A 484,814-nucleotide genomic window follows, 5' to 3' on the forward strand; every position below is an offset into this window, starting at 1 on the left:
ATTTCCAGCTGCCTAAGCAAAAGTCTTGGGATTCACTTTGCTTGGCCCAGTTAGCTTGGCTTCAGCCAACTCTGAACCAATTATTGTACCTAGAGAAAACTGCTGTGGCCTGGCTGGTCATATCTAAAGTTCATCTGTAAATATTTACTGAGTATCTGCTTGATGTTAGACCCTGTCATAAGTTCTGGGGATTATACAGATATTGTCATTCATTTGTGCTCAAGAATTCACTTTTTAAGGGTGCCTGCACGGCTCAGTTGGTTAAGCATCTGCCCTTGGCTCAGGTCATGACCCTGGAATCTCGGGTTTAAGCCCCATGTCCAGCTTCCTGCTTATCAGAAAGTCTGTTTCTTCCTCTCCTTCTGCCCCTCCTTGCTTTTGTTCTCTCTCTCTCTCAAATAAATTAATAAAATATTTTTAAAAAAGAATTCACTTTCTAGTAGGATAAACTGACATATGACAAACTTTATTTTTTTATTTTTATTTTATTATTTTTTATTATGTTATGTTAGTCACCATACAGTACATTATAATTTTTTGATGTAGTGTTCCATGATTCATTGTTTACGTATAATATCCAGTTCTCCATGCACTACGTGCCCTCCTTAATACCCATCACCAGGATCACCCATCCCCCACTCCCCTCCTAAAACCCTCAGTTAGTTTCTTGGAGTCCATAGTCTCTCATGGGTTGTCTCCCACTCTGATTTCCGCCTCCCTTCATTTTTTCCTTCCTTCTCTTAATGTCCTCCATGCTATTCCTTATGTTCCACAAGTAAGTGAAACCATATGATATTTAACTTTCTCAGCTTGACTTATTTCACTCAGCACAACCTCCTCCAGGCCCATCCATGTTGATGCAAAAGGTGGGTATTCATCCTTTCTGATGGCTGAGTAATATTCCATTGTGTATATGGACCATATCTTCTTTATCCATTTATCTGTTGAAGGGCATCTTGGCTCTTTCTATAGTTTGGCTATTGTGGACACTGCTGCTATGAACATTGGTGTGAAGATGGCCCTTCTTTTCACTACATCTGTATCTTTGAGGTAACTACCCAGTAGTGCAATTGCAGGGTCATAAGGTAGCTCTATTTCTAATTTTTTGAGGAACCTCCACACTGTTTTCCAAAGTGGCTGCACCAACTTGCATTCTCACCAACAGTGTAAGAGGTTTCCCCTTTCTCCAAATCCTCTCCTACATTTGTTATGTCTTGCCTTGTTAATTTTGCCATTCTAACTGGTGTAGGTGGTATCTCAATGCCATTTTTTAAAAAGATTTTATTTATTTATTTGACAGAGATCACAAGTAGGCAGAGAGGCAGGCAGAGAGAGAGGAGGAAGCAGGCTCTCTACTAAGCAGAGAGCCACATGCGGGGCACGATCCCAGGACCCTGGGATCATGACCTGAGCCGAAGGCAGAGGCTTTGACCCACTGAGCCACCAAGGTGCCCCTCTCAATGTCATTTTGATTTGAATTTCCCTGATGACTAATGATGATGAACAATTTTTCATGTGTCTGTTAGCCTTTGTGTGTCTTCATTGGAGAAGTGTCTGTTCATGTCGTCTTCCCAATTTTTGACTTGATTATTTGTTTTTTGGTATTGAGTTTGAGAAATTCTTGGGTCTTGGATAGATAGATCTTGGATATCAGCCCCTTATATGACAAACTTTAAAAATAATCCATTATCTAATTTAATTCATCCAAAGATCCTTTAAGAGAGGCAGTTATATATATATATTAACTTATTCTGCAGATAAAGTAAAGAGAGGCTCAGGAAATTTAAGAGCTCACATATAGCCTAATGGACTGATAGGTGCCTAATAAATCCTGATGTTGGATGGAATGAGCCTTCACAGCCCTTGGCAGGCCTGGCCAGAGAGGGATATGATGCAGACTGGAGATCCTAGAGGAGCCACAGCACTTTGGACCAAGGCAGGAAGAATGCAAAATCCTGAGGCTTCCTCTAAGCATGGAGCCTGGGATGGTTTGGTTGAGCCCATGAGCTGATGAGGAAACTCTCCAAGTAGCTAGAACTTCTTTGGCTAGAAGGAACATAAAAACTAGCTAGAGATGGTTTTAGCATCAGATAGTCATCATCTCATGTAACAGGGAGTCTAGAACTAGGCATTCTTGGGTTGGTTTATACATGGCTCAGGGACAGCATCCAGTACCCCTGGACGGTCCCCTCTTTCCCCTTTTCCAGCCTTGGCAGGATAGCTTTCATCTGTAGGATTGGCTCTTCAAGGTCAGAAGATGGTTGCACCAGCCGCAGGATTCATAGCCTTACACAGCAATGTCCAAAAGCTAGGTGGAGACAGGCTACCTTCCTTATGCACCTTTGGAACGAGGAAAACATTTTCCAAAAGCACCCCAGAAAATCACCTCCCATGTCCAGTTGGCCACAATTAGGGTACATGTTCATGCCTAGTCAATACAGGACTCAGGTTTAGTGTTGTAACAAACATCCAAAAATAGAAGTGGCTTAAACAAGAGAGATGTTTATTTTTCTCTCAAGTTAGAGTCTAAGGAGGTAGTCCTAGGCTGATTTCTATGTCCACAATGAATTGAGACCCAGGCTCTTTCTATCTTTTGTCCCTGCCATTTTTAACTTGTGGCTTTCATCTTGTGATCTGAGATGGCTGTGCCAACTTCTCCCTAGCATGTCTTTGTTTCAGCCAACTGGAAAGGGAGGAGGTACAGGAGGAATTCCACTTTCCCTTAAAGGCATAGCCAGAAGTTCAGATGTGACTTGTGCTCATTCCCCATCAGTTCAACTCAATCATGTGTCCACCCTCAGGTTCAAAGTAGGTTGAGTAACGTAGGCTTTATTTGGGACAGTACTGCTACTACAGGAAGAAGAAGGAAATGGAATTAAGGAACAATGAGCAGTCTCTGCCACAGAAGGGAATTATTAGAGGATTAATATAGGCTAGATTAAGATTCACCCCCTGGGGCTGGAGAGAGAACCAGCCCCTCTCAAGTACATGGTTTCCCAATACATAGGCTACTTTGGGATTTGAATGGAAGAACAGATGGAGGAGAATAATGGTTCATAAGTATGGTAGCAGAATAATGGCCTCCTAAATATATCTGTATACTAATCCCTAGGAACCAGGAAAGTTAACTTAGAGGATGAGATTTAGAACTTTATTTTTTTTAAGATTTTTAAATTTATTTATTTGAAAGAGAGAGATCACAAGTAGGCAGAGAAGCAGACAGAGAGAGAGGGGGAAGCAGGCCCTCTGCCAAGCAGAAAGCCCGATGCGGGCCCCGATCCCAGGACCTTGAGATCATGACCTGAGCCAAAGGTAGAGACTTTAACCCACTGAGCCACCCAGGTGCCCTGAGATTTAGAACTTTAAAGCTAATGAGACTTAGGTGAGATTTTGGGTCTGACAGTGGATTTAATGGGTGTAGGGACTTTGGGATGGGATGAATATGTCTTCTGTGTGGGATACATGTGAATCTTTGAGGGCCAGGAGACTGTATAGGCTGAATAATGGCCTCTAATTATGTACACATCCTCATCTTCAGAATTGGGAATGTTGGTTTCTATAGCAAAAGGGACTTTGCAGATGTGATGAAGTTAGGGAGATTATTTGAATTATCCAGATGGACCGCAGGTAATCACAACAATTCTTGTAAGAGGAGTATAGGATGAGTCAGACTCAGAGGAGAAGTAACATAGCAAGGAAGCAGAGATTGGAGGAACCTGCTTTGAAGATGGAACAAGGGAGAATACAGGAATATGATACAGGCCCCACTAAGAAGCCACTTAGAAAGCTTCAGAGCGTCAGATTTTCCCCCTCATAGCCTTCAGAAGGAACTCCACTGCTAATGCCTTGAGGTTATCCCAGAGAAACTCATTTCAGACTTCTGAACTCCACAGTTGTAGGAGAATGACCTTTGTGTTGTCTTAAGCCACCGAGTTTGCAGTCACTTGTTACAGCAGCAAGAGAAAACAAATACAGTAGGCACCCAACAAGTCTGCCACAGCACGACTGAGGAGCTGGAAGTCATCTGATGGCTCCAAGCTGAAGGATGGCTCCAAGCTGTCACTGAAGGAAGTGACAAGTGATGGGGGGTGTGGGGAACAGGAAGCCATCCTTGGTGTCCCAATCCCATCATATAGTGAGGGCTTACTGTGTTCCAGGCACTGTGAAAGGCAAGGTTTCCACTTCAATCTGAATGACATGCCTGAAATTGCATAGTTACTAAGTGATAGAAATAAGATTTGAATGGAGATCTGTCTGACATGGGTGTCCAACAGTATACTCGGCATCGCCTAGCTTCCCACATTTATAAGATATCGTCTAGGTGTGCAAGCTGGAGGAGAAGTCAATGGACTAAACAATCTATTCATAGTAACAGCTATTGTTTATTGAGAACCTTCTATGTATTAGACATGTAGTATTACTGTTTGTATTACACATAGTTTTTCTGCAAATTCTTATTATTTGTTTCATATTATAGAGGTAGAAACCAAAGCTCAGAGCAATTCATTGTCCATCAAAAAATCACACAGCTAATAAATGACAATATTAGATTTTGAACCCAGGCTCGCCTGACTACAATGTCATTGGTTCTTCTTGTGGCACTAGGGAAATTCACGAGATGGCTGAGAGTCACCAAATTTTGAGTTCCTTGAGGTGGTAATCACTGTGTTATCCAGCTCCACACTCTCAGTATCCAGTGTGGCAGGTCAATTTGTTGATTTAATCTGTGTTTTAGTTTGTCAAAGTTTTTAAACTTTGTTTTGGTTTGTTGATGTTTTTAAAATACATAAAAATACAAAAAAGCAATCTAATAACTCTCCACAAGGAACATTTTCCTGTATTTTCTTCAGATTTTTTTAATAAAAGAAAAAATATTACAGATAAAGTAGAAGAATATTTTGTCTTTTTTCTCATCCTTGTGCTTTTTGCTTATTGTAAACAACACTACAATGAACATCTTCATATGTAGGGAAACATTTTCCTGGGGTCTGTACCTAACAATTTTTTTTTAAAGATTTTATTTATTTATTTGACAGACAGAGATCACAGGTAGGCAGAGAGGCAGGCAGAGAGAGGAAAGGAAGCAGGGTCCCTGCTGAGCAGAGAGCCCGATGCGGAGCTTGATCCCAGGGTCCTGGGATCATGATCTGAGCCAAAGGCAGAGGCCTTAACCCACTGAGCCACCCAGGCGCCCCTGTACTTAACATTTTACTGTGGAAATATTGCTGCTGGGTAGAAAGGCATCTCAAACTAGATGTTGGGTTTTTTTGTTTGTTTTTTTTTTTTAAAGATTTTATTTATTTATGTGACAAAGATTACAAGTAGGCAGAGAGGCAGGCAGAGAGAGAAAGAGGAGGAAACAGGCTCCCCCCTGAGCAGAGAGCCCCATGCGGGGCTCGATCCCAGGATCATGAGATCACGACTCAAGCCGAAGGCAGAGGCTTTAACCCACTGAGCCACTCAAGGCGCCCCATCTACTAGATGTTGTTAAATAACTATCAAAAATGCTCCATTCATCTTCCTTTTTTTTCTTTCTTTAGCATTAAAAAATATTTTTTAGATTTTTATTTATTTATTTATTTATTTGACAGAGAGATAGAGAGAGAGCACAAGTAAGCACAGCAGCAGGCAGAGGGAGAGAGAGAAGCAGGCTCTCTGCTGAGCAGGGAGCTGGATTCAGGCCTGACCCCAGGACCCTGGAATCATGACCCGAGCTGAAGGCAGCCACTTAACCAACTGAGCCACCCAGGCATCCAACATTAAAATTTTTAGCCAAGATCAATATGTATTGATTTAAAGAGTCAAATAATTCTGCAATACTTTTTAGGAGAAATAGCATTCTCTTTCCAAGTTGTCTCTTTCAAATGTCCTGACTTACTCTTTTGTTTAAAAAATATTTGTTTATTTATTTGAGAGAGAGAGCACGTGAGGAGGAGGAGGGGGCAAAAGGAGAGGGAGAGAAGCAGATGCCTCACTGAGTGGGACAACCCCCACCTCCAGGCTGGATCTCACAAACCTGAGATCATGACCTGAGCCGAAACTGAGTCAGATGTCTGACTGAGCCACCCAGATGCCCTCTGACTTACTCATTACTCTTATTTTCAGTTTATTTGTTTGAACAAGGACCCAGATAAGATCTGTATATTGTGGTGGCTTGATACATTTTTCAGATTTCTTTTAATCTGTGATGCTCCTCTTTTGTACCTTGTAAATTATGTGTTGCTCTTTGCTGATCGGCATCCCTGTTGGTGTCTTTTACCATGTTCCTCTCTCTACTTCCTGTTAGATCCTGATGAGACTCAGGTTTGGATGGGGGGGGGGTGCAAAATTCTTTCATAGATGGTGACATCTGCTTCATTCAGGGACACGTAACATCTGGTTGCCTCTTTTTGTGATGTTAGAAGCCACTGATGATAGCTGTCCAGATCTTTTTCTTCATTACTGATCACATGCTGATAGATGGTATTCTAATTGTATCATTCATTCATCATTCATGAGCTGACATACTTCTATCAAGACACACTTTCATTCATTAACTCTTTGAAGGCCCTGAGGGGCGGTTTATATAGAAAAGACAGAATAAATGCTTGCTTCTTTCCCTTTTTTAAAGTTTTCAAAATAATGAGTTGGTTCCCTAGTGCTCTTCAATGGTGATTAGTGAGGTGGTTATTGTTAAGTATTGTTATGAACATGTGATTTTTTTAAAAGATTTTATTTATTTATTTGAGAGAGAGAGAGACAACATGAGCAGGGAGAGGGCAGAGGGAGAAGCAGGTTTCCTGCTGAGCGGGGAGCCCTATATGGGGCTTGATCCCAGGACCCTGAGATCATGACCTGAGCTGAAGGCAGATGCTTAACAGACTGAGCCACCCAGGTGCCCCATGATGACTTAAAACACCACAAACTTATTATCTCATCGTTTTGTAGGTTAGAAGTCTGACACACGTCTCATATATGGGCGCTGACAGGTGCTAACAGGCATCAGTGCTTGTTCCCAGGTAAAAGTCTGTGTTCTACATCCCATTGGAGCCAGCCTGCTGTGGGATCTAAGTGGGATGAACAGAGCCCTTGGCCTCACCCTCTGAGCAGAAGTATAATTGGGCAAGGTCTGATCTGGGCACCAAAGGTCATCATAAATTCTATCATCATAAATTCTATGTTCTGTAGCCTCCTTGTACTATGAGCGGTTTCCTTGTGCTCAATTTACACCAGGCATAATTTTAGACATTTGATTTATATCAACTCATTTACTCTTCACCACTGTCCTATGAAGAAGGTAGTACCTCTGGTCCACAAGCCAGCGTTCAGCCAGAGAAGAACCAGTGGGAGATCTTCAGTAAGAGATGTGTTGCAAGGGAGCGGCTTATGTGACATTGGGACAGGTGGGCAAGTCCCAAATCCTTGGTGCAGGTCGTCAGGAAGGACAGGCCAGAACAGGAGCCGCTAACAACAGGTGGGACTTTTAGAAAACCTTTGTTCTGCTCTTGACACCTCAACAGATTGAATCAGGCCCAACCCAATTATCAAGGATAACCTAAAAGTCAACCAATTAAGGACTACTTTAATCCCACCTCTGAAACACCTCCATAGCAACACCTGGATTTGCATTTGATTGAATAACCAAGACTGCAGCTTTGCTAACTTGATGTGAAAAACACCATCACAGATGGAGAACCTGAGGTACGGCTTGGTGAACCATCTTGGCTAAGGTCTGGAGGTACTACAATGGCAGACTTGAACCAAAGGGAGCTGGCTCTGGGGTCTAACCTCAACACTCTTTCTCATGCTTCTCATAGCCACTGGCTGGTCATGGAGTTAACCTTGACCCTGGTTGCCTTCCTCTATCTTGTTACGTGGGGAATAATGGCAGAAGTATGTCAGATTTAATGAAGCCGGAAATATGTCAGATTTAAGATGTGTGGGCTGGGGGCAGGTGGCATCATGGTTGGGAGTACCAGCTGTGCAGCAAGACTTTCTAGGCTCATGTGCTGGCTGTGCTCTTAAGAGTTGTGTGATATTATCACATAGGTTTCTTAACCTGTTGGTGCCACAATTTCCCCATTTGAAGACTTTGCATAAAATAGTATGTGACTTACAGAATATTGTAGGAATTCAATGAGAAAGCAGAGATAAGATCCTCAGAATAGTAAGCAGTCAATGAAGGTCCACTCTTAAATTCTGGCTAAAGAACCCATTCTGACCCCCATACCCAGTTGCTGTGGGCTCAGCCTGAGGGCTTCCACAGAGCTGCCTGCTTCTCAGCCCTGCAAATTTTGGCCTGCTAACTCTGTGTCATGGGAGGCTGTCCTCCTGGAGGATAGACAGGAGGAGGTGGCTCCCTTAGCCACAGAGGCTTCTGAAGATGTGTGGCCTCTGGTACTGCACTCTCCAGAGCTGTGTGCTGGCAAGAAGTGACCCACAGTAACCTGGTCTAGGGCTATGCCACCCCCAGGATCAGCAGCAGGTGCCCCAGGCACGAGGGAAGCCTGAGGGGTGGGAGAAGGTCTATGGTGGGAAAGGCAGGCTCTCAGGAAGTGGGACTGGCCAGGGAACCACAGGTGTATCAGAGATGGGGTGCTGTCCAAGTATGCAAAGGCCGGGGACTCTAGTAGGGTCAGCTCCAGCAGTCTTCACTAAGGGAAGGAGAAACAGACTAGTCCCCAGGCCCCACCCTGAGCCTCAGTCACTCTCTGCTCCTGCAATCCGGGGACAAGATCGGTGCCAAGCCCCTGAGCTCACCCTAGTCCTCTCCCCAACCCCCATTGCTAAATCAGCTAGCCTGTTGGGCAAGAAACCACCCCAAGGGTTAATGGCCTCAGATGACAACCATTTATTATCACTGGTAAGTTGGTAAGGGCAACTGGGTGGGTCTGCTGATCTGGACTGGGGTGTGCTAATTGTATCTCTTTCCCTGTTGTTTTGTCTGCATGTTATATAAATGCAATCACACAGTATACAACCTTTGAGTCTAGCTTCTTTATTATTGTTATTAAGTTTTTATTTAAATTCCAGCTAGTTAACATACAGAGTAATATTAGTTTCAGGTGTACAATATAGTGATTCCCCACTTACATACAACACCCCCTGCTCATCACAAGTGCCCTCCTTTATCCCTTTCACCTATTTCCCCCATACCCCCTCCCACCTCCATTTTGGAAACCATCAGATTGTCCTCTATAGATAAGAGTCTCTTGGTTTGCCTTGCTCTCTTATTTGTTCCCTTTTGCTCCATTGTTTTATTTCGTAAATTCCACATATGAGTGAAATCATATGGTATTTGCCTTTCTCTGATTTCACATAGCGTAATACCCTCTAACTCCATCCCCATTGTTACAAAGGGCAAGATTTCATTCTTTTTTATGGCTGAGTAATATTCCATTGTATATATACACCATATCTTCTTTATCCATTTATTGATCGTTGGGCACTTGAGCTGCTGCTATATCTTGGCTATTGTAAATAATGCTGCTATAAACATAGGGGTGCATGTATCTCTTTGTATTCGTGTTTTTTTCTTCTTTGGATAAATACCCAGCAGTGGAATTACTAGGTCGTATAGTGATTCTGTTTTTAATTTCTTGAGGAGCCTCCATATTGTTTTTCACAACGATGGCCCCAATTTGCATTCCTACCAACAGTGTAAGAAGGTTCCTTTTTCTTTTTTTTAAATATATTTTATTTTCACATAATCTCTATGTCCAACGAGGGGCCTGAACTCATGATCCCAAGATCAAAAGTTGCATGCTCCACCAACTGAGCCAGCCAGGGGTCCTAAGGGTCCCTATTTCTCCACATCCCCACCAAGTGTCTAGCTTCTTTCATCCAGCATAACTGAGATCATCTGTGTCATTGTGTGTATCAGTAGTTCATTCCTTTTTGTTGTGTATTTGTTTCCTATTGCTTCTGTAGCAAACTGACACAGTGGCTTAAAACAGCACAAATTTATTATCTTACAGTCCTGGAGTTCGTAGGTCCTAACCTCAAGGGGTTGGCAGGCTGGTTTCTTCTGGAGGCTTCTGAGGGGAGAATCCACTTCTTGGACTTTTCTCCTGTAGTCACCTATTTTCCTTGGCTCATAACCTCTTCCTCTATCTGCATTCTAGCCCCTGCTTCCAACACTACACAGCTTTCTCCTCTGACTGACCCCTCCCACCCCCTGCCTTGACATTACATTGGATACATCCAGAAATCCAGAATAAATCTCCCATCTCAAGATCCTTAACTTAATCACATCTGCAAAGCCCATTTTGCCCTGTAAGGTAGCACCTTCACAGGTTCTGGGGATTCAGGTATGGACATCTGTGTGGGGACATGATTCTGCCAACAACTGCCCAGGAATAATCCATTGTATGCTTATACCAGTGTGCTTACCCATTCAACCATTGAAGGACAAAAGCATATATTCAGATTCTCTGGTTGATCAACTTTTCTCCTAAGAGAAAGGGAGAAAAACATACTTCACCTTAAGGTGAAGGAAACAAAACAGAGCGAAAACTGATGAGGTGAAAATAGAAACACAATAAATCAACAAAAAACAAAATCTGGTTCTTTGAAATGATCAGTGAAACTGGTAAGCCTATGACTGGCTAGCTTGATCAAGAGAAAAAGGGAAAGGATACAAATTTCCAATATCAGGAATGAAAGAAGAGATATCACTACTGATACTGACAGAAACTAAAAGGAGTATAAAAGAAATATGAATGAGTTCGTGCTAATAATTTTGAAAACCTAGATGAAATGGACAATTTCTTTGAAAGAAACAAATCACCAAAACTTGATCCAAGAAGAATAGAAATTTGGAATCACTCTATTTAAATTAAAGAAACTGATTTTGTCATTTAAAATCTTCCTACAAAGAAACCATTTAGGGAAAAAATAATATAAATCCTACACAAACCACTTCAGAAAATAGAAGATGGGAGAACCCTTCTCAACTAATTTTATGAGGCAAGTATGACCTTGCCTCATAAGGCAAGTATGACCTTGAGGCAAGTATGAACTTGCCTCATATTTTGATGCCTCATAAGGCAAGTATGACCTTGAGGCAAGTATGAACTTGCCTCATATTTTGATGCCCAAAATAGACAAAACATTTCAAGAAATGTTGTGTCAAGAAATGACACAAAACTTTTGTGTCTATGTTCATGAGGGATTTTGGTCCACACTTCTCAAGAAAAGAGAAGTGTGGACCAAAATCCCTCATGAACATAGACACAAAAGTTAAAAACTTTTTTTTTCTCTTTTCTTGAGAAGTGTGGACCAAAATCCCTCATGAACATAGACACAAAAGTTTTGAACAAAATTTTAACAAATTGAATATGACAACATATAAAAAGAATAATATAACATTACCATGTGGGGCTTATCCCAGGAATGCAAAGGTGATTTTTCATATCCAGTATCAATTCATATAATCTTCTATATTAGTAGAATAACAGGGTAAAACCATATGATTATTTTGAAAGATACAAATAAAGCATTTGATAAAGCTTAACACTGATTCACAATAAAAGTTCTCAGCAAACTAGGAGCAGAAGGGACATTCTTTAGTCTGATGAAGGACATCATGAAAAATCTTAGTTAACATCATACATCATACTCAAACATGAAACACCCAGTGCTAATATTGGGAACAAGGTATAGATGTCTGCTATCACAACTTTTAGTCAACATTGATACTGAAGGTCCTAGCCAGTGTAATAGGTAAGGAAAAGGAGTAAATGGCAGAAAAGAAAGGTGTGAAACTGTCTTTACATGCAAAAGCATGATTGTGTACACAGAAAACTGTAAGGAATAATAATTTTTAAAAAGCTGCTAGAACTAACAAGTGAATAAAAGCAAATTTTCAGGATAAAAATCAATATACAAAAATCCACATATTTCTCTCTCTCTCTTTTTATTTTTTAGCAGACTCCATGCCCAGTGTGAAGCCCAATGTGGGGATTGAACTCACTACTCTGAGATCAAGAACTGAGCTGAGATCGAGAGATGGACCCTCATCTGACCCAGCTGCCTAGGCACTCCTCCATATATTTCTATATACTATCAATGAAAAAGTAGAAATGGAATTTAAACAATAACTTAATTTACAATATCATCAGAGATAAAATATGCAAGAATAAGTCTAAGATGTGTCCACTCAAAACTACAAAATCTCAGGAGCACCTGGGTGGCTCAGTTTCTTAAATGCCTAACTTCGCCTCAGGTCATGATCCTGCAGTACAGGACTAGAGCCCTGCATTGGGCTCCCTGCTCAGTGGAGAGCCTGCTCCTCCCTCTGCCCCTCTCCCCTCCTCATGCTCTCTCTTTCTCAAATAAATAAATAAAATCTTAAAACAGAACAAAAGCTATAAAATCTTTCACAGGGGAGTTAGAGCGGATCTAGCCAAATGGAGATATATGCCATATTCATGAGTTAGAAAACCCCGTATTATTAAGGTGACAATTATCCTTAAAATGATCTATGCAATGATTACAATTCCAATAAAAATCCAGGCTTCATCAAGAGATATATTGAGTGCTGCTGGGTGGCTCAGTCAGTTAAACATCTGACTCTTAATTTCAGCTCAGATCATGATCTCAGGGTCGTGAGATGGAGTCCTGCAGCGGGAGCCTTGCTCAGCGGGGAGCCTGCTTCTCCTTCTGCCTCCCGCTCCCCCTGCTCATGCTGTCTCTCTCTCTCTCTGACAAATAAATAAATAAAAATCTCTTTAAAAATTATTGGAAATGCAAAGAACCTAGAAGAACCAAAATAATCTTGAAAAAGAGGAATAGGGTCAGAAGATTTGCACAATCTCATCTCAAGACTTTCTATAAAGCTATAGCAATCAAGACAGTGTGATATTGATGTAAGGATAAACTAATGAAATGATCAATGAGAGTCCCAAAATGCATCTATGCTTACACGGTCAATTGATTTTTTTTTTTTTTTACAAAGGTATCAAAGTAATTCAGTGGGGGAAAATGCTGCTTTTTGAACATAGAGTGACAAAGTTTTAGTGTATAGACAACTGAGTATCTTTATGGGAAAAGGGAACTTCACTGTACTGAAAAATTAACTCAAAGGGATCATAGATCTAAGTATAAGAGCTAAAACTCTTAGAAGTCCAGAAGAAAACATATGGAAAAAATCAGCGTGACATTGGGCTAAGCAAAGGTTTCTTAACTAGGACACAAAAGGCACCATCTACAAAAGAAAAATAATAAAATAAACATGATTTTACTATTTTTAAATCACATAAGTATTACACATTGTTTATCAGGTTGTTTAGAGTCCTTATTGTCTTTTGGAATATGAAAGAAATATGTCTGTTATTATAATTCAAATGATGCTGCTCATAGAAAACCCTAAAGAACACACGTACACATTATCATATAGGATTTTTAAAAAAAAATAGGGATTATATCTGTTCTAAAACTTGCTTTTCACCACTTGAAATAAACAGTGGACAGTGTTCCCTATCAGCACATCAATACTTTTGCTAACAATGTTTGTACATTTATTTTCTCACGTGCTACTACTTCTGCATAAAATATTACTAAGTGTGCGACTGTGGATAAGCACACTTTAAATTTAAATAGATCCTAGATAATTGTTCTTGCTAAAAGTTGCACCAGTTTATATTCCCACCAATAGCAGAGGAGGGTGCTTGCTTTCTGATAGGCTTACTATCGATGGATGTTATCAGTCTTGTTTCTTGTATAATGTTTTGTGTGTGGGCCATCTGCTAAATGAACAATGGTACCTCATTGTTGTTTTTAATTATCATTTATTTGATTATAAATGAGGGCATGCTTTCCTTTCATATGTTTATTGACCATTATATTTCTTCTTGTGCGAATTGCTTATTTTTTCTATTGGGTTGTTTGTCTTTTCCTTATGGATTTTTAGGAACACTTTGCATATTATAGATATTGATTGTTGCTTTGTTATATGCAATGCAAATACCCTCTCTGTCTATTGTTTGTTCTCTAAGTCTGTGTGTAGTATCTTTCACTATACAGAAGTTGGAACTTTTTATGTAGTTCAATGAATCAATCCTTTTCTTTATACTTCCTGCTTCTGTGCAATGCTTGTTATAAAAAAAAGCTGTACTTTTTCGTATAAGTATGGAGTGAATTCCTGTGTTTCACCAATATTGGTGATGTTTCCATGCTTGATCTGGGTCCTGGGTACATTTTTTATATTTTTCTGTTTAATCTTTTGTGTGCCTGACATCCTTTGTAATATGTTTTTGTAAAGAAATAGAGGGGGAAAACCTGAGACTTTCTGATTGGGTTACACTACCAGAAAAAAAAAAAAAAATCTCCAAGTCTGGCAAAAACAAACAAAAACAAACAGCACAAGACTATGTGATATTATCATGGAGTCTGAGCAATCTCCAGTGTCTGGCATATTCTGGGATCTGCACCATCAGGAACCGGGTACTGAAATACCAACTGAGTATTACTACCACCTTAAAAGACCGCCAGAGACATGAGTCAAAGCCAAGCAGCAAGGGTCGTTTATTGCAGGTTCGAACCTGGACCTCTGGCCGCTCCTTGCCAATAACGCGGAGAGGTCCAGAGCTGGGTTGGTGCAGGGTTTTTATAGACAGATACAAACAAGTTTCGGATGGGGCTGAGCTGATTGGTTGACAGTTTGAACAGGCATACTTGGCGCCAGCGGATTGGTTCAGGGGGCCCGAGCGCGGGGGGAAAAAAGCAAGCATTCTGCAGAAGCGAAACTAGCTGGTTAACAGAATAAAAATGCACTTCTAGCCAGGGGGGTTCTTTTGGTCTTTCAGTACCAGAGAGATGAGAGCCCTAAAGCCCATCTCAGACACAGCCACGGAGAATGATGGGCAGGAAACACCTCTCAGAGAATAGAACTGGGCAATTGAACTGGCTGCCCAAGCAGGTGGCAAAGAGGTCGAGATGCATGCTAAACATGAATAACCTTGCCAAGCTCATGCCCAGTGAAAGATGCCAGTCACAAAGACCACAGAATGGATGGTTGCATTTATATGAAATGTTTGTAATAGAGACAGAAAGTAGATTTATGGTTGTCAGGGTTGGCGGGAGGGAGAGGTGGAAAGTGACTGCCAATGAGTTTCTTTGGGGGAGTTATTAGAATCTTCTCAACTTAGACCGTGATCATGGTGGTGTAACTCTGAATAATCTAGAAATTCTGGTATCCCCATTGACGTGCATCTGCTTTTCCATGGTATAGCATCAATCTGTATTTCATTCTTCTTTATGGCCAAATAATATTCCTTTGTTAGGGCTAGACTAGTTGGTTTATCTGTTCACCAGTTGATTGGCATTTGGGTTGTTTCTACTTTTTCGGCCATCGTGAACAATGCTGCTTTGAACATTGGTGCGTAAGTGTTAATGGGGAGACATATTTCCAAGTGCCTTGGGTACATACCTTGGGGTTGCTTTGCTGGGTCATAGGGCAACTGCATGTCTAACAGTTTCCAGTATTCTGAGTTGTGCTATGAGCTAGTGCCCACAGCTATGAGCTGTGCCCACTCCCCTTTCCCATGTGGGAATTGATATCATACTTCTCCTTTCCTCTCTGCACAAGTCATGTGGGGGTGGCGGGGTAGTTAAATCTCAACCCAGGATCACTGGAATCCTGGTCCTGGGACCGGATGTGTGACAGGAAGAGACAGTGTGTTGCCACCTCTATACCCTTCCATTGCTGCTATCACAGTTTACTGTAAACCAACAGGCGTAAAACAGCCTGCCTTCAGTGTCTCACAGTTTCTGTGGGTCAAAGTCCTAGTAGAGGGTGCCTCCACTGGGTTTTTTTGCTTAGGGTCTTCTGGAGCTGATCAAGATGTCGGCAGACTGGACTTTTTCCGAGGGTCTGGAGGAAGAACCCCTTGCTTGCTGAGGTTGTTGGCAGAATTCAGTTATTTGTTGTAAGACTGGGACATTTTAAGACAGTTCTTTGCCAATATTTCTCTGTAATCATGCTTGGAACCCTCCTCATGCTTGGTATCTCTCTTCCCCTTGCCTACCTCATTCTACTTCCTCTTCAGCTTTCTTCTTCAGCCACCTGCTGGGGAATGGTCTCTGGTTTTAAGGGCTCACGTGATTACACTGAGCCCACCAGGATAAGTTAGGGTCAGTCCCTACTTTGAGGTCAATAGATTAGTAACTTTAACTACATCTGCAAAGCCCTGTTAGCTATGTGAGGGACAAATTCTGTTTCCAGAGATTAGGGTGGCCATCTTCAGGGCCCGTAATTCTGCTATTACACTTCCCTCAGGAATGAAAATGGAGTGAAGGATGTTTATGGATGTTGGATCGTCAAGATGTGAGCTGAGTGGTCTTCTGTGTTTTTTGCCACCCAACGTCCATTCCCGTTCTTCTGAAGCCATACCTTGATCTTCCTCTAGGGTCACTGCCAAACCCACAGTCATTTGCTGAGGGCGGGTACTTGGCTCAGGCCTGGTCAGCCTGGCCACTGTGTCCTCCTGGCCATAGAGGCCCCTTTCAGGGGTGAACACATGAGCAAACTAAAGCTGATGAGAATTTTCAGAACCTTGGGGAAAGAGATCCCATGTTCTCCCCACTGGGTTTGGACACGAAAGGATGTAGGGGCTGGAGCTGCTGCCATGAGTCTGGAGCCTGTCTGGGAAGGGACCAACCACAGAAGCAAGAGGAGTGTATGTGGAAGTAAGGATGTCATCTGTGTCCTGATTCAAGCCACCCAACGTTTTCCACCCTGGGATTTTCAGTTCTGCGAACCAATGAATCCCCTTTCTACTTACACGTATGCAATCCAGGCAATACCTAAACTGTGTGCTTCAGGATATACATCTGTGGAAATATATGGTCTTTGAGTGTTGGGTGTTAAGTGCAGCAGACAGATAAGAACCAGAGGCATGGGCCCAGGATATAAGGTCACCATATAAGGTGACAGGCTGTGCTGGGGGAGGAATAGTGGAGGACTATTTTTATAGAAGAGATTTTTTTTTTTTCATATTGGATAGCTCTTAACTTTAATGTAATTTCCCATATACTCTTTACCTAGATTTACCAATTGTTTGCATCTTGCCCCTTTTGCTTTATTATTCATCATTCTGTATTAATATGTACATAGACATATGTGGATCAAATGTGAACCATTTCAGAGTATGTTGGACACCGATGCCTCTTTCCTATCATATATTTCAATGTATGTTTCCTAAGACCAAGGATATTCTCTTAACATAAATGCAATACACTGATGGAAATCAGGGCAATGTGATACAGGACAAGACTGTTCTCTAATCCCACAACCATATTGAGATGTCATCACTTGTTTCAGGGATATCCTTATAGCTATTTCTGTCCTGGTCTAGGACCCAATGGAGGATCACACGTGTCCGGGCCCCTTTTGTCCGGCCAAAGTTGAACTCAACTTGGCATTCTTGATGTCCTCAGGGGAGAAACCTGAAAAGAAAAGCGAGAGCCTCAGTGGGAAGGGGTTCTGCAGCTAGACCACTGTGCACCACACAGGTGGGAATCTGGGCTGCTCAGGACACTTTTAAGGCAACACAGAACTTCAGTTTCCTTAGGGAACAAGGAGTCTGAGGTGGGAGTTCCAGGCATGTCGCAGCAGCTTGGTGATGTCCTTGGGGATCCAGGCTCTTCCTGTCTTTTCGCATCCTTACCACGTGTTCCCCCAGGCAGCTGCCACATGCCCACATGTCATGTCCTCACGCGAGTTTGTTCAAAGAACGTGTATTTGTTTTCTAGGGCCCGCCATAACCAGGACCACAGACTGGGTGGCTTAAACAATAGACATTTATTTTCTCACTGTTCTGGAGGCCCCAAGTCCAATATCAAGGTGTCAGCAGGACTGGTGTCATTGAGGCCTCTGTCATTGGCATGCAGATGGCCGCCTTCTCCCTGTGCCCTCTCGTGGTCATCCCTCTGCGCATGTCTGGGTCCTAATCTCTTGTTGTTATAAGGACACCCTCAGAATGGATTAGGGAGCACTCATATGACCTAATTTCACCTCAACCACCTCTTCAAAGGCCTTGTATCCACATAGAGAAACATCTGAGTCCCTGGGTGTTAGGACCTCAATATATGAATTGAGGGGGAGAGGGAATGCAGCCCATACCAGGGAGAAGGGGACAATCCTCCTCATGTTTCTCTCTCGTCTGAGAGGACAATTACCCCCAGAAGCCCTGGGCCAGATGACAAGCATAGACTATTAAGTTGTAACTTTGAGGGGTGGAAAGAGGCAGAAGGCCTGGATCACTCCCAGCTTTGTTATCCATGAGCCACTGGCCTCTGCAGTCAGCTTCCCTCCCCGCAGCTCTGCCCACCTGTAAGATGAGGGGCATCTACTAATGGCAGTAATACTAGCTACCGTTCACGGAGCTCGGGGTCTGACTGGTGACATCCTCCGTGCTTCCCAGTTGCTGGGCGTGAGGACATCTAATGCTGGTGCTGGACCATGCACCTGCTGAGACCTACTCAGTGGGCGAAAACACCACTCTTGGAAGATCCTTTAAGTCCTCAGCAAAGGGCCACGGACCCCAGTTTTCTATTCACAGTCCTGAGCACAAACATACATGCAAAAGCATAGACTGTCCCAAACGGACAGTTTTCAAACACTATCTACCTGTGCTCTTCCATGACCTCCTTCTCTCTCACGATGTCCTCGGCGAGGCTCATCCGCGTTGACCGTGGTGTGTCCTCTATGTTCATGGCCCTCGGGACTCCACTGTGGGACTCTACCATGATTCCTTGCTCCTTTCTCCTCCCTCCCAGGAGGATTGCCAGATGGGGTTGCTTTCAGGTGTGTTGTTACCTCTGTTGTGGACATTTTTATATCCTTTGGTGCCACAGAGAACCCTGCCTGTGACAAGCATCTTTTTTAGCATTGCCATCGGCTGCCAGGACTTGTTCTACTGAATGGCTGGGACCCACCGAGACAAGCATAAGGATTCCCAAGGAAACGAGCCAACCTGATGTGTGCCAGCAGCCTCTCCTCTCTGACTCGCCTCTCAATCCAGTAAATGTATGTGGTAGATAACTATTGTTCCCTTTTCCATTGATGCATTAAAACAAAGCAAAAACCCCACAAAACAACAACAAAAACAAAACAACTACCCTGAAACTTAGTGGCTTAAAACAAGTCTTTATTACTGTAACCCACAAAACCATGGGTCAGGAATTTGGACAGGAAGCAGCAGGCAGGGCTCCTGTCTGCCCACTGATCTCTGGAGCTTGAGCTGGGATGGTTCAACACCAGGTGACTCATTCTCTGCCTGCTTGTCACTCCAACTCGCTGGCTCTGGCTTCCTGGTGGCCTGGTGACCTCAGGATAGCTGGACTTTCTACATGGCGTGTCAGGACTCCCATGGAGAGGGCTTCAAGAGAGAGGGGGTAGAAGCTAGTAATCAAAGCCCTGCACCTGGAAACCTGGTGTCCCTTCCACCATTTTCTCTTGCCAAGTAGTCACAGAGACCACCCAGACTCAAGGGAAGGGGATGTCTCTGTCAGTAATGGAGAATTTGTGGTCATCTTTCCTCTATCACGGCTCGGATTACTAGGACTCTTTAGTTGTGAGAGATGAAAACACCTACCTCAGACTGGCTAAAGGAAGAAAATGAGAAGGGTTACATGGTTGGGTCATGTAACTGAAAGGCCAGGGATGTATCTGGCTTCAGGTGCAGTGGCTTAGGCATCTGAGGGAGGCTTGGCCCTAAAACCAGGACCTAGGGAGAGCCTCTCTGCCCAGATGCGGCACAGAGCTTACAAGGTCTCTAGGGCACATCTAGACCCTGGCTGTCACCCACAGCTGGCTTGGTCTTCAACAGAAAGGCCTCTCGGGGAAGGCAACATTTGGGCAGAATGGGAAGAAGCCGTGTAGATATCCGGGCACAGGCACCAACAAGGGCAAATGTCCTGGGGTGGACGTGTGTCAGATACGTTTGAGAAACAGCAAGGAAGCCAGTTGAGCTGGAGTTGAGCAAGCAAAGGGAAGGAGTTGAGAGAGACAAAGAGGCAAGAGATGGCGTGGGTTTCTCTGAGTGAGACAGGAGCCCTGAGAGGGTGTGGGCAGAGCAGGGACAGGGTCTGAGTTACATTTTCACAGGATCCCTCTAGCTGTTGTGTTCTGAATGGACAGGGGGAAATCTGAGGGACTTCCACTGAGGAAGTTAGCCCAGTAATCGAGGTGAAATGATGGCGGGGAGGTAGCTGTGTTGATGGGGGAGTGGCCAGATTTGGAAATGACACCCTGAAAGTGGGTGTGGGAGACCCTGGCTTGTACCTCACTATTTTCTAGGGATTGTTGCTCTGGCCACTTCCCTTCACTCCTTCCCCACCTTACCCCTCCAATCAGTCCTTCCTGCCCACAAGGTGGCAGAGTGATTTCCAATATGCCAATTTAACCCATCCTACCAAGGTAATTCAGATCTTTTTTTTTTTCATCTTGGTAATAACCTATTAAAAAACTATATAACGAGCCCATTGAACCTGTGATTTTGGCAGTAATACAAATTTACCTTTTAGAAACAATTTGGTTTCAGGAATTGATTTAAAGACTGGGGCGCCTGGGTTGGCTCAGTTGGTTCAGCGGCTACCTTCAGTTTGGGTTGTGATTCCGGCGTCCTGGGATCGAGCCCCATATTGGGCTCCCTGCTCACTGGGGAGCCTACTCCTCCCTCTGCCCCCCACCCCGTGCTTTTTCTCTCTTTTTCAAATAAATAAATATAATCTTTAAAAAAATAAAGTAAAATTATTAATGAAATAGCACGGGGGTAAAGAGATGTGGCACACAATTCTGAAGAAGGTAATGGATGTAACCAGACTTTGGGGAGGGTTCCTATACACTGGGGCCTTCCCCTTCCACCCCGGCCATCTTGAGCTGCTGCTCTTTCCAGAAGGCGCTGAGCCCTTACACCCTCTGCTCCCCCAGCTAGATATCAAGTGTCACCTCCAGGAATTTCTTTGCAAGTCATTTGTTTTTCACATTAAAATTTGTAATCCATCTGGAATTTATTTAGATATATGAGGGGTCCAATTTTATTTTCTTTCAGATAGATAGTCACCTGTGCCAGCACCAAATATTTCACAATCTACTCTTCCCCTGACTGACTTGAAATACTACCTTTGTCAAGCATTACATTCTTACTTCTACTGGAGTCTATTTCTGCGTTCTCTCTTCTTTCCCATTGTCTGTTCTTATACCAATACCATGTTGATTTGATTATAGCAGCTTTATAATATGTTCTGATTTTTGTAAGGTAAAAACCCCATGTTATTCTTTTTCCAATTTTCCTTGGTTATTCTTGGGCATTTATTTTGCCATGCAAACTTTGAGGTCCATTTTACCCAGTTTTTTTAATTAAAAATCACCCGAATCTTATTTTAATTTGAATTACATTAAATCGATACAGAAACTGTGGAGGAATGGGCATTTTGTGGCATTAAGTTTTCCCACCCAGGAACACGGCCTGGCTTGCTCCCTCCCAGATCTTATTTTTAAATCTTGCAGAAGATTTAATTCCATTTATGTTTCTGTACTGTTACTTCATATGCTTCATTTCCATAAACAATACACAGTACTATTTCGTGTTTAAAATTCTGCCAGTTCTTTCTTTGACTAAAACGTTATGTGCTTTGCGCCAATCTGTACAATGTGACTGACTGCTGCATGGCATTCCATTCAAAGAACTTTCCACTGTTTGTTTGTTTGTTTATCCAGTGTCCTCAAGATGGGCCATTAGCTTGCATCCGGAGTTTCCTTTAAATTTTTTTCTTTCCAGGGGCGCCTAGGTGGCTCAGTGGGTTAAGTCTCTGCCTTCAGCTCTGGTCATGATCTCAGGGTTCTGGGATCGAGCCCTGCATTGGGCTTTCTGCTCGGTGGGAGGCTGCTTCCCCTTCTCTTTGCCTGCCTCTCTGCCTACTTGGGATCTCTCTCACTCCGTCATATAAATAAATAAAATCTTGAAATTTTTTTTTCTTTTTTTCTTTTTTAAAATTTTAATTACCATTCTTATTATTTTTACAAATAGTGCCCCACGAATATTCTTGCCCCACATTTCTTTTGTTCATGTGTGAGAGCTCTCATGCCTAGAAGAGGACTTGCCCGGTCGTGTGGCATTTCTATATTCAACTTTCTAGTTGAAGGGGCAACCAAATTACCTGCAGAATATTTTTTTTTAAAAAATATTTTATTTATTTATTTGACAGAGATCACAAGTAGGCAGAGAGGCAGGCGAGGGGTGGGGGGAAGCAGGCTCCCTGCTGAGCAGAGAGCCTGATGCGGGGCTCCATCCCAGGACCCTGAGACCATGCATGACATGAGCCGAAGGCAGAGGCTTTAACCCATTGAGACACCCAGGCGCCCCCACTTTTTTTTTTTTTTTAAGATTTTATTTCTTTACTTGACAGAGGGAGAGACAGTGAGAGAGGGAACACAAACAGGGGGAGTGGGAAAGGGAGAATCTGCCTTTCCGTTGAGCAGGGAGCCAGATGCAGGGCTCCATCACAGGACCCTAGGTCATGACCTGAGTCAAAGGCAGACGCTTAACCGACTGAGCCCCCCAGGCGCCCACCTGCAGAATACTTATACCAGTTTATATTTTGGCCTAAAGGAAAGGAGAATCCTTTTCTTCTCTCCATTCTGGTCAGCTATGTGAAGTTTCTGTCCTGACTTTTCTTGGCAAAGTTCTGTTCTTCTCCCTCTTTATCTTTTTAATAATTTTTTTTATTTTGGTTTTTAATCTGTAGTTTTTTTTGTAGGGGATATATATGGCTATACATGTGAGTATGTGAAACTGTATATATCTATCTCTATCTTAATCTTTGTATCTTTATTCATCTGTGGAGTTTCAACAGTAACTGAAGTTTACACAGTGAAAAGTCTTCTCGGATCCCTGGCCCCAGCCACCCATACCTCCGTCCTTTTGTGTGTGCCAAAAATTGTTAATGATTTCTTGTGTTTGCCATCCAGAGAAAGCCTATAAATATGTACACAAATATACTCTCTCCTATCCCCGTTTTTTTTTTTTTTTAAGATTTTGTTTCTTTATTTGACAGAGAGAGACACAGTGAGAGAGGGAACACAAGCGGGGGGAGTGGGAGAGGGAAAAGCGGGCTTCCCGCTGAGCAGGGAGCAGGGAGCAGGGGCTCCATCCCAGGACGCTGGGATCATGACCTGAGCAGAAGGCTGTTGCTTAACGACTGAGCCACCTGGGCGCCCCTCTCATCCCCGTTTTTAATAAATGGTAGCACACCATACTTACTCCTATACAATTTCATTTTTCCATTAAAATTATTTGTCAAATTATTCCATTAAAATTATTCGGGGATCATTCAATATCCTGACATAAACAGTCCCTTCCTTCCTTCCTTCCTTCCTTCTGCCCTTCCGTCCTCCTCTGCCCCCCCTTCCTTACTTCTTCCTTCCTCTATCTCTTTCTTCTTTTTCTTTCATGATAGTGGCATAACATTCTACTTTTTGGTCATACGACAATACTTTAACCATCTCTTCTACATGAGCATCTTTCGTTTCCAATCATTTGCCACCAAGTACAAGGCTACAGTATATTTCCTTACAAATTTCACAAGCGTGAGGGCATATCTATACCCCATAAATAGAATTATTGGTTCAAAGCATAAATGTGTTTGTAAATATGATATTGTCACATTCCCTGTCCCACCCCAAGAGTGCATTTGCTGGCACTCCCACCAACAGATCTCCCCAGTCCCGTAGGAACACAGTATGTAATCAAATGTTTTGGTATGGCTAATACTGATAGATATAAAATGGTATCTCAAAGTGTTTCAGGGTTTATTTTCAAACAGCATTATGTGGTATAATTTACCCACCATGAGGTTTATTCATTTTAAATATACATCTCATAAATTTTAGTAAATTTAGGGAGTTCCAACCATTACCACAATTTAATTTTAGGACTTCTCTCTTCCCAAATCTTTCAACATATTTTAAATGCTCATTTCTCTGAGTAAGACTGAGCATGTTTTCATCAGTCTAAGAACCAATTATAGTTCCTTTTCTGCTCACACCCTTTGCCTATTTTTTTCCCTTTTATTTTTGTTCTATTGACTTGTAGGCACTCTTTATATATTATGCTCTCAGACTAGGATAAGGGCCTCTCCCTAAGCACCCTGTGTTTCCAATTCTCACAGGCTGGAATTAACAGAATCTCTCTCTTTCTCTCTTTTTAAAAAAGATTTTATTTTTTTAAATAAAATCACAAGTAGGCAGAGAGGCAGGCAGAGAGAGAGGAAAGGAAGCAGGCTCCCCACTGAGCAGAGACCCCAATGCCGGACTCCATTCCCAGACCCTGGGATCATGACCTGAGCCAAAGGCAGAGACTTAACCCACTGAGCCACCCAGGCACCCCTTAACAGAATCTCTTAATGTGTCTACCCCTCCACCATCCTGTGAGTTGTCTGCACACAGTGACCATATCCTGTTTCGTCCCATGCCCTCCCCTATCAGCACATGACCTGACCCAACGTAGGTCTCTGCAAATACGCTTGGATTCAATATCTGAAAATACATGTTCTTTGCCCCTCAGAGTTCTGTCACAATTTGTGATGATGTATTAATCTGTGTGGTTATGTCTGACTCTTCCTTGTTTCTCTTTTATCTGTACTATATGTATATCCAGAGTCTAAACAGTGTGGCCGAACACATTATTTTAAAGTGTTGATTGGATTTATTAATTAATTCATTACTAAATGGTTTACAGTACCTAGAGGGAGAAAGATATTGAAATTCCACCAAAGGATACAGAGAAGGAAGACCAAAACCAACACAGCTACAGCAAACGGTATTTCTATGAGGGACACATGCCTGACCCGTGGGCCTGAAGTGGGTGGGTGACGACTCCAGTGCACAGAAGGCTGGTGACACAGAACTCCAGCATTACATGATCAGGCCAATCTTCCAAATTTTCAAGAAGCTGAAAATGAAGTTCTTTATGTGAAATCTCCCACTTTTGAAATGTTGGCGACAATTGGTCACTGCATGGGCCCCTGAGACTTGGATTGCCAATTTTCAAAGCCTGGATCACAAACCTCCTTTTAAATACATGCTTATGAGAAATTCTCATAACTCTGGAGGGGAAGTTTGCAGAAGCAGACTTGAGGCTCAGAGTGGGAAAGTGACTTGCCTAAGACCACCCAGCCAGAAGGTGTGTGAGTATATGTTGGCGGGGGGTCCTGACCCAAGAGCCTGTGTTAACCCACAGCTCCTCTCCTGGGAGGGAATTGGGGCACTTCTGAGGGAACAGGGAGCTAATTCTCCAAGTCCTTGGGCAAAGCCTCTCACAGGGTTTGTCTCCACCCCCCTGAGCAGGGTGAGGCTTGGCCTGGAGATGGGCCTGGAAGTTCAGTGGGGGCTGTGGCCTTCTCTAGTTCTAGTTACTTCACAGTTCCCATCCCATGCATAGCAATCAATCATCACCTCCTCCTGACAATTTGGGTATAACTATCTTGTATTATGAGTGAAGTCTCACCCAGTGGCCCGGGCCTTCCCAGAGAGGCCAGGCTCCCTGAGAACACAGGGTGATAAGTGTTCTCTGCCCCCACAACCAAGGCAGGCATGCCTTGCCGAGGGGCCTCCATGGTGCTTTTTCCCTTAAGTCCCAGGCCCCTCGGGACTTGCCAGAAGGGAGGTTGGTGGAGCCAGGCATCCTGGGGCCAGAGTGAGCAAAAGACAGGGGCAGGGTAGGGGGGAATGGTCTAACAATAAGGAAAAATGATCATGATAGCAGGGCACAGTCTCTCCCATTTGCTCTGGCCTTCTCTTGTCCCCATTCACTCATTCCCAAAGTTGTGCCTGATACCAATCAGTTGGGAGAGGAGTTTCCAGCCCTGGACTATTGCTGGGGAACAAGACTGACTCCCTTTCCCCCAGGAAACCTAGCATTCCAGTGGGGCGGGAAAGCTGGCAACTTGTGCAAACAGAAAGGAGACTAGTTTACTTGGGCTAAGTACTTACTCTAAAGGAAAAGTCTGAAGGCTCAGTTTCGCTCTCTGAGGGGTGACATTTGAACAGAGACAGTATACACTCTGGGTAGTGGGAACAGCAGACACAAAGGCCCAGGAGTGGGAATGTTCTGGCTTGTTCAAAGAACAGAAAGAATGCCACTGTGACTGGATCAAGAAAGGGGGAAAATAGGTCTGAGTGATCAGCAAAGGCTATTACCCAGATTCCAGAAGAGTTTGGCTTTTATCCTAAATTCAGTGGATACATTCTAAGAAATGATTTCTTGTTGTCAACTTACTGGTGTGACCTTTGACAGTTTGCTAGGTCTATAACTTCCTGCCAGCCATTATCCTTTAAGGAAGCACTTATGGAGACCTACTGTGTGTCAGCCCAGCCCTGGGGACACAGCAGTGACAAAACAAAGCCCCTGCTTCTGGAGATTCCACCTCAGGGAGGAAAGGACCCCTGCGCCAGCTCTTCTGTCTGGTAACTCCGGTTCAGGCTGCCGGCTCCTGGGGACCCCACTCAGGACACCAGCGGTCGCCAGGTGGCGCTCTGCGCCTGCGCAAGGGCCGCGACTCGGGGGTCGCGGGGCCGCACCGGACCCCTCAGGCGGGGGAGGGGCAGCCAGGCGGAGAGGCGGGGCCCGCGCCGCAGGTTGTGTGACTTTGGGTTTGACCTGCCTGGAGATGAGCTAATCCCGCCGTATAATAGACCCGGGGGAGATAGGGAAAATGGCTGCGGCGCTATCTGCGTCGCCATGGGGACCATCGCGCGCGCGCGCCCCCGCGCGCACGCGGGCGGGGCTCGAGCCTGGAAAAATACAGCCTTTGTCGGCGGCGCGTGTCACTCACGGCGCGGGGACCTCGGGCGGCGGGGCTCCAGTCTCTTTCCTCGGGTCCGGAGCGGGGAGGCTGTGGGGCCCCGGTAGGGCGTGCTTGCTGAGGCGGGATGGGACCCCCGGATGTTCCCAAACTCCTCTGAAGACCCCTCTCCCTTACACAGCCGCACACACCGTTTAGCACATCCCATTCCTTACACTGGCGTCTATCACACCCGCACACACCTTTCGCTCCCCGCTGGCTGGCTCTTCCCCAGGCTGGGGAGGGGTCCCAGCTCCCCAGCTCGTGTGTACGGAGCTGGCACAACCCAACCACTGCCCTTCCCTCTCGACCCTTCTGCAGCACACCCCGGCACACCCAGGCAGACAGATACACAACAATGCAACCGCCTTCACGCAGATTTGTGCACACCGGGGTGAACACGAACACCTTGCGCATTCACTCACTCCTAGCAGTCACAGGTGTGCTTACAGGCCGGTATGAACCCACAGCACTGAGTACTGTTGGACACCTGCAGGCACACAACACTCAGAAGAGTAACACACCCATGTCCAAATATACACATACACACGCACCCTGTGTGCATTCCTAAACAGCCTCACCCAGGGCAGATACGTACACAATACGCTCGTTCACCACACCTGTAGACACAGATTTGCACACCCACTCCTTCACACACGTGTCTACCCACCCCGAGTAATATGCATGCCTACACACTCACGTGCAACATCCCTTCCTCTGTGCTCCCTCAAACAGACTCAGCGGGGCCAGCTCCAGTGACAGACGCCCACCACGCATGTGCATGTGGGCTTGCACATCTGCACTTTCCTGTAGCACACTTCTTTGACATCCCCGCATGCACACTAATACCCTTTCTTGTTCAGTGCCCATCCACTGGCAAAGGCGAATATCCATCCAAACACGCCGGGCACACCCAGGGACGCACAGGCGGGTACCCCCCGGCAGGCAGGCAGGCGGCGCGGGCACAGGACGCCCGGCGTGCCCCCCGCGGACGGCTATCTGCCTGCCCATCAGCGCGCGGATCTGCGGTGGTAAATGATGCATTCGATGGCGGGCGCATTTGTTGTGTGCGCTCTGAAAGGGCTCCGATAATCTGGAAGGCAGAGATAAGGAACACCATTTATTCCGCGGCACTTTGGAAACAATTCCCAGCCCTGTACAACCCCATTCTCGGGCAGCCTCCGGGAGCCGGGCAGATAACGATTGGCTATTCATTATCTTCGCCGGGAACAAAGATTAGCGGGCCGAGATGAAAAATTACCCCGGACAGCGGCGCAGCCCCGCGCGGACCCCCCTGCCCGCCGCCGCAGCCCGCGGCTCGGTGCCCCGCCCGGCCCGCGGGCTCTGCGCTGGCGCCCTCTGGGCCCGCAGCCTGGCGATCGGCCTCCCACGCTCGCGTGGGCCGCGGTGCTCTGTATTACCTCGGTCCCTCCATCGATCTGTCCATCCCGCCCAGCCTGCCTGCCGCGTCCCCACTTTTCCCTGACACTTTTGGGGTCCTTTCTGCTCTCCCTCTTCTCCCACTGCTCTCAAGGCCTGTCCGGGTTCCCTTCTGTCTTCCCATCTCTCTATTTTTGTTTTGTTTTGCTCTCACTCTCCTCTCTCTATCTCTCCCTTGTCTCTCTGTCCGTGTCTCTCCCTCCCTCTCTGGTTAACACTTTGGCTGCTTTTGTTCCCTCCTCTCTGACTCTTTCTGCCACTTTTTAGTTGTTTGTTTTTGTCTGTTCCTGCATGTCCCCAACCCACCCCTCCATTCCCTACTGGTGTCTCTGTCCCTCTATGCCAGTTTCTTTTTAAGATTTAAAATTTGGATTTCCCTGTTTCGTCCGTCCCCCATTCCCTGTCTCTCTGGGTCTTGCCATCCCTGGGCCTCCATGTTCTCAATCTACCCTCACCCTAGAGGGCCCCCCACATCAAGGGGCCTCACATCCCCTAGCTTCTTAAGGCTGTGTTCCTGACTGCACACCAGAGGCTGGGAGGCTCCAGCCTCCTCTGGTCAGCCCAGCCCAGCCCAGCGGAGAGATGGCAGGTGGGGTGGGAGTGTAAAACCTGGAACCCGCCTTTGAAGAAACGAGACAGAACTAGAAAAGGCCCAGGAAACACTCCGGCCCTGCTGGGTTCATGGGGATTTGCTCTTGTGCCCCAGTGAAGCTGGGGGCCCTGGGAGCGGGTGGTCCCAGCGAGACCACCTCATTAGAACGGTTATTCAGCACGGTGCTGGCGTCCGCAGATAAGCCTTATCAGCTCATCTCCCCCTCCCACAGACAGACAGAAAGTGCCCTCACAAATGGCACCCTGGAGCTCCACTGGCCGCCTGCCCTGCCATTTAGGGACGGTGGGTGATCTGGGAAGACACACTTACCGTGTGTCACCCAGGGATACACTCCTCCCCAGACAACAGACACAGGGTAATTAATGCTGGGTAGAGTAACACACATAGTTCAAAGATACATTTGTGCACACAGATGCCCACACCCTAGGTAAACAGACACAAATACCCACCCCAACACATACCAGTTCACACACAGTGCTATACACTGATCCGCAGACACACTTGGCTATGTTCTACACTGTCCACCCTCCCATAATCAGTTCAAAGATATAATGATACACACCAGAGCCAATGCTGGTAAAAAAAGACAGACAGGCAGACACACAAACATGCACAAACACCCCAATTCATAGACACAGGATACCCAGGCGCACAGCTACCCACCCACATAGGGACATACACCATTTTATAAACAAGCACTTGGATGTGATTGCTTCCCATCAAATGATTCAGGGACACAATGATCACAGAGATACATAGCCTCAGGGACACACACCCAGTTCCATGGAGACACTCTCCCATGTGCACTTCGGAGGTCAGGCTCTGAAACAGCCACACATAATATACAAACTCTCAGGGACCCACACAACACAGAGTCTCAATATACAAACTCTCAGGGACCCACAAGAAGAAATGGACATTTTAATATACTCAGTTTTGCCGACTTCCCACGTGCTCACAAATGCACACAGACACACGAGGGCACCCAGGATAGATATTCTCCTGTGTGCACACAGCAAATAACACATGCAACACAGTCACTATCAGCTTCAAAGAAAGACTCACAGATAGAAGATGTCCACAGAGTAGGGGGTGGGAGGGCTGGACACTCCTCTCTGCAACACACACTAGTCCCCCCCCCCCACACACACACACAGTTCCAAAGCAAAGCACTTTCTCTTGGGGCCCAAGATCCCCAGACCACTTTCAGTCCCCCAGGGCAGCTGGAATGGAACCACACGCCCCCCCCCCCACACACACACAACCACTGTGGAGTTGAATTTTGAGGTGGGGATTTCAGAAGTACAATACCAAGGCTCTCCTAGCTCACAAACCCAAAAGATTCTTGCCTGGAAGATTCCCACACCCAGTTCCTCTGCCTAGCCTTCCAAAGACAAGCCCTCTACTCCCTAGCTCCCTCCTGCCAGAGGGTTCCTTGGGGATGGGCCGGGGAGACACCTCACACCCCACTTCTGCAAAGCTCTGGTCTGCTGTGGGGAGAATTCAAGTGGAGGGATAGGTGGGATAGGGAGAGGCCATGTGTCTACATTTAGCCGAATCAGCCTGGAAGTGAGGGAGGTGTGTGTGTATGTGTGTGTGTGTGTGTGAGAGAGAGAGAGAGAGAGACACGCGCAAGCGCGCGCGCAAATGCGCGCGCACGCAGCGCGTGCCAGATTCGCAAGCTACATTTGGGTGTGTGCACGTGTGCATGCCGGTGTGACCCACATCTCCCGGCTGAGGATGTCCACACAGCCACAGCTGTATGCACTAACGCGTGTGCACAGATGTATGTGTGCGTGAGCACTACTGGAAGAAGGTTGGAGAAGAGGAGCAGGCGGCTGTGTACGTGTGTGAGCGCTTGTGGCCACGGTTTTGTGAGGGTCCCCGGGGAGAGTCTCCAAAAAGAGACGTCCCGGACTTTCTGAACATACACCCTTGAGAGCAGGGGTGCTCATTTGTGCGCCCCTGCGAGGGCGGGAGTAGTCTGGAGTATGGGCGAGTAGGGTGTTGCGCATTGAGTGCCCACCGGCCCTCGGCCTGCCGCCCGGCGGCTAGACCAAGGAAACGGAGGTGGGGGGGGCAGAGCTCTGGGCACCCTCCTGCCCCCCCTGCGGCGCTCCCGCCCCCTCAAAGTGCTGTCGAAATAAAAAGCAGCGGCCGCTGAGGCCGGGGGGAGGGGAGGGGGAGCGAGAGGGAGGTAACAAGGCCAGCGCCGCCCGGGCTCGCTGCTCAAGCCTCTATCTCCTGGCTGCCTTCGCCCCCACCCCAGCCGGCCCCCGTCGGCCACCGGGCGAACAAAAGCGGCCCGCCGCGCACTATGTAGCCTTTCGGCGCGCCGCCCGGGCCCTGCTGGCGAACGCCGCCAGCCCGCGCGGGTGTCCTGTGGACCCACCTAGCCGCGCACCTCGCTGAGCGCCCCTCTCCGCTCCGGCCCCGTCCACCCGGGGGCGCCGCCCGCCGCACCTTGCTGGGTAAGTTCCCCCACCTTCGCCTGACCAAGGCCCTTCCAGCCCCCAGGTCTGGCCCACCCGGCCCCCTAAACGCGATCTGCCTATCCCAGTGGCCCCTAACATGTGGCCTTCGGGGTTTGCCCTGATCCTACCAGCGGCTCGAACCCCAGGGCACAAGGGCCTAATCCTGAGGGAGTATTTGCAGAGTTGAGGACAGCAGGCCCGAGTCGGGCCTCCGCTTTCCCATTTCTCGGATTCAGCCACACATAGGCCGAGAGCCCGGGTTATTCCCTGCGCCTCGAAAAGCGCCCCACCTCCCGGCCCCCGGAGCTGAGGTCTTTGTCTCGGCCGCCCCCACCTCCGGGCCACGGCGGCGGAGGCGCCCAAGTCGGGCAGCAGAGCCGAGGCTGCACCTGCCGACTGGTCCCGTGCGCCGGCTTTGCGCGGCTTAACCCGGCTCGCTCCTGCGTGCGCCCCCGCACGCCGCGCCCCGCGGCCCTTTATCCTGTGTGGCTGGGGTGCGGGTGGGGGAGAGCGCCGGGTCTGGAAGTCTCCCCCCAGCCCCAAGCCGGAGTAGGAATCCGTTTAGTGGGATTTCAATAAGAATAGGGCCGCCGCGGGCTCCGGGATCTGCCGCCGGGAGGCGTAGACAGCGGTCTGCGTCTGTCTGGACGCCGGGCGTTTAGAATTCTTCAGCAGCGGCCAGGCTTGAACTCCCGGTTGCCCCAACCACGAGGGGAAAGATCCGGCGTTCGGGGCCCCCGAGAGTGGCGGCCGCTCCTTTCCCGGAAAACACGGAAGGAAATTCGTTGTTTTGGAAAAAGCTACGTCTCCCGGGGATCAGGAACATCTGGCGGTGAGCTCCGGGTCTACACAAGCACCTAGGGATGGGATTCGTTTATGAGTAGGCAGGATTCGAGCACCAGGTAGGGCAGTGCGTCTGGAGAGCGTTTCCCAGCCGGGTTGACAAATTGCAAACAAATTGCGTCTAACGAAACGGATTTGCCAGTTGTCATGCTGCTGGGCCGCTGGGCCGCGAGGCACCCTCAGTAAACCGTGGCTGTTCGTGAAGCAGGGAAAAACGCCGCCCACTGCTGCAGGTCTCAGCAGGGCCCGTGGGGGAGGCTGTCCGGCTTGGAGGTAGGTGGTTAGAACCTGATAAGGAGATAGAGGATCTCCCAGGCGCCTCCACCCACGGCGCCAAGACTTCTTGGAAGTTGGGCCTTGGGTTTTGCGATTCAAAAAGGCCCAAAAGACGTAAGGGATGGGAGAGCCATCATGGAGGCCAGAGGAGTGGGAGCCTTCACATCTGGGGGCCTAGAAGTGAACCCCAACGAGCGAAGGGGCTGTTGGAGCCCTGTTCCCTCCATTGCAGAACCCCTCTTGGAGGGATGGCGGCCGGCCTAGCAGATCTGAGGCCTTGACCAATGGGGACTTCTAAACCCCTCTGGCTGAAGCGGCCCCCATTTCCTCCTCAGTACCCCTCAAGGCACAATGCCAGCGCGGGGCTGGGAGGTCGCTGTATTGACAATTCAATATCCCTATAGAAGGCAGGCCCCCTAAGCAAACTGGTTTCTTTGAATCTCCCCTCCACTGCCGGCCAATTAGATGCCCATAGGAAAAGGTGGGAAGAATTAGGTTACAAAGAGAGGGCCAACTTATGGTCCCAGAGGGGCTACCTTGGATGGCGGAAGTTTAAACAAAGGGCGCAGAGGGGAGGGCGATGTAGGACGTAGAAGACCTGGCAGCTGAGGGCCCCGGCCCAGGCGGGTGAGGCCCTATAGAACCGGGCCTCCGATCCCTGCGCTGCCCGCTCCCTGGAGAAAGCTTCCCAAGCCGCACCAACGACCCATTCTTTTTCGGGGCCACTTGAAAAAGGCAGTTAGAAAATTCAGTTTTTCTGCTACTCTTCCCCAGTCCCTCTCGAGGTCTTGTTCTTATGTAAGGAAAGTGACAGCTTCTCAGTGCCATCAAAAGGCAGCACCCGCTATACGCAACAACCCTTGGAAGCCAACAACAACAACAACAAAAAAAAACACATGAAAAAGGAAAGGCGTCCCTCTGAGGGCATTCCGGAGACCCCGAATCCCAAGGCTGTAAACTGAAATAAATCTGTTCTTCTTAGGCACAAGGATGCCCTCCGCAATCCCAGGCGATTTGGGGGCGCTCCCGGATCCTTCCCCGTCGTTTGTTTGGGTTCAAATGATAAGATGGTATCCGATGCCTACTGGGCAAGATGCCTGGCTAGTGTCCCTTGGTCTGTCTGGCATACATGTACACTCATGACTGGAGTGGGGGGTGTTTTACTGGCCAACTGGGCCTTCTCCTGCCTGGCGTCCCTGTTTTCTCTCCCAGGCGGGTTCGTTCCTGCGGGAGAACGCAGCAGTCCCGTGTCCAACGCAGGAGCTCCAGTCATAGTGGAGGCCTCCGCCAAGCCGGCTGCTTGCCCGCCTTTTGGAGGAAGGCAAGCCCGAGGGCCTCAGGAGACGTGGGGGAGCTTCCTTCTCCCCGACCCCCCTTTTTTCTCTAGGCCGGGATTGCGGGAAGGGAGACTGGTGCGGATCTCCCGAGGCCCCTGCTCAAGCATTGCTTAGCCGCCCGGCTAAACTTCTCTGCGCGGCGATTTTCTGAGCCGCCGAGCGGGGTAATTAAATCCCCGCCCGCGCTCGGTTCTGCTCCAGGCCAGCGGGCGGCTCGGAGCTGCAGTCACCTCCACTCCTGCGGTGGCCCAGACGCTGCCCCAGAGGGGTATTTTAGCCAAGTTCGGAAAGATGAAACTGCAGACCCACCCAGAATGGGGGTCATTTGAACTACGCCTTTGGGGGAAATAAAGCGAATTACCTGTTTTCCGGAGGGCCCGCAGCGGCCACGTCCCTGCGAGCCAAGGCGCGAATCCCAGCCTCTCGGAAAGCTTCCGCTCGGCTCCGGCGTTCACGGCCCCGGGCCGACAAACGGCTGGTTGCCTCCTGCTCTGGGTCCCGCGGTTCAGGTTGACGGGACAGCCTTGTCGGACACCCGGGGTTGTCCCTCGGGCTGCGGTGTTTTTGATAAGCTCCCGCTAGGCTCCAGGGACGCAAAACAGGCTAGAGGTTCTGACGATCGCATTTACGCGTTGATGAAGAATCGTTAAGCTAAAGGCAGGGAGGGGAGACAGACGAACAGAGAGGCAGCGAGTCCGGGCCAGACCGCGCGCGTTTCGGGGAACGCGAACTGGAAGGCACTGAAGCCAATCACCTGCCCGGCCCGACCGCGGAGGCCCGGCGCCCGCGGCGTCGCGCTCCCACTCCCCGGCCACAGCGCGCTTTACCCGGCTGGCGCCGGCCTCCTCTCCTGCTCCTATCCTGCCGAGCGGAGTTCCGAGAAGCCCGGGCGGGCCCCGCGCGCCTCGGAGTGGAGCGGAGCGGGAGGCGCAGCGGGTCGCCGTAGCTGGAGGGTCCCTAAGCGCCCGGGATGCGCTGGTTCCCAGCTAGATGGGGCTCCGCGCTTCCAGCGCCGCGTCTTTACCTGAGCCAGGGCCTCGGACAGATGAACGGACAATCGGACGCAGAGGCAGGAGGAGGCCTCTGGCCGGTGCCCGCACCACCCCCCCCCCCCCGGCGCTGCCCAGAGCTGGCCTGTGAGAGGGTGACTGGGGCGCGCCCGCGGAGCTGGGCCTGGCCGGGAGCCCCCCGAGCCGAGGGGACCGAGGGCTTTCCTCCCTCCTCGGATTATTAAAAAGTTCATTTCCTGGCGAATCGGGTGACGTCAGGGGCCCGGCGTCGCGGTGGCGGGGCCGCCCGGCCGGAGAAGCCGCCTCCAGTTACCCAATTACCGACTGTCAATCCCGCCGCCCCTCCCCCCACCCTCCCGGGGGTGGCCCAGACCCCCGCCCTCTCCCCGGTCCCGGACCCACCTGGGATCCCTTTGGGCTCCTAACTCCGAGAGCTGTAGACTCAGCTAAGGGAGAGGGGCTGGAGGAGGGCGATTCCTCCCCCTTACCCTCGCACCTGTCTCACCCTCCAAAAGTTCTTTGTTTCCGACACTCACCCACCCACCCCCGCCTCCCTCGTCGGCCGTAGGCACCCTTCGAGCCTCGGTCTCCTCGGTCTGTATAATGGGAGAGAGCAAGGAGATTTGTGCACGGGGCCCACTCCCCCCACAGAGCTGGATCTCTGCACTGGAGGTGTGTGGCGAGCAGTTCCAGGTGACTTAGGGGACGCTGTTCTCAGTCTCCCGCCTCCCTCTCCCCAGGGGCCGCCTCAGGGACCCCCGGGAGGGAAAAATGCCTCCTCCTGCCCAGAGGCGTCTCCTTCGAGCCAGCGCCGGCGCCAGTCCGGGTCTCCGTGGCCTCGCCCCAGGCAGTTCGGCCCGCTGGTCTGCGAAGGCCACGCCCGGGAAGGGGACGCCCCCTCCCCCTCTCTGGAGCCGCCAGCCAGGCCACCTCCACCCAGTCAAGCGCAGTCCTAAGCGGCCTGTTGTCCGAGGCCCAGGTGCCCACTCGAGTCTCCTAGTTCTTGCCCCTCACTGCTCTTGCTGTCCCACAGCTGTGCTCCCAACCCTGGCCAGTCAGAGCCCGAGTAGGGGGAGGGAATGGTCTGGGTAGGTAGTTGAGACTTCAGCTGGGAGGTGGTATCAGAGAGTGGAAGGGCTGGGGTCCCGGGGAGAGGACACCCAGGCACCCGAAGGGTGCACGACCCGTGCTCCCGGGGAGGAGTCCCCCGTTGGAGGTTAGTTACTGGGAGGAGGGCCCTGAGGTTCCTTAAGAAGGGGAGAAGCAGTTGGCCAGTGGGGTGAGGGTCCTGGCGGGGGGCGTTGGCAGCAGGGGCCGCCAGGAGGGCGCTGGGAGGGGGCCCGCCGGCGGAGGGGGGCAAGCCCGCGGGTCAGTCGGGGAGTCCGGCGGACCAGAGTTGCGGGCTCAGCCAATGGGGGGCGGAGGCTGGGCGGCGCGCGGCCCTGATTGGCTGGCGCGGGCTTCTTAGGCGTGCACGGCCCCCGCTTCATGTCTGTGCAGGAGTCGCGAGCTGGCGCCAGGGCGGCCGGAGGATGCCGAGGGGCCGGAGCCGGGCGGGCCTGAGGCCGAGGCGCGCGCTGTCCCCCGCTCCTACCCCGTGAGCCCAGCCGCCCGAAGCGCGGTTCCTGAGCCCGCCATTCCCGGGGCTCCCGCCGGTGCTGATCCCCTGTCCCTGAGGCCGCGGTCCCTCCTCCCCGCGGCGCTGCGTGTGTAAGTTTGGGGTGCGAAAACTAGCCGCGGGCCTGGGGTGCGTCAAGCTCTGAGAGGTCTCTTTCCGGGGCTCAAGGTCGGGGCCAGGCTGAGGGTGACGGCTTTGGTGTGGCTTGGTGAGAGGTCCTGATTGTGCCTCCGGGGAGTGCACGCAGGGGGCTGGCTCCCAGCCGCTGGGGCTTCGTGTGCGTGTTTGCGGGGGGTGGGGGGGGGTCGTCAAGTCGGTATGTGTATCTGGCGCCAAGTGTAGATATGTGCGTGTCTCTGGGCTCATGTGCCCCAGTGGGTGCCCAGGAGCCTGTCTCCAACTTTTAGTCTGTGTTTATGTGATTGTGTACCGGGAAGGGGGGGGGGGGTTCGGTGTGAGTGTCTGACTTAAAGTGAGACTCCGTATGTTTGTTGGGGTAACTGCTGTCGGGGTTTGTCCCCGTGCGCGACCCGGCTTTGGGACCGGGGGTCACCATGTGAATGTGTGAGGCGGAACCCTCTCGTCCGCCTTCCTTTCGTTTTGAGCTTTTAGCTTTCCTCCCACCCGGGACTCTCCCTCCGCTGAGCTCGCCGGAGGCGTAGCGGCGTGCGGGACTCCGCGTGGCGGGACTTTGGGGGTGTCAGGCCGTGGCGGCGCCCCTCACGCCCCCTTCCGTCTCTCAGGGACGCCGCCACCGCCTCGGCCCAGATCCCGAACCTCCACTGCGGGTTATGGAGGTGGCGCCGGAGCAGCCGCGCTGGATGGCGCACCCCGCGGTGCTGAATGCGCAGCACCCCGACTCGCATCACCCGGGCCTGGCGCACAACTACATGGAGCCCGCGCAGCTGCTGCCTCCCGATGAGGTGGACGTCTTCTTCAACCACCTAGACTCTCAAGGCAACCCCTATTACGCCAACCCAGCCCACGCGCGGGCACGCGTCTCCTACAGCCCGGCGCACGGTGAGCCCCCAGCCAGTGGGTCATTGCGAGCCCAGGCGCGGCGCGACGCGCGCCCGGCGCGGCGCGGGAAGGGAAGAAGGCCCGGCTGCCTGCTTCCCGGATGTGAGATCCGCAGGAATCGGAGCAACTGAAAAATTGGGGCGGGGAAAGGTGGGGGGCGGCAGCCTCTTGGGGAGGGTTTGGGCACCCTAGGGTTTCTGCCCAATACCAGCTGGCTTGTGGGGGGGGGTCCCTCCAGGCCCCAATCCGGTGGGGTTCCTTCTGTGCCACTTGTCCTTCAGCTCTGGATTGAACATTCTTGATTATTACCAGTTAGGGTTTTATGTTTCTGGTTTTCTTTGGGAAGAAGGTTACTGCTGGTTGTCTTGGGAGTTGTGGTCCTGAACATCAGAGCCCTGGTGCAGCTCAGCCTCGGCCCACCCTGACCCCTCTCCCTTCTCCTGCAGCCCGACTGACAGGAGGCCAGATGTGCCGCCCACACTTGTTGCACAGCCCTGGGTTGCCCTGGCTCGACGGGGGTAAAGCTGCCCTCTCCGCCGCTGCGGCCCACCACCACAATCCCTGGACCGTGAGCCCCTTCTCCAAGACACCGCTGCACCCCTCAGCAGCCGGAGGCCCTGGAGGCCCCCTCTCTGTGTACCCAGGGGCAGGGGGTGGGAGTGCGGGAGGCAGCGGGAGCTCTGTGGCCTCCCTCACTCCCACGGCAGCCCACTCGGGCTCCCACCTCTTTGGATTCCCACCCACTCCGCCCAAGGAAGTGTCTCCCGACCCCAGCACCACCGGGGCTGCCTCTCCAGCCTCCTCTTCGGCAGGGGGTAGTGCAGCCCGGGGGGAGGACAAGGATGGCGTCAAGTACCAGGTGTCACTGACTGATAGTATGAAGATGGAAAGCGGCAGTCCCCTGCGCCCAGGCCTGGCTGCTATGGGCACCCAGCCTGCCACACACCACCCCATCCCCACCTACCCGTCCTACGTACCGGCCGCTGCCCACGACTATAGCAGCGGACTCTTCCACCCTGGAGGCTTCCTGGGTGGCCCTGCCTCCAGCTTCACCCCTAAGCAGCGCAGCAAGGCACGCTCCTGCTCAGGTAAAGGCCAGCGCCAGGGACCTTGTGGAAGTGGGGATGGTTTGTGCTTTTGTGTGTATGTTTGCGGGGAGGAGGGCTATGATATGGGAGATGGGGCAATGTCAGTCTTCCAGATCTAGGGGTGGGTCATGTTCCCCTCCAATAGCCTCCAACAGATGTTTGAGACTCCAGAATGGGAGAGAGGGAGCCCTCAAACTTTTGCCCTTTTCTTTACTATTCTGAGGGGTCCCCAAAGTTCATTTCTCTTCCCCGCCTCTCACCCTCCCTTTCAAGGTTGGCTACTACCAGACAGAATACAGGATGGGAATTCCCCCTTCCCTTCCCTGGATCTTAAGTGAAAATTTGAACAGCCTCTTGACTTAGTTTATGAGAGAATGCAGTACGCAAGCGACAACAGGGAGGCTGTGCGTACGTGTGTTTGTGAGTGTGTGCGCAGGCTGTGGGAGCACTGTAGATGCTCCAGACCCTCAAGGAATCTGGTTTTCCAACTCAATCAGTCCAATCTTGGGATTTTGACGTTTCCCAATCTCCCTGGGAGATTTCCCCCAAAGCAACATTCCCAGGACTTGTTCCTGCTCCCTGCCCCCTGGCGTGTCCTTCATTGTCCCTCCCTGAAGGCTGGAGTGAGGGGGACGAAGTGTAGGTGCCTCTGCGGAGACAGGCTGTAGCCTAGCTGGTTTATCCAAGAATCTGGCTATAGAGCAGAAACCAGGGCTGATGCGGGGCTCCGGCTGTCAGTGCCTCCTTCCCGATCCCTGTAAGCCGAGAAAGAGGAAGATTTTTTTTTTTTTTAATCTTTACTCCTGAGTCTAGGAACCTTTCCTTGCCCATATATATAGACAATTTAGCTGAAACTAAATGGGGAGACATTTTCCCAGGGGCCGCGTGATGCCAAGCTGTCCAGCTCCCTGGCCTGATTGCTGCTGCCACCTCGGGCACCCACCTCATCCCCACCTTGGGGTCCCTGTTCCGCTCAGGCCAGCTACCTTGCCTTTAACTAGCCCCTTCTCCCAAGTTTGCTTTACCCATTCGATTTGAATTCCAGATGGTCTTTTAGCAACAACAACAAACAAAAAACCAAAAAACCCACTATCAACAGAAGACCAAGGTCGCTTCGTCTACTTGGCTTAAAAACGAAAGGGCTTACGGCTTCTTTTATTTTAAAGAACACCACCTTCGATCTGAGTCCGGGACTGAATTCTAGGGCCCTAGCGGAAGAGGGGGAAGTTGGGGAGAAAGAAGGAATTCCCCTGCTTGGAGAATAGAAGGAGGGTAGGAGCTGAGGGCTGAGAATCTGGAGGTGGCAGACACAGCTGGGGGAACAGGGGAAGATAGAAAAAAGAAGGCAGAACCAGAAAATGAGCCAGAGCCCTCCCAGGCCTGGCCAGGTCGAGTGGGGCCACTCCTGCCACCGCCCTGCCCTCGGCAAAGTTTGCTGTAAATACCCTTTCATTGTCGCGCCGAGAATCCCTGGGGCCTTGGCCCCACTCCTCCCTCCTGCCCTGCTTCCCTTCCTTCGAGAGAGGGTTTTGAAGATGGAGCTTTGGCCGTAAAGCTACTCTCTGAACTCCTCTCCTGCGGGGGGGAAAACCTCCTCCGGATCCCTCTTCCTGGCCAGGGCTGGAACTAAAAGTCGCCCCCCAAGGCAGCCCGGGCTGAGGCCGACCGCTGCCTGGTCGGCGCCTGCCCGCTGGCTCTCTCCCGTGACCTTGTCCATCAGGCAGGCCCGCTGTCTCTCCTTGTCCCCCTTCAGAAGGCCGGGAGTGTGTCAACTGTGGGGCCACGGCCACCCCTCTCTGGCGGCGAGACGGCACCGGGCACTACCTGTGTAACGCCTGCGGGCTTTACCACAAGATGAACGGGCAGAACCGGCCACTCATCAAGCCCAAGCGAAGACTGGTAAGCACGGGGCAGCAGGTGGCTGGGGAGGGGGCGCCAACCTGGGCCTGGCCAGCGGCTTATTTAAAAAATAATAGTAACACCACCAAACCCTTCCCAGGCAGCTGCTTTGCCTCTTGAAATCCTTTTGTCATTAAAATCACTTGGGGTGGCCCTTCTTTTAGGCCAGATTCCACCCCCCTCCCGCGCCGGGCCAGATTTCTCCCTCCGCAACCAACCAGGTATCCTCACCCCACCGAGCTCAGGAACCCCCAACGTTGAGTGTCCAAGGGCCCAACTCCCGTCCTCTGGCCTCTGTTTAACTCTTTTTTTTTTTTTTTTTTTTTAAATAGGGCCATGAAGTAATTTTCCTTGTAGCCCAGCACACAATCTCCTCACGCTTATTTAAATAAAACACACACTCACACCAACCACCAAAAAAACCTGCCCTTTATTATTTTTCCATGGAGTCACCTATACTGTGTATTTTCATTTGAGTGATTTAAAAAAAATGCCCTTTCGGATCTCCTGCCGGAGTTTCCTATCCGGACATCTGCAGCCTGAAGATAAGGAAACTCCGCGTATCTGTTTCCGGACCCCGCGAGTTTTAGAGCCTCTCCTCGGCTCAGTCCTGCCTCTCGCTGGGCTGTTTTGAAATTTCTAATACCCTCCGCTCTGCAAATAATGCGTAAAATGCTAAGAATAATAAATATATTTTTTTCAGGGCGAAGTGATTTACGAGGCTTAAATCGCTTGCCGCTTTGGGGGCCCCCCTTCTCCGCCCTCCCCACCCCCCAGCGAGGGCGGGGTGAGGGCCCGGGTGGGGGTAGGGGTGGAGGATACGGTGTTGGCCCCTGAGTCAGAATTCCAGCTCCAGGCCGCTTACTCACCCTCATCCTCCCCTCCCCCGAGGCAGCAATCCGGCTGGGTCGGAGGGCTGGTCCCTCCGACCCAGCGACCCAGCGAGGGAGCTCCGGCCGAGGGCCATCCCAGCTTCTCCCGGTCTCCTTCTCCCACCCCCGTCCTGCTGCCTGCGGTTCTTTGGGAAATATTGCAGGGGGCAGGGGGTGTACGCTGGTGGGCCCACAAGAGGAGATCTGCTTTCTCAGTGAAGACTCTCTTACTTTCCCTTGTTAGGAGCATTCAGCTCCCTTCTTTAGAAACCAGACACTCATTTCCAGACCACCTCTGGCCTGCATTCCCTGAGGGGCTGCGGGGCAGTCAGCAGCGTGTGGTTTGGGGTGCAGGATGCCAGAGACCGGCCTTGTACTGATGGAAATGTTCTGGCCCTGCCCTGTCCACTGTGGTCGTGACCGTTGATTCCTTGAAATGTCACTAATGCCCGAGAAGGAACTGAAGCTCTAATTTTATTAAATTGTAGTTGGGTTGAATTCGAACATTCCCACGTGGCTAGAGGCTATGGTACTGGACGGCGCAGCTCTAGACTTCCCTAAACGTTTGATGTCCCTGCCTGGCCTCTTCGGGGGAGGGGGGCGCGTCACGCGCAGGTTGGTGGATTTTGAAAGGACTCACGTGGGACTGCAGAGTCAGACCAGGAGCTCTGGGGGACTGAGCCAGCCTCCTTAGGGCCTCAGTTTCCCCATTCGATGGTGGCCAGGCGGGGGCTAATGTGTCCTTTGAGCTCTTGCAACTCCGTTGATTCCGAGATCAGGCTTCTGAGAGTTCTTTATTCTAAGTTCTGTGCTGGTTTAGGTCTCAAATTCTAAAATTCCACAGCTTCTGAGATGCCTGGATTCCCCTGTGAGCTTTCCCGCTCCCGGGCTCAGTTGGCAGGGATGGGGTGGGAGGGTGGGGGAGGGTAAGGGTCGGGGAGGGAGGTCGAGATGGGGCGTGGGAGCCCAGCCTGCTGACGCCGCCTCTCCCCTCCCAGTCGGCCGCCAGGAGAGCCGGCACCTGTTGTGCAAATTGTCAGACGACAACCACCACCTTATGGCGCCGAAACGCCAACGGGGACCCTGTCTGCAACGCCTGTGGCCTCTACTACAAGCTGCACAATGTGAGTCCACCCCTCCCCGGCCTGACCCGCCCCTCCCCGGGGACCGCTGCTCTTTGTGCTCCCTGGTGCGCTGGGGTGGGGGGAGGCGGGGGGGGGGGGGGCAGCCACAATCTCCGGCGTGGCTTGGCTTGGGAGGCGGCTGCCGCTCCCCAGTGCCAGAAGGCCTTCCCATAAGAGGGGACCAGCCAGCTGGAAGTGTGTCCCCCACGGCGGTGGCAGCGGTGGGGGGGGGGGGGGAGGTTCCTGCAGGTCCGGGGAAGGGGTGTCTCTTTAAAACAAAATGTAGGGGCACCTGGGTGGCTCAGTGGGTTAAAGCCTCTGCCTTCAGCTCAGGTCATGATCCCAGGGTCCTGGGATCAAGCCCTGAGTCTGGCTCTCTGCTTGGGGGGAGGGTCTGCTTCCTCCTCTCTCTCTGCCTGCCTCTCTGCCTGCTTGTGATCTCTGTCAAATAAAATCTTAAAAAAAAAAAAAGTAGGCATGGAGCTTGGTCATATTGATGGCGGGGGTGGGGGGGGCAGTGCTGGCACTTAGTGGGCTCAGGGCCCCTGCCCTGTCCTGCGGGTCTTACACAGGGAAAAGCACCCTTCTTGACAGGGTAGCATACTTGCAGGAAGACAGAGATGAGCAGGGGTGGGGGGTTTGCAAGTGGGGTCCCCGGCCCAGACCTGTCTTTGCCCCATGTGGAAGCTGGGGGTTGGTTTCTTGTTCAGGGAACTGGACTTCCTGAAGGTTTTGTGGTTCCTTCCAGGTGAACAGGCCACTGACCATGAAGAAGGAAGGGATCCAGACGAGGAATCGGAAGATGTCCACCAAGTCCAAGAAGAACAAGAAAGGTGCGGAGTGCTTCGAGGAGCTGTCCAAGTGCATGCAGGAGAAGGCCTCCCCCTTCAGCGCCGCTGCCCTGGCCGGACACATGGCACCTGTGGGCCATCTCCCGCCCTTCAGCCACTCGGGACACATCTTGCCCACCCCTACGCCCATCCACCCCTCCTCCAGCCTCTCCTTTGGCCACCCCCACCCATCCAGCATGGTGACCGCCATGGGCTAGGGACAGCCCCCCGGCAACAGACAGACAGATGCCAAGAGGGTGGCCGGCAGTGCAAGGCTGGCGACCCTAGGCAGGCTTAGTGGCCTGCCCTTCCCTGAAGACTGATGTCACTCCTGCCAGCCTGGCCGGAGCCCCAAGCTGCCTCTCCTGTGGGCGCTCCCCTTGGCCATCAAGGATCACTGTGAAGGTCCTCACCCAGGCTGGGAGGCAGCCTTGGCCCGGCTTACTGCCCAGGTGGGGTTTCCATCCTGGACAATTGTTTGGAGAACAGAACAGACAACTTTATAAAGAGAAGATGATGTGGGTACAGGGGACACGCGAAGCAAACCGTTTTTAGAAGAAGGGAGTAAGCAAAAATAATTTATTGTGCTCTCATTTCTAACAAGGACCAGGGAGACGTGGAGGTCTAAGCTGCCCCCCCAAGTTCTCTTCTGGGTCTTCTTTTGCACCAAGTGCTGCTTGGCCCATCTGCTTGCTGGGGCTCTGGGGGCAGGTGTGCGGGGTGGCGGGGTGCCCATGGCCCATACCTTCTCCTCTGGCTTCTTTTCCTGAAATAGCTGAAGCCCAGGTTGGGCTGAGCCAGTGTGGCCGGGCCAGCAGCCTGGGGAGGCTGAGCGGTGCATGCCCTGGCGGCCAGGCTCTAGAAGGCAGAGACAATCAGGGGCGGTCCTGCGCTGATTCCCAGGCCAGGGCTGGGTCACAGGAAGGAAACAACATTTTCTTGAGAGGGGAAATGTCTCCCAGATCGCTCCCCTGGCTCTGAGGCCGAAGCTGGTGTGACCCGTGTCCCCTTAACGAGTCTGAGCCCCAGCCAGGTGAACCCCTGTACATACATCCTTTTTCTGCAACACCCCTCAATCCCCCTCCCCTCCCACTCTGAGACAAAAGAAAAAATATATATATATCAAAGACTGCATAAGCTTAACTCGCTGAGGAGTTAGTTGTTTTATTTTTAAACTCATTTTGGGTCCAGTCGATTGTATGTTGCCACGGAAGTCCTTGCAATGGAAAGGAATAAAACCTACAAACCAAGGCTGTAGCTTCACAATTATTTTTGGAAAAGTACTTGGATCCCACAGCCCTAGGACGGGGAGCTGGGGGGCCTGGGGAGGGGCCTTGGCTGCTCTTGGCTTTCAGGGTTTGGTCTGGCAGGTGGCAAAGGCAGGAGTTGGGGGTGGGTCCAGAGAGAGGCCATGACCCTGCTGGGGTCCCTGGAGATGCCTGGGTTCTGCTCCGCTTTGCTGTGGCTGGCTGGATCTTTCCCAAGGTACAGCTGTACATAACTGTGTCCGAGCTTAGATTCTGTATGCGGAGGTGGTGGGGTGTGGCGGCTGGCAAAGGCCCGGCCCGGGGAAGAGGATCATGCCGAGGTAGTCGACCAAGTGCAATAGGAGCCCCGGCGATTGCCGCGGGGGGGAGGGGGGCACCACAGCCAGAAGTAACTTATTTTGTACTAGTATCCGCATAAGAAAAAGAATCCGCAGTATTTTCTGTTTTTATGTTTTATTTGGCTTGTTTCATTTTGGGTTAGTGAACTAAGTTATTGTTAATTATGTACAACATTTATATATTGTCTGTAAAAAATTGTATGCTATCCTCCTATTCCTTTAAAGTGAATACTGTTAAGAATAATAAAATACTTTTTGTGAATGCCTCTGGCCGGTGTTGTGGGCTGCTAGGCTGCTGAATCCTGGGTGTGGCGATAGGCAGTCAGTCCTAGCCGTCCCTTCGGGTCCAGTGATTTGGAGAGAAGGGCTCCTGGAATAAGGGATGGGGCCCTGTCTGCTTGGGGTTGGAGACCCTGACCCCCCTCCCCTGCATTGCTCTCATCTGGACTTCTTCATTGTCACCCCCCTGGGGGTCCTGGTGTCTGGGTGGATACTGGGGAAGCACGGGGAGGGAGGCTTGTGCTTTCTCCAGCCTTCGGGCTACACACTGATCCTTTTCCTGGGGCTCTCATAGAACCTGACAAGGATTGACCCCATCCCCACCCCCATCTACTTCCTCCCAGGTGCTGATCAGCTCTTGTTTCTGAGCTATCTGGTCATCAATATTCCTGCTCATTGACAAATATGGTCACCAATGTTTTTGATCACCAATGTCATCGATTGCCATCATCATTCAACAAAGGTGGTCATTGGACATAGCTACCATGACTGCTGTTCTTGGTCAGTGACATGTCTGATTGCTGGAGCTTGTGACCATAGACATCTGATTACTAACAACTGATCACCCACACTCAATCCCCAATATTTTATCCATGCCTCTGATCAGGGACGTGTCTGGTCCCTGACAGCCACAAAATGTGATCGCCGGTATCTTCAGTGGTTGTCCTGGCTTACTGGTAATATACCTGGCCATGAGTATCTCCTACCACCGATATTCCTGATCAGCATCTCTATTCATAAATTTTTAATATTCAGTGTGTCTGGTGCCAACATCTCTGATGACCACTGCATTTCCTCATTCACCATGTTTGTGATCGCTGGAGCATCTTATCACTCACGTTCCTGATTTCCAATGTGCTGGTCCCCAATTCCCCCAATCATTAATGTCCTAGTTCATCGAGAAACATGACCATCAATGTCACCCATCAATGTTTTTCCAATCATTGATAGATCTGATCACTCATATTTCTCCCCAGTATCTCCAGTCACACTATTGTCATCACCAATGTTTCCTTAGCAATGACTTTGATCACTTGTCTCCATTCACCAACATCTCTAACCAACAATATGCCTAATGACCAATGTCCCTAATCATGGGATCTTCTTCCCATCAAATTTTCTGTCGATGTGGTCACCAGTGATTCTGGTGATTGACATCCCTGGCTCCCCAGTGCTCATCACTCAGCTTGCTAGGGTCCAGCATAAGGATTGTGGAGTCTCATCTTCCAAGTCCCTGATGACCAATGTCCCTTGTATCCTGATCACCAGGAGCACTGACTGCCAGCTTCCTCATCATTGGTATCACCAGCCACCTGGGTCTCTGGTCGCTACATTCTCTAACCATTGCTGCCTTTTGTGCCCAGTAGCTCACCCATCACCTGGATCTCTGGATGGTCATTGAATGTGATCACCTTTGTCTCCCCTACAATCAGTCATCAAGGATATGGGGACCAGGTAACATTCCTGCTGCTCACATCCTCAGTCTCCCATGTCCCTGATCAATGAGGAATGATATAACCAATCAATGATCATACTGCTCACCAGGACCTCCTGATCCTCAGTGTACAACCACCATCTCTCTGATGATGTCTTTGAATGGTGTTATCTCCCACAATGCTACTGTCCCCAATTACTAGTCATTCTATTCATATGTCCCTGATGATGACCTTTTTTGGCTCTAATCACCGTCTCTGGTACCCTGGGTGTGCTATGAATAGGATTTCTAAGGGCCAGCCTCCTTGCTCCTTGGCAGCCCTGACGTCCACGTGGTCCAGGAAGCCCCTCCTCTCATTCTTTCCATCCCAGACTACTGGTGCTGGCAGGGTGCTTGCTTGGACTCAGGGAAGCAAGGGCCCTGTGGAGGTCAACAGGATTTCTAGGAGGTCCCAGATACCGCAGCCCATCAGGGCAGTGCAGAAGGTGCACACCTGGGACTCTGACTCACTCGGGAGTCCTCTGTTCCTGCTGTACCATTCTACCACCACCCCACCTGCATCCTTTTCCTATAGAATAGAAACCCAGAGCAGGTAGGAACCAGCCGGGTGTGTAGCTGGATGGGTCCTGGCCTGCCCGTCTCAAAGCATGGTGGCCCTCTTGGCCCTTCCCCAGCTCCCAGCATTCCAGCCTCCCCTCCCGTCAGCTGTGGCCACAGTGAGGACAGGGACGGTTCTGCCCTCTCATGCCCTGGCTCTTGACTGCAGCACTGTGTGTCTAGATGATCATGTATTCAGGTGTGCATGTCTGCCTGCCTGTTGAAAGCCTCCTACACACCAGGCACTCTTCTAGGTGTGGGGGCTATATCACTGAATGAAAGAAACAGGAATTCCTGCCCTTGGGGAGCTTACCTTCTATGCAGTAAACACAATAACTCTGCCTGGCCTCCAGCAAGTCATCCTATTACCTGGCCTGAATTCCAGAGCCTAGAGTCAGAACCTGGGGTCCAGAGCTTTGAGTGCATGACCGATCCCCTAGGACTCAGGAACCAGACCCAAAACACAGAGCACGGAGCCTGTCCCCCTCTAATTCAGAATTAAGAGCTTGGAGTTCAGATTCTAGAACTTAAATCCAACTGGGGCCCAGAACATCGACCTCAGAATCCAGATCACAGAACATTGAGCCCAGAACTCAGCCTGAGGGTCCTGAACATGGACCCTCAAATCCTTAGCCTAAAGCCTGGAGCTCCAAACCCAAGACTTAGTGCCAAGGATATGGAGCCCAGGGCCTAGAATCTGGATCCCAGAGCAACAGTGTGGCTGGACCCAAAGGCCAGAATCCAAAGCTGCCCCCACCTGCCCCATTTCTCTATTACTATCCTGGCCATAGCACCTTCCTACCACCAACCAGTATTTTTGGAGCACGCAGTGGCAGGCACTGTCAAAGGTGCCAGAAGCTGCCGGCAAGAAACAAGGAGATGAGCAGATTCCCTCTCCCTGCAATGTCAGGTCTAAGAGGGGCCGGGGCTGGATCTGTTCACTCTAGTGTTTCCATCGCCTTTCAAGACCCACGGTAGGTGCTTCCAAAATGTCTTTCGGATAGATTCATTCACTTATCCCACATGTGTTTGTTGACCTGTTGGTTGTTGGCATTCTGGGGTTTGGATGAAGCACACACATCTTGCCTTGATCAATCAGCTCTCTCTGGCTGCCAGGAAGCTCTTGCGAGGGCAGGGGTTGTTTCTGACAAAGGCAGCGGCCAGAGCTGGGGAAGGCTGTGGTGGCCGTGGTAGGGATGGGGTCGAGAGGTAGACCGACCACTGGGAACTGGGAGGCGTGTGGCTTTGGAGGCCCAAAGTTCAAGCCCCAGGCACTCCTCCTCTGCGGCTTCTGTTCCCTCCCCCATCTAATCATCAGCTTCTAACAATGACTCCCACAGCCCAGAGTCATTGTGCGGGTAAACAGTGCAGGCGAAGCAGGCAAAGTGCCGAAGTGTTGCAAGTGGCTGCCTTAGCAGGGAGATGGTGCCTTTATGATTCTGTGGGGCGCCTGGCGCCAGGGTGCCTGGGGTGGGTTGGCCTTTGTTCCATCTGTTTGCACCCAGGTGGGGCTGGCTGGCCCAGGGCCCCCTATTCCTTTCTTCCTGCAGGGAGGGACGCCTCTAAGCCTTTATTCCCATTTTCTATAGGAAGAAATCAACACCCCCACTTTGTAATTTGTAGAGACTATCTCTGTTCTTCAAAAGTCGCTCCCATCTCCTGGTGACCACTACTAGAAATAGGGAAGGCAAATAGCCTTCCAAGTCCCTAGGGCCCCAGAGTAGATGCTGCCCTGGGGGAGGGAGGTAAGATTTGGGAGGAATGCCTGCCATCCACCTGCTGGAAGTGAAGGACAAACTCCCCTGAGAGGCTGGGAAGCACCCAACGAGCCCCTCGTAAGGGCAGTGAGCTGCCCTACGTGAGTGACTTTATAGCACCAGACAGTAGATCAAAAGTCCACTGTGTGTGTGTGTTAGGGAAGGAGGGATAGGCAAAATGATACAGTGATTCCAAACTTGATTTGTAAAAACAAGACCAGCACAAGTCAGAAAATTAGGAAAAATAAAGTGAGGTGTGTGTGTAATACATTCTAGTATTAAGATTCTATGATCACAACCTTTCATACCTGTGGTTCTACTGTAAGAATAAGGAGATCAATGCTCAGACTCCATCCAGTAAGCCCGAAATAGACCCTATTATTTACAAGAAAATGGATGATAAAGGAGGTATCCTGGATCAGTGCAAGGGTGGAGGGTTATTCAAGGAAGTGGAGTTGGAACAACTAACTGGTCATCATCTCCCTGGGTGAACACCCAACTCAGAGATCTGAAACCAGCGGCATGTGGTCTTCTCCAGCCAGCCCACAAATTCTGATTTGGCTGTGTGGGGTTTTGCAAAAGTATGGGTGAGTTGCAAAGGATTTTAAATTAGGAACATCACCTAAAAAAAAGGCAGAAGGTTTGCCCAAGGGGCCATTTTTGCCTCTCTCCCAGCTTCCATCTCCACCCCGCCCCCCATGCCCATACCTGCCTGGGTCTTGGGGATGCTGTTGGGAGTCCTGACATCATCACACATAGCCTATCACACATTCAAGACTTATTAAAGAGTTAGTTTTGAAACCAACCATGGCAACCCACCTGGATCACTTAGGTTAGTTCCCCCACAGATAACTGAGGGACCACAGATCTCAAGGTAAAGGTCAGCCTTTCTAGGAACCAAAGAGGGAAAAGGAAGTTGTTGAACATGGGAGATGTAAAAGCATCTGCAGCAGGGAGGGCATGGAAGCATAATCTGGTATCGCGTTTTTGGAATGAGCTCAGAGATAATCCCAGTTTTAAAACTCAAGAATGTTGAGTATTCATCCAAATACCTTTTGCAGGAAACTCTGAGACGGGATGTTTGGGACGTTATTGTTTATAAACCAGGAGACTGGATACAATCTAAATGTTCAACCAAAGGGCACAGGGAGAGTATATACCCCCAAAAAATTGGAAGCAGGGACTCGAACAGGTATTTGGACACCTATTTTTAAAAAGATGATGTTATTTATTTGAAAGACAGAGATCACAAGTAGGCAGAGAGGCAAGCAGAGGGGGTGAGGGAGCAGGCTCCCCACTGAGCAAAGAGCCCAATGCAGGGCTCCATCCCAGGACCCTGAGATCATGACCTGAGCCAAAGGCAGAGGCTTTTTTTTTCCCTTTTATTTATTTGATAGAGATCACAAGCAGGCAGAGAGGCAGGCAGAGGGGTGGGGGGGGAAGCAGGCTCCCCGCTGAGAAGAGAGCCCAATGCTGGGCTCAATCCCAGGACTCTGGGATCATGACCTGAGCCAAAGGCACAGGTTTAACCCACTGAGCCACCCGGGTACCCCATGCACACCCATGTTTATTTGCAGCATTACCCACAAGCGCCAAGAGGTGGAAACAATCCCAGAGTTCTTCGACAGGTGAAGGATAAACAAAATGTGCTTTAGACGCACCATGGAATATTATTTGGTCTTAAAGAGGAGGAAAATTCAGACACGTGCTACAGAGTGTATGGACCTCGAGGATGTTGTGTTCAGCGGAAGAAGCCAGGACTAGAGAGACAAATACTATGGGATGGCACTTATAGGGGGCACTTAGAGTAGCCAGATTCATAGAGACAGAAAGTTGGGCAGTGGTTGCATGGGGCCGGGAAGGGGAATGGAAGTTGGGTTTTCATGGGGAGAGAGTTTCCATTTGGGAAGATGAAAAAGTTCTGGAGACAGATGCTGGGGCTGGCTGCATCACAGTGTGAAGGTACTACACTACTGAACTGTACACTTAAAAATGGTTAAAATGGTAAATTTTATGTTAGGTTTATTTTACTATAATAGAGGGAGGGAGAAGAGGGAACTATAGGATTTCTGCTACAAAGACTTTCAAATGCTTCCTGAAGGTTTGAGCCAAGTCTCAGAATAGAGGTATATATGTAACAGGAGGACGACAGTGATTACAGCATCTAAGGGGAGAGAATTGTCACCAAACGTTGACAAATGGTGATATCTATGTCATAGAAGATACTTTCCCCTTTATTCTCCCCATTTTCCAGCAATTCTGCAATAAGGTTTAATAGCTTTCATGATAAAAAATATTTGATAATGATTATTGCAGAACGGGGGGGGGGCTAATTTTGCAAAATACACAAAAACTCAAACAAACACACAGTAAATAATAAAAAGACCAATAGTCACTGCAAAAAAAGAGGAAAACAAGTGAAAGCCACAGCAAGAGGTCCTTCCCATTAAAAATGTAAATAAACATTCCAACAGGTACTCTGCCTCTGAGAAAGGATCAAGTACATGCAAATCATACATGCAAATTACCACTGTTTGCTTCTTTTAGCAGACATGGAAGGGCTGCAGATGTGTAGACTCTGGGCACGTGCCATTGGCAGGAACATCGACCAGGATTCTGCGAGCTCTCTGCCCCAGCGAGCCCTACTCAGGTGTGCCTCACAGAAACATTAGGAAAAGAAAAAACGAAGTTGCAGGGAATTTGGGGGAGGTAGGGACGTAAGTTTCAGGATATATAAAGCATAACTCTTTTTTGGCTTTAAAAATACTTGTGTAGAGGGGCGCCTGGGTGGCTCAGTTGTTAAGCATCTGCCTTCCACTCGGGGGTCATGATTCCAGGGAGCCCCGCTCGGTGGGAAGCCTGCTTCTCCTTCTCCCACTCCCCCCTCCTTGTGTTCTCCCTCTTGCTGTTTCTCTCTCTCTGTCAAATAAATAAAAATCTTTAAAAAAATAAATAAAATAAAAGTATTTGTGTAGATACAGAAAATAATCAGGGAAGATACATACCCAGTGAAGAATAGTTGTTAGTTTGGAGAAGTATGATCATTCAGGGGCAGTGGCAGGTGGGGGGTGGGGCAAGGGGAGGTACTTTTCAGTTTAGACACTTGTGCTATTATTTTAACATGTGTTGCTGTTTTGACATAAAGAATAATCATGACAAACTCCTGTTTTCTTTTCTCTGCCTTGTTTCTGATTGGTCTCTCTCCCTGAGATGTTCTCCCTTCAGACCTGCCTGGAGAGCTCCTCTTCATCCTTCAAAACCCCTTCAGAGATCCTAGAGGAAAACCTTATTTGAGTTCTTCTTTCCCTGAGCACCTCAGGGCCTTCCCAGTCCCTAAGCAACGTCACTCAGGTTATAAGGCCAGGCTATGGTCAGACATACCTGCCTCTTCCTTGCTGTCCAGCCCCGAGCAAGTGGCTTAACTTCTTGGAATCCTGACTCCTCACCAATAAAATAAGACCACACCTTGCAGGGTGTTTTAAGGATAATATGAGGAAAGGAAAGGGTCCTCAGTTCTTGAAGAGCCCACCTAGCAAAGAGACCTTTTGCTAATGCTATTTCAGCCCATTTGGCTTCAGACTTAACCCCCTCAAGTTTCTCCACTCCTAGAATCCAGGGTGTCTGGGAACCCTGGGCAAGCTGCCTGCCCTTTCCGTTTCTCTTTCCCACGCATCTCCCAAAACTGTCAGGGTCCCTAGGAGTGCCGGTGGATGCCTGGTTAGTGCTTCAGTATTCTCCCCTACCCCGATCCCAACCAGTCAGGGTCCCCACAGATCATCCCTCCTGTACAGCTGGGAAAACTGAGGCCCAGGCAGGGATGGGGGGTCTTCCTGGGAGGGGACAGAACAGGATGGCTCCCACTGGTAGGCAGGCTAGATGTGGGGGGGTTTCCTCCTCAAAGAGGGAGCTTGGCGGACCCTGTGCAGCTGCGTCCTTCCACCGTCCCATCTGGCCCTCCCCAGCCCCCACGGCAGGGCCCCCTGGGGAACTCTGGGAAAACGCTGTCCTTGCTCCTTCTCCCTGCCCCTCCCCACCCAGGTTCCGCTGTCCTGATCTGGCAGTTGGGATCCAGGTTTCCCAGGCTTTGAGGAGATGCTGGGATGGGCCCCTCCCTTTGCTCCTAATTTAGGAATGGAGGGGACGTTGTTACACAAGCCCCCCCGCCCCCCCATCACCACTGGTACCATCTGGACTCCACCCTTTGGGCTGTCTTCTCCACTGTGCACCATCCCTTCACCTGCTCCTGATCTTTCTTTCTCTCTTTAAAGATTTTATTTATTTATTTGACAGAGACAGACACAGCAAGAGAAGGAACACAGCAGGGGGAGTGGGAGAAGGAGAAGCAGGCTTCCCTCTGAGCAGGGAGCCCAATGCAGGCTCAATCTCAGGACCCTGAGATCATTACCTGAGCCGAAGGCAGATGCTTAACGACTGAGCCACCCAGGTGCCCCTGCTCGTGATCTTTCTTAAGCTTTTTATTTTAATTATGAACTATTTCAAATACCCCCCCAAAATAGCTAATACCATAACAAATGCCCCAGTACCCCTCAGTATGGGTTTTCTGTGCTGCATAGGAAATCACCACAGGCTTAGCTGCTGAGAACCACACACATGGATTATCTTACGACCTCTGTGGGTCAGAAGCCCAGGCATGGCTTAGTGGGGTCCTCAGCCTCAGGTCCCACAAGCCTGCCTTCTGTCAAGCTGTGTGACCAGGTCTAGCCTCTCAGAGGCTCGACTAGGGAAGGGTCTGCTCTGCTCCTAAGCATTCTCAGGTTTTAGCACAAGAGCTGTCTTGCAACTGGAGGACCCATAGCCTCTTGCTCCTTTAAAGCCAGCCACAGACAGACACCCTGCAGACAGTGGCCAACACATGCTAGTTTTAGATAATGTCCTGCAATCCTGGGCATGACATCCTATCCCCTTTGCCATATCCTATTGGTTATACACAAGCCGCAGGTCCTGCCCACCAGAATGGAGGCAACTGGCAGTCCCGCTGACACCCTCAAGTTAAGAAAGAAAACACTGAATCGTGGAACGCTACATCAAAAACGAATGGTGTACAATATGACGACTAACATAATAAAAAAGTAGTTAATGAAGAGTTTAAAAATAAATTTAAAAATTTTTAAAAATTAAAAAATGAATGAATTAATAAAAAGAAAGAAAGAAAGAAAGAAAGAAAGAAAGAAAGAAAGAAAGAAAGAAAGAAAACATGATGGGATATTGCCTGCCTGCCTCCCTCCCCAGAAGCAGCCAGGGCTTTACCACTCCCCTGTAAGTTATATTTTTACTACGCACACATGAATCGTTATACTACAGATCATATCACCCTGCATGTTTTTACATTTTATATAAATGGTATCCTAATGGTCGGTTTTTCTATGACTTTTACCTTTTTTGTTATTTGCTGGCACGTTGCTGACATTCTTTCACATGAATACATGACGTTCTGGTCCGTTCATTTTTCATGGCTGTGACGCTATTAAAGATAACGCAGTGTATTTACCCATCCTCCTGTGTTCCATTCTAAACAGAGTAGAGGCAGCTGCGTCCGCTTCTTTGTCATGTGTGAGTGTTTCTCTGGGAACATATGCTGACGGGGAATCACTTAGTACAGGGACTGGGCACCTTCACATCTATGAGGTAAGGCCAAGGCATTTTCCCAACTGGTCGTTCCAATTTACATTCCCACCGGCAGGGTATGGGAATTCTGGTTGCTCCACATCCTTGCCAACACTTGGTGATGTCAGACTTTGACCTTTTTACCTGTTTGTTGGGTATGAGGGGGAGTATCACCGTTGTGGAGAGATCTCACTAGAACATGCAATTGATCACATTCTCCCTGTGCCTCAAATCCTCCTAAGGGCTCCCCAGCTTGGGTCTGGCATCTGAGCCTTACATGACCTTTGCAGTCCCCAGCCCTCTATAGCTCCCATCCCCCCACTCTCCTCAGTCCCAGGCACAACAGATGCTCTCCCACCCCACGAGGCTTTGTTCCCTCTGGTCCCTCTGCGTGAAGCTGCCCCAACATTTCAAGGCTCCTGCTTTATTAAGAAATACATAACTGAACTGGTCATGCAATGCTCAGATGTTTTCACATGTTTGTGTGTGTCTGCTACCTTTCCCACAGTCTGAGATTGGGAGAGACCTCTTTGGATGGAGGGAAGGGGGTCACAGCTGAAATCTGCTCTGTTTCTAGCTTGCACCCAGACCAGCGCAGGAAAGACTCCTGGATCTGAATGACAAATTGCATAAAAGTCACGTAGGCCTTTCTGTAGTTGACCCAGCACAACCCAGATGTGCGCTGGGCTCCAGGTGAGCAGGCCTGGGGAGGCGAGGGTGGGGAAGAAGGAAAACAGTTCTGCCAGAGACGTGGGCCAGATCTTCCCAGCTGGGTTGGGTAGGGGCATCTCTGAAGACATCATACCCCAATGCTCAGGCACAGGAGAGCTGCGGGCTTCGTGGGAGACCTGGGTGTGTTTGTGTGCACGTGTGTACAGTTGTGTTCAAGTATACAGGTGTGCGCATACGTGCAAGGGCGCAGATGCCTGACACGTGTGGAGGTGTGGGGGGCCATATCAGCCTACCCTGTCTGAAAGAGAAGCCTTGTCACTCTAAGCCCTCCTGCTTTGTTTTTCTTCATGGCATCTATCACTACCTGACTTTGTTTTAAATGTGTTATTTGTGGGGCGCCTGGGAGGCTCTGTCCTTAAGCATCTGCCTTGGCCTGGAGGCATGATCCTAGGGTCTTGGGATCAAGCCCCGCATTGGGCTCCCTGCTCAGGGGGAAGCCTGCTTCTCCCTCTCCCTCTCTTCCTGTTTGTGTTCCCTTTCTCATGGTCTCTTTCTCTGTGTCAAATAAATAAATAAAATCTTTTTAAAAAATTAATGTGTATTGGTTATCAGTTTCTTGTGTCTCCCCCACTAGTTGGCAACACCATGAAAACAGAGCCTTGACTAGCGTGTTCACTGGCATATACATGCCTGCACACCCAGAGTGTGCCTGGCTTATAGTACATGCATGTATAGGAGCTCAAGAAACATGTGAAGTGGATGGATGAAGGGCTGGCTGGCTGGATGAGTGGGTGGGTGGATGGATGGATGGGTAGGTGGGTGGTAGATGGGTGGTTGGATGAGTAGATGAGTGGATGGATGGATGGATGGATGGACAGATAATTGGGTGAGTAGATGGATGGGTGGATGGGTGAGTAGATGGATGGGTGGATGGGTAAGTGGATGGATGGATGGATGGATGGATAGATGGATGGATGGATGGATGATGGATGGAGGGATGGATGGACAGATGATTGGGTGGGTAGATGGGTGAATGGGTGGATGACTGTGGGTATGAATGTGTGCATATGCATGTAGGCCTTGGCTCTGGAAGATACTTCAGGCTTCTTTGTTCTATACTCTTTCCAGAAAGACCCAGGAAGCCCCAGAAGTTGCAGAGGTCCAGAGGTATGTGTGGAGGCTATGGGGGTTGAATCTTCCTGGAGGCTTAGGACTAGCTGTTGGAAGTAGGATCAGAGCCCTGCTCAGGGTTGCTCTCCGTGGGGGTGTGCTGAGAACTAGGGCACTATGGGTGGGGAGAGGAGAGTGGCCACCCTAACAGACTGGCACACTTTAGAACTCAGGGGTCCCACAAATGATGCCCTTGCTCAGGTGGTAACCCCCCGCCATAGGCTAGATCTGAGCCTCCAGACACGACATGGGCCACCAGACCAGGAAGGGTGTTACCTGGGTGGGGGAAAGGACCTAGTGGGCCCCCATTTCCACTGGCCAGGAGGGTTGACCAGGAACCTGCCCTGGATGTCCTAGGGAGGGAAAGTAAGTCTGTGCCATGTCTGTATTGGGACCTGAGCTAAGATCATCCTTTTCCCTCTGGAAAAGAAGAGAGGCTTCTCCCCACTTCCCATGCCTCCTTGTCTGGCACTGAGCACTCACTGTTCCTTCGACCTGTTGAATCACCCACCACCTGACCAGCTCTCCATCAGCTCACCAATTTATATGTCCACCTATCCTTTTACCCATTCTTCTACAGACCCGTCCATCTACCTCCTTCCCTTCACTCATCTGTCCTTCCATCCGTCTCTCCACTATCAACATCGCCATCATTAGGCTAGCAAACCCATGTACACTGGGTTTCTTTTGCTCTAAGCTGTCCTTGCAGCAACCCCATGAGGAGATGCTATTATTATTCCCATTTTACAGATGAAATGTGGAAAGTGAGACACAGAGAGGTTGAGTGACTTCCCCAAAAACACACAGCTGGTAAATGGGAGAACTTTCTGACCTGACCGACTGAGCTCTGAACCTCTCAGTGTTCTGTTCGTCCATCTATCCACCCTCATAGCTGTCCGTCATTCAGTCCCTTCACTCACCTGTCACTGTCCATCCAGTGGCCCATCGATCGCTGTCACCCATCCATCCTGAAAGTAATGCAGTTAGAGAACCAGGGCCCCTGAGGGGAGAGAAGGTCCGGACTGCCCATCTGGCTGGGCCAGGGTGGACTGCGGGGGTGGGGTGGGCTGCCCCAAGCTGGGCAGGGCTGCATGAGACTGGAGGGAATTAGCAGAGTGACTGCCAGGATCATCTAATTAGGAACGCTAGTGATAAGCAGATAGGATCGAGGGTGATTAGAATCCTTTTAAAAAGCCACTCCATTAATTACAGAGACAGAGAGGGGCCTCTGGCTGCTCAGAATACCAATTGGCTGCCTAATCAGCCTCCATCAGCTCGCCTGTGGAGGGTTCCTGCGACTGCTGTGTGACCTTGGGTGTGCTCTGCCCTCTCTGGGCCTCCCCGTGCCCCAAATTAGTCTCTGCTTGAGATCACCTGGTCCCCCAAGATCCTCTTTCTCTAACCAAGCCATGGCTCAGGGGGCAGGCTTTAGGGTGGGCCTGAGACAGGGACCCAGAACATCAGAGGGTGCAGACCAGAGGGACTAGCCCCAAAAGGAGGAGTTTCTATACCTCACTGATGAATGAGGACAGAGAGGCTCAGAGAGGGAAAGTGAGCAAACAGCCAGTGAGAGTCAGGAGCATGGGGCCTGAGCTAACGTCATGCCTGCACATCCCTGTCTCCCCAAGAGACTCTGGAGGGACCCCAGAGGCCCCTGCTGCTGACACTTTCAGTGGTGGGTTTCAGAGGAGACTAAATCAGAGCCATTTTCAGAAGGGCGAATCAGTTCTGCATGGTTCCAGTTTCCACACCTGCCTTTGTGGGAAGCTTACTCTGCCTCGCCCTCGGTAAACTGGAGAGAGCCCCTATCTTCCGGGTACCTTCGGCTTGGGGAGCTGGGATCTCCCTCCCTGCAGTGCGCCCATCCCAGGAAGCCTACCTTCTTCACTCTGAGCCCTGGGACAGCTGTAAAGCTAGGAGGTTTCCAATGCTGTGTGATCCCAGCTACCTCCTACAGACCACCGCAGAGTGGGACCTCAGGCTGAGCACAGGGCCTGGGGTCAGCAGGGTGCAGAGATCCAGCTGGGTGGCCAAGAAAGCTCCTCCCTGGAAAGACAGTGTGGGCAAAAAGTCTCAGGCAAGGCAGGGCAAAGGGGGCCTGGGTTGAGGGGAAGTCTCTGTGGGGTTTGGGGGCATCTCGTCATGCTGGGTCCCTTGTCTCTCTTTTTTTTTTTTTTTTAAGATTTTATTTATTTATTTGACAGAGATCACAGGTAGGCAGAGAGACAGGCAGAAAGAGAGGAAGGGAAGCAGGCTCCCTGCTGAGCACAGAGCCTTGATCCCAGCACCCTGGGATCATGACCTGAGCCAAAGGCAGAGGCTTTAACCCACTGAGCCACCCAGGCGCCCCAGGGTCCCTTGTCTCTTAACTTGATGTAACCACCCATACTCTGCTCCAGCTACCTTGTTAGGGGACCCTCAGGCTTCACTTGTGTTGATGTCATTGTTGCCAACCCCCTCCCCTGACCAATGTCACATTGCCCCATCACCAGCAACATACCAGCCTCCCTCCCTTCACTACTCCCCTCATCCCCATCATCACTGTCACCATCAGCACCATGACGACCATCTCCACCTCAACTAATATCATCACCAACCACACCACATCACAATTATCATGCCACTGCCACCACCATCACTGCCACCGCCTTCGCTGCCATATCCCACTTGCCATCACCTCCATCACCTAGACCAGGATCATCATCCCGTGACCTCCACAATGCCCATCACTGCTGTCACCATGATCAGCATCACCACCATCACTGTTACCATGGCCACCATGTCATCTCTGACACCACCTCCACCATCAGTCACCATCACTGCCCACCTCCACCTCAACCAGTATTTGCATTGTCTTGACTACCAGTATGGCTCTCATCACCACCAAGACTGCCACCAGCATCACAACCATCACTATCATCTGCACCACCTTCACCTCCACCAATGCCACTGTTACCATGACGACCGTTCCCATTGTCCCCATCACCTGCAACATCACTGTTTCCACCCTGACCACCTCCTTTCTCATTACTATCATCATCATCATCCCCTCTGTCACCTCTGCCATCATACCATCACCACTGTCTGTACTGTCACCATTACCACAAACCTGCCCGCACCACCACCACCTCCCTCGGAGCCACTGTCACCGTGACCACATCACACAGTTGGGTGACTGTAACAGGTATGAAGACTAACAGAAGTTTTTGCAACCATGGGATGACCCGGGGGGGAAAGATCAGGGACACAAGTCATCGCTGCTCCAGTGTGAGTGGATTTCAAGACCTGGCCTGGAAGCTGCTGGAATCTCACGCTACTCCAGGAAGCTCCCCGGAGTAGCTCAGCCTGCGGCTCTGATGCTGGGGTGTCTCAGAGGATGGTCTGGAAGTTGCTGCAAACCTCCAGTCGTCACCTGCCTTCAGCTTCTTTCTCTTTCACTTTCCAAATTATGTGCATTGGCAGACTCCCCCTGGGACCCACACAGATAAGGGGATTCTGGAGAATTTTCCCTAACTCTCTAGAGCATGGAGGAGACCTTCAAAGGAGGGAGGTAAATGCCACGTCTGCCATGTCATTGCCATCGGTGTCAGCACTGTTGCTAGAGCACGCCGTGACTCCCACTGTCGTGACTCCCTCCATGGCTGTCACAGCTCCCCTCAGCCACATGGCATGGCCATCAGCACCAACACCGCCATCGCCGGTGGCACCCGGGCCACCAATCCCACCAGCTCCATCAGCCCCATGATCGCCAGCAGCACACCGCAGGATTGCCCGCTTCCTCAGCAGATCGTTCCTTTCTAGCTATTGCTGGAGACTTGCAAAACCTTCCTGAACAGAGTACCATTCCCTATCTGCCCCACTGATGCTGGCCTGGGCCACATGGTGTGAGCATGGGTGACACACATCACATCCTGGGAGAAGTTTTCAGCAACACTCCGTGTGTCTTCCAGCTCCTACTCCCACCCTCCCTGCCATGAGAATGGTATGTTCCAAACTGGAGCATGCCCTCATCCGGGATCCAGAAGGAGAAGACCTGTGAGTTGGAGCCCAGGCGAAGTAGGCAAGGGCCAAATGTCTGTCATGAGGCTCCGAGATGTGGGGATCATTACTGAAGCAAAGCCATATGACATGCAACTTGCACTACCCCACTGCCTTTGTCCCTATCACTGCCACCAATGTCACCACTTCTAGGACCACAGTCAGCATGGCCAACCTCCCCGATAGTGCCCCTAGCAACCCTTTCATCACCTCCTTGTCACACTTCCACCATCACCACCTTCACTATCAACACCACCTCGACCACCACGGGTCTCCAGCTACCCTCCCCTCCACCAGCACCTCCACTTGTTAACTCTCCCACCCCAGGCATGACCGCTGTTGCCACTGCCAGCACCTTTCTCCCATTATCAACTCCACCATCAGCACCATGGCTGTTCTCCTTCTCACCACCGGCTCCACGTCAAAGCCACTAACCTAATCACCTCTTCCGTCTTAGTGATGCTTGGTTCACCAGTGTACCATCCCCACAGTCATCGTGGAGAATTGTGTGGGGAGGCAGCCTTCCCGCGCTCTAGTGGACAAGCCTGTCGAGAGTAGTCTGTAACGATAGTGACAGAAATATAGTTACAAAAACACAGGAGCATTTTCATTTGTAGCTATCCCTAGTGGACTTGCTCCTTGCTCATCATTTCCTCTACCAAACGACGTGTGTCAGGTGTTAGCCCCTCGGGGTGGATGGACAGGGGCACGGCGGATGGGTCATGCTCCTGGTGAGGTGGGTTGGGGGGTGACTGCATCTGCCACTCTAAGTCAGGTTTGTAAAGTGTCTCTAGGTTCTGCTTTCATCCCTCCCAGCATTTGGGACTGGCTCAAACCCACTGTCCCTGCTAGGTGCTGGGAACCCAGCACTGATGAGTATGGAAGGAGCAGAGAGAGAGAGAGAATACAGAGAGGGATAAGGACTACAGACAGGAAGAAAAGAAGGAAGGGAGGGGGGAAGAGAAGGAAAGGAAAGAGAGGGAAGGGGGAGAGAAGGAAGAGGAACAGAACACTCTCTTAGGTAAGAGTTAGTGATCCCAATAGCTCTGCTCCTCACTGGTGTGGTCCCTAGACGGTTTAGCATGTATTCCATCTTAACAGGGGTGTGGTGAGGGGAAGGGGGGACTAGCTCTCAATTGGTACTGTTAATTATTATTTCTAAATATGATCTAACATTGGGGCAAGAATTAAAGAAATGTAAATGCTTAGGAACATCTGGTCCCTAACTCGCTCACCTTACTAGCTTTCCAGGGCTGCCATGGCAAATGATCACAAACTGAGTGACTTAGAACAACAGAAATGCAACCTCTCACCATGCTGGAGGTCAGAAGTCCAAGATCAAGGTGTTGGCAGGGCTGCACTCCCTCCTTCCGGCTTCTGGTAACTGCGGGCTCTCCCTGTGCTGCCTTGCCATCCCCCTCTTCTTCTGTGTGGCTCCATAAGGATGCTTGCCATTGGGTTGGGGACACACCAACAAAATCCAGGATGCTCTCGTCTCAATATCTCTAATTTAACTACATCTACAAGACCCCTTTTCCAAAGGAGATCACATTCGCAGGTTCCAGTGCTTAAGACAGGGACATAGCTTTTGGGGGACATAGCTTTTGGGGGACATAGCTATGCTCACTAGTCACACTTATTTTTTTTTAAAGATTTTATTTATTTATTTGACAGAGATCACAAGTAGGCAGAGAGGCAGGCAGAGAGAGAGGAAGGGAAGCAGGCTCCCTGCTGAGCAGAGAGCCCAATGTGGGATTCAATCCCAGGACCCTGGGATCATGACCTGAGCAGAAGGCAGAGGCTTTAACCCACTGAGCCACCCAGGCACCCCACTAGTCACACTTATTATCTGGATTTTTCTTACCAGACCTGAGTGGAATGCTTCTTTTTATTTGCTGTCTTCAGGCAGTGCTGGGTTTGCCTCTCACTCTCTCTCTTTCACAGATGTGCTGTGTGACCTTGAGTATATCCTACATGTCTCTGAGCCTCGTTCATTCAACAAACTTTTACTGCTTTCCAGGTAAGGTCTTAAACACCAACGAACATGCCTGCCTTTGTGGGGCTTACCTGAGGATCTGACCTGATGAAGGGGCACAAGAAGAATGAACCCGAATGAATCCCTTCTCTCGCCTCCCTGCCTGATTTCCCACTTGAGGCTCCCCCTCCATCCCAAGAACCCAGCCAGTGGGCTAAGTGGACCTGTCCCAAGAAGCCCTCCCTCCCCTCCCCGACCACTGTCTCCAACCTGCATTGCCCACCTTGGCCAGATCCTGCGGCCGGCCCTGTCTCTGCTCCGTGGCTCCAGGGAGCTCAGCCCACAGGCCTGGCATAACTGAGCTCCAAATTTTCAGCCAGCCAAAGTGCTGACCTCAACCTTGACCTTGTGGGCAGGGGCAGCCAGTGTGGCCCAGGGCTGGAGGAGGGTTGCTGGTGCAGAGCTGGGGGTGGGATTTGCCCCGCCCATGGGGCTGATGTCACAAAGGGCCCAGCCTCCGCTCTGCAGGGGGTGTCTGCCCTTGGCCTGGCCCCACGGTGGCAGTGTCCCCCTCCCCCCACCCCTCTCAGTGGAGGCGCCCACCCGTCCCTGAGAGCTGGTACTATGAAAAGGTAAAGTCGCCGGGCAGAGCCACGCCCGGAGCCAGCAGATTCCAGCAAGGCCCCCGCTGAGGGACCCACACCAGCTGCTGCCTCCTCTGAGTCCATCCTGGTCCCCCGGGCCCCCGTGCCCACCTCACCTCTGCCCCCGCCCTCCCCTCGGCATGGCCAACTACTACGAAGTGCTGGGGGTGCAGTCGAGTGCTTCCCCAGAGGACATCAAGAAGGCCTACCGCAAGCTGGCCTTGCGCTGGCACCCCGACAAGAACCCCGACAACAAGGAGGAGGCTGAGAAGAAGTTCAAGCAGGTGTCTGAGGCTTATGAGGTCCTGTCCGACTCCAAGAAGCGCTCTGTGTATGACCGCGCGGGCTGCGACAGCTGGCGGGCCGGTGGCGGGGCCAGCACTCACTACAGCAGCCCCTTCGACACAGGCTACACCTTCCGGAACCCTGAGGACATTTTCCGCGAGTTTTTCGGAGGCCTAGACCCCTTCTCATTTGACTTCTGGGACGTCCCTTTCAACAGTGACCGCGCGGGCCGGGGCCATGGCCTGAGGGGGGCCTTCTCTGCAGGCTTCGGCGAGTTCCCGGCCTTCATGGAAGCCTTCTCATCCTTCGACACCCTGGGCCGGGCCGGAGGTGGCGGGGCCAACCGTGCCACCTTCTCATCCACGTCCTTCGGCGGCTCGGGCGCCGGCAGCTCCGGCTTCAAGTCGGTGATGTCGTCCACCGAGATGGTCAACGGGCACAAGGTCACGACCAAGCGCATCGTGGAGAACGGGCAGGAGCGCGTGGAAGTGGAGGAGGACGGGCAGCTCAGGTCGGTGACCATCAACGGCAAGGAGCAGCTCAAGCGGGTGGATAACAAGTGAGCACCCGGCCGTCCCCCAGGGTCCGCTCCCGCGTGCTGCCCACCGTGCACATGCCACCTGCGTGGCTGGTGGTTAATAAACCTGCCAAGTGAGTTCATGGAAACAACTGGCCCCGATGTGTGGGGTGTGGGGACCTGATGGGCCGCTGAGGGGGGCAGCCCTTGTGCGGGGGAGTGTGTATGCTAAGGCCCACGGGCGCCCCCTCTGCCCAGGCTGCGCTAGTGGGAGGGGGTGCATGCGTGGGTGATCTGATGTAATCTCTTGTCTGTGCCGTTGGGGTTGGCATCTGTCCATCTCAACCCAGCCCTTTGCCTCTGTGCCTGCCATCGGATCTCTGATGGGGGACATGCCTCCAGCTCCATGTCTCACTCCCAGCCCTCTTGGTGACTTGTCAGGCAGCCAACCTGCCAAACCCAAGTCACATCACTCTGCCCGCTTTGCTGCAAGCCTTCGGTGGTCTCTCTGCTCTAAGTGTAAAGACCTCAGTCTTCGTCCTCCCAGGGAGGCCAAGTCATGGTGGCTTGGCCCTACACACCTTCCTGGTCTCCCCTCCCTGCAACCCTCATTCTTTGAACTCTAGACACACTGGCCAACCCTTCAGTCCTCCATGGAACCAAATGCCTTGCAACCTCAGGGCCTTTGCACATGCTGCTCTCCCTGGTCTATGCCCTCTCATCTCGAAGCCAAGGAGGCCTTCCCCAACACCACTCTTCTGAATTAGTTCTCCACTTACCCCACACTAAAGGTCCCTCACCTGTTTTGCCCCAGCCCTTAGGGTTGTCTGCGGAACTACCAAGAGATGTGTGCCTTCCTGAATATACTGCAGGTCCAAGGGAGATAAGACTTGTGCCTGCCTCATTGCTCGCTGTATCCCTAAAGTCTAGAGCTATGTCTGGCACTAAGAAGAATGTCTTCTAACATCTGGCATTAGAAGAATGAATATTTCTAGGTGTGTGTGTGTGTGTGAGAGAGAGAGAGTGTGTGTGTGTGTGTTGGGGTATTGGAGGATGTGTGCTAATCCCAGGCAGGCCAGAGCGGGACTGACTGGGAGGAAATGGCTGTTGGAGCAGGAGATGGGAGGTCCTGGGTCCTGTTTAGGACTCAGAAATAAAGTTTGGGGTGAAGACTTTTGCTTGCCTCTATAGAGCTCATGGCTGGGCCCCTGGGCTGGACTTCAGGGCAGGCTATTGGCGTGGTGTTCTAGTGGTGGGTTCTACCAGCCAGAGCAGTGGTAGGCATCTTCTGAGAAGTTTCCTGGGCTGTGGACAGAGGGACAAGTAGGGGAGAAAGTGAGGCCAGCTATAGGCAGACCAGACCATGGACACATACAAGGCCTCCTGGCAGGTGATCTGAGGACTGGGACTCTGTTGTGTGATTTCCCAAATAACCCTTAAGTAACCCCACATGGTTCAGGGTGGGGAGTGGGGGTGGGTACTATAGCCTGAGGGTCATGTGTGTGCGTACACTGTGCACACATTTTTGTCTGTATCTGTATAGCACAGAGAAGGGCAGGGTGGTTGATTTCAGTCTGCTGCCCCAGTAGACCATAAGGTCCACAAAAATGGGAGCTCTGATCCTGTTTTTTGCTCACCTCCAGCCTCTAGCTCAAGGCATAAATAGAGCATATACTCAATAAATACTTGTTGTATGAAGGTGTTTGTGTGGGCGTGCTTGTATGTGTTTGTCTGAGCCTGAGTGAGGTCTCTATAAACGGGGCCACAGGGTTCTGTCCTCAGCCTTGTGTCTTCAATGAGGCACTAAGGCTTTGAAGGAGCCAAAAAAAGGCACAGACTTTACATTCTCAGACATGCTCAGTTGGGAGGCTGCAGAACTACTGTCCACATCAGAAATAAGATGAGCAACCCTTGAAACTGGAGTGACTGTTGTTAATTATGCTTTAAAGAGAAGGAGGAAGTCAGGCTGGGGAGACCTGGCTGTGTCAGCCATGTGTGGACATGGAGCTGGAGATCTTAGTGGGCCACAAGCTTTGTGTGACCAAAGGTGTTAATGAGGAAGTGCCCAGGAAGTTGCATATGCCCTCGGGGAATGCATAGCTCTTCTGTTCAGAATTCTGATCCTGCTTTGTGTTCAGCTCCAGGCCCCGCTCTCTGGGAGATGGGCAGGAGCAGCCTGGAGTGGGTCCAGAAGGGGTGGCTAGGGTGGGGAGAAGGTTGAAGACTTCATCCTAGGAGAAGCTGGGGAGACTCAACTTGGAGAAAGGCAGCCTCATGAATTCCATTTGCTGTCCCCAAGTCTCTGCAGGACTCCTGCAGGCCAGGAGAGCAGATGAGTCTGAGGCCCAGGGATTAGGCGTAGGAGTCACCAGAAGGGTTGGGTGTCACAAGGAGCAGGTCCTAGTCCTATGGAACTGGGGCTTTCTCTAAGTCAGAGCAAGGCCAACTCCCCTAAGGGTAGTGAGCTTCCAATCACGGGAGGGGTGACAGAGCTGAGTCCTGATTACCTGTGGGCCCACAGAGTGCCAGTCTTTTTTTAAAAATACTGTTTACACAGACTTCTATTTTGAAACAATCCCAAGTTACAGATCGGTCATGCACTTTTACTTCAGTGCAAATCAAGAAATATGTATTGAGCACTTACTATATGCCAGGCACAGTTCTAGGTGCTGGGGATATAGCAATGGGCGAAACAGACCCCTGTCTGATGGGACAGATGTTCTACTGGGGAGACAGAAAACGAGCAGGTGTTTAGAACCTTGTCCTGAGTCGTAATGAATGCTAGAGAGGAAATACAGGGGGGTAACTCGTAGATGAAGGATGGAGTCAAGGGTGTGGGCACAGGAGTGTTTTGTCGGGTGCTTCTGGGAGACCTCCTGAGGAGGAAATGGGAATGAAAGTGAAATCGTGGACCATGTAGTTATCTGGGGGGAAAAGCATTTCTGGGTAGGGGGAAAAGCATTTTTGGGCAGGGAGAAGCTGCTGCGAGGCCATAAACCTCGAGGGGAGGGCAGGACCTGGTCAAAAACTCCAAGACCCTGCCCTAAGGAGGAACAGGCGAAGGTAGATAGACACAGTGCCATTTAATGCCTACACTGTTCCAGATTGGTTGCTGCCCTATGTCACATAAGAGGAAACTGAGGCTCAGAGAGAAAGGTCACGTATCTGGCAAGTGGCTGAGCCAGAATTTCATCCTGGTGTTTTGACTCCAAAGGATTCACCTTTCAAATGATAATAACAGTAACAATAACCATAATAAGTACAGCAACCAAGGTCAGTGTGCCTGTGTGTGTATGCGTGTGCATGTACATGTGTGTGTGCCTGCGTATGCAAACGTGTGCATCCCTGAAGGACTGGCATGCTGGCAACTCCTTGTTCCTTGGGGGGGCTGGAGTGGAGCCAGAAATGGAGGTGATTCCAGGTGCCAAGGTTCAAGGCTGGTTAGTGACAGGGTGTCTGGTTCCCAGGCTGGGAAGAGGGGATTGTGAGCATGGCCAGGAAAGGTGCTGTGAGTGCTGATCTGGCTGGGACCTGAGCAGATTTTGCTCATCTATGTATCTCAACTCCCAGCCTGACAAGTTCAGCAACTGATGGGAAATGGAAGAAGGTGAGAGCACACTGTTCCAGGGAACAGCAAGAACCAAGGGGTGTGCTCAGGGGATAGTCTGTGGAGATCATGAGAGGAGAAGCTGCTGCGAGGCCATAAACCTTGAGGGGAGGGCAGGACCTGGTCAAAAATAGACCTGGAAGGAGTTCATCTCCATTTCCAGAATGATAGCTAGGCAGAAGGACACCCACAGTGGTGGCAGGGAGGCAGGGCTGGATGCCTAGAAGTGGCCTGGGTGCTTTTCCCCAAGGGGAACCTGTTGAAGGCTTTTTCTAGGAAGTCAAGGGGCATCATCCCAAGATCTCTAGGGGTTGCAAAGCCCCTCCGGTGCTGCAAGTGCCCTGGCCAAGGGGACACAGTAGGTGGCCTGGCTGTTGGCTGCACCTCCAGGCTCAGTCTAGCCTCTGGTTTCTCGAGTCCTGCCTCCAGGAGCCCCTGGGACAGGCCAGCAGCTGGAGGTCTCCTAACCATGTTACTGGAGGAACAGGAGAGCCCCCATGACGCACAGAAGGTTGCATCCCAGCTCCCAGCCCTGCAATGTGACTAACTTCATCAAAGCCCCAGCTACAGCATTAAGCACCTGACCTGTGCCCCTGCCGACCTGCTAATTTCACCAATTACTGGCCAACCGCGGCTTCGTCAAGTGGGCCCGCTTAGCTCCGACAGCTGCTGGGCCAATTCAATTATGGCCCAGCAGCCCAGGCGGCTGCGAGGTCCTGGGGTTGGGTGCATGGTGGAGAGCTGGGTGCACTGCCCAGACCTGGGTGCTTGCAAGGCTCTGGTGCCTAAATGCCCTCAGGGCCCCAGGGCCAAGTCGCTGTCTGCATTCCCCTCCTTTCACCAGCCTGGCGCATGAAACCGGTACTTTCCCTCCAGCCCGGACCTGTGGTAGGTCTTGACATTCCCCTTCCTAATTCCTCCCAGGGCTGCCGATCACCTGGCTAAGCATGCACCGTGTCCATGACCGCTTTGCTGAATCCTGTCTCAGCACTTAGCTCCATTTGCCACGTTGATAAACCTGAGCCCAGACAGGTTGACGTGCAACCAGGGATGGGCCCCCCAAATCAAGTTCACTCCCTGAACGGGCATTGGAGGCCCCTGCTGTGTTTCTGGCCGCACATGTCACCCGCCCGTGGGCACCGACTGCCCAGCGTCTGTGTCTTGTGCCTTCTGTCCCTGCGCCTGAGCCTCCCTTCTCATCGCCTGAGGGCCTGCTAAATTCATCCTTGGGGGCCTCGCTCCAAGTCGCCTCCTTGGGGAGACCTCACCAAGTCCCGCCAGAACAGGACAGTCTGGCCGAGGGAGCCTCGCCTTCTGGGCCTGGCTGTGTGCCAGGTGTAGAGACTGTAGTGGTGAGGAAGGCCGGGGAGGGGGGCGCCCGCAGAGCCCCCACAAGCCAGCACGCAAACCCTGGCGTGGACAGGCTGGTTGGGCCTTCTCATTCAAGAGTGCCCCAAGGCGGGGGTTATGTGGAGGACCCTTTCCTGGCCCAGCCTCAAAGTGGCTCCTAAGGGGGGAAGGGCCCACTTTCAGAATGCAGCTCCTTACTCTCATTGCTGCCTCCTGGATCCCCCCATCACTCCCCCGGGCATTGCGCCAGTCTCCTCCTCGGTCTCCCTGCCCCCCCCCCCCCCCCCCCCCGCTCCTTCATCCTGTTCTTATCCCAGCAGCCAGAAGGATGTTGTGGAAAACAGTTTGAGGAGATACTCCGAGTAAAAAGCTAAAGTCCTCATGGCAGCGACAAGGCCCTGCATTATCTGGCCCCCAGGACATCTCTGGCTTTCCCTGCTACTTGCTCTACGCCAGCCCCACCTGTCACCTCCCCATCCAGCACACATACCTGTCATGCTCCTGTCTCAGGACTTTTGTGTTGACTGTGCCCTCTGCCTGGAACCCTCCTCCCAGAGTTCCATGCATCCCCTCTCCCCACACCTGCCTTCAGGTCTTTATGCATCTCCCCATGCCCCCCTCACTCTCTGTGCTATAGTCCTGCCTCAGGTCTCTTGCACATACTGACCTCACTGCCTGAAACACCCCTTACCGCTGAGCCCTGCCCAGCTACCTCCTACCAACAGCCTCTTCCCAGATGCCACTTCTGCAGGTAGACCTCAGACTTAGGTAGGCTCCCCCTCCTCCACCCTTTACTCCAGGGTCCCTACATCCCTTCTGGGCCCCTGGCTGTCTGAAGGGACCCAAATCCTATGGGGAAGGAGTGGACTCCCTATCAATGGTTGGACAAGATGGCTTCCCAGTGTGTCCTTCTGGCGCTAGGATTCAGTGACCCTGGGGCATTTTACAAGTCAGGGCACCAAAGCCCAGGGGAGAAATGCTCCCTGGTTCCCAGAGCAAGTGGGGAGCCAGGTCTGCAACCTCTCTGCTAGCAGTAGCCTCAGGCCTGGCCAAGGACCATCACCCCCACTGGGGTGTTTCCACCAGTGTCTGGTTTCTGCATGGACTCAGGTGGGGGCAATGTTCTTAACCCTACTGAGTTCCTACTTTGTCCACACAAGTCCCCAACGGACTTGCACCCACAGCAAGAAAGAGATACGGCTATTTGTCCCCATTTTACAGATGGGGAAACTGAGGCTCAGAGGGTTAGAGACTTGGCCAAGGTCACACAGCCACCCTGGAAGCTGCTGCTGCCCTCCACATCCTCTCCCCCTGCACCCAGGGCCTGGGGCGGACTGGGTGGGGCACAGGCAGCCTCTGCCCTCCCTCCCTCCCTCTGGCCAGTCGATGTTATCGCAGCTGATTTAATTTCAAAGACGGATTGAGCCTTGGCGGGAGGGAGAGAGGCTAATCGCAGCCGCCATCTGCCCCGTTGTCATGGGGATGGGCTCCCAGCAATTGTGCAGGGGCTGGACCCAGATAAGGGCAACACAGTGGGCTGGAGGGGACTGCAGTGGGTGGGGTGGGGATGGGCAGGAAGATGGGGGAGCAGGGCATGGGGAGAAGGAAGGAGAGACCCACAGACCCAAGAGATGCAGGGATACAGAAGCACAGGGGCATAAAGGTGTCAAGGGGCTGGGGGAGAGAGCTCAAGATGCCTCAGTGCTGGGAGACACAGAGACTGGAGACCGAGAGACCCTGGGAGGCAGTGGCCCAGTGATGGCTGAGCAGAGCCTCGGGGCAAGGCCGGTGATTGCAACACGGATGACAGGGAGGTCTTGCCCACAGCCTCCTGGCTAAGCACCTAAACCGTTTGCTCCAGGGCCCCGCTGAGCCAGGCTGCCTAGCCCCACTGTGGTCTCCCAGGGCTACACCACCGCCAGGGGCTTGGCAGGACATTCAGACCCCCCCCCCCCCCCACTGCCCCTCCGCCACGACAGGGTTCCAGACCCCAGAGTTCCTCTCTGGCCAGGCAGGGTCCCAAGCTCGGCTCAGAACTGACACAGCAGCTCCTTCTACCAAAGAGCTACCCTAGTCCAGAGTCTAGCTTTTAGGACACAAACTTGCCAAGTCGACAATGGCCTTTTCCTGGGGATGGAAGGAAGGTACGGAGCACCTACTGTACGCTTTGTTCTCCAAATGTCATTCCCATCACTGCAAGTCCCCGCCCATTTTACAAGACCAGAATTTGGAAAGAGAGCTCCCTCTGTAACTTACTCAACAAATATTAATCCATCACCAGCTGTGTGCCAGGCCTGTGAAGGTGCCAGAAGGAGATGTTGGGGCTCCGCTTTGCTTCCTTCACTGCCTATGCTCCACCTTCCCCTGGCGCTGGGACACATCTTAGCTCCATACTCTGGTGCCCCCGCCCTGCTGAAGCTCTAGCACATTCCATTGGGGCTAGGCGCCTTTGCAGATGTTGGCCCCTCTCTGGGAACCCACAGCGAATCAGCAACTTTAAGACTGCAGTTTAAGACTGGGCAGCTCAGACCCCAGCCCATGGGACCCGGCGATGCCCTTCTGTGACTGTCTGCCGTCTGGTCAGGACTCTGCATCAGACCAGCGGAGCCAAGAGCCACTCTGTCCAGCGCCCAGGTCAGACGGGGCTCAGTAATGCTGCCTTGTCTACCTCCAAGGTAGGCTCAGACTTCAGATCCGTATACTACTGTGTGCAGGACGCCCCTGATGGCTCGCATCGTGGAGAGCTTCCCCGGTGGACCTGACCGCGCCCCAGCCTCCTTCCTGGGTTTTGGGCTGCCAGCACCTTGGTGCCAGAGGAGGCCTCTCAGGGACAGCTCCTTTGACCTTGTCACTCCCCTGCTCCCGTCCTCAGAAAAAACCAAGACACTCTGTTTTTCACTGAAGGCCATGATCATTTCTGATTTGTTCTCCCATCATCTGTTCCTGGACAGCTAAAGTCCAAACTCCCCAAAATGGCTTCCAGGAAAATACAAAATATCTTTCAGCTTCAGGACAAATTGTAACTTCCCACTGTGCACGCAGGTGGAGGTCTCCAAACTCCTCTTCAAGACCCAGAACAAAGGGCGAACACCTGCGGAGACCCCTGGTTCCAGCCTCCTCCTCAGAATCTCCTACTTCCCTCTTTTAGCCACAGGAGGTGATGATGTGTTCACTAACTAGCTTGTTGTCACTGCGAAATATACATAACACAGAATTTACCACTTTAACCATTTTAAGTGCACAGATCTGCGGCATTAAGTAACCTCATATGGTTGTGCCACCAACCCCACCATCCGTCTCCAGAAATTTTTCATCCCCCTGAACTGACACTCTGTTCCCACTGAACACCGACTCTCTACTCCCCTCCCCCAGCCCCTGGCAGCCACCATCCTGTTTTCCGTCCCTGTGAGTCTGGGGCTCTAGGGACCTCACGGGAGCGGAGTCATACAGGATTTGTCCTTCTGTTGGGTTTCTGTTTATTGCTTGGACTTGCCCTCTCTCTCTCAACCTGGGTGGGGAGGCGTGTCAGTGGGTGACAGCAGGCGAGGTTGACTCCCCCTCCCAGGGGCTTTAGTGAGAAGCAGTATTTGGGAACAGCCTCAAAGACTTCCACCACTTTCTACATCTGTGGCAATGCTCCACGGACGAGTTTGTATGACAAATCTGAAATTTATTTTGTAGCTCGTGCCTATTATAACAAATTAAAAACATATAGAATATAAAATAAAAACACCCCCGTAGACACGCCCCACAATTGGCTCCCCAGGGTTCACTGGTGGCAGTTTTCTGAGTGTCATAGCCAACATTATGGAAAACCGTATGGTACGTGTTTCTATTTTTCCCTTTAGCCAACATGAGCATTATTTTACACATGTCATAATAGCTCTCGTTTTGTCCACAGCATTTCGTGGACAGTGGCTGCCCTCCCTGGCGTGTGAAGTGGGCTCCAACAGGTGGGGAACCTCACCCCATTGAGCGGAAGGGGAAGCTGAGACGTGGGGGGGGCTGTGGGTGGGCACGGGGGGGTGGGGAGGGCGGGCGGGGAGTGTGTTGTTCAAGCTCACCTGATAGAAGGAAGAGGGGTGTGGCCTGCTCCCAGGTTGGCTGGAGTAGCAGCCTCCTGCTGTCTTTGGACTGGGACTTCTCCCCTGCGGACAGCTCAGCTGCTTACTAGCCCAGGGACCCACAGGCCTCAGCCCCATCTCGGCTGGGCTACCTATTTTTATCACCAGCCCCGCCAGAGTTCAAGTGGGTAGAGTGAAGACAATCTAGCCCTGGGCCAAGTCACCTTAGTCCTTGAGCCTCAGTTTCCTTATCTGACAAGTGAGGCATTACCATCCACTCCACGGTTCCCCTCACACTGGGATTGCGGGGCATTGGGGCTGGCCTGAGGGTGGGGGAACGTCTTGCTTCCTGCTGCCCCATAAGCCACCCTCCCAGGCCCCTCAGGTGGCTGCTCATACCTCTCCTTATTTCTATTTTTTTTTTTTAAGTAGAGATTTTTAAAATCAGCTCTTTTTTTAAAAGATTGTATTTATTTATTTGACAGACAGAGATCACAAGTAGGCAGAGAGAGAGGGGGAAGCAGGCTCCCCGCTGAGCAGAGAGCCCGATGTGGGACTCGATCCCAGGACCCGATCCCAGGACCCTGAGATCATGACCTGAGCCGAAGGCAGAGGCTTTAACCCACTGAGCCACCCAGGCGCCCCCCTCTCCTTACTTCTAGATGTCTCTTCCTTTGCGATCCATGGCTTTCCCTTTCTTTAGGACTTCTCAGGGAAGGAGACTGGAATGGTTTCCTCCGGCTGCTATCACAGATTACCACAAATTTAGGGTCTTAAAACAGCACACATTTATCCTCTCACAATGCAGGCCAGTGTTCTAAAGCAGGTCTCAGTGGGCTAAAATCAAAGTGTCGGCAGGGCTGGGTCCCTTCTGGAGACTGGGGCAAAAATCTCTCAGTGTCCTTCAAGGCTGCCTGCCTTCCTTAGCCTGAGGACGCATTCATTCTCCGCCTTCTCTAACATCTCTGATCGCTCTGACTCTGAACTGCCCGCTTCTCTGTGAGTCTTGTGGTTACACTGGGAGGACCTGGATAATCCAGGACGATTTCCTCATCTCAAGACTCTTAATCACATCAGCAAAGTCCCTTTTGCCACCTAAGGTAAGAGGCAAGTTCTGCAGTTTAGGACGGGGGCATCTTCGGGGGCTGTGACTCGGCCCACCACAGGACCTGGAAAGAGAACGGGGCCGGCTCATGTCCCACACCCCTGTCTAGGACTTGCTTCTCCATCTGCCGAAGCTGTCCCTCTCTCCTCTCCCCTGGCACTGGGAGCATCCACCCCCCCTGCCCCCGTGGGCCACCCCCAAGTCCTTGCTGCTTGCCCGATAAGCCCAGGCGTTATTCATCCCTTCGACTGAACCCTGTGAATGGTCTGGGCACAGGTCTTGATGAAGGCCCAGGATCACAGTACTGAGCTAGACCCCAGTGGGCATCCCAGGATGCCAAAAGACTGTGGGATGTGTGAAGGGGCAGTGTGGCTTTAAGAAAAGGTCTGAGCATAGCCACCATCAGCATCTCCGAGGGGTCCTGGGTCCAACCAAGGTTGATCGTGATCTCAGACGACATCTCTGAACTCCCCCACACCCTCCAGAGCTGCCTGATTCCCTGTCCTCTGCCCCTGGCACTCCCTGGCTTGGTGAGATCTGGCCAGTGGAACAGGCTTCTCCTCCAAGGGCTTGGGAAGCATGGGAGTTGGGCAGTGCTGGGCCAGGGCCACCCCTACCACCAACCACACCGTGCTGTCACACCCCAAAGCAGGAACCTGGCACTGCCAGCCACTTGGCCCCCCAGGCGCCGTGGTTATGCCTGCGGTCACCCGAGCAGCCGGTCAGGAAACCCCTGGGGTCGTGGGGTTCTGGGGTGGCAGCAAGGGTATGCACAAACCATCTTCTCCAGATGCTCCAGCTGCCCTTTGCCACTTTGAACCCTTGCCATGCCTCTAGCCTTGTGGCTCCCACCCCTAGAGCATCCTTCCAACCCTTCCCCATCACGGCCAAGGAGAGCACCACCTTCTTATGGCCCATGGAACCCCCACCCTGTCTCTCCCTCCTTTGGGACCACAGGAATCAGTCTGTCTTCACTTACAGGTCCCTGAAGGTCTTCTACCTGGCACCCGGGGGCTGGGGACAGTTCCTGCTCTGTCTTCAGCTTGCCCTGCATGGTAGTTACTGCTGCGTGGAGAAAGCGTCCCCCGGCATGGCTAACGGAGACAGGGCTGGTGTCTCAAGGATCCCTGTGGACAGGGGAGAGGATGGGATCCCTTCCTTGCTATTGGCGGGGCCCTCCACCCACATGGCTCTAGAGCCCAGGCCTTCGACAGAGTCCCTTTAGGAAAAAAAAGCAAGGACCTTAACGGCAAGTGACTGCTTCCCATACTTGTTTTAAATTGACACGTAATTAAAAAGTTAATTATTAATCAGGCTTATTGATCACTCGCCAGTTGCTGGCTGGGAGAGGCTAGCCTGTGGATTCATCCACGGGTCTGACCGAGCGGGATCAGTGCCACTGTCTCTGTTCAGACTTGCTTGGCTGCTATTTTTGCTGCTGCTGGGCTGGATCTTCTTCCAGAAAGCCTGGCTGAGGCGGGAGTGTGGGTGCTGCTCAGATCTAAGGGTTAGGCTGGGGGTGGCTGTCTCGGGCTCTCCATGGCAGTGGCTGCTGGCCTGGGCGCTGCTTCCCTGTTCTCCTTTCTGCCTTGGGCTCCAGAGCATGAATCTGTCAGGCTACACCCCAGTAACCTCTTCCTGGATGGCCCATGGGGCCGCTCACGCCCAGTGCCAAGAATGAACTTGCCACCTTCCTCCCCAGATCTGATCCCCATTCTGTGTCCCTTGTAAGGAGTAGTCTTTCCATCCATTTGGTGGCCCACCTATGCACCTGGAAATCATCGTGAGCTCCCTCCTCTCAGACTCTTTGTCCTGTGGGTTCTTCTCTATGCTCTCTGCCATTGCACTGGTCTAAGTCATCATAAGTCCTGGGGAGAGCATTCCCTGAAGTGAGCACAGAATGTGCAAAGGCCCTGAGGCAGCAGCATTCACTAAAAAGTAAAGAATGGGGACACCTGGGGGGCTCAGTTGGTTAAGTATCTGCCTTTGGCTCCAGTCATGATCCCAGGGTCCTGGGATGGAGGCCTGCATTGGAAATCCCTGCTCAGTGGAGAGCCTGCTTCTCCTTCTCCTCACTCCCTACTCCCCATTCATGCATGTGTGTGTGCGCGTGTGTGTGCACATGCACACATGTGCACTCTCTAATAAAAAAAAGAAATCTTAAGCAAAATATAATCTACATTAAAATTAAATGAGTACATAAAAAGCAGAGAATGGAGTGTGAGAAGTAGTGGAAGAAGTAGGCAGATCATATACAAAAACTCAGCGGTGCTTTGTCAGGTGGATGGGAAGCCATCACCAGGTTCAATGTCAAGGAGGGGCCAACACATTTCCAACAGATGACTCTGGCTGCCAGGAGGCTGTGGGGGCATCAGAGTGGAGAAAAGGAGCCTAGGAAGGAGCTCTCCAGGTGAGAGAGGACGGCGGATATTAATGGAGATGGTACAATTGGTAGAATGTATTTAAAGATGGAATTGATGGGCTTTGATGATGGATTGGATGCAAGGGTGAGAGAAAGGGTCAAGAGTGACTCCAAGGTCTCTGGTGTTGTAAAGCCAAATTGTCATTCACTGAGCTGGGGAGCACCATGAGAGGGCAGATTTGTGGAGGGAAATCAAGAGCTCAGTTTGGGGCAGACTGAGCTTGACATGCATGATAGGCAGTTGAGTTAGAGAAGCCCACTTAGAGACATGATCTGGAGTTCAGGAGAAAGGTCAAGGCCTGGGTGAGATTGCCTGGGGAGTGATTAGACATGGAGATACGTCCAAGGATACCCCAAGGCCAGAGAGAGGAAGAGGAAGGGCAGAGGAGAGTGGGAAGGAATGGGCTTCATCTCAGCCCATTGCTCTCTATCCCCTTCTGCTCCAGTGAGAGTTAACTGGTGATAAGAGACAAAAATCCATTATGACTAATGGCAGCTAAAAGTGGAGAGAGGCTCTATTGAAGGGGGACAGGCTGGGTCAAAGGAATGAGAAACCCCAATACCAATGGGAAGGCCAAGAGCCCGGGGAGCTCCTGGATTGAGGGGTAGTCTCTCTGGGTTACTGCCACTGGAGCGATCAGCTCTGACAGTGCTCCATCCTTGTGTGAATCAGGTCACGGATCTGTTGGCCAAGTGTGAGTGGAGGAGGGTGGGCACCATCATCACCAACACCACTATTGCCGCCATCATCCCCTCACCAACCCAGCTGCCATCACCACACTGCTACCGCCACCATTTGCCCCTACCACCATCACCTCCACTAGAGCGTCCACTGCCACCACTGTCACCACGGACCACAGGCCACCCCCACCGCCATCACCATCACTCCCATCACCAGCGCCCAAAGACCATCGCAACTCACCATTACTTCACTTACTTCCTCAAAGGAAGATTTGCGTGCCTCCCACGTGACAGGCAGAACTGTGGGCTTTCCCAACACCATGAGGAGCAAAGATTATTTCTACCTGCAAGTGGATAATTGTCCAGGGAGGGAGAGAGGTTTTAGCCCAGTAGCCATGGTGGACATTTAAGACTGCAATGGAGAGAGGTGCTGCAGGAGACAGGATGTTGGGAAAGTCTGGAGGCTCTGACCCAGATAGGAAGATGAGAGAAAGCTGCTCTGAGATCAGAAAATCACGGGGTGGGTGTGGGTGGGGAAATGCATCAGGTGTAGAGCCTTGTGTGTGCAGAGCCTTGATGGCAGGAGGGACATGTGAGTCTAAGGGCCAGGAGAAGGCATGTGGGGGCTCTGCTCCACACGGTCACTCAGGGACGCAGCTGGGTGGCTTCCTCCAGCTCATAGAATCTGGAGCAGCTGTCTCCTCAGTTGCCATAGCAGACAAAAAGGATGGAACAATCTTTTTTTCTCTTTAAAATATTTATTATGGGGGTGCTTGGGTGGCTCTTGGTTTCAGCCCAGGTCAAGAGATCAAGGTCGTGAGATTGAGCCCTGTGTCAGGCTTCACCCTCAGTGCAGAGTCTGCTTGCGATTCTCTCTCCCTCTACCCCGCCCCCATTCTCTCTCTCTCAGTTGCATGCGCATGCACACACTCTTTTCTCTCTCTCAAATAAAATATATTTTTAAAGATTTTATTTATTTGGCAGACAGAGATCACAAGTAGGCAGTGCTGCAGGCAGAGAGAGAGGTGGGGAAGCAGGCTCCTCACTGAGCAGAGAGCCTGATGTTGGGTTCAATCCCAGGACCCCGAGATCACGACCTGAGCCGAAGGCAGAGATTTAACCCACTGAGCCACCCAGGCACCCCTCAAATAAAATCTTTAAAATATTTATGATGAAGGCTGCCAGGCATACGCAGAATGGAAGAGAGCAGTGTCACGGGTCTCCATCAGCCATCCCCCGCAACTTCAACAATTACAGCGTCTGGCCAGTCTCGTTTCATCTGTATCCCCATCCACTCCTCCAACCTTGGACTAAAGCAAATCCCTGCTATCATATTTCATCCGTAAAGATGTGATAAAGACTTAAAAAACGTAACCTCGAAAACTTTATCACACGTAAAAAGCAAAAAATCTTCATATCATCAAATTTCAAGTTATTATTCAAACTTCCCTAGTTACTTTTCATTTATTCAAAACGGCTTTCAAACAAGAGCCACACACTGCATTTGACTAATAAGCCCTTTAAGCTCTTACGTTTACAAATCCCTCTTCCCCCTGTTTTTCCTTTCACTTCACTTTGAGAAAGTGGTATTTGACTACAGATTGCCCTATTTTGGAGTTTGCTAATTGTGCACCTGTGGCGTTCACGTGTCGCTCTGAGCCCTGTGTTTCCTGTAGTTCTGGAGGCTGGAGATAGATCGAGGCAAGAGTATCGGGCAAGGATGCTGCATAGACAGCATTGTGTCCTTCCTAAGCTATTATTCCTGGAGATACCCTGTGTCTGATCACTTTCTTTTGATGACATTATGACTGGCCAATGGTTCAGGAGTTCTCAGCTTGGCCCATCCATTATAAAGCACCCCACATGCCTTTCACTAATAATTTTAAGAACCATTGATGATCGTGCCTAATTCCACTACTAGAGGGTTGCAAAGTGGTAAAATTCTAGCACTTCCTTTTCATTTATTAGCTAGAATTTTCCTAAGGAGAACTGGTTATTCTGAGAAATAGTTCAGGGAAGAAATGAAAGATAGATGACTGTTCTTCCCTTTATCGAAAATTTTTTGGAATAATAAATTGGTTTCTATCACACCCAGTGTTGACAAATAACATTTTTCAGCTACCCTTCTAGGCACATGATTTTTTTTTTTTTTTTTTTTTTTAAGCCTCTTTGTATTTCAGTCTGTCGCAGACTTTCTTGCTGTTCTAATTGTCCCACCTTTGGCCAGTATGGGAGCCCCTGCTAGTTAGCTCCCAAGTCCCATCTTCACCCTACAGACTTCAATCATTCCCCTTGCATTGTGCATGATAAGACACCCCAGATTTGTCTTGAATATTTCCTGCCCTGACCCAGAGCCAGACCTGTTTCCAAGGACCCCCGGTTCCTCTGTGTGGGGCGTGATTTTGAGAGGTCACGGGAATGAAGGCCAGCAAGGGGGTCTGTGGTATAAAGGATAAAAAGGGGAACCTGAATGCCACTGTCCCTGTCACAGGAGTTCAGGGAGGGCGACAGAACAATAACAGAGGCCTGGGGATGCTTCAGCTTTGCTGCAAAGAACACAGTTGCATGAAACAGGAGTGTGTGATGGCGGGGAGAAAGACAGAGAGGCCAAGGGCAAGGGCTGAGTGGTAATGCAATCCCGTTGCATTGATAACTGGTAATTGCAATGGTCCTTGGAAAGGACAGGGGACTGGGTCCAAGGTCCAGGGAACAGAATGGCCATGGGTGGAAGGGACAATTCTTCCACAGCACCAGTAGAGAGGAAAGGATGGATATTTCTGGGGTTGCTTGCTTTGAACCAGGCGAGAAGAAGATAGACAGCCAGACAGCTGTGGGAGCCAATATTTAAAATGGCCTCACAGTATTCAGGCCCATGTATGGTCCCTTCCCACATGGTATAGGCTCATACACGGAACCTACAGAATATTCTGGAAATAACAGTGTGACTTCTGAGGGGAGGTCATGAGAGATACAGTGGCTTCCATCTTCTGCTCCTGGGTCACTCACTCTGGGGGAAGCCTGCTGTCATGTTCTGAGGACACTCCAATAAATCCAGGAGCCAGCATCAGCTTGCATGCAGGTGAGCGTGCCAGCTGGGGCAGCAGCAGCCCCATCCCTAGTCAATAGGTTCCAAGGTTGCAACCTTGGGAGAGACAGGAGGTCAGAACCACCCAGCTGAGCTCCCGGGCTCCTACCCACAGAAACTGCATGAAATAATACATGTTTGTTGTGACTAGAAGCTGCCAGCTTCTGGGGTGATTGATTAACTGATTGATTTTTTACCACCAATAGACATCTAATAACATGATTGGGATAAAAGATGGTACAGTAGAAAGGAGATGGTGGTCAGGGTGTGGACTGTTTGAACAAGGGATCCAGAGAAGCGTCTAAGAGCCCAGAGGCAGGAGGTCTTTCAAATTGAAATGATCAAGGAACTGACAGGCCAGATATGGGACAGACTGTGGACATTATAATCCTCCAGGAAGAGAGGATGCCCCAGGATCCAGGGGTGGTCTGTGGGCTGGGTTTCAAATTCTTCAGTGAACAAGGAAGAGCTCAGGAGATGTGACATCATGGTGGCAGTGGAGGAGGGGTGGCTGGTTTGGCTCTCAAAAGGAAGCCTGGACTTTGGTGGGGGAGGGGAGTCTGTTTTTGCATGAGGAGGATGAGTACTATTCAGAATGGAGTGAAAAGGCCAGGAGAAGACCAATCCAAGGGCGCCTGAGGGGCTCAGTTGTTAAATGTCTGCCTTCGACTCAGGTCAGTCCTGGAATCAAGTCCCGCATTGGCGCCCCTGCTCAGAGGGAAGCCTGCTTCTCCCTCTCCCACTCCCCCTGTTTGTGTTCCCTCTCTCGCTGTGTGTCTCTCTATCAAATAAATCTTTAAAAAAAAAAAAAAAAAAACCAGTCCAATAGAGGTTGGGCATAAATGAGAATCAAGAAATTAGGGGCGCCTGGGTGGCTCAGTGGGTTAAGCCGCTGCCTTTGGCTCAGGTCATGATCTCAGAGTCCTGGGATCGAGCCCTGCATCAGGCTCTCTGCTCAGCAGAAAGCCTGCTTCCTCCTCTCTCTCTCTCTGCCTGCCTCTCTGCCTACTTGTGATCTCTCTCTGTCAAATAAATAAATAAAATCTTTAAAAAAGATTTTTTTTCTACTATCATGAATAACCCCATCACCACTGTAGCCATCATGACTCGTGTCGCGGCGAAATCCAGACCACCGCCAGCAACATCAACGTCAACACCAGCACAAGGTTGTCATCGCCACCAATGCAAATGCCATTCATGCCATCACGACCAGCACATCCACCAGTATGACCACCAACCCTGTTGCCACAAGCATCAACCACCACCACCAACACTGTCACCTACTCAGTGCCAACATGGCCATCCCTGTCACCACAGACATCACCATCACCTCTGCCACTGCCACCTTCGTGATCACCTCACAGTCAACCACCCCTACATGGATCCCCACCTTCCCCATCACTGCCCTGCCAACAGGGACACCACCATGCCCACCACAGACCTGGTCACGACCTCCACCATCGCCTATAACTGACCTCTGCCACCACTGTCACCACCAGCATTACCACCACCATTGACTCTAACATCACCGAGCAAGGCTGCTGGATGCCTGCCTCGATATCCGGCCCTCATTTCTTCCTTAGAAACAGGGTACCAGACTCTTCAGTGAGCACAAGGTCTTCAGTGGAACAAAGATCACAATTCCCAGGCTCCTCCGCTGAAGGGATATGAGAAGTGGTGGGGAGCGAGGGGCTTCCAGGAAGTCTGCTCCGAAGAGGGGCAGCCTTTCCTCTCCCTTCTCATCACTGCGGGCCAGGCAACCATTATCTCTCACTCGCTGTACTCTACTAGCCTCCTAATGGGTCTTTCCGCTTCCCCTTTGCCTCCTGATTCCATGTAGCATTGGAGTGTCCCCAGACAAGACCTTTCAATAGCTTCCCAATGTATTTAGCATAAAATACAAACCCTATTCTGGCGTAGAGGGTCTAAGAAATGGAGTTCCTGAGCACATCCTGAGTTCCATCTCCCACCAAACTCCTCTTGCTCACACTTTCCATTTTGCACCCTTTCTGGAAGCTCTAAGGAGCTAACCTTCTGCTCACCACAGGGCCCTTGCACATGTTCCTCTGCCCAGAATATGAACTCTGAGCCAGGTCAGTTTCCTGTTTATTTGCTTTGTGGCAAGTATCTTTGTTTGTAACAATATGCTTGTGCAAGTACATATTGAATACATATTTCTTCCACTAGACTGGAGCATCTTTCATGGCAAGGATATGGGGCTAGATGGGGGTATGTGTTTGCTAACTTCTCTTTCTTCAATACCAGAAACAGCACTGGGTATGTGGAAATATTTGTTAAAAAATATATATATACGCACAAGTGCATTTATGCCGGCCCATATCTAGAGCTATACTCCTACCTCACTTTCCTTCAGGCAAGTTATTAAGTTGTCCCTTGAGTCAGTTTCCTCAACTGTAAAATGGGGATATCCATAGACTCTTCCTTCTGGGTTGTTTGGAAAATGGAACGAGTTAATACGGATAAGGAGTCTAGAACACATATAAATGTTTGCTGTGGCTGTTTTCAGTCCTCCTGCCCACTGGGTCTGCTTTAATGACACCGGAGCCCTCTCCCACCTCCGGGCTGCTTGCTGGTTGTTGCTCTTCCTTGGGGCCCCAGCCAGTTTCCCGCATCCCAGCTCCTAGAAGGTTGAGACTGTCCCAATACCTCCCCCGCACCTGATCATGCCTCCTTGATATAAAGCTGGGCCCAAAACATGGCCAAGTTCACCCTCAACCCCCCTCTGGAACATCCTTCCCTGGGCTCAGTGCTAGTCTCTGCAGTCAGAACCAGCCCCACCTAAATGCTCCTGATTGCAGCCCCGAGGCTTACAGGATCCATAGGGAATTTTTAAAATGTTACTTAATAAAAATTTGACATAATTATTTAAAAAAATACACGACAGAAAAATGGAAAAGCAAAATTGAATCACCATTCCCGAGTCCTACCACTCAGAGCAATCGTCACCAACCTGGGAAAGAGCATAATTCCAGACACCTCCCTGAGAGGCTCGGAAACATGGAGCTGGGTCACTGGTGTGGAAATGGACCCTATGATGACGGTGGCTTCCCAGGGTTAAAGGATTGCCTTTAGTTTCACTTGGATTTGATCCAAGAGAAAAAAAAGCCTGACATGCCACTGAAGGAACTGCTGGTCTGGATATGTGCCAATTGTCATGCTGGTCCACTCTCCCGATGACGTCACGGTACTCAGGTTGTGCAAGCACCCTTATTATCCTCCTGAGGCACGTGAGGCTTGCCGTATCGGTGAAGACTGTAAGGTTCTAGAGGCCTGGGGCATGCTGGGAACTCCCTTTTGGGGGGTGAGGACAGGCTCTTGCCCCTCCCACCTCCCACCATGAAGAAAGAGGCCCCAGTGCCAAGGGACCCAGGATGCAGCAAACATCACCCTTGGAAATGCAGCCCCAACCCACTCATCAGGTTGATGGGAGGGGCCCAGAGCAGGAGAAGTGTCTCTCTCTCTCTCTCTCTTTCCAGAAGGTTCAGACTGTGGTCAAGCTGCTCTGTAGTCATATGACCTGCAGATCTGATGGTGGTAGACACAGCCCCAGGTGCAGCTGCTGGCCAGCCCTGGTAAGAGGTTGCTATGTAAACGCTCAGAATGCCGAAGCAGAGCTAGGTCAGGAGCCCAGCTTCTGGAATGCTCCAGGGCCCCTGGAGGGCCTGAGCATCTGGTGATGGGCATCATGTGACCGTGTGACTGGACATGGTCACCGTCAGATCCACTCGTCATAAGGCGGCCAGGTCCAGCAGCTATCCATGGTGTGACAGATGGGGGAGCTCAGGCCGGGGCTGAGTGCATCTCCGCACGGGCCCAGCGACGAGGCAGGCTGGGCTCCTGCAGTCCTGATCTCTGTGGTTCTACTGCCTCTGGTTCTACTGTAGCTCCGGGGGAGGGGACCGACCCTCAGGTCAAAGGGTGGAGGAGAAAATATGAAGGCCAGGCTCACAGATAGGCCTGCAACCAATTATGGGCCTCTGCCATCGGGCAATCCCCGTGGCAAGTCCCTCAAGGAGACTGGTGGGGAGAGATGGCCCTGGAGTGCTGAGTTGCTCCCTGAGGAAAAGGGAAAAGCAGCCTGACGGACAGCGATGTGTGGACTCTGGGAAATAGGCAGGAGCCTGGATGGTTGGTCACATCTTTGGAAGTAGGGAAGACCCGAGCCAAGGAGGTCTGGGGAGTCGATTCCTGGATGGGCATGGCGTACGTGCATCTAGCCTGGAGGAGAACGGTGACAAGCAGGCCCAGACTGACTTGCCCTGGGGCCACTCTGGCATTGGCACAGTGGGTCTGTGAACAGAGGAGGAGCAGCAGCAGGGCAGACTCGGTGTGTGAGCACCAGCATGCCACCCCCACTGTAGCAGATGCCCCCCCTTCCAGCAGTGGAGACCAATGCCGGGTCCTTGATGTGGTCACCCCTTGAAGAGGCTGGCCAGCCACCTGATGGCAAATTGGTTGCACTGCATCCTTTCCACTCGAGAGGACAGCAGCTTATCTCCACCGGCACCAATACCCTCTTGGGGAGCCTCTGGGGCTGCCATACCTGCACCGGCATCACCGCCCAGGGGCGCACACGGGTCTAATGGCCATATTTTTTCAGCCAGGGCAGATGGCTTCTCAGTTGTTTTCCCATCTGCACTGGGCACACAGGAAACGATTCCAGTGATTATCGGCTCAATTTACCCAAGAGTAGTACATCATTAGGACCATTCTAGAAGCACAGGAGAGAAATTAGACCATTACATACAACACATACCTTAGGTTATTAGGGCTTCATTCTCTCAAGGAACCCTGATGTCCTGCACAACATGGTCTCAGACTGGGGATCATCGTACCCTGAGGAGGGGACCATGGAACGCAACCATATGTCCCCTGGTCACATCACTTGGAAACAGCCCACCTGAGAGGACTGGTTAGCTTAGCCCTGGTGCCGGTCTGGGACATCCCGAGGGCTGAGGGCTTGTCCTCTGCTACATGAGAATGCCCGGAGCCCAACGGACACATAGGACAAGGCCTTGTGCAGACCCCTGGGAAAGAGCCGGGGCATCCCACCAGGTAAATCGAGAGCAGCGCAAGTGCTGGCTGAAGGTGAGAGGAATCCAGAACAGGTGGGAGAAGGAGACAGTGGGTATCCGTTGGACCATGCAGGACCACGAGCAGCACGAGGAACCATCGCTCATTCTACTATTCCCCATATTAAAATCTGACAGGGATCGAGGCCAGCCACCATGGGGAACTGGACCCTGGGACACACAGACCTAAGAAAGGCCCCAGGTGGAACTGAGGAGGGGCAAGAGGAGCGGGCTTTTGTTTTCTGTGTCTGGTGCTCTGACCTCTGGCCTGGCTGACCCTGGAGGGACTGCCCCTCCCAGAGTTGGCCAATTCCTAGAGAGTACTCCACTGGCCCCTGGGTGCTTTTCAGACACAAACCAGCCAATCCAGAGCCCAAGGCCCCAGCCACCTTTAGTGGGCTCTCACACTCTGAGCCACTAGCTCCCCCAACCCTATCCCCAAGGCCTGGGCCCAGACAACTCAGGACTGCCCTAGGCTTCAAACCAGACAGCGCCCTAAGCCTGCTTACCCAGCTTACCTGTTCTTTCTTGAGTCACAGTGAAGGCTCCTGCCACAGCTGCCCTCTACCTCCGACCCCCTGCTTCCCCAGGCAGCCCCTTGGGGTGCCGCGTGCCCCCTCCTCTGGGAATTGCAACGATCTTTTCAACGATGGCCTTACTGAGCCTCAAATTTCCTATTAAGACACTCTTTTAAACCTCGGACTGTCTTGGGTGACTCTGTGGCCCATGTCAAGTGCTCCTGCCTGGTGGATGCCAGCCACAGTGGCACTGTGGTGACCACTCCCTGCTGTCCCCACCCCACTTCCCACAGGTGACCATGGCCTGGCTTGCTCTGGCCCATGGCTTCTTGGCCCCCGCATGAGGACCACCCGTGGGGCTTGCCTGGCCCCCAGCTATATAAAATACCGGAAGCACAGGGGCCGATGGGCCAGCCCCGAGCAATGCGGAACAAGCCTCTGGCTACGTGTCCCCTCTTGTCCCTCTTGGGGGTGGACAGTTTTCAGGACCTTCCTCGAGGTTCTGCAGACAGCCCAGTGGAGTCCGTATCCCCCTGACGTGGTTCAGCAAAGCCCGTGTCTGTCTGCTGACTTTCCCCTCTTCCCTGCCTCCTCCTGTTCCCTGGAACCACCTCCCTCAGAGATTTCCAGCACAAATGCAGACCTCATTCCTCAGACTCCCCTGTCAGCCACACAGCGCGTGGGCCTGCCCCTCCCCGAGGTCTGTGTGAGGAGGGAAGTCTGTGTTGGGAGGAACTCTGGGTCCCCCTGGGGCTCCTCCTCATAAAATGGAGCGACCACAGCTGCTCCCTGAGGCTGTGAGGATCCCAGAAACATACTGCAGACAGGCTCCTGACAGGAAAGAGGTGACAGGCGAACTGGGTAGAAGGGTTTCACGAAGGGACCATTTATAGGGACTACTGAGGACATGATGAAGTTAGAGACAGCAAGAGGGCCTTGGCCCAAGAGAATCAAGCTGGTCCAGCGAGGCCCGGGAGCAGTTCTAGGAATGCCTGACAGGCACAGAGGCAACCAAAACTGTGCCTACCAGAAATGCAGAATCCACACAATCTCGCACCAGGGCAACCTCAGTCCGTACTGCCTCTTGGCTTTCGCACCTCATCATCTCCCTGTACAAAGGCCTGCCTGGGTGACCTAGGGCCTCTACTGCTCTGCTCCAGGATGGCCTGCCTCTTCCCAGGGCCACCTCTCACTGCAGGCAGAGGGCGGGAGGTAGAGAGAGGGCTCCCGCATGGCTCCGGAAAGCTTGGTAACAGCTGGGACAAGCTGGGGGCAGACCCCTTCCCACTTTTGAGTCAGGCTGTACCCGTGGCCACCCCTTAGTCTTTGCCCAACTTGGGTCCTCTGGCCCAGCCCAGCCATCCACACAGACCTTATCTCGGCTGTCCATCGAGGGCCACCTGGACAAACCAGTCCTGCCAGAAACTGGATCTGGTCATAAAGGCCCCTCCCTAGAGGTGTGTGAGATAAACCCCCATCCTCCCCAGGCCTTCGCTGGAGCCAGAGGGCCAAGGCCTGGGGTGGAGGCCGTGGGTGGTTCGCTTCTCCTCCCCCTCTCCAGCCTTCTCTCGCCTGAGCTGGTGACTCCTGGCTCAGCTCTCAGAGCTGGGGTGAGGGAAGGCAGGGGGTCAGGACGGAGGGCCACTGGGGAGAGCCTAGGAGCTACCCCATGGGAGCTCCCAACACCAATTTTCCTTTGTTTGAAAGGGAAACTGAGTCCCAGAGAGCTTTTTCAGCTCCATTTGTCAAGACTGCTAATAACCTCCTCACATCAAAAGATTGCTTTTTGGGGCGCCTGGGTGGCTCAGCGTGTTAAGGCCTCTGCCTTTGGCTCGGGTCATGGTCCTGGGGTGCTGGGATCGAGCCCCGCATCGGGCTCTCAGAGAGCCTGCTTCCACCTCTCTCTCCTCTCCGCCTGCCTCTCTGCGTACTTGTGATCTCTGTCCGTCAAATAAATAAATAAATAAATCTTAAAAAAAATAAAAGTGTTCAACCTCATTTTAAAAAAAATAAAAAGATTGCTTTTCCTTCATGTAAGTCTGTCCTCTGTGGGCTCCTGACAGGCCCTGGGGTGAAGGCCCCCTATGGTGGGCTGATGCACGGGGATCAGTGTAGCCATGATTCCCATCTCCCATATGAGGAAACAGGTCAGTTGCCTAGGTCACACATGGCCAACTTGGAACTGGAGCTCCCTCCCAATCTGCCTGCAGAGCCAGGCCCCGAGGGAAACTTCTAGAATCTCACCACCCTAAATAAGCATGCTTACCCACCACTTATCCTGTTGGCCCCTTTTAGCTATAAATTCCTGGGAGTACAGCCACTGGACTGAGGCTCCACAGGATTCTGAGTTCGATTCCCACCGACAAGCCGTGTGCCAGCTGCGGTGCCCACGGGGACCCGCCTTGGGAGCTAGGAGGGGGCCTCAGCCCAGCAGCTGTTGGTATTCTTGCTTTTTACCTGGTTGGTGGGAAAAGATATTTCTCTGTTTGGACATCCTGGCCTCCAAGCAGCTTGTCTATGCATGTTGGTTGTTTCTGTATCTTCTGGTAGGAATTCCAGGCCTCCATTCTTTGCGGGCAAAGACAAGGGCTGGGATGTCACCAGTTGCTGCTGCTTTCTGGCCTCAGGCTTCTCATCTGCAAAATGGGGAGATGAGGCGCTCCAGGGACAACAGCCCCTCCAGGCCCAATTCCACCCAAAGGAATGCTTCTTTCCCCCCCGTCTCGCCCCAGGCCCAACTCCTGATACCAGGCAGTAAATAACTTTCCATTTGGTCACGTCTGTTTTGGTGAATCTTTTGCTCTGGGGAAAGTGGGCGTGTCCCTAGTCCAGGACCCACACCAGCTATCAATGGAGGGGCCAGGAGGGGTAGGGAGTGGTGTAGGGGGTTCTGCCATCTTGAGCTTGGTGCCATTACCAAGGGTGCCCACTGTGTGCCAGGCGTGGACACCCCAGGGCAGTCAGCCTCCTGCAGCTTGTGAGGCCAAGAACCTCCCCAGGTCCTTCTCCCTGCCAGTTTCAGCCCTCAAAGCACAGGTGGGAACACTGAGGCCTGCCTGTACAGGGATGGAGTCTCAAGGACCCACAGGGCCTGCAGAGGTCTGGACGGCAGGGGGTCTGCTCTGCTGGTCTGGGGGACCCCAGACACAGGAGCGAGGAGGGCTGTTCCCCAAATGTGCTCCACACTGATACAGTGGGATCTTTGGCCTCCGCTCCCCAGCCTCCAGGCCCCAGCCCCCGCAGATTCCTTTGCCTGGAATGCAAGGAAGTAGATAGGCCCAGAGAAGCCCAGCGATTTGAGCACGTGGCCCAGCATCAAGGAGATCGGGTGTCCCCGCGGAGGGAGGAAAAAGCGGGTCTTCCCCCCTTGCCTGGGCCAGATTTGGGCGCCGAGACGCCCTCACACCCCACCCCACCTTACCCCATCCCCGGCCCCCCCAGGTCAGCTGCGGGTGCGGAGGCTCTCGGCCCGATTACCGAGCGCGGCCGCCAGCGGGCCATCTGCATCACAAAGGCGCGGCCGGCGGCCCGGGCGGGAGGGACGGCGCGGGGAGCGCCTGGCCGGGCTCAGCCCCCGCCCCGCCCGCAGGCCCGCAGCTGCCCCGCTAAGCCTCCACCCCGCGGCCCAAAGATTTGGGGGGCGGGGGCGGCACGCGAGCCCCGGCGCTCAGCTGTGTTTGCTCGGGGGGCGCCACGCGGGGCGGCGGGGCTGCGGCGCGGGACAAAGGCCCGGATCTGACCGACCCCGCAGGTGGCGAGGGGGAAGGGAGGGCGCGCCGGGGAGCGAGTACGGGGCGGGGTGGAGGGGAGGGTAGGGAGGGGAGGCCGCAGAGGCGTCGCGGAGAGGGGATGCAGGCCCGCCCGAGTCCCTGAGACCTGAGACCCCCCCCCCCCCACCTCCAGGAGCCCGGGCCCCGGGATCAACAGTGTCGCGTCCTCCGGCCTGCGTTTGGGAGCCGCCTCCAGGCCCCTTCCTTTCTTGGCACCCCAAATGACAAACACTGTTAGCGTCCATCTATTCTAAGCTGCTGAGAGCCATTTGTGCTCACGGCCGTCTACATTTGCTGTGGTCCGCACTTGCTCCCTGTGACTCAAAAAGGCCTTCTGTTGCGGCCCTCTTGGACCCGCTGGCCCCCAGGCTGCTCTCCCAGCAGCTCCACCCCAGCCCCACACCCTCCCCAACCCGCTCTTTCACCTTCCCCATCGCAGGAAACGGCCCTTCTGTATTCCAGGTGCCGGCACCGATCCCGGCGGCGTGGGCATCGCTCCTTCACGTGTCCCGCCCCCGCACCCCCTCTGCTGGCTTGACCTTCGAAATCTCTGGAGCGTCTAAGCACCTTCTGCCAGCGCCGCTGCTGCCCCTCGGTCCAGCCCCCATAACCTCCTGCCGGGACTATTCCTTCCTGTTCTCCCTGCTTCTGCCCCAGCAGCCCCCAGAAGGATCCTGTCAACACCAAAGCCGGACCTCACCCCTTGCTCCACACCCTCCCATGGCTCTCACCTTACTCAGAGGCAAAGCCAAAGTCCTCATGGCGGCCACGAGGCCTCACCGATCTCCTCCTAACCCCCACCTCCCGAGCTCGGACTCCATTCTTCACAGTCCAGCTACACCAGTCTCCAGGCTCTTCCTCCAGCAGCCATGCCCCCTCTCCCCCCAGACCCACTTGGAGCGCACTCTGCCCTCACAGCTCAGAGCCTCACCCCCTCATTGCCTTCAAATGCCTCCTATGCAGTGAGGCCCTCCTTGGCCACCCACCCTTCAACTCTCCTCCTGTCCTTCGCCCTGTTTCTTCCCTTCCGCCCTCTCTGCTCTGTGGCGTTTCTACACACGTGTGCGCCTGCTTCCGTTGCTGCTCATTTTCTGTGTGGTGTGAACTGTAAGAGGCACCAGGGCAGAGACTTCTCTGTTTTCTGTTCGCTGTTGTGCCCCGGTTCCCCAGACCTGGCACTGTCCCTGGTGTGCAGTAGCTGCTCAGTAAATATTTGCTGAATGAATGAAGACACGCAAGGCATCCAGTCCTCCGCAGCAACCCCATCAGATAGGCACGATTAGCTCCATTTTACAGATGACGGCACCCAAGGGAGCGAGCAATGGGGCCCAAGATCACGCAGCTGGAGACTATGAGGCGCAGGATTTGAATCCAGCCCCTCACTTCCTACTGAGCTCTCTCAGTAGGCCTCTTACTGAGGCCCGGAAGCTAGTTTGGGCTCCCAGAAAGGCTTCGTGGGGTTTGGACAGTTTCAGAAAAAGTTGGCCATTTGAAAAATCAGAAGGTTTTATGCAAAAACCTAAACTTCCAGCTTTTCTGGCAACATTGAAGCCACTGGCCATACTGGGTCCTCAGTCCCGCAGGGGTAGAGCTGAGCAGTTGCCCCTCAGATGGGGGTGTGGGCTGCCTTATTTGCCCCAGTCTCTACCAGGCTGCTTCCTGGCCAGGCCCTGCCAACCCTCGCCCTCCCCAGGCCTCCTTCCTGTGAGCTTTTGGTCCTCCGGGCCTCTGCCTTCAGTGGTCCTGCTGCCTGGGATCCTCTCCCACGATTCATGGATGAGCTGCCTCCTCCTCAGTCAAGTCTCAGCCCAAATGTCACCTCCTTGGAGAAGCTCTCCCTGAGTGGCTAATGATCACGGTCTGAAATGATATTATTAGTCTCTTTGGTGCCTGCATACTGTCTGTCTGCTCCTGGAGAATGGCAGCTGGAGGAGGGCAGGGCCTGGGTCCGTTTTGTCACACTGGCTGGGACAGCACCTGCACCTCCAGGCACTGGGAGACTGAATGAGCAAAAGAGTGAGTGGAGGACTGGTCTGTAGTCTTCAGCCTCTGCTCTGAATATCTCCCAGGCATCAGACTCTGGTCTGTGCACAGGAGCACAGATCCCTCTGCAGGGCTCATGGGATCCGTGGGGCCAGGTTGCAGTTCCCTTGCTGGGGGAAAAGCCTTGGTGGTTTCCAGTTCTGTGACCCCTCCCTCCAGCCCCTGGAGTCTTACCATGGAACGGGGGCTCTGAGTCTTCTGAGTCAGCTGAGCGACGCTGCCCTGTGGTCGCTGCCTCCCCCACTTGTGTTCCAGATGCAGCCCTGCCTCTACTTGCCTGTTAGCCTTGCCCCCATCAGGCCCCCCACTGGTCAGCCTTTCAGGGCTCCTAGGGACAGCTGGTGGGCTGGCTAGTCGGCTGGCTGGCGAGCTGAATTCCAGGCCTGGCTCCATTAATTTGTCCCTGTGTGCCCTTGAGCTGCTTCATTTGCCTAAGCTTGTGTCCCTGGCTGTAAGTGGGGACCCCTGTCCTCCCTGAGGTTTGGGAGAACTCCTGGAGCTTGTGCACAGTGCCCCTTTCCTTCCTGCCCCAGAGCATGGTGGGTGCTCAGGGCAAGGGTAGGGTGGCTCCCACCCCATAGGGAGCCTCCCTAGCTGATGGCCCAGGTGGAAGAGCAGGTGGGTGGGACTTCCAGAGCCACCCTCATGACTGTCACTCATCTGTATGTGCCAGCCGTCCGGGACCCTCCGTGCTTCCTTGCGTGGGTTGTCTTGGGTGACCGCGGGATCACATGTGCATAGGTATGTGTGAGTGAACATGCATGTCTGTGACAATGCAGTTGTGAGTGACTGTGTGAATGTGTGAGACAGTGTGAGGTGTGGTGCCCGAGTGGTCTAGCCTGTCCTCGCTGGCCAGTGTGCAGTAGGTGGGAGCAAGCTTGCCGGGCCCTTCCAGGCAGTCCTCGGGGCGGGAATCCACTGGGTCCTGGCTGACCAGGGCTGGCTGGTTGGTTTGAGCCAGAAGGGACTGGTTGGGGTGGAGAGAGGGGGAGCCCTACCCACCCCCCCCAGGGCAGTTAGTTCCCAGGACCTTGCTCTGCTGCTCCTGCTCTATGTCCCAGGACCAGGGCCTTAGGGCTGGGGGTGGGACCCTGGTTGATGGTGGTGGGGGGGTTGAGGGTGGGGGGGGGGGAGAGTGGGGGTGCAGACTGACTCCCCACCCCCCACCCGGTCCTCCACTGCTGGGGCTCTAGCCCAGCTCCCTCCCACCCCACAGTGGACTCCTGGTGAGGTCAGGACACTTACCTCCCTGCTGTGTGGCCGCAGGGCCCAGAGTGTTCATTCAGCATGCTCCCACCCCCTCCGTGTTGGCTGATCCGGTGAATAAACTAGGTGTGTGGGGGGAAACTGGAAATATGCCTGCTTCTAACCCCAGTGAGGCAGCTTCAGAACTGTCCCTGGGCCCCAGGGAGGCACGAGCTCCCTGGCCCCAGCTTCCAGAGGGGTTCCATAGGACTCATACCCCAGCGCTCTCCACTCAGCCATTTCTGACTTTTAGCTTCAGAACCAAATGAATCTCACTTTCCCCTGCCACGAATCCCAATCTCAGCGGTGGGGTCTGCCATGTGCCCCCTTTCTGCCTAGTTCCTGAGGGCCTCAGGGCCCTGGAGAAGAAAGCTTCCTCTCCGACTGGACCTGTCAGAGGAAACTAAGGCTCCACAGGGCCTCAGTTTCCCCACTGAGCACTCTGGGGTCACTTGCCCAAGGAAGGCCTCCCTCGGCCTGTCTCTGACCAGAGGAGGAGGATGTGGCTTCCCCGTGGAAAGTGAGCCAGAGACCCCAGAGACCCCAGAGACCCCAGAGACCCCAGGAGAAAACTGTCCTCCCTGCCTGCCCCTTCGGAGCCAGGAGGAAACCCAGGAGAGAGAGCTGGGGCCCTGGGCTCAGTGGGAACTGGACTGGCCAGCCGGCAGGGGCTGCCTGCCTGGTTCTGGTTCTAGAAGTGTCAAATGTGGGACAGAGGCACAGAGAAAGACAAACAGGAACAGAGACACACACTTCCACACGTGCATGCGCTCAGGAGTCAGCTGGAGATAGGACATGGGCGGGGTAGCCTCTGGTCTTCTCAGATTGGGACTCCGAAAGCAAATTGCGAACCCCAGCCCAGACCGGCTTTAGTTGTCCACATCCAAACCACGGTGCATGTGTGCATGGGTGTGGACTTGTGCGTGTACACCTGCGGGGGCAGGAAGGGTCAGCGGGAGCTGAACTGTCCCTGGGACCGGGCCACCTGAGCACAAGGACAGGCATGTCAGGGTGTGGGGTACTGGTCCAGGTGTAAGAGAGGCGACTCGTACTTGTATGTGTGTGACCAAATTCGAGTGTCCCTGTGCACACGAGTGTGATGGCCACACAAGAGCCAGCCCAGGGCTGTCGTGAGGACCCTGGGCAGCCATAGCCCCAGCCCTGGCCTAAGCCCTGGACCCCCAAGCCAGGAGCTCCGGCCTGCCCACCCGGTTGCTTTTGTCTGTTCCTGAAGTGACAAGAGACACACAAAAGGGCTTTTAATTAAATCAAAGGAGGGGGAAACGGGCCAGTCGGGCCACTATTATGTTACCCAACGTGAAAATGAAAACTTATTTTTAAAGCTCTGGTATTAATTTGAGATTATTCAGATAGTTAATTAAAAGTGCAGCATGTGTTAAATATTATTTCAACAAAGATTATCATCGGGCCTCCATGTAATGCGATCCTCAGGCTTGGGGAGCTTTATGCAAATGCTCTGCAGCCGGGAGGAAGGGCCTCCAGCGGCCTGGTGGCAGGCGGGGCAGGGCAGGCAGCAGAGGGCAGGGTGCTGGGCAGGCTCACCTCCACTCTGGCTCTTGCGGACACAGAGGGAGTCCCAGTCGGGCCCCCCACGTCCATGCCTGGGGGAGCAGAGAGACCACCAGGCCTGGCAGCAGGACCCCCAAAGTCCTCCAGATGGCACTTGGGGCGTGCAGGTGTGTGTGTGGGTGTGAACAGGGGGCCGTGCACAGGCACGGGGACGTGTGTGCTCGTGAGGCTGTCTGGGGACTGGATGCACATGGTACCATTAGCATGCGCATGAGCTGGGACATAGGTGGCATGTGTTTGTGCCCTGGCCCATCTGTTACACGTATACCCGTGCACACGTGATGCACATTTGGGCACTTGTGTGTATGTGTGTTATGCGTGTGCATGGGCATCCCTGGGCGTGGGGCAGCTGGGGCCCCTGTGGACTGTGTACCCCGTAATCAGCCTGGGGCCGGTCATGTCACCTCTTGGCCCCTCAGTTTCTCCATCTGTAAAATGGTGATAAGAAGAGTTTAGTCCTCACAGGGAGGACGAGATGAGTATTAGATGGGCTCACCAACGTAAAACATTTCGACAAGCCTGTCCTAGATGAATGGAACACAAACCACGAATGAGAGCCACACACGCAGTTTTCAATTTTCAGCTGCTACGATTGAAAACATACAAGTGAAATTCATTTTTAATCTTTTATTCAGCCCAGTATATCCCACTTACTGCCATTTCAACATGGGATCAATATTAAAAAAATGATGAATGTGATCGCTCGGCCTCCGTGTTTCATACTCTGGCTTTGAAGTCCGCGGTGTGTCAGACATTCAGCTCATCTCAGTTCAGCTGGCCACGTTTCAAGTGCACTTCATAGGCTTTGAACCTGCTGAGAGCCCTGCAAGCGGAGGCCAGTCTTCCCGGGTTCTGCAGGCGGTTTTCCTGGAGGAAGCCTCCTCCTCGTCCCATGCAGGGAGAGCCGGATCAGTCGGGGGAGGGGGGGCAGCTCCGGTGAGGTCCCCTCTCTGGGACTCAGCTGCAGAAGTGGGGGCGGCCCAGCTCTGGGTGGGTCTGAGAGCAGAGGCTTTCAGGCCTGGAACACTGGCGCCGCTAATGCCCTCTGGGCCCATACCCCTATCCTTAACTGGGGGCCTGTCCTTGGGTCATCCCCATCTTACACCTGCACACAGGAATGCTTAACAGGGGTGCCCACATCCTGAGGGTACATTGGGGCATGACCCAGTGCAGCATCCAAAGGGCACTGGTCCTAGTCTCCAAGACTAACGCTGCGCCCGGTCATGCCGCTGTGCGCTTCCAGCCGTGTCGCGGAGGCGCGGGCCGCTCCTGCCCTCTGTCGGCGCCCGGCAGCAGCGCAATGCTCCCCCACCGCAGGGGCCAGACGGCGGTTACCGCGAAGGGGCAACAGCCATGCGCCCTCTGCCCACTGCCAGCACTACTGTGCCAAGACGTTTCCCGTGGCAGGCTTCATGGCAGGCAAGCCTGCTTAATTTTGCAGATAAGAAGGTTGAAGCTCAGAGAGGGCCAGTGTCCCATTGGGGTCACACAGCAGGACGGCAGGGAGGGACTCCAGGGAAGGTCTGAAGGCCGGTGTTAAGCACACTTCTGGGAGTCCCACTGGGTTTGAGTCCAGGCTGTGCCCCTCATGGCCCTGAGGCAGGTGACAGATCTCCGAACCTCACAGTCTCTTGGCTGTAAGCTGGGGATGACAGTGGTCCCTCGGCTCTGGGTGGCCATCAGAATTGAATAGGAAGGTTTATCTAAGGTTTTTAGCACACAATGCGTTGCAGTAAATCTGTCACAGTCCCAGCATCCTGACATGCCTGTCTCAGGGCCTTTATACCTGCTCAGTCCCCTGCCAGGAACCCTTTGACCGGGACCTTGGGCTGGATGGGTCTTCCTCATCCCTAGCCTCAGTTCAAAGTCACCTCCTGGGGGAGGCTCTCCCAGATCACCCCCTCCTCCTTGTCACCCTCCTTTGCATCCTCAGAGCCTTTACCATCCGACATGATCTTCCAAGTTCATGAGTTTTCTTGTATCTTCTCTGGACTGGCTGGCAGGCCTGGAATGACAGCGTCCGACTCTTGGTTTTGGCTCAGGTCGTGATCTTGGGGTCCTGAGATCAAGTCCCATATAAGGCTTCGTGCTCAGCGGGGTTTCTCTCTCCCTCTGCCCCTCCCACTCATGCTCTCTGTCTCATTCTCTCTCTCTCTAAAATAAATAAATAAACCTTAAAAAAAAAAGAATATGTTGATTAACAGACTACAAGTGTCGAGTCAGGTGGGAAGGCAAATTGGGACAAGCCCACTGGAAAACAGGCAGATACTTAGAAAGTATCTTAACCATACAGCCCAAACATTTCCTCAAGAGAAGTCAAAACTCAGGTTGGCACAGAAATCTATAAATGAATCTGTCCATAAGCTTTTTCATAATCACCGCAAACTGGAAACTAGCCACATGTCGCTCACCTTGTGAGCAGACGAATGGACCAGAGTGCACCCATGAGCTGGGACACCACGCAGCCACCACAGGAGACAATGTGGATACACACAGCACTCGGCAGGGACCCCAATTGCCAGGCAAAAGGAGCCTTGCTCAGAAGGCTACACATGACAGGATTCTGTTTATGGAACATTCTAGGTGATGCACGTCAGGACAGAAAACAGCCCAGTGACTATGTGAATGTGGGGACAGGAGCCAGCCCAGTGACCACCAGGAGCAGGGGTGGGGTCCAGCAGCGCCTGGAGGATGGTGGGCAGCTGCTGTGTATTTTGACTGTTGGGGGGTGGGTTTGCACAACTCTTTGTGTTTTTCAAAACTCAAAGAACCGTACTTTTAGAAGGTCATTTTTACCGTGTATTTCAAAACAACATGTTTTGAAACCCAGAGTGGTAGACTGATCAGAGTCATGGAGCCCTCGGGTCCCACATGCCTTCTGGGGGGAAGAAGGAGAAGGTGAGTCCTGTTGGGGACCAAGTTTCCATCTCCATCAAGCTGGGACCCCACCTCCGAGCAAGGTCATCTCCCCAGTGCGCCCCCTGAGCCCTAAGCCCCACGGCAAAACTTGGTGGGGCTTTGTGCATCTATTGATTTACCTGTTGTGGACATTTTGTGTAAATGGAACTTACACAAAGGTAGTTGATCTTTGGTGTCTAGCTTCTTTCTTTTCTTTTTTTTTTTTTTTTTAAGATTTTATTTATTTATTTGACAGAGATCACAAGTAGGCAGAGAGGCAGGCAGAGAGAGAGGAAGGGAAGCAGGCCTCCCGCTCTCTCGAGCAGAGAGCCCGATGTGGGGCTCGATCCTAGGACCGTGGGATCATGACCTGAGCTGAAGTCAGAGGCTTTAACTCACTGAGCCACCCAGGTGCCCCGGTGTCTAGCTTCTTTCACTGAGCACAATGTCCTCGAGGTTCCACTCCATTCCTTCTTACCGCTAAATAATATTCCATCTTTTTTTTTTTTTTTAATAGTTTTGCCTATTCTGGGCATTTCATATAAATGAAATCATATAATCTGTGGTCTGTTATGTCTGGCTTCCTTTTTTTTTTTTTTTTTAAAGATTTTATTTATTTATCTGAGAGATAGCACAAGCACGGGGAGCCGCAGGGAGAGGGAGAAGCAGACTCCCTGCTGAGCAGGGAACCCAGGGCCCTGGGAACATGACCTGAGCCAAAGGCAGATACTTAACCAACTGAGCCACCCAGGCACCCCTGGGTCTAGCTTCTTTCACTCGGCATGTTATTTTCAAGGTTCAGCCGTGTAAAATGAGTCAGCACTCCCCTCCTTTTCAGGGATGAATAATATTCCACTGTATGAGAGACAACATTTATCCATTTGTCAGGTGATGGACCCTTGGCTTATTCCCAAGTTTTGTTCTGAATCATGGTGCTATGAGCACTCATGCCCACGTTTTTGTGTGGACAGATGTTTCCAATTCCCTTGTGTAAATAAATATCTAGGAGTGGATTCCTGGGCCATAAAGTAACTTCATTGTTTTTTTTTTTTTTAAACAGCTTTATTGATATATAATCCACATAACGTGCTAGTCACTCATTTCAGGTGTAGAACTCAATGGCTTTTCATATATTCAGAGAGTTAGACATCCAACAGCATGATCAAATTTAGAAAACTTTCATGAGCCCAAAAGGAAAACCTATACCCCCTCCATCCCATCATCTCTCTGCTGTAGGCACCCACTCAGCCACTTCCTGTCTCTGTGGGTTGGCCTTTTCTGTGCAGTTCATAAAAACGCAGCACACACTATATGATCTCTGTGCCTGGCTTCTTTGCCTTAGCACGGTGTTTTCCACATTTCCCCATGCACCAGCATCTCATTCTGCTCTATGACCAGATTATTGCTGAATACTCTTCTAGTTAATTACCCAGGGGTACACGGGTATACCATATGCCATGTTTTGTTTATCCATAAACATTTGGGTCCCTTCCACATTTTGGCGGTAACACTGTTTAATTGTTTAAGAAACACCCAAACTGGTGTCCCAAGTGGCGGCCGTAGAGCATTTAGTGAGTACTGGCTGTGTACCCCTTTCACGAGCTCACCCCTACCCAGTGAGGTGGCTCCCAATATTCACTTCATTTTGTTGAGGCACAGAGAGGGTGAGACACTTGCTTCAGACTTCACTGGATCCCAGAGCTGTCTGTGCTGTTAAAGGCAGGGCTGCTGTGGTTGGTGTGGGCTCTGGAGACCAGCCCCTCACTCACACGACCGCTGGGGCGCAGGTGGCCTGCAGTGGGTGCCCCGTGATTTCTTTGATTATCCGGTGCCCCTGGCAGATCTGGCAGGTACGGAAGGAAGAAACTGTAGGAAGGATCTGGGCATTTGTCCTGGGCTAGCGCTAGGCGTGGTCTTCCCGGAGGCGGGCCTGAGACTCCCAGACATGATGGTGTAGAGGGTGGGCAAGGATCTATGGGCCTCTGGCCAGGGGGGCAACTCTCCCAGCCTTCTTGGGCACCCCTTGTCACGGGATAGGGTGTTCTAAGCTGCCCCAGGTCCCCAGCAAGGGTTCAGGAAACTTCGGTCCAGTGTTTGGTCAAAGGAATGAATGAACAAATGAACAAAAGCCAGCAGCCAACAGCAGCCAGAGGCATTTGAGCGTGTGCGGGACGAAGGCAAGGGACCTGAAGGCTTAGCATTTTGGAGGTGACAGTCCTGCTCTGTGTGGTTCTGCTCAGAGTTCTGGGGAGTCAGTGGGGGTGGGAGTGAGATGCTGGCCTTGGGGCATGGTCCCAGGGCCATGAGGGACAAGTGGAGCTGCAGGTCCAGAGGGTAGAACCGAAAGCCACCAGAGCATCTCAGAGAGACAATCGCGGCCCCAGGTGTTTGGCGCGGAGCTGGGCATCTATTCTTCGTGACTCTGCAGAGTTGCTGTTTTTCTCTCAGCCCTCAGTTGGCTGGGGTGATGTGGAGGGAGCGCCCTGTGCCTGGAGGTGTGTCAAGGGAGGCCAGACTCTGAGGGATGCCCCACCAGTGCGACCTGGCCTGCTGAAGTGACTCCGGGCCCGGAGACGCGATGCCATCTGGGGTCCTGAGCATGTGGGGTGTGCAGGTGGGCTGGGAGGGGGGTTCGAGGCTCCCATGGAGATGGTGAGAGAGGCCTAGGCCACCAGGCAGCCCAAGAGGAACATGCTCTTCCTCTTCCCTGTGTGAGCCGGAGGTCGTCCAGAGGTCGCCCTCGGGAAAAGTTGGCACGAGAGGCACGATGGCCCGACTCAGGCCATTCGTCCGTCACCAACGGGCTGGGGCCGGCTCTTGGCTGAATTGGGCAGAGTGGGGCAGGGCACAGATGCCGGGCTCTGGGGGCTCTCAGAGTAGGGCCCACAGCACAGCACAGCCCAGAGCCTTGTCCACATGCTCAGGGATCCTGGAGGCCCCGCTCAGAGGGTATAGAGCACAGCCCCGGAGACCTTGCAAAGACAGGATCTCAGAAGACCAGAGGTGGAGACTGTAGGCTTCCTCCCAGCTCTGCTGTTGGCTGTTCATGTGGGGCCATAGGAGTCAGGGGTGGCTCTGGCAGGAAGGCAAGCCTGTAGGACAGGCTGTGTTTGCTCTGAAGTTGCACTGGCCAGGACTCGGAGACAAAATCTGTCACCTGCATGAGCAGGATGTGGGCCTGGAGAGGGCAGACCCCGCAACAGCTCCCCCACTCCAGGGCACCTGGGTGGGGATAAGGCCTGAGGAGGCCTTACCGGGCTCGGGGGGCACACGTGGACGTGGACCCACTTGCTACCCTCCTCTGGCTCCGGCTGGTATTCTGACCCTCCCAGAATGTGGGGGCCTCTCTGAGGGGTGGTCCCAGGGCAGCTGGGCCTGGGAAGGCTCTGGGGGTTCCTGCCTTCTGGACCTTTCATATGTGGCTGTGTTTGGGAGTATCCCCAGGGAAGGGTGAGGGGTGGGGGGTCTGTGGGGACCCAGGTTGCTGAGGACAGGAACCTCTTCTGGGCCACAGCATGTATAACTTCTCCGGGGAAGGGGGGCTGTTTTAGATTTGGGGGCTCAGTTACCTTTGCTGCCTGGGGTGGCCGGAGGAGGCCAGCAGCTCTGAAGAAGGAGCCACCAGGGAGACTTCCCACATCCCCCCTAAGGGACTCTCCAACCGTGGCTCTCTGGACACCAGACCACACTGGGGTATGATGAGTCCTAGTGCTCACCCTCTGTGCTTTGAATCAGGGAGCAGAGGCACTCTCCAAAGGGGGGCTAAGGCCCTCCAGGCACCAGAGCACCACCGAAGAGCCTGAAGTCCAAGGCTCAGAGAGGTCCCGAGTCCAAGAAAGGCCGGTTGGGCCACTCCTGGTCCAGGGCTGGGTGCACAGAGGCCTGGAGGCTGCTGTCTCAGGGCTGCACAGCCCTTCTCTTCACCAGGGGAGGCTGTGCACAGGTCCAGGCCCCAGAGGCCACCCCACCCCCAGCCCACCTGCCAGAGCTGAGATTTCTTCCCAGCAGGGGCTGTTCTCCTGTGTGCAGTGAGGAAGGAAATTGCAAATTAATCTTTATTTCCATCTTGGAAGAAAACCTTAATTCTCCGCATTGAAATGATCCTCGTCATCCCAGGGAATCAATTATGGGCTTTAATTGCGGCCAGTCCTAGCCAATCAGAGCAGGGCCGCCCCACCCGCTCCTCCCTCTCCTCCCAGAGCTGGTCTCTGTGGCGGTTGCCCCTCCTCCAGGTGCTCTGGGACTCTATCTCTTTGTCTCTCTCTCTCTCTCCTCTCTGTCTCTCTTCATGTCTGCCTCTCTCGTTTCCTCTGTGTGTCTCTTGCTGTGTCTCCGTCTCTGGGTCTCAGCTGTCCACCACCCACCCCCAGCATGAGGCAGAGGCAAGAACCCCCAGGTCTGACAAGCCCTATTAGGGCTGGCTGGCTCCTGGGGGCGGGGGTTGGGGGGGCTCCTCCTGTGATCAGTCCCTGGCCCTGGAGCAGCAGCTTTGAGGGAGGAGCGTGAGGGTTGGGTGAGTTACTGGCCTGGCCCAGGTCCCTAGGTGCCCTCAGACTCACTCCCACACTCACCCAGAGTGACCATCCCTGGCCCCACAGGTCACAATATCCCAGGTCACTCTTTCAGGCCAGAGTCATGCTTGCTAGGGATTTGGGTGGGGGTCCCAAAATGGGGTGGGAGCAGCGGGACCTCAAAGATCTGGGTCCTGGGAAATGCCTGGGCCTTCAGGGCAGGGGAACCTGGGGGTGGGGTCCAGCAAGGAATGGGGGAAGCCCTAGAGGAATGTTGGGGCCTCACCCTTCAGACTCAGGACTGCCCGGAGAGCTGGTCTTCAAGGAAACAGGGTCACGAGGTGTGTGTGGCAAAGATTCTGTGTAACTTCCCTGACCGCCACTCTTCTGTGCCTCCCAAGGCCCTGTCCCTCGTTCATCTTTAATTCATGGCTGATACGCCACTCGGTCTCTTTGAGCAAAATGAAAACCTAAAAGGTAAGCGCCCTTTCCTGTGGCTTCTTAGGGACAACTACCGGTTGCGGGTTTGGAGGGCATCCTGGCTCACCTTTCCCCATGCACTTAAATATGTAGACCTGTGTTCGCAGGGTGCACGGTGTATTGCTTTATGGCTTTTCTTTTAATCAGGAAATAGTTAATTCCGCAGGTATCCTTTTGCAACTTTTCACGTGTTTGGGGATTGAGCCATGCGTTTCTCAGAGCTCATTCCACCCTATGCCACCCACCGCTGTCTGGGGGCCACTCCACGCGGATGAGCAGGTGGTTTGTGGTCCCTGCGCTGCCTCCTTGCGCACGCGAACGCGTGTGTGGTTGCGCCCTCCGGGCTCTTGTGTGTTACAGTCACTGGTCGCCGCGGCTTGCTCTCCGGAGCGGCGACGCAGATGTCCTCTCCTAGGAACATGGGTAAGCGTTCCTGTCCCCCCACCTCTTCACCCACACGTGCTATCATCAGACTTTTCTGTTTTTACCAGTTTGACCAAGGCAAAATGGCATTTTCTTGTTGCTTCAATTTGTACCGGGTGAAGCCGACGGGCAGCCTGGGATGTCCTGGGGGAGGTCACTGGGGTCGCCTGGTCTTGGGCCCAGATACAGAGTGGGGAATGGCAACAGGCAAAGGGAGGGGGTGACAAAGACTATGAAGTGACCCTCGGCTCATGTGGCCTGCGCACGTGGCCTTCCCCATTCTGGCAGCAACTATGAGGCTGGGATGATGAGAGCTTGTGTTTCAGGAAAGTTGGGGGAGAGGACGATGGTTGGAGTGGGCAGGGTAGGGAACCACGTCCGGCAGCTCTAAAGCCCTCCAGGCCTCATTCAGGCTGCGTGTGAGGGACACACGCATGCACAGCCTCACACACGTGCACTACACACCTGCACACAGATTCACCAAACACATTGTCAGGTTTTGCGGGCACACCTGCACTCCTGTGTGCTCCAGGATCCCCCAGCATGTACCAGAGGGCACCTGCCTGTGCCTCTGTACAGATGTGTGCACATGGCCTGGCCCAGGGACAGTCTCAGACCCTCCTGAGCAGGCGAGCCAGGCGTGCAGGCTTCTTCACGGGTGCCCCAGCCTTGCACACACTCATTGGTGCGGAGCTCCCCTACAAACCCTGGCCCATTCAGGACGCCCCTGGTGGTCAGACTAAGCCCCACTTGCAGCCCTAAGCCCCTCGTGCAGTGGATCCTTGCAGACCTCCCTGCATATGTACCCTCCCAGGTTGGCCCGCCCTCCTTCGTAGCTCAGCCTCCGGGCAACTATTAACAGACTTGTTCAGGGAGCTGTGGTCTCAGCCAGCAGCTTTGGAAATCCCTTAGCAGGTTTGCCTGGGGGGGAGAGGGGAGAGGGGAGAAGGAAGGGCTGAGGCCCAGTGGGGTGCCAGTTGCGGATGTGGGTGTCCATTTCTGTCTTCTGTCTTCTCCAACGTGAGGACCTTCCTCTGTGATCTGAGGGCTCCCATCCCCTCAAGAAGGCCCAAGGACCCATTCTGAGTGCACTAAGCCCCTAGGCAAGGCCTGAATCAGCCAAGGGCGCCCCCGCCCCTCCGGAGGAGATGCCCCCCTCCCCCCATGAGTTGCTGCGAAGGCTGGACTCATGCATTCTCCCGACAGATTCAGCCTACACTTACGGGGCACTTGCTGTGTGCCAGGCTCTGTTTGCTGGACATAGCAGTGAAGCAGAGACAGGCCCGTGCTTCCAGGAGCCTCATGCTCTTGTGCAGAAGCCCTACGACAACCAGGGGACCAATGTGAAATAGTGCTACAGTTAACTAAACCAGGGGCTGTGGATGAGAAGGACGGGAGCGCTTCCCACTGGGTGGGGCAGTGGTCCCTTCTGAGATGACACCTGAATGGAGAGAAGGAGCCAGCAGGGCAAGGTCGGGCAGAAGGGGCGCTCCTGGCAGAAAGAACAGCAGGTCCTGAGGCAGGAGAGGCCTGTGTGGGTGACAGCGGCAGGGAAGGGGCCGTGGGGAGTTAAGGAGAGAGGAGGGGACCAGGTGGGAGGGCCACCGCCCCACTTCCTGCAGGGTGGCAGTGCTGGGAAGGGGAGCGGCCCTGATGGGCAGTGGGTGGCCCCAGGGGTTCATGCTCTGGCTCCCTGGTTCTAGGGGAGCAACCCCTCAGGAGGAGCTCCCCACTTTCAGAGCCCTGCTACCCAGCAGGGTGATTCATGAGAATACTACTTTATGGGTCTCTGCCCACTCACTCCCTGTCCTGCTGGTGTTTCCTGGGACCATCCCCACATGACCCACCCCTGAAGGTCAAGGTTGCCAGAGGCATAGAGGCCAGCAAAAACACCAGTGACAGAAACAGCTCCATTTCTGGGGATGTGCTTCATGGCTGGGACCCACAGGGCTTTGACATGTACTAAGCTGTCCAATCCCCGGCGGCCACAAATGAGGGTGGGCACCTGGCAGGTACACTAGGTGCTACACTAAGCACTGGGGATGGCAGTGAACAAATGCACAGAAACTTCTGTCCCTCTGGACCTCACATTCATTGGGGGACACCGACAACAAGTGAGGTCAATAAGCAAGACATTTGGTGTGTTAGAAGGTAGTAATCATTAGTGAGAACACTAAAGGAGGGATGGGGAGTCTAGGAGGTAAACTTTACAGAGGTACTCAGACAGGACTTCACTTAGCAGGGGGAGGGAGCAGGCTGACTGGTGTCAGAGGGAATGGCAGGTGCAAAGGCCCTGTGGTGGGAGGCCAGTGGAGCTGGAGCAGTGGGGGTAGGGAGGGTAGTGGGACAGGAGGTCCAGGAGGCCACAGGACAGGTGTATAGGCTTTACCCTGAGGTAGGTGGGGGCCCTGGAAGGGTTTTCCACAGGAGAAAGGCTTATGACAGGTGTGAAAAGCCGTCCTCTGGCTGTCCTCTGGCTGACATGAAAGCAGACCACAGGAGCGAGGGCGGAGCAAGGGACCTGTGAGAGGTGCTGGCATCAGTCTGAACCACTGGCATAGGGTAAGGAGGGACCGAGTCTGGGTAGGTGCTGAGGCTAACTCTGTGGGACTTGCCAAGGAGGGTGCGAGATAGAGGAGACGCTATTGCTTTCAGATGGGAATACAGGCACGAGTAAGTAGCTCAAGGTCAGGGTTCCTAAGTGGTGAAAATCGGTATTTTTATATGAAATCTGCCATTTGAGAATGCTGGCAGTAAAAATGTTACAAATGTAAGGACCATGTGGAACAGATAAGAGCCCACCCCCAGCCATCTCAGTGGTGTGCTCACTGAACAAGCTAGGTCTCAGGAAGCAAAGCAGGTGGGCAGCTGTGGGAATTCATCCAGGTCCAGGGTGCTGATTTGTGCTGCACCCTGCTGGGCTGCTGAGAAGGGCGGGCAGAGGAGGCTGGTAGAGCATGCCAGGACGGGAGGTAATTGTGTTGGGGGGCGATGAGAAGGGATGCATCGAGGAAGTACAGTTGGGAGGAGGGAACTGCCAAAGGCCCCACAGCTGAAATGTGAGTACTGGCTATGGGAAAAGACTCCCAGGGGGCCAGGACTGGGATCCACAGGTACACATGGGGATACATGGGCTCCTGCATATCTGCAACTAATCCCAGGACCGACGGCATGTCCCAGACTGGCAAGAGTCATTGTGGACTGATCCTGCCCTTGTGCACCTTAATGAGTCATAAACAGCAACTCAACAGCAACAGGCTTCAGCGTTAAAGGGAATTTATGGCCTCACATAATGAGAGGATGGGCTTCAGACATAGCTGGATCCAGGTGCTCAGCTGATGCCTTCAGGAACCTGTTTCTCTTCATCTCTCTGTCAGTCTTCTTCAGTGGAGATGTCCCTCTTTTGTGGTATGAACTTCACTGCCTTCATAGTGACAGGATGATCATAGCAGCTTCAAGTTAATAACCAACTCAGCAACCCCAGCTGGAAGACAGGGCCTTGTTTCCGAGGGCTCCAGAAAAAGAACCCAGTGACGTGCCCAGCCCCTGCCACGCCCACATTTTAGAGGTGTGGAGGAAGCCTGCCTGGGATCCTAGAACCAGTGAGACCTGGGCTTCTGTGCCTGTGACCTGCTGAGGGACAGTCCCCTCCCTGACACCTGTGAAGTGGAAACAGCCATTGTGTACAGAGAATGAGGACAACAAGATGCAGGAATTGTCCTGGGAGGCCGTGGCACCATCTGGGCGGGATGTGGGCTCTGGACCCCCTCAGACCTGGTGTCAATTCCCATCTCCCACCGACTCCCAGGGGACCCTGTGCAAGTCCTTGGAACTACAGAACCCCTCCCTGCCAGAGCCAGAAGGGGAGCTGCGTGGGGGGCTGCAGATCACCGGCAGCTGGCAGAGTTCACTCCTGTGGCTGGTGCTTGGCTCCCCACAGGGCCTGACTAAACTCCCACCTGAGTGCCCCTGAGCCAGGCCTCGGTCTCTAATGGCCCAACCACCTCCCCCTGCAGGCTGTTTCACCTTGGACTTGTCACTTGGCTTGTCTGGGTCTCAGTCACCCAGGGGAAATGAGGGTGAGGATTCACACCTTGTAGCGTGTCGCGGGAGAGAGAGAGAGTGCCACGCCCACCCCACTCTTTAACAGCCGCAGCTTCCCAGAATCCTCTCTTCTTGGCTGGATCGTTTGAGGGGCAAACTGTGCCTGGAAGAATGAGCAGGAGAGGAGCATGGTGGGAAGGGTGCTCTGGGCAGGTGCACAGTGTGAGCAAACGTGCAGGGGTGGAAGAGGTTGTCTGGCTAGGGAGTCCCAAGAAGGTTGTTTGGAGCGTTCTGGGGCTGTGGTGGGCCTGGTGGGTGGGCAGGGAAGGTGGGGGCAGGGTGGGGCGACTGGCCTGGCAGAAGGTCCTGCAAGGAGACCTCAAGGCCTGGCCCGCCCTCTCCAGGTCAGGGTCCCCCGGCTACAACGCAAGCAGTCTTGGTGAGGGCTGCCGGCTGGAAGGATGGTTGTGTGTGTGGGTGTCCCTGCCCAGAACTAGCAGCCTCAGTGTTTCCACCCGAGATGTGGGCATCCCCAGAACTGGGCCTCTTTCCACTACCTTCCGGCCACCGGGAGATGCTTGTCTGTTTCATCAGTGACATCCCGTGACTCTGACAACCGTTTCTCCTTATCAGCAGCCCACCCGGCTGTCCATGGGGTGATGGGTGCCCGCTAGCCAGCATGTCCACACCCAAACCCCTGGAAACTGCATCAGGACCAGCCATGCAGTGGGACCTGGGCTGGGCAGGTCACTATGCCCAGGGCCGGGAGTTGGCAACAGCCATGTCCCCCACAGGGTTCCTGGTGCTGAGGGACTGAGGCAGAGGACCAAAGCTGCCCCTGCCTCAGTGTCCCCTTTGTGAAGCAGTCCAAGAAGAAGGTTTCCCCAGAGTAGTTCCTTGCCTTCCAGCCCATCCCTGAGCCAGGGGGTGGCGCTGCCAGGAGGGCCAGGCCACCAGCCTCTGAGCTCTGGCCTCCTGTGTCAGCACCGCCATCCTTTGAGCCTCTTCCTCCTACTCTGGCCATTGGCAACTATCCGTGAGGGGATCCCTGAGGCACTGAGTGAGTGAGCAGAGCTTGTTTGATGCCCCACAGGAGACAGACCTGAAACCATGCCCTGGTGGGTAGAAGGAGCACCGAGGGCAAAGGCCATCTCCCTCAGGGGAGATGGAGGAGGGGACCCTAGCTGGGCCTTGATGAGTTTGGACTCAGCCCAGTGGGGAGGCTCTGAAGCCAGGGTGCTGGGGAGACCCCAAGGGCCTGGGGGGGGGTCAGCATGGGTGCATTTCCCTCCGCCCTGCTGAATACCGAGAACTAGAGAGATGCGGCTGATTGAGGGCTATCACCTGCCCCATCGTCCAGCCCCACATCTGATGAGGGACTGAATTGCTTCATCTCACAGCACGTTCATTGTGCAACAGTCCTGCCTCACGCCCACGCCCACCTGTCTCGCCCCCCAGGTTTCTGGTCCGCTTCCAGTTGCCCCCCACCCGCCTTTCCTTCTCTGTCTCCAGCTGCTCCTCTGCCTTCTTTCTGGGCTCCCCTGCCACTGCCTGAGCCTTTGATGCACCACCCCCGCCAAGGGCTGTGGAGGGCAGACTCAGGGGTCCACACCAAGCTCATCAAGGGGACTGGCTCAAACCTAGCCCCACTGCTTGGTTGGCCTACAGTGGGCCCAGTGACCCCTCAGAGGCTGCCCAGGCACCCTCGGTCCTCTCCCTCCCGGCTCCCTCCTGCAGCCAAACAGTGCCAAGGCCAGCAGAGAACTTGATCTCCTGATCATCCCCAACCTGCCTCCGCCTTCCCTCCCCTGGCCTCGTATGGCCCCCCTTCCTGGCCAGTGACTTCATGCGCCCTCCCCCTGGATGTAGGTCTCCCCCACATGGATCTGAGCTGGTCCCTTGTGATGCTGGTGGAGGAGGTGAGGGGGTGGTGGTCTTGGGTGGGGGTGAGGTTAGTAGTCCTACAATGACAGTCTAGGGGCAGCATAAGGAACTGGTATGGGAGGTCCTGCTTGGGTAGTGAACTGGGAGCACACAGGATGGGTCAGGTCTGGCTTCTGTGGCCTAGCCTAGACTCTGGCTCTGGAACCCTTGGGAAATCTGGGTTTCCGAGGCCTCCCCTTGCAGCACCGGGGGGTAGGCCTGGCTCCTGCACCCCACTTGGCTTGACCCCCACCTGCCTTTCTGTTTCTAAGCAAGGAGCCCCTTAGGGCTCTCTCAGCGTTGGAGGGAACTTGAGAGGTGGGGTGAGGCGAGGGGGGCTCAGAGGCTGAAGGGTGAGGTGGGGAGGAGGATGAGGTCACAGCTTGGGGGCAGGTACTGAGGTGGACAAGGCAGGGAGAAAGGATTCAAGGAGAGGGTGACCTGAACTCCCCCGGTGCCCTTTACAGGGACCCGTCCATCGAGCTGCGCTTCCCAGCCTGCCCCTCCCACCTGTGCCCACCTCAGCAGGCTGCCCATGGCTCAGGGCCCCAGCCCTGGCCTCAGGGTGTGGCAGGTGAGAAAAGTAAACTGGGCTGGAGGGAGAGGGATGTGGACACCCGGGGAGACGGAGGCGGTGCTGGAGGGAGTGAAGGGAGACCAGCGGGGAGGCTGTCGGCCTTCACCAACCCAAATGGCCCGGCCACCTTCCTTAGCTTGGTGGGGTTCAGTGGGCCCAGGGAAGCAGACAGGGCCCAAGTGGGGAGGGAGTAGGGCTGTGCAGGTCAGGGGACCAGAGGCTTGGCCCCTATAGAACAGGGGGGCAGTTAGCCCCGTCTGGTTGGGATGGTGCTGGAAGCCTGGAGGCTCAGGGCCGAGTCTCTGGGATGTCCCTTGAGGGGCCAGGCAGGTGGTTGAACCCGGCCCCTTACCCAGCCTCCCCAGGTCAGTCTGGGCTCCCAGCTGGCCTTTATCTAGAGGCCCAGCTGTGGCCACGGGAAGTGGCCGTTTCTCTCTGCTGTGCTGTCTCCCCACCAGCCCTAGTGATGGTGATAACATGGGAGGGCGTGGGGAGGGGATTGAGCAATACCTTGTGGTGGGGCACACGGGGAGGCACTGGGACGCCTGACCTCTGACCTGCTGACCCAGGTAGGGGTGGGGCGCAGGGCAGCCTGTCCGGCCTGATGGCTGTGCCGCACACGGGAGTACGCTGAGGGCAGGGGTCATAGCCACACCTCGCGGGCTCCAGGTTGCCCCTGCCCCACCACATCCAGGGAACACCAGGCTGTGATCCCAGGGCCCGGCACACAGAAGGTGCTTAATAAATGCGGAAGAACCACCTTCGGGCCTCTTTCCAAAACTATCCCTGTTTCCAGTTTCCATCCACCTACACTGAATCCCCAAAACTTTCCAAGCCCTCTTTCTCCTCCCAGGGCTCAGCCTCACCCCTCCCCTGCTCCTTGGCCAACTGACCACCAAAACCAATCCTGGGAGCCCTCCTCCACCCCTGTGGTCTCTGTGCCTCTTGGGTGAGGGGGTCCTGACCTCCAGGCCTTGGACATTCAGAACTGGCATGGAGTTGGGGCCAGAGGGGTCTCTTGAAATTCCGATCTGATGCACTTGACCTGCTTACACCCTTCAAGATGACTGGAGCAGCCTTTGAGGCCTCCGGCCCCACCCAGCTGCCGTCCTTACTCCCTCTGCCCACACTGCTGGCTCTCAGCAAGGGAATGGGGCTGGGACAGACAGAGGAGCCAGGGGTTGGGGTCAGCTTCTCCCTGAGGGAACACAACGCACCCCCCACCGTCCTCTAGCTGCTGGCCGCTGCCTCCCTGCAATCAAGCGCCACTGCTGGCTGAGCTCCTCTAATTAATGGTACCACTCTGTTATCAGCTGAGCGCTAATTACTCTGTTTAATCAGGGCTGCCTGTGTGGAGGCTTCTGGAGGCTCGGCACGCGCTGGGGGGAGCCTGGGAGCCATGACCTCATCCCTCCTCATGCAGGCCTGATGCAGTGCTTTCCTTGAGGCCTTACGCCTTTTGTGCCCTCTGCTGGATGGCACCTCTCCTCCTGGCAAACTCCTACTCTCTCTTCAAGGCCTTGTCCCAGTGATCCCTCACCAGGAGGCCTCGTCTCACCTGCAAGGCTATGGAGGACAGACATGGCTAACCCAGGAGCAGAGAAGCTGTGAGCAGGACTGGCCTTGTTCTCCTGAAGGGGAGCTGGAAAGGCTAAAGCCCAGCTAAAGGCAGAGGAGGCGGGGAAGGCCCGAGGCCTGGATCAACCCTGAGGGTGAGTTGGCACTGAGAGGTCCTGGCTCAACCTGAGGGGGGCTCTGGGTCCCCAGAATGGGGGCCATGCTCCCCCTTCCCATCCCACCAGGTTCCGGGAACCAGGCCCTACCCACCTGCAGGCCCCTGGGGCCCAAGGGACAAACTGCCCCCCCACGTGTCACCACCCTGTGCACACTGTTCCCGATACCCTCTTCACCCCACTCTGACACAGACACACCAGAGAGCCACAGCCTGACAGACTGCCTTCCCTGAGCACACGAGGACATATGCACACACTCAAGACACTAAGACCCACACACCCGGCTGTTGACAGCCACAGACCCCCGGAACACAGACCCATGCCCAAACACACACGCACACATGCACAGGCAGAGCAGGAGGCCTGGGAGAACAGAAGCTGCCCCTTCTCCTGCCCTGGGCCCCCAGGGCTTCCCGTTTACGAGACTTTATCTATCAAAAATATATTAACCCAGAAGCCTGTTTCCATCAGAGTCTCGATTCCAGGGACATTTCCAGATAAGCCTTATCTCATTGCTGGTGCATTAGCCTTGCTGGTCTGGGGGCCTGCCAATCACGGCCACCCCTCCTGCCCCAGCCCATGGCAGGACGCCTACCCATGACTTCATTCTGTATGGGCAGGTTGGGGGAGGAGTGGGGGGGGGCACTGCCTCTTGCCTCCCCATCTCTCTGCCCAAAGCAGGGCCCCAGAAGGCACCTTTTTCCAAGGATACACCCAAGGCCTTGAGGCAAGGGACGTGGGGATGTCTGGAATCCTCCAGAGCCTGGATTTGAGTCCCAGCTGTACCTGAGGCTATGGTCAGCTGAGCCCCAGTCCCCGCCACCCTCAACACCTACAACTAAGGTGATGTTTCCCAGACACCCCTATGGGTAGAAGCGCCGATTTAGCAAGTTTATGTGTTTGAGAAAGGCTGCAGGGGGCTTGCCCTCTCTTCTACAGCACCTAGAGCTGGCTGGGGAGCTAGGGGCGGGGGGACACGGCTGTGTGAATGCCCCTGGACACTGCTGGCCCCCACCCCTGTCCCCGCCCACCCATCCCGGCTGCACTTCTCCTTCAAAGGCTGTGTCCTGGCCCAACCCGGGCACTCAGGTTTCTTCTGATGCCAGGCCTGATAGAGGCCTCTCCCGGAGCAGGCTGCCGGCCCGCACTCTCTGGTTGGGGGGGGGGGGTGTCCGAAGCTTCTAGGAGTCACACTGGCCAGCTCCTCCTCTTCTCTGTGTCTCAGTGTCCTCCACCTGAGTCAGTCTCCTCCCCTGGGTGTTGAGGGTGCTGTCTGCGGGACATGTGGGAGGCAGGGAGAAAGGTGTGGGTGGGTGTGGGCACTGTGACAGAGGTCCTAGAAAAATGGCCAGTTCAGAGGGGAGCTGGGCCCTGGGGCTGCCTGCCCCACTATGAGGAATTCATAGGCCACTCTCCTCCCAGCAATGAGGCCTTGTGTGCTGGTCCTGCTGCCAGGGCTGTGGGTAATGCAGCAGGCAGCAGGGCACCGAGTACCTGAATGACCCCACGAAGCAGCTGCTTTTGTAGCCATTTTATACGTGGGGATGCTGAGGCACAGAGGTCAGGGAACTGGGCCAAGATCAAACAGGAGAGGAGCCAGAATGAACCAGGCAATGGCTCTGAGCACCCCCATTTACCACCCCCTCACTGTGGATCTGCCCCCAGAATTAGTTCCTGTTTGGTATTCCCTCTATGCCTGCTGGACGGGGGAGCAATCCCTCCAGCCAGCCTCTGACCTGATGCCCTGGCCCGATACCTCGTGGCTCCCCAGCACTCCACGGGGGCCCTTCCTGGCAGAGTCCTCTCCGGACTTGGCGGTCCAGAGAACCCCTGTGTCCCTTAAGGTCCAGGAGACCCCCCCGGGGCCACCCAGCCCGGCCAAGGGGCCTGACACCCTGTGAACTCCTCAGCCCACTCCCACTGGGCTTTGAGTTCTGGTTCCTCCAGCTCTTCTCTGGGTGGGAACCTGCTTAACTCCCTCAGGAACAGGCAGGGGTGGCCCTTCCAGGTGAAATCACAGAGACCAGCAGAGCGGGCAGACACCCTGGAGCATTTATTTGTAGCCGGCAAGTGCCAGGCCATCTAGGGCAGGGTGTGGATTAGCCCTCCCATGGCTGCCTGTGGGGCGACCTGGGAAACACTGGCTCCCAGCAGCTCGGAGGGCACCAGGGCACACTCTCTGAGCCTCGGCCCTGAAGCTGCTGCTGCCTCATTCCCCAGGCTTCTCACTGGGGCGTAGCGCCAGGCCCAGGGCCCGCATCTGCAGGGTCATGGGGAGGGATACACAAAAGGAGGGTGAGGCACATCTGGTCTGACGCTTGGCACTGCAGCCCAGGCCGGGGGCCTGGGCAAGGTCACGGGAACACTCAGGGAGACTGGACCATGCGCTTGTGGGTGTCGAAGACGTAGCGCTTGAAAGACAGGCTGATGGCTACATGCTGCGCAGGCTCGGGCCGCTCGGCCCCCTCCTCTGGCTTGGCTGCTTCTCCTCGGCCGGCTCGGCCCCGCTTCTTGAGGGTGGGCGTCAGCATCTTCTTGGACTCAGCGCTGAGGCCACCTGCAAGGCACAGAAAGAGAGCCCGTTACTCTGCCACTCCCAGCCTGCTGCTCTCTGACCTAGATGGGCACCGGCTCATGCTGGCCCATCTTCAAATCTCCTTCCCCCAACTCAGTGATACCCTCACTCTCTCCTAGGCCAAGCCAGGACCCCGGTGCCACTCTGAGCTCACTCCCTTCTGCCTCCTTACCCAGCCAATGGACCCCCAAGTCCTAGGGTCTACTCTGCCACCTAAATCCCACATTCCAGCCCCTCTCCCACCATGCTGGTCCATGTCAGGGGCCTGTCCAGCTTGGAGCTCAGCAGGGCTCCCCACCTCTGTCTCCCAGTTCCCTGCCCACCCACCCACTCTGCACTCAGGCTCTACGCGGATCAGCCTTACACTTACTGGCTACGTCCTTCTGCTCTAAATGGTCCTACTGTTTCCCAGGACACTCACACTAAACATGTACACTGAAACTTGGCTTTTGGTGTTCTCCAACTGTCCCTGGAAATCCACTCTCTGCTCCTCTGTGTGCCTGGGAGGCCGACCTCTGCAGACAGCATATGGGCTCCTGTGCCCTCTGGCTGCTGGTTAGGTTCAGCCAGTGGGAGCCCCAACAGATCAGAGGGTGGGAGCAGAGAGCAGCTGGGGTGTTGATTCCTGTTCCCTAAAGCCGGCACTCCTGCTGGGGAGCCTTCTCCCTGGGCTTTCGCATAAGCTGTCCCTCCACACAGGGGTGGGAGCAGCCCCCACTGGTTTCCATCACATTTTACAGGCTCCTTTAAACCAGCGCCCTCTCGTCACTCCCTCCACTACGTACAGTATACAGACTTTATGTTCATTCTCTTCAGCCAAATGATGGAGTGGAAATCAGATCCCTGCTAACACCCTAAAGCCAGCCCCTGCTTTTCTAGCCGCTTCACCCATTGCTTTGGTGCATTCCCTGCTACCTCAAGGAACATGTGACCATTCCTGGGCTCCCTGCAGTCATGCTTACTAGCCTCTGCACAGGCTCTTCCCTCTGCCTGGAATGCGGTTCCCCACCTTGGCAATGGAAGAAGGCTCGCTCATCTCTGCGCACCTGGCTGCACTCCTTGAACACTAGGCTTTCTCTGGGGCTTGTCTTTTTGAGGAAACTGCTCGGTAGCAGCATGGCCCAGCGTCTTTGTGGGCTGCTGGCCAGGGTGACAGTCGGCTGCTTTGAGCACCGGCGGAGAGGCTCTGGCTCCAAGGCTGTGGCCGAGGCCTCAGACCAGCTCTGTAAAAGCAGAGTGCTCCAGAGCTGGCTGCTCACAACCCTGCTGAGGGAAGCCGGTGGGAGCAGGTTGGCAGGGCTGTGGCAGGGGTGAGCGGAGGGAGCGCCGTGAGACTGGCATGGGGCAAGGATGCCCAGGGGCGGCGGCTCCGGGAGCGGCTACTGGGAGAGCTGGGTACACAGCCTTCATTCCTGGCAAGGGGCAAGTGAGGTGGAGCCCAGCCCACACTGTGCTTGCCAAGAGGGGTCCTGGCAGGCCTGCATCCCTCCACTTCCTTCTAATATGTACAGAGGGGCTGTTTTGGCCAGTGGACCCAGAGGCTAAGTCCAAAAATGGTGGGAAGCGGGGGCTGGGCAGCAGGCAGAGGGCTCCCTTCCCTGCGTGCCCTGCTGCACCCGATCTGTGTCTGTCGGCACCTGAAGGGCCTCGTCCTTCAGCTCAGTGTTGGCCGGGTGTTTGTGGTCTCCCCAGAAAGCCAGAAGTGGTGTTCTGGTGTCAGGCTTCAGTGCCTTTGCTTATCCTGTCCCCACCAGATGGGGAGCCCTGGGTGGCTGGGGTGTGTGGATTATTCCGTTTAGGCCAAGCACTCATGCATGTTTGCTGAAGCAACCCCTTCTTCGTACAGAGGCAAAAACAGAGCCCCCAGAAGGGCACAGACTGCCTCCAGGTCCCACAGTGAGGAAGAGCGAGGGTTTGAACTCTGGGCTTGCATCTGCTGGTCAGTGCGGGTCACTGCTTCCCAGCCCATCACTCAGTGCGGGTCCACCTTTGGCAGGGGAATACCCGCTGTGAGGGCACCATGGAGATTTAGAAAGGTGACCAGGAGACTGCCTTGAGGGACACTGGAGAGTCAGCCAGAGGGTAGAGCTACCTCCTGGAAGGGGACTTGGTCTCCCTTCTACAGGCAGAGACTGCTGGTCTCTCAAAGCCTATACCCCCAGGAAGGCCAGGACTCATGGCTGATGTGGATGGAGCTCTGGGATGCTGGGGGCCTGTGAGACCTGGACCAAGTGGAGCCATCCTCTGGCTGGGCAGCACGGTGTCCAATCGCAGGCTCCACACCAAGCAGGATAGCGCACCTCTGGAACGGGGCGTGGGAATGGCCCCGGGCCAGGCCCCCAAGCTAGTGCCAGGCCTGCAGGTATCTGCCTCCCCAGATTGGAGCCCCAGCCTTCCTTCTGCAAACAGAGAAGGTGGCTGGCACCAGACCCTGACAAATGGCACGGGCAGCCTGTCTCCCTCTGGTGCCAGGAGGTCTGATGGCTGAAGAGGTGCGGGGCTCCCCGGCGTCTGCGCGGGGCTGGGGAGACAGGCGTGGCCCAATCGGCGGTCCATCTCGCCCGTGCTGGCTCTCGTTACACACCGGGCATACCTTACATGGCCCAAAGCAGGCAGACCCAGAAAATCTCTCTGGCACTGGCGAAGATGTGGCCATCAAACTGCTCTTCTGAGATGGCCAGGCTCATTTGCCTCTGCTCCATTTTGGGGTGGCCTGGACACAACTGTGGGTTTGGAGCAAATGTCCCCAGGAGCCACTTTGTTTTCTGCTGGCCTTTCTCCGCCTTAGCCAGACAGCCAATGGAGGGAAGCGAAGGGCAGGTTGGGATATGAGGGGTCAGAGCTGCTGCCCTCACCGAGCTTCCCCCAACCTGGGCCTGCATCTTTCCCGGAGAAACATTCACACAGTGACAAGTCACACAGGAGAAGGGTGGTGAGCACATAGACCAGAGCCTGGCCCCCACGGAGTTTAAAAAAGTCTCAGAAGGGGCAGAGAGGAAACAAGCCAGCAAGACAGACTGCCGCCAAGGGGGTCAAGGAAGCAAAAGTGCCTTGTCACTGGGAGGGGAGGGTGGCCAGGTCGTATGGGCCCAGGGCTGACTTTCCTCAAAAAGAGCTCTGAACAGGGTGCGGGAGGTGGAGGGAGCGTTGGGGGGATGGGGGACTGGGTGGGTGCAGGTGACAGGGACTGGCTGCATGGAGATCCTGGGCAAAGGTCTGCAGGCAGAGGGAGTCTGAGTCCCCAGTCCTGGCAGGGTAATAAGCATGGTGCCTGAGGACAGATGAGGACGTGTGGCTGCAGGCCGGTGGGGCTGCGGGGGGACCCCAGCTTACCATGTCCATGTAATGCACCCTGTGTGCCAGACACCTCAGGCACCCAAGCCAGGGAGGGTCCCAGAGACCTTGTTGGGGGGCTCAGAGTGGGGAGGAAGGTGGCCAAATGCCAACTGTCTACCTGCCTGGCATCCCTCAGGGCTCCTGCAACTTCTCGTAGGCTCAGGGACACAGGGGCAAGCAGGACCATCCTGCTCTCACAGAGCTACCATCCTCTTTTAGGGCCCTCCCTTTGAAGCACCCCCTGGTAGGCCACTTAGGTTTGGGAGCTATGTGTGGCCCCTCCTGGAATGGCCCCCAACATGGGGACAATGTTTGGAGCTCCGGGCTACTAACTCCTGCACGCCTCTGCTCCGACGTGACCTGGCCCGTATGTGTCTCTGAACCGTTCATTCCCTTCACCCCAACACACCAGTTGCACTGCTACCGCGGGGCCTTGGCATTCACAGTTTCCTCTGCTCAAAGATCGGCCCCAGCAGTTCCACTGGCTCCCAGGCCCACCTCATTCTAATCGCTGTGCAAATGTCACCTCCCAGAGTGGCCTTCCTGACCACCTCACTCCAGCTGCCCTGACCCCTTCCACTCAGCTCTGTTTTTCCAATAGCTAAGATCACCTCCCAACATACTGCTGCGAGGTCCTCATTCTGATGTCGGTTGTCTGCCCCGCCCCAACATGAGTTCTACCACCGCGGGGATTTTGTCTCTCTGTGCATAGCTGGAAGCCCAACATCGAGAAGGATCCTTGGCTCAGAGGAGGGCCTCAAAGAATACTATCGAGGAACAAGCAGTGGCTATGAAGCTCTCACAGTGGTCTCCTCGTGGACCCAGCAACCCATTCCAGACATTCAGTCCTAACGAGGACCTGAGATTTGTGCACATAGATGTCCCCACGCACGCAGGCACTTAGCCCTCACAGCACAGTGTGGAAGACACTGAGGTCCAGGCCAGTAACTGGCCCCCAGTCACACAGGTCTGGAGAGGCAGAGCTGGTCTCCGTGAGGCGACCTGGTGCTGAGGTCTGGGTGCACCATGGAGGCCTATGAAGTTCCAGGGGCGCTGAGACCCGCAGCAGGGCAGTCAGGATAGGACTGGCATGTGTTTGCCGGGGCAAAATAGCTAGGAGATGAACTGACCCCTGAGAAGAGTTTAAAGTCACAAAGACAAACGTACGAATTAATTGGGGGAGAAAACCCCATAGGAATACAAACTTGGATGATTTCTACTCTAACTCTCCTGCACCCAGGCCCAAGCCCGGAGGAAGCACAATGCTGCCCTGCGCAATCTGGCTGCCGGATGTGTGGTTACATGGGGAGGCTGTGGTGAGGGTCACACGGCTCCAGGAGGGTGGGCAGTGGAGCGAGGGGAGGGGGCGTCTCCCTCAGCCAGGTCTGCCTGCATGTCCTGGTTAAGGCTCTCAGAGCTGCTGCTGTTGGCCAGGAAGCTCACTGCCATCTCTAGGCCAGTGGGATCATCTCTGCAGCAATCTGGCCCTGCCTGCTGAAGGGCAGGCTGAACACAACCTGAGGCCATGCTCATGGCTCCTCCACAGCCGCCAGAAGCCCTTGGTTTCTGACGCCGGTGAGCGGGGGAGGGGAGAGGACACCAGCTTTGAGCATCACCTTCCACAACCTACTGAGGGTCCACCCCCCCCCCCCCCGCCCCCGCTCCCTGTCCTTGCTGCCCTGTCTGGTGCAGGAGGCCTCTGGGGCACTCCCCAGGGGGCCCTTCTCTCTCATCCTGCCCTCTGGCCGTGGAGGAGTTGCTCAAAGGCTCATGCAGAGCTCTGGACTGGGTTCCATCAAAAGGATAAAGTCTGTCTTCTTACTCAACATCCAAGACCTTGGGTCATCCAGTGTGTGTGCCCCCTTCTGCCCCTCACGCCCTTCTGACTCCCACTCCCACTCCCACTCTGCCAGGAGGAATCAAGCAGAGCCTCCAGCTACCTCCCTTTGTGTGAAACGCTCTTCCCTGCCCTTCCTGTCTGGCTAATGCCTGCTCTGCCACTATCTCTGTGGGAAGGCTTTCCTCACCTGCTTGGGTTGAGCAAGATCCCTCTTGGAACCCTACTTGGCATGTTTTTTGCATCCCTCTTCCTGGTGGCCTGTAAGGGGGATTGGGAGGAGATGGCCCCTGCAGTGCTGGGCACAGGGCCTGGCAGACAGGCTCTGGGAGGGTTCGATGGATGAAGGCAAAGCGGAAGCGCTGACCCAGGGGTACAAGGCAGCAGAAGTAAAAACGCTCCCGCAGAGCCCGTGCCTCCGGGACTAGGAAATACCTGTCTATGAGCTGGTAGCCCAAGGCTCAGACCATGGGCCCCTGCCCGCTGCGACCCAGAGCCTGGCTCCATACCTGGCGGGGTGCGCACGGAGTGAAATGAGCTATGTGTGTGAAGTTCACACCGCGGGCCTTACTTCAGAGGGCCTCAGCACACATCTCTGGCTCCTTTTCTCCAAACTTCAGGATTCTTGGAGCTGGGCTGCTCTGCTCCATTCCCCAACAAGCCCGGGGCCAGGATGCAGTGAGGGTGGGCCGGCATGACCCCCGGGGTGACGCTGCTGGTCGTGGCTTTCCTTGGGGACACTCTCCCAGGGCCAGGCTGGCCTTTCTCACCAAGCGCCAGCTCCACACAAAGGCACAGTGGGCTGGAGGCTGCTGGGTCTTGGCTTGGGCCAGGGGTAATCAGGGAAGAATGTGGGAAGCACAACTGTTTCCCAAGGCTTGGCCGCGGGTGCCGCCCCGACATGGCCATCAAAGGCCGGCAAATTGCCTCCAATTGCTGGCGTCGCTTTCATGTCGGGGGCCAGACTGGAAGAGGGGCCTCCACGCTGGTGGGCGGCTTGCACCCCCCAGTGGGAATGGAGCCCTTACAAGCAGCTTGGGGTCATGGGCCCCCTTGGTGGCCCCATGGGGCTGTAGACAAGTCCAGCCACTCCAACTTCCCCTCCTGGAACAAGCAGCTTTGGAAAGAGCTGAGATGACAGGGTCGAAAGAGAGTGGGGGCAAGGGGCAGGGGACCCTTTCTGGGGTCAGTATCCTGGTGATGACGGATGGCCTGGGGAGCTCATTGGGACATGCCTGGCAGCTGGGCTGGGCTGGGCCGACATTGGGGATGGCTGGGATGGCTGGCTGTGGAGGGCCTCGAATCCAGCCAGTCCCGGAGTCCAGACTGGGTGCTCGGCCTGTGAGTAGGAGGGCTGCCTGAAGGAGGGAACCCGTCAGCGAGGCTGAGCTTCCTCAAACAGCACAGCTGTTCCATCACCCAGTGGGCTGCAGGGTCAAACTTCACCCGAAGGAACAGAGGTCTCTGCCTGCCCGCCCTGTTGACGAAGCTGCCCCGGAGAGGTCACAGGTGGTCACGGGAGGTATGGGCAGCACGGCGCTTCAGAGGTCTCATTGGGCAGGATGCACGGCTGAGGGGGAGGCTGGGCAGTAGGCCCCTTTGTGTCTGCCTCACACAGGGCTGTTGTGGCCGCACTTGCCCCCAGCCCCACAGCAGTTGGTGGTGTGCTGAGATTTTAACCCAGATCCCTTCATAAGCCAGTGGCCTAGAGTGGCCCAGGCCCTGAACCATGCCAAGGGAGAGAGGCCCAAGGAGGACAGGGAACCTGGTTTTTGGCACAAGGCCCAGAGGCGAGCTGGCACTCAGAGGGCCTACAGAGGGGAGAATGGCCGGGAGGGCAGCCCTTGGGGACACCAGTCAGCGGGCTCCCTTTGCGCAGGCCCCTGATCTCATCTGTGAGAGGTGCTAGTGACACCTTTGTGCCTAGTGGCCAACGGAATCTTCCCACATCTCTTCGCCAGCCCTGGTTTTCCCGCATTTATCCAGGGGAGCGCAAGCCTTGAACGCACTGGTTGGGGCTGGGAAAGCTGCCTGGTTTTCTCTCCTTTCTCTTCCTGCTATGGATCCTGTATGTAAACAAAGATGCAATTTGCTTTAAAAAGATAAGGTGATTAAGTTTTTATCAGACATGTATTCCGCTGTCCCAGCAACAAAGGGAATTAGGGGAAGGCGGGCGACAGAACAGGCCCTTTATTGGAATCGCGCTCTTTCCAAGGCTCTCGAGCGCACACTCGACGGGTTCCTTGCAGCCCCTTTGATTGGGTGGAGGCGAGGCAACAGGCGCCCGCACCCCCATTTTGATGTCTTAATGTTGCCTAATTCCTCCTTTAATTTATATTAAGCTTCTTAGCAGCAATGATGAATTCTTCAAAAACAAAAAAGGACCCTTTGCACAAATCTTTCCCACACCATGTAAATTGAAATTATAATGCAGTCAAGCCTTTGGAGATTGGGGGTGCATGGCGAGGGAAACCCAGAGCATTATGGGGAAGGAAGGATTTTGTTTTAAGGCAAAAACAAAACCAGTCTGAGAAAGGAAATGAGTTGGTCTTGAGGATCAGAGGCTCCATGATTAGATGGGCAGTCCAGGTAGAGGAAAGTTTGCAGGGGGAGAGTGAGGGGGCGGCTGGGGGCATTCTAAACTACTCAACACCATGTGATGTTGGCTCCCACTTGTTCCTCCTAGGGGCAGCCCAGCACCGGCAAGATTCCCGCTCACTTGGGGTATGGTCTCATCCCCCTGAAGTGACTGTGGGTGTGGTCACCGAGGCTTGTCGTGCCCGCCACCTGGGATGGACTCTATATCCCACCGAGGGCATTCCTTGTGTGCAGCCCAGAAACTCAGGCAGGCCTCAAACCCTTGCTTGAGCCTGCACAGGGCTGGCTGGCGTGGCACTCCACGAGAGCCCCTTCCCTCAGGGATCCCCCAGGCCCTGTAGGAGCAGAATGCTGCCAGTGGGGCCTCGGATGCTGGCCTCCTGGCATGAGTTGCCATGCTGCTCTCCTGCCAGTGCCACCTTCTGATCTGCTCGTGGGTCTCCTGCTGAAGAGATCTTTCTGGAACAAAACCTGATCATCAGGGTGCCTGGGTGGCTCAGTGGCTTAAGCCTCTCAGTGGGTTAACCCACTCCTTTGGCTCAGGTCATAATCTCAGGGTCCTGGGATCGAGCCCCACATCGGGCTCTCTGCTCAGCAGGGAGCCTGCTTCTCCTCCTCTCTCTGTCTGCCTCTCTGCCTACTTGTGATCTCTCTCTGCCAAATAAATAAATAAATAAAATCTTTAATAATAAAAAAAGAAAACCTGATCATCCCTCCCAGCTCAAAATCTTCAGCCATTCCTCAGGCAAGGGTCCAAATTCCTCTAGCCTAGCTCCTCCCAAACTACCTCCTGCAGACACAGTGTGTCCTTACCTCCATCACTCACCCCTACACAGGGCTCCCCATTTTCCCTGCCCTGGCTCTTCCCGGTGCTCTCTCATCTTGGGGTGAGCTGCAACACTTGTCTGCCTGGCAAACCTTACTCCTTTGGTTTCTTGGCCAAAGGTTTAGCATCTTGGCTTGGCCTCCTGTGATGTGTTCCAGATCTCTCTCCTCCAAGAAGACCACAGCCTTCCACAAGGCTTCAAGTCCAGACCTTGTGTCCTCAGGAGACAGGTGCAGCCTACAGCAGTGGCTGGCAGTTCCAGGAAGGGGTGCTACTGGGGAACCGAGCCCGCCTGCACTCTGCCTCATCTATCAGTGGGCTGGGTCCTGACAGCTGGCTCTCTCCCAAGGGTGACCTCCCCTCCCGCCCACTGAGGGTCAGAGTTCACCATCTTGTCCGTCTGGCTCCTAATCACCCACCCACTGCTGGGCAGCCGAGTCAGACCCTGTCAATCTGCGGGTCTTGGGGAGTGGGAGGTTGGCCAACTGCCAGCTGGGCTGCTCACAGAGGCAAGAATGCGCTGGCCCTTTCCTTCCGAATGTGTCACATCTGCCTAGATCTAGAGGCCCGCGCCTCAGCACCCAGGGGACCTGGACCCTAGTCCTAAGCCCTACGCTCACGCTCCCCATCAGCATAGGGGGTATAACCACGCGGGAGGGGACCTGACTGTTCAAAGGGAATGCGCCAAGTGCTCCATGCCAGACATGGGTGTGCCAGACATGGGGGTCAGAGGCAGGGTGTGGTGCTGGTGACTGCAGCCTGGAGAGGTTGCTGAGCTGCCTCTGAGTGGCAGTTTCCGGAAGGAGATCCTGGACAGTAGTGTCCACAGGGACTCCTGGCTGGCCCTCTAGGCTGTCTGACAAAGCTTCTTGGTGGGGAAGCAGGAGTGAGGCAGGCTTCACAGGTCAGTGGCTGGGCAGGAGACGGGCTAGGTCATCTGCCTCCACCTCTATCACCACTGTCACAGAACACTAGTGTCCTCCTCAACACACCACCCAGCCAGATGGGTTCAGATGGCATCTCACTCAAGCTTCCAGACATTCTGTAAGTCATTTTCTAGGCAGGGGAGCTGACTCTCCAAGGTCACACAGCTGGCAAATGGGGAGTAGGACTTCGCATTCAAGCCTGTGGCTTTACAAAGCTTTACAAAGCTGTCCACCTGCTGCTGGCCTAAGAGTCTAGCCATGGGCCAGGCCGCCCCAGGGCCCTGCTGTTCCTCACTGGCAACAAACAGGGACAGCCATGTCATGGATGGGGGTGGGACACAGGGAGCTGAGGCTACTGCCACTGAGGGTGGGGAGGAGATGGCAAAAGGCAAGGGCACTGGCATGACTGGGCACCACTCTGACTTGGGCAGTAGGCACCTCTCAGCCTGGGGCAATGTGGGTGGGGCCAGGTGGAGACCTCTTCTCCAGAGACTTCCAGGGATGACGCCTTACATGCCTGTCTGTTCTGGGTTCCAACAGCGGGGACTGCTGGAACTTGGCCCACTGCCTTGACAGATTCTGAGGGTGGCCTAGATGGCAGAGAGGGGATCTGAAGTAGAAAGACCATCTTGTGTGAGGCTGGCCTAGCCCACCTGGCCCCCAAAACAGGCACCAGCCAGTTCTCAATAATCATGAAGGGAACAGCAGTGGTAAGCCTAACTAGCACTCACTCTGCCTTTATCACATGTCAGGCCCCACTCAGAGTGCTTCTGTACATGCTGCTTCTCCACTTCTCAACTGCTCCCTGGGTGCTGACTCCATTTATACACACAGAAACAGAGGCACAGAGAGAGTCAGTACGAGCCCAACATCACACAGCAAAGATGTGGCAGGCTGAGCTCAAGCTTTCAGTCCAGCTTCAGGCCCTGTTGTACCACGTGCTGGTGCCCCTGGGACCACCCTCAGGTCCTGGGCCTGCCCCCACATGACCTCTGTCATGGGTGTCCATGAGCTCACTTCCCTGACTGTGACTCTCTCTGAGGACAGAGATTAGATCCCAGAGCCTGGCACGGTGTCTGGCAAAGGAAGGATCAGAAAAGCACTTTTCCATGCCTTAACCTGTACAAAGACGGCACAGTATCTACTCCCAAGAAACTGAGGCCCAGGGATCCAGAATGATTCACCCAAGATCACAGAGCTAGTGGCAAACAAGTGATCACACATTGTCATTACTACTTGGTTCCTGAGCTCTTTTACAAAGGTAGCCAGAGGAGACGGGTCCCCCTTTTTCCAGACGGCGCTCCAGAATGTCACCTTCCTGCTGGTACAGATGATGAGCCTGACTTTGCCAGTGATGAGCACATGCATACGCACGCGCCCACGCACACACAAGCATGCACACATGTGTGAACACACGCACAAGCCTCTGGACAGAGAGATGCCCTGGAGGGCGGGATCTGTTCCTCTGGTGGGTTGTGTTCCCGGAACACAATGACCACCAAGTCAGTCTGGGTAATTGTCAGAGGACCGTGACCAGGGCCAGGAGCTTTCCTAGAGACAGGCTTCAGTGAGAGTGGGGCAGGCAGGGGAGATGGCCCTGGTCTGGACACTGGGCCATGGGACATGGTGGCCTTACTGCCCTGCTCTGAGTGTCAGTGTTCTCCTCAGGATGAGGAATGACCCGAGTAAAGCCGACGGCGGGAGCTGCCTTCAGGAGACCTATAGCTGCTCCTGTACTCTGTCCAACCTATCCCTCCATGGAGACCTGGATTTGCCCCTGGTGCAGGTGCCCTTCTCCATGGATGGCCCCTTGAGGCTGGCTGTGGGGGAGGGCCACAGTTCCCAGTGGCCCTCATGGAGATGGTCGCCACCACCAAGGGAGCTGAATTTTAATACTCCAAACACTCACTCCCTAAATGTGTACACTCTTTAACAGCAGTTAATCTTCAATTAAAATACCTAGAGCAGAAACTAAGATAACTGGTTTAAAAGGTAGAGCTTATTGACAATAAAAGTCTTCTTCGTATTGCTTTTCTTTAAAAAAAATTCCACATATTAAAAATGTCATTTTTATGACTTGGGAAAAAAAAAAAACCTCATCCAGAATAATGAAGGCGAACAAAGGCCCGGGGAGCAGTCATCTTCCAGGGCCCATATGTGGCGTCCTGATTACTGTATCAGCCCTGTTTCCAGAGCAGAGAGAGAGGCGGGCGGGCGCTGGGGCTGGCTGCCTTCTCTGGCTGACAGGCAAGGGCGGGTAGGGAGCTTCAGGCATCCCTATCCACACTCTTGATTTGACAGCTATGGGCTCAGAGGGTTCACCCCCTCCTTGACCTGTGAAGACTAGAGCCGTAGTGAGTACAGGTGTGCTCACGCTTTCACATGGGCACATAGGGCTGTGAGCACACGCATGTCCCCTCGTGGCTGGGTCCCAGACTTGGCTGCCCGACCATCCACCTGCCACACCAACACCCAGTGTGCCCTCCAAGGCTGGCTGGACCCTTAGTACATGCACATGGTGGCCAGTTGGTGGGTCTCTGCTGTGTACAGTGGGCACCAGAACCTGGGCCGGCTCACACCCCTTCCACCCTCATGCTCACATGACTGCGTGGGTCCCCAGTGCCCTGTGCAGGACCTGGCATGGAACAGGCGCCCACAACTGGCATTGCTGCCTTAGTTCCTCCTTGTCCTGGTCCTTTTCCCCCTGCATTTTATACCATAGCCGTTTCTGGATTGCTGGCCATCACTACTGGCCCGGGGGCTCTCAGCAGACACGACAGGGATGGGGTGCCCTCCTGCGGCTCTGTGCAACCCCATGCACCTGCTGACGGGCTGGTGTGGACCCTTGTCTGCTGCTGTGTGTTCTCCTTCTTCCCAAATAGGGTCTCTGGCTCTGCCCTGGGCAGGACTTAATCACTTGGAAGCCACGGGAATCAGATCCTTCATCAGAGCCTGGGGGGAGGTTATGTTCCATCTGGGAGGCCTCCCCTCTCATGAGTCTGGCTCTGGCTTGGGGTACCTCCAGCTAGGTGTTCCTCCACCCTCAGGAGCCTGGGGGGCCTGAGGTTGGGCACAGCACTGATGGATCTGAGCTCGTATCCGTGGTGGGTCTCTGTGCCAGTAGAAACACGTGAGGGGTTCCGCCTGGGAAGGGGAGCATGTGTATCACCATGTCACCATGGTCCATTTCCCAGGTGTGTCCCTGTACCATAGCCAGCCATCGGAAGGTCCCTGGGCCAGGAGCTCTGGGCTCTGCAGGGTACTTGGGAAATGGCCCCATAAACCTCAGTTTCCATGTCTGTGAAATGGGCCAAGTGACCCCCTGCTCTAGCAGGGAGCAGGGAAGAGCCCCTCAGAGAGGCTGTGAGCAAATGTGGCTCAGAGCCCCAGAGAGAGCCGGGCACAGGAGGGGGCCCTGCCGATGAGGCCCTGCCTTTCCCAGCCTTGGAAACAACACTTTCGTCTGCTTTGTTTTTTTTTCAGAGAAAGTCTGTGGGGGCCTTAAATATCAGGTGCCGGGGCTATTGGTGCTGGGGAGTGAGCTGCCACACACCACTCTGGGCACACGGGTGTGTGTCCACCACACACGTGCACCTGTGCGGGTGTGATGGCAGGAGCTGAGGTGGCCTGAGGTTGGCTCTGAGGAAGCTCCTCTTCTCTGAAGACCTGATGGACCAGGAGAAACCCAGGGCATGGAGAAACCCAGGAGATGGAGAGCGTTGGTGAGACTCACTACCCCCTTCTTGCGTCCCAGCACCCCCACACCAGCCAGGGGCACTCAGCGCCCTGAAGAGAGCAAGCCTGGGCCAGGTACCCCCAGCATCTTGTGTCACCCTCCAATAAGTAGGTGGGGCACAGGTGTGGTCACTGGTGTGGCTGGGGGAGTAACAGTTGAGCAGAAGGGCCCGGGTACACAGAGAGTGAGAGGGCCTCCATTATGCGGCCCAGTTCTGCACAAAGCCCACAGCCATGCTGGCTGGGGCACAGAGCTGGGCAAGGTTGCAGGCAGCGGGCATATGGCCTAGTGTCTCAAGGGTGGAGGCACTTCTGAGGGTCACCTGAGGAGGTCAGGCCAACCCAGAAGGGGTAGGGGCCCTTCTGCCTCTTGGGCAGATGGAGGAAGACGGTGCCGTGAGATGGGCAGAACTTGGGGCTGGAGACAACTTCATTTCTGACCCTTTGGAAGCAGTGAGCACATCAGCGGCTACAGTCTTCAGAGATGAAACGAAGCTCAGGAGTCTGCCCAAGGTATGCAGTCTGTTCATGCATTTACTCGATCATATTTATGGAGTGCCTACCCTGTGTCAGGCACTGTACTGGGTACTGGGCCTGGCACAGCTTACTTTCCAGTGGGGAGACACGCCACTCGACCCCATGAAAATGGCTGGCCACGGTGCTGATGGTGCTTGGCAGGAGGGCAGGGAGCTTTGCGGCCCTACAGACCGGGGCCAGCTGTCTCTCTAGGGACCAGGCACAGGAGCCAAATGAATGAACATTCTGGTCAGGTTTCTGAATCTGACAGAGGTCTGCGTATGCCACTCTTACTTCTCTGGTAGTCAAAGTTCTAACCCTTCTAAGGTCCCCAAACACAGAGACAAGGGAGGAAAAGTTCCCCGAGGTCCCTCCGTGTCTGAAATGAGTGACCCGGAAGTCTCTGTGCTACCAAGTCAATCTTGCTGCTCCTGCCCATGCAGCCATGGGCCCCCGCCCATGGGGTAAAATCAAATCAAAACTGCACTGGCTCCCATGGGCTCCGCGGACTCCTCTCCTCCGGCCCCAGCCCAGCAGCAGGGTTCCACACGCACACATGGACACGGGCCATGGGCTCCGCGGTGCTTGATCTAGACCGTCCCTCCTCCACCCTCTCCCCATTTCGCGCCTCACACCTCCCACACCTCCTCCACAGAACGAGGGAGGGTGGGAGATGGAATGAAGGCAAGCTACAGGCCTCCACACACTAGCCCCGTTTGTTTGCACCCCTGAGGCTGGAACAGCCCGCCCAGCTCTTTCACTGGGCAGAGGTTCAGGCCCCTGCTCTGAACAAGTCCCACGCATTTGTCTTCATCAAGACCTCGACTTGCCAGAGCAAAGTACATCTTACCTGAGTTCTCTGAGGCGGCAGGAGATCCCCACCCCGCACTTTTAGGAGAGAACTCACTCTCACAACACATGGGTAGCTGCGACAATACAAAGAAAATCTAGGCCCAGCGCCTTCTATTTTAAAATGCCTATTGTGCCTGACTTCCCTGACTGTAGGACTAAAATCTAGGTGTTCAGCGCCTCGCTTGTGCCCACACACTGAGCCATGCTACCCGCCTGACTCCCAGCTTTGGCTGTCTGAGCAGCAGGCCAGCAACGTGGAAAAGAGGGTGGGATCGCATCCGCATGGGCGGAGGCCTGAGCACGAGTACACTGTGTGCTTACTCTCAAGGTAGGCAGTGGGCCTGTTCCCTCATCTGTAAAATGGACACAGTCCCTATCACCCACGGTCAATACTTGGATTAATGCAAGAGGAGGGTCGTGGCACGTAGGAGGAGCTCCAGAGGTGCCGGCTTTCTCTCCGCACTGGTGGCCCCGCTTACCAAGGCGGCTCTGAGTCCTCAGGGGACTCTGGACTCAGGGTGCTGGCAGAGCTCGTTGAGCCCTCCCCAGACACTGGTGGCTGTCATTATGGTGTAGGACAGTGGCTATAATGTCCCCTGTGCGCTGTCTCTGCTTGTTTTGCCAACTCACGGCCACCCCAGCTCAGATCAACTGGGCTCCAGATTCCGAGGAGGGATTTAACCCAGACAATACCAGGCCCAAGGCTCGGCCCAGACCATGTCAGAGTCAGGGGGAGGAGATGGGGCTCTCGGAGTCGCTCCAACACTCCCCTCTCCTGAGGTTGGCCATAGCCTGCTCCCTGTCAGGGAGGGTCTGTGAAATCACTGTGTCGAATGAAAACCAAACGCCCTCCCGATGTTCCTGTAACTGGACCATGTTTATAAGCTGGGGCCTCCTGTGAGCAGGCAGCCAACCCCTTCCGGGAGGGTGGGGCGGGTTCCCAAGAGCCCGGGTGGGCCCTCCCCAGGGGGATGGCTTTGCCACTGACCACTATGTGGCTCAGGATGGCCATGGGAGCTCTGTGGGCTGGCCCACCATCTGGCAACTAGGGCTGAACAGAGTATTTGTGTCCTAGATGGCTGGGAGGGTGCCGAGTAGGAGCTGATGGTGGAGGCTGTATAAGAGTTCGAGCCCTCCATGTCCCTGTTGGATGAGTACCAATCATCAGGGGGTACTAAGCCCCCTTGCCACCCGAACCCCTATGCTCCCTCTGCAGTCGGGGTTACAAATGACCCCAATATGGAGCTCCTCCCCAGTGGCCCACCTCTCCTGCCCCTCTTCCCATGACTCTGACTCAGTCAATGGACGTGGCGAATGGCCTCAGCCCCCAGCTCCCGCTGACCCCCTACCCAGAATTCTTTCCCCAGTCCCTCTGCCCACTAAGCTGTCCTTTAAGTGGCTAGCTCAAGCTCATTGTCTTCCTAGTGCCACCTGCCCTGGGATGGGTCCTGCTATGCATGTTAGACTCCCAGGCTGCTGAGGGTTCTGATCCTATAATACAGAAAAGGGGCGGCCTCAGATGGACTGGGGAGGTCCTGAAGATCGAGAGCCTGAGGGAAACTTCTGCCTTGTATCAGAAAAGCAGATCAGATTACCCACTCACTTTTCTACTTTGTCTTATAGACTAGGTTTCAGAGAGCACCTGCTTAAAGGGCATGAGCACCTCAAGAGGGCAGGGCTGACCTCCCTCTGCCAGACAGGCTGGCCACACCACGTGAAAATACATGGTCAGGGAGGAGAGGTCTGGACTGGGATAGACAGCACCAGGGAGGCCCAGGCCAGGCTGGTCCCTTTCTGGAAACAGGTGAGTCCGTGGTGGATGTTCCTGCTGACCCCTCTCACCTCTGGATGAATTCTAGGCTCTTGGGCGTACCTCTACCCTACCTCACTGCCAACCCCCAGCGTCCCAGGAAAGACTACAGTTCCTAGCTTCAGCTACACCGTTGGAACCCACCCAGGGCACCCGGTACCACTCTGTTGCCTTCTCCTGCTAAGCTGTGAGGGCTGCTCCTCTGGATGCCTTCTGGAAAGGCCCCCAGTCTGCATTTGCCTGCTTGTCTTTGCAGAGCTTTCTCTCCCGGCTGTGAGTTCCTTGGGGGGAGGGGAGCTATAAGGCACTTACCACCCAGCTCCAGGCCCAAGCAGGGTCTGGCACATGTATTTCCTCAACCTTTACCTGAGCCTGTTGGTTCGGTCCCTATCCTCACAGGCTCACACCCAGTAACTACCAGGAGAACAGACCAGAACATCAGAAGTTAACAAGTGCTTTGGCTTTGCTAGGTGTCTGTTCTCGTCTAAACATGCTCTCGCATTAGGCCCTCTAGCCGCAGCAACTCTATGCAAAAGTCCTATCATTGCTCCGTTTAGAAATGAGGAAACTGAGGCCTAGAGAAATGAAGTCATCTGCCCAAGAACACACAGCTAAGTAAGCAGAGGAGCTGGACTCCTGATGGGCTTAGGTTTGAGAATGTGTGTTCTCACCATTTGGCAACAGTGCACCTCTCAGGTGTCCGTAAAGAAAGAGCAGCGTGCCTTGAGTGCAAGGACTGTGAGGTACAACTGACCCAGCCAAGGAGGGGGCCTCTGGGTGGTGTTTTAAGCTGATCTGAAGGAGATACACAAGGAAGCCACGGGAAGGAGAGGGGACAGCACTGTGGGCAGAGGGAATGGTGTGTGCAAAGGCCCGGGGAAGAAGGGAAGAGGCTGAAGCTTGGGAGGAAGTGACTTAAAGCTGGTGTGGTAGCACGGGAGAGTGAGACGCCTGGTAGGGCCGGCCACAAGAAGCCATGGGGGTCAACATGGGCCTCTGTGGATTCTGAATGAATGAACGAATGAATGATGGGAGTGAATAAACACTTACAGCAAGTCAGGGAGAGAGCTGTGGAAACAAGGGGTCACAACATGCTCTCCCAGATCCCTTCTCGGGGACAACGACCACTCTGGCTGTCGCCATTGAAGGTCACTGTGAACTTAACCCAACTCCAGGGAGTATAACTACCACCCCACATGTGGGTGGGTGGACTGTGGCTGAGCTCCTGAGGGCAGCCAGGCCCAGGCACGGGCAGCAGGAGCTGGGAAAGCGGTAGGCTTCCAGACCTGGCAGGCAGCCACCCGAGATGCTGACCCTCTGCCCCGTGGGTCAGACCGACGGATGTGGTGCAGAGGCTGGGAGTGCAGGGTCCCACTGAGGCTTTGAAGGGGCTCCAGAGGAGGAGTGGAGGGGGGAACGTAGAGGAATTCTGTCTAAGACAAAGGACCAGCACTTTGCTCATTGCCCCCGAGTGACCCCCTGTGCTAGCAATTTCTAGTGCTGAGCGGAACAGGGAGGGGAGAATGTGGGAGTGTCCACTCAAATGACTTCGGGCAGTCTGAGGGGGGCCCAGGTCCTGGGGAAATAGAGCTCTGTGTCCTCTTAGGCTGGGTTGATGCAGAGCCTCCTGCCTCCCAGATCTACCACATTCCCGCCTACCTCCCAGCCACCTGACCCACACACTGTACTCGAGCCCCAGGTCTCTGCCCCTGATCTTCTTTAGATCCAGACAGTTAGCTCGGTGCCTCCCCCGACCCCACAGCTGGAAAAGGCCAGCCAAGACCATTTCTTCCAGGGAGTCCTCTGCGCTGTGTGGACGAGTCCTACAAGAGCCCTGGACAGGGACAGGAGGAGGTGGAGGGCGGCCTCACGCCAGCTTCATGACTCTCGGAGCCTTCACGGCCATGTCTACAGAATGAGAGCCATGGTCCTCCCTGTGTGGGCAGTGGAAAGGTAGCACTGAGCCTGGGCCTCCATCTCTGCCCCACTCAGCCAACAGAGGTTTCAGTGGTATAGGCAGGGCCCCATCTGGCCTGGACCACGCAGAAGTGATTCAGAACTGCCCTCCATTCCCACCCTGGAGTTGAAACAAGGAGAAGACCAATGACTGTCTCAAATGCAAGCTGGGACAGACATGGTCACATGTCTGGCGACACAGCACCTTCCTTTCAGTCACTTTTTTAAAAAAAATTATTTATTAGACAGAGAAAAAGAGAGACAGTGAAAGAGGGAACACAAGCAGGGTGAATGGAGAGGGAAAGCCCGATTCAGGGCTTGATCCCAGGACCCTGGGATCGACCCTGGGATCATGACCTGAGCCGAAGGCAGACGCCTAATGACTGAGCCACCCAGGCATCCCCCTTTCAGTCACTTACTTCCTTTTCTTAAAGACTAGCTACAACAGTGAGAACTGCCAGGATATGGGGGGGAAGGTCAGAGCTGCTCTGCCTCTTTCCTAGGCGGAACCAGATCTGAACCAAACCATCCACAGCCCTAGGGCATCCCACGGCCCTAGGGCAAGGTCCAGGGCAGAGGGAAGGGTAAAGGGTGCCCAGAAGAGAGGCTGTCAGGGGGCTGCCAACGGCTGCAGAAAGAACACCCATGGCCTGGCCTCTGCTCACAGCCCCCACAAAGCCTGCCACCCTCTGAAATCATGGTGCCACGTGCCATCACACAGCTCTTCCTGTGAGTCTCAGCGGTCACCAGGTCCCACATTCAGCTGCCTATGTGGCTAGGGGAAGAGAAGTGGGCTGGGGGACGGGCGGGCATGTCTGATGGCTCATTCATTCATGGGGACATGTGCAGAAGGGACAGAGCACCCTGCCTTCTGTTCATCTGCACTCCTTCTCTCCCTGCTGTAAATTTCTCCTGCCCTGTAAAGGCCACCTGAGCCCCTCGTCACCATCAAAACTCCTGGATGACTCACCCAGGGTTTCCCAAATCTCCTTCCACATCACTACTTTTGCACCACTTCTTTAACTTAATAATTCTTTAAATCAACTCATTAATTCAATCACAAAACGTTATAGGCTACCATCAGTGGAAACCCAGTATCCCCTGCCCCCGCAGAACACAGGTGAAAACAGACACATGACGAGCGACACTCTTTGTCAACTTGTTTGCACGCCATCTTGAATCCTCTTGCACACCCCAGGGAGGACCTGCGCCACAGGCTAGGGGTACCGCTGCCTGAGTTGTCTCCTGGGCGTTCCTTCCTTGGACTGACATGCCTGCCGGGCCATGGCCCCAGGCCTCAGCCTTCTTGTCTCCTGGCCCTCTGTCTAGCCGTGGCTGGGGGTTGGGAGCCCTGGGTTCAAGGCTAGGCTTGGAGCTTGGCTGTGACCCTGCATGAGACTGACTCTCCTGACTTCCAAGGTTGGCCAATAACTTTGGCAGAAAGGGACTCAAAGCTACCAAGGCAGCATGTGTGGGGGACACAGGCCATACCGTAGGGGGACTGGCACGTGGCAGGGTGCACTGAGCCTTCTTGTTTTGAGAATGTCCCATACACTTCTATGTCTGAAGTCACATTTGGCTTTCTGGGGGTCTAGTGTGGCCCCTAGAGGTCCTTTCAAAATTGTGGGTAGGCAGCATGGGGTGTTGGGAGGCCTAGGACCTTGCCTTGGCTTTGATGCTGTGTGCCCTGCAGCACCCTCAGTTGTTTCCTCTGTGAAATGGGATAATACTGCCTTCCTCACCAGACTGTGGGGAAGGTTAAGAAAATCCCAGGTGCACTCATACCAACAGCTGCTGGGGGAGTGGCCGTCGAGGGAAGGAGTGGAAGCTCTATTCTCCAGACACTGCCCCTTGACGAGTTCTTGACCTTGGACACACACCCTCTCCGGCATCAGCTGCAGGCACAGGGGCCTCCAGCTGCCTTGGGTCCTAGACCCTCGACTCCTTCCCAGTGAGCAACTGGTATGCGTGTGTGTGCGTGTGTGTGTGTGCGTGCACGTGAGGCTTCTTCAGCCTCCTGTCAAAGACTCTTCACGGACTCACCATCCATCAGGGGGATCCCTGACTTCTTCCGGTATTGAGGCATCCCATGCCCCATGCAGCCCCCACTCCACAGTCCATGTGCTTTGGGCAACACAAGTGTCCTCCCTCCATGGCTCTTTCTGCCTGGAACTTCCTTCCCCAGACCATCACTTCCACCCTCCTTCAAGGCTGAGCTTAGTGTCACCTCCTCCAAGAAGGCTTCCCCTTGAGCTAGCCCGGTGACTGCTTCTCTCTATGCCCGTACACAGAGGCCCCTGGGCCCTGCTTCCTGGGGCTCACTCACACTCTCATCAGAGATCACAGGGAAAAATGCCAGCCTGAGAGCAGAAACCAGCCTCCACAGATCTCTGAAATATTTGAATGACTCCCTCACCTTCAAACTTGGTACACCTGACATGCAACTCTGAATTTCTGGTTTGTCTGGAAAAGCCAGAGGACCTGTCCTCCTGTTGTCACCCTGCAGCAGCGGGGCGTGGCAGGCCTGCCTGCACTGAGGGCCCCCTAGCTACTCTGTCTCCCTGCCCAGCACTGCTTCTTTCACCTGAGACTGGCTCCCCTTATTTCTGTGACCGACCTGTGCCCTGGAGGCCCCCGAATTGGCAATCCAGCAGGATAAGCCTTGGAGCCTGAGCTCCCCCACCCCTGACCTGCAGCCCCAGGACTTCCGGCCCAAGTTCTGACTAATGCCATGTGGTGGTGTGAAAGGCCTTTGCTGGCTCTCTCATTCTTGTTCTCCCCCAGCAACTGCGTGTGATGGCTAGAGCTCAGGCCGTATACTCGGACTGCCGGGACCCATGCCCCAGTGTGGGGTCAGATTAGCTGTGTGGCTTCATGCAAGACACTGGACTCTCTCTATGCCTCAGTGTCCTCATCTGAAAAGTGGGGATAGTACCAGAACTCACACTCCAGGGTGGCTGTGAGGCTAGGCGAGTTACTAGAATGTAAAGCACTTGGATGGCATCCAGCACAAAGCGAAGTCTGAACGATAGTCATCATTTTTATTCTTATACCTCAAACACGACCACCCTGGCATCTACCACGTACCATTCATTCCGTCCAGGGCACAAACCTCTTTTGAGTACTTACTACACCCCAGACTCTGTTCCAGGTGTGGGGGACACAGCGGTGAATAGCCTATGTTCGCGAGGGGGACAGGCTTGTGCAACCAACACATAAACGAAGGAGCACATTTCAGACACCGCTGTGAAACAAGCACACCAAGGCAGAGAGGCACGGCCCGGGTGGGGGTGCTGTTCTGGATGGGTGCTTGGGAAGGCTGGTCTGAGGCCCAGAGGACCAGGAGGTGCTGGCTGCGAACACTGGATGGGGGAGCTAGTGCGGGCTTCGCTCAGGACCTTGTGGGGCAGAAAGGAGGCTGGTGTGGTGGGAGGAGGGGGCTGTGAGGAGGTGGGGGCTGGGGGCTGGGCACAGAGCACCCTCACCAGCCACGGCAGCTGCCCCTCTGAGAGCAGAAGCAGGCGGGGTCCACCTGCCCCCTCTGCCGGCAGCCATGAGTTGGGCCCGGTGCCCCCCCAGCACGAGGCTGGGGAGGAGTGTGGGGCAGGAGATGGTGTGGGGGGAGGGGGATGAGGAGTTATTTTTTCTTCACTCTTTCTCTCCCTCTTTGCTCTTTTTTGTTAGGTTCATCGTAGTACGGCTATGAGGACAGGGAGGGAGAAAGGGCAAGAGTTGAGAGTGGCAGGAATTTATGAGCTCAGAGTGCAGGCTGCCTTTGGTAGGGGTTGGGGGGAAGGGGGCTCCTTTTGCCAAAACAATATTTAATTTTTTTTAAAGGCCGCTACAAAGCCATGATTAAGCTCAGGGCCCTAAAACAAGCCCATAAAATCGAAAAATATTTATCTGGAAGGGTGGCAAGTCCAATAAAAGTTTTATGAATGTTTTATAACTGCCCTGTCAGGAAGCTGGCCTCTCACTCACCTCCCTTCTGTGAAAAAAAAAAAACCATGCTCACACATGCTCACGGGCACAGATGCACACTCACGGGCACAGATGCGCACTCACACCTGTGGGCATGCAGAATCAGACATGTCTGCACATGCGCACAGCCCACACAAGGCCCTGCTGCTCCATGTTCCCTCGGGTGGGAATGGGGCATGGGAGTGGGGGGCAGGTAGTACTGTCTCCCTCGGAGCCGGTACCAGTCACAGTTGGTACCAGTGCTCACCAGCTGGTACCAGTGTGGCCTGATCACAGCTGCTAGCATCTCAGCTCTGGGCACGCATCTCAGCTCTGGGTGCGCTGCCTCACCCTCAGCTGTGTGTTCTGGCTCCCAGCTACAGTGTCTACCCTCGGCAGGTGCAAAGCCTCAGGTCTAGCCTCCAGTTGGCACCCTGTTTCCCCAGGAGAGGCACCTCAAGGTCTGAGAGTTTGAAGGGAGCTTTCTGCTTTGAGGCCTTAGATTATTTTTTTCCGCGGCAACCCAGAGGGCTTACTGGGAGGCCAAAGACTGCCAGGGGCTTTATTCTTCATAACAATCTGGGAGCATGAGTGTTAGTACGCCTGGGAAGTGGCCCCACAGAGACAAATGCTCAGGCCTATCTCTAATGGCTTCTCCCATCCTGACACTGTGGACCAAGTCCACACCAGGCCCTGGCGTGAGTTTAGTGTGCCAACCACTCTCCCTGCATCTCCCACAGCTCACTCCTCCTCCTGGGCCCAGTCAACCGGACCTTTTAGCTCTGCTGTTCATTGCCTTTCCTACCTCAGGGCCTTTGCATAAACCCGCTTGCTATAACGCTACAGCTAAAGTCCTCTGGGTTTCATCAAAGCCCCGTGAAATTGCCCTTTTCCTATCAGACCAGCTCTCTTCCTCTGTGGTGCCCATCTGTCCAGGAGCATGGGCTACCTCAGGGCCATCTGGCCACCCCTTTGAGCTCTGGAAAGGCAGGCACAGAACGATTTCTCTTGCCATCGAGTCCCCAGCTTGAGCCAAAGGTGTAGCACAAAAGAGGTGAACAACACTGAATGAGCAAGCCTTGGGACTCAAGAGCCTGGAGGGGCAATGCACATGGCTCCCCCGAGAGCCCCACTGATCCTGGATGGGCTGCTAGAGGCCATGTCCGACATGGCTTGGGCCTCAGGTCAGAGCCTCGCCTTGCCCAAACCAGCTCTTGCCTCAGGGAAACTGCAGAGCCTGGCTCCTGTGGCCAGTCTGCAGCCACCAGCAATGCCCTTCCTAACAGCAATGAAGATGAGTGCTCAGTGGAGGGCCAGCTACAGGCCTGGCTCAGACAGGTGCTTCCAGACCCCAGCTCACCTCATCGGCACACACTTCCCTTCTTTTAGGTAATGCGATGGGTTCTAGCTCTACGAAGCAGCCACCCAGAAGGCTTAGGAACCCACAGAGATCTGACCTCAAGTTATAGATGGGAAATGGCCTTTGGCTTAAATCAGATGGAGCAAACCAGGAGCCCAATCTCCAACTGCATGCCCAGGTTTCCCTTCACCTCTAAGAGCTGATGAGAACTCCCAGTTCTGCTCGCCTGGGGAGGCTGGAGGGATTCCCACAAAGGCCTGATATTTAGGGCCAACCTTGGGCTTCCAAGAAACTAGGACAACCTGACCATCTGGGGAGAAAGCTGCGCCAAAAACCCAGTGATTGCCTCCTTCAGTGCCAAGAAGTGGCAAGTGGGGTAGGGCATGGGCTGGTGGAGTGAGGGCAGAGGGGAGGCCGGCAGGCCCTCGTGCCACCCATGGCCGCATGCACTCTAGGACCAGACAACCGCGCTTCCCTGGACCTCCCTACAGAAAAGCTCTGATGCTACTCAGCAGCGGGGAAGATGGAAACAGCCCATCTGTCCAAGACAGGTGACAGGTGCACTTCCTGCCATGCATTCGGACTGCGGGATAACACAGAGCAGTCAGACAAGTCCCCGAGAATTGCGGGCTCTGTCAACGCTAGGTTCAGTGCGAGACCACACAGGTGAGAACTTTAAACACCCAGAGACCATGGACGCTGTTTGGACACAAACACGTGGAGGCAGACCATGAAGACGCATGTGGGCATGAGGTCCCCATCTGAGGGGGGTGCGAGGGCTTTCGCTTTAGTGGAACTGTTCTGGTTCTTAAAAAAATGAGTGGGAGACTGTGAGAGATTTGAAGCATGGGATAGACATTCACATCTGTTTGATCTTGCTGGTTTCAGGGCTCTCCATTTTATCCGTATGGCCCAAGTTTTTCAGGGTTACAATGTTTTTTTTGTTTGTTTACAGAAAATCGAATACTGATGAAAAGAAGAAAAGACTCAGGGATGTGAGCTGTGAGGTTCCGGGCTGTGCTCTGGGCCACCCCTGCCTAGCCACTTGCTCCTCGGACCTCACCTTATTCATGTGTCCACTGGGGAAAGTGAGGCCAGCCTCAGACAGCTGTCCCCAGAACCGACTGGGCACAGGTGAGTGGTGTGAAGCGACAGTGACAGAGTCAAGCTGAGCATTTGGCACTGGCTGCCACACGAGCCATTCCCCCCTGGCTCCATGCACACTGGGCCCGAGGAGCGCCAGTGGCCACGAGACCTGTTCTCATCCTAATGAAACGGGGCAGTGTCGAAGCTGCTATGGGGACAGCTGGTGACTCCACCTCACCTGCGGTCAGGGCAGGGTTCCTAGAGGAAGCTCTAGGACCCCAAGAGACTGCCTCAGTCCTCAGTTTCCCTTTTGTTCGTGAACACCCTTCTAAATGGGTCCCCAGCCACAGGCCTCTGTGTGCAGCCGGGGCACGTAACCCAGAGGGACCTCTTCCTGGGGGCCCCATTCTTACTGTGGCCACAGTGAGAAGCCCCCATGGGGAGGACATGGGACCATGCCCAGGGCGAGGCTGGCCAGCAGATGGTTCCTGTCCACTATGCTGTGTTTATGTTAATTGCAGATATTTTTAACGTATTGTGTTACTTCATCCATCTTTGTGAACGGTCCGTCTTGTAAAACTCTTTTCATGATGTTATTTTTCCTTGCCTATCTTCATCATCTACAATTATTTATAATATCATTGTCTTTGTTTCAAACACTGGGTATAAACATTGTTGTAACAGTTCTTCGATGGGGTTCATATAATTTTTACAATTGCTTTGAAATGCTTCAATGGCCAAAGGGGGAGAAGGCTGGTCACTGGTTTTGGGGGAAAAAAGACACCCCAAAGTGCTCTCTGCTCTTGGTGAAAGGTCCTCCTCCGTCAGGATGGCTTCCAGAAGAGGTTGGCCCTCGTCAGGGGCAGTCCCACTTAGAAAGTGGGGGGGTTGGCAGCAGCTAGCTTGCCGCAGGGCTTGGGTTTCAGCTTCCCCACAGACATGGGGCAAGATCCACAAAGGCCACCGTCGGGCTAAGACGCCAGTGAGGAAGATGGATGGCTTGTTTTCATTTTTATAGGGAGTTTCTGAAGCCTCCGCTCTCACCCCTCAACTCTCCTCAACTCTCTCTTCTCCCAGCCCATTGCTTTCCAGTGTTCCTGGCCGGTGGGCCTGCTGTGTGGAGCACGACCTGGTGGAGTGCCTGAGACTGGGGCAGAGCCCACCCTCCCCTCAGGGTTACTGGGGCTGTCCACAGCTGCCCCGATGAAGTTGGCCTTGGACCCCACCCCCCTGTGGGGCTGAAGTAGGGAGACCTGGGGACAGTCCAGTCTATGGGGGATTCAGCTATCAGTTGGACCAGCAGCTGGCCTGGATGGAGCTCGGGACACAGGAGGCTGCCTGAACCTCTTGCCCCGTGCCTGCTTTGTCATGCTTGCTGTGTACTCTCCGGGCTCCCACTGGAAGTCTGCTAGCCCCCTTGGAGGAGCAGCAACCACCATCTTCCTTGTCCAACACCCTCAGTGGCTTTCTAGTGCCTTGCAGTGAGCCCCAGGCATCCCACCCCCTTCCAGCCTCACACCAAGCCCCCCCGCCTGCCTCTGTGCCTCCCAACTGGCTGGGTGTGCCAGCCTGCCTCTTCCCTCAGGTGGTGCAGGACTCTGGGATGTACAGATGCAGAGATCTAACACAGACCCTGCCCTCAGGGGGTTCACAGGTGGTCCCAGAGTCTAGCAAAGGGCGATTTATCCTTTAAGGGCTCAGGGAAGCCCCCGGCCCCAAGTCCTTGGCTCCCTCCTGCACTGTCTCAGACTGATCTCCTTCAGGGCCCTGGCCAGAAGGGTAATGAAGCTGCCTATCAATGACGCAGCTGACCTTCCTGGGGACTGAGCAGCTGAGAACAGAGCCTGAGCCAAGCCAAAGGATTTGCTTTGGGTGAGAGAGACCTCTGGACCAGAGATGTGGGTGCCATGGTGGAAGACGGGCTGTCTGTCCGGGCAGATGGTTGTACAGACCCCAGCAGGGACAGAGTCGACACTCTGGGGATCTGAAGGTCAGAATCTAAGAGGTACTCAGTCCCCAGGTAGGAGGCCAAAGTAGAGAATTCTGGCAGATCTTAGTAAGCATGCCAGGCTGTAAATTGCACCTGCTTCTCCTCCACCTTCTTTTCTAGATCTCTTTAAAGAAACCTAGATACGGCAAAATAGTTACCAAAGAAATGTAAATGAAAACACTGAGATGCCATTTTCTATATGTCAAAATAGCAAGGATAAATAACCTGGGGGGCAGCTGTGCTGGTGCGGGTGGTAAAAACAGAGGGACGCCTTCACACGGGACCGACAGGAGTACAGAATGACCACTTTTGAAAATCACTCTGCGCCACTTTTGAAAATTCAAAATTTGAATTTGAAATCAAAGTGATTTATTGAAAATCACTCTGCCAGGAACTTTCCAGAACATTTTAAATGTTTACGGACAGTATTTTCTTTTTAAAATCAGAACTTCTGAGAATCCATCTTAAGGGAAACACCCTATATTTAAAGACAGATTTACAAAGGTGTGGCCAGTAATGCTTATGGTCAAGCAGCTGTCAACACCTGAATGTGTGACAGATGTGTGGGTAACGTGTGGTCCTGCTCAGGGCGGTGGCGGGGAGGTGGCACTGAGCATGATATATGCTTGTACGTTTTACTGTGCACTTAGATCCTGGTGCATCCCACACTGGGCACACCTGCTATCCTGAGTGTCTGGAGGAGGGAACCAACGCCTGGAGATGTTCAGTCACTTCCCTGAGGTTACAGAAGTGGTTAAGTGAAGGTGCTGGATTGTGGCCCAAGCTCTGGTCTGAGGCCAGGACCCAGGCTCTTGGCCAGTGCACTGCTCAACCCCCTGCAGATTACAGAGTAAAACACAACAACAGGGAATAAAACTTGCATGAGTATTGATCGGAAAGAACAGGAATACAAAATCATAGACATATCATCTTGACTACATAAAAAGCAGCCTTTGCAGAGTAAAGGCAGAGGAAACCAAGTGAAAATATTAATGATGGGACTATGGGAGACCTGTTTCCCTTCTTTTTAATTTTCTTTAAACATGACTTCCCTCAATGAATAGCACTATTACTTTTAAGTTAAAAAAAAAATACGCCATGATTTTATTTCAAACCACCTAAAACATCTCATTTGGAAACACTGTGTGTGGGATGGCATGTCTCTGCTGGGACAGGAGGAGGCCTGCAGGGTGGTCTAGGGCCAGAACAATCTCCTATACCCACTATGGATTCTAAGGGGGAAATTCTGTCCTGTTTCTCAAGAGTCACAAATATTGCCTGGTCTGCTGAAGACTTCTGAGACCCTAAGATTAGGCAAACTGGCAGACTGTGATAGCCTCATGGCTTCTCCACCTCATAAGTCAGGGCTGATGAGCATAAACGGCATTATCATTGCAATTGGGCCGGTCACTGCGATAGGAAGAGGGAAGGTTTGCAAAAGCTGAGGGGACATGGTTCTTTCAAAGCCCACTGTGTATGGACCTGACAAAACAGAGCTCAGTTGGAGCTTTCTGGATGGGGCACTGGGGACACAGGGACTCAGCTGGGGCCCTCAGCCTGGGGGAGGCACCCAGGGAGACAGGCAAGAGGCCACAGCAGTCGAAGGGCTCAGGGAAAGCTAAAAGGGCCCTGTGAAGGGTACCTTTCACTCTCCCGAGGCTAAGCAGAGGTCAGGGGTGAGGGGAAGGCCACTCCAGCACAAGGACAGCCTGGCACTGTCACCTGGCATACCCGCTTGCAGCGAATACTTATTTCTGCTGCTTTTTGCAGCAGCCCCTGGTCTTCCTTGGGGAAGCAGGGGCCACCCTGAGACCAGGAGGGGCCATGACACAGGCTGGCCAGAGGGCATGTGCAGGCCTCTAGCCAGGGTGGTGGTTTGGGGATGGCCATGGGGCTCTACTTTGGTGGGACTACCAGGAAGAGAATCTGTCTCTCTCCCCACTAGACTTGTAGCTGGGAAGAGTACCCATGGGAGAGCCTACCTGGGGGCAGCCAACTGGGAGAGGGCAAGGCTGAGCCCGGGGAGCTAAGCCAGGCCTGGGACATAGCACCACCGCTGGACTTTTTCAGGCACATGGGGCCCGGGGCCAGTGAGCAGGGGTGACGGAAGCCACAGAAGTGAGCGCTCATCCAACAGCCAGATGCCAGAAGATGTTTGAAGAGTTAGTACATTTACTAATCTCCTGGGAATCACAAATACTAAACTTCACTGAACACAAATACTAAAGATCGTATTCTATGCTTGACTCCCCAAGGGACTGTCTCTCTGCCCCTGTGCAGAGGAAATGAAACTCAGATTCATTGGCCTTTAACAGGATCCAGGCACGTTATACACATTTTCTCACTTACCCATCACAACCCTGAAGGTGGAGAACGCTCCCCATTTTTATATAGAAAAACTGAGACCCAGGGCATTCCTTTAGCTGCCCCAGAGGGGTCAAGCCAAAACTGAAACTTCTGGAATTCACCTTGAGCCCTGAAATCAGGCCAGGTGGAGCGGGTGGATGAGAGGGGGAACTGTCAGAGGTGGAGAGTAGAGGGGAAGAGCAAAAACCCTGGAGCCGGACAGCCTGGATTCCAATCCCAGTGTTGGGGTTCCATGGTTGTCTGATTTGGGGCATGTTCTGTACCTCTGTGAGCTTCTGTTTCTTCCCTGGTAAAATGAAAACTTCAGTAACTGTTAATTTTATCATAGGATCTCCCTTCAGATTTGTGGTGAAGATTAAATGACACTGTTATAAGCAAAATATAGAACATGCATGGCACACAGTAATAATGATATTTAAGTGTTTTCCATGCATGCATTTAAAAATTCTTATACTAAATCAGAAACACTGAAGGACTTGCATATTTTGGCCGACTTCCGTCATGCCCGTTTGCCTTGTCTATACTGGGCCCCCACTCCCACCAGGCACTGGGATGGGATCTCCCTGAGTCGCCCCTCATCTCCTCATGCAAACTAATCTACGGGAGAGGGAGGAAGTGGCCACAGACAGAATGGCCAGACAGAAATGGTCCAGTGCCTGAAAATGTGAAAGTTCAAAGATGACTCCAGATGTTAGCTACAACGGGAAAAATCAGAGAATACGCAGGTCGTAACAGGAGGGAGAGGGGGAAGTAACTGTGGGCCAGTTACACAGCACAGCAGCACACAGCTTTCAGGAGCGAGGCCTAGGGCGGCTTATGCACCAACATGAAGGGCTTCTTACGACAGATGGCCCCTTGCTGGGGAAGACCGCCATGAGCCGCCCGAGCCATGCGGTACCACAAGCAGCAGCACTAGCCCTGCCTGGATCTCTCCTCCACAGCAACCTCTGAGCCGATTCTTCACACACACGGCTCCACGCTGTGCTCTCAGTGGCCCTCCTCCACAGAGGAGACACAAGCCTAGGGAGGCAGAGGAGTGACTCTGGGGTGTCTACAAGGAGTGCTTAAACTCTCATTCTTGACCCTGGGCTCTTTCTGCCCACAGACCTGAAGAAGTCCTAGATGGGAGAGGTAACCAGGAGTCTCCTGGGATACAACTGGGTGAGCAGACTCTAGGTGGCATTTTTTTTCCTCCAGATTCTTAAGCTTTCTCTCTGAGACCACGCAACTTTCATAAACGAGTGAGAACTTTAATACACATGGCATCTGGGTCTTTCTGGTTGCTCCCATCCAGAAGTGACCCAGCTGCTGCCAGAAGAAATTTCTGGAGATGGGCAGGCAGTGACTTCAACCTTTGAGCCATGATTAAACAAACATGAGGCCACAGGAGCCTCAGCTAGCAGCCGTAAGTCCCTGAGTCACTAGCAGGCAGCAGTGGCCCCCTGTGGCCCAGGGCTGAGCCCTGTGTGAGCCACCCATGGGGACAGGAGCTGCCTAAGTAAGCCAATGGCCACCTACAGCTCACCAAGTGCATTAGACTCAAGTGGTTGTGTGGCCTGGAGAGAGGGCCTCAGGGGAGAATGAGGGCAAAAGTGAGATGAGCCCCAAACAAAAAGCAACTTGGGTGCCAGGTTCTGTCTGTGCTCTGGCTGGCCTGGCTCTACACCCTGCTGTCTCCCGGTTCTCTCTGAGCATCAAGACTGGGCTTTGCGGTCAGACAATGTGGGGTCCAGATCTAGCTACCCTTCCGGTGCCCAGCTCTGTGACCTTGCAGGGCCCCATGGAGACATCTATACCACGGAGACCAAGCAAGACACTGGCGACCAAATCCCCAGTCTTGGGATGGCAATGGCCCATACTGGTGCGGTGACTAGTGTCGTGGTTGCTCTTCTCCCTGCCCTCCCCAGGCACACCTGCTGAGTGGAAGGAGCCCCGGGAAAGCTCAGCATTTGCTGGAGCAGCAGTCACAGCAGTGGCAGCGAGCCCTTAGCGAGCGTGGACCTCACAGGCACAATGCTGAGAGCCTGCGTGGATCACTTGCAGAAGCAATAGTTCCCAACTTGCAGAAGTGAATAGTTCCCAACTCCAAGGACTGTTGCAAAAAGCGCAATTGCACAGTTTACGGAAAGCATCGAGGACCCTACAGTCTGGCATACAGCAAGGGCTGAGGCTGTACTGGTCTGCGCTATGCCTGGCCCTCTAGTCGCAGGCTTTTCAGTGCTCTAGCATTTGGCTGGGAAGGCCAGCCGCACCCCTTCGTTAATAACAATGATTACTGGGGCGCCTGGGTGGCTCAGTGGGTTAAAGCCTCTGCCTTCGGCTCGGGTCATGATCTCACTCTCTGCTCCGCAGGGAGCCTGCTTCCTCCTCTCTCTCTGCCTGCCTGTCTGCCTACTTGTGATCTCTGTCTGTCAAATAAATAAATAAAAAATCTTTAAAAAAAAAAAAATATTACCAAGGCGCTCTGAATGTGTGAAGTGTTTCGGTTAATGTGGCAGATTCAGAATATGGGAGAACTGGTGCACAAGGAGGTTCCTGTCACTCAGGAGTTCTTCAAGGTCTCGAGGTTTGGGGCACATGACCAGCTGTCACGGCAGTCCAGGCACTGGGGATTAAGACATGAGATCGGGCAGAACTGCCTGAGCTGATTGTTCTATGATAGGATATGGGGCTGGCTTCTGATTTCTGGGACTTTCTTTTGGGTATTTAAGACTTCTGGTTCTTTGTTATATTAAGGCTTTCTGGGGGTGACAGTACTTATTAGCCAGTCACAAAAGTTCCCTTGAGCACTACCTGAAACATGACAGCAAATAATCTGTTGACTCTGATGATTTTACTTAGGCAGCATAAATTTGTATGGAAAAATATAAATTTCCTGCAAACCTCGCAAACCAGAAAAAATTGGAGAGTTTTAGAGAGTGCTAAACATTCAACTTGTAAGAATCCAGGTAAAGGTGCTGTGATCCTGGCACATGTCAGGCTGGAGAAAGCCTCTCCTGCGGGAGGCCTAGCTAGGTGGAGTCTGTTCGGGATGCCCCCTGCTCACTCCTCCTTACTCTGAACCCAGCAGGTGCAGAGTTACTGCAGCCTGTCTGCCCTGCACCCTGTCCTGTTCTCCGGATCCTCACTGCCCCAGGCTTGGGGCCTTCCGTCTCTCACTCTCCAACCAGCTGCCTGGGAGAGCTTTCCCAGGTCCCTGCCTGTATACCAGCTGCTGTGGCTTCTACCATCTACTTAGATCAGTGGTTCTTAGAGGGGTGGAGGGTGATTTTGCCCTGCAGGAGACAACGTGGGGTGGGATAGCATGGTGTCCTAGCGGCCCCCAGTGAGCAGAGGTCAGGGATGCCACTGAACATAGTACAAGTACAGGCCAGCCCGCACTACACGGAATAACCCAGCCCCAAATGTCAGCAGTGCTGACATCGAGGAGGCCTGCCCTGACAAAGGCCAGATGCCAAGCATGGGTTTCTGGGCCTCAGGTCTGGGGACTGAAAGTGAGGAGCAAGAAGGGATCTCCAGGGGCTCAACTGTGGTTGGCGACGTGCAAGACTTTGGGGGATAAAAATTCCACTGCTTTAAAAAATCGTTCCAAAATCACCATTTTAAACACACCAAACTAAATGAACGAGTAACATATAATGCACTTAGAACAACGTCCCACACATCAGAAGAAGCGAGTATGCCATACTCCTTCTAGCCTCTGGGCATTAGTGTACTCTGTTCTCTGTGTCCTGAATGCTTTTCCTCCTTTTCTCTACCTGGGAAGATTCCTGCACCTTCAAGCCACCTCAAGATTCACTGTATCTGTGGAAACTCCCAGCCCACTCTGGAAAGGAGTAGTCCCCCCATCCTGCCTTCCCCATGGCAGGTAGGGCCCCTGTCACGCTTCCTAACTTTCTGTGGTCATCTCTGCCATAGTGCCCTCCTAGGGAAGGGCAGAAACCAGCTCCCTGTGTCCAGGGCTGCTGCTAGTCACAGGAGAGGGCCACGGCTGGAGCAAAGGTGGGAGGGAGACAGAGAGACAGACAGAGACAGATAAAGACAGAGGACTATATGGGTGTTGGGAAGCAGCAGCTCTTTCCCACACAGGCCCTGGCTTAGCCTGCATGGGGCCGTGGGAAAGGGGCAGGACACTCCTGCATTGCCCCGTAGAGCCAGCCTCACTGCTGCCAGACCAGGAGCTGAACCCTGACTTCCAAAGGGACTTCTTGGTGCCCTTCCTCCTGCAGGCCACAGCACAGCAGCTGTGTAGCTCTGAGCCCCCTTCACACCAGCCCCCTTCACACCAGCTATCTCTGGGCTGTGGGCTGTCTCTGTCTCTTCCTTGCTCCTGCTAACAACCACTGTACCAGCCATCACAGGTCTGTTCCCCATGATGGCTGACATCACCAGTGTCCCAGAGGATGCACTAAGAGGAATAGGAGAGCGCCTCTGTAGGGTTCCTTCCCAAAACACACCACCTGAATCTAGTCATGAAGAAAAATACCAGACTGACCCAAAGAGCGCACGTGGCCGACAGGTCAGCTGGACTCTTTGAAAAGCCCTAGGAGGTACGACAGCCAAATGCAGGGTGTGAGCGTCCCCAGGATCCTCCGGCAGGGAAAAGTTTTAAAAGATATTATTGGGACAATTGGGGGAATCTGAAAGTGGGCTGTGTCTTAGACAGACTTTGAGTTTCTCGAGAGGGAATCATACTGTGGCTGTCTAGGATGCCTTTGTTCCCGGGGACACGCGCTGACGTACGCCAGTGCCACAGGCATTCCACAGCTAATATTCCAATGGTTCAGTACACACACAGAAAACCAAGGTGACAACACGTCAACAAGGATGAAATCCAAGGGAGTATGCGTATTCAACGAACTATTCTTCCAACTTCTCCATACACTTACAAGTATTTGAAAGGTTGCGTAGGGAAACCCTCAAAATAACCCATCTTACAGATGAAGACACTGAGGCCCTGAAAGGTCAGTAATATTCTAGCCAGGGTTCCAACTCAGGTCTGGCTGACTCCAGAGCTCTTGCTCTTTGAAGGTCCCCTGCTCCCGCCTCCTAGAGGGGGCAGGAAATGCCAAACGCGCACCAGCCTGAGCCCTGCCAGCATCTTTCAGTAAAAGCCAATCTGGATCTGGCAGGGGTCGCTCTGGAGGCAGCGGCTGAGAACGCTGATGAAGCCCCAAGGACAGGTCACTGAGGTTACCCAGGAATCTGTGCCAGAGTCTACAGTTGCCACTGGGTGGGTGGGTGGGGAGAGCACATTTTAAAGGAAAAGAAAACCAGTTTCATTTCAAACCCCAGAGGGAACACACAACTAATGGCCTATTGTGTGAGGGCCTATTTATGGGAACGCAACAATACCCACAACCTCAGACCTTCTCGGGGCCCCTCCCTTTGGCACCAAGACGAGTTTTTGCTTTTTCTCTTTGCTGGGTTTCCAGATGCCTCTGCACGGAACGGTGACTATGAGACATGCCCACCTCTGTCTGGGGACTCCAGGGTCTGCTGGGCGGGTCATCTAGTTCCTCTGAGCCTCACTGGACCCTTCAGGGAAAGGGGACTGGGGCTGAAGGAGGAAGGAGAGGCAGCGCATCAGGGACCTGGCCCCAACAGAGGCTAGAAATGATGGCCCCACGGGAGAACAGGGAGATTTCACGTAAAAACCCAGATCCTCAGTCTCTCTTGCAAACTCTGGGAATCTGGGAAGATCTGATCACTCTGTGGCTGTGCTGCAGTCCAGCAACATTAACATGGAGTCAAGTGGTGTCTGTCCCTGGGATGGGGCAGTGTTAGCCTCACAGCCCCCACCTAGAAGGGCCTGTGTTTCTAGGCCTGGGTGCCAGCAATGGCAGGCAGATCAGGGCATCTCTGTACACTGGCCTAAGTCTCATGGCACCCCAAGATTGGGTCACTAGAGCCACATTCATCCAGGGCAAACAGTAGCTCTGAAGGCAGTGAGCTGCAAATGCCCTCCCCACCGGGGCTTCTGTATCTAGAACTTGGACGGCTGATGCTTAAACGCTTCTTTCTTAAAAACACAAGGTGGAAAACTTCATCAATTCTCATTCATACAGGAGTCACTTCTGGCACCATCTGCCATAGCCCGCTACAGCTGGAGAAGGGAGCAGGGGCTGGGCTGAGTGGTGGCACTGTCCTGGCCCGGCTCAAGGGCAGCAAGGCCCTATGCACACACTTTAAATTGCATGAAACCTGAGCCAAGGCCAGTCCTGGAGGCCCCGTTCTCCCAGCTAATGGAAGGACGAGGGGCCACCAGGCCCACAGATGCAGGCCACTGGAGGCCCAGCTCTAACTTCCCTGTTACAGGCCCAGCTCTAACTCACCTGAAGTGCCAGCCAGCTCCCAGAAGGGCGGGCCCGTGGGAGAGCAGCCCGTGCTGGGCTGCCTGCCTTCCTGACCGGGTGAGGTGCTAGGACAAGGGAGTCTTCCCGTTACACTGGCTTTGTGGAGTGCCTGATAGAGAGCCAGGGGTATGGCTGGGCAGGTGACAGGCACAGTTCCAGCCCTGCTGCTGAGCTTGTCTTGGGGCCTCATTTCCAAGGCTTTGCCTCCCTTTCTGTATCATTTGGCAGAGACATAAGCAAGCAGCTGGTCCTGACTCCTGGACTCAGGGCTGAGGACAGGCCCAGGGCACCGCCGTCTTACAATGTCTGTGAGCTGGGCCTGTGGGAAGAGGCCAGGGCTCTGTCTTGCGGGGTTAAGAATGCACGCCGGGGGTCCAGGTACATGCCTGTGCCTACGCTCAAGGCCAGCAGGAATGCCTGGGCAGCAGGGCGGGAGAGCTACCTTTCTGCTGCATGCAGACCTGTGCCCATCCTTCTGGACGTGGTGAGAACACCTCTGTGACATCCTGAGTTGAGGTGGGGGGGGGTGTGCCAAATGCTGTGGAGTCAAGCCTACAGGTGAGGCACTTAGTGGGGACCCTGCATGGTCCCAAGGGTCCGCTCTAGGGGAGGCAGGAATGGCTTATAGGGAGCACAGCAGGGCTCACTCCATGAGCCAGGGCAGGCCCTTGAGGCCCTCGGTGGCCCTGGCTTGTGGACCTTCCTGTTGCAATCCTCAAAGGCACCTGAACACTCAGGCTTTTCCTTGTGGTTGGCCTGGGGAAGTCCACTGATGGGGTCTGCCTTCTGGTCCAGTATCTCCTCTGGGAAGCCTTTCTGGATTCCCATGCATGTGACACAGGCCTTACCATCACTGTGTACCACTACAGACTTCTGCCTCCCTGCTTTCCCCGTGGCCCTCCTTGAACCATTCTCTTGAGGGTAGCCAGAGGCATCACTTAAAAATGCAAATTGAATCAAGTCAGACTTTCACTTGGGACCCGCCTCTGGCGGCTTCCCATAGACCCGAACTCCTCCTCCCGTGGTGCCTGGCCATATCTCTGATGCCATCTCCCTGCATCTGCTCAGCTTGCTCATGCCCTTCAGGGGCAGACCCCTCACGGTCCCATGCCCCTTTGCATCTGCCTCGGACAGGCAAGCCTCAGCATCACCACAGGGTCCCTTCTGCTTGCCTAATGTCCAGGCCTCTAACACACATTTGTGCATGCAGCCTGGGGCCTGGGAAGACCATGTGTGTGGGTAGGAGCACAGTGGGGTGGGGCATGGCTCTTTGAGCCTCAGCTGTAACACAGGGGTGACAGTACTCCTTCCTAGGGTTGGCAGGAAGACCACCTTTCATATGCCGCATCAAGAGATCTCTGGCAATGGAAATCTGACATTACATCCCGCCATGGGCCCTCTAACAACTCCTCTCTGCCTTAGGGCAGAGATGAACAGCCTCCTGGGGTTTGCCAGACCCCACGTGGTGGCCTCTGCCTGCCCATGCCCCTACCCCCCATCCCTTGCCAGTTTCCTGGGCCCAGTTATTCCTGAAGATGCTGATATCTTCTGCCTCAGAGCTCCGCTTGGGCCCCTCCTTGCCGGGGACACTGCCTCTACACAGCTCAAAGGGCTCCCACTCACCCTCTGAGGCCCCATACTGTGCCACCACCATAGGAAGCTTTCGTGACCCCAGACTTCGTCAGTGTTGCTCTATGCTCTCCCAGCACCATACCCCTTCTTCCCTGCACAGCTTGGGGAGGGCTGCCAAATTACAAATGCTTGGGAGACCCATTCGTCTCCCAAATGCAATGGGCTGCATTGTGTCCCCCAGAATCACACCTTAAGGTCCTAACCCCATGCACCTCAGGATTTGACTGTATTTGGAGACAGGGTCTTTAAAGGGGTGATAAAGGTAAAATGAGGTCATAAGGGTACGGTTCTAATCCAATCTGATCGGTGTCCTTATGAGAAAAGGGAATTAGGATAGAGATATGCAGAGACCTGCAGTCAGGTGAAGAGACAGGGAGAAGACCGCCATCAGCAAGCCAAGACACAGGGCTGCTGAAGAAACCAGCCCCGCCAACACCTTGATCCCAGACTTCTAGCCTCGTGAACCGATACCCTCAATGTTCTTATTTAAAGCCGCCCAGCCTGTGGTATTTAGGATAGCAGCCCAGAAGGCTCTCACACCTAACCACACCGCAAACCTCATGAGAAAGGGGTCACATGGGTTTTTTGTCACTGGGGTCCTTTGAGAGCCTGGCACAGGGATGACACATAAGAGGGGCTCAAACACTCATCGCTGAATAGATGAACGAGCGACTGTGAACTCCCAGAGCAGATCCGTGTGCCCAGAGCCCAGCACTGCTGCTGGGGCAGAGAAGGTAAGAGTAAAGAACCAGACAGAGGAGGTGTGCGCTCATGCCAGGTGACTGCGCATCCCACCTGGCCAGCCATCTCTGAACTCGGTTGGTGAGGTGTGCTGTGGCTCAGTGTTGCTCTGGCCACTGGTGCATTCGGCCCCAGGCCTTCTCCTCCACCTCCTCCTGCCATTTGACCTCAGGCAAGCCGCATGGGCTCCATACTGGTCTGGGTCCCTCCGTAAAATGCAGATGCAGCCGGGCCTGCCTCCCTGGGCTCAGCAGCCAGCAGAGGATGGGGCAGTCTATCGACATGGGGCATGCTTCCTGGTGCAGAGCGACAGACCAGCCACTGTCTGTGCCACTGCCGGAATCTTCCCCACCGTGCAGCCTACCTGCCATCTGTCTGGATGGCTACTATCCCTGCTGCAGGTCCTCAGGCCCCACTCCCTCTGGCTGTTGGCCCATCCAGCTTCAGACACCACCCTAGACAGTTCTTAGAAGCCATGTGTCTAGTGTTTCACAAGTCACCTGAACAGGCCAAGGGGGACACCTGGGATTCTGCATTCATTGGAAGGGAAATGTATAATCCTTGCTTTTGACCAAGTGCAAAGTGCATTCCAGGGTCAATAAACGGGAGGGGTCCTGGCAGCCGAGCCAATCTCAGCTTGAAAGATGGTAACTCTCCTTGTTCTGCTGTCGGGTCAGGGACCCCTCGGTAGGCATGTGGGACCCCAGGTAAGGGCAGGTGCCTGGTGGGTGAAAGCAACACACAACCCTAGCTACCAAAGCCCCTGTCACTGGCCAGATACTGCAGGCCAAGTTTAGTGATCTAATTCCCACTCCCTGTTTGGAAATCAGAATCACTCCTGGTGTTAGCAGGAGTGAAGCTCCAGGTGGGGATGGCCGGCCCTCCCCCACAGGGGCTGCCTGTCTCTGCAGGCCAGGCCCTGTGCTGTACCAAGGGACCCTTCCAGCCCTGGCCTGGTCCTCCCACCCTCCTGGGAGGAGCTGGACGCTGAGAACCTGTGCCGTGGAAGATGTGGTGCTGCCCAGTGGGGTGCCCAGGCCGAGATGGAGCACCTCACTTCTTCCCCAGCCAGCACTCAGAACCTCCCACCCCTCTGCCACATTCCGGGACATGGAATGGGCTGGGCACCTGACGGGCCTGATAAACAGCTGACAAGAGACAGACGAACAGGGGTGCGGGGCTGTCCCCGGAGCCTGGAGACACAAAGGGGAGGCTGTTTCAGCACACGGGTGCTAGGGTGGTCTGCCTGAATCGAGTCCTGGGGAGGAGCTTCTGAGAAAAGAGCCAGCTGGTAGGGCCTCTGCACCCCTGGTTCCTGGTAGCCACTGTGTGTCTCCCCGGGGACTGAAGAGGCAGGCAGTGACTCAGGGCTCTTACTAGTTGTGTTGCTGTGAGCAAGGGGCCTCAGTTTCCCCATCTGCAGAATGGGGTTAGAGCCAGGTTAAAAGGAGAGATCTGTCCTTTTGGCCCTGGCCTCTTCCTGCACGAGTACCCTGGGCGGTGCCAGAGAGGGGCACGAAGTGGGGTCTGGAATCAGGGGTACCTTTGGGACTGCAAAGTGGTCTAGGCAGGGAGGGAGGAATGAAGCCCTCAGAGGTGAGGGGAGCATTCCCACAGCCATAGCAGAGGCATAGAAAATGGAGCCCAAGCAGGCAGCCAGGGCCGGGGCCTGCCCTCCCCACCCATGGATGGCTTCTCCCACTGGCCACAGGATTCCGGAGAACACATATCTGATTCCAGCTTTTTCCACACACCTCCTTCTCCTCTTTCCTCCCAATCCTTGCTTGGACAGCAACTCCTCTGGGAAGTCTGACCTCTCTCTCTCTTGGGATGGCCATTCTCCCCACACTGTTCCTGGCCCTGTGCCCCTATGGACACCCACCATGCTGACAGCAAACTGTTGGTCTGTGCCTTTGTCTCTCCCATAGGGGAGATGGTTTCTGCCTCCCCAGCCCTGAGCATCCACTGGAGTCTGCAGAGCTAGACGGACTGGCACTCTCCCCTTCAAGTTGTTTTTAAGAACCTAGAACGCCCAAAGCCATTTCACAAGGAGAAGGCCGTGCTGAAGGGGTCTGACAACGCTAGCACCTGCCTGCTTCAGAGATGTTTCTGGGGAAGCCCACAGCACACCAGGCGCCAGGCTCCTTGGCCCCCCCAAAGGTCTGAGTTCACTCATTTGTTCCTTCCAGTCCAGCCCATTCCCTGAATACACTTCAGTTATTCATGTGTGCAAGCAGCATGGAAAGCCGGCCCCTTTGGTCTGGACTGGGATGGGACACCAAAAGCCGTGAACACCTGGAAGTGGTTTTAGGGGGCAGAAGCTGAAGCCCAGGTGGCCTAGGGACCCTTATCAGAACACCAGTCAGAGGCAAACAGGCCATGGTTCTCCAGACATGCAACTGCCCTGCCACGGGGCCATAGGGCAGCCTGCCCCGTCCCATCTCTCAGGCCCTCCTCTCGAGGCCCCACCTACAACAGTTCCCTCCTCCCATACAGCCTGAGGGACCCAGCTGCGTTCTCACCTCCCCACCAGCCCTGCAGGTGAGGAGCCAGGGCTCAGGGAGAGTCGTGGGCAGAGTGGTGGGCAGCGGGGCAATCTGGGTTCAACACCATTGACGCTTCCTGCTGTGTAATGCTGGGCAAGTTCATTGCTTAACCTCCAGGCCTCAGTGTCCTCATCTGTGAAATGGTGATCCTCCAGTGCCATGGGTGCCAGGCTTCCTGGGGCTTCACAGGGCCCCCCTCAGACAGCTGTCATGGCTCCTGAGTGGTGTTCCTCCTGAAGGGCAGTACGTAGATGTTCCTGCTGGGTTCTTACCACGAGTACAACTCCCACATTTCTTTCTTTTTTTTTCTTTTCCTCTTCTATTTGTAGAGTCTGTTCAGTTATGATTAGTAGAAGTAGGAAGGGTGTTAAAGATCACCAAATCTGAGAATCCTGAGTGCCAGCTGGTGGGGGCCAAGACCTCTGTTCCTGGGCTTGACTAAGGGTCTGGCTGCCTCGCAGCAAGGTCAATTTCTTGACTGGTATGAGGAGTGTGGGATGCGGCGGGCGGGACAGACCTATGGAGAGGACGAGGTTCTCGTCGTGGCCACCAGCAGCTGTGGTTCTCAGTAACCGCAGCTCGGACTTTTCCAAGGTGCGTCTGTTTGGAGCTCCGTGACTTGGTCCGTTTCACTAGGGAGTTGTGCGGTCACCTGACTTGAGGCAGTGATACACACGTCACACTAGTGGTTCTTGGGGCCTAGGGCTTTCCAGTGACATGCACACTGCATGTGCACACTCCATCCCCACCTGTGCTACTAGGCAGACTATATCCAATCCCCCCAACCGCAGCTGGCAGGCCCAGGAGCCCCTCGTGGGAGACAGGCCACTCAAAAACCTTGCCACATCCATCCAGGGTACACATCAAACTACTTGGTGACTCTAGGTTTCTGTGGCATCATTTTGGAAGACAAAATTGCAGGCGCATGTTCACCTTTTCCCCTAGAGTTGGCAAGACGTGGCTCGTGGCTGTTATGAGGGATGAGTGCCTTCCTCCCCTCGAGTCTTCTCTGGCAGGAAGTCATCAAGGAGCTCATTTCCCTTGCAGAGTGGGGCGTGTGGTGCTGGGATGTTGGTGTGGAGTGGAGGACGGGAACTGCAGGAAAGCACTCACCAGGATGAGCAATGGCAGCCCAGGCTAAGCCACCCCACATGGGGGGAGGGGTCTCCCCCCCATCCATGGACCCCATGGCGTCCGGCTCCCTGAAGCCCTGACCCCGCTCTTGGGGCTGGCTGGGCAGGCAGGGAAGGGCCAGCTGCTCAGTCCCTCTGCTCCCCAGGCCTACCTGGGATGGAGGGCAGAAGACGGAGGCCACCAGACCTGGCTCCACAATGTGGCGCCCAGCACTTGGGAAGCAGAGACACTGTGCCCTGGGTGGGATCCTCGGGAGGAACCTCAGCTCTGCCTGCAAAGTCCTCTAGCCACTCTTTCTCTGTAGCAAGGCAACTCAGTGGGCTCCTAGTTCATCTTGCACGGCCTCTCGGCCCCCCAGGACTTACAAACAGAGGCCACTTTCCTGAAGGGAGCAGCTATGTAAATGTGGGGCTTCCTAACCTTGAGCCCCCCTCCCCCCCACCAAGACTTTCTGGGTCAGCTCCTTGGGTGTCAGGACGGGGCTATTCCTCTAGCCCCTCTGATTTCGGACACTATCTTCTGGTGGAAGCCATGGGCTTAGTGTCAGGACCCTTGTCTCCATGGCCATTTCCATTTTATGGTTCATCTTTGACTCGTGAACCTGAGGAAGTAAGTGTTGGTCCTGAAATGCAAGTACAAGTTACAAGTCGGCATGGGCCAAACCCAGCCCAAAGTTATATGTTGTTTAGTTTGGATGATTTTACATTTTTAATCAGGCAGTTTATGTGAAAATAAAATCAGATAAAATTAGATTTCTTGGTGTACAGCAAGAGACCCGAGTAGCCGGCCACCACGGTCCCCACCACTAGCTCAATAAGTCTCTTCCACACCTGCTTGGCCCTGTCGGCATGTGACCGTGTCCCCAGAAGTGAGAGGTCCCAGGGAGCAATCGGGGCCTGGGGGGCAGGGGCAGGTGGGAGGATACCCAGATGATCTTCGGTCTTCCTCACCCATTGTGCTGTCCTATAGGGCTAGCACCGAGGCCCAGAGGGCACATTTGACCCCAGCCCCACCCACAGTCTGTGGGCTGGGATGGCTCCCCTGAGCTGCTCCTGCTCCTGGAACCTTAGATCCTACAGGGCCAAAGCTCCAGGCCTCGGCCCGGCCCTTCCAGCCTGCGGCCAGCAATGCTCTTCCTCCTCCCCCTGGCACTGAGCATCTCAGGTTCACCAAAGATTCTCTCACAATTAATGCACTTCAAAAAGGTTAAAAGTAATTCTTCACAGGAGGAATCGGCAGGAAAAGACAAGCAGGAGGGGGGTGAGGAGTGGGGTCGGTGGGATGAAGGAATCTGACCAGTTATATTTAATAAAAAGCTTAAAAGCCACAAACAGGAAGCAGACCTATTAAAAAGGCAACACTGACCTAACAAAGGAATGTGAACTTGAGTTGACTGAAGCAGCGGCACTGTGTCTCCCTCCCTGCACTCCCACCCCAGCACCCAGGGCCCACAAACAAGCCTCCTCTTGTACTCTGGCCTGTTCTGGGGACACCTCATCTCTGAGCTTGCCTTGGACTAAAGGAAGGGGAGCTGAGGGCAATGTCAGCATGATCCTACACACTCCCCAAAAAGGAAACAGACGGTGCTCTTGTTCCCTTGTCTGGACCAGCAGGCTCCCCCAGCTCGGGGAGGGATGAATGTTCCAGGGCATGCCCCCCCCCCCCAACTCCAGGGAGCTCCTCTCCTGCCTTCCCAGTGTCCTATACCCCTCCTTCTCAGTAAGCCCCCACAGGTACAGGCCCAGGACCCTGGGAACTGAGTTCAGGTCCTTGGCCCATCGGGCTCATGTCTTGTGTGTGCTCCTTGGAACCCAGAGCAGGGCACTGTGGACCCTGGTCTGGCTGAGGTAATGACCAGAGCAGTGGAGAGGACAGGACAGGAGCCTGAAGCCTGGTATCACGGCGGCTCCCATGGGTGGGCCATTCTGCCTTCCGTAAGGAGTATCTCTAATTGTGACAGAGCTGAACTCCACCCCGACAGAGGCCTCAGGGTACATTCAAAGTAGATCTGAGTGTCGCAGGGAAACAAGGTTCCGGTGCCTGCTATTGCTTCCTCACAAGAGTGCAACTGCCACACATGACACTTTGGGCTTGCGGAAGGACCCGGCATTCCAGGGCACGACCCTACCTGGAGATTTCACTCAAGGAGCTACACACCCACAGCATGTTGCTGACCTGATCTGAACCTCCCTGTGGCTTTCCAACCCTCACAGACTAAAACCCAGAGTCCCGCAGACAAGCAAAGTATGGCCACATGCTGAAGTGAAGTCAGAGTTTCTCCTCAGACTTCAATTCTGCTGCATGTTTGAGAAGTGGCCTAACACGATGCTGGCGAAGGAAGTGGCATCTCGCACGCCTCCCAGTTCGTGCCAAACAACCGGTCCTCAAACGCACACCCAAACTCACTCTTAACCCAGGGCCTTGGCACTTGTTGCCTCTCTCTATGGAGTGTTCCGTCCCCTTGGTCAGGGCCCTATTCAACTGTTACCTCCTCAGAGAGTTCTTCCCTGATTGCTCCTGTCCAGAGGTGCACATGCAGTGCTTCTCACCCTCTCCCTGCTTTATTTTTCTGCAATGTACAGTAGATCTTCACTGAATGTGTTCCCACCTGTCCCCTTCCACAACCGTGGCAGCCTGCCTGGCGTGCGGCAGGACCCCCAGAAGATGGGTGTGGGGTGAGTGCAGTAGTGGTGGAAGGGAGGGAGGGACTAAAGGGATCCAAGGGCTCTATTTCTAAGAGCAAAAGCACACCTTTGACCCCACCACCGACAAGTTCCATGTCAGATCACACAGAGGCTCAGCTCCTATTGTTCTCCACCGGGCAAAAAAGTAGGTGGGCAACTCATATTCTGGGAAACCGTACTGGCTACTGGGCAGCATGCCAGGCCCTGGCAGACTCTCTCACCAACTCTCCCTCCAAAGCACCTTCCAGATCAGGTTCAGTATCGCCTTTCACAGACAAGCCAGGTCACTCATCCAAGGTCACCCCTGTATGGTTTACAATGGAGCAGGAGCTCAGACTCACACCTTGACCCTGGCTCAGACCAGAGGCTGACTCTATACCAGACCCTTACCCCCACCCCCAGGACCTGCCCTGGCTCTCTAGCCACAAGCCTGAGACCAGAGACCATGATGTTGAGAGGGCTGGGCCTTGTGCATCAGCTCAGGTGGACTGAGCATCCTAAGTCAAGAGGCACTGTCTGTGCACGGTCTCCACCATCTCTCCCTGCCCGCATAGCACCTGCCAGTGGAAGGAAGTGACTGCACTCACCAGGGATGTGGATCTTGAACTTGCCACTCTGGCCAAAGGCGCTGTCAATGACTCCCAGCTCCCCAGTGGATAGGTTCACCTTGAGGCCCACAAAGAGCTGGATGTTGGTCTCCTTTTTGAACAGGGAGCGGCCGATCACGCTGTGGTCATCCATCACCTGTCCCCACACACCCGGCCCCAGAAAGAGCATCAGTATGTGCTGGAGGAGGCCAGGTCTGCTGCTGCTACCCCCCCACCCCCCAACCCCACCGAGCGTGATCTGCCCATCTCATGGATGATGGAACGCACTGGAGCTATGCAGTGACCAGCCCACCCCGCCCCCCCCACCACCGCTGACCTCCACTGAGCCTCGGCTGCTGCCAGGCTGAAAATGTTAGGTGGATCACACTTAGCATCACAGCAATGGGAGGGAGGCACTCTTTCCTCACTTTACAGATGCAAAATTGCCGCATGGCAGAGTTCAGCCAGGGCAGAGGGAGCTCAGAATCCACAATGGTCCTGCCTGCACCTGACTCTCACCCTTGAACCTCTCCCCAGGCACCGAGCATGGGGAAGGCTGAAGTGTCACTTTCCCCCGACCGGAGATGGCATGGCCTGAAGACCGCCCCCCCCCCACAACCAGGTGGCTGGCCTCCCCTTCCCTGCCTGGCTTCTTTCCAGGGTCTGTGCCAGGAAGGGGCCAGGCCTTGCATAAAAGAGAGAGAAAGGGGACGCATGCATGTGTGTGTGTGCGCACACAAGCTCTTAGGTATTAAAGACTAGCTCCTCTCCCAGATGACCTCAGAAGGGCTAACACAAAGCTCCATCCCGAGATTTGCTTCTACTTTGGAGCGGGACCCATGCTCCACCTGGCATCTGACATGCTGGCTCCCACGTGGCTGCCCCTGGGAAACAGGGGAGGCTTCCTCCTGCTCTCCAGGCCCTGTGCACCAGCGTGGGTGCTTCTGGGGACCAGGGCTGAGCCCAAACAGGCACTAGCCTGGGGAACAGCGTGGAGACCAGAAGTGCTGCCAGCGGTGGGACCTGCTGTCTCCACGTGCTTTCTTCCTGAGGCTGAGGCTCATGGGGGAGCCCCGTGGGCTGGGCTGTCCTCCACCTCAGAAACATCTTACTTCAGCCCAAGACACCAAGGTTTGGCCAAGGGCCCCAGATGGATTGTTTTGAAAGGCAGAAACTGTCCCATTTACCCTAAAACCCTTTTAGAAAAACATATCCTATTCTATTTGATTCATAGCACCAGATAAAAGGTACTTGCATTCCTCCTCTCCCCGGTGATGGATGAATAGGATACAAATAACGATAAGAATAATCATTTCCACTCGCACAGCCCTTTATAATTCACCAATCTCCTTCCCACACATGAACTCCTCCTCGTCCTTCAGGACTCGGCTCCAGCAGAGCTCCCCTGTGGGCTGGCTTGCTGTGGGCTCTGCCCCATCTGTGGGCGCTCCTGGGTGAAATGAAGGAAGCCGTGACCTGCAAGCCATGGGGAGCAAGGGCAAGCAGATGTCACCAGCCCCAAATGCTTTCCCAGGTTTCCCGGCTCCCGGGAGTCCTATCTCCACACCCACCAGAGTGGCCTGCACGTGGAGCTCCATTCCCAGCCTGGCCAGAGCCTGGGAGGCAGGGCTGCCTCTCACCTTCGGCAGCCTAGCCCGGGTACTGGAGGGGCCCAGGATGTTTAACTGAACGGACCTGATGGCTCTGACCTAGCCATTCCATGCTCCCTGTGACCAGAGCAGGTCAGTGCCACTTCCTGTCCTAAGCTTAGCCTGGGCTGCAGAGAGGCCGCCTGTCCTTAGGAGAAAGAGACTGCCTCGGGGCATCCCAGCCTAAAACAGAGGCATTTAGCGGGGACCCCACTGAGCCCTCGAGCACTCCTGTCTACAAGGGGTTTTCATTACTACTTCAGGGTGGTTCGAGGCGAGACCTAAAAGAACTGCAGTTGCCAGGGCCAGCGGCACAGTGGAAGTGCAAAGCCAAGCATGGTGGGCTTCTGTAAAGCCAGTGCTGCAGCATTCAGGAAGAGTGAGGCTGCACTGACCACCGTTCCCTCCCCAAACTGGAGAAGCAGGCAGGTCTGGGGCTGCTGGGATGCCCTAGGGCACTCTGGGCAGGATGGGTGGGTTCCAGGCCTTTGCTGGCCCATGAGACAGAGCCAGCTGAGACACAAGCCCGGTCTCCAGCATCATGGCTGGCTGAGAAGTGACAAAAGACACAGTCTCTGCACCAGGAGCTTAAGACCTACCTAGAGAATCATCTCATAAAAGGCACCCCAGGAATCCAATGGGCAATCCAGGCAGAGAATTCACCCCAAATTCAGAATGTCCTTCCTTCCTTTCTCCCTACAAATACTTATGGAGAGCCTACCCTGCACCCAGTTATGTCACCGAGGACAAATCAAAGCTCCTGCCTCAAGGGGCTCGTGCATCTCCTTCTGGAGGTAGTTATATTCTCCCTCCACCCCACTGCCTTTGGACTGCTCACTGGCAGACAGGGTGTCCCCATCTTGGGCAGGCCCCTGGAGCCCAGCAAGGGCCCCAGTCAAGGCCTTCATGCCTGTGTCCCCTTGCACCCCGGCCCTGGCTCCTTGGCATATCCTGGTCCTGTCTGTCTTCAGAGCACAGATCGTTCCCTGAAATGACACCAGAGCTTTATCTGTCACTCGTTTATTCTTCCAAGCAGGACCCAGGTCCGTGAAAGCAGAGACAGGTCTCTGCTCTCCGCAGCTGCATTTCCCACATGTAAATAGCACTTACTCTCTGTGCACTCCTTGAATGTCTAAGTCAAAGTTGAACATGTGCCTAACTATGATTGTCGGAACATGTGCAATGCTCAGTCCTGCCTGTGGGCTTTCATTTTTAACACTTCATTGAGGCATAATTGATACACAACAGCATGTTCACATTTTAGGTAAAACTTGATAATTTGAGATACACAGCTACCTAAGAAACCATGACCATCATCAAGGCGGTGAACATAAAGAACACATTTTACATTCCCCCACCCCCTTCCCAACTCTATACCTGCCCCAGACCCCAAGCAGTTCTCCCAGGCTCAGCTTGGATGAGCTCTTCTCAGACAGCTTCCCCACGCGACAGCCAACTTCTGTCCCAAAGGCCTGACCGCTCTGTCTCATTGCAGGTAATTGGCCTGTCTGTGTCCCTCAATGGACGGACCAGGAGTTCTCTCTCATGTGGCCCTGAACCACAACAGGTCCCAGTACATATGTACATGATACACGGGTGGGGAGGGAGATGCTGGTGACAGAAGGTGACTCTCGGCTCTTTGGGGCCAAAGAAAACCACTTGAGTGGACTTGTGGTGGGGTGGTACATTTCATCTGAGAGGGAGCCAACAGCCTCGTCTTGCACCTGGTTTCCCCGCACGCCCCAGTGCCGGCCATTCCTGGAGCACAGAGGGCCATCTCTTGGCCTTCCAATGGGCCTGGAAGTCGAGCTTTATCGTGACTGGGACCATGAGGTGGGGGGCAGGCATGCTACCTATTAGCAAGAGGGCATTTCAGAAGACTTCCTACTGCTTCTACTGCCCTCCCTCTTCCTTTTGGTTATGGAATATTAACTTAAAAAGGAAAATGCCACAGACAGAGAGAAGGATCCATCTTCCCCCAAGCCAAGGACTGGCAAGGAGGGCAGACTAATTTTATTAACCACAGGGGAACTTCAAAAAGCTTCAGGGCTTTAAAGGCAGACATCAACGACCCCAAAGTTAGTTTAAGTGCTACATAAACAAAAGCCTAGGGCTGGAGAAGCGGGGGCTCCCGGCACTTCTTACGTTCTCATCTGGCCAACTGGGGCCAGTGTGCGGGCTGGCGGGCCCTGCAATCCTGCTGGTGTGTGGGGCTGGTCAGTTCACTGACCTACATTACCACAATATTTTTTTAAGCATCCAGGATAAGGTAAGGCGTGAATGGGATTTTGCTGACCCTCAAGGAGGGGCCCGAGGCGGCTCCCTCTTGCTTGCCACTTTGTGGCCTCCCTGGGGCTGGAATGGTGGTTTAGAGAGGATTCAAGTTCAAAGGGAGTGCCCATTTCACTCCTGTTCTCTTGTTTTATGGCTTGGCCAGAAGGCCTAATGGCACTGTGGTGGAATGTCCCCTCCTGGTAACTTCTGTGTCTTCAATTCCACTTATAGGGTCAGGCAACGTGGGTGAGAAGGCTGGCCTTCGGTGCACTGCCAGGAACCAGTGTGGTCTTGGGAACGCTGGCACCGCCCACCCCCCACCCCCCCACCCTCCTGCCACTGCCTGCTGATGGTCTGTGCTTTCATTTCCAGCAGCCTAGGAGGATCCTTCCAGGAGCCCGAAGATGGCCTAGATGGGCACTACGAACATGAGCTGCCAGGACAGTGAGAGAAGCTGGCAGCAAACTCCTCCTCCCTCAGACTACCTAGCTCTCAGCACCTCCTCTCCCATACCCTCCTCAGCAGACGAGAGCCACAATTTGTCCTCAGCCATGCTCTGGGAGAGGAACCTCCACAGCATTAGTGAATCTTCAGAAAAGCCCTATAGGATTTCAGCAAAGTGAAATGACTTGCCCAGAGTCACACATTCCAGCTTTCCCTACACTCGACCCCATGGCATGAGAGCAGAGGAGAAGGAGGTGTGGCGGCAATGAACGAGCCCAGCCAGGGCACTCCCCACCCTCTGGGCTCCCCTGAGCCATGCCAAGACTGGCTGGACCCAAACTGGCTTACAAATCCAGCCTCATTCCTGCCAGTCCCAGCTCCTGAAAACCCCAAGCCACTGGAGGAGCCACCAGCAGAGAGGGAAGACAGATGGAGTCTGGTTGCTACATGGAAGGAAGTGAGGTGCAGCCCAAGCACCCAGCCAAGGACGACCTGCCAGCCCAGTGGGCGTGAGGCAACGGGAAGGGGGGCTGGCTTCGTGGCTGTTGAAGTGCTTCTGGTCTGTTCCGGGGCTACCCAGGGTGGAGGCTGCCAGGCCCAGAATGCACTGAATACCAGTGAGGCAAGCTGCAGACCCCCCCAGGGCCTCCCCAGTTTCTTCATCCACAAAATGAGGCTGGAAGGAGGGTAAGCTTTCCTCCACCTATGGTTATGGGGTCAAGAGGCAAATTACCTTTCTGGTGAATTCTAGTACAGCCTGGGAGATGTGGGCACATTGGAAATAAGAAAGAAAGAAGGCTAAGGGGATGGGGAACCAGGCATGAGGGACGGTGGAAGGAGAGGAGGTGTTTAGCCAGAAGCAGCAGCTAAGAACAGACCTGAATGCTGTCGTCCCACATGGCTCTTAAGGTTTCACACAAAAGGGCCAAGTCCACAGGGAATGCTAAGCTCCTGCTTGTGCAGTGGGCCAGAGCCTGGGCTCTGGAGCCAGGCTACTCTGGCCCTAAGTCTTGGTCTTGTGGTCTTGGAGACTCTGGCCCATGGCCTAACCCCTGTGGGCCTTAGCTCCCCATCCACAAAGTGAGTTAAGAGAGTTACGGCAGGTTCACACAGAGTTGTCATTGGTCTGGCCTGTGTTCCCTGGACAGAGTGTCTTCCTCCCTCAGGACCCACCCTGCTGCACCACACACAGGAAGGCGGGTGGGGGTGGGGGTGTGCGGGGGCAGGTCCTGCATCCCCCGCCCCACTGGCTGCCACACGCAGACGTGAGCAGACATTGCTGACAGACCACGGCACTCTTCCATAGCCCCCTGTGGGCAGCGGAGCCCCCGGCAGAGGGCTGTATTGGGAATAGACAGGGACAAAGCCTATGTGTGGGTCTCGGCCCAGCCACAGCTTGTCGGCACGGGCCGCCCCAGTTGGAAGAAGGGTGGTCTTGGAAGGCAGGCGTTGGCCCAAGTGCACTTCTACATTCCCAGAACATGAGCCCTCCAGATATTACCAGGGGTGTGGTGCAAAGAGGGGACACCCAAATGATCGCTAAGAGAAACCTCATTAAAAGTCTGGCTATGGCAAGGGATGGTAGCCCTTCCTGCAGGAGGCACTGAGAATAGCATTTCTGGGGAGCTTCTGGAAGACCAGGGGTCATCATTTGTCCTGGGTGTTAGAGGGCAGAGGGCTGGAGGTAATGCATTTTCTCGGCCCTATCCATTTCTAGAATATGTGTGCTTGCCCAGTGGCTGGGCTCGTCTCCAAACTACAGACTCTTCCAGCTAAAGGAGAGAGACCTCAGAGATCAAACACCGGCACATCCAATGAGGAAAAACCTTCAGAGGACAGTTGGAGGCTTTTCATGTTGAAATCAATCACTGTGACGTCAAACCACAGGCAATGCATGTGGGACTTACTCAGCAAGCCCTGCTCCTCGGGAACAATGCTGAACCTGGGCCAGCGCAGTTACAACAACAGCTCTAAGTGGGGACTTTCACTGTTTGCATGAATACTTTGCTTCGCTTATGGCCTTCAGTCACCGGAGGGCGAGTTCCCAAAGAGCAGTCACTGGTTGTGCATGGAAGCCCAGGCTCTCGCTTCCATGCCAGGCGAGTCCCTACTGTCCCCAGCCTCCGAGTGGGAACCTGGCCGCCAGTGCACATAATTATGTCATTACATGTGTGTGTCTCTCTTGGGGCCTGGCTCCCATGATGAGGCTTGGGAAGTACCCAAGTCCTGAAGCAGCTATTGGAGAAGTGGCACCAAGGAAAGAGGGACAGCCAGCTGTGCAGTGGGGCCCTGAAATGCTCGCTCTGCTGGCTGTGGGGAGGACTGGGAAGGTTTGAGTCTGGACTGCCTCTTCAGCAATATGACCTTGGGCAAGGGACTTCCCTGACCCTCAGTTTCTTCCTCTGAGAAGGCTGTTTTGGGGATTAGGGGTGTTGGTGTTGGCAAGAACAACTAAGACATACTCAGAAACCACAAGATGGAGAGTTAGCTCATTGAAGAAAAGCAAGGATGTGAACATCTACTTTCACAGGAACTACATGCCAGTGGCCACTCTTGGGACTCTAGTTCTCTCCCTCGTACACAGTGAGGTCCTTGCGGAGGACAGCAGCCAGGGAAGGGATCTGCGATGGAAGAGCTCAGAAGTTGCCTGGATCACCAAGGTAACCCGCAAGGCTCCTGCATAGGGTGGTAATTCTGCCAGAGCACTGGATGGCCACCAGGACTGACAATTTCCCCAAGGGGGAACAGCGATGCTGTTGTTCTGGTATCTAGTCCAGAGGCTGCCTTTTCTTCCCTGCCAGCACAGGGCCATGGCAGGGAGCAGGGAGCCTTGGAGCGGCCTGCAAGGTAGGGTGACTGGTGACCTAGGGCAGGCCATGTCACTTTTCAAAGCCTCAGTGTTCTCTCTAGTGAAAACAGGGAGAATGTGTCCACCTTCAAGGCTGCTGTGAGAAGAGGCAAGCGTTCCAACGTGAAAGACTGCTCTGAGTGACAACCAACCTCACTGCCATCCAATAGTGTCAACCCACAAAAGGAAAGCAGCCTTCAGTTCATCTCGTTTGATCAAGTGAGTTGCAAAGGCCCAATGAGAAGGCCTAGGGCAGGCCAGGCTCTGGGCATCACAGAAGGCGCCCAGCCGAGGAGACCTCTACCTCTGTCCCACCTCTCCGGCCAGTGGGGCTGGCTTCCTCAGTCCCAGCGATGGGCAGGCCCCCACTTGTCTGTAGCAAGCTGCGCCTCCCAGCGCCCCACCCCTATCCCCAGCCTCCCTCCCTGGCTCTATCCTGCATCACCCGGGCAGCAATACAAGTAAAGCTGTCTGTCTGGAGCACCTAAGGAGGTATCAAAGCACAGCTCACCAAGGCAGCTGCATTTTTATAGAGGAAATACATATAAATATATAAATCAATCAATCAATCAATCTATCTATCTATATGAAGCTCACTGCCCTTCAGCGGCTGAAGCAAGACTTCCTGGTCTCAGACGCGGACACTTGGAGGGAGGCGAGGGGCCGAGGGCTTGGGCCGGAGCCAGAGCACTAGAACAGCCATCTGATCTCCCCCGGCTTCAGGGGGCACCTCTGTTTTCTTGAGTGGCCTGGGAACCGACACAGCCCTTGGCCTGCTAGACAAGGGCCTGGGGCAGCAGGGGTTAGCCAAGTAGCCTAAGGGGCCAGGTGGATGGCTGTGCTCGCTTCCCCCCAGGCAGGGGTCTGTCAGATGGCCCCCTACTCAGAAAGGGCTGCAGGGAGCCAGGGCCGGCCTGCACCCTGGCCAGCACGCTCTCCAGGGCCCTGGGCACATTAAACAAGCCATCAGCAGTGGAGCAGGGTGAGCCAAGAGCTGGGAGGCAGCACTGCTTTAGACTTCAAAGCCGGCCAGAGCTCCTGGTGGCGTCTGAGTGTTTCCACTTGGTCAGGCCGATGCCGCAGGCTCCTTGGCCCAGCCCTAAGGCCTGTCCCATCCGGCGCCAGGGTGCCAGAGCCAGGACGGTCGGCATGCCTGGTGTGATCCTACCAGAGGAGGGGCGTGGGCGCCAGCGTCTTGCCACCACCCCAGCTGGGAACCCAGGCATCTATGCCCTCAGGGAAGTCCAAACAAATAGCAATGAGGAGAGTCACTGCTTAGCAATGGCCCACCATGCCAGGGACAGCACTCAGCATTTTATATGTACTCATCTTCCTGCCTTACACCAGCCCATGGAGTAGGGAGTATAAGCCCTGTTTTTCCAGTAAGGACACTGTATGAAAGAGACTCCCCCGAAGTCTCACAATGGGGGCCATCCAAAATCCTCCTGGGGCCCGGGCTGGAGCCTGAATTCCCTGGGCCTTCATGGCCTCGGCCTGCAGACCCTGCCACACCTGGTCTCCTCCTCTGCTCTCTTCCAGCCCTGGTCGCAAAGAGGCATCCCAGTGGTCCTGCATGCCTGCCTCCCTGGCCTGCCGCACCCTGAGACCCAACCTCCCAATCCGTGGCAGGCCAGCCGTGGTAGCTAAGGTGTGAGTATTGTCTTTGCCTTGGCTGTGAGGTGGGTCCGAAAGGATTTTTGAGTAAGAGCTGGCACGACCACCTTTGTTCAGGAGAAAAACGATATGGGTGGAGCTGTGCAAGCCTCTGAGGCAGGGAGGGAGGTAAGGAGGGCCCCTGGGGTGTGGGAGCAGTCAGAGGTGTGAAGTGGACCACGGCAAGGCAGGCAGTGCCCAGCACTCTGTGTCCTCGGCACGGCGCCCTCAGAGGCCCCACCTTTGCCCAGGCAATTGTTACAAATGAGGAAACAGGGCCCCAGAGAGTAAGTGGCTTCAGTCAGGCCAGACCACTCGACTCAAGCTGGGGTACCCAGCCTCAGAGGGAGCCTTGGGTATTCAGGCCAGGTAAGAGGGGACAAGTCTGGGGACCTTGAGTGGACACCCACTCTGCAGGCTGCCCCGGATGACCCCACTCAGAAAATTTCTCCAGCACAATCTGAATTAAGTCCCAGCCTTCCTCAGCCCCCAAGCTTGCATCGCTGGCCCTGCTGATGGCTTCAATCGTCAGCCCACCTGCCCCTTGGAGCTCCCTTCCCATCCTCTAGCTGCTGGATGCCCTGGGCTGAGGGCCCTTTTCCAAACACCCAGGGCCAGACCTCTGGGCCCCTGCAGAAACAGTGCCTGGCCCTGGGACCCCCAAGTCCTACCAGTCTGACCAGTCACAAGGCACAGCTCAAAGTCACCAGCTCTTTGTACTTTTCCCTCACTAGATCACCTCCCTCCTGCCAGCAGAGACCCTGCTTCTCTCCTGCTCCCTGCAGCCCCTCTGAATGCCCCAGGCATTCTGTCCTCATAGGAAGGACACATTTCCTGTGATTCTGGCCCACTCAGAGGGGGGCAGCAGGTGTGACTCTTCATGTGGCTAGGAGGCAAGGACCTCTGGAGCATGGCCCAGCAGCTCCATTCCAGCTGAGAAACACTCTCCAACCCCCTTCACTTTCACCAGGTCTTTGCACACCTGCAAAGAAAGAGCCTTTACCTAATTGTTCTCTTTAAATACCTCTGCTTAGAGGGAAACTTCACTTCGTACCCTAGAGAGAAAACAAGAGTCACCATAAACAGGAACCTGATGGTAAAGTAAATATGATTTAAAAAATGAATTGGATCCTAGTCACAGACTGTTGCTCCTGGAAGGATGTATCTTGGTCCTGTTTTCCTACCCGTTCAAAAGGCAGATTAGCATGGAACACAGGAGTGTTAAAATCACCTTCAAGGGAATCTAAGACTTTCTTTGTGATGTAATTAAAGGATCAAAGGAAGAAAAAAGAAAAGAAAAAAAAAAACCGGAGAAAAGAGGAAAAGTTATTACTAGGAGGGCTTCTACATTATATAACAGTATGAGAAAAAGTAAGGCTTTTTCGAAAAGCAACTTGCTGCCTGAAAATTTGCAAGTTGCAAACACATGGAACAATGAACAAATGCACAACATCAGTGTGTCTATATCTAATCTTCATTTCTAATTTTAATGGTTCATGTTTTCTACTTTTAAAAGTCTACTAGGGTTTTCTCTGTGGCCACAGGTACAACCAGAACCTAAGTTCCACAAGGACAGGGATTTTGTTTCTCTTATTCACTGCTATATCCCCAGGCCCTGAAAATAGCACACAGGTGTTCTACAAATATTTTTTGAATGACTAATACTGAAAGTCCAGTTTTGTAAATGTTCCATGGAAAATAAAGAGAAAGTGTATTTTTTAAAATTTCTATCTAGAAATCAAGCATAGCAATCATGTTATGAGTTGGTGTCCTTATCTGTTGTTTAGTTGGCCTGTCCAATTTCAGAATCTGCATTCTAAAGTGCCCCAGTATAATTATGACTCCATTTTTTACCAAGTTCTCCTTGGATTTCTAACAGATTTTGTTTCTACATGTTTTGTAGGTGCAAGTTTGTAACCATGCCCTTTATCATTACGCAATGTCTCCCCTTATCTTTGTATTTTTGTCTGAAATTCTAGCTTGTTTGAAATTAACTTGTCAGAAATTACCACCCATACTTTTTGTTCAGTAACCTGATGTTTCTCTATCCTTTTATTCGTAGCCTTCATGTACCACTGTGTGTTTCCTATAAATGGCATATTTGTTTTAATCCAAACTACTGATCTCTGTATTAATAGGAGAATTTGGCCACTCATGTTTAGTGTAATGATGGATATAATGACTTCCTTCTGTTTTTTGTCATTATTTATGTTTTTGTTTCCCTCATTTTTGTTGATTCAATCAAATACATTCCAGTTTTGCCTTTGTGTGTGTGGAAGTGCTATACTTTCCAGTTCCATTCATAGTTTCTTCCTCTTTGTGTTTATAATCTGACACATCTTTCTATATTTTTACTTGAAAATGGGATAGTAAGAATCTCCCTCCCCACCACAGGCTCTAAGTCCCTTTCCCAAGCCCTCTCGCTAGAAAGACTAGCCCTTTAGAACACCTTCACTTCCCTTCTTCTCTCCCTCAGGTGAGACCTCTGGAGCATTTCTGTTAACCTGATCTCCATTTTCAGGACCTAATTCCTGAAGACTGCAGACAGAGTTGAGTACCTGTGGTTGTAGATGGTGATTAGACTTTTCCTTGCAGGATGCTCAATGTGTTTCAAGAGTCCTATTTATCCTTTAGATCAGAAGTGAACACACTAGAGCTAGAGGCCCCAGTGCTGCCCAGTATCTGTTTCTGTATGGCCTTCAAGCTAGGAATGGTTCTTCAATTTTCCAATGGCTTGAAAAACACCAAAAGAAGGATATTTCCTGACACAGGAAAACTATGAGAAATTCAAATTTCAGTGCCCATCAATAAAGTCTTACTGGCACCCCACCACACCTACTTGCTTCTACCTTGTCTATGGCTGCTTTTGTGCCCCAGTGTCAGAGTTGAGCAGCTGACCTAGAAGGTACTGGGTGCCATGACTCTGGGATGGCTTCACAGCAGCTCACCCAGCCATATGTTTTATTTATTCAATTCTATTATCAGTGCACAGGCACCATGTCAAAACAGGAAAAGTGGACTTCGAATGTCACACTTTTTATGCCTGGTGAGGTGCAGATTATTATTTTATCGAATTACATGGCAGAGCTCTGTGTTTTTTATGGACTGTGTTAATAAAATACAGCATATACTGACATCACAGTAATCCCAGCTCACAGAAAAAAAATGAGACGATTTCAAGCAATACATCTCATCACAGCCGAATTTCTTCACAAAACAAAAAGACAGAGAATAGAATACAATCAAAGTAAGTTTCCAAGTGATTCATTTGTTAGCCAAGTGAGGAAAGCCATTTGCTGGTGGTAAGTTAATTAAATCGTGTTTGAGTGTATAAAGTATCCAGAGAAAAGAAGCTTGTTAAAGATGATCAGATTTGGGGCAAGGGCAACTTCTTGGACGTGGCCCAAGGGCCACAGACACTGTAGGTGACACCACCGTGTGAAGTCTCATCTGCAGAGTTGGATCCATTCTCCAGTGTGAGCAAGTGAAGCAGAGCACAGAAGTAAGAGAAGACCTAGGGAGGGTTAACAGCTGGCCTCTTCATGTGCCAAGCACTGTCCTAATCATTTTGTATTTACCTCACTTCTTTCTAGAACTTACCACTACCTGAAAACATCTAAGGTCCTCTTCCTTGTCAGTCTCCCTGTGAGAATAAGAATTCTGCCTGCCTTGCTGCTATAAACATTCGGGTGCACGTGCCCCTTTGGATCACTACGTTTGTATCTTTAGGGTAAATACCCAATAGTGCAATTGCTGGGTCATAGGGCAGTTCTATTTTCAACATTTTGAGGAACCTCCATGCTGTTTTCCAGAGTGGCTGCACCAGCTTGCATTCCCACCAACAGTTAGGAGGGTTCCCCTTTCTCCGCATCCTCGCCAGCATCTGTCATTTCCTGACTCGTTGATTTTAGCCATTCTGTACCCCTGGGGATAAAAATATATGTTTATAAAAAATTAAAAATTAATTAAAAATTAAAAAAAAAAAAGAAAAGAATTCTGCCTGCCTTGCTGTCTCCCTAATGCCTCGCACACATAGGAGCTAAGTAAACATCTGGATATATGCATGAATGTCTTTTAGGCAATGGGCTCAGAAGGGCTATATGCCTTAAGTCTGTCCAGATGGAAAGTATCCATTCAACATATATCTGTATAGGGCTGGGCCTTCCTCATTTATAAATGGAAGATGTTGCCCCCATGGGGCAGCTCTGCAAAATTCCCTGGTCCTGCCCATGTTTCCACACTAGGAGTGGGTCAGGCTGGGACTGAAGCCCAGGCCTCCACGTTTGACCAGTCTGCCACATGGCAAAGACTGTGGCCAACTAAGTGATCTGAAAATCTCTGTGTACTCTGGGTCCTGCTCAAAGCAAATGGGGCTGCCTTTTGGAGTAAATCCAGCCTTCTACTCGTGAGCTATACTAGGAAACCTCCTTCCTGTTTCCCCTGAGCTAGACTTAACTCTTAGGTATGAAGCCACTTCACCGTGAGCTGGAGACAGTCTGCTCCTTAAATGAATGAGCCTGTTGATGTAAAATGGCTGCCCAAGGCATACAGTTGTTACATGGTACTGCTAAGGGTTGAGTCCAGGCTGTGTGATCCCAGAAGTTCAATGCTTACCAATCTGACCAAGAAAAAAAGTCTCTTGCCAAGGAGACTCCAGCTTCTTGAGAGCACACTAGCCTCTCAGCTCACTGGGCAAGAATTTAACAGATATGCTGGAGAGATAAGGGCTCAGAGGCCAGTCAGTGCTGGGTTCAAATCCTCACTTGACCATCCTGTGACCTTAGGCAGGCTGCTTCACATGTCTTGAGCTGGTCTCCAGCATGGCTGCCTTTGCAGAGGGGCCCTGATGGCCTGAGTTCAGAGCAGGAAGAAAACGAGCTTTTTTTGGGGAGTAACTTTTCATATTGTTTGAATTATTTTTTACCATATTTTTACCATTGAATTACCTCTCCCAAATATTTACATATAATTTTAGGATGAAGAAAGTGATCTACTTAATAATTTCAAAAAAAGTGCATAGAAAAATAATAACTTCCTCCTTGAATTTTTATAAGGCTTCAAAATAAGGTATGCAGCCCATAATGGCACACAGTAGGTGCTGAGTAAAAAGAGTAGGGATCGGCTGGAGGGGGGCGGGAGGCAGATGTATTCCTGCCCCTGGGCCCAGAAGCGAACCTGTGATATAGGACAGGTGTCCATTCAGCTAGAGCCTTAAGGGGCTGGTATGGGGTACTCAGGTGCTGTGCTCTTTCCTTCCTTGCAGGACCCCAGTATCAGGACTCCTCCACACACAGTCATAGCCCTGCCCAAAGCAGTCCCTGGGGGGAGGGAGGCTTTCTGCTCAGGCTGTCTGCGCGGGGTCTGCTGACTGCAAGTCTGGGGCTCTTCTGCCTCCACTTCTGGCCTCCCCGAACTGAGGAGGAAAGGGCCAGTGGCCCCAGGGATACCCTAGCCTGGTGGCAGGGGCTGGCTCAGCATGTCTCCTGGACCCCCCGCCACGGCCCCTTAGGAGGCAAGAGGCATTCGATGGTATGTTTACTTGCTCCTCACAACCCACACTCCTCATTCTCGAAGGAAGTCACTGCTGCTCCACCACCAGCAGGCCTGTGTGGGGAAATTAGACCAAGAACTCACCAAGTGGGACATTACTCCATGACAGATATTTCACCAGAGAATAATTATACTTCATAAGACTGCTAATAAATCAAGCGAGACAAATGAGCGACGTGCACTTTATCACCTTCGTCCTCAATCAGCATCTCAGGGCTGGCCCCCGGCTGAGGGAGCATTTGTGTGACCCTCATGGTCGGCCCTTGACCCCTCCTGGCAGCCCTGGGAGTTTAGGCTGCTGCTCCGCAGATGAGGAAGCCAACCTTCACAGAGGGACAGACAGCAACAGCGGTGGATGGGGTGGAGGGTGGAGGGGTGGGGGCAGTCATGGCTCCAGCTCCAGGACTCCAGTAGCAGCACAGGCTGACCAAGCCTGTCTGCCTGAGTGGGTGAGGCTGGCCTCAAAGTGCGAGGCCTGAGATTACAGAGCTAAGGATCCTGAGTTTCAGATGGACTGTGAGCGGGTAAGTAAGCAACTTCTACCAATTCTCCCATCAGAGGCCAGGTCTAGACACAGGCAGAAGAGGAAGGGAATTGGGCCTGAGTCCCAGGAAGAATCCTGAGAGAAGGAGGGAGTGAGTGGGAGCCTCTGCAGTGAGAGTTCCAGAGGAGAAACGTGGGGATCCGAGAGAGGGGAAAGAGGCAGGGTCGGGGGTTGCACTGGGGCTTCCACCCAGCCCCAGCTGGCCCCCAAGGCCCTGACACTTTCTCCCGAGTGCCTTTTTGGTGAGGGTCAGACCCCATGCTGGGGCCCATGCTGACATGGGCAGGGCCCTGCGCCCAGAGAGGTAACCCTCATCCTGCCGTTTAAGGAACGGAACTGCAGCCTTGCTGAGGCCCTCCCAACACTGGGGTCTCAGCACAGCCGTGCTCACCCAGCTTGGATAGGAGTCCCAGGACCATCCACAGCCAGGCCTGCCCTGCAGGGGCCCACAGCCGGGGAGGAGTGAGGTTTGGACATTCTCTCCCCATCTCTTTAAAGTCCAGGAGGCAGGGATTCCCACTGAGACCTACAGTGAGAGACAAGCGGGGGGATGGGGCCCACCTGACAGAAGGCAATCCCAGGACTTCAGGACCTCCTTTGGGTCTAGGCTACTGCATTTGCCCCCTCTCGTGAAAGGCCTGTGAACCAGATTGGCTCACCCATGGCTCAAGACCTATATCCAGTGTTGATACCAGGAACCTTAGGAAGCCAGCAGCCCAGGCCTCCCACTGTGTCCCCTTTCCACTGTGTCCCCTTCCTGTACCTTCCCACCTCTTGCCCTCTGACACCCCTTGCTACCATCATTCCCTACACCCCCACCCCACAGGCTGAGGACCCACTTGGCCAGGCCCTACCCCATAGGCTAAGGACCCGCTTGGCCAGGCCTGCCCTACAAGGGCTAGCCATGCTCCCTCTGTTGATGTGACCCAGAAGCCACCCTGCCTGATGAAGGTTCAGCTCCTACTGAGGACACAAGAGCAAGGGCCTGGTCATCAGGCTGGGAGGGGCGAGGCCTGGCCTCTTACCTGTTGCTCAAGGAGGCCACTGACAACACTGGCTTCTGGCCCAGGTGAAATGCTGCTGTCTGCAACAGTTAGCATGAGGGCCTGAGGCTGCTCTGCCCCACACAGCCACCTTCACCCCTGAAGGAGACAGGAGCAGGTGCCGTGGGGCTCCCCTACCTTGGTGCAGGCCCCGGCTCTATGACTGAGGGCTAGGAGAACGCAAGCCACTCATCCATTCTGGGCCTCAGTTTCCTTGTTTGAAAACCTCAAAAGTTGGGACCAGAGGCCTCTGAGGTCTTCCTGGTTCATCATGGACCCCAAACATGTCCATCTGGGCCACCCGGGCCCAACAAGTTAGGATGATGGGCGGAGGGACTGCTTACCCGTTCTACAAAGCCATGTTTGTGCTTCAGCTTATACACTTTCAGCCTGGGCAAGAAGCTCTCAGCATAGTCCTTGTCCTCCAGGCCGTGCAGCAGGACGCCGTGGAAGGCCAGCCGGCACATGTTGGCATGAATGTCCGCATCTAGCCTGGAGCCAATCACCAGGCACAGCCGAGGGCAGGTGACAGGCTTCTCAAATTCCACAAGGGCCCACTGCTGCCGTGGGCAGCAGCCTTTGGCGGCCTGGCCCGTCATCTTGTCAGCCTCATCACTGTCCGTCCCCGCTGGTGCCAAATCCTTCTCTAGGTACTGCTCCTGGAAGAGGTATTCTCGAGAGAAGTTGAAGGAGTCCAGCACAGGTTCGTGGTCAAAGCTGTCGGGGGCAGGGCTGAAGAACATCAACCGGCCCATGACCGTCTCATGGCCCACCGTGATGTGGAACTTGGCTTTAGTCTGCAGGGGCGCCCGGAAATACGGAATCTTCTCCACAGAGATGATGGCTGCATGGACAGTGTGCAGGGACTCGGGGGCACACACTAGGCCACGCTCCAGCAGCTTGGGGTCAAACTGGGTGACGCAAATGCCCAGGCGGTCTCCCTGCATGGCTGAGGTAACAGGCATGTGAAACATCTGCATGGATTTCACCTTCTTCACCACCTGGGGGGCAGCAAAAGAGAAAACTCAGGAAACGAAGAGCCTTGAGGCTGGTGGGGAGGGCCTCCAGCTGGAGACGTCCCCATCCCAGGACTGCCAACACCAACCCGGCCCCAGGCATGGCACCCCAGAAGAGCTCTGGGGAGCTCAGACTCCCCCTGGCCAGAACAAGCTCCACCCTGCAAACATGAGGCTCGTGGGGTCCCCTGGTCCAGGATGCGGATGGTGGTCACGGCAGCCAAATCCTCAGCTACCTTAGCTCCCTCCGTCCCTCTAGTCGCTGCTCCGCCCCAGACCCCATTCCAGCACTTTCTCGCCTTCAGCCCTCTGCAGAGGCTTGTCACCACATGCAGAATGGGTCCCCTAGGTCCTCAGCCTGCCAAGCTATGGCCATCTGTCCTTGAAAGCCCAGGCCAAACCCCATTGCTCTAGAAAGTCTACCCTGACCTACAGTGGGTAGGGTTTATCCCTCTCTCTTTGGTGCGACTCCAAGCTCCTCTGAGTCATACACAGCCTGCTCTGCTGTCACTGCCTATTCTGTGCTGATCTGCCCACAAGCCTGTGCGCTTCTCCAGGGCAGGTCACAATGAGGGACTACAGTGAGACAGGGACTGTTCTGGCGGTGGGAACAGAGTGAGAAACAGCAACAGAACTACAAATACGTTAACATTAACTAAGTTTGTGCTGATACTATTATGAAGCTTTGTGTGTCAGTATATAACTAACATAATTCTATACATATAATAGAGTATTATAGTACATACAATATGTATACATATATAAAATATATAAAGAAGGCCTAGCGTGTAAGGGGAGGTCTGGCTTTTCAGAGCGGTGGCCAGGGAAGACGTCTGTAGAGGTGATGACTCAGCTAAGACCTGATTATAAGAAGTTGTGTGAAGGTCCAGAAAAAGAGAGTTCTGAACAGGGAAACTAATGAATGTATAGGCCCAGGATGGAGGCTGTGTGGGTCTGAGAAATAAACAAAGAGGCGGGAGGGCTGCAGCAGGGAGGGCAGGGAGGGCAGGGAGGAGAGGGCAAGCTGGAAGTGGCAGAGGAGTTTAGGCAAAGGAGTAACCTGATCTTATCTCTGGAAACCACCACACCAACTACTACACCAGGCAGATTTCTGCACCCACAGTTCGTAAATCAGGAACAGACAGAGGAAAGGCTCTAATAAACGTTTGCGTAAATCAATGAACATTCCTACTAAGATCCACTGTCGGAGAGATGAGATCACGCTTAGCACAGCAAAGGAATGGGTAATGTATTTCAGAGAACCTGCCATCGAAACTGGCTCAGTTAAAGACACTTTGGCCTTCAGGTGGTCGAGCACCCTCATCTGCAAAGCCCGGGTGTGTGGAGCACTCGTTTTCTCCTTGGATAAAGGGAGAATGCTGAGCTGCTCTGGGCGCAGGAGGCCAGGCCCTTTCCTGGAGAGCCATAATACTCAAGTGTTTGTTTAAAGATCATTAACTACCTAACCAAGAGGTCAGGGGGCAGAGAAAGTGAGAAGTGTGGTGTCAAAAGCCACAGCCAAGATCAATCAAAGAGAAACATAAAACATCTCTGAAATGGTCTACAAGGGCAACGGGAAACTAAGATTTTCAGGAATGCACCTCAGAGTAACCGGAGAATATTATCTTACACTAAGCGTCTGCCCAGTGAGGCAGGCCCCAAATCACAGCTCTCCCCCCCGCCACACACCCCAGGCCTGTAGCTGCCCGGTGAGCTGTCCTCTGGCCCCCACCCCACTCGTCTCGCTTCTCCAGGAGAGCTTTCTAAAACATGTCGGATGATGCAATTCCCTTGGCACCGACCACTACATGGGCTCCCCTCTTCACTTCCCTACTTTCAAACCTTTTGGGCGTAGCTGTTGTGAGTAGGCAGAGCTTCTGGTCATGTGAAATTCTATAGGGAATCAGTCCCCTGGCCGCCGCCCTCCCACCTCCCACACAGGGGTAGCTGCTCAGGGAAGGTCAGGGGCTCTTAACACCCCCTTGGCTGCCCCATCAAGGACTTCTGCTTGGCTTCTCCGCATGGCCTGTCCCACATTCTCCCAACACCTGAAGCCACAACCAGGGGCAACTTGAACAATTCCCTACATACAGAACCACATGTGCATTTTGCCTGTGAGGACCCTTCTCCCTGGGACTTCTTCCACCTGAAATTCCTGTTCATCTCAGGAGACCTCCTGGAACAGCTTCCCTGCTCACTCCAGACCGAGCTGGTTACTCTGCTTGGGTTGCTCTGAAGTGGACTTCCTGTGTTGCCATCGCTGCTTCAGGGTTCTGCCAGTCTGTGCCTCCGCGTTCTTAAATTACGACAGAGTAAATATCCGTGGCCCCATCGTCTACCCTGAGAACTAAAACATCACCGATAACTTCACTGTCCTTCTGTGCTCCTCCCCCACCTAGGTCTCCTGCCCGCCCCCCCAGCTGGAGGCAACCACTCTCTTGAATTTGGTGTGTGGCGTTCCTTTCTTTTTAGATATACATGTACATGATTGTGTGGAGGCTCACTACATATGTAGTACATATGCCTAATCAATACTTCGCTTTGTTTTCGGAGTGTTTGAACTTGGGAGTTTGTGCCTGTGCCGCCTACACCTGCAGCTCATTTGCTGCTGATGCTGTATGTCACAAAGCACACACAGAGCCCCTCCCATTCGGCCACCTGTCGATGCGCACCAACTGGTCATGTCCAGTTTCTTTGCTGGAAAATGGTGCAATGAATTCCCTCTCAAACCAGAGTCCTGCCTGATGCACAGCACAGGGAGGGTTCTGAAAGACTGGGGCCTTGGACCAGAACTTCTGGGTCAGGGGTGAGTGAGGGCTCATGTCTTCTAGATGAAGAAAGTACCAGTGTACACATCCAGCTACAGGCCAGAGACTCTTGATGGATCCATGTCTTCTCCAACATCTGTCATGGCCAGATTTCTTAATATCTGCCTATCAGACTTGCTTATTTCCCCCTTTTAAATCCAGGTTCCTGTGGCTGTATCTTGGGGCTTAGCGTAAAGGGCGGCTGACAGACGCTGCTTATGGGAGACCCAGTGAAATCCCCAGGCCGTCCAAAGAGAATGGCTGCATCTCATTCTGGAAGAGAAATGCCCCCCATGGCAAAGGAAGCATGGAGCAGAGATTCCGGAGCAGCCAGGGCCTGAGTGACCTCTTGGTGTTTCAGATGCTCCACGGGATCGCAATCCCCCCATCCCCAACTGTCGGCCCCCACCCCCACTAGCAAGTCCATCTCCAAGCAGGCTTCATTAAAAGCATGTTCTTTTCAACGCGGTTTGTGTTCTTAGGACTGAAATAATAAAGAATGCCTTAAGAGGGCACCGTGAAGAGCAGAAAGACAAATAACTGTGCAAATCAAGATTTCAAGGGCCCAGACAGGAAATTGTGAAACAGATAAAGATGGGGACAGGGCGGCGAGGCACGACTGTGGGCTCTGGTGGGGGCATGCAGCCACATCCGCACACGGACTCGCCGACAAGCCCCCATTCTACAAGACAGCCTTCAAGAATGTAAGAGACCATGGAGGACGCCAAAAATATGGAAAAGTAGTCTTGCCAACTCCAGAATGGGGGGGGGGGCAAAAACAGGCCTTCCTTTCATTTATGGGCCAACTTTGAGAGAGTCCTTCCATCTACTCAACAGCTCACTCGGATTTACTGATATTCAAGTTGAGTGGCAGAGGGCATTCACTCAACACGTGTTTATCAAGCTTCTCTCACGGACCAGGCGTAGGCCCTGCAGTGATACAGGGTGAGCGGAACGGACTCTGGAGTCTACTGCTGGGAGTCAGGGAAAAGGTGTGTGTGGGGCAGCTTATAAAGTCATCAACTGATAAGTGCAGATTACAAAACCACGGCGAGGTCCTATGGGAGAAAGTAACTGGGTGATGCAATCCTTCCTGTGTCATCGGGGAGGGCTCCCCAGAGGAGGTGGCACTAAAGAGGAGACCAGAGGAGTAGAAGAAACCAGCCACAGGGGCTTCAGGCAGAGAGAAGAGCAGAGCAGGTCTGAGGCTCTGAGGTAGGAAAGAACGTGACCTGTGGTGGGGTAGGGGGGTGGGACTGAAAGGCAGTGGGCTGGCTGGAGGGGTGGGGGCCGGGGGCAGTGGCATCTGGTTGGAGACATGGGCCCACCACCTTCAGCATGAGGACACTACCCCCCGGTGGTAGTGGCGGCCTGGGGTTGAGCAGAGGAATGACACGTGCTCTCATGCGCTTTGACAAGGTCACTTTGGCTACAAGGTGTGGAGAAATAAGAAAGGAAAGAGAGAAAGCAGCAAGGAAGGAACCGTGCAGTACCATGCTGGGGTGTGCTGATGGATCGGATGTGGGGACGACAGAAACACAGGCACATGAGGACGGACTCCCCAGTCCCAGCTGGAGGAACAGCCTTGCGCTGCGGTGAGGAGGGGTGGCTGAGAGATCCGTGCCTGGGAGAGGCCTGCGAGGCAGCTGGCAGCAGGTGAGCACAGAGGTCGGAGCTGCAGGAGAGGTGGAGGCTGGAGGTGGATGTCAGGGGCTGGGAAAGGAAGCCTCACACACCTGCCTCTAGCCTTTCCACCTGAAGGTCTGGTAGGTACCTCCAGCCTCCCACATCTGAGACTCCTCTCCTTCCTTCTGTCTCAGAAACGGCAGCTGTTTGTTTCCAGCTGCTTGTGTGAAAATTTTGGGTCCACCTTGACTCATAAACATACCCAGCCTTCAGGTGCTCTAACAGGCTTCACCTTCCAAACAGGGCCAGCGCCCAAGCCTGGGTCTCTGCAACCCCTGCCCATGCTGGTCCCAGGCCCACCTGGCTTTGATAACTGCCCCTTCCCGGGCAGCCTGTTCCCCACAGAGCAGCTTAAACCTAAGACAGGACTCTGCACTTGCGCCTCCAAGCCCTTTACTGGCTTCCCATCTCACTGTGTGTAACTAATGTCCTTGCTAGGACCCCAAGGTCCTACAGTCAGGCCCTGTCATTTCTCTTGACTTTATTCGCTACAGTTCCTCTACAGCCTCTATTCATGTCACTTCAGTCACATGAGCCTTCTTACTTCTTGCTCCTGAAACATGCCAAGTGTGCTCATACCTCAGGGTCTTCACACATGCGAGTGCCTTTGACTGGGATGCTCCTCCCTCAGATGCCCTATTCCTCTTTTCCTTGTCTCCTTCCTGTCCGCTCAAATGTTTCCTTCTCAAAGCCCATCCTTGACTCTGCGATAAGAGCTCCCCATCCCTGTCTTCTTCTCTTTGTTTCACTTTTCTTCATAGCACTCGTCGCTACATGATGTATCATAGATTTGTTTACTGTCTATCCCACACTGGACTCTAACCTCCATGAGGGCGAGGGTGAGGGCTTTGTTTTTATTTTAACTTCTGTGTCTATCTTCAGTGCCCAGCACAGTGCCAGACATATGGACGCCCTTGTCACCTATTCGTGGAATGAATGAGAGCAGCCATGGATGGGTGCAGCACTGTCCCTGCCCTCGAGGGAGTTGCAGTCTGGGTCTGGAATGCATAGCTCCAAAAAGGCGCATGGAGATACACAGCCATGCTATAGGAGCAGGGCTGGCCCCAAGGCTAGCTAGGGGTTGGGATGTTCCAGATCACCCAGGGGAAGGAGCCTTCCAAGCCTCTCCGAGGGACTCAGGTCACTCTGGTGGGGCACAGTTAGGACAGCCACGAAGAAGGCAGGTGGGAGAGCAGGGAGGCGTCTCTGTGTGGGACCGCCAGGCCAGCCCATTCCCTGAGCTCAGCTCAGACAGGGGACGGTGGCTGCTGCATCTCTTCCTCTTGCCCTTCCCCGCATTCTGGCACCAAGCACTTCTCGGGAAGGGAGGATGGACCCACGGAGAGAGGGAGGAAGGAATACATCAAGCAAGCAAACAATTTTTAAAACTCAAGTTCATGCTTGCTAAGCAGTTTGGCCCTTTCTGACTAACAAAGAGGCTTTACCATCATCTGGGTCAGTTATTCTTCATGAAAACCCTATGAGGCAGGTCAATATTTTTACATTCAATTTTATGGATGAAGAGACAGAGGTTTGGGATGTCTCCAAGGTCACAGAGCAAAGAGGCTGAGACTTGGGACAATGAATGCGGGGGCTACAAGGCAGGTCTGACATCCTGCAGCCCGGTGCCTGGACCAGCTGAGCAGAAACCGTGCCTGGGCAGCTGGCGCTGGGGGCAGAGCAGCCCTACCCTGTCAGGCTGCTCCAGGTCTGGAGTACCCACGATGGGGACGCCCATATGGTGAGAACCAGAAGGATGGCTCCAGGGAAGGGACAGAGGGAAGACTCCACTGTGAGAGGACCCTGGTCAGGGTGGAGGGAAGGTAAGGAGAAGCCAGCCTGCCCTGAGACTTGGGAGCGGTGGGGACAGGGGCAGCTCAGTCCCTCCCTCCCCCTGCCCAGGCTGCCATGATTGCCCTGGCCACAGTCAGCAACAGCCTCTTCCTGGCCAAGCCTGGCAGACAGTCTCAGACCTGACTTTTCAACTGCTCTGCTCCCTCCTCGCCACCAACGTGTCTAGGTTTGGGGAGCACGGTGCTTGGCACGGGACAGACACTATGTAACTGTTTGCCGATGGAGTAGATGGGAGGGCAAAGGAACCCTCTGTGTGCTCCCAGGCCTGACACACTCAGTTACCCTTCCTGGTCTCCTGAGCATCTGAAGCACAGTTACCCAGCATCCTGAGGACTCTGTAGGGTGCTATACTCAGAAGGACCTGGTCTCTGTCTTGGAGTCTACTGAAAACCTCCCAAAGAAATTACTCAAGGTGGGAGGCACAGAGCGTTTATCTCTGCTCTTCCCTGCGTGGAAGAGTGGTACCCGGCTAATGCTGGACTTCACAATTTTACCCCATGAGCTGTACAGAAGGTGCACAGAGAGACACCTGACATTGGCTGGATACCTACACAGGATGCTCTACAGACCTGAGTAGCCTTTTCGGTGGCCAACAACGATCTCATTTTAGAGACAATGTAACTGAGGTCCCTAGAGGTTAAGACATTCATCCACAGCATCCAGATCTACCTGCCAGGAAAACCCAAGTTCTTTTACTAGATCTTGCCAGAAAAACCACCACGGAAGTCCAAATGAGTTACAGTCACTGCACTGAGGTTCCCTCACATGCGGGGAGTTCTCTGGCAGCATTCCTGGTGCGGGGTAAGAAATGGAAGGGCCCGACGACATCAGAATACACTGCAGAGGAACAGCAGTGTTTAGGGCCCGCTCGGCGTTCTATGGAATCAACAGATGCTTGACAGGAGTGGACAATAGCCTGTGCTTAGCAGTTTTTCTGATGTGCAGAGATTTTTATAATAATGGTCCTGGCTGTAATGAGATTGGACCTCTATTATCCATTTTCGTTCCACTAATGAGCCTGGAAGCTCCTGGCTGTGCCAAAGGCGAGGGTCGGGGCCTTGCAACTTCATCATTACTTAATAAAATGTAAATCGGAGAGGAAAAGAAACACACAAGGTTTGACACTAATAAGCTTACAGCAGGATCAGTTACTTCAATTCAAAGAGGTTCAGACCGGAGGGGGAAAAATGAAATAAGCTTTTAAAGATCAGTCTAGGTTTGGCTCCATCAGACCTAACCAATTTTGTTTAATAAGGTTTCAATTTGGCTGCTCTTATTTCTCCCTCTTCTTCGAGCTAGGCTGGGGACAGATAAGGCATCCCCCTCATCCCACCCCCGCCTAGTGCATTAATTGCATCTTGTACAAAAAGCCAAACTCGGGCCTCTGCACAAGGAGAGGGCAGTATGGGCCCCCGGGGTTTGCCAGCGCCTCCCCTGCTGGGACCAACCCCAGCTCCCCCAGCACCACCTCTGGGACTGTGGGAATACAGCACCAAATGCATCCTGGGGATTCCATTCTCACCCACTTGGTTTTTAGAGAAATGGAAACCATCCCAAAAGGTACAGAGAATCAGATGACATCAGAACCACCTGTGTTCCCACCACCTCAGACTGACTGCTAAGATCCTGTCTCTCGGACTTCACGTTGACAGCGAGTTGAAGACCTCTAGTCCCATTTTCCTCCTCGACTCCCTGCACTTACTTTCATCCTTCTATTTTATACACTTTGTCCCATGCTTGTTCCTGAATTGTATATTTGTTAGTCTCATTCCTACTTGTCTCCTTCCTTCTGTATTATGTTTCTGACATCCAATCTTCCTGGGAAAGAGAGACCCCCATCTCTGTATCTATTTAGCATGTATCTATCTAGACAGAGATGCTGCTATCTCTGTACATGTCTTTTTGACTACTGTGCGGTATTTCTTCTAGGAAAGCTCCCACCTTTTACCCATGCCCTCACTGATGGACATGAGTTGCTGTTTTTGCTGCAGGAGATGATGTGGAGTAACCTCCTCTACATGTGGCCCTTTCCACACGTGCAGCGTTTTTCTAGCATGGCTATCTGGGTGGAAGGCTGGCGTGGGGGCCACAGTCCAGTGTCACCAGGTCTCACTGACTGCTTTCTGAAGTGGGCAGAACCCACACGGGCAGTGCAGACCCTTGCCAGCACTTGGTACCGCAGGCTTTTCAACTGTTGCCAGGCTGCTGGATTAGGCATGGTATCTTTATGTGCATTTCTAGGGCCAGGCTTCCTCAGAGTCTCTGCTGCTTCTAGTTCACCAGAGATAAATTGTGAAAGCCCCTTGTCTGCTGAGACCCTGCCAGGCCTGAGGAGCTTCATGGACATGCTCCTGAGCCCACATGGCTCTTGGAGGAGGGGCGCAGAAGAGACGAGGGGCAGGAGATCTGGGGAGGCCCCTCCTCACCATCCTGGCTCTCCTCCTCGGCTCCCCTGCCCTCTGAGCACTGGTGCCAGGAAATGTAGTCCTGGCAGCACTCGACACACTTCTCCCACCTGGCTGACCAGAGGTGGGATCTGTTCTGCGCAAAAATGCCACTGGGGCCTCAACAAGAGAGACCAGCTGTCCCCTGGTGAAAGAGGGGGGGAGCCAAGGAGAATTTCCTTTCCGAGATCCCTGTTAAGAAAAAAGGAATGCCCTATATGGAAAGGAAAAGAGGATCTTCAGGAGCCTGAGGGCCCACAGAACTAACCCCCCAGCCCCCGGCAAAGACCCAATTCTAGGGTCAGAGATGGAATGGGGCTTTTTGTTGTGTGCATGTCTGCCTGCTCTGGCTCTTTTCCTGGCCCCGGGGTGCTCAGGTCAAGTTCCCACCCCCAGCAGGGCCCACATGCACCTTCCCCACCTGCATACCTCTCCCACCAAGACCAGCTTAGGTCGCCTGCTCAGGGCCTTGGAGCACCCTATACTGTTCCTCACAGTGGCACTCACAGCACCTTATGGTCATTGCCACCATGTGCCTGTGTGTTCTGTTGTTTTCCACAGGGCCCCCTGCGCCACACAGACAGCTGCCTGTGCATAGGCTGGGTTTATTCTGCTTACCTCTGGTCCCCCACAGGGTGCCTGCCACATGGAGGGCAGCCAGGGAGGAAGGGAACGGATTTGGTTTCCTACCACATGGCCCAGCAAAGGCCCCCGCTCCTCCACAGCAACCTCGCCAACAAACCCCAGTTATGAACCTCCTAGTTGCTGCAACAATGGAGAACCGTAAAAGTGACAAGGGGCCTGCCAGGAAGCTTTATGCTCCTCCTCCCAGCCACCCTCCACGCATTTGTCATCCCATAAAACTTTAAATTGAATTACACCAATGTTTGAGTCTTCTGTTTTCCATACAACTGGGGCTTTAATTGTTTTTAATGACATCCCTGGGCTTTTTGGGGGGTAAGGAATCCTTGGGAGGCAAGCCAAGGGAGCCAGCTCTGTCTTTAGGGCAGGGCTCAGAAAAGCCGTCTGCAGAGAGCTGAGCGTGACCGCACCTGTGCGTGTGGGTCTGCACAGAGAACACAGACAGGCTTGGGTCTAAAAGGGGTGGGTCCCAAGGCTCTCCTTTCCTTCAGCCCTCTGGGAGTACTCCCCCTGCCCCATGACCCCTGCTTCTGGTGAGTACACCAGGCCCTGTGTTCTAGCTCTGAGCTTTGGGTAAGTTTCATGACCTTTCCAAGTCTCAGTTTCTTCATCAGTAAAATGGAGCTAATACATCCTAGGCCACTGGGCTTCTGTGAAAGCTTTAAGGAGGTGGCATGCACCCGCTATCTAGTGGAACAGCTGGAGAGTGCCAAGTCCTCAGTGAATGTGATGGCCCCAGCCCCAACTCATGGTCCCAACTTCAGACTCTGGCTTCTTCCCCATCCTTTAAAAGTCCCCATTGCCCATAAGTAGCAAATCCTAGAATAGTCCTGCCCCATATCTACAGTTTCTTCCCATTCCTGGTCCCCATTTCCAACACAGACTCCTCCAACAGTCAACCTTCCCCATGTGTCTGCCAGGTCAGTCCCCAAGTAGAGAGCCTGGGTCCTACAATGCCCTTGCTCAAGCCTGCCCAGGCTCTAGGTATCACATCCCTCTGGCTGGCATTCAGCCCAGCCCTCCACTCCAGCCTAGCCTCCTTCCGCGTCTATGTGCCAGCTCACCCTGAGCCTCTGCTTCTGCTTACGTAATGCACCTTTCACAGTGGCACTCTTCAGGGTCTGCTGCCAATGCTGCCACCTGCATTCCCGCAACGCACGTACTAGTGGCACCTGCTGGCAGGCAGGCCCTGCGCTTGACAACAGGGACCGCGGGAAGCCACGGTCTTTGCCCTCTAGGATGCTACACTCACTGTGGGAAGCAGGTATATAAAGTACTACTTCGAACACAGTGTGTTGAGTGCCACGAGAGGGGCTCAGGGGGCCTGCAGAGAGGGGGTGACATCTGGGTCGGATTTTGAAGGATGATGCCATGCAAGCGAGATTAGGAGAGAGGGAATGGCATGGGGAAGGGGTTGTGAGGAAAGTACAAGGAGGTGCTGGAGGTGTGGGCAGAATTCTATGGGGTAGGGTTCAAAACAAGATAAAGCTGATGCTGGGGCAGGGCTCTGAGAGGGCAGGGGCCCTTTCTTCCCATCTGTGCAGCTTGTCCTGATGAGGCAGGGCCTGCCAATACAGAAGGGATTCGGGAATAGGCCGTGCAATGGAGTTCCAGGAAAAGCAAGGCTGGGTTTCTCACTTCCGGATGCCTCCCAGAGAAGAAACCCATGCACGTGAGCACGAGACCTCCATGTAGACTGGGCGGTGGGCCAGAGCCCATCCACGGCACATGGCACATGGCACCAGCCAATATGAAATGTCCATTCTCACAAATGTGTGCATTGGCCAGGCTCTGTCTGTAGTGACAGGGGAGGCCAATACTGGGTAGAAACCTGGTAGAAACACAAAAAGTGCAAAAACCACACGACATGTTACATTTACAAAATGGCATCATGTACTTTCACGTAAATATCTGTATTGCATAAAGAAGGGTTTAGGATACACTCAGAAGAATTAGCAGTGGTCTCCTCTACACTGGAGGCCAGGATGGGTATGACAGAATGGGCCCTTTCCCCTTAAGCAGAAAGTTTCACTTTGGGGACATGCAGGCATTCATAAACTGGTTATATAATTAAAAATTAATTCTTCAAAAATAAGAGACAGACATTTTAGTCAATTAAATTTAATACAATCAGGTTCTAATCAATTCACTCAACCAAGACTGACAGCGTGCTCTGAGCCAGACTCTGTGAGGGTGCCGGGCCGGGAGGAGCAGTAAGGGGAGGAGCAGTAAGGGGAGGGGGGGCAAGGTGGGAGGGGCGGCAGGAGGATGAGAGACACACTCCTGGGTCTCCCCGCTGAACTCTGTAACCCCAGACTTGAGTTTTGCCTTCCCTAGCAACACCCTGAAGCCACAGCGGCAGGACACAAAGCCAGCAGGCCCCCTAACTAAACCTGGCCCAACCTCCCTTCTCCACATGGGGAGACACAGGGGACTCTGGCTGAGGCAGCTGGCCCAGAATGGGAGACTCTCATTTCTCCTAAAACCTGTGGAAATACTCACACCACCTGCCAGGAGGGGGAGGGCAAAAGAGATGATACAAGATTCTAAGCTCCTACAAACTAAAAGGGAAAAGTGGCACAAAGGGGGATGAGACCGCTCCGAACAACCCCAGCTCTGTGCTGTACCCAGACAGAGTGGGGTGGGGCTGGGGAGTGGGGTGGGGCTGGGGAGTGGGGTGACCCCAAGCCAGGCCTGAGAGATAGGCACTCTGAAGACAATGAACTGTTTGGTCCTCAACCTGAGCCAACCTACCTTCACTCCACCCAGATGCTCGAAGGGAAGTGCCTGTTCTTCAGGAAGTGACCTGGGGATCAAGACACGCTGCTCATGACCACAACCCTCTTAGCCACCCGAGATCACCCTGGTCCAGACAAATGGCTAAATGAACGGAGGATGAGATGTCATGTAAGTAATCAAATACATGAGGCAATTTTATCAGCACGGAAATATCCTCTCTCTCTAATACTGGATAACTAATCAAGGCATAAAAAATACTTCAAACTGTAAATAGCAGTTGCCTCTGGGTGATAGGCCTCTCGAGAGTTTTGTTTTTCAGTTTCTTCACACTGCACAGAGATTTCCAGAGTGACCACATACTGCTTTGCTTTAGGAGGAAAGGCTTTTCAAAACCTCAGCTGAAGGAAAAAGGAAGGCTCTGTCACACCCAGCTGCAGAGGTGACTTCTCTGTAGGAAGACCATCAGGTTCCTTCCCCAGCCACATGCCCTGGCCTGGACTGCATCAGGAGGCATCCCACAGCCGCTCTGCGTGTTCTCACTCAGCCTCACGACCACCCCACCAGCATGGTGGTGCCGCCATGGCCATTGGACAGATGAGAACACAGAGTCGGTAACCTGCTGAAGGCTACTCGGTGGCAAATGAGGAAACGAGGATGCAAACCCAGCAAGGCCTGACTGTGAAGGGCAAGCTCAGTGGCCTACATCTCAGGCTACAACCGAGCGCAGAGCACAGAGGCCTGGCCCTGGGCAAGTGCTCACGGGATGCCTTGGTGTTGGCAAAGGCTACCGCGTAGGGGCGGCAGTAGTGGCAGTGGAGCCCGGGTCCCCTCGGAGGACAGAAGAAGGCCACCTTCAGATAGAGAGCAGGGAAGGTGGGGAAGGTCTGGGGCTGGGCTTTGCCTATGACAGGGAGAACTGTATCTGACTGGCCTCTGTCACTTTTGTCACAAAGCCACCTTCTAATGACAAAACAAAATCAAAGTAAGGTCCGTCCAAGGAGGAGAGGCAGACTCATGTTTGGAAATCTTAAAACAGTAATGGGAAGGGTATCCCATACCAAAGATTTTTTTCCTCCCTTCTGTTTTCTGTATACTATTCTGTGCTTTCCAAGTTTGTCTTTATCTTCAGTAGTAGAATGAAAAAAAAAAAAAAAAGACTTTGAAGGCAAACATCAAATATCCCATTTTTCAACTTAAATACATCACCTAGAATTAATTCCACCAAAAATAATGAAGGTTCTGTTGTGTGCCAGGCCGACCAAGGCACTGGGCCTACAGCCTTGTACTGCTTATGAGCAAGCAGGGCTGGAAGCTCACCGTCAGGCAGAGCAGGATGGAACGAGCCAGGAGCTGGGTGTCCAAAAATAGAAGAGCAGCTTTCCCCCTCCGGATCCTTCTTTCCTCCTCCTTGGGATCTCTTAGGGAAAGCTTTCAGTTCCACAATGGAGTAAGGAGCTCACTGACCCTAAGAAGCCTGCATTTTCCACTGGACCTGGAGCCTTGAGGATAATCCCCATTCCTTAGGGGGGGCCTCTTGCTGAGATGCCAGCAGGCCAAGATGCCCACAATTCCCTAAAGACAACATGACATGCTTCCGCCTTTCCTAACTGCAGAGAGCAAATGGAGGGCACTGCCTGAAAATTGTCTGCTAGATGCACAGAATCTCTTGGAAGTCCTAAAATTTTATACATTAAGATTTATGGAAATTTTTGTGTTCTGACTGTAAAAGATCCATGTTTCTTTTAACCAACTGAACCACCCAGGCACCTGATCCTTGTTTGTTTTAAATATAAAAATAAAGTTTGGAATTAACTGCCCTTATGGAAACACACTCGCTGGCCGTGGCACACAGTGGCCATTTGTCCCAGCACCCTGGCCCCGGAGCAAACAAGGCACAAAGGAGGGAGGCACTCAACTGAAGGGATGCAAGCGCTTGAGGGCCTCGGGAAAGGCTCAAAGGGGCAGCGAGAGGCTCAGGCACTCACTGGCTGACTGCCAGCCCCAGAGCACATGGAGCTGCGGTGGGAGCCCCCTGCCCTTGAGCACCGGTGAGCACCTGCACGCTGCCGAGGGAGGTGCCAGCATCTGGAGATACACACCTGCCATCCAAGCAGGAAGGAACGTGACCATCCCAACCCTGGGCGACCCTACTGAGGGGTGGGCTGGCATCCCACCTGGCAATCATCCAAGGGATTTTTGAGGGGAATGCCTGTCTCCCGGCATTTGTCCCAGGGACCAGCCTTGGAAGGTAGTCCTATGTGACTCCCAGTGCGGCAGGAAGCACTCCAGCTTTGCAGGGACCCATGCTGGTCAGATCTGCCACTTCCCAGCTAGGGGAGAGCCTGGCCCATTTACCGCTGGGCCCCAGCTTCCTTGTTTGTGAAGTGAAGATGACAGTGCTTGCAAGGCTCCAGCAAGAACTCAAAACGACGTGAGTGAAGTCCAAGCACAGTCCCTATCACTCAGGAAAGAGCTGTTACGATTCAAAGAGGGAAATTAAAAGACCCGGCATGGGGGGAGTTAGTGTGGGGGGAGCTGCAGAAAATGGCATCTGGAAGGTTCGAATGCTCCAGCACTTCAGGTAACAAAGGTTAAATGTTCTTATACTCAGGCCAGGCACTACAATCACCAAGTCACCAGCAGCCGTTGCACAAAGAACTGCAGCCAGAGCCAGAAAGCCAATGGTCGCAGCCGAGGCACATGGAAGGCCCTTAGTGCTGCTGCACCTGGCCCTCAAGACGTCATCCTCTGGGGAGGAGCTCCCCAAGAAAAAGAAGTACCCCTCAAGGGACTCAGAGCAGGCGTGGTAGCTGGCAGCAGTTTCAGTTTCCATATGCCAGGGATCACTCCAAAGGCCAAGCTAGGGGCTGACAAGTGTTTTCCTGGGTATCTGGAGAGATTTATCTCACACGAACTACTCCTAAGTGCAGACTCCAACATATATATACCTTTTATGTGGAGCTGAGAGAAGCTCTTCTCCAAATGCTATTATGAATTTATAAGTGCTCGCCCAGAAAGCAGGTTGTGGGGATAACGACATTAATCATTATCTGACAAGTTTAGGAGCTGTGTTAAGGTTAACGAAAATCAGTTTAAACATGTAAGTGAGAACTATGGGAAAATGTCAGGGAATAAGCTGTCCCAGGGTGGAATGGAAAAGCGGCATCCTCCCAGCCTGGAGAGTCAGAGCTCCCACAAGGTGACAGGTGTAGGCCGGCAAAGGGGGACAGGAGGAACTGCACAGGCGGAGGGGGCGTGCAGGGCAGAAAGGGAATCCAAATCACTCTTGCTCTGCCAGCTCCAGACCTGAGCTCCCCACCACCCCCACTCCTCCAGAGCTCCGTGCCTGGGTCGCGGCTCCAAACCACCCACCTTAAGGGCTGGGGTGAGGCAATGCACTGCGACCAACTCGGCTCTGTCAGAGCGAGGGCCACACGGAGACAGCCCGCGTGAAATGATGAGTGTGGCATCGTTAAGGGGCAGACATTGCTCATTAAAGCTCAGTCTCTCACACTACTACTACTAGACTATTTCATCCTTGGTAAGTGGGGATAAGCCCCCCAATTTCACTGACATGACCAAGAAATCAAAGAGAGGATTTGAAAGAGCCACATGAACGCAGCTGTTTGCTCACCTCCCTCGAGGCCCGTGCACCACGACTCACATACTTCTCTGTAAAAGGCCAGACAGTAAATATTTCAGGCTCTGCCTGCCCTGATCACCTCTGCTGCAAACCACTCAAGTCTGCCATTCTGGGACAAAAGCAGCCATCAGCAAAAAACTTTACTTATAAAAACAGGTGGCAGGCTGTGGTCCGCTGGGCCTGCTTGGTGCTGAGGCCCAGGTATTGTGACCCACGCCCCTGAGCATGGAGACCCAGCCCTGTGCCTACAGCAGCCAGACCCCTGCCACTAGGCGCCAGAGGGATGGTCCGAAGTCCAGGTGCGAGTGGCAGAGCAGGCCCACAGGATGGGCATGGACTCGGCAGGCACTTTCTGAGCACCCACTCGGCTCTAGGCACACAGGACAGAACGGGACACAGTCCCTGCGGTAGAGGGTAACAGTGTGGGGAGACGGCCATACCAACAACACACGGCATGAGACTTGGCTTCAGTCTCCTCATCTGCAACCCGGACACAAGAATAATACCATGTCTTATAGCAGCAAGAGAAAAATGGGAAGCCCCTGGTTGGGTGCTGGAGTGATTATTATTCTCACCCGTCTCCTAGGAAGCAGGAGGAGAGGGCAATCCACTTGAGATGACTTTCAGAAGCTTAAGGGCATAAGCTTTGTGCAAAGTCTGTTTGGGGTAGAACGGGTAACACACAGGCCAATGTGAGTCATGTTCTATCGCAAATAAAAATCGGCCCATGAATATACATAATCCCCAAGGTAATTCTCCCAATCTCACAACGGTAATGGAGCCACCCTCGCTCACTGAGGCATGAATATTTACCGTCCTCTGGCTTTACTGCTCTCGATCTGGGTTCAATTTTGCAAATTAAAATGAGGGCTGTGTGGATAGAGAGATTACAGGAGAGCCTTCCGAAGCCTGCTGTCCCCGGTGAGGGAGCCGGGCAGGGTAAGCAGGCTCCTGCCCGCTGGCCTGATGCTTCTGCCTTGAGGGTCAGGAGCTACAGAAAATGGGCTGAGGGGTGGTGGTGGGGGGGGTGCCCTGTGTAGGAAAATACACAGAGCGGGAACAGGAACAGCACTTAGAACGGAAACACATTCCAGGTGGGAAGGTGGGAAAATACCCCAGGCTTTTCTTTTTGATGGCTGAAGAGAGTTTCCGAGTAGGCTTGAGAGCGGTAACTTCATAACCAGACAGACATGGCTTCAAACCCATGTCACGAAGTTGAACCTGGGGCGTGTCGTTTGGCCTCTCTGGCCTCAGCATCTCTACAAAGGCGTTCAATGCAATGCTGCCTTCCTCTCAAGGCCGCTGTGAGAATCCGGATGTACCTGCCAGGTGCCTGGCCCAGAGGCCACAAACGGACAGCCCATGCATGTGGTACCTGTCAGAACACGCGCTGTACAGGAGGACAGCACACGGGAGATGGCCCGCAACCTCATGGGCGAGGACTGGAACGGCTCAGCAGGGGCGGGGATGCTGGCCAAGGAGGTGATGTTGACTTGCAGAATGGCGGCCGCTCTCCCCTAGGGTGGTCCTGGCACAGGGGCTGACCCACAGACTGGCTGCGGTCCAGCCAGGCTAAGTAAATGCCCGCAGTGAGGCCAGTGAAGAAGGGTCCAGCACCGCCCACCAGGCCTTGCTGGTAGAGGGGGCGAGAATAGTGTCCTGTGCCTTTTGCTGTCCTGGGTGAGGTGGGGCAGTAGGGGTGGATGGGGAAGAAATCAAGTGGCAGGGTAGGGATGGGGGTGTTGTGACAGGGAGCTCAGGGAATCTGCTGGCCTCCTACAGACACGGGACACCTGCCTGTCTGCCACAAAACCTGGTTCCCTGGAAACCAAAAGCCAGAGATAGAGAGTCACTTAATCTGACTCAGCTTATCTCAGGGCTCTGAAAACCCAACTGGAACAAAATCTGTGTGAAATTCAGTCCAGAAAACCTTTGCAAAGGATAGCACTACCACTTCTTGAGCACCTATAGTGTTTCGGGTATCTAATGAGGCCCTTCCCAAGCATGCCCTTGACTCGCAACAGTCCGTGGGGGAGGGATTACCAGGCAGCTTTTAGGACCAAGAAGCCAAGGGCTCACAGACTCTCATAGGTAGTCAAACCACCAGAAAGTGCCGGCGCCAGGCTGGGCACACCAGGCCACACAGCCCCGTTCGAGGAGGAGGCTGCTGTAGGCCTTAACACTATGCCAGGTCTAAGGACACGAGGACGAACAGGACAGAACCCTCCAGCCGCCTGAACTTCCCTCCACCTGACAACCTGCTGCTGTGCACCGTGGTGGGGGCTGTCCCAGGGTGGCAAGGAGGGAGCCATGGCTACCATTTGGTAGGGAACCTGGAGTGGAAATGCAGGGAGGAAGTGACATTTGTGCGGGGGCCCTGAGGATGAAGAGGGCAGGACACACACCGATCAGGAGGCAGGGAGAGAGCATTTGAGGAAGAGCGGCTGCCACTGAGGCTGCGGCAGGCAGGGCAATGCCCCACAGCTCACACCAAGTTGCTGAAACTTTCGGCTGATGGCAGGAGGCGGCCGCGAGATGCTGTCATGCAGAGGTGGGATGTAATGGAGTATAAAAGTCAGAAAGGCCCCCGAGGTAGCACACGTGGAGAAAGGGCTGGAGGGGAAAATAGCAAGGGCAAGTGGAGCAGACGGAGGAACTATGACGGGCAGACAAGGCCGGCTCCAAGGGTGGGGCCTTTGTCCTGTTCACCAGTTATATCCAGAGTGCCTGCCATGCGTCTGGCACACAACAGATGTCAAGTCAATGTCTGCTGAGTGAACGAAAGAACAGAATGAGAGTCTCAAGTCACCCAGAGAGCACGGGCCATAGGCCTGGGCCGGGGGAGCACACCTAGCAGAGTGTGTGTGAGAGTGAGCAAGGTGCACTGCCTCCTTGGGGCTGGCGATGGTCACTGTGGCCGGCCTCGTCCCCGACGCCAGTGGCGCATGCCGACGACAGGGCTCCCGCTGTGCTAGCGAGGCCTGGGACCAAAGGGTTACTTGCCGCACTCAGAAAACCCTAACCCCCAGCCTGACTAAACGTCTTCTATTTTTCTTTCTGCTTTCTTTAAGACCCCAGATGTGTTCTTGCACATCAAAAGAGAGCAACTTATAAAGTTAAACTAAATCAAGGGCTTTTGTTCTGAGGCATCGTTGCTGAACTAATTATTCCTGTATGTTGTTTAATGAAATAGTGGTGCCATATATTAAACCAGTTAACAGGATGAGCACATGAGTTACAAGGAAGGTCGGGGCTGGGATTATAAATTTAACTTTTTCTTAAGAAGAGATGAAACAAACCACTCAACTCCCCGCTGTCGTATGTCACGGGAGGGGAAAATGATGGCACCGAGCAGCGCTGAGGGAGGGCCGTGCCCTGGTTCACGGATGCTGGCGGCACCGAGCCGGGCGGTGGTGGAGGGCCCCAGCCTTCTGGCTCCCAGCCCCGGCTCCTCGGCACCCAGCCCCTGGACACACACAGTGCTCACTCATCCCCGCCCCGTGCCCCCTAGGTCCCACACCCTTCAGGCCTACATGGCAGTGTGCCTGCAGGTCGACTGGCCAAGCCAACAGCCGCCCCGACAGTCAGAGATAGCCCTAACAACACTGCTCACATGGAGGGGCTGTGCAGCATTCCCCAGGGCTGGAAACACCCGAACAGTTTGCAAGTCAATTGTGCATGATAGCACAAGAGCAATGGCACCTCCTTTTTGTGGATCACAAAACAGTGCATGAAGACAGAAGCCACAGGTGAAGATGCCACTGCATGTTAGGTGAACATAACAGTGCGTGTAAGAGAAGCCCATTTTGGCCTTTTATTCCTAAATATTTGTATGAGCATGCGTATTTGTGTGTGTACACGTGTGTATGCTATATGTAGATAAAAAAGGGTAGGGGAGCATGCTGTTGACATTGATTTTTTCTGGGGAAGAGAATTTTAGGAAACTTTAACTTTCAACAGGAGGTGATGTGTATTAACTCTGCACAAGTATGCATTTCTATTATAATTGAATAAAGCAACAAATAAACATCATTCTTCAAAAAATAAAACCACACACACACAGCAATACCTCTGTGCCAGAGACTAGAGTTAAGAGGGTGACTGAGAAGGGCTTTCCTTTCCCAGCAAGGCAAGAAGCAGTATGATAAAAGATGTACTTCATGGATTACTTGCATAAGGAAAATTAATTTAGAACAATTTAAGAAAGAAAACATTTAACATAAACATAGCATGATGCAACCAATAAAAACAGCAACGAACCAAGAGCTTTGAAAAATATGAGACATATTTGTGAAACAGTGGTGTTAAAATGCATCAGAAGCAGTGACATGATCATAAGTAAAAATTAAATACTGTGATCTCCGCTATGCAAATATAGAGCATATAATCATAGGAAAGTGAATTAAAGGAAATTTAGAATTACAGTCAACTTTTTCCCCTTATTCTTCTCTGCATTCTCCCCATAGGCATGCATTGCTTTTATAATCAGAAAAAAAGAGGTCATCAACTAAGAAGAAGAAAAGATGCTGAAAAGTATGTCTGAGCCAGGGCCCACAGTTCCAGCTGCCCTGGCAGTAGAGGTGGCCCTAGAGGCACAGGTAAGTGTATGGGCTCCTAGAAATGGATCCTCGCCCTTCAGAGCACTAACACTATGCGGGGACCTTGGGCCAAGGAGGACTTCTGCCAAATGATTGATTGGCTACAACACATGGTACCATTGGCAGACTGACTCTCCTCCTCCTTCAGAGCCCATGTCCTGCCTTCTGGAAGCATGAAGCAGAGGCTGCAGCAGCCAGAGCTTGGCCCTCAGCCCCGGCTCCATGTCCTACAACTTGCCAGCCACAGGACCCTGAGCAAGGGACCCTGTTTCCTGAATGTAAACTATAAGAAGGTCCCATAGCCCCATGACCACGGACAAATTTAACTGCCATCCTCAACTAGAAGATCCTGGCACATGGATAAAGCTATGCACTTGTTTTTTCTGTAGATAGTAAGAGTGATGTGCATGAAGCACGTACCACGCACTGGGCCTTGGTCTAAGGGGGTACCCTACAGGCAGTAATGCATCACAACCTGCACCAGTGAGGTAGGTACTGTTATTTTCGATGTTTTACAGCTGAGAACGGTGACTGCCAATACGCATCCTATCCCGTCACAAAGCTAGGGAGGGACTGCCTTTTATCCAGAATCTATGATATGTCAGGTGCTTAATGTGGGCATTCTCACAGCAATGCTGTGATGAAGAAGTGATGTCTGGGCGGGGCACAAGGCCTATGGGCGCTCTGTGACTGGACCATGCCTACGCAGCCAAGAAATGGTAAACCCGAGATTTCGACCAAGAGCTGCGAATCCAAAGCCGATGGCTCGCCCCAAGTAAGCCGTCTGCCCGGGGAACTACCTCTTTGTAGAGGGGCTTAGAAGTCTTACAATATACGGCAGAGCAAGAAAATTGTCTTCTGAGTCTTCGTTTATAAAATGATACAGCTTAATGGTGAGGAGAAAGGGGAAGGGAAGAAAGATTCAAGAGGGCCCTTCTCACGGGCCTGTCCTGCAACCAGGAGGTGCTAGGAGATGAAGCCTCGCCCACCAGCAGCCCTGCCTGTCGTCTGCACCAGGTCAGGACTTGAGGTGAGGTGGCGGCCTACCGCAAGGATGGTGGCCCACCCATCTCTCAACTGTTCCTCATTAGCTGGAGCATTCCACTTTTCAACAACCAAGGATGCCTCTGTCCTTAGAGGGCGAGGGCGGACCCTCTTCCGAACACCAGTATTTCTCCTGGTAGGTGCTCACGCCAAACAAAAGCTTCCCTATTCCAGCGCAGTCTGGTGACACGGAGGCAGCAGGATCTCTCTACCCCACCCTCTACACATGGGAGTGGCCAGCAGATGGACAGACCAAAGGGCCTGGCCCGGGAAGGGTCTCTGGGCCTGGAGAGCAGGCACAGCAGATGTGAAACTCAGGCCCAGGGCCAGTTCCTCGCGCCGTAGGGCCTCCATCTCAGGGGAGAAGGCCTGTGATGGCACCTCCTTCACGGGGTTGTCTGGCATGAAAGCAGAAGAAAAGAGGCAGAAATCAGTCTGGATCGGCCACGTACTGGTGTGGGGGTGGTTCTTTCCCTCGTCTGAGGGGAAAGCATTCCGCTCCTCCTCTGCCTTTTGGACTCACTACTTTGCAGCACAGCCGCAGCCCCAGGAGTGGGCCGGGGAGACCAGCGGGAACCCCGATTACCGTGGACGCCGTGCAGGTGAACATGAGGCATTCCCTGTGGGCCAGGCGCTGCCCACGGGCCCACTTTTGTGAACAGCAAAAGATCAAATTTCTGTAGAAATAACTACAGTGTTAACAAACGAAGGGACCATACAATTAAAGAGAATCTCATGGTTAATCCTCTAAAACACATTACCATCCTCTCACGAGACTTCAGTCTGAATCCAAATTTTAATTTTTAGCATTTTCCTAGAGAAAGATCTCCTACATTATACATAATCTTTAACTTATTTCTCCAGTTAGTTCACATTATTGTGTAGTTTACAGCCTTACCTAGACTCTTTAAAAAAAAAAACACAAAAGCTTCACTGAGTGGGTTCTTCCCCATGAAGAGTGTTGCTGCCACACAAGGCCTCCCCAGGGCACCGCCATGCTGGGACGGCTGACAGCCCAAGTGAAAGGGCACGGCCGAAGGCGGCTGTGGGGTCCCAGCCCTCAGATCCCGTCCGTGCAGCCGCAGGGATGCGCAGAGCCCGCGTGCCTGCTCCTGGCCGCACATTTTCAGACTGGGAGTTGAGAATTCAGAGGATCAAAACCAGCTGTTCTTGTTTTAAGTGAAAAAGGAAGAAAACCTAATGGAGTAGAGCGCAATGTGAAAGAAACCGGGAGGCAAATATGTTGCTTTGTAAGACTTCCATGCTCTCCACTGGATGTGTGCTGTGTCAGGATATGAAACGGACCTCTGCTGTGGGTGACGGGAAGTCAAGTGGGCCAACGCTGCACTGCTGTGTGCTTACAAGGAAATGAGTGACAGCCCTCGCCCTCTGGATCCAGTTCCCTATCTGCAGATGTGGGAGTGGGGGCATCAAGGGTAGGGGCCAGGCCACTGGCACAAGTGTGCTCAGAGGCAGTCTACCAGCTCTGACCTTGCAGAATCTGGGTACCTCTTAATGAGTCAAACTACAAGGTCGAGGGGAAAGCCACAACCCCATTGGAATCGAGGTGAATGGCAGCAGCATCCCTGTTGGTGGCCTCCAGTTCAACCCTGCGTCTGCAAGGGTGGGGGTAGGGGGAGGCTTCTAGAGCCAAGGAATGGCAGGAAGCAATTCTGTATGGCCCCTTTCTTGCAAGGGGAAGGAAGAGAAAACATAGGAAGTCTGCAACTTTCTCCCGTCTTTAATTAAACGCACAACTCTGCTGAGTCCTAATTTCCTAAGCTTGCCGAAAGGCTCATCATAGACCATGCCATGGGAATGTTCTCAACGGAACCTCAGATGGCCTCAAAACGTTGTGGCCAAAGGGGATCCTGATGATAACGGTGACACCTGCTTTTCTTCCTGGAAAGCGCAGATACCGCACACTGCCTTTGGTTCTGCTATGACTTCATTAAGCTGCACGAAGTGTACGTGGCTGGGAAAACAACTGATCCTTTGTGTTGCTTTCCAGTTTCCTTCTCTCAGTGTGTCTATTTTAAATGGGTTAATGGATGTTACAGCTAGAAAAAAATGGCATTTGAATAAGATCCCAGAATGTGGCATCCAGCATCTCGGCAGGCCAAGCCAGGCTCGGCCGGGAGAACCAGAACAGGTGAGTGACCCTGGAGGAGGTGCCACATGACGGGGGGCCTCCAAGGAAGCATTTCTGCTCTCCTCAAGTGGAAAGAGGGGGTCCCAGAAGCTCTCCAGCTGGAGGGGGCCAAGCAGCTCTGGCCAGGAAGAGCACCTCCAGATGATTCAAATTTATACCTCACTCCTCAGGCAAGGTGTCTTTACCAGTTTTTTTGTTTTTTATCCCAACCTCTGCCACAGATCCTCAAGTAGCTGCTTGGAATCTTTACATCTAAAATCACAACGATTTAGGGACAGAACTGATGGTCTTTTGGCAAGTAAAAAATGCAATTTGAATCCTGGTTCTGCCACTTAACTAGCTGTGAGATCCTGGACAAGTTTATTTCTTGAACCTCCGTTTCCCCATGTGAAAAGCAGAGAAGGTGCCTCTGGCAGAGCAGCTGAGGGTCTGCTCAGTGAGCCTGTTTGTCACCTGTGTGGACCCAGCAAGCTCTCAGCAAAGGGCAACTGCCTGCCTCCTCTCCTCACAGATGTGTGCTGACCCTCTCTCCTCCAGGAAGGTCCTGACCCTTGACTTCCTGCTTTGAGGCTTTCTTTATCACCCCAACCCCATCCCTTCTCTAAATGACCCAGTGTTAGGTGGCAGCCCCCTGGGCTGTCTTTCCTGCAAGGACCTGTGGCTCAGAGCTGCCCCCACCTAGCCCTGCCAAAGTGTCCTGTCCCTGTCCCCGGACTGGTTCTCACCCTTTCTTCATACACCTGCCCCCAGATGGATCCTGATCCCTGAAAAAGAAACTCACCCAAACACATTCATCTTCCCTCAAAGGTCCCAGACCTTTTCAGGAACAAAGACAATTCCACCAAATTCTGTGACCTCTTTTTGACTGACCCCTAACTCCTGCTCCATCCCAGAACTCTGATTTCTCCAAGTCTTATGCCAGGAACACTGAACAGTAAGCAAGAGGCTGTTCCACTGTCCACCTGAGACCAGTCCACCTTAATCCCCGGTGAGCAGTTACAGAGAATTAATGAGGGAACAAATAAATGTTCAATTTCATTCTCTTACTCGTGATCAAAGCCAGTCTATCCAAATGAGATACTGTGTGCAGGCTTCCAGTTGGCTATTCAGCACACAGTAGGTCCTTAACCAATGCCAGTTGAAACACTTCACTTTCCAGCTCCAAAGAACAGAACCACTGGCATGCACGGGAGATCCTGGGCTTTGACAAGACTAGTCCTACTGGCTCTGACACCCCCATGCTGGGCAATGTAATGGCAATAGCTCCAGTTGCTTCATCTGCAGGGAGAGAATAAGAATACCAGCTTTGGAAGATTCTTTTGAGGATTAGTATATAGAAAGCCTAGTTCACCACTTGGCACACAGTAGGAACTCAATAAAAGCTATGTCTTTTCCTGACTCACAACCCCTATACCTCCCCCACACTTACCTAATCCAGTCTGGTACACACACTAAGGCCAGAGTGAACCTGGCTTGGCCCCCTCTTGGATGGATGGCCTGGCTCTTGCAGCCAGAGTGGGCATGAAGCTGAGCCACCGGGCACCGTGCAACACGAGCAGAGTTGTGCCTGAGTTTGGCAATCTGGCCCCTTCTCTGAGGCCAGCCCAGGGTCTGAATGGCAGAGACCTGGACACGCTGCAGACAGCTTCACTTCTCCAACTGTACTTATCAGCATGTGCAGAGCATGTCCGCAAATTGCTGTAAGTTCCAACTCCTTGGCCAGTTTACTCTTAGCCACACAGCTCAAGTGGCGAGACAGACTACTAGTGAGCTCCAGGTACTGCTGGGACCACACACGGCCTGGGCCTCACCATTTAGGGACTAAAGAGAAATGTCACTCTTACAAAGAACCAGTGGGTTAGTACTCCTCCTCCCTGCCATAGAGAGAGCACAACTGAAACCATCCTCATCATCCCCCCAAATGGAACAAGCTCGGGGCCCCACCCTGTGAACAGCATCATCTCTGCTTCACAGAGAATGCCCGAAGAGACCCAGTGATGGCCACGTTCACAGTGCTGGAAGTGGTAAGCCTAGTGTCCGTTTTAGATCTGAGGGCTGATGCTCCAGGGTTTGGTCTAAACACACCTCCTGGTCTGTCCCTGCTGCAAATAAGGCAGCTCAGGGAGTTCCTTCCCCGTTCATCAAGCCAACACTCACCAAATGCTGCTTGGAGCCAAGCCACAGAGGAACAGAGACAAAGTGAACGTAGGCCAGGCCTCAGGGTGCTTTGTAAGGGCCTTTCAGACGCCAAGCTGGGCTTGCGGGGAGCTAGGTCTTACCTCCGGGGAGGTTCTCACTCTAACCAAGCCCCCTGAACACCTCCTCCTCACTGACAGTCTGAGATACCACCTGCCACAACAAGATCCAAACAGAGCCCCCGCATCCCACCCCCCTCCCATGAACCAAGCCCTTTCCTCCACATTCAGCACAGTGGCCCTGGCCCCAGGAAACATGGACTCTGAACTGAGTGTCCTTTTTCTCCAAGTCTCTGGCTCCATCTGCTGTCTCTGAATGTCACAAGGAGCTGAGGCTGGAAAAAGTGTCCGGAGGGTGCTTGTGAGCCTCGAGGAAGGCTTGGGAAGGGCCAAGGGTAAGGGCAAGAATGGCCCTGCGTGCGGCCAGGCCCCCACACCCAGCATGAGACTGGCCTCGTTCTCAGAGGATGGGGTGGGGTAGGAGGGTGCTGGCAAGAAGACTGTTTGCTTGACCCTTAAGCCCACTGCAGTCTGGTTTCAATTAAGTACAAAAATGAGCCTAGTTACTAGGTTACCCTACTTGCCACAACTCGTCTGAAAAGCCAGAAATCATGTCACACAGAGTGACCTAGGGCTTCATTCATGGCACTACAGTGGCTATACGGGCTGAGCAGAAAGAATGTGGACTTTGGAATTACAGAGCCCTGGACTGAGGATGAATCATAGCTCAAAAACCATCAGTTGTGCAGCTTTGGAAACTTCACCTTCCTGGGTCTTACTCTTACCTGTCTAAGGGAATAAGAAGTAACCTCTAAAGGATAGCATTAGGCCAATTAAGTGACATAATGTATATAGACTAAGTAGCATGAACCTTATCTTGGTGAAATCTTTTGCAGCTACAAAAACTACCCATTTTCCAGATGGGGGTACTGAGGTACAAAGAGCTTTGTACGGCTTTACAATTTCATTTTGGTTTTTAAACGGTCACTATGTATTATAAAAAAAGAATCACATCTAAACCATAATGACCCAGAAGGTTAAAAGTGATAAAAGATAAAGATGCTAATGAAAAGAAAAACTGGATTGCCTACTTTAAATCTAGCAGGCCTGAATTCTAGGCTGAAAAGGTTAAATGAGTCAAAGGGGCCACTGATGATTAATGAAGGTTTAATTCACAATGAGGATATGAGTCATAAATATTCACATACCAAAAAGCAGAGCAGCAAAATACATAAAGTATGAACTGCAAGGAAAGAAACAAAACCCAAAAAACAACCAATTCACCCCTGTGAATATTGAAGGATCTGAACCAAGTAAGATATTAGCTTGAACTAAGATCCATATACAGATGATACATAAGGGGGGTGTGTGTGTATGTGTGTGTGTTCACCTCAATCTTTATATCCTGGTAACAGAGTAAGTCTTTTTAAAAGCCCCTGGAACATTTACAAAATCCTATATTAAGCCAGAAGGAAAACTCAATAAACTCCAAACAGCTGACATGATACAGGCCACATTCTCCCCTGACGGTGCAATAAAAACTCTAAATGCATAACAAAACTAATAGGCAAAAAAACCAACTTGGAAATGAAGAGGATTTTGCCATTGCACAACTCCTGAGTCAAAGGAGGACTTAAAATGGGAGGTGCAGACTATCTAGAAAGTAACAACCCAGTATATAGCGGAACATAACAAACGCTGTGCTGGGAGGACATTCGCAGACTTCCATGCTTAGAGAACCGCACAAGATCAAGACATGTAGCTGCGAGTCAGAAAGCTAGAAGAATCGTTAATCCAGGGAGAATGTCACAGAGCAAACCTAAGAGCACAAATTATTCAATATAACACTGATGGAGCACTGACCTCTACCTCTGAAACTAATACATTATGTTAATTCATTGAATCTAAATTAAGAAAATTTAAAAAAATAAAGTGGATACACCAAAATACTAAGAACTCAAAGCTTTAAAGGCGACAGCTATCAAAAATTATAACATATTTTCAACTGTTACTTGTTTAAAAGTATAAAAGATGCGTCTTTAAAGAAAAAAGATGCTTTTTTGTAATAAGGGCTTAAAAGCTCTAGTGGCATTTATTTTTTCAGTCTAACTCAGTGCTGTTTCATATACTATATATTGTCATTTCCTTGAATATTTTGTGCTTTTGAAGGTGTGTTATTCCAAAACCAAAACGAAACAAAAAACCAACTCTTCCTCTGCTCCCAACTCTAAAATAAGTAAGTAAATCTTTAAAAAAATTGTGTCATAAAAAATTATTCAGTTAAAAAAGAGAATAGTAGAACTGAGAAATGCAAAGCAAGTTCTTAAAAAATGGTAAAAAAAAAATACACAAAATTAGAAATAAAAAATAGCCAATGATTCTACATAAAAAATAAAATGAAGTTTACTTATTTACTCAATGCAAATAAATTTGAAGATGTAACTTAAATAGATAATTCTCTAGGAAAGCATGTTTTCCAAAATTATCCCTAGAGGAGGTGGAGATTGGAAAGAAGAACATGAAGAAAACACCTTAAAGTTCTCAAAATGCTTAATCCCCAAATAGCATTAAGTTCAGATGGTTCAGAGACAAATTCTTTTTTTTTTTTTTTAAAGATTTTATTTATTTATTTGACAGAGACACAGCAAGAGAAGGGGCAAGGCAGGGAGAGTGGGAGAGGATGAGCAGGGAGCTCGATGCAGGACTTGATCCTGGGACTCCGGGATCATGACCTGAGCCAAAGGCAGATGCTTAACCGACTGAGCCACCCAGGTGCCCCCAGAGGCAAATTCTCTTTTTTCTTTTAAGATTTTATTTATTTATTTGACACAGAGAGATCACAGGTAAGCAGAGAGGCAGGCAGAGAGAGAGGGGGAAGCAGGCTCCCTGCTGAGCAGAGAGCCTGATGTGGAACTCGATCCCAGGACCCTGAGACCATAACCTGAGCTGAAGACAGAGGCTTAACCCTCTGAGCCACCCAGGTACAAATTCTTTTTTTTTTTTTTTTTTTTTTTAAGATTTATTTATTTATTTGACACAGAGAGAGAGATCACAGGCAGACAGAGAGGCAGGCAGGGAGAGAGGGGGAAGCAGGCTTTCCACTGAGCAGAGAACCTGATGCGGGCCTCCATCCCAGGACCCTGAGATCATGACCTGAACTCAAGGCAGAGGCTTAATCCCCTGAGCCACCCAGGTGACCCCAGGGACAAATTCTTAAACTGCAATTTGATTCCAAATTTTTCAAGGAACAGGTTAACTATTTAAGCTGTTTAAAAAGAAGAAAGAAGGAGAGCTTCCGAATCCTTTCAGACCGGCACCAAAACTTGACAGGACAAAAAAGTCAACTAGACATTTCACTCATGAATATTAATATAAACATGATGACTGAAATGCTTGCACATATAATTAAGTGGTGGAGTGAAAGAATCCTACACTACAACTCAGGAAGATACATCCTGGAATTCAAGACTAGAACACGTGTTAATGTAAAGCAACATGTTTCTAGGTCAAAGACAAGAGCCCTGAATCATTCCAAAAGATGCTGAAAAGGACTTGGACAAAATTCAAGAGCAATTCTTCACTTAAAAAAAATAGGAATGGAAATTTTCTTTATCATGAGAACAAAGATATATGAGACTGAACGCTAGCGTCTTGGTTAATGATATAATATTAGCCACATTTTCATTAAAATTATAAACAGGGGCACCTGGGTGGCTCAGTTGGTTAAGCGTCTGACTCTTCATTTTGGCTCAGGTCATGATCTCAGGGTTGTGAGATGGAGCCCCGCCTCAGGCTCCATGCTCAGCAGTGAGTCTGCTTGAATTTCTCTCCCCCTCTTTCCCTCCCCCACTCTAAAATAAATAAATCTTTTAAAAAATTTATAAACAAAAGGATGTCTACCACTTAACATGACACTGGAAATACAAAGCAATGTAGTAAGACAAGAGAAGGAAATTGGTGGTCTAAATATTGAAAAAGAAAAAATGGAATTGTCACTGTTTGCAAAGGATAGAATTATAAAGCTAGAAAACTCAAGAGAGCCAATGGAACAACATAAGGGAAACACTGAAGTCTGTTTCAGTAAAGTGGTGGGCTATAGCATTAATATTAAAAAAAAAAAAACAGCCTTTCTATACACAGACAAATTACAATTACAATAAGAAAAGATCCCATTGATAATAGCAACCAAAGAGATGAAATACCTAGGTAAAAACTGAAGAAATGTGCAGGATCTATTTGAAGAAAACTAAAAAACTCTTAGTAAATGGAAAGATACACAGTGCTCTCAGATAGGAAGACTCAAGATCATAAAGATGTAAACTCTCTTTGAATTAATCTATATTCAATTCAATTCCAATTATAATATCAAAAATTACTTTTTGGCAATTAAAAATTATATTAAAGTTTGTCTGAAAAAAAACATGAAATAATAACTACAAAGATACTAAGAAAAAGCAACAAGGGAAATGGGAGCAGGGGGAGGCAAAAGCTAGCCTTACCAGCTAAAAATACATTAATATGAAGCTATAATATTCAGAAAGAAAGGGAAGAAACAGGTGGAAAAAGTGAACAAATCAATGGAACAACAACAAAAATAACAACAACAGTAATACTGAGATGGATTTAAACAGTTGGTAACAACAGTAACATTTCAAATTGGGGGTAGGTAAAAGAGGAAATTACCAACAAATGGTGGTGGTGTTATCCGATGACTGGTGGGGAAAAGTAAAGTGAGACACCACCTTTCTCCTTGTACCAAAATAAAGTCAAAGATTAAGCACAATCAAATGGATGGATGAGAAAAATTTCAGAAGAAAGCATGGGTGAATCATAACGTTGGAGGCCATCTAAGCAGGATAGAAAGCAAAGAAGTCGTGAAAGACTGATGAATCAGACCACATAAATATGTAAAACTTCTAAGTGGAAAAAAAAGCCAAACAAAAGATTAGCAAAACAGAAGGCAGGAGAGGACTGTTATTTATAAGTGGGGCTAATTTCTTCATTTTATAGAATTTACACTAATAAATATAAAAATGACAGCCCACTACAAAAATGGGCAAGCCCAGAAACAGGTAACTTATGGACAATGGCACACAAGTAGCCAATAAACACGTGTGAAAATAGCCTCATTCATAAATGAAAGAAACAAAAATCAAGCCGTAAGGAAATACTACCACCTTAGCAGGTCAGGCAATAAAGTGACTGATGATGCTTCATCTGGGCAGAAGTCTGAAGATATGGCACATTACTTTAGGAAAGGAAATTAGGCAATATTTACCAAAACTAAAATGCAGAGTCCTAGATCATTTGATCCAGCAATCCTCTTGCTAAGGATTTATCCATGGATATACTCACACAAGTCCCTCAAGGTATACAAAACAGAATGTCTATGAAGCATCAGTTGTAATTTTTGAAAAAGGCAATAGTCCATCAATAGGACTAAATAGTGGTTAAATAAAATATGGTATATCCACGTAACACAACATGCATGCAACTTATTTTTTTTAAGATTTTATTTATTTATTTGACAGATGGAGATCACAAGTAGGCAGAGAAGCAGGCAGAGAGAGGAGGATGCAGGCTCCCTGCTGAGAAGATAGCCCGTTATGGGGCTCAATCCCAGGACCCTGGGATCATGACCTGAGCCAAGGGCAGAGGCTTTAACCCACTGAGCCACCCAGGTGCCCCAACATGCATGAAACGTTTAAGAGGGAGAAACATGTGAATACCATGCTGAAAAATATCTCTAAGATTACAATAAATAAAAAACAAGCGTTTTTTTCCTGAGTATAATTCATAAGGAAATTTTACACACACAGACACAGACACAGACACAGACACACACACACACACACACACACAGAGCTATGTATGTACTGGTTTGTGCATACAATTTTTTCTAGGAAAATTTTAGAAAAATGATACTGGCTAAAGGAGCGGGTCTGCGGTAGTGTGAAGAGGCCTTCACCCTTCACTTGTAACTTTCATGCTATTCGAAGTTCTAACTTACCTTCTAGAAAAATCAAGGATTATGAGGAACATGATATTGGACCATTTCTCCTCTGCATAAAATATTTTTAGATATTTTGCTTATAAGCCAAACCTTCTTAAAATAATTATTTCAGGACTTTCTATTTTTTCAAAAATTTCATGGCTGGAAATCAGGGCACTAAATCAGTCTGCCTGTGTGGTCAACCTCTCTTGCTATCAGGGTTCCCAGATGGGGAGCAATTACCCACCTCATCCCTTCTCCCTCCTTCATGAATATGACCACCGGTTTTGTTCCGCTTTGAAAGCAAGCCCACATTTAGAGCTAAATGAACACTAATGTTACAAGCAATAGCAAAAATAAAATATTATTAAAATCGCATCTTTCTACCACAAAAGGAACAGAGTCCTATCACCCCATGTATATGTTCCGTCCCCACCCCCCAGCCCCCGGCCTTTGGTCCAGGATGATAAATGTCATGCCAAGAAAGTTATCATTATAACCAATTCACTAGGAAATGGAGGGAAATGATTTTAATTTTGACAACTAAATGAGCTTTGACAAATGACTTAACTAACACTCTAACCAACTTGGGCTGATAAAAATCGGGCACTTTTTCCACGTCGATGAGAAAAATTCATCTTCACTCCATTACATAAATGTTAGCAGCCACCCGGGGCCCCTGTCACAGCCGTTCCCACACAGGCCCACAGGCCCACCTTCCCAGCGGGTCCTCTGCTGAGTCCCCTTCCCCCGTGGGCTTCTCTCCTGGGACCATGGTAGCCTCTCCACCCACCCCTTCCTCACCAAAGGACGGAATCTGAAGTCCCTCCAGGCACCAGATCCTCCTGCTGCCCTGCTCTCAACCCACCGAGTTCTGCTGCTCTCTGGCTTGTGAAGTGAAGTAAGTGATGCTACCACAGCTCTCGGAGAGAAGCAGACTGCCTTGAAGGAAACGAAGGACAAGAAGAGAAAGAAAGGGGCCCAAGAGGACACTGAATCAGTGTCGTGAACAGAAGTGGGGAGTCTGAGTTCACAGGTCTGGAATCCAACACCTTCCCCACCTCCCACCCCGCTTTCCATTTTGATGACTGCTGGGAATGAGTTCCCCAGGGCCAGAGTGGGGCTTCCTGTGACAGGCAGCTGCAAAGTCTGACCAATCCACCCCCTCACATTTCGGCTGTGCTGAGCCCAAGGCTAGGAGAAGCTCACTGCCAAGGCGGGACAGGGTTCCACAGAAGAAGCACGTGGTGTACCAAGCCCTCACTGTCAAGTGGGAACTCAGCAGGCAGACAGAAGGGCCAGGAAGACGGTGCTTGTCTGGCACAGCTGGAAGCCAGGGCACCCAACACACAGGGAGCTGGAGGCCCCCCAGGTGCACACCCTTCCACCCTCTACTCCAAGCTTCCTCTGGCTGTTGCAACTCAGCCAAGTCTGTTTCAAGGCATGGCCCCTGGATGGGACACCACATTCGTCACATGGTCTAGCCGGGTGGCCAGAAGCTAGGCTCCTAGGACACATCCTCCTAGGACGTGCACATGCGTACACACATCAATCACACTCCCACCTGTGCTGATTGCAAGCTGTTTCTCTCTCCGTGAACTGGGTTTGGGAGAACCAGGTAAAGAATTTTACCTTAATCCCTATTTAACTACAACGATTAAGTACAAAAACTTGGAATCGGCTTAAATATCTAACAACAGAAAATAATTTAAGGTGCATGCAGTAATTCATGGCTTTTAAGAAGTTACAGAAAAAATGCCTCAGCATAGAACTGTAAATACAGTACAGTCCTTTTTTTTTTTTTAAAGGTGTATTTATTTATTTGAGAGCGAGAGAGTGTGTGTGAGTGGAGGGGAGGGGCAGGGGCAGAGGGAGAGAGAGAATCCCAAGCGGACTCTGCACTGAGCATAGATCATGCGGGGCTCGATCTCATGACCCTAAGATCATGACTTGAGCTGAAATCCAGAGTCAGACACGTAACCAACTGAGCCACCCAGTTGTCCCAGCCTACTTATTTTTTTTTCTTTCTTCTTTTTTTTTAAAATTTTTTATTTTTTATAAACATTTATTTTTATCCCCAGGGGTACAGGTCTGTGAATCACCAGGTTTACACACTTCACAGCACTCACCAAAGCACATACCCTCCCCAATGTCCATAATCCCACCCCCTTCTCCCAAACCCCCTCCCCCAAGCAACCCTCAGTTTGTTTTGTGAGATATATTTGTTTATATGTGCATAGAAAATATCTGCGAGAGTGAATTTTCAAATTACTGAACTTTGGAAAAGGTATGAAAAGGGACTTTCACTTTTCCTACAGCATTAGGATTAGTCAATACCGGATGTCTGTGTACTTACGGGCAGGCACATGCGCACACATGTGTACACAGCTTTCGGACAGCATGGCACACAGGTCTGAATCCCTTGATCCTTCCATTTACTAGTTGAAACTTTGGGCCAGCACTGTGAAATATTTCTTCTTGCATAAAACAGGACTTTGTCAGTTCCTTACAAGGCGGTTGAATGGATTAGCGGGCATTTATGTCCCTTGCCTCATACGGAGCCGGCACTCCAGAAATGACAGCTGGTTCTGTGACGGGTAATACTATCGCTGTGGCTGGCAGAGTAATGGCCCCCTGGTGTCCAGCTCCTATCCGTGGGGCCTGGGGTATGTTACAGTACATGACAACGGGGAATTAAGGCTGTAGGCAGCATTAAAGCTGCTAATCACCTGACCCTAAGATGGGGAGAATATCCTTGATTACCCAGGTGGGCCCCTTGTGACCACAAGGTCCTTAAATAGGGAAGAGAGGGGTGGAAGAGTCAGAAACAGAGACATAGACAGCATTGGGAGAGAGACTCAAACCCAGTTCACAGAGAGAGAAATGGCTTTGCAGAAGGAGGGGGCCGCCAGCCAAGGAACGTGGTTGGCCTTGAGAAGCTGGAAAAGGCAGGAAAACTAATTCTCCCTCAGAGCTCCCAGAAAGGAATACAGCCCTGCCATCCTGATTTTAGCCCATTTCAGAATTCTGACCTCGAGAAGTGTAGGCAAAAACACCCATGTTGTTTTAAACTACTAAATCAATGGTAGCAAGAACCTAGTAGTAATTTGTTACAGTAGCAATAGGAACAGGGATAGGAAACTTACATAACTGCCATTAAAAATATATTAATAACATAGTTCCTTCTAATAGTTTTTTATCACCATCCCAGCCTATCAAGATCCAGGAGTGAGATTAAAAAAAGCCAACCTGCACACAGTGTTGGAGTCAAGAATAGGAGATAAAAAAAAAACAGAAAGTCAAGATGGGGAAAATTCTGGGATAGGAAGAAAGGGAGCTGTGGAAGTGGCCAGAAGAGCCATCCCATCAGGGATTTCTGGGCTAGCTCTAGCATACACCCAGACTCAGGATACAACAACGAGCTGGGGTCAGCTCTCTGGGGGACCTGATCCCCACCAGAGAGCATCACTAGGGAGGACACCCCCTGCCCTGGCCCTGACTCCAAACCATGGCAAGCTATGGAGCTTGCGTGGTGGGAAATGGTGCAGACCCATGGAAGTGAAAGGACTGCACCACAGAGTGACCCAGCAGCCGGGCCTCAACTGGAATCCAGGTCTGTGCTATTGGTTTCCCATTACCTTTCTCTAAGCCCACCAGGTGTGTTGAGTGTTCATGAACAGGTGTTCTTAGAGCACCAACTGAAGAGTTCCTGAGCAATAGGGTATGCCAGAGAACAGGTGACCTATGTTGGCACAGGGAGCAAGAGGAGCTGATCCAGGCATGTGCCCCCTCTGTCCCAAGGGTAAGGTGATTTCCTGAAGCTTGTGCAAGCACATCTGGCCAGACCCTGCCAAAACTGGAGGATGCCCACTCCCTGCACAAGGGTGTCCTCCTCTCCTGCCCCAGGGCTCCCGACCCACTCCAGCTCCTGGATTCCAGTGAGGCATAATCCCTTCAGCGTCCAGCAAGCACTGGGAGAAATTAGCAGGGTCATCTGGGAGCTAACAGGCTAGAGTTTCGAGCAGAACTGAGACAAGAACCTGCTTTGAACCCACCCAACATTTGGGAAAGCAAAGGGACTAGCTTCATAGAACCAGCTGGCAAAAACCTAATTTTATAACCTTATGTGTTTATGTGTTGGTATTTTCAGTGATTCAAAAATGCATTACTTTATAGCATGTGAGAGTTAAAAGGAACAAGACTCATAACCGGATCTAGGGCAGTCCTACGAAGTCCTCTGACGAGAATGTTTGAACAGTGTGAGTGAGGCCAGAAGCGCTGCGGTACATGGAGTAAAACTAACTATAAACTCAAGACTGTCTTGGGGAGTTATGCCCACTATGCGACACTTTGCAAGGAGCTGCTTTTCTCCGTGGCAGCTGCTAGCCACTCAAAGCTTGGAAGGCTCTTAATCTCTCCTTCCACTAAAGAAGCCAGAGCAGAGAGCTTATTCTAGAACCAAGCCAGAAAGGAGCTCCATGAGAGGTTTTTTCCCCCTAAAATCATTCTCAAGAAAGTTATCATCAAACCTAACGGCACCTAGATGTCCATCAACAGATGAATGGATAAAGAAGATGTGATACACACACACACACACACACACACACACACACACACACACACACACACACAAATGGAATACTATGCAGCCATCAAAAGAAATCTTGCCATTTGCAACAACATGGATGGAACTAGAGGGTATTATACTGAGCGAAATAAGTCAATCAGAGAAAGACAATTATCATATGATCTCTCTGACAGGAGGAATTTGAGAGACAGGGCAGAGGGTTTGGGGGGTAGGGAAGGAAAAAATGAAACAAGATGGGATTGGGAGGGAGACAAACTGTAAGACACTCTTAATCTCAGGAAACAAACTGAGGGTTGCTGGGGGGTGGAGGGTAGGAAGAGGGTGGTTGGGTTATGGACACTGGGGACTGCGGGCTATGGTGAGTGCTGCAAAGTGTGTAAGCCTGACGATTCACAGACCTATACCCCTGGGGCAAATAATACATTATATGTTAATAAAAAATTTTTAGAAAAAACCTAATGACAATCGGGAAAGGGAAAGCTCCTGAACCACTACTTTGTACTAGACATTTTTTTTTGTTTGTTTTAGGATTTTATTTATTTGACAGAGAGAGAGATTACAAGTAGGCAGAGAGGCAGGCAGAGACGGGTAGGGGAAGCAGGCTCCCTACTGAGCAGAGAGCCCGACGCAGGGCTTGAATCCAGGACCCTGAGATCATGACCCAAGCTGAAAGCAGAGGCTTAACCCAGGTGCCATCCAGGCACCCTGTACTAGACTTCCAATTTTTTATCTCAGTGAGCCCTCACCAGCCTTCCTCCCTTGAACAACTGAAGGCCTTCACTGGATGTTCCCCTCACACCTCCCTAACCACCCCTCCCAGACCCTGCTGCCAACAATCAGGCCCGACTTGGCATGCCCTTACGCCTGCATGCTTCTTCTGGGTCTTCCAGGAGGAGGGTGCTCATGAAGGACAACGGCCAGCACCAAGCTGCTAACTTCCCAGTGGGCCACCAATACCTCCCATCTCCCATTTGTATTTCCCTCTAAGAGAAAAGGCTGCAGAAGCTTTGCCAAACCTCTGGGCTCTGACAGATCCTTCACCTGGCTGACTATGGAGCATGAAGTCCAGCTTGGAGGATGGAGGCACTGGAGAGGTAACAGTTCCCTCACCCCACTGGAGGCCTTCTGGCCAATGAGTACTTAACAGAGTGCTGCCTGGGAGTCAGGCAGTCTTTCACATCTCCCAAGGCCACAAAGACCAGAAGGTCACTGCAGCAAGATAGCAGCAGATGTCAGAGGAACACAGAGGTGGAAGTGTGTGGGTGGAGGGAGCAGGACGTGGAGGAGGAGAACCTGAAGCTGCTCGCTGAAGGTCCTCCGTGGGGAGAGGGAGTACAAACTGGGAGAAGGAACATAGGCCTTCTGTAAGGAAGGAAGGTGCATGGAGGTGGGGAGCAGACGAGACGGCCTTGAACACTGGACTTTGGGGGTAGGGAAGGAGGAGATAGGGAAGGTTTACGATGGTCAGGTCAGGGTCAAAGGGGTATATTATAGTGTTGGCTCCACAGAATGGTCAACTCACACTCCCACCTTCCTCTTGCCTCTGCCCCACATTTCTCCCTACTGAGGGCAGGAGGTCTAATCCTGTGGGTTGAATTGTAGGATCCTATATGGACTATACCTTCCAGGGTTGGGACTTTTGGCGTGTGTGTGTGTGCGTGCTCCTGAGTCAGCATATCCAAGTGTGCCACTAGGCCTCAGGTGAAGGTGAGAAGGTATAATGGGACTATCATAGGGGACACAACCATCTCATGCTTTGCCCCCTCTCCTCCAGAGGCCGACAGGCTACTAGCTCAGTTCTAGGAACCAGGGCCAATCTCACCTCTCCCCATCTATCCCTCTTCCTCTTGGCAGCTGACGGGGTGTGCTCCATCAAGGGGGAAAGGCTAGGCCTCCCCAATAGGCTGATGTACTTAAGAGAGGGGACTGGCACATACTGGGGCTGGACCCAAGCCATCCTTTTGGCTTGTTTTCCCCTATACCCCACTCCCATACTTCCCATGGGCACACTCTGTGGGCAGGAGAGTGGCTGGGCTAGGAAGGTTTGAGAACTTCTGGGTTCCTACCCTTCACTGAGAACCTCATATCAACAGGGAAGGCAGGGCCCAATTCATAGTGGTTCCCGCTACAACCTGGGGTGTCTGCTGGATCAGAATCAGTTACTGGGACTCTGGTGGTTAACACTGTGACTCTGGACAGGAAGCAGCCAGGAGCCACATGACTTCTCCCAAGCTCAGAGCCTTCTCCATCTTCCCACCCCAATCCCAGCCCCAAGGAAGATTAAGGGGGAAAAAAAAAAAAGACCAGGGACTGTAGGAAGGCCATGTTACGCAGTTTGGAATTGTTTACTTTGTAAACAAACCAATGGCAATAAATTATGCTGAACTTTTAATAAGATGCACATCATATTAGGCCTGTATTTTTGCCAGAAAAGAAAAAAAAAAGGTAGGGGGAAGTAGAGAGAGAAAAATGCCTTGAAGTAAAGATCACAAAAGGGGTTTCCTGTTATGAGATACGGATGCATTTCCCTGACCAAAACCAGACTGATCAAAATGCCAAATCGAAAATTATGAAAACTACAAACAGGTGACAGATGTGAACTTGCTTCCTCCACTGCCTGGACCCTAGGAGGCAGCCTGGGGGTCACCCCAGCCCCTGGAGCTGGCAAGAGCCTTGCCGTAAGGGCGCCACTGAGGGGCTGCCTCAGAAAGCAGCTTGGGGTGCCTGGAGCCAGTTGTAGCCTTTTGAATAGGCCCCCCTTTTGTTTCCCTTGAGTCTGGATGACCAAATGAGACAGCTACCCCCAACTGAGCACATTCTGGCACTGGACCAACAACATGCACCCTGTAGCCAGCAAAATGCCCCATGCCGGTTTGCTGCTGGCCTGACCACAGCCGCCCTCCCAGGCATTCCAGGACTAGCCCTCCCTGCGAACCCAGCACAGGCCTGGAGGTACATGCAAGAGGCCAAGTCCTGGTCAGAATGGCAGCAACGTGAGTGGAGGGATTGTTTCTCTTTTTGTTTATTAATAGTTATGATTCAGACAAAGGTCAAATGTCTGAACACGGTCTTTGCTATTACACACATTCTTCTGGGTCTCTGCACATGCTGTTCCTTCTGATGGAATGCCCTTCCCTTGTTTTTCCACCTAGTAAGTTCCTGTTGATCTTTTAGGTGGAAGTCACGTGTCACTTTCCTCTGAGTGCCCTCTACATTTCCAGGAAAACCAACCAGTTCTTCCCTTGGCATCCCCCCTCAGAGTGCACTCCCAATGTTCAGAGGCTGTACTCTCTTGGCACTCTCCCTTCCATAGGTTGTGAGCTCTGACAGCTGAGCCAGTGTCTACCTTGGGTCTGGGTCCCTGCCACTGGGCCCAGGGGACCTGCTAAAGACTCTTCACCTTCTGTCCCTAGCAGAGCACTGACCTACCATTATTAGAGGCCTAACACCTGACCCTTTTTTTTTTTTTTAAAGGTTCAGACATGGCACGTCTGAATTCACTTTTCCCTTCTAGGTTCCCCTGCCTAAAGCAAACTTCCAGGAAGACAGAGGTCTGTATGCACTTCAAATGCCAGGTCCCAAGGGCGTCGGCCAACTCTATTCCTCGTAATCTTCATGGGGGGATGGAGAGAATGTCCTCCTACCTAGGCCTGGGGGACCCCATATGAAGGAGGGCTGTCTGCTCACCAGGCATCAGGGTGAAGGCACCCCAGCAAGACCATGAATGGCTCTCCATCCCAAACACCCCTGTAAGCACCAGCCAGCCAGTTTACAGGAGCCCTGGCTCTGTGCTGCCTGTCCCTTCTGAATCCCTGGGCCAAGGCCACAGCCACAGGCAGGGAGCGGCCTTCTCACCAATAGTAGAACAGACACTTCTGTCTCTAGCCCAAATCGGAGAACAGTTATCTATGCACAGAAGCTTTCCTACGTTCTCTGAGTACTGCTACTACTAAAACTATCTGCCATTTATAAAACCAAGAGCTATGAAAGGCATTTAACAGGTATCTCATTTAATCCTCCTAACAAGCCCATAGGGAAGGTATTCCCATTATGGTTTTAGGAAGAGTAACTGAGGCTCAGAAAGGTGAAGTCATTTACTCCAAGGTCACCTAGCCAGAAAGGGACAGAAGTCATTCTAAGGCAACACTTTCTGACCCTAAAGCTTGGGTCCTTACTGAAGCCCTGTGATACTATAAGGAAAGTCTGAAAAGGCTGCAGCAAATATGGATGTCTAGTAGAAGTAGATACACACAGAACTAGAGGAGGAATGAGAGATGGCCCCACAGGAACCCTTTCTACTCTAAGCTGGTCCCCTGTGATCCACAACCCTCCTCTCCTAGGACCCCAGCACCTACCAGATTAATCCACATTCCCAGAGTCATCATATAGGCTATGAAGGAATTATCAACAAACTTCAAAAGACCGAAACCATAAAACATTTGCCCTCTTACCACAGCAGAATAAAAGCATAAGTCAACAACAAAAGTTAATTAGAAAATCCCCAAATGTTTGGAAATTAAGCAACACATTTATAAATAACTCATGGGTCAAACAAGGAACTACAATAAAAATTTTGAAATAGTTTTAACCAAATGATTAAAAATATGACATATCGGGATGAAACTAAAGTAGTATTTATAGGAAAATTTATAGTTCTAAATTACATATTTTTAAAAAGGTTGATAATCAAGGATCTAAGCTTTCATCTCAAGAAGCTATAGAACAGAGGCGCCTGGGTGGCTCAGTGGGTTAAGGCCTCTGCCTTCAGCTCAGGTCATGATCCCAGGGTCCTGGGATCAAGCCCCGCATTGGGCTTTCTGCTCAGTGGGGAGCCTGCTTCCTCTTCTCTCTGCCTGCCTCTCTGACTACTTGTGATCTCTGTCTGTTAAATAAAATCTTTTTTAAAAATCTTAAAAAAAAAAAAAAGAAGCTAAAGAACAGCACAGTAAACCCAAAGAAAGTAGAAAAAAGAAAATAAGATAGAAGAGAAATAAATGGATAGAAACAAATGAACACTAAAGAAAACCAACATAGCCAAAAATTGGTCATTTAAAAATATTATTAAAATTTATCAATACCTAGCAAAACTGATCAAGAAAGAGAGAGGGGAAAAACCCCACAAATCATCAGTATCAGAAATAAAATGGGGACATCAAGGAGCATCTGGGTGGCCCAGTTGGTTTGCAGCTGACTCTTGATTTTGGCTCAGGTTGTGATCTTGGGGTCCTGGGTTCAAGCCCAGCACTGGGCTACTTATTCAGCAAGAGCCTGCTTATCACCCTCTTCTTCTACCTCTTCTGTTGCTCATGCTCTCCATCTCTCTCTCAAACAGATTTAATAAACAGATTCCAAAAAATATAAAAGGATAATAAGAGGATTTTATGATTCATTTTAAGCTTTCAATAAATAGACAAAAATAGGTTAATTCCTTATAAAAACATAACAATAAAACTGATACACAAAGAAATAAAAATCAGAACAGTCATATACATATTGAAGTAACTAAATTCATATTTAAAAGACTTCTAATTTTAAAAAAACAAATCTACAGATCCTCGTAACTTCTCTGGTGAAGTGTTCTAAACTTTTAAGCAAGAAATAACAACTTTATACAAATTCTTCCAGAGAATATAAGAAGAGTAGACACTTTACAACTCTTTTATAAGCCCAGAATAATGTTGATGCTAAAACGTGACATAGACAATTTAAGAAAGGATAAATTATGGGGTAATATATTTAATGAACACAAAAAGGCTAAAAAAAAAAAAAAAACCCTAGCAATATATAAAAAGAATAATATTCACAATCAATTAGGATTAATTCTAGGAATGCAAAATGGGTCTGATATTTAAAAATCAATAAATGTTAACTCACCACCTTAACAGAATAAAAGAGAAAAATCATGTAATCATCTCAGTAGAAGCAGAAAGACCATTTTATAAACTTCAACACCCATTTGTCATTAAAAAAAAAAAAAAAAAAAAAAAAAAAAAAAAAAAAAAAAAACTTCAGCAAAGTGGGAATAGGAAGAAACTCCCTCAATCTGACAAAGAATATACATGAGGAAACCCATGGCTAACATAATATTTACTAGGGGAAGAGTAAACACTTCTCCTACTATCAGAAAAACGACAAAGATAATCTGTTCTCTCCACTTCTATTGAACATTGTACTGGAGTTCCTAGCAAGTAAGTTAAGAAAAAAAAAAGGCTGGGGCGCCTGGGTGGCTCAGTGGGTTAAGGCCTCTGCTTTCGGCTCAGGTCATGATCCCAGGGTCCCGGGATCGAGCCCCACATCGGGCTCTCTGCTCAGCAGGGAGCCTGCTTCCTCCTCTCTCTCTGTCTGCCTCTCTGCCTACTTGTGATCTCTGTCTGTCAAATAAATAAATAAATCTTTAAAAAAAAAAAAGGCAAAAAGGATAGGAAAACTGTATTTCTAGATGACACAGTTGCTTACAAAGAAAATCCCAAGGATTCCACAAAACTAGTATTAGATCTAGTGACCTAACAAGGTTGCAAGAACTTATCAATATACATAAATCTACTTTATGTCTATATTCTAGCAGCATTTTCTTAGAAAATAAGAAAATACAATTTTTTTTAAAAAAGTTTTATTTATTTATTTATTTGAGAGAGACAGCCCACAAGTCAGGGGTGGTGAGGAGAGAGGGCAGAGGAAGAGGGAGAAGCACAGTCCTTGCTGAGTAGGGAGCCTAACCCTGAGATCATGACCTGAGTCAAAGGCAGACTTAAAGGCTTAACCAACTGAGCCACCCAGGCAAAAATAATCATTTTCAATAGCATCAAATAAAATACTTAGTAGTCATTAATGAATAGATTAATTATTGAAATTAATGAAAAGATACACCATGTTCATGGATTGGACTACTGTCCCTAAAGTGTTCCATAGGCTCCACACAATGACCATCAAAATTCCAATACACATTTTTAAAAAAAGGAAATTAAGTTGATTTGAAGATTTATATGGATACAAAGGACCTAGAAGAACTGAAACAATATATTTTTTTAATATTTTATTATTTATTTGACAGATGGAGATCACAAGAAGGCAGAGAAGCAGGCAGAGAGAGAGGAGAAAGGAGGCTCCCCACTGAGCAAAGAGCCCAATGTGGGGCTTGATCCCAGGACCCTGGTATCATGATCCGAGCCAAAGGCAGAGGCCTTAACCCACTGAGCCACCCAGGTGCCCCTAAAACAATATTTTTAAAGAACAAAAGAAAGACTCAGACTATATGATTTCAAAATTCACTGTAAAGCTACAGTAATCAAGACAGCATAAGACTGAAATAAAAGTAGACAGTTCAAGAGTATAGAACAGAGTCCAGAAACAGATCCACACAAATTCAGCACTTGATTTTTTTTTCAACAAAGATGCCAACGCAAGTCAATGGAAAGGTAAATCTTTTCAGTAAATGCTAAAATAGTTAAACATTTTTAAAAATCCCTTTTTCACACAATAAAAAAAAAATTAATCTGGGATGGAACACAGATCTAAACATAAAAGCTACAACTATAAAGCTTCTAGAAGAAAACACAGGAAAATATCTTCCTAACCTTGGGGTGCACAAAGACAAAGATTTCGTAGAGAGAGCAAAGAAAAAAAAAAAGCACAAGCCGTTAATTACATACTGATAAATTTAAGTTCATCAAAATCGAAACCTTCAAAAGATGGCATTAAGAAAATGGAAAAGTAGGGGCACCTGGGTGGCTCAGTGGGTTAAAGCCTCTGCCTTCGGCTCAAGTCGGGATCCCAGGGTGCTGGGATGGAGCCCCGCATCAGGCTCTCTGCTCAGCAGGGAGCCTGCTTCCCTTCCTCTCTTTCCGCCTGCCTCTCTGCTTAATTGTGATCTCTGTCAAGTAAATAAAATCTTAAAAAAAAAAAAAAAAGAAAATGAAAAAGTAAGCTGCAGACTGGGAGAAATAATCTTTTTTTTTTTTTAAGATTTTATTTATTTATTTGACAGAGAGATCTCACAAGTAGACAGAGAGGCAGGCAGAGAGAGAGAGGGAAGCAGGCTCCCCGCTGAGCAGAGAGCCCGATGCGGGACTCGATCCCAGAACCCCGAGATCACGACCTGAGCCGAAGGCAGTGGCTTAACCCACTGAGCCACCCAGGCGCCCCTGGGAGAAATAATCTTAACATTATCTGACAAAGGACAGATATCCAAATTTACAAGAACCCCTACAAATCAACTCTAAGGGAAACAGCCCAGTATAAAAATGTGTCAAGGAACTAAGCACTGACTTCAAAGAGATAATCGAAGAGCCAATGAGCATAGTAAGAGATGAGCAACAGTTTACTCTACCATATTGGTGGCCCCCCAGTAATGTGGGGATATTTGTCCTCAAAATGGACGAAAAGGGTGGTGCAGAGGGGTGAGCAAAGGTTCCCAAACATAGCCCAAAGGCAGGATCCAGGCTGTGGACAGTCTGCTGCACACTGTGTCACCAAAAAACCCTTGAGCTGACATTTAAAAATAGGAGACCTCACATGAAGATCTAGACTTCCAGCTAGAAAAGGCAAGCTGTGGCTATGCCAGCACTACATTCCCCTGTAGATGAATGGTGAGCAGCAGCTCCTGGGTGCACTGAGGTCTCTGTTCCTTACATAGGGCATAGAAATGCCTGTCTTCGGTGTGCTGTTTCCCTCCATCTAGCCTCTGCTAGGCCCCAAAGGGCACTTGAGGGTGGGATCCAACTCCAGAACCTGTATCTTGGAAAGACTCTGGAAGGCACTGAAAATGTGCAGGATATGGAAAGAAAGGTGTGACGGAGCCTCCAGATGTTTATAAACTGGTTCTTATACAGAGGGAACATCCACACTTGGAACATCCAGGGGCCAGCATTCGGGCCATTAGAGAAATTTCTAAGAGGCTAACTGGTGGCATCAAGAGAAAATGGCAGCATTTCTTAGGCCCAAATGGCTAAGACGCAGCTGCCTGAGGAGGGAAAATATGTGGGGCATGGACTGAGGAGTACTTACCCTGCACTGGCAAGGAAGCTGGCGCGTATCTCCTTCACCCCCTTCCACTGTCAGACTCTGACCTCTCATCTCTGTAGGTCACTATTCTGGCTGAGAAGACTACCAAGGGACAATCACTATCACCTTCCCTTGACAGTCCCATGCACTGAGGCACAAAAGAAGCCAAGAGGAACTGCAAGCTTCCAAATAGGGGTCCCTTGGCTATATATAACTTACTAAGCCTCTGGCAGATGCCTGAGCTCTCTGTGCTAGCCTCGTCCGACAGGGCAGATCTTTGGGTCTCCTGACAGCAACCCAGTTTACAACAATGATGGGCCAACACTTCCATGTGGACACTTCTGGTGAAATAAACACTTGCCCCTGAGAAGGATAATGTAGAGGTCCCCCATCTAACCCCAACATACCAACAGACTGGTACTTCCCGAAGCCAATGGCCACAGTGGGCCCCAAATACCAGGACCCAGGGGTGCACATGTGTTCAACAAGGGATTCCTGAGCCCTGCTCTGGGCCTGGCCCTGTGCTAGCATCCAGGGATGAGTCACCTCAGCAATAGCCTTGAGGCACAGACCCCTGATTTGCAGATCGCTGTTGACAGAGACAGGACTCAGTCTTTTGCTATGCATATGACTTACATATGAATTTACACATTCTTCTCCCACAGCTCTAGAAGATAGTGTAAAGGCCACTGGAGGTAGAGTTAGGAGACCCAGGCTCAAGCTCCCATTGACCCTGAACAAAACATCATTAGTCAGGGTCTCAATTTTTGTCTTTGGAATATCTGTCAAAGCTGCCCCGCAGAGGTCCTGTGAAAATGTTTTACAAACCAAAAACCTCTCACCCAAAGTAACCACAACACACACGTGTGCCATAAGTGTACACATTAAGACAAGAAATAGAGAAGTCTAGTAGAAGGTCTGAAGCAACAGATGTGACCATCACTAGAACACCAGTATCAGTGAAGGGGCATCTGCACATATTATTGCTATGATGGTGGTTAAAAAAAAAAGAAAAGAAAAGAAAAAGGAAATCCAGCTGTTTTCACATGGAATTATCTTCCAAGACAGACTTTTTGTGGTGGGGGGGAAGCAAGGTACAAAACAATGTATATTTTATGGTGTCATTACTATAAAGAAAAAATAGGGGGTAGGGAATGTACACGGACATGCTTGAATGTGCATGCAATATTTCTGGAAAGAAACTAGAAATGGTACAAGGGTGAAAAACATTCCTTACGTCTTTTGTATAGTTTGGATTTTTTCCTATCGTGAGAATGTTATACCATTATTTATTTATTTATACCTATTTGCTTTTAAACAATAAAACATTAAGTTAAATGCTGTAATTATTGAATCTCCACCTGGCTGTAACCCAAGAGGGAACCTGTCCCCACTGACCCCTGGATGCCTCTGTCCTGTGGGCTGACTTTCCCAGAGAGAAACTCCCCAGCCCAGCCCCCAAGCAGGCCAAGCTCTGGAGCCCTCTTCCTCAGCCCTCCACACCATCCCTTCTTCCTTCTGTCTACAACTAGCCCCATTTCCCACAGCAATCACTCTAGGGTGTGCTGAGGCCTTAAGAAAGCCAAAGCTAGTATGGAGGGCTGTGCACCTTTTAACTAGCTTCTATTCCCCAGCCTCCTCGACCTCTCCTAGTAAATGCAATTTGCCTGCTAGGACCTAGGCTTCCCAGGGCTCCCTGATTCCACTCCTGGTGTCTCGGTCCTTCCTTATCCTGTGCCCTCCCTCTGGGCAGCCCTCGAAGGCAGCCCCTGGCAGCAGGGGGCCGAGCAGGCCTGCCCACCTGCTCTCCTTTGCATCACTCCCAACCTGATCTCCTCCTCAGCCTGCTGGCAGTTCAGGCTCCAGGGTGAAGGTGGATGTTTCATCATTTTATCTGCCAAATCAGCTTTCAGGGTTTGCTCCTCAAAATGTCTACATGAATAGCAATGTTCCTGCTGCCAGGAATATTCTTTATGGGAGAACACGGGGCTCAGGAACCCGTGGGTGACTGGTCAATACAAGCCCTGGGGCAGGGACTCATGCTCTAGTAAAAGTTGCCCAGGGTAGAGAGGCCAAACATAGAAATGGACAGTGGTCGGTGGGTATCAGGCTCGTCACCGTGGAGCAGGCAGGTACAGGCAAGTGAGGGAAGGCTAGAACGATCACTGTGTACTTGATTATCGGCAGAGATACCAGAATGAACTCATGTGTAGCTTGACACAGATGTGGGTGGAGAGCGACATCCGCGTCTATAATTGTAGACAAGCATGTATGGGTTAGATACACACATACATCTCCACTCTCTGTCTGCTGAGAGGCCCTAGAAACGACAATACCCTCATAGCAACAACCATCCAGCTCCAGACCTTGGTCTCTGATACCATTCTCCGGCGAAAGGAATGGGACCACTTCAGAGAAATGGTAGGTTCCAATGCTGTGACAGGGGTCATACGAGAGCAGCCTGGAATATCCTGTGGTTCCAGAAAATCAGGAAATGCTCCAAAGACAAAAGGATGGGGCCAGGGCAAGGGCCAAAGGAGCTAGACTGGAGGAGTTCCCAGTAGCCAAAGCTGGGACAATTCCAGTAGCAAAAGAATATAGTACTGAATTATAACCCACAGCATAAAATACATACCCATGGCCCACAGAGATAAAAATAAATACCGAACACATAAACAGTGAGAAGAGGTAAATCTCCCATAAAGAATTCTAAATGGGCTGCATAGATCTCACCCTCATGGAGGTAAGGCTCACGTCCCCACCCAACCTTTATGACAAAGACACCCGCTCTGCCTGGAAAGAGCTTCCAATGGGGAAATGAGGTTGGAGACAGGCCCCCAAAAGACAAGAATGTGTGTGTGTGTGTGTGTGTGTGTGTGTGCAGGAGCTGTAAAAGAAGGCTACAAAATGCTCTGGAATGTCCATCAAGCAAAAGAGCAGATAAATGAACTATAGTCGAGTCATAATGGAACGCTGTATGGCAGTAGAAATTCACGTGCCAAAACCACATCTATCAGCAAATACAAAGCTCAACATCATGTGATGAACAGGAAGGCAAGCCTGAAATGGGACGCATATAGGGCCTTACCATTTGTACATAGCTTTAAAACGAATGAAACCATGTTCTACATTGTTTGTGAATACAAACATGTGGGAGAAGTATTTGTACCAAATTCCAGATAATAAAGACTATAACTGGCAGAGAAGACTTATGAGTTCATGGCTACTCTTAAGTTCCTTTTTTAAATCAATTAAAAATCTTTAAAGCGTGTTGGCTAAACTAACAGGAAGTACATGACAGTACAGGTAATATGCAGATTTGGTAACTGTCAGGAAAAGGGTGGCAAGTGGCCGGGTGCCAGGTACTTTCCAGGATCATGTGAACTGGCCCTGAGGCCAGACAGGAGCCACCTAAGTATGTGTGTGTGCTGGGAGAGCTGGGTTGGCGTCTACATGCTTGTACAAGAAAGAAAACCACCTCAAAGCTGTTGAGAATGAACTACAGGTTCAGAGGGAGCAGGTGAGTGCCCTGAGTGGGGAGAGGATGGACCAGCACAGATGACCCTACAGGCAGACAAGGAGGAAGGGGGCACCGTGATGGATGAGGGGAGGAGAGGAGGAAAGGGTGGAGGGGAGAGGAGGAGGAGGGGAGGTATAATGGGATGAGGCATTAGGGACAAAAGAGCCTCCCAATCCTTGCTTTCTGTCTTTCCTCACGCCTACTGGGCCAGGTCTTCTCTCTATAGGCTCATCCCCTTCTACCCAGTCACTGCATGTCACAGTCCTTCAAAAGGCCAGGACTTCTCCCCTTAAACTCTCCCGCTAATATGACCCTGCCCATCACTCTGGTGACTAGCCAACAAGGATGACTCCTGCTTAGGACAGCACTTACCGAGCACCATGTTCTCATCTGTGTCCCTCGGGCACCACAGCCGGCACAGAGAGGGCTCCTTCTTCCTCCCACACCTGGTCTTCCCACACCATCAGTGCCACTACCGACCTCACCACCAAGTCGCCTTCAGGTCTCCCCCTTCCTCCTGCCCTGTACCCACTGTATCACGAAGTCTTACCATAGGTTGGGTGCATCTAAAACCGGCTTGTTCTCCCTCCCGGTAACACCCTAGACCAGAACATCTTCACCTCCCCACACCCGGTCTGGGCTCTAGTCAGATCTCTACCCAGCCAGGGTGGTTAGGGCCGCCCTCCCTGCCCTCCCCTGCTGCTCATAACCCTTTAGTGGTTCCCTATGCTCTCTAGGCAAAGACAAATGGGAAAGGCTGCCTCGTCATCAGGCAATCTGAAGAGCACCGGAAGCACATTCAGACGCCCTGCTTGCACCTCAGCCTCTGCGAGGCTCCTAGAATAGGGCAGCCGCGCTATGCGGCTACTGGACAGGCCACCACAGGGTGCAGGAACCACTTGCACGGAGCCATCAAGAGGAACAAACAGCCCATACGTTTCAATGGCTCCGATCCTGTCCTATCGACTGGTTCATCAAAAGGAGCAGAGTCATCAAGAAGAGATGAAATTAGACGCGGTATTCTAGGAAGAAATGTGTAGTTCGAGGAAAGAGGGGAGCATAAAATACGTTTTAGAAAGATTCCCAAACTCAGATAAAACCCAATTACTTTTGTGCTTTACAGTCAGCTTCATGACTGTATGATCTCTATTTACTGAAAAGGGACGATGTCCAGGTCGTGCGGGAGTAGAGGGGACAGAGGACACAAGGCAGCATGTTAATATGAGGCCAGTCATGTCACACTGGGTCCACGTGTCTGTGGACTCTGCAGAACTTCCGGAGGGCTGCTGACAAAGGGTATCAAGGCTTCTCTCCAGTCCCAGGGGCTGGGACTACAGGTCATTTAATATCCTTTTCAATAGTGTTCAATTTTGGGATGCCTGGGTGGCTCAGTTGGTTGGACGACTGCCTTCGGCTCAGGTCATGATCCTGGAGTCCCGGGATCGAGTCCCGCATCGGACTCCCAGCTCCATGGGGAGTCCGCTTCTCTCTCTGACCTTCTCCTCGCTCATGCTCTCTCTCACTGTCTCTCTCTCAAGTAAACAAATAAAATCTTAAAAAAAAAAAATAGTGTTCAATTTTGAATTTTAAGTATTTATTTATGTATTTTTTAATCTGAAAAAAAGTTACAATGTGAGTTTCATTCTACTGTTTGGGGGGACTGAAGCTTTCTTCCCACTCCCAATATGAGTACCTTGGTTAGTCTAAGACTAGAAATGGAACAGGGACTCCTGCCAGCCAGGGGTGATGGCAGTATCACAGAGCTGTCGCCCATGGGCAGCAGGGCCCCCACTGCCCTGTCGGTGGTTCATAGTGGTGGCCCCTGAGTCCTGGGGATCCCACACTCTGGCGGCATCACCAGGAAAGAGAGGCCAGACAAAAGGTCAGAGAAAGAGAAATTACAGCTCCTACAAGGAGAGTCGGCCCAAGGGCAAAGCCTTACAGAGCAGAGCTAAGTCAAGAAATGGGAGGAGATGAAAGCCTTCAAGTTCTAGATTAGTTGAGCTTAAAAGCAGGAGGACCCTGACCTATCAGTGATATAGACAGGTGGATTCTCTTCTCACCTGAGTTGGCCTCTATCACCAGGAACCAAACACTCGCGAGCTAACATGCCCACTCTTCTGGGCACAATGCCCCCTTCCAGGGACATGCTGAGCCACCATCCTAGGGTAGAACAGAGGGTAACCTTAACCACTGTTCCTCTGTTTGTCTCCCAGGTATGATGGGGCCCAGGGAGCAAGGAAGGGTGAGCACCACAAAGGGCTTTCTGAGTAGCCCTATGTATACACAGCAGGTCCCAATGGAGATAGACAGGTTTTTGGAAGACATTCATGGCATGTCTTCCGGCAGGAAACATCCACCTGCATCCACAAGAGAAGGCCACTCACCTACATGGGAACCACAAGGACAGAGCTCCACACTCCACTCCCTCACCCTTGCTGACTGCAGACAGCCCTGCTTACTTCCCGGAGCCATCACCAACACCTGGCACCGTCCTCACAGCGGGCCTGCGAGGTGGAACAAGTTGACCCCAGAGTAGGAAGCCTTGGCCTGGAGCAGGTAGGTCCACAGACAGCCATGGCAGAGACAAGGGTCCACTCAAGCCAACCACATCAAATCTACCAGGCTGCCTCTCCCAAGAGGTGAGAGACCCTAGTTTCTCTGTGCCTAAAATCTTGCCACTGCTGTACCACCTAGAGGATGAACACCTTCCAGCTACGAGTCCCCAGTGCGAGAGGGGACCTCCCCTTGCTCAGGAGTCATGCATATTCTGGGGCCCTGGACCTTTCTCCACAGAATCTGTGTGAGCCTGTATGCGCGTGCCCTGGAGAGCTGCTCGAGCGCGTGTCAACATGCAGGTCTGCTTTCAATTGTGCTGGAACAATTCTACCTGATAAACAAAAACAGATCCAAAATAACCTTTGGCAAGCAGCATATTTTTAAAAGAAAGAGAAGGTCCAAATGAACTGGCAGGAGTAATGCTTAAGCAAACAAACTTGGTCAAGCCAAACATCCACGGTGCACATCAAAAAGCCCCTCAGAGGGCTCCCTGTGAACCGAGGCCGGCAGCCGGGAAGGAGGCTGGAACTGATGCACTTATGGCCTGGAATGGGACAGGCCACCCACTTCCTGCCATTGGTCACTGGCATTTCATTCAGGCCGGGACTCTGCTCGCAGGAAAGGGCAGAGTCCCCTCCCTCCGCTCCAGCCAGGCACCCTTGCTCCAGCTAGCCAGGCCCAGTGGGCCCAGGAGGGCAGGTGATGGTGAGAGCAAGGGGGCAGCACCACTGGAGAGTCTGAGTCCTCACTGGGTGAGATGGCCAAGTTCCCACGGCATTTCCTATTGGAATCCATTTAGACCCAAGGGCTGAGACAGAGCCAGATCTGCAACTGCCTGCTTCGGACCCCACTCTACCACTCACTCAACAGGACTCATGGCTTCCCACACACCATGAACTATGAAACACTGAGGACCACAGAGCTGGAGTTGCCAACTCAGGGCCTCATTGCAAGGGCTAAGGCCCAAAGCATGGTTCTGGGCCCAGAGAAGAACACCCAGTCACCTTTCACAGCAGGTACTTCACCGAGCAGGTGAACACAGTTTCACAAGCTGGGCCACCAAGCCCTCCAAGGGCAGAGAGCCCCATGACGCTAGCCCCAGACTCTGCACAACCAGCTCAGCAAGACACAGAGCACATCTGCACACTCCTCTCCATCCTCGTGTTGCCACAGGGAAAATGGCCCCAAAGCTTCCTGATGTCAGGTCCAAACCCTTCTGCTGCCTGGCTCCCTGAGGTTCTAGAACCTCCAAAGGGGCCGTTCTCTTCATTGTCTCACTGCCCCCTCCCCCCCCCCGCCAAAGTACATGGTTTACATCTGCCCACAAAGCACATTTCTGGGGCACCGTTGTTACATCAGCTGGGCTGGAGTTGGCCACAGAACCCACACCACGTCACATCAAACCCTTCCTCTCTTCAGGTGCCACAGGCTCAGCCAAGACAAAGGATGACCCAGGAAGTCTGTGGAGCTTGAGGCCAAGCGTGGCTGGAAGTGGCAAGGATACTCCCAGGGACCCCCATGGGAGCCAGTGAAAGCTAGGACAGAGAGGGCTCAATTCAGGGGGCTCCAATCCAAAGATGCTATAAACGGTTACGGGCTCACAGAAGAGGCCTGCAGGCCCTACAGGGACTGTGTATGTTCTGGAGCCAGACCTATGTCAGAGATATGTGAGCCTGGACAAATGACCTAACTCCTTTGGGCCTTAGTCTGCCCTCACCTGTTACATGGGGGTTTAAATCCATCTTTCGTGGGGTCGTGGAGAAGTGAGAGAAAAGAACCTGCTATGGTACCTGAAAGAGAGGAGGCTTTTGATAAGTAGAAGCTTATCACTGTTACCACCGCGAAGGCCAGTCTGCCGAGGCTGACTTGCTGACTTGCTGACTTGCCGAGGCCAAGCAGGTGAACGGTGATCTGGTCTTCCTGGGTACTGTCAGGAAGGCCAGCCATGGCTGTGAAAGGGACAAGAGTATCTGTATATGCTGAAGTGCAGGAGGCAATGAAGCAGCAGGAAAAAAAGGTCACAAAGCAAGGCCTTTTGTGCACCTCTAACAGGGGAGTGTGGAGAGAGCAGAGAGGTGCGGGGAGCAGGAGGGGCTAAAGGCCAGGAGAAAGGGGCTAAAACAGCCAGAGAGGGTTGGAGGTGGGGAATGTGGCCCCTGCTGAGCGCACTGGGCAGACACAGGAGGCCAGGGGCAGGGCTCCGGGAGCTGGGCCGAGGTCATCCACGGGGTGGACCCAGGTGACTGCCCGTCCTGCTGCAGGCCAGGAAGCAGGGGCCCGTTTGCTTGCTACAGCTGCCTGAGGCGGAGGCAGTCTTCCCACATAGCAACGCTAGGCCACCCGGGGAAACGGCTATCCCAGGACCAAGCGGGGTGAGGGCTCAAGGGAAGCGAGAGAGAAACAGGGATGGGTAGGACAAATTGCTCTTTCTCTGCTTCTTTGTACTGTTTCTTTCCTAAAAGCCACAAATGAGACAGATGACTATAAGCTCATTGTGAAAGATCTGAACACTAACTGCATAGGCTACAACATGAAAGCTCTCTTGCAGCCCCTAAATTCCGCCTTCCCTCACTCCCCCAAGATGTAACCACTATTCACAGCTGGCTGTGTCTCCTTTCAGGTCTTCTGATGCATCTATATACAAACACATGTACACAGTTTTCCTACGTAAATGGAACCAATCAGACACATGGTTCCGAGACGTGCTTTTCACTTAACAATACATGCATCCTACTTATTTACCAAATGTTAAGGGCGGAGGAACAGACGGACAAAAATCTCTGCCACCATGGATGTGGTGATTCTAGCGGTAGTCTTCCACCTATGCTGAGGTCATGTTCTCTGAGGTGGCGTGGCACGACTGGACGAGCCCGCGGGCCCAGGCACACAGAGTACGGCTCCATCCTCTCTCGGCACAAGCAGTTCTGCGGGGCAGACACCCCGTGCACGTCTCCTCGGGCGGCTGCACTCGGAGCAGGCAGAGAGAACAGACTCAGTCATCGGTCCTCCCTGGAAGCAAGGAGGGGGGATGCTTTATCACTCCCCACTCACAATCAGAGATCCTGTTACGGGGTCCTCTGGCACCCCAGCTGACTGTGCCTGGGGAATGCAGAGAGGGGTACACGACCAGCTCTCAACCCTGAGAATACAGGAGTTTGCATCCCAGTGCCTACTAGCCATGCAAACCTGGGCAAGACCCACCTCCCCTGGGACCCTGCAGCCACTTCTTTCCTGAGAAAATGTCCCCCACACACTCGCCAGGGTCAGTACCCCCACAGAAGGAAGTGGTGCATTCAGGGACGACCCCCTAAGGGGTACAGACCAGGGCCACGGGACATGGAGCATGTCTGGAGACACTCTGGGTCATCACCGCTGGGGGAGGAGGTACGACTGTCATCTGCTGGGAAGAGGCCAGCAATGTCGCTCAACATCTTACAACGTGCTGGACTGAGAAACATGGGGCGCCAAGGTCCATGCGTTGAGGTGGGAGCCTGCTGGCGGCCCAGCAGCCAAAGGGTTAAGCAGCCCACTGCCCAGGCTGCCTTCCTGCCTGCCCGCCCGCCTGCCGGCAAGGACTGCATTAAGCCAGGCCAGGAGATGGGCTGCTGCCTTCTGGTTCGCATTAGCGGCGCTCTGCTTGGCAACGTTCCCTCTGGCGGGCTGCCTTCCCTCCCTGCCCCAACCACTCTCCGCCCCGACTCAAAAGAAAATACCAGGATCCACATATAAAACCAGCGCGCTCCCCGCCTGTCTCTTACCCCATCTTGAATAAAACAAGCTCTTAAACTCCTGACCTTCCGCCCAGTCACCCCGTTTGTTTCGCGGCGGCAGCATCTTGGAGGCTGCGGGGGGGCGTGGTGTGGCCCTCCCTGCTGCGGGGTGCTTTGCACACTGGGCTGGCACAGGTCGCAGGGGACCGGGGCAGCTCCTCTGGAGGCTAGCCCTGGTGTCTGTGATCTGAAAAAAGGCAACTGTCCCCACAAATACCCTCCCCTCTGTCCCCAAATGCCAAAGCCTCAGCTACTCAGATCCCTCACCTTTCAGAACCCGGAAGGCTCCCAAGCCGAGAACAAGAGCAGGGTTGGGAGCATTTAAGCATCAGAAATAAAACCTTAGAAGAAACAGCAAAAGCTTGCTTTTTAAGTTCTCTTATCTTTCTTCACCAGAGGCCCCAGCCGCAAAGGTCGGGCATAGCAACTACTCACGAACTCATGTCTGCTCCCAAACTTCTCTGAGCTGGGGCCCCAGGTAGCAGTGTGCTTCCTAGACCACTGCTCCAACTGGAGGCCCCCAAACACCTCAAACTTAGTAAAGCCCAGCCCACACTCCCCTCTCCGCCTCCACCCTTGCCCCCAGACCTTCCAGGGCTCCCCGCTCAGTAACGGTGTCACTGCCCAGCCTGCCGCTGCAGCCAGAGGTCTGAGAGATGTCTTGGACAGGCCTCTCCCCTCCGCCTTCCCCACAGCTACTCCACTGCCCAGTCTCGTGGATTCCACCTTAGATCCTGCTGTACTGCCACCAGATTGGCCCAATTGGCTTATACCATTACAACAGGCTCCTGACGGGGCCCCAGAAAGGCGCTCCTGGGCCCCTGGAAGCCACCCTCCATGCTGGCTGTCTCTCCAACACACAATAAACATGTGTGTACACACAGGACGCATACACAGTCCACCCTTCAAAACCATCTGCGTTACTGAAGACACTACCATCTCTAGAGCCTGCATGGTCTGTTCCCCCACCCCTACAGCACCTCTTGTTCTGGGGCTCTGTTTTCTGAGCTCCAGCGGAAATGCCTTTTTTGCAGGTTTTCCAATTCACTGAGTGGCCTCCCACTACAGGAGATGGCTCTACCATTGCTGTTCCTGCCACCTGGGACACTCTGTATGCCCACACCTCTGCTCTTCTCAAGCAGTCCTCCTCCTCCTTCAGATCCTGGAAGTCTGCTCTGACCTTCAGCCTAGGTGGGGTCCTCTGCTCTCTGTCCTCAGAGAGCTCTCTCTACTGTGTCCTGCAAAGACCCCGAAGGGCACGCATGACACATGTGTGAGTGTGTCGGGAAGGAGTACACGCTGGGAATGGGGCCTGCAGTGGCAGTGCTACAGACCAGGGACTCATCCTCATCTCTACCCGGCCTTATGTCTTCACGGACACTGGTCACTAACAGGCAGCCAAGGAGGTGGCCATGCGGTCTGACAGGGAGCAGGGGCCATAGCTATGCCACAGTGTGCTCCGTCCCACAAAGACTGGCACCAACTCTCCAAATTACTCCCACCCAGTATCATCTCATTTAAATACTTTTGGAAAAACAAAATGAATAGAAAAGAAAAAAAATCTCTGAATGGGTGGAATTTATTTTTAAATAAGAACATGTTATAATAAGGCATTTTAGTAAAACTTCAAACAAAAGCAGGCAAGTGCCTTTATTTTAATAAGACATCTCACTTGCCCTTTCCCCACGATTATTACAAGTTGAGGCCTGTGAACAATTAAAGCAACTGTTTATGGTATTTTTATTATTGTTTTGTTTTTTAAAAGAAAGGAATTATAAATATTCAATTTAAGTGGTGCATTGGCTTTACGCACATTCAGGAAACATTCAGCTTTCCTTTAACAAGAAAACTAAAAATGAAAGGGTCCCAGAAGGCTGCCAGTATGGTTAGGGGCTCAGCATAATGCTCACCACAGGCTGCAGGTTGGCCTGTCTCTCCCTGAGGTGCCAAGTCAGAGGGGCTGGGAGGGGGCGGGGAGAGGTGCCCTGGCCAGCCTGGCCCTGCTTCCTTCAGCCAAGAGCAAAGGAAGCCTTGTAAACTCTTTGTTCACAGTCAAATCCAAACCCTGGCCATGGCCTCCAAGACCCTCGATGATCTCTCCAACTTCTCCCCTCCCTTCCTCCCTCCTCTCCCTCACAGTGGCTGTGCCCTGCCCCCAACCCCTGTTGTTCTCAACCTCTTCACCATAAGGTCTATCAGGCAATTTATGTGCCCATACCCCCTACTGTTAGAAGGTAAATTCTGTGTGAACAGAAATGTGACCGCCTTATCCACACTCTATTCCTGTGACCTATCCTATCCTGGCACACAGTAGGTACTGAACAGAAGGGCTGAATGAACATGCTGGCCACTCTATGTGAGGTCTTTATCTCCTACTTACCACAGCAACCCTAGAAAGCAGGCACTATAACCCACACCTCCTCCCTGTATAGATGAGGAAGGTGATGGCATGTGGCAAATCAGGGACGTGAGCCAGGTCTGTCCAACTCCAGAACCCAAACCCTGGCCCACAGTTTTCCCAAACTGCCTGATAATAAGAATGACCTCAGGTGATCAGCTCAAACATTCATTCCCTGGTTCCCATGGTGGTGGGGAGGGGGATGACAAGATTTTCTAACAAGCATCCTCAGCAATTCTGAATGGCCCACCCTCACCCCAACTGAGTGTGAGAAATAATGGATTAGACCCCTGCCAGGCCCTGAACTCCCATCAAGGGGAGGAAGGCCAGGGGCAGAGGCTACATGAGGGATTTATTCCAACTACTGAGCAAGGACCTGGGACCAAGCCTGAGGTCCCAAACCAGGAGTATGTGGAGGGCAAGAAGGGGTCCGAGACGAGCCAGAGCACAGATCCCAGAGCAGAGGAGCAGGGCACCAGAACACCCAGAAGACCTCTCTCAAGTTCACTTTCTAGGTGTCATAGTACCTCCCCAATAAGACAAGGCATACTCTCGAGACACATGGGACATTACCACAGGACACAACTCTGTCACAGCCTCCTCTTCGAGATGTGGCCTTTGGAACACCCTCCCTAGGCTCAAAGCCCAGCTCTGGTAATCTGAAGATCACCAAAACCACGTGCTGGGTATTCCTCTTCCCAGACTCTGCCACAATGAATGTCACGTCTCCCTCAGATGTACCAGGCATGCTCTCATCTCTGGGCTCACCACGTGCTACTCTTTTGCTTGGAATGGCCTGGCAAAGCCCTGCACCATCCCTTGGGGCTCAGCTTCAACACACCCTATCAGGGAAGCAGGGCTGGAAGCTCTCCTGGACTGTTTGCTCCATGTTCTAGAAACCATTCTCACTCAGCACCTTTCTCACATGAGGGGACAGCCACCTGCCCTGCCCACCCATCACCCTGACGCCACCCACCCCCTGAGCAGGCTTCCCAAGGGTCATCCTAGGCTTTGCTTGCTTTCAGCACCTGACTTCACAAGAGGTGAGCCAGCAGCACTATGGGCAGGCAGTTTAGGCAGGGCTAGCTTCATGGGGGCACAGTCTCCATGGTCAAACAGGGTCTGCGTGGCCATACTTTCTACAGGAACCAGAACTTGCTTCCTAGCAGAGAGAAGGCAGTGGACCTGAGGCCGAAGATCAAACACTCCTCTGTGGGTCAGGCGGCACCATGTTTGCACTGGGCATGGCCTAGCACTAGTCAACTGTCTGCTGACTGAGCATTTTGTGCAGCAAGACCGCTTCCAGCTGGTGCTCTAAGTCTGGCGGGGTGCCCACTTCCTGAAAGAGGAAGCCCCTTTGGGCCCCCAGTGTTTTAGGTCTTGCCTTCTCAGCCTTGCTGCCAGCTCACATTTTCCACCACCCTCAGGGACATGCCTGCACATAACACTGGCTATAGCCCTCAGCCAAGGAGGGAACCACAGCACCCCCGAAGTCTTGGTAAGCCCGCATTCATCTGCATGCCCTTGTTCCAGAACCTATGCCAGCTCCCCTGGCCGAGTGAGTACTTCCCCATGGTGCTCACCTGACTGTGGTGGAGCCAACAGCACTGGGAAGACCGCTGCCTGAGGCCTTCAGGAGCAATTATGGCTGTATGAAGATGAATCTTATTTCTCCATGAAGGTGGCCTGGCAGGAGAGGGGGGAATGCCCTGCCCATGGCCACAGAGCTAAGTGTTCATACCCAGGATCCCAGACCTGGTCTCCTGGCTGGTGCGTGGGCAGGGACTGCCTGGCACGGTGCCTAAGCCACAACACAGCACTCGTGAGTGTTCTAATTGAATCACAGTCTCTTCTCTGAAACAATAAATGGACTTAATTTTACTCAGAAGCTTTTATACAATTGGAGGAGTTTTCACACAACGACTTGCAGGGGACAGCAGTGTGCCATAGCTGCTCTGTGGGTCTTGTGAGGCCACTGTGGGCTAGGACCCACACTTTCCTCAGGAGAGGTATGGAAGCCGGCCACAGTCCCCTCCTACCCCACAGCTGCCCCTTCTGGGTCTGCTCCCCACCTGGCCACCAGCAGGTGCCATCTGATCACCAAGGTTCCACCTGGAGGGCAACGGCCAGGGCACGAGGGCCATGAGGCTTCCTGCAGTGCTAACAACAGGCGATGATTACCAAGCACACCTTGGAACCTAGGTACTTGGAAAGACGCTCTAGAACCCATTTAATCCTCAAGCTAACTCCCCGCCAAAGGTAACATTATCCCCACACCTTACAGAGGGGGAAACTGAAGCACAGAGCTGAAGTAGCTTCCATGTGGTCATAGAGCTGGTGTGTAGGACATAAACCAAGGCAAAGTGGCTCTGCACCCTGCTCTTCACTTCCCCACACCTCAGCTGTGAAGGCCAAGGCATAGCCAGGTGGTGGGGGTGCCCACATTCAGGCTTCTAGGTGGGCCAGAGAAAAGGCTGGATCCCAAGATGTCCATCTAGCCTAACAAGAGGGCTAGTTATCAGGAAGCCTCAGAGGGCCAGTGCTCAGTCCTGCCATCAGGGGAAGCAGCTGGTCAGATGGGGCCAGGGTTTTCTTTGTGGCCTCAGGCACCAGAATCCCCAAGAAGGGCTAGGAGGGCTGTAGGTCAGCCCAGGTCCAAATGGGGCTCTACCTGCCCTCAAGGTCCTGACCACAAGACTTGAAACATACACCAAGTATAACCAGATGAGTTGGCAGCTTTACCAAGGGGACCTGCTTCTGGAGGGAGGCAGAGCAAAGCCGGGGTGGGGTTGCACAGCCGCCACAGGCTGTCACCCTTTCTGCAGAGGACAGCACTGGGGCTGTAGCAGCCATTTCTCCTCTGCTCCAACTGAGGCCTAAGAGCGCCAGCGTCCTCTCTGCAGAGGACTGTGGGGAATGCTGAGGCTGCTTGGGACCAGATACAGCCCGCTGTCTTGGGTTTAGGACCTTCTAGGCCCTGGAAGCTAGCTGTGCCCTCCACCTGCACAACCGCCCTCAGGACGGCCCCAGCACTTCCAGCTCCCTGAGGGAGGGTCCCGTGGAGCCAGGAACAAGGTCGGGCAGAATGAAGCAGTGCCTCTAAAGCTGGCCTTCATATTAGAGGGCATGGGCTAGAGACACAAAGACGTAAACATCTATAAGCTGGGGTGGCTCAGTCAGTGAAGCATCTGCCCTCAGCTCAGGGTCATGATCTCAAGGTCCTGGCTCTGGGATCTCCTTCTCCGAGGGTCCCTGGTTCATCACCACAGTGACTTAATTTGATGTGAAAGGGACAGGGTTATGGGGTTCGGTGGCCTCCTCATGCCTGCCCAGAGAGCTGGGGTGAGCATACATCTTAGATGCTGGCTGACAGAGTTTCACTCCAGAATCTTCCACTGATTGGCTTATAGAAGACTTTTAAGATTTTATTTATTTGTTTGAGAGAGAGAGAGAGAGTAAGGAAGGAGAAGCAGGCTCCGAGCCTGATGTGAGGTTCAATCCCAGGACCCTTGGATCACAACCCAAGCTGAAGACAAACGCTTACCCAACAGAGCCACTCAGGCACCCCTGCTTATACAAGATTTTTACATCTTCGTGTCTCCGTTGCATGCCCTATAAAACAGAGGACTACAGCACCTCCCGCAGAGCTGCTGGAAGCACAGGAAGAATACATAAAAAGGGTTTACATCTGAGCCTGGGACATAGTCCCACTCTATGATAGCCAACAAACAATCCTACAGCCACAGCCTGCTCTAGTGCTCCTTCCCCATGCTGGCCCAATAGCGTGCTGGGTTTCAGAACTCATACTTCCAGAAGCCATCTGAGGCTAAACTAAGAGAAGCTGGACCCCAGTGAGGCCGGACATGCCAGCCTTCCTCATCCAGCCACCAGCATCCGAGCAATCTGGCCCCAGTGAGGGCGGCCAGTGTCAGCACCCTCTCTGGAGAGGGACACATTGGCATGACGAAAACCACTCTCAGAATATAAAGGAAGACACACACACACACACACATACACACACACACACAAGAATAAAAGGGAGACAGGGCTTCTGGGAGTAGAAGCTGCAGTCTTCTCCAAGGGCTGATGCAGAATGGCACATGAGTCACTTGTGACTGAGGGGTGAGGAGCAGCTGAACAGAGTCTCAGAATGAGGCAGCCTCCTCCAGCCTGCTTCATCTTTAGGATGCTGGGCACATGTCTCTGACAACAGCACCTACACAGAGAAACCTTCCTGAGCTCCCCGCCTGCTCTGCGATCAATCTCTGTCCTCCCCTGTCGCCTGTCCTTCCTCCTCGGGGCCTCATTAGGGAGACAACAGGATATTACAACTTGGCTGTAGATGGTGATTCTAAACCCTAAGCCAGAAGGAACATGGGGCAGAGGCAAAGGTCTCGCAGAGCTGTGGTGTTCAGGGTTGGGGCAGGCGGCGAGCAGAGGCAGGGTATGCTGACCTTAGGTCATCCAACCCCTGAGTACTGAGCTCTGGGGGCCACGTAAAAAGGCACAGTGAATGGGAGAAAGACAAGATTCAGAGTGGCATGTGATAGTAATAAAGACATCTATCCCCGTATGCAGGCCCTGTTACAAGCACAGCATGGGACTGTCCTTGAATCTTCATGAGTAGCTCACAAAGAAACAGGCCCCAGGAGGTGATGTAACTGCCCCTGGAGTGAGTGAGGGGGAGGGACTCCAGCTCAGCCCCTCTGTGACCAGAAGCAGGCTGTTGAGGCAGCAGGAGATAAGAACGAACACCAAGTTCTTCAGCTTTGCCTCCTCAATGCTTACTTCTTAGCATCATTATCCCAACTTCCTTGGGCGGCCCATTCTTCCCAGGAGCCCCCACCCCCGCTCCAGGGGTGAATGTGGAATCCAGCCCTCCCAGTCAGATTGTGGCACTCCTCCTGGCAGGTTCAAATGTTACAACCCTCCCTGCAGGAGAACCCCCCTTCCTCCAGAAATCTCCCTTCACATCTCACTGTCTAGATCTGAGTCACCCGTCACAGGCAAGGGAGGGGCAGCACCTGGGTAGAATGGACTTGGGGACAAGGCCTGGGAGACTGGTCCACATAGAACAGGTCTGGAGGGAGGCATCAGCCCCACCCAGCTTCTCAGTAAGGAAGCCAGCCTACCCCCTTCCTGTCCCACCAGGAGTGTCTGGGTTGTATATGTCCATCACTTGCCACCAGAGCCCTGCATTAGACATGACAAGCATGAGAGATCTTGTGTGGCTCTAGGATGGGAAACTGAGGTGTGAGTGAGAGGGGTGAGGTCATACCCAGAAAGGCAAATACTCTGATGTCACTCATGTGTGGACTCTAAGAAATGAATGAACAAACAAACACACAACAAGAAGTAGACCCATAAAAGGGCTGTCAGGGTGGCTCAGTTGGTTAAGCATCTGCCTTCAGTTCGGGTCGTGATCCCAGGGTCATGGGATGGAGTCCTGCATCGGGCTCCCTGCTCAGCGGGAAGTCTGCTTCTCTCTCTGCCCCTCTCTCTCAAATAATTAAAAAAAAATTTCCTAAGAAATTCTTAAGAAAAATAAATAAATACTGAGAACAAACTGGTGCTTTGGGTAGTGGTGGAGGTGGTGAAAAAACCAGAAAGCAACTGAGGCCGGAGGTGACTACAGTTGGCTCTCTGCCACATAGGGCACTTCAGATCTCATCCTGGAGATGAGGGCCCCACCAGCGGAGAAGCAGGACACAGCGTGGCTCTGTAAAGCCCTTGCTGTCTGTCCTTCCATCAGTGGGTGGGGGCGGGCGCCCGAGCCAGGGAGGGTCACAATCCCAGTGGGACTGGGTGGAGGGCAGAGATCCTCCTGAGGCAGGACACCAAGTGAAAGGGGATCGGATCATAGGTACCTCCTGATCAGCGCCTGCTTCTGCCCTCCTTGCGCTGGCTTTTCCAAAACGCTCATTTCCTTCACTCCCGTCTATGCTTCTCTATCCCCCCTGCTTTGTCAGCTCCACACCCCTGGCACATGTGACATCCAGGTACAGAGAATGAACTCCCAGGAGTTTCCAAACCAAAGCCAACAACCATGAAAACAGCGAATTCAGAGAAAGCCTTCCTTCCTTATAGATCTTCTGAAACAGGAAATGATGAAGGATGAAGACCAGGCTTTCCATTTTTGATAAAAGACATAAAAGCAGAGGGAGCTCGGTCTTGACAGCTGATCTGCAGAGGTGGCTCAGGAATCCAGGCCTGTAGCCCTGGGCTCCTGGTATATATTCCCAGAAAATGCCGAAGCTGGGACCCAGGAGTATCTCTGGCACTGCTCACCGGGGAAGCATCAAGACGCAAGCCTCGAAGAGAAGACAGCCAGAGCAGGAAGCTGCCAGCTGCCCAGCTCCGGGTTTCTCCATCTAGACGCATGAGGTAGGGGGAGCAGCTGCTCCAAACCCAGTCCTCTGGTTGTTCACTATCTACTTGGAATCAAAATCCTGCTACAAAACAAACAGTTTCATTTGCCTTATTGGGCTTTCCTTACTGTTTTGGGCATCAGACAGTTTCTGGGGCCTCCTCTGGGCCTAGCCCTAGGATGGGCGCAAAGGGCACAGAGACAGAGAAGACCCAGCCTCTGCCCTCCAGGAGATGAGTACGGTGGGAGACACAGGCAGAAACAGACACAGAGACAGACACAGTGCCAGGCAGCACCTAAATGTGGACCCAGAGCACCCATGCAAGGGAGCAGCTAACTATCCAAGGAAGGCAAGAAGGGATTCAAGAGGAAAGAGGTCACATGCTCCAGGTTAGGGGCACGGCCCATCACCAAAGCTTCCAGATGAAAAACAAGGATAAGGGAAGGAGGGCTGCTAGGAGTTGGGAAAGCACAGGGAAGGCAGAGGTATAGCCATGGGCTTTCTGGGGTGAGAAAATACATCTTTTCAGATGTCACAGCTTTCTCTCTCCTGTGATCAGTGCCCAAGGGTGGGGGCAAAGGTAAGAGTAATGATGCCTAGTGGTACTTAAGAATTTTTTTTTCCCTTTCTGGAGGTTTTTATAAAGAAAAAAATAAGTCTGAATATGGACCTGATTTGGAGGAATATGCTGTCAAATTCTGAACTTTTCTCAAAAACAGTTTTGCCAAGTAAATAGGCATCTATTTAGATGTTTGTCACCATCATCAGAAAACGAACATGGATTCACAGTGGACAGTGTGGGCTGTGAAGTGTATTTCCATTTCAAGAACGCATTCAGCAGCCCTGAAAAGAACAGTTTCCTTATAACCTGGGAGGTGTCCTGCCATTTACTGCAACTGTACCCCACAAGAGACATTCCACAGGAAAGGAATCCTGAATGGCAACGATATAGTAGACAAGAGTTACCAGCTAAAAACCTGTGTACCTCCATGACACCAGGCACCTTCTGTCTGCCATCCCTACTGTCAGCACACTACAGCACCCCTCTTCCAGAGGCCCTGGACCAAGGTGAGACTTCAGTTTGGGATAAATTAGTGAGATACAGAGAAGCCGAGCATTTGCCTCTCAACTCCCAGATCTCTCTTTCTCTTCCCCTGTGGTCTGTGGCTCTTAGAGTTTCTGACATGACATCCCCAGTAGCCAATTGCTATTGGAAACATCACTAGCCTGAAATCCCCAGATCAGATGTGACCAAACAGATTTCATGGGATGAGGGATCAGGAGAACCTAAAGGCTGAGAAAGAGGCTGACGAATTTTGGGATGTCTGGTGTCCACGCCATTTTGGGATCTAAGTGGGATTTGGTTTTTCTCCTCCACTCCCATTCCCCCAACATTTCCTCTATCGGCTAATGGGCCCCAGCTGGGAATGGACGCAGGCAGCAGAGACAGGGGCCAGGGTCTGACCGGCTCCAGCGGGCCAGCCCTGGCCAGGAGGGGAATGTGACTGTTTATTTGGAATGGCTGTGCCCTGCCTCTGAGGGAGTTCAAGCGGTCAGATGTGTCCAAGTTGATTAGTGAAATCTGATGGGGATGTCACCAGGTTTGGGGAGGAGGGCCATCTAGTTTAAACCCCCCACCCTGCAATGTCCCCAGTGCCCGATAGGCACCGGCCACCAATTATAGTTACTGGAAAGTGGGGGCAAGAGAAGGTCAGGAGCTCTGGACCTCAAGAGCTTCTGAAATGTGTTTTTATAGGCTCTGTGGCCCAGGAGAGGCCTCAGTAGGGCGCCAGGCTCACCTACGAAGCTGCTCTGGAGGTAGGAGGGTCCGGCCCCAGAGAGGAAACAACACCGGCCCTGGCGTCTCTTTGGGGCCCCAGGGGCAGTGGATATAGTAGATACAGCTGGGTCTTTGGAGCCAGATGCTGGCTCTGCTGTCTGGTTGCTTAACAGACCTGGGCCTAGGTTTTCTCTCCTGCTGCGGGGGAGTTACAGGAAAGGAAGGAAGGAACAGAGCTGGCCATCTGTATGCAGCAGTCCTGACTCCACCACTAACCTGTACCACCCGTGTGCATACAGCCTGTGTCATCCCCACAGCACCCCGGTCATCCCTCGCAACAAAGTCAAAGCTCAGAGGAGTGACGAGGCCTGCCCACAACTGCAAAGGACGTGAGGTGTGTTCTGACTTCAGTCCTTTCCATTCAAAATCCATCTTCATTTCCTAGGGCTGCCCTACCCAATGACCAAAGCTGGTAGCGTGAAACAACAGAAATGTGTTCTCTCGCAGTCCTGCTGGCCAGAAGTCCAAAATCCACGTGTCAGTGGGGTTGGTCCCCTCTGTTACCTTTAACTCCATCTACAAAGACTCATATTCCAAAGAAGGTCATTTCTGAGTGTCTAGGGGAACACAGCTTTTGTAGGCCACAATTCTACCCACTACAGTCCATCCTTGAGTCCCCAAACCTTCATTCACATCATCCCATGTGCAAAATACTTTCCCCCAACATCGCCAATTTCTCACCCCTGTTATAGCATACTCTCAGTCCAAAATCTCATCTAAATATCATCAGCTCAAAAATATCATCTAACCCACCTAATCAAGCACAGATATGACCCATCCTGGGGCCAAATGCCTCTCTATCTGTGGATGTGTGAAACTAAAAGACAAGCTTTTTGCTTTAAAATATAGGCAGAGCTAGAGGGTATTATGCTAAGTGAAATAAGTCAATCAGAAAAAGGCAATTATCATATGATCTCTCTGATATGAAGAATTTGAGAGACAGGGTGGGAGGTCGTGGAGGGTAGGGAGGGAAAAAAATGAAACAAGATGGGATGGGAGAGGGAGACTAACCATAAGAGACTCTTAATCTCAGGAAACAAACTGAGGGTTGCTGGGTGGTTGTGGGGGAGGGATAGGGTGGCTGGGTGATGGACATTGGGGAGGGTATGGGCTATGGTGAGTGCTGTGAATTGTGTAAGATGATGATTCACAGACCTGTACCCCTGAAGCAAATAATACATTATATGTTAATTTAAAAATAGTAATATAAAAAATAACAAAATACAATAGAATATAGGTACAGGGGGGAAAATGAAGGGAACACAGAGGTCACTGGACCCAAGCAAATTTGAAATCCAACAGAGCAACTTCTGTTAGCTTTCCTGGCCTGAAAATGACCCTCTGTGGCTTGGTCCTCCACGCTCTAGGTCCACAGGCTTCCCCGGCCCTGGCCTTTGGGCTCCCCTCTCTGGCTTCTGCCTTTGTGTCCATGGCTCTGGCCCTGGAGTCATTCTTCCTTTTTCTTGAAAGATAGCATTAGTTACATGAGTTAGAGCTGAGTAATTCTATCAGTCTATTTCCTACAATTAGAATACCAGAAGTCCGACTGCTTTGGCAGTGTTTTTGCCAGATATAACATTCTCAAAAACCTCGTGGGTCTCTCATGTATGTCAAGGGGATTCCCACCAATAAAAAAGAGAGTTCTTCACAGCCTGGCTTCTGCTAAGATGTTTGAATGGATCCCTATTCTCCACAGCAGAGGCTGTCCACCCTCCCTGAAGGCCCTTCTCCAGAGCATGCTTTTTCAAAGTGCACTCCCTACTTTTAGCACCGTTTGGAATCTGGAAAGGCCGAGAATCTCCCAAATTGTCAAGTGCAGGTATCTTTTTGCTAACAGTTCCACCGTCAGTTCCCTCCTTTCCTCTCACATTTTACTTGGAGCTGCAAAGGAGAAACCAGGCTACACTTTTTTCACTTTGATTGGAAATATTTACATATTCAAGTTTGCTACTTACAAGTCATGCTTTCCCTGACCAGTAAATCAGAAAATAGCACAGCACTAGAGAGTTAAAAGGTAGGCTGGGAGAAATGGGTGAACAGAAGAAAGAGGAGAATTAAATTCATACTTGCCAAGCACCTTCCATGTGCCCAAGGACTACAAATCAGTAATGGGACCCTGATAGACAAGTTCCATCTTCATAAGGATGAAAAGAGTGGTCAAAGACCTCAGAACATGTTGGCACTCAAACATTCCTGTCAGGTTAATGTGGCTGCTTCTTTCCGCCTCGGCCCTCCCTCATCCCATGCTTTGGTCCAGCATAGTGGCCACTGATCTTATCATCCAACACCAGTCCCTCAGGTACTGCACTTCCAAGTCTATGTCCCACGGCAACCTCTCCTGACACCACCTTCCTGTTCCCGGCTGCTCTCCCAGGCTGCAAACATGTATCCTCCCAGCGCAGAAGGGATACTGGACAAGGGTGGCTCCTCAGCGTCTGCCTCAGGGAACACCCAGAAGGCAAAGAAATTTACATTTGATTCATTCTCTGTTCCAGTTAAGAATTAACACACAACACTATAGTAATCTTAACTTTGTTAAATATAAGTTTGGTTTATTTTCATAATTTTGTGCTTTATTTTTTTAAGATTTATACTTTTAGTCCCTGGCACAACATGGATTTGATTTAAGTGGTGTGTTTATCCAGGACTAACGGTCTTCAGAGGAGGATCAATGAGAGCCAGCAGAGGAGGGGATTATGACCCTAGAACTCCGGGCCTATGTCAGGGGAAGCCCTGGGACTCGGAAGGGCAGGGTCATTGTCCCTCAGCTCCTGCTGCCACCCCAGGGAGCCCTGGAACCTGACCAGTCTCAGGCCTATCAGGGAAGCTTTTCTTGAGGTTGGTCCTCCCTGGTCAGGAGACTCTTCCCGAATAACTCCAGCCCTGCAGAAGGAAGCAACAGCCACACCACCATAAAATGAGTAGAGTGGGGTAATTTAAACCTGAGGTCTCCTTTACCTGGGGAAGCCCTGGTCATTCCTCTCAGTCATGAAATACCCCTTTCCTACATCCACCCAGGCTATCCTAGACCAGGAATGGCCAACACAAGGTAAAGGTGCCCCTTGGCCTCCCCTTCTTCAGGGCAGCCACTGTCATCGTGGTTCTCCCCCACAGGGTGATGGGGTATTTTATGTGTCAACTAGGCTAAGCCACTGTATGTACATGTTTGGTCGAGCATTATTCTGGATATTTCTGTGAGGGTATTTTTTGGATGAAATTAACATTAAGAGGAATAAACTCTGAGTAAAGCAGATTAACTCTCCATAATGTCGGTGGACTCCATCCAATCAGTTAAAGGCCTGAAGAAGAAGACTGACCTCCTTGGAAGAAGAAGAAATTCTGCCAGCCAATAGCCTTCAGATTTGAACTACTTCCCTGGGTCTCTATCTTGTTGGCCTATCCAGTGGATTTCAGACCTGCTGGGCCTCATAATCATGTGAGCCAATTCCTTAAAATATACCCACATATATATTCACACACACATACGCATACACACACACTCTGTTTTTAAGGAGGACTCTAAACATCTAGTAAGCCAGACAACCTTAGAATCTGTCTCAAGACAGCCCTCCAGGGAGAACTCCCAGTTCCCAAACCGAATCCACTGACCCAGGGCTGTGAGTGCATCCAGCAGTTGGTGCTGTCCCTGGCGCAGTATACAGGGCCAAGTTCACGCCTCCATGTCCCTGCACTCCAGGTTCCTTTGAGAAGTAGACAACCACCCTGGACCCCAGATGTCTTCATAGGATCTGCCTGGCTCTAACTAACCCTTGTTCCCCACCCTTTAATCCCCCTGAAGAGCAGGGTGGTCAAGGAGGCTCTAAGTGCTTCTTCTCCAGTAAACTGAAACCACAAGAAAAGCCCACTGCAGATGGGAACCATCCAGGCCATTGAATAGCACTGAGATCAGAGCCAGGCTGGTAGTTGCCAGAGGCGGAGGCAACAGGGAGACACACAGCTGCCCACAGGTCTTCCACAGGATAACATGGTATCTACCAGTGGTCACTACGAATATAAAACTCTTCTGGATAGACTCCAGAATTTAGGAGTCTGAGCGACACAAGACTGTAACTGTGTTTAATTTGAAACTGCTGTGGCAAGGCAAAAAGAACCCAGAGAGAAGTCCGCGCGTACTTGCCAGCCTGACATACAGAGCGTATAGAAAGGGCAGGCATGCACCCTGCACCCTCACTTGTTGATCATGTGATCCTGAGCCCACTACACCTTCTAGAGCTTCCATTTCTTCATCTACAAAGAACACCTACTTGGCAGGCTCATCATGACACGTCACAGGCCTCCCCATGTTGGTATTATTATGAGAACTAGGGAGAGTGGTGGTTCTAGAATCCAGGAAAGGTAGGAGAGAAGATGGAGTGGAGCAGAGCCAGAGGGCCAGCCCTGGGGACCTGGCACAGTAGCTCAGCCACTGGAGAGGCAAAAGGGCCGACCCTCTTGCTCGCCACTAGAGAAACAAACAAAAAGGAAGGACAAGGTAAGACTGACCTTGAGGGCAGGAATCTCCACACTGTCACCGAGGCTGATGGAGCCTGAGAGGATGGTCCCTGTCATCACAGTGCCTTGACCTTTGATGGAGAAACAGTGGTCCACAGACATGAGCAGCGGCCCTGAGGGGTCTCTTCTTGGGATGGAAATCTGCGATGTCAGGAGCTAGAAAAGAGACAGCCTGAGGCACATCCATCCGACCTCACATGCCTTCCCAGCCTTCTGAGCCTGCAGGATTTAAGATGTGTCATCAGCTAGCCCCTAGGTACCGTGGAGGCCTCATCCCCCACCACGTGGCCTCTCACAGCAGGAACCAGCCACTGGCAGACCCTGGAAGCTCCCCAGTCAGCTTTGCCTCCCTTTCTCTGGAAAGACACCGCCTCTGGGAAGGCTTTTCTGCCCCTTCTGTACGGCTGTGCTCCCCACCCCCATCACCCGTTAACACACTGTTGTGAGCTTTTGTTTATTTGTCTCTCTCCCAGGGCCATGAGTCCTTCCAAGGATCTCCAGCAGCTGGCATGGTGCCTGAGAGAAGGACAAGAGACCAAACGACCTGGGTGATCAGGGCTGCCGCCATGTATGGCAGGGCAAGAGGGGCTGAGGCCACAGCCCCAGGCCGAGGCAGAGATGGGGGACCACCTGATGTCTGCCAAGGGCCAGCGTTGCCCTCTCAGTCTGTGGGGCTGCTGCTCCTTCTCCTTCCACGTGTTTCCACCACAGCCAGCCCATTTTCCTCATGCTGACTATGTGCTCTTAGATGTCAGAGCTAATTCCCAATAAATAAATGAAAATAAAGACCACATTATTCCTTTTATTTTGAGGCTTTCGGATTTCATTAGGAAAGAAGCTGTCAAAAAGTATTTGGCAGGGAATGTTCCAAACTCTCAGCCTTGTGATAACAATTCTTCTGGGAAAAAAACTAAAGATTCAAAACAGGCTTGGCCTGGGATTTATGCAGAGGCTTCTTAAAGGAATACATAAACATCTTTCATAGCAGTGTTTGTGAATTTTGCTTTAGTAAAAACAACTGTCCAAGGCTCCTAGACCAAGAGCTCTCAGAAGGAGAGGAAAAAGTAGCAAAAGCCTCAGCCAGGAAAGGTCTGCTCTGCTAAGTTGGTCAGAGTGGCACCGTGTAATCACAGAATCGGTCGCAGTGCACACGATCACATCTGTTCTCAGCTCTGCGGGTCCAGGTGTCAGGGGACCCTAAAGAGACCCCAGCAACTGATCTGGGGCTGAATGCCAGTTCCACCACATACTTGCTATGAGACCTTGGGCAAGTTACTTAACTTCTCTGGACCTCAGACACCTCCTTGGTAAAACAGGGATAAACAACGTTAGCTTCCCAGCACCACTGTGAAAGTTCATGGTCCTTGTGAAAGGCATGTCAAGAACACCATCACTATCACAGCAAACTCTGATACGGCACTGTTCTGAGCACAGGACACCTACTAACCTCATCTAACCTGCATGCCAACTCCACAGCTAGTGTTCTTTTCCTGACTTTACTATTGAGGGGACAGAGATGAGAGAAAACAGGTCATGTGCTCAGGGCCACACAAAGAGCAGGTGGTGGGCCGATGATCCAGCCCACAGTTGCCACGCCACCCTTCTGAGCGAGGGACACTGGTTTCCATTGTCACGGCCTCACAGCAGCAACACCCACCCACCCCCCACCCCTGCCCTGTCTTCTGGCTGCCCTGGGCACCCTGTGCTGGCTGGGCTCCCACCCGGCCGTACCTATCACCACTGAGCCTGGAGGAAGCCCCTGGAATGGAAGACAGGGCCCAGAGCCCCAGGAGGCAGGAGCTGCTCTGTCTGAGTGGGGGTGTTTGACATGTTCTTTTGAATGACTTAAAAGAGTGTGGATAGCTCAGCAGGACCTTGAGCTAGAGAGTGAGGCCTCTGCTTCTATTCTGGTTTCACTCTAGGAGGGGGGTGAGGGAGGGTCTGCTAAGGTAGGTGCCTGGGGGAGGCGTGGTGGGACTTAAAGGAACAGCTCAGAGTCTTCTTGCTGGGGTGCCTCCCATTTCTCTCCATTATATACTTAGCAGGATACAAAGGGTCTGAGTGGGGCTGGGGCCACAGGCCAGCCTGGATTCAAGCTGACAGTACCTCAATGAGCTCTGAGATGCCCTGTGGAGCTTCTGTTTCAGGGGCTTCTGGCCCCCCAGGCTTGGCCGCCACGGGTATAATCGGTGCACCTCGGAACCTGAAATGGAAAAACAAGCCCTGCCAAGTTACAGAGATCATCAGCACGGATGAGCAGCAGATGAGGAAACAGAGGCCCCACAGGGAAATCCTAAGGATGAATGATAAAATTTAAGAGGGTGCTCCTAGGTTTTAACCTACACTTTCACAACCCACTCTGAGGAGGCAGCAGTGAACCCTAGCCCCCAGGACTCTGAATAAAAGACCCTCTTGAAGAAGACCAGTAAGTATATCCCAGCCTCCTGCAGAGACTCATGAAATACTGGTTTATCAAAAAATCTCTGAAAGGGCACTTGGGTGGCTCAGTTTTTAAGCGTCTGCCTTCGGCTCAGGTCATGATCCCAAGGTCCTGGGATCGAGCCCCACATTGGGCTCTCTGCTCAGAGGGAAGTCCACTTCTCTCTCTCCCTCTGCCTGCTGCTTCCCCTGCTTGTGCTCCCTCTCTCACTGTCAAATAAATAAATCTTGAGGGAAAAAAAAAGTCATGTCCCTGAAGACGCACCTGGAAAACATACTTCTATCATACCAGTGTCTAATGGCAGGTAGTCCTGACCCGACCCTCCTGAAGAGCTCCTCCTTCTTTTATTTATTTATTTGAGATTTACTTATTTTTTTGAGAGAGCACAAGCAGGAGGAGGGGCAGAAGAAGAAAGAAACCTCAAGCAGACTCCCCACTGATCATGGAGCCAGATGCAGGATCCCGGGGTCCCAGGACCCTGAGATCATGACCTGAGCTGAAACCGAGTCAGTCACTTAGCCAACTGAGCCACCCAAGTGCCCTAAGAAGAGATTCTTACTATAAGTATACTTTTATCTTTTCCATTGATTAAAAAAATATATAAAATGGAAAAGAGAAAATATACGACCCATAATTCTATCGTGCATTATAAAGAATTTTCTATTGAATGATAGCAACAACAGTGATATAATGGCAAATAAACTATAAGGATGTGAAATTTCATGTATGCGATAACCAAAATAAAAAAAAGATCCCTTGGCAATGCATGGAAAAACCAAGGTTAGAAATAAGGGCACTAAAATGGCAGGAATATGGGTTGTATATTCATCCTCTAGGTGCTAGCAAAGGCTGAGCCAAGCATATCACCTGGACACCTTCTGTGAAAGCTCTCAGCACTGCTAAAGAACTGCCACCATTTAACAGATGAGAAATGGAAGCTTAGAGAGATGAATTAATTTGCTACAAGTCATTTATTATAATCTCAGAGCCAAACTCTAACCCAGCCTATCTGACTCCAGAACCAAGGGTCACAGCTTCCATGTTATTATCCTACTGCCCAGGCCTCCTCTTTCATTTATACAGCTGCATTTCAGCGTGACCCAGAATTTATATGCTTTTCCTCACTAATGTTACTCATTTAGAACATTTTGAATTTTTCACTATCATAAATAACACTGGTAAACATGATGGTGGACATGACTGGCTTTTTCTTCCCTTGTTTTGGGATTAATTCATGGGGTATAAACCTAAGACTCAACATACATTGAAAAATCAGCAAAATGGTGGAATAAGGACAATCAGAAAGACTTTCCTCTGTAAAATAAAGAACATAGGCAAAAAATCATCAGAAGCAACTTTTTCAGAACTCTAGAAATTAACCAAAGGTATGCAGCAATCTGTGGTATGTTTATTCAAGAAAAATGGCTGAATCTTGGTAAGAATAAAGGAGCTTTGTGGCATTTTAACTTGCCTTAATCCTATCCATTCTTCCCCAACTCTGCAGCAGCCCTAATAACCAGCATCTGCAATCAGAATGGAAGCCAGCAGCTTGACAGCCACTGAGGGGGCAGAATGGGTCTGCCCATCAAAGCCCTTTTCATAGAGAATTGCCATTATTTTTCCTTTCCTTCCTTCTTGGAAGACTCTACTTGCAAAGTTATCTTTATTTTTCCTTAAGGGCATTTGCTGAAAACAATCAGAGGCAATTGTTTAATACCACAGCTGCCTGAGGGAGGATAACGGTTTGGGTAAATCGGTGGACCAAACAGCTTAGAAGGAAAAGCTAGGAGCTTCCATGGAAGCTTTGGAAAACCTTCCATGAGAGGTTTGGAGGTTTCCTGGGGAACTAGAAAGCTATTTATGGGCAAAAGCATGGTACATGGTTAGGAAAGACATAAGAAGGCCCTAAGTTCTTACCTCTGGCTGACCTTGAGATTCAAAGCAAACAGGAAGTGAAGGCCAAGGCAGAGTTGCCAACTGCCTGCCTGAGCACTGAAAGCATGCCCCAATATGCACAAAGAGATCCTTGTCAAAGATTGGGAGACTTGGGACGCCTGGGTGGCTCAGTTGGTTGGACGACTGCCTTCGGCTCAGGTCATGATCCTGGAGTCCCGGGATCGAGTCCCGCATCGGACTCCCAGCTCCATGGGGAGTCTGCTTCTCTCTCTGACCTTCTCCTCATTCATGCTCTCTCTCACTGTCTCTCTCTCAAGTAAATAAATGGAATCTTTAAAAAAAAAAAAAAAAAAAAAAAAAAAAAAGATTGGGAGACTTACTGATTCTAGGCATTTAAGAAAAGCTCTAATCATTAGTTGACCACTAAACTGAGCAGAGACTTCAACGGTCACACATAACTTTCAAAATTACCTCACAAAAGTAATTTGCGTGATTAACAACAAACTATGAAAGTATGGGTAAAGAAGAGAATCCGATGGCCAGAATGGCCACATTATATTCTTGTGTAAGTACAATTTTCAACAAAGAATAACAATACAACAAAAAGTTGTATGGTCCATACACAAGTATGGCCCATACACAAGAAAAAAATGGAGTGTAATAAAAATTGTTCCTGAGAAATCCCTACTAGACAAAAGTCTAAAATCAGCTACTTTAAATTTGTTCAAGAAATAAACCATATCTAAAGAGCTAAAGGAAAGAATCAATATAATGTGTCACCAAAGAGGAAATAATAAAAAAGTTAGAAATTATTAAAAAAATAGAAATTTTGGATTTGAAAAATACAATAACTGAAATGAAAAATCTGCTAGAGGAGCTTAATAGCAGATTTGAGCAGGCAGAAGAATCAACAAACTTAAAAAATATAACAATTTTGTTTATGCAACCTAAGAAAATTCAAGAAAAATGAGAGAAGAGAAATGAACAGAACCTCAAAGATATGTGAGACATCAAGTACATCAACAAGTACATACTGAGATGTCCAGAAACAAAGGCTAGATGGGGCAGCAAGACCCGAATAAGCTTCAAAAACTTTCAAAGTATCTGAAGGACATCTAAAAAGCTTAGCAAATTCCAAGTAAGAAAAACTCAGAGATATGACCCAGGCACATCATAATCAAATTGTCAGTGGCCAAAGACAAGGAGAAAGCAACAAGAGAGAAGTGGCTCGTTTAGCACAAGGCATCCTCAAGTAGAGTAACAGCTGATCTCTTCAGAAACCATGGAGCCAATACCAAATACCTAAAAATAAAACAAAACAAAATAAAAACAAAAGCAAAAAAACCCCTATCATATAGCAGACACTTGATAGGTATTTATTAAATTATCGAATAAATGAACAAGTTAAAAAAAGAAAAGAAAAAAAGAAACCATGGCAGCTAGAAGGTAATGGGATGACATATTCAAAGTTCTGAGAATTTAAAAAAAGAAGAGTAGTAGTAGTCATCGTCGTCGTCATCAACCAAGACTTCTGTTTCTGCCCCCTCCCCCCGCCAAAAGCTTCAAAAATGAAGAGGAATGTAGAATTACCATATGGTCCAGAAATTTTTCCTGTGTATAAATCCAAAAGAATGGAAAATAAGTACTCAAACAAATACATGTACATGTATGTTTACAACAGCACTATCCACAGAAGCCAAAAGCTGGAAACAGCCCAAATGTCCATCAACGCCTTAAGTGAAAAAGCCAGACATAAGAGATCACCTATTGTGTGATTTATATGAAATATCCAGAATAGGCAAATCCATAGAGACAGAAAACAGACTGGCGGTTCCCAGGGCTGAGAGAACAGGAAACAGCTGCTAAATGGGTACAGGGTTTTTGAAATCAGATAGTGGTGATGCTGGCATAATTCTGTACACATTAAAAGGGTGGATTTTACGGTATGTGAATTATATCTCCATTAAAAAAGAAAAGAACATACATTGAAAGGTTTAGTTAACATTTTTTACTACCACAGTGATTATCTGCAATGTCTATTTCACTAAACATACACCAAAAGCTCCTTATTTTTTATACATACCTCATTTGAATTTGTATTTCCTTAATAAGCCATACAATGTTGAACATCTTCCATCTGTTTATTTACTAAGAGTGCTTTTAGTGAATGTTTCCACACCACTTTCCGTTCTGGTCTTTGCTTTCTCCAGTAGGTGCACCCTTACATTCCCCAGACTCTAAAAATTGCTCTGCAGTCCACTGTCTCAACACAGTGGGAGCGAGGGAAAGGGGCGACGTCAAGGGCCAATGGTACCAGCACCTGTGCTGCGGGGCCTTGCACTCCTCATTTCAACAACCCTTCAAGGTGGCTGTTATTACTGCTCCTCTAGGTTTACAGAAGGGAGTCCTAAGTTGGCTAGAGTCTGTCATTTGCTCCAGGTCATATAGCTAATAAGTGGTGGGGCTGTGATTAAAACCAACTCTGGGTTTACCACCTACCTGAGACTATCAAGAGAGTTAGAGTCAGGGCCGTATGCCTCTTCTTGAATCCATGAGAATTTGGAAAGTGGCTGATCTTCAAAGATCAGGCAACATAGCATATTTAAGTCCTATAAACAGTCCTATAAACAGTATCCTTGTCTTTTAGCAATTTTAGTTCTCAAACCAATGAAAGAAAGGTGATAGCTATAATGACAGTATTCAATATTCTCATAGTTTGCTATCACTTTCAAATAAAAACATAAATTTGCTGCATCCTTCAAATAAGCCTTGGAGGTAGGAAGAACAGTTGTTAACATTCCCACAACATTAGTTGAACATGATGTGAATGGTAATTAGTTAAATGCTTCCATCACCCCATTTGATCCTCATAGTAATGATGTGAGGGATAAAACTGGCATTTTAGAGATGGGGGAAACTAAGGCACAGAGAGGTTAAATGGTTTCTAAAGGGCAGAATTAAGGAGCTCTGTTCCAGAGCTCTGTCCTTCCCACTATGCTGGACATCCCCAGGACGACCTCCACAAAAGCCAAAGGGTTCCCTCCTCGGGGAATGGCTGCTGTGTCAGTTGTCACCATGGCTCCTTTGAAACATAAGAACAGAAGATGAAGCCCAGTGCTCCCACCCACCAGGACAGAGCTGGGTGACTCTGTTCCATCCCCTCCTGCCTCTATTTCAGTGTTCCCTTCACACAGCTCACTGTTTCCATACCCTCTTCTCAAGTTTTGTCAAAATGGTACACCACCTAAGTAAGCTATTATTTCTCAAGGCTTTTCTTTTAAAACAATTTACATTCTTACTTAAAGCCACTTACTGAAAAACATAATTATGTATTATCTAAAAGGAAGACTGGTATCATTCACCACAAAGAAAAGGTACAGAAGAGACCCTCCCATCACCAGACACTGCAAGGACAGCCAATCCGTCTGCTCCATAAAACCTGTGCCTAAAGAAAGTCTGGTGTAGGGGCGCCTGGGTGGCTCAGTGGGTTAAGCCTCTGACTTTGGCTCAGGTCATGATCTCAGGGTCCTGGGATCGAGCCCCAGATTGGGCCCTCTGCTCAGCGGGATGCCTGCTTCCCCCTCTCTCTCTGCCTGCCTCTCTGCCTACTTGTGCACTCTCTCTCTGTCAAATAAATAAATAAAGTCTTTAAAAAAAGAAAGAAAGAAAGCCTGGTATATGTTCAATGTCCACACCCAGCAGACGGCATGAGGCTCATAGCCATGCTTGAGAGTCTAGGACACCCCACGTATTTGCCTTCACCAGTTGACCTTTAAGCTGAACAGGAGGCACAACAGTTACGGCATAAACTTGCTAATGCCAGTTGTGTTACTTTAATTCAATTTAGTATCCTAAGACAGTCTGATAATAGCTATTTCTATGAGAATTATCTAGAAAGATGCAACACAGATAAATCTCTTTAAACTCTGGTGATAAATTAGATGTGAATAAGAAAATCATAAAAGACTTCAAGGGGCATCTGGGTGGTTCAGTGGGTTAAGCCTCTGCCTTCAGCTCAGGTCATGGTCTCAGGGTTCTGGGATCCCTCATTGGGCTCTCTGTTCAGCAGAGCCTGCTTCCCTTCCTCTCTTTCTGCCTGCCTCTCTGCCTACTTGTGATCTCTGTCTGTCAAATAAATAATAATAATTAAAAAAAAAAAAAAAAAACTTCAGGGGGTGGGGCGCATGGGTGGCTCAGTCCGGAAGCCTCCAACTCCTGGTTTGTACTCAGGTCAAGATCTCATGGTCATGAGATGGAGCCCTGTGTCCGGCTCCACGTTCAGCAGGAAGTCTGCTTGAGATTCTCTCCCACTCCCCTTGTCCATACTCTTTTTCTCTCTCCAAATAAATAAGTAAACAAATAAATCTTAAAAAAAAAAAAAAAAAAACTTTAGAGGAGGATGTTCAAACACAGGAAAGTTCTCCACTTACACTGCTGAGCAAACTGTGCTTCCCATTAAGCAGACCAAAAGAGTAAGACAGTGCATTTGGTTATGGTTTATAAGTAAAAGAACTCAGAGCACCAGTCAGTGGGCTCAAACTGGAAGAAAAGATGGGCCGGGTAGAAGATTTTCCAGCAAGTGACAGATGTAATAAGGTCATGAGCTCCTGCAGCAAGTACCTCGGCTGCAAGAAGCTGTCTGATGCTCAGACATAACAGAATGAAAGCCATTTGTTGAGGCCTCCTCCAGGAAACTTAACTGGAGAACAAGTCTAACACACTAGTGGGACTATTCTACCTTGTAAGATGCTATCAAGAGAAGCAATCATGCATGAACACACACATACACACGCACACATGCACACCCGTGCATGCCGCACCTGGAGAGGAAAAAAAGCCAAAATGATGACCGCAGCTGCCTAAGGTCTTGCAGCTGGAACTTGCAAATTATGACTTTTTAAAATTGGCAAAGCAACAAACCCTAGAGCTTTTAAAAACGTAAGTTCTGACCAAGAGCATCCAGAATACAGCTTGCTTTACTGAATTCAGACCAAAAGAATTAATGGTAACATACGAATCAGGAGTGCTAACTTGTGTAAAATTGAAATTATAGGTGATGCAGAAATCACACATGCCCAAACAAAACAGCAAGAAGAAGAGGAGATAAGCCTGAATTCAGAATGCAAAACCACTCACATGGCCAAGATGCCTTAGACAAGCCTGGATTAACTGCGCCCAGAGTAGTGCTCATGAGGAAGGGGAGGCACAATGCTCAGAACCTTGTAAGTTTCCCCTGGAGCAACTTACATTATTGATGTTATTAATGCATGTGTTGGAAGTAAAAATATTATGTAAGGTTTGTGTCATCTTTCCTAATTCTCTGCTTTAAGCAACTTTTGATTTATCAACTACAGTTCCCTACAGAGGACAAGAAATCTACTACTGTACCTACAAAAATAAACACAGAGAAAGCAAAGAAGGCGATTAAATCCTAGCTAGATACTACTTCCTGCTGAAGGCTCTGAGCCTCATTAAAAAGTTAGGGAACTGCTGAAGACATAGTGGGACCAGGCGCAGACATTTTCCTGAATTCAACAGAAGAGATTTAAAGATAACTGAAAAATTATTGACTTTCCCAGACAACTCCATGCATTTTCCCCCAAATTTTTATAGTGGTAAAATACACATGACAAAAAAAATTACTGTCTTAACCATATGTAAGTGTATAGTTCAGAGGTATAACATACATTCATATTAGAATGTATAAAATACATTCTATTCATGGTGGTGATCATCACCATCCAGTTCCAGGGCTCTTTTTTTTTTGTTTTGTTTTTTTTAAGGTTTATTTATTTGAGAGAGAGAGAGAGAGCAGCAGGGGTCAAAGGGAGAGAGAGAATCTCAAGCAGGCTCCCTACTGAGTACAGAGCCTGATGCAGGGCTCAATCTCATGAACCTGAGATAATGACCTGAGCCGAAATCAAGAGTGGGACGCTTAACCAAATGAGCCACCCAGGTGCCCCCAGAGTTCTTTTTTCTTATAAAAACTCCATACCCATTAATCAGCAACTGCCCACCCCCCCCCCCCGTCTCTTAGCTCCTGGCAACACTACTCCTCTATGATTCTGACTACTCTACACTATCTCACATAAATGGAATCATATAGTACTTGCCTTCTTGTAACTGCTTATTTCATTCAGTAGAATGTCTTCGAGGTTCATCTATGTTGTAGCATGTATCAAAATTTCCTTAATTTTTAAGGCTAAATAATATTCTATGGGGAATGTACTTGTGTATGTATCACACTTTGCTTATTCATTCATCCATCAATGGACAGCTGGACTGCTTCCACCTTTTGGCTATCATGAATAATGTTGTTATGAACATGGGCGTACAAATATCTCTTGGGGACTCTGCTTTCAATTCTTTTGGATATATACCCAGAAGCAGAACTGTTGCATGGTAATTCTATTTTTAAATTTTATAAGTTCTTATTTAAATTCCACTTAGTTAACATTAACCTTAATTTTTTTAGGAACCCCCATACCATTATCCATGTCAGCTGAACCATTTTACATTCTCACTAATACTGCAAAAAAGCTCCAAGTCTCCACATTTTGCCAATACTTATTTTTTTTTGTTTCTTGACCCCAGCCATCCAAATGGATAGAGGTGGTATCTCATTACAGTTTTTATTTGCATTTCCCTAATGACTGGTGATACAGCATTTTTTCATGTACTTCTTTGGAAAAATGTCTATTCAAATCTTTCCCATTTTTGAATCAGGTCACTTGGTTTTTGTTCTTAGGAGACAGTTCTGGGAGTTGCCTATATATTCTTACTATCAGATATACAGATTCACAAATATTTTCTCCAATTCTGTAGGTTGCCTTTCTATTCTGTTGATTAGTTTTGATGTACAAATTTTTAAAATTTCCTTCTGAGAGTTTTAGGTCTTATATTTAGTTCTTCAATCCCCTTTGGGCTAATGTTTGATATGATGTCCGTCCTCATTATTTTATTTTTGGCTATCCATCCAGTTTTCCCAGTAGCATTTGTAGAAAGATTGTCCTTCCCTCACTGAATGGTCTTGGCCCCCTTGTCAAAACTCATCCGAACGTATATGCAAGGGTTTATTTCTGGGCTCTCTATTCTATTCCATTGTTGTTTTTGTCCATCTCTATGCTAGTGCCCATACTGCTTTGATTACTGTAGCTTTGTAGTAAAATTTGAAATCATGAAGTATAAACTCCCCAATTTTGTTCATCTTTTTAAAGAATGTTTCAGCTACTTGGGGAACTTTCAGTCTCTGTATGAATTTCAGTATGGGTTTTTCTATTTTTGCAAAAAAAAAAAAAAAGGATTGGGATTTTGATAGGGATTATGTTCAATCTATAAATTGCTTGGGGTAGTACTGACATGTTAACAGTATTAAGTCTTCTAATCCATGAGCAGGAGATGTGTTTTTATTTATTTATGATTTTTTAAATTTCTTTCACCAATGTTTTATAGCCTTCATTATACAAGCCTTTTACCTCCTTGGTTATTCCTAAGTATTTTACTCTTTTTGATGCTACTACAAATGGAATTCTTTTCATAATTTACCTTTCAGACTATTCATTGTTAAAGTATAAGAATGCAACAGATTTTTGCATGTTGGTCTTATATCTTGCTATTTGCTGAATTCATTCATAAACTCTAATAGCTTTTTGTGGAATATATGCGGTTTTCTACATGTAAGATCACATCATCTGTGAAGAGATCATTTTACTTCTTCCTTTCCAACTGGGTGCTTTTATTTCCTTTTCTTGCCTAATTACTCTGGCTAGAACTTCCAGTACTATCTTAAATGTGGCAAAAAGTGGTAATGTTTGTCTTGTTCCTGATCTAAAAGGAAAAACCTTACTCTCTCACCATTGCATATGATGTTTGTTATGGGTTTTTCATGTAGGCTTTTTTTCTTTTAAAGATTTTATTTATTTGACAGACAGAGATCACAAGTAGGCAGAGAGGCAAGGGCAGAGGGAAGCTGGCTCCCCGCTGAGTAGAGAGCCTGATGTGGAGCTCAATCCCAGGACCATGAGATCATGACCTAAGCTGAAGGCAGAGGCTCAACCCACTAAGCCACACAGGCACCCCTCATGTAGGCTTTTATTACACCGATTGTACTTCCCTTCCTAATCTGATGAAAAGGTGTTGAATTTTGTAAAATGTTTTTTCTGCATCAATTGAAATGATCAGATGGTATACTGCATTAAATAATTTTTTTGTATGTTGAACCATCCTTGCATTCCAGGAATAAATTCCATTTAGTTGTGGTGTATAATTGTTTTAGAATGCTGCTAAATTCAGTTTTCTAACATTTACTGAAGATTTTTACATGAATGTTCATAAGGGATTTGGGTCTTCAGTATTCTTATGGTATCTTTTTCTGGCTTTGGTATCAGGGTGATGCTGGCCTCACAGAATGAGTCAGAAAGTGCTCTTCAGTTTGTTTGGAAAATCTTAGGAAAAATGGGTTACTACTTCTTTGAATGTTAGAAGTCGCCAATGAATCAGATTGAGAGCTTCTCTTTGTTAAGAGATTTTTGAATAATGATTTAATCTCCTTAGTAGTTACAAGTATATTCAGATTGTCAATATATTTATGATTTAGTCTTTGTAGGTTTTGTTTTTCTACGACTTTGTTCACTTCATCTAGGTTACCCAATTTGTCTGGCTGTTCATAGTACTTTCTCATAATCCTTTTAATTTCTATAGAATTAGTAGTAATGTCTTCACTTTTATTTCTGATTTTAATAATTTGAGTCTTCTCTCTTCTTAGTCCATCTAGCTAACATTTTGTCTATTTTGTTGATCTTTTCAAAACCAACTTCTGGTTTCTGTGATTTTCTCTATCGCTTTTCTTTCTCTGTTTCATTTTTCTCTTCTCTAATCTTTATTAATAATTTCCTTATGTTATATTTAAGTTTAGTCTGTTCTTCTTTTTCTAGTTCTGCAAGTTGTAAAGTTAGATTGTTGCTTTCAAATCACCCTTATTTTTTAACATAAGAATTTATAACTATAAATTTTCCCCATAACACTGTTTTCATGGTATATCATAAATTTGGTATATTATGTTTTGGTTATTATTCATCTTTAAGTATTTCTAATTTCCCTTATGATTTCTTCCTTGATCCATGGGTTGTTTAAGTGTGTTAATTTCCACAAATTTGTGAATTTTCCCATCTGACTTCTGTTACTGATTTTTTACTTCATCCTGCTGTGGTCAAAAAAGGCATTTTGTATGGTATCTACCTTTTTAAATCTACTGAGACTTAATCTGTGGCTTAACAAATGGCCTATCCTAGAAAATGTCCCATGTGCATGTGGGAAGAACATGTATGCTATAGTTGTTGGATCAAGTGTATAGGCCTGTTAGGCTAGCTGGGTTATTGTGTTAAGTCCTCTATTTCCTTATCTTCTGTCTGGTTAATCTGTGATTTTGACATCTCTGGCTACTGTTCTGGAACTATTTCTACCTTCAATTCTGTCAGTTTTTGCTTCATATATTTTGATGGTCTGTCATTAGGGATGTAAATGTTTATAATTGCTATATCTTCTTGCTGTATTGGACCTTTTATTAATACATAGTGTCCTTCCTTGTCTCCTATAATCTTTTTTTACTTAAAGTCTATTTTGCCTAATATTAGTCCCCCCGTTCTCTTCTCATCATAATTTGCATGGAGTATCCTTTTCCAACCTTTCACATTCCATTGATTTGTGTCTTTAGCTCTAAAGTGAGCCTCTGGTAGAGCACATATAGTTGGACCATGTGTTTTTATCTATTCTGCTAATCTCTGTCCTTTAATTGGCGAGCTTAAACCATTTACATTTAAAGAAATTACTAATAAGGAAGGACTTCTGCTATTATGCTATTTGTTTTTGATATGCCTTATAGCTTTTTTGTCTCTTATTTCTTGCATTATTGTCTTTTTTGGTGTTCAGTTGTTTTTTTTATGTAGTGAAATACTTAACTTTCTCTCTCTCTCTCTCTTTTGGTGTATATTCTGTTGCTATTTTCCTTGTGGCTAACATGGAGACTACATTTAGCATCCTAAAGTTACAACATTCTAATATGAATTTATACCAGCTTAACTTCAATAACATTAAAAAAAACTGTTTCTATACAGCTCTGACCCCATCCTTTTCTGTTGTTCATGTCAAAAAATTACATCTTTTCAAAACCATAAAACCAATTATTCTTTTAAATATATTAATCTGTTAAATCACACAGAAAACAAAATGTAGAGTTACAGACCAAAGTTACAATACTACTAGCTTTCAGACAAATCATTGCTTTTTTTTTTTTTATATGTATTAGTCTCTTAAGTCATGTACAAAAAACACATGGAATCACACACCACCACCATGACAACTTTTACAGTTGTCCATGCAAAATCATTATTTCATCATAGAACTTCAAGTTACTATCTAGTTTCTTTTCATTTCACTGTGCAACTCTTGAGCATTTCTGCATGGCAGGTCTAGTGGTAACAAACTCCCTCAGTTTTTCTTTATCCAGGAATGCCTTTCTTTCTCCCTCATTTTTCAAGGATGGTTTTGCTAGATATAGGATTCTTGATTGCCAGGTTCCCTCCCCCACCTTTAGTACTTTGTATATAATGTGCCTACTACTTTCTGGCCTCCATAGTTTCTGACAAGAAATCTGCTGATTATCTTATTGAGGATCTTTTGTGTGTGACAAGTCACTTGTTTTCAAGATTTTCTCTATGTCTTTGACTTTTGAAAAAGTTTTGGAATAGTATGTCTCAGTGTAAGTCTCCAAGTCCATTTTACTTGGAGTTCACTGAGCTTCTTGGATGTTTATATTAATGTCTTTCATAAAACCTGGGAAGTTTTCAGCCATCATTTCTTCAGATATTCTCCCTGCCCCCTTTCTTTCTCTCTTCCTACGACTCCCACAATGTGTATGTTGGACCACCTGACGGTGTTCCATAGGTCCCTCAGCCTCTGTTCACTTTTCTTCAATTTTTCTTTTTTTTCTTCAATTTTTCTTATCTCACACCTGATAATTTCCACTGTGCTATCTTCAGGTTTGTCAATACTTTCTTCTGCCTGCTCAAATCCATTTTTAAATCCCTCTACTGATGTTTTTTTCTGGTTATTGTATTTTTCAGCTCCAGAATTTCTTGTTTCTTTTTAGTTTATCTCTTTATTGATATTTCCATTTTGTTTATACATTTGCTTTCTTGATTTTCTCCACATTTTCCTCAATTGAGTGTTTTTAAGATAGTTATTTTTAAGTCTTTGTGTAGTATATCTACCATCAGATCTTTCTCGAGGACATTTTCTGTTGATTCTTTTTCCTTTGATTGGGTCATACTTTCCTGCTTCTTTACATGCCTTCTGATTTTTTGTTGGAAACTGGGCATTTGAATCAAATAATATGGTAACTCTGGAGATCAGATTCTTTCTGTTTTTTTTTTTTGTGGTTGGTCTTGGGAGTTTTGCTTTATTTTTTCTTTTTATTATTACAGGCTGTCTCAGCCTAAAGTATAAAGTCTTCTCAAGTCTTATCTGAGCCTCTCCCTGGGCGTGCATGGTCACTTTGTAATTCCCCCTGTATGTTTGCAATTGTTTCTGAATGTCTTAGTGTTTAATGTCTGACTTCTGAAAAATGAAGGGGATACCAGAAAAAAGGCACTGGTCCTTCAAATCCTTCAGAAATCACTTCAGCTGGTGGGGAGGGGTTGTAAAAATGGAGGGATGTATAAGAATAATGACTGCCTATCTGTGTGCACCTCTGTGATCAGAAGCAGCAATGTGATCAGAGCACAGAGCTCTGATATTTGGAGAACAGAATCATTTTTGCCCACTCTAGTTCCTGCGAGCTGTGTATAAGCTGTTCTGGGAACACCTGCACAGGTGCCTGTCATGAGACTGAGGGACGCGGAATGGATAGCTGCTATTGTTCCAAGAGCTAAAACTGATTGTAATAATTGCAATTTATTGTCTAAGCCTTCTCCTTGCAAGTCTTCAAGACTCCAGTGTTCCAAAATAATTATATCAAACATATTCTGCCATCATAATTGTTACGCAGATAGGGAAACAGATTTCTTGTGCTTCTACTTTCTGCCATCTTCCCAAAATCCTCTCCATGAATTTCTGCCACATCCAAGTACAACCTCAGACTTCTTTTGTCTGATGTATAATGTAAATCCCTCATTGTGAATAACAACACTTTCTTAAGCTTCTTCAAGACCCTTAGCCATTCCTTTACATTTCCCCACCCTGACATCCAATGGGAAGGAGGACAAAGGACCCAGTCCAACAAGAGGTAACAGAAGGCAAGAGTCCAAGAAAAACTGCCATTATTTCCCTGGTCTCCCTACCATGTCTAAAGGAACCCCCTATCTGACCCCTATCCTCTGGCCTCCCTTTACCAACCCCTCCATTACTGTCTCTACACTCATACCTGCTGCCTTTCTGCATTACACATTTTTCTTCTCTTGGGGTGGAGAGAAACCCTGCTGTTTGACACCATCCACCCCCAGCCACTTTCAATCAATACCCAATTTCAATCAATACCCAATACCCAATACTCTCCCCACTCACATTTCAAAATCACTATCAGTTCTGTTTACTCACCAGGAGCTTATGCTTGATTTCCTTACAATATCACTCTGTCTCCCCATTCAAGCTAAGGGATATTTACTGAGCCATCTCCTCTGTACTGGCCTCCATGAAGGTTGTCCAACAAATAAAAGGCTCCCAAAGCAATGCAGCAAGAGGGTCTGGGGCACCAACTGAGAGTTGACTGTTAAGAGGAATGGGGGAAGGGTCACAAAAGAGAACTAAATTCCTAAAGGTCAAAAGCAACTCTCCAGTGGTCAAGTCAATGTTCTTTCTTCAGATTCTCCCCATCTGTGACCATCAGTCAGCTGACTCCCCAACCTCTTCACCCACAACACCAAGTCTTTATTCCCATGGTCCTCCAACAGGGCCTCTGCCTCCTCGAGAAGCCGCTCTTCCTTCCCTATTCACTGCCAAGTCTCTCCCAAGAGCACCCTGGGAGTCCAGCTCTTTTCCCCCAAGACTGCTGTCCTCCAGGGGCTCCCCACACTCTGATGAGCTGTGTCAAGGCTCCTCTGTGGATGGTTCGCATATCTGTGTCTGCAGGAAAGAACCCTTTCCAGCACTGTAGTCATATCCCATTCTCTGCCAGCAAGCACTTCCCAACCCTACCTCATTGGTTTCTGATCAAGGAACAACCTTTCTCTGGTCTTTAAAGCCATCACCAGTTACATGGTCATCACTGTCTTCCTCAGTCATTGCATTTGGTCAGTTCTTCTCCTGGGATCTGGGTCCAATCCATCCCCTGATTTTCATTCTCAACAAATTCCACCCTGGGTCAGGCCCTTACCATCCCAGGCCAACTACTCTCCAAAGTTAGTGTATGGCCCTATACCAGGCATTGACCATGGCTGTAATGACCTTCCTGTCATGACCTGTGATGACCTCTGAGGTATCTACACACTTTCAGGGACTCCATGACTGTCCCAGATGAAACCCAGCATCCAGGCTGGTCCACAAGGCCCTCTATGGTCTGCCCCAGCCTCCTCACACTGACTCAACTCACCAAACCCCCTGGGAACACGGATAAAACCCAAGTCTTTGTCTAGTGCCAAACTCTATTCTACTGCTGCCCCCACTCCCCTTCCTTCCTCTGCCTATCTAAAGCTAACCCTGGTGACAGGCGACTTGAGGCAAGGCAGAGAGAATGGGATTGTAAGCAAAAAGCCTAGGCCCGTAGAACTAATTTCCAATGCACAGCTGAGTTGTCACTCCACCTCACTCAGCCTCCACTTCCCTGTCCTACAGAAAACAGCATGACCTACACTGCAGGGCTATCTCCCACCCCAAATAAGCTAAAGTGTGGAAAGCACAGTAGGGAATCTGGTAACAGTCCTTAGAACCAGGGCAGCCACTAGTTGCCTGCATCCCTCCTGAGTGGTCTGTGCCCTGATCTGCATCATATATTCTGAACTTGCCCCTGCTTGGTTATCACTTGACTTTTGGAAACCAATAAAAGCAGCACCTGGGTGGCTCAGTCAGTTAAGCACCCAACTCTTGATTTCAGCTCAGATCATACTCTCAGGGTCAGGCTCCCCACTGGGTACAGGGCCAGCTTAAAATTCTGTCTCTCCCTCTTCCTCAGTTCCTTGCCACTTGTGCATGCACACGCACTTTCCTCGCTCTCTAAATAAGTAATAACATAACATAAGTAGTAAGTAACGTAACATAACGTAACGTAACATAACGTAATGTAACACCAATTCGAATTCCTGACTCCCAGATCAGAAGGCAATTCACCTTCTCAGAAGCCCCCATGCTACTCAGAGGAAGCTAACTCAGCTCTCCTCTTGAACTGCTCAGCAAATCTCCCGCTTTTACCTCCTCCACCCCTTGGTCTTTCCTGCCCGAGTGCATGGGAAGTACACTCTTTAGAACATGGGGGGGCTTGGTTCAGTTGGTCTTTGGCTCCATGTCCTTTAAAAAAAATCAGGCTTTTTTTTAAAAGAAGAAAGGAAGTAACTGTGACACGCTGGAGCTCCCTAAAGAGCAAGTTCTCCGGGCCACTGGCTGTCCAAAGGTCAGTGTGACAAAATGAGGCAAGTTCAGAGGAGAGATTCCAAACAGGACCTGTGACCCACTCACCACTCAACTCCAGAGCAGCCCAGACAGAGAATGCTGCCCTCACAGAAGTGGCAGAACTGAGATATTTGCCCAGAAAGGAGACACGTTGGAGAGGGAAGGAAGGAGGAAAAAGAGTGATAAAGAAAGAAATAGTGAGGGAAGAAATAAAAACACCAAGGAAGAGAGACAAAGAAGGCAAGAAACACAAGAGAAAAAGAAAGAAAAGGAGAGGAAAGGAGTGGACAGCCTGCTCTGTGCTAGCTCCATGCTACGTGCTCTCGTGTGATCTCAGCATCCCATGAATAGGGGCTCTGACCCCTATTTTCAGAGAAGCCAAGGGACTTGCTGGGGGCTGCCAGGGGTCCCAGGGAGTAAGTGGCTGGTCTGTAGGAGTCCAGAGTCCAGGCCTCTCCCATGACGGAGGAGAGGAAGAGTCCATTCTCAGTCCAAAGGGAGGACTTCAGCCACGGCAGTCAGTGAACCAGGACCCAACCACAAGCCAGGGCCCAGTACATGTGCATCATCTCTGCTTACACTCCATGAGCCTGAGGCCCAGACGGACAGAGAAGGCTAAAAGCGTGCACTAAGAATTCCAGCGATTAACCATAAAGCTTTCGGAAATTCAATTATTTTTTATCCAAACCCTTTTGGGCAATGTATTGTAACAAAACATAACGGCGTGTTGGGCTGAGTAGCTGGCCCTTTCCCAGGCTCAAGAGAAGCTGGCCTTGCTGATTTCCTGAATACGCCACACACTGGAGATCCTGGCTTCTAGAGGCAGAAGTAAAGTTCAGCAGCCCCTAAGGGGACAAGAGGCCCCTCTTGCCCGAGTTTCAGGTCCAGACTGCTGTCTGTGTTCTAGGAGCACAAGAGGCTCCAACCAGAGATGTCAGAAAGAGCCCTGGGCCTAGCCCCACAGCTCAGCAGTGCAGGCAGGAGCTGACCTGGAGCACATTCAAATGCTCCTCCTGTTCCCAGCACCCACCACTCCTCCAGACTCCCCACACAGCTGTAGGACATCACAGTTCCAACCAAGCTCAGACATGCTGACTGTGCATGTAGGCTGACCTTCGACAACACAGAAAAACGATCTAAGATAAGTTAAAAAAAAAAAAGTGTGCGTGCATGTGTGTGCGCATGCATGTGTGTATAACTCATGTAAAAGACATAAAGAAATAAAGCACAGGTTTCCCCAGTCTCTGAAAGTAGGCCATTCCTCTGAAACCTTCTGTGAGGCAAAATGGCATAAAGTGAAAAAGCAATTACCATTCGTTTATATAGAAAAATGAGTGTTCCCAGACCCAAAACATAACCTCTCCTAGGTTATTCTGATACGTTAGGACACATCTACTTACAGATGTACAAAATAAATAGACATAAGGCACAGATGCTCAGAGACACAGTTCAAAGTGATGGCAGCTGGAGGCTGAGATGCTGAGTTCTCAGGGAAGGGGCTTGGCAGCACCACTCTAAGGACAAGCTGCGAAGCAGACGCTGTACACTATTGTTGCTTTTCGTCTTTTCTCATAAAAACAAAAATCCTCTTCTTCAGATTTCCCTCAGTTAGCAAAAGCACATACTAATAAGGTAGGTCTTGCATGAAAGCCAAGTGGTGTAATGCAAACTTTTTGAAAAGCAGGGGATGGGGCACATGGGTGGCTCAGTTGGCTAAGCGGCTGCCTTCGGCTCAGGTCATGATCCCAGGGTCCTGGGATCGAGCCCTGCATCGGGCTCTCTGCTCAGCGGGGAGCCTGCTTCCCCCTCTCTCTCTCTCTGCCTGACTTTCTGCCTACCTGTGATCTCTGTCAAATAAATAAAATCTTAAAAAAAAATAAAGGAAAAGAAAAGCAGGGGACACTTGTGTAAGTTGTTGATTTGGAATAGTGAAATTCAAAATGGCTGGTATTTAATACTTTAGTTTTCTAACCTGTCAACTCAGACACAAAGCCTCCCCCCGCCCTGTTACTATGGGAAATCCCTGGTACGACGCTAGGCACACAGTAGGTGCTCCACACCTTATGGCTATTATAGCTGAGTACCTACTGTGTGCCATCAAATGCTCCCTCAGAACGTATGCTGTGAGGCTAAACTTAATCAGCTCAAAAGAAGAGAGACCGACTCAGAAAGATAAAGAGAGTTGCCCAAGACCACACAGCTAGTCAGCCACAGAGCTAGTAGGAAACACACACCTTGTAAGTCAGCTGGGCAGCCGCCCAATCACTTGAGACTTGGCATTCCACTCAACTCCAGGGAGGGAGGCAGGGCCAAGGGAGCCCCGGGTGGGCTCTCAGCAGATGGCCTTGCCTAAAACAGAAATAAGGAAACAGAAAGTGTTTAAAAAGCAGAAGGAAACAGAGGGATTCTGGGAGAAAGATGCATCAAGGATGCTGTCAGATGATAACATTTAGTGGGAAAATAAACAGAAAAGCCTAGAACACAGAACAGTGTCAATGTTGTGATAACAACTACCTCAAATTATGTACATGTGGGAAAGACTGACAGGGATCCTAGGGAAAGAACACTTTAATTTGATGCACCGGGGAGATTGTGGGTATATTTTTATCTTCTATTTTGATTTCTGTTAACATTGATAAATGCTTATGCAAGAGTAATTTTAAATGCTTTCAGAGATAAAGAAATCACAAAGAAAAACAATCAAAGAGTTTGACTACACAAAAATTAGAAACTTCTGCATGTCAAAAAAAAAAAACGACTAAAATGGAAAGACAACCAACAAATGCTGAAGACTTATTTGTAGCAAACATGACAGGCAAAGGGTTAATTAATAACAACATCTTTGTTAATCTCAAACACTCCTAAAAATCAAAAGGAAAGCATTAAAATCACAAGAGGCAAAAAACAAAATGTATAGGTCTAATTCAAACACACAAAAGCACAACTATTTTAAACACTTAAGGAAAAATGTTTAACGTCTCCACTAATTACAGAATTACATATTAAAACAAGAGTAACATACCATTTCTACCCAACTAAGTTTCAACTATATTTTAAAATTAGAAGCCAAAGGTAGCTGTGAATACATCTGTGTAAACAGTGCAAACCCTTTTGGAAAAGAAGAGGGGAGTGCACAATCACAGATCTGAAAGGACTTGTGCCCTTCAATGTCTCAGAAGGAAAAAACCCCAAAATACGGAAAATGTTTAAGGATGGTCAAAGATGTTCACCCCAGGGTTGTTTATTTATAAGAAGGAAAACTTACACCAATCTAAAAGGCCTACAATGGAGTGATGCTCACATGAGGAAGGGCTAAACAAAATGTTAAATAATGAAAGCAGAAATCAAAAATGCAAATAGCTCATGATTAAAACTACATGGGTTTTTTTTTTTTTTTAAGATTTTATTTATTTATTTGACAGACAGAGATCGCAAGTAGGCAGAGAGGCAGGCAGAGGCGGGGGGTTGGGAAGCAGGCTCCCTGCGGAGCAGAGAGCCCGATGTGGGGCTCAATCCCAGGACCCTGGCATCATGACCTGAGCTGAAGGCAGAGGCTTTAACCCACTGAGCCACCCAGGGGCCCCACAACTACATGTTTAAAAGGAAGAACTGAATTCAGCGAAGCCGCAGGGCACAAGATCAACACACAAAAAACTGTTGCATTTCTGAACTCCAGCTGAAAACAATCTGAAAAGGAAACTGAGAAGGCAGCTCCATTTATAATGGCATCTAGAAGAATTAAATACTTGGGAATACACCTAACCAAGGATGTGAAAAACCTATATAATGAAAACTACAAAATACTGATTAGGAAAATTAAAGAAGATTTAAACAAATGGAAAGGCATCATCATGTTCATGGATTGGAAGACCTAACACTATTTAGATGTCTGTACCACCCAAAGGGATCTACAGATTCAATGAGATCCCTATGAAAATTCCAACAACCATTTTTTGCAGAAAATGGAAAAACAGATTCTCCAATTCATATAGGAACTGCAAGGGGCCTCAAACAGCCAAAATAATATTGGAGAAGAAGTAGAAAGCTGGAGGACTCAACGTTCTAACATTGAAACTTACTACAAAGGTAAACAAAGTAGTGTGGTACTGGCATAAGGATAGACCAATGGCACAGAACAGAGAACCCAGAAATAAACCCACACATGTGTAATCAATTGATTTTTGACAAGAGTAAAAGGGGAAAGGGCAATCCTTTCAACGGTGCTGGGAAAACTGGATAGCCACGTGCAAATAACGAAGTTCGGCCCTTAATTTACATTACATATAAACTTATACCATATATTAAAATTACCACATATAGAAATAGATAAAAGACCTAAACTTTAGAGCTAACACTATAAAAGTCTTAGGAAAAACACCTGGGAAAATCTTCATGACATTGGATTTGGCAACAACTTCATGGATAGGACACCAAAAATACAGGAAACAAAAGAAAAAATAAATATATTGGATTTATCAAAGGTAAAAACTTTTGTGCCTCCAAAGACACTATGAGGAAAGTAAAAAGTCAACTTATAGAATAGAAGAAAACATTTGCAAATTATGTATTTGACAAGGGATTGATATCCAGAATATATAAAGATCCCCTACAATTCAACAACAACAACAAAACAAACAACAAAAACATGATTAAAAAATGGGCAAAGAACCTAAACAGACATTTCTCCAAAGAAGATATATGAAAGGCCAACTGGTATATGGAAAGATGTTCAACATCACTAATCATTAAGAAAATGCAAGTTAAAACCACAATGAAGTATCACTTCATACATGTGTTAGAATGGCCATTGCCAAAAAGACAAGGGGTTAACGAATGCTGATGTGGATGTGGAGAAAGGGGAACCCATTGGCACTGCGGATGGGAGTGTAAATTGTGGCAGCCATTATGGAAAATAGTATGGAGGAACATCAAAAAATTAAAAATAGAACTGCCATATGATCCACTTCTGGGAATATATTCAAAGGAAATGAAAACACTGATTTGGAAAGATGTTCATGTTCGCTGCAGCATTATTTATAATAGCCAAGACATAGAAACAACCTGAGTGTCTGTCGACGGATGAATGGATAAAGAAGTTGTGGTATCCGTAAACATAGAATGGAATATCATTCATCTGTAAAAAAAACAAGGACATCCCACCACTTGCTACAACACGGATGAACCTCAAAGGCACTATGTTAAGTGAAATAAGTCAGATAGAGAAAGACAAATAGTGTGTGATTTCAACTTATCTGAAGAATCTAAAAACACAAAAACAAAAACAAAAAAGCAAAACCCAGAAAGAGAGCAGATTTGTGGTCACCAGAAGCAGAGGGGCAGAGGGTGGGGGGCGGGAGAGAGGGAACTAGAAAAGGTGGTCAAAAGATACACACTTGCAGTTTTAAGATAAACCTGTCCCAGGTACAATGTGATGACTAGAACTAACACTCCCACATGATATACAGGAGATGTGCTAAGAGAGGAGGTTCTAAGAGTTCTTGTCACAGGAACATTTTTTTCCTTCTATTTATTGTATTTTTATGAGAAGATGGATGTTAGCTAAACCTACTGTGATAATCATTGCACAACATATGTAAATCAAACCATCACGGTGTCATGGCTTAAACATATATTCATTTATGTCAATTATTTCTCAATAAAACTGGGGGGGGGGCACAGCAAAAAGGGGGTTGGGGAAATGAGATACCACTTCATACCCTGTAGGATAACTATTTTAAAAAAGGGGGGGAATGACGAGTGCTGGCAAGATGTGGAAAAATGGAAACCCTCACACACTGCTGGTGGGTATGTTTAATGGTGCAGCCACTGTGGAAAACAGTTCGGTGGCTCCTCAAAAAAGTTAAACATAGAACTACCACATGACCCAGCAATTCCGCTCCCAGCTATAGACCCAAAGGAAGTGAAAAAGCAGGGACCTGAATGCTATTTATACACCAATTTCAGACAGCATTATTCACAATAACCAAAAGGAAACAAGCCAAGCATTTATCCACAGACAAAAGGACAAACCTTATTTTGTTTGTAGAACACTATTTGTATTCTTTATAGAATACTATTCACTAGGAAGGAGTGACATTCTGACACCGGTTATAAGGATGGGCCCTGAAAGCATTACGCTAAGGAAAATAAGTCAGACACAGAAAGCCAAATACAGGATTCCACTTTTGTAAGGTACCTAGGATAAGCAAAGTCAAAGAAACAGAAAGCAGAATGAAGGCTGCTCAGGGAGGGGTAGGAGGAAAGGAGTTCTTGTTTAATGGGTACAGAGTTTATGCTGGGGATTCTGAAAAAGTTTTCAGCATAGACAGTGGTGATGGGCACACAGTTCTGTGAATGTATTTAATGCCAGTGAATCTGTATATTTGCAAATGGGTAAAATAATAAATATTATGTTATGCAGATTTTACTATAATCTGCGTAATGTGGAGAAAAAAGAGGGGTCAATATAAATACACAGTGAAAAGACAGGAATGAAATAAACCCAAATGTCAGCAGCTATTCCGAGAAAAGAAATCTTTGGGTGGCTTCCTCTTTCTTTTAATCATTTTTCTCTAATTTCCAACTTTCTTTCAATTGCTCTTTGGATGGGAAAAAAATTACGTTTTTAACAGGCTTCATGTTTTCAGGTTTTGATATGTACATAATTCATCAGTCTAGATTTTTTCTTTTTTAGGTAGAAAGTTTCTTTGCTTTTGGAGCAGCATTTACAAAGGATTTACTTCATAATGGACCATAAGTAAAGGAAATGTCATTTAAAATAATCTGAAGTTCTCTGCTGCACATAAATGAAAGCTAATGTTCTCTTACAACTCGGCTGGCCCCAAGGCTCCTGAACCTGCTGACTACAACCTGGCAGGGGGCAAATCCTTTCCAGTAGGAGTTGTTCTCCCTGCCCTCTGGGCACTGAATGAGGACAGAAGAGGTTCAGGAGGATAATTTGCCCTGGATGTGTGACTAAGTTCATAATTTGACCTTTAAGCAATAAATTAAAATAGGAATAGTAATTTAAAATGCAAGTCAGAATTTGCCTTAAATTTAACCAATCGAAGTAGTTAATATTAATTCATCCTTAATAGTATCCCAAGCCCTTCGCAGAAGGTCCCGTTTATATAGCAAATGATACTGACATTGTATTGGGTTTTTATGCAGGAGTCCAAAGGACCTGTTCTCCCCTTTCTGACAAGTAAATAAAACGGCAGGGAGATCAAATAACTCACTAAAAAGAAGATATAATTTTTTATCTTCCTTTTTACAGTCTCATATCCACTTCCGTTGGGAATAACAAAGTCTGAATTCTTATGCAACACTTATCTAAATGTGTCGATTTTATCGGATTGATGAATTTTGCTAACAAAAGGCAGCGCTAGGAAATCTTTTATGACATATTTGGCCCATTCACAGGCCTGGAGCTTTAATTTAACCAACTTGAGAATTCTGAGGGAGAGCTGCAGGTGTTAGATCTGAAAAAAAAAATCATAAATGGGAAGGCATATCAATCTTTATGACGGGGAAACAAAAACACTCTCTACTTGCTTGCCCTCCACAGGCAGGAGAAGGAGAGGTAGAAGGAGCAGGATATTGTCTCGGGCTGCATAGCAAAGAGGAAGCTTCGCTGTCTCCCAGTGACCGCTATTTAGTATTGATCAAAAGGCGCTGGCCCGCAGAGGAAGAGAGGAATTGATAAAACAATGAGGTTTGCCAACACTCTGTGCTCAACAAGGACGTTTTCTCATTTTCTTGACCACATCAGAGTAAGTCACTCCTGCAGCCGCCTGAACAAGCCGGTGGCTCTCTGTCCCACAGTCCCCCCTCCCTCCAACTGCCCTGCAACAGTGCTCAGCAGCACTGCTACCTTGCCACCCCCATGGACCATAGCAGAGTCAATCACTCGACAAGTCCTGTTGCTTCTCCTGTTAAAGGTCTCCCCAGTCAGCCTCTCCTCCCTCCACAGCCTGAACGCAGACCACACTTCTCTCTCTGGGAACACCACCATACTGCCTCTCCCTGTCTGTTCTCCACTCCCCCAGATCCTCGTCACCAAGCCATCCTTCCACCTGCTGCCAGCCATCTCTGGATGGGAGAACCTTTCAGCCACTTCCTTGCACAAACTCTTTAAGGACTCCCTACCTTCTGTAACACGAAATCATAAACCCGTTGCCATGAAATACTACGAAGTTCCTTTGTGATTGCCTTTCCCAGTTTCCCTTCTAACAGCAAAGTCTGCCCATCCATCCATCCATCTAATTTTACAGGTCTCTGTGACAGAAACATCCAGGTGTCCACCAAAACCAATGTCCCCCTTTTGATAACCCAGCTGTAGCTAAGCAGATGGTGAGGGGATCCATTTCCTGGCCTCTCTGACACCAAGGCATGGGTGACATAAGCAGATGGGACTGAGTCCTCCCTCACCACAGAATCTGTGGGAAGGGTGTGTGCCTCTTCTAGGTCTGGGAATTCCTGACACTCTGGACCCTCCTGCAAACGTGAACACAGTAGCACCTGAGCCTGGCTATGCGACCCCACAGCGGAAAGACAGCAAGATGGAAGAAGCCTGGGTTTCTGAATGCTGTGCAGAGAAGAACCCCCAAAAGGTCACGTTAGGAAATTACCTAGAAAATCAACTTCTAAATTTCCTTATGCTTCTGTATTTTTTGGTCTCTTGCAATAGCATCTTCGCCTTTGCCCTTGATGAGAGTAAGTGCCAGGCAAGATCCCACTCACTAGGACCCACAGCTGATACCTGTGTGCCCAATCTGTGTTAATGAGATGAAGTGTGCACCAGAGCCAGCTTATACAAGCAGACACTCCCTTCAGTAACAAACCTACTTGGTGTTCTCCAGGGTCTTCTGCATTTTCTTGGTCATTTTATCAATCGCTGCCTGTCTCTTCCCTTCAGCTAAGAGGTCTGTTTTGTTCAGCACCACGATCAGCTTCTGGCAGGCAATCTGCCCAATCACAAGGCACTCTGCTGACTGGGTCTGCATCCCTTTAGTCACATCGATGACCAGCATCATCAGATCAATGATCTGGGCCCCTGCAAGGAGAAAGAGAAGACAAGGTTAGAAAGGGAAATGGAGGAGAGGACGCTCCAGAAAGTGGCCTGATGTTTGAGGTTAAGCAAAATCAGCCAAATTAAAGTATTAAGACAAAAGTGGGTGGGGTGGGAAAGGAACAACCCCCACATAGCTCCTAGCCCAGGCTGCAGGGGAGGGACTCTGACCACCTGATTCCACGGAGTCCTCATGACAAACCACCATGAGGGATGGGCGTCTCACCTCATCTGGAGAGGAGGAAACTGAGGTCCATGAGACACAGTTAGCTCACCCAGAGCCCCAGAGCCAACATGCAGCAGGGCTAGGGAACCACCAAACCCACCCATTTTACTGCCTCAATCTTCTCACTTTCATTCCATCCTACCAAGGAAAAAATGTCCAAGCAGAAAAAATCTCAGTTGTAGACTTGGTAAATGCCTAGAAATCTGCCTTGCCAAGACAGCAGACAGAAAGACCAGAAAACTCACAGGGAGGCATGGGGTTTGTCTCCTCTGTGGCTCCTGGGTCTTCCTCACACGGGAGTTGGGTTTAGTTGTGATCCTCCCACCCATGGCTCCGTTATAGCTACTCGCTTCTTTTGTCCTTTCTGTTCTGGGTGGGAAGCTCCTGCTCTTTCAGGGAGGGTAGGGGCAAGTCAAGGTTCAGCTACCTCAACAGTGAATACCATGTATGTGAGTATGTGAGTGAGAGTGTGTGTTTCTATATATATATGTGTGCGTGCATGTATACATATATGTGTGTGTTGTGTGTGTGCATTCTATATGACGTATGCATGCCTGGTTATGCGCATCCCCTAAATACACAGCCACACCTGAGCTGAACAACAGCAGAGGGACAAATTTCAGAGGAGTCCATGAAGGGAAACTGCCCTGACCCACGTTGGGGAGACTAATGAATGGGATGTGTCCTTTTAAATAGGATGTGCAGTCGTTTTACCAAAGAAAAAAGTGCTATTTTGGGTATACAGGAATATGCAGATATTTACCCCTTCGCCCCAGAAGGGATTTTCAGGACCCAATTATCATCATGGTGATACGGAGGAAGCCTGCTCTGTGGGTGACCAATGACCCAAGCTCACCCCTGGGAAAGGAGGGAAGGTGAAGAGAGGCAGTCTTTCCTGTTGGCACATTTGCCATGTGCGCTCGTCAACCACCTAGTCTCCACAACCAGTGTTTCAGACCAGGTGGAACTCAGAGTCTCAGGGTGCCTTGCTCTAGACCAATCGGCACCAAAGAACACCAGACACTAGGGAGCCTAGCGCCGCTACTAAAGCACTCTTTCCTGGCCACCTCTGACCTGTACTATTCCTCCAGCATCCCCCAGGAGAAAGAGTAGGTGTCTCAGCTCTAGGCAGGCCTCAGAGTGTCCCAGCTATCCTTCCCGCCCCTTTGCTCTGCCCTCCCCAGCCCCTTCTCTACCTCACCCTGTTCCAGGGACAGAGTGGAGCTGTGATCAAAGGGGCCTGGCAGAGCAGGCCAGTGCTCACAGAAGCCAGCACTGGCATCTCCCTTATCCTACCAGGAAGTAGAGCCTAAGCCTTGGTACAGCCACGAGGGGGGATGGGGGATATACTGGTTCCATTACCTATACTTTTTCAACCACTGAGGCCTAAAAACCTCACTTCAAAACAATGAAGACCCCCATTCATATCTACCAAATCTCTGGGATCCATATCTATTGTGGCCCCAAACCTCATAATGCACACATCAGGCGCGCATCAACCGCCCCCTAATAGGAAAATCTTGTCCTTCCCATGGGACTTGCCCCTGTGAAATCCAAACAACCTCCCAGAAAAAACTTTCTACAACTATATGGCTGATTCATAACACTGAGCCAGGTTCAATCAGTACCACCTCTATGAAAGTCAATTCGGAAAGAGCTATCAGAATTCACATGGTCTTTGACCCAGCCAACACCACATACATGTTCGTGCTTGTTGTAGGTACAGCTGGGAAACAGGCAAATGTCCATCAGCAGGGGACATGTAAAAAAAAAAAAAAAATACTGTTACCTCCATGCAGTACAATACTATCCAGCCATGAAAAGGAATGGAGAAGCTCTTTATTTACTACTACAGAACAGTCTCAAAAGGGAAGTGAGTGACAAAAACAAACAGCGGAACAATGGCATCTGTGTCAAAAGGTGGGGAAAGGTGTGTATATGTGCTGTGAGTGATCGCTTCCATGTGCATAAAACATGTCTGAAGGAATCTAAAAGAAACAACTAACTTTTGAACAACTAACAAGAAATGGCATGGAGTTAGAAGGAGAGCTGACTTTATCTTCTTCTGCACCTTTTTTTTTTTCATGTTCGTCATTTATTTTTTAATAACTTTCTATTTTTTATCAATATACAATGTATTATTAGCCCCAGGGGTACAGCTCTGTGAATCACCAGATTTACACACTTTACAGAACTCACCATAGCACATACCTTCCCCTATGTCCATAACCCAACCAACCCCTCCCTACCCCCCTACCCGCCCCTGCAACCCTCAGTTTGTTTTGTGAGATTAAGAGTCTCTTATGGTTTGTCTCCCTCCCGATCCCATCTTGTTTCATTTTTTTCCTTCCCTGCCCCAAACCCCCCACTTTGCCTCTCCACTTCCTCATATCAGGGAGATCATAAGGTAATTATCTTTCTCTGACTGACTTACTTCGCTCAGTATAATGCCCTCTAGTTCCATCCACAGTCGTCGCAAATGTTAAGATTTCATTTCTTTTGAAGGCTGCATAGTATTCCATTGTGTGTGTATGTATATATATATACACCACATCTTCTTTATCCATTCATCTGTTGATGGACATCTAGGTTCTTTCCATAGTTTGGCTATTGTGGACATTGCTGCTATAAACATTGGGGTGCATGTGCCCCTTCGGGTCACTACATTTGTATCTTTAGGGTAAATACCCAGTGGTGTGATTGCTGGGTCATGGGGTAGCTCTATTTTCAACTTTTTGAGGAACCTCCATGCTGTTTTCCAGAGTGGCTGCACCAGCTTGCATTCCCACCAACAGTGTAGGAGGGTTCCCCTTCCTCCGCATCCTCGCCAGCATCTGTCATTTCCTGACTTGTTAATTTTGGCCATTCTGACTGGTGTGAGGTGGTATCTCATTGTGGTTTTCATTAGCACTTCCCTGATGCTGAGTGATATGGAGCACTTTTTCATGTTGTTCTGCACCTTTTTTTGAAGATATTTTTATTTGAGAGCAAGAGTGTGCATGCACATGAGTGGGGGGAGGGGCAGAAGGACAGAGAGAGAATCTCAAGCAGACTCCCCAAAGAGCATGGAGCCTGACTCAGGATTCGATTTCACAACCCTGAGATCATGATCTGAGTTGATATATCCAGAACCAGACATTTAAATGACCGAGCCACCTAGGTGCCCTCTTCCATACCTTTAATTTTTTTTTTAAGTTTATTATTTCTTTGAGAGAGAAAGACACAGCAAGAGAGGGAACACAAGCAGGGAGGAGGGGTAGAGGGAGAAGCAGGCTTCCCACTGAGCAGGGAAGCCCGATGTGGGACCTCAATCCCAGGACCCTGAGATTGTGACCTGAGTAGAAGGCAGACACCCAACCGACTAAGCCACCCAGGAGCCCCATATACCTTTAAATTTTAAATAGAGGCATGTACAATCCACTCAGAAATAAACAAAATTATGTAAGTACACAACTAAAGAAAGAAATAAAACACTGATCTGTGTTTTTCCCCTGCTAAGAGCCCTCGCTGTCCTCTTACTGAAAGGGAATGCGTGGTGTGACTTTGGGCCCCCCTTCTAACTCGTAGTCCAGGTACACTCTCCCTGCACTGAGCACCATGGTGCACCTCAGAGGCCTTCCGGGTGCTCCCTGCCCTGCCCCAGGGGCATATGCATACACCTGTGAATACACAGAGAGAGAGAGAGAGAGAACGCGTGAGCCTGAGCCTAGCCCACCCCAGAAGATGTGACCTTTCCTCACGTCCTCCCACCACAAGCAAATCTGTCACCAGTCACAAGGACGTGTGGCCAGGTGTTGAGGGAGGGTGGGACAAAGCATGCAGGTGAGTGGGAGAAGGAAAGCCCTGGGTTCCCAGCCTGTGAGCCATTCTCTGGGAAGACTGAAGAGCCACCTTCACACAAAACGGTCGCAGCACCCGACCAGCTGACCCCCAACTGTAGTGGGCAAAGCAGTGCCTACAAAGGCAAGGCTACTCTATCTCATGGATGACATAAGGACTTTTCAAGAGTAATTCCAACTGCCTGGTCTCCCTCTAGAACCTAAACATCATTCCCTATCTAACGCAGACTATCACCGACCCCACTATACAGATGAGGAGTTTGGTCACTTGGTCACTTGGCAAGTAGGTGTTAGAGGAGCAATTTGAATGCTGACACCTGTTCCCACCTATGTGCCACATGGCCTGTCCTTCCGCATGGGGACCCAGCCCCTCTCCGGCCTCTTCTCCCACAGTCCTCACCTACTCCCTGCTTCAAGTCACACCCCACGATTATTCTCACCCTTCCCTGCCCTGCTTTTGCTCCTGCTCCCCTACTCAGACTTCACCTGCCCCCGGCCCTTCCTCCCTGCTGACACCAAAGCTCAGAGCTTACAGACCGCAGCCTGGGCTGTCGGTCTGGATTTGTAGCACCCAGCACAAGACCCAGTTCGGGCACAGCCTGGGCAATCTTTGTTGGGCTGACCTGAGCAAATGATAGCTCCCCCCATGTCCCGACTCTGTTCTTTCTCAGAGATTCAGTTCCCTGTTGGTATATAACACTACCCAGGAATGCCTTTGTCTGGGCCCAGTAGCTGGAAAGGGAAGGACTCATGAATTCCAGGCATTTAGCCAAGCTCACAGATGATGCCTGTTGGGCTCCTGGGGACAGAAATGAAACTGACCTGACAGACCCAGGAAGACAAGTGAAGCCAGGCCCTAAACTCTCAGGCTAGTCAGGATTTCCTCTGTGGCCTTACTCCAGCATCTACAAGCCACCATTGTTGCGAGAGGCACACAGCTCTGCTCCAAAAGGCCAGGCTCTTCAGCAGACCTGTCGCAGCATAGCCAACATCAGGCACTTCTAAGGAAACCAGAGGTCACGGCGACTTGACAGGTCCCACTGAGAACCAGGGGTCAGCAGCAGGCAACTCTGCCCACTGCCCAGCAGCAGCTCTCAGTCACTCCCGCTTCTTCATCAAACTTTTGATCAGACGACAGGAAGTGACATAACTGGCCCGTCTTGTCTTTTTCAAAATCCCCAGTATTGCCACAATATGAATCAAACAGTGTCATTCCCAATTCCCACGAACCCAGAGTAGGAAACCATTCTGAGAGGAGAGGGGCACAGCGAGCGAGTGGGCGGGAAACACAAGTCAGGAACTTGCAGCTTACAAATGACCCTCTATATTTTTCCGACTATCAGGGTTTTTCATCTAGTTGTTCTGACTATAGATCCCTTTAAAGGTTTGCAGAATAATTATAACAGGGTTAAAGTTTCTCAGTACTTTAAAAAGTTGTAATTTCCAATCTGTAGATTATACATCTTAATCATTTCAAAAATAAAAAATAAAGAAAAACTCACAAAGGTCAGCATTTAACAAAGTGTAAGTTATCTGTGAAATGTAATTTTCCTTCTAAGACTCCAGAAAAAAAAATGTGTGTTCAGAGAAAAAATGTTTCGGCTAGAGAAACAGAACATAAAACTTGAAACATTTTAGCAAGCTCAAAATCACATCTTTAACCATAAAATTTGATTTTTTTCATCAAAAGCTATGAACATCCAAAAAAGGAGAAAATAATATTAAATCTAAAATGAAGAGAAATGTATTTTTAACTGGTGACTTACTAAATATTCAATAAACAATGTAAGTATATTGTCATCAATAATATACTACTCGAGTGGCCATGTCTATCTTATTATTATTATGACCCAAATGCATCAGAACTCCATGTGCCTCAGCGTCCTCGCGAGCTTCATGAGCGTGAGGATGGGAACGAGCCCAGCCAGTGGGCCTCAGTGAAGACTAAAGGACACATCACGTGGGGAGGGCTCAGAACAGCACCTGGGCCATAGGAAATCTTCAATATCGTAAACAGCTCTGATTGCTTTTCCTTCTACAACTCCACTGTGGCACGCACATGGTAGTCTACAGATTTGCTTCTCTTCACTGCACCTCAACCTTGCCATGTGGTTATCACAGATGAGAAAACAAAGGCCCAGAGAGGTGAAGTAACCAAGTCAAGGTCAGGAGCAAGAACTCAGTCAGAGCAATGTGAACTTGGGCCCACCGACTTCTTTCTACCAGAGCATCCTGTGGCCCTGAGCAATCCTGTGTCCAGAGTGAAGAGCTCACTCTGTACATGGTTGGGGACACATGTGCATGCCCCTGTGGGTGTAGGAGAACAGCACAGCAGGGGTCCGAAGTGCCCCTCAGGGCCCAGGGCAGGAGGAGGAGCTGCAGCTCCACAATCCAAAGGTGCTATCATTATTGCTATTATTTTAATTCATTTATTCAACATATTGCTTGTTTCTCCATTTTATGGGCAAGAAGACTGAGGCTCAGGCAGGTTAAATAACTTGCCCCAAGCTGTCCAGCTACGATGAAAACCCACTACTGGACTGACACCAATATAGGCTCCCCTGCCCTGGCCCTGAGGCTCTGCCAGGAGGGGTCAAGACTTCCATCACATGGCGGCCACTTGGCCCCCTTATGGAGAGTCCACTCAGGTGTGTGTCCATTTTGTGCATCTCAGTTTTCCTCCCTTTGCATACTGTCCCCAAAGTACAATGACCTTGATTTCCCCCTTTCAGATTCCTACTGGCACAATAGAGTGTACATCGGTATATTGGGGATGTCTGCCTGCCCTCCACAGCACAGAATCAGAGGGTCTGGAAGTGGAGGAAGCTTAGCAAAGAAGGTCAATGTCCAGGTGGGGAGCCAAAGGCCACATGTGGGAGGAAGAGGTGAGAGCAGGACTTGGAGGCACCCAACCACTGGGCGGCCTCCGCTTCCTCATCTGTAAATCAGAATCTAAACAAAGATGCCCACAGCAAGAGGCTGGCAGGGGACTCAAAGGGGTAAGGCCAGCAGAGTTCTCACTAAGCAGAGCTGCATTTAGGGCTGTCAATGCTGAGCCAAGCTCTCAGCCCAGCCTCACATTCAGAGTCGCACTGCTCCCACGCGTCCAGGAGCCCCCTACTTCCCCGCAAACACATGTGGACAAAGGAGTGAGGTTACCAACTGATGTGGGGTATGGAGAAGGAAGAGCCTGCCAAGCGGTCAGGTGTGGGGTCCCCATGGCCTCCATGGGCCTAGCACCCACCAGGGCACAGGCAGCATGTCTGACTTGCATACACTGTCTGCCAGCCCCTCTCCTCGCCCTCCCTACCTCTCTCCAGGACCTGCCTCCCTCACTGGAGTCACATATTGGCAATGTCCCATGCCACTACACAATTGCCATGGGTCACTCTGCCCACTGTAGGATGTGCCGGGTGTCCAACAGACTGGAGGCACTGGCCTGGCCCAGCCCCTCCTGTGTGGGATCACAAAGCCCAAGGAGGTCCCAGTCACAGGAGGAGGCTCCAATGCCTGTGACCCTTGTTCCTCCCAGATGATCGTTTTCATGAACATCTTCAAAGGGAAGTTTTTTAACATTATTTACCCTCTCTGAGCTCTAGTCCCTCATCTGTAAAACAGGGACCATAACTCCATTTTGATTCCTATGGACCTGGTGGAAAATCTGACACGGAGGTTGGAGGCAGCCCAGAGGGATGGCATACTTGCAAGTGGGACACGTGAGCAAAATAATCCTTAGTGGGAGTTGCTGCCCTTTAGTGGGAGGAAAGCAGCAGCGGCCTGGAAGCCCACCTGCAGTGCCCTGGCAGGCACCGGAGAGATGCAGGGCAGGGAGGCAGGGAATCCGAGTGGCCCGTCCCCAAGAGCAGGCACCCCCCCGCCCCCCGTCAGCTTCGTAGCCTCAGGCAGACAGACCTCCTGACCTCTCCGAGTCTGGGATTCCTCCCCGGTAGCCTGCCAACCCAGAGACCAACATGTTAAGAGGCAAGGGCCTGCAAAGCACATGGCACATACTAAGTGCTCAGTAAACACAAGCTGCTATCCTATCAGTACTTGTATCATGATTCCCGGCACCATAAAAGCTCCAAAGCGACCATCTCCTTCCTGCAAAGGCCCCATGCCCTTTATTTTATTTTTTTTTTAAGATTTTATTTATTTATTCGACAGAGAGAGATCACAAGTAGGCAAAGGCAGAGAGAGAGGAGGAAGCAGGCTCCCTGCTGAGCAGAGAGCCCGATGCGGGACTCGATCCCAGGACCCTGAGATCATGACCTGAGCCGAAGGCAGCGGCTTAACCCACTGAGCCACCCAGGCGCCCGCCCCATGCCCTTTAAAGGCTGAGAAGAACAGAGAATATTAACAGCAGCATGGAACAAACACTACCAATACCTGCCCCAATCCAGCAGTATCCACAATAGTGTCAGTATCCACGTGATAGTATAGTGATAGTGACAGATACAGCGAAAGTGACAGTATCCACGATAGTGCCACAGGGGGCACTGGTGAGTGCCAGCCATAGCAGCAAGCCCTGTGCCCGCCAGTGGGCAGGAAGTCCTTATTGTTCTAACCCAGCCTGCAAAGTTAGGGTCCTCCACGAACATCTTTCCAAATTCCACCAGACCAGCAGGGAGACACCCAAGCAGAAGAATCTGGGCAGGCAGGACTGGACATCTTCAATAAGTCATCAAGGTCCCACGGCACATTAACAACCCTGCCTGTCCCCAAACTCCCTACTGCCTCATACCCTGGCATTTATGCCACCTGCCGGCTCCTAACAGGTACACGGGCTCACAAGCCCCACTTGATGTGTGTTTGCTCTGCCCTAATCAAAGCCCATGAGGAGGAGACTCTCCCATTTTAATACAGAGAAATCTGAGGTCTCATCACATCACAGTAAACAGGAGAGGCAGGGCTAGAACCCAGGGCTGACTAACTTAAAAATGTCTTCCTTTTCTACTGCCAGCTGCCTCTTGGCCATTGCCGCATCTCCTGGGAACTCTCCAGCATCATGAAGAGCAAGCGGGAAAGGCCCTAAGGACGGGAGGAGGAAGGAGAGCTAAAAAGGTGTAAAGACAAGCCACCAGTGTCCTCATCCTCCAGGACGCATCCCAAACCAGAGGCACGATCCTCCAGGAGGCAGCGAAAGGAGGCATTCATCAGCACCAAAAGAAACCCCGGAGGAGAACAATGGGAGCGATGTTAGCAGTGGAAGAACAGGGGAAACAACAAAGAGAGCCCGTGTAAGAGACCAAGGAAACAAATACACAGCTGCTGACAAGACCAGACAAATAGAGGTGCTGGGCCCCCGCCAAAAGGAAGAAAAGCCAAAAAACAATAAACGCTGGAGACTGGTGGCAAAACCCCCACAGAGCTGAGGGAGGGCAATGGTGCGGATAGACTCATGGGCTGTGAGACTGAGATCGGGGTGAGTAGCCTTCCTTCTCTGGGCCTCCCTGTCCACATGTGTCAACCAGGGGATGGGGGTGGGGAGAAATACTCACCTGGGACACAGGGACAGCAGGCAGCCGTCTAGATAAAACTAAAGTTGAGGCTCTACCTCACACATCACACCAAAATAAATTCCCAAGGACCAAAGCTTTAAAAATAAAAATATAGGGGCCTCTGGGTGGCTCAGTGGGTTAAAGCCTCTGCCTTCGGCTCGGGTCATGGTCCTGGTGTCGTGAGATCAAGCCTCGAGTCGGGCTCTCTGCTCAGCAGGGAGCCTGCTTCCTCCTCTCTCTCTCTCTCTCTCTCTCTGCCTACTTGTGATCTCTGTCTGTCAAATAAATAAATAAAATCTTTAAAAAATAAAAATATAAATATAAAACCATAAAAGTCCTGGAAGAAAACACCTGAAAAAATTTTTTATGATATTAAAACAAAACCTACCTAGGAAAGACACAAAACCCAGAAAGATAGAAAAGAAACAAAACAAAATAAAACAAAAATGAAAGACTAACAAATTCAACAACATAAAAATCAAACATTTCTGCATGGACAAAAGTATGATAAAGGCCAACAGGACTAGGGACACACCAGCCACAAAGGACTAGTCTCCTTAATAGTTAAAAAGCTTCTTCAAACTGCTAATAAAAAGAGCAATGACCCAATCCAAAATGGCAGCAATCTCTACAGAGAGCTCATACTAAGGGTATTCACTGAGCACCTCCTACTTGCCGGCCGTAGACTGATGCTTGGCACACCAGAGATGAGGACATAGGACAGTCTTACAAGAGGGACTCGCCAGCCAGTAAAGTAGGGCTAAAAGCCAACAACACATATAATACGTGAGTCTCATAGGAGAGGGGAGGATGGTTAAGAGTCCTGGGGGAAAGGAGAGCAGGAAAAAAATGGCTCAGGAATGCACAGGAGGCAGGAGAGTTACAATTTTAATTCAGGCTGTCAGGATGGGCCTCACTGAGAAGGAGATATCTGAGCCAGGACTTGGAGGAGAGGACCTGGCAGTTCACCAGGGGAAGAACATTCCAGGCAGGGGGAGGGAGCGATGCAAAGACCCTATGGGGTGTCAGGGGGTCCGGATGTCCAAGCACCAGCAAGGAGACTGGGTCAGCTGGAGGGAAGTCAAACAAGAAGCAAGGGCAAAGAAAAGAAATACACAGAGCTCAGACATATAATAAGATGCCCTACCTCACCAATAACAAGAAAAATGCAAACAGAAATGATGCTAAGGCTCTAGTTTTTTTCACCTGGTGGGTTGGCAAAATTATCCCACAATCAAAGGGCCAGACAAGTAATAAGTCCTTGCCCTGCCAGGTGCTGCTGACTACATACACTGACACCGAGCAACCTCCACACAACCTTGCATCACTACCCCTATTCAGAGATGAGATTAGGTCACAGGACTGGGAAGAAAGGACTAGAATTCAAAGTCAAGCTCTCCCAGTCCAGTGTTTGGAGTCATCCCTTCAAACTGACGACACCCTGCCACTAAGAATGTGGAGAGACAGACAATTCTGTCCATTTGGGACATGTGCTGATAAAATCTCTTTGGAGGCCATGCTGGCAATAGCCATCGAAAGTGTGTATTGTGATCTGACAACACCCCATGCAAATGAGGCACAGTCAAGGCCATTGTTGCAACCTGTCTGCAGTAGCCCAAACATGGAGCCAGCCTAGCTGCCCATCAGGAGGGAGGCTGTTACCTACATTAAGGCATGACCACATAACAGAATATTACACAGCTACGAAAAAGCACAGAGCAGTTCTATTCCCTGAGTGGAAGTCTTGCCAACAGGGCGTACTCAGTATACTGCCATTTCTACAGGTTGTGCATAAGAAAGTATCTGCCTGAAGTCACTGTCCTTGGAATTTTTAGAAGAAACTTATCACAGTCATTTGTCTCTGGTGAAGTAAACCAGGTAAGCAGGGACTAGGGTGCACGGGAGATCTACTTCTTACTGCCTTTGCTTTTGTACCTTTTAAATTTCAAACTTCTCATATATAATACTGATTCAAAATCAATTTATTTTTAAAAATTAAAAATTAAAAACAATTACTTACCTAAGCTAAGTAAAAGGACCAAAATCAAGCATATGAAAAATAAAACACTATTAAATTCTAGCCAGACACATTTGCTGCCATAGGTACGGAGCTCACAATGTTAAGTGTTAAAGCTCCAGACACCGATCAGAGAGACAGCTTTTCCTTAATGGACTCAGAGGATTTAAAGAACCCCAAAAGCAGAATAACTCTCTTGCAGTGCTTAAGGTCTCTTAATGTGATACCTATGTAAACATAAAAGCATCTCAGACACCATTCTTGGCATGCATCTCTCCTGCTAGGAAACTCTCCTTAAAGGACCAGACTGGATTCTACAAGTTATAACAATGCCATGTTGGGGAATGGGGGCAGAAGAGAGATGGAGGCAGACCCCATTATGTCTGTCTAGGGGTCATAATGATGTTCCGTTAATGACATTCTGTCCTTCTGCAAGATCAATGCAGGAACCAGAGACTTGTCCTCACTCCCCAGTCAGCGGTTTTAAGGCTTGCTGGAGAGCAACCCCCACACCCGGGTGCACCAAAACCAGACAACACGGTCAGAGACGGTCCTGAGCATAACTAAAGAGTGGAGGGCATGTGGGAGTTTTCTGTACTATTTAAGGCCTTCTATAAGTTTGAAATTATTTCAAAATGAAAAAATAAATAAAACAATGACTGGAGTGTCAGGAAGTTGGGAAATGGAGAAAGAAAATGAAGAGCCATTGAATCCCCAAGACTACCCCATGCACACGATTTCAATCAATCCTCACAACAGTGCAGAAGGAGGAACTTAATATTATTAATGAACACTTTCTACAAACAGAGAAACTGAGGCTTGGAGAGATCTCAAGTGACCCTCCCACAGTTGCTCAGGTAGCAAACTGGAGGCCCGAAGTCCAACCCGGAGCCGTATGCTACCACACAGCATGTGCCCACCACAAGGCCAAGGGAAGAGGAAATCGGGAGGTGTCAAGTTCAGAGGTTGAGACCCCATGCTCCTCATTGGCGGGAAATACAAAGGAGGTGATCTTGAACGGAAGCATGAAGGAACTCAGAGAGACCTATAGGAGAACTTCCTGAGAGGCAGGGTGAGTAAAGATGCAGATGACGTCTTTTCACAGTCAAGGGGCTCTTTGCCAGAAATGTTCAGAACAGTGCTGGCAGGCTGCAGGGAGGGAGTATGGCTTACACCAGGGTTCCCTGTCCACGCACCACCACTGATCTCTGCCATGCCTATGGTTATTTACTTATGTGGGTTAAGTCGTTTTTTTGAACTCAAATGCATTTATATTTAAAATGACTTTACATGACAATAAATGCACAAAACTCGCCATAAGTCGAAGTTAAGCATAAAGATGAACAGACTGAGAACACAAAGCAATGGGGTGCGATGCTATTGAATGCCACTAGGTAATGCTGGCTGCCCCAGCTCTGAACCAGAGGCCTGCTCATCGCCGAAAAGGGACCAGCAAAGAGCTCATACAAAATGGGAGGGACAGGATGACAACTGGAACAGACGTGAACTTCCAACCCTGGCAAGCGGCAGTACTGATCACGGGCCAGGCACCAACCAGTTCCTCATCACCAGGCCTGTGGCCCACCCTTAGGAGGCCCCGGAGTAAACACCAGTCACATTACCCCCACTCAAGAGAAGAGGCATCTGTGCTCCCTTGGATCAAAGGGCCAAAGGGAACGCTGGCCTCTGCTACCCCCTCTCCGGATGGAGGCTGACGCACAGGTTCTGCAGGGCCATGACTCCCCACTACTTAACAGAGTTTTGCCTGTTTGCTTCTTTAAGCTACTGTGTCGTAGTCTATCTAGGGTAATCTTTTTAGCTGACTTTGCACAACAGTACAACTCCTGTTCTAGAGCAGTGAAAAGCAGCAGAAAATGGAATTTGAAATGTAGAAATAAAATAATTGTGGTCCATGAGCTATAATTTGATTTCATGCTTTACAAGGAAATGAAAGAAGGCTTCCTTAAAATGTACGGTTTCTGCTCCCTCTCCCCTGTAAGCCCCCTCCCCCCCCCTTTTAACCATTTTAGGATTTCCTCTAGCATCGAAGAGAAAATAGGATTGTGGAAAATGTTCAGTTCTCAAGTGTCACTGCCACTCAGGGGCAAGCTCGATTTTAATGTGAACTTCCCATTCTGGGTAAGAGGAAATTCTTCAATTAATAAACCGGGTGTGCGGAGGCCAGTCTTTAAGGTTTAATCAATTTCATCTGTACTTAGGATAAAAAGACTGACTATTCTACTTTTTTTCCCCCCTCATTTTCCTTCTTTAAAAAAATAATAAAATGAATGTTTTATTTTAAATTCTTTGAGGTTCGTATCTCCTGTTTCAGGAAATATTGTCTATTTCATGCGGTGAGTATGAAAACTTCCCCCCTCCTTTCTTACTTGTGCTGAGAATCTTTTTTTCAAAAATAACGAAATTATCCTCTGCCCTCATATACTATAACAGCTTGGGAGATGATACGAATTATACAGGATTTTGGCAGACACCTTGGAGTGGGGGGAGGGAAACTGAGAGACAAATCACCAAATATGGATGCAAGAACTTCTTCTGGACAAAACAGCAAGAGGTGGACATGGGAATGTAAATTATAAGGAAAAACCGTCCTAGAGCGGCGGAGGCAAACTTCACAGCACAAACCTCCCCTAGGAACGAGACCCCGCCCCGTGGGTCAGCCAGTCTCTCTTAAGGGTGAGCAGGGTAAGCACAGGAAGGCGGCCCAGAATTTCAGAATTAAACCAGGGAGCGTTCCCCCGCCACCACCACCACCCACCTAAGTAGTATGAAATCAATATTGAGACTTAGTGATCAGCCAAAAACACTGAAACCTTACGAGGGACAGAGAATTCCTCAATCTTTGTTACATGGTCACTTGGCACTCTGGGTTCGCTCACGTGTAGGGGCAGAGGTTACAGTCAGGCCCCCCAGTGTAGGGTGAAGAGCACAAACTCTGGGGAGGGTCAGCTCGGATTTAAGTCTGCATCTAAGCTCCACTTACCAGCTGCTTTGTCTCTCACATAATACCTAACCTCTCTGGGACTGTTTCTTCACCTGTGAAATGGAGATAAAACCACTGCTGACCTTTGAGGAAGTAAGGCACCTCACACAGTGCTCACAACAAAGAAGGTACCCAGTCCACAAGAACAGGAGGACCCAGCATTATGGGGACCTGGGTAATTCAGTGTATCTCACATCTTCCCAATGCTTTGATCAAGGTGCCCAGGGGGAAAATGCTATGTTTTAAGTCAATATTTTCACTAAAACTCCATAACCCTAGGGCTCTGCCCTGTCAGTGTACTTTCCAATGTGAAAATGAGCAAGAGGTTCACGGTTCAGTCATGGTGGCTAAAAGTTATTGAGGGTCTAAACCTTGCTGGTCACAGTTCCAGGCACTAGTCGTCTACATATGAAAAAGTGGAGGCTCAGAAGAGTAAAGAAAGTGTTCACTAAGTGTGAGGGAGAAGGGAAGACGGGAGGGAGGCAAAAAACGGAAGCAGCCAGTAGGGAAAGGGGTGCAGAAATAGTTCGAGCCAGATGGCTCCATTCCTATGGCTAGGTCATGGTGGAGCTGCAGCCAAACCTGGGTCTGCCTGATCTGAGGCCGCTTTTGGTCCATCAAGCCTCCCCCTTGAAGTGGCACCCAAGAGGATTCCTCTTGGAAGACAGCACCCTGTAATCCTGAAGGGAAACTCTGCAGGAAGTTTCACCAGGAGTCTTTCCATCTCTAGGAGCAGGCAGGCCCTGCGTTTCAGGGTACACACATCTTCTTTTCCTATGGAGAGATGTGAACACAAACAAGGGCAGGTGTGCAGCTCACAGTGAGAATGAGGGCCAGATGTACAAGGCTCTGCAGGGAACATCCTGGATCCCACGTCAGCCTCCCCTGTCTGCATGCCTGATGAGACTTGTCCAAGAGCCTTCACTTCTCTGAGCCTCAGTCTTTCCCATCTGCAGCATGGGGAATCATATATTATTTATAGGCAGTGTGGAGCTCACAGATCATGAGTGCAAACCTCATAACCCAGGGTCTAGCACACAGCAGATGCTTAACCATGAAGTGATAATTACCAGTGTTATTGGACGTGAGTTCTCATTCTGACCAATTCTAGTACTGGACAAAGCGCCATCCTGGAATGGAGACCGAGTGGCCATGTTCCCAAACGTCAAAACCTGACGGCCTATGGGAGGCATCTCAAGTGAGTGACGTGGCCTAGGAACAAGACAAGGTGTGAGTCTAGAGGGAACTGAAATGCCAGTGCCCCGGCTGGGAAGGACAGTTTCTCCTCAGCTCCAGCCCATGTGGCCAGACAGGAATGTGGGCCTGGAGTTGCCAAATCTTCTGATTTTTTAAGACAAGCCAAAAATCTGGACTATTGTACAAAATTTGCCAATTTTTAAATGTTGACAACCAATTCAAAAAAAAATGTTTAAACTGTATGGCCCAAACAAAACATATCTATGGGCCAAAACTGGCCCATAGATCCCCAGTGTTAGATCTGTGTAGGGAATTTTCTCTAGAAAGGAAAGTTGGAAGAAACAGAATAAACATCCAGCTTCTTTGGCTGTTACCTGTCTGAATCAGAAAAGCACTCAAGATCAGTCGGCAGAGCCGGGAGGTTTGACAGCCCCACAGCCAATGGCTCCTATGTCCCACATTTGGTCTTGATGGGGTAGGGAAGGCAGATGCCATGAAGGGTTCATCCTGGAAGAAAAGGGTGGCATTCCCTCTGCTGTCTGGCCCCAGAGGACCAGAGCAGGGGGACAAGAGGCCACAAACTTGGGGTCAGACAAACCTTAGCTTGGACCTGTACCTGCTGGGCCACAGGGCGAGCATGGTCCCTCCCTGGCCACAGCCTCCTCCAGGCCAGATGAGAGAGGGTGCTGGGCCTCTAATGCTCCAACATTCTGGACTGAGGCCCTTGCCTGGTATAGCAGTCACAGTCCAGCAACATTGTACGTTTATACGGGGACAACAGAAAAGTGCCCAACTTGGCATTGAAGCAGTTCATGCAGTAAATACTGCAAATGCTGTCTTATATGTTATTTTCTCATTGGTGGAGTTTCTTTCTACAGTTTCAAGCACAGGTTTCCATACTGAGTCTCAAAATACCCCCAGTGTATAGAAAGTCCAAAAATAACTTAAGACAATGATTTTCCTGGAAGAATGAAGCAGGAAAACCTCAGAGACACCAGCTGGAATTTCCTGTAGGTCAGAAGTTGTCCTTACTGAGTCTTTGGTAGAAGCCCTTTCCATGAGAAATGAGCGTTGTCCTCAGAGCCAACATTTAATGGGATGCTCCTATGAGCCAAGCACTGTTGTAAGTGCTATGTACACATTAGCTCATTTAATTCAGTCCTCTAGCATATAGGTAGAATTATCAACACCCCCTTTTTGCAGACAAACACATCAAAGCACAGAGTTTAAACCACTTGCCCCAAATCAAAGAGCTAGTCAGTGGCTCAGGAACTCTGCTCCCAGAGCCCTAGTTTCTAAAGGCACTATGTTGGGGTCCCTGGGTGGCTCAGTGGGTTAAGCCTCTACCTTTAGCTCAGGTCATGATCTCAGGGTCCTGGGATCTAGCCCCGCATCGGGCTCTCTACTCAGCAGGGGGCCTGCTTCTCTCTCTCTCTCTTTCTGCCTCTCTGCCTACTTGTGATCTCTCTGTCAAATAAATAAATAAAATCTTAAAAAAATAAAAAATAAAAAAAATAAAGGCACCGTGTTACCCTGTGTGGAGAAAGCAGTGGGAAGACCAGGGCTCCCACGAGGAACAGAGAAGAGGGCAGTGGGTTGTCCCCCCAACCAAACCAGTGTACCTCCCAGCCCTATCCACCACTCCCATGCCTCCTCAGGCTCCCTGCTCCAGCCACGTTCTTGCCCACCTCAAGATTTGGCCTTGGCACAAAGACAGGGGCCTAAAGCACTCTTTCCATCCTGTCCCTCCTCCTGGCACTTCAGCCTTCCCATTTCAGCTCAGATGTCACTCCCAGGTATTTCCCCAACTCTCACTGGTCTGGACAAGGTGGTCCTGGGTCCCATAGTGCCCGCACTGCCCAGAAGAGCCCTGTCTTGCAACTCACTGGCTTCCCCGAAGCTTCAGCCACCAGGAAAGGGACCAGGCTGGCTGGTGTGAGAATCCCTCACACCCAGCAACAAAGAGTAGGTGCTCACTAAATATTTACAGAGGCCAGGAGGATTAAGCCTTTAAATTATGCAGAATGTCCTCTTTATTAGCAATTCAGAGACTCTCTTCTATTCTTCAGTGGTGACATTCTAGTGCACTCCAAAAACATATGTGTGCTTGCTCAGAAACAGAAAGAAAAGGAAGAAAACCTGAGCAACTGAAACAACTGTGCCAAGGACAGGACCATAGGCCTGACGATCAGGTGGTCTGGAACCTGCAGAGAGGGGGGCCTAGAGGTTGCTGAGGGCTGCGTTCACTTGGAGAAGATGCCAAGCAAACCCCTAGTGGGGGGATGGGTCCTCACATGTCCACCCCATGAATGAAGAGACGGAACTCAGGGTGCTAAGCAAACTTGTCCGCTGCCGCAAAGGCAGAGCTGGGCCTCAGACCCTTTCCACCGTTGTTCAAGTGGGGACCATCCCTCACACAGCAGGCAAGCAGGCAGGGCCTGGACTCCAGCATTCTGGTTGTTCTGAGAAACAATGGTTGTTGCTGTGGCCTCAGACAAACAGGCCCTTGTAGAAATGGGTCCCAAGCCCCAGAGAGCCCCTCCTCTGAAGCACAGAAACCAAGGCAGGGCATTCGGGACTAGCCCCAAGCTGATGATGCTGGAATGGCAAGGCCCTGGAGCTCCGCTGAGTGACACGCTGAGACTGAGGAGTCACTGAGCCACAGAGTGGACTTGGGAAATTGTTTACTGGGGAAGCAGGAGGAAAAAAAAAAAAAAGAGGAAGAAAAGAAGGGGGGAAATCTACCATAAAAAGTAAGTAAAATCAGCAAAATTCCTTCATGAAAAGGGTGGAATTAGCATATGGCCTCAGCTGCCAAGTGAGGCCATTGAAGCAAGCAATGTAAATGAGTTCAAGATACAATTAGATATTTTTCTGGACGGAGACGGAGGGGACTGAAGAAGGCATGGCAGGTCACATTTCAGATGGAGCAAGAGGAACACATTTCACCGCAGAGTGGCCCGCAGAGCCCACCGTGTGAGGACCTGGTGCCAGCGGCCACAGGGACAGGGCCCAGAGGGCAGGCCAGGCCCTACTAGGGGGCTCAGCCTCCCCACTATTTTTTATCCAAAGGAGACAGAAGTTTACTGAATATGCCACCGTGGAGTGGCAGGCAGGACAGGAGAGAGGCTGTTGGCTCGAGGCTGTTGGCTCTCCCTCCCCAGTCCCGATTTCCCAGGACCCCTCCTACAGAACCTAACTGCAAGCCAAGCTACCCAGGGACTGAAATCAAAGTTCACTTCTGGTCCAGGCCACACATTTATATGCGGTCCTCTGGGGGGGTCCCAGTTCCTGCCCTCAAGGAGCTCCCAGTCTGATGGGGGAGACACACACACACACACACACACCCGAAATAGCAACACAGGGAAGCAAATCAAAGTAAGACGAGCAGTTCCTGCTAAGCAAGCACAGAAGAGGGGAATTTATCAACGGGAGGGAGGAAGGAGGCCGGAAAGCCCAGAGAAGAGGCCGTTCCGGGCAGAGGACGCAGCAGGAGGCTACGGAAGCCCCAGCTGCCAGCACCTCACGGAGGATGCTGAGCACGCAGTTCCCCAGAATCTTTGGGGAGAGGGCCAAATCACCTCGAGCTCTGTGAAAAAGGACGGAATGACCAGAGGCGCCAGCCGCTGGCCCATGGACCAGATATGACTCAACGGCAACAGCTGTTCCCAATCTTCTCCAGAGCGCAGCACATGTGGCCCACCCAGGGAACAGAAAAGGCTGGGTCCTTGTGAGGGACACAATTTATTAGGCCCTTTAGAGCCCAATTGGTTCTGATGTCCTCCTTTATGTGGCTCGCTGCATGGGCCGTCTAGCTTTGTCAAGCTCCTGGGCCCCCAGTTCCCTTCTAGGTGAGGTACATGTTTACTCCAGTCACTCCAAAAGGACCACAAACATTTCCTTTGTGTTCTCAGCAAACTTGCTGGTGAAGAGCATTTCCACAGCCCCTGAGCTCCAGCCCCAACTCTGAGCAGGGCTCTGGCCCCCACACAGCCTAACAGAACAACCTCTGCCAATCTCTTGCGTCAAAGGACCGGGGCTCTCAATTTGAAACTAGAAATAATCCGTTAACACTCTGAGAAGAAAACAAGGCAATTCCCAGACTAGCCGAGCACCCTGTCCATGAAACGGCCTCATGCCAGACCAGGGAGAGAGGAGTGACAGCATGCAGGGCAAGTGTGGAGCACTCCGCAATGTACTTCCTTTCTTCTCTCCGACACCCCATAAAAGCTGGGTCCCTGGCTACCGGACCACCTTGTACCACAGCAAGGCAGCGAGGAAAGGGCTGTGGCAGGTGTTCGACAGCAGGGGGCGGTGGCCAATGGCTAGTGCTGATGCAATGCTCTGTCCTCCTTCCTAGCAGAGAGAAATGGAATTATGCTCACATCCATAAACAACCACTCTGCCTGGCACATGCTGGGGAAGCTTTCACCTACGCTCACGTAGTCTTCCCAACAACCCTGCAAAGATGAGCACTGTAATCCCATCTTCCAAAGGCAGAAACTGGATCAGAGAGATCAATGAACATGCCCAACACACAGTGAGTGAGCAGCAAAGCCAAGATCCCAGAGGCCATGCTCCTCCATAACCCTTCAGAGCACTTTGTAGCCACATGTCCTCATTTTAGGGGGCCTTGCCATTGCCCCTGCCCCAGGAGGGGGTCCTCAAGAGTAGACACAGAACCAAAGAAGAAACCACCCTGGCCAGACTGGAGCTGGAATGGCCTCCCCGTGGCACCCAGACCATCTCCCAGCTTAGGAACTGCTCTGTGCTGGTGTGAGGCTTCCTGGGTGGTGCTCGCCTTCACATTGGCCTCTTCTAGCTTTAGGTCCTAAACCTATGAGCTGAAGCTTTAGGCTGAGGCTAGATGCTTCACCCCACTAGGGGCAAGAAGGCCCAGGCAGCCAGGCATAGTGCACAAAATACAAAATTCACAAATAGGCAAGAACTCGAGTCCTAGCAAAAGCAGATGACCTGAGGAGGTCAATTTACCTCTCTGAACCTCGGGTTCCTCACCAACATCAGGACCTGGGGATACATGGGTCTCTATCCCTTTTATTTGGGGGTTGGTATACTTTAAGAGTATTTTTTGAGAAAACTGGGAAGATTGGAGTACGACTGGAGTATGATACCAAGGTACTGTTAATATCATTAGCTATGATAACGACATTGAGTTATGCAAGGAGATACCTGTATTTTTAGAGAGAGAGAGAGATACAAGTATTAGGAGTAACATAACTTGAGATCTTGTGGATTTGTTTTAAAATACTTCAGGGAAAACAAGAATAGCTGAAACAATCATGACAAAATCTTAGTAACTGTTAAATCTGCACAAAGAGTATACAGGAATTCACTCTATCTTGGGTATGTATGCAATTTTTCATATTAAAATCAGTAAACAATCAGAGTGCCTGGCTGGCTCAGCTGGTACAGCACACGACTGTTGATCTCGGGGGTCCTGAGTTTGAGCCCCACGTTGGGTACAGAGATTATTAAAAACAAAATAAACTTTTTAAACAAGTGTATAATTTAAAAAAAAATAAGCCAATAAACAATCAAAAAACCTCCCTAAAGACAAACTCTAGAAACAAAGAGATGAATCCAAATAAGAACTTGAGAATGAGGAGGCATGCACAAAAGGGCTGGAGATAGCTGTGGAAACCATTTAAACATAGAATGGAGTTTTTGTTTGTTTTTTAAAAATTTTATTTATTTATTAAGATTTTATTTATTTATTTGACAGAGAGAGATCACAAGTAGGCAGAGGTAGGCAGAAAGAGAGAGGAGGAAGCAGGCTCCCTGCTGAGCAGAGAGCCCGATGCGGGACTTGATCCCAGGACCCTGAGATCATGACCTGAGCCGAAAACAGCAGCTTAACCCACTGAGCCACCCAGGTGCCCCTAGAATGGAGTTTAAAGAACTGTGATATCTATCCATTCATTAAAATTATGTGCCTATTACATACTGACTGTATTGCTTATAATTCTTTGAAGGAAGAGATACATACTACAAATGATTTCACTAAAACTAAGAAAAAAAAAAGTGCAGCAGAACAAAACCAAACCCAGGAAGACATCTCAAGAGTAAGGCTTCGTTCTATAAGTCAGAAGCTTGAGAAATCCAAGCTCCAGTATGATTATTAGAGATGTGAAGTCAATACTGGTCAAACCATTACTACCTCTGAAGCAAATAAAATAAGCTGCAAATCTATGCAAATATTAAAAATTAGAGAAAATCACAAAGAAAGTAAGAGAAAAAAAGAATAGAGCAAGGAAGCATAGAAAATATTTTTTAAAAAATTAAACAAGATGACAAAAGACCAAAAATATAATAATAAATGTAAAAGGGATATACTAACCTATAAAGAGAATGGGGTTTTCAAAATACAAGATATAATCCTATTTTGATGTCTTCAGTTGGGTGGCAGCATTTAAAATGATTTCTTCTTTTTCATTTTTTCCTCAGCTATATTTGCTGATCTTCCCACAATGAGTACATAATTTCATGATTGCTTTGAATAGGCCAGGCACTGGTCTAGACACTGCACAAAGATTATCATATAACAACCCTATGTTGTTAAATTTTCCATTTTACAGATGAGAATACTGAGACACAGAGATCAACCTTTCATTCTCTTAGCTAATAAAAGTGTACCTTTGTACATGAACTCTGGAAAGTAACTGGAAATATATATGTCATACATGTGAGTTGCACAAGTTAAGGGAAAGGTCCCCAACAAGACTGCCCTCACTTTAGACATCAGCCAAGTTCAGGGGTCCCAAGGCCATATGAACTCTGGATCCACCAACTGCAAGTCTGGGTGGTTCTCACAACACCCCTGAAATTAGATATTTCACTAAAACAACTCACAGAACTGAGGAAACCACTATACTTACAATTACAGCTCTAAAATGAAGGGATTTACATACATATCGGGACTAGCCAAATGAAGAAACACAGAAGGAAGATCTAGAGAGGGGTCGCTCTACACAGATTCAGGACAGGTCATCCTCTTAGCACATCAGTTTGTTCACCAACCAGGAAGGTCCACCGAACCTTAGTGCCCAGAGTTTTTATTGGGGTTTCATTAACATAGGTGTGAGCAGTTGAATCATTAGCCCTAAGATGAACTCAATCTCCAGCCCCTCTCCCCTCCCCAGAGGTCAAGAGGTCAAGATGGTATCTGGGCCCAAAGCCCCAACCGTCTAATCACATGGATGATCTTTCAGGCATGACCAGCCCATCCTGAGTCTTCCCTTTCACATGAAGTTGGGTGTGGTCAAAGGACCACCATGAACATCAAGGATGTTCCAGTCCCTGGGGAAATCTCAGTGGTTTTAGAAGCTCCATCCCAAGAACGCAGGGCAAATAATACATTCTTTATTATAAAACAATATGGCTAAAGTATGTTCACATATCACTGCCCTCCATGCCCCCCGTGTCCCACTGCACAATGTAAGTCCCTACCTATTAATGAACCTCATTTCTCATACTGCGTTCTAAGGAATAATCTGAAATGCCAACAAATACTCATCATAGTGTTATTAGGAAATACTATACACAATGCATATATCCATCAAGAAGAGTGAGTAAACATAGCAGAACAAGACTATGGAGCCATTAAGTATGTTGTCAAAGAATATCGAATGATATAGAATAAGGCTCATAGTTCAAAAAACTTTTGAAATCAGTGTCTAAAATGTTATATTCAGTGGGATTCCTCCTAGAAAAAAGAACATGTCAAAGTATTAATAGGAATTATCCTGAGTAACTACATTCTTATTTCTTCTTTATTTTTCCTTCTATTTTCTGGATTTTCAATATGCATAAATTACTTCCATATTAAGGAGGAAAAGCCTTTTAAAAAGTAACACATGAAGAATAAAACTACATACACTGGCTCCCATGAAGTATTAATAAGCTAATTAATCTGGAAGTATATAGCAATGACTGCATTTCCAGTATTTAGAATTTCTTTTTGGCTCTTTTTCAAATCTATCTGTTCTTTTTTCATAATGTCCTAATCTCACTATGGATTCTATTATTTCATTTACATTTCAAACATTTATTTTAAAGCCCCTTTAGTTTATGGTTTCTAGTTTGTAGGATATGAATTTTCATACTTGTGTCTATAGAACGTCTTTTTCATGGTAGTAATTCTCCTTGTATGCCTTGTGATTTGTCTGTAAATTCATTCCCTGCAAGCATTGTTTTCTGTGAGAAGTCCTGTATGTGTGTGACTAAGGTGCCCTGTGAGTTCAAGAGCTATGGTGGCCAGAGCTATATGGCTTTACCAGTGTTGACATTAATTTCTTGGCTCAGAGTTTCTAGAAGCACCAATGATGGGAATATGAACCCTGCATCCAGGGGCATGCAGTCAGGAATTCTGTCCTCTCCTGGGTGACAGGAGCTCTTCCTGAGCTCACCTTCCAGCGTAAGCAATTTAATCTTGACCTGTTGCAGGACAACTTTCCTGGTTCCTTTTCTTAATTTACTTCACATCTCCAGTTTGGATACCCCTGTGAAACAATGGCTTCCAGTCCTATTCATGGCTATGAATCTGACTTCCTTTTTGCACCCAGCCCAGAAGATGTTCCTTTCCAGCTTCTGAACCTAGCTGTCCATGTCTGCTTCTCTTAGACTGTCTTCCCTTCACCCAGCATCTCAGTGAGTCTGGGGCACAAGGATCCCTGCAGCATGGCCTCCCATGTTAACAGGAAGTCTGAAGGAATGTGGTAAGTGTAGGGGGTCAGGTGTGGCACACTGTGGGGTGACCTGACATCATGCCATTCTTACCACTGGAAAACACTGATGGAAACTAAATTTACAAAGTAATTAGAAGTCACTCTGGCGAGCAGAGAACTATAACTGAAGTTGGGCTATAGTCTCCAAGCCACAAAGACCTGGACTTGAACCTGGCTTCCACCAGCTCTGCAGTCTAGGGCCACTCCTCTGGCACAACACCCACCCACTGGGATACGGGGAGAACTGGCACTAAGGCACCATGTGTCGCAGAGGGAACACAGGCCCAAAGCCTGGTCTGCTGCTGGCCAACCAACCTTTGCTCTGCCCAGTCTCAAAAGTACGCATTCATCCATTGGCTGGGCTTGCTTCTACCAGCTACTTTGGGCAGGCACAAGGTCAGAGCTGCATGAAACAAGTTAGAAGTGGGGACCAGTAGAGCACAGAAGTCCCAAGGAGAATGGCTAAGGGAGGGGGCTTCTCACACCCAGGGAAGTCCTCAACTGTGTGGCTAGCAGCAGTTGGAGCCACATGTCCCCATGGGAACATGGGAGAATCGGGCCAATCACACCTCTATCTGAGAGCAGGCTGTGGTGTCTCCTGCTTCTGCAGTGGCCTTTCTATCATCTGACATGGAAGACACTTATGTCCTCTATGTCTGTGGATGCCTTTGCACCAATAACATCACTGGCCACAGAGCAACAGCCACAGAAACACCCTAACAGAGAGAGCTTGGTCAGTGGGAGTTATCACCACTATGCCCGGTTCTACCGCTAGAGAGGTAATGCGTCTAGTTCACTCGACTCCAAAGATAACGCCCAAAAGCAACTCGGGCACCTCTGGGTGAGACCAGAGACTCTGGAGCCACAACGTCTGCCTTCAAATCTCAGGGCCACGACTTATCATTTAGTGACTCTGAAATTACTCTCTGTCCTTGGTTTCCTTATCTACAAAATACGGATGGAACAGTACCTATCCCATTGGGTAGTAACGACAAATACACGTAACCGTGACGAAGTGCCCACAGCAGGTAGTATAGGAGGGCTTGCCAATATTACGACTGTTAGTCATTCTTTTTGCTCAAAGTGCTATTTAGCAGAAATTCCGAACTCCAAGCACACAACTCTAGAAGTATACCTAGGCCAGTGTTTTCCCGAATGAGCTCAGATGGCAGGCTGGTGCTAGGTCACAGGCCACACTGAAAGACCACCCCTTCAAGACCCATTTCATGAGTAATCTCGGTTTAGTGTCTACTGTGGACCAGGCACTGCAGCAGTTTAACAAAACGAACCAGGTCCCTGTCCTCACGGAGTCTGCATTCTAGTGCGAGATGCAGATACTTCTACAAAGAGATCAAGCTATGCAGAAAATACAAGAGTACAATGGTATATAGAGCAGCAGGGTGCAATGAGGCAGTATTCTAAAAAGAACAGTCAGGAAGGTTCTCTTGGAAGATAACGTGAACAGCGCTCTCCACAGAGGAAGAGAGCACATGAGACAGCCCTCGTGGGAGAATAGCTCTGAGTGGCTGGACACAGTGGACAAAGTGGAGGGTGACAGGGGATGGGGCTGAGTCATGTGGGTCCTTAATGCAAAGCAGGAGCTTGGATTTTATTTTATTTACAGCAGAAGGCCCATGGCAGTTTTTTAAGAGGGAGAGTGATGAGCCTTTGTAAAAAGTCCACTGTGGTCCCGTGGGGATGGTGGGTTATCAAAGGTTAGGGTAGGAACAGGGAGGCCAGGTGGGGAACTGCTGCTGCATGCGATGGTAAAGGATGGTGGCAGGCCTGATGGCACTAGAGTTGGGGGGTGGTGCCCTACTCCGAAGCACATGGCCAGACTGAAGCAGGAGGACACTCAAGGTGGCCAAGCTGACCGAAGAGCTCAGCGCCCACCCTGTCCTCAGATCTAACACAGAACGCCTGCTCCTTAGATGGGGCCTTCCCCGCCTCCCATCATGGCCTATTCACAGCTCCCTGATGGGCTGTGAGCTTCCTGGTAGCAAGTAGTAGGTTCTACTGGGCTGCAAAGTATTCCCAGGGCACAGGGCTCCCTGAGCTTTTTAAAGTCATCTGAAAAGGGCAGATGGAAAGGGGAAGAATTCTGGTCTTCCAGACCAGAGGAAGGAGGAAGTCTATGGACAGTATCTAAAACCAAGGAAAACAAAGTGTAGCATAATGAACATGTTTTAAAGATGGTAGAAAAACAATCAAGTCAAAGAGCTGGAATGGTCACCTATGGAGAGAGGAGGGGTTCAGTGCTTACTTACTCCCATGACTGGCTTCTCCTCTGGCTCTCTGCTCTGGGAGGACTGGGGCCCAGATCCTGTCCGCCCGCTGCCCCGGCACAGAGCCTGGCACATAGGACACAGTCAGTAACTGCTGCACCAATGAATGTCCAGTCCACAATCACGCTTTTAAAACCCAAACCCAAGCCTCTGGAAACATACTAAAAGAATGACTGAATGAATACTTCTAAAGAAAGGCTTAGACACAAATCAAGACAGTGGAGCAGCTTTCAGAAGCCCACTCGAAGACACGGACACAGAGCTTGGCCCAGAAAGCCAGCGCATCTGTTTGTTAAAAGCAACTAAAACAGAAATTGTTTTAAGTTACAGCTGGTGTCTGGGCCACTTTATCAAGCACTTAAGATATAGAGCTGATTATTTTTCTGGCAACAACGAAAGAAGAAAGGCTGAAAGTACGGTGTCCTGTTACCAGCTGTTTCCGGAGCGGCTCTTACAAATCTATGTCTGTTGTCAGGGCCAGAGACAACTAAAGAGGCCTATACGTGACGCTTGTTGTGGTTAGTCTTTTTTTTTTTCCCCCCTGTCATTTTTCCCTCTTGCATTTCAGTTCCTTGAAGCACGCAAAGTACAGCCCCTGGGAGTTCTGTGCTGTCACTGCTATTTGCAAAAAAAAAAAAAAAAAAAAAAAACAAACAAACAAACAAAACAAAAAAACCTTAAAAGGAGACTTGGCTTAAAAGAAACATGTGTGCACTGTGGTCCTGACTCTTGGTCTTTGCCCCTTACTGGGATCTGGATTCCAACACCAGCTCTCATTGGCCTGCTGCCTGGCCTTGAGCAAGCCTCCCTCCCGAACTCTGAACCCCAGTTTCCTCATCTGTACAATGTGAGAGAGTTGGGAGCATGGAAATGATTTCCTAGTGCCAAGCACAGAACCTGAAATATGGAGGGTGCTCAATAAATGGGATAATAACTAATAATTTGATTCATCCTCATCACTCATACCCACCCCCCGCCACTACGTGGACATTTCCCCCGAAGCCTGCCTCTGAGACAGTGATCATGGCCAGAGTGGAAAGAAGCCTATGGCTAAGACTGCAGTTGTGTACATGGGAGGTGGGGGAGGGGAGCTGGCACAGTGCCACTGGCTCCCAGACTCCGAGGCACTCATTTAATCTGCACAAGTCCTGAGGGCAGGTGAGCAGGCCCAGAGGGTATTTAGGAAGAGGGGCTGAAGGAGCCAGACTGGAGGGCCAAGGCATATATCTAATTGTCTCACCAAGTAATCCTCTAAGCACCTTCTGCTGGGGGCGGGCGGGGCAGGGGGAGGCAAGGGAGGCAGGACCCTGTGTTGGGCTACGCCATGACCGCTTTCGATGGGCAGATGGCACACCGCCTCCACCCCACCCATGATCCACCTGTAACGATATCCACACAAGCACCCTCTGAGCACTCAGTCAGCCCCTGGGTGACATTTAGACAGGGGCTTTCCATCAGTGCCCCTGGAGGCTAGGTGTCCTTGTCACACCCCCTCACCACCACAGACCTGACTTCTGTTCCAGAATTAGGGATGGGCTTAACAGCATGTCCTCCAACCTCTTGTTTCTGCTGTGAGAATTCGAGGAGTACATATAAAAAGCCTTTACACCTGGCACCAAGCAAAAGCCATAAAAACGTTAGTCACTATCACTATTAACATCTCTGGAGGGGACTGATGGGGAATTTTTATTTTCTTCTTCCTGTGCTGTTTTCCAAGGTTGGGATAAAAAAATTTATTTCACAATACATATAAATACTTCATAATAGCACTCATTACCTACTAAAACAGTAGAGTAAAATGCTGGAGTTATGTATATGGTAAACTTCCATCCCGGGGGCCAGAGGTTTCAGATGCTCGCAGGCATCTGAACCAGTTTTCAGGACCACTGTCAAGCCCGCCTCTGCTGCCAAAGGAGTCCAAGCCACCTCTAGTCCCTCTGCCCTAAATCAGTCACAGTGAACGGGATGGCATGCAGTCCTGAGAGTGGCCTCCCAGAAATTGGCCAGTGACTTATGGTTTCTGCAAGCTCCGTACCCCTGCAGGACCCTGTGAGGGATTTCCTGGGAGATGGGGCTGGTAAGCTGAACACGGGTGAAGGCTGTGAGGCAGATCTCATGGACCGACAGCTGTCAGAGGCCCTGGGCAGGTCCAAGTGGGCCAGTCAAGGGGTGGAGGAGTGAATGGGTGGGCGGGTGTCCAGGCTGGGGCAGGCAGAGGGCCGAGCTACATTGCTGTGACCATCCGGTATAGATAGCCACCTACTCCAACTTGGGTTCGGCATGTCCAGACCAGGCACTGCTTTGCTTCTCCTGAACTCACCCTTTTCCCAGACCCACGCTGAGCTGGTTTCTGCTTCCTGCAACCAATCAAGCCCAAACTAAAATCCCAGGTCTACAGACCTATTAGCGGACATGAAGCCACCCCAATGGAAGCTGAGTTTGGTGACAGGCCAAGCTTTGATGTTCCTCCATTCCACAACTGGTCAGAGTCTCAGACTTGTTTATTTTTCCCATATAACTTTTGCAATGTTTCAACTAAACAGGACAGTTTTTATCAACATTTCCAGAGCAAAAAAAAAAAAAAAAAAAAAAAAGCAAAATGCCTGATGTGCAATGGGGACTAGTAGATCTTTTAGGTTGTGTGATGCATGAGAAAAGCTCCTACTTTGAGAGATGCAGAAAGCCATACAGAAGCTGTGCATCTCCTTTTGTGGTGGAGACCCAGCACTCCTTCAACTGACTGGTCAGAGTCTCTCTTCCCTTGGGGTCACCCCTTTCCCCATCTCAGTCCCTACTGTTCAGTGGGCGGGAACTCCAGTCCCAGCTTCAGGTGTAAACAGGACCCAGATCCAACCACTCAGTTTCTCCCACGTCTTGTGCTGGGACACCCGGGAAAGAGATCTCTCTCTCTGCCAGGGGAGCTGACGTGGCAGCACAAAAGTCAACCTGGAGAGCCATGGCCATTCCACAATCTCATGGGAGCCAGTGGGCCTGAGAAATAAGCTGACATGAGAGAAGGACACCCAGGAAACAGAGGCAGGGTCCTGACCCCAACATTTGAGGTCCTGTGCTGTACCTAAAACTGGCCTTTATGACCCTCCTGGTTTTAAGAAGCAGTTTGGGTTGAATTTCTGTCTTTTACAACCCAAGATGATTTAGACAAATTCTTTGTATTAATCTCTGCTTTGACAACCCAATTCAACTTGACTATTGTGATTTTAATACCTTCAAAGCAATCTGCATGCCATCAAACCATGTATACGCATTGTCTCATCTGACCCACCAATGAGGCACAGCGCCCATTATGGCTACCCTGACTTCAGAAACCAGGACCAGTGAATTAGTTAACTTCTGCCATCACTGTCACAATCATCACCATTTTACCCAAAGTCCCACAGATACTAGGTAGTAGAATCTGGATCCAGACCCAAATTCTCTGACTCCAAAACCCATGTCCTTTCCCTCAAGGAAGGCCCCACTGCCTCTGTGTACACAATCCCATCGCAGATGCACAAAAGGAGCATATGCCTCATCCCCAAACATCATTCACCTTGAAACTAGATATATGTCCATGAACCAACTAGGGATGTTAGAAACCCTAATATAATTGAGAATCCAAACGTGTGGTCCGAGTACTATTCACATGGCAAGAAGGTGAGGTGGAGAATAAGCTACATCTCAAGTCTGGGTGTTGGTACAGAATATCACCAACATTATTACAACCTCAGTAATGAAACGCTGCATCTTCTGATTCGGTTCTTCACTGGCCACCTCATCTCCCCCGTTCAACTAAGGTTTCCCCGTTCAACCCACATTCAACTAAAGTTTCCTCTGTTATGCGATTCTGCTGCCGCCCTCCCTCCCCAGACTGTGAAAGCATTCCATCATAACTATGCCCTAAGAGTTAGACACAGCCATTAACTGTGGCCCACCAGCTTCTTTAAAAGCCCCTTAATTATAGCTTTCAGGTGACACAGAGCACGATAACTTCCAGTCTCCTTCCTGGGAATAAAAGAGACTTCAGGTAATTCTGTAATTCTACATAACATCATTAATATTCTAGTGTCAACTGATGGCTTCTGGGTCTGCATTAGGTCATTGTCTATTGAGTACGTATGTTAACTGATGGCTGCAAAAAGTTACTGAATGAATTCTGCCTCACTGATTGAGACAAAATTTTTAATTCAGCCATTTCATTTTATGAAACAGAGAAACCTGATTTTTTTTAATCTCCTATCATATTTTCTAACCAGCTTACATTATATTAGTGATATTTCACTGAATGATTTTTCTTAGGTCAAAATTTTTCTTATCAAATCATAATATAATATTCAAGATATGTTCTAGAAATGAAAAATCAGCAAGGACTCCACAAGGACTTAAAGGAAAGTCTGGAGCACCATGGTTCTGAAATGGTTAGTCACTCCTGTGCCACCACCACAAATTCTGCTCTAGCCACCATGTATGTCCTGGTCTTGTTTTCTTCTTTAAGGATTCTGTGCTCAAGGAGCTTATATTCTAGTGAGAGAACAGTAAACAATACCACATAATTACAAAGGTCATTTCATGTGGGGACAAATGCCATGAAGAAACTGAAGTCTAATGTTGGTTTTTTTTTGTTTTTTGTTTTTTGGTTTTTTTTTTTTTTGTGACAGTGACATGGGGATCAGCAACATTATTAGAAAGCAAGTTTGGGGGCCCCTCACTCAGAGGGTCACATTAGAGCTAAGACCAAAATGGCAAAATAGGCAGAGTAGTGTGAGCCAGCGAAACAGCAAGTGTGAAGTCCCTGAGATGCGAGCAACCCTGGCCTGTGTGGCTGAAGGAGAGAGAAGACAACCATCCAGGAGCCATCTGTCCCCTCAAGGGGCTCAGCCTGACGCAGAGTACAATGCCAAACAACAGGAGGGTTTCCTCCTGGGGGACATCTTTATTGCTACTTTTAGTTGTTTAATTTCCCAACTTTGTATTCTGAGAAATTTCAAACCTATACAAAGTCTGAATAAGACTTAGTCTGAATAAGACTAAGTCTGAATAAGAAACACTGTGTATCCCTCACCAAGTTGCCACCAACAGTTAAGTTTGCTACATTTGCTTTCTCTCTCTCCACATACATATGTGCACATCTGTGACACAAATAAATACAGTAGATAAGTAATTATGTAATAGATAATAATATATAATATTATAAATATAATTTATATAACATAAATGTTTCCCTAAACATTTTTTTAGTAGGTTATAGACTGTGATACTAAATCCTTAACATCTATCTTCCAAGAATTGGGAATCAAGAAATTTACCCTTGGTGACACAGTATTACCTAACTTACCACCAATATTCAAACTTAACCAAACTGTCCCCATAATGTCTATCACAAATGTTCTTTATTTTTTCCAGGTCTGGCTTCTTTAGTTTCCTTTAGTCTAGAATGGTCATCTGCCCTTTCTGGCGGGGGGCAGCGGTGGGGAGAGAGTTCCTTTCACAAATCTGACATTCTTGAAGAAGAATCTTGCCTGGTTTATTAATATTTTTCTTTAAATTGACACACTTTTTTTTTTTTTACACTGAAAAAATAAAGCTAAAGAAAACCAAACCTTCCATGAAAATTACAGGTATTTGGGGTTTTTTCCTAATATACATTAAAATAAGAATGTAACTTTTGAGACTGAAAGTGTCTGGGGCACCTGGGTGGCTCAGTGGGTTAAAGCCTCTGCCTTCAGCTTGGGTCATGATCCCAGGCTCCTGGGATGTAGCACCACATCGGGCTCTCTGCTCAGCAGGGAGCCTGCTTCCCCCTCCACTCTCTGCCTGCCTCTCTGCCTACCTGTGATCTCTGTCAAATAAATAAGTAAAATCTTTAAAAAAAAAAAAAAAAAAAAAGACTGAAAGTGTCTGTCTGATGGTCCTCAGAATTTAAGATTTATTCTGTGCGTCGCCTATGAGAAGCCACTTCAGTCCAGCCTGGTCCTCACCCAGGCTTGGTCTGACTCCCCCCCCACGCCCCAGCTTAGCAACCCAAGGGCCCCCGCCACTGCATGGAGGCGCTCTACCCACAGTTCCAGAGCTCCTCCTTCCTCAGGAAGAATCAAGACCTCCCTGTCAGTGACCTCTGCCAAGTCCCAGATGGCACAGGGCTAGGGGTCTACTCTGAGGTAAGTGCCACACTCCCACTGTACAGATAAGAAAACTGATGTTTCCAGAGATGATGATGCCTGCCCAAATCCTCTAAATTGGCTAGACTGCAAAAGCACTTTCTACTATACCACCTCATGCCACGACATGCCAAGCCCTCTCCCCTCGTCCTGCTGCCAGCCTCCCAGACCCTTCACTGGAGGAATCCCCAACTCCATGTGGCAGGTGAAGAGGTGTGCCCAAGCCACACAACCAATGAGTTAACAGAGCTATCCCAACTGGTGTGTTTGACTCCTGCTCCTCGGTCTCCAGTCACTCTGCCTACCCAAGGCCTTCCCTCAAGGCAATCCGGGTGCAGAAGGTGTGGTGTGATGGCCAGACCTCTCCAGGGGTCAGTGAAGGTTGCCAGAGTTCCTCCTAAAACACCAGCTCAAGGACAGATGCCGGTGCTCTTGGTGTGTGCTGGCTGCAAGCTGCTCCCTCGCATGTGGATGCCGTGCTCACAAGACAGCAGCCCAGGAGGGAGCTCGTGGACATGGCAGCACCAGTCCATCCCTGCTCGGGGAAGCTGGGAGCCAGCTGGAACTCCCAACACTCCCTCCACTCACTCCTGTCTCATTCATCGTATTGGCTTTGGCTCAACGTCCAAAGTCCACAGAGACGACCTGGCTCTTGATTCCACTGTCTCAACTAGGATAGAAAGTATACCTCCAAACATGCTTCTATTTTCCTTACAAGCCTTTCTACAAACACCAAACAGGAGAAGGCCAAAGCAAAATTCCTAGGTCTTTAAACCAACTGTTCCCTAAGCTGACACAGTTTTTAACCACTGTTCTAGGGATGGGATTCTCAATGAGTTTCGAATCCTTCTCTGGGGCAGCCTCATGTCATTACCTTATGCACTCAGTATCAGCAAGAGGCAGAGCTCCAGGTGCAGCGAGAGCTCTACGGGGCCTCTCCTGGAAAGCAGAGGACCCGAAGGCCCACAAAGCTCTTGGCAGGCACGGGAGCCAGTCTCTGACCAGCACGGGGAGAAGCAGACAGAGCAACAGAGAAAGCTGAATCAGCTACTAAGTGACAGTGGCAGGAATACCTATGAAGAAGTCAGGACCAGCCCCTGTTCAGATGTAAGCTGAGCCAATCCCCTGACCTCCTGACCCTTCCACAACCTCAAAAGAAAACTGGAAGTGTCTTCTAAAGTCCCATTCCACACCAACATCCTCCTAGTGAGAAGCAGTATACGTAACTTTATTTTTGGCCAGCCTGGATTTTTATATGTTACATTATCAAGGGAGAGAGCATTATCTCTGGACCAAGGCTTTCATACTACTACCCACCTCCCCACATCCCTACAGAGGTGAGAAGTTGTCTATCATGAGCAGATTCACAGATGACAGATAACTAAGAACAGTAATACCTATACTGGATGTATATAACACAGCTACACATAGGACTAAACAGGCTCTCTGCATATATTATCTCGAAACGTACCAATCACTTTGCAAAGTGGGCATTAGGAATTTTTTGCGAATGAAACACAGACACTTAATGCGGTGCTATTGCCCAGGCTCACACAGCCAGTAAGTGACAGAGGCCATCTGACTGCAAATCACACCTTCCCCACTATACCTGTCTTAGGCCACTGGGCAGTTGGTGAAGCCAATAAGCAGACTGGCAAGGCCCTTTCGTTTTTGCTAATGTAAGAGCAGGAGCAAACAGAAATGGACAAGGAAGAACATCAGTGAGGCCTGGTGGAACCGAGCCTCTGAACCCCCAGCAGCACAATGAGCAACTCACCAGAGGACAAAGGTCAGCAACCTGTGCCTTCTACACTAAACTGTGCACTTACCACAATAATGCCCAGCATCTGCACACATGTGGACTCGATGCTTCTTTCACTCCAGAGAAAACATGTAACAATCTGTTGGTTTTGAAGCTAGCTTTTTCTAAAAACTCAGAAAAGTGATTGTGAAGCCGGAAGGAACCGTAAGTCATCATTCCTGATTTCTGGGCATCTGCTCTGTGCCACGTGCTGTCCCAGGCACCCTTCCCTACAGTAACCCCGCCAGCAATCCTTAAGGTTGGGTTTTGTAATTTCACTGTCCAAAGGGAAAACTAAAGCCCCAAGAGATGTTGGGGTGGAGCCAGGAATCACACCCAGATTTATCTTAAAATCTAAAATCTGATTTCAAAAAAGGTGGACATCTCAGAACATCTCCATGGAGACTTCCCCCAGAAGCCCTGAAGTCAATATGCTTCCTGCCTCTCCACTAAGTCCCAGCCCCAATTCAGGCCACTATGCCCTACCTAGGAAACCAAGCCATGTCTGGGATCCCCTTTCTCCATCGTTCATCCCCAAGTCCTGCCCATTTTTTCTGCAGTCCCTCCTCCCCTGCTACAGACGTAGTCCCAAAGCCCAGACCTCTGCATCGCTCTTGGACTTCTTTTTTTCTTAAGCTATAGCCTTCCTGCTTCCAGCACTACCCGTGCCAACCACCACCCACAGAACTGCACAAACCGTCTTTCTAAAGCATGAAAAGGTACTCATTTATAGAACTGTTCAGCAGTCCCCCACTGCCTAGAGCAGTATATCCCCAAGTGGGAGATGCTTTGAGTGACAGAATGATCTGGTAATATATTGTAAGAAAATTATGAATTTTTTGGTCTTCTTTCAAACTTTCTGATGGAACAGTCAGCAAGTCCAAATGGGGGCAAGATCTATGTGACACCTTTCTAAAATGTTCTAACCTCCCGTTTCACAAAAGCAAATCATGGCTCAAGTTCACAGCCTGTGTCAGGCTAGAGTTTGACAACTCGTGTGTGTGTGTGTATGCACATGTGCCCACATGTATGTTTACTCTATTTGCGGGAAGGGACACAGGTTTCCAGTTGTCTTGGTGATATTAAATTTCCATATGATTATTTAAAATCTAAAAACTGAATTGATTCAAAGAAAAATATTAAATCAGAATGTACATGGCATTGAGATAAGAGACCATGAAGATGGTTCTAAAAGACTATAGTTTAAAAAATAATAAAATAAAAGGACTAGAGTTTGAGAAAGACTGACCCAGCATCCAAAGCAACTATCTAGAAGCTGATCTTTTCTCTCCAAGCCCCCTGAATCGCCTTCCCTCCCACATGTTCTCTACTCACACACCTAAATTCACATTTTCCTGAGTTGATCATGGTCTTTCAAACCTACATGACTCTGCATGTGCTGTCTACCCTGCCTAAACCAGGCCTCCAAGGTGAGTTTGAGAAACACCAAATACCAGATCCTGCTCTTCAGGATTCATAACACACTACAGTGTCAAAAATCAAAGGCTCTGAGAAGTCCTGTGAGGTCACTGAGGCTTGTTTAACCAGCACTTCTCAGACCAATTATCTTCTTTTTCTATAACACATAGCATCCCATGTCATGAATGTTCTACAAAGTGTGCTCTGGGAAACACTGGCCCAGAATGTTCTCCTCTTCCCCATCTACTCAAATTCTACTCCTGCCTCATCCTTCAAAAATGTACTCAAATGTCATTTCTTTAAGAACTCTTCCCATCCTCCCTACATGAAATAAGTTGTTCCTCTCATGCTACTAAAAGACTTAGTGAAGTCACATCACATTTGTATTTAACTCACAGGAATGTAACTATAAGAATTCAATGAGGAAAGAAAGGGAGAGAGAAAGCACTGGGACTTGTGTCCTTCCCCCTTCAATAAGGTGATGTGCCAAGTGATCCCTGAGTTGTCTCCGATCTCACAGGCCTTTCACAGGGTGGCCATCTTACTGGGTGAGCTGAGACTCTAGTGTTTAAAAGGTAGATATTTCTCGCATGGCTCTCAGCCATTAGCCAACCACTTCATCTATGCTCAACCACAGCCAGAGCAATCCACTCCAACGCTGGAGGAAAACTGGGCCACACAGAGCTGAGAAACAAGATTCACCTTCAACATGGCCCCTTCCAAAAGGATTTTCAAGGGCAATCCAGACAACACACCGCCTTGGGCACAGGCACTAAATCTTACATATCTCAAGGTAAAGGTGACACTCCCCCACAGCACTCAGTAAACAGCTTATCTGGCTGCAAGTCCCTCTCCCTCCAGACTGGGAACCCCTTGAAAGTGGGACCATCTTAGTCATCCTTTCTGCTCCTGAGTTAGCGGCATCCAAAACACATGAGAACATGGACAGATGAAGAAAAGGAAGCAGGGGTAAGGACAGAGTGAAACAGTGAGGCTCAGTGAGGTCAAGGAACTTTGGTTTCTATTAGAGTGAAATATGCAAGCACAGACACCTGGGTGCTAATAGGAAAAAAGGCCACCTGACCAACCATCCAGTGGTTGAGTCTCCAAAGGGGAGATGAGCTTTTTCTGGAAGACCTGCGTGACAGAGAAAGGGGTGAGGCAGTCCCAGGTGTCACAGCTGCCTTGTTGAAATGACTTTCTCCTACTTAGCCCAAACCCAGCCGCCTGGAGTCTTCCCAGTGCTGCCAATTCAGGCTCTTGAGACAAGAAATTTATTGTTTACCAAAAAGGAAAAAGAGATGAACAGGCAGGCTGACTTCCCAGATGATCTGTGGCTGCCATCAGCCTGGCACCCTTGTCACAACTGAGATACAGGGTGCCAGAAATAGCAGGCCTGAAGTCCGACCATAAGTTCATTCAGCAGCCAGAAGAGTATCGAAACTGTCTGCAGCACCTGTCGAAAACACTCGGGGAACGGTTTAATGATCATTAATAGGGACCTCCTCCTCTAGACCTTTACTGAGCGATCCATCCACTATCAGGTCTAACTGGGGAATGCTGAACACAAATTGTTAACAACAAAGAAAAAAGGCTGTGTCAGCCAGCACCCTGCATTCTATCTTTAAACATCAATAGACACGCTGAGTCAAAGGCCCAATTTACTTTATCCTTACTTTGCTTAAATCCATGTGTGTATGTTTGCGTAAAGAATGTGTCTGCAGGAGAGAGGTAGGTGGTTTTGGAAAGGATTCTGTGAGATTATGATTTTACAGATCCAAAAGTCCTAGACCCCTTAACTTGGCAACCCAAGAGTCCCAGGCTCCCTGGAAACTTGAGTTCATTTGACACTACAATCAAACAAGGTTGGCTCCTCTCCACAGTTCCCAGTTAAAATAAATTTCGTGGGGGGCAACAGAAAAAGGTGACACACTCCAGAAAGACTTGCTTCCACAGAACCTTCCCTAAGCCCCCACTCATTTTCAAGGGAAGTTGAGGTCAAATGACAACTGATTCGTAAATTGAAAGGAAGGGAGGGAGAGAGGAGAAGGAAAACCAAGGGAGGGAGGGCCCACCATTTTTAAACATGGTTGTATAAGGCTCTTACTCAAGTTGAGTTTTAAAATTAAGCAAAAAGTCCTGAATTACAGTAATAAATGCACTCTTTTCTTGTTCAGATGTTCAAAGATTCAATTTTCTTAAACTCAAGCTGTGGAGGGGCCCATTCAAATGTGGGGCAGTGTTAAGTGCAGAGAGCCAAGCCTGAGTCTAGTGCGGGCTTCTGCCCACCACCACTCTTCCTCGAAGATGAGCTGCCCCCCTGCAGGTGGGCTTCTGAGTGGGTGGGGAAAAGCCTTCTCTAGATCCTATTCCATTCTGTCTCCTGACCAGCCCTGAGATAAGCAGAGGGAAGAAGATGGTGTTCCAACTCCAGTGCTGCACTTTCTGCGCCTGTTTGCTCATCGGCTACACAAAGCCAAAACTACCTACCTTGCTCGTCATCGTGAGGATCAGAAAGAACACCAGCCGAGCAAACACCTTTATCTACGTCTGCCCCTCATCTCCAAAGGTCTTCTCACTAGAGAAACTATAGGTAGCAATCCTGTTTTACATAGCTGTTTATGTCAAACCCTCATCACGTCCTTTTTCAGGGAGGTTCCGTTTTCCACATAGACTCGTGTTCTATGTGTACGTGGACAGAAGTGACTGGTATGCTCCAAGCCAAGTTAATTTCCACAGCAGAGACGGGCATATCCCATCACCCCCTCCTCTAATGCTTGGATTCAAAATGTGCCTGATAAAAACAAGCATAATTTTTCAAGGTTAATGGCTGGTCAAATACCTCCAAGCAAGCCAATGACACTGAGGAACTCCTGCCTCCTCCTGGAGACCTAGGAGAATTCTAACACAGGCTTTAGAAACACTACTAGGAAGCCAAAAAGAAAGGAAGATTCTGCCTATGATGAACCTAATTTCTGCAGGCAATCCCTCCGAGAAAGGTGCCCCAGAATGTCTCATACAACCCAGCTCCTTTATCCAGTTCCATATTCCTTAAAGAAACATTAGAGATGCAAAACTAAATAATAGGATGATTTAAGCTTCGCATTTATCCCCCTACATCTTTAGCAGGGATTCCGAAAACCAGCATTACGTTGCACTGTAAAATACTCAGAGTCATTATGTCTACTTGAAAAAGGAGGACAAAGACAAAGACATGGTCCAAATGCGCTGGTACACTTGGGGACACCCCACTCCACTCCCAAAATGCTGTGCTATCAGTAATTTTTTTACAAGAAGAATCATTTTTAAGAGGCATATAATTGTACTGCACTCCCAAATTCCTCAGCAGGCAGGGGCCTCCGGAAGTTATCAAGCTCATCCCCCGAGTCCAGGAAAACCCTCCCTTGCAGACAGTTATCCCAGTCAAGCAAATTAAACCAGATCTGTGGGATGAGGACACAGAATAAATTAGGTCGAAGAATAAGCCTCTGGAAAAGCAAGAGTTTCATAAAAATGGAAGCGTATGCTCAGCCTTCTTTGGCATTAGTAAATGTGGGAGAGGGTAAAGGCAACTTAATGGTCTAATAAAATGTTTACAGGACAAAGCTCCTTACAGACGAATATTGTCCAAAATCAGCAGACCACCTGCTAGGGTTTGGGAACTCTTTTATTAGGCAGATTTCACTAGGCTGGCATTAAATGTGCTGCTGGAAGGCACCCCTCCATCATCCCAGATCTGCAGGGGTTTAGCCCCAGCTCCTCCCTGCCCTGGGCTCTCCCCTCTGCTGACAGGCTGTTCAGCAGCACTAGAAAGTCTCCACCAGGGCTGGGGTCTTGTTACATACATCTGAGTCCCTGAGCTCTGCTTAGGCCCTAACTGGCCCAGAGGAGGGAGGGGCGTAAGAAATGTGGGGAGAACAGATGAACACACAAACCCATGAATGCATTAGTAAGTGACTAAACAGAGGGATAAACGAAGGGAGAAAGGGGCCGCATCCCTCATTTTAATGAATTTTAAGTTATTCTTGCAACCAACTCTTCTTGGGTACCTACTATGTGTAAAATCATACGGAATTAGCAAACAACAAATCAACCTGCTGGACAACCTACAGCTTCAAATTGAAAAGGTCTTCCAGGGAAAGGCTATCATGGAACAGACAATAGTACCTTCTGGGGAAGTGGGACAACTGTGTGTGCTCTTTTCCTTTCGTGATCATCTAGATTAAATCTGCCTTTTATAATTAAGTTTTTATCTGTTACCTGGTCAGGCAAAGCTCACCAGGTGGATTTCTCCCGAGCTTGGGAAAGTCTTCATCACAAGCGGACTGCTTGGCATACTTAAAATGCACTTGGAGGACAGGGGTACCTCCGGATGGGGCCAGCCACTCATCTCCCACCACGAGGGGCTGGAGGGGCTATGCAACCCTGTTTCTGACACACACGTGGCTGCACAGATGCTCCCAGGGGAGGAGGCGGCAAAGAGCAGTTTATTCTTTAACAACAGATGATTCAGCAAAGCAACTCCAGGGAGGCCACCTAAGCGCGTGGCACTGTTTGGTACTGGGAGGAATAGAAAAAATTCTGAATAGAGTCCTGCCCTGCCTCACACAAGGAGAAGGAGGGGAACACCTAGCTTGGGGCAATTCTTGGTTGGGCTGACCAAACTAAAGCAGGCAAGGAGATCCTGCTGAAGATTAAGAAGTAAATGTCACAATTATACTTACAGAAATAGTAGTATACATAACAATAATAATAGCTAATGTTCAGGGAGAGAGTGGACTATGCACCAGGCTTTAAGCACTTTATATACATGCTAATTCATTAATCCTCACAATGAGAAAATATACATTTTTCTCCCTATTTTACAGATGGTAAAACTAAAGCACAAATTTTTACGTCACTGGGCCAAGATCACAGAACAAAGCAAGTGATGGTGCAAACCCAGGCAGTATGGTGCAGGGTAGAGCCAGTCCTCCTAATACTCCTATCCCACTATCCTGTGGAATCTTCCACATTCTTTCTTTATCAAAGTTAACCATACTCAACAAAGGATTTGTTCCTTGAGAATGTATCACCCGATTCTGCAATATGGAAGTCGTCAAGAAAATAGGTCTCACCTGACAGATCTGGCTTTATGGCCTGCTTAAAGAACCATATCCCACAAGTAAATAATTCTGGGGTCTCATTTACATTTGGCAACCACATTTCATGCTAAGAATTCCTGCGATTATTGACTTATTCTAAAATCTAGGTTTTCTCCTATCTTATGGAGCACCAAGCTTGGCATTCAATAGGCCAAGTGTAACAGCAGCTCTATTATTAAATCACTAAGATAGATGGTATCAACTAATGGATTATCTTGGGAACTTTGTTACAACTTTATCCTTAAAGCTCAAAGATTCACTCCAAAATTCAGATGTTCTGATATTCCACAATATGAAAGGGTAGATGTTACCTGGGAAAAGTCCAACAGCTTTGAAGTCTGGCAGACCTGGGCTCTAGACCCATTTTGGTCACTATGTCACCTCTGATGGGTAATCTAATCCCCAGGGGCCTATATTTCCTCAGCTGTAGCTGACTCATGAGCCACTGAGAGGATTACATGTTAATAGTGCACAGCATCTGGTCAGTGCCTAGAACACAAGAAGCGGTGGTAATAATGCTGGCTGACCTTCATTTCCTGGACTGGTGTCCATCCCCTTCCTATAGTATCCTTCAGCACTCAACCTTCCTCTGCCCAACTGGAAACAATGTCATCACTTTAAAGAAATAGCCTACCATAATCCAATACCATGAATTAGGGCATACCTAAAGACAAATGTGGATGACATGGTCTTCCCCATAAGGTAAGCTTTACTAAATGGCTAAAAACAAAATCACCAACAAATTCTACTTGAATGTCAGAGATGGAACAAACAAAGGCCCTGCCATTCCTGCTGTTTTCCTATCTCAAACTTCCACTACTTGGGCATAACCGTGCATTCTGACCAGCTACAAATCTGTAATCCACCAACTGGCTAATCCATGGGCAAAATAATCCACTTCTGAAAAATAAAAGTCTAGATCAACCCATTAAAACCATGCTACAAAGCAATACTTAAAGAGAAATTTACAGCTTTTTATGTTTAATATAAAAAAAATCAGTCACTGTAATTCACTATATTAATAGAAGGAAAATTATGATCATTTCAAAACACACAGAAAGAACCATTGACAAAATTCAACAACTATACAAGATAAATGTTCGGCAAACTAGGAATAGAAAGGAACTTCCTCAACACAATAAAGAACATCTACGACAAATTCATGGTTGACACCATATTTCACAGAGAAATATGGAGTACTTTCTCCTCCATGATCCCAACAAGGCCAAGAAGTCCACTGTCATCACTTCTATTCAACATTTTACTGGAAGTTCTAGACCATGAAATAAGGCAAGAAAAAGAATTAAAAAACACAAAGATTAGAAAGGAAGATGCAAAACTATCTTTATCCACAGGTAACATGGTTGGTTATTTATGTTGAAAATCTAAAAAGTCTACAAAACAACTAGTAGGACTAAAAGCATTTGGCAAGGTTTCAAGAAACAAAATCAATACACATAAACTAATCATGATAACATGTTAGCAACAAATGAAAATAATTTACATGAGCATCAAAAAATGTAAGATACTTCGAAATAAATTCAACAAAATATGTATATGATCTCTGTACTAACAACTCCAAAACATTGCTTAAAAATAAACCTAGGTGCACCTGGGTGGCTCAGTCATTAAGCATCTGCTTTCTGCTCAAGTCATGATCCCAGAGTCCTGGGACTGAACCCCAAATCAGGCTCCCTGCTTAGCAGGGAGTCTGCCTCTCACTCTCCCACTCCCCCTGCTTCTGTTCCCTCTCTCGCTGTGTCTCTCTCTGTTAAAAAAATAAATCAAATCTTTAAAAAAGAAAGAAAGAAAGAAAGAAGAAAACCTAAATAAATTTCATAGACTGGAAAATTCAATATTGCTATGAATCAATTCCTCCCAGCCTGAGCTATCAAGTCAATGTAATTCTAATAATAAACCCAGGATGGGTGTGTGGGTATGTGTAGAAACTGAAAACCTACTTCTAGTATTTATATAAAAATGCAAAGGACCTAGAACATTTAAAACAATCTTTAAAAAGAACAAAACTGGAGGGCTTCCACTTCTAGGCTTCAAAACTAACTTTATAAGGCTGCTTATAGTAAAGACAGTGTGGTATTGGTACAAGGACAGACAAACAGATCAATGAAACAGAACAGAGTCCAGAAATGGACCCACACTTAAAATGTTGCTTTTCAACAAAAGCAACAAAACTGTCCAATAAGAAAACTAGTCAATGAAAAAAGGAAAGACTTTCATAACTGGAACAACTGGAGAGCTGTATGAAAAAAATCTACTTTGACTCCCTCCCCATATCATATACAAAAATTATTTCAAGGTGGATGTAGACCTAAATGTAAAAGCTAAAGCCATAAACCTTTCAGAAAGAAAAAGAGTAGAATGCCTTCACAGCCATAGCAAAGATTTCTTAAACAGGACACAGAAACTGATAGACATAAAAGAAAAAGAAATGATTAGAATGAATCAAAATTTATAACTTTTGCTTACTAAAAGACATCAAGAAGACAAATAGGCAAGCCACAGATCATTACAAAATATTTACAAAATATATATCTGACAAAGGACTGGTAAATAGGTTAAATAAAGAACTCCTATAACGGAAGAATTTTTTATTAAGATTTTATTTCTTTAAAAGAGAGAGGGCATGGTAGGGGCAGAGGGAGAGGGAAAAGCAGACTTCCCACTAAGCAGGGAGCCCAACACAGGGATCCCAGGATCCTGGGTTCATGAACTGAGCTGAAGGCAGAAACATTTAACCAACTAAGCCACCTAGAAAACCCTTACTCAATAATTAAAAAAAAAAAAAAAAAAAAAAAAAAAAACCACCTTTTAACCCAATTTAAAATGGGCAAAAGATTTAAAAGATGCTTCATAAAAGAACATACACAGATAGCCAATAAACATATTGAAAAGTATTCAATATTACTAGTCATCAGGGAAATACAAATTTAAAACACAGGGAGGTACCACCGCATACCTTCCAGAATTTTAAACTCTAAAGACCAGAACACAAAATTGTCGAGGATGTAGTATGCAGTAACTCTCATACCACTGGAAGGAGTGTACAATGGCACAACCACTTAGGGAAAAACTCTGGCAGTTTCTTATGAAATGAAACATATACCCACCTTCTGACCCAGTAATTCCACTCCCAGGGATTTACCCAACAGAACTAAAAACATGTATCTACAAAAAGAGATGAACAAGCACATTCACAGCAGCACAAAACTGCAAACAACCCAGGTATCTACCATTAGGAGAAAGGAGAAACAAATGGTAAGATATTCATCAAATGGATCAGCATTACAAAGGAACAAACTATGGATACCCATAACAACATGCATGAATCTCATTGTGAGAAAAAGAGTACATACCCTATGATCCCACTAACCAACTCCTAGAACAGGAAAAACTACTCTACAGTGGCAAAAATCCCAAGAGTGATTGTCTTGGGGAGTGGGGAAGGGGCATAGAGAACTTTTTACAGCAGTGGTTCCCAAGCCTGGCGAGCTTCGAAAAGTTCCACTGCACATGGCCAAAGCCCAGTGATCACACCAATTTTTTCCCCTCTTGTTTGTCACCACAGAATTGAAGTTTGCCACACAGCAGACACACAATAAATATAGGATGAATACACGAAAGGTCACTCACCTTGCACGCTGGGCTTTTCAAATTCAAGTTTGCAAACCCAGGTGTGTGTGACGGTGTGTCAGGGCACACAGAGAATCTGAGATTTTAGACAAAGCCTTCCTTTTCCCTGAAGGCAACTCACTTAAAATATTATTTTTATAAAACAAATATAAAGAGTTCGACCTTTGAGGAGCTATGGGGGTGGTTGGCAATATCTGTTAAACTGTAATTACCCCAGGGGCACCTGGGTGGCTCAGTGGGTTAAAGCTTCTGCCTTCAGCTCAGGTCATGATCCCAGGGTCCTGGGATTGAGCCCCCCCCCCCCCCCCCGCATCAGTTCTCTGCTCAGCAGGGAGCCTGCTTCCCACCTCTCTCTCTGCCTGCCCCTCTGCCTACTTGTGATCTTTGTCTGTCAAAGAAATAAATAAAATCTTTTAAAAATAATTTTTTAAATGTAATTACCCCCAGCAATTTCCACTTCTAAGACAGAAACCCTCAGAAATATTCCCACCAGGCTGCAAAACGGTATGTTCACTAGCAAAAGGTAAGAGACACCCTAAGTGGTCGCCCCTAAAAAGGAGTAGCTGAATGATACACGCACCCAAGGGAATACTCTATAGCCACTAAAACAGACTGAATCTGAACTATCTGAACGCCTGTGGAAAGATCTCTACGATATCGTTAGGCAGTGAAAAAGCAAAGTGCAAGAGAGCAGGTGTAGTACAGATAGCCCCACTGTAAAATCTAAAAATATGCTTAAAAATGACAATATTAACACATTAATATGAGTGTAAATACAGGTCTGTATGAAAAAAGCCAATATGCACCAACCCATCTGTTGGGTTGGAGAGGCTTTCTGTCTGAAAGCATTTATGAAATGCTAGAATGTTACAGAACTTTGTAGTCAGGAAAAAAAAGTTTACAAACAGGGTGTGTTCCCATGTAAAAGTGCATATGTGAAAAAAACAAGCTTAAGAGAAGTTCTCCTTCCTCTGAGCTTCCCTTAAGGCCTGCACCTCCATGCCCAGGTTCTAAGCGCACCCACTGGCTTTGGTGGGGCCCTTGGGAGAAAGGGGCAAAGGCAGGCTGAGAAAGAGGAGTACTGCATTTGCGAGAAAGAGCCTTCTTTAGGAAGGAGTGTTCCCAGCACAGCCTTGCCCCAGGTCGTTTCAGGCTCCAGTGTCTTTCCACAAGAGACCTGGCATCCAGTGTACTCCGCCAGCCAGGTCCTCCGCCCCTCCGCTGGTTTTTCACATCTAACTTTCTGGCCAGCCCTGTGCTAGAAGACACTCTGGACCCAAATGCTGCCAGAGAGTGTCCTTTCTTGAAGACCTTTTTGTGTTCTGTACTTTCTGATTATGTTTTAGGGGACTTGAGATTACCACTGAAGATCCTTCCTTGGGATTTGTGCTTTTTGAAATATACATATATATAATTCACCCATAAGAACTACTTCCCAGGAGGAGATGCTAAAAGGCCACAGGAAGACATAAAGTTTCTTAAGACTAAGCAACTCCAAGACAACTGGTGTCTACCGAACTTGGAAATGGGGAAAGAAGGGAGTTGCAGCACTCACTCCAGAGCGATATAAAAAAAGATCATTTTTGCGAAGTCCAAATGACTGCTGGAGGCAAGGGGAACCAGCCTCTCAGTTTCTCCTTCCCTCTGGTCCACAGTCCTCCCCCTCCTGCCTACTCTGAAATAACATCGCTCAGGGCTACAACCATCTGTAGCTGCCAGGGCAAGGCACAATACATTCAGAAACTCCTGGACCCACATATCCCCGAGCTCGGAACTGCACAAACAAAAGGTTAGGGGAAGGGGGATGGGGGAGAGGGAATAAAGGCTTAAAGATTAAAGTCACAGGCAGAGACAGACGGCTCCGTTTTTTAATAACTGAAAACACGAGTTGGGTCTGAATGTGCTCATTGTTTAGCAGAGGGGGCAGCCGAGGCAGGCAGGACTGGCTGGCGACAGGACTGCCTTCCCATCAGAAATAAGATTTACCAAAAGGGCGGGGGAGGCCAGAGCCAACCTCAGGCCAGAGTTCCATTTACCCATCATGACACACAGCCCAGCAGCCAGGTAAGCATCAGGTCGCTGCTATCCTGGGCCACGGCGGGGAGGGGCTCGAAAAGAAAGACACAGCTCCTGCAAACTTCAAGGAGCCGGGGACATGGGTCCTCTCTCTATGGCGGCTCTTGGGAGCATTCTGTGGTCAAGACTTCCAAGAAGCTACCTGGCCATCTGGATCAGAGGTGTCAAAATGTGTACGCCCTCTAGCCTGAAATACCACTGCCAGGATTCTAGCCCCAGGAAATAGCTCAGCTGGGGACAGACTGATGCACAGAGATATTCTGTGCAATGTTATTTACGACGGCAAGTAATCAGACCAAGCTAAATGTCTGACACTAGAGGGAATGGTTAAGTGTTTATTTATTTATATCTGCCTTACTGCAAAAAGGATGTAAAAGCAGCTTCCATAAACACCCAATGCAAAGGGAGAAAATGCAAGAGAAGGCATCATAGCTACAGAAAAGAAGAGTTTGTTTTAAAAAATGAGCCCAGAGCTGGGCTACTTGTTATGAACATGCTGCAAGGATCTTAACTCTTCCCGGGGGCTGTAAGATAGCACCCCTGCTACCACCAATAATGAACAGCAGCTACCATTAGCTGGAACCTGTCGGGTGTGCAAGGCTCTTCACTCCACTCTCACTGAGGCCACTCGGCAACCCCACTGAGGGACTCATTCTGCCCCATTTCACAGATAAGGAAACCTAGGCTCTAGAGGTCAACCAGAGCCAGGAAACAACAGACACAGGTTTTGAAGGCAGGTTTTTTCTGAGTCAAAGCTTATATGCCTGTGGCAACACCCACAAGCCTAAAGAAACTGTATATTCATATAATGGCACTCCTACAGGCTTGAAAAAAAGAGTGTTTACATAAAGTGATTAATGGTGTGGGGAAAATGCTTTGGATATAATGTTAAATTTATAAAACAGCAGAAAAAAATTACAGGCAATGTGTAATTTCAGCCACGTAAACCAGATGACAATTTTTGTTCTTATGGTTTTGCCTATTATTCAAATTTTCCAAAATAGATCTGTATTAGTTTTATGATCAGGAAAAAGAAAAAAAACAACTTTGTATTTAAAAACTATACAAAGGGCCACTGTGTTCTTGTATCGCAGCTCACATCCCACCCATATACACACCAACTCACTTTTGTTTTACACAAAAATTCTACATATGTAGTAGAATCAGAAAATATGCATGTTGAGACCTAAGCCAAGGAAAATCTTGTATTTATGTCCATCATTCTGTTAATCAAAAATAAACAATTTCATTTTGCTCAGAACCTTTACAAATGATCTGGAATCATGTGTGTGTGTGTGTGTGTGTGTGTGACCGGGTGCGTGCACGAAGACAATTACTATAAATGAGTTTAGTTTCCCTTTTATTTTTTCCTTAGATACAGACTCACACCAACAAGCAGAGGCAGAGACAAAACTTTCTCAGTCATCCTTCTGGATACGGCACAGACCTACCCACATGGACATCAGAGCCCCACATTTCAAGCCCTCCCAGAAAAGCGATGAGGCCATGTACATTTTGCTGGGGGAAAGGGCCAGAGCTTTCCCGGTTTCTCAAAGGGCTCTCTCACCACTAATCTTGACACGCCAGTCCCAGACTTCACAGCAAGTCTTCATGGCCAGTCCCTCAGCTTTACAGTCTAGACCCCATGCCCAAACCCCATGCCCTAACCCCAATCTATTTTCCAGGGATACAGGGAAGGTTCAGCCATCTTCACAAACTGACAGAGGGAAGCACTCATCTAGCAACTACTTATGTGAATGAGAGGCACTACTAAGCCCTTCATGAAGACAAGGAGACTGAGACTCAGAGGACAGTCACCCAACCAGGACCCACCTGTATCAAAGAGGCCACACACACCCCACCAAATGAAACAAATCTTGCAGATGACAGCACTTGCAAGTTTGACTTTGGAATGTTCTTTTTTCTGCTGCTCACCAAATGCTATGCTCAGCCACAAGACACAGGCTTGGTTTTCTACTATAAAACAAACAAATAACCAGTTTCCAAGAGCTATTTAAATACTTCTTTAAAATCTGCCCTGTCCAGAGGCACGTGGGTGGCTCAGTGGGTTAAGCCTCTGCCTTCAGCTCAGGTCACTATCCCAGGGTCCTGGGATCAAGCCCCGCATCAGGCTCTCTGCTCAGCAGGGAGCCTGCTTCTCCCTCTCTCTCTGCCTGCCTCTCTGCCTACTTGTGATCCCTCTCTCTATTTATTTTTTAAATAAATAAAACCTTTAAAAAAAAAAAAATCTGCCCTGTCCATTAGCATGAAGCACACCAATAGAGAGTCTGTTGTGTTCTGGCTAACTGAAAGAAGGGGAAAAATATTTTCAATGTTTTAATATTTAAACAAATAGAAAGAAAGCAGATTTCTTTCATGTTTCCTCAACTCCCGAAGTCACAGAGTAGCCTGGCCCCTAAACTTTAAAATGAGTCTGGATGGAAGGAAGTACCCCAAACTGGCAACAGACATGAAGATTGTGTGAAGTATTAATCATAATGCTGGAAGCAGCCCCCGAGTGCCCAGAGAAGGAGCTCAGGGAGCAAGCAGCATGAGCTGACCACATCTCCATGCCTCAGCTGGGCAGCTAGCTCCCCATATGAGAAGTGAGAACTTCCTCCCTGGAGATGTGTTTTGATTGTTATGTAATTGCGGGGGGGAGGGTGGAGCAAACTATTAATGTTCATGACATTATTTTGGAAAATAACATTGGGAAAGAAAAAACCTTGGGAAAAACACCTTCTCTATAAAAGGAAACGGAAAGTAACCTACATTCCCATCCCCTAAAGTTAGCCACTGTGAACATTCAATTTTTGTCTTCCTAGTATTTTTCCCATTCTTTCACTTAGCATTATATTTATGTGATTTTTCATGTATTTAAAATTTCCTCAGAAATATTGTTTTAAGGATGGGCTATACAAATACCTTAATGTGCTTTATTTGGGTAGCTTCCAATTTTTTGCTGCTATATGTAATGCTGGGAAGAACATCTTTGAGCATAAAGCTCGGGCCAATTTCAGATTATGTCCTAGAAGATGAATTACAAACTCACAAAGTGGAATTTATTTAAGGCTCCATGTAGATTTTCCACAATTAGTCTCCAAAAAGGCAGGGCCAAGCCAGAGCTTTCTAGCAACCTGTTGCTAAAACAACCATCACATTCCCAACTAGCCACTATGGGCCCCTGCTGCCCACAAAGGCGTCTGAACCATAGGTGCTTCCTCAAGAGGCCTTCCCTGGCCTCCCTGTCCCCACAGGACAGAATAGGTCCTGAATGAGGCAGGAGGATGCCCGGAGAGGCTCCAACTGGTGGTTTCCATTAAACAAACGATGCAGGTACCCTGAGTGTTTTACAAACTGGAAAGATTTCACATCCTAAAAAGGAAGACGGGGAAAAGAGGGAATGTGAAACGTCAACTCCAGCATGAGGGATAGGAGATCAGGGCAGCCTTGCAGAGGCCTAGACTCATGAGCAGTTTTTGGCTGCACTGTTTTCTTCTTCACTCAAGCCCCGGAAGGAATCAGTCTCCTGGAGACCTCCTCAAAGGGACGTGACATATAAACAGAACTGAGCTGCTTAGTATTTCCGGCTCAGTCTCACTTAGGTAAATGCTTATCTGCCTTTCCTTCTGCCCTCCCATTCCAGAAGGAAAACCTACCCACTAACACCAAATCTCTTCTTCCTTTGGAGAAATGGCTGAGTCAGACAAGCTGTGCTCCAATCCTGGCCTGCGAATTCATGTGTGACCTCAGGCAAGTGACTTCCTCTTGCTGTGACTGAGTAATAGGGAGTGATGTTGTGAGGGTCATATATGGTGACATGAATAAAACACATAGGTATGGTGACCGGGGGGCAAAGCAGTAAAGTTAATTCACTTCATAAAACAGGATCTTTATATCATTATTATTATCCAGATGATCAGATGAATGATCATCTGCAAGAAAAATAAATAAATACCTAAAGAAATGAAGAAATGCAGGAAAATGGCCCCTTGCCAACACCCATGCTAGGGGTCACACATAGCAGACCCCTCCCGAAGCACCAGCCCGTTGACTCTGCCCCAAGCCCAAGAACCCCCCACCAAATCTGCTGGATGGGCCCAGCTGGCAACGGTAGCTAAATCGCTGGCCTTCACTGCTTGTATTTCAGAAGCTTATCTGGAGAGGACCAATGGACAATGCAACACGACCTTGGCGGGGGCAAAGCAGGGGCCACGAGGATTACAACCTCTACTGATTTCCCCAAATCTGACTGGGGAGTTTTTGCAGTGACACCGAAGGAAGACATAATGAGGTGCTGAGGAAGAAAACACAGTACGTCCCCATCAGCAAGGGCCTCCCGAGTACGGTCACCTTGCTGGGCACGTCACACACACCACCTCATGTAACCCACACCACGGCCTTGGGAAGGCAGGTGACATCCTTCCCACGCTGCTGTAAGATCACGTGGCTGGTAAGGGGTGATGCCAAAATCTAAGTCTAGACAAAGACCCATCTTTTCCTTTCCACAGTGCTGCATGCACTCATGCAACCAAACAAGCAAGCACGGGAGCTTGGGTAAGTGAGAAGGACAGGCTCTGCAAGAAGGAAAAATGTCTCCATTATTACTACCACCTGACAGTTCAACACTTTCTTTCTTTTGAACCCAAGCAGGAAAAGAGTTCTGGGGTTGGGGAGTGGGGGGGGTGGCTTCCACATCTCAGGTGCCCTGCCCCCCATCAAACAAAAGCTCCTCCTTCCAACCTCACGGTGCTCAATAAATACTGTGGAAAGCATTAACCCATTAATTAAATGAGTCCACAGACAAGGGAACTAAAGAGGGAGAAGAAAAAAAACAAGCCCCAGATAAAACTGGCATAACAGTATATAAGCGCTACAAAAACACATTTGTAAAGGTTGGGAAGATCCCATCCCTGACTGCTTTGGGTTCGGTTCTAGGGAGCAGTAGGCAGCAAGTGGAAGACCGTGATTAGGGAGGCTCCAGCTCAGAACACAGCATGTGTGCCCTTTCCTGAGTCTGCTGAAGAGCAGGTCTGCACCCACAGCAGCTGCTGGGGTCTCCAGCACAGAGAGAGCATGGGGTAAGGGGCACCGCAGTGCAATGTGCCAAGCTTCTCACACGCACATAGGTCAGACTCACACAGCAGCCTGAATAGGAATGAAGCATCATCCCCATTTTACAGATGGACAGGCTAAGGCTGAGAGGGGATACAAGAGGCCCAAGGCCACATGGATGATAGCCAGACAGCCAAAGTTCTATGCAAGCTGGTGAGACACCCTACTGTACCCGCCATCCCCCAGGCCAGGTCCACCTTCTCCACTGTGTCATAAGGACTCCCATGCTGTTCCTGATATTTTTCTTTAAAGAATTAATTTTGCCATGCTTTTTTTAAAACCCACTTTTTTCCATTAAAAGGAAAGGCCATCATTTTACTCAATAACGCTACGCTTAGGTAGGTAGGCAAAGGAATTGAAAGCACGGACTCAAACAGACACTTGCATGCCCATGTTCATCACAGCATGATTTACAACAGGCAAAAGGTAGAAGCAACCCAACGTCCATTAACTGAAGATGGTAAAATGAACTTGGTCTCTGCATATGATGAAATATTATTTGGCCTTAAAAAGGAAGGAAATTCAGAGGGTGCCTGGCTCAGTCAAGAACAGGCAACTCTTGATCTTGGGGCTGTTGAGTTTGGGCCCCAGGTTGGGTGTAGGGATTACTTAATAAGAAAAATTTCGGGGCGCCTGGGTGGCTCAGTGGGTTAAGCCGCTGCCTTCGGCTCAGGTCATGATCCCAGGGTCCTGGGATCGAGTCCCGCGTCGGGCTCTCTGCTCAGCAGGGAGCCTGCTTCCTCCTCTCTCTCTCTCTGCCTGCCTCTCTGCCTACTTGTGATCTCTCTCTGTCAAATAAATAAATGAAATCTTTAAAAAAAAAAAAAAAGAATAAGAAAAATTTAAATAAGTAAAATCTTAAAAAATTTTTTTATTAAAAAAGGAAGGAAATTCTGACACACACTACAACATGAATGAATCTTGAAAACTTTATGCTCGGTGAAATAAGCCAGTCCCAAGAGGCCAACTACCACATAACTCTACTCATTTGAAGGACCTAGCAGAGACAAATTCATAGAGACTGAACGTAGAACAGCAGCTGCTCCAGGCTGGGGCAGGGAGGAATGAGGAGTCACTGCTTAATGAGCAAAGAGTCTCACTTTGAGGACACAGAAAAATTCTGAAACTAGATGGTGGTGATGGTTGCACCACCCTGAGGATAGACTTAGTGCTACTGACTTATCCACTTAAAATAGCTGAAACAGTAAATTTTATGTTATGTCATGTTACCACAATTAAAAAAAAAAAAAACAACCTCGAAAAATGGTTTGTATAGGTCTTTACACACTGCCATAAATGGAAAACAACGGCATGCCAAAATAAGAAGGTACCAAGAAAAAATATATTCAATGATGCTGCTATGCTTTTGCTTTCTGTGAGCCACTAATTCCTGGTCAGGGCAGGAGACGGGTGGTGCTCACAGAGTCTGCACTATGGTCCTCTCTCCCTGACACTGTTGTCAGAGGGATGGCAAGGGCCCATTCACTAGATTCAGGGTCACCTGATCTGGGCAGCCCCAAATACCACTGCTGGCCCCATTCTGGTGGGGGTACCCCAACTTTGGGAGCACTGCTCATTGCCACCCCCATGCCTAGGCATGGCAGTAGGCCTAGGCTCCATCAGTGCCTGTGGGCCTTCCCCCATGCACCATCCAGCTCCACACGGACCCACACATGGGGGAGAGAGTGCACAGTCCTAGGGCTGAGGCGGTCCTTTGCACACAACTGCCCAACATCCAACCCCTAGGTGAGGAGGGCCGGAAGGACAACAGGTGGGGGAGACTGAGGGATGGATAAGCGCTTAGAAGAACAGAGCAGCAGCCTGTGAAGAGGGGCGGTGCCAGCAAACTTTGCAGATGAGGCAGCCTGAGCAAAGAGGGGCTTGCTGGCAACCTTCCTTGCTTGTACAGTCAAAATGTACAAGGACGCTTGGAAATAGTCAATTAGATGTGATACTGTGGAATAATAATACCAAAGGTCCGGAGTGGAACGCATTAGCTATGCATTCCAAATACCTGATTCCAGGGCCTGGTCTGCAAGGCAGATACTTTCACCACCAGTACAAAGGGTCAACAATACCAAGGCCGCCAAGCTATTGCCTGGGGGCCGCATGGCAGCTAGCCAAGAATCCCAAAGCTGCACCTGATAGGCATAAAACAAAGTCAAATGGAGCCCCTTTCATCTAGCCCACAAAAGAGGGGCCGGAGGCTGCCGTGGCCTGCGCCCCCAGCCCCGCCTGCCAGCCAGGCCTCATCATCCTGCAGCAGAATTCTTCCCCTTCCCAACTCATACCCATTCAGTCCCTAAGCACCCTAAGCACTCCCCTCCCCTTCTTCAAACTGCACTGTCCCTCCACCAGTCCACTTCCTAACCTGGGTTTCCTCCTCCCTTCCCTTCCATACCTGCCCCAACCCCCTAATCTACAGCCGTGCCTCCAAAAACGGTCTCCTGGCCTCTCTCCCTTCCACTCCACCTGCACCGCTGCGAATTCTGTAAACCACAGATCTTCCCCCTCCCTGCTTAAAACCCCACAAGAGGTCCTGCTGCCTCCAGACTTAAGTCTAGATGTCTGGACCCAAGATACAAGAACCTTAATCATCCACTCCCAACCTGCTTCAACAGCTCACCACTGGCTGCTCACACCTGAACATCAATCACAGAAATCTCTGAGGAGCCCAACCCACCTCATCCTTCCTGCTCCTGAGCCTCTACACAGACACGACCCTTCTCCCATTGCCACCAGGCAGACTCCAGATCACCCATGCTACCTCCTCTGGGAAGCCTTCCCTGACTCTCCTACCTGGGAACTCCCATAGCACTTTTTGGGTTCTTGATTAGACAGATCTATGTGATACTTAGCACATTTGCTTTACAAGTCTATCCTCTATTCTACAACTCAGTGTAAGGCAAAGGGCAAGGCCATCCTTTATCTGGCAGGGCACCCTCAGTGCCTAAGCATTAAAATGGTCCGCTCTCAGCAGGAGCTAAATGAGTATCTGGTGGGGGGTGGCATCACTCTTCACTGCATGGCCCATTCACTGAGGTACTGATGTTTTGTTTTGTTTTGCTTTTTCCTCATGAGTAACAGAAACAGACTGACTAATTTTAAGCAAAGAGGGGGATTTATGAGAAGGATCCTGGCTATCTCTGGGGAAGCCCAGAAGCAGAAAAGCTCTCAGGACCTCAACAGCCTTCTCTCTGGTCTAGCAAACTATTTCTACCAATACACTCATTTCCCAGGACTCCTAGCTGCCCTGCCTCTTCTTGCCATGTTTCAAATTCACAGGGGAGGGGCGCCTGGGTGGCTCACAACCTGGGATCAAACCCTACATCAGATTCCCCCACTTAGCAGGGAGTCTGCTCCTTCCTCTCCCTCTGCCCCTCCTCCCCACTGTGTTTTCTGCTCTCTCTCTCTCAAACAAATAAGTAAAATATTTTTAAAAAAACAAATTCACAGGTAAGAACATCTTTTTAGTCCAGCCTGGTAAAAGTATATATCCCTGGACCAATTAAATATGGATGGAGCTGGGGGTGGTCAGGGTTACCAAGCTCAGATATGGTCCCTGCATGCCCACAATTGCATCATGGGGTGTTCAAAGATAGGGGACTTGTTGAGGGCTTCCACGTACCACCTGGTACCTACAACACCTTATATCCACGTTCAAGGTTCAGGTTCTAAAAGTAATAGCATTATCATGCTGAAACAGTGATAGTATGGATGTCAGAAAATCTATAATGAGCCTCAGCTCTGTTCCCAGGCTTTTCTCAGGTGTGCTATGGAGAACACATTGTAAGAAAGGCAAGAAAGGTAAATATAGCGATGTCTAAGAAACTGGAAAAACAGGGCCCTCCCCATGGGGCAAAAGCAATCTATAATTATCTAGTCTCCAAAATTCTGGGGGCAAATTTGTTTCAGAATTCAGAACTTTTTTTTTTAAGAATTTATTTTTATTTATTTATTTGACAGAGAGAGAGTGAGAGAGGGAACACAAGCAGGGGGAAAGGGAGAAGCAGGCTCATGTGGGGCTTGATCCCAGGACCCTGTGATCGTGACCTGAGCTGAAGGCAGACACTTAACAACTGAGCCACCCAGGTGCCCCCAGAATTCAGAATTTTTTTTAAAGATTTTATTTATTTACATGACAGAGATCACAAGTAGGCAGAGAGGCAGGCAGAGAGAGAGAGGGGGAAGTGGGCTCCCCACGGAGCAGAGAGCCCAATGCGGGGCTTGATCTCAGGACCCTGGGATCATGACCCAAGCCAAAGGCAGAGGCATTAACCCACTGAGCCACCCAGGCACCCCAAGAATTCAGAATTTTTTAAAAAGTAGTTTGAATAAGGAGAGACAGATCAGTGAAACAGAACTGAGAGTGCACGGAAGTCTCACATTTACAGTCAACTGGTCCTTGAACAGTGCCAACACATTCTCTGGGGCAAAGAATAGTGTTTTCAACAAATGTTACTGGGACAATTGGAAATCTGCATGCAAAACAATGAAGCAGGACCCTTACCCCACAACGCATACACAAGTTAACCCAAAATAAATCAAAGACTTATATGTAAGAACTAAAACTATATGATAGGCTTAAAATATAAGCATACATTTTTGTGACGTCAAATTAAGCAATAGTTTCTTAGCACAAAAAAAAAAAAAAAAATTGAACTCCATCAAAATTAAAAACTTTTGTGCTTCAAAGGCCACTATGAAGAAGGTGGGAAGACAATCCACAGAATGAGAGAAAATACTTGGAAATAATACACTTGATTATTTAGAATATATTAAAAACACAACTCAACATTAAAAAAACAAATTATCCAATTTAAAAATGAGTGAAGAGGGGCATCTGGGTGGCACAGTCAGTCAAGCGTCCAACTCTTGGTTTCAACTTGGGTCATGATCTCACAGTCGTGGGATCGAGCCCCATGTCAGGCTCCATGCTCAGCGTGGAGTCTGCTTAGGACTCTCTCTTCCTCTCCCTCTGCCTCTTCCCACCACGTACTCTCTCTCTCAAATAATTTTTTTTTAAATGAGCAAAGAGCTGAACAGACCTTTCTCCAAATAAGATACATTAATGGCCATCTGAAAAGATGTTCAACATCACAAGCCATCAGGGAAATGCAAATCAAAACCACGATGAGCTACCACTTTACACCCTTCGAAATAGGTATAATCAAAAAAGACAGACAATAACAAGTGTTGGTGAGGAAGCGGAGAAATTACAACCCTGACACCTTACTGGTGGGAACATAAAACATGCAGCTGCTGTGGAAAATAGTCTGGAAGCTCCTCAAAAAGTAAACATAATTCACTCTGACCCAGTAATTCTACACCTAGATATGTATTTACCCAAAAGGTATGTCTGTACAAAGATTTGTACATGAATGTTCACAGCAGCATTATTTGTAATAACCAAAAAGTAAAGACAAGCCAAATGTCCATCAACTGATGAATCAACAAAATGTGGTCTATCCATACAATGGAGTATTACTTGACCATAAAAAGGAATGAAATATAGCTTCATACCACAACACAGGTAAGCATTATTCACATTATAAGTGAAAAGAAGCCATATACTGATATGATTCCATTTATAGGAAACATCCAAAAGAGATGCACCTATAGACACAGAAAGTAGACTAGTAGTTGCAAGGCAGGGAGAAGCAGGAAAAGGGCAGTGACTGTTGTGGGCATGGTGTTTCTTTTGAGGGTGATTAAAATGATTGTGCTGATGGTTACTCAACTCTGTGAACACTAAAAGCCATTAAACTGGCACTCTAAAAGGCTGAAGTGTATAATATGTGAATTATATCTCAGTAAAGCTACTATAAAAAGTTTTTAGCACAGATATGGAATGGTCTATACACTAACGTCATAAAAGACATCCACGTTATATCATTAACTAAAAATCTGCATATGAAGTACTTTAAATATATTACCCCTAAAAATTCAGTGCATACCAGAATATACAATATATTATGTAATATCCTAACAGGGATGGGACCATTCTCTATAATCAAACATTTAAATATTCACACTTGCTGGGAAAAATAGAAGCCATAAATGGCCTCAGGTCAGACGAGGCATGCATCCAAACTCCCCCCCAAAACACTTTCAATGTTTAGAGTTCTTTGAGTTTTAGAGTTATAAGCAAGGTATGGTGGACCTGTATTTCTTACCAGGTCTAGGCAAGTCACAAAACACAGCCATTGCTGCTAACCCATTCTTAAGAGTTTACAGGGAAACCAGGAATCTCAGAAGGAAAATAAGACAGAGCAGACCACAAACTTCCTGGTATCCCTGAGAAATGTTCATTTTAGAAATACAGAGCTTAGTTAACATAACTAATTCTATAAGAGATAAGGAAAGGAAGTAGATCCCCTTCATTTTAAGGAGATTCAAAATAGCCTGTTGTCACTAACAATACTCACAAAAATGAAGTAATAATGTAGAAATCATAATGTTGTAAGACAAGCAAAATACAAAATGTGACTACTATAAATAAATATACTGGTTAGTATACATGTATGTTTATATAGCTAACCTTGCTTTAAAAACTTGGAAGAATATTCATACAATAGAATATTATTTAGCCTTAAAAAGGAAAAAATTCTGACACAGGCTACAATGTAAATAAACCTGAGTTCAGTGAAATAAGCCAGTCACCCAAAGAACAATACTGTAACTTTGCACTTTACGTGAGGTCTCTAGGGTAGTCAAAATCACAAAGATAGAAAGTAGGATGGTGGGCGCCAGAAACGGGAGCGTAGTGCTTAACAGGGACAGAGTGTCAGTTTGGAAGATGAAGAAGTTCTGGAGACAGATGTTGAGGATGGTCGCCCAACAATGTAAGTGTACTTAACGCCAATGAACTGTGCACTTAAAAATGGTTTAGAGGAGCACCTGGGTGTCTCGGTCAGTTAAGCATCTGCCTTCGGCTCAGGTCACAATTCCAGGGTCTTGGGATCGAGTCCCACATAAGCCCTGCTTGTGCTCACTCTCTTTCTTTTTCTTTTTTTTTTTTTTAGTATTTTATTTATTTGACAGACAGAGATCACAAGTAGGCAGAGAGGCAGGCAGAGAGAGGAGGAAGAAGGCTCCCTGCTGAGCAGAGAGCCCGACGTGGGGCTCGATCCCAGGACCCTGAGATCATGACCTGAGCTGAAGGCAGAGGCTTTAACCCACTGAGTCACCCAGGGGCCCCTCTCTTTCTGACTAATAAATAAATAAATAAATAAGTCTTTTTAAAAAATGGTTTAGAAAGTAAATTTTATGTTATGTATAGTTTATCACCATTTAAAAAAAAAAAAAAAAAAAGCCTGGAAGAAAATCCAAGAAAACATGAAAGTAGTTGTTGGTGGGACTCGAGGGCATCTGGAAGGCCAGACCAATCAAATACCCCCTTTTTCATGCTGCACTGCCTCTCCACTTAGCCCTCCACGTCCCTGGGGAGCAACAAAGGCATGCTAAGCTACTCCAGAGACAGGCCTGGTGCTCTGCACAGCTGCCCCTGCCAGCAGTCCTCGGCATCCTCTCAGGCACTACAGAAGGCCTGTCTTCACAGTCAGACACTCTTCAACCTCACAATTCCAACAGCACCCCCACTCCTGAAGTTATTACTCCATGCAATCGCTTCCCACTGGGACAAGGAACAGGAAGCAACTTAATGGCAGGTCCTTCTACGAACATTTGAGGAACACTCACATTTCTCTGTGGTAGTCTATGAATCAGCCAAATGAAGAAAGAAAAGAAAAAAAAGGAACCAACCTATTATTAACCAAAGACCTACCCCATGCCTGGCACTGTCTGGGCTGCTATGCATGCATGGGTCCTCACCATGACACGAGAAGATTCTACAGATGGAAAACGAGATGTGAAGAGATGATGTAACTCGTTCCCTGTCACATTCCTGATAAGCAAGGTAAGAAGCAAAACTCCAAGAGTTCTGGGATGAAATGATCATCTCTGGCGATGAAAGCGGAAGAGAAGAGCTTATGCTTTGCTAGGAGCACAACGCAATGAGTAGAGAACCATAACCGGAATAGTCAACTGGCCACACTCATGACAGGCCCACACGGTCTCATGGTGGGGATCGTGGGCTCTGGAGCAAAACCTAGGCACCAAATGTCTACTCTGACACTGTTATGTGAATGGCTCTCAGAAACAGCTCTACCTTCAGTCTCTTACAAGACTGCAACTGTGTCTCCCTTACTGGGGGCTCATCAGGATTAGATGGAACAACACAGGTGAAACAATTTACAACAGAGCTAAGTAATGTTCACCACTACCCACCAGCAGGAGTGTTTATTTACTGTCTCACAGCAACTCTCAGGCAGGTATAAGGAGCACCAATTCTACTGCTTACAAACCTGAAGGGTTAAGGAAGTTGGTCACTCAGCTAATTGAATAAAACTAGAATTCAAGCCTGGGCCAGTGAGATTCCAAACGACAAGATTACAGAGGATGAAACAGAGGGGAAATTTTTAAGTTCTCTCACTGCTCCTTCTCTCTGGCAATGGTACCCCCTGGAGGCCACCGCCCTCTCAGGGGCTGGCTGGAGGCAGGCGCAGTGCCAAAGTGGAAGTTGGCGCCACAGCTCTGATGGCAGCTGGGCTGGTGCGAGTCCTCTGGGCAAGGACAACAACGCTAAACCCAACTGAGAAGAGAGTAGTCAATGGTGTCCGCACAGAGAGTGAGGAAATAAGGGAGTAAGGAAACCTAGGTTCCAGGCAGGGCTGTGTCTCTGGGAATCCATCCCAGCGTCTGTGCCCACAAATGCAGAAGATAAAATAGCCCAGGCCATTCAGCATTGCTTGAAATAGTCCAGGCTTAGCCTGAGGGGATGAGGCAGTATGCTGCCATCAGAAACAGTAAAGTAAAGCTTTTACACACGGCTATAAATCCATCTCCAGAATATATTCATAAGTGCAAACTGGTATGTTGTCGGGGAGGAAAACTTGAGACTGGGCACTGAGACAGGAGAAAGAAATACTCTTCACTGTGTATCTCTTAGCACTGTTTGAATTTTCTGCCACTGCATGTTATTACCTAATCAAAAACACAATAAATACTTTTTCAAAAAAATCCTGAATCATTTACTTTCCTACTGTATAGTTTTGGGTAGTTACTCATTTATTTAAAAAGCAAACAAACCAACTTCCCTCCCAGAATTCTTGTTGGGATTAAATGAGATAATTTAGAATAACAGGCACAGAGCCTATCCTAAACTGCCATCCATAAACGTAGTCTGGGCAGTTTCTCCCATTAAGGAAAAAAAAAAAAGGATTTAACAACATTAACCCTGCATTGTTCCTGTTTCATTAAATACTCCTCAGGACTTTTCTGAAATTACAGACACCCAGCCCCGGAGTAAGGAGAAGCCCGCCCCTATCAGCCCAGCTGGGGCATCCGTAAGGGTCAGACACGCTGGGAGAGAAGTACTTCTCTGACAAGAAAGACTTTTCAAAGGAGAGACACTTCAAAACTCCTTATCACAATCTCCACTAGCCGCTGCCAAGTTCCACTTCCATTTTATATCAGGCTTCTTTTTTGTTTTGTTTTGTGTCTTTTTTTTTTCCCCCCTTCTAAATCTGGAATCAGGATGGAGGCTGGCAATATCCCTCAAGAACTAAGGACCATGGCTGAAAACACAAAAAAAAATGCTCAGAAGACGCACCCGTTTGCCAAGCGCATGTGATCTGCTCTGAAGAATGTTGGCACAGGCTATGGGTCTTGATGGGAGGACAGTAAACAAACAGACAGGCTCAGAATGCTCTCCACACACAGAGAAGGATTTGGGAATGGAAACAATGAAAGTTATTCTCCCAAGTATTTTATCCTTCATCTGCAATAGAAAGGCAGTTACACTGGATGGAAGAGGCAGGGCCCCAAAGGAAACCCTGAAGGCCCTTTACCAGGGAGCCAGGCCACACACCCACTCACGCCCAGGCTGGGTTCCCATGTCACCTGCCCAAAAGACATGGTCAGTTGGCCAGGCATGCCAGGGCCATGTCCTGAAGTGCCCCTCAACCACTCAACGCCATACCCTCTGAAGGGAAGCTCAGGCCCTGCTACCCAGGAATGAATGATCTGCCCTTAAATTGCTGAGGTCCCCAAACTCCTGACGTAAGGCACATAGTCAAATCAACGCTTCCAGAAGAAAAGGATCTCCACAGAAAACACGGAAATAAAAGACTTCATCACTCCATGAGCCATTCTTTTGCTAGTTTTCATTTTTTTACGTCACATGTGCTTTTCAAAGGCTGAACAAACTTTCCTGCTCCACCCAGGTGTCCCCATCGTCTGGAATAAAGCAACAATTTCTAAGCCAAGGTTACCCATGGCTCCCAGTGCCTGACAGCTCCTGGACCCAGCGCTCCTGCTTCTATCACAGTGCTTGGTGTCCCGCACTGAGTACAGCAGCAGCAGAAGAAGGGGCACGCCCAGAGCTGGCACCGCAGGCTTGTCACTCACTGTGTCTGCTCCTCATATGTGTCTTCTCGCGCCAGCCTCACCATCCTTTCAAGTCTTACTTTCCCCATTTTAAAGACAAGCAAACAGTATTAATCACTGCCCCTCCACCACAAGACTGCACAGGCACCGTGTGCAAAGCTGAGTGTCACACAACAAAAAAGTCATGCTGCCTGCCAGGTGGGAAGGAACAGGTGCAAGGGCTCTGGCCCTGTAGAAGAAGAAGAAGGCGTTTATCAAAGAAATAGCTGTTACCCCGAGTCAATCCTTATGGTCAGGAGAGCGCACAAGAATTTGGCTGGAGCACATCTGGATTTATAGGACAGACAAGGGTTTAGTCACATATTCAAATCCTTTTTAGTTTTGTCTTTTTAAGTATTCAACCTGACAGGACAAAAACAATTTTATGTGCTTTGATCAGTTCCATGAATGATTTTTTTGAACAAAGAAAATGAAGTTTTCTTCTAATCTATATGAGAGGGAAGAAAAAGAGAAAGAAAGAAAGAAGGAAATAAAGAAAGAAAGAACACGAGACCATGAGAAAGGAAACTGGGGTCTCCTCTATGCTGAGCCTAAGGCAAGTATTCCCTCTTGTGTGGGTTGGTGGTTAAAATCTGGCAGTATGAGGTGGTCACTCTCAAACATGAACCTCAAACAATGGGTTTTATCTACCACCTAAAAAGTATGGATCTTGGGAAGAGAAATTTTTCTTACCCTGATAAGACAGTAATCTCTTACCTTGCTGACTCAAATGTACTTGCATATTAATTGCTTCAGACCCCAAAATCCCTGCTGAACTGGCTAAATTGTGGGCCAAATTCAATAATCCAGCAACCTTCCATTCAATGCCTCAACAAGATAACTTTGCATGTTTAATTTAAAAGAACCGATCGCTTTTAAATGAAGTGCTAACGCAAGCCCGTCTAGCCCGGCCCAAAGCAGGGTTGTCCCCGACAGACAAGCTCCAAGTCAGGAAGCAAGATTCAAGTCTGCGTACTCTTCGGACTAGGTAAACACAGCTTGCATCTCTCTTCCAAATGGTATCTGTTCCCCCAAATCAACCCTTTAAAACATGCCCCTTTAGGTTAATTTCTCTGATACAGAGGCTAGGAGATCTAGCCTCAGATACTCCAGCATTATCTGTACCGATTGTATCTGATTAGCAAGAAATACACAACCCTCCAGCCAATGTGAATGCCTACGCTATTTTAGCTGAACTGACCTAAGGCATTTTTTTCCTTTCTCTTTTGCAACTGTGTTCCATGTTTGACCCCTCAAATTTATTTTAAGTAGTTTTGCAAACAGCTTCCTCTCTCCCTTCCTCCCCCAAGCAGCCAGCATCTCACATTTCTCCTGCACAGAACACGTTTTGTCCACCTTGGGAAGTGGCACTTGGGGAAACGGAGAGACTGCTTCAGTAAACTTGAAATCAGAAATAGGTCTCATTCATTCAAGAGATGAAAACAGTATCAAGGGCTTGTTTTTATTTCACCAGAATAAGTCAGAATTAAAGCTGTGATTCCCAAATGTTAGAATTCACAGCAACCCTTCTGGCTTGTAAAAACAAAAATCTTACTCCCGGGTATCAACGGTGAAAATGCCCCAGAAACATAACGAAATCCCTGCATTGCTCCACTGCTCGGCTTCACGCCACACACTAATCACCATAATCAAAATGCTCGGTGGAATCTTTTCAAACCAAACATGCAGAGCTTGTTCAATAATCGTAACAATAATTATTACAATAAAATAACAATTACAATAATAATAACAGGGATTTGGAGATTTAACTGAGTAAGGAAGAACGAACAGTAAAGGCAGTCTTTTGGTCTGCATTAAAGCAGAAAGGTTCCGAGACTCACAGGAAAAGAATAGTAAGTCCATCTGAATTCATTCAGGGTTCTGGGCTTCTGGAATCACAATTGTCCCATTGTAAAGATTGCAATGTCAACAAGTAAAGGAGTTTAACAGGAAAAAACAAAATGCCATTTTGTTCTTGGAGTTTATGTACTATTTCTACTGATTTGCCTACCCCAAACTGAACCCACCTTTAAAAAGTTTCATTTAGAAATTTCACTTTTAGACTAAATTTGAGTCTGAATACAACAGCAGCAAAATCTGGTTATGGCTTAGCAAATACTGACATGATAATCTCTGTGGATGCTACTGCCTTCTTATGAAGAACGGATACTCAGGAGCTAAATTTTCTAGTGCTTCTCCTCAGCCCCCAAAATATAAGTTACCTAGCAAAATTACTTCCATTTTCACTTTACATGCTGAAAAGTGCATGGGAAAACATGGTATTTGAATGTTTCACTTGTAAGAAAATAAGATGGTTTTCATATTTCAAATCTGCCCGAAAAGAGACATTCCTTTAAGACAACTGTAAAGACCTTATTCCAAAATAATAAAACCTTCGCTGAACAGAACTTAGACCACACATTTTTACTATATGATTCGTGATTCTGAACTCCCGTTTTATTTGCTGTACATGCATTTATTATGGTATACTATTTTGCCATGGGTTCTACACAAGTACCAGTACGCAGATAAACTAATCCAATAGTCTGAAATTCACCTTGAAGTCCAGGGTGTTTACGTCAATAAGCATGATTTTGGGAACCAGATGGCCTATCATTTAAAGAAAGTCAACCCGTTTTTTTTACGGCTGTGATTTCTCCAATCAAATTCTAAACGGGCCACAAGTCATCTCCTGTCTGTCACTCTTCATTCATCTTTTTGCAAATCAATTTTCCCATTTATAAAAACAAACTTGAGCCTGCTCTTCTAAGACAAATTTGACAAAAATGAGTATCTCCATATTTTTAAAAATTCACAGCCAATTTCCCACTTAGTTTAAGCAATCCGTGTTACAGTAAAACACAAAATGAAAGAATTTGGGAGGTTCTTTCCAGTTTGATGTAGTAAGATTTGGGTTGATAGGGAGTTCTTTACCACCCTAAACAGAGTGTTTGCTGGATTAGCTAGAGATGTGAAACTTCCAGGAATTTCAGAGTCATGCAAATCTGAGGGAAACTGAAAGTCAACAAGACCTTTTTAAATTCCCTGCAAAGGTCTAATGTTTTATCGTTAGTTTAAAAACTTAAAAAATGTATGACTTATATTTGATATATTTGGAAATGTGCATGCCCAAAAAATAAACAGTAAATTCATAAAGAAAAATTGTTTCCTTGATTGAAAGGTGGGCACCCCTAACAAGTCTTTAGAAAAACTAAGGTTTTCTGAATTTGTCCCTGGGCATACACATAGGTCTAGCTCAGGTTCTAAAAATGTTATACTAGTAAGGGCTTTTTTTTTTTTTTAATTTGGTCCCAGTTTTAGAAGGAGTTAACGAAAAAGAGCCTGTCAAAATGTGGTTATATAAATTCCTTTACAAACCTCTCTGCAACACTGAATCAACACTCTAGTATGTTCATTTACACTACAGAAAAAAACTACAGCATTTCAGGGAAGCCCACATTTATAGTTGGCAACGTAGAGCCACAAGGGACTAGGAGCCTTTATTATCAGTGGGAAAAGTAACAGTGATAACAATAACCATATTTATTAAAGGCTTATCAAGGACCAGATATATTTCTTCTAATCCTTAAAATGATTCTTTTCTATTCTGCAGGAAGTTAGGGCCCAGAGAAGTGAAGTAACCTGCCCAAGATGAGACAGCTAAGAAATGCAGAAGCCAGGATTCAAATTCAGTTTCTCAGCCTTTAATCCTTAAACTTTAAAAATTGTATCATGTTGGCACTCATGCTGTGCTATTCTGTGGGGGTTTTTTTTCCCCTTAATACTGACACACCAATTATTTCAAGGAAAGCTGAGTCACATATTCGGGGCCACAACTGCATGCAGCAGTGATCGGCACCTATCCGCTTCTGCACACAAAACAAGCCAAGGCTTCCTGCAGACTGATCTCTCCCGGCAGACAAAACACACTGCTTTCTAATAAACCATCCACGTTTCTCTTCTGGTTTCTGTCCTGCCTTTTCCCTATCAAGGGCCTTCCTCCTCTCAACTCCAACCGCACTCACGATGTTACAGCCACATCGGCGTAGCTAAGTACTGATACTCTGATGACTTCAAGTGTGTTCATTTACGCCCCAGCTACATCCGTGCCAATTTAAAAACAAGACAAAAATCATACATTATCTAGGGTATCAGATGCCATCCATCTAGTCTGCCTTCCCAACCAAAAATAAGTGAGACTTCTGAGAAACGATTTATTTTTATATGAGCACTCTTTTAAAGATTAAAAAATCAAATCATAGTTACGATCCCAGAGCTAACACCATTTGTTGAGTACTTTATAGGTTGCGGGCATGGAGGTAAGCACTATACACAGCTGATCTCCTGGGATTCTCACAAAAAACCCGCGAGATGATTCTCTCCATTGTGAAGATGAGAAAACAGAGGTTCAGAGTAATGTGTCATCACAAGCTAACCGCAGAGCTGGGCTTTAAACCCAGGCTGGCACGTTGAACCCAGCTCCTTCTGCTACTCCTTATAAATAAGCATGGCTACAGGTGTCACAAGGCACTGTTAAGGAAAGAAGGACGTGGTGCAAATCCAGGCCTTTGCAATGAGCACATGACTGGTGCTAGAGGAGTAACCGTGGTCCTCCTCCAGGGCTCACTGCTGAACCCACATTCTCTCAAGTTGTGAAAACAAGCTGAGAAAGCTTCTCCCAGCACTGAGATTCCCAAAAGCAGGAACCATATCTTTTCCTAGGGCTTTCCAAAGCCTGCACTGTGTCAGGATGGCAGAGCCCACATTGCTGGTACTCATTAAACGGTGAGCAGATGTTGACTTTTATCAGCCCTCCCAAAGAGCTTCCCCCCTCAACTCTAGCATCTGTCAGCTTCCACCTGGCCTGACACCAGTCCAGCTTCACCAGAGGTCAGTCCCACTTTCTATCCCTGTGCCCATCTTCCTTCAAACCTTGCTCACCATACTGCCCCATCACCTACAACCCTGGCTGCACAGTGGGACCATGAGAGCACACTGCTGAGAGAGCCTGCTTGCCGGTCTATACAGCCTGTACTCTGAAACTAGCCATGAGGCTGGCACCTGGCACCTTCATTTGAGGGGGGAAAAAAGCAACAGGAAATGGTGAAGAATTTGAGACTAGAGACCACAAAAGAGGAAATATTCCTAGCAATAGAGCATCTCCACAGCATGAGATTTAATCCCAGGCTCGGAACCTCAGAATGACTTTGGAGAAAAGGGGGGCTTTGTTGCAGTACAAGTTGAGAGAGGAGGGGGAAGAGGAGGAGAAGTGGGGGGAAGGGGAGGGAGGGGAAGTGGGAGGAGGGAAGAGGAAGGGGAGGAGAGGAGAGGAGGAAGGGGAGGAGGGGAAGGAGGAGGGGAAGAAGAAAAAGAAAGAAAAAGAGAAAGAAAGAATGCCGATGATGACATTAGACAGGAGAGAGGCCAGCTTTGTCCTGCATCCTGTTGAATAGCCAAGTAAAACAATGAATCTATTTTTTTCCCTCCTCTTCTTTGCCTTAAAAAATTCAAGAATTTCATTTCCTTCTTTGAAACATAGCTCTTGCATAATTCCAGTGCTCTTTCCTGCTGTCTGCAATGCTGAGGGTGTTTGACTCTCCCCAGCGACCTCAGAAGCAGAGGCACTCCGGTGCCAAGCCTCCCAGTGCCGGTCCACAGGCCACAGTGGCAGTGAGCGAGTGAGCGCGGCTTCCATTCACTGTGCTTCTACCACGCACCAAGAAGGCTAACTGCATCACAGTCGCTACCGCTAACCCCCACAGCAAACTCCAGAGGTAGGCGTTATTCTTTTCAAATGAGCAAAGAAACTAAGGTTTAGAAAAGCAAAATATCCACAGTCACACAGTAAGCTAGTAGAATGGCCCAAATCCCCTATTTAAATCTTGCCTCTCTGAGTCTGGAGCACAGGCCTTTGCACTGCAGCCTCTTCACTCCGGAAAGTTCCGTGAGACGAAGTCTGAAACCTCCTTCTGGATTTGCCAAAGGCAGCTATTAATTAGGCATGACAAGCAATGGACCAAAGTTTACAGTGTTTGCAAACTTAAAAACATTTCCTGGCTCCAAAATACAGAAAGCAAATGGTAAAAACTAGAATTACTCCAAGCTGAATTAGATTTCTGCTACGACGGAAGATGCCAGCGGTACACTGAGGAGTCAATGCAGACAGCTGTACGTATAAACTGTATTTTATGCAGGATGTCAGCACATTTTACTGATGTTCATCTGCTTTCTAGGCTGCTGGGGGGTGGGGGGCTCCGGCCACAAAGGTCTCAAAGCAGCCTTCCAGTTTCTCTGGACCTTCTCACCAGAGGGTACTCCCACCAGGCCCATGGGCAGCCCCTGAGGAAACAAGAGAGGGGACCGCTTCTGACAGCAGAGGCCACAGCAAGCATTTCCTACAGGAGGCAGGAACAGCTTTCCCACCCTCTTCAGAGCTCCTAACCCCAAAAGACTGCTGTGCAGTTGGATGCACGTGGCCCCCCCATCCAACTGAGAGCCTGTGGATCAGGCTGGAGCGAGAAAGGCCTCTGAGCCCATTTGCCATCCTCCACACATGGGCACAAACCACCCCCGGCGCTATCTTCATCTGGGGACTCCATTTCCAGAGGCACTTCCTCTACTTCCAAGTCTTCCACGGTATTGGTAAATATTGATAATTACCTCCAAATGCAAACGCGAAGCAGTTTGTGTTCTGAAATGCGGATCATAATTCAAATTGGAAGCTGACACTAATCATTTGATGCTCACTTGAAAAGACCAGATAGGCTGCGCAGGAACATTTCAGTAGGGGGAACGATAAGGAGAAGGGAAATAAAAATTATTGGTATTTACTCAGCCTGCAATGCTTGTGGAAGGAAACTCTTTTAAAAGGGAGCACTTCAGAATGGTTATTCAATCTGAATTTTACAGATAGCACTGGAAATATTTTCTCACAGAATGCATTCTATCTCTACCATCATATCTCGCCGGTGTGCCGTTCACGTCTTTCATTGCAGGAATTCTCACTCAATTTTGCTCCATTATGAGCTGACGGTGACCCAGAGTATACAAGGCATTCAAGAATCTGACTGGAAATTACTACCAAGGAACATCTGTCCCATTCCCCGCTTGCCAACCCTGCCTTAGGGAGTGAAGATGGAAAACAACCCAGAATCCACACACAGAAACAACTTTTCATTCCCTTTACAAACTAGGCTGCTTTGGAAATTGAGGGCCCCAGCATTTTTCAGAAATTATGTTCCTGGAAAAACATGGCGTGAGCCTCTTTTGAAAGCCTGCAGCTCAAAAAACCTTCCCTTCCTACCCAGACCCTTCTAATAAAAGCCAGGACAGGAGCTTCATGGGGAAGCAAACAAGAAGGCCACCCATGGTTCTCCTCCCTCGGTGCTGTCAAATTCAAATTCTGGATGAAATCCTACTGATCAATTAAAGACCGTGAGGATGTCACAAATACTAATATATTCCGCAGGGTACACGGCATCTATCTTATAGACACACTCACTTCGGAAGATTTATGTTGCGATTAGAAAAGATTAGAAGAAGACATCTGATTTCATATAGGGCTAAGCTTGGGAACCCAGCTTTTCTTGATGGCTATCAGAGGATCGAGGCAGCAGCGCAGCACTCCCCCCACCCACTTAGATTTCATTTTGTCTTGTTGCAGATGCTAAGAGGGCTGAACAACAGACACGCTTAGTGAATCAAATAAAAAGATGACCGTCAGTGCCTGTGTCCCTAGCGTCATGTCCAACAATCCCCTATGCCCACGGGCTTATAAAGGGGTGAGAGCCAGAGGGATCAACATCACAGTAACTGCTCCCTACTACGTGCCACAAGCTTTACGGCCATTTCTCAGCTACAACCGCCCCAAGCAAGATAACCACCTGCATTCCGGGTGCACAAACGGGCTCATAGAGGTGAAGGGGCACTGCCACTGGAATGCACAGTCCCTTCCACCTCACCATCCTGCCTGCCATCATCTCTGGCATTTCCTCAGGGCACTGGCTCTGGCAGCCGCTGTTGCTGTACACTAAACTTTTTCGGGTGTTAACCTGTGGCAGGTACCTAGGACCCACAGTTCTAGGCTGGGGGGAACAGAAGAGGTGCGAGCCCCCAACTCTGGCACAGGCTGCAATCCAGAGGGACAGGGGCTGCCCATTAATACACATCTTTCTGGCCTGAAAGCCTGTACCAAAGAGCACGGGAGAGTTGAACGCAGGTCAATCCTTATACAAAAGCGGATGTGGCCTATTTGAGAGAGTAGATTGTGCCCCCGAGAGGCAGGGAGATCACCTTTTTTCTCTCCTGGAAATGCCTTGCTCTGGTTAATACCATGAACTTGCAGAGAAAGGTTGATAACTGAAGCCCATATCTTCAAATGTTTTCAAAGTTAAGTCAGATAATCTTTACACTGATGTGAAAGGGGAAGAATATACATTTGACCTCTTGCTTCAAACAAAAACCTTTCCATATGGTTTTTAATTAGAAAGCAGTGGTTTTGCTTTTGCAACACTCTTTAACCTCTGCCATTGTAGGTACAAGGCCGCAAACTGTACTTTCGTTTGATTAAAAAAAAATAAAAAATAAACGCTGAAAGTAAAAATATTTTTCTTTTTAGGGAAAGAAAAGATAGCAAGCAGCTATTTTTTGGAAGGGTCAGGAGCTGAAAGGCATCTATGGGAAGCCATCATGGCTGTGGCTTACAGTTTATTTTGTCTTGAAAAAGTCCGAGGTCATTCTAACTATGTTGACCTGCTAACCTACACACTGATCATCTCCATCCAGGACCGTAAGCAAACACTGCCCTCTTGTGCACCGAACAGTCCGGGAGTTGGCGTGGAGATGGGTTCCACCTACCGCCCTGTGGCCAGCTTGCAACTGTACAGCTGCCTCTCCGGGCCTGGAGATGTGTCAGGAAAAGGATGACACACATCTGTTACCAGGGCGCTTGCTAAAATGTCCCCAGATTGCCTTCCGAGACAGATTTTGAGATAAAGAGGAAGAGAGGAAGATTCAGCTGAAGAAATCAAACCAAAAATAACTGCCTCTTATCTTTCCTAGAAAAAATTCATTCCTCGAAAAGAAACTATTGGTTACTGTGACAAGTTTTCTCATTATATACTTTTAAAAACTTTTAGGAACAGATAATGAATCTACAATAACAAGTATACAGTGCTTTTTTTTTTTTTTTTTTTTTTTTAAATCTGGGAATTATCTGCTAGGCAAAGAGATTCCATTTGATTCCAGAAGGGGGAAAATAGGCAAGAAGAACCCAGGTTGCTCTTTCTCAAAGGACTCCCCCGAGGTTCAGTGATATGGTCTGCTTCTTTCTGATGAACCCCAACCTGTTAGAGTCACCTGGAAACATTCTCCTCCAACCTGGCGACATGGCTATCCCCAGAAGACCAAATTGACATCTCAAGAGAGCTTTAAAGGATATGAACTACTGTCCCTTATTAAACAACTTGAGAAAAATCAAAGGAAGAAAAATACCCACTCAAGTCTGGGGCCAGGCCAGGCCTCCTTGGCAGGAACCTCCAAGGCAAAGATCCTGGTCTTCTCTAAATGGGTCTCCAGTTTCAGTTCTGAACCACAAACCATCAAAATATTGAAACCACCCCTGTACCCTTCTAGACACAATCCAGGATGGGCCAGATCTCCTGCTTAACTCACTTCTGGTGGAGAAAGAGAAGGCAAAAATCTGCCCCCAATGCATTACCTTTAATCCAACGGGTACCCCAAAGGAAAGGGAATGGAGATAAAGATTTAGGGGCATGTGTTCCATGGGCTTTGACCAGGTCTCAGAGGGTGGGCTGGGTACTGGCGACTTCAGCTACTTCACTTAACCATTTCTGATGTCCAGTGCTTGGTTTAGTGCTTTAGGAATGTATCCTTAACCTTCATAAGCAACTACTGCTTGTAGTTCATAAGCAGTCAATGTGAAATGGCCAAACACAAGCACAGAGGAGAGAAGACTGGTTCACTTTATGCCAGGATTATCTGCCAACTCCTATTCTCACCTCAGCCCTTCCCTCTACCATGGTCAGAAAATGAGGGGCACCAGAAACGGACAGTTCTTAAGGGGGGTAAAAGCCAAAGGTCAGCCACACAGAGACCATTCGCCTCCAGAAGGCTGGTGGTGTTCCTCCTCCTTGCTCTTGGCCCTCATCTCAGAATGACAATACATGCAGATCCTTTATCCTCCAGCCACGGTGAGGCTGCCTGCGGCTCAAGTATACGCATTCATCCAACACGCCAGCCCCACACCGGGAGTCTGCTGCGGAAAACAGCTCTGTACAGTCAGCCAGAGTGACCCGCTCACTTGTACCACAGTCCCCACCTTCCTCCTGTCTCAAAACCCTCACGCGTGCCACTCCTTCCCAGCACTCCAGGGGCTGCCACGGCTCCTGTCCAACCTTCCGATTTTTGTTCAAACATAACTTCCTCAGAAAGGCCTTCCCCAGCTTCCAGATAAAGGAGGCCCCGCACATCCACCTGTCCGTCTCTGGGCATTGTGCGCTGTTCTTCGCAGCAGTATCCCAATGTCCAGGGCTGCGCAATCCCGCTTACTTCTGTGGCACCTGCCTCCCCCACTCCCAGGTGCTCAGCCTTCTTCCCTGGCCACCAATGGAAACCAAACCCAACTCCTAGCTCTAGATTGCTCTGGACCTGCTGAATGAACTGATCGATGGAATGACACACCTTTTCTTCTACAGTGTCTGATCTGATGGAGAGGGGCCCCCTAAGACACCAGAATCTTGAGAAAAGAAATGAAAGAAAGCTGAGGAACCAGGCCAGGTGCTCAGACAGCCCCCAGCCTACTGCAAGAGTAGGTGACAGAACAAACCAGTTGCTGCCTGGGTACAGACCAGGAACGTCAGATCTCTGACACTGCAACAGCCCAGACACCAGCTCCCGAAGGCCACTGGGGCCTAGGACTGTGATGTTGCACATTTTCAGGTTTCTTTTGGGCTTTCCCTCAAGAGAACACATGAAGAACTAAATGGTGAAATCAGCTATCTGTTGAAGGTGACTCAGGAGTCTTGAGGGCAGCCAGCGGGAACAGCACCACGATGTCCCTACCCTCCTGCACCAGGGAGCCCTCTTCTCTTTCCCCAGCAAGTGTCATATCCTTCAAGTATTCTGTAATAGTATGTGAACCCTAAGTTCACATCTGCCCTCCCAGGTTCATAAGAACTGGTGCTCCAGGAAGCATATATTTAGGAGGAATTCTGGGCCCAAAGCTTGACCATCAGAGAGAGGATCCTCTTTCTGTCACATTGTCAAGCCAGACCAGGCAGAGCCAGGGTCACCCACTGGACAGTGAACGCACCCAATGCACCTCTGGAGGGCCTCCTCTCCCTTCACCTTCGAAGCCTACTTGCAGAACACCACTGGTGCAGGCCACGGGCTTGCATTATGCTCATTTCCCCATCCCCAAGCTCTGGGGCAAGTTTAAAAGTCCTCGTCCTGTCTCAGAATCAGGTCTGAATTAATACTCTTCCTCAAAAGAACTCCAGTAGCAAAGTGAAAACAGACGCACTAGACAATGCCCTTTGAAAGCCCCAGCAGGGACGACTGGTGACAATGCAGCCCCTGGCTCTGAAAGAAACCTTAAGGTTAAAGGTTCACAGAGGCAGAAGAATTACCAAAGTACAAGTTTGTTCAAATTTCCTCCGGCAGATTTAAACAACCAGGGTCAAGCTGAAGATTGCTGGCAAAAACCTATGAGACAACCCAGCCCCTTTGAACTGTGTAGAGAAAGGAAAATATACGGTCTGGGAGGGATCTATATTACAGCTTTTAAAAATGGTCTTGAAAAGGTCACCCCTGTTAACTCAAAATCAGCCCGTTGAAGGATGTTTGAAAACTGCCTCTAAAACAACAGGGCTGCCGGGCCCTCACCGTGTGCGGTGAGCAGCACTGAGGTCACCGTGTTCCCGGCATTAGTGTGCTGACCCTCTGTGGGCCATGAAATTAACCATCAGCACGGCAGAAATCTGCTCCGAGTTAAACTACTTTGCTACGCAAAGTGGCCTGAAAATGAAATACGAGGACTGAATTTCCACTGAAAGATGAACTTGTCTAACCTCAAGGAAGGCTTCCTCCACTGTGAACTCTGTGTGGCCACTGGTTCCAGGCCCCCCAAGAGGGTGGGTCAGTGCTGCAGGCAGTGGGAAATGACCCTTATCCAGCCGTTCGTTCATTCACTCATGTCTGCATGCACCAAAGGCTGACTCGGGGCCAGGCCAGGTCCTGGACCCCTGCACACAGAGGTGAATGATAACAGGCTCCTGCCCTCAAAGGGGATCAAGTCCAGTGGAAAACATAACCCGGTAAACAGAAAATGACAACCAATGGGGAGAAAATGAGATTCTAGGGTATATATAGGATGTCAGAGGCCCTGGAATAAGGGTCACCTAACTCAGGCTGGGGAAAGCCAACACTGAGGTTTCCCTGAGAAGGGCATGTTGCCTGATGACACAGCCATCAAGAGAATGTGATCTGTCCAGAGACCTGCAAGTAGTTCATTAAGCCAGGAGTCCTGAGAGAGACAAAGAGAGACAAAGAGACACAGAGCCATCATGAAGGGCTGATACCAGACATGCTGAGGAATTTGGCCTTTCTGCCAACTGAGGGCAACGCAAGACTTTTAAAACAGGGAGGTAAAATAGCTACATTAGCAATTTAGAAAGAGTTCTTGGCTACAGAGGGGAGGATAGTTTTAAGGCGGGGGGGGGGGGCTGGAATCAGAGAGACTGTGAAGGAACACTGTACTCATCCAGCTGGGCACCAATGGAGGCCTGTCCTAAGGGAGCAGCTGCAGTGATGGTGAGGACACACAGGTAAGAGGACATGCAGGAGGGACAAGACTTGGTCACCAACTCATATGAAGGAGGACACATTGAGGATCATTTCAAAGGTCATACCCTGAGGCACCTATGTGGCTCAGTCAGTTAAGCATCTGACTCTCAGTTTTGGGTCAGGTCATGATCTCAGGGTCATGGGATCACCACCGCCCCCCTGCCCCGGCCCACACGGGGTTCCATGCTCAGCTTAGAGTCCGCTTGGGATACTCTCTGCCCCTCCCTCCACTTACATTCTCTCTAAAATAAATAAGTAAATCTTTAAAAGAAAGAAAGAAGAGAAAAAAGGAAGGGAAGAAGGAAAGATGGAAGGGAGGGAGAGAGAAAAGAGAGGAAAAGAAAAGGTCATGCTTTAGGAGAGTGGAGGTATCATTCCCCAGGAAGGTAAGGAAGTGAAGAGGGAGGTCTTGAAGATGTGGGGTCTGAGGCCTGTGATATTCACTGATGAGGAAACCGGCCCAATAAGCAGATGGATCCACAGGTCTAGAACTTTCCAATGAAATTTAATTAAGACGTCCAGTTGCTCAGTTGCACTAGCCACAGCGCAAGTACTCATTGGCCTCACGTGCCCACAGCCACCAAGCTGAATGTTCCCATCATCACATCCCCTCTGTTGGACAGTGCTGAGCAATGCCCTGCAGAGATTTCTGAAAAACTGGCCCTCGCAGTCAAAGTGTCCATCAGGCCTCTCCTAGCCACGCTGATGGCTGATGGGAACAAGGTCTGTGCTGGTGAACACCAGCTTCCCTTCCTGGTCTTTCTACCTACTTGTCTGTGCAAATGCTCAAGAAATAGAGGTCTTCTTCTGTAGTCTTTTTTTCTCTAGAGCATAAGTTCTGAGGAATATCTCTGAACATGCCCTGGGTCATCATCATTTCAGAGACTAAGGAACACTGAGCAAACACGCGTGTGCACACACGCAAGCGTCTTTGGTGCTTATGGCATAAGGCCCTGAAAATCACCTAGAAATGACCACAAGCAGAGCTATTTTTTTAAGTGCCATACTGCAATGGAACTGGGAAGGCAGAGCTCTAGTCCCTGTGTCAGATGACCAAGGACAAGCCACTGACCCTCCCTGAGCTTTAAGCAACCCAAATAAATCTACAATAAAGGATGAAGCTGGGAGGCCAGCTAGGGCAGGTTCCTGAGGCCACGCAGGTCAATGCTAGGAATTCCAAGCACTAATTTTAAAAGAAAAAAGTCAGGTTTATCTTTAGGTAACACCTGTGTATGCCACCAAATAAATATCCTCAGGAAATAGGTTAGAGACAAAGGAAATTATTTTAGTCTTCCTGAAGGCCCCAAGACAAGAGAGGCATCATCACAACACAGGAGATAGGGAAAGGGGGAAAGTCAACTTCTCTCTTAACAGCAAAACTTGTTTCTTCTCCTGCCAAGAGAGGATCACCACATTAACTAAGTCCTTCCCACTCCCTCCCCACCCAGCCAAGGCCACTTCAAAGCAGCAGGAGCCTAATCTCACAGCACAAGGAAAAAAAGACCCAATTAACAAAAAAACAAAACTCAAATAATCCAGGCGAGAATGGAAGCTGAAGTCTCTATTTTTGACAAATTGACTTGTATATAAACCGCTCCTCAGGAGCCATAGTTCCTACCAAAGAAGGCATGAGCTAAGGTCTGAGAGCAGCTTCCCAGCAATCCAGATTTTCTGAAATCAAATTGGATTAGACCCCCGCTGAGCCAGTTACTGACCTCTGGACTCTCTCCTGTGTGGGCTGCACAATGGAGAGGGAAACTCCTACCCCTGGCTGGCAGGGTGGAGTGAGATAATAAAGGGCCTGGAACTGTGGCCAGCAAGACAGCAGAGGTTCCCAAAGTGTCCATTCCCCCCCTCTCCCTGTGAGAGGCAGACATGCCTCAGCCCCCACTTTGCACTGCCATGTCTGCACCCCCAGAGCCACACTGTCCCTCCTAACAGTGTCCATTCTGTCTGTGGTCGCTCTCCCTCCCTCTTCAGCTGGCTCTGTAACCCTCGGTCAGAATAAGGAGAGGGATGCATGGCCCCAGACCACTTGGCACAAGCCCTCTCTTCCGACTCTTCAAAAGCTGGCAGGATCTCCCAGCTTAAAAACCATCCACCTGCCTCCAACTACAGGCTCTCCAAGCTCCTGAGCTCTGGGGCCCCAGGGTCTCTGCAGCTCAGCCTCATACCCTGCTGCCTCCTGTGAGCTCCACACTCTAGCCCTTCCTTTGCCCCTATGTCCCTGTTCACTCTGAGTCCTCCAGCAGGAAAGCCTCTCCTATTCCCACTGGGAAAATCTCAGCCATCCTTCAAAGCTCTGACAAGACAGCCCCTCCTCCTAACTTGCCCATGACCCCTACGCCCTGGCCTTACCTCCTCCCACTTCTCCCACTGACTGACCGCCCGCTTCTTGAGCCAGATCTGCTCTCACACCTCCGACTGCTCAGGCTGCACCCTGGGTCTGCTCTGCCCTCTCTTGTCCTCTGCCTGGAAACCTCTAGGTCATCCTTCCAGGCCCTGCCCAGGGTCCCCTCCTGAGGGATGCCCTTCCTGCCTGTCCCAGGCAGAGGCACTCATATCCTAAGCTCCTCTTTATGAAGCCCTTATGACTCTCCGTCTTAACTGGCTGTTGGCACTGCCTCCTGCTCCTCCCTGGTCCTCCGGACCATTGAGTTCCCTGAAGACAGGCACGTCTGTATCTGCCCTCACATCCAAACAGAGTATACAATATATGTAGAAAAGTAGAAGCAGCTACCCTGTGACCCAGTAATTCCATTCCTAGGTATATGCCAAGGAATAAAAACATATGTCCACACAAAGATTTGTACACAAATGCTCACGGCAGGATTGGGCATAATCACCAAGAAGTGGAAACCATCCAAATGTCCTTCAGAAGATGAGCAGGTTAAAAAACAGTATACACACATACTGGAGTACTACTCAGCTATACAAAGGGATGAATGCAGCTGGGAGGTGGAAGGGAAAGTCACTGTTCAATGACTACAGAGTTTCAGTTTGGGTTTGTTTGTTTTGTTTTGTTTTGTTTTTTAAGATTTTAACTTATTTAACAGAGAGAGTGCACACATACGCACAAGCAGGGGAAGCAGGAGAAGCAGGCTCCCTGTGGAGCAAGGAGCCCAATGCGGGGCTCGATCCCAGGACCCCAGGGATCGTGACCTGAGCCAAAGGCTGACACTTAACCGACTGAGCCACCCAGGTGCCCCTAAAGTTTCAGTTTTTTAAGATCAAGAGTTCTGGAGATGGATGTCACTGGACTGTAAACTTAAAAATGGTTAAACAGTTGGAACGCACAAAAGGCTCAGTCAGTTAAGCATCCGACTCTTGATTTCAGCTCAGGTCATGACCTCAGTCAGGGTGGTGGGAACGAGCTCCGTGATGGGCTTCCTGCTGAGCATAGTCCGCTTGAGATTCTCTCTCTCCCTCTCCCTCTACTCCTCCCTGCTCCTTTCTCTCTCCATTTCTCTCTCTCCACCCCTTAAAAAAAATGGTTAGATGGCAAATTTTATGTAATATTTACTTTACCAGAATTAAAAATAAATTTTTTAAAAATTTCTCTAAAAAAGGGATGACGTGTATCTACTCCATGCTACAACATGGAAAACCTTGAAAATATCACACCAATCAAAAGAAGCCAGATGCAAAAGGCCACATGCTGGATGATTCCATTTTTATTAAATGTCCAGTAAACACAAATCTGTGCACATGAAGTAAATCAGTGGCTGCATGGGCCTAGGGGAGGAAAGAACGGAGAGTGACTACTAATAAGTCTGGGATTTCTTTTTGTTATTTTTTTTAAGATTTTATTTATTTATTTATTTGACAGAGAACACAAGTAGGCAAAGAGGCAGGCAGAGAGAGGGGGGGAAAGCAGGCTCTCTGCTGAGCAGAGAGTCCGATGCGGGGCTCGATCCCAGGACCCTGAGATCATGACATGAGCCAAAGACAGAGGCTTAACCCACTGAGCCACCCAGGCACCCTGGGATTTCTTTTTGTAATGATGAAAATATTCTCAACTTGGATTATGGCAAAGGCTCTATGCAGCAACTCTGGGAACATACTGAACACCACCAAAGTATACACTTGAAATGGGTTCATTTTATGGTATGTGAATTATATCTCAATAAAAATGTTTACAGGCATTACTGGGTATCTACTATGTGCTAGGTCCTGGATTGGCCCTAGAGCTACTGACATAATTCAGATGTTGTCTCTGTCCCTTAGATACTTCCAGACTAAAGGGAATACTTGAATAAGGGGAAGCCAGCCACTGCAGCAGAGCAGGGGAGACACAAGATGCCATCTGACCCTGAGGGTTCATTCCTGCTCCTCGCCCCACCCTGAGGTGGCCCCATTCCTGAGGCCATCTCAGAAATGTCAGACTCCACCTCACCAGGATGCAGGCTGCCAGATCACCCAGGCACCAAAGCTACAGACACTGTCACCTTGAGCACAAGTTGAAAGGCCTCCTGGTCAAAGGGAACAGACCCACGCTCCAAGACAAGGGAGCCTCACTCCTAGCCTGGCCGAGACTCTAGCCAACAACAAAAAAAATGACTGAGCAGGGAATATGTCTCAGGGATTAATTTACGGGTTGTTTCCTGGGATGCCTGCCCAAATCTTATTCCAACCTGGATGAAGTGATTTTTGAAGAAAAACCCAGGAGACAAAGAAGATAGAAAACAAAGGAGATGCTAAGTAAAAAGCTTAAAAGCAATTAATTTTAAATGATTACAGCTTTACCAAAAGCTATGGCTATGATTTCCTTCTGACTTTGATTATAACCTTCCAGCAAAATATTTGCCTCCAGAAGGCAAAGTCTTTGCATTATTTTCTATTCCTAGCATGACTACAAAAATATTCTTTGATTTAACATTTGATATGTTTTGTTCTCAAGGGCAAGCCCCATGAGAAGAAAAATGTACCCCACAGAATGAAATATGACTACCTGTTTCCATTTTTCTTTCCTGTTGGTTCCTGCTCGAATATTCTGCATTAATTTAAACTCAAGCTGCATCTCCAATGTTATGTTACCTCCACACTGTCACCCAGACCAAAGCAAAGTCACCTGCCACCCAGCGCCAGGCGCACGGCTACAGACAAAGCTCAACTTGAGAGTCTCCTAGAGACAGCAAAAGGCACTCCAACTTGGAAGGAGATAGGGAGGGGTCAGAGAGTGATAAGGTAGCAGACAAAACAGAAAAACCTGTATTTGAAAACAGGCACACTGGACTCTGCGTGCAGCCAACTTCCTACTGGACATAGAGAGGCTGTCAGCACATTAACACAAGAGACACCAGCGTCAGGGTCCACTTCACTCAGGGGTTGAGGGCATCCCAGAAATGGCATCGCAGACAAGAATCTTCTGTTACAGTAAGATCACCTTTTAACAAAGAAGAAAAAATCAAAGGCAGCGCTCCCTGAGTGAGCATGAAGATACATGGAAGCAAGGCCTGGAAGATTCTAGGAGCTAAAGAAGTTTAGGTTAAAGAAGCATTTCCAGTTATATCAACTCCTTTAAATACGTCCCAATATTTTAGGGCACATATATATGAACATGATACCATAACAATGTATTGCTGCGCAGATTCATAAAAAGACTAGAGGTAAAGAAAACCAAAATCGGGATTTTTGTGTGGCTGGCTGGTTTTACACTAGCATAATGCCCAAATTCCGTGCACCGCCAGGCCCCTTGCTGTCTCAGCTTCTGTGGCTACTGCACTGCTCTCTGGGCATTATGTGCAGGTGCCTAAAGGGGAATGTATAAAATCTGCTTGATTTAATAAAACAAGCCAAAGGGACAAGCGCTTTCTCTGCATCGGCACCAAGAGCGCAGAGAGCTGGAAAAACAGAGAAGGCAAAGTAGCTTAAGTTTTACAAAGAGGGTCTCCTCCGGGGCTGCAGAGACAAATATCCTCGGGGGTTTGCTGAATGTTTTCCCTCCAAAGAGAGTAACCAAGTCAGACTTACAAGGCTGTGGCAGCTGTGGCAGCTCTCATCAGCTCCAGCTAGGGAAAGACCCAGGGACCCAGAGGGTCCGAGCCAGGCAGGAAGCACCACTTAAATGGTGGGCAGAGGAGGGAAGGGATCAGGGCGACAAGTACAAGTCGTGGCAGAAGAGCTGTTGTTCATTAACAACTGGAACAAAAGACCAGGAGACAATACACTGTTAATCCTAGCAGCCACAAGAGGACTATAAATTGCCAAGCCAAGATACCAGCATTTTTCAGCTCTCCTCTTTCCTGCCAGAGTTAGATTGAGGATGGGTCCAAGTCCCTCACCCCCACCCAAGTCTTTAAAACATACATTACTGAATCTTTTTGAAGTTCTAGCCCTGAAAGATTTATACTCCAAAATGGATTAGAGAAAAATACTGCCCTGAAACACTACTATAGGGGGCCTGAGTGGACGGATACACTTTTTCATTCCCATTGAGAATGCCTGAGTAAGAGCTGTGTGGTCAGATCAACACAGGTTCAAACCCAACCCTGACACTTAGGAACTGTGCTCCCCACCTGACCTCTCTGAGCCTGCTTTTTCACCTGTAAAATGGGAATATCACCTCTTACTTCACCAGATTGCTTTGAGTGTTAAATGGGGGAAAAAACAGCTTAAGGGCAGCACTAAATAAAAGCTAAGTACTACTGTCACTATTAACCTCCCCCTGGTACCATGGAGTTTTATCTATGGCCACATGGATCAAGCAGATAAAGCCCAATTTTCTCTAAGCTAAGAAAGGAATCTTTGGGTAGCGAAAATACTTTGCGGGGGGGGGGGGGGGGGGGCGGGGGGGCGGGTAGCAAGAGAATCAATGAGAACTGGCTTTAATATAAGATATATTAAACTTCAGAGATATCATCATAGAACTGAGACAATCATTCTCATTTCCTTGTACTAGAGCTAATGTATTCAGCAAGGGGTCTAAATCACTCACAACGAGCCAGGAATTCTAACAAGACCCCAGTCTTCCAGCAATTCCAAGTACAGGTGCATTGCCTGCCTGGGACTCTTGCATCATCCTAAAGCTCAGGCCTGATCTTGTCACAACCCTGTTTTAAAACGCTGCCAAGGCCCTTAGAAGAAAGCTATGCTAAGGTGCAGTGCCTGGGTGGCTCAGTGGGTAAGCCTCTGCCTTCGGCTCAGGTCATGATCTCAGGGTCCTGGGATGGAGCCTCACACTGGGCTCTCTGCTCAGCTCAGCTCTCTGCTCCCTCTGCCCCGCCCACTGCCTGCCTCTCTGCCTACTTGTGATCTCTGTCAAATAAATTAAATCTTTTAAAAAAAACGAAAAAAAGAAAGAAATCTATGCTAAGGGCCTAACCTAATCTAAGTTCAACAACACTCAGCACTCTAGAGGCTCTGGCCCACCAACCCTTCTACCTTTATCTTCATCACACCTCCCCACATGCCATGCTGATTTCTAGCCACAACTAAATGCTGGCCATTACCTCCAACTCCGAAGGACAAAAAGGCAGGTTTAAGCCACGGAGCCCTGGCTCCTCCACCATTTCCTCCACCAGGAAAGCTCTTCTTTCCACCCATCATGTCCTATATCCCACTGCCCAGCAAAGTTGAGTTATTCCTGCTTTTGTCCTGTATGCTAAAAGCTCTGATAGGTCACTGGGCACATTGGACAGCGCCCTCTCCCTAGTGCCTTTAGCTCCTAGAGGGAAATAAGAAACATGCATAATGTACCGATTATAAGCCAGGCCCCATGCTGATTGCTTTCTGTCCACTAACCCATGAAGAATGTTCTTTGCTCACTTTTACCATCCAGCCCAGGAAGTGGGACACAGCTTCCCCCATTCAGACTTACCACATGCCTACCACACACCTGGCTCTGGCCCAAACGCTGAGAATAAGCCAGTCATGATTCCTACTCTGCTCTCATGGAGGACAGAGACAGTCAACAAGGAAACACATAGAGAGTTATCAGATAGTGAAAAGGGTTGTAAGGCAGTAAAATAGAGACATGAGAAAGCACGTGGGGCAGAGAGTTGAGGATACTTTGGCTGGGCAGCTCAGAAGAGCCCTCTTGACAGGACACTCGACCTGAGATATGAATGAGGAGCTGGATGTACCAAAGAGAGGGAACAATAGGTGCAAAACTAGCCCATTCAATGAGTAAAAATGAGGGCAGTGAGACTGAAGGTCAGGGGCAAGGGATGAGCTCAGAGGAAGACGGAGGCCAAATCGTGGGTTCTGCAGCCCACAGAGAAGAGGCTGGCATTTTAAGCACAAAGAGGAGCTGCTGGGAAGTGTTGAAGCTGAGCGCTGACATGAGAGTTCTCGGCCTACTGTACGGAAATGAAGTAGCAGGAAGAGGAGGGCAGGCAGTCCCTGAGAAGGTCCAGCATTGTAGCAGACCAGCTGCCAGAGGCAGGGATTTGGCCTCTGGAGCAATCTCAAAAAAGCAAAGACAACTATGGATCTATGATCTATGAGTCACGAGGGGAACTAAAGGTGTTAACCAGATTCAGGTTAGGGGAAGCAGAGTTAGGTAAACACCAGCCCAGGGTACTTTATACTTTCCAAGCTTCAGCTCCTTTATCAGAAAAATAGGCCTAACACTCCCACCACTTGGGGCTGTTGCACAAATGCAAGTTCTTAGCAACAGACGTGGGCCAGAATAGGTACTCAAATGTGGGTACGCTTTCCCTCACTTTTTCTCATTTCTCTGAAAAGGGTGAGAATCTGATCTATGGAAGGAAGGATAGTGGCAGCCGTGGTCTCACCATTCCACTGTGTTCAGGTTGCATTTTAATGCCTGTAAGAAGGTAAGGAAAGGGATGCCTGGTTGACTCAGTTATTAAGCGTCTGCCTTCGGCTCAGGTCATGATTCCAGGGTCCTGGTGATCCAAGTCCACATGGGGCTCCCTGCTCCAGAGGAAGCCTGCTTCTCCCTCTCCCACTCCCCTTGCTTGTGCTCCTTCTCTCACTGTGTCTCTCTATCAAATAAATAAATAAAATCTTAAAAAAAAAAAAAAAGGTACAGAAAGTCTCCTCACTCAGGAGATGAGAGTAAAGAAGAGCCATGATGTACCTACAAGAAGAGAAAAAATTCTTCTTCTTTTCTTTTACAGTTTTGCCGTCTAAACTAAGGAACTGCCAAGTCTTAGAGTCATTAAAATTTGGTTATATAGGATAAGGCTGGCACCTGAAACATTTTGTCCTACAAAGAGCTTCTCTATACATGGATATATTAGAAGGGGAGCAGGGGAAGTATAAAGTGATTTGAGGAAGCATGGCAAAGAGCTCCAGCTTTGGGACCAGGGGTACCTGGTGTGCCACTTACCCGCAGCCTCCCTACATTCCAATTTCTTCAACTATTAAATGGTAACCACTGCATTCCTTGCAGAATCTACCTGGGGAAGTGGCAAACATGGGAGAAAAGCAAAGCCAATAAAGAGCTGTGTGGTTGCTATCTGCCAGTGTTTGGAAGGCCCAAAATCAGGTTCAAAGAGCACAGTTAGTACAGGGAAAAGCTAGGTCTCCTGCCCAGTCTGACTCAAAAGCATGCCCTTTACTATTCACCTACACTCTTTACTAAAAAAACAAACAACAAAAAACCCTAAAAGTGACTTCTTATTTTACTTTAACCTGGCTCTTCCATCTCCAACCCAGGCTGGCTCAGAGTATATGTCTGAAGATGTACCTGGACTCGACTAAACAGAATTGTTAAGAAAAGGGGAAAAGAGTAGAGAGGATCACATGACCCTTAACATTCATCTGATGACTGACACACAACTTGAATAGAAGACTTTAGACTGTGTGACCTTGAGCAGGTCTCTTCCTATGAGCCTCCACTTCCTCTACTATAAAATGGGGAAGTGACCTCAGACTGCCTGCAGCATCGAACAGCCGGGAGGTAACAAAGATTAAAGTACTTAGTACACTCATCACTACAGCTGGGACCCAGTATGCCCAAAGACCAATGAGGCCATCTGCCACCAAGCCAATAAAACCATCTGCCCAATATATATTCCCGTATGTGCTTGTAGGTGTAGAGAAGATTGGAAGGAAAGACAAGGCAGTGGAAAACAGGAAAGTAACCAAATACTTGGGTCAGCAGTGAAGAAGAGACTTCTTTTAGCTGTTTACCTTTTTGTACCAGATGCTTCTATTATTTTATCATTTTCCTCTAAAAACAGAGCATGTTTTAAAGCCCTGTCCACAGATTTAATTGCAGTAAAAACATACCCAGAAAAGTAATCCACAAAGGTATAATAGTGGCTTCCTCTGGAGAAAGAGGGGCCATTACAGGACTTTTACCTAATCTGAAAAGTTCTATTTCCTCACAAGCAGAACCTATCCATGTATTACCTTATAATTAAAAAATTGATTAAATGGAACATTTTTGAAGGGCATTTTGGCAGTACCTCTCATGACTGAAAATTCATGTGCTCTTTGCCCAAGCCAGATGGGTTCCAGCAGCATATCCTACAGCCAGATCAGCACCCCCACCAGTCTTGTTCTAGAAAATTCACTGAAGCATCATTAGCAAAAACTGAAAATGACGTTTAAGTGTCTATCATTAAGAGTTAGTTAAGAAAACGTTGGCACAGCTGTACGATGGGCTTTTATATGACCCTTAAAAATAATACAGCTTTTAGGGACGCCTGGGTGGCTCAGTTGGTTAAGTGGCTGCCTTCTGCTCAGGTCATGATCCCGGCATCCTTGGATCGAGTCCCACATCGGGCTCCTTGCTCGGTGGGGAACCTGCTTCTCCCTCTGCCTCTGCTGCCACTCTGCCTGCCTGTGCGTGCTCTCGCTCGCTCTCTCTCTCTGTGGCAAATAAATAAATAAAATCTTTTAAAATAATAATAATAATACAGCTTTGGGGGCGCCTGGGTGCCTCAGTCCGCTAAGACTCGATTTCTGCTCAGCTCATGATCTCAGGGTCCGGAGATGGAGCGCCACTAGGACTCTGTGCTGGGCGTGGAGCCTGCTTAGGTTTCTCTCTCCCTCTCTAAGAAATAATAATAATATAGCTTTTTGTGTGCAGATACGGAGCCCTTGGTGTTGACTAAGTGTAGACAGCGTTACCGTTTTGTGAAGAGAGAGAAGAGGGGGTTTACGAACAGCGGGTATGCTTGTCTTTACGTGGAGTTTTTCCGAAATGACACAAGGAACTGGGGCAGCGGCTGACGGTGGTTGACTAGAAATGGGAACCAGGAGACCAAAGAACGGATGAGTGCAGACTTCTTTTGTTCGCACTTTTCACATAGACCCTTTCGGCAGTCTTTTGGGGGTTTCTGACTTGTTCGTGTACTACAAACTCCTCTTGAAAACAAAAACCAAAAACCATAAACCCAACACTTTAGGGAAGCACCTTCCTGCGCGGTTGTGCTGGGTGGGAAGCGCTTCCACGTCAGCCGGTCGCGAGTTCGGGTCCCAGAACCCCCGATCGCTTGCCGGCGGGGCCTCGGGCGAGCCCCGTCCACCTCTCGCGCCCTGGGCGGGGCCCTGCCGGGAGGTGAGACGGTCCCCGTTCCCCGGCAGCGGCTCGGGCGAGCTCGAACACGGGGCCCGGCCGCTCCGCCCAGCGTCCCCGAGCCCGGCTCCCGCCCCGGCCCGCGCTCACCGCCAATGATGGTCCGGATGAGGGAGGCGTGCCCGGGACAATCGACCAGCGTGACCTGAAGCTGCGGCTCGCCGGGCTCGGGCTCGGCTCCGGACGCCGCGGCGGACGCGGGCAGCGCCGCCCGCAGGCGCGCGGGCAGCGGTACCGAGAAGCACGAGAAGCCCAGGTCGAGCGTGATGCCGCGCTCGCGACTCTGCGGCTGCTTGTCGAAGGCGGCGGTGGAAGCCGTGGTGCTCAGCGCCCGCGCCAGCGCCGTCTTGCCGCTGTCGATGTGGCCCAGCACGCCCACGTTCACGTTCACCCGCCGACCTGCCATGCCGCCGCCGCCGCCGCCGCCCGCGGGCCCTCCCCTCCAGCGGCCGCCGCTGCGGTCCGGCTGATTAAGCCGCCCCCCCGCAACCCGCGCGCCGGGCAGGCCCGTTCCGGCCCCGAAGCTTCCGCCCTCTCGCCGCCCGCGGGCGCTGCCTGGTACCGCGCAGCAGGAGGGGGCTCCAGGGGCAGAACTTGGCCGAGGTCACCGGCCGTGGGGCTGTTGTCTCACCTGGCTCCTGCCACCTGATGCCTCAAGGAAATTGAGAACGGGGCGGGGGGCAGGGGGCAGGGTGGGGGGGATCCGTCCGTCCATCCATTCAATCGACAGGCTGTTATTACGTGCCTACTTATTCAGGGCACTGGGATACAGACGGTGCTCTCTCCGCGTTACACTGTATTGGGGCGGGGCGGAGGTCAGACAGTAAACCGGTGAACTAACGTCTGAACCAGACCATTTCAGAGAGGAAGAAGACTTCCAGGCAAAATTAAAGCAGAGTTTCAAAGGACTAGCGCGCCAAGAGAAGGGAGGACAGCTAATTTACAATGAATGGCCTGGGAAGGCCTGTCTCCAGTAGCTGACGGAGCTGAGGCTGGAATGTGGAGCAGGAGCCAGTCGGGGGATTCTGCAAAAGACTGTTGGAAGGTGGCAGAAAAAGATGTCATCTCTGACCCTAGAGTTCTGGCCCTGCAAGTCTGCAGCCTGGCCTCGGGAGGGGCTGCAGAGCCCCTCATAGTATGTAAAATGCTATGCTATGTGCTCCTACTGGAGAGGGTACAGGACTCTCACACAATTATTGAAGTGTCTGGAGCCACTAAAAAGGTTTGTCAGCCACAGCCGACAGTCAGGGGTCACCAACAGGGGTCTTCACTGGCTAGGCTGATGACTCAAGAAGAGAGATTGGCAGGGCTTAAGATGCCCTTGAGTATGGAGGCTGGAGATCAGAACAGTATCCTGCCTTGAGGAAGCCACGGCTCAGTTCCAGCCAACTGATACAGGGTAGGAATGGCAAGAACGCTAGCCCAACATGGCCCATCTTCCCATTTTTCAAGAGAAGAGAGTGTTTCTATATGAAATTTCTATATGCAATCTTTTACATGTCAGCCACTAATTTAGCTTTTCATTTAAACACTAAGGTAGCCAAGCACAAAATCCATTCAGTTCTGCCTGGCGGCCAGTTTGCCCTCTATGATGAGCAGGGTATAGTCATACTCAGCAGTAACTGCTCCCTGATGCCTCCTGGGGTACAGGCCCTATAATAGCAACAGAGTCCCTGAGAGAAGCAGACACGGTTTGTTCAATCCCCCATGCATCCCAGAGAAGAGGAAGACATGTGTTGGAATAGCTAACACCATGCAATGCCGCTCTAGGAGACACACACACAACACAGGTGAAGATTTAGGGCAGGGGTTTAGAGAAGGGCCACTTCTGTTTGTCAGGCACATGGCACTCACCTGTGGAAAAGTTACTGCTAGGTGCTTACACACAAAATAGCAGTACAGAAAGAGAAGACACTGTATGGTAAGCTTACTCTGAAAATGTCTTTCCAAGTAAAGTACGGTTTTAGTCTGAAACTATGGTCTTCTAAAATGTCACAGGCAAAAGCTCTGGAGAGGCAGTCATGGGCTGTGATATTGTGATTTATAGTAGGAAATATTTATTTGGTCTTACTCCTGCTCCTGACACAGAACTCCAAAAACCCTTGGAATTTCCCGTGATGACAGTGAGAAAGACATCTTTTGTTATGTTCCTGAGGTGACTTTTGGAAAGCACCTAAGATTGGGGGCTGGCCACCAGGGGAGCCCACTGAGTGATTAGAGTTGGAACTCTCTCAGTCCTACTCCCTAACCTTTGGAGAAGGTAGAAGAGAGGAACTGGAGAGTCAATCAATCAATCGTCAGTGGCCAATGACTTATTCAATCATGCCTGGGTCATGAAGCCTCCCTAAAAACCCAAAAGGACAGCGTTCAGCAGAGAGCTTGGATGCTCAAGGAAAGTAAGTAGCTCGAATAAGGCATGGAAGCTCCATGTCCCTTCCCACATACCTTGACCTATGCATCTCTTCCACCTGGCTGTTCCCGGATTAAATCCTCTTGTACTGAACTTGCAATCCATTAAGTTGTTTCTCTGAGTTCTGTTAGCTGCTGTAGCAAATTAACTGAAGCTGAGGAGAGGGTCATTGGAACATCCCATCTATAGCTAGCTGGTTCTCAGAAGCACAGGTGACAACCTGAGTTTCCTGTTGGGTTCTGAAGGGGTGGAGGCAGTCTCATAGGGCTGAACCCTTAACATGTGGAACTGATCTCCAGGTAAATAGTGACAGAATTGAGTTGAGTTGTAGGACACTATAGGGGAGGAAAAACTTTTCCCTTCCTCCTTCCTAGGCTCTGTGGCTGGCCTAATCATTGAATTGACATAAGAGGGAGTCACAGGCTAACTAAGCAAATTTAGTGTTGTACATATGAGAACTCATAAAAATATAAGACTCAAAGAAGTAACCAAAGCAGGCAGCTTTTTTTACCTTTTAGATAAAGAAATAGTAAATCTGTGAAGAATTGACAAGAGAAATAAGTTGGGGCTTGGGGTAGCAAAGTAGTGAAGGAGTAAGCAAGGTTTATATATACAGCATTATGGACCCTCAGTTCCCTATCTCTGGTGATAAGGATGTCTTCTGCCCAGGTACCCTTCACATGGGAAATTTATTTCTTGCTTTCAGGGAGATAAAAGAGGATCATGATGTCCTTGTTGCACTGTTTCTTAAGGAACTTTAATTCAAAATAATCCAAAAGTCAAACCGGCATAATTGGGGGCAGCCTGCCCTGAACCCCAACAACACAAGTAAAAGGAAGACAACTGGCCCAAAATGGAGTCACTTATGTAAAGCCCTATGTCAATTTGCTGAGAGCTAATAACTTCATTACAATTTCAGCTCTCCCAGAAGTGGAATCTTAAACCAGTCAATGAGACATCACCTGATCAGCACTAGTTAGGTAATCAGCTTACTAGATCCTCATCATCTCTTAAAGGAAAGTGACTTTAGCAACCTTGTGATAACCAACCACTTTTTCGCCTAGTATGACTTCCTTGTTCCTGCTCCCTTTTGCCTATATAAGTCTTTCATACAGCTCCTCGGTGCTTTTTTCTATCTTCTAGATAGGGTGCTGCCTTCTTCTAAACAATTTTTGCTCAAACTCTTATAAATTGCTAATATGTCTAAGTTTCTGTCTTTTAACAACACCCAGCTGGTGTCAGACAATTGCTTGGTGGTGTGGGAAAACCCACATACTGGAATTGGGGCCAGAAATGGAAAGGCATGGGCACTGGGTGGAGCAGTTGGTGAAGCATCTGACTCCTAATTTCAGCTCAGGTCACGATCTCAGGTTCATGAGATCCAGCCCCTCACTGGGCTCTATGGTCAGCGTGGAATCAGCTTCAGATTCTCTTTCCCACTCCCTCTGTCCCTCCTGCTCGTTCCCTGTCTCTCACTCTCTCAAATAAATAAATAAATAATTCTTTTTTAAAAAAACACACAACAAAAATGTAGAGGCCAAGGCCAGGAGACTTTCCCAAAAAAAGGATCTTAGCAATGCTGGGATTTGTGTTCGGTGCTCAGGACCCATTTCTTAAGAGAGATGCTCTGAAAGCATTTCAGTTCCCAAACTTTGTCTGTTGGGGCACCCAGGAATGTGTTCTTTGTGAATAGGCATGTTGTAGTATTTCTTTACTATACTGTTTACAGCAGTAAATTATTATCCACAATTGAAATATCCTTAAAAATAGATGTTATGGTGCTCACCTTGAAACACATATACTAAAAAAAAAAAAAAAAAAAAAAAAAAATGTTATGGTAAGTTTGCAATTACATCAAAATAACAAATTACCAAGAAACAATAATTTGGAAGAAAGAGAGCGTATTGTGGTCCAGATGAAATAAAATTAGCCACAAGTTGATCACAGTTGAAGTTGGGTAATGGGTCAGAGTGGGGAGAGAATTCATTCTATTTTTCTGTCTAGTTTTTGTATACGTTTGAAATTTTCCATAGTAAAAATTTTATTTATTTTTAAAAGATTTTGTTTATTCATTTATTAGAGAGAGGAGGTGGGGAGAGAAGGAGCAGGGGGAGGGACAGAAGCAGTCTCCCTGCTGAACAGGGAACCCAACATGGGGCTCCATCCCAGGACTCCAGGATCATGACCTGAGCTGGAGACAGACACTTAATTGGCTGAGCCATCCAAGAGCCCCCATAGTAAAAATTTTATTTTTTTAAAGATTTTTAAAATTTCTTTATTTAACAGAGAGAGATCACAAGTAGGCAGGGAGGCAGGCAGAGAGAGAGGGGGAAGCAGGCTCCCTCCTGAGCAGAGAGCCTGATGTGGGGCTCGATCCCAGGACCCTGAGATCATGACCTGAGCTGAAGGCAGAGGATTAACCCACTGAGCCACCCAGGAGCCCCATAGTACAAATGTTAAACAGGAAGAGAGAGAGAGAGAGATTATGGCATGTCCACAGAATGGAATATCATGCAGCCCTCAAAAAGAAGAAAAGCAGTATTTCTGTACCACTTGGGAACCATGTCTAAGACATATTGGTAACTGAAAAACAAGCAAGGTACACACCCATATGTATAATATGTTTACTCCTATGAGAAAGGCACGCCCTCTCTATCTTTGCTTAACCGTATAGAACAGCCCTGCAAGGCATACACATAGCATATCCCAGAAGATGGACCCGGGAAGTCCCTAGAGCTCAGTCCTCTTATTTCCTCTCTGTGCACTCACTCCCTGGTGATCCAAATCAGTTGAACCAGCCATGACTCTAAGAGCCATCAACTCTCAAATGTAGAGCTTATATATGCAACCTGAATGTCTAACAGATACCTCAAACTGAATGTAGGGAACGAACTGTCTCATCCTCTGCTTCTCCCCATCCCACCAGCAGCCCATCTCAATTTGTGAAGACTAACCTCCTCCCAGGTGCTCGGGCAGCAAACCCTGGCTCAACCCATGAGTTCTCGCTTCCTTTCATAGCCTATATCCAATTCATGAAAGCATCCTGCTGCTTTGATGCCAGAATCCAACCACCTGTTAGCACTTGGCTGAAGCTGTCTTCTCTTAACCTGGATTGCGGCAACGGGAAAATTCACTCTTTTTGGCAGATGGTTCTATGAACTTTGGCAAATGCCGGCTCATAACCACCCCTACAGTCAAGATACAAAAGAGTTCCACAACCCTCCGAGTAACCCCTTTGGGATCAAACCGTCCCATTCCTTTAAATCCTGGAAGCCACTGATCTATGTTCCTGTCCCTGTAAGACTTGCCTTTCCCAGAATAAAATATATATAGAACAAGGGAGTAGGTAGCCTCTGAGTCTAGCTTCTTCCACTTAGTATAATCATTTGACATTCATCCATGTTGCTGCATGTAACCACACTGTGAGTTCCTTCTCATTGCTGAGCAGTATTCCACTGAGTGGATGGACTACCATTTGCTTACCCGTTCATCCGCTAAAGGACAGGAAGACATTTTACCAGAAATGCACTGATATTTTTGACTTTTAAATTAGGTCAAAGTATTACCTATTTGATAAATAAGTAAATATTTTTAAAAAGATTTTGTTTATTTGACAGAGAGAGAGAGAGAGAGCAAGTGAGCACAAGCAGGCAGAGAAGCAGGCAGAGGGAGAGGAAGAATCAGGCTCCCTGCAGAGCAGGAAGCCCGATGCCGGGCTTGATCCCAAGACCCTGCAATCATGACCTGAGCCGAAGGCAGACACTTAATGACTGAGCCACAGTAAATATTTTTTAAATATAAAATAATGTCCTAAAGGAACCAGTGGAACTGAGATCCTTTTGTTTTTAGTCAGTGGAAGAGTCGTAAATGCTTTCACACTGTTGCCTGTGGATGGACTTCTCACCACCTGCCCCAGGCCCACCCCTCTTTGCTCTGGCCATCGTGAACCTCTGCGACCCTGCATATGGACAATGCTGATCCAGCTTGCCCTGCACTCGCTCACCAGCTATGCCCTTTGCCTGGCACACCTTCTGGAAGCTTCCTCCATATCTCCCTCACTAGTCACAGTTTTAGTAAATGACAGAAATCCTCCATGAAACTGCCTGAAGCAAAAGCGAAAAATGATAAAAGGAGATTCGCTGGCTATTCACTATTGCTAAAATCACAGGCTCCGGGGGCTGTCCACTCATGCTTGAATCCTACCCTGCCACCTGAAAGCTGTGTAGTCTTGGGCAAGTTACAGAACCTCTTGTGCCTCAGTTCTGTCATGTGTGACATAGGACATAAGAGTCCCTAACTCCCAGGGTTGCAAGGATTAGATGAAGTGGTATTTGTGTAGAACCTAGAACAACGCCTGACATAGAGTAATTGCTGTATTAGTGTTTGTTAAGTTCAATAAATCGACCAAACTAAAAGGTCTAGAGGAAGCACTCATCTTCACGCCAGCCTCATCCGGGGGCTCAGACAATGACACAAAGCCACCAGCTTTGTTATTCACCCCTCTGGGTTGCTTCCATTGCAGGCAGACTCTTTCCTCATGATGACAGGATAGCTGCCAGCACCTCCAAGCTTACATCCTCAGCAACCGCAAGTCCCCACATTGAGTCTCATTGTCCCGGATGAAGTTGTGTGTCCCTGCACCAAGCACAGACATAAAATGCTCTGCCTAGGCAGGTGTCAGTCATTAGCTCACTCCAAGGGCCGGGGCTGGGTGGAGTGGGGGTGTTGTTGCCAGCAAGATAAAATCACACTATGCCTCACTATTGCAAAGTTGTCTATCCTGACATCCATCCCACTGAATTGAGTTTGCTTTAGGCCAGTCTGGTGCTCTAAAGTCCCCCCACCCCCTGCGACCCCCAATCCTAGTCTGCTGAGGGTTCCTTACACACCTTTGACTGCCCAGGACCTGACACAGGCAAATGTTCCCTAAGTGTTTCTTGACTGGACTCACCCCCCCCCCCAAAAACATCTAGCCCACAAATACAAGCCCCTCTGCAGCAGACTGCTGGGTCTCATACAGTTCCACAGGCTGGGCACGGTCCCTGGGAAGTGATTGGCAGGAAACGGCCTGCAGAATTGTGATTATTTGGGATTTGTTCTTAATGTTAATGCGATGCTGGTTCCTTTCTGTTTCTTTAATGCCATTTTGTACTAAGGTAGTTCAAAGTTCTTTACAAGCAGCTAGTAATTAATTCAACTTCATTAAGGCCAATTAATCCAGGATTAATTATAAATTTGCCCAGAGGAAGTTATTATACTTTGCTCTTTGATTTAGGTTTTGGCTTCTAAAGATTCTTTTAGGAGTGAAATGGAAATTTCCCTTTTCTCTGAGGGTAACTACCTTGCCAGCAATTCTGTTAACCATGTACCTTCCTCAATATGCCCCATATTAACCTCAGATGAGACTGTCACTTGGGCCATCAGCTGCTGCATGCCATTCCCAGTACTAAACAGATCTGTTGATGCTACTAGCCACAGGGTGAGGAAGAGGGTGTCCTGGCAAGAATTGGTCGCACATAGTTTCAGATCAGAGCCCTAGCTCATGCTGGCTGTGTGACCATTTCTTCCATCCATGCAGGGACATGATAATGTTTTACAAGATCATTATAGTCTATACTGGCCAGAATCTACTCCCTCCTTTTCTGAAAGTCTCCTTGGTTCTCCTTGGAGGCATCACACCACCTCTTCTCCAGGTCACTGTGGAGACTGCCTCCCCTCTACTTTCAGAGTGAACCTGAGACCCAGGTCCGGCGGTAGCAACTGGTTGGGTAGGGAGCATGAGATCCAATTAGCACAACTGGAGGAAAGCCTGGAATTGTTTCCCAGGGCAAGCAATACAAAAGTGTGTCCCCTGACACCGGACTACAACCTGTAGAAATCAGTCTGGGCTGTGGTGAGCTCCCAGGAGGGGAGGCTGGCTGGGGTAGTATAATGGACCTCCAAAGATGTCCCTGTCCCAGTCTTTTACCCCATAGTAAAAGGGACTTTGCGGGTGTGACTCAGTGAAGGATCTTGAGAAGGAAAGGTTATCCTGGATTATCCTGTGGGCCTGCTCAAATCACAAGGGTCCTTTTCAGAGGGAGGCAGGAGGGTCAGAATCAGAGAGATGGTATCATGAAATGCTCCACTGGCCATAACTGTCTTTGAAGATGGAAGATGGATGCGAGCCCAGGAATGTGGGCAGCCTCCAGAGGCTGGAAAAGGCAGGGCAGTGGATTTGCCCCTAGATCCTCCAGAAAGGAAAGAAGCCCTGCCAACACCTTGATTTTAGCCCACTAAGACCCATTTTGGATACTGACCTCCAGACCTCTAAGAGAATAAATGTTGTTTTAAGCCACTGAGTGTGTGCTAATTTGTTGCCCCAGCAACAGGAAATGAATGCAAGCATTTAATTGGAAGTCTGAGTCTATTTTCATCTTTATTACACAAATGAGAATCTCCTAATTCCCTCCCAACTGATCAGAGGCTTTCACCAGGCTTGCTCCACATCTTAGACCTAAGGATCACTAAGACTTACACCATAAACAAACTCAGTGCCTGTCTTCTGCTCAGACCTGCTACTTTCATCCAGGCTACCCTGACCTCTGACCGCAATGTGCGTCTGACACCAGTAGGACAGAGCCCTTGAAGCCCTCAGAAGCTGCAGGCTCTGGCTGTTTTCCTAGGCTGACACTGGGACTCGGTAGATGCCACTAGCTTCTCCCATTGCAGTGGGACATGCCTGCCGAAATGGAAAAACCTGTTCCCCAGAATAGTTACAGTAGGAGACAGAGGACTAGCCCTTGCTAACCTGACCCTGTCTCCAGCCTGACTTCCGCCTCTACCCCCTACAGCAGTTTCTGAGGGTTCCCTGGGGTACTGTTTCTGCTGAAAAAAGCATGGCAAAAATGACCCACTAAGTCCAGGAAACACACAGAGAAGGAAGATATAAAAGGGGAGACAAAAGTCCATCCCTTTGTATTCCAAGGCTCTGATACTACTTTCTGTGCCCTTCCTGACACTAGAGCCCCATGTAAAAGATATCGTTTAATTTTCTTAGTAATCCTATATGTGAGTGTTGTTACTGCTGTTTCACGGCACAGGGAAGTGGACCTAGAGAGATAACTTGCTCAGAAAACATCAGGATTTGAAGCCAGAGTAGGAGGCCTCCAAGCTGCCAGGAATGCAGGACCCTTCTGTTCCCGGCCAGCTGATCCTTGTTCTGTTAGTTTCCTTCAGCCCCAGGGATGTGCACCATCTTCATAATCTGGGTCCCATCCAGGTACCACCTACCTCTTAACATGTTCCCTTAGAGTAACCTGCTTTTCAGCTTAAATCAAAGGATTTGCCTATACATCAGAAAACTATCACTTGCAATAAGTAGGCAGAACCACAAAACCCTTGGTTGCAGAGTCCTTAGGGAGATGAGCAAGTGGTAGAAAAGGGTTAAAGTTACACTCTTCCCCCTAAGACTTGTTGAAAGAGAATTAGAAAGGAAATAATGTTCCTACTATAAAAATCAATATTATTTAATTTTAGGTCTTTGTACCACCTCTAAGTTACAAGCAAAATTATCTCTGTCTGCTCTGTCCCCAGAAATCAGCCCAGGCTGAAATAACAAGCATGCCAATTAGGGTGGCAATGACCAGAAAGGGGCATCATTCCGAACGCTGAATGCCGGTGAGGATGTAGGAATGCAAGATCAGTGAACAAGCCGATTAGTTTTTAAAAGTGATTCTTTCACCTGGGTATTTGATTTATTTGATGCTGATTGGCTGGGATCTTGGTACCATGGCTCTGAAGTGTACTCCGCACATTGGGAATTATCCTGTTTATAATAAGCATAATAGTCTCCTTGGTGTGCCATATTCTCTCCAAAGCTTTAAATGCAAGTTCCCAGACACTGCCAGTAAGGAACAAAGAGAACAACTGACCTAAAGAATGTAAACCTGACATTGTGACCTGTGAATACCATACAAGATTCAGCAAAACACAGGATTCTAGAGCAGTATCTGGGAGTAGCACTAATGCTTTACATTTTGATTACATCTTTTGGGTGGACTGAAAATCTGATCAAAAAGAGGAAAACTGGGCGCCTGGGTGGCTCAGTGGTTTAAGCCACTGCCTTCAGCTCAGGTCATGATCTCAGGGTCCTGGGATCGGGTCCCGAGTCGGGCTCTCTGCTCAGCAGGGAGCCTGCTTCCCTCTCTCTCTCTCTGCCTGCCTCTCCAACTACTTGTGATTTCTCCTCTCTGTCAAATAAATAAATAAAATCTTAAAAAAAAAAGGGGGGGGGGAAACTGTTAAAAACGAGACCACAAGCTCCCAGTGGACTCACCTATGCCAACCCCCACATCACCAAACCAAGACTTAATTACTGTTGGTCCTCCAAGGAATAGAATCTTTTTTTTAAATTTCATTTTATTTATTTGACAGAGAACTAGAGATCTTTAGAGAGAACACAAAGGGAGAGAGCACAGAGGGAGAGGGAGAAGCAGACTCCCCACTGAGCAGGGAGCCCAACATGGGGCTCTATTCCAGGACCCCAAGGTAATGACCTGAGCTGAAGGTAGATGCTTAGCTGGCTGAGCCACGCAGGTTCCCTAAAAATAGAATCTTTTTTTTTTTTTTTTTTTTTTTTTTTTTTTTTTTTTTTAAAGATTTTACTTATTTATTTGAGAGAGAGACAGTGAGAGAGAGCATGAGCGAGGAGAAGGTCAGAGGGAGAAGCAGACTCCCCGTGGAGCTGGGAGCCTGATGCGGGACTCGATCCCGGGACTCCGGGATCATGACCTGAGCCGAAAGCAGTTGTCCAACCAACTGAGCCACCCAGGCGTCCCCTAAAAATAGAATCTTAAACCAATGATCAGGAATCGTCTGATCGGTGCTAGATAATCCCCTAATAGCATGTAACCTTGCAATAACCAACCCATTTTTTGGGAGTTTTTTTTTTTTTTTTAAGATTTTTATTTTATTTATTTGACAGAGAGAGATCACAAGCAGGCAGAGAGGCAGGCAGAGAGAGAGAGAGAGAGGGAAGCAGGCTCCCTGCTGAGCAGAGAGCCCGATGCGGGACTCGATCCCAGGACCCTGAGATCATGACCTGAGCCAAAGGCAATGGCTTAACCCACTGAGCCGCCCAGGCGCCCTTGGTTTTTTTTTTTGTTTTTTTTGTTTTTTTTTTTTTAACTGGGACTTCCTTATTCCTTCTCCCTTCTGCCTAAAAATTCTTTCACTTTGTGCAGCTCCTCAGAGATCCTTTCGGCTAACTGGGTTCTACCTGATTCATGAATTGTTGAATCCAGCCAATAACATCTTTAAAATGTGCTCAGTTGAATTGTGTTTTTAATACTGCAAAGGATATCAAACGATACAGATCAATAGCCAGATGAAGAGAGACACATAGGGCAAGGTATGGGGAAAGCTCCCACCATCTAAGAACATTATCTTCCCCAAATCTCCATGTGTTCATCAAGCTCTCTGAACCCTGTCCTTTTGGGTTTCTATGGAGGCTTATGTACGCATGATTGATGAAATCATTGGCCATTGGCAACTGATCCAACCTCTAACCCCTCTCATCTCCCTGGAGGCCAGGGGGTAGGATTGAAAGTGCTGACCCTTTAATCCCTTGGTTGGTTCTCCTGGTAACCAGCTCCCATCGTAAGGTGTAGTCCAAAAGTCACCTTATTAACATAATAGACATTTGAGCTTTCATAACTTAGGAAACACCAAGGGCTTTAGGAGCTTGATGCCAGAAACAGTGCAAAGACCTGTTAAAGAACAAAATTCATTTGAAGATTAATTGCCTTCATTTAATGATTCATGAATTGAGCAACATCCCATCTTAGCACATAGAAGGGAGTTCCAGGGAGTTGTACAAAATGAAAGGCTTTTATAGGAAGAAGGGGGCAGAAAAAGAAAGTTTCTAGGAAGGAGAGGATTGCTTCCTGTGGGGGAAGACAGGGGTCTATAACGCAGATTATCTCAGTAGTGTTAACCAGATAATCCCAGACTAACTGGTTAAAATCATATTTCTGGAAGGGGTTGAAACTGCAATTAGGTTAAGTGTTAGTCTTGGTTTGCTGCCATGGGGCTTAACAAGTGGCTCTATTTTGGATCTCTTGTTTCTTTTTTGCCAGACCAAATATGTATTTCTTATTATAAATCACAGTATCACAGCTTCTGTGAACAGTGCTGCTATGAACATTAGTATACAGCTATCTGCTCAGTTCCTGTTTTCAGTTCTTTGGAATATATACCTAGGAGTAGAATTGCTGGGTTGTACGGTTAATTTGTGTTTAACTTTTTGAGGAGCAATGAATTGTTTTCCACAGCAGCTGTGCTATTATGCACTCCTGTCAGCAATCCCCAAGTGTTCCAACATCTGCATATCCTTGCCAATACTTGTTATTTTGTTTCTTTCCTTTCCTTCCCTTCTTTCCTCCTTCCTTCTCCTCCTCCCCTCCCCCTTCTTGTTCTTGTTCTTCTCCTTCTCCTCCTCCCCCACAACCTCTCCCTCCCTCCTCCTCCAACTTCTTCTTCTTCATGATAGACACCCTAATGGGGTGAAGAAGTATCTCAGTGATTTGTACTCCCCTGATGACCAATGACATGGATCATCTTTTCATGTACTTATTGGACATCTGTGTATCTTCTTGAGAGACATGTCTATCAAGTCCTTTGCTCGCTTTTTTTAAAGAAAGATTTTATTTATTTATTTGACAGACAAAGATCACAAGTAGGCAGAGAGGCAGGCAGAGAGAGGAGGAAGCAGGCTCTCTGAGGAGCAGAGAGCCCGATGCGGGCCTCGATCCCAGGACCCTGGGATCATGACCTGAGCCGAAGGCAGAGGCTTTAACCCACTGAGCCACCCAGGTGTCCTTTTGCTCACTTTTTACACTTGATCTTAGCCAAAAGGCCGAGAAGCGATTTGCTCACTTTTTAAAGGGTTGTTCATTTTTTGTGTGTGTTGACTTTAGGAGCCCTTTCTATTTCCTAGATATTAAACACTCATCAGATACGTGTTCTTGTTCTTCTTCCTCTTTGAAGATTAATGCGATTAATAACTAATGTGATTAATATAAAGAGATATATAGAGAATATAAAGAATATAAGAGAGTATAATATAATATATAAATAAAGAATATAATAATATAAAGAATATAATAATGTGATTAATAGGGCACCTGGGTGGCTCAGTGGGTTAAGCCACTGCCTTCGGCTCAGGTCATGATCTCAGGGTCCTGGGATCAAGTCCCACATCAGGCTCTCTGCTCAGTGGGGAGCCTTCTTCCCTTCTTCTCTCTCTGCCTGCCTCTCTGCCTACTTGTGATCTATCTCTGTCAAATAAATAAATAAAAATCTTAAAAAAAATAATGTGATTAATAACTATTTTCTCCTATTTTGTGGGTTATTTTTTCACTTCTGTTGAGAGATAAAGTCCTTGCTTGATGCACAAAAGTTTCAAATTTTGATTAAGTCAAACTTCTCTATTTTTTTGTTAGTTTCTTTAGTTTCGTTAGTTGCCATATTTAAGAAATTGGTGCCAAATTTGGGGCACTTGGGTGGTGCAGGCAGTTGAACATCCAACTCCTGGCTTCAGCTCAGATCATGATCTCAGGGTCATGAAATTGAGCCCCACATCCAGCTATGGGGCCAGTATGGAATTTGCTTAGAGTTTCCCTCTCCCTCTGCCCTTCTCCCTGTTCTCACTCTCTCTCTCTAATAAATAAATAAATCTAATTAAAAAAAAAAAAGAGAAACCATTGTCAAATACAAGGTTATGAAAATTTGCCACTATGTTTTCTTCTGAGAGTTTGTTTTTTTTTTTTTTTAAGATTTTATTTATTTACTTGACAGAGAGAGATCACAAGTAGGCAGAGAGGCAGGCAGAGAGAGAGGAGGAAGCAGGACCCCCTGCCGAACAGAGAGCCCGACGCGGGACTCAATCCCAGGACCCTGAGATCATGACCCAAGCCGAAGGCAGTGGCTCAACCCACTGAGCCACCCAGGGACCCTGAGAGTTTTTTTTTTATAAGATTATATTTACTCATTTGAGAGAGAGCGCACCAGTGGTTGGTGGGGGGGCGCTACAGAGGGAGAGGGAGAAACAGGCTTCCCGCTGAGCAGAGAGCCCAACTCCAGGCTCGATCCCAACACCCTGGGACCATGACACAAGCTAAAGGCAGATACTTAACTGACTGTGCTGCCAGGTGTGCCTCTTCTAAGAGTTTTATAGGTTAAATTCCTTAGAGCAGATTTGGGCTCTATTTTGAGTTAATTTTTTGTATATTTTGTAAGATAAGGGGCCAACTTCTTTGTTTTGCACATGGATATCCAGTTTTCCCAGCACAGTTTGTGGAAGAGACTGTCCTTTCCCATTGACCCACTGAATGGTCTTTGTACCCTTGATCACACATGTGAGAGTTCATTACTGAGTTCTTTATTCTGCCTTCAGGAGGCAGCAGCGAAGGCAGGGGTAGGCTTGACCTGGGCTTCTGCGTTCAAAGGTCAAGTGTAAAAGAAGCCAAACCAAAGAAGAAGCAGAAGAGGGTTGAGAAACACATAGCTGAGATGGTCAAGCTTGGAGTGGAGAAAAGTGGAGTCAAGAACTAGAGATGAAAGAGCAAGGAGTTGGACTACCTCACAAGGAGGTAGAGTTTTGGACACATGATATTCACTGTCAACATTATTTAAATAAAGGGAGAGGACGGAGACCAGGAGAAGCTGAAGAAGACAGTTCCAGGGAGGATCCCGGGCAGAGCCAGGGTGGGAGGGGTTGGTTGACAGCGGGGCCTCCCGACGGAGGCAAAGGCATAGGAGTCAGAAAACTGTTAAGGAAGCAAAAGTCAAAACTTAAGCTCTAAACTTGTTTTCTTCATCTCCAAATCGGAGGTAATAACTTGAGCTGAAGGGTATGACGTTCAAATGCGATGACAGGATGGCAGGATTAGGGACCCGACTCCAGGACCCCACTTCACTGCCGCACTATCAAAGCCCGAATAAGATCCCTTCTCTTCTCACCTTAGGACCAGAGTAGGAAGTGCTGGCTGCGGGGGAAGCCAACCCCGAGACACAGCCGGAAGTGGGTGGGCGGAGCCCTACCGGCAGCCTCGATGGGCACAGCCAAGAGCCAATGGAGAGCGGAGGCGTTCCCGCTCTCGCCAATGGATAGCCGAGTAAGGCGGGCCTTGACAAACCGCCCTAGTAACAGCCGCATGGTAACCCAGGTGCGGGGCGTGTGGTGCTTGCTCGCGGTATTCCACGCTGGTTTTGGCTCCCGGCGTCTGCAAGATGAAGATTGAGGAGGTGAAGAGCACCACGAAGACGCAGCGCATCGCCTCCCACAGCCACGTAAAGGGGCTGGGGCTGGACGAGAGCGGCCTGGCCAAGCAAGCGGCCTCGGGGCTCGTGGGCCAGGAGAACGCGCGAGAGGTGTGGCGGGCCCGGGAGTTGAGAGGCCGCTGAAGTGGGGGCTCAGGGCGGGGCGCGCGCTTGGATGTCCCGCCGACCTTTCCTGAGGGCGGTGAGAATGGATTATGGGGCGGAGGACGGCGAGGGAGGTCCGCGCTGGGATCGGGAGAAGGGGAGTCCCAGGAGTACCGGTGATGACCCCGCGCGGGCGGTTCACCTTCCTGACAGCATCGCTGTTGAGTCCCCTCCTCTGCGCCTTGCTCTCCTCGTGACGCAGCAATAAGCTGGGAAGAAGTTAGTTAAGGTCCTTGCTCTCTTGGAGCTTACATTTTAGTGTGGTTTGAGACGACAAACGTTTAGCCGGTAAATAAAATAATTATTACATTTTGGTGGAAGTCAGTTCCCGCAGGACCTTGTCGGACAATGTAAGGAATTTGGATTTCTTTTGCAGCGGGAAGCCATGGGGATTTTAAAGTAGGGAAGTGATCAACCTTAGAAATCTCACTTTGGTTCACAGGGCTTGGGGGCAGATGGAGGGAAATGAGAATTAGGGAGAAGAGCAGTCTGCTTCAACCATGCTGCAGCGTCCTTTTGGACCGTTCCAATCAAATCAACTTGTCTTAAGTGGCAATGATGCCAAGTCATTTTGCCTACATTATAACCATGAAACCATTCAAACTCTTTGTATTATTTTATTGCAGATGAAAAAATTGAGGGTTCCCACTTGAGGTCACTGCACCTACCCATTTGCCACTCAGTTTAGTAATGATGGCGCTGGGATTTGTATCCACAGGTATTGCTGGCTCTCAAATCAGTGCTCTCCCTATGATATTACAGCCACATTTTAGCCTTCTGTGCTCTAAGGTGAGATCCATGCCCCTTGGCCTTGCCGCGGTTTAGTAGCTACAGACATCTGCACTTAACACCAGCTTAAGACTATAGCCATTTGGCTAGAAGAAAGGGTCAAAGAAAAGCCTCTGGTTTCTATTTTGAGCATCATCTTTAAAAAAATGGAAACATTGACTGGGTCAGGGGGACTTTGAAACTTCTCTTTGCCAGCTTCTGCTTACTGAGGACATGTTACTGAAAATAGTTAACACTGGCTGAATGTTTGCTATATACCAGGCAGCTTTATTTCCGTTGTTCAGTTTTCACCTCCACCCTGATAACTGTGGCCTACTTGACTCTGCCTCCTTTCAGATGTTAAGAAAGAAAAAGACTTGTATAGTGAATACCAATGGGCGTAAATACTACAATGAACATTTTACTCTGTAGGTTTATCCTCCATCTGTTCATTTATCCATCAATCTACTTTTGGATTTCAAAGTAAGTTGCAGACAGTGGTACACTTTACCCTTAAGCCCTTAATGTGTGCCACTATTACAAACTGTTTTCAGAGGAGGAGATTTGATTCACACAGGTTAGGTAGGTAGATCATTCAGGTCATTCAGAGGGTAGTGGTAGAGACAGAATTTAAAACCAAGCCTGTCTGATTCCAAAATCTATGCTCTTTTTCTTTCTTTCTCTCTCTCTCTTTTTTTTTTTTTTTTTTTTTTAAGATTTTACTTATTTATTAGCGAAATCATGAGTAGGGGAGCAGAGCAGAGGGCAAGGGAGAAGCAGACACCCTGCTAAGTAGGGAGCCTGATGCAGGACTCCATCCCAGGACCCCAGGATCATGACCTGAGCAGAGAGCAGATGCTTAACTGACTGAGCCACCCAGGCCCCCTCTAGTATCCGTGCTCTTAACGTCTGAGATGACGCTTTACGCCTCCTTATGAATATGAGCTTCCTGACAAGAGAGTTGATGAAGTATTATTATATACACCAAATCTTACTCATTATCAGGGCTCAGTATTTATTTATTTATTGAATTAATAGGCATCCCGCTGCAGCTTCTGGGTCCTGGCATGACTCTTGTCATATCAGCAGTCTCCCTGGTTTTTAATATCTTCTCATCTGAAAAATGAAGAGAGTTAGACTAGTTAAAGGCCTTTCCAGTTCTTTTTAAATTTTAGAATTCACTGAACATATCTCACTGGAAAGAATTTGGTGCTTAAATTGAGAGAGAGTAAATGGAAGAGGTCCTAGTGTTTCAGTAAGAGCACACATCCATGCTTTGGAAACTTTCTTCCCCAAGAATGCTGAGGATTATAATATCACAGTGCTCTAGGGAAAGACCATAGTGGGTAGCCTATTTCTTCTTAGAAATGCAGCAGCTGAAAAATAGCTTGTGGCCTTTCTTCAGGGCACTGTGCTTTTCCAACTGAGCCCAAAATGGAATACAGCCCGTCCACATGTATTCTTTAAACCCACATTTTTGGAATGGCTGTGGAAGTGTGGGACCAAGGTACTTCTCCTCCAGAGAGAAGAGCTCTGGCGTGCCCTAAGTCATATATTAGGTTATTAAGTCAATGTAAGAAACCTTGTAGTCCTGGGATATGTGTTTAGTAAGTGTGACTCCCAGCCTTCTTTGTATAAAGTTAAATATTCTAAAATATATAAAAATCAGTAACCCATTTGTGGAATTTGCACTTATACACACATGTATTTATATATCTATATGTATATGTATGTACATGCTGTAAATGGCTTAATAGTATCCAGAATTAGTATGAACTTAAGGTTTAACAACAAATCATCATGTAATTTACTTAAAAAAGTTTTTTTTTAAAGGTTTTATTTATTTGACAGAAAGAGAGAAAGAACACAAGCAGGAGAGTGGGAAAGGGAGAAGCAGCTTCCTGCTGAGCAGGGAATCCAGTGCTGAGCTCCATCCCAGGACCTAAAGGCAGACAGGAGCTAAAGGCAGACACTTAACGACTGAGCCACCCAGGTGCCCCAAGTAATTTACTCTTGAGGATTTGAAAGACAGTTGATTAATCTTAGGGTGCTCTCAGTTTAACCTCAGTGCAGCATTTGCTTTGCAACATTCTGGGAATTAACTGATGGCCAACTAGTACTGTATGCTGTGATTCTTAACCCTTAATGGGTTAATTTAGGACTCTGGTGAAAGCTGTGAGTCTCCTCCCTGGAACATATGTACACAGTTTTGTTTTCAGTTTTATTCCCAATCTCGGGATGTGTGTGGGCCCCTGGAGTCCTATCCTTGGCTCCCAGGCTAGAAATCACTGCTCCCTTTAGTACCCCTACCAACCATTCTCTACATAGCACCATCAAGGTCTTTTAAAAAGAAATCAGCATGGGATGCAGAGCCCAAGACCATTTCAGTGACTTCCTATTACATGTAGATTAAAATCCAAACTTCGTTAAGTACTAAAATCCTGTTGTGAGTCCTGGCCCCTGCCTGCCTGTTGAACCTCATCTTCCCATTCTCCTTTTACTTATGCTTTGGTCACTGCAACCTTTCTGTCCCTTGGATATGCCAGGCTCATTCCTGCATTTTGATTTTGCTGTTTCCTTTGTCTGGAACACTGCCTCCCCTTTGCCCAGAGCTTCATATATCAAATACAGAGTCCTCAGAGAGGCCTTCCCAGATCATTACCACCCCCCACCCCGCCCTTTTTTTTTTTTTTTTTTTTTAAGATTTTATTTATTTATTTGACAGATCATGAGTAGGCACAGAGGCAGGCAGAGAGTGAGGAGGAAGCAGGCTCCCTGCTGAGCAGAGAGCCCGACTCGGGACCCGATCCCAGGACCCTGAGATCATGACCTGAGCTGAAGGCAGTGGCTTAAACCACTGAGCCACCCAGGCATCCTACAGTAGTGATCTACCATGTTTTTGTGTGTGTCCCTTCCACTAGGCCACAAGCTCCAAGACCACAAGGCTTGCTTTTCTGTCACCCTCCACCGCTCCCAATACCTAGAACAATCCCTGCAGTGTTGTGGCGTTCCGTGTTGGCTGAATATATGTGAATTGTTTGGACCAGAAACTGGACTTTATCCCCATGTGAAACATTTTAATACTGATTTATTATTTCTTTCCATTGTGGTGTCTAGGCATGTGGTGTGATAGTAGAATTAATCAAAAGCAAGAAAATGGCTGGAAGAGCTGTCTTGTTGGCAGGACCTCCTGGAACTGGCAAGGTACTCATTTTCTTTCATTTTTCAAATCTACCCAAGAGAATGATCTTAATGTTTAAGCCAAATTGAATTCATGTCTTAACTAGTCTTTGTTTAGCTAAATTGGTTATATGTATGTTTGAAAATCTAATGTGCAGTAATACAATTGAGTATCTAAAATCCATGCTCCTAAAATTCAAATTATCCTGGCTGACCTCCAAAGAAGAGAGGATGAAGTCCTTGGAGGGGCCTCCATTGTGTCTAGAATTTGTCCTTTATCTCTTTCTAGTCTCCTTTGCCTTGGAAATAAATTTCTGTTGGCCTAGGACTTCATTAAATCTTGGGGATGACATCTTACTTGTGGGGGAAAGAAAATCAGTCAGTGACCATTTTTTTGAAGGTTCTGTGAGGAATGGTGAAAAAAGAAAGAAGAAAGGAATTAGATGCTTTTTATCTTTAAGGGACTTCCAGTGTCCAGGGCAGAGAGAATAAACCATGAGAGCACAAAATACTTCAATTGACCACTAAGCTGTGAGATACTGACCTATACTTTTTAATATGTAATCATAATAAATATACGATTATATATTTAATGTCTTAAATGCAGCTGGATGTGAGCCAGAGGTGGTCCTGAGGCCTGGTAAAGCAGGAAGGATCGAGACTTGACATTTGCCCTGCAGGGTTGGGAGAGAGTTTGGCTTTGCAGGGGAGATATCGGACTTCCAGGCAGAGGAGACAGTAGGCTTGTTGGGGTCTGTGAGAGGACTGGGCAGGTACATGAAATGGACCAGAGCCCCCAGTCTGAGTCCTACATTTTCCTCAACAGGGCCACTTGTGGGAATGTGGGAGCTTGGGATTGTGTTTGTAAAGACATAAGCTTTAGATTCCAGCTCTGGTGTTGACTTGCCGTGGGGACCCGAGGGAGGTATCTTCACCTTTACTGAAGGAGCATGCGCCTCATTTCAGACGGCGGTGATACCGGTCAGTTGTAAGATAATGACTTGAATTATCACTTTGAAATCATGTAATTGAGTTGATGGTATATCTTATACTGGTTTCTTATAATAGAGGAGGAAGTGCTGTATTTGTGAGGAGCTTTTAAAGTGCCATGTAAGGGGTGCCTGGGTGGCTCAGTGGGTTAAAGCCTCTGCCTTCGGCTCAGGTCATGATCTCAGGGTCCTGGGATTGAGCCCCACATTGGGCTCTCTGATCAACAGGGAGCCTGCTTCCCTTCCTCTCTCTCTCTCTGCCTACCTGTGGTCTCTTTCTCTGTCAAATAAATAAATAAAATCTTTTTAAAAAAATGTTTAAAAAAAAAAGTGCCATGTAAATGCGAGCTTTAATGATCTTGCTGCAGGCAACATCTGGTTGTTCAATGTATTTACCATTTATTTGCTTACTGTTCCTTATATCTTAGACCTTCCCTCTCCCTCCATTCTTCTTCTTAAAGTACATCATTTAGAAATTGCTTCTAGAAGTTTGTTGGTGACCAGCTCAGGTTTCTAAGTATTTTGTTGCCCTTGTTTTTTTGTTTTGTTTTGTTTTTTAAAGATTTTATTTATTTATTTGATAGAGAGAGACAGCGAGAGAGGGAATACAAGCAGGAGGAGTGGGAGAAGGAGAAGCAGGCTTCCTGCTGAGCAGGGAGCCCAATTCGGGGCTCCATCCCAGGATCCCGGGATCATGACCTGAGCTGAAGGCAGACGCTCAATGACTAAACCACCCAGGCGTCCCTATTGCCCTTGTTTTGAAAGATCTTTATGTTGGATATATAATTTTTTGGAGAGCTGTTTTCTCTTGTATTCTGTATTCTCTTGATGCCTGCTACCTGTTGGCTTTCTTTTTGCTTTTGAAAGTCTACTTTTTTTTTTTAAGGTTTTATTTATTTATTTGACAAACAGAGATCACAAGTAGGCAGAGAGGCAGGCAGAGAGAGAGGGGGGAAAGCAGGCTCCCTGCCAAGCAGAGAGCCTGATGCGGGGCTCAATCCCAGGACCCTGAGATCATGACCTGAGCTGAAGGCAGAGGCTTAACCCACTGAGCCAGCCAGGTGCCCTGAAAGTCTACTTTTGAAGATTTTGTCTTTCTGGCTGTTTTTGAGACATTTTTGGGTTTGGTATCTCACAATGAGATGTGTCTCTTGATGCCTCTTCACTGTGGAGTGCAGTACTATTACAGTTTCACCTCTTTTAGACATTGCCTTTCCTTCTCTTTGAGCTCTTCTGGAACTCCGGTCAGATGATGTCTGATTACAGAGGTTCTCAACCCAAGGCAGTTTTGCCCCTGTAAGGGACATTGGCCAGGTCTAAAGAGAGTATTGGTTGTCAGAAGCTGGTTAGGCAGGGACTGCAGTTGGCATCTCATGGGTGGAGGCCACAAGTGCTGCCAAACACTGTGCAGTGTGCAGGACGGACCTTACAGGAAGGAATTATCCAGCACAAAGCTCCAGTGGTGCCAATATTGGGAAACCCTGGGCCAGAGCGCCTTATTTTGTCTTCTTTGTCTTTCAGCCTCTTTTTCATATTTTCTCTCTTTCTGGCTCTGCTGCATTCTGAGCAATTTCTTTAGACCTTTGTTCCAGTCTAATTGTTTTGTAGGCTATAACTAAGCTGCTGTTTAATTCATCCCATTGAATATTCTTCTTTTTTTCATTTTGAAAAATTTGAAACCTAAACAGAGTTGGAAGAATGGGATGATGATCCCTTTTATACCCCACATGTAAATAAGTAATTGTAAATATTTTGTAACATTTGCATTTTTGCTATTTCTGAACCATGTGAAAGTCAGTGCAAAGACATTCTCCTATGACACCAAAGTACTAGTGTCCGCCTAAGAAAATTTAATGTTGCTAACATTATTAGCTGATGCCTAGTGTATATTAAAATTTCTCCCAAGTCATTCCAGGTTGGGGTTGTTTCATTTTTTATATTTTTAAATTCAGAATATAATTGTGTCTTTAGTCTCTTTTTAACTAAGCAGTTACCCTTCCTGGCCTTTCTTCATTTTGTTTTCTTTTTTGACATCGGCAGTTTTGAAGAGTCCAGGACAGTTCTTTTGTAAGAAGGTCCTACAGCTGGTCTACAGTGATTGTCTGATTGTTTCATCAGTAGGAAACTTTAAACACTTAATGGAACCCTGCACTGGTGATGTTGTATCCCACTGCATCCCAGCAGGAGCTGATAGGACAGGCGGGCCAGAGGCCAAGTTCTGCTGTGAAGGTCATGGTTCCCTTTGTAATTAGTTAGTAATCAGAAGTGACACACTGAGATGTTGTGAATATCCTTTCACTGTAAGGGTGTAGCCCTGCCTCATGGTTATTGCTATATTAGTTACCACATAGCTGGTTGCTAAACGGTGATTTTCCAAATCTGTCTTTCCACATGTATTAGCTTGCTTTTGGTTTTGTTTTTGGTAAAAAAGGAACATCCCTCTCTTAAGTTTGAAATTTTTTTTCCTGTAAAATAGGGATTTAAAAAAAAAAAATCTGGCTTTTTTTTTTTTTTTAAATTTTATTTATTTTATTTGAGAGAGAATGAGTGAGAGAGAGCATGAGAGAGTAGAAGATCAGAGGGAGAAGCAGACTCCCCAAAGAGCTGGGAGCCCAATGTGGGACTTGATCCTGGAAGTCCGGGATCATGACCTGAGCAGTCGCTCAACCAACTGAGCCACCCAGGCGCCCAAATCTGGCTGTTTTTGATAACCTCTTGTTCCTTGTTCATGACTCAGTGTCTTCATTTTTTTCTGTACTCTCTGTCTGCTTGCTTATGAGCTCATGTTTGGCTGATCAAGTCTGTGAGGCTTCTTTTGAGAGTGCTTGTAAGGGGCCCGACTGCCCTACCCAGGGCACTTGCAGTGAATTTTGTGGCATGGGTTTTTGGTTAGCCATGTAAAGAGTAATCTGAAGGTGGTTTGAAAGCATGCTGTGGGGGCGCCTGGGTGGCTCAGTGGGTTAAGCCTCTGCCTTCAGCTCAGGTCATGATCCCAGGGTCCTGGGATTGAGCCCTGCATCGGGCTCTCTGCTCAGCGCGGAGCCTGCCTCCACCTTTCTCTCTGCCTGCCTCTCTGCCTACTTGTGATCTCTGTCTGTCAAATAAATAAATAAAATCTTTAAAAAAAAAAAACAGAAAGAAAGAAAGAAGGCATGCTGTGGAGACTTTACTTCTCACCCAGAGCCATGGCAGGACAGATAAGTTTATACCTTGTACGTCAGGGTATTTTTTGTTACGGCTCCACTTCTCTAGTCATGCATGGTCCTTCGGGCCTCCGTTTTATTCAGGATTTCTCTTACCACTATATCTTGCTGAAGCTTCTCCTGTCTGTCAAACCTTCTGAACTTTCCAGGTGACAGTAGTTTACTACTCTGGATTTTTTATTATTATTTCTTTATTTCTCGGTGTTTTGTAACAGGAAGGATTTTCCGTGGCTCTTTCTGATGTGTCATATTCCTGGTAGCATAAATTCTTCATTCCTTTCATTTATTTATTTGAGAGAGAGAAAGAGCAAGAGCACATGTGTTAGTGCAAGCACTGGGGAGGGGCAGAGGGAAAGGGACAAGCAGATTTTGGGCTTGATCTCATGACCCTGAGATCATGACCTGAGCCAAAATCAAGAGTTTGAGGCTTAACTGAGTTCCCAGGTGCCCCCTTTGTTCCTTTTTTTTCTCATTTTTTATTTATTTTTTGTAAATACATAATATATTTTTATCCCCAGGGGTTCAGGTCTGTGAATCGCCAGGTTTACACACTTCACAGCACTCACCATAGCACATACCCTCTCCAATGTCCATAACCCCACCCTCCTTCTCCCAGCCCCCCTCCCCCCAGCAACCCTCAGTTTGTTTTGTGAGATTAAGAGTCACTTATGGTTTGTCTCCCTCCCAATCCCTTTGTTCCTTTTGTAATATTGTAGCATTTTCCTTCTAGGAAATAAGAGAAGTTCTCAGCACTATAGTCCCTTTCCATGTGTATGAAGGTGTGTGGTAACTCTCCTACTTTACAGTGCACTATGGGACCCATGGTTCAGGCAGCTTAACTAAGTGGCAGGCAGAAATGTGCTTGTTCTAGAGCTGCAAATATATGGTTCGTATGGAAAATCCACTCTTGAGGACCTCACGTTATTAATAATGGGGCTTTATATTTGGGCCCTGGAGAAAGGAGAAGTTCAGATCAGATTGAAAATAGGTTTCTTCAGACTTCTTTTGGCAACAGGCTCTTTTTTGTGTGCCACTTGCCACTTACGTAGGGGTGCTCACAAAGAAATTGTGTCTTGGGGCGTGGGGTTTGCATCTTGGCTTTGCTGCTTGGTAACTGACCTTGGGAGAGTTGTTTGTGTGTTTCATTTTCTAAATCTATCAAATACAATATCAGATATCAAATACAATATCAAATACTAGATCATCAAGTTCATAGGCTAGTTGGGAGGATTCAGTGAGACCTCATGCATGTGATCAAGCACCATCTAGCACAGATGTGGGTGTAGTAGCTATATTGTATACCTACCTTCTGGGAACCATTAAATGGAAGAAACTAGACACACCTGAAGCACTTCTTTTTTTTTTTTTTTTTAAGATTATTTATTTATTTGACAGAGATCACAAGTAGATGGAGAGGCAGGCAGAGAGAGAGGGAAGCAGGCCCCCTGCTGAGCAGAGAGCCCGATGTGGGACTCGATCCCAGGACCCTGAGATCATGACCTGAGCCGAAGGCAGCGGCTTAACCCACTGAGCCACCCAGGCACCCCATCTGAAGCACTTCTTAACCAAGTAGTTGTCTTACTTTAGTGGGAGGATACTGATCATCTCTTCTGTATTAGGTGGAGGATGGGGGGGATGCCATTGAACTAGATATAGTTTCTGTCTTCGAAGTTCACAGTTGAAGGTGTGGAGGCAGGGCCTGTGGAGATAACCTGGGTGAGAGAGGAGCAGCTAGGAAGGTGGTGGGTTTGGATAGAAGGTAGATGTGGTACTAGAGTCTGCTTCTCACACTGTACCCTGTCACGCTCCAGAGGCTTTCTCTTTGCTTTTAGAATCCCAGAGAATAACAGTTTTAGAGGTGTCGGCCTCAAGGGCACAAACTCAGATGCCCCCTCAGGTCATGGGGGTGAGGGAAGTGCCTGAGTACAAGCACGAGAGAGGCCAGAGTCTCCTGCCCTCACCCAAGGTGGCAGCTGTTCCAGAGGCCCACACCAGGTGCCACGACATGGTAATGAGTGCTCACTGTGGCCAGACCTCATTCCTCAAAAGAAGCAAATACCTGGATTTTTATGTGAAATTTCCCAACATTAAAAACCGGGCAACAAATTGAGTTTAAAAACACGTATGAGACTCAGCAGGGTGAAACAGAACCAGGCTGTGGGCAACTGATTGGGGACTTACATGACTTAAGCTAGGACTTCGATTTGGCAGGTGGGGAAATCAGAGCACCAGAGATTTGCCATGTACCCAGGGTCATCATGAAAATTAGTTGCAGAATGAGGACTACAACCCAGTTTTTGCCCTGCCTGCTAATGCTTTTTTTTCCTTTCCTTTTTTTTTTTTAAAGATTATTAATCTATTTATTTGGCAGAGAGAGACACAGAACACAAAGTTGAGCAAAGATGAAAATAGGCTTTCAGACACTGTGGCATTTCCCTGTCCTGTACGAGCTCTAACAATTTGGATTTTCATACTCGATACATGACCATGGAACTCTTAAGTCTGCTTGTGTTTAGCATCTGCCAACTGTAGCTCTCTGACTAAAAATCAGTTTGTAGTTTACAAGGGCATGTTCAAGTGTAACCTAGGACCAGCTCATAACTTTAGAACTTAGCTCCCATGTCATCCTTCACCGTGTGTGGACCACTTAATACAAAGTGAATGCCATGTGATTCATTCTTTGATTAGTGGTTTTCTGATGGGCTGGAGATTGGTGTCCTGTGCCTATAAAAACCACCCTGGAGTAGTGTTCGGAGCAATTAGGACAGGGCCCTGTTTTGATACTGAGGAAGATGTTTTAGAAGACTACGGATTACGACGGGAACATAATCTCTAGAACCTACTGCCAGACTTCAAGTTCCCAGTCTGCCATTTTCTAGATTATGGTTCCCAGGATGTGTTATTTAATCTCTCCCATGCCTCCGTTTCCTCATTTGTAAAGTGGGGAGAGCTTAGTGTCTACTTCGTAGGGTGAGTAGAGGGTCACGTGAAGTACTTAGAGTTGGGGCCACGCTATAAGTGTCAGTGAGTGTTAACTGTTGTAATTACAGGGATCATTAAAGATGCCATTTGGGTTATAAATTGCCTGTCCACAGAAGTCTTTCAGCATTTATTGTGTGAAACACATCAAGTGATGTTACAATTAGGACTAGATTTTCAGTTTTTCCTGGTTCATATTTTTTAATAGCATATGTTTCTGAATTATTCTATTTTCAAGAATGTAAAACAAGTGCATTTCCACTTTTTCTGTAGACAGCTCTAGCTCTGGCTATTGCTCAGGAGCTGGGTAGTAAGGTCCCTTTCTGCCCGATGGTGGGAAGTGAAGTTTACTCCACGGAGATCAAGAAGACGGAGGTGCTGATGGAGAACTTCCGCAGAGCCATTGGTGAGTATTGGCGTCTGTGGCAAGAGTTCTCACTTGCCCAGTGCTCTGAAGCCGCTTTGTTGTATGAATGCCTTTATGACTTTTATTTGTTGTACTACCATTTTTCTTTTGGCACCATTAGTGTTATCTTTGCAAGCCAAACAAGTACCCAACTTTTCTAACTGAAGCACTTTAGCAGTTGGCAAATGTGGGCCCTGGCTTGGGGCTGGGGTTTCTCACCTGCCAAAATACATGTGGCTGTGAAGTGATTTTTTAGAAAACAAGTCAGATTTTCCTGGCAGCCTTATGCTTTTAGAGATGACTGTCCACTGAAAAGGCTTGGACTTAAGCCAAAAGCTTTGTGTGTCGTGATGCTGGAATGCCCCTGATCCTGGATATCGAGCCAGAATTGTGGCCTGTCAGAGAGCGCAGAAACCATGTGGGGACAGGCAGAGATTTCAGGCTTATGGTGCCACCCTCGTGGGGCTGGGGGCAACCATATCAAGTGCTTGTTATATGCCAGGCCCCTCCAACATTGATTATAGCCTTTTGTTCCCCAAGAGAAAGCTCTCTGACTCATTTTGCATCTGATGAAACAGAGTTTCAAGAAGTTAAATGACTTGTCTACAGTCACCCACCTAGTAAGTAGCAGGACTACAGTCTGATCCTGTGTCTGGTTCTGGAGTCCATGCTATGAAGATCTGCTGTGGAAAAAAAAATGGCCTTTCCCAAATATTTACTTCTTGTCAGCCATGATGCCTGGGTCAGTCTCCTTGCCCCATTTTTGTTGGACTAGCTCTGGGAAAATCCCAGCTTCCCTCATATCTATGTAGAAATAGCTTATTCCTTCTAAGATATCAGAAACTACGTGATGTTTGTCTGCATACGTGGGCGTCTGTCTTTAGGATACAGTTGCTGAGTCATGGGTTATGGACACTTGTCAGAGTGCCTGTACAGTTTTCCAGGCCCTTTGGTTGTCAAAACAAGGTAAACAGTCTTTTTTTTTTTTTTTTTTTTTTTTTAAGATTTTAGTTATTTGAGAGAAAGTGTGAGAGAGAGAACACAAGTTGAGAGGTGGGTAGGGGGAGCAGCAGACTTCCTGCTGAGCAGGGAGTCTGACTCGGGGCTCAATACTAGGACCCTAGTCATGACCTGAGCTGAAGGCAAACACTTCACCAACTGAGCCAGCCAGGTGCCCCCAAGGTAAACATTCTTAAGAAGGAAAATTGTTAGAAAACTTCGAGGAAATGAGGAAAGTAAGAAAGAGTAGATTTGTCTAGCCCACAATCCTTGCCTTGAGAATGCTAAAGTCTAGGTCAGGGGTACGATCATGTAGGGCCTGAGGCCATGATTAGGGCTTTGCATTTTTCACTGAGTGAAAGGAAAAGCAGTTGGAGAGTAGTTTCGGTTGTCCAAGAATCCCGCTGGCTGGAGGATGGAAAAGTGGACAGTGAGGAGAGTGAGGCGGGTAGCAGGGAGACTGTGAGGAGTCTGAGCAGATGGTGGGGCCTTGGGCCAGGGTGGTGATGGCAAAGGTGATAAGAAGTGGTCAGATTCTGGATGTAGTAGGATGTAGAGCTGACAGAATTTCCTGAAGGATTAGATGGTGTGTAAGAAAGAGAGGTGGCCATGTTGGGGGGTGGGAAAGAATGGAGAGGAGCAGATTGGGTATTTATTAAATCTCTGCCGTGGATAGAATATCCACTGCAGCCCCAGTTCCTGGCACAGAGTGAATGCTTAGTAAAGTTTTTCCGAATGAGAAAAGGGGATGGACTATAAAGCTGGTAGAAAACAGAAGCCTTTAGCTAAAGATAGCCCTCAGTGTGTGTCTGGTAATAGATATACTTTGGTTTACACAGGGCTTTTATTTTTTAAAAAAATTTTTTGGAGATTTTATTTATTTATTTATTTGACACAGAGAGAGAGCGTGAGCAGGGAAGCGGGAGAGGGAGAGTGAGGCCCCCTGCTGAGCAGGGAACCCAATTCGGGGCTCAAACCCAGGACCCTGGGATCATGACCTGAGCTGAAGGTAGACACCTAAGGACTGAGCCACCCAGGCGCCCCACTGAGTTGGAGTTAGTTGCCAGTGTTTAGAAGTTGGGGAATGTCCTATAAAATCCTCCTTTCTGGCTTTTGGAGAGAAGCGTTCATTCCCACACAGTGAGTGATAGCCAGGTTGGGGCTGAGCCAGGTTGGGGCTGAGAGGTGCTCCTTGGCAGAGCGGGGGGGTCTGTGCTGCTCCTGGACATTCACTGGGTCCCTGCAAGCACCCCAGTGTGGGGCTCTTGTTCTAAGCTAGAGGGATTGTGAGCCATGTCTGGAGGCTAAGCTTTGTGTTATGTAGATACGGGGTTTTTTAAACCAAAATATTCCTTGCTGGAAATCTTTGTTACTGGAAACACTGCATTTTTTTGTTTTTTGTTTTTTTTTGTTTTGGTGGCTGTTTTAAACTGAAATACCATGTACATATAGAAAAGTAGGTGCAGCACACATGTAGTTTAACAATTAATTATGAGGTAAACACAGTCACCAGTCAGCTCGTGGTACAGAGCAGGGCCAGCACGCAGCTGTTGCCAGGCCCTGGCTGGCCATAGCCCCTCACCTCTCCCACGCTAGCCCGCGGGTGCCACAACTGTGTGTTTACACTTCTGTGTGCGTCAGTGCGTAATGGCAGTTGGGCTGAATTTTGCCCCTTACCTTTTATCTAAATGGAACCTACTGCAGGTGTAGCTTTTTGAGCAGTGTTCATGTTTGTGAGGTTCAGCCAGTGTTCTTAACGTGTCCTACTGTCTTTGAACTTGCATCATATATGCAGTAACAGTGGACATGGCTCGCAAGACCCTTTTCAGGATTTAAAATCTTTCTGAGTCCTTTTTAAAAACTCGTGAGCAGGGCACCTGGGTGGCTCAGTGGTGAAGTGTCTGCCTTTGGCTTACCATGATCTTATCATGATCGTGTCATGATCCCAGGGTGGAATCGAGCCCCGCATCAGGCTCCCTGCTGGGCGGGAAGCCTACTTCTCCTTCTCCCGCTCCCTCTGCTTGTGTTCCCTCTCTCGCTGTGTCTCTCTGTCAAATAAATAAATAAAATCTTAAAAAACAAAAAAAATCCATGAACATGTGCTAAAGATTTTGTTCAACTACTAGTTCATGAGATAAACTGTAAGATACTAGAACTGACTCAATTATCAGAGTACATCTAAAATGTATTTTTATTTACTGAAAAGTATTTTTCTGACATCAACAATCTGACAAAACTGACCTTTACATAAGTGCATGTGTTTAGGTCACTTAAAAGTAACTTTAATGCTTTTAAATTGGAAAAAATAGAGGTACATTTCCTGGGCATCTGCTTTGTGATCCGCGATTTTTGAGGGGAGGGGGCAGTGCAGTTCTTTTGATGGCAGTGAGGTAAAGAGAATTTCTTGATCCTGCCACAGAATAAAAAGGCAGGCCATTGACTGTCTTCAAAAAGGAACCCTGCCCATCTTCCTCTGCCTTTGAATTCCTGTGAAGTTGGCAGAGGGGTGGGGAGGAAGCAGTAAGCTGACCAGAAATAAAAAGCAAGGAGTCTGTGCTGTTTCCTTGACGTGATGAAGGTCCCTGTCAGGGATTTAGAAACCTGAGCCAGCAGATGAAACCTGTGTCATTTGTGTTGCCGTTGCCAGAGATAGCGCCAGCTCGGCCCCTGCCCTGGCTAACAGCTGCTTTCATTGTCCGTCAACCACATCCCCTGCCTGCTTGTCAGCACACAGCGACTTCTAAACAAATACGGGGACTAGTGAGAGATGGGAATGCCTTTCTTCCCCACTCAAGGAATTTCATGTCATGGTCATTAACAGGAAATAGAGGGAGCATTCCATTGGAAGGCATTTATCTCTGTGGGATATAAAAGTTTTGATTAAAAAAAAAATCAAAGTTCATTTTAAAAGTATAAAATTTCCTGAGTATGTCACAGTCTTCTGATATATTCATGTAGGTTTCAGAAATTTTTGTCTTGATGTTTAGGAACTAAGAACTTGGAAAGGCAGGAATGAAATAGCCTCTCTTTTGGGGCCATTCCAAAACTTCCATTTGTAGGCTATCAGATTGAAGGTAGAGCAGAACGTCTCCTTAACTTTAACATCTCAGAGCCTTTGTCCTGGTTGGGTTTCTGGGGAAAGAAGGTAACCGACCCAGTAATAAGATAACAAGCACGTTTAAAAGTGGGAAGTGATCGAGAGTGTCAGACACCGTTGGCCTTGTTTCTTTGTGCCATTGGGCTGTTTCCATATCGGAACAGAGGTGGCTTGGTGGTGAGCACACCTGAACCCTATCTGGGCCACCTGTCATCAGAAGCAGTTTACGGCCCTACATTGTGTGTAGGATGGAGTTCTTTACTCCTAAAATGAGTGATTTACAGCTGTGGCTGGACATTAGAATCACTGGGGGAGCTTGAAATGAATGATGATGGCAGTCCCAACCCCTGAGATTCAGAGGCAAATGGTCCACGTCCAGCCAGGGCCTGAAGAATTGTAGAGGCCTGTCGTGATGCTGGAGGGTGAGAGAACCATGATGTAGACTCCAGCTGAGCTGTAGAATACTGTTTTCTAAATGCGAGCCATCAGTGTTCCTCCTTTGCCAGGTCTCACTAGTATTACTTAAATTTTTCTTTTTTAAAGTGACTTGGTCATTTTGTGTGTACATAACAAAAAAGTGCGTGGATCATAAGTGTAGATAGCTCAGTGAATTATCATAAACTGAAAACCCCTGCAGTCAGCACCCATTCAAGAAAGAGAATTGCCAATACCCCAAGTACCCTTTGTGTCCACCCCCAATCTCTGTCCTTCCTTTTCCAAATTAATGACTGTCTTGCTTCTAACATTATAGTAGTCATGCCTGTTTCTGAACCTCATATATGTAATCAGGAGGTATAGGTGTATATATTCTGTGCTTGACTTCTTTTCCATAAAATAACTTTTCCAAAATACTTGGGTACTAGGTGGTCTGTGGGATGGTGTGTGAGATTCATCAGGATTGCTGCACATAGCATGCCCATACCTGATGCATATATACCTTAAGGGGCGGAGTTCCAGGAATATAAGGTATCCATGTTTTCAACTTTAGGAGATGATACCATCTTGTGTCTAAAGTATTTGTATCAGTTTACACCTCTATTTGCAGTGGAAACCTTCCTGCTCTTCTATATCCTCACAAGCTCACATGGTTAGCTTTTAACTGTAGGTTGTAGAACAGTATTTCATTGCTTTTTTCTTTTAGTTTGGTAAGTCTCAAATGTACAAAAAGGAGTCAAGTGATGACCTTCCCTCCTGGTCCCATCACCAGGCTTCAGCTCATACTTAATCTTGAGTGATCTATAGCCCCCATCATTCCCCTCCCAGATCCTTTGAAGTTAATTGCAAACCTTTTTCATCCATAAATATTTCCCCATGCATCTCTACAAAATGAGGACTTACAGAAAACCCCACTGTACCACTGTCAATGCCTAGAAAAAATGAACAATATATTCCTTGATGTCATCAAATTCCTACTTAGTATTCAGATTTCCAGTTGTCCCGTGTTAGTGTGGTTTTTTTTTTTAATTTTTAATTATTATTTGAATCAGGATACAAATAAGGGTTTGTATGATAGCTTGGTTGATATGTGTCTTTATATATTTTTAACTATGGGTTTCCCTTACATTTCTGTTTTTTCCTTTGGGCAAAGCATAAATTAGATGGAGACTAGGCTCACACCCAGGGACTGGCAGAAAGGGCCTCCTGAGGTCAGTGGGCACATGTTACCTGAAGGGGAAAGGACAGAGCCAAGTGTTGTGGGAAAGGTTGTCAACCACTCGGGCCCTGTGGTGTGGTGTGATGTGGTGTGGCCTGGTGGGAAGAAGCTGGTCTCAGAGCCAAAGACTTGGACTCTAGTCTGGGGTCTACCATGAGGGAGGAAAGGACCCTTGACTCCATCTCTTAGAGCTGACCTCCCTCTGTCAAATCTGTAAAAGGACATAGGAGTGCTGACTCTGGTTGTTTTCACAGGGCTGGGTTGGGATGTCCTGGCCCCTCCTCTCGTCCTCACGATTCCAGTGTAGGATGAAATGAGGCAGTGACGCGTGTGCCCTCTGTAGAATGGGTGGGAAGGCCGCTTGTGCAGGCCGCCACAGTTAGAGGTTTATAGTGTGCGCCTCCTGGTGTGGCCTGCAGCTTTCCTTAAATGTAGGGACTCCTTCTGGATGCATCTTCAACTAGTTTGACTCAAGGATGTTTCCCTCCTTGCCTCTGGGTTGATGGCAAGTACAGTGATTGAAAATTATTTTCTTGGGGCGCCTGGGTGGCTCAGCGAGTTAAGCCTTGGCCTTCGGCTCAGGTCATGATCCCAGGGTCCTGGGATCGAGCCCTGCGTCTTGGGCTCCCTGCTCAGAGGGAAGCCTGCTTCTCCCTCTCCCTCTGCCTGCTGCTCTGCCTGCTTCTGCTCTCTCTCGCTGTCAAATAAATAAATAAAAATATTTTTTAAAAAAGAAAATGATTTTCTTTTGATGTAGAATCCTTGGAAAACAGATTTATTGGCTAACTTACCTGAAATACTTCTGTGGTTTTGGAGAAAAGCATTTTGTGTCCCTTGACACCGAGACTTTGGGAATTTGGGAGAGCTTCTGTGTGCACATGTGTTTTCGGAGAAGCGGTGTTCAGTGGTATACATTTGTTTACTTGTTGTAAGGAAACCTTTACTTACTGTTAATTATCATTGCTTTGTTAGACAAACCCAATCTTCTTTTTGTTATTTTAGCATATTATTAAAGTGTAATATATACGTATGGGTGTGTACACACACACACACAAAACCACAGTCATAGATGTTTAGCTCAATGAGTTTTCATAAAGTCAACACACTCATGTAACCAGCACTGAGATCAAGAGACACTTTAGAACTTGAGAAGCTCCTTAAAAAAAGCACTCCCGAAGCTTCATGTGTCCCCTCCAGTCACTCCTCCCTGTCCCTCTGCACCAGTGAGCAGGGACATGCCTGTGTTTACTTTGGAGGAGTCAGATAGGTTTGATCCAGACTAGACCTTGGTTTTAGGGTTGGGGGTGTTATGGTGGACCTGGGCTGTTGCATCACCTGGCAGCCTTCTTAGAGAGCTCATTACAGAGGATGTGCGGAAGTATCTGTAGACATATTTCTTGGGTGCTAGATGTTCTGCCTGATGACACCTCCCACCCCCTCAAGTAACTTCCTCCATTCATTCAATTACATGTGTGGCTGTTGTTGACAGTCTAGCAGAGCGAGAGTCGGGTTTCCTGAGTGCCAGCAGTCCCATGTATGAGTGCTGGGTAGGAGGCACAGGTTGCCATGGGAGTCATCTGGAGGGTAAAGAAGAAGGTGTGTCAGGCAGGCTTTCTAGAAGGAGTAGGTATTTGGGGGCGCCTGGGTGGCACAGTCTTTTAAGTGTCTGCCTTTGGCTCAGGTCATGATTCTGGGGTCATGGGATCAAGCCCCACTGCTTCTCGCTCTCCCTCTGCCTGCTGCTCCCTCTGCTTGTGCTTTCTCTCTCTGTCAAAGAAAGAAAGAAAGAAAGAAAGGAGTAGGTATTTGAACTGGGGAGTTGGCAAAGCCAAAATGGAGGGAAGTACTTCAGGCAGTGAAAACATTTCATAAAAAGGCACTGAGATCTTGTTCTAAAAATTAATTTCCTGGGACTCCTGGGTGGCTTAGTCAGTTAAGCCACTGCCTTCGGCTCAGGTCATGATCCCAGGATTCTGGGGTCGAGTCCTGCATGGGGCTCCTTGCTCAGCAGGGATCCTGCTTCCCTCTCCGCCTCTGCCTGCCTCTCTGCCTGCTTGTGCACGCTCTCTCTCTCTCTCTCTCTCTCTTTCCACCCCCGAAGAATAAATTAAAAAAAGTTTAAAAAAATCAATTTTCTAATAGTTCTTAGTTTGTCTGACAACATTTATTGAACAGCTAATGTTCTTGATGTTTAGAACAAGGAGAGACATTTGCCTTTGCTGTTAATATTCTAATCTGAAAATTGTGCTTTATTATTGAGGGTTTGCTTTGGAAATTGTGGCCTTGGAAAACTTGTAAAACAACCAACCCATTGCAAATATGGAATGACAAACTGGGTCTTTCTTTGGGTGTGCCCTGAGGGTCAGCCAAAGGCCTGGGGCACCGGGCAGGTCACATATCACTTGCTGTTGGCACGGACCTCTAACTATACCTAGCTTAGGCCTGATTGTGTTGCAAGGATGTGGGTAGTTACTCCATTGGTTTTAAATTTTTTTCGAGAGTCAAAATTGTCAGGAAACGAGGGCATAGAAGGCCACTGCTCTAGTGGAGTAGAAGGGTTTGGGTTCAGAGACTGGGTTAAAGACTAAAGCTGAATTTCATCCCTGTGGAAGTGTAGCTGATGTCAGAAACAAGGATTTGAGCATTTGAGAATGCTAGCTTGTCTCTGTAGTTCTAGATTTGAACCTAGAAAGTCCTTTTGGAAAGTTGAAATACATTTTTTTCCACATTCTGAAGAGCTCCTCCAGGTTACGTTTATGTCTGCAGTGTTTTTCTCCCCAGAGGGATATCCTTGAGTGGGCATTAGTAAGGCTGGTGTCTTGGTGACATGGAAGTTTTGTGGCTAAAAAGGCTATTGAGTAAGGAGAGAGAATGTGAATATGTGAGAGAGAATTGTGCTTCACCAGGGCTCACCTGCCATCTCTTCCAGGGCTGCGGATAAAGGAGACCAAGGAGGTTTATGAAGGTGAAGTCACAGAGCTGACTCCATGTGAGACAGAGAACCCCATGGGAGGGTACGGCAAAACCATTAGCCATGTGATCATAGGACTTAAAACAGCCAAAGGAACCAAGCAGTTGAAAGTGAGTACCTGTGTGTGGACTCTTGTCTTGCCTCAGAATCTCTTGGCACTGTGTGGCCTTGTTCAAGTGATGTAACCTCTCTGTGTCTCACTTTTCTCTGTATGGTCTGGGTGATCATACGTCAGAGGGCTGTTTGGGGATGTTACATGTATTAAGCACTACCTAGAACAGGGTGAGTACACAAGAAGACCCAGTCAGGATAGCTCTTACTTTTCTCATTGACTCCTAGGATGCAGTAAGTTAAAACGTGAGCTGTGTGGCTAGTCTTGTCTACCTTTTGCCATCCTGTATTCCATAATCTGACCATGTATCAAAGGCCCTGGCTCTGTCTCTGAACCTGCGGATTAATGTTCATGCTCACAGAAAGAAGCAGCATTGAGTCATCTGGTAAGAGTTGTAGAACAGATGTCGGATGGACATCCCAAGAGACCAAACACAGAATTCTGACTGCAGTTCCTTTTATGTGTCAGGGCCTAGAAACTTTAGTGGCCTCAGTTGACTCTGCTCAGCCAGAGCTTTGTGGAGAAGCCCTGGTGGTGGCGGTGTGAGAGGTCCTCCATCACCCTCCTCAGACACTTGTCCTGTCAGCCTTGGGTATAGGGGCGCCCAGTGAGGGGAGGAGTGTGGTTTGGAGTGTGCAGCAAAGTCTGAAAGGGATACCAGGCTGTGCTGCTGACACCAGTGTGGCTTTTGGCAGGTGACTTAATCTCTGAGCAATAGTTTCTTTATCCATTAAGTGGGGATAATGATTGCCTATCTTGTAGTGTTCTTAGAAGGATATAGAAGTTGTAGCTTTGGGGTAGCGTCTAGTTATCTGAGAAGTGGTAACTCTTGATGTTATTGTGAGAGCCTTCAGTTAGAGAAACGCCACAATTGGGATTGTAGGCTTTGCCTTATCTATTTATTTATTTATTTTTAAAAAGATTTTATTTATTTATTTGACGGACAGAGATCACAAGTAGGCAGAGAGGCAGGCGGGGGGTGGGGGGGATGCAGGCTTCCTGTTGAGCAAAGAGCCCAATGTGGGGCTCGATCCCAGAACTCTGAGATCATGACCCGAGCCGAAGGCAGAGGCTCAACCCACTGAACCACCCAGGCACCCCTAGGCTTTGCCTTATTTATAATAAACAATATCATAGTAATTATAATAGCATCTCAGCTCTTATTTGCTGGGTGTGCCAGGCCCAGGCTAAGTGCTTTAACAGATATTTAGTCTGTTGTCATGTCTAGCTTTCTACATGTATGTGTGCTGTGTGTGTAATTTCCCTCATGTTCCAGATGAAGGAACCGAGGCCTCATCAGGAGGTTAAGCGCTTATCCTAGGCTTGCACAGCTGGTTAAGTGGCAGAGCGGACTGTCCGAGTCCCAGCCATTATGCTGTCCACCCTCCAACTTGCTGGGGAACCTTTGGGAGTCCGTTGAGTTCTCTGGGCCTCCGTTTGCCCCTCTGCGAACTGTGGTAGACTGGCTATATAATTTCTCCATCTTCACTCTCCTTTTTAAATGTTTTTTTATGGATTTTATGGTTCTTTGATTCTTTAAGGTGGTTTCTTGGTCACTGCTTTATGGAGATCATAAAAATGTCACTTCTTCAGAGGGTCATTTTTCTTTTTCCTAACAGGGTTTCCATCTCAGGAGCTTGCCTCTGCAAATATCTCTTTTAAACCTCCCCCTCATCTCTCCCATTCTGTATTAATTAGATTTCTTGGTAGGATCTGCCGCTTTTCCAGTAATTACATCTTCAGTCAATTCATTTGGGAAATTAACCGATATTAAAATGCTTGAGGAAAAAAAAAGGAATACTCCCCAGTGTAGGAGAGCTGAAGTAAGGCACGCAGTTTACATTCTAGCTCTCCACCGGGATGCTTTGCACACTTTCTTCAAGAAGATAACCTAAGGGAGAAAACGAATTTTTTTTTCTTCCCAAATGAGTACTTCTAGCTACTTTGAGCGTATGTACAAGGTATTTGGACAAACGGAGCTCAGATCCTTGGTGTAGGTATTGAATTGCAAAGGAGAATGATCATACTTGCCATCATTATTGTGTGCCTCAGTCATGCCAGGCCTTACATCAGGGGCTTACCAAGCACTGTTCTCATGCTCTAGGAGGCTGCTGGGCCCTACCCAGCCAATGACACAGAGCCCCGGGTTTACTCTTGTGATTGCTGTCTCTAACAGCTTTTTGAGTTTTAATTTTATTTATTTATTTATTGATTGATTGATTTTTATTTTACAGAAATCACAAGTAGTCAGAGAGGCAGGCAGAGAGGGAGAGGGGGAAGCAGGCTCCCTGCTGAGCAGAGAGCCTGATGCAGGGCTCGGTTCCAGGACCCTGAGATCATGACCTGAGCCGAAGGCAGAGGCCTAACCACTGAGCCACCCAGGTGCCCCTTGAGTTTTAATTTTAAATAAAATTCAACCATCTTGAGCATACAACTCTAGGAATTTTAGTCTGTTTACAGAATGGTACAGGTAGCGCCATGGTCCAATTTTATTTTATTTATTTTAATTTTATTTTTATTTTTTCAATTTTAGAACATTTTCATCACCCCGAAAGAAACCTCCTGCCTGGTGACAGTAGCACCCATTTCCACCCACATGCCTTGTAACCACTGACCACTCTCTGTTTGTATGTGTTTGTCTGTTCTGAACATTTCAGTATCAGCGGAATCATACAGCATGTGTTCTTTCATGTCTGGTTTCTTTCAGTGAGTCCTGAGTTTTTACTTTCTAATTTTGTTTGAGACAAAGCCCAAGTCTTTTTCACATTATAAAATAAATACAAAGTTTGAGAAAAACAGCTCTCCTTGAAGTTTAATGGAAACTTATGTTCAAATCCTGAGTCCTGACAAAAGATGCTGTTTTAGAATATTGAACATGAAAGGTAGCCTGAATTTGGACAACCAGAAGAAAAGCTGTGGTCAAAAATATGCTTCCCTCCTTTCCTGGAGGTATAAGCAGGCAGGCCCTGGGGAGTAGACAGAGATTTGGATCAGAAGGTTTGCTTTGTTTCCCTCTGGATGTTTACACCTGGGTGCTGTTGTACACATGAGGAAACTGAGGCTCAGAGAGCCTTGTCTAAAATCAGAGGACCACCAAGTGCCAGCCACAAAGAGCAAGCAGGTTCCAGTAGGTGCTTCACATGCGGGCAGTTCTACCCCCACCCGAGGTGAGGAGGAGAGGAGCTGAAGTAGGGAGCGCAATCTCAAAAGGGGTCATAGGGCCTGTGATCACGCAGATAGTGCGGACCTCACCCGAAAGCAATCAGAGCCATATTTGTCAGTTTGCAACCTCAGGAGTAAGAGGAAGGAAGATAACAGGTCTTTCCTTGTGTTCCCCTTATGTGCACTCACTCTCCGACTGTCTCTAGGACACACATCCCCAAAGACAGTTGTCTCATATGTCCACACGCACACACATACATATCCACAGATGCACACACGTACCCCACCCCTGCATAGATAAATTTTCTCCATAGTCATCAGCTACCTCAGGTCTCTTGTGGAAAGGGGCCTTACAGCATGTCAGAAATAGGTTCTGTATGTATTATAGTTCCCTGAGTTAAATGTATTTGGGTTTGTTTGTTTTTTTCTTTTAAGCTGGACCCCAGCATTTTTGAAAGTTTGCAGAAAGAACGGGTAGAGGCTGGAGATGTGATCTACATTGAAGCCAACAGTGGGGCCGTGAAGGTAACACCACTCCTGGTTCGCATGAGGAGGCCTAGGTGATGGGGAGTGGGGGGGTAGGGGTGCTATCTTCAGGGGGTATGGGGTATGGGGAGGGGCTGGCGTCTGGTGGGGGTGCTGAGGGAAGGTCAGCAGTTGCCCCTCCATGTTGAATAAAGTTTGCTTTCCCTTTATCTTCATTCTTTAACCTTCTCATGATTAAAACAGACAGTCTGTTCGAAAAATACTAAAAAGCCTGTTTAGAGGGGGAGTACCGGCAGAGAAAGCAGAACAACTGTAGTCATTTTCAAATTGAAGTGTGCAGTGTGTTTAATCTTCCTTTTATCTCTTTGGTATTTTCTTCCCAAGATATATGCATGTGGAAAGGAATGCTGCATTAGTTGGCATTCTTTTTATATCTGATTTTCAGTGTCCTGTACAGTGTTCCTCACTGTTTAATGGATGAGCATAATACTTCATATCATACGATAAATCACCCACCTACAAAAGAGTCTGAACGGCTCCCTCCGTCTCCAGTTAATCTACTGGATTTGCCCTTTATCAGGAATTGCATACAGTTAAAAGAAAGAGAGTGGGGGGAAAGATTCTTGGAGAAAGTATCGGGTGTTTTTCAACTGGGTTTTTGGAGCCCGGTGATGAGCAGATAGCTTCCTTCTCTTGGCAGCAGGGGCGTGGGGTGCACTTGGAGTTTGTCAAGTAGGCTGTCAGGCCTGTGGCTGGGAATGGAGACTTTTATCTCACTTAGCGCTGTGCCATTTGGGGACTTGGCAGCCACCGCTTACCGGGCACTCAGGTTTCTTTCTTTCTGCAGAGGCAGGGCAGGTGTGATACCTACGCCACTGAATTCGACCTTGAAGCTGAAGAGTATGTCCCCTTGCCAAAGGGGGATGTGCACAAGAAGAAAGAAATCATCCAGGATGTGACCTTGCACGACTTGGATGTGGCCAACGCACGGCCGCAGGTACCGCTTTGAGGCCGGCGTGATCTGGCGCACGAGCCCTTTTGTGTGCGCGGAAGCTCTGGGAATGAATTGTCAGTCTTGCTGCTGTTTCTTAGGGCAGACGGTCCTTTTCTATCTGTAATGTTCAGCAATTAACATCGACATGAGCTACGAAGGACTCTTTTGTTCCGACTCAAATGCTCTAGTCACAGATGATTTCATGTGTATTGTTTCTTATCCCAGCCAAGCCTCTGGCCCTGCACTAGCCAGCTTCTTCCGTGGCTTCCCTCCAGCAAGCGGTCTCACGCCTGGGATTCTCTGGGTGTTAACGGTGGAGGGCAGGAGTGTTCTTTGAGCCCTTTGCAGGATTTCTGAAAGCCTGACAAAGCTGTGTCTTTCCCCCTGCTTAGCAAATCTTCAGTGTTTTAGCTCATAGCGGGAGTTGTGTCTGTTCCTTATGCCCACCGGATGGGTCCTTATGCCTTGACTTGGAGAATGTGGGGCAAGTACACTATGACTATGATGTCTCTGCGAGATGTGTGATTGTAAAACCCCAGCTCTCCTCTGCTGCTAGTCCTTCAGTGTGATTTCCTATTCATCCTTAAAGAGTCCATCTCTGCACTAGCAGGGAATAGGCTTTATAACCGAAAAGTTGATTCCTGGGTGTTTCGCTGCTTAGAGCCCTGGCCAGAGGATTGCTGAAGAATCATTTTGGAGACAATAGGTCCCTCGTGTGTGAAATTGCTGTCCCCAAGCCAGCCTCCTGGGAGCCTTCACCTTGGTTAGATTCAGGGATTGTGTCACTCCGACACTAATTAGCTCGGCTGTTTAGTCGCTTGGTGTCCCTGGGTTTTGTGTGATTTAGGGCGCTCTGGTTTTGAGTTTCCTCCTCTGTGAAGCAGGCCTAATAGTTCCTACCCTGCAGCATCAGATATTGTAGGTTCTCAGGAAACACTCACTACATTTTACAACTGAGCTTTTAGTGAGCACCTCCACCTCTGTCTCCAGGCCTGGCCAGAATGGGCTGACGAAATGCTAGGCAGGTGACAGAACAGCCCCTCTTGTGGACCACACTGGGAGGGGCCGGCGGGAGGGCGTGGTGGGTGGTGAGCATGTTAGCAACCAGCCATCCTGCAGGGTCAGCTTCCTGACCACGCTCTAGGCCAGGACTTACTGAAAGTGACTGTGCAGTCAAGTCTAGAGAGGGGAGGCGTGGGAACACAGATAAGTTGCTTCCTGCAACAGTCCATTCGTCCCCTTGGGAACCAGAGCATTGGCAGAGGGTAGGCGTTGGATGCCCCATGAGGGCATTTGACCTGAGCTCTCATGGGGGCAACTGGAGCTTCCCGGAAAAGAGACCGTGCTTCCTGGCAGGCGGACTAGAATGCAGAAGCACTGAATCGTACAAGAGCACGGGTGTTCAGAGAAGAGTATGGTCCTGTGTGCTAATCAGGGAATTTGGGATCTGAAGAGGGTACGGGCTGGAGGAGATTGGGGCAGGCCTCACAGAGCTGGGACTTCCCATGAAGAAATTGTGCTCCTTCTTATAGGCCAAGGGGAGCCTCTTAAAAATTCCTCTGTGTTTAGAAGCTCCTCACGCTTTCCCGTGAGGGTATCTGGGGCCTCCATACCCAGGAGCCCGTGTCCGGTGACATTGATGGTGGCAGTAAAACTTCTGCAGCTGCCTCAGAAAGCAGAACTGACTCTGTGAATCTTCTGTTTTGCAGGGGGGACAAGACATCCTGTCTATGATGGGCCAGCTAATGAAGCCGAAGAAGACAGAAATCACAGGTAAGAGAAATAGCAAGGCCTGTGAGCAAAAACCAGAACCTAGGGCCCTGGATTCTGATGTACCGTGTAAGGCTTTTCCGGGCCTGAGGAAATGCCTTGGGACCGGTTCTTTCTCCCTTGTCATTCGGAGCCTGAGTTCCCCCTTGCAGTCTGCGGCTGCTTTAGGCTGCTCTCGGTAGAGCATACCGTGTGCCATCTGGCCTGGATGCTGGCACACCCTCTTAAGTGCATTCAGTATCCTTGCTCTCTTCTTTGAAGATGGAGGCTGTCGCAATCTCTGGTCCCTTCGAGGTCTTGGAAACGGGGATGGTGTCACTCCGGCTGTGCAGGATGGTTCCTGCCAGGCACTCCCAAGCACAGTAAGCCCCACGGACTCAGTCCTAGGTTCCCTCACCCTGCAGCTGCAAGGCCGCTCGCAGCCTGCCTGGCTCAGCCACCTGGGCACCTCCCAGAGTCTGGCAGGAATGTTGCTGCTTCCTTGTGGGCCTTGAGTGTACCCTGCTTCTCTTCCCAATGGCTACATCTGTCTTTTTTCGAAGCCCCACCTATAGCTCTGTCACTTTAAAATGTGAGACATTAAAGCCTCTGTTGTCTGTTCCATGTGAGGCAGTGGCGTGATCTGAGACCTTTCTAGTAGAGTTGCCAAGAGCAGTTTCTGTGTTTCCACCATGACCTCCTCTTTTGTGCATCCCAGCCTCCTGGTTGTGGGAGATGCAGCAGCAGGTCCTTGTGCTCTGTGTTTGGGAGCAGCTCCCTCTCGTGGAAGTGCAGGGGCCGGCTCGGAGAACGCGAACGGTGACCTTAGCTGTAACTCTTGAGACAACCATCCCTCTAGAGCTCTGAGGTTGGACCTTTCCTCAAAACCTGCATTCCTCGGGGTGCATGGGTGGCTCAGTGGGTTAAGCCACAGCCTTTGGCTCGGGTCATGATCTCAGGGTCCTGGGATTGAGTCCCATATCGGGCTCTCTGCTCAGCAGGGGGCCTGCTTCCCTTCCTCTCTCTCTGCCTGCTTGTGATCTCTGTCAAATTAAAAAAAAAAATAAACCTGCATTCCTCACAGGCTGCTTTCCGGAAAGGATTCTGTGCGCACCTGATTCCTCTATCTAGGCACTTGATTGAAAGTTAATTAACCTAAGCTTTGTCCTAGCTGAGTGCAGAATAGGACAATTTACATAGAAAAACTCATTTCACGCAGGGCTCCCCAACTTCTTGTCTCTGGGATGTGGCAGGGCCCTGGGTGGGTGGGTGTGAGTAATAAGGCAAAGTGCAGAGTGACCAGGGGATGCACGCCTCTGCGAAGACACGCAAAACTGTAAAAGCCATTTGAGGGCTTAACAGAACCTGTTGGCAAAGGAGGCTGCCAGTTCTGTGACTTCTCCGTGGTGATTATCCCCATTTTCAGATCATGATACTGAAGTGAGTATGTAACCTGCCTGGGGTCATATAGTTAGCAGTTAAGTGGGCCCCAAACTTGGCTTCGGATCAATTGGGCTGGGGGAAGAGGAGAAGAGGTGACTGCTTCCCCACCTGACCTTGCCTGTGTCTTCTTACTGTCTCCTAGACAAACTTCGAGGGGAAATTAACAAGGTGGTGAATAAGTACATTGATCAGGGCATCGCTGAGCTGGTTCCAGGTGTACTCTTTGTCGATGAGGTCCACATGTTGGACATCGAGTGCTTCACCTACCTGCACCGGGCCCTGGAATCTTCTATCGCCCCCATCGTCATCTTTGCATCCAACCGAGGCAACTGTGTCATCAGGTAGGGTGGCTCCCTGCTGGCTGTGGGGCTTTTCCGCCTTCCATCTGGATTCATGTTTTCCTCTGGGATCACTTTCAACCCATAATGTCATGGGTCAGGATGGAGGTGAAGGGAGATCATGTTCATTCTGAGAGCAACCCGCCAAAGTGGCTTGTCTTCACAGGCAGTTCATGCATCAGTCACATTCCATCATGGCCACCAAAGGCAACAGTCACCTGTTAACTAAATATGAGGGCCTCCTGCATGGTTTCTGGGGTTAACATTGTGGTGTGATTTGGTCATTCCGTTGGAATGAGCAAAGGCAAGGTCAGATAGGCTGGTCTAGAGTGACCTTACGTATATGAATTTCTGTCCTCATATTAGCTGTGGGGGGTAAGTATTCGTGGCTTTGTGTTTTAGATGAAGAAACAATGGCAGAATAACTCCTGGTCATAAAGATCGGCTGAGGACCTGGAGCCTTCTGATAATGAAAGCAGTAACAAAACCAGGATTTTCTGTCCCAGACTTTCCTGGAGCCACACTGGTGCCTGCCCCTTCCCCCACTAGTACCCCCCTTAGGCCTGCCTTCGGGAAGGGTAGATATTGAGGCCTGGAAGGCCCATGCCTGCATGATGCTCAAGGTCAGAGGACTTTCTTGAGATTCTTTTTCTCCTGAGTACTCTGCAAACGAGCAGGTGAGCCTCAGACAACACACTATCTTCCGAGCTCTCAAGGGCCCCGTCCTTGGTTGTTTTCTCACTCTTCTGATTTTTTGTGCTCCTGTTTGAATGCTGGGGCCTGGTCCCGACAGTGCTGGGGCATGAAGCGGGGTGGCGAGAAGCCCTTTTCAAGCCTGCCAGGGAGCAGTGGAGAACAGAGCCCTATTCTACACTGGGTGCTCCTGGCAGTAGGGGTGGTAGGAATCTAGAAAGAGACCCTAAGGCCCATGGGTATTTCAGCACAGAGCTGGAGTCAGACCAAGTTAGGAACCCAAATTGCTGATTCACCTAGACTGGCCTCTGAATGATGGTGGGTTGTATCCAGGACTTTAGCTGGCTCTTGACAGGGCTTTGTTTCCATTAATTGTTCCAGAGCTGTGCTGCTGGCTCAGGGGCAGCTTACCTCTCAGGTGATTGCTCTGGCAGAGAATTAGGATTTGCTTACATGGTTCAAGTTCCTGTGGAAGCAGCTTGTAGTCACTCTTTGAATTCCTGTATTGGTGTCTTGACAAGACCATCATCCCAGGTGTTTTCTGCATTCTTGGGGAGAAGGCAGCTTGTTCCAGGGCCAGGCCAGCCGTTGGTGAGAGGAGCTGGCTGCCTGGGCAGCCTCTGGAATCCTGGTTTGTGGCCTGGTGCCTCGCGAGCCTGGCACCCCTGTCGCATAGACCCTAGAGCTTTGCTGGACTTGTGCTTGCTTTGGTCCGGCCCGGCTTCAGTCTGGAGTTAATGAAAGGCTTAGCCTGGGCCGATGGCACCCCCTGCTGGGGAGGTCTGCTAACAGGCTCCTCTCTCTCACACATCACCCAGCCCAGCAGATGCCCATGGAGCCTGGCATCTTCTGACAGGAGCAGACTCTTAGGACTCAGAGTACCTTCTCTCAGACCCGTCCCACCCAGGACAAAGTACCCAGGAAGGTGGTTCTCAACTTAGGACATGCTCAGAGGGGATGGAGCTCTGGTCCGCCCGAAACCTGGGAAACGTGACCCCAGCATCCCCAGACAGAGTTCACTGAGGGCTACTGGGGGCTCTGGCTGCCCACGGCTGCCAGACTGCAGTCACCCCAGTGGGAGGAAGGTGCTCAGAGTGTGGCACTTTCTGCAGTTCTGTTGAAGCAACCAGGATCGGGGCATCTGCTCTAGATGAGGGTTTTGGTGCAAAGCCCTGGAGCAGGTAGGGATTTTGTTGTAGTGCTGAGAGTGATGTGCAGTTAGCAACAGTAGAAATAAGAGCCAGCATATACTGAGTTGGTCCTTCTTTGCACCTTTTTTTTTTTTAAGATTGTATTTATTTATTTGACAGAGATCACAAGCAGGCAGAATAGCAGGCAGATGAAGGGGGCGGAGGGATCCAGCTCCCTGCTGAGCAGAGAGCCCAATTCGGGGCTTGATCCCAGAACCCTGGGATCATGACCTGAGCTGAAGGCAGAGGCTTTCACCCACTGAGCCACCCAGGCGCCCCATTCTTTGCACCTTCTGTGCACACTGCTGGTCACATCTCAACTTACTGAGGAAGGCATTGGTGTTCTCACTGTTCAGATGAGGATACTGAGGCTCCACCATGATGCGGGACTTGGCCAAGGTCATACAGCTCAGCAATAAGGCTGGGATTTGAATCTAAGGTGTTGGACTTCAGAGCCAATGCTCCCAACAAGATGTGAAGTGATGACATTTCTGGAATATTGGCATAGTTTGGGCAACATCTGACTTGCTTCCCGATAGACTTTACTTCTGGAGGGAACTGTTGACCTTCCTTGCCCTTCAAAACTGTATCTGACCTTCAGAGCTCGAAAGAAAAGGGAAGAGGAGGGAGGGAGTTCTCTGTAACTGAGGGCTTTCTCTATGCCCAAAACGGTCCACAGCACTCTACATAGGTTACCCCATGTAATCTCAAGCATCCTGACGATTCTGTAGGCAGGTGACCTTATTTCCAGGGAGGTGGAAATAAGGTCACACAGGAGGTGACGTGAATGGGCCACAAGTCTGAGGGTCGGCTGACTCCAAATTTCCTGCCGCCCCGGTTCTCCTGCACTGTTTCTTGATGGTGTGGGGGATGGAGGGGGGTTGAGCTGGTGCAGGTCTGTGAAAGTGCAAATTGCCCCCTCTTCCTCTAGGTCTTGTTTCCTTGTGCACAGGAGAGAGGGAGGCTATTCCTGCAGGAGCACCTTGAGGCCTCAGGCTCCTCCTGGGCACTCCTGGGCGCCCTCCCTTGCCGCCCTAAGAAGGCCCTTCTGTGCCAGGACCCTCAGCCATTAAATGAGAGCCCAGCCTTGGTCCCAGCTCCCCAGACTTGGGAGGTCGTCTTCTCCTGTGGGGAATAGCTCCTGGGGTTAAGGAGTCTGCAGGAGTTTCTCTCCACAAGTCACAGTGTTGCACCAAAGAGCAAAACTTAAGAAACAGTGTGGTCTCCACTCAATGTGTTCTGAGTCAGAAGATGATACATTTGAAGAAAACAGCTTAATGGATATAGAATTCACATACCCTATTATTCACCCATCTAAAGTGTACAGTTCAGAGTTTTTTTTGTTTAGTCACAAAGTTACCCAGACATCACCACTATCCATTTTAGAACATTTTTGTCACGCCAGAAAGAAATCCTTCATCCATCAACAGTGATCCTGCTGCCACACCTCACCCCCAGCTGGTTTCCCCCACGCTCCCTCCCCACAGCCCCCAGCAACCATTCATCTAGTTTCTCTATGCATTTGCCTTCCCCAGACAGTTCATATAAACAGCTCCGCACATCCTGTGCTCTTTGGTGCCTGGCTTCTTTCATGGAGCATAGTGTTTTCAAGGTCCATCCGTGTCATAACCCGTGTCAGCCTTTGTGGGTTTTTAAGGCTACGTAGTATTCCAAAATGGAACGTTTAGTCGTACATTGACTATTTTCTTAGTTGATGGACGTTGGGTGATTGGGTTGTTTCTCTCTGTGGCTGTTATGAATACTCTTGCCTGAACATCTGTGTACAACTTTTTATGTAGACTGTGTTTTTAATTTTTGGGGGGGACATACCTATCAGTAGAATTACTGGGTTAGATGGGAACTCCTTTTAACCTTTCAAGGAACAGCCGGACAATTCTCCACAGTGGCTTCACTCTTCTCGCCAGCAGTGCCTGAGGGGTCGCTTTCTCCACATCCTAGATGACACTTAGTCTTTTACAGTCTGGCCTTTACACCAGTCTTTTACAGTCTGGCCTTCCAAGCGGTGTGATGTGGTAACCCACTGTAGTTTTGACTGGCATCTGGCTGTTGAGTTTGAGTATCTTTTCATGTGTTTTCAGCCATTTGCATATCTTCTTGGGAGAATTGTCTGTTATTATCATTTGCCCATTTTTTGTTGTTGTTCGGGTTGTCTTTTTTTTTTTTTTTCGGGTTGTCTTTTTATTAGCGAATTCTTTGTGTATTCTGGATACTAGACCTGTAGTAGGTGTATGATTTGCAAATATATCCTCCCATCCTGTGGGTGGTTTTTTCAGTTTTTTCATGTTTTGATGCAGTCCAGTTTTCCTGTTATTTCTTTGGGTGCTTGTGTGTTTTGGTCTCATATCTGAGAAACCTTTTAAATATCACAGATATTTAGATCTGTGATCTCCTCTACGAGTTCTGTAGTTTTAGCCCTTACATTTAGGTTAATGATTATTTGTGTCAGTTTTGTGTGTAGTATAAGAAGTGTGTCCAGCTTCATTCCTTTGCATGTAGATGTCTGGCTGTCTCGGGACCACTTGTTCGTCACTGAATCTCCCTGGCAGCCTCCTCAGAAAAGCAAATGGTTTCCTTCTTAGCTCTCTGCCCAGGTCCACTGTGTCTCCTGTCATCAGAAAAGCTTTGTGGTGTCTGTGTTCCTGCAGCCACAGAGTTATATAAAGAAGCAGTCAGGCAGTGATTCTCAGCTGGCGATACTCTGACTTGTCATGACTTTGGATGCTGCTGGCTTCTGGTGGGTTGAGGCCAGAGGGGCTGCTGAATATCTTGTACAATGCACAGGAGCAGCCCCTACAAAAATTAATTGGTCTACAATGTCCAAAGTGTCAGCAGGTGAGCCCTGAGTTGTAGTAGTAAGATAGAGGCATTCACAGATGAGTCAGCCCTTTGGACCGGTAGGTGTAGCTGTAGGATGCATTTCTAGATACGCGGTGACCTTGTTCTGCAGGGAGGCCATGTTGGATTCCCAGGAGAATTAGGCCTGTGACGTCGAAGCACAAAACTGCATCTATGGAAGAGGCAAGACATTAACACAGTCTGAGCAATTGTCAAATGGCCTGTTGGGCTGACACCAGAGCTGGAAAGGAGCCTCTGGGTACAAGAACGAATCTGCAGTTTTAACCAAAATGTAATTATTACAGTTTATTATTGGTGATATGACAATTACGGCAGCCTCATTAGGCAGTGAGGGCTCTGCAACGAGAGCTCCTTCTGGGCTCACCACCCATGCAGGCAGCACTGGTAGAGAGGGGCTTCCATTCCCTCGCCCACTTAGCAAGTGATGTGACAGACCCTTATGTGGGACTTTTGCAGAAAAGAATCCCAGAAACCATTTTTTACTAATATGTTTCCTAAAAGAAACTTTGTACCTAATATTCAAAGCTTGGACAAATGTTTCAGCTTTAATTCCTGAAGAATGCTTGGTGCTCTTTTTTTTTTTTTTTTCTCAAAGATTTTTCTTATTTGTTTGACAGAGAGAGAGCACAAGTAGGCAGAGAAGCAGGCTGTCACTGAGCAGAGAGCCCAATGTGGGGCTCAATCCCAGGACCCTGAGGTCATGACCTGAGCCGAAGGCAGAGGCTGAACCAACTGAGCCACCCTAGGCGCCCTGCTTGGCACTCTTTTTTTTTTTTTTTTTTTTTTAAAGATTTTTATTTATTTGTTTATTTGAGAGAGAGACAGTGAGAGAGAACATGAGCGAGGAGGTCAGAGAGAGAAGCAGACTCCCTGTGGAGTTGGGAGCCCGATGCGGGACTTGATCCCGGGAGTCCGGGATCATGACCTGAGCCGAAGGCAGTTGTCCAACCAACTGAGCCACCCAGGTGTCCCCTTGCTTGGCACTCTTTAAGTGGAACTTTTTGTTTAAATTTTTAGTTTTGTGTATTCAAAACCACGAGAATTTTTTCTTTTTCTTGTTTTTTTTTTTCTTGCATAAAAAGGGGAATATCAAATTAAATTTAATAAGAAAATCAGAAATTATCTAAAAAAAAAAAAAAAAAAACTGGAGCAGATAAGCTCCAGAAAAAGAGTCTTGGTGAATGACTTTATTGGGAAGGTTGGAGAAAAATGAAGATGCCCTTTAGCTTAAGAATTTGTAGGTTAAGGCACCTGGGTGGCTCAGTTCGTTGAGTGTCTGCCTTCGGCTTGGGTCATGAACCCAGGGTCCTAGGATCAAGCCCCCCATCAGGCTCCCTGCTCAGTGGACAGTCTGCTTTTCCCTCTCCCTCTGCTGCTCCCCCTGCTTGTGCTCTCTCTTCGTGCACTCTCTCTCCCTCTCTCTAATAAAAAAAAAAGAATTTGTAGGTTATCTGCAAATCAGCTCATTTCAGGAGTAGAAGAATCCTTGGTTCTTAATATAAAAATTTATGCAGTTTTCTCTTTTGAGTGTCTTCTGTACTTAAGGAGGCAATCATTACAAACTCTCCTGTGTCCCCTGCACGATAAATTCTTTGTTCCAGCCAACTTTCAGTGGAGGGGCAGCTTGTGCAACACCATCTGCCTGGACAAAGAGCATTGCAGTATTCCATTTTGTTGATTCACCTATCTCTTCGCATGTGTCCTCATTAATTTCTGTGGTAGTCACAGTCTCTCCCACATCTCTTAATACCACATTTAAATGTTGATGAGAAGCATATAATCTGTCTCAAAGCTCTGTGTTGCTTCTCATCTTCCCAAAAGTTCACTCATCCAGGCTGATACATTTCTAGATGCGCGGTGACCTTGTTCTGCAGGCAGAACCAGGGAGAGATCCAGGGACTGCTCGTGGAGACCCAGGGACTGCTCTGCGGTGCTGGTGGTTTGCTGCTGCTCCACTTGTCTGCCATGGTTCAAGCCCCCATGAGAGATTTTGACATTTGATTAGATGTACTTCATTTTTCTTCTAACCTTTTCTTCTTCTTTTTAAGAATTTTCTTTTCTTTTTTTTTAAAGATTTTATTTATTTATTGGGGGGGGGGCAGACTCCCTGCTGAGCAGGGAGCCTGTTGTGAGACTTGAGCCCAGCACCCCAGGACCCCAGGATCATGACCTGACCCACAGGCAGACCCTTAACCTTTTTTCCTTTAGACTTTTTATTTTTGTTATTACAACTGAATCGAAGATGATTTACCATGAGTGTTACAGAGTTTGGGATATTTAACATGGCATAGTTGAGATCTTGTAAAGAATTCTCCAGAGAAATTCCGAGTAGAACTTAAAAAAACCAAACTTGCCACCTAAACAGAATTAGATACCTGAAAATCAATTGTCATTTTCAAAGGTTATTTTGAATACGAAGTTGAATGTGAAGATCGTAAGCCTCCCAAACACTGAGAGTTGAATCATGATAGAATTTAATCTTTATAATTCTTCCTTGTTATTTTGGAAATATTTTTTGATGGGTGAGATTTGTTTTCTCTGAAGTTTATATTTACTACTAGTCTATTTCCCTGTTTATTTTTAAAGGTCTTAATTGTTTTTTCATGTTAGATGTAACAATTACTCATTAAATGTTTTTATTTTAAGCGTTTTATTCTTCCTTTGAATTGTTATTATTTTGGGAAAATTTCTGTAATGGAATTTGCAGTTTGAGTTCTTTTTAAGTATACACCTGTCTTGAAAATGTTCCTGTCTCTGCAAACACTGTACCTGTTAAGCAGTGAGTCCAGGCTTCCCCTTTCCCAAGTCCTCAGTAACCTTCACTGTACTCTGTGCCTATGAATTTTCTTTTGCTCGCTATTCCCCCAGAGGAATCCTGCAACATCTGCCCTCTTATGACGGGCTTCTTTCACTTAGCACGCTGTTGTCGTGTGCCTCCAAGCGTTTTAGGCCTGTGATAGTATACATTTACACTTCAACTCACTGGCTAAAATTTCATCAGCTAGATTTCTTTACTGAAGTTATATTTCTTGAAAGCTCACTTATATCTGAAACTGAATATTCTGATAATATTAACAACTAAACCCAAAAGACCTGCCTTGTTCTGTGTTCTACTGATGAGTTACGATGGTAGACTGTGCAGTCTGGGATAAGTTCAGGAATGCTAGAGTCAGTGCTGACATCGAGTGGCTGCCGCCATGACTCCCGGAGGCTGGGACAGGCGCGCCTTAGTGTATTGGGCTTCAGACACAGCGGCTGAAGCTGGCCTCATGTGCTGCCAGCTCTGCTCGGCACATGTCCTCTTGAGTAGCTGGTGTTTCGTGGCCTCTTAGGTTGGAAGGGCTCCCTCCTGGGCCACCCTTCTTATGACTTGGCTAAGGATTCGAGAGAAAAACAGGCACAAAGTATATGATTAGACAGTTCCCAAAAAGAAAGAAAATAATTAATGGATATAAGGGAAACATTGAAATGATTCATTAGTAATCAAGGAAATGTAAATTCAAACAAAGTGTCACCCTTTCTTTTTCTAAACCCTTAAAGCAGCAAAATCCTTAAGAATTAGCATACCCGGTGCCAGCTACAGTGCACTGAGATCAGATTACTCGTGTAGCCGCGGATTCTTTCAGACGTATGCAGGATTATAGCAGGCACTCAGAGTTGCTGAGGAAATGTTCATGGCTGTATGCATGAAATTTTTTATCAGACATCATTAATAATGGCAACAGTTGGAAACTACCTAAATGCCCAATGGTTTGGGTTACAGAAAATACTCGATAGGTTATTTATTTATATATTTTTAAGATTTTATTTGAGCGATAGTGAGAGAGAGCATGTGCACGCACGAGCAGTTGGGAGGGGCAGAGGCAGAGGGGAGAAGCAGACTCTCTAGGGAGCAGGGAGTCCAATGTGGGGATATGGGGTTCGATCCCAGGACCCTGGGATCACAGCTTGAGCCCAAGGCAGATACTTAACTGACTGAGCTACCCAGGTGCCCCCTTTATGGGTTATTAAGACTGAAGCAACATGGACAAAAGCAAAACAAAAAACCAAAAACTACACACTTAATGTGACTTAATAAGGGCATCTCTATGAAAATTTGGTAAATATCTATAAGACTTTTATTTATTTATTTTTAAGATTTTATTTATTTATTCGACAGACAGAGATCACAAGTAGGCAGAGAGGCAGGCGGGGGGAGGGGAAGAAGGCTCCCCGCTGAGCAGAGAGCCCGATGCGGGGCTCGATCCCAGGACCCAGAGATCATGACCTGAGCCCAAGGCAGAGGCTTAACCCACTGAGCCACCCAGGCGCCCCTATATGAGTATTTTAAATAGGATTTTAGGTGGCCTTTTTTCCCTCTTTCCCCAATTTCCTGTTGTTTTGATATTTGCTACAATAATGAAGTTGCTATTGGTGCCATCTGAATGTTAGTTGGTTCACTCTATGGTCATGGGTCGACTGAGGATGTGAATTGCCTACCTTGTCATGGTGAGTACCTCAGCTATGTCTCCAGTCTCGTTTCTGGTCTCAGAGAGGCCTGGGTGATGTGATCATTCTGGCCCTTGCAGGGGTACTGAGGACATCACCTCTCCTCATGGCATCCCCCTTGACCTTCTGGACCGTGTGATGATCATCCGGACCATGCTGTACACCCCACAGGAAATGAAACAGGTGAGGCTCCCTTTCAGCCCTTCTCTCTTCCCCCCTCATCTGCTCCTAGCATTCCCCGATGGTCTGCAGAAAGGTCTGCATGCAGCAGACCTGGCTCCCGCCACCGTCCTGGCACTTAGCTGCTGGCCTTAGGCAAATTGCAGTACTCCGGGGCTTCAGTCCTCCCATCTGGAAGATGGGTGGGCTGAGACTGTGTCTCAGGTGTCCCAAAACCTTAGCCATCTGTGGGTCCTTGCCCTTGTCTTTGCTACTCTAGCCATTCTGAGAAACTTCAGGAAAGGGACTGTGAAAAAATCAGCTTGATGACAGCCATTAGGGAGGCCACCAGCTGTAGGACAGAGGCAGTAAGATATGATTTAGTGATCACAGGGCTTGTCTGCTGAGTAGGCAAAGCCAAGTGCTCCATCCCACCAGGACCCACAGCAGGCTGGCTCCGACAGGGCACAGAACCTGGAGCAGGGTGAGAGCCTGTCTGCTGCAACCAGTGTGATTAGTGGTGGGTTTCCTGGGGGCTGTGGAGGCCATAGAGATGATGGTGACACAGGGTCCCAGCTTAGAGGGGCATCTGGAAGTGGTAGTCCCAAAACCAACCTATAAGAGGCTGAAGGAGGTATACCTGACACAGAGCATATGCTCAGAATTCTCTGTGATCTAAATTTGTGTTAGGCCTGAGGGTGGGAGATGACAGGTGTCTGTGGTCAGGCCTTACCCCAAAAGGGCTCTGTCCCAGCTTTCCCCATAGGGTTCGTCTCTTGCTTGATCTGGATTTGGAGTACCATGTGCCCAGGTGCTTTACAGTTTGATTTCTACTCCCCTTCCTGGTACTGCCAGGTAGTCCTGGATCCCCACTCTTCCTGTGGATGGCTCAGTCCCTGAGTGGCAAGTCCTGGGTGCAGAGCCCAGGCCACATGCCCAGCAGTGGGTTGTGCCCTGGGTTGGTGTCCCCTGGGGCAGCACTGCCATGCTGTTGCCCTGCCCGTCCTTGTGCCGGAGGGTCTCGCTGCCGGCACGGGTCTCTCACTGTGGGCTCCATGTGGCCACAGACCAGGTGGACCAGGGCTGCACTAATGTCTCAGCGGGCCCTGCCGGCACCCTCGCCTCTCACAGAGTGCAGGCCCTCTTTGTTGGATGTCATGCTGGGCCTGTGGACACACTTAGCCAGCAGGATTCCATTCGATCCCCAGTACCTGTGAGTTGGGAGAGCTGTTATCACTGTCATTCTTAAAGATGAGGATGCAGACACCGAGGCCCACTTGTCTGCCCAAGTTTGTAAAGCTTATCAATGGCCAGTAAGTGACAGGACTGACAAACTGGGGCCCAGGCTGCCTGGTCCGGAAGTCCATGTTCTTCATCACTGCGCCACCAGCTCCCACCTGCTAGAAATAGCTAATTTGTGGGGGGGACTCCCTGTGGCAGTTTGTCTGCAGGGCCTTTCCTTTTGGAGCTCTGAGGGCCTCTCCTAGGCACTCCTTGGTGGCCCCCCTGCTCACTGTGGCCCCCCAGCCTGGCCCCTTGGACGTTTGTTGACCAGCACCTGCCAAGTGCCATGGTGATATAGGGAGCTGGAGACCGCCAGAGTGGTAGTAGTGCAGCGTGGCCGCGGGCACGTTTGGGACGGAGTGTCCATGACTGGGGCCCCGTCACCAGATTGTGGTCTCCGGCTCCTGGGTGAAAACTGGATGGAAGGCAAGGCATTCGCTGAACAGAAGCCGAGGCAGAAGCAAAGGAAAAGTTGATCGCCGCCCCAATCCTTACTGTGGGGACAAGAGCCCCGTGTTATCCTGCCAGGAGAGGCAGCCCCACCTGCTCGAGGTGCTTCGTGGCCGAGTGACTTTAGCCATTGGCGCACCTTTGTGATCCTTGGCCTTCTTGATCCTCCAGAAGGTCTGCTTTCTCTTTTCCAGGTTGTTATGAGGACTAAGTGACAGTAACTGAGGGAGGGGACTGGGCTGGCGGTCCTTTGTCCCAGTGCAGTTATTACAGCTACTAATGGCTTATAGGTTTTCACTGTCACCCTCTGGGGGCCTTACAGCAGCTCCCAGTAAGCAGGCTTTGAGGCTCCCGAACAGCAAGGGTCCTGTGGTCACAGATAAGCTGCGGAGCTGGGACCCCGCGCAGAGCCAGTTCACCTTTGTTGCCTCCATTCAACCCTGGAATACTGGGTCGGAGCTGTCCTGGAATGTTCCGTGCTGTGCCTCTGGCTCCTGGGCTGGTTCCCTTCTTGGCGGAGTCAGGAGGGCCTCTTCAGGCTTTCTCTTGAGTGAGCAGAGGTCAGACCAGCTGCCAGGACGCACATTGCTTTGTTCTGGTGGGTTCAAGGTATAACCTCAGCATTTTTACTTAGCCTGGGTAGGTTTTTAAAGAAACAAAGTAAATATAACTTGTGTACTCTGCCATCAGTACCGACACCCTCATAAACTATCCCTGCAGGTTATTAAATGATTAAAGATCTAATTTATGAACTGTCCGTTTCTGAGCAGTCTGAAGCAGAAGCTCTTGGGATTGCTCTGACCTGCTCGCTCTCTCTCTCTCTCTCTCTCTCTCGAGCAGCCCTGACATTCCTGAAGCCCGACTTTGAATGCTGTACAACTTGCTGAAGGCCAGATGCTCTGGGCTGAAGCTCTCCCCTTCAGTATCACTGAATGTACTCCCCTCAGTAATACTGAAGGCTTCCTGATTCAGTATTTGCATCTCCCTAGAGTTTCTGAAGGCCGCCCCCCTGCCCCCGCCCCGGGACATTTTTCTTGGCAGGACCAGGAGGCTTCGTTAATCCCCAGCTGTCAGGGAAAAGCCCTTTTCTGTTAGAGCCCAAACCTGCCTGGCTCTGGCTGTCGTGGTCACAGGCCTCCTGCAGCTGGAGTCAGAAGCAGGGATCCCTCATTCTGCTCCGTTCTGCGCGATCCTTACACCCATCCTGTAACTTTCCTCTTCTAAGCGGCATTTAGCTTTATCCCCTAGATGGTGGAGCTCCTCACGCACAACAGAGTCTTTCGCTGGAGGTCAGATGCCAGCAGCCCACTGGCTGAATGAGTTCTGTGTAGCCAGTGCTGTGATTGTGAATGACTCAAACAAGTTGCCAACGTTTAGAAATTGGGACGTTTCATACAGAAGTCTAAGTTTGGAGTCTCTTTGGACCGAATGAAACCTCCCTATGACTATCTGCCCTCTGCCTTGGTGGCACCAGCAGCCGGCAGCAGACAGGCCACCTTCCCTGGCTTGCGCGGCCCCTGGCCTGGTCCAGTTCTTTGGGACCCGGCTTTGCTCAGGAGCACGACTTTTCCCAATCACGGCAGCTGACCTGCAAGGTGCCCTCACCGGAGTTCCCAGGCGCTGAGCTGCCAGCAGGTCTCTGCCCCAGAGCCACAGGCCGGGTGTGAGGAGTCCCGCTCCTAAACCGCCCCTCCCTCTCTGCCCCTTGCAAGGCTTTAACCGAGGGCTCAGTCTTTCCCATTTCCTATGCCTCTACCTCGGCTGTTTTTATGGCTTTAATTTAAACAAGGGCTTCTTGATATCTTGTTTACGAAGCTGCCAAAGTGAAAAATTCCTGTATTATATGAGGCTCGAAGTCCTCGAGTTATCTCAGCTCCCCAACACACAACATCATTATCCCAGCTGCCCCTTATCACTCAGCACCGGCGCGCCCGCAGGATCCCGGGGCCGCGTGTGTTACCGCCGCCCCGCCGCCGGCCCGCCTCCCCTCCAGCTTCCCCAGGATCCTCACACCACAGCGGGCGTCAGCCTTTCTGTGAGAGATTAGATATCTCCCAGTGATGTTATGAGGGCTGGTAAATCTTTAAAAGTAACTTTTTTGATTTATTTAACCATTGTATTTATCAAGCAAATAAAAAATGTCTCTTCCTGCCTGAGTGCTCATATAGGTGGTGGTGCCCACCCTGGGGAGGAAGGTTAGAGCCCTGGAGGGAGGCAGGTTTCCGAGGGGCCTGTGTTCTCCAGATCCTGGGACTGCATCAGGGAGGATGGAGAGACAGGAGCTGAGCCCCCTGGTGCACACCTCCTTGGGGTACCAGCCGCCGTCTAGGCAGTGCCAGCCCCAGCTGTGAACTCTTCACAAGGGCTGTGGGGTGGCTTGCGCCCCGAGGTGTGCCAGGCCAGCAGCCCCAGGTGAAGGCCAGCTCTCTCCCCCTCCAGAGGTTTGGGCCTCTTTGGCATTGGTGGTGCGGGACAAGACATATGGGAGAAGGTCGCATTTAAAGCACGTGAGAAAAGGGAGCACTTGAGGCCGGTTGCTGTTGATCATAGTCTTTCTCCTCCAAAAGATCATTAAAATCCGAGCCCAGACAGAAGGAATCAACATCAGCGAGGAGGCTCTGAACCACCTGGGGGAGATCGGTACAAAGACGACTCTGAGGTGAGCGCATCTGCCTGGAGCTGCTCCCCACCTGCCTCCTACCTGCTGGGGTCTGCCCAGGGGCCCTGGGGGGGCCGCCAGGGACCGCATTCTGCGACATAAAGGCAGGTCCCTCTCTCAGGGCATAGGACCACGTCTGTCCTCACTGCTCTGATGGGGCTTGTCCTGGGCACTGTGATTTCGAATGCAGAATATTCCGGTGAAGTTGCTCATAGAGCTAGAGTAACGGGTTGGGTCCCCTTGTCCTGCAGCGGATGCTCCCCTGTGTGGAGAGCTTGCTAGCTTCCTTGGTGCAGGTGACGGACGACCCAGAGATCAGGGTCCAAGGCATACAGCTCATCAGCCAGGCCCTGCTTGGCCTCTCCCCTGGGGCTCTTCTCCAGGCTGTGGGGGGGCAGGGAGGGGGTGCAGATGAGGGGGAAGGACGAGTGTCGACACAGATTGCTCTCCTAACTGTTCACCAGTGGTCCAAAGCCCACTGCCTGCAGGATGTCTGTCTTAGTGCTTCTGAAACCGTGACCTCCCAGCCCCTAACCAGTTCCTAGTTCTGTTTTCCTTTGAGTCTGTTGGTTGCTCCAAGGTTGAAGCAGAACTGCAAGCCATTTCATTTGGGTGGAGGGGTGCTCTGAGAACTCCCAGTGTTTCGTGCCTTCGTGTGGGGAACATGCTTTTAGTTGGCTGTGTGTTCATTTGCCTGCTGTGTGCTGGGTCTGGGCCTTAGCATTCCTGGCCTGCACCTGTGTGCCCACAGTCTGTGACTCCCCCTCCTTTTTTAAAAAAAGATTTATTTTATTTACTTTTCTAAGTAGGCTCCATGCCCAGTATGGAGCCCAACATAGGGCTCGAGCTCATGACCCTGAGATCAAGACCTGAGCTGACATCAAGAGACGCTTAGCCAACTGAGCCACCCAGGCATCCCAGAAAGATTTTGTTTTTAAGCAATCTCTACCAGCTATACGGGGCTCAAACTCATAATGCTGGGATCGAGAGCTGCACGTTTTACCGGCTGAGCCGGCCAGAGCTCCTGCAGTCTCCTGGAAGAGCAGTGCTGTTACTGCAGTTATGGGGGACTTTGAGGCCGACAGAGATTTAGGGGCTAGGATGTGTTGTGCTGGTGACTTCTTTCCTCTCATGGAGTCACCGTGGCAGGTCCTGTGGGTGTGGTGAGAGGGCTCCCACCTGTGGCCCTGTCTCACCTCTGCCCTTGGCCCCCATCACTCTAGGTACTCAGTGCAGCTGCTGACCCCAGCCAACTTGCTGGCCAAGATCAATGGGAAGGACAGTATCGAGAAAGAGCACGTCGAGGAGATCAGCGAGCTCTTCTATGATGCCAAGTCCTCGGCCAAAATCCTGGCTGACCAGCAGGATAAGTACATGAAGTGAGACGGCCTGGGTGTTCTGCAAGAAACTCCGGGCATGCCTGGCTGGGTGCCACCTGCGAGCAGGAGGCTGGCTCTGTGCGCGGGCTGTCCCCTTCAGCCGTGATGGGCAGCACCTGCTCGGTGTGGAAAGGATTGCTTTTTAAATTATCCTTAACTTCTGCGGTTGGTTTGAAGGAACCCTGCCTCACCTGGCAGGTTTTCTAATAAATCGAGGTTATTTTGATGACCTGCCTCTCGTAATTTTTTCTTACAAATAGACTTTGCTCTTTAGCACAGTTTTAGAGGCCCCGAGTTGTTGTGAAGGTAGAACAGGGAGCTCCCAGCCCCCCATCACCACTTTCCTTAATGTTAACATCCTGCAGGGCCGGATGGCTCCTCGTCCCAGGGAGGGAGCCAGTGTTCTTATGTTGTACCCCGCTCACCCTTCCTGGGTTCCGGAACAGCCTCCTCTGGCCCGGGATCCTGCCCAGGATGCCATGGTACATGTCGCCATTATACCTCCTTCATTTGCTCTTGGCTTGGACAGTTCCTTAAACGCTCCTTGTTTTCACTACCTTAATGGAGAGCAGCGTGCATGTTGGACATCCTGTCGGATATCCCACAGTGCAGTTGGTTTGATGTGTCCCTTACGCACTTTCGGGGTTTTGGGTTCTTGGTGGCAATGCAGTGCCATTGCCATCACACCACACCAAGGGTGTGTGTTGGCGTGACCTTCCCCTGTCGATGGTTGGCCGCAGTCACCTGGCTGTGGTCATATGCGCGCTCCGTAGTGTCCTCTCTTGAAAGAGTCACTAAACACAGCCCACATTATAAGGCTGAGGAGTAGTGCTCCATCTCCCGCTTTTTTTTTTTTTTTTTTTTAAGATTTATTGAGAGAGAGAGCATGCATGCATGACAAGAGGGGAGGGGTAGAGGGAGAAGAAGACACCCCGCTGAGCTCAATCCCATGACCCTGAAATCATGACCTGAGCTGAAGGCAGACGCTTAACCGACTGAGCCACCCAGGCTCCTGAGAGCTGGACATCCGGATAAATTATGTGGCATCCTGCACAGGAGGTAACTGGTCTCCCCATTCGCTTCCATTTGTGTACTTACTGAATCACTTGTATCCAGATGAATCCGGGATATTTATCATATAATTGGGGTTATAATCTGGTACTATGTTATATCTGTTCTGTCACTCTGATTGGTTCGGCTTCGACCCTTGAGAGCTCTTCCGGTTAGCTCCTGTGTTCCTTTGACATATTAGTCCACTGAGTGGGGCTTTTAGCCCTTTGAGAGGAAGGGGCATCAGCAGCCCTGACGGACAGATGCCACAGTGGGACATCTCACCCGGTAGGGAGAACACAGCTTTCTGCCCCTTCCCCGGCCAGTTCTCGTCAGCTGGCTTAGCCACAGAAGCGATGCCTCAGTGAAGGCTCAGTATTGGCTTTCTGCCCACCAGAGGACAGGAGAAGGGGACCCACCAAGATGGGTATCTTGATCCAGTCAGGGCTTTAATCCTAGTCAGCCCTGATGGCCTTGTGGGGCAGGCATAACTGTTGTTCCATGAGTGATAGCCACCTGAGCATGTCTAGAACACTCCAGGCAGGAGAGCTGACATGGGTGTCTGTCTAGCTCCCCAAGGGTCTCCTGACCACACTCATCACCAGGAAGGCCCCAGCTAAGCTGTGTGATCAGAGTGGATCTTCTGTGGGCCTGGACCCCGAGGGAGGTGCCCGCATGGGAGCCTTGTGGGGGGACTTGGGAGTGAGGGGAGACCGGGTCCAGTCGGGAGATGGTGGGACGCTTCCTGAAATCAGGGCTGAGCACTGCAGCCTTCCCCAGGCTACCCAGATCTTCTGTCTTTGTGCCTGTGCCTCTGGCCTCTGGCCTCCCAACCCAAACTATGGTAGAAAAGAAGAATGACACCTAAGGTGTGGCAAGACCTATTAGGTCCTAGAGTCAGTCCAAGTGAGGAGGGATGGGGGGAGGGGTGTGGTCACAGCCCTCTGGGATCTTGACCTTGGCGGTACCCAGGAGCCGGCCCACCTCACTCATCTGCTCCAGTAAGGGAGATGGTTCTGGATAGGTAGAAAGGTTGGATTATTTTAATTTTCCTCCTATTTTTTCCAGCAAGGCCTGTGATTATTACATTAATCTTCCAGGCGAAGTTTTTACGACCGATCCCTCGCGGACTATGAGAAGTTTCTCCATCCATTACCAAGAGGGAAACAGACCCTGGTGGGGAGGAAAATATTTGTTACATCTTATCAGGCTGACACACAATCTAACAACAATTACAGCAGCCCCATTTTTTGCACGATTTCAGCTCCAGAGTGAAAAATTGTGGTAATATTAAAGTGAGTCAGGGTGGGGGCTGGTCCTAGAAGAGGCTGGTATTCTAAGCTCTGGTCTGGGGGCCTCCCAGCAAGCCAATTGGGTGGCTGAGGGGAAGGAGTGTTTGCATGTAAATCCCAGCTCCCCGTCCTGTGCTAATGGTCCTGGAGATGCTATGTGAACACCAGAAGGGCTCCTGAAAGACAATGTCCCCAGCCCTCGCTGGGAAAACCGCTTGTCCTCCTCCTCCTCAGCCCAAATACCTTCCCAAATACCATCACACCTCTTAGGGTGCCCTCCCTAGATTGGTTCATAGGATACTGTGTTTTTAGAACCAAATAGATAGATGCTGGTGTCGCACCAGAAAGGGACATCTTGGTTAGCAAACACTCCTCAACGTTTTTCTAATAAAACAGCTGCACAACAGTGGGGACGGACTACCTGTTGGCCTCCATTTCTGACATCAGCGTCAGCAGGCTTCTGCCAGGAAAATCGCAAACACCGGTCACCCGGTGGTTCTCCGTGCCTGCCATGGCCAGCCCTGGGATGTCAGCTGGTCACACCTGAGCAGCAACTGCTTGAGGGGTCCCAGACAGGCAACAGGTGGGAGACAGGAGCAAACGGGTTCTGGGGACATGGCACACAGGGATGTGGTTTTGATTGGGTTTGGCCCTTGGTCCTGATGAGGCCTTTGGTCCTTCTGGTCCTCTGAGCTTTGGTTTCTTCCTCCAGAAGATGGGGGCAGTCTATCCCAGTGGATGATGGGTATGGGGACATGGTGAGGTGGTGTGTGTTTGCCTCAGTCACTCCAAATAGTAAAATTCAGGGAGCTCCCAATCCCTGTCCCTCCTGGGAAAAAAGAAGGTCACAGTGTGTCCAACAGGAGGCAGAAGCTGGCTAGGCTCCATCCCTCCCCATCTCAGGCCGCCGCCTTGAAAAGGCCTAGAAATCCCAGGTGGGTGGACCCTTCTGTTAAACCCAGAAGGACCAGTCCCTGCTCAGGGACAAACAAGCTCCGGAGCAGAGAGCCGGTCAGGGCACACACTTTTCCCTCGGTGTCCACAACTTCCAGAAACAATATGCTGCTCCTCACTGGGCCCCTTGGGCTCCCCAACTCCTGAGCGAGGACCAGCCAAGGTGGGAGCAGCAGGAGTGGAGAAATGGCTGCCCCCTTGTACCAGCCAAGTAGTGACAACCGCTTAACCAGGTCAACCCTACCTTATGGTGTCTGGGAAACCGTCCAGCCAGGTAGCAGACCGGGGTCCATCCACCTGGGCCCACCTGCTGGGCCCTCACCACGCCTCCCCCTCCCAACCATCCCGGGATGGCTGGTCCCCGGGGACCTGCGGGAGGCCGGCGCAGGGTGACTGGGCAGCCCAGGGTGCAGGGACAGCCGTGCAGCGGGGCCGGGGGTGGGGGGGCCGGGGAAGGGGTGGGCCGGCTGCGGGGGCTGGCTGTCGGCCCGGCTGGCCCCGTCGCCCCTCCCCGTCACTCGGCGGCAGGCGCAGTGATTAATGGCCGGGCCGCGCCGCCCGTGCCGCCATCAGCGCGCGTCTGGGCGGCGATGGATGCGGCTGTCAGGCCGGCCCGGCCCGCGCTGACCCCCGGCCCCGGCCCGGCGCGATCAATGGGCGGCGCGCGGCGGGCGGCGGCTGGGCCGGCGCGATAAGATGGGCCGATGGGCGCCCGCCGATTGCCCGCTCCGTCACCCGCCGTCACCGTCCCCGTCACGCCGCCCGCGCGCAGATCGGCGCCGTCAGCGCTGCGTGATTAATGGGGACGCGGGCAGCGGCGGGGAGGGCGCGGGCGCGCGGACCCCGCAGCGGAGGGACGCGCGGCGGCGGCGGGGGTTGCCGGCTGGAGCCCCTAAAGCCCGGCGTGCCACCTGCCATGGGCGCGCACACCGCACTCTCCTACCGGGGTGCGGGGTTCACCGAGGAGCCACGGAGTGCGTGCGGGTCGGGGGCACACGCTGGTTGCGCGTGTGCACCAGCCCAGGCAGGACCCAGGACACGCGTGCGGGGGACCCAGTCACGAGGGCTGGGGCAAGGACGTGCACAGCGGGCACAGAGGTGTCGCTAAGGCCTGCTCTGGCCCACGTGCCCCGGTCACACAGGGGCCTGCATGACCCCGGCTGTTAGCGCACGGCGGGCTGGGAGTTGGGGGGGACAGGTTATGTGACCTCTGTTCCCTGCCCCTGCCTGGCCCAGGCCTCTGCCGCCAGGGCCACCAGCCCCCTCGGCCCTTGCAGGTCTATCCCTACAGTCCCAGCCATCTTTGGAAACGCCCAGGTGTGACCCAGTCAGACCCCTACTCAAAACCCTCGCATACATCCGCATGGCCCAGGGGACAAATCGTAAGGCTTGCGGTTGCCCCTGCTTCTGCCGCCTCAGCCCTGCACCTGAAGGGTACACTCACAGCGCTCCCCTGAGCGACACCCCAAATCCAGAACACCCCGCTTCAGCTCGGCGTCCTGAGTTCATTCATCCTGTCTGCCCTGCCCTCGACACACCAGGTGACTGCGGAGAAGAGCCGGCAGACCGCCAGCGCCGAAGTCCACAGATGCGCCCGAGGTGACCTGTCCCCCCGCCTCTCCTGGGGAAAGAGCCAGGCCACCTGGGACAGTCAGCCTCAGAGGCATCCACTCGTCGATAAACTGATAGGAAGGAGCCGTGGGCCTGGTGCTAAGAAAGGCGCTGGGAGGGCTTCCCAGAGGAGGTGACCAGAGCTCAGGGAGAGGCCAGCCGCCCCAGGCCAGGGATAGCAGGGGCGGGGGGCCTAGCAGGCGGGAAGCCCGAGTGGCCAGAGTGACCGAAGGCAGCGCGGGAGGGGGGCCCAGCTGCGGCCTGTTTGGTGGGCGGCGGTGTCTCAGGGGCGAGCGACAGCGGGGACAATGCCAGTCCCTCTCCCCTTTCGCTTCCCGGCGTTCTGGAGAGCTTCCCACCGCGGCGCGGCGCCCGTGACCGCGGAGCCACAGCGCCCTCGCGCGACCAGATGCGCACAGCGCCTGCCCACCGTCGTGCCTCTCGACCCTGGGCCGCCGCATGCCGGGTCTGGAGGGTGGAGGGCTTGGCCTTAGGGTCTGAGATCCCAGCGGACCCACAGCTGCCCAGCCTGCTTCCCTACAATGGAGGCCAAGGCCAGCGCGGACAGGGAGGGAGTGTCTGTCCAAAATTGGCTGTGGGAATAGGGCAGCCAGGTAAAATTATTGAGCTGGGATTAATATAACAATAACAACAATATATAACAGAATATATATATATATATATATATATATATATATATAACAATAACAAAAAATATATATCCGTATATATTTAAGTGGATAATTTAGATCATGGTTCAAAATGTAAAAAAACAAAAGGAGTGCACAGTGAAGAATCTTCCTCTCCCCCTGCCCTCACCCATCCTGTCTTCCCTCTCCAGAAGCAGCCCGCCTTACACCGGCGTAACTCTCCAGAGATGTTCTCTGTGTACAAGCCAGTGCCACATGCATAGCTTGCTTCCCAACGTGTACGAAAAAATTTCAAATGTAAAAAGTTGCAGGAACTGTACGGTGACATCTAGACGCTCTCCAGCCTTTCCTGCATCCAACTCCATCTAATCTTTTTTCATTCATTCCAAATCAAGTTGTAGCCATTACACTTCATGTGTAAATACTGTAGCATACATACAGCGACCTAGAGTTCAGTGTGTGTGTGTGTGTGTGTGTGTGTGTGTTTAAAGATTTATTTGAGAGAGAGAGAGCATGAGCAGGACGAGGGGTAGAGGGGGAAACAGGCTTCCTGCTGAGCAGGGAGTGCAATGCTGGGCTTGATCCCAGGACCCGGGGATCATTACCTGAGCTGAAGGCAAGTGCTTAACCATCTGAACCACCCAGGCACCCCGTGTTTTCCTTTTAAGGTTTAATTTATACACTGTGAAATGCACTAATCCTAAATGGACCAATCCATTGAGTTTTGACAAATGAAACCCAAACCCCTATCAAAGATGTTACTGTTGCCCTAGAAAGCTCTCTCTGGCGCCTTTTCGGAGTCTCAAACACACTAGAGACAGAGACAGAGAGAGAGAGAAACCGTTCTGGATGTTCTCACCATAGATAAACTTCCCCTGCTTTGGGACTTCTTAGGACTGGGATTGCGTGGTGTGTGTGCTCTGTCTTGTGACTGGTTCCTTTCAGTCCCTCAGGCCCCTGTTCCTGGGATTCACCCACGCTCTGGTGTGCATCTGTGGTTGGTCCTGATTTCTGGAGATGCCGCTGTCTGGGTGAACCACCCTTTACTCATCCGTTTACCTGCTGTTGGCTGGCCCATTCCCACTTCTCAGCTTTCATGAATAAGCTATTTCTTTTAAGGAGGAAAATGTTAGAGATGCCTGTCTTATTTTTAATTCTTTTCCAATATTCATCAAATATATTCTCATAAAATAGTGAACGGTATTAAAGAATGTGCATGCGATGTACACTGTTTTTAAGTAATCTCTACACCCAACGTGGAGCTTGAACTCAACCACCCGGAGATCAAGAGGTGTCTCTGAGCCAGCCAGGTGCCCCAAACATTCTCACAGAAGTCTTTGTATACGCACAAATTTTTATTTCTCTTGGGTAAATACCCAGGAGTGGAAGAGCCAGGTGTAGGTAGGAAGGGTGTATGTTCAGATTCCTGAGAAATTGCTAGACCTGTTCCCAATGCATGATCTATCCCTCTCCAACATCTTAAACACACAGTGGCACATGCTCTTCCTGCTTCTTGGCAGTTTTCTTCTCCCTCAATAGCACATCTTGGGGGCACCTGGGTGGCTCAGTGGGTTAAAGCCTCTGCCTTCGGCTCAGGTCATGATCCCAGGGTCCTGGGATTGAGCCCCGCATCAGGAATTTGCCAGGCCAACAAAGAGAGACTGGGGAGGGCCTGGGGGTCCAGTAGACGTTGCAGAATGCACATTGCTGGGGTGTGAGTTCTCTGAGGGTACAATAAAATCCTCACCTCTTTACCCCCAGGGGCTCAATGATGTGTGTTGAGTGGAAAGGAGTGGGTGATGTGGAGGTGTGCTGGCCAAAGGTTCTGGGGCAGGGTGATGGAAAGCCCCAGAATGTTTGGGACAGGGGAGTAAGGAAGACATTGCCACCAAGGGGCACTCCTGGGATTCTCCAGAACCAGGCACTGCTGGGTGTTAAAGTTCGTACTAGAGCTTTTGCTAATCCTTAGACGGTGATCACATGCCCAGCCCTGGCCCTCAGCAAGCCACGCTCTTCCCTAGAACATGGGCTACCTCTCCAGGCAGGGATCAGAGGCTTGTCTGTCCTCCACACTGCGCCTGAGTTCTTGACTTCTCAGCCTGGCTGGGACTTGGGCCCAGGACAGGCTTTCAGCAGGAGCAGGATGGGGTGGGGCGTGGGGCAGGGGTGTCAACAGGTAGAGGACTGGAGCAGGGGCACCAGCTGGGATTGAGGACGCCCCAGACAAGGGCGGGTTCCCTCTGGGTTCCCAGCTGAGGTCAGCATGGGGAAGCTCCCGGGAATGCGGCAGGTTTCCGAAGCCCCTCATTCCTGGTTCCAACGATACCACTCACAGAGGTACCCACAGGCAGACCCAGAGCCTCACAGGAATATGGGGCAGGAACAGTGTCTTTGGACTTTGTGTCCCAACGCTGCGACTAAAGTGGTTGTGTGACAGCTGGTCACACTGCATCTCCGTTTCTGCACCAAATGGGGAAGAGCTGCTTCCCCAAAGGCCTCTGGCGGTTTGAAGGTGGGAGGCGGCCACGTGTAGGGGTGGCTACACAAAGGTCCCACCTGGCGGCGTGGTGAGCAGAGGCAGAGCCTGGTACCCGGAGCCACATTCCTGGCAGTGAGGAAGGGGGCGGTGCCTCCCTGGGGGTCAGAGCTTTGAGTTTCAAGTTTCGGGAGGTCAGAGCCCAGCCCCTGCCTGCCTCAGCATTCCATAGTGGCTGCTTGTCCGGCTCCGGACTCCGAGCTTGCTCCTGTGGCCAGGGGGCAGGAGGGAGCATGGGACAGAGGGCCACATACCCTGTCTGGGGGCAGCCTTGGCACAGCATCAACAGGTGGCTTCTGTAGGGCCAGGCTCCAACCCGTCCCTCTTGTGGTCTCATTGCCCTGGTCCAAGGCCATCTTGGAAATCTGAAGTTTTCTAAGACAAAGCCTAAGGCTATCCTTGGGATACCCAGCTGAGGAGGAAGGCCCTGCTCATCTGTCACTTGGGAGTCACTGAGGAAGCAGCAGCTAGTGGCAGTGGTGGAGGGTTTGGGGTGAGGCCTTGTCTGCGACAAGCATGTTGGCTTTCAAATCAGGTCTGGGTGAGTGGGAAGTGTTTTCCTCACGTCATCCTGGAAACACTGTCTGCTGTTCTCATTAGAATGGAAACCCTTGGGAGGACTCCTGCATGGCCGCTATGACCACCATCCACGCGATGCTAGGGTCCAGGGCAGGGTGGCAACCCTCCTGGCTTTGTGACGGGTCTGGCTGGCCAGGGACCAGATGTGCAGGCATGCCCACCACTGCAGCCGAGGGCCACGGTACCTACCCCTTGGCCTGGGCTGCAAGGCTGGGGTGGTGTGGGCCACAGGGACAGCGTGGTGGGCCATAGTCACAAGTGAGATGCCAGTCCCCTCCCGTGTTCCCGGGAGGGCCTCGGGGCTGCCCACATGCCAGCCCCGCAGCAGCCAGTCACCTGTGTCTCACTTCACCGGAAGCCAGGGAATGCAGCAGATGCCACCAGAAGGCAGTTTCCCAGGCAAAATGCCTTTCTAAGGAGGCACTTCCATCCCAGGGAGACCTAGGGTGCCCTGTGCCAAAGCAGGACTTGACCATGCCTCACACACCCCAGCTCTGCACCCACTGCCCTTCTTGGGCCCAGGACAGGCTTTCAGCAGGAGCAGGATGGGGTGGGGCGTGGGGCAGGGGTGTCAACAGGTAGAGGACTGGAGCAGGGGAGCTGTAAACCAAGAGAACGTGACCAAGTGGCTTGTAAAAATTGGCTTTATTTGTCACTTATTCACCTTAACTCATTTATGCCATTTTGGCATCCACAGTGACAGTCCCCTGGAAGCTGGGGTCAGCCCCCTACCCACTGTGATCACAGACCACAGAGCAAGAGCCATGCAGGGCTCCACCCATGAGGCTGGTGCCCACAGTGTAACCACGGGTGGGGCCGAGCAGATGGCGTGCCGCAGGGGGAGCATTGAGTCTCTGCTCAGGACTGGGTCTGACAAGGCCACGTGTGATATGGTGGGATGCCCTGGACTGAGAGGTCGACAGACCTGTCGGGCCCATCCTGCTTCTGCTGCTGACTTGCCAGGTGGATTCAGGCAAGTCGCTTCTTGTCCCTTGGTTGGTCTGTTCCTGGTTAGCGCTGTGAGTGAGGTGTCCTAGGAGCTCAGACTCAGCTCTACTGAGTCGTGACCATGGCTCTGCTTCGAAGGCCCCTGTGTGCCGGCTGCTGGTGGGGCATCTCTCTCCACAGGGCCCCGGGTGCTTCCTTAGAGCTGGGGCTTCCTCCAGGGAGAATTCCTCAGGCATGTGGCGCCCAACTCTGCTGTCCCTGCTGCCGAGCACCACCTGTCCCTAGAGGAGCCTCCCTGCCGGCCTCGGAAAAGGTCCCACTGCCTAAACCCTAGGTCCCCTGTTACCACAAACAGAACTCATTCTAGACATCACCATGAGTCTTTTCCAATCACAGGCTGGAGCAACTTACTAAAAAACAAAAACAAAAACCTAAGCTCTCTGACCCTGATTTTGCCACGGATGTGGGGCCTGCACCCTCCTCTCTGCGGGGTGGTGCTGACTGAAGCTAGAAGACAGGTGGCATCTGGTCATTTACTTAACATGCATTTGGTCCTAGGCACAGTGAAAAAAAGTGCTATAAACATGATGGGACGTTCTCAGCCTGGAAGGCACAATGGCCTGTAAAAGTGAAGCCACTGTCTTTCCCCTTGTGAGGGCTGCTGCAGGCGAGTGGCACGCCCGTCCAGCGACAACCGGAAGGATGGTACAGACATATGTCACTTCAAGGGTCATGCAGTGTCCACCCGGCTGGGCCAGGCGCCAACTCTGTAAGCCTGGAGAATCCTGGCCTCGCTCCTTCAGAGGACACAAACCGACGACAGCCAGCCAGACACGATGGAGCCAAGCTGACTCCGTGCTCTTCAGCCTCAAAGCCCAACCAGAACAGTCAACGAGAATAGCCAAGAGGCACATGCAGAAAAATTAACAGACGGCCCAAGAATGTCTTCTGGAAAACCCATCCCTTTCTTTCGAAGAGGCTTGTTCCTAAAAAACTACTTATAAAAGGGGAAAACAATGGTATCTTCCAGAGAAACAGTTTGAAGCCAGGTATTCTAACCCCTGATTGTGATAGGGACTCACCAGTGAGTCATGTCCACCAGAAAACATGATTTGCTCTCAGCCTCGTGCCCTATGGCAACGACGGAGACACAGCTATGAGGTTTGTGCTTCTAATCAAAAAGTTCCCGTGCTCGGGGAACAGCTCAGACCACTGCAGCTGCCTACGGCACTGAGTAGGTGCAAAGGTTAAAAAAAAAAGTTGTCTGGGGACAGTCCTTTGCCATCCCCACCTCTGGCAGTCAGCTCCATAAAACCTCCCTCCTACCGTTCTTTCTGCCAATGCCAGCATAAAAAGCAAAATTTCAAACTGGAAAAATTCTAGCACTTTACAAAGTGGAATGAAAGAGTATGAAATTCAAAAACATTATTAAACAAAAGTCCCGGTGCTGTAGCAGCACTCCTGCAATGAGCACCCCACGGGCCTCACTGTCCCCCTCCCTTGCAATTCCAGGCAGGGCCCCTCTCCTGGTCCAGGGAGACGTGGCTCAGAAGAGAAGGGCCCCCATGCTGCCGACCTCGCTCTGCTCCTTCACGAAGATTTCAAAGTATTGGTAGATGATCGTGACTGCGAGCAGGATCCCGGTTCCAGACCCGATGGCACCCAGGAAGTCGGCCAGGACGGAGAGGGCCCCGATGCACAGCCCACCAAAGGCCGCGGCAGTGGGAATGTACCTGAGGAACAGGGGACTGATGAGCCATGAGCCACCATGCAGACCCCCAGCCCCAGCCTGGCCTCGGGAAGGAACCAGAGCTTCGGACATGCCCACATCTGATTTAAGATCCTGACTCCGAGGTCACTCCACTACCTCCTTGAACCTTCACCACTCACACACCTTGATGGTCTGGACTAGGGCTGTGGTGTCCAGTAGGTGCCATATGAGCCACACAGCACTCATGAAATGGGACTAGTCCAAATCGAGATGCTGAAGACATCACATGAGGTTTTGAAGACAGGAATATAAAATAATTTACGATGCTTTTTCTTATGTTTATCTACAACTTGAAATTAAATTCTAGACATGGGAAGTTAAATAAAATAAATCATTAAATTTACTCAGATTCGTTTTACTTTCTTTTTAAGATATAGCCTACACACAAGGTTTTATGACTTTCATGTATATTTTTACCTTTTTAATGTGGCTAGTAGAAAATTTAAAATTTCCTAAGTGGCACGCAATCTGTTAGGACTGAACAGTGGGTGTAAATGGAGAGGCCGCAGAGGAATTAAACGAACGAAACTGCAAACCACCCCTGTGAGAGATCTGAAAACAACCTGAAACTTGAAACACTGGCTTTTCCCGTGGTTGCTTCCTTCAGGTGAGGCAAGCAAGCTATGGGCAGCGGGACAAGCCTGGCTGGCCCCCTGACCTAGGGAACAGTTTTGCGGGAACACAGCCCCTTCATCCGTGTAGGTACTGTCAGCGGCCGCTTCCCAGTGGCAGTGGAGGAAACGAGTAGTCACGACAGGCTTGAAAAGCCTGAGATACTTAATACTACCACCCCTGCTGCCTGAGGCAGCTCCACGGTAAGTGGAGAGGAGGTGCAGATGGCCAAGTCCCCCATGAGCACCCCAAGGGCCAGCCTACAGCTCTCTTCTGAGAGAGAGCTCAGAACACCCAGCTGGTCACTAAGTGCTGCGGCCGGCCTCTCCTCTGTGTCCCCAGGTTCCTGCAGCACTTGGAGCCCTTCTGCCCCCAGCCCACATTCCCACTGCGGCCTCTCAGCAGTCAGCTGGCCCTCCCTCTGGTGGCTCTGCCTCTAGCACTGGGTCTCCTAAAGAGACCCTGGACACTGCCCCTTCCCCCAGCAGCCAGCTGGCTGCCCATACCCTTACTACACCCTCTTGTACCCATAGAGCCACATGCCTCTGTCTCACTCCCTGGCGGCTCTCTCTTTGAGGAGAGGGCGGCATGCTTTTATTACCCTATCCCCAGTCTCCAGCATCAAGCAAGAGTGTAGAGGAATTACAGACACAGGGGCCTTTTCTATCTCGTTACCCAAGGGTAGGAGTTTAATGGATCGGAAACCCCTAAGCCAGATCAGGATACCTGGTATGGAAGGAAACCACAAATTCAGAGTCTGAGGGCCAGGGATCAGCACTCACCGATTGAGCTCATGGACCATGGAAGTCTCTCGATGGCCCCGCATCACCATCTGCTGCTCCTTTAGCTGCTTTGCAACCTGCATGACACCCACCAAGGAGACACCGTTAAATTGGGAGACCTGAACTTGAAGGAAGGTGGATGCCTCCTGGTGGGGCTCAACACTCGCAGCTTTTCCTCTTCTGCGCCCTAAGCCCTCACACAGGTAACTCTGACTTCACCGCAGAGAAGTCATGGGGCGAAATGTGACCGTACACTGGCTCTAGCTTCCCCAACACAGCACTGGCTTCCTGCTGGCATTCATTGTTGGCTACTGAGGGTTCACAACTGCCCCGCCATGAGCATGAAGCATCTGTGGGTGTCCACAGACCACTTTCTTAGCAAGAGGAGACAGGCAGAGACCCCTCAGACCCCAAATGGGTGAGGACTACTGTTTCCTGGGTTAACCTCCTCTCAAGAAATTCGCTGTTAACTTCTATATACTCACATCTTTGGCAGAGGAGCCCGAGACCTCAATCCAGGTTTTGGAGAAGAACGCACACGAGCCAAGCATGAACACTATGTACACCACGGCATGGACGGGATCTTCTAACACAGAGCCGAAGGATTCTGGCGGGGACAGGTAGTAGCACAGGCCGCCAACAGGATACGCACGTGCTGGGCCCCCGGAGGAAGTATCCTGGAAAGGTTACGCACAAAGCCTGTGAAGGCCGCTTCGTCGTACCTCCGCATCAGGACAGAAATGGTTTTGAGCAGTTGACACAGATGACGATTTTGCTCAAGGGCCTATAGTACAGTTCCCTCAACAAAAAGGGAACTGAACATGCTGAATGTGTAAAAGGCATCATCAGCAAATACCTATGGGTGAAATACGTGCTCATAGTGAGACGCACAGGTGCACAACCTGCGCTCAAACTGATGGTTTTAGCCCCGAGCAGCTGTACTTACAGACCAGGTGCCCAGCAGGCTGACCAGCAGGTTGCCACTGAAGCGGGCAGACAGCATCTGGGAGATGACATACAGGTTGGACACCAGGGCAGACTGCAGGATGATGGGGATGTTGGAGGTGTAGAAGAGCTTGATCGGGTAGGTGTTGTACTGGCCTCGGTAACGGGCTGACTTGATGGGTAGGTCCACGCGGAAGCCCTGAGACGCCAAACAGAGTGGAATGCCCTTCGCTGCCTCATCCGGCCTGCTGCCCAGAAGCCCAGCCCAGCCGGGGACAGCTGCCAGGGAGCCGGCTGCAAGCATAGCTTCCAGGGCTGTGGTTCCCCTGCCTTACCCACCTCTGCACCTGGGGGAATCAGAACAAAAGGTTCCCAGAAGGGGTGCCTGAAAGGCTCAGTCGGTTAAGTGTCTGCCTTCAGCTCAGGTCATGATCCCAGGGTTCTGGGATCAAGCCCCATGGTGGGCTCCTTGTTCAGCAGAGAGCCTGCTTCTCCTTCTGCTCCTCCCCACTACTTGTGTGCTCTCACACTCTCTCTTGTTCTTTCCTCTCAAATAAATAAAAATCTTAAAAAAAAAAAAAAAAAAAAAGGTCTCCCAGAAATACTGGCTCAAAACTGCACCAAAGCCCAGCAGAGATAATCCTATAATCCTACTTGTCAGAAACCAAAATCCAGCACATTATATCCAGCTCTATGTAGAATATACTAGAAAAGTCTGAAGAACACATGCTCAAGTTCTAGCAGTGCTTCTCTTGCCTATACTTTCAGTGGCCCCAAGACCCATGCCACCACAGCATCTGCCTTGCACCCCAGAACAGCTGTTTAAGAGGTTTCTGATAATACGCAGAAAAGCCAAGCTTTTCTTTTTCTTTTCTAAGATCTTATTTATTGGATAGACAGAGAGTGAGCACAAGCAGGGGGAGTGGCAGGCAGAGAGAGAGGGAGAAGCAGGCTCATCGAAGAGCGAGGAGTCTGCTGTGAGCCTTGAAGCTGAGCTAAAGGCAGACGCTTAACCGACTGAGCCACCTAGGTGCCCCAAAGCCAAGATTTTCTATGAATGTGACCTCTCCCTCGGAAAGACTTGGAGGAAGGGTTTCTTTTATATCATTTTCACAAACTCTCAATGCCTAGGACTCAGAATATGTAAGATTTAAAATAAAATCTTCATGCTCCAAACACATACTTGCCAAGCCCCTAAAGAGTCCACTTATTGGTAATGAGGCATCTGAGTCTCAGCCAAAGGAACAGTCATTTGCTCCTCGGAAAAAGCACTTGCCTGGTTTAAATACCTTTCCAACAAGCATTCAATTACTCTCTCAACTGCTGTCTCTTCTTGTCAATAAATATTAGAAGAGCTACAAAGTGGCTGATCAAAAAAATACAAAGATTAGCCCGACTACAGAAAAGTGACCAGCAGTGCCACTCTCCTGTTCAGAAGCAAGTGACACAGACGAATCATCTGAAAGATAAGAGGAAAGCCTTTTCTAAGATGAAGCTCCTACCTGCAATTATGGTACAAACTGGTTAAGACAGAGAGAAGGTGTTAGTTTGCTTGCTTTTCATTTCTCTTAAACCAAGAACTTAATATCTTCTCTATCTGCCGACAGCCCCAACCCAAAGTAACATGATTCCAGAAATACTAGCTCTGCCTCATGTGTGCCTGACTCAGTGGGAGGTACCTATCCTGCTCGCCTTGGGCTTTGCGTCCTTTAAATGCCATCTCATTTCAATACAATGGGACAGGACAGGCCCCGCCAGGGTGTGGGTGAGGGATGCCTACGCCAAGGTATGCTGACACACAAAGGCAGACCATTAAAACTTGGTGCACTAGGATCTGGACGCACCTGGAAATAGATCACCACTGCGAAGACAAAGATGGTGGCAATCAGATTCATGAGGTTGGGAAGATTCTGGCGGTAGAAGGCCTCTCGAAGGGCTCGGACCTTGTCAGTGCGTGTGGCCAGTAGATGGAACAGTGCGATGATGGCACCTTCAAATTCCATTCCTGTTGGTGAAGGAGAGGATGTGTGTGGTAAACAAACCACCAACTAAATTTGGCTCTACTGATTTTCTCAGTGGCTAAAAAGACGAAGTCCTACCCTTCACAGTGCTCACTCCCATAATCCCAGGGAGAGAGTCCTCTCATCTACTGCTTCTGTAGATAATGCAAACCTGCAGAAAGGGCTATTCTACCTTTTGATTTAACTCATCTCAGTTCTCCAGCATGAGTCATCAGCGGCTACTGGACATGTGGCATGACGATCAGTTACAAAACCATAAAGGCAGGGTCTGCTAAACTCTGGCTGAAGGGGCCCTACACTGAAGGGGGGCCTCCAAGCTGCCAGATTCTCTTCCCGGAAATGCCCGGGCAGTCCAAGCATCTGCGGCTCTGAGGGGCAGGTGGGGCTCGGGCTCCGCTCCTGACACTGTTGGTCAAGTGGAAAGGACCACATGTGTGCCCCCGCATGGCTGATCCAAATCTAAGTTCATACCCTACCCCGAGAGGATGTGGAAGGAAGCAGCCGGTATGAGCTGGGAAACCACAGCCATGACGCAGACTGAGCTTCCCAAAGAATGAAGGGAAAGAACAAGACTGGGTACTTGACCTGAGGAGCAGGCAGCAGAGGGACACGTTAGAGGAACTTGGGGCACACAGGGCATTAGAAAGGCCTAGAGGTGTCTTAATTTTCAGGAAGTTTATAGAGTTAAACAAACCAAAGCTAAAGCAGGTAACAAGAGTGCTGCGTTACTGTGTAATCTCTGCTAACCCACGACAGTCTATGCCATGACATACTCAGGCAGCGCGCATGCCTGAGCTAGTGTCTAGAGCCATGGTCTCTGAGGGTGGCTGGAGGTACCGGTAACAGTGGCATGAGGTGTGCTTTGGCACACCTGCTACAGCATGTGCTCAAGTGTTGAACACATGGTGGCTGGCACCACCTGCTCTGTTCCCACACCATTTTAGGAGGATGCTTCAGGCCAACCTTCCAATGGGGATCACCACTGACCTCTTCTGGAATGCAGCTTCTGTGAAAGAAACACTGTTCTAACGATCTGTAATTCCTCACCTCACCCTGTGATGCTGTGCTCAGTCCCCACGCACCCCTGCTCCCAGGCTTGTGACAATGCTGCCTTCCCAGGGCACAGAGTTCAGGGATCTCAGAGCAGGAGCTGGGACAGGCCTTCAGAGGCCGCCGCCCCATCTGCTGGGGAGGAAGGACTTATTCCCTTCTGCCGTCCACACTGACTCCCACTCCCGTACCTCTGACCACAGCTCTGACTCCTCTCCACCTTGTTCAATCTGCACCAGCCACACATGCTGACCCTGAACACTACACTCCCACCTCAGGGCCTTTGCAGCTGCTTGTTCCCTCTAAATGGGACATTCTTCTCCCACAGAGCTGCAAGACTCCCTACCTTCTACAGAACTTTGTTCCAAGGTAGGGGGATGCTGGGAGGGGGTCCTCCTGATCACCCAGACTAACCCTGTGACAACCCTCCCAGCATCTCCATCTTCTTTCTCTGCCTCGTTGTTTCCCGAGGTACCTGTTCCAACACCTGCCATGTGGAACACTCAGCTCACTCCGTATTCCTAGTGTCTGACACTTCACAGATGTCAGGTAAAGTATTTGTTGAGTGAAGGGCAATGCCAAGAGTAAGCTCTAGTTCTCCTACTTTTTAACATAATTTCTTAAAATTCGCCACCTGCTGCATCTCTGGGAACAAGAGAGAACTTCCAAGTGCGAAGAGTTACTTCACGCGCAGAGGCAGCTTTGTACCTGCACGGTCCCACTAATTCCATTTGAGCTGTTCCCACTTGCCCTTCACAGGTCTGTGACGTCTGTGACCTGTGCCTTCCTCCAGGGTCCAGTCCTCGGGACCCCAATCTTCCCTCTCCCCTGAACCCACAGCTCTCATGGCAACACTCACTGCCCACTTGAGCGGCTTGGAGTGACCCCTCCCAGCTGCGCTTCTCTCCGGCTCAGTCTTAAACACAACCAGCTGAAAGCCCAACACTTTTAAAGCCAGAAACAAACCCAACTCTGCTCTGCGATTTTCTATCACCCTTCAAAGAACCTCCTCTGTCCCGTCTATTATGCTCTTAGCACCTTGTGCCTTGGTCTGTGCTTTCCACGATGGGCTGGCTGGTCAAAGCTGGACAACGGGACAGCCGCCGGGCTGTGTTCTCTGCCTGTCTTCCCCTCTAGTCCAGGCTGAATCACCCCTCCCATGCTCCAACTCCCACTGCCTCACTGGCCTGCTCCTCAGTGGAAGGTGGCTCCTCTGCTGGGGCTTCTGAACCTTTACTGACTCCTCCCCTCCCGGCCCCAACTCTGGTGCCGCATCTTTAGACTTCAGGATGCCCCCAGGCCAGTTACAGTGACAGTCTTCATACCCTTGAACCCCTATGATCCTTTCTCCCGCCTGCCTTTTCACACCCATCCCTGAAAAATATTACCCTCCACCCTCTCCTTTCTCCCAATTTGTCCTGAATTTCCTACAATTCCAGAAGTGCCCAGGGAGGAACCAAATCCCTCTTCTCTGAGGCTCTTCTGACAGTTCCTACGTCAAACTATGCTCTTTCCCTTGTAATCTACTGGGTGCATGTGGCCTTCATTTGTCCAGGGACCTACTTTGAGTATCACTAATGAGATCATGTGGTCTCTGGACGCCAGGGACTGTTTCCAGCATTCATCTCAAAGAAAAATACTCAAAAACAAAACAAAACAAAACAAACCCCAAAACAAACAAAAAAACCCAAAAATAAAATTAAAAAAAAAATTACTCAAACACGCATGAATATTTATTTCTCGCGAGTCTCCTCAGAGTGTGTAACATATTTAGTGATGATAAAACCTGATTTTCCTTTCCTAGTAAGTGACATTTCCCTAAATATTTAGGAAGTTTTATTAAAGACACTGCCTGTAACAAGAGTCTCTTCTTTGTAGGCATAACATGCAACACTTACATGTAACATGCATCTACTCTGAGCCAGGACTCAGGGAATTTCATATTATTTCTCATTAATCCTGGCACCTACAGCTGATATGCAGAGGAATGTGCCCAAGGCCATTTAACCACTACCAGCAACAGCCAGGACTTAAACCAAGGGTTCAGGCCTCTCTCCCAAAACTGCTCCAGATCTGAGCAAGTGTGTTGGTTCCATAATCTCTGCTTAATCACTGCGAGTGACTGCCAAGATATGTAAAGATGAACCTGTGAGGATGTGCACTATTTCACTGTTGCAACAACAGCGACACTGGAAACAACCTCAATGTCCGTCACAAGACTATAATAAATGCTGCCTCATCCTTGCAATGGAAGTCCACACTGCACTGAGGAAAACGAGGCAAAATTATGTATTCCGAGATGGCAAATATCCATGAAATACACAAAAAATGCAAGCTAGACATCTTTAGGAGCACAGACCTATCTGTGTTTTAAAAATTCTATAGATAGAGATTACTTTAAAAAACAAAAACAGAATCTCTGCAGATACACACAGGAAAATCAGAAGAGATGTACCTAAAACTAACCTGATTCTTCCTGGGAATAGGGAAACTTCTGTTTCTTGTCTTGCACACGCTGATACTTTCTACTAAACCCTGTCCCCAGGGAAGGCCAGGGCCCTTACCTCGGCCAGTGTTGACAGTGGTGGGGCTGAACGCCTTCCACACGATGGTCTCGCAGATGTTAGTGGCAATGAAGAGGGAGATCCCAGAGCCGAGGCCGTATCCTTTTTGCAGAAGTTCATCCAAAAGTAAGACAATTAAGCCAGCAACAAAGAGCTGTGAAAATTTAAAAAGAAAAGAAAAAAATAAAATAAAGCAACCCACACAGACTGCTGTTCATAGGCCTGTTCCTTTCCTTCTGCAGTACCAAGCTTTTCTGCTTCTCAACACTAAAGGCAGGGTAGACCTTGGACAGTAGAGCCTTTCTCTGGTGAACTTGGAAAGGCCACCACATGGGCCCTGGCTTCTTCTCATGCTTCTGTTATGCCCACCTCAGATCTGTCATTCGGGAAGTCTTAAGTGTGAGGAGCTACGCAGAAGGGGGGACACGTTAGAGCCGAACTGACCTGTATGGTGATTAACAGGCAGATTCCAGCGCCCATTTCAGAAGGATCTCCGTACATTCCTGTCATCACGTACACGATGGACTGGCCGATGGTAATGATCATGCCAAATACTGGAATCACAAGAAACGGTCTTCTCAAAGTGGGACACTACACGGTCTGGAGAAAACAGTTCTGGAACACCTATTGTGTGCCAGGCACTGGGGAGGACGACGATGGGAGATGTAGAATGCAGGCATGACCTGCAAGGAGCTCAATCCAGGAACGCTCAGCAGCTCCATGGCCAAACTACAAGAGTACTGAGTACAAGTACTCAAATGCCTTCTAACAAAAGTCTGCAACCTCTTCAATTCCAGCTTCTCCAAAATCACTTTCCTTTCAGTGATGGCAGAGTTGAAATGTACTAATACAGTTCTTTTCTTTTTTCCCCTTAAGATTTCATTCATTTATCTGACAGAGAGAAAGCGAGAGAGCACAAGCAGGGGAGAGGGAGAAACAGAGTCCCCACTGAGCAGAGGGCCCAATGCGGGGCTGAATTCCAGGACCCTGGGATTATGACCTGAGCTCAAAGCAGACGCTTCACCAACTGAGCCACCCAGGCATCCCACTAATCCAGTTCTTATGAAAGGAGAGTCAGGGAGCAAGGGAAGATGACATCCAGAGGCATGTGATTTGGTGATGGTGTCAACCTGCAGCACCCAAACTCAAGTCAGGTCGCTTAGGCTTTGGAGAGCTCCCTAACTTGAATACATGTCCGGGCCCTCTACAGGCCTATCATTTGGGTCTGAGTTCAGCACACTGAAAATTATCTCTGGGATAAAATGATCCATCCCTTCTCAGCTTGTAGTTAATACAGTTTTAAAGGAAAAACTCACAAAGCAGTCAATTTAGTTCCTAGTTTCATTTCCTCAGCCACAAAGCTCTTCTGGCCAACGAGGTACATTCCTTTTTGTATGCACATGTCTTTGTTTCTTGTAGCTCATTAATCTCTGTTGTTAGGCACAGTGGAATCCACATGTTTTTATTGGTTTCACAATACTAGATGGGTTTGGGATTCAATTTCAGCTTTTCTGCTTAGTTTGTGCATGAAATACAATTTTATTCCAAAATGCCCATCAAATAATTTCTATTTAACTTTTTAAAAAAGTGTCTAATAAAACAGTTATCTTGAGACAGAAAAATTTCAAAAAACTGTTCAAGAATAAAGAGAAAAGAGCTAATTTGTGCTTTTGAAAAATAATACATCCTGATTTGTACCTGAAACTGACAAGTCTGAACTGGATTAGTCTTTCTTGCTCACTTATTTCACCTACTAACTCCAGAAGATCTCTAAAACATGCTGATGTGGAATAGAACAAGGCTGTGCAGGCAACTGTAAATGTGATTTCCTAATTAATGCATTTCGCTTCACAACCAGAGGCTGTACGTGGTTCATTCTGAGAACTGGTTACTATTACTAGTAACACATTACTTGATATAAAACAATACATTATCTTCACTGTTACAGATGAAAAGACTGAGACTTCAGAGACGTCATCTAACTTCATCCCAGGTGACAGAGCTGGACAGAAAGGATCCCTATCCCCTAAGCGGAATCCTTTCAAACTCTGAGCAGAGAGAAAATACCACGTGTTGGGTAGCTACTGCGCACCAGGCGCTGAAAGAGGTTTTATACATGCTATTCAAATGAAGTCTTAAAATAGCTCTGAAGTTTTCCTTCTAAGTGGTAAGAAACTTGTGGCTGGTGGAGGGCGAGACCTCCAAGCACTGCTCCTTCCCCTTGATGACACCCTGTGACACCCACCCCCTGCCTCATCGACTCTATCCAAGTACTCTCTCGTTAACATAGCCCACAGTACACCTACAGGGTTGGTGGGCCAAGGAGGTTACATCGTACAAAAAAACCTATTTTGATGCCCTAAACTTCAGAGCAAATTTGAATTCTCACCTGCAGACATGTGAACATTATTCAAAATCTCACTTACACTTTTGGGCTCCATTGAAGAGGGCTCGGTCTTTTGGGGTGTCACCAACTTCAATTATTTTGGCGCCAGCCAAGAGCTGCATGATGAGGCCGGAGGTGACAATGGGAGAGATACCCAGCTCCATCAATGTGCCTTGAAGAAAGAGCAAGGTAAAACAGCCAGTATGAGCTTGGAAAAGCAACACATAATATTAAGAAAATGAATGAGCAAAATTCAACAGTGTGCCCTGTATACAAATCTGATGTGTTTCAGTTTGCTAGCAGCATTTAATTTCAAAATTAATCCCCAAATAGCAATGATTAGCGTATAATTCAATTCATTCTATTCAGTCTGCCAGGCAACATCTTATTCTATTTAGGAAGTCACGTGGCATTTAAATAGACGACAGCCTTTACATTCACCCCAAACAGATTCATTCTGGTTTTACAGAGATAAGGTTTGTCTCTTCATCAGTTAATAAAAAAAGGATAACATTCAAATAAATTCCGGAGTTTGGAAAGAAGGTCTGCACCGTTGTATCTAGTTGTGAATAAATTTCTATTTCCATTATGCTAAAATGAGCTATACTTCCAACTGATTTAGAACTTAATTTGAAATGTTCAGAAAGTGAGTTAATCAAAAGCAATATCAACATAAATGTTCAAATTCTCCCCACCCATAGGTAAATGGGTTAGAGTATACAAAACACTGTTACATATTTTTTTGGACACGTATATACAACCCATAGATATGAAGATGTAGCTCAGAAATAAGTTACATATTCTAAAGAATGTTATCAAAACAGAAGAAAGACCGGTACAAATGTCATCATTTCAGCTGTTTAAAAGCATTCTAGTTTTTCCATGTTTTTTTTAATCCTCCACGACCTAGACTTATCTTGTTATTACAGGTTTTGTGTTGCATTCAAATGCCGCAGCACTGAATTGGCCATCTGCTCAGGCTATTCAGCACAGCGCGCCAACATTCCTCCCTAACACTCTGAATTCCACATAAAGCTGAAGCCTGTGATTTAACCAAAGGAGGCCAGTCAAATCCACACCGGAGGGAGGTACAGAAGGCCAGAGTCCTACCTCTGTTCGAGGCAAGAATCACTCTCATCCAATAGAAAGGGTCAGCTGAATCTGAAGACATGATACCAAATAGCGGGATCTGGAAACAAGCAGAGAAAAGGAGTCAGCACGCTGACCCCCAGCCTGCTCTTCGCCCCACCCCAATTCTGGAACAGGAACTGCACTTACCTGGCAGCATACTAAGAAGATAAAGAGGGTAATTGCGGTCCACAGCACTTTCTCCTTAAACTGAATCTATAGTGGAAGAGAACGCATTAAGGCAGTATTTACAAAGACAAGTTCATAGACATGAACTTGAATTGGATCCCTTTCTCTGGCTCACCAGAGAAGTGAGCCTTGAACACTCCAAGCCGAGTGCCAAACATAAGCCCTGAAACGTAAGGATGTGTGTTGCAGGCTTTCTATGTACAAGGCAGGCATACAGAGACCTTTCACATATGATTTCACTGGAGCCTCATGTCACTTAATGTTATCTTTACAATGAGAGAATGGTCTTAGGAAAGTTAACTTGTCCCATATCTCACAGCTGAAGTGAGTTTTGAGTGCAAAACCTGTGCTCTTAGTCACCAGAATTAACAGTTTAGGATCAGACCCCAGATGGAACAATGTTGCAACAGCAAGGGATTCCTAAAACAGACCAGACCTTACAAGGAGCCAAAGATAGTGATCATTCAAAAAGGTTCTGTAGCTGATAAAATCTTGCAATTCTGTAGCTAACTAATTTGTAATGTGTGACAGTTTGATAGTGTATTTGCTATGAATTAAGGATAAAACAATGTAATAAAAAATACTGGGAGGGGGGAGGCAGGGAGAGTTACACCTTTAACCTACTCAGTGCCTACCAACAGCACCTACTTAAGACTTTTCACATCTCCATGGGTACACATGTAGGCCAAGTGACTACTGGGAATTATTTTATAGATGATGAGTGAGTACCATCAGGAAAATTTAGAATCCCTGCCCAAGGTCCCCCTGGTACCAAGTAGAACTGGCAGCTTTTCCAGGTGTTCTGCCTCAACTGACTGCCTTCCCTAGTACTTGCTGCCTATCCTGCAAGAAAGGGTTTAAAGGGCTTAAAAAGCACTATTGTGTGGACTGAGGATTTTGATATGGAAAAATATCTTGTGAGTGACAGCATGAAGTGAATAGAACTGTGCTCTGAAAAAGTACTTTTTAACTGGACGGGAGGAGGAGTCCCAAGTCTACATGAGCTCCAAGACAGAGTCTGGCTCTCTGGTTAGAACAGAAGTTGAGTTCTTCCATGACTGCCACTTTAGGCAGGCCCCAAGGAGACCACCACACAAAGGCGGCGGTTACTTAGGGTCTGACACCCCACATGAAGCTGGGGTGAAGTCACAGAACACTCCTTCCTCTTGAGAATGCTCCCCCTTCCCATCTGTCACCTCACCAAACCAAGAAATTAGGAGGCCAAGGGAAGGCAACACCACTTCCAGCTAACCAGGAACACAACAGGCCTGTGTTGAAAGGATTCTTCATGGGAAAAAAGAGTAGATGATTTTTATAAGACTCCTCATTTCTTAATAACCAAGTCTCCTTTCCTGGATGCAGCCAAATTCAACAGCAAAACTTCAAAAGCTCTTTATCCCAGTCCTGTCTACTTTACCTTTGAAATAGCTGCTGAATCAGCCAACAATCACTTCTCATCAAAAAGCTTTTGATATTGATAAAATCTTGTAATGCTGTAGGTTAACTAATTTGCAATAGGTGATAGTTCGACAGTGTATTTCCTATGAATTAAGGGTAAAACAATGTAATAAAAAGTACTCGGAGCGGGGAGACAGGGAGCCCACCCCATATACCCTGTGTTATAAAAGCTTTGAAACCACTCTCATCTTCCACCGACTTCTAGAACATTTTCTCATCACCTGGCCCTTCCATTGCTCCCCATCACCCTTTATGTTCTAGAAATATGGAACTACAGCTAACACCCTCCCACCTGCTTGTCTGCTTTGCACACATATATTCTTTATACCTGGAATTCCTTTCCCTCCCTCAAAACAAAACAAAACAAAACAAAACAAAAAAACCCCTTCTATTCTTCCATTAAAACCACCAGAAACCACATCTTCCAGAATTAATCCCTTCCTGAGCCACTGCTCCATCTACCACACTTAGTTACAAGGCCAAGGTCAGACAGCTATTAAAAGGTTTGTGAAGGGTGGGTCCCAGGCTTGTCTACCTCCAGAGCCATGCCCTTTCTACTATGCTAGGGAGTTGGGGTAGAAGGGACAACTTTGTATTCTGCCCATTGAAAAGGGCACATAAGTGGAACACTTACACAAAATGATTTCAAGTTAAAAAAAAAAAGGGGGAGACTTCAAGACGAAAGTGTCCATATTGACCTTAAATACACAGATGTGTATGTGAATGCATGAACAACAGTCTTAAAAGAATCTAAAGGCAAAAATCTTTCACTATTCATTCTCTTGAATGCAAGAATCTAAATAAAACTTCCCCACTGTTTAACTGCTACACCAGCATTGGCAAAACTTGCTATCCTGGGCTGTAGCTGGGTAGGAGCGGGAATTCTGATAAAGGTTCTACATTTTTATCTTCTCATGTTTTAATGCGTCTGCTGTAAAAAGCAGGGTTCACAAAAACGCCCCTTTTCTCTGTACCTTTTATGGAGACTGTCAGAGTCCTAACTCATTTGCACAGGATAAAGGGACTGCTCTTACCTCCTTTTAACACATGCATACCAAAACCTCCTGAGGGGGGGAAAACCCAGCCACGAAGCGCTCGTGCTGGAGGTGAAGAAGGAAAGGAAACTCAATCCGAGTATCCTGAGGCTTCTGGGGCCTTACTCATTCATCTCCGAGTTCCACTTTTGGGACCGAGCAAACCGGAGGCTTTGTTTGCTGGAGTAATATCCTCAAAAGCTCCAAATATAGCACCATGATTTCGGAGAAAATTCCCACACAACCAGGTCACCTTCCGACAAGGCTCAGGAGTACACACCGCTACACGCCAGGAGGAAGGGGTGCGAAACCGAGTTCCCAGCTGGCGTGCTGAAGCCATTTTAATTGTACTGTAAACTTCGGGCGCCCAGACAGTTCATGAAACCTCGGTGGACGGCGATTTCGGGAACTTACCTTCCTCTCCGGTTTTTGAATTTCCGGCAGGATGACACAGAAGGGCTTGATGACTTCCAGAAATTTGACTTTGATGGGAGAGACAAAAGCAGAGTTAGGGCACGTAAAAAACCTTCCCCGCTCCCTTGGGGAAGCCCTCCGCCCACCGTGAGCAGGAGCAGGGACTAGAGGAGCAGACCGCGCACGGGGGCTCGCGGGCACCCCAGGAAGGGCCGGGGCGCCGGCCACGGTCTAGGGGAGCCGGGCGGGCCTGGGGGGAGGCCGCTCGTCTGGACCGGTGAGGGGAAGGGGCATTTTGATCCTTCCCGGCCTTGCCGGGGCTGCCCTGAGGGACTCACTCGCCATGGCGACGGCTGCTCGGGCTCCGGGTCCCCCTTCGGCTCCGCTCCACTCCGAGTGAAGTGAGGCTGTCCGCAGCCCAGCCCGCTCCCGAGCGCTGCACCTCCGCCGAGAGACACGTCAGTGCTAGCACCGCGGCAGCGGCGCGGCGCGGCGCGGCGCGGGGCGGAGCTGGGGGCGGGCCGCAGGCTGCTTCCGCTTCCTGCCACGCGCTGTGGCCCAGCCGCGGACCCTCACCGTCGCCGCCGAGACCACAACTCCCGGCATGCAGCGGGGCTCCTGGGCCTCCCGGGAAGAGCGTGCGAGACTCCGGGGCGGGGCGGGGCGCGGGGCACGCCGGGATTGGGAGTGTGCGGCTGCGCAGTCCTGGTCAAGCGGGAACGCGTGGGTGGAGGGTGTGTCGTGGCTCCGGAGGCCGGGCGTTGCGGTCTGGTGGAGAAACTGAGGCCGCTGTTTCGGACCGCTGCGCCCAAAACCCTGCTAGTAAGGCGGTGTCCCAGGTCACCTCTATGCCCTTCATAGTACTTATAACTCTGAATTAGTGAATAGAGCGTAAGCTCCTTTGATCTGGAGCCAGTGTCCCAGCGCAGAACGAAATGCCCGGCTCCTAGTAGTTGCCTGGTTGGTGAGGCCGACGGAACACCCTCGTTTATTGAGTCATTCAGCAAATCCGGAGGCTTGCCCTGGGCACGGGGTCTCGGCAATGACTCCTGCCGAGTCCCTGCCATCTGAGGACGAATGGGATGAATTCCTGGAAGATAGGATCAGAGAACTGGGACAGCTCAGGAAATAGGCTGAGGAATCCAGGAAGGCCTCCCAGGAGAGCTGATTTTGTGCTCAACCTTGACAGATTCCGGCGACGAGAAATGAGGGAGGAAGGTGCACCAGGTTGAGGAAACCTTTTGAGCAAGGCATGGCGGTATGACCGCCTGAGATCTATGGGGGGAAAATGCCCTGTTTCGCTGCAGCAAAGGCTATGTGAAGGGAAACAATGATTTAACGTTCGTGGGGGACAATGGGTGGGGATGCTAGACGGAGAATTGAATTTATTTTCGAGCCATGTGTAATTACAAGGTAGCATGTGGTGAGTGCTCTAAAACAGACGAGAGAGACTTCAGGTTGATCATTTAGAGGGAGAAGAGGTGGGTGATGCTGGCTGGGGATTAGGGAAGGTTTCAGGGAACTAAAGCATGACCTGGACTGATCTAAGTTGGAGGTGCAGTTGTGGCAAGATACTTCTCGGGTAATATTAATTTGGGGATTGCTATTTCTATTTGCCCCCTCCCTCCCATTTCTAGGGTGTAGCCATGATTTGCAAATCTTTACCTCAGAAATTTTGGTAGGACAGAGAGCCTTTTTCTGAGACCCAAACCCAGAGGTGGGAAGTTAACAATGACTACGGGAGGCAGGCAGGTAGCTTTAATTAGTGAAATGGTGCAGGTGTGACATCACGTGATACTCCTCCACAGCACAAAAAAAGTGACCACGGAGTCTGCTTGTGGAGCTGCTTCTGAAATGGAGGACCCACTGATAATCTCTTCTGGCGTTTTGATCAGAGGCTAAACTTGTAGCCCCTGGACTAAATAAATCCAGCAGACAGACTAGAGCTGATTAGTCAGTATGCATCCTGAACCATACTGATGGTTAAAATATTGAAGTACCTAATACTAAAGGGTATTATAGTAATTGTGGTTAGTGTTACAATTAGTTAATATAAATTTTAATATAAACTCACTGGTGATAGTTTTAAGATATTAGTACCATTGGAAATGGTATTAATGATACAGCGACATCCAAGAAATATTCATGATATAGTTTAATATGTGTCACTGAAGGGACTGGCTAAGTTGCTCATGTAAACAAAATATTGATTGCTTCAGGAGAATCACTGGCTTAAAATAATTTTATTCTTGGCCCTTTGTAATTCTTTTGAAAGTAGTTGTGCAGTGTTTTATACACTTAAGGTGTTATTATAAAATATTAAAACCCAATACCTAGAATGAAGAGAGAAAATCTGGATAAAATTTTAAGACTTTTAAATATAATAAACACGAATCTTGTTAATTCACAGGACAAAGAAGGAACTATAATAGTAGTGAATCCCGGCCTGACACCTGTTGTCTGTTTTGGTGTGGTGCAAGAATCTGCACAAAATGAAACTCATAATAAATAAACTTTGTTATATAAAATTTGCAGTCTGGAATGAAAAATAACTTGATTTTTTTTCCAACCAAGAATTTGACTTCTGTCACTTGGTAGTGACAGAAAAGTTGGGTGCAAATAGTGCCCAAAAGTTTTGTATTTACTATTGAGTATTTACACTAAAGATAAAAATGTAGTGATCTGAAGGGGAAGGTACACCTGAATGTTTATAGCAGCAATGTCCACAATAGCCAAACTATGGAAAGAATCTAGATGTTCATCAACAGATGAATGGATAACGAGATGTGGTATATACCACATCTCTCTCTCTCTCTCTCTCTCTCTATATATATATATATATATATATTGCAGCCATCAAAAGAAATGAAATCTTGCCATTTGCAATGACATAGATGGAACTAGAGGGTATCATGCTTAGCGAAATAAGTCAATTGGAGAAAGACAACTATCATATGATATCTTTGATATGAAGAATTTGAGAGATTGGGCGGGGGGTTGTGGGGTTTAGGGAGGGAGAAAATGAAACGAGATGGTACCACAAACCATGAGAGACTCTTAATCTCAGGAAACAAACTGAGGGTTGCTGGGGGATGGGGTGGGAGGAAGGGGTTGGCTGGTTTGTGGACATTGGGAGGAGGGTATGTGCTATGGTGAGTGCTGTGAATTGTGTAAGACTAATGATTAACAGACCTGTACCCAGAAACAAATAATACATTATATGTTAATTTTTTAGTAACCTGAAAAGAATGTTTGGGACAGATTGACAAAAGGCAAAGTAGTCCACAATTATTAAAATTCCTCTTTAGAATTTGTAAAAAAAAAAAGTTTTGTATTTAAAGATTAAAGTTCTAAATGTTTAATTCATCAGGATGCTGTTAAAACTTGTTCAAGTGAAATCGTTGGCACTATATAACTGGGCATTTTTATGAAAGTATTTAATTGAATTTCTTTTTTTTAAAGATTTTATTTGTTTATTTGACAGAGAAATCACAAGTAGGTAGAGAAGCAGGCAGAGAGAGGGGGAAGCAGGCTCCCTGCCGAACAGAGAGCCCAATGCGGGGCTCGATCTCAGGACCCTGAGATCATGACCTGTGCGGAAGGCAGAGGCTTAACCCACTGAGCCACCCAGTTGCCCCTTTAATAGAATTTCTAAAGGAATGCTATTGATATGGATTTGGGTACTATGGACCCACTTGTTGCAAAACATAGATGAGAAAACTTTTTGGAAAACAAATCAAGGCAGTTCATTTAATTTTTTTTACTTACTAGATCACCAGTTTATTATAAAAAGGAGTACTTGGAACAGCCAGATGGGAGACATGCATAGGGCAAGATATGTGGAAAAGGGCACCCAGCTTCTCTGCCCTCTCCAGGTGGGCCAGTGTCCCTGACTCTGCATGTTTCACCAACAGGGAGGCTCTCCAAACTCTGTTCTCTTGGGTTTTTATGGAGACTTCATTACCATAGGCATAACTGATTAAATGATTGGCCATTGGCAGTTGATTGAACCTCTAGCCCTTCTACCCAGGCAGATCATTTTAAATCACCACCAAAGAAACTTCTTTTGTTTTACTTAAAGGTGTTTGGATAGTTTGCTTATAATACAAATTTTGTGGTTTTGAAGATAAGGGTTTTTCTTGATCTGATGGTATTGAGAACCACATTTAATACAGTGTATTGAAGTTTTTTAACAAGTTCAATACAAGAAACTTGTATTGGGCAAGAAAAATTATATTTAATTGAAAAATATTTCCATAAAAATGTCATTGGAGTATTGTACGACAACTAAAAAAAAAAGTCATTGGATTTTGTACAAAAAGTACCAGTGTAATATTGGAGTCTGGGGTTTTAGCCAAAAGTTTAGAAAAAATTTGGATGTATTAACTTGGCACTAAGTTATCAAATTTAACTAATTTTGGGTAAAGCAATACAAGATATAAGTCAAGAAATTCTCATATTTTCCTCAATATGCTGTATTTACTATCACACATCAAATAAAGATCAGAAAGAACTGCAAATTACATAAAGAAAATCAAACCTTGATGGACAGCTTGACGTGCTAGAGCTTCAAAAGCAGTTTGGAAATCAGTAAATTCTGTATATTCATTGTCAGAGAAAACAGAATGGTTAGTGATTTCAAAAACATGTTTGAAGTGTTTTGGCCTTAATGATATTTTCACGGAAATGTCAAAATATGTTTCAGTTTAATGAGAAAAATGCTTTAATTATTGTGGCTGATAATTTAATGATCTATAGATGAAACAGGAGGATGTATGTAAACTGTCATAGTCTGTTAGGGTTGCTATAACCGAATGCCACAGACTGAATGACTTATAAACAACAGAAATGTATTTCTCACAATTTCAGAGGCTAGAAGTCAGATAAAGGTGCCAGCATGGGGCAGGTTCCGGTGAGAGCCCTCTTCCAGGATTGCAGACAGCAGACTTTTTGCATCCTCGCATGGTGGAGAGCAGAGGTAACAAGGTCTCTAGTGACTGTTTTTTTGTTTGTTTGAGAGAGAGAGAGAGAGAGGGTATGAGTTGGGTAGAGGGAGAGAGAGAGAGAATCCCAGGCAGGCCTCACGCACAGCGCGGAGCCCAATGTGGTGTTCAGTGTCACAAACCAGAGATGTCAACGACGCTGAGATCATGACCTAAGCCGAAATCAGGAGTCAGACGGATACTTAAGCAACTGAGCCACCCAGGCACCCCTCTCCAGTGACTCTTATTAGAACATTAATCCTTATGACCTCCATGTTGTGTCCTTATCTAATTCGTTAGATATTAAAGAGACGGGTAGGACTTCAATATGAATTTTGGGGAGACATTCTGTCCATACCATAAACAGATAAAGGAAACTTTGAAACAGAAGTGGAAGGTAGAGATATTAAAAAATATATATATAGGTATACTGTTTGAAACTAAGCAAAGTACCAATTTCAATTGAAAAACTGTTAAGATAAAAAGGTATTTGAGGACAAACGTGAAAAATGTAATGAACTTTTCAATTCTTTCAACTGAAATCTGGCCAGCTGGTTTGTGCAGTTCTGAAGTTTGAGGGTGAACAATTAAGCCAACTCACTAAAAGGTATTTCAACAAATGACTTTTGTGATTTAGTCACTAACATAACTACTGACTATACAAGAGCCTCAGATGAAGTCTGGAAAATGTTTAAATGTAACTGCTATTCATCAGAAGCTGCGGATTCAACACTGAACTATTACTGATGTTCAGAAAAACTGTCTATTTAACTCATCTAGTGATTATCAATTTAATGTAGAGGTTGCTGGAAGAATTTGATTTTGCTCCTTATGTAAAATCATGACTTATACAGGACAAAATTTAGTGACAGCTGCACCAAAAGGCGAATAATTTCTGAATATAAACAAATGATTTACCCTTACTGGAATGATCTGATAAATTATATTTTTGCCACAAACTATATATATTTTTAAATTTCTTTTCAGCATAACAGAATTCATTGTTTATGCACCACACCCAGTGTTCCATGCAATACGTGCCCTCCATAACACCCACCACCTGGCTCCCCCCACCTCCCATCCCTCATCCCTTCAAAACCCTCAGATTGTTTCTCAGAGTCCATAGTCTCTCATGGTTCATCTCCCCTTCCAGTCTCCCTCAACTCCCTTCTCCTCTCCATCTCCCCATGTCCTGTTATTTGTTATGCTCCACAAATAAGTGAAACCATATGATAACTGACTCTCTCTGCTTGACTTACTTCACTCAGCATAATCTCTTCCAGTCCCATCCATGTTGATACAAAAGTTGGGTATTCATCCTTTCTGATGGAGGCATAATACTCCATAGTGTATATGGACCACATCTTCCTTATCCATTCGTCCGTTGAAGGGCATCTTGGTTCTTTCCACAGTTTGGCGACTGTGGCCATTGCTACTATAAACATTGGGGTACAGATGGCCCTTCTTTTCACTACATCTGGATCTTTGGTATAAATACCCAGTAAGGCAATTGCAGAGTCATAGGGAAGCTCTATTTTTAATTTCTTAAGGAATCTCCACACTGTTCTCCAAAGCCACAAACTATATTTTAACATCATTTTATAATATAGTTTATTTAGAAAATAGCATGATATGTTTTGAAATTTTGATTCACATATTGATTTTGCCTATCTCCGCGGGAGATAGTTTTTGTTGTCTTTTTACAAATCAAGAGAGATTGCATACAGCATAAAATCTAAATTTTTTACTTCTTTTGAAAAATCAGAAGACCTTGCAGCATTGCATCTACATTCCTACATGTAAGAATTCAGCCACATTGCATTTGCTCCCTTTCGATCAGTCCTGAGCTCTTCAGCTCTCCATCATCTCTACCTTTGCCTGTTACTTGCCTGCTCTCTATGAATTTTTGAAATTGTGGCCCCTGCTTTAGAGTTTTAAGCCTGGATTCTGGCAGGATGATGGTGTCATTTGCTCCACTTACTAAATCAGAGGAATCAGGAAAAGAACAGATTGTCTACCCTCACCTCCATGGTGGGTGGGCAAGTGTCTGAGGGTGTGTGAGAAAGAGAGGGAGAACCACGGCTTGATTTTAAACATACAGTTTGATATGCTGGTGGTACCTATCAGGGAGGAGAGGTCGGTAAGCAGAGCTGGTGCTGAGAGATGGGTTAGGGTTAGAAGGGTTTGAAGTCCTCTTCTATGAGGGTAGATGAGATTTCCAAAGAACAAATTACAGAGAGAAACCAGATATAAGGAAAGACCTTGAGTGAGAGCATCACCCATATCTAAGGGTGAGGAGAAGGAGGAGTGGTGGTTCAAGAAGTAGAAAGGTTGAATGGAGGGGGCTTGTTGTTCTTTTGGCAAGATTGTGACTGTACTACTTAGGATGTAAATTTGGCTGTCACTGCAGAGATTCCAAAAGACAGTACAATAAACCAAAGGAAGCCTGGGTAGCAGTAGAGCTAAGCTCTGCCTGTCTTATCACTCCCCTCACATTAGAGTGGCGTCCTTGTACACAAAATCCATCATGGCACATCACTGTGTCTACATTTGGCATGCCTTCCCTTTTAACACACAACCTGGAAGTCAAGCACATAACTTTGGCTCACAACCCATTACCTATCACCTGGTCATGTGACCACACTTAAAAGGAGGCTGGGAAAGGTAGTCATTTCCTAGAAAGTTATGTACTGGCTACAAATCAGAATTACCTCAGAAGGAGGGGAGAATGGATATTGGGAGACAACCGTGGTGTAGGATGTTAACATAGGAATTACCCTAGATACAAGTCTAGAGATTGAGTTTTGGATTGGAGATTTGCCAAATTGAATGTGTTCGTTTTCTCTTTTCTGTGGAGGAAATTGTTCTTTTCTATTTTTATTTTGTTATGTTTAAAAATTTTATTTGTTAAGATTATTTATTTATTTGAGGGAGAGCGTGAACAAGAGAGAGCAGGAGAGGGGAGAAGGGCAGAAGGATAGGGAGAAACAGACATCTCCCTGAGCAGAGACAACCTCCCCCCTGCAACGTGGGGCTTGATCCTAGGACCTCGGGATCATGACCTGAATCAAAGGCAGATGCTTAACTGACTGAGCCACCCAGGCACCCCTGAGTTCAGATTTTAATTAGTCAAAGAGAGGTGATAATATCCTTGTGGAGTGGTTGTGAAGGTTAAGTAGAATAACACACATGAGAACACCTAACAAAATAACAAGTCTAGACAGCCTAACGCTTGCTAATTTCCTTTTTGCTATTAATCCAAGCCTCTCTGAAGCATCCAGAGGCAAATTCCTCTTTCTTGAAAGAAAAAGTGACTATAATAATCATTACTGCACTAGCTACCACTTACTTTTTGCTGTGCTCCGTGTGCACTGTTAGGTAGGAATGCCTCCTAGGGCCACACAGTCTGGGCCACTGGGCTCCCCCATCAGGCCAGTCACAGACTCCAGTGAGGATGACGTCACCTAGGGCTGGCGGTGCAGCAGTCCTGTTTCATGTGCACTGATCAGTCCTCACTGATACTGTGAAGCAGGTATTATTAACCTATTTTGCAAAGAACTTTGTGACTTAGGTTAAGGAACTTGCCCAGTGTTACTGAATGACTCAGGGACCCAAACCTATGGAAACCATATCCTTTGGAGATACTTGCTGTGGCACTGTAAAAATAATCTCTGGATCCACAGTTACTACAGTCTTCCAGTGAGGGAAGGGGAGGCAGAGGGAGAGGACAGACCATTTCAGTTTTAAAAACCATCTCCAAACCCCCCAAATAAAAACTGCCTACCAGAACCCAGGAGCTGAGACTATTGCCAGCTGTCTCATTTACTATTCTTAGCCTCTAGGAAAGGGACAGAAACATAAACAGTCTGGAGCATCTTCTACCTCTTCCAAATAATTTGAAGCAAATATAACAATTGTGAAATGTGTCATATTGACAAGCTTTGGAAGGATATGGTTTATTTATTTACTCAGTAGACACAATCTGAGTGTGGTAGCACAGACATCTTCCAGGGTCCTGTCAGGGTCAGATGGTGCTGCTTCTTGGATTTTTCCTGTGAAAATAAATGCTCATAATTTTGGAAAGGACCTCAAGCACTTTTGTTCCATCCATTTTAGCTTCAAAAAGAGTTAGTTGTCTGCTGTCTCTTATTTGCAGGATTTTTAAAAGATTTTATTGGTTTATTTGAAAGAGAGAGGGAGAAGCAGAGTCCCTGCTGAGAAGAGAGCCTGATGTGGACCTTGATCCCAGGACCCTAAGATCAGGACCTGAGTGGAAGGCAGACACTTAACAGACTGAGCCACTCTGGTGCGCTACAGGATGTCTTGATCAACACCTCTTTGAGGGCCAAGAGCCCTCACAAAGTCGTTTGCTTCAAAGCAAATGAATTCCAGATACTTTTTAAGAAAACAGTTTATCTATCACAAATAAACCCATTTGCAGTGGTTATCTCTGGCCTTCAACACTTAGATTTGGTGAAACATCCCCTGTCCCGATGTCAGATCCGAGCCAGCACTGGCGTGGTACTCGATATGACACTTATAAAATGCTCAGCATGCATCCTCACTTGTCCAGCTAACTTAATGGCAACCTCTGGTCTAAAGAGTGCAGCTGGGGAGTAAGTCAGAGGAGGACCCCCATGAAAGGGATCCTAGTGTCCACCTTACCTTAAAAGAAACATGACAGAATCTATTTGCTCTTCTAGAGGTACAGTGAGATAAAATTCAAAAACCATAAAGTCCACCCACTGAAGGTGGCTTTTAGTGTATTCTCATGTTCATACAAACATCACCATTACCTGACTTCAGAACATTCTCATTGCCCCCAAAAGAAACCCCATACTCATTAGCTGTCACTGTATGGGTTTTTGTGTTGCTATTTGTTTTCAGTTCTCTCAGTTATGTATACATGGTGTGGCCTTGCTAAGTCACACGGTATCATCATGTTGAACTCTTTGGGGAATTGTCAAACTATGTTCCAAAGCAGCTGCACCATTTTACATTCCTGCTGGCTATGTACAAGGGTCCAACTTCTCCACATCATTCCTAATAGTTAGTATTGTCTGTTGTTTTTTAAATTACTGTCTTTGTGGGTGTAAAGTGGTGTCTGGTTGAGGTTTTGATTTCCATTTTTGACAGCTAGTGATGTGAATGTCTTTAATGATCCTGAGAATTTTCTTTTTTAACACTTTTTGGCTACTCATATATTTTATTTGGAGGACATCTGTTCAAATTCTTTGCCCACTTTTAAATTGAGTTGCCTTACTACTCTTGAGTTACAAAAGTTTTAAAATACATTTTGGATACAAGTCCCTTAACAAATATATGACCTGTAAATATTTTCTCCCCTTCTGAGAATTGTCCTTTCACTTTCTTAACAGTAACCTTTGAAGCACAAAAGTTTTTACTTTTGAGCAAATCTAATTCACCTATTTTTCTTTTTTTGCTTGTGCTTTGGATACCATAAGAAATTCTTTCCTAATCTAAGGCCAAGAAGATTTACACCCATTTTTTTTCTAAGGGTTTTATAGGGTTCTAAGGGTTCTCAGATCAATTTGAGTTAATTTCTGTATGTGGTGTGAGGTACGGGTCCATCTTTACTGCTTTGCATGTGCATATCCAATTGTCCCTGCACCATTTGTTGACAAGACTATTCGTTCCTTCCAAATTCTTTTTTTTTTTTTTTTAAAGATTTCATTTATTCATTCGACAGATAGAGATCACAAGCAGGCAGAGAGGCAGGCAGAGAGAGAGAGGGGGAAGCAGGCTCCCCACCAAGCAGGAAGCCCGACATGGGGCTCAATCCCAGGACCCTGGGATCATGACCAGAGCCGAAGGCAGATGCTTTAACCGATGGAGCCACCCAGGCGCCCCCCATCCAAATTCTTATGCAGAAGCCCTGACAAGCCCTCAGTACCTCAGAATGTGACTGTATTTGGAGGTAAGACCTTGAAAGTGTTGATGAGTTAAAATGGAGGCATTAGGGTGGGCCCTCATCCATCATCTGACTGGTGTCTGTGTAAGAGGAGAAAGTGTGGATACACGGAGAGACCCTGGGTAAGCACCCGCATAGAGGGATGGTCATGTGAGGAGGCAGCAGGAGGACAGCCATCTATAAGCCAAGGAGAGAGGACTCAGAAGAAACCAACTCTGTCGACATCTTGATCATCTACTTCCTCCCCCAAGAATCATGAGAAGTAAATGTCTCTTGCTTAAGGTACACAGTCTACCATATTTTGTTATGGCAGCCTTAACAAACCAATACACCTGGGATGAAATAAGAATAGACTTAAGAGCAATTGATAGATGGGAGTCCTGTTCCCCACACTGCTGGCTCAGAGTGATATGTCTGCATTTTCTTCCTGTGGCAGCTCTCATTTCCTGTTGCTGTCAGTGTCTTTCTCTGGTAATTTCCTGTCCCCTTTACTACCTTGACATCGCCTGAAAAAACAATATCCATGGTAGTTAAACCTGTACTTCTACCGATGTCAGTGCAATTGGTAAAGACCTCCCCCAATTTTCTCCTTCATGAAAACAAGAAAACTGCCAAAAATGGTTAAAAAAAAATCAACTTATTTGGAGCTCTGAAAAATAGCCAATGGCTTGCAACAATCTGGGTGAGCATTTATTCAAGAAAAACAGCTGAATCATGATAAAAGTAGTGAGCTTTGTGGTATTTTCATGTGCCTGTCCTCCTCTCCCTGCTGCCTCCAGCTCTCCAGCTCTCCAGCTCTCCAGCTCTTCTCTTCCTCCGGGAAGACCAGGAGGTGCAGTCATGATGAAAACCAATAGCCTGGCAGTCACTGGAGGGTAAAGTATGGGGTGGAGCTCCTTGGAAGCCCCATTTCAAGAGAATTACCAATATTTAACTTGTTTGGAGGGTCTCCAGAAGGCCCTGCTTGAAAGATCCACTTTATTTGACTTGATTTGGAGCTCAGAAACTCCCAGTGCCAAAAACCTATTCCCCAAGGACATTCGCCATTAACATGTACAGGCAAGTGTTCAGCTTACAACTGCCTGAAGTAGCAAATAATGCTTGAGACAAGTAATAGGTTAGTTGAAAAGCTTAAAGGGAAGAACTGGGGAATGGTCCTCCACAGCAGCTTTGAAAAGCTCTGAAATATTCCTGCAAATCTAGAAGGCCACATGCATGGGTTGAGCATTCCCATGATTATGGCTGTTCACGTGCTCAGCAAAGACATGAAGGGCCCTAAACTCTAACATCTGGCTGACCTTGAGTATCTACCCCAGCAGGAAATGGAAGGTCAGGTGGAGTTGTCTGCTGACCAGCTGAATGTTGAAGATTTGCCCATGCAGAAAACCCCTCTGTGTAGATCGAGAGAATATGTGCTTAAGAAAATCTCTGTCTAATCCACTGACACCGACCACTGACCACTAAGCTAACCACAGGGCTGACGACTCAGATAACTCAGCAGACTTCAGTGGTCACACCACAACAAAGAAGACAGAATTAGTTCATATAAACCACTAAACAAACAATAACAACAATAAATATAAGCACTAGAGAGGGACAAAATCTGCCTCCAGGGTTGTCCCATTATATTGTTTAAAATATACCACTTTCACGGCACCTGGGTGGCTCAGTTGGTTAAGCATCTGCCTTTGGCTTAGGTCATGATCTTGGGGTCCTGGAATCAAGACCCATGTCTGGCTCGCTGCTCAGTAGGGAGTCTGCTTTTCCCTCTCCCTCTCCCTCTGCTCCTGCCCAGGCTTGTGCTCTCTCCCTCTTGCTCTTTGTCAAATAAATAAATAAAATTTTTTAAAAAGATGAAAAAATAAAATATCCAATTTTCAACAAAGACTTGAAAATATGCAAGAAGAAGGAAGATAAAAAGGAAGTAAGGAAGGAGAAAAGAAAGGAAGAAAGAAAGAGAGAAAGAGAAAGAAAAAAGAAAGAAAAGAAAAGAAAGAGAGAAAGAGAAAAGAGAAAATACAGTCCATATACAGTAAACAAAGGCAATCCATAGAAGCTGTTCCTGGGGAAGTCTAGATGTTGGACTTCCATGACCTTAAATCAGCTCTTTTCCACATGAACAGAGTTAGAACATGTCTAAAAAATTAAAAAGAAACTAGGAGAACACTATCTCTCCACGTAGAAAATATCAATAAGGAGCTGGAAATCGCAAAAACAGAAATTATGGAGTAAAATAAACACAGTTGTTGGGGCCGATTCCACGTTAAAACCTGTTTAACCCCTAGGGCCTTCCTAGGCCAGCTTAGCCCTAGTGACTCCATGTTTCCCAGGTAGCCATTTTGTTGTCTAATAAATGCCTCAGCAGTTACTGATATCGGTTCCGGGTAACCGTTACTAAAACACACACCTAAAACAAGGCCAAACAGGTGGAAACATCCAATCAGCCAAAACCACATACATAGAGGTCTGCAGTAGTGCCCTATAAAACTAGCCTGTAAGACCAAGGGGTTGTTGCTCTCTTTGGAGGCAGTCCTGGCTGGTCAGTCTGACTTCTAATGCTTGGCATAGAATAAAACTTGGCATAGCTTTCACTTTGTCTCAGTCTCATTCCCCTGGCCGGCCAGTCTGACTTCTAATGCTTGGCATAGAATAAAGCTTTGCATAACTTTCACTTTGTCTCAGTCTTGTTCCTTTGATAATGGACCCCAACATTTGGGGGCTCATCTGGGATCAAATGATGAGCCCTGAGTCAGCATCAGAATTTCTGGGAAAAGCCTCCAGAGGTAAGATCTCGAGATTTTATTCTGTGAGATTTGGTCTGTCTGGTTGCAGAGCTACAGGGTATAGCCCACCAGGGAGAAACTGGATGCAGCATTGCTCCCCAGGGCTGGAGTGGATGTGGGGATGCCCCATCCCTCCACTGGGAGATCGCCAGGGGGTATGGGTCCCCCTAGACCCCTATGGGTCTCAGGGGACTGAGAAAATCCCCACCAGCAGGTGTTTGCAGGGGACCAAGAAAATCCACACTGACCGCTGGGTCTGTGGTTGTCTTTTCTTGTCTTTTTGTTGTCTGTTATGTTGTTTGTTGTGTTTGAAGGACTGGGGCAAGCAGAAAGTAAGGGGACTCTGACTTTTATCTCTCTGTTCCTCCTAATAGAGGTGGGGCTTCTCCCTTACTCATTTCTTGTGTTAATGGCTATAACTGAAGCCAACTGTGGTTAGTCTAACTTGAGGCAGAGACTTTAAGGAATATTCCTAAGCAACTGCCGAAACTCCCTCTGTTTCGGGGAAATGCCATGTCTTCTCTGGCCTGATGTGGACTGCCTTGCCCCTCCCCCCTTGCTGGCAGGAAAGCATGGTGTCTACTCCTCTGTTGGGGCTGATGGCCTCTAAGGCTGGGAGCCCTTTCTCTGCCTTCTGGCGGCACTTTGTTCTTCTGTCTCCCCCTTCTGTTTCTGCACCAACTTGGGTGCAGCCTGCATAACTGGCCTCTAGACCATCCTCAGTGCTTCCTGCACCATGGCTCCTTCCCTCTTCACTGTCAAGGAGCAAGAAAAGCAGCCCTTGGACCTAACACCCCCCCACTCCAGATCTTCCCACCCGTGTCTCAGGTAAACATTAAAAGTGGAGTGGGCCCAGGTGAAACGTAAATCAGTATTTGAACTAAGTTAAGTTTGTTGGTTTAATTAAGATAGACATGTTTTTAAAGTTAATAGCAGTAAACGTGAAACTTCAGTCAAAGTTTACTGAAGGTCAAATAAGGTCATGTTATTTGTTAAAATCTGTTAGCTAAGAAATAACTGAACTGATGGCTAATTGTCTGTCTCAAAGTTTTAATGGGTAATTATTAAAATATCTTTCAAAGTCTTTGATAACCTGAAAGTTTAAAGTTCTGGTTGGATAACAAATGGAATTAAATTATGGACATCTAGGTCTTATCCAAATGGGATAAAATGCTAAAACATTGAGTACTTGATGTAAGTTTGTACTTTTGACTTCTTACTGCAAAAAAACTAAGAATATTTAAATCTGTTGGTAAACATGTTTTGCGCTTAACTGATTGATAAATTTGCCATCTAAAGAATTCTGTTATAACAGTTCACAATTGGTTTATATTTAATCTTCACTAGAGATTAAGGTGTTTCTAAGAGTACAAAATTCTGCTAACTGTAAGACTGATCAAAATAGGGGAAACAACTCTGTATGTGGGAAAGTAGATATGTAAGAAAGATAAGGAAGGGAAATGCATTTTGTTAAAGTTAAAAGGTAACTTTGTCCTAAATAAGATGGTTGTTTGAAAGGAAATGGCTTGGGACAAAACCTAAACGCAAAAGAAAGTTGTAAAAGGTTTGTGAAGGTAAATCTTCAGAAAAAAAATTTTAGGTATGGTCAGGATGGACTAAGATTGAAATAAAAAAAGATAATAAAGCTGGTTTTCTCTCTGTTTAAAAGGGAAAAGTTTTCTTAGAATTAATTAATCTGCTGTTAAGAAGAAAATGTAAATGGTTTTCTCTTTGCCTGCCCAGAGAAACCAGTTTCTATGTTTTGTTTTATCAGATCTTAAGCATCCATAATCCTATTTAGGCATTTGTTTTAAAAGGTTTTAATAACTTCCCCAAGATTTAAATCTTGAACAAAATCTTGATTCTCTTGTAAAAAAAATTTATCTTCAAGGAGATTCATATAAAGGACTTTCAGGACAAAATACAGGTATACAATATATTAAACTAAAATGGGTAAAAATTTCCAGAACCAGTAACATGGGACTGTGATCCCCAGCGAATGGAAGACTACTGCCCAAAGGAACCCCCTTACTGGAATCCAAACTGTGATGAAGGTAAGGAGAGCCTACGTTTCTACCTCCAGGCTCTGCTTGGAGGCCTCTGTGGGGGCTGCAAGGAGACTCATAAGTTTATCTAAAATTAGTGCGGTGACTCAAGGTAAGGATGAGTCTCCAGGAACTTTCCTAGAAAGGCTTATTGAAGCCTATAAAATGTATAGCCCGATCGACCCTGAGGTGCCCCAAAATCAGAGGGCAATAAGTATTGCCTTTGCCAGTCAGCCAGCCCCAGATACAAGAGGAAACTTCAGAAAATTAAAGGATTTGAAAAGAAAAAACTGACTGAGTTAGTGGGAGCAGCAGAAAAAATGTTTAACAACAGGGATACACAAAAAGATAAAAAACAGACTAGAAAAATAGTTAAAGTTTTGGCGTTACATGAGGCGGGAAGAAGACAGAGGTAAAGAGGTCAGTAAAAAGGGAAAAGGCAGGTAGGAGATGGTCAGTGAAAAGAAAAGCCTAAGCACAGAAAAGCAGGTGGAAAGACTTACATTCAGACCAATGTGCTTACTGCAAGGAAAAAGGACACTGGACCAGGGAGTGCCCTAAAAGGAAAATAACAATGCTGGCCACCAAAAACTGAAGGGGCCATGTTTTGGAGCCCCTCCCCAAACCTCGGGCTAAAATTGAGGTAAAAGGGGGCGCCTGGGTGGCTCAGTGGGTTAATGCCTCTGCCTTCAGCTCAGGTCATGATCTCGGGGTCCTGGGATGGAGCCCCGCATTGGGTTCTCTGCTCAGTGGGGAGCCTGCTTCCTCCTCTCTCTGCCTGCCTCTCTGCCTACTTGGATCTCTGTCTGTCAAATAAATAAAAATAAATAAAATCTTAAAAAAAAATAAAATTGAGGTAAAGGGAAAATCAATTGATTTTTTTGGTGGATGAAGGAGCCCAATTTTCATCATTACTAAATCCTATGGAAAAACTATCTGGAGAGGAAGTCTGGGTACAAGGGGCAAATGGCACAAAAAGACATAAATGAATAACAAAAAGGACTTTAAATTTGGCCTCGGGAGAGGTCCAGCATCAATTCTTGGTTCTCCCTCATACCTCGTATAACCTGATGGGAAGAGAGCTCCTCCACAAACTACGGGCTGACATTCAGTTCTCAGAAGGAGACGTGACTCTGACTTTGGGACAGCCCATTGTGCAGATGCTTGTGGCAGCAGTAGATAAACACCTACTTTATAAGCCAGACTCAAAACCAGAGGAGTCAGGGGAGGGAAGCCTTCTCCAAATCCCACGATCAAGTTTCTTGAAGTATGGGCAGAAGGAAAGCCCCGTGGCCTGGCCAAGTGATGGCCTCCAGCAGTGATACAGTTAAAAGCGATGGCCACAGCTGTTCGTGTCTGACAGTACTCCCTCCTCTGGGAAACGAAGGGATCAGAAAACATATTAACTGCTTCTGAGGAGACGGGATCCTAGTTCCTTGCAAGTCTCCATGGAACACACCGTTGCTGCCCGTCTAAAAGGCCGAGATTGGGGAGTACCAACCCATTCAGAACTTGCGGGAAAACAACAAATGGGTTAAATATATCCATCTGATGGTGCCTAACCCCTATACCCTACTCTCCTTCCTGGGCCCCAAAAAACTGAATAAAAAAGGGTGCCTATTAACAGCTGAAGGGAAAAAAAAAAAAAACAGAGAAAAAATATTGGCTCTCCTCCAAGCTATTTGGGACCCGAAAGAGGTGGCTGTTATGCATTGCCCCAGGCACCAAAGGGGGACTGATCTGGTTTCAAAAGAAAACCAGCTAGCAGATGGAGCCACAAAACAAACAGCCCAAGAAATGGTGCAAGAAACAGTGGTTACACTCCTGGCTCCAGCCCTACCAAAAAAACCAGACTATTCAGAGAAAGATTTAAAATATTTACAAAAATGGACTAAATTAGACTATAAAGGGGATTGGGCTAAGACTAAAACAGGAAAGGTAATTCTTCCTTGAAGACTAGGAAAAAAAATTAGTAAGCCAAATACATCAGGGCACTCATTTAGAAACATGCAAGCTTAAAGAGCTCTTGGGCAAGCAGTTTCAGGTATCTAAATTAGGGCGTATGGCTCAGGATGTGGTTGATAGATATGCTCAATGTCAGGTGGTAAATGTGGGAGAAACTAAGTTGGGAATAGAAAAAGAGAAAGGTAGAAAACCAGGAGTTTATTGGGAAGTGGATTTTACAGAGATAAAATGAGGAAAATATGGACACAAGTATATGTTAGTTTCTGTGGATACGTTTTCAGGCTGAGTAGATGCTTTTTCTGCCAAACATGAGATGGCAGAAGCGGTAGCCAAAAAAAACCAAAACTACTAGAAAAAATAATTCCTAGGTTTGGGTTACCTCTTGCAATCGGGGCAGACAATGGCCCAGCATTTGTGAGTTCAGTCTCACAGACATTGGCCAAGGCCATGGGCACTAATTGGAAACTACACTGTGCCTACTGACCCAGAGTTCTGGACAAGTAAAGAAAATAAACCGAACTCTTAAAAAAAACCTTGACAAAGTTAACTCTGGAAACTGGCGGTAGATGGGTGGGACTCCTTTCCTTCGCCCTCCTTAGGGCGCAGTGTACACCCTACTTAAACAAGGTTACCCCATTTAAAATAATGTTCGGGAGACCCCCTCCACTCTGCTCACAGCTACAAGAGGTTACCCTAGCAAAAATGATCAGTTTGTACTCCAGTCACTGCAGGCACTACAGTCTGTCTTAAAAAGAGCCCATGCAGGGATCTGAGCTGCCTACACTGAGATGGAGACAGAGGTGGAACCACATCCTTACCAACCCGGAGACTTGGTTTGGATATGCCACCACCAAGTGGAAAACTTGGAGCCTTGTTAGAAGGGACCGTTTACTGTCATCCTATGAAGGACCCGAGGGATTCCAACATCTTACTGCAGGGATAAAATGAACAAAGCGTGTGGTTCCCATCCTATTCCTAAAAAAAAGGGAGCTCTGCATAGCCCTGGGAGACAAATGCTCCTTCTGGGTAGATGAGCATGAACAACAATGCAGGAACTCCCAGGGGTGATATAAAAGTTTGTTCAACTGGTCTCCATGGATGACTTCCCTAATATCAGCAATTACAGGCCCTCTGGTTTTACTAATACTAGTGCTACTTTTTGGCCCTTGCATTATTAATGCCCTAATGTAATTTGTACAAAAAAAGAATTGGGGCGATAAAATGTTAGTCCTACAAACTCAATATAACCCCTTATAGCAGGAGGACATAGAACTGGCTGAAGAGTCAAGAAATTGACTAATCTCCAAAGAAAAGGGGGGAATGTTGGGGCTGATTCCAAGTTAAAACCTGTTAAACCCCTACGGCCTGCCTGGGCCGCTTAGCCATAGTGACTCCATGTTGCCTAGGTAGCCATTTTGTTGTCTAATAAACGCCTCATCAGTTACTGATCTCGGTTCCGGGTAACTGTTACTAAAACACACACCTAAAACAAGGCCAAACAGGTGGAAACATCCAATCAGCCAAAGCCACATATGTAGAGGTCTGCGGTTGTGCCCTATAAAACTAGCCTGTAAGGCTGAGGGGTCGTCGCTCTCTTTGGAGGTGGCCCTGGCTGGTCAGTCTGACTTCTAATGCTTGGCATAGAATAAAGGTTTTCATAACTTTCACTTTGTCTCAGTCTTGTTCCTTTGATAACAGACCCCAACGGAGTCACTGAAATGAAAAAAAAAAAATCCACAGAGAAGCTCAACAGCAGATTTCATCAGTCAGGAGAAAGAATCCACAAACACAAAGATAGAACAATTGAGATGATTCTTTCTGAGAGAAACACACAAAAAAAGCAAACCAAGCCCAAGGCAAGCAGAAGGCAATCTATAACGAGTAGTCACATTGATGATCGCGAGACCCAAAATGGGGGGTTCAGTTTAGTACAGTAGTTAGGCTTTCCTACAGGGGATTGTAAGGTGTATTTTGTATAAATTCAGGTCCCAGATACAAAAGTGTGTTGATCGTAGGATAAACTCCAGACCTCCAGAATGCCTAGTCCCAGTGTTGTTTCTGCTGGGATGTCTGTGGGCAGTGGGAGTCCCTTGGGTTGTGGGCAGCACCTTGCATCTACCCTCTGTAACACCTTCATTCCCTCCCAAGAAACTGCCTTCAGAGTGCAAAGGATGAGTTCACTCTGATGTAAATAAAGCAAGTCATTAACGAGAGAGCTCTCACAGCGCAGTTCACTATGATCTAGGCACACATGATTTTATGTATTTCTCAATGGTATCAGTTAAATACTGTTGGTCTAGGAATTACACTTATTAGAGAATCTTTATTCTCCCATGTTAGGAATAAATGAAGTGTTACACTGGTAATGACTTACATTTCCAAGGCTCTTCTTGCGAACCATGGGGTCAACTTGTATATGCCTTCCATAAGTTTGGCCTGGATGGGCAAGGATGCCAGAGAACGCACAAAACAAAACAAAACAAAACAGAAAAATCGGTGAAGCAATTCGAGCCCTCCCTCCCCCACCTGTAGTTGTGTCCATGCCACTGACCTGTGGCAGAGATGGGGCCATATCTTCTTGGAGAGAGTCCCTCTTTTTGGATTGATCTGTTTGCTCCCCTGTGGCATTGTATTAATTGTCTCTCCATTTTCTGTTTCCTTACAACTTAAAAAAAAAAAAGATTTGTTTATTTGATGGGGGGAGAGTATGAGTGGAAGGGGCAGAGGGAGAGGGAGTGGGAGAGAATCTCACATGTACTGCCAGCTGAGCAACAAGCCCTACATAGGGCTGGAGCTCACCACCTTGAGATCATGATCTAAGCCCAAACCAAGAGCCAGCCACACAACCAACTGAGCGATCCAGGCCCCCCTCTAATATGGGTATTTTTGCTGCACAACAAGTTACATCAAAACTTGGCATTTTAAAGCAACCATTTTACCATGCAAGTAAGTTTTGAGACTTTGGGCAGGTCACTGTGGGAATGGCTCAGCTCTGCTCCTCTGTGTTTGAGGCCTCCACTGGGAAAACTTGGCCACTGGGGCCAAGCTGCCAGATAAAATACAGGACACTTAGTTAAAGTTGAATTTCAGGGGCTCCGGGGTGGCTTAGTGGGTTAAGCCTCTGCCTTCAGCTCAGGTCATGATCTCGGGGTTCTGGGATCGAGCCCCACATCGGGCTCTCTGTTGAGCAGCTTCTCTCTGCCTGCCACTCTCTGCCTACTTGTGATCTCTCTGTCAAATAAAATCTTAAAAAAAAAAAAAGTTGAATTTCAGGTCAACAACAAGGAATTGTGAGACATACTTATCCTAAGAATAGGATATGTAGGCAAATTCAAGTATTTTTTGAATTTGAAATTGATTTGAAATTTATTTATTTGTTTATCCTATCTATCTATCTACCTAGCTATGTATTTCCCTAGCTATCAGGTCATCCTGGCTAGGGATGGCTTGACAGGTGGGGGCTAGACTCACTAGCCTTGGATTCCTTCTCACTCCCATGTCTGGCCGTCCGCTGGTGCTTCCACAGGGGCTGTGGAACCAGGCAGAAGTATTTGCAGCTGCTTTGTGTGGCCTGGGCTTCCTTGCAGCATGGTGGACTTGGGCTAGTCAGACCAACACAGGGGCTCAGGACTCCATGTGGCTCAGTTGGTTAAGCGGTCAACTCTTGATTTTGGCTCAGGTCATGATTTCAGGGTCGTGAGATTGAGCCCCATATTCTCTCTTGCCCTCTCCCTGCCCCTACCCCCCCCCCCAAAAAAGAACATGGAAAGGTAATCTATGATATAAATTCAGGGTAGTGAATACCTTCGGGCGTTAGGGCAGTGGTTGGGAAGGGACACGGGGGTTTTGGGGGGGGCTGGTCACGATCTGATTTTTATTCTTGCTGCTGGGCAGAGGGTGTGCGCACGTTTGGAAATCCACCCCTCTGAAGTGCTTAGGATTTGTGTGCTTCTCTCCATCTGTCCTCCTTGATTTCCATCTGAGTTGGTCCACGATCAACGTGGTAAATTTAACCACATCACCCTTTAGGCAAGGTTTCTGTGCCAAACAACAGTGCAAAACCGATCCCTGTTGTCACCTTGCTTGTGTGACATTCCAAGTCCTGGCAGCCACCCGTAGCCCAGTTAGCAGGGGTCTGGATACGTGAGGAGTTGTGAGGCACCAATTCAGGCTTGACCTGTCTCTTCAGAAAGACTCCGAAGAGCCTCCAACACAGCTGGTTCACTTTTTCCAATTATAAAATAATTCAGGGCATTAGAGAATATTGGAAGATACATAAAAATACAAACACATGGTTGAGAATCTCCTGTAATACCCCATTGGGAGAGACTCTAATGTGGGTCAGTTTCCGCTGTCTTTCTTCATTACCTACTTTTAACATAATTGTGACCACATATTATTTTGTATATTGCTGCTATATAATCTCTTAAATCATTGTAAATTTTAAAGTATCTTAATATTTAAATGAGTCCTCTAAATATTTTCAATAATTCACACATTATTTTCCTCCTGTCACTAACAGTTTTTCCATTGGCTTCATATTAATACTATGCCCATGGGAGGAACAGCCAAGGAGCCTCCGCAGTTTATGAAACAATTTCCCTGAAATGGTAGATTTAGATCGCACACATTTTTTTCCTCTTATAAATCCCAGTCACATTGGGATGAATGTCTTCATGACTAAAATGTTGCCTACATATCCTATTAAGTCATTAGGATAGAATCCCCAAAGTGAGAATTTCTAGGTCAAAGCAATAAACACTTTATTTTATTTTTTAGAGAGAGGGCCCGGTGCGGGGCTCCATCTCACAACTCTGAGATCAGGACCTGAGCTGAAATCAAAGAGTCAGACATTTAACGGACTGAACCACCCAGGCTCCCCTTTGATCCATATAAACACATTTCTTGAAGACAGACTCTACCTAGCTTGACTCTTAATAAATGATATCAGTCAGATGGCATGTTATTTTACTTTTTAAAGATTTTATCTTTAAGTAATCTCTACACCCAGCATGGGGCTTGAACTCACAACCCTGAGATCAAGAGTCATAAGCTCTACCAACCGAGCCAGACACCCCAGCCTCATGATATTTTAAACAAAAAAGGCCCCATCGTTCTCAGTGAGGTAAAAAATAGGGCCATAGATATGCATCTAGCAATTAGGGTGACTTTGTTGGCAAGGCCAGCTCCTGAGACTTCTAGAATACTCCCCCACCCACCCACATGGCTTCCTTCTGGTGCTTGGGGCTTGTGGTTTTCTGCAGGATGGTGGCATTCTACTGGGTTGTGTAGGGAGGTCTCATGTTTAGGGGATGGGAGCCCTCAGCACTGGGGGGCTGAGGTCTTCTGTCTGTCAGTGTTTGCTGCACAGGTGAAGGGCTGAAGAAAGCAAGGCTGCTATGAGTTGTAGGGTCTGAGATGCAGCTCTACTCAGGCTTGGCTCCCAGTTCTCAATATCCATTGCCACTTGCTCTTCCAAAAGCAACGAGCGCTGGGGAACAATGGAGAACAATGGGAAACCAGGCACGGAGGTTGTACTTGGAAAAATGTTGACGTCTTTGTCTTTCCCTTTTGACTACTGAGCCCACAGCTTTCTCTCTGGGGAGGCCTGTCTGGGATGAGATCAGAATTCCTACAGAAAGTATCCAGAGGAAAAAAGATGGTTACATTCATGTTCTGATATGAAAAATAGATGTTTGCAGTGAGACAATAGGCTTGAAAGCCAGCACTATGGAGCGAGAAAGGGTTTTCTAGTTCATTTAGCTCCCGTGTCACCGATCCAGATTGGTGGGCAGCTGAGAACCGGCTCTGTGTTGGGGGGACACCTTCTACCTGTGAGGCTGGGCCAGAGTCTTAGTGTTCAGTCTAATTTTATGAAAAAGAGGCCCCCCTGCTTTGCAAGGCCAGCCGGATGGTGGCGAGGAGAGGGATGGAGGGAGGGGTGGGGAAAGAGCCAGGTCTCCGTCCCCCTGTGGGGGGTACCTTGAGGGGTCCTCCTCGGGGGGGGGGGTGGCTGGGTAGCATGCTGACAAGGTGGAATATACCTTGGGCCGTATGAGGGGCCCCTTCGCACTCCTGAGCTTTCCCCCAGTCTTATGGGAGAGCAGGCCCTGGTTGAAGGACAGTAAGTCTGACCCGGTGGGGTCTGGCTGACCCCACATCAAAGGGGGGCTGGATGGACTGTCTGGGACATACTGGGCCCTGAGCAAGGAGGGTGGGCAGAGGTAGGGGGTCGAAGAGAGGGAGGTGGAGGGCAGAGGGGTAGGGGAGAGAGAAAGGATGAGGGAGGAGAGGAAAACAGGAACTATCTGGCCCTCCACTCCAGCTGGGGATGGGACATCCAGGGGCATCCCTCACCTGGACAGCAGGGGCGCTAGAGGCCACAGGCAGGTCCAAGGCTGCCTGTCCTCTGGGGCAGCCTGAACCAACCACCGTTGTACCCCGCCAGAGCCAGGAAGGGAGGACAGGAACCTGTGCCGGAGTGATTCTACCTAGAGACGAAGCACAGAGGGCTTGTTTAAACTTCCAGTTCAGAGGAAAACCATCCCACTATCTGAATGGCTCCCCCTGCCCGAGCCCCATCCCTCTCCCCGCCCCCCTCCTCCCCATGACCTGGGTCTTGTGCAGGAGCCTGGGTCAGTTCTAGAGAGGAAGATAAAAAGTAATTTCTCCTGGGTTTGGGGGAGGTGGGAGAATCTGTGTGATCCCATGACAGGCCTGTCTGCTTCCTGCTCTGCTCTCCTGCCCCTTCTTTCCCACCGCACCTGCCCTCCCACCCTGATATCCTGGTTGGGACACCCCCTTAGAGCGAGGGGAAAAGCATTGGCTGCCCCCTCCCCACGTGAGGATGAGACCCCCAGGATGAAGGGACGGTCACTCGGCCCCCGGTTGTGTGGCCCTCCTGAGCGGGCCCTGCTCACATGCCCCTGTCTGCCGCCTTGGCCTGCCCACACTGGGGACATGTGGCCGGTGCTGACACGTTCTGCCTTTAGGGAGAATCAGTAGTAAGGCAAACCATAGGAAGTTACTCTCTGTACCGGTTGTAGAGGGTTGCATGTTCAGGAGGACCAGCACCCAGGACGTGGGTAGAGCAAACCAGCTGTTCCCACAGGGCTCCCAGGTCCTGTCCTGCGCTGACTTGGCAGTGAGAGGGAGGCAGCTGGGGGCGCTAATGGAAACGTTCACTGGCTGCCTACGGTTCCTGGGGGCTCCGCCGCAGGCCCCAAGCCAGCCCTGAGGTACCCCATGGAAAAGCTGGTCTTTTGTGGGCTGGTGGACAGGCCCCCCTGTGGGTCAAGAGGTCCTTGTGCGACCTCTTATCAAAGGCCTACTTCTTCCCTCTCCCCTCAGTGTGCTGGCTGGACAATGGAGCCACTGGGTAGGAAGGGGCGGTCTACACCGACAGACACCTGCTCTGAGCCAGGACGTCTGACCCAGCAACTTAATGTCTATTACCTCCTTTAATGTGGCCTGCACAATAACCCTGAGAGGAGGCAACATTGTTTCTTAGTTTATTTTAAATAATGGTAAAATCCACATGACATCAAACTTAACCGTTTTAACTGGATGCATGAAAGGAATGTATTTCTTAGCATCTAGTTCACTGGTGTTAAGCACATTCACACTTGTGCAACCATGCCCACCATCTGTTTCCAGAACTTTCTGGCCCTCCCAAACTGACACTCGGACCCCATTACAGTGATTCCTAATCCCTCCTCGCCCCTGCCCCTGGCAGCCACCCCGCTACTGTCTCCAGGACTGTGACTGCTCCAGGGACCTCATGTAAGTGGGATCAGACAGTGTTTGTCCTCTTGGGGTGGGCTTCTTTCATTTGGCATATTGTCCAAGGTTCATCCGTATTGTAGCCTGTGTTAGAATGTCGCCCTTTTCAAGGGTGAACACTGCTCCATTGTGTGTATAAACCACACTCTGTTTATCTATCACCTGTCAATGGGCATTTGGGGTGCTCCCAGCTTTTGGCTACTCAAATCGTTTCTAAGCCTGCAGCTTTGGGGTGAGACACAGCATTCAGGGAAGCAGTCTGGAGTCAGTAGTTCTCGGCTCCCTCATGGTGGTAGAAGGACCGAGATTCCCTGCTGGTCCAGGCCCTGCTGAGGAGTACAGAGGGCAGAGATGGGTGCTCAGAGACCCCTGAGCGGTGGGTGGCCGCCGACCTCCTGCGGTGAGCTCCTGCAGGGCTGCCTGGGCCTCTGAGCCAAGCAGTGGTCTCCTGGCATGGCTCAGGTCCATTCCTAGGGATAGATATTGTGATTCGAGGGCCTTCTATTTCTACCCCTGCCAGGTCCAAGGGTCCTCCCCGCTCCATCTCAGGAGTTACCCCCGATAGCGTGCTCCTAACTCTATTTCAGCATCTGCTTCCTGGAATCCTGGGGGAACCTAGCTGATAGGATCATAGGAAGAATTAGCTACCTTTGTAGCACAGCTGGGACCCAGGCCTGCTGGATCTGAGGTCATGCCTCCATAACTGTCCCCTTAAAGAAGAGGCTTGGGACAAAGTCCCAGAGAGGTAAATCTAAGGGAGAGTCTTATGCTGTTGGAATTAGGGGCTCAGGTGTTGCAGTCAGAAGGCCCAGCCTCAAAACCAGGTCTCTGATGAACTTTGACACAGTAGGCAAGCAACTCAACCTGTGAATCATAATCTCCTGAACCAGTACAGAGGACAAATGGAATAAGACTCCCTCACTGCAGGGCTGTGAGAGCTCAGTGAGCATGAGTGTGTAAAGTACTTAGCACACTGGGCACTTTCTAAAGCAGTTCATAATTAATAGCTCCTCTCTGTGCCCCCCAAATTACCCACCCCCTGCCCCTGGAGTTTTGTTAAAAGCAGCTCTTCATTAACATGAACCCAGTGAAAATTAGCATGGGTCTAAAAAGAAATCAGAAAATTAGGACGTGAATAAGAAAGGAAAATCAAGGTCATTATCTTGCTTCATAAATTTCCTTGTCCTGTTTCCTAACTGTGCTTAACCCAACCATCACTTTGACAATGCCCAGGTTTGGAAACTTGAACCCGTCCCCTTGTCATCATCCCCTCCACCCCAATACCGACCTCCCAATGTTTTCTGCACCCCTCTCCCCCATCCCGCCCTTGTTTGGGCATATCACTGTCTGCCAGGACACATGTATCTCTAACTGCTCCTTCTCCCTCCCAGTGGCATGTCCAGCTCACCTTCCACAGGCTTCTAAAGCTCTCCTGTCTGTTGCTCAATGGTCCTCGATGGTGTTTGTGTTCAGTTATGGTTAGGTTTGGCTGCTTATTACTGAAAACCTCCATAGCAGCAGCTTATCCATGATAAGATTAATTTCTTTCATTTTTGAGAAATCTGGAAGTAGCCTTTCCAGGGTCCCTGCCAGGCTGCATGATTTCAGATACCCAGGCTCCTTCTATCTTAGGTCTCTTCCACGTGTGGCGCCTCGTGGTCTCATGTGGCTACTCAAGGGCCAGCCCTATTCCTGTAGGGTAGCCAGCAGGAAGGGAGAAGGAAGAAAGGTCACCCTTTCTTCCTTCCTAAAAGACCCTTTCTGCAAATCTCCAGACTTACTGTGGTGATCATTTCACAATGTATACAAAATGAAAAAAAAAAAATCAAAAGCACAAGAAAGAACCGATGCCTTCGCAACTCTGTCTTTCAAAGCATATGTCTGGTAAAATCTCAACTATGCTTTCCCTGCACTGGCCCATGGCTGAATGGGACTGGGCAGACTGGATTGACTGTGAATCCACCTGACCTTGGATGGCCCCCAGCCCTGCCCAGTATGTGAACTCCACCGGTGTTTTCTCCTCAGATTGTGCTTCTTTTTCTGGGAAACTTTTTTTTAAAAGCTTTTTGTTTGTTTGTTTATTTAAGATTTTTTATTTATCCATTTGACACACACACACACACACACACACACACACACACAACACACACAGAATGCAAGCAAGCAGAGGTGGAGGGAGAAGCAGGCTCCTCGTCAAGCAGAGGGCCTGATGAGGTCGATCCCAGGACCCTGAGATCATGACTCGAGCTGAAGGCAGACGCTTAACTCACTGAGCTACCCAGGTGCCCCAACTTTAGACCCTTTCTACTGACTTGCTCACACTGAAGATTAGGTTTGCTTTCTTCCGCCTTCTTCCACATCCCCCACCACCCCCACCACCCCCACCATGTTTGTTCCCAATATAGTTGTGTCCCCATTTTGGTCAACTTGATGCTACTGTCATCACAATATGTACCTATTGTTCCTGGCAAAATAGCGTTCATTTCCTTCTTCACACATGTTTTCCTCTGCGAGTTAACTATTTTTTTCATTTGTTTGACTTTGTAAGTGCCAGTCTCTCACTTATCCTCACATCCTTGGACGAATTTAGTGACAACGCTCAGTGTAGAGGGAAGAATCAGGTACCCTGTAAGGGTCTTTGCTTAGATGTCCCTCTTGCTCGTTGGGTTCCTATTTGGACTAGTGCCTTCCTGGCCTGTAGCCCACTGGTGTCCTGGTGCCCATCTCCTCACAGCCTCCTCAGGGCTGAGTCTCATTTCTTGGACATTAAGCCTTCCCCTTTTCCAGTGAACTTCCTGGTTTGGTGGACTATTTCCTCTCTCACATCTGAGAGGCATGCGGCATGGGTCCTTGGGGGACTGAAATGTCTTTATCTTAGTTTCTTTTTTTAAAAATTATTTTTATTTATTTATTTGACAGAGATCACAAGTAGGCAGAGAGGCAGGCAGAGAGAGAGGAAGAAGCAGGCTCCCCACCAAGCAGAGAGGCCGATGTGGGGCTCCATCCCAGGACCCCGGGATCATGACCTGAGCCGAAGACAGAGACTTTAACCCACTGAGCCACCCAGGTGCCCCTCTTTCACTCTTGTGAGAAAGCTTGGTTGCTATGTAGAATCTGGGTTAGAAATACTTGTTCTTCAAATTTTTGAAGCTGTCCTCACTGCTGTTGAGAAGCCTGAAGTCATTCTGATGGCTGGTTCTTCATGTGTGTCTACTTCATTTCCTCGAGAATCCTTTAGTGGAAATGGGTAGGTGGGGTGCAGGCCTGGCAGCTGGGGGTCTGGGAGGTGAGTGGGGGAAGAGGTTCGGGACTTCTGGCTCTCTTGCAAACCCCTGTCTTCGGCTGGGCCTCTGCGCCCCATCCAGGGTCCCCTTGTTCATGTCCCTAGATGTAGTGTGGCCTACAGATAAAGCACAAGATTCCTAGTTAAATTTGAATTTCAGAGAAACCATGGCGAATGTTTTAGGATAGTGTCCTATGCAACACTTGGGACACACTTATACTAAAAAAAATTATTAGATGTTTATCGGAAATTCAAATTCAGTTATGTATCTTGTTTTTTTTTTTTTTTTTTAAATTTGCTAAATAGGGCACACCTATCCCAAGGCAACCTCTTTTTTCCTGTCTGGGGAGGTCAGTCACCCAGGTGAGAGGGCTGGGGAGGCATACCCGCACAGACTTTGATTTCCAACCCAGATTTCTACAGAGCAGCCCAACTCACGCGAGGACAACAATAGATGGAGGACATTTTTGGCCCTTGATCCTCCTGCACAGCCCTGCCTTTCCAGGGACGTGGCCCTCCAGTTCTCACGCTTCCCCCTCTGCATGCCCCATCCTTGCACACAACGGGCAGAGAGAGGAAGACGAAATGACTCCGTGTTTGTCTGTTTTCCAGATTTGGAAGTTCCATTCACATCTTTCCCCTGTTACCATCTCTTTCTTGTTCTCTTTGGCTAGTGGGTGTTTTTTTTTTTTTTTTTTTTTTTTTTAAATTCTTTGATTCTCATTCCTGAGGTGTGTCCTGAGGGAGCAGAGAGAATTCTGGGGTGAACTTTTGGTAAAAGATATCCAGAAAAGTGTGTAAATTATGAGCTCAGAGCGAAATGAAGTCTTCCAAGGTGAATGCGACCACATGACCAGCACACAGCTCAAGAGAAAGAAGCATGATTAGTACCCCAGAGAGCCCCTGAAACCCATTCTAGTCCCTATCACCTCTTTAAGGATAGCTACTACCCTGCCTTTTGAAAAACATTTTGCAAGGAACAAACAGTAAATAGCTTAAGCCTTTTAGGCCAGAGGGCCTCTGTTGCAGCTACTGAACACTGTCCTTGTAGCATGAAAGCAGCCATGGGGAACAGTAAATAATGGACTTGGCTGGATGGCAATAAAACTTTATTTACAACAGAGTCTTGGGCAGCATTTTGTCTGTGGGCTGTAGTTTGCTGATCTCTGTTCTGGGCAATGACTTTGCCTATTGTTAGACTTTACAGAAAGGAAATATTGCTGCATATACTCGTTTATGTCTGTCTTCTTCCCCTCAACATTTTGTTGGTGAGATTCAACCATATTGTTGCTTATAGTTATAGTCTATTAATTATTTTTTAAAGGTTTTATTTATTTTTTCCTTCCTCCCTCCCTCCCCCCTTTCCTTTTTAAGATTTTATTTTTTTAAGTAATCTCTATCCTCAGTGCGGGGCTTGAACTCACAACCCTGAGATCAAGATCCACATGCTCTATTGACTGAGCCAGCCAGGTGCCCCTAGTTTATTAATTCATTTTGCTGTGTAGTATGTGGTTGTGTATATACAAAATATATTTGTCCATTCTACCATCAAAGGGCATTTTGGTAGTTGCTGTTTTGGGCTATAATGAAGAGTGGCATGAACTCTTTTGTACATGATTCTTGGTAGATACATGCACTATTTTGTTTAAAAAACGTATACTCCCAGGAGTAGGACTATTGGCAGGATGCGTAAGTAACTATTTTTGATCAGCTGTATTCCAAAGGGAGCTATTACATGACAGGTGAACTTGGTCACTTTGGGTTTCTCCCTGGGAAGGGCTGGCTGCCAGCATTTCTTATCAGTCCTGTGTCAGAAGGTCTTAAGACCATCCCCAGATGCTGTGATTTGCTAAAAGGACTCACACAGCTTAGCAGTACTCATACCATGGCTGGGATTTACTACAGTCAAAGAAGGCAAAGCAAAGTCAGCAAAGAACACAGGAAGGTGGGGGGGGGGGGGTGAGGATCCCAATGGAAATAGGCGCCAGCTTCCCAGCGGAGTCACACAGGACACAATCAATGTCCTCTACCACACATGGGGGATGCCACCAATCAGGGGCACTCGGGAAAGATGCAGTGACCAGGATTTTTATTGGAGATTGGTCACGTAGGTAGCTTCTGCCTGGTACATAGCAAAATTCTAGACCCTGAGAAGGAAGTCAGATGTTCAGTGTAAAGCATGTGGTTTTGCATAAACAATGAGGCACATGAGCCAGTCTTATCAGTCTGGGGAGTGGGTACCTTCCAAACCCAACTTGCCAGATTCTGAGCAAGGACAACTTTGTAAGAAGGCCTTTCCAAAGCAGCGAGGACTTCAGAGTTAACTCTTTTGCACCCGAACCTCTCCCTGCCTCTCAGCTACCTGTTGCAGAGGCTAAATTCTAGATGAGTGTGGCCACAAGTTAAAGGCTCCTTCCTTCCATGTAGCTCCCGTTCACGGAGTAGAGGCTCTCCCTTAGGCATGATACACTAAAAATAACTATTGTCCCAGCTCCTTCACAGGGTGGAAATTCTGTACCAGGAAAGGCAAGCCGAGAAGCCAGGGGCAAAGTGGTGTGTCACTCCAAGAGACCCCTTGCCTCTGCCACAAACATGTACGGAGTCCTGTTATAGACTGCGCAAATTAGGCCAGGGGTGTGAGGTGACCAGAACTGGTCCCCATCCTCAAGGAACTCATGATCTTAGGGGATGAGGGGATGACGGGCCCATACACAGAAGATTCTGGCACTGTGGGCTTTTCAGAAGTCCCACTGGCCTGACTGGGAGTGGCCACAGGGACAGACTTCTATTGGAGTGTTTCTCAAAGCAGGTTCCATGTAGTACCTGAAGGAGAGTCTGGATGGGGTGTGGAGAGAGAGAAGAGAAAGGGTTGGGGTTGGGGAGAAGGCAGGGTACACAGAAAAATACATATTCTCAGGCTTCTCCCTAGACTTTCTAACTGGGACTTTTTGCACTGTTAGCGTGTTCCCAGGTGCTTTCTATCAGCCTAGGGTAGAGGCTTCAATGCAAGAACTGCATTTTTAATGCAGTTCAAATGCCCTGTCTTCTTCATCCGTAATGTACACCCTACTTCCTGTTTGTTGAAGCCTTTTGCTTCAGCTCTTTGGAGAGAGCTTCTGCAAGCTCAGGATTCCCTGGAACTTCTTTTGTGTTTCCCTCCTGTGATTTCTGCCACACAAATAATGATAGAATAATTGCTCAGAGCAGCAAGACAGGAGCTGCCCAGCGCCCTCTGCCAGAACTCTGCTCAGCATCTCAGGATCAAGCCTGTATCCCTGAGCATCTGAGCCTTATCTTGATTCACTCTGTGCATCCGTTAGCAAGACGTGTCCTGAGGTATCAGAAAAGCCTTAGAGAGGTTACTTTTTGAATCTGGATATGCTAAAAAATTTTCCATATAAATGAATAGTGATTGCTCCTTGCTTTAAGCCATTCTGTCTTGTGTGAGTTTTCAGAGGAATGCCCTACTTTTGGAGAGGAGGAGAAACCAGTAGGACCGTTATGTTTTCCCTAGATGTCTGCCTACAGAGGCTCTAAGGCTGGGGCCTGCGATCTTTCTGGTACAAAGGGAGATGAGCTTGTGTTGGAGAAATGGGAAGCATGTTAGATCCACAGAGACATCTCCTGGACACATGTGGAAGGATTGTAAGGGAATTGAAACAGAAGTGACTATTCTGCCAGAGGGCTTGGTGAGCTTTTATCTTGGTATGCCGCCTGCTATTGTTGGTGGGCCCCCAAGGTGGGAGACTAGGGGTGAGCCTCCTGAGCCACCCGCTTGGCCTCCTGTGGGGTCCTGCTGTCCTGTCCTCTGAGCCAACCTGGAATGGTCAACGCCTGCTTTTCAATGTGCCTGGCCAGTGGCAGGCGAGCCATAGGATTTGCTCAATGACTGACCCTTTCATTTCTCTTGACAGGGTAGTCTTACTATTTTCTTAATACAGAAAAGGAAGCTCAGATTCAGACAAGTTAAGTGGCTGGGCCAACGTCACACAGCCGGGGGTGGGGGGCTGGGGTCAGATCCAGGGAATGCTATGTAGGTCCCACTCCAAAGCATGTTTAAAAAAAATATTGTACACTTATAAAATGTTTTAAATAGATAGGAAAACATAGGGAACAATACGACCGATCACTCGGCTAAACAAATCCTGACGTTGTGGCATGTACTTGGTTGGGAATCCTTGAAGTCCAGGAAACATTCTGATGAACCTAAAATCTGCTTTGGGTCCTTCTCCATCACATTTCTCTCTCTCCCCACACACAACCCTGTCTGAGGTCATGGTGAATCTTTGTCATCTGTGCTATTTTTTTTTAAGATTTTATTTATTTGACAGAGAGATACGGGGGAAGCAGGCTTCCCGCTGAGCAGAGAACCCGATGCGGGGGCTCGATCCCAGAACCCTGGGATCATGACCCAAGCCGAAAGCAGAGGCTTTAACCCACTGAGCCACCCAGGCACCCCAACTTTTATGACATATGTACACATCTCTAAGCCATAGACAGCATCGTTTTGCATGTTTTAAGCTTTATGGAAGTAGTTTCCTGTGGGATCTATAATTCTATTTGCTTGTTTTTATTTAATACAATGTTTCTGAGATTTATTCACACAGATATGCACGTTCTGGTTTGTTCTAACTTCCACAGAGGGTTGAAGGCACCAGAGAAGCCATCCATTCTCCTTTTGAAGGACATAGGGGTCATTTTCTGACACCTTGCCTTTTACTACAAAGAGTGCTGCTGTAAATGCCTGGTGGACAAGGGTTTCTCGCCGGTGTGCACCTAGGAGATGTCCCGCACCAAGCCATGTTCCAAGGCGGCGTCCCCGAAATGCCCGGTAGGGCAGTGGGGGCGGGGCCAGGCGGGGTCAGGACAGCCTTCTGTTCTTGCCGTCTGCTTTCCGCCAACGCGGGGTTGCAAAGTCATCTCTTCGGGGTCGGCATTGCTCTTCTCTGAATTCTAGTGAGGCTGAGCACCTTGTCATTTGTTTACGAGCCATTCAGGTTTCCCGCTCTGTGACATCAGCTCACCCCTCTTGCTCGTTTTCAGCCCCCCCCGCCCCCAGCTTTTTTGCTTATCACTTTGTAGACCTTGTTTCTGTGCCCTGTTTCCAGACGACGTCTAAGGGATTTCGTCACTCCTGTTCTTACTTCTCCTGATCCCCGCGGTGGGGGGGTGTCGGGAGGGGGCTCTGCACCTGCAAGGTGACTGCGGGGGCCTGGGGAGCGAGCCTGGTTCTGGAGTCTGGGGCTCCGGCGCAGGAAGGCATCTGGTGCAGCCACCAGGGGGAGGAGCTGCTTCACTAACAGCGGTCTCTCGCTCGCTGCCGCCTTGGGCGAGCCGCGGGCTCCAGGAGAGGGGCCGGGCAGGGCGGGGCTAGCGCCCCAGGAGAGGCGTGGCCTGAAGACCCAGCGCAGTAAGACCCCCAGAAGGTGGCGCGGGAGGCGTGGCGCTGGCTGAGCTGGCCCTTGCTACCTGGCACCTGACGCTTGGGCAGAGCAGCCCTTATCCACGGGACAGTGATCCCTTCCCTGCCTGAGCAGACAGGGGTCTGGGGCTGGAGCCACCAGACCCAAGTCTGTTTTCCAGGTGGCCCTTGGGTTTTCCTGCTCAATATTCTACCATTCTTCCTCCTTCTTGGTTTTAAAAGAACCAAAGAGCAATCCCGGCAGCTCGACCTCCCTTCTCCAGGGAGCCTGATGTAATTAGTGTTCTTGGCTCTGGAGTCCTGACTCCACTGAGTTTCACATCCCGCCTGGCAGCTGGCTCCTGTCTGACCCACAACCATGGCAGGCAGAACTTGGGCTGGACCAGGCGCGGGAGAGCCAGGGCTGCCAGGCTGGTGGCTCTGGGTCCCCAGGAGGCAGCCCATGGGTGCTCCCACCGGGACCCCAAGTTGGAGGGACACCGGGCATGTGGTTGGCACACAGGGGCCAGTCTGGGTGTGAATCCCGAGTCAGTGTGCCCCCAACCCTGTGATCTTGGACAAGCATCAGGTTTCCTGTCTCTAAAATGCTGCACACAACAGCAGCAACTACCTCACAGGGCTGGCGGCTCTTCGGAGGTTAAATGACTGGAGCATGTAGGGCGCTGTAGGGAGCTGCTGTTGGGTCAACTGCCATTAATCACATAAAGAAAAACCTCCAGCAGGCAGTACGAAGGGATGGGAAATTATGCATCTTTCTGAAAGACAAAGTATGTGCTTAGTTCAGTTGCCACACAGAGTACATTAAAAAAATATGGTTTCTCCCTTCTGTCTCTGATCCCAGTCTCCCAGTTCCAGAGTCCTGGAGGGATGCACGGTACCAGTTTCTTAGGATTCTTGCCACATATCCCCATTCCCCGCCTCTGCGCACACACACACACACACACACACACACACAGTCAGTGCTATACATGTATAAACACACACATAGTGACATACTATTGGGAAAATAATGACAATCTCTTGTCAACCCAGAAAACCTCTCCACAAAGGGAGAAGAGAAAGAAAAGAGTTTTGTTATTGCACAAGCATTGAACCAATCTGCGATGTGCCTCTCAGGTGATCTACTAAAGAGATCGCAAAGCTTACCCTTTCCTACAGCCCGGCAGGCACAAGCCACCATACACAAGCTAGTTGTCCTTATCCAAAGGAAAAGTAAATTTCTTCCTATCCCCTGACAAGCAGGCAGTTGCATCTTGGGGCCTGGCTTTAAACTCCTGGGAGAAGGGGAGACGGGCACCAACCAGGATGTTTACATTTGAGAGAGGGAGACTTGGCTTAAGAAAAAGCCAGTCCTAGGTTGCAAAACTGTCAAGAAACTTATTTAGCTTTTATTTATTTTTAAAAATGTTTATTTACTTATTTTTTCTAGCAATCTCTACACCCAGTGCGGGTCTTGAACTCATGCCGCTGATGAGGCAGCCAGGTGCCCCCTTGTTGAACTTTTAAAGAAGATTTATGTACCTCTCAGTAAGACAGAAATAGCATTTAGGATCTTCCTAATGTCTTTTTAGAGTTTGCCAGTGTCTTCTATTTCAAGATAAATCTTGCTTTTTTTTTTTTTTTTTAGATCCAGTCTGATAATCTCTGAATTATAATAAAAATTATTTTTATTTGAATGTCTAGCTTATTTATATCTAGTGTAGATATTCATATGTTTGTGATTACATCTCCCATCTCGCTCTTCGTTTTTGATTTGTCTTCTGTTCTTTGTGCCTTTTCCTGCCTCCTTTGCACAGTAATTGTTTTAGTATTCCCTTTAATCATCACTATTGTTAGCTGTACTTTTAAATTTTATTTTGCTGCAGTTGCTCTAGGGTTTACAATAAATGCTGTCAACTTATTGCATTCGACTTTCAGATAATATTAGACCTCTTCTGATACAGCACAAAGCCCTCCTAACAGCATATGCTTTCCTTTGCTCTGTTGTTTTTACATAATTTACTTCTGTGTATATCATGAATCCCACAATGACTGTTATCAGTTTTACTTTAGTCAATGGTCTTTCACTGTATTTATTTTTTAGTTATTATTTTTCATTTTGTTTAGTTTCAGAGGTAGGGTTTGGTGACTCATCAGTTCCATGTGACCCCCGGTGCCCGGTGCTCGCCGCATCGAGTGCCCTCCTTAGTGCCCATCACCCAGTTATCCCACCCCCTACTCACCCCCTCGGCAACCCTCAGTTTGATCCCTCTAGCTGAGGGTCTCTTGTAGTTTGTCTCCCTCTCTGATTTCCTCTTAATTTTCCTTCCCTTCCCCTGTGTTCATCTGTTTTGTTTCTTAAATTCCACATGTAAGTGAGATCATACAATAGTTGTCTTTCTCTGACTGACATTTCTTTTAGCCTAATACTCTCTAGTTCCTCCACATTGTTGCAAATGACAAGATTACATTCTTTTGGATGGCTAATATTCCACTGTATATATGTACCACATCTTCTTTATCCACTCATCTGTTAGTGGACAGCTGGGCTCTTTCCATAAATTGGCTATTGTGGACATTGCTGTTATAAACATTGGGGGTGCATGTGCCCCTTAGAATCAGTAATTTTGTATCCTTTGGATAAAAACTAAGTAGTGCAATTGCTGGGTCATAGGGCAGCTCTATTTTTGACTTCTTGAGGAACCTCCATACTGTTTTCCAGAGTGGCTGCACCAGCTTGCATTCCCACCAACAGTGCAGAAGGGTCCCCCTTTCTCTGTGTCCTCACCAACATTTATTGTTTCCTGTGTTGTTAATTTTAGCCATTCTGACTGGTGTGAGGTGGTGTCTCATTGTGCTTTTGATTTGTATTTCACTGATGCCTAGTGATGCTGAGCATTTTTTCACATGTCTGTTGGCCATCTGGATGTCTTCTTTGCAGAAATGTCTGTTCATGTCTTCTGCCCAGTTTTTGAGACAGTCAATTGTCTTTTAAAAAATCATTCACTTCAGACCCAAGTGGCACACTGTAATTAAATTTCTACTCATTTACATTGTGCAGTCAATTGTTGAACAATGTGGGGGTCAGTCTTCTCATTCCCACTGTTCCCTTGGTTGGTCTCTTGCCTGGACTCTGCCAACAGCTGTCTATCAGGTGGCCCACGCCTATCCATCCTGAGGTATGACCTTCAAAGTGATCTTTATAAAATCCCACACTGGCTTCCACATATCCACACCCAGGGTCCTTCCCAGCCTAGCCCAGTCTGCCTCTCCAGGCACCAATCCACATACTGCTGGCACAGAGCTTCTCTCTGTAACCAGAACACACCAGGCCCCTTCCTATGCTGGGAACTTTGCCTAGGGTGTTCCTGAGCCTAGACACCCTTCTTTGTCTATCCAGCAAACCCAAGCCTGAGGGTCTCCTACCCTCTGAGCCTGCAGCACACTCTAAAACCAAGGGTCCTCTTCCCTGGGCTTCCCCCAGCACCTTGGGTCACGTTGGTTGTACCAGAGAAGCATTTAAGTTAGGTTATGGCTTGTGTTTAGTTGTTACTATACTTCTTTGAGTCTATGGCCAGTATCAAAGGTTTCATGTTAAAGCAGAGTGGAAATAATCCTGTAGGCAAGGAGGGTCTTTCCTTCTCACGGTCCCCACCCCCCCAACCCCCATAAGAATGTCATGGAGGTCTCTGAGACCACAGCTCTCATAGTCACACAACTGCATTTACACTTGCCTTGTAACCCCTGGGGCTCCCAACCTTCAGTGAGCCTGGAAAGTCCTGCACATGTTGTGCACAGACGTACTCCATGGCTAAGTCAGGCATTCATTTAGTATGGTAGGCAGAATAATGGTGTCCCTCAAGTGTGTACATCCTAACCCTTGGAAACCTTGCCTGTTGAACGTTTTGTGGCCAAGGGAAATTAAACTGCCGGCCAGGTGACCTTAAGATGGGAAGATGATGCTCGCTACCCGGGCAGGATACCTGGAGACCACCAGAAATGGGGAGGGATCAGAAGTGGGAGACAGAGGAGACAATCTGGGCAGGCAGAACAGAAGAGATCCTTGGCTTTGAAGATGGAAGAAGGGAATACAAGCCAAGACATGCCAGTGGCCTCTGGAGACTGAAAAAGGCAAGGATGTGGATTTGACTCTAGAGCCTCACCTCCCAGAGGAGCGCAGTCCTGGGGCGCCCTGATGTCGCCTGACTGACGTCCATTTCAGATTTCGAGACTATGGAAGTGTGAGATC

At 49.2% G+C, this 484,814-nt stretch overlaps 6 protein-coding genes and 3 long non-coding RNA genes across 12 annotated transcripts; 4 read left to right on the forward strand and 5 right to left on the reverse strand.

Annotated features, from left to right (window-relative positions):
• Positions 1 to 19,109: 19,109 nt before the first annotated feature.
• On the reverse strand, positions 19,110 to 34,403 carry LOC131824294 (uncharacterized). Its single transcript, XM_059161902.1, has 4 exons — positions 34,171 to 34,403; positions 27,527 to 27,919; positions 26,818 to 26,877; positions 19,110 to 19,361 (listed from the first exon to the last, which is right to left on the reverse strand). The coding sequence occupies exons 2-4, from the start codon at positions 27,868 to 27,870 to the stop codon at positions 19,118 to 19,120; spliced, it is 648 nt and encodes a 215-aa protein (XP_059017885.1). The 5' UTR covers positions 27,871 to 27,919; positions 34,171 to 34,403; the 3' UTR covers positions 19,110 to 19,117.
• On the forward strand, positions 31,043 to 45,138 carry GATA2 (GATA binding protein 2). 2 transcript variants are annotated; one of them, XM_059161900.1, is made up of 7 exons: positions 36,013 to 36,035; positions 36,320 to 36,529; positions 37,181 to 37,457; positions 37,904 to 38,545; positions 40,299 to 40,444; positions 42,315 to 42,440; positions 43,189 to 45,138. In XM_059161900.1, the coding sequence occupies exons 3-7, from the start codon at positions 37,229 to 37,231 to the stop codon at positions 43,486 to 43,488; spliced, it is 1,443 nt and encodes a 480-aa protein (XP_059017883.1). In that variant the 5' UTR covers positions 36,013 to 36,035; positions 36,320 to 36,529; positions 37,181 to 37,228; the 3' UTR covers positions 43,489 to 45,138. The 2 variants fall into 2 exon arrangements, with proteins under 2 accessions (XP_059017884.1, XP_059017883.1); XM_059161901.1 differs by lacking the exons at positions 36,013 to 36,035; positions 36,320 to 36,529 and adding an exon at positions 31,043 to 31,350.
• A 17,776-nt stretch (positions 45,139 to 62,914) lies between these two features.
• Positions 62,915 to 64,276, forward strand: DNAJB8 (DnaJ heat shock protein family (Hsp40) member B8). The gene has a single exon (XM_059161903.1). It carries the CDS (start codon positions 63,209 to 63,211, stop codon positions 63,914 to 63,916), a length of 708 nt encoding a protein of 235 aa, XP_059017886.1. The 5' UTR covers positions 62,915 to 63,208; the 3' UTR covers positions 63,917 to 64,276.
• An 18,851-nt stretch (positions 64,277 to 83,127) lies between these two features.
• On the reverse strand, positions 83,128 to 89,264 carry LOC131824297 (uncharacterized). Its single transcript, XR_009350819.1, has 3 exons — positions 89,217 to 89,264; positions 88,253 to 88,431; positions 83,128 to 84,916 (listed from the first exon to the last, which is right to left on the reverse strand). It is a non-coding gene; the product is annotated as an uncharacterized LOC131824297 (long non-coding RNA).
• Positions 89,265 to 113,063: 23,799 nt separating this feature from the next.
• EEFSEC (eukaryotic elongation factor, selenocysteine-tRNA specific) lies at positions 113,064 to 361,285 on the reverse strand. Of its 3 annotated transcripts, XM_059161904.1 has the most exons (7): positions 360,923 to 361,285; positions 273,593 to 273,800; positions 247,921 to 248,017; positions 245,806 to 245,970; positions 174,792 to 175,448; positions 158,443 to 158,599; positions 113,064 to 113,589 (listed from the first exon to the last, which is right to left on the reverse strand). In XM_059161904.1, the coding sequence occupies exons 1-7, from the start codon at positions 361,236 to 361,238 to the stop codon at positions 113,399 to 113,401; spliced, it is 1,791 nt and encodes a 596-aa protein (XP_059017887.1). In that variant the 5' UTR covers positions 361,239 to 361,285; the 3' UTR covers positions 113,064 to 113,398. The 3 variants fall into 3 exon arrangements, with proteins under 3 accessions (XP_059017887.1, XP_059017888.1, XP_059017890.1); XM_059161905.1 differs by lacking the exon at positions 245,806 to 245,970; XM_059161907.1 differs by lacking the exon at positions 158,443 to 158,599 and having other exon boundaries at positions 113,416 to 113,589.
• On the forward strand, positions 179,415 to 185,059 carry LOC131824299 (uncharacterized). Its single transcript, XR_009350820.1, has 3 exons — positions 179,415 to 179,485; positions 179,690 to 179,926; positions 184,889 to 185,059. It is a non-coding gene; the product is annotated as an uncharacterized LOC131824299 (long non-coding RNA).
• Positions 361,286 to 376,415: 15,130 nt separating the features above from the next.
• RUVBL1 (RuvB like AAA ATPase 1) lies at positions 376,416 to 420,644 on the forward strand. The gene is made up of 11 exons (XM_059161908.1): positions 376,416 to 376,655; positions 380,595 to 380,681; positions 388,102 to 388,234; positions 396,914 to 397,065; positions 400,665 to 400,754; positions 401,563 to 401,712; positions 403,419 to 403,482; positions 405,044 to 405,242; positions 414,568 to 414,670; positions 418,948 to 419,039; positions 420,263 to 420,644. Exons 1-11 carry the CDS (start codon positions 376,515 to 376,517, stop codon positions 420,420 to 420,422), a joined length of 1,371 nt encoding a protein of 456 aa, XP_059017891.1. The 5' UTR covers positions 376,416 to 376,514; the 3' UTR covers positions 420,423 to 420,644.
• A 1,866-nt stretch (positions 420,645 to 422,510) lies between these two features.
• LOC131825805 (uncharacterized) lies at positions 422,511 to 424,266 on the reverse strand. The gene is made up of 3 exons (XR_009351314.1): positions 423,959 to 424,266; positions 423,182 to 423,589; positions 422,511 to 422,641 (listed from the first exon to the last, which is right to left on the reverse strand). It is a non-coding gene; the product is annotated as an uncharacterized LOC131825805 (long non-coding RNA).
• Positions 424,267 to 429,720: 5,454 nt separating this feature from the next.
• On the reverse strand, positions 429,721 to 446,899 carry SEC61A1 (SEC61 translocon subunit alpha 1). Its single transcript, XM_059161909.1, has 12 exons — positions 446,731 to 446,899; positions 446,393 to 446,460; positions 443,448 to 443,513; positions 443,280 to 443,358; positions 442,210 to 442,341; positions 440,228 to 440,337; positions 439,784 to 439,937; positions 435,993 to 436,153; positions 434,150 to 434,347; positions 433,689 to 433,880; positions 433,204 to 433,280; positions 429,721 to 431,771 (listed from the first exon to the last, which is right to left on the reverse strand). The coding sequence occupies exons 1-12, from the start codon at positions 446,735 to 446,737 to the stop codon at positions 431,585 to 431,587; spliced, it is 1,431 nt and encodes a 476-aa protein (XP_059017892.1). The 5' UTR covers positions 446,738 to 446,899; the 3' UTR covers positions 429,721 to 431,584.
• Positions 446,900 to 484,814: the final 37,915 nt, after the last annotated feature.

This window comes from Mustela lutreola, chromosome 2, assembly GCF_030435805.1.
Source record: "Mustela lutreola isolate mMusLut2 chromosome 2, mMusLut2.pri, whole genome shotgun sequence".
In the NCBI taxonomy this organism is placed as follows: Eukaryota; Metazoa; Chordata; class Mammalia; order Carnivora; family Mustelidae; genus Mustela; species Mustela lutreola.

What these genes read in the sequence shown, in the direction of transcription:
- LOC131824294 (XM_059161902.1), bottom strand. Translation starts at nt 27,870, where the DNA reads ATGCATCATTTACCACCGCAGATCCGCGCGCTGATGGGCAGGCAGATA. An exon ending in CAGAGGAAGGGATGTTGCAC is followed by an intron (nt 26,878 to 27,526) that starts GTGAGTGTGTAG and finishes GGGGCCCCACAG; the next exon opens with CCTCCCCGCTCCGGACCCGA. An exon ending in CCGCCCGAGGTCCCCGCGCC is followed by an intron (nt 19,362 to 26,817) that starts GTGAGTGACACG and finishes TCTCTCTTGAAG; the next exon opens with CCCTCTCCATGGGAGTCCTG.
- GATA2 (XM_059161901.1), top strand. Translation starts at nt 37,229, where the DNA reads ATGGAGGTGGCGCCGGAGCAGCCGCGCTGGATGGCGCACCCCGCGGTG. An exon ending in CAAGGCACGCTCCTGCTCAG is followed by an intron (nt 38,546 to 40,298) that starts GTAAAGGCCAGC and finishes GTCCCCCTTCAG; the next exon opens with AAGGCCGGGAGTGTGTCAAC. An exon ending in TCAAGCCCAAGCGAAGACTG is followed by an intron (nt 40,445 to 42,314) that starts GTAAGCACGGGG and finishes CTCCCCTCCCAG; the next exon opens with TCGGCCGCCAGGAGAGCCGG.
- DNAJB8 (XM_059161903.1), top strand. Translation starts at nt 63,209, where the DNA reads ATGGCCAACTACTACGAAGTGCTGGGGGTGCAGTCGAGTGCTTCCCCA.
- EEFSEC (XM_059161904.1), bottom strand. Translation starts at nt 361,238, where the DNA reads ATGGCAGGTCGGCGGGTGAACGTGAACGTGGGCGTGCTGGGCCACATC. An exon ending in CATCCGGACCATCATTGGCG is followed by an intron (nt 273,801 to 360,922) that starts GTGAGCGCGGGC and finishes TTCTCCTTGCAG; the next exon opens with GGGCCCAGATCATTGATCTG. An exon ending in GTTCAAGATCCACATCCCTG is followed by an intron (nt 113,590 to 158,442) that starts GTGAGTGCAGTC and finishes TGTGCCTTGCAG; the next exon opens with GTGGCCTCAGCGCTGAGTCC.
- RUVBL1 (XM_059161908.1), top strand. Translation starts at nt 376,515, where the DNA reads ATGAAGATTGAGGAGGTGAAGAGCACCACGAAGACGCAGCGCATCGCC. An exon ending in GACCTCCTGGAACTGGCAAG is followed by an intron (nt 380,682 to 388,101) that starts GTACTCATTTTC and finishes CTTTTTCTGTAG; the next exon opens with ACAGCTCTAGCTCTGGCTAT. An exon ending in CCCCACAGGAAATGAAACAG is followed by an intron (nt 414,671 to 418,947) that starts GTGAGGCTCCCT and finishes CTCCTCCAAAAG; the next exon opens with ATCATTAAAATCCGAGCCCA.
- SEC61A1 (XM_059161909.1), bottom strand. An exon ending in TCTTCTTAGTATGCTGCCAG is followed by an intron (nt 443,359 to 443,447) that starts GTAAGTGCAGTT and finishes GCTTGTTTCCAG; the next exon opens with ATCCCGCTATTTGGTATCAT. An exon ending in GCCTGCTGGGCACCTGGTCT is followed by an intron (nt 433,881 to 434,149) that starts GTAAGTACAGCT and finishes TAACCTTTCCAG; the next exon opens with GATACTTCCTCCGGGGGCCC.